General features: G+C 40.9%; 2 protein-coding genes across 6 annotated transcripts; one reads left to right on the plus strand and one right to left on the minus strand.

The window, feature by feature from the left end:
* The first annotated feature begins 7,929 nt into the window (after positions 1-7,929).
* On the plus strand, positions 7,930-481,710 carry ANO4 (anoctamin 4). 5 transcript variants are annotated; one of them, XM_055395515.2, is made up of 31 exons: positions 7,931-8,121; positions 31,106-31,189; positions 43,306-43,557; positions 158,504-158,566; positions 241,732-241,923; positions 261,241-261,345; positions 274,606-274,742; positions 277,634-277,792; positions 330,084-330,184; positions 333,428-333,472; positions 343,468-343,599; positions 382,621-382,727; positions 389,413-389,468; positions 392,245-392,366; positions 399,898-400,032; positions 401,671-401,767; positions 405,938-405,998; positions 421,287-421,369; positions 424,807-424,947; positions 428,357-428,521; positions 431,548-431,584; positions 434,029-434,140; positions 435,064-435,121; positions 435,261-435,358; positions 437,301-437,443; positions 444,073-444,225; positions 445,184-445,331; positions 452,153-452,272; positions 475,276-475,381; positions 476,537-476,741; positions 480,953-481,710. In XM_055395515.2, exons 1-30 carry the CDS (start codon positions 8,001-8,003, stop codon positions 476,726-476,728), a joined length of 3,525 nt encoding a protein of 1,174 aa, XP_055251490.2. In that variant the 5' UTR covers positions 7,931-8,000; the 3' UTR covers positions 476,729-476,741; positions 480,953-481,710. The 5 variants fall into 5 exon arrangements, with proteins under 5 accessions (XP_055251493.2, XP_055251490.2, XP_055251494.2 ...); XM_055395518.2 differs by lacking the exon at positions 261,241-261,345 and having other exon boundaries at positions 7,930-8,121; XM_055395516.2 differs by lacking the exon at positions 333,428-333,472 and having other exon boundaries at positions 7,932-8,121.
* A 13,998-nt stretch (positions 481,711-495,708) lies between these two features.
* Positions 495,709-549,464, minus strand: SLC5A8 (solute carrier family 5 member 8). Its single transcript, XM_055395116.2, has 15 exons — positions 549,114-549,464; positions 540,646-540,711; positions 538,405-538,456; positions 527,449-527,516; positions 526,070-526,224; positions 523,167-523,307; positions 520,183-520,312; positions 518,230-518,318; positions 517,011-517,123; positions 514,118-514,185; positions 509,189-509,275; positions 504,743-504,948; positions 499,981-500,084; positions 497,173-497,252; positions 495,709-496,909 (listed from the first exon to the last, which is right to left on the minus strand). Exons 1-15 carry the CDS (start codon positions 549,462-549,464, stop codon positions 496,784-496,786), a joined length of 1,836 nt encoding a protein of 611 aa, XP_055251091.1. The 3' UTR covers positions 495,709-496,783.
* Positions 549,465-576,716: the final 27,252 nt, after the last annotated feature.

Genomic DNA, 576,716 nt, shown 5'->3' on the forward strand with positions numbered 1-576,716 from the left:
GGATATCTCAGTAAAGCTTAGAAGTCATCTTCTTAGTCATGAGGAATTTTTTTTTCCTCTCTAACAAGGTCATGGTAATATAATTTACTTGAAATTACAGAATGTAGCAGAGATTCTTATGAAATTGCCTTTATTTCTCTGAAACACCATGCTATATTTAGGGTAAACTATGTCCTGGAATCTGTTTGAGAGTTCAGTTGTAATTTGCTCAAATTAGTTGTCCCCAAGTTCACAATTTAAAGTTTTAAGAAAGATACAAACGACATCAGGAGCTTAAGCAGAATATATACAGATCTTAGAATCCTGAGGTGTGCAATATAAATTAGGCCATGCCTCAGGAGTTTCTCATGAAGATGCCTGCAACATGAACTTTTGGACCCTGCCTGATTCTACAAAAATTATCCATCTTCAGAACTAGGTAAAATTGTGAAAGTGGACAAGTATCTGTCTGAGTCTTTTCTCATTTATATGGTATGTACTATCTTTGTCAGAAATGACAATCTAGGTATGTAGTTTTCATTTCATTTTTATTTTAAATCTACTTTAAAATTAATTATATGTTTGTCATGGGTAAATAAGTATAGCTATTTGACTTGTAGCATATTTCTGTTACTTATATAATTCTCCTCTTCCCTGATATCTTGCTCTAATATCTCTAAATCATGTAGCCCTCATATTTTCCCTTTTAAAAATTTAGTGATATTTTCAAATTATGTTTTTATGGAGAACTTAAAAACCACAGAAAAGTAGAAAAGAAAACCTCACATTATTTATGACACATTTATATGCATTTGTATGTTTCACCCTTGATGACCTCTTGTGTGATGTCCAAGATGGAATATAAACACACATATATCTTGTATATATACATATATCTATCATATGTATATATATGTATACATATGATACACAGAGATGTGCATGGCTGGTGTGTGCCTAGAAAAAACTGGAACCTCCCTAAATCTGGATGAATAAAATCATATTCTGACTTGAACTGATGCATATGGTGAGAGCAGTCAATTTTCAGGCCAGTTTGATCATGGGAATGAGGTTAAAGAAGGCATACAAGGATAAGCAACTAGAAGTATTTGGTCATTTATCACATTATGAGTAGTCCTGTGCTGTGCTATGCTTAGTCGTTCAGTGTGTTTGACTCTTTCAGACCCCATGGACTATAGCCTGTCAGGCTCCTCTGTCCATGGGGATTCTCCAGGCAAGAATACTGGAATGGGTTGCCATGCCCTTCTCCAGGGGATCTTCCCAGCCCAGGGATTGAACCCAGATCTCCCACATTGCAGGCAGATTCTTTGCCACCTGAACCATCAGGGAAGCCTAAGAGTAGGCCTGGTACCTCATTAATTTGAAAATATATGTAAATACACATTATAACCAGAGAAGTTAAGTGACATAACACAGAGAGAACCAGAACTAGAATTTTGGCTTTCTAGTTCACTGGTTTCACTTCTTAATAAACTTAATAAAGAATATATACAAAAAAGCTTAGAGCTAATATCATACTATCGGTGAGAAACTCAAAGCTTTTCCATTAAAATCAGGTTCAAGGCAAGGATGTTCCCTCTTACCATTCCTTTTCAACATTGTACTGAAAGTTTTAGCTGATGCAATAAGAAAAGGAAACAAAATGTATAGAGATTGTGAAGGAAGAAATAAAACTCTGTTCACAGATGACATGTCATCTATGTAGAAAATTCAAAAGAATCAACAATAACAACAAAAAACCCCTCCTGTAATTAATAAGTGATTATAGCAAGGTTGCAAGATATAAGGTTAGTATATAAAAATCAGTTTCTTTCCTATATACCATCAGTGAACAAGCAGAATTTGACATTAGAAACATAATAACATTTATATTAGCATCTTTAAAAGTAAAATACTTAGGCATAAATCTAAGAAAATATGTACAAGAACCATATGAGGAAAACTATAAGACTCTGATAAAAAAAAAAACAAAGAAGATTTCATGTTCATGGATAGCAAGACTCAATCCTGTCAATATGTCAGTTTTCCCCAATTTGATCTATAGACTCAATGCAATCCCAATCCCAGAAAGTTCTTTTGTGGATATTGACAAACTAATTCTAAAGTTCATTTGGAGAGACAAAAATATCTCATGAGGAAGAGAAAATACTATCTTAACATTAAAGACTAAATTTGTTGTGATCCGGTGTTCACTCTTTGGCTTTTGGTTGTTTGACCAGAAAAACCTGTTAAACTCAGTGAATGGAGGATTGGGAAGTTCTTTTATTTAACATGATCTTTTCCCTCCAGGGTTTTGTTTACTTTTTATTTCTCAGTCTGCTTTTCTGCAGTGGAGGCAAATATTTTCCTCCCTAATGATTGTATTCATCTCACATGAAATTTATTCTCAGTAGGCAGCTAACAAAATCCATCAGCAGTTCTTTGTTATTATTAGTTTATTTATTTTGGATGATTTTGTTGATGTTATTTTAAAAATCCCTTGGCACTTGCCACCCCATATGTGTTCTGTTACACAGATATTTAAAATATCTATTATTAAGAAGCACTCATAAGTAGGGGATTTACATGTCTCTCCTAAATATCAATTGTTATATATATTCTGATTATTCTGTATGTTTTCACCTCTCTCAGTAGGGAATTAGAACCTAAAATATGTATGGGATGAAGAGGTCTGTTTTGCTGTGTGGAGTGATTAGAAAGTCCAGTGGTTTGGATGTCTATGGTGGGAACTTATGAAGCAGAACTGATTAACCAGAGCACACTGGTGTCAGTTTTAAAGTATTGAAATATTAATACCTCCACTCCGGTTGTAATAAACAGGTTCCACCCCATGATCCCCATTGCCTGGCATCTTGTTTCCCCTGGACTTTCCCACAACCCGGTGGCTAAAGGGTGAAGCCTGGCACATGTGGGTTCCTGTTTAGCAGAACATGTGCGGTATTTGCTGTTCAATATTATGAACATCATTAACCCTTGTGAAAGGGATTATTACTTGGTTGATATGCCTAAAAGAATCCTGGAAAATTGCATGTAATAAATAATAGGGGTTAACATCTGTTGAGAACTGTTCTACAGGCTTTATACACATTAACTCATTCAAGACCCTCAACAACCCTATGTTGTGGCTCTTATTATCGCCCCATTTGGCAGATGAGGCCTGGTGGAGTTTGTTGTTTGAATTCAGATTCACCCCAGAACCAGTGCTCTTAAGTTTCCTCTTGGGTCTGACCTTCTGTGATTCTCTAAGCAATACACAAATATTGGGCTTTTACCATGTAGAGCACTGTGTAATACACTGTGGGCAAAATAAAGAAAAATAAGACATGATCAAGTGTTTTGCATAGTTTATCATCTAGTGAATTTGGTCAAGATCCCCTTCTCCTGTTCTGGACAGCACAAGTCCCACACAAATTCCTTTCTATGTCAGAGAAACTATTTAATGAACAAACCCCAGAGGAAATATTTGTTACATAAGATTCTTGTTTAACAGTGTTTATTACAGATTTAGAAAGGTGATATTTTCATGCACTGCTTTCTAGGAGATAGGAAATATTTTTTATAATATAGACATTTTTGCTTTTTACACTGAGACGGAAGTTACGGTAATTTTTTCATCATCAGTATGAATTCAGAATCATTCTAATCCATATGGATCTGAATATAAAACATTTTCACCTGTATAGTCATTGCAACACTCAGAATTTCAGGTTGAGGTACATGTCTCTGTTTTCATAAATGAGTCATACGGCATTTATATAACAAAATAAAGCATATTTAAGGTAAATATTATTGAATCCTCTAATAAATTTTCCATTGTGTCTATGCATAGGATTTAATGACAAAACAATGTCCTGCCAAAGCCAATTCTATTTTATGCTAAATCTAGTTAAATTGCCTGCAGAGTAGTTAGTGAAATATGTAATAAAAGGCATTTGTACTATTACAGGTGACGGTTTTTCTGTTGTAAATTGAAGAGAGTTCATGACACTTGAGAAATGGAGACCAGTATGTCAGAATTTAAATAATCTACTCTCTTCCTTAAGGTAAGAATTCACTGTGCATGTTTAATTTTACAGTTTGTTTCTAGCAGTTGGCCCTGATATACTCAGGAAAACCTCATGTAGCCTCTTCTTATTGCACCTTACTGCCTTTCAGTACAACTAACCTATTTTTCCTTAAGGAAAAAAAAAAGTATAAATAAAACAATATTTTAAATAGAAGACTTAGAAGGCAAAACAATCAGATAGTTTATATACATTCACAACATTTGGAAGTGTTATATTATGAGCTCTGGAATCTGGTTTCAAAGCTTGGATCCATACCTTACTAACAGTTAATTAGCCACTTGGTGGCTCAGTTTTCCTGTCAAATGATGATCACAATAGTATCTATTTCACTAGTCTTAATATTAAGACTGTATATATTATTGCACTTTATATATAAATGCTTTTATATATATATACACATATAAAGAATGAACAATTCATGGTACACAAGAAACTTTATTTACTGTAACAGATCTGTCAAGTTTTGTAAGAATGTGTTATAAACATTCATTTAAAGCTCTAAAACATGAACTTGATCTATCTACTTCTTTGCCATTTTAGGTTATTGGGTTTTAAAACGAGTTTGAGGCCTTTGCAACCTTTCCAATTAAACCTCCAAAATTTTACTGTCAGGGGCAGCTTTGTATAATTTGAATGTATTTAATTTTGGAATTTTGAAAAACAAAAGTTGTCATTTCATTTTAGCCACTTTTTCTTTTCAGGTATAGCAAATTATAGAAGAGATCCAAGGGAGCCTTTATTGTAATGGAAATGGAATTGTTATGTAGCTATAATGTTCCATCTTTGAAATCAGTTATTTTAAAACATTCAACTTGTTAAATCTTTAATAATGGATCACATTCTAAGTCAAGTTGATGGCAGTCACATGAAAGCTGAATTACTTTTCAGATGCAATAGTCTTAAAGAATGAGTATTTATAGAGTAGTTACTAAACTACAAACTTAAAATAAGTTATTAAAAATGTTAATCACCCAGAAATGTTAATCACCGAGAGGTGGCCTCTTCCAGGGTCAAACGCAATACAATCACGTTCAGAGCAGTTAATAATACGTCAAATTGTTCAAGTTCAGAGTGTGCTGAGAAGTGAAGGAGAAGCAGTTTTCCTCAATCTATCATCTGAAAAAGGCATTTTCCTGGAAAGGTTTAGAACATAGCTTTCATCAAGGTTGTGACAGTTCATATTTTACTCCTGAAGACATGTTGAATGAATAAAACATAAGAAAATCTGAACGACAGGCTTGTCTTTAGGAAATTTTACCCGCAACAACACAAATCCTGGGCCTCATCTTTCACATGTCATTTCCTTGGTGAAGTCATTTGTGAACACTGCACAGACAGGCCCCTCTTGCTCCTTGCAAGGTGTCTACTAGCCTATGCTTCATCAGGGTATCCTACTTCTTTGCTGGTCTTCCTTCTTCTCAAGACTGTGAGGCAGGGGGACCACCCCCTCCTTCAGACCAGGAGACAGGGAGGCTGTTGAAAGACCACAGCCTCATCTGACATCACATGGCCTGGGCATAGGGGAAGGCTCTTAGCAAACCTGATGATGAAGGAATGAGGTCTATTTGGCCATTAATTCCTCAACCAAGAGTCCCAGGGTTCTCAACCTTAATTCCATTGAGAAGACCAAATATCTCCAGGTTTTGGAGTGGTATGACGTGGACAGAAGTTCAAGTGGCCTTAAGAGAGGTGAATTAATTACATGCTACTTTTTTAGTTCCTGCTAATTAGAAAAGAGCTGCCAAGAAGAATTAAGTGCAATTTGTAACACATTTTGATTGTCCTTCCTCGCCACCTTCCCTGGGAGGAAATGTGGAGATAAAGAGAGGAGAAATACCTGTGTCTGGATGGCAGAAGACAACTCACCAATGGCCTTGGGTCCCAGCAGAGGTGCACAGCGGGGATCTAGGAGGCAGCTCCAGGCTCGGACCCCAGGGCTTGGACAGGAGCAGGCACCAGGGGTGGGACAGGCTGACAAGAGCACCCAGGCGAGAGTGCTGAGGAGCTGGGGCCGCTGAGGGTGGGGAACTGAGGGTGGGCTGGGGGTGGGAGCAGGGAGGCTGCCAAGACAAGGAGGGCTCCGGGTGGGCACACTGAGGGAGGCAGGCCTGCCCCACAGCCTCACAACCTGGAGCAGAGGGCAGGTTCCCGAATCGCCTTAGGCTTGAGGTCAGCAGGTTCTGTGCCTGGGGTCAGGGAAGTGTGAGATTAAAGGAACCTGGGCGGGGGAGAGGCTGGTGGAGAAGACCGGTGGGGGAGAGGGTGCAGCGTCCAAGACAGAGCCCCACAGAGCCTCCAGAGTGATGGCACTGTCCGTGGCCCAGCTGATCTCCGCTTAAAGTGGGCAGGGCGCTAACAATGGTTACCCGCCGCTTTACAGACTGGGCAAACAAAGGGTCACAGAGAGGGTCTTGACTAAGGGTCACCTGCCGGTAGCTGACTGAGGCTGCGGGAATAAAATGCCAGATTCCAATCTCTCACTCCCCAGCTCTACCTTACCCAGCGCCTTCTCGCCCTTCTCCCAGTCTGGCCGCGCCGGCTGCAAAGTGACATTGCATCCCAGAGCCTTGCCCACCGCCACCTGCCGCCACCTCCCCGCGCCCCAGAAAAACGGGAGTGCGAGAAGAGAAGAGAGAAGAGCAGAGATGAGAAGGTGGCAGGTGCAAAAACCTGACACCTGGATCAGGCCGGCGAGCGCCACGGGCAGCGGCGGTGGCTAGAGCAGGAGCCAGCCGAAAGCTTCCTAAAGAAACGCCCCTTTTGCCTTCTCCAGATTGCTCTGCCCTCTCCTTTTTCCTCCATTGAGAGTTGGCAAAACCCCAGACGCTGTTAAATAGCCTTGACAGCATCGCCCCGCAGTTCGTTGGGAGCTAGCGTTGTTCCAAGGCCGAGATACCCTGGTGCTCAGGACCGTGAGTCCCCCGCTCGGAAGCCGGGAGTGCACCCCGCTTGTCGACGTGACTTTGCACCTAGTACTCGAAAAGGCTCAGGTGCGCCTGATCCCGAGGGGGCTTTAGGCGGCCTCGCCTCTTCTCTTGTCCCTATCCGCAAGGGTGCTGCTGGCCTCTCGGATCTCTTTCTCCCTGTTCCCCATTCTTCCAACTCCGATTCTAAATGAAGAGCTCTCACAACAGATGGCTGGGCTTCCACAGAGGACGAGCAAGGGGCTCGGGCATTCAATCATAAAGAATGTTTGAGTTCGTGCCCCGATCGACAGGCAGGGCAGTCATAGTGGAATAGGACACTGGTCATAGCTTCGTGGGGAGACAGGCGCACGAATCGAGGTGATAGGATAGTGTTGCCAGGACAGATATGATCTGCTGGGGTCAGAACTCTGTACTTAGCCGTCAAGGACTTCATTAATAAAAGTCTTCAAGACAGAGCTGTGACTTTCCCCGGGGTTTTGGCCTCAAAGGAAACCCTTTCTGAGACTGTCTCCTGGGCTGGGACTCGCACCCGAGAGCCATACCCACCCCTCTGTCCCCAGGCGCGCTCTCCAGTGAAACTTCCCTAGAAAGGGAGCTGGAGGTTCCAGGTCCCCGAAGCCTCGGCGCGCTCGGAACTTCCCTATCCCGCCTTTGCCCGCATCACGCCTGCCGCCTCCACCCCGAGGGGCACCCCTCTTTGGCGTGGACCCAGCCAGCTCCTGCCCGCCGCCCGCCGGGTGTGGCCGCAGGCACCGGGCGCGTCCGCCCGGCACCTCCCACCGCGGGCTTCGCCCCTCCTCTCTCGGGGTTGCGCGCCCTCCTGCGGGTTCAGTCCCCGCGGGGACCCGGAGCACCGCGGCCCGTGTGCGTCCTCGCTCCCCACGCCCTAGCAGCCGAGACCCGGCCCCGGGCACCTGAGCGCCGCCGGCTCCTCTCCGAGCGGCCGCGGCCGGCGGACTGGGCATGCTCAGCGGTGGGGCGGCCGGGCGCCGCGGGAGCCGAGCGCATGCCTTTGCGGGGCCGGGCGCCCGCCGTCCAGGGGCGCGGCACGCAGGCGGCCGCTGTCACCGACGCCCGGGCCAGCCTGCGCAGGACGCGGGCCAGGATGGCCTCTCTCACGGCATACGGTAACGGCGGCCGATCGCGGGCTCTTGGGGCGCCTTGGGCGGCTGGGACCCGGGAGCCGTCCGATCACCCCGGGAAACTTCGGGGTTCGGCTCCCGAGAGGGTCTGGGAGGGAGGGAGCGGGCTGCAGCGCGCGCTGGCCTGGGGCTGGGGGCGGGGGTCGGGTGGTAGTTGGAGGCTGCCTGGAACCTGGGAAGGGGGCGTTTGTGGAGTCCGGGAAGTAAAAACGCCTAAATTTTAGGTGTTTGCGGGCTTTGGGACTCTAGAAAAATTCCTTCCTCTTCTTACCACCGAGAGGAAGGGATGCGGGTGTTGAGCCTTTTTCTAATGGTGTGAAGCTAGGAGCTCGATCTGCGTTCAGTTCTTGCTCATCTTGTCCCTGACTGACCTTGAACAAGTTATTTAAACTTTTCTGTGCTTGCATTTCTCCATCTGTAAATTAGAAATGAGAACATCTCTCTTGACAGATGCTATGAGGTTAAATTATATGCATCAAAGTATGCTTTTAATACAGAAAAACTCAGCTTGGAAATAATAGTTACATGGAGATGGAAGATATTTTTCCCTTCCCATTTTATTGTTAAAGAAATACATTTTTTAATTATTATTTTTAAGGCATTGTACAATTCTGAAAGAACATGAAATCACAGTGTGAAGGTTTCAGACTCAGCTAGAAATCCTGGCCGCTGGGGAAACCAACAAGCCTCTGTATCAACATTTCTGCTTGCGTGGAAAAAGCAGTTCTTTCGTCCATTATCAGAGATGCTGCTGAGAGCGGGTTGTGAGGCAGGAACTCAGGCAGACCTTTTCCCTTAACCTGGCTTGCGATCAGTTGCTGTGATATTTAGTTTGGGCATTTTAAACACGGAAGTACTGAGCAGTGACTGGGGGAGGTTCTGAGAGGACATCTCAGAGCCAGGGCTCCTTGGGAGGGAAATTGTTGCCATTTGGCATGGAGGCTTCATTCTCCAGGCCAGTGATGTCCCCTGCTCATTTCCCCAAGGTTAAAGGGGTCAGTCTCCTTTTCTTGGGATTTAAACTGACTCGACTGAAGCGACTTAGCAGCAGCAGCAAATGATCACTCAGGTGGCTCTGAGGGCTTGCAATCGATGCTTGGGAACCAAACAAATTGTGAGCAGATTACAAATTGCATACTAGCAGCCTATTTTTTTTTTTTTTAAACTCAGAGCATTTTCTGCAGAGATCTGGGTCAATTTTTGTCCCTACTGCACATTTAGCATGTAACATTGTCATTCTTGGGTTACCATTTTTTAGTCCTATTCATTGGTAGAAATCTATTTTTATATCTTTTCCTATCAAAGAGAGCTAACTTCTGGATTTTACATGATGTTAGATTTCACATGCTAGTCTAGTGGATGTCTGTAATAGGTTTACATAATAATCTGTTCCATGATTTTCTAGAAGCTTTAAAAGCTTAATTGGGCAGCCAGGTGGAGAAAATGAAGTCAGAAGTGAAACTGTTTGAAAAGCAAGTATATTTTAGTAATTCAAGGAAAAAGTGGCAGATCTTTTTTTTTTTTTTTTGACAACTAAGAGTTATATAGTTTCTCTTTAGAACCTTACAGGAAACTGAGACAGATTTAAGTAAATATATCAGTTAATATTTGTGCTATTTTAAATATATTCTTTACTCTTCTCCCTCCTCTGAACCATCCTTAAAGCGGATATTCTTGGCCTCTGAGTGCACATTACTTTGTCTATACTGAGGAGACCAAGACACAACAAGATAAATTAGTCCATCTGGGTTTTCAACCTGGTGAATGAGCTCAGGAAAAACAAACCGAGCACATTCAATACATTCCTCATCTGCTGGGTGCTGTTGAGTTTATTTTCTGATGAGTTTCGTCCGGTTCTGGAACCTTCATCTCTCTGAACATTGAACTGCTTTTAAAAAATATCCCCTTTCAATTCTGTTGGATTTGGGTTTAGATATCGTGATGGGGATGACCTGTTTCTTGTCTAGAATTTAGAGGGTTCAATTTTTATATTCAATTGACTGATTTAATAAATGCCTTTAATCCTATCTTTAGCACAGGGACTGTCAAGAGAATGAACAGTTACAGTGTAGACCGTGTGTTTTAGGTTCCTAAAAAGAGAGAGAAATTTGGCTTATGTATGCATTTCATTAGCAGCAGGCTCCAGTTAAACCTCATTAGCTTCCCATCCAAATTTGCATTTTTGATCCTATGTTGCAAAGGCTTTTTCTGTAGTTTGGTGTGAATTTTTATGTTCAGGCAGCCATCTAGATATGTATCTTCTAGAAACATGGAATGAAATTAGGGTAATTAATAACTGCAATATGTCCTTAAAGAAATACATGTTCAGTGGATGATGCAGTTTAAAAATTCTGGATTTTTAATGCCTCTACCTTTTGTACTCACTACTGATCTTTCTTTCCCTGTCCTCTCAATGGTATAGGTTCTTGACCACATTTAGCTCATTATGTAACCATATGCACGAGGCCAAGGACAGTGGCAAGAGAGAAATGACTGGGACTTGATTCATTCTTGGTCATCCAGAAGAAGGCCCAGGGGCTGTGTCCAAGCTGCATCAGGAAGGTACTTGTGGCAGGACCTGCCGACCTGGCTTTTAGCTGTCAGCTTCCAATCTTAGGAGGCTTAATAAGGGGCCCAAGGAGCTTATAGAGCACAGTGGGAAAGATTTCAGATAAGGAAAGCCTCTCTGAGGAGATACTTGAGCAGAGGGGTGAATTAAGGAAAGGGACAAGCCATTTTGATAGGTGGGGAAAGTGCATTCCTAGCAAAGGAAACAGTTAGGTGCAAAGGCCTTAGGACAGGAATGACTTTGTCATGCCCAAGGCTAGCAGGGAGGTCAGTGTGGCGAGAGCGGAGAGCAAGTAGAAGACGAGAAGGAAACACAGTCAGAGCCAGTTTCGTTGTTATAGCTGTTCTCCCTTCATTTCCCTGCTACTTCTTAAAGGGCTTCTCTGTGCATAGTTTTGTTATTATAACTATTCTCCCCTCATTTCCCTGCTATTTCTTAAAGGGCTTCTTTCTTCCCTGCTTCTGTTTCTTGTTGCTGTTTGCCTGGGTTCTGTCCTTGGCTTTCTAATCTCACTCTCAGCCATTCGGATGGCATTGATTAGACCTCTACCAAATGGGAGACAGTGGCCCTGGGTGCAGAGTCGGTCTCTTAGGAGGAAGCCTGTAAACAACTGGGTGACGGAGTTGTAGGTAGAAGTGTGGGGTGTGCTGAGACACAATAACAGCAGTACTTTGAGCAAATTAGCTCATTTAAACCTCACCACTACCTTTAAGAAATTAGTCCAATATTAGCCCTGTATCCACTTGAGGAAATTCAGTCCCAGATAGGTTGAAGAATTTACTTAATCTCACCTAGTAAATGGGGAGCCCGAATACAGGCTGGAGAGTTTGGCTGGGGAGCCTGAGGCTGGGGAAGTTAGGAAGAAGAGAAAATGTGCCTGTTCACGAACATGTTCACCATGTATGGGTGGCTCTGTGGATTAACTCAGGGAGTTAATGGGCTTGAGCACAGGCCAAAGGTAGTGGATGACCAGAAGCTCTGAACTTCTGATTGGAAGAGGGTAGGAGAGGGGCATACTGAGAGCCAAGCCTAACTATGTAACATGGAAATGGAGGGAAGCCAAAAAGACGAGAGCCTAGGACGTACGTCCCTTCCTAGCACTTTGTCTTTATTGGTGCATGCGTGTTCAGTCACCTCTGACTCTTTGCAGCCCTGTGGACTGAAGCCCACCAGGCTCTTCTATCCGTGGGATTTTCCAGGCAAGAATACTGGATTGGGTGGCCATTTCTTATTCCAGGGGATCTTCCAGATCTAGGGATCCAATTCACATCTCTTGAGTCTCCTGCGTTGGCAGGTGGATTCTTTACCACTGCGCCACCTGGGAAGCCCTTGTCTTTATCCAGTGACTCCCAGATAGGAATCGCCAACTTTGAGCTTCTTTTCTTGTTTGTACTATGCTTGTCTAACCAGCTGTCTGCTTGACTTCTTTACGTGTATGCTCCTCTGGCATTGCAAACTCATTGTGTCCAAAACAGAATTCCTCTGTATTTGGACCTGTATTCTGTAGAATTAGTCCAGCTACTGAGCTCAAACTATGTTCCAGGCTCTAGCCTGGCCCCTGGAATACCAGAATAAATGAGATCTCACTCCTTCTCTCAGGATGGCAGCGTCAGCTGGAGGAACTAGACTCCTAAAGAGAATTATGATGCGATGTTGCAGGAGAGGGGCTGGGGGGAGTGAGGGAGAGGTTGAAAAGAGTTACCCAGAGGAGATGATGTTGAAAGACCAACTGGGAGAAGAGGGTATTCCAGGGAGGAGCAACAGCATGAATAAAGGTGAGGGGAGCAACACGGTGTTGGTAGAACATGACGTTCAAGACAGGAGAGGTTGGCGGGGGCCAGCATGCTCTATCGAGTACCTAGGCTGGAATCTTCGGAGTCATCTTTGAATCCTCTCTTATCAGAACACACTAACAGTGACCTTAGGCTAACAAATTCACCTCTGGGGCCTCAATTTTCTTATCTGCAAAATGGGATCCCTCTGAGGTTTAAATGCAACAGTACTTGTAAGAGCTTATGAGTGACACATAGTAAGTACTCAGTAAGCATGGCTGTTACTGTCAACTTCCTCTCCCAGCCGTGTACTCTCAACCACTACGACCCATTGATTCTTCTTCCTTAAAGTTTTTATACTCTGTCTTCTCCTCTCCTTTCCCACTGCTCCTATCCTAGTCGAGGTCGCTGCCAATTTTGACTGTAGCAGCATCCTCCCAACTATCTCTGCCTCAGTCCAAGCCTCTTTGATCCCAGTTGCAAATCTAATCCTGTTATTCCTATGCTTAAAACTCTCCAAGGGATCCCCTCTGCTTGCAGGTCAAAGTCTGACTTCCCTAGGTTGACAAAGCCGTTCAGGAGCTGACCACCATCCTTCTTTCCTGCTGCTCTTGGTCCCAGCATCCAACTTTTTAGGCAGGGAGGTGGCTGATTGCGCCTGGTTTTTTCAGGTGTATGGACTTGGCCCATGCTCTGAAACATAGCCCCCTCCTCCTTTATGAGGCTCACTCCCCCTTGCCTTTGACTTCGCCATCCTACTGTGTTCCTCTCTTGGGACCTTTCAGGTTACTCCTCTCCCGAACAAATTTTTTGTGTATGTGTGTGTGTGTGTGTGTGGTGCAACAAAGACTTCTCTCTGTGGGTTGTAAAGTCCCAAAGGCCAAGGACTACATCTTTTTTTTTTTTTCAGTGCCTATAATACTTTAAAAAAAAAAAAACTATTTACTTATTTGGCTGCACCAGGTTTTAGTTTTGGCACTTCATTGCAGCATGCAAGATCTTTAGTTGCAGCATGTGAGACCTGATTCCCTGACCAGTGATCAAACCCTGTCCCCTGCATTGGGAGTGCAGAGTTTTAGCCACTGGACCACCAGGTAAGTCCCTGGTGCCTAGCCCAGCAGCTGGCACATACTGGGTGAACAATCCTCGCCAGTCTGATCAACTAAAAGACTGAATGGACAATAGGAGAGGGTAGTACACCACACAAGACCATCCCCATGGAAAAGAAATGCAAAAAAACAAAATGGCTGTCTGAGGAGGCCTTACAAATAGCTGTGAAAAGAAGAGAAGCGAAAAGCAAAGGAGAAAAAGAAAGATATAAGCATCTGAATGCAGAGTTCCAACGAATAGCAAGGAGGGATAAGAAAGCCTTCCTCAGTGATCAATGCAAAGAAATAGAGGAAAACAACAGAATAGGAAAAACAAGAGATCTCTTCAAGAAAATTAGAGATTCTAAGGGAACATTTCATGCAAAGATGGGCTCAATAAAGGACAGAAATGGTATGGACCTAACAGAAGCAGAAGATATTAAGAAGAGGTGGCAAGAATACACAGAAGAACTGTACAAAAAAGATCTTCACGACCAAGATAGTCACGATAACGTGATCACTGACCTAGAGCCAGACATCTTGGAGTGTGAAGTCAAGTGGGCCTTAGAGAGCATCACTACGAACAAAGCTAGTGGAGGTGATGGAATTCCAGTTGAGCTATTTCAAATCTTGAAAGATGATGCTGTGAAAGTGCTGCACTCAATATGCCAGCAAATTTGGAAAACTCAGCAGTGGCCACAGGCCTGGAAAAGGTCAGTCTTCATTCCAATCCCAAAGAAAGGCAATGCCAAAGAATGCTCAAACTACCGCACAATTGCCCTCATCTCACATGCTAGTAAAGTCATGCTCAAAATTCTCCAAGCCAGGCTTCAGCAATATGTGAACCGTGAACTCCCAGATGTTCAAGCAGGTTTTAGAAAAGGCAGAGGCACCAGAGATCAAATTGCCAACATCCGCTGGATCATGGAGAAAGCAAGAGAGTTCCAGAAAAACATCTATTTCTGCCTGATTGACTATGCCAAAGCCTTTGACTGTGTGGATCACAGTAAACTGTGGAAAATTCTGAAAGAGATGGGAATACCAGACCACCTGACCTGCCTCTTGAGAAACCTGTATTCAGGTCAGGAAGCAACAGTTAGAACTGGACATGGAACAACAGACTGGTTCCAAATAGGAAAAGGAGTACGTCAAGGTTGTATATTGTCACCTTGCTTATTTAACTTATATGCAGGGTACATCATGAGGAACGCTGGGCTGGAAGAAGCACAGGCTGGAATCAAGATTGCTGGGAGAAATATCAATAACCTCAGATATGCAGATGACACCACCCTTATGGCAGAAAGTGAAGAGGAACTCAAAAGCCTCTTGATGAAAGTAAAAGAGGAGAGTGAAAAGGTTGGCTTGAAACTCAACATTCAGAAAACAAAGATCATGGCATCTGGTCCCATCACTTCATGGGAAATAGATGGAAAAACAGTGGAAACAGTGTCAGACTTTGTTTTTTTGGGCTCCAAAATCACTGCAGATGCTGATTGCAGCCATGAAATTAAAAGACACTTACTTGGAAAGTTATGATCAACCTTGATAATATATTAAAAAGCAGAGATATTACTTTGCCAACAAAGGTCCATCTAGTCAAGGCTATGGTTTTTCCTGTGGTCATGTATGGATGTGAGAGTTGGACTGTGAATAAAGCCGATCGCTGAAGAATTGATGCTTTTGAACTGTGGTGTTGGAGAAGACTCTTGAGAGTCCCTTGTACTGCAAGGAGACCCAACCAGTCCATTCTAAGGGAGATCGATCCTGGGTGTTCATTGGAAGGACTGATGCTAAAGCTGAAACTGCAATACTTTGGCCACCTCATGCAACGAGTTGACTCACTGGAAAAGACTCTGATGCTGGGAAGGGTTGAGGGCGGGAGGAGAAGGGGACAACGGAGAATGAGATGGCTGGATGGCATCAGCGACTCTGTGGACATGAGTTTGAGTGAACTCCAGGAGTTGGTGATGGACAGGGAGGCCTGGTGTGCTGTGATTCATGGGGTCGCGGAGAGTCGGACACGACTGAGCGACTGAACTGAACTGAGTACACCACACATACAATTTTAAGACTTCATTTTCCTATTGCAAATAAGTAACAAAACTTTTGGGCTTCCCAGGTGGCCCAGTAGTAAGGAATCCACCTGCCAATGCAGGAAACACAGGTTTGATCCCTGGGTTGGGAAGATCCCCTAGAGTAGGAAATGGCAACTCTCTGCAGTATTCTTGACTGGAGAATCCCATGGAGAGAGTTGGCTAGTGGGCTGCAGTCCATGGGATCACGAAGAACTGGACAGAGCTGAGCACACACATACACAACAGAACTTTTACCCTTCAGAAAATAGAAATGAACAACAGAGCAGACGCATCCACCCTATGAGGTGAAATCTGAAGTATGCTAATAGGCTAGAAGTCATGCTTTAGCGGTGAAAAATATCTAAGGAGCTCTTTGAAGGCGTCTCTTGTTCTTGTCCTCCACCAACTGGCTTGTTATTATGCAATCCAGGCATTCATGGTCAACATTGATTAGGATCCTTTTTGATTAAGAAGCTGCAGCGAAGCCTGCACAGATTAGTTTTTGACCTTCAGTCCTTCACACTTAAAAAATTTCTTTCTGGGGTAAAATAAATTTTATTTTGATCCTGTGAAGAAGCACTTTAATCTTTTCCTTTAAAACATGATTTTCTTTGTAATAGGCATGTGGATTTTTTTATTAGAACTTAGTCCTAAACAAACTGTTCATGGCTACCAACAAAGTTTCTAGAATAAACAATTCAACATGTATTTTGTGAGTGCTCACTATGTGTCAGGCACTGTCGTGGGTTCTGGAAGTAAGAACAAAATTAGAAACTGTTTTCGTGAATCTTATTACATTGTAATAATGCTGCTGCTGCTGCTAAGTCGCTTCAGTCGTGTCTGACTCTGTGCAACCCCATGGACAGCAGCCCACCAGGCTCCCCCATCCCTGGGATTCTCCAGGCAAGAACACTGGAGTGGCTTGCCATTTCCTTTCCAATGCATGAAAGTGAAGTCGCTCAGTTGTGTCCGACTCTTCGTGACCCCATGGACTGCAGCCCACCAGGCTCTTCCGTCCATGGGATTTTCCAGGCAGGAGTACTGGAGTGGGTTGCCATTGTCTTCTCCATGAATAATGAGGTATGTATATTTACCTTCTGGAAAAAATGACAAAGAATGTAGGCTTTTCAACACTGAATCAAAAAGGTACAAGGAGGAAACAAAAGGAAAGGAAGGAAAGGTTCTTCTCTAATTAGGATTCCTGGAAAGCCTTTTTGCCACTGTGTCTGTGAGAGTGGAATCAAAGGGAGGCTGAGATAATGAATATCAGGCCCCGTGTTTAAAATGCAGGAAAGGTGACTGAAGTATTTGAAAGTTTGCTAGAGTGGTTGGCAAACATTTATTGTACTTTGTATGTATTAGGCAGAGCCAGGCACTGTGGACACAAAGTGAACAGGCATTGACTTTGCCCTCCAGGGGTTTGGGTCTAGCTCAGGTCCAGTGGGAGATGCAGAGGAAAGAACCATTCCTAGTACAGTAAGTCCCCTACATACGAACCTTCAAGCTGCAAACTTTCAAAGATGCAAACATGCTTTCCATCAAGGTCAGGTGTGAGTGAAACTGCATCTTGTCCTCCATATCCTATCGCTGATGATCTTTCAGCTCTGTCATCTCCCACCTCCTCTGCCTCCTCCAGGCAGTAACTCTTCTTGCCTGTTCACTTGGTGCCAATCTCTGTATGCCAGCTGTTGTACTGTTTAGTTCAGTTCAGTTGCTCAGTCGTGTCCGACTCTTTGTGACCCCATGGACTACAGCACCCCAGGCTTCCCTGTTCATCACCAAATCCCGGAGCTTACTCAAGCTCATGTCCATCGAGTCAGTGATGCCATCCAACCATCTCGTCCTCTGTTGTCCCCTTCTCCTCTTCAATCTTTCCCAGCATCAGGGTCTTTTCAAATGAGTCCGTTCTTTGCATCAGGTGGCCAAAGTATTGGAGTTTCAGCATCAGTCTTTCCAGTGAATATTCAGGACTGATTTCCTTTAGGATGGACTGGTTGGATCTCCTTGCAGTCTAAGGGATTGTACTGTACTACTGTACTTTTCAAGGTACTGTATTGTAAGACCAAAATGTTTTATTTGTTGTGTTTTTTTTTTTTTTGTATTATTTGTGTGAAAAGCATTATAAACCTATTACAGTACAGTACTATATAGGATTGTGTTAGTTGGGTACCTTGGCTAACTTTGTTGGACTTAAGAACAAATGGGACTTTTGACCTCGTTGTTAGAACATGACTCATTTGTCTGTTGGGAACTTACTGCTATTACATCTGGTCCCTGCCCTGCCTGTCTCCTGATGCTGCTGCAGTGTCACATGAAAGAGCAAAGACGAAAATGTTATGAAAACCTAGAAAGCCCTGGAGCGTTATAGTACACAGCACTCTGGTGTGTTTATTGTTGTTGCAGGGAAAGCTCTGTGGAGTGAAGCACACTCTACACTTTGATTAATTCATCAGCACCTTAGGGAGACTTTCCACGGCACCAGTTCCTACCAGGGGTGAGCCTGCAGCTACTCTCTGTGGTAGGCACTCAATGTTTTTTAAATGAATGAATTTCAGTTACAATATAAGGAAGAATTTGAGGCTCAGGGAGGTTAGGGGATGAGATACAGGCTATAGCAGCAAGGAGGAAAGGGTTGGCCTTGAATATTAAACTTTTCTGTAAGCCCATAAAATACACAGCAGACATGGAGTAAATCACACTAGTATTTCTAATCAACATACATATGCACAGACACACATCCCACCCACACGACTGATATTTTGTTTTCTTACTAGTGGATTTTCTAGAGCCTTTTATAAACAATTTTAAGTGATTTACAAAACATTCACTATAAAGATGTGGTAAGCAGTTATAGCTCACTCTCTATATAATAAATATATATTTTTAAAAATTAAATGTTATTTCTAGTATACTACTGTAGAGTGGTAATTAAACAAATTGTGAATTTTTTGATAATGTCAATAGTTATGTGTCATTATCAGTTTGGTAATTCGTGAGTTTTATTTGTCCATATATATCAGCAGATTTCTAATATGTTTTTAAGGGTTTAATGAAAATATTTTCTTTTTTTTTTTTTTTAGTATGTCTTCCCTTTCTTGTGCGTGAGATGTTCTCCCAGATTTTGTGAACTGTGGATTCCAGGGGAGGATTTTACTGGGGCTTGGAGACCCTAGACTGGTAGCACTGGCATCACCTGGGATTCTATTAGAAATGCAACTGTTAATTGTATCTCAATAGTACTGAAAAATATGCAGAATTCCAGGCCCACCCCAGAGCTAGTAAATCAAGCTCTTCACTCTAACAAATGCCCAGGTGATTTGCAGTTAAAATCTTCCCTTCTGATGATGGATTTGTCAGTTTCTCCTTGTAGCTCTATTAATTTTTGCTTCATATATTTTGAGGTTATTTTATCTTAAATAGCTCAGAAGTAGCATTTTTTATATCTTCCTGAAGAATCGAACATTTTAGCGAACCTTTCTGAACCTTTTATCATTATTTATTGCCCCTCTTTACCGTGGTCATGTATGGATGTGAGAGTTGGACTGTGAAGAAAGCTGATTGCCGAAGAATTGATGCTTTTGAACTGTGGTGCTGGAGAAGACTCTTGAGAGTCCCTTGGACTGCAAGGAGATCCAACCAGTCCATTCTAAAGGAGATCAATCCTGAGTGTTCATTGGAAGGACTGATGCTAAAGCTGAAACTGCAATACTTTGGCCACCTCATGCGACGAGTTGACTCACTGGAAAAGACTCTGATGCTGGGAAAGGTTGGGGGCGGGAGGAGACGGGGATGACAGAGAATGAGATGGCTGGATGGCATCACCGACTCGATGGACATGGGTTTGAGTGAACTCCAGGAGTTGGTGATGGACAGGGAGGCCTGGCGTGCTGTGATTCATGGGGTCGCAGAGAGTCGGACATGACTGAGCAACTGAACTGAACTGAACTGATGCTTAATAATGCTTTTTGTCTTAAAACCTTTTTCATCTAAAATTAACATAGTACCTCTAGCTTTATTTGATTAATGCTTGTTGTATCTTTTTATATCTTTTACGTTCAACATTTCTGTGTCCTTCTGTTATAGGTGTTTATCTTATAAAGAGCACTTAGTTGATTTTTTTTGTTTGTTTTCAAAATACATTTCACAATATCTTAAATAGCAAATTTAGACCATTTACATGTATTGTTATTACAAGTGTATTTGAACTTAATTCTACCATTTGACTTCAGATTTTCTCTTTGTCTTATTTTTTCCTATCATTTAACTCTGATTTATTCCAAGTTGAATTTTTTTGTTAATTTCCCTCTCCCATTCTTACTTACCATCTGTCTCCAATAAAAAATTAATTAAAAAGGCGCTAGGTTTGTCTTATACTCAGCCAATATTTGAGAAGAGAGGCACAGACAGAAGGAGGACAGATTATTAATGTAAGCTGGGTTAGGAGGGTTCCTACTGTATCTGTTGCTACATGTTTGACAGTCATGTATCTGATGATATTCTACAGAGAAAGAGATAGACATCAAATCATGGACCCTGTTTTCAGAGGCCAATTTAACAGGAATGTATGACAAAACGTAACCCAACTTTATTTATCTCAAATTATCTTGGGTATACTTATGATCAGGATGTTCTTGTAACAAAATCAGGTTGCTTTACAGTGTTGTGTTAAATTCTGCTGTACATCAAAGTGTATCAGTTATATCTATCTATTCTTTTTTATATTTTCTTCCTATTTAGGCCACCACAGAGCACTGAGCAGAGTTCCCTGTGCTATACAGTAGGTTCTCAGGTCTGACAGAATGTGGTCCACTGGAGAAGGGAATGGCAAACCACTTCAGTATACTTGCCTTGAGAACCCCATGAACAGTATCAAAAGGCAAAATGATAGGATACTGAATGAGGAATTCCCCATGTTGGTAGGTGCCCAGTATGCTGCTGGAGATCAGTGGAGAAATAACTCCAGAAAGAATGACGGGATGGAGCCAAAGCAAAACAAATACCCAGTTGTGGATGTGACTGGTGATAGAAGCAAGGTCCGATGCTGTAAAGAGCAATATTGCATACGAACCTGGAATGTTAGGTCCATGATTCAAGGCAAATTGAAGTGGTCACACAGGAGATAATAAGAGTGAACGTCGACATTCTAGGAATCAATGAACTAAAATGGACTGATATGGGTGACTTTAACTCAGATGACCATTATATCTACTACTGTGGGCAGGAATCCCTTAGAAGAAATGGAGTAGCCATCACGGTCAACAAAAGAGTCCGAAATGCAGTACTTGGATGCAATCTTAAAAACAACAGAATGATTTCTGTTCGTTTCCAAGGCAAACCATTCAATATTACAGCAATCCAGGCCTATGCCCCAACCAGTAATGCTGAAGAAGCTGAAGTTAATCGGTTCTATGAAGACCTACAAGACCTTTTAGAACTAACACCCAAAAAAGATGTCCTTTTCATTATAGGGGACTGGAATGCAAAAGTAGGAAGTCAAGAAACACCTGGAGTAACAGGCAAATTTGGCCTTGGAGCACAAAATGAAGCAGGGCAAAGGCTAATAGTTTTGCCAAGAGAACGCACTGGTCATAGCAAACACCCTCTTCCAACAACACAAGAGAAGACGCTACACGTGGACATCACCAGATGCTCAACACCGAAGTCAGATTGATTATATTCTTTGCAGCCAAAGATGGAGAAGCTCTATACAGTTAGCAAAAACAAGACCAGGAGCTGACTGTGGCTCAGATCATGAACTCCTTATTGCGAAATTCAGACTGAAATTGAAGAAAGTAGGGAAAACCACTAGACCGTTCAGATATGGCCTAAATCAAATCCCTTATGATTATACAGTGGAAGTGAGAAATAGATTCAAGGGACTAGATCTGATAGAAAGAGTGCCTGATGAACTCTGGACGGAGGTTCATGACATTGTACAGGAGACAGGGACCAAGACCATCCCCATGGAAAAGAAATGCAAAAAAGCAAAATGGCTGTCTGAGGAGGCCTTACAAATAGCTGTGAAAAGAAGAGAAGTGAAAAGCAAAGGAGAAAAAGAAAGTTATAAGCATCTGAATGCAGAGTTCCAAAGAATAGCTAGGAGAGATAAGAAAGCCTTCCTCAGTGATCAATGCAAAGAGAGATAAACAACAGAATAAGAAAAACAAGAGATCTTTTCAAGAAAATTAGAGATTCCAAGGGAACATTTCATGCAAAGATGGGCTCAATAAAGGACAGAAATGGTATGGACCTAACAGAAGCAGAAGATTTAAGAAGAGGTGGCAAGAATACATAGAAGAACTGTACAAAAAAGGTCTTCACGACGAAGATAATCACGATGGCGTGATCACTCACCTGGAACCAGACATCTTGGAATGTGAAGTCAAGTGGGCCTTAGAGAGCATCACTACGAACAAAGCTAGTGGAGGTGATGGAATTCCAGTGGAGTTATTTCAAATCCTGAAAGATGATGCTGTGAAAATGTTGCACTCAATATGCCAGCAAATTTGGAAAACTCAGCAGTGGCCACAGGACTGGAAAAGGTCAGTCTTCATTCCAATCCCAAGAAAGGCAATACCAAAGAATGCTCAAACTACTGCACAATTGCACTCATCTCACACGCTAGTAAAGTCATGCTCAAAATTCTCCAAGCCAGGCTTCAGCAATATGTGAACCGTGAACTCCCAGATGTTCAAGCAGGTTTTAGAAAAGGCAGAGGCACCAGAGATCAAATTGCCAACATCCGCTGGATCATGGAGAAAGCAAGAGAGTTCCAGAAAAACATCTATTTCTGCTTCATTGACTATGCCAAAGCCTTTGACTGTGTGAATCACAATAAACTGTGGAACATTCTGAAAGAGGTGGGAATACCAGACCACCTGACCTGCCTCTTGAAAAACCTGTATGCAGGTCAGGAAGCAACAGTTAGAACTGGACATGGAACAACAGACTGGTTCCAAATAGGAAAAGGAGTACGTCAAGGTTGTATATTGTCACCCTGCTTATTTAACTTCTATGCAGAGTACATCATGAGGAACACTGGGCTGGAAGAAGCACAAGCTGGATTCAAGATTGCCGGAAGAAATATCAATAACCTCAGATATGCAGATGATACCACCCTTATGGCAGAAAGTGAAGAGGAACTCAAAGGCCTCTTGAGGAAAGTGAAAGAGGAGAGTGAAAAGGTTGGCTTGAAGCTTAACATTCAGAAAACAAAGATCATGGCATCTGGTCCCATCACTTCATGGGAAATAGAAGGGGAAACAGTGGAAACAGTGTCAGACTTTATTTTTTTGGGCTCCAAAATCACTGCAGATGCTGATTGCAGCCAGGAAATTAAATGACGGTTACTCCTTGGAAGGAAAGTTATGACCAACCTAAATAGCATATTAAAAAGCAGAGACGTTACCTTGCCAACCAAGGTCTGTCTAGTCAAGGGTATGTTTTTTCCCTTGGTCATGTATGGATGTGAGAGTTGGACTGTGAAGAAAGCTGATCGCTGAAGAAATGATGCTTTTGAACTGTGGTGCTGGAGAAGACTCTTGAGAGTCCCTTGGACTGCAAGGAGATCCAACCAGTCCATTCTAAAGGAGATCAATCCTGGGTGTTCATTGGAAGGCCTGATGCTAAAGCTGAAACTCTAATACTTTGGCCACCTCATGCAATGAGTTGACTCACTGGAAAAGAGTCTGATGTTAGGAGGGATTGGGCGTGGGAGGAGACAGGGACGACAGAGAATGAGATGGCTGGATGGCATCACCGACTCTGTGGACATGAGTTTGAGTGAACTCTGGGAGTTGGTGATGGACAGGGAGGCCTGGCATGCTGTGATTCATGGGGTCGCAAAGAGTCGGACACGACTGAGCGACTGAACTGAACTGAATTTATACATAGTAGTGTGTCTGTGTCAATCCCAACCTCCCAATTCATCCCACCTCCCCTTCCCCTCCTTGGTATCCATTAGTTTGTTCTTTACATCTGTGTCTCTATTTCTGCTTTGCCAATAAGTTCGTCTGTGCCATTTTTCTAGATTCTGTGTATAAATGATATTATATATTTACTTTTCTCTTTCTGCATTCACCCTGGATGACAGTCTCTAGGTCTATCCATATCTCTGCATATGACACTGTTCCATTCCTTTTAAGGACTGAGTAATATTCCATTGTATGTATGTACACATCTTTATCCATTCCTATGTTGAGGGACATTTAAGTAGCATCAGTGTCCTAGCTATTGTAAATAGTGCATCAGTGAACATTGGGATGAAAAATGGAGAAGACCTATAGAGTCAGCAAAAAGAAGACCGGGAGCTGACTGTGGCTGAGTACATGAGCTCCTTATTGCCAAATTCAAACTTAAATTGAAGAAAGTAGGGAAAACCACTAGACCATTCAAGTATGACCTAAATCAAATCCATTACAATTATACAGTGGAAGTGACAAATAGATTCAAGGGATTAGATCTGATAGAGTGCCTGAAGACCTATGGATGGAGGTTTGTAACATTGTACAGGAAGCAGGGATCAAGCCCATCCCCAAGAAATGCAAAAAGGCAAAACAGGTCTGAAGAGAAGGTCTGAGGAGGTCTGAGGAGGCCTTACAAATAGCTGTGAAAAGAAGAGAAGCAAAGGGCAAAGGAGAAAAAGAAAGATATACCCATTTGAATGTAGAATTCCAAAGAATAGCAAGGAGAGATAAGAAAGCCTTCTCAGTGATCAATGCAAAGAAATAGAGGAAAACAATAGAATGGGAAAGACTAGACATCTCTTCAAGAAAATTAGAGATACCAAGGGAACTTTTCATGCAAAGATGGGCTCAATAAAGGAAAGAAATGGTTTGGACCTAACAGAAGCAGAAGAGAATAAGAAGAGGTGGCAAGAATACACAGATGAACTATACAAAAAAAGATCTTCACGACCCAGATAAACACGATGGTGTGATCACTCACGCAGAACTAGACATCCTGAAATGTGAAGTCAGGTGGGCCTTAGGAAGAAGCAGCATGATGAACAAAGCTAGTGGAGGTGATGAAATTCCAGTAGAACAGTTTCAAATCCTAAAAGATGATGCTGTGAAAGTGCTGCACTCAATACGCCAGCAAATTTGGAAACCTCAGCAGTGGCCACAGGACTGGAAAATGTCAGTTTTCCTTCCAATCCCAAAGAAAGGCAGTGCCAAAGAATGCTCAGACTATTGCACAATTGCACTCATCTCACACACTAGCAAAGTAATGCCCCAAATTCTCAAAGCCAGGCTTCAACAGCATGTGAACCATGAATTTCCAGATGTTCAAGGTGGATTTACAAAAGGCAGAGGAACCAGAGATCAAATTGCCAACATCCATTGGATCATTGAAAAAGCAACAGAATTCCAGAAAAACATCTACTTCTGCTTTATTGACCGCGCCAAAGCCATTGACTGTGTGGATCACAACAGACTCTGTAAAATTCTTCAAGAAATAGGAATACCAGACCACCTGACCTGCCTCCTGAGAAATCTGTATGCAGGTCAAGAAGCAACAGTTAGAATTGGACATGGAACAACAGACTGGTTCCAAACAGGGAAAGGAGTACGTCAAGGCTGTATATTTTCACCCTGCTTATTTAACTTATATGCAGAGTACATAATGAGAAATGCTGGACTGGATGAAGCACAAGCTGGAATCAAGATTGTCGGGAGAAATATCAATAACCTCAGATATGCAGATGACACCACCCTTATGGCAGAAAGCGAAGAAGAACTAAAGAGCTTCTTGATGAAAGTGAAAGAGGAGAGTGAAGAAGTTGGCTTAAAGCTCAACATTCAGAAAACTAAGATCATGGCATCTGGTCCCATCACTTCATGGCAAATAGATGGGGAAACAATGGAAACAGTGGCAGACTTTATTTTGGGGGGCTCCAAAATCACTGCAGGTGGTGACTGCAGCCATGAAATTAAAAGACGCTTACTCCTTGGAAGGGAAGTTATGACCAACCTCAGTTCAGTTCAGTTCAGTCGCTCAGTCGTGTCTGACTCTTTGTGACCCCATGAATCAGAGCACGCCGGGCCTCCTTGTCCATCACCAACTCCCAGAGTTCACTCAAAGTCATGTGCATCGAGTTGGTGATGCCATCCAGCCATCTCATTCTCTGTCGTCCCCTTCTTCTCCCTCCCCCAATCCTTCCTAGCATCAGAGTCTTTTCCAGTGAGTCAACTCGTCGCATGAGGTGGCCAAAGTATTGTAGTTTCAGCTTTAGCATCAGTCCTTCCAATGCACACCCAGGATTGATCTCCTTTAGAATGGACTGGTTGGATCTCCTTGCAGTCCAAGGGACTCTCAAGAGTCTTCTCTAGCACCACAGTTCAAAAGCATCAATTCTTCGGTGATCAGCTTTCTTCAACTAGACAGCATATTAAAAAGCAGAGACATTACTTTGCCAACAAAGGTCCATCTAGTCAAAGATATGGTTTTTCCAGTAGTCTTGTATGGATGTGAGAGTTGCACTATAAAGAAAGCTGAGTACTGAAGAATTGATGCTTTTGAACTGTGGTGTTGTAGAAGACTCTTGAGAGTCCCTTGGACTGCAAGGAGATCAAACCAGTCCATCCTAAAGGAAATCAGTCCTGAATATTCGTTGGAAGGACTGATGCTGAAGTTGAAACTCTAATACTCTGACCACCTAATGCAAAGAACTGACTCATTTGAAAAGATCCTGATGCTGGGAAAGATTGAAGGTGGGAGGAGAAGGGGACGACAGAGGATGAGATGGTTGGATGGCATCACTGACTCAGTGGACATGAGTTTGAGTGAACTCCAGGAGATGTTGATGGACAGGAAAGCCCGGAGTGCTGCAGTCCATGGGGTTGCAAAGAGTCGGATGTGATTGAGTGATGGAACTGAACTGACTCATAATTTCAAATTATGGTTTTCTCAGGGTATGTGCCCAACAAACCTAGGTTTTAATTGCAGCTTTGTGACTTCCCTGAAGTGTGATTCTGGGCAAGTTCTCTAATTTTGTGAGCCTCTAGATAGTGGGATAATCATACCTGTCTTAAAAGTGTCTTTTTGGAGTGCAAATGAAATAATGGTGAAAATGAAGTAATGAGTTTTTAGCTCAGTGCCTGACAAGGAGTATGTAGTGAATGACTACTGTTTTATGAATCCACCACCATTTCATTTCCTTATACATTTTGTGCAGAATTTGCATTTCTACATCTTGCCCTATTGTAATTTCTGTCCCTCTTTATTTTTGTAAAAAAGCTATTGTATATACAGACAGGTGGTTAAGACAAATTGATAATTTAACAAATAATTATAAAATGAATACCTTGTGACCACCACCGAGGTCAAGAATAGGACATTCCCAGCACTGTGGAGCACACCCGCATTCCCTGTACTTTCTCACAATTCAAACTGTTTTCTTTCTTACCAAATGGATGCCGACTAATTATTTTTGTGATAATTATTTTGATACTTTTCCTTACAGTTTACCATCTATGTATGCGTCTATAAATAATTCAGTTTAGTTTTGTTGTTGAAATTTTCATAAATAGAGTCATACATCATTTGGGTAATCTTTCTTTCATTAAAGATTATGTTTGTGAGGTCTGAATAGTATTTTGTGTTGCTTTGCTTTGTTCATTTCATTTGCTAAATGGTATTCCATTTTAGGAGAAGGCAATGACAAGCCACTCCAGTACTCTTGCCTAGGAAATCCCATGGATGGAGGAGCCTGGTGGGCTGCAGTCCATGGGGTCGCTAGGGGGTTGGACAGGACTGAGCGACTTCACTTTCAATTTTCACTTTCACACATTGGAGAAGGAAATGGCAACCCACTCCAGTGTTCTTGCCTGGAGAATCCCAGGGACGGGGGAGCCTGGTGGGCTTCCGTCTATGGGGTCACACAGAGTCGGACACGACTGAAGTGACTTAGCAGCAGCAGCAGCAGCATTCCACTTTATGAGTACCTTTGTTCTTTTTAAATATAGTTAGTTGCTCAGTCAAGTCCAACTCATCGCGACCCCATGGACTGTAGCCTGACAGGCTCCTCTGTCCAAGGGATTCTTAAGGCAAGAATACTTGAGTGGGTTGCCATGCACTTTTCTAAGGGATCTTCCGGACCCCAGGATTGAACCTGGGTCTTCTGCATTGATAGGCAGATTCCTTATTGTCTGAGCCACTAAGGAAGCCCGAAAGCTAACACTAATTGTACACTTTCTAGGTATTATTTTATAAAGTAAATGCTGTTTTTATTCCCATTGTACATACATGGAAACAGAGCCACGGAGAGACAGTGTGCTCAAAGGATGGAACCAGGTGTCTAATGTCGATTACTGACTCCAGAACCCACAGAGTTCATTAACCTCACTCATAGGCTCAAGTTTTTCCACTGGTTACTTGATTTTATTTAACTGCAGTTCATTCCTAAAAGATTAAATGGATATTCAAGCCCTCTCACATTTTTTGGTTTTAATTCTTACGTAGGAAAACATCTTCTTTGCAGAGTCACTTTGTACCGAAACTACCATAGTTCTTTGTACTTACTTTTGCTCTTTGAGTTTTTTCAAAATATTGTGAAACTATGCCCTAGTTTTACCATTCAGGTTCAACTCAGATTTCAGTAGTTTTTCCTGTTCAAATGTATGCGCAGCCTCTTCCCAGGCATTCACTGCTAATTCAAACATTCTGTTTCTTTGTTGATTATGAATTTTCGGTGTTTTCTTTTTCATTCCTTTTCCCTTTTCTCCATTCATAATCATTTCTGTGGCTACTGAATCTCTCCTGTCACCTCTCCCCACACTTTGATGCCACTGACCGTGTCCCTTTTCCCTTCCAAAATATTTTAAGGGCAGATCATTAGTGAAGGGTTTTTAAAAATTAGGAATGACAGCTTCAGAGTAGCTGTAGTTTGATATGTTTTAGGTCTGGGTCTTGTTGACTCAGCTGATTCCACAAATATATATAGAATTACTTGCTAACCATGCATTTTGTGCGGCTGATTTATTTTTGTTACCCATACCTCATCCTCTTCTACCTCCCCACCCTAGCCCAGGAAAAGTGAGATAAACACTATTGTCACCATTTTCAGATGGAAAGATCAGGACTAAAGAAGTCAAGATCTTGACCAAGTTCACAGAATTCATGTGCAGCAACGCTGGGGCTTCAGACCTCAGGTCTGCTGACTCCTAGCCGAGTGCTCCTTCTCCTTGAACCTCTGTTGAAGTTACAGTTCATAAGAAGGGGAAATGGCCAAGTTAATTTTATGCATTCCTTTATTCTTTCTTTCAAGCAATGAAAGTATATTGAGGATTCACCTTTTCCAGTCATAGCACTAAGATCTGGAAATAACAAATTGAATAATGTGTGGACCTGCCCTTGACAAGCACGTGGTTTCGGGTACCCCCGTGCTGTGCTTAGCTGTTGAGTCTTGTTGGACACTTTGCAACCCCATGGACTATGGCCCGCCAGGCTCCTCTGTCCATGGGGATTCTCCAGGCAAGAATACTGGAGTGGGTTACCATGCCCTCCTCCAGGGGATCTTCCCAACCCAGGGATCGAATCCAGGTTTCCCTCATTGCAGCAGGATTCTTTACCATCTGTGACACTAGGGAAGCCCTAGGGGTACCCGTAATAGAGTACAATCTCGCATGCACGATATTGTTGGAGTGTCTACTGCACCTGAAGCCTGCTAGAGAGGGGAGATGGTGTGGGAAGGTTTCTTAGAGAAGGAGTTGGTTGCATGAACTTGCTTAAATTATTTTCTCCACATTAAAAATTGTTTACTTCCTTGTTCCTGGACCTACAGTGACCTTGATGTGGCCTCTAGGGGCTCCCACTACTTCTCTGCCCTCTGGCTCATTACCTGCTTTTGTCAATACTCTCCAACTGTTTTCAAACCACAAGCACATCCAGACACCCCTGCGGATGACTCCCATTTCCTGCTCTCTCCGTCCAGGCACCTGCGGGTCTTTCCTCCGAGAGTGTTCATCTGCAAAGCCATCTTCTCTACAGTCTGCATTACTGTTCTTAAAATATGACTCCGCATGTTTATAAAAACCCTTTCTTTTTGAGTACATTTGACTAATTCTTAATTATTTCTCTCCTTCAGACCTGTAATTTTTAACATTATAAATCAGAATTTCATAATGAGTTTTCCTGGTATCACATGACATATAATATTCGTATATTTCCTTCAGGTCAGTTTTGCAACCATTCTTATGATAACTTTTTGTCTCTAACCTGTAATGTGTTATATTAAATAATATTTATTTTGATATTTTTAAAAATATTCATTTAATTTGACCACGTGGGTCTTAGTGGCAGCATGTGGGCTTTTTTTAGCTGTGGCATGTGAAATCTAGTTCCCTGACCAGGGATAGAACCCAGACCCCCTGCATTGGGATCATGGAGTCCTGGCCACCGGTCCACCAGGGAAATCCCTGTTTTTGATATTTTAAAGTCACTTATGCCCTGCCTTTTTCATAGACATTTTAAAACAGGTCTGATCTCGGTTGGAGCTCTGCTCTGCCACATGCTGTTGTGTGACCTCAGGCAAGGTGCTCAGCCACCTGGAGCCTCAGCTTTTCCATCAGAGACATGGGGTGACACCTGCCCTGTTCCACCTCATGCGTGGGACACGGTGGCTGGAAACGCTAAGATGCCATGTAAATGGGAGGTTTGGTGTCTCTGCTGCTCTGCCTGGAAGGCAGTCTGCTCACTGTACCGAAGTCTGCATGGCAGCTGGCTGAACTCGAGCCTGGAAGGGAGACTGAACCCACTCTCCTCCACTGCCTTTCCTGCCATGATTTGGCCACCACCACCTTTCTCAGGATGACTGAGTGGCCTCATAAAGCAGTCTTTCTGCCTTTCCTTTCACACTCCTCTAGTCTGTTCCCTTTGCTGCCTCAAAGTGATCTTTCTGAAATGAAAATGGAATCCTGTTCTCTTGGCAGCATCCAGACTTGTTAATGTGGTTTATAAAGACCCTTTGTGGTCCAGCCGCTGCTCATCTCTCTTTTACTGTGTTTAGCTGCTAACTCACGAAGCTGAGACTTCTGAGTTTCTAGACATGATGATATCACTCTGCGTGGGTCTTTCCCCTCAATGCACCCCGCTTTTGCCTAGTTGGATAGTATTCATCTCTTAGGTTTTAGTTCAGATGTCACTTCCTCCACGAAGCCTTACCTGATACATTCTAGTTTGGACTAGGTGTTTTTTCACCTGGTCAGAGAGTCCTCTCCCAGTGCCCGCCTCACATTTTAGTAACAGTGACACCAAACTGAAATTTGTCTATGTGACAATCTGGGTTGTTTGTCAGAATGTTCGAAATGCCTGGCCCCTAGCATTTCCTGCGATGAATGAACCAGTGAATGAATACGAGTTTCCTGGACACAGACATTTGGTTTATTTACCAGCAGCCATAAATCTACTTTGTGGTCATGGTATTTATCATAATGTAATTAACCTCCTCTTTTATTTTCTTAACAGACAAAGATATAAGCAGTGGGAGTTATAACCTTTCCTCTGCAACGACCGGCAGCTACTACAGTTGTGTCAGCCAGGTCACCATAGGTGAGCAACTGAGTCATGTTTTAATGAAAATTATTATTACCTGTAAAGGGCTGGGGTGTGGGGCTAAGGAAGGAGTGAGTAGTAAATATAAACACTGTTGAATTTATTTTCAGGATCGGGGCAATTGCTTGTGGACGCAACTTGCTGGGGCGCCCTCTTGTGGATCATTATTACTTTTGCATAGAGATGATTGGAGCTAATGTGGTCCAGATTTAAAAAACATGGGTTTCCCTAACTCTCCATCATTTGCTTTCTCTTTCACTTGTGTATCACTTATATTATTATGTACTTCATATAAAAACTGACTTAGTTTTTTAAGATTTATTTTCATTTATTTAAAAAGAAAATTTATATCACAATAGCAAATAGTATGTTTCCTATAATTTAATGCGTAGCAGTGAAAGTCGCTCGGTTGTGTCTGATTCTTTGCAACCCCATGGACTGCAGGCTCTTCTGTCCATGGGGATTCTCCAGGCAATAATACTGGATAGGGTTTCTGTTCCCTTCTCCAGAGGACATTCCTGACCCAGGGATTGAACCTGGGTCTTCCTCATTGCAGGCAGATTCTTTACTGTCTGAGACACCAGGGAAGCCCTATTCCAAGGTGGCTCAGTGGTAAAGAATTTGCCTACCAATTTAATGCATACATGTGTAAAATAACAACAAATTAGTGTTACTGAATGCTAGCTATGCTTTGGGGGATTCTGTGTGTACCAGCTGCCCTTCCCCTGAGATCTCAGAAATAAAATCTCCTGTCATAGCACATGGCCTCCTCAGAAACTTGAAGTCTGCAGCTGGGGGCGTGTGGCTCTCTATCCCTCCCTCCCGGATGAGGGACTCCCTGAAGATACAGAAGGATCCTAGCGGAACATAACATGCTCATCTAACACTGCTCTTTGGGGGAAGTATAACTAGGATAGAAACAATATCAGTAATAGGAAGACCTAAGAAGCACATTTCTTGAAAAGCCCAGAGAATTTCTAGAAGGGGAGACTGAGGAAGGTTAAAGTTAGACATCTACCCTGGTAACATCCCTGGAGCCATGTCAGTGGATGATGGGAGGGAAGCCAGGTTACAGGGCCTTGAATAAGGAGTATTGAACTGTGAGTAGAGATGTCGCTTAAGACACTTGTCAGTAAACATGGAGGGGTAAATGGTGAAAACCATGTGGGAGCTTTCTCTGCCAAGTGCTGTTCTAGGTGCTTTTCCTGTATGTACCCATTTAATCCTCACAAAAATCCAATGAGACAGATGCTGTTATTTCCTCCATTTTACAGATGAGGAAACTGAGTTCTTAAAAAGTTAAAAAGTAAGAAAGAAAGAACACATGGGTGGTAAGAGCTGGGATTTGAGCCCAGGTAATCCAGCTCCCTCCACTAGCTTTGTTCGTAGTGATGCTCTCTAAGGCCCACTTGACTTCACATTCCAAGATGTCTGGCTCCAGGTGAGTGATCACGCCATCGTGATTATCTTCATTGTGAAGATCTTCTTTGTACAGTTCTTCTGTGTATTCTTGCCACCTCTTCTTAATATCTTCTGCTTCTGTTAGGTCCATACCATTTCTGTCCTTTATCAAGCCTATCTTTGCATGAAATGTTCCCCTGATATCTCTAATTTTCTTGAAGAGATCTCTTGTTTTTCCTATTCTGTTGTTTTCCTCTATTTCTTTGCATTGATCGCTGAGGAAGGCTTTCTTATTTCTCCTTGCTATTCTTTGGAACTCTGCATTCAGATGCTGATATCTTTCCTTTTCTCCTTTGCTTTTCAATTCTCTTCTTTTCACAGCTATTTGTAAGGCCTCCTCAGACAGCCATTTTGCCTTTTTGCATTTCTTTTCCATGGGGATGATCTTGGTCCCTGTCTCCTGTACAATGTCACGAACCTCCGTCCATATTTCATCAGGCACTCTATCAGATCTAGACCCTTAAATCTATTTCTTACTTCCACTGTATAATCATAAGGGATTTGATCTAGGTCATATCTGAATGGTCTCGTGGTTTTCCCTGCTTTCTTCAATTAAAGTCTGAATTTGGCAATAAGGAGTTCATGATCTGAGCCACAGTCAGCTCCTGGTCTTGTTTTTGCTAACTGTATAGAGCTTCTCCATCTTTGGCTGCAAAGAATATAATCAATCTGATTTCGGTGTTGACCATCTGGTGATGTCCATGTGTAGAGTCTTCTCTTGTGTTGTTGGAAGAGGGTGTTTGCTACGACCAGTGCATTCTCTTGGGAAAACTATTAGCCTTTGCCCTGCTTCATTTTGTGCTCCAAGGCCAAATTTGCCTGTTACTCCAGGTGTTTCCTGACTTCCTACTTTTGCATTCCAGTCCCCCCCTATAATGAAAAGGAAATCTTTTTTGGGTGTTAGTTCTAAAAGGACTTGTAGGTCTTCACAGAACCATTCAACTTCAGCTTCTTCAGCATTACTGGTTGGGGCATAGACTTGGATTACTGTAATATTGAATGGTTTGCCTTGGAAATGAACAGAAATCATTCTGTCATTTTTAAGATTGCATCCAAGTACTGCATTTCAGACTCTTTTGTTGACCATGATGGCTACTCCATTTCTTCTAATGAATTCCTGCCTACAGTAGTAGATATAATGGTCATCTGAGTTAAATTCACCCATTCCAGTCCATTTTAGTTCGCTGATTCCTAGAATGTCTACGTTCACTCTTGTCATCTCCTGTGTGACCACTTCAATTTGCCTTGATTCATGGACCTAACATTCCAGGTTCCTATGCAATATTGCTGTTTACAGCATCTGACCTTGCTTCTATCACCAGTCACATTCACAACTGGGTATTTGTTTTGCTTTGGCTCCATCCCTTCATTCTTTCTGGAGTTATTTCTCCACTGATCTCCAGTAGCATACTGGGCACCTACCGACCTGGGAATTCCTTATTCAGTATCCTATCATTTTGCCTTTTGATACTGTTCATGGGGTTCTCAAGGCAAGTATACTGAAGTGGTTTGCCATTCCCTTCTCCAGTGGAGCACATGCTGTCAGACCTCTCCACCATGACCCTTCCGTCTTGGGTGGCCCCACACGGCATGGCTTATTGCAGCCATGAAATTAGAAGACGCTTACTCCTTGGAAGGAAACTTATGACCAACTTAGATAGCATAGTAAAAAGCAGAGACATTACTTTGCCAACAAAGGTCTGTCTAGTCAAGGCTATGGTTTTTCCTGTGGTCATGTATGGATGTGAGAGTTGGACTGTGAAGAAAGCTGATCGCCGAAGAATTGGTGCTTTTGAACTGTGATGTTGGAGAAGACTCTTGAGAGTCCCTTGGACTGCAAGGAGATCCAACCAGTCCATTCTAAAGGAGGTCAATCCTGGGTGTTCATTGGAAGGACTGATGCTAAAACTGAAACTCCAATACTTTGGCCACCTCATGCAACGAGTTGACTCACTGGAAAAGACTCTGATGCTGGGAGGGATTGGGGGAGGGAGGAGAAGGGGACGACAGAGAATGAGATCGATGGATGGCATCACCAACTCGATTTACATGAGTTTGAGTGTACTCTGGGAGTTGGTGATGGACAGGGAGGCCTGGCGTGCTGTGATTCATGGGGTCGCACCGAGTCGGACACGACTGAGTGAATGAACTGAACTGAATCCAGCTCCTGTTGGACGTCACTCTTGTGAAATTGCCATGGGTCTAGTCAACTATGGCCATCATGTCATGGTGTTATGAACTGAATTTGTTTCTCCAAAGACAGATTGAAGCTTTAACATCTGGTACCTGTGAATTGACCTTATTTGAAAATAGGGTGTGTACAGATGTAACCAAGTTAGGATGAGGTCATATGCACTTAGGATGGGGCTTCTAATTCAATGTGACTGGTGTCTTTGTAAGCAGAGAAGAGACACACGAGACATATATATATATGGAGAGCATCGTGTGATGACAGAGGCAAAGATTAGAGTCTTGTGTCTACAAATCAAGGAACTCCAAAGATCGCCAGCAACATCAGAGGCTAAGAAAAATGCAAACAACAGATTTTCTCCTAGAGACTTTAGAGAGAGCACAGCCCTGCCAAAATCTTGATTTCAGATTTCTAGCCTCTAAAATTGTAAGAGGATAAATTTCTGTTTTTTTTTTTCTTTTTTAAAGCCACCTAGTTTGTGGCCTTTTGTTACAGTAGCCCTCGGAAACTCATGTAACAGGGTCTTTAGAAGAAATTATTATTATTTTTTGGCTGTGATGGGTCTTTGTTGCTGTGCAGGCTTTTCTCTAGTTTCAGAGAGCAGAAGCTGCTACTTATTGCCGTGCATAGGCTTCTCATTGCATTGGCTTCTCTTGTTGCAGAGCACAGGCTGTGGGTGCATGGGCTTCAGTAGTTGTGGCTCCCAGGCTCTAGTGGTGCACAGGTTTAGTTGGTCTGCAGCATGTGGGATCTTCCTGGACCAGGGATCAAACCTGTGTCCCCTGCATTAGCAGGTGGATTCTTATCCACGGTTCTGCCAAGTAAGTCCATGTGACAGGTTCTTACCTATGTACTCATCTCTGAAGAAGAGATGGGTATGACACACAGTTTTTTCAGAAGGTGATGGGCCCTTGAATGTTGCTTCTGTTTCAACAAACTCAAACTGACTAAACCCATAAGGAAAATTAACACTCTTATGAAAAACCCAAATGAACTTTTGGGCCAACCCAATATTATTTCACATAACAGGAAAGTCTGTTGGGAGGACTGGTTGATTAAGCTGCTCAATGATACCGTGAAAGACCTTCTTCCATTTGCCTTCCTAGGAGAATCTATCTCTGTGGTGGCAGCCAGATGGTCCAGGAATTACACTGAGACACAACAGTGGTCAGAGGAAAAGGAGCTTTGGTGCCTTCCTCAGGCACGCCCTTGAGGAGCTGAAACTTTCCCGTGCAGGGTCTACTCTCTCATTGGGTGGGATTAGGTCATATGACCACCCTTCAGCCAATCCCTGACAAAGGAGATAAGATCGTCTTTAGACGCATCCTTGCCCGGTGGAGCTGGGAGAGGGCTAGATCTGCCTGCCTTCAGTCACTGGGCTGTGTGTGGGCGGGATGAATTCCCAAACAAAATTTGACTCTGTGGGAGGATGGGATGGGGGATGGGTTCTGCACAGGGATCAGGCTGTGTCCACTGCCCACAGTCTGTCCAGTACAAACTCTTTAAAAATATTTATAGTAAAAATAGCAAATAATTAACAACTTTTTACTCAGTACTGGAGGGAGGACATCTCTGAGTCACTTAGCATTTTTTGTTTTTAGAGCTCTTTTTGTTTTCTTTCATCTCCTGTACTTCAAGTGTCTCATCTGTGAGGGAATTCCATTTAAGAAAACAGCACACTTCTGGACTTCCTATTAATGTAATTCTTTGTAGAAACCTATGTCCTGACAAAAGAATTGCCAAAAAATCCAATCCACAGAAAAAATGACTCCTTCTGAAAATTTTCTACTTATCTGTGAGACCCTTGTAAAACTCCTTATATTTTTAGTAAATGCCCATTTTATCATGTATGAGAGATTTAAGAATTTTAAAGTTAATTAACATCATTTTTTTTTTTTTCTCAAGACCATCTATAATTTTGAGTGTTCCTTCAGTTCAGTTCAGTTCAGTTCAGTCGCTCAGTCGTGTCCAACTCTCTGCGACCCCATGAATCACAGCACGCCAGGCCTCCCTGTCCATCACCAACTCCCGGAGTACACTCAAACTCATGTCCACAGAGTCGGTGATGCCATCCAGCCATCTCATTCTCCGTCGTCCCCTTCTCCTCCCGCCCCCAACCTTTCCCAGCATCAGAGTCTTTTCCAGTGAGTCAACTCGTCTCATGAGGTGGCCAAAGTATTGCAGTTTCAGCTTTAGCATCAGTCCCTCCAATGAACACCCAGGATTGATCTTCTTTAGAATGGACTGGTTGGATCTCCTTGCAGTATAAGGGACTCTTAAGAGTTCTCCAACACCACAGTTCAAAAGCATCGATTCTTCGGGGATCAGCCTTCTTCACAGTCCAACTCTCACATCCATACATGACCATGGGAAAAACCATTGCCTTGACTAGACGGACCTTTGTTGGCAAAGTAATGTCTCTGCTTTTTAATATACTATCAAGGTTGGTCATAACTTTCCTTCCAAGGAGCAAGCGTCTTTTAATTTCATGGCTACAATCAGCATCCGCAGTGATTTTGGAGCCCAAAAAAATAAAGTCTGACACTGTTTCCACTGTTTTTCCATCTATTTCCCATGAAGTGATGGGACCAGATGCCATGATCTTCTTTTTCTGAATGTTGAGCTTCAAGCCAATCTTTTCACTCTCCTCTTTCACTTTCATCAAGAGGCTTTTGAGTTCCTCTTCACTTTCTGCCATAAGGGTAGTGTCATCTGCATATCTGAGGTTATTGATATTTCTCCCAGCAATCTTGATTCCAGCCTGTGCTTCTTCCAGCCCAGCGTTCCTCATGATGTACTCTGCATATAAGTTAAATAAGCAAGGTGACAATATACAACCTTGACGTACTCCTTTTCCTATTTGGAACCAGTCTGTTGTTCCATGTCCAGTTCTGACTGTTGCTTCCTGACCTACATACAGGTTTCTCAAGAGGCAGGTCAGGTGGTCTGGTATTCCCATTTCTTTCAGAATGTTCCACAGTTTATTGTGATCCACACAGTTCCTTACATGTCTCTTTTTAGGATTTGGGGGCTAGTGAGTTACAATGTTGACATGTAACTCAAAGGGAGCTGGGGCCCCTGCTTCTACCCCACTTCCCACCTGGAGACAGGGTGATGGGAAAGAGAGAGTGAGTAGGCTACCAATGTGACATTCTTAATACTTGCCTCTTGGACACTCGGACTCCAGCTGTCCACCAGCTGTTGGACAACCAACCACCCAATATACTTTGACCTCATTGCTGCTATTAAATTTTGGCTGATCTGGTTCCATTCCATTATAAGTATGCAGATCTTATTATAGCTCACTTGTATCAATAACAGGAATTAATGTATTTGCTAATGAACTCCATTTCTGCATTAAATGATGTGGAAATTTCCTAAACTTATAAAGGACTGTGAACGATATTTTTTCAAAATTAAGCATGTTATAAATAAGCTATCATTTTATGAAAGAAATGGTAAAACCTGAAATCGTGGATAGTTTAGAGTTCCTTAGGACTTTTAAGTCTAATGCTTTTACAGTATGTGATAAATATTGTACACCCCATTCTGTGTAATGACTTCCAAGGAGCTTGGAATATGGGAAGAAGAAGAGGTGCTTAATCAAATTTCCAAATGAAACAATGAGGCAAGGGAAAACATGGTCCCGTAATTGTTCTTCTTGTAAAAGGATTCTCTGGTGTAGGTAGGAGGTAATATGTTTTCACAATTTTAATAAAAACAATGGAACATCAATTTAAATGGAGCCTCCTCGAATTTCCTTTCTATGGCCCAGTACACTCTTAGGAGCTATGGGAGATCCAAGAGTATTGATTGCAAGATAAACACATTTGCATCAGAGGTTTAGTCCAACAAGCGCTATGGGGGCAGCCCTGGGGTCAGTAGCATTTGCTTCAGCCTCCACTGCAGCTCTGGGTCCACTGAGGTTCTGAACATTGAGAATTAGCATTCTCTGTGATTATCTTCAGGGGCCCCATGGCCCTCACCAGAGGAGTCCCTCATCTCACTGCTGCTACTGCTGCTGCTAAGTTACTTCAGTCGTGTCCGAGTCTGTGTGACCCCATAGATGGAAGCCCACCAGGCTCCCCCTTCCCTGGGATTCTCCAGGCAAGAACACTGGAGTGGGTTGCCATTTCCTTCTCCAATCTCACTACATTCCATTTACTCACCTTTTAGGAAGATGACCAACCAAGAAGAGTTCAAATAGTCCAGTTAGTGTGTTCTCAAGTGTGTCAGCATTTCCCTTTCCTTGTGAATTCTGGCCCATTGAGATCCCTCTATGAAAATTGTTTGGAAAGGAATAAGTGACCTCAGAGCAATTTGTGGGGGAAACAGATCCCAGTTCCATTTTCTAGAATCCTTCTTGTTGCCTGTGCTCTTATTGAGGCAGGGTAGCTTTGAGGACCAGAGCACTTGTCTTTGATGAGCCTGGGCTTGAATCTGTTATCTCTGTGTTGTTATTGACCTCGGGAAAGTAATAATGTCCCTTAGCCTTGGTTTCCTAATCTGTCAAATGGGAATATTAGTACATTCCTGACAGGGTTATTGTGAGGTTTAAATGAGGCGGTGCTAATAGATCCCTAGTCCATTGCCAGTAAGTGTTAGACAGGATCATAACTTCTAGTAGGTTTATCATGTTGTTTTTGGATTTATCATTTTATGACAGTGAAATAGAGTTTTCATTCCTTGGCATCAGCCGTGACTTCATTGTGGCTGATTCCCAGATTTACAGCTCTGGTCCCTTGTCTCCTGATCCTCACTGCCTTTGTTTTTCAGCCTGTTCAGTTCAGTTCAGTTGAGTCACTCAGTCGTATCCGACTCTCTGCGACCCCATGAATCACAGCACGCCAGGCCTCCCTGTCCATCATCAACTCCCGGAGTACACTCACACACATGTCCACAGAGTCGGTGATGCCATCCAGCCATCTCATTCTCGGTCGTCCCCTTCTCCTCCCGCCCCCAACCTTTCCCAGCATCAGAGTCTTTTCCAGTGAATCAACTCATAGCATGAGGTGGCCAAAGTATTGCAGTTTCAGCTTCAGCATCAGTCTTTCCAATGAACACCCAGGATCGATCTCCCTTAGAATGGACTGGTTGGATCTCCTTGCGGTACAAGGGACTCTCAAGAGTCTTCTCCAACACCACAGTTCAAAAGCATCAATTCTTCGGCGATGAGCTTTCTTCACAGTCCAACTCTCACATCCATACATGACCATGGGAAAAACCATTGCCTTGACTAGACGGACCTTTGTTGGCAAAGTAATGTCTCTGCTTTTTAATATATTATCAAGGTTGGTCATAACTTTCCTTCCAAGGAGTAAGCATCTTTTAATTTCATGGCTGCAATCAGCATCCGCAGTGATTTTGGAGCTCAAAAAAATAAAGTCTGACACTGTTTCCACTGTTTTTCCATCTATTTCCGATGAAGTGATGGGACCAGATGCCATGATCTTTGTTTTCTGAATGTTGAGCTTCAAGCCAACCTTTTCACTCTCCTCTTTCACTTTCATCAAGAGGCTTTTGAGTTCCTCTTCACTTTCTGCCATAAGGGTAGTGTCAGCCTAGTGCCAAACATTTCCAGATAGGTATTTCAAGTAAAACTCTATCTCCTCCCGTCTATAAACACACTCAACCTTCCTCAGCCCTTGCCAGGCCAGTCCTTCTGATGGCCACCGGGAGGATGAGGAAATTCACCTGTTTGCCTTAAGTCTTTTCTGACATCTTTCTGGACAAAGCCACCTGGTGGCCCCAAACTCCTTTCTTTCCATCTTATTGTTGTATATCTCACTGGACTTCTTTTCCTTTCTTGCTTCCAACACTTAGATTTGGTCCCTTAGTAATGCTTTCTTAGCTTCTACACCATAGCCTCTATGTCACCTCCTTGCCACTGGTCTAGGAAGAATTCTGTGAACAGTGGGTATCTATTGAATGAATGCCAGGATAAAGAGCCAAATAGAGAAACACTGGGAGGGAGTTTCAAAGATGATTAAGATACCCTCTGACCTTGAGGGATGCTCAGCTCATGAGGGAGACACATAGAAAAAAGGAACACTTGGCTGTGAAGTATAGGCAGAGATTGTCCAACACATGAAAGTGAAAGGGTTAGTCTCTCAGTCCTGTCTGACTCTTTGTGACCCCATGGACGGTAGCCCACCAGGCTTCTCTGTCCATGGGGTCTCTAGGTAAGAATACTAGAGTGGGTAGCCATTCTCTTCTCCAGGGGCTCTTCCCAACCCAGGGATCAAACCCAGATCTCCTGTATAGCAGGCAGGTTCTGTACCAACTGAGTCAGCCCTGTCTGACACACGTCTGTGTTCATGCATACTGTGGGAGGTTTCATGCATAGTGTTTCTCACAGTGTGGGAGGGCTGCCCAGACACCATTGTCAAGTCTTCAGGATCCAGGCAGGCCTCCCACCTTGTTACCCCTTTAGGGCTTTCTTGGTCCCTCAATACCCTTTCCCCCATTTGGACTGTCTCCCCTCACACCTCCAGTCCCTACACCCAGCACCTTTTCCAGGGCCTCTCTTTACTTGGTTAAGTCAGCTTTGGGAAGTCAGAGGAAGCTTCCCAGATGGAATCAGCACCAGAGGAAGCAGGGACAGATTCTGGCTTTTGCTGCTGTCTGTTTGATTTTGCCAGTCCCCACTTCAAAAACTTATTTAGAGCTATTGTTGCCTAGTAAGTAAAATCCAATTTTCTTACCTTGGCATTTAAGACCCTTAGCTATCTTGCATCAACCTACCTTTGCATTTTTACTTTTTTTCCTGACTGTACTTACATTGTATTTCTAAATTCTCTATCTTGCCTGCAGATGCAAAGGCCTGCAGAGGTCAGTCATGTAAGATAAATTCAGTGAAGCAGGCTGGGAGTAAGGCATTAGGGAGTAGTGGGGACTGTGGCAGACAGGAATTCCTTTATTCCACTTCATAATGTGGCTCTGTGGTTGCTTCAGCTAACAGCTGCCACATGGGAATGCAGTCCAGTATTGCTAGATCTTTAGGGGAAGATCAAGAAGCTTTTTTTTGTTGTTTTTTAATATTTATTTTTGTCTCTGCTGGGTCTTCATTGCTGCATGCAGGCTTTCTCTAGTAGTGGTTAGCAGAGGCTACTCTTCCTTGCGGTGTGCGGGTTTCTCATTATAGTAGCCTTTCTTGTTGCAGAGCATTGGTTCCAGAGAGCAGGCTCAGTAGTTGCGATGCATGGGCTTAGTTGCTCCTAGCATGTGGGATCTTTTCAGACCAGGAATTGAACCTGTGTCTTCTGCATTGGCAGGCAAATTCTTTACCACTGGACCACCAAGAAAGCCCTGAAAATCAAGAGATTTTTAAAGAGATAACAGAAAGGTGGATTTTTGTTAAGACTGCTCTAGATTTTTATTGTTGTCAATTTTAATTTTGATTCAAATTAAGAAAAATGTAGGTTAACAAAACATAGCTACAGAATAAATCTGTTCTTCTGGTTGTTCTAGACTACAACCCTTACCTAGAAGGCCAAGTTCATTCCATTTTTTCCATGACCTAGTTCCTGTACCAAGAAGGGCCTTGTCTCCCAAAATCCTGAGGAATGTTCCTGTCCTACTTTAGTTCTTTCATCTCACTTTGTATTCTTGTTAGTTGTAATTTAGGAGAAAGGACATAGGTTTTGGAGCCAGACAGATCTGGCACTTACTGGCTGCTTGGCCTCGGGAAGATTCAGTTTCCTCATCTATAATACTGAAATAGTGGAGAAGGGAGCAACAGAGATGAGATAGTTGGATGGCATCATCGACTCAAAGAACATGAGTTTGAGCAAACTCTGGGGGATAGTGAAGGACAGGGAAGCCTGGCGTGCTGCAGTCCATGGGGTCTCAAAGACTCATATACGACTTAGCAACTGAACAACATCCTCATATAATTGTGTGAAGATTACAGTCACTTTTTGTAAAGTACCTAGAATGTAATAAAAGTGAAAGTGTTAGTTGCTCAGTTATGTCCAACTCTTTGCCACCTCATGGACTGTAGCCTTCCAGGCTCCTCTGTCCATGGAATTTTCCAGGCAGGAATACTGGAGTGGGTTGCCATTCTCTTCTCCAGGGGATCTTTCCAACCCAGAAACTGAACCCAGATCTCTTGCATTGCAGGTAGATTCTTTGCCATCTGAGCCAGTAGGGAAACCAGAATGTAATAGACCTTCATTTATTTTTATCATTATAATCACAAGTCTTATCTCCTTTATTAGACTCTGAGCTCCTGAAGGATAAAGACTGGGCACCCAGCACACAGTATGTGCTTGATAAACATGCATTGGTTAGTTAACAGGATTCATCAAGTGTGACAATTCCTGCCTGTTTACTAGTAACATGAAGCCTTATCTCAAGTGGTGTTTTATTGACTCACAGCTAAGACTTTTGGGAAATACAAAAGGCAAAATGCTGTGATGTTTTAATTGCTGATCCTGACCTTATGTGTCTGTCTTGCCAGGTTACGATGTTGCCGGGCCTGTTGCGATTGGGCTCACCCACTGGAAAAATCCCTATGCACAAGGCAGACCCACCCTCCCATCGGATCTGCCTCTCTTCATCCCCAAAGATGCAGGCGTCCCGGTGTATCACCGATCCCTCACTCGCAAGACTGAGCTGGCTACGCCTCTGTCTTGCCCAGCCTCACTGTCCATCACTCCAGTGCCTTCTTACAGCAGCAGCAGCCAGGAAACCCTGAGCCAGGACACAACAGGTAACAGTGCCGGCTTCCTGTTGGAGATTCAGGACACAGTGTGTTTAAAGAGTCCTTCATGCATTTGCCTACTGAATGGATTGTATCTGTATTTCTGCTTGTGGACCCCAACAATTCTCCCATATCTGCTGGCCTTTAAATAGCTTGGGTGTATCAGAAGTAAGGTTAGATGTGTTCAGAAATATTTGACCTAAGCATTAGTTCTGTTTGGTATGATGTCATCTGGACATCAACTCTGAATCAGAATTCCAAGTTTTCCTGTAGGACTTTCTGTTTGTTTAATTTCTATTCTCTACTTAGTGAAAAGGCATCTATCTTGAATTAAACTCTTGTATTCAAGAAAGTTTTGAATACAGTCAAGTTGGTAGGCAGTTACTATCAACACGTGATGCTCCACCAGTTTGATCTATGTCAGGGGTCTGCCCATCACTGCCAATGGGCCAAATCTTGGCTGCCACTTGTTTGTTTTCAGCCCAAGAACTAAAAATAGTTTCTGTTTTAAATGGTCAGTATCTTAGTCTGTTCATGCTGCTATGACATAAGACCACAGATCAGGTAGTTCATAAAAAAGCAAATTTATTTTTCACAGTCTGAGGGCTGGAGGTTTGAGATCAGGATGCCAGCATAGTTGGGTGAGGACCCTTTTTTGGGTCATAGACCTCTCATAGTGTCCTTACATGACAGAAAGGGTGAGGGATTTCTGTGGGGTCTTTTTTGTAAGAATGCTAATCCCAGTCATGATGGCTTTACCTTCATGACCTAAGCACCTCCCAAGGACTCCACCTCCTAAAAATGGTATTTCCTATTGTGTGATGGGGCAAAACTAAGTTTAACTAGGTAGCCACAACATTCCGCAAGGAGAGGAGTTAAAAATAATGATCAGCTAAATGATGCTTAAAGTTTAGGCAGTGCTCAGAGGCTTCTAAATCATGTATCTACTCCCAGGTAAACTGCTGACTAGCCAGGGAAGGAGGAAACAAGAAGGGAGTGGCTATACCATCATATTAGGCATTAGGATTTCAAATGTATACATTTTGGAAGGACACAAACATTCAGACCATACTGTTGGAAAAAATTAAAAGGATGATAGTCTTTGAGACATGTGAAATTCACATTTCAGCGTTCATATATAAAGTTTTATTGGGACACAACCACTTATGTATTTGTCTGTGGTTGCTGTCAGGTGACAGTGGCAGAGTTGAGTAATTGTGACAGAGATGATATGGCCTGCAAAGCCTAAAATATTTGCTGTGTGGCTCTTTGCAAAAAATGTTGACCACTGATCTATGTGATCTTTGGGGCTCATGACTTACACAGTCAGGGCAAGAAGAATATTCACAGCATCTTGCTTTGAAATTTACTGCTTCCATTATACTTTGAGTTGTGGAAAGCTTTACTTAGGCAAGAATGGCCAGTTAATTAAACATTTCTAGAGTCTTGAGTTGGAGGTTTAAAATATGCAAAATCTATCCTGCCACTATTTTTCCCCCTACAGATACAACACTTAGAGATAATGGTTTAGGTGGAGAAATTCAATGTGTAATTTCTGTTCTGGAGATAAATTTTTGAAGGTTGACACTCAACATTTCACAGTGACACTCAGCACATTCACAGATGCTGCCACCTAGAGATGAGACACTGATGTTGCAGACTTTCCAGATGATCAAGAGCAATCTCTAAACAGTGGATTGCAGACTTCACTAATGTTCAGAGTCCCCAGCTGCTTAGAAACGAAGATGGCTGGGCTCTATCCAGGGGATGCTGTGGGCATGGCACAGAGCAAGCTTCAGTGTCTGCTCTCTGCAGACTGCTCCCTCCTGGGATTTTTATTCCTGAGTTTCCCACACACACCTTGGGGTGTCACAAATATGACACACAAGTGTCTTTGGTTAAGTGGCTGGATGATATTGCAGAGTGCTGGGGGATATTTGCATACCATTAGCTCTGGAAAACTGAGCATCTTTCTTGTTGTCCTGATTGAAGGTCAATTGGAGAGTAGAGAAATCATGATCTGAAGTATGAACATTTTCCATATTTATGTTTGAAATCTCCTGCGCTTTGATTTATCATGATTGAAACTGACTCTGCCTGCTTTAAAAAGTTGAGTAAAATCCGAAGTTAAGAAAAGTGCTGCCTTTGGCCAGGGCAGCTGCAAGGTTATGGCATTTCATGGCAAAGAGGAGTGTGAAATGGCAGCTGCCAGATTAACATTTTATCACCATTTTTTCCCTTCGAGTTGACTTTTCATTTTCTTTTTCCATAGAGCCTCACAGTCTGATTTTTGGAGGAGGTTTCTATTTTTAACTTGTAGGTTTTCAGAAACAAATGAAAAGCCCATGTTTCTCTTTAATCCTAAGAACTTTCTGTGAGCAAAAAAATGTTGAATTTTTACAATGTTGTTTTTAGTAATAATAATTTGTGTATTTACAAAGTAAGCCTGACACTTAATGATACATTAAATAAGCAGGTAGTATTTTATAATATAATATTATAGATTCTGGTGTAACTTCTGTGAGTCTCAATTATGATTACCTAGAGGACTTTCCTCGGAGAAGGCAATGGCAACCCACTCCAGTACTCTTGCCTGGAAAATCCCATGGATGGAGGAGCCTGGTAGCTGCAGTCCATGGGGTTGCTAAGAGTTGGATACGACTGAGCGACTTCACTTTCACTTTTCACTTTCATGCGTTGGAGGAGGAAATGGCAACCCACTCCAGTGTTCTTGCCTGGAGAATCCCAGAGATGGGAGAGCCTGGTGGGCTGCCGTCTATGGGGTCGCACAGAGTCGGACACGACTGAAGTGACTTAGTAGCAGCAGCAGCAGCAGCAGAGGACTTCCCTGGTGGCTCAGACGGTAAAGCATCTGTCTACAATGTGGGAGACCTGGGTTCGACTCCTGGGTCAGGAAGATCCCCTGGAGAAAGAAATGGCAATACATTCCAGTACTATTGCCTGGAAAATCACATGGACAGAAGAGCCTGGTAGGCTACAGGCCATGGGGTTGCAAAGAGTCAGACACAACTGAGCAACTTCACTTTATAGGTTAATTATTGCATTTGTTGATTTCTTACAGCAGTTTATTAATTTTAATTGTATTTTTTTGTTGTGATAACTTCCAGTTTCATTTTTCCTTCTTGTTTATTTTTGCTGCATCTTGCATCATGTGGGATCTTAGTTCCCCAAACAGGGATTAAATCCATACCCTCTGCATTGAAAGTACAGAGTCTTAACCACTGGACCACCAAGAAGTCTCTCCTTCCTGTTTTTAATAATAAAGTTAGTTTATATATGCATATATACATACACACACATACACATATATATTTGATTCTGTTGCTAGTTTGAAGAAAACTCTGAGGTAAGATAAGTCACTTTAACTCGAGGAGAGTGTCCTACAGTTTCCAGACTGAATTTCCAACTCTGTTTAATGGTGCCACAGTCCATCCAGACCCCAGGGCAAAAACTGGGTGTCCTCATGCTTTAAGCCTCTGCTGCCATCAGCCTCCACAGCCAGCTGACTAGCATGTTCATTGTCTGCTCTAGAGATGTCTCTGATTCAGAGCATCCTCTCCATCCCCACTGCACTATCTCACTCCAGCTCTCACGATCTCTACTAGAGGAGCCTCCCCACTTCTGAATTCTTCTATGTCCTTGGGGTTAGCTTTTCCAAATTCACCTCTTCCTCTGTTTTCCACTCTTTCTCCCTCTCTCCATTCCTCTCCCACTTGAAAATCTCTGTTGAGAGAAAGAATGGAGAGAGAGAATATTTTTTAAAAGATAATCACGGAGAGATTCCCAGAATTGTTGAGAGACAGAAATATTTTGATTCAAGAAACACAGTAACGCTGAGCAGAATAAGTAAAAATAAATACACATATAAACATATTGTGGGGAGTCAGCAAAAGACAGAGAAAAATCTTAGCAGTCTCAGGGGAAAAGCAGATTTACCATGAATGAGAAACAATTAAGGAGGAAGCCTTTCCAATGATAATGATAGAGGCCAAGAGACAGTGAATCAATGTATTCAAAGGGCTGAAAGAGGTAATGGTCAGTTCAGAATTCTGAATCCAGCTAAGTGATCATTGAAGAGGGAGGTCAGCATTAGAACATTTTTGGAAAAAGACTGGGAAATTGTACCCAATACACAGCTACTGGAAGAATGACTGTTCAGTTCAGTTCAGTCGCTCAGTCATGTCCGACTCTCCGCGACCCCATGAATCACAGCACACCCAGGCCTCCCTGTCCATCACCAACTCCTGGAGTTCACTCAAACTCATGTCCACAGAGTCGGTGATGCCATCCAGCCATCTCATTCTCTGTCATCCCCTTCTCCTCCCTCCCCCAACCTTTCCCAGCATCAGAGTCTTTTCCAGTGAGTCAACTCGTCGCATGAGGTGGCCAAAGTATTGCAGCTTCAGCTTTAGCATCAGTCCTTCCAATGAACACCCAGGATCGATTTCCCTTAGAATGGACTGGTTGGATCTCCTTGCAGTCCAAGGGACTCTCAAGAGTCTTCTCCAACATCACAGTTCAAAAGCATCAATTCTTGGGCGATCAGCTTTCTTCACAGTCCAACTCTCACATGCATACATGACCACGGGAAAAACCATTGCCTTGACTAGACGGACCTTTGTTGGCAAAGTAATGTCTCTGCTTTTTAACATATTATCAAGGTTGGCATAACTTTCCTTCTAAGGAGTAAGCGTCTTTTAATTTCATGGCTGCAATCAGTATCTGCAGTGATTTTGGAGCCCCAAAAAATAGTCTGACACTGTTTCCACTGTTTTTCCATCTATTTCCCATGAAGTGATGGGACCAGATGCCATGATCTTTGTTTTCTGAATGTTGAGCTTCAAGCCAACCTTTTCACTCTCCTCTTTCACTTTCGTCAAGAAGCTTTTGAGTTCCTCTTCACTTTCTGCCATAAGGGTGGTGTCATCTGCATATCTGAGGTTATTGACATTTCTCCCAGCAATCTTGATTCCAGCTTGTGCTTCTTCCAGCCCAGCGTTCCTCATGATGTACTCTGCATATAAGTTAAATAAGCAAGGTGACAATATACAGCCTTGACGCACTCCTTTTCCTATTTGGAACCAGTCTGTTGTTACATGTCCAGTTCTGACTGTTGCTTCCTGACCTGCATACAGGTTTCTCAAGAGGCAGGTTAGGTGGTCTGGTATTCCCATCTCTTTCAGAATTTTCCACAGTTTATTGTGATCCACAAAGTCAAAGGCTTTGGCATAATCAATGAAGCAGAAATAGATGCTCTTCTGGAACTCTCTTGCTTTCTCCATGATCCAGCGGATGTTGGCAATTTGATCTCTGGTGCCTCTGCCTTTTCTAAAACCTGCTTGAACATCTGGGAGTTCACAGTTCACATATTGCTGAAGCCTGGCTTGGAGAATTTTGAGCATGACTTTACTAGCGTGTGAGATGAGGGCAATTGTGTAGAAGTTTGAGCATTCCTTGGCATTGCCTTTCTTTGGGATTGGAAAGAAGACTGACCATTTCCAGTCCTGTGGCCACTGCTGAGTTTTCCAAATTTTCTGTCATATTGAGTGCAGCACTTTCACAGCATCATCTTTCAAGATTTGAAATAGCTCAACTGGAATTCCATCACCACCACTAGCTTTGTTCGTAGTGATGCTTTCTAAGGCCCACTTGACTTCACATTCCAAGATGTCTGATCACGTTATCGTGACTATCTTGGTCGTGAAGATCTTTTTTGTACAGTTCTTCTGTGTATTCTTGCCACCTCTTCTTAATATCTTCTGCTTCTGTTAGGTCCATACCATTTTTGTCCTTTATCGAGCCCATCTTTGCATGAAATGTTCCCTTGGAATCTCTAATTTTCTTGAAGAGATCTCTTGTTTTTCCTATTCTGTTGTTTTCCTCTATTTCTTTGCATTGATCACTGAGAAAGGCTTTCTTATTTCTCCTTGCTATTCTTTGGAACTCTGCATTCAGATGCTTATATCTTTCCTTTACCCCTTTGCTTTTCGCTTCTCTTCTTTTCACAGCTATTTGTAAGGCCTCCTCAGACAGCCATTTTGCTTTTTTGCATTTCTTTTCCATGGGGATGGTCTTGGTCCCTGTCTCCTGTACAATGTCACGAACTTCCGTTCAGAGTTCATCAGGCACTCTTTCTATCAGATCTAGTCCCTTAAATCTATTCCTCACTTCCACTGTATAATCATAAGGGATTTGATTTAGGTCATATCTGAATGGTCTAGTGGTTTTCCCTACTTTCTTCAATTTCAGTCTGAATTTGGCAATAAGGAGTTCATGATCTGAGCCACAGTCAGCTCCTGGTCTTGTTTTTGCTAACTGTATAGAGCTTCTCCATCTTTGGCTGCAAAGAATATAATCAATCTGACTTCGGTGTTGACCATCTGGTGATTTTTTATTTTAAAAAATATTTATTTATTTGACTGTGCCAGGTTTTTAGTTGTGGGATTTTAACTTTTAGTTGCAGCATGTGGAATCTAGTTCCCTTAACAGGGATTGAACTTGGGCCCCCTCCATTGGGAGTGCAGAATCTTAGCCCTTGTACCACCAGGGAAGTCCCCTGAAGAGCCTACTTTAGAAAAGAAGGAATTTGAGCCTAGAAGAAAAGCTGAGATGAAAGAAATAAAGAGAGGAAGAAAATACATGTTTAATTTAGAAAGAACCCTCTAGAAGAATGGTTTTCAACCAGGGATAATTGTATTTCATGGGTACATTTGGCAATGTCTGGAGGTATTTTTGGTTGACACAATGGGGCAGAAGGTATTATAAACATCTACTGATGCTGAAGCTGAAACTCCAATATTTGGCCACCTGATGTGAAGAACTGACTCATTTGAAAAGACCCTGATGCTGGGAAAGATTGAAGGTGGGAGGAGAAGGGGAAGACAGAGGATGAGATGGTTGGATGGCATCACTGATTCAATGGACGTGAGTTTGAGCAAGCTTTGGGAGTTGGTGATTGACAGGGAACCCTGGCATGCCGCCCTCCATGGGGTCACATAGAGTCATACACGACTGAGCTACTGTACTGTACTGGATGGGTAGAGGCCAGGAATGCTGCTCATCATCTGCAATGTATGTGGCACGGTATGTTCATCATTAATTCTTAACACTGCCTCCTTCCTTTGCATTTCTCTTCTTACATGTTGTACCTTAACCTTGCAGGGGGCCCCCAACTTTATGGCATTTCCAGGACTGTCTTTGATAAAGTATGTCCTTCACACTTTTGATTTTCCTTTTTCTATGTTTCTTTGTGTTCTTTGACTCTTCCTAAATTGTATCTCATGCTGCATATAGGTCTTTTCTTGTTCACTTATACCAATTTCTCAGCCTTGGCACTATTGACATTTTGGGTTGAGTAATTCTTTGTTATGGGGGCTGTCTTTTGCATTGGAGCTGTTTAGCAGTATCTTGGTTTCTACCTGATGGATGCCAATTGTGACAACCAGAAATATCTCCAGACAATGCCAAATGTCTTCTTGATTCTAAAATTGCCCCTAGTCGAGAAAGTGAAAGTTGCTCAGTTGTGTCCAACTCTTTGCGATTGCATGGACTATACAGTCCATGGAATTCTCCAGGCCAAAATACTGGAGTGGGTAGCCTTTCCCTTCTCCAGGGGATCTTCCCAATCCAGGGGTAGAGCCCAGGTCTCCTGCGTTGCAGGTGGGTTCTTTACCAACTGAGCTATGAGGGAAGCCCCTAGTATAGAACCACTGCTGCTGCTGCTGCTGCTAAGTCACTTCAGTCATGTCCAACTCTGTGTGACCCCATAGACGGAAGCCCACCAGGCTCCCCTGTCCCTGGGATTCTCCAGGCAAGAACACTGGAGTGGGTTGCCATTTCCTTCTCCAATGTGTGAAAGTGAAAAGTGAAAGTGAAGTTGCTCAGTCGTGTCCGACCCTTAGTGACCCCATGGACTGCAGCCTACCAGGTTCTTCCATCCATGGGATTTTCTAGGCAAGAATACTGGAGTGGCTTGCCATTGCCTTCTCCGCTAGAACCACTGGTTTATACTAATTAAGTCCAGTGCAGTTCTCTGGACTTCTGCTTAATGGGAATAATATAATCTAATCATTGAGGGTGGGGTTCATGACTTATGATGAGTTTTACCCTATATTTAGGGCTTCCCTTGTGGATCAGCTGGTAAAGAATCAGCCTACAATGTAGAAGACCCAGGTTCGATCCCTGGATTGGGAAGATCCCCTGGAAAAGGGAAAGGCTATCCACTCCAGTATTCTGCCTGGAGAATTCCATGGACTGTATAGTCCATGGGGTCGCAAAGGGTCAGACACAACTGAGCGACTTTCACCTCACCCTATATTTAACATGAGCCTTTCCCAACCTGTGCCCTAACCAAAAACATGGAGGGACTCTCTTTGCAAAGAGGCAGGCTTTCCCCTTGAGAATACAGGTTAACACATTAGATATTTGACCATTAGCCCCCAGGATACAGTCTGAAATTGTGTTTAAGTCAGAGCTCCTCCATTTGTGTTCAAGACCAGTGGTAATTACCCTGCATCTACATACACAGGATGAGCAAGAACTTATCCCTTCTGTATTATGCCTTCCACCCCAGTCTCCTGTGTCTCACAACCTTCATATGCAGTCTTTTGGTAGAGCTGGGTGTTAGAAAATGATCCTAAATCCAAACATTTCTCATGGATTTTAAAGATGATCCTCACTTGTGAAAGGGAAGGAAGATGTGAAGTGACTATTCTCTGCTCCTGATCAATACTCATTTCCCAAGAGTCTGTCTTGTTACTGGGATGGAAGATGTTCACTTAACCTTTCCTAGAAATCTCATACCCACTCCAGTGTTCTTGCCTGGAGAATCCCAGGGATGGGGGAGCCTGGTGGGCTGCTGTCTATGGGGTTGCACAGAGTTGGACACGACTGAAGCAACTTAGCAGCAGCAGCAATCTCATATAGGGTGTACTAGTGCTTCTGTATGTGCAGACACTGAAGACTATGCTATGAATTTGCTCGAGGTATAGAGGACCTGAGGAGAGGTACCCACTTAACAGCACAAATTCAGTTTACTTCAACAAATTGTGACGAGATATATTCAGAGTTGATGCCAAAAGAAATAGGGGAAAATTAAGTTTCAGAGCTCGGGTGCCACAATAAGTGACCCGGCAACTTGAGCCACTGATGTGACCAGGAGATGAAAATAATCTGATCCAACTGGGAGACTGGTGTGCTACTTTTTAGAGATGCCCAGAGATGCTCATGGACTTGCCCCTGTTTGCATACTATGGGCCTAGCTAGTCTTAAAGCCAAAATTTCTGCTTCAGTGTTAGCTCAGCTGAATTCATGGCAGAGTAATGGAAAGGACAGCCACCCTCTTCAAAAACCAGGACAATATAAAGTAGACATAGTTTCTAAATCATGATATCTACAGTGGGCTTCTTATAGACAACACATAGTTGGAGCTTGTGCTTTTATCCATTCTTTTGATCTGTCTTTTAACTGATATGGTTAAACCATTCACATTTAAAGTGATTATTGATAGAGCTGGGTAAATATCTACCGCTTTGTAACTGCTTTCTATTCATTGCATTTGTTTGCTGTTTCTTCTTTCCTCTCTCGTTTTAATTGAACATTGTATATGATATTTAAAATGGAATGGACCATATATGTGAGACAGCAAAAGAGACACAGATGTAAAGAACAGACTTATAGACTCTGTGGGAGAAAGCGAGGGTGGGATGATTTGAGAGAATAGCATTGAACATGCATATTACCATATGTGAAATAGATTGCCAGTCCAGGTTCAATGCATGAGACAGGGTGCTCAGGGCTGGTGAACTGGGATGACCCTGAGGGATGGGGTGGGGAGGGAGGTAGGAGGGGCATTCAGGATGGGGAACATAGGTACACCCGGGGCAGATTCATGTGAATGTATGGCAAAAACCTTCACAATATTGTAAAGTAATTCAGTTCAGTTCAGTTCAGTCGCTCAGTCGTGTCCGACTCTGCGACCCCATGAATCACAGCACGCCAGGCCTCCCTGTCCATCACCAACTCCTGGAGTTCACTCAAACTCATGTCCACAGAGTCGGTGATGCCATCCAGCCATCTCATTCTCTGTCATCCCCTTCTCCTCCTGCCCCCAACCTTCCCAGCATCAGAGTCTTTTCCAGTGAGTCAACTCGTCGCATGAGGTGGACAAAGTATTGGAGTTTCAGCTTTAGCATCAGTCCTTCCAATGAACACCCAGGACTGATCTCCTTTAGAATGGACTGGTTGGGTCTCCTTGCAGTCCAAGGGACTCTCAAGAGTCTTCTCCAGCACCACAGTTTAAAAGCATCAGTTCTTCGGTGATCAGCTTTCTTCACAGTCCAACTCTCACATCCATACATGACCACGGGAAAAACCATAGCCTTGACTAGACGCACCTTGGTTGGCAAAGTAATGCCTCTGCTTTTTAATATTCTATCTAGGTTGGTCATAACTTTCCTTCCAAGGAGTAAGCGTCTTTTATTTCATGGCTGCAATCAGCATCTGCAGTGATTTTGGAGCCCCCAAAAGTAAAGTCTGACACTGTTTCCACTGTTTTCCCATCTATTTCCCATGAAGTGATGGGACCAGATGCCATGATCTTCGTTTTCTGAATGTTGAGCTTCAAGCCAACCTTTTTACTCTCCTCTTTCACTTTCATCAGAGGCTTTTGAGTTCCTCTTCACTTTCTGCCATAAGGGTGGTGTCATCTGCATATATGAGGTTATTGATATTTCTCCCAGCAATCTTGATTCCAGCTTATGCTTCTTCCAGCCCACCGTTCCTCATGATATACTCTGCATATAAGTTAAATAAGGAGGGTAACAATATACAACCTTGACGTACTCCTTTTCCTATTTGGAACTGGTCTGGTGTTCCATGTCCAGTTCTGACTGTTGCTTCCTGACCTGCATACAGGTTCCTCAAGAGGCAGGTCAGGTGGTCTGGTATTCCCATCTCATTCAGAATTTTCCACAGTTTATTGTGATCCACACAGTCAAAGGCTTTGGCATAGTCAATGAAGCAGAAATAGATGTTTTTCTGGAACTCTCTTGCTTTTTCCATGATCCAGCAGATGTTGGCAATTTGATCTCTGGTGCCTCTGCCTTTTCTAAAACCTGCTTGAACATCTGGGAGTTCACGGTTCACATATTGCTGAAGCCTGACTTGGAGAATTTTGAGCATGACTTTACTAGCGTGTGAGATGAATGCAATTGTGCGGTAGTTTGAGCATTCTTTGGCATTGCCTTTCTTTGGGATTGGAAAGAAGACTGACCTTTTCCAGTCCTGTGGCCATTTCTGAGTTTTCCAAATTTGCTGGCATATTGAGTGCAGCACTTTCACAGCATCATCGTTCAGGATTTGAAATAGCTCTACTGGAATTCCATCACCTCCACTAGCTTTGTTCGTAGTGATGCTTTCTAAGGCCCACTTGACTTCACACTCCAAGATGTCTGGCTCTAGGTCAGTGATCACATTATCATGACTATCTTCGTTGTGAAGATCTTTGTACAGTTCTTCTGTGTATTTTTGCCACCTCTTCTTAATATCTTCTGCTTCTGTTAGGTCCATACCATTTCTGTCCTTTATCGAGCCCATCTTTGCATGAAATGTTCCCTTGGAATCTCTAATTTTCTTGAAGAGATCTCTTGTTTTTCCTATTCTGTTGTTTTCCTCTATTTCTTTGCATTGATCACTGAGGAAGGCTTTCTTCTTTCTCCTTGGTATTCTTTGGAACTTTGCATTCAGATGCTGATATCTTTCCTTTTCTCCTTTGCTTTTCACTTCTCTTCTTTTCACCGCTATTTGTAAGGCCTCCTCAGACAGCCATTTTGCCTTTTTGCATTTCTTTTCCTTGGGGATGGTCTTGGTCCCTGTCTCCTGTACAATGTCACGAACCTCCGTCCAGAGTTCATCAGGCACTCTATCTATCAGATCTAGTCTCTTAATCTATTTCTCACTTCCACTGTATAATCATAAGGGATCTGATTTAGGTCATATCTGAATGGTCTAGTGGTTTTCCCTACTTTCTTCAATTTCAGTCTGAATTTGGCAATAAGGAGTTCATGATCTGAGCCAGTCAGCTCCTGGTCTTGTTTTTGCTAACTGTATAGAGCTTCTCCATCTTTGGCTGCAAAGAATATAATCAATCTGATTTCGGTGTTGACCATCTGGTGATGTCCATGTGTAGCGCCTTCTCTTGTGTTGTTGGAAGAGGGTGTTTGCTATGACCAGTGCGTTCTCTTGACAAAACTCTATTAGCCTTTGCCATGCTTCATTTTGTGCTCCAAGGCCAAATTTGCCTATTACTCCAGGTGTTTCCTGACTTCCTACTTTTGCATTCCAGTCCCCTATAATGAAAAGGACATCTTTTTTGGGTGTTAGTTCTAGAAGGTCTTGTAGGTCTTCATAGAACCGTTCATCTTTAGCTTCTTCAGCATTTCTGGTTGGGGCATAGGCCTGGATTACTGTAATATTGAATGGTTTGCCTTGGGAACGAACAGAAATCATTCTGTCGTTTTTAAGATTGCATCCAAGTACTGCATTTCGGACTCTTTTGTTGACCATGATGGCTACTCCATTTCTTCTAATGGATTCCTGCCCACAGTAGTAGATATAATGGTCATCTGAGTTAAATTCACCCATCCCAGTCCATTTTAGTTCACTGATTCCTAGAATGTCTATGTTCACTCTTGCCATTTCCTGTTTGATCACTTCCAATTTGCCTTGATTCATGGACCTAACATTCCAGGTTCCTATGCAATATTGCTGTTTACAGCATCGGACCTTACTTCTATCACCAGTCACATCTACAACTGGGTATTTGTTTTGCTTTGGCTCCATCCCTTCATTCCTTCTAGAGTTATTTCTCCACTGATCTCCAGTAGCATACTGGGCACCTACCGACCCGGGGAATTCCTCATTCAATATCCTATCATTTTGCCTTTTGATACTGTTCATGGGGTTCTCAAGGCAAGTATACTGAAGTGGTTTGCCATTCCCTTCTCCAGTGGACCACATTCGGCTGTGGTCCATGTGATCAGAACGACTAGTTTTCTGTGATTATGATTTCAGCGTGTCTGCCCTCTGATGCCCCCTCGCAATACCTACTGTCTTATTTGGGTTTCTCTTACCTTGGTCGTGGGATATCTCTTCACAGCTGCTCCAGCAAAGCGTAGCCGCTGCACCTTACCTTGGACGAGGGGTATCTCCTCAAGGCCGCCCCTCCTGACCTTGAAGGTGGAGTAGCTCCTTTGGGCCACGCTTCTTTGCGTGGTCGGTTGCACGGGAGCCGGCGTCTCTCGCATCTGTGCGGCGGGAGCCGGCGTCTAATAAATTAATTAAAACAAAACAAAACAAAAATGGAATGGGTACCTACTCCCTTATTTCTCTGTCCTTAAAATGTTTTCCTTTTGTCAAAACGTCCCTGAAGGGGTAATTCAACTTTAATTGTATGTGATGGAATGTTTCCTAGTAAAGTTTATATGGAAAGTAGTAGGTATCATGCTTAGCTTGCTAATGTTGGGAAGTTGTAATAAGTGAAACCACTTGTCCTGGCTTTCTGGAAGGTGATCTGTGGTTTTCTAGAATATTGGCACAGAAATGGTATGGACCTAACAGAAGCAGAAGATATTAAGAAGAGGTGGCAGGAATACACAGAAGAACTGTACAAAAAAGATCTTCACGACCAAGATAGTCACGATAACGTGATCAGACATCTTGGAATGTGAAGTCAAGTGGGCCTTAGAAAGCATCACTACGAACAAAGCTAGTGGAGGTGATGGAATTCCAGTTGAGCTATTTCAAGTCTTGAAAGATGATGCTGTGAAAGTGCTGCACTCAATATGCCAGCAGATTTGGAAAACTCAGCAGTGGCCACAGGACTGGAAAAGGGCAGTCTTCATTCCAATCCCAAAGAAAGGCAATGCCAAAGAATGCTCAAACTACCGGACAATTGCATTCATCTCACACACTAGTAAAGTCATGCTCAAAATTCTCCAAGCCAGGCTTCAGCAGTATGTAAACCGTGAACTCCCAGATGTTCAAGCAGGTTTTAGAAAAGGCAGAGGCACCAGAGATCAAATTGCCAACATCCGCTGGATCATGGAGAAAGCAAGAGAGTTTCAGAAAAACATCTATTTCTGCTTCATTGACTATGCCAAAGCCTTTGACTGTGTCGATCACAATAAACTGTGGAACATTCTGAAAGAGATGGGAATCCCAGACCACCTGACCTGCCTCTTGAGAAACCTGTATGCAGGTCAGGAAGCAACTGTTAGAACTGGACATGGAACAACAGACTGGTTCCAAATAGGAAAAGGTGTACGTCAAGGTTGTATATTGTCACCTTGCTTATTTAACTTATATGCAGAGTACATCATGAGGAACGCTGGGCTGGAAGAAGCACAAGCTGGAATCAAGATTGCTGGGAGAAATATCAATAACCTCAGATATGCAGATGACACTACCCTTATGGCAGAAAGTGAAGAGGAACTCAAAAGCCTCTTGAGGAAAGTGAAAGAGGAGAGTGAAAAGGTTGGCTTGAAGCTCAACATTCAGAAAACAAAGATCATGGCATCTGGTCCCATCACTTCATGGGAAATAGATGGAAAAACAGTGGAAACAGTGTCAGACTTTGTTTTTTTGGGCTCCAAAATCACTGCAGATGCTGATTGCAGCCATGAAATTAAAAGACGCTTGCTCCTTGGAAGGAAAGTTATGACCAACCTTGATAGTATATTAAAAAGCAGAGACATTACTTTGCCAACCAAGGTCCGTCTAGTCAAGGCAATGGTTTTTCCCGTGGTCATGTATGCATGTGAGAGTTGGACTGTGAAGAAAGCTGATCGCCGAAGAATCGATGCTTTTGAACTGTGATGTTGGAAAAGACTCTTGAGAGTCCCTTATACTGCAAGGAGATCCAACGAGTCCATTCTAAAGGAGATCAATCCTGGATGTTCATTGGAGGGACTGATGCTAAAGCTGAAACTGCAATACTTTGGCCACCTCATGCGACGAGTTGACTCACTGGAAAAGACTCTGATGCTGGGAAAGGTTGGGGGCGGGAGGAGAAGGGGACGACTGAGAATGAGATGGCTGGATGGCATCACCGACTCTGTGGACATGAGTTTGAGTGAACTCCAGGAGTTGGTGATGGACAGGGAGGCCTGGCGTGCTGTGATTCATGGGGTCATGGAGAGTCGGACACGACTGAGCGACTGAACTGAACTGAACTGAGAATATTGGCTGGGTAGAAGATGTCGCAGTAGAAAGGCAGGCATTTGCGTAGAGGTTGTTCACATGAGGAACTGGTGTTCCAAACAGTGGACAGTGCACGGAGACTGATCCCAGAGCAATTAGGGGTAGTGTGTCCTTATAGTCAAACTTGAGCACTGAGTGCATTATATATAGAGATGTTGTTATATGGGGTCGTTGGGTTCCCTGGGGCTATTACTTTGGTTTTCAACTTTTTTTTTGGCATTCCATGAGTTAATTGACATTTGTGAATGGACCTAGAATCTTAACCCATGTATATGCCACTTCTCTGAGAAAAACTGAGGTTAGTTGGGGACTGCCCGCATTTTAGAACTAAGAGGATGGTTGGGAATGTTTATTTGACAAGAGAACGGGCTGAGAGAAATAAATCACTGAGCTTTCTTCAAGTTTCCTAATTTCCTCTTGTTCTCTTAAATTTGGCTGTATCGTTCTTTTCAGAATTCAAGACCATGTACTGTCATTTAACTTCTGATTCTAGCACAATCCCGTTAATCCCTTCTCCAGGTGTAGTGGTTATTTAGTTTTAGAAGATTGAAAGCATCGGTGAATCAGGGAATGATTAATGGTACATGAGGACAAAGTCAATTAAATGACGCAGCTATGAAGTTTCTGGAGGATTTCTGATATATGAAACTGAAAAACCTGATTTAAAACTGTATTAAATCTGATTTGCAAAGGATGATATATTTTAGAATCCAAAGGCATTAAAATGCTCCAATAAACTTATCCATTCATCCAGTCATCTAGATTCTTGCTACCTGATGTATGGTCCTCTAGAGATAAGAAGGCTTGAACTGGGATTAAGCAATATAATCCAAAAGGGGCACGTCTGAAGGATAGTTTGGAGGTAGCTTCAGCACATCTTGGTGATTAATAGATGTGGTATGTGAGTGAGTGGATATTGTATGTGCGTCCAGATAAGTTGAACTATATTACTGAAACTTTATTGTTTAGGCCAGTTCTCTCAAACGTTAATGTGAATACAGATCACTTGGAGATGTTAAATGGAAGATTCTCATTCAGTAGGTAGGGGTTGAGGGTGACATCCTGCTTTTCTGACAAGCTCCTGTATGACTGTTGTGGAGCTTGTAAGTTAGTGTGAGATGCAGATAACAAAATCACACCCCAAAATGTACAGTATACTATAGTGATGAACAGGCAGGTGCTCTGAAGGAAAGGGATCTTTTTTAAAGATCCTTGGAAATCTTGTTTTTATCAAAACATGCCTCTGAGTACCCAGAAAAGCACTCCATAAAGACATTTGCTTTACCACCAGTTGTAAGTGGGAGGTCTGCTTATACCATGTTTTGGGCAAATGATTGACCAGTGTGGTATGTGTTCTAACTTTTTTGTATACATGGTTTAAATACCAAAAAACCCCAACAACCACAGTACTGCCTGAGGAGGGGAATTAGTTAGCTTGGTTTGGGTTTCCTGGGAAATAGGTTCTGAGCCAGAGATGGGCATGTAAGAAGTTTATTGGGGAGAACCCCTGGGATCAATGTGTATGAGTGTATTTGTGGATGTGGGCAGTGAGGATGGAAGTGGGAATGAATGGAGCAGGGCTGGGTTGAGAGGGGATTTGGACTGTGATGATATACACAGGCTTCAGTGCATCATACATGGTGATCTGGAGCTGGCCGGCCTTCAACACTATCCCACAATGGGGCTTTTGTACCTCTCATCATTGCCTGGAGGCAACCTGCTACAGGAAATGGGTGTGACCTTGAGAAATTCTCTTGGAGGGTAAGGCCCCAAAGAGAGCAACTCAGCTGAACGCGATCAGCACCAATACTTACAGCAGCTGGGGGAGTGTTAGGGCTCACTACAGCCTCTGCCACATCAGCTGATTGAAATGAAGGGATTAAGAAGTTATAAAGGGGGAAGGCAAGTTGGCTGCATAGTGGATTTCTCAAGCCACGGTTATGGTAAGTCGGCTGGGGTGGGAGGCAATGACTGTGCCACTTGTTTAACTGAGTCCTGAGTTGAAGTAGGTTAGGGTTTTTGAGATGTGGTTCATCAGAGTTCATCCAGTGGGTTTTGGACAGCAACTGACTTGTAAATTATTTTGAAAGTCGGGAACGCATAGAGGATTTACGCTTTGAATTATGTGGGGGGGCAGGTGGTGATGCATGGGGCAGATTTTCTGAGCACCCAGATTCAGGCTCACCTTGTAATATTCCCCTCCAACAAAGGGGGACCCTTCTGACAACTGTGTGCCTGGTTAGGAGGGTAGGAGTTTGGAAGTTTTCTATGGCGGTTTCTTTTCAGCAAAATAAGAATACATCTGGTTTATGACCGTAACTGGAGAATGGGCGAGTTCCCTTCGCTTTTCTCATCTGAGGTGGTGCCCATTTATTCAACAGCTGTTCCCTGAGTGGCTAGTACTGAGTGGGTCAAGCATTGCATTAGGACACAGGGCTCCTTTCTTTTTGGAATGACGGTGGAGCAAGCTAGTGAATTAAACAGATATTAAATAATCACTAATAAGAAAATCTGATTAGCTCAGTGAAGGGGAAAAAAACACAATTAGGGATTCCGCGTGGGCAACGCTCACTGACCAGGGTACGTGGCCTGGGCTCCCAGGCGGACAGGGCGGGACGAGCTGCGGGCTCCACGGAGGCGGTGTCTGCGGCTGCCAGGAGGAGCAGGTGCTGAGGCTCTCGGAGCCGGGGAGCCAGACAGGCACAGGCCTGTGCAGGTAGCGCGGAAGCGGAGCTGGGCCCCATGGGCCCGCGCGCTCTCCTGGACCGCGCTGTGAGATCCAGGCTCCAACAGTGGGCTCAGCACCAATTCGCCGGAGCAAACAAAACCAAAACACAATCAGAGGGAATATCAAGTGGGGTTTATTTAGTTTTGAAAATAGGTAATGATTGTGGCTCAGATCATGAACTCCTTATTGACAAATTCAGACTTAAATTGAAGAAAGTAGGGTAAACCACTAGACCATTCAGATATGACCTAAATCAAATCCCTTATGATTATACAGTGGAAGTGAGAAATAGATTTAAGGGACTAGATCTGATAGAAAGAGTGCCTGATGAACTCTGGACGGAGGTTCGTGACATTGTACAGGAGACAGGGACCAAGACCATCCCTATGGAAAAGAAATGCAAAAAAGCAAAATGGCTGTCTGAGGAGGCCTTACAAATAGCTGTGAAAAGAAGAGAGGCGAAAAGCAAGGGAAACAAGGAAAGATATCAGCATCTGAATGCAGAGTTCCAAAGAATAACAAGGAGAGATAAGAAAGCCTTCCTCAGTGATCAATGCAAAGAAATAGAGGAAAACAACAGAATAGGAAAAACAAGAGATCTCAAGAAAATTAGAGATTCCAAGGGAACATAAAAGCAGAGACATTACTCTGCCAACCAAGGTCCATCTAGTCAAGGCTATGGTTTTTCCTGTGGTCATGTATTGATGTGAGAGTTGGACTGTGAAGAAAGCTGATCGCCGAAGAATTGATGCTTTTGAACTGTGGTGCTGGAGAAGACTCTTGAGAGTCCCTTGTACTGCAAGGAGATCCAACCAGTCCATTCTAAGGGAGATCGATCCTGGGTGTTCATTGGAAGGACTGATGCTAAAGCTGAAACTGCAATCCTTTGGCCACCTCATGCGGCGAGTTGACTCACTGGACAAGACTCTGATGCTGGGAAAGGTTGGGGGCGGGAGGAGAAGGGGACGACCGAGAATGAGATGGCTGGATGGCATCACCGACTCTGTGGACATGAGTTTGAGTGAACTCCGGGAGTTGGTGATGGACAGGGAGGCCTGGCGTGCTGTGATTCATGGGGTCACAAAGAGTCGCACATGACTGAGCGACTGAACTGAAAGACTCAGAGTGACAGTAGATTGAGAGATCTCAAGGATGTATTGGAGCTGGTGAAGTTATAGTGAGAATGTGGGCAGCCAGGAAACTGAAGACCTGGCTTCCCTTCCCAGCTCAGTCACGTAGCATGGTACCCTCACCCGAAGGACTTAACTTCTTTGAGCTTTGATTGCTTCATCTGTAAAATGATACTGCTATGAGACTCAAATGAGATCAGATAGACGAAAAGTTTGTTAATCCTAAAATGTGAGGATTTTAGGAAAGTGGCTATTTCTATTAACTACTCTGGCCCACTGATTCCTTCCTTCTTTCTTTCCTTACCTGGCTCCTCGGATTTCCTGGTTTGGGCTTAGATGATGTGTTCAGTGAGTTGTAAAGTGCTATTCAACTGCCTTGTCTTATCTTGTGGCTTTCAACTTGTTTTTTCAGTGTGTGTGTTTTTTACCATTACCTAAGTAACAAAACATTTTCATATTGTGATCTACTACCTCTACTACTTTTTCTTCTTCCTTTTCTCTCACATCTGACAAAAATGTTTCAGGATATAAAGCTTATCCTCATGTGTTATGTACGCTGATAATGCATTCTTTTCCCCCCTGAAGTGGATAGGGATCCATTAAATTGATGCCATTGTCTACTAATGATTGCAACTTATAATTTGAATGGCATTGTTCTATATAAAATAGTAGTACCTCAGATCCTCTGAAACCATAGTAAGGTGACAGAGGTAATTTTTTTTGATGGTGTGTGTGAGGTCTGTTTTACAAGGGTTTTTGGACTGAGGTTGACTACTGGTGACTGAAACCTTGAGAAAGGGGGACTGCTGTAGTGTTAACTGTAGTCACCTTGCTGTACCTCCCCAGGATTTATTTTTTGTAACTGGAAGTTGGTATCTTTTGACCATTGTTATCCATTTGACCCACCCTCTGCCTCTGGCAACTACCAATCTGTTCTGTTTCTATAAATTCATTTTAATTCATTAAAAAATTTCTGCAGGTAGGTGAGCTCATATAGTATATTTTATCTCATTTAATAATTCCCTCAAGGTTCATCCATGTTGCAAATGAGAGGATCCTTCTTTCTAATGACTGAATAATATTCCATTTTACATGCATACCATATCTTTATCCATTCATCCTATTGATGGACGCTTACGTTGTTTCCGTATCTTGGCTGTTGTGAATAATGCTGCAATGAACATGGGAGTACAGATATCTTTTGGAAGTAGTCTTTCTATTTTCCTTGGGCAAATACCTGTAAGTAGAATAGCTGGATTGTTCGAATAGCTAGAATAGCTTGATTATTTAATTTATAAACTTTTGAGGACTCTCCATACTGTTCTCTGTAGTGGCTGCACCAACTTATATTCTGATTAGTGTGTAAGGGTTCTCTTTTTTTTCCCACATCCTCACTAATACTTGTTACTGCTTATCTTTTTGGTGATGCCTCACACATGTTAGAATGTCTATCTCACTGTGGTTTTGATTTGCATTTCCTTGACTAGTAATGTTGACCACCTTCTCATGAACCTGTTGACCATTTGCATGTTGTCCTTGGGAAAATGTCTATTCAGTTCCTCTGCCTACCTTTTTAATCATATTTTTTTTTCTTTTGAGTTGTAGGAGTTATTTTAATATTTGAAAAGTAATCCCTTCCAGGATATATCATTTGCAAATATTTTCTCCCATTCAGAAGCTTTCCTTTTTATGTAATTGATGGTTTCTTTTGCTGTGCAGTAAAGGAGGTTCGTGACATTGTACAGGAGACAGGGACCAAGACCATCCCCATGGAAAAGAAATGCAAAAAAGCAAAATGGCTGTCTGAGGAGGCCTTACAAATAGCTGTGAAAAGAAGAGAAGTGAAAAGCAAAGGAGAAAAGGAAAGATATAAGCATCTGAATGCAGAGTTCCAAAGAATAGTAAGGAGAGATAAGAAAGCATTCCTCAGCATTCAATGCAAAGAAATAGAGGAAAACAACAGAATAGGAAAAACAAGAGATCTTTTCAGAAAATTAGAGATATCAAGGGAACATTTCATGCAAAGATGGGCTCGATAAAGGACAGAAATGGTATGGACCTAACAGAAGCAGAAGATATTAAGAAGAGGTGGCAAGAATACACAGAAGAACTGTACAAAAAAGATCTTCACGGCCAAGATAATCAAGATGGCGTGATCACTCACCTGGAGCCAGACATCTTGGAATGTGAAGTCAAGTGGGCCTTAGAGCGCATCACTACGAACAAAGCTAGTGGAGGTGATGGAATTCCAATTGAGCTATTTAAAATCCTGAAAGATGATGCTGTGAAAGTGCTGCACTCAATATGCCAGCAAATTTGGAAAACTCAACGGTGGCCACAGGACTGGAAAAGGTCAGTCTTCATTCCAATCCCAAAGAAAGGCAATGCCAAAGAATGTTCAAACTACCGCACAATTGCACTCATCTCACACGCTAGTAAAGTCATGCTCAAAATTCTCCAAGCCAGGCTTCAGCAATATGTGAACCGTGAACTTCCATATGTTCAAGCAGGTTTTAGAAAAAGCAGAGGCACCAGAGATCAAATTGCCAACATCTGCTGGATCATGGAGAAAGCAAGAGATTCCGAAAAAACATCTATTTCTGCTTCATTGACTATGCCAAAGCCTTTGACTGTGTGGATCACAATAAACTGTGGAAAATTCTGAAAGAGATGGGAATACCAGACCACGTGACCTGCCTCTTGAGAAACCTGTATTCAGGTCAGGAAGCAACAGTTAGAACTGGACATGGAACTACAGACTGGTTCCAAATAGGAAAAGGAGTACGTCAAGGTTGTATATTGTCACCCTGCTTATTTAACTTCTATGCAGAGTACATTATGAGGAACGCTGGGCTGGAAGAAGCGCAAGCTGGAATCAAGATTGCTGGGAGAAATATCAATAACCTCAGATATGCAGATGACACCACCCTTATAGAACAAAGTGAAGAGGAACTAAAGAGCCTCTCGATGAAAGTGAAAGAGGAGAGTGAAAAGGTTGGCTTGAAGCTCAACATTCAGAAAACAAAGATCATGGCATCTGGTCCCATCACTTCATGGGAAATAGATGGGGAAACAGTGGAAACAGTGTCAGACTTTATTTTTTTGGGCTCCAAAATCACTGCAGATGCTGATTGCAGCCAGGAAATTAAAAGACGCTTACTCCTTGGAAGGAAAGTTATGACCAACCTAGGCAGCATATTAAAAAGCAGAGACATTACTTTGCCAACCAAGTTCCGTCTAGTCAAGGCTATGGTTTTTCCCGTGGTCATGTATGGATGTGAGAGTTGGACTGTGAAGAAAGCTGATCGCCGAAGAATTGATGCTTTTGAACTGTGGTGCTGGAGAAGACTCTTGAGAGTCCCTTGGACTGCAAGGAGATCCAACCAGTCCATTCTAAAGGAGATCAGTCCTGGGTGTTCATTGGAAGGACTGATGCTAAAGCTGAAACTCCAATACTTTGACCACCTCATGCGAAGAGTTGACTCACTGGAAAAGACTCTGATGCTGGGAAGGATTGGGGGCGGGAGGAGACGGGGATGACAGAGAATGAGATGGCTGGATGGCATCATTGACTCTATGGACATGAGTTTGAGTGAACTCTGGCATTTGGTGATGGTCAGGGAGGCCTGGTGTGCTGTGATTCATGGGGTCGCAAAGAATTGGACACGATTGAGTGACTGAACTGAACTGAACGTTATAATTGTAATTTTTTTTTCATTGTAATCTCTCTTTTTTTTTTTTGCTTCTTATGTCAGATCCAAAAAAGTCATCCGTAAGACCAATGTCAGGGAGTCCCTCTCTGTTCAAGAATTTTATGGCTTGTATTATTATCCTTGAATTTTAATATAGTATAGGCTGCTACAGAAAGTGCTTTTGTGTTATTTTCCTCATTTAATTTTAGGGCCAAGATTTCAGTATTTTGTGTCCTAAACTAACATTTTGCAGCCTTCCTATATAAAAAGTATAGTGAAGATTCAGGATGAAACTAGAGTTGTCATTTTAATTTGTGTAGAATACATATTATTATTTTATAATGTGATTTAATGATGGAATGAACAATGACCAGAAAGCCCAAGACTTAACAAGAGACAGGAGAATGAGAAATTAAATGATGACTCTTCTCCCTTCCTCCACCTTCAATAGTTGAGCTTAAAAAAAATAATCTGCCTCATATCTTGAGGAAAAATTTGCTATATAGATTCAGTTGTACTAAGAAGTACTTTTATTGTTTGGCTGAAACCCAAGAAGAGCCAGAAAAATCTTAAGTTTTCAATATGCTCTAATCACTTATTTGCTATGCATCTTTTAAAATAGAGCAGGGATAAGATTGCCTACATCATGTTTTTGTAAGAATTCAGAGTGAATCAACTTAAAGTCCTTAGAAGAGGGCTGCACATAATTACTACTGTTTTCATGATCATAAATCCAGTTATAGACGTCTTTAATTCTTCCAAAATGTACTGAACACTGCCTGTGCTTGCCATTGTGGAAAATGGTGTGGATGTAAAAATGAAATGCAGGGTCCTTGTCTCTTTGGAGCTTCCAGCAGAGAAAATAATTTCACACGTGGTTATAATTCACTAGAATACACTCGTCTCATCACTTTCTTCTTCACACCCCTTATTTGGTCTCTGTCTGCCCTTTGTAATAGTGGATCCTGTCCCATTGGCCTCTTCAGGGACTTTATCAGCTTCTTTCTAACTAGTGTCTACATTCACTCAAGTCCTAAGTCCTATAAACTAAGACAAATCCCAATTCTCTATAACAAAAGTGAACAAACCAAAAATACCAACAAAACAAGCAAGACCCAACTCCTAACTCTAGAGTGCCCTCTAGCTACTACCCCTTCTCCTCCAAACTCCAAAGACAAGCCTGCATTCATTGTCTTCTCTTTTCACCCCTTTTTCCCCTTTACTCTTCATCTGGCATCTCCACCCACCCTTGCATGGGATATATCAATCATCAGTGACCTCCTAATTGCCAAACCTAGTAAATATTTTCCCATCCTAATCCTACTCCCTTTCAGTGGGGATTGTTCAGCTCTTGGGAGATCTCCATGGAGCCCTTCTAGCCTTGGGTTCTATTCTATGTCTGTTCTTCTCCTTTACTAGACCTTCTCTATATCCCTTAAATATCAATGTATTTAACTGATATTTAATAAATTTAATAAATATAATTTATTTAATAAATAACACAGTCTGCCCTTTTACTCCATCTGCCGTTCCTGGTTTGTAGCCTGGTTTGTTGATCTGTATTCTGTATTGTAGGCTCAAACCTCCCACGTGACTTTTTCTAACTTTTTTAGAAGTGTTCATATAGATGTCTCACAGGTACTCCAACTTGTCTTAGCCACAATCCCCCCCTTTTTATCCCAAATTCACCTTTTCCTTCTGTATTTTCTGTCTTGCTGAATGTACCCAGTTGTCCAAGTCAAAACCCTAGAATAATCCTAGACTTTTCTCTTCGGCTCCTCACATCCCTGCAGTAAGCCATGTTGAATGTGTCCCTGTTCACTCTCCGTATCTTGATTCAAATCTTGTCACTTGTGTCTGGATACTTCCCTCGAGCATCTCCAGACTCTTTTCTTGATACTATCAATGATAATATTCTTTTTGCTCTATTTTACTTCTTATCCTACTACTTTGATCAATCAATATCTATTCTCTTTCTCAAGGACTACAGCTTTGAATATAAGTGCATGCTCAGTTGCTTCAGTGGTGTTCGATTCTTTGTGCCCACTGTGGACCATAGCCCTCAAGACTCCTATGTCCATGGGATTATCCAGGCAAGAATACTGGAGTGGGTTGCCGTTTCCTACTCCAGTGGAACTTCCCAACCCAGGGATTGAACCCATGTCTTGTGTGTCTCCTGCATTGGCAGGTGGGTTCTTTACCACTAGTGCAACCTTTAATATAAAGGAAAATATCAGCACTCAAAACTCCCCTTAAAAAGGAAAGGCCAGAAAGTATTGGGAACATTACATCATACCGGAAAATGTCCTGACTGAGAGAGACCCTTTGGATCAGAGGTTGGCCATGAATGGCCTTGCAGCAAGCTCTTCCACCTTTAGCTTGGACTTAATCTGCTTGGAAGTGCTCTGACCCAGAATGCTCTTCATGGAGAGACTCTGACCCCAGAGTCACCTGCCCTCTGTCCTGGCTCATTTGGGAAGCGAGTAGGGCTGACATTGAACTGTACTTGGATATGAGTTGTTAGCACAGATGGTGGCCTCAGTGTGTGATGCTTGCCACGTGACTGGTGTTGGGGAGCAGATGGACGCCTTCTTTCTGCACCAGCTGACACATGAATCCTCCTCAAAGGCACAGAGTACAAGTGGAGTGAGGCGGTCTGGAGCAGGTAAGGCAAGGAGTCAGGTGACAGCATTCTGTCCTCTCTGGCAAGAGCTGTTGGCTGTGTGTCCTTAGGGACAGGTCTGGAACTTGGTTTCCCACAGGAGATGTGTTACTCTCCCCAATTTTGATTTAATAATGATAGCTGCCACTTACATGCCTCTAAACAGTTCACAATGTTTTAACCTTCATTATCTCACTTGATGTTCACGCTGACCCTGTAAAGCAGTGTATTGGTTTCCTGGGATTACTGCAACAAGTAGTCACAAACTTAAGTGGCATAAAACAACAGACATTTATTCTCCCTCCATTCTGGAGGCCAGAAGTTTGAAATCAAGATGGCAGCAGGACTGTCTTCCCTCTGAAAGCTCTAGGGAACAATCTTTACCTTCCTCTTCCAGTTGGTGTGTATGTGTGTGTGTCTTGCTCCTTTCTGTCTTGTAAGGACTGTCACTGGATTCAGGGCCTGTTTTACTCCAGGATGATATCATCTCAAGATCCTTGCCTTAATTACATTGGTTAAGACCCTTATTCCAAATAAGTTCAAATTCTGAGGTCCTCAGTTCAGTTCAGTCGCTCAGTCGTGTCCAACTCTCTGCGACCCCATGAATCACAGCACACCAGGCCTCCCTGTCCATCACCAACTCCCGGAGTTCACTCAAACTCATGTCCACAGAGTCAGTGATGCCATCCAGCCATCTCATTCTCTGTCGTCCCCTTCTCCTCCCACCCCCAACCTTTCCCAGCATCAGAGGTCCTAGGTGGGTATATATTTTAGAGAGTGCTGCTCAACCCACTATGGAGAAGTATTAGTAAACTCATTTGAGGCTGTAGAGAATGTGTTTTGCACAGATACATTGGAGCTTGGACTCAAACTCAAGTCTTTGGACATCAAATGTCATATCTTCCTACTCGGTCATGTATGTGGTATCACTATGTGGTATCTTTGTGTGGTGGGAGCATCACTTTCCTTCCCATGTGTTAAGCACCACTACAGCCTTGGGAAATGCATGCATCCTTGTTAAATCAAGAACAGACCTAACTGGAGCTTTCTTACTATGGCTGAGACTGGAATTAGGGGAGAATGAGTTAATGGATTCTTGGCTCAGTCATTTCTCCCTGCTTTTTCCATCTCTTTCCTACATTTTCAGAAGGGGCTGGGCAAAGCATAGCTGCTACAGTTGTGTGGTCAGTGTGGCTGAGCTGACTTGGCCAGGAGACCCCTCCAACATGCTGTTTCTTTCCTTCCCTGAACAAGAGGCACCTGTACTCCACACCTGAAGCTTTTAGAGACAAAAAGGGAAGGAGAAAGGAGAGAAGCATAGGAAGAGAAGCAGGAATGGCCTACTTAAACTTACTCTAGAAGTTCTCTGCAAGAAAGATCCCTAGGGCCTTTATCAAGACCTTTTGGCCACTTAAAGCTAAGGCCACCTTTGCCATATGCTGCGTCCTCCTCTTCTTTTCCTTTCCATCTGCTATCTATATTTTCTCCTCACTCTACCCAAAACTTCAGTTTCTGCAGCACAGGGGTCTTCAGTGGTGTGGGAAGAAAGGTATCTGTCCAGAGGGTTTGTGTGACTTTCGGTCCCAGGCCCACATCCTGTCCTTGGGTCAATTCCTGTAGGTCCTTAGCATCAGGGTCCCGAGGACCACCTCCAGGTTCACTGATTCCCTGGGAGAATTTGAAGGAGTCAGCACATAGTCATAATCATAGCCAAGATATATTTTGATGAAAGGGTACAAAACAATACCAGCAAACAGAAAAGTTAGGTGGGACAAAGTGAAAGTGAAGCTCAGTTGTGTCCGACTCTTTACAACCCCATGGACTATACAGTCCATGGAATTCTCCAGGCCAGAATACTGGACTGGGTAGCCTTTCCCTTCTCCAGGGGATCTTCCCAACCCAGGGATTGAACCCAGGTCTCCTGCATTGCCAGCAGATTCTTTACCAGCTGAGCCATAAGGGAAGCCCAAGAATACTGGAGTGGGTAGTCTACCCTTCTTCAGGGGGTCTTCCCAACCCAGGAATTGAGTCGGGGTCTCCTGCATTGCAGGCGGATTCTTTATCCATTGAGCTATGAGACGAAGTCCAGAGGAAACCAAGCTCAAGTTTCCAAGGGTTTTTTCCCAGTGGAGTTGCACAGGATATAGTTAATTCCTCCAACACCAAATTGTGACAACATGCATCAAGTGTTGTCTACCAGGGAAGCTCATTAAAGACTTGGTGCCTAGGGGGTTTTTGGTCACTTGAGTACCCTCTGCCTCGCATGTATCAAAATCCCAGACTCCCAGAGGGAAAGCAGGTGTTCATCATAACCCATATTGCTTAAACAAACCCAGGCACCATGAGCCATTCTATTGGAGAATGGATAGAACTGTCCTGAAGTCCAGGTTCTCAGATGCCAGCCAAGGGCCAACAAGCATTTCTAAAGAAATGGTCTCAGGCCTGCAACGTTAATTCTTTTATGCACAATCCAAGTCATCTCCTCCAGGTTCTAAATTTTCAGCTGCTGACAGTTTCTCCTCTCTGTCTCTAATGTGGACCCTTTTTCTCAGCATCCCGGGCTTCCTTTCCAGTGCTCACAGTGGAAGAAGGTTCCCCTATTCCTCCTCGTTCTGCCTTCACTAAGCACATAGAGGCATCATCATTAATCATTGGGGGAAAAAGGGTATAACAAAAGCAATAGAAACCTTATACAGTTCACTTAATCATGAGCAGTTCCCATTTCTTACTTACCGGGAGTCATTTTATAAGGTGCCGGAGGCGGTCCAGGTGATTCTAGGTGCTGGAATGTTCAGGGCCCCATATATAACCCACCAGATTTCAGGATTGGTTGATAGGTAGGTACAGGTCCTTGGCATGTAGAGATTAAACTGCATGGTTGATGCAGTTTCCATGAGGGCAGAGTGTCCTTAGCTCTTTTTACTGCTGAGTCACTCGTTTTCTGACCAGAGTGGTTTGGAGAATGTGGCTTAAGTTGGATATTGCTCCCCTTTGTACTTTCTACCCAGGTCTTGGGACAGCCCAACTCAGGCAAAATTCAGGCTACTATTGCCTCATGCTGGCCCAGGTGTTGAGGGAAAATAGGAGGCCAGGATCTCTAGTGCTGTCGACCTTCAGCCAGATTACCTTTTCCCCACTCAAAACCGTGGCTTCTTTGGAAAGGAACAATATATCAGAAATGTCAGTTATTTTAGAAAGTCCTCTATATGGAAACCTAGAGACATGAAGCCTGGGAGGATGTGTTCATCTGTACCAGGTGAGAATGTGGCTGGGAAAATTCAGCTCTCTGGGGAGTTCTCACGTACTTCTAACTTGCTCCATGTCTCTCTCTGGTTGAGATCTTAGGTCAAAATTCTTGTATTGATCTCCTGAACACCCACTCTGTGCCATGGCTGATGCAGTTTCCATGAGGGCAGAGAGTTCCTACTATGTTTACTGCTGAGTCCCCAGCATGAAAGCCTAGAACATGGTAAATGTCCAATGAATCCATTGTCAAATGAATCTGTTCCATCTAATCTCCAGAAACAACTTTTTTTGAAGAGTAGAAATCTATATTTCTCATCTTTAAGACAAACACAGTGTTAGTGAGATGAAATAACTTGTTAATACGTATACCATAGTATAGCCATGCCCAATCTTTTTGGCACCAGAGACCAATTTTATGGAAGACAACTCTTCCACAGACTAGGGGTGAGGGGATGATTTCAAGATGACTCAAGCGCATTATATTTATTGTGCACTTTATTTCTAATCTAATGCTGCTGCTGATATGGTAAAAGGTACCAACCCTTGACTTGGAGGTTGGGGATCCCTGCCATAGTAAGTGGATGAGCAGGGATTGGATCCAGCTTCACCCGGGTACAGAGAGGAAGTTCTGAACCATGCACGTCATAGGCCCTCAATGTGTTTGTTGCACTGAACTGCTTTGTTTGGTTTATTACAGCTTTGAGTTGTAAATGCTATACTTGGATGTTTTGATGTTTTTACTAGTGTGTTTCTATAACTTAAAGTGCTACAACTTCCCCAGATTTTCAGATTTCCCCATAGTTTGACCCCTGAGTCAGAAAGATCTGGAGAAGGGCATGGCAGCCTACTCCAATATTCTTGCCTGGAGAATCCCATGGACAGAGGAGCCTGGCAGATGATAGTCCATCGGGTCACAGAGAGTTGAACACGACTGAGCGACTTTCACTTTCATAGTGAGTTCACATCATACTTGGACATTTCAGGGAGATAGGGAGTAGCATTAAATTTGGTAGAATAATTCTGTTTTTATAAAATTTCTAAGAGACTTTGATTCCCTTAAATCTACATAATTAACAGCTATTAAAATTGTCATGTCATGAATCTCTATGCCTGTGATAGCATCTTATGTGTGAAAAGCCATCTGTTTAGGTAGCTATTTACGAAGTGACAAATAGCTTCTCTGTTGAAATCAGGAAACAACTAAAATTCAAAGACAAAAAACCTATCCACACAGTCATTTTTAAACCTATTACGAAATATGCCTGCTTTCTCACAGAAAGACTTTTGAAATCAATTTTCTTGGGTGGCATTCACTTAATTACAAAATTAGGCAGCCTTATCAATCTCACTTTTCTCATCAAGAGTGCAAGGATATCTTGAGAGGTAAGCATTTGTGATTTTAATACAAAGGAAAGAAGCAAGTGATCTAGCTGGCTCCTGAAATTGATCTGACCTCTTTATAAATAATGTAGAGAAATTAATAGGATATTCATGAAGATAATAAAAATGTAACTGTTACTTTGGTGTTTTAATCTAACAATGAGAGTGTATAGTGTGGTCAGCTCACTGGGTGGAAAAGGATACCCAGGGGTTCTATTGGTACCTCATCCCTTACCAGCTGTTGGCCATGGGCAACTCCCTTAGCATCTTGGAACCTAGTTTCCTGATTTGTGATGTGAGGTTGTTAGAAATTTGCGTAGAGAGTTGTGAAGGTGCTTAAATGAATATGGGAAACCTTGATCTGAACTGTAAAGGGGTGTATCAACACAAATATAAAGAATCCTTATTATAGACTGGAAGGTCATCTGATAGGTTACTCCTGAAATTTTGTCTTTTTGGACACAATTAAGTACAGATACATCCTAGAATGATACTTTGACTCCCATGTCTAATATGACCTCTTAGCGTCCTTCTGTCAGCCGCAAATTGGCACTTGCCGTAGGTGTGTCCTATCTGCATGTGAAAGGATTAAGTCATGTGCTGCTACAGCTGGTAACCTCCCGCACCCCCGAAGGACTTCAGGATGGAGAGCAGAAATGAGGCACTCTGTGCTGTGGGAAAACTGGCGGGACAGATCTTCAGATAGTCAGATATTCTAAGGAGCTGATTTTATGAGCCCAATTCTTACATCTCCTCATCTCTAGAAAAACACTAAAATCCTTCATGGTGACAACTGTTTCTTGTGACTAGCAGAAGCTTCACGAGACCAGCAGAAACTTACTAAAAGAGTATGTGCCTGATTGCCAATTCAGTATCCTGTCCTTTCCCTGTACGTCTTTGGAGCAGTTTCTCAGAGCTGAGGTGCTGTCTGCCAGGCTGCAGTCCTCATATTGCCCCAAATAAAACTTGCAACTCTCACGTTGTGCTTTCTATAGTGATAGGCACCATTAAGTTGCTTGAACTTAAATATGTTGCCAGGGGAAAGAAAATGCACATGCATTTTGAGAGTTTTCACAAGTTTAGAATTATGTTTTATTCAGCCAAATTTCTGAGGATTTAAACCCAGAAGGCAGCCTCTCAAATGGCTCTGAGGGACTGCTGGTTAAGAGAGGAGCCAGGATATGTGAGCCAGAATGTATGAATTTTGCAACAAAAACCAGGTAGTCAGAGCATGAAAAGATTACTGTCGATTAAAGAAAACCAGCCATCTCAAGTTAATGAATTTAGCACTTTTCTATGTATGGAAAGATGCAAGAGTCTGACTCATTGAAATCATTCCTTTGATATGCACTGTATCTCTCTCTAGCCAGTATCCTGTCTTTTTCCCATCCTGGATCCCCTCAAGGTACACAGTTGGGGGTGGCTGCAGTGGTTGGTGGCTTGATGGCTGTCGCGTTCTTTGTCTAATAATATGGCAGGTGACATTCTTCATCCACAAATACTTAATGCCAAAGCCATCTCTTGGGGACGTTTAGACAGAAGTGTCATATTGTTATAACTTAAAATTGTTAGTTGTAGTCTATTGGTTTAACACATTCCAGGAATACAATGAGCTTAGTTAAGCATTATTTGTATTTCCACAAAGCTATTTTTTCCTCAATCAAATTGTCTAAACTTTCAGAAGACAACATTTACAGACTTTAAATAATTCAGCTTAGGGATTGTTATATAGATAGTAATAAAAACATATGTAACTTTTGGAATTCATGAAATGTTTACCCCTCTGAATGAACATAGTGATGGTTATGTAATACACTGTTACCCCATTTTGCTTTAGGTGCCAAGAAACTCAGAGCTCAACTTTATAGTAACTATTTTAGTCAGTGTCAGTGTTAAGAGGGCTCTCCTTAAGTTTAATTAGGTCCCATTTATTTTTGCTTTTTTACCTTTATTTCAGGAGACAAATCCAAAAAAAAAATATTGCTGCAATTTATGTCAGTATTTTGCCTGTTTTCCTCCAGGAGTATTATAGCATCCAATCTTCCATGTCCATGTTTAATTCATTTTGAGTTTGTTTTTGCAGGTGGCGTGAGAATGTTCTAATATCATTCTTTTACATGTACTTTTACATGTAGCTGTCCCATTTTCCCAGCACCATGTACTGATTAGACTGTCTGCATTCTGTGGTGTGTGTGTGTGTGTGTGTGTGTCCCATTTTCCCAGCACCATTTACTGATTAGACTGTCTGCATTCTATATTCTTACCTCCATTGTTGCAGGTTAATTGACCGGGGTGTGTGTGTGTGTGTCATAATTGACCGGGGTGTGTGTGTGTGTGTGTGTGTGTGTCCCATTTTCCCAGCACCATGTACTGATTAGACTGTCTGCATTCTGTATTCTTACGTGTGTGTGTGTGTGTGTGTGTGTGTCCCATTTTCCCAGCAACATTTACTGATTAGACTGTCTGCATTCTGTATTCTTACCTCTGTGTGTGTGTGTGTGTGTGTCCCATTTTCCCAGCACCATTTACTGATTAGACTGTCTGCATTCTGTATTCTTACCTCTGTGTGTGTGTGTGTGTGTGTCCCATTTTCCCAGCACCATTTACTGATTAGACTGTCTGCATTCTGTATTCTTACCTCCATTGTTGCAGGTTAATTGACCGGGGTGTCTGTGTCTGTGTGTGTCTGTGTGTGTGTGTGTGTGTGTCTGTGTGTGTGTGTCTGTGTGTGTGCATTGTTGCAGGTTAATTGACTGGGGGTGTGTGTGTGTGTTTTGCAGGTTAATTGACCGGGTGTGTGTGTGTGTAACTGAATACTCCTCAGTCATAAAAAAGAATGAAATTTTGCCATTTGCAGTGACATGGATAGATTTGGAAGGCATTATGCCAAGTGAAGTAACTGAAAGAAAGACAAATACTGTGTGATATCACTTATATGTAGAATCTAAAAAATACAACAGACTAGTGAATGTAACAGAAAAGCAGACTCAGATACAGGAAAACAAGCTAGTGGTTACCACTGGGGGGTAATATAGGGGTGAGGGGAGTGGAAGGTATAAACAATTGGATGTAATATACACTACAAGGATGTATTATACCACACAGGGAATATAGTCAATAACTGAATAGAGTGTAGCCTTCAAAAACTGTATTAAAAAACAAGTAATAATAGTACCCCCGTGGATCATTTTAAGAATTATGTGAAATATAATAAACCATGCAGATTGCTTTTAAAAAGTTCTCCTTAGACGATTAGCATCTGAATCACCTTGAATGCAGTTCAGATGGACTCAGCCTCACTGTAGATCTAGTGATGGAGATTTCTTGGATCCTGGTCTTAGAAACTGGCATTTTAGGTAGAATACTGGTTATTCTTAGGCACACTAAACTTTGAAAATTACTGGCTTTAGAATTTCAGATTCTTCTTCCTTCGATGACAGGAGTTTTGACTTTGTTTCTATCTTAAGAGCCATATTATATCTCTAAGTGCCCATCACCTTCTTGGAATTAGGCAGGACAGACTAACTAACTTAAATGTTCATTTGGAAATGATTATAAAAACCAAGAGAGAGTAAAGAAACTTTTTGCAGTGCAAGAGCTTCAGATCAGCTTTTGCACTGAAGAAGGTAAGAAGGAGGACTTGCAGCCGGGACCTGTGGGCTCATGTTTGACCACTTCTCTGCAGCTGGAGTGATGGTGTAGACATCTCAAAATGCACTAGTGGAAGGGAAAGTCGCTCAGTCATGTCCAACTCTTTGTGACCCCGTGGACTATACAGCCCATGGAATTTTCTAGGCAAAAATACTGGAGTGGGTAGCCTTTCTCTTCTCCGGGGGATCTTTGATGTGTGGGTATGCACTCATGCATTTGTTTCACATCCCAGGCAGAGCTCACAGCCCAACTCTTAAGATGAGAGAGATCAGTGCTGTTGATGGGCATCTGGAATCTAAACTGAACCTCTTGGTTTAGGTTGCTGAGAATTCTTATATCATTGGATATGCCTATCTTTCAGTTCAGTTCAGTCGCTCAGTCGTGTCCGACTCTTTGCGACCCCATGAATCACAGCACGCCAGGCCTCCCTGTCCATCACCAACTTCCGGAGTTCACTCAAACTCATGTCCATCGAGTCGGTGATGCCATCCAGCCATCTCATTCTCTGTCGTCCCTTTCTCCTCCCTCCCCCAATCCCTCCCAGCATCAGAGTCTTTTCCAGTGAGTCAACTTGTTGCATGAGGTGGCCAAAATATTGGAGTTTCAGCTTTAGCATCAGTCCTTCCAATGAACACCCAGGATTGATCTCCTTTAGAATGGACTGGTTGGATCTCCTTGCAGTCCAAGGGACTCTCAAGAGTCTTAAATACACATTTTAGGGCCCAATCTACATGATTTTAAAATTTACCCTCTAATTTGCCCCATACCACTGACGATTGAAAAGGAATGAGTTTAGAAGTAGCAGATTTTGGCTGAGAACTAAAATGCTTTTTTTTTTTTTTTGAATGCTTCTGTTGCTCTTGCCCCCTTTTCTGGTATGCGGCACTCCGTCACCCTTGAATCTCTGCATTGTTTTCAACACCTAACGCAGATGACATTTGAGTCACAGGGAGACCGTCTGGCGTAAAGGAATGAGTTTTGAGTCTGGAGGACCTTGACCCAGGGATGCCAAATCTTTCTGAGATCTGTGAACAAGCAGACACTGCTCATTGATTGCATAATAGATTCCTGTTTCCCTGGGAGCCTGATGCAGCTGTTGAATCCCATGGCAGTGCTTTAGTAAGCTGCCACCAGCTAGTTGATACAAAAGAAGAATCCTCTTTACCATGGTGATCAGCCTTTCCAGTTTTTGTCAGATGTAACCTCTCCTCTTCCTTCAATTCCTTTTTTTAAAATAGGTTTTTATTAATTATGGAATAGATGTAGACACTTTATGAATATTTTATAAGATATAAAGGATCACATGACCTCAACTACCTGTTTATACACTATTCAGCTTAAACAACAGAACATGATCATCACCTCTGAATGCTCCTGTAGCCTCTCCCTGATCCTCTGGATATTAAAAAAGGATCTAATATGGTTGCCCCATATTAGAGGCAACCACTCTTCTAACTTTGGGGTTTTTCATTTTCTTGTCTTATTTTACAGTTTTGCTCTACATTTGTATCCTTAAACAATATAGTTTATATTTTTGAATTTGATGGAAGCAGCATCATAGTATTAAGACTTTTTCACTTCAGGATAAATTGGATGAGGTTCATCTATATTGTAGACAAGTATAATTTGTTTTTGTGATGACTCGCCTGCTGGTGCAGGAGACTTAAGAGACCTGGGTTCGATCCCTGGAGAAGGAGGTGGCAACCCACTCCAGTATTATTGCCTGGACAATCCTATGGACAGAAGAGTCTGGCAGGATACAGTCCATGGGGTTGCAAAGGGTCGAACACGACTGAAGCGACTTAACACACATGCATGTAGTATTTCATTGTATTAATAAACCCAACACATTAATGCATTCCACCATTTATGGACACTTTTGTAATTCCAGTTTGGGGCTGCAAAAAACAACTTTGCTATGAATTATCTTGCCTGGGTTTGGATACAAGAGTTTCTCTAGGGTTATACCTAGAGAAGTGGAATTGCTGGGCCCTAGGGTATGAACCTGCTCAGCTGTATTCAATAAAGGCCAAATATTTTCCACATTCGTTGTGTCAGTATACACTTTCATGATCAGTACATAATAATTTCCATGAAACTCATGATGATGATGACTGATAGCTAATTCACATTGTATCGACTGTGCCTGGCAATACACTTGATATATATAAACTCCATTCCCACCGCATGGGAATGTGGGAGTGTCCGACCTGTTCTCCATCCTTGCCAGCATCTAAAGTTAGCTAACTTTTATGGTTTGGCAGACTGGTGGATGTGACATGGTACCCTATTATCGTTTTACTATGTGTTTCTATTACCAATAAGGTTGAACATCTCTTCATATGTCTGAAGTGCCCGTTCAGGTCCTTACCCCATATTTGAATTGGGTTGTGTTTACAGCATAAGAAATTTCTCATTTTTTTCTACTTTTTGTTATACTTTGGGTCCTGTCTTATTTCTTTCATTAGATTGTAAGCTCCTTAAGGAACTGACAGTGACTTGTGTGTTTATTCTTACAGAGCTAAGCATTATTTTAGTTTTTTATTGGAATATAGTTAGTTTGTGGTGAACTACAAACTAGTACAAATTAGCATCTGAATTTTTCCCATATTAATTGAACCTGGTCATTGCACAAGACTATCTAGTTTACCTATTTATTTATGAAAATTTGTACCCTTTTATCAACCTTCCCCACATCCCCCAGCAAGCATTCTACTGTTAGAAAAGTGATGCCATGTGGTATCTGTCTTTCTCTGTCTGGCTTATTTCTCTTAAGTAATGCTCTCAGGGTCCATCCATGTTGTTGCAAATGGCAGGATTTTCTTCTTTCTCTTAGATGCATAACACTCCATTGTATATATATGTATATGTCACATTTTTATCCATTCATGGATATTTGGCTTGTTTCCATATCTTGATGTGATATTGTAATTTACAATAATATATATTTGGTCCTTATCCCCATTTCTGGTGCAAAACTCCTAAAACTTTTGGTTGTTTCCTGAGTGATAAGAGTGATCAAGGTGTCTTGCAGAAAGCACACAAGCATGGGGGTTGGTTGCCAGTGGAGCCAACCACATGATTAGAGGGCTAGAACTTTCAGTCACCCTTCTCCCCTTCCACCTCCAAGAGGAAGAGAGGAGCTGAAGGGTGAATCAATTACCAGTGGCCAATGACTTAACCAGTTGTGGAATCTCCACAAAAACCCTCAATGACAGGGTTCAGAGAGCTTCCAGGTTGGCGAGCAGGTGGAAGTGCTGGGAGAATGGCACAACTGGAGAGGACACGGAGGCCCCATGCCCTGTCCTCACACCTTCCCTATGCACCTTGCTGTTCCAGAGTCCTGTCCTTATAAACCAGCGATCTGGTAAAATGTTTGAGCTCTTGAGCTGCTCTCGTGAATTAAAGTCAAGGAGAGGGGTCATTAGAAACTCCAATCAGTAGGCAGTTGGTCAGAAGCACAGGTGACCACTTGGGCTTGTAGTTGGCCTCTGAAGTGGAAGGCAGCCTTGTGGGGCTGAGCCCTTTAGCCCTGGGAATCTGATTTTATCCCCCAGTGCGTGCATGCTAAGTTGCTTCAGTCATGTCCTATTTTTTGCTCCTCTGTCCATGGAATCTCCCAGCAAGAATACTGGAGTGGGTTGCCATGCCCTCCTCCAGGGGAATATTCCCCACCCAGGGATAGATACCTGAACCTTCAGCGTTGGCACGTGGGTTCTTTACCATTAGTGCCATTTGGGAAGTCCTTATTCCCTGGTAGACAGAATCAAAATTGAGTTGAATTTTCAGGCACCCTGCTTGCATGTGAGAATTAAAATTTTTTTAATTAAAAATATTTTATACTGGAGCATAGTTGATTAACAACGTTGTGTTGGTTTCAGATTTATTGGTGTGAGGAAGCCTCCGCACATGCACATCGTAATCGGGTTCAGAAACCTTTTCACTTGACTCCTGTGAAAAATGCTGCAGGGAACGTGAGAGTGCACATGTCTATTTTGTATCTTATTTTCATTTCCTTTGGATGTATACCCAGATCGCTGGATCATATGGCAGTTCTATTTTTAATTTTCTAGAGAATCTCTGCAAGGTTTTCCATAGTGGCTGTACCAACTATGGAAACTGTTCAGTTCAGTTCAGTTCAGTCGCTCAGTCGTGTCCGACTCTCCGCGACCCCATGGAAACTGTTACAATCCCACTAATGGTATAGAAGGTTTCCCTTTCTCCACATCCTAGCCAATACTTACTACCTTTGTCTTTTTGATGATAGCTATTCTAACAGGTATGAGGAGATATCTCATTGGGGTTTTGATTTGCATTTCCCTGGGATTTTTTTTTTTTTTTTGCTATTGAGTTGTATAAGTTGTATATATATTTTTGGATGTTAACCTCTTGTCAAATACATGATTTGCAAATCTCACATTCAGTAGGTGGCCTTTTCATTTTGTTGTTGGTTTGCTTTGCTGTGCAGCAGCTTCTTAGTTTGGTATAGTCCTACTTGTTTCTGCTTTTGTTGCCTTTGTTTTCAGTGTCCACGGGAATATTTATTGAGTGAAATAGAGGGCCAGTTTTGCTTTATAAAATGATAATCTTGCCCACTAATCCATCCCGGGACATATTCCCTCAGAGGTTAATTGAATACCTACCAGGAATACTGCAAAAGGTGTTCCCCCATTGGGAGAAGGTTGAACTATATTGTTTCTTCCAACCGTAAAATTTCTCAAGCTGTGAATCTTTGACTTATCCAGGAAATTTCCTTGACCATCCAGCTTCTCTCAGTCACTTAAAAACCCTTTCTCACGAAATGTAACATATGCAGGCAAGTACATAAAACATAAAAGTTATATAGCACCCAATCACTGTTTGGAAATATCCTCTATTGTAATGCCACATAGATCAGCCACCCTCAGAAACACAGCACCTCAGTGTGATCTTGGGAGGCTTGGCAGACTGGCCTGTGGATCACATACAGCCCACTGCCTGGTTCTGTCAAATCTTAATGGAACAGTCATGCTCCTCTGTTTCCATGTTGACTGTGGCTGCCTTCATCCTACCACAGCAGAGTTGAGTAGTTGCAACAGAAACTATACAACCTGCAAAGCTGAAAATACTTACTCTCTGGTCCTTCATAGAAAAAATTTGCCAAACTTGTTCTGGAGTCTGTCTTAGAAAATCGTATCTGCCTCTATGTCCTGCATGGTTTAATCCTCTCCATAGAACTAGCCTAGTGAATCTTTGTTTGAGAAAAGAAGTTAAGTTATAATTACTTAACTTCTTGTTAAGAAAGCAACCTAGATGTCCACAGGCAGATGAATGGATCAGGAAGTTGCAGTACATGTGCACAATGGAATATTGGGCTTCCCTGGTGGCTCAGATGGTAATGCGTCTGCCTACAATGCAGGAGACCCGGGCTCAATCCCTGGGTCGGGAAGATCCCCTGGAGAAGGAAATGGTACCCCACTCCAGTACTCTTGCCTGAAAAATCCCACGGATGGAGAAGCCTGGTAGGCTACAGTCCATGGGGTTGCAAAGAGTCGGACATGACTGAGCGACTTCACTTTCAATAAAAAGGAATGCATTTGAGTCTGCTATTGAGATGGATGAAAATGGAGCCTGTTATACAGAGTGAAGTAAGTCAGAAAGAGAAACACAAATGCTGTATATTAACACATATATATGGAATTTAGAAAGATGATAATGGTGATCCAGTATGCAAGGCAGCAAAAGAGACACAGATGTAAAGAACAGACTTTTGAACTCTGTGGGAGAAGGCGAGGGTGGGATGATTTGAGAGAGTAGTCTTGAAACATGCATATTACCATATGTGAAATAAATGTCTAGTGCAAATTTGATGCATGAAGCAGCGCACTCAAAGCTGGTGCTCTGGGACAACCCAGAGGGATGGGGTGGGGAGGGAGGTGAGAGGGGGATTCAGGATGGGGGACACATGTACACCCATGGCTGATTCATGTTGATGTGTGACAGAAACTTTCACAATATTGTAAAGTAATTATCCTCCAATTAAAATAAATTTTAAAAAGATACAAAAAAATTAAACTCTAGGATCTATTTTTAATGAAATCTTGAGAATAGCCAGAAACTAAAACCTAAAGCAAATTATCTGTAAACCTTGACCTCCTTAAGGATGTGCTGAATTGCATCAACAAAATTTTATAATGAAGACACTGGAGCAACCTAATGATTTTTTGGGTCACAGGGTATAACTAATTGAATAGGAAAAGAGACTAACTTCTTGATTATGTCCCTAGAGAAGGTAACACCTGAGTTTTTTGATTAACTTATTCCTTAGTGAGTAGATGTTAAACATCCAAACATATGAAAAAATTTAGTAGGAAATAGAGCCCACATCATTCCATAATTGACATTTAGGAAGTGCATATGCACCCTGCACCCCCACCCCCCACTACACACACTCACCCCATGCTTAGTCAAAGACCAACCGAGATGAGATGGTCATCATCCCTGTGTTTTCTACTTGAACATGGAATATGTCTTGGCTTTAATTCTTCTCTACAACTGTCAAATTCCCTCTAGCAAAACCAATTTAGTCTTCTTTGGACAATCTCATAAATGAAAATAAAAAGTAGGGAATAACTTAACTGCCTACAGGGGAAATGTAGTTGAAGACACATGATTGTATAGCGTTCATTTTGAAAATCCAGTGTAATCTCTCCTCCAAGCTGTGTTTCTGTCTAAGGGTCTCCAGGAGCGGGGCAGGAGTTACGCTTTTATTGTGCTTCTCTGAGAGAAAGAGTGAGTTCTAATCTGAGAAACAGATACACAATTCAAAACCTTCTTCCTCCTTCCCTCTCTAATTTAAAAACTGATATATAAAACACCTTGCTTTTCAAATTTGCATGTAGAGAATGTTTTGTTTAGGGCTGTCTAAGTGAAAAACTGAACACATTAAAATAACAGTCTTTCACACACAGAGAGGAGTATTTTTCCTTCCCAAAGGAGTGATTGCTGCAAGTGCAGCTCTTTGGGAATGTACTCCGTAAAAATGAGGTGTAGAATGTGTAGGCGAGTCTGAAATCAGAAGGAAACAGGAGGCCCAAACTGAAACCTTCTTGTTTGACATAGAACTGGTCCGTGTGCATGTGAATGTCTGTTTTTTTAGTGTTAGTTTCTGTATATCCTTTATCAAAGTAGAGTAAATGATCCTTGGCACTAAGAGACAGTGGTTGAGAGTTCAGTGTTTGTCATCAACTGATTTGGACTGCATCACTAGAGCCAGCAATTCATAATTATGTGACTTTGGGGAAACTGTTCTCTCAGAATCTCAGATACCTGACCTGAAAAATGAAAATAACACTGATTCCCGTCACAGTGTTGATTTGAGTATTAAACAAAATAATACATGAATAGGTATCCACACAGTTCCTGAAAAATCGTAAAGGAGTGAAAAAAAAAAGCTCATGTGCTTGTTAGTGGCTGCTTAAGGCACAAGGTTACTAACAACTATTACAGATTGTTTTTGATTGCTATTCTGACATTTGGGCTTTTTGCTTGTTAGAAGAAAATTTAGTGGCTTTCTCCTAGCTGTGCTTTTTTTTAAAACATCTATGATTTTTATTTTATTTTTTTATTTTGTGAAATATTTTTTTTAATTAAATTTTTTTTTTTTATTTTACAATATTATATTGGTTGGTTTTGCCATACATTGACATGAATCCGCCCTGGGTGTACATGAGTTCCCCCTCCTGAACCCCCCTCCCACCTCCCTCCTCCCCTTATCCTCCCTCTGGGTCATCCCCGCATACCAGCCCCAAGCATCCTGTAACATGCATTGACCCTGAACTGGCGATTCATTTCACATATGACAACATACATGTTTCAATGCCATTCTCCCAAATCATCCCACCCTCACTCTCTCCCATAGAGTCCCAAAGACTGTTTTATACATCTGTGTCTCTTTTGCTGTCTCATATCATGCGACGGGTTGACTCACTGGAAAAGACTCTGATGCTGGGAAGGGTTGGGGGCGGGAGGAGAAGGGGATGACCGAGAGTGAGATGGCTGGATGGCATCACCGACTCTGTGGACATGAGTTTGAGTGAACTCTGGGATTTGGTGATGGACAGGGAGGCCTGGCGTGCTGTGATTCATGGGGTCGCAGAGAGTCGGACACGACTGAGCGACTGAACTGAACTGAACTGAACTGATACAGGGTTATCATTTGCATCTTTCTAAATTCCATATATATGCGTTAGTATACTGTATTGGTGTTTTTCTTTCCGGCTTACTTCACTCTGTATAATAGGCTCTAGTTTCATCCACCTCATTAGAACTGGTTCAAATGCATTCTTTTTAATGGCTGAGTAATACTCCATTGTGTATATGTACCAAAGCTTTCTTATCCATTCGTCTGCAGATGGACATCTAGGTTGCTTCCATGTCCTGGCTATTATAAACAGTGCTGCAATGAACATTGGAGTACATGTGTTTCTTTCAATTCTGGTTTCCTTGGTGTGTATGCCCAGGCGTGCGATTGCTGGATCATATGGCAGTTCTATTTCCAGTCTTTTGAGGAATCTCCACACTGTTCTCCATAGTGGCTGTACTAGTTTGCATTCCCACCAACAGTGTAAGAGGGTTCCCTTCTCTCCACACCCTCTCCAGCATTTATTGCATGTAGACTTTTGGATAGCAGCCATTCTGACTGGCGTGAAATGGTATCTCATTGTGGTTTTGATTTGCATTTCTCTGATTATGAGGGATGTTGAGCATTTTTTCATGTGTTTGTTAGCCATCTTTGTGTCTTATTTGGAGAAATGTCTGTTTAGTTCTTTGGCCCATTTTTTGATTGGGTCATTTATTTTTCTGGAATTGAGCTGCAGGAGATGCTTGTATATTTTGGAGATTAATCCTTTATCAGTTGCTTCATTTGCTATTATTTTCTCCCATTCTGAAGGCTGTCTTTTCACCTTGCTTATAGTTTCCTTTGCTGTGCAGAAGCTTTTGATTTTAATTAGGTCCTATTTGTTTATTTTTGCTTTTATTTCCAATATTCTGGGAGGTGGGTCTTGGAGGATCCTGCTGTGATTTATGTCAGAAAGTGTTAAACATCTATGATTTTTAAAACCTTATAATCTGGACTGTAACCACAGACTTTGCTTACCAACTGATGAATATAGGCAGCACTGAGAAAAGGAGCCAGAAGGTTAAATGACAATAATAGTTAACCTTTACTGAGTGTTTACTATATTCCAGATTCTGTTCATTCATGAATTAGTTCATTTAATCATCATAAGACCTTATAAGACAACAGTATTGTTTCCCTTGTACAGGAAAGTTACGTAGAGGCACTGAGCGTTAAGTGACCTGTTTAGGCAGGAATGGGTAGACCCAGGACTCCCAAGCTTATCCTGGGCATGTCCTTGAGTTGTGGGTGCTCACATTTTCTGGCTCACTCTTGGCAGTGAGGGGAGCGATGTCTGGCACTAAGGCACTGATAATCAACTCCTGAGAGCCCTCTGCAGAGACCCAAATCCAAACCAGAGCTCCTGGAAGTTAACGGTTTGGTTGAAAACCACCCCGGGGACTCTTGGCACCAGAGATGAACCAGGGCCCCGCCTGCCTGGGAAGATGGGGTCTTGTCACTTTAGTTTACTTTTCTTTCTAGACTTTTCACTGCAAGGGTTGAGGGGAACAGGCTCTAGTATTATTTGAGGAATGTGTTGATAACTTTTTATGGACAGTGTTTGGGCAAGAAGAACTTTGAATATGAAAGGGCCTTTTGAATTTGACGTAAAAATACCAGTAGCCTTTAAGAGCTGGTTCTAAGTATTAAGATGTTTTTAAAAATCCTCTTTATCTTCAGGGCTCAGGGACTATTCACTGGACTTTTTGCCTTTATTTCTTCTACAAATAACTCGGGCTTCCCAGGTGGCACTAGTGGTAAAGAAACCACCTGCCAATGCAGGAGACTTAAGAAACATGGGTTCAATCCCTGGGTTGGGAAGATCCCCTGGAAGAGGGCTTGGCTACCCACTCTGTTATTCTTGCCTGGGAAATCCCATGGACAGAGGAGCCTGGTGGGCTACAATCCATGGGGTCACAAAGAGAAGGATGAAGTTACTTAGCATGTACACACACAATCAAAAAAGGAAAAGTGAATGTCTTTTCAAGTAATTCCTGGCCTTTATTTTCCTTTGGAAGTAGCATTTCTTTTTTTAGACTGCATTTAAGGACTGGCTGGGGATGAAAGGAAGATGAGCAAGAATGATAACCTATGAGAGAAATACATCAGGTAGTGGTATTTAAGCTAATCTTCTGGGGACACTGCTGCTTAAATGGCTTAGATAGAACACACAGATGTTCAGTCCAGTTTCAGAGCTATAAGGCACCTGAAAGATCATTGAGTCACCATTTTTATAGATAAAATAACAACTTAGTGACAAAGCTAGGACTAGAAACTAAGTCTCCTGATTTTTTTGTCCCTATTTGTATTCTGAAGTGACTGCTGGGAAGAACAAAAAGCCACAAGAAAGAGGCAGCTCCCAAAATCCTCCTAGGCTGGCAGATACAGCCGTAACCTTCAGTTTCCCTAATGTTTGGGTTTTTCTAAAAAAGGATCCTGTAGTTTAGACTTTTTCTAAAAGTTTATGTGGGTAAAGGAATAGGCTGCCTCCATTGCTTATAAAATTTGGCAATAAACAGTGCCATTATTTTGTTAGATTTTTGCTTGGAATTCAGATTTATAGATTTAAACTGTCTCTCTCCATTCTCTTCTACAAAACAGATGTTAGCATCTATAAAGATAATACTAATATCCACCATTCAGCAGTTGCAATTCACTGTCTTGATATTCGCTAATGATCAGGAATGTTCTTGTGTTGTCATCACATTGTGAGATGCCCTCACCGGCTTTAGAAGACAATGTTTAAAATGTCTGTGAGTGTCCTTTTCCTCTTCCTTTGCAAGGAGTTTTTACAGACTTTAATCATGAGGATGAATGGGCGCTTGAGCTTTCTCTAAGTCTTAGAGTAAGTACTTAACAGTGTGAATCAGTAAGATGAGTGTAATTTAATCCATTTAATTAAAATAAAGATTATAGCAGCTTGGTTCTAGAATATTTAGTGTTCTGCCATGAGGAAGAATCGCAACACAAGAATCTCATTCATTTGAAGTCCTAAAAAGGCAACTTCCATAAGCTTCCTTTCCCACTGTGTTTTGGGGCTGCCTTTTCTGTCGGAGACTTCAGGGTGTGTTGGAAAGAATACCGGATGGAAAGTCAGAAGATCTGGGTTCATGGGGTGACCCCACCCTCCACCCTGTTGGGTTTGGGCCTGGTAACTTTACCTCTACAGCCTGGAAAATTCTCCCATTTGTAAACTTGGATCATGGCTCAGACTGTGGTTGTCAACCCTAGCTGTACATTCTGAGCAGTTGGAGAGCTTTTGTTTTCTGGCCACTTCATTATAAAAGTCTTAAAACACAGAAATGTAGGACCACCACCCAGATTCTACCATTAACACATCTATTTGTCCATTAGTTGGGGAGCCTTTAAAATACACACAGTCCTGCCTGTTGTAGGATAAATACTTCTGGGGTTTGAGATAGTGAAGAAGGGAGATTTCTCTTTATTTGATATATTTGGGGTGTTTGAGATTTTGTTTTACAGTGAACATGTGACTGCTGCTACTATTACTAAAACCCACTATAACAAAATAAATGCATGTACATATGCTGGGACTCCAACCCCTAGAGAGTATGATTTTTTTTTTTTTTTGGCAGTGTACCCAGGCTTGAGAACATAAGACGATAGTCTCTGGGGTGCCACTGAGACTTATTAATTTAAGTGTGTAAACTCTCTGTTGTTGTCAACCTGGAAATTTCCCTCTTTCACAGACTGGTTCCAGTTCCTTCCAGATTGGTTCCAGATTCTTACTGGTTCATATAGGCATGAGTACTGCTAATGGTGTGATGATGAGCTCCCAGCCCATCAGATGGAGAAAACTCTGCTTTCACTCAGTGCAGCCTGGCTTCTCGGCAACTTCTCTATCATTCTTCTTGATTCTGCTATGACAGCAGTTTTAGACCTTTATTCTTAAGCACCTAAAACCACCTTTGCTGTTTTCTTTGTAGACAGTCGCCTGGTTTGCTGTGATGGAGACCCTTACCAGCCACTGTTCTAGGTGGGTCTGCATCACACAACATTGGCTCAGTTCAGAAGCTCTCTCCAGGGAAACCTTATGTAACCCTTAAATCTGGGCTCCATGTGCCATGCTGCCCACCTCCTGGCCCTTCCTATTTTGAGGTACTTTTCTCACTCATGTTGCAGTTGCCTATATGTGCTTCTGTCTTCCCCACCGCATTGTCCTTTGTATCTATTTCCCCAGTTGGTGGCATGTGGTAGGCGCTCGACATGTAGGTTCTAGACATCTGTCCCTTCATATCTGTGATCCACATTCTTGTGAGCTTTTTGATATCCTCGATCCTTCTGTGCTCCCAAGAGTATTAGTCTTTTGCTATCCATTTAAATGGGCTTTCCTGGTAACTCAGACGTTAAAGAATCTGCCTGCCATGCAGAAGACCCAGGTTCCATCCCTGGGTTGGGAAGATCTCCTGGAGAAGGGGATGGCTACCCAGTCCAGTATTCTTACCTGGAGAATTCCATGGACAGAGGAGACTGGTGAGCAACAGTCTGTGGAGTCTCAAAAAGTTGGACACGACCAAGTGATTAACACTTTCACTTCTTCATCCATTTAAACATTAAAATTATAAATGCTAAAATCTAGTTTTTCCTTTAACTTTTAACTCTCAAACCTTATTATTCAATTCTAAATTTATAAATGTTAATAGTCACTTGTAAAGAATCTATTTGTTACTGTTTGGCCTTATTTAGTTAATGAAATTGTCCTAGACATTTTAATGCATCAATCATTTTAGTATCCCGTTTTCTTTAAGACCTCATTTGTGTGCCTAATGAAATTTTCTTAATTCTTTCAAGTCTAATGAATTAAGTGTATAAATGTAGTGAGACTTAAAATTCTTCTAAGCATTCCAATACTATAACAAACGTAGCGAAGTTCTACCATACGTTTTTAACTTGAAATCACACGTCTCCGTTGATCAATCACATAGTTTACGTTGGAATCATGATGCTTATCTGCTTGCTAGCTAATGTGTCACAATCCTTAACAAAATAAACACTTTAACTATCAAACAGAAAAATATTGGACATATATGATTTCATGACTTATTTCCATGTCTTTCTAAGCTTAGACTTAAAAGATGTTTACTCACCAAGGAAGTAATTTTACCCTCAATCATTCTGCTAGTTCTTGAGGTTAGGAGGTACAGACGGCCAGGTTGATTTTGGTATTTTTCTTCAAACACTGAGGGACACATGGATCTCCCCTCCATTGTTGCTGTGCCAGTAAGGTCTCCCAAGTCCACATATTTCCATGGAGTGATTTTCATAGTCCCTGCCCTTTGGGTTTTGATTCTCCCTTCTCTAGTCTAATTTAAGTCTATACTCACTCACCCAGGTTGCTTCACTACTAGACTGGATTTACTAAGTACTGTTAGTTTGGTTTCCTGATCACAACATGTGTAAATAGTTAATGTCTGATTTCATTATGTGAATTTCTAAAATTCTCCTGATAGTCTTTAATTCTAATGACAGCAGTTGTTTTGCTTTGAAAGACCCTTTTCTTATCCTCTATCAGGTATATGTTTTGGAAGATCATTATTAAAGGCAACATTCAATAAATGATAATTAGTAATCTTTTTCTTTTGACTGATTCTGGCGATGGCTTCAGTTCAGTTCAGTCGCTCAGTCGTGTCCGACTCTTTGCGACCCCATGAATCACAGCACGCCAGGCCTCCCTGTCCATCACCAACTCCTGGAGTTCACCCAAACTCATGTCCATCAAGTCGGTGATGCCATCCAGCTATCTCATCCTCTGTCGTCCCTTCTCCTCCTGCCCCCAATCCCTCCCAGCATCAGAGTCTTTTCCAGTGAGTCAACTTGTCTCATGAGGTGGCCAAAGTACTGGAGTTTCAGCTTTAGCATCAGTCCTTCCAATGAACACCCAGGATTGATCTCCTTTAGAATGGACTGGTTGGATCTCCTTGCAGTCCAAGGGACTCTCAAGAGTATTCTCCAGAACCACAGTTCAAAAGCATCATTTAGCAGGTAACAAATCTGCCTGCAATAGAGAAGATACAGAGATGTGGGTTCAATTGCTGGGTTCGGAAGATCCCTCTGGAGAAGGAAATGGCAACCCACTCCAGTATTCTTGCCTGGAGAATCCCATGGACAGAGGAGTCTGGCAGGCTATAGTCCATAGAGTTGCAAAGAACTGGACGTGACTGAGCGACTAAGCATATTCTTATGGCTAATTGGAAGGACTGATGCTGAAGCTGAAACTCCAATACTTTGACCACCTCATGTGATGAGTTGACTCACTGGAAAAGACTCTGATGCTGGGAGGGATTGGGGGCAGGAGGAGAAGGGGACGACAGAGAATGAGATGGCTGGATGGCATCACCGACTCGATGGACATGAGTTTGAGTGAACTCCGGGAGCTGGTGATGGACAGGGACATCAGTGCAAATATGTAATGTCTGTTAGACTTATTGGCATAGTAGACATCATTCCTCAGATCCCCATTGAATCTTTCGTAGGTATCAGGTTGGAGACCACAACTCAATCTTATTATTCACCTCTCTTTTCTCCTTTCTTGACATCTAGCTCCCAAATTTGTGTCAAACTCATCCCACCCTCTGGATGTATACTTGTACCAGTCTGCTAGTCATCTTCACTGGGATGCTCCATGTAATCCCAGATTCAGCATGACTCTAGTTCTCAGTTTGTGGTTACTTCCTTGGTTAACAGAATCCCAGTCTTCACAGTGGCTCAGAGGTTGGAGGTTCTGTGTCCTTCCTGCTTTCTATCCAGCCAATCTGTGTGTATTGAGCAGCTTATTAAGAGCCATTTGCTGTGATACGTACTGAGTATGCAACAGAGAGCAAAATAGGACAGTCTGAAGCATGAAGAGGTCAAATTGAAGGAAATGTGGTGGGTGCTGGGATGGTAAAGAACAGAGTGCACTGAGGGTGCTCCATAGTTCCCCATGGAGCTGGGATGAAGTAGTGGTCCAAGTTTAACTTCTCCCACCCCACCCCATTTCCAAAAGATCTTTTAAAGTTTGTTAAATATCTTATTTCCATCCCCTTTTCTATTCCCACTTTATTGTTTGTTCTGTCTCAAGTATTTCCAGGCTAAAATATTTGTTCTGGCTAAAAACTAGGAGTTTCCAAAATCTCTTTCTAACCCATCTATCTTGCCAATTTACCTTCTAAGCCACTGCTTAGGTCACTTCTAGAAGCACAGATCTGATCATCTCTCTCCCTTCCTTAAATATCTGTATTGGTACACTCCTAAACACACCCATACATAGTGTGTTTGGACTTTAAAGTATCTTAACTCATTTCTGGATGTGAACATGTAATAAACCTGATTTCTAGCAACATAAAGAAAACACCTGTTATTAAAAACACTTCACAAGTTCTACTCATTGTCAGCCATTGCTCGCATTCTGTCACTGGAGAATACATAGCAGTATCTTGTATGTTGCAAGCTTTCAAGATAGCCCGGATTTAAAAAGTCAGTCCATCAGTTGTTATATCTGATGGATGTAAACTTGCCTCCTAGTTCACTTTGTATCAGGAGCTAAAACTGTGACCCCAACTTTCTCTTATTGCTGGGTAAAAACTATTTTATTTTCATGCTCAAAAAAATCTGTACCTATAAAGATTCAGTATGGAAAAGAGGCTACTCTGGGTATTTTAATCAGGAAAAGGATTTCGTATGGAGGTTCAGTTCAGTTCATTTCAGTCACTCAGTCGTGTCTGACTCTTTGCGACCCCATGAATCACAGCACGCCAGGCCTCCCTGTCCATCACCAACTCCTGGAATTCACTCAAACCCATGTCCATCGAGTCGGTGATGCCATCCAGCCGTCTCATTCTCTGTCGTCCCTATCTCCTCCCACCCCCAATCCCTCCCAGCATCAGACTCTTTTCCAGCGAGAGTCAACTTGTTGCATGAGGTAGCCAAAGTATTGGAGTTTCAGCTTTAGCATCAGTCCTTCCAATGGGGCTTATAAAATCAGAGGAGGATTAGAAGAACAGGCAGAGGAAGAATGCACCCAATGTCTGCCTCCCAGGCTCTCCTAGATGTCTGGATTGAGAACTGGCTGTAGCTGTTCATGGATCAGGAAGCAAACGGCGCTACTGCCTCTCAACTGCCTTTCCTTACCTGAAAAATAATGGACTCTAGAATTGTGCTGCAGGAAAACCTTACACATCCGATTTTACTTGTCTAAGTAGATCTCAGTCAAAAGGTGTCAGGAAGGCAGTCTTCATCTGCTTTCCACCTTCTGAGTTTCATACAAGTGCATTGAATTAGTGGATCTGAATTCTCCTTCAGAGTCCTAGCTTCAAGGAGTCCGGAAGATGGATTTTGCCTTACCAGCCTCTGTATGGGAAAGGAGACTAGAAGGAATAGAAGAATCAGGATGAGCAGAGCATGCAGGGCCTCCAGCTCCCTGGGTTCTGCATTGCCCACAGCCAGTGCCACCTAATGTTCAAATTGTGTGCAGTTTCATTACTGCTTTTCATGTCTTCCATCTATAATATCTGTCACTGGCAGATGCTAAACAGGTATTTGTTGAATGTATGAAAGAACAAATGTAGCCACTCCTGGTCCAGTTCTCTTATCTTCTGGCTGTAACTGTAACAGAAAACCCCTCCTGGCTGGTTCTAACTTCCTGCTGAAATCCTCCCATTTTTTCCTGAAGCCCAGACAAGTCTTACCTCTTCAGAGGGTCTCCTAAAACCCTCTGGGACTCTTCCGTTCTGTTGATGGTCCTTTCATGTCTGTCTTAGAGCTTATTCATCTGCCAGCATCAGTTGTAGCTATCTGTAGCTGACCCTTGAATAATGTGGGTTTGAACTGTGTCAGTTCAGTTCAGTTGCTCAGTCGTATTCGACTCTTTGCGACTCCATGGACTGCAGCTTGTCAGGCCTCCCTATCCATCACCAGCTCCCAGAGTTTACCCAAATTCATGTCCATTGAGTTGGTGATGCCATCCAACCATCTCATCCTCTGTTGTCCCCTTCTTCTCCCACTTTCGATCTTTCCCAGCATCAGGGTCTTTTCCAATGAGTTAGTTCTTCACATCAGGTGGCCAAAGGATTGGAGTGTCAGCTTCAGCAATCCTTCCAATGAATATACAGAACTGATTTCCTTTAGGATGGACTGGTTGGATCTCCTTGCTGTCCAAGGGACTCTCAAGAGTCTTCTCCAACACCACAGTTCAAAAGCATCAATTCTTCAGCACTCAGCTTTCTTTATAGTTCAATTCTCATATCCATACATGACTACTGGAAAAACCATAGCTTTGACTAGATGGACCTTTGTTGGCAAAGTAATGTCTGCTTTTCAATATGCTGTCTAGGTTGGTCATAACTTTTCTTCCAAGGAGCAAGTGTCTTTTAATGTCATGGCTGCAGTTACCATCTGCAGTGATTTTGGAGCCCAAAAAATAAAGTGTGCCACTGTGTCCATTGTTTCCCTATCTATTTGCCATGAAGTGATGGGACCAGATGCCATGATCTTAGTTTTCTGAATGTTGAGTTTTTAAGCCAACTTTTTCACTCCCCTCTTTCACTTTCATCAAGTGACTCTAGTTCTTCTTCACTTTCTGCCATAATGTGGTGTCATCTGCATATCTGAGGTTATTGATATTGCTCCTGGCAGTCTTGATTCTAGCTTGTGCTTCATCCAGTCCAGCATTTCTCATGATGTACTATGCATATAAGCTAAATAAGCAAGGTGAAAATATACAGCCTTGACGTACTCCTTTCCCGATTTGGAACCAGTCTGTTGTTCCATGTCCAGTTGTAACTCTTGCTTCTTGATCTGCATATAGATTTTTCAGGAGGCAGGTCAGGTGGTCTGGTATTCCCATCTCTTTCAGACTTTTCCACAGTTTGTTCTGATCCACATAGTCGAAGGCTTTGGCATAGTCAATAAAGCAGAAATAGATGTTTTTTCTGTAATTCTCTTGCTTTTTTGATGATCCAACAGACTTTGGCAATTTGATCTCTGGTTCCTCTGCCTTTTCTAAAACCAGCTTGAACATCTGGAAGTTCACAGTTCACTTACTGTTGAAGCTTGGCTTGGAGAATTTTGAGCATTACTTTATTAGCGTGTGAGATGAGTGCAATTGTGCAGTAGTTTGAGCATTCTTTAGCATTGCCTTTCTTTGGGATTGGAATGAAAACTGACCTTTTCCAGTCCCGTGGCCACTGCTGAGTTTTCCAACCTTGATGGCATGTTGAGTGCAGCACTTTCACAGCATGATCTTTTAGGATTTGAAATAGCTCAATTGGAATTCCATCACCTGCACTAGCTTTGTTCGTAGTGATGCTTCCTAAGGCCCACTTGACTTCACATTCCAGGATGTCTGGCTCTAGGTGAGTGATCACACCATCATGATTATCTGGGTCGTGAAGATCTTTTTGGTACAGTTCTTTCTTGTATTCTTGCCACCTCTTCTTAATATCTTCTGCTTCTGCTAGGTCCCTACCATTTCTGTCCTTTATTGAGCCCACTTTGCATGAAAAGTTTCCTGGTATCTCTAATTTTCTTGAAGAGATCTCTAATCTTTCCCATTCTATTGTTTTCCTCTGTTTCTTTGCATTGATCACTGAGGAAGGCTTTCTTATCTCTCCTTGCTATTCTTTGGAACTTTGCATTCAAATGGATATATCTTTCCTTTTCTCCTTTGCCTTTCGCTTCTCTCCTTTTCACAGTTATTGGTAGGGCCTCCTCAGACAACCATTTTACATTTCTTTTTCTTGGGGATGGTCTTGATCCCTGCCTCCTGTACAATGTCACGAACCTCTGTCCATAGTTCTTCAGGCACTTTATCAGATCTAATCCCTTGAATCTATTTGTCACTTCCACTGTATATACATAAGGGATTTGAGTTAGGTCATACCTGAATGGTCTAATGGTCTAGAACTGTGTATACTTTTAAAAAAATAAAAATCCATGTAATACTATAGAGCCATATGATCTGAGGTGGCTTGAATCCTCTGATAGGGAATTGTGGGTGCTTAGGAACCCTATACAAAAGGCTGATTATGAATCATATATGGATTTTTAGTTGTGTCGAGGGTTGGCACCACAATACCTGAGTTGTTCAACTGTCATCTACACTCTTTTTTTTTTTACCTGCCATTACTTGAACTTCAGGGTAACAGTGAGTGTTGCATTCACTGCTGTGTCACCCCCTACTTGCTTACCTTAAGCTTAGCAGACTAGATGATCACACCTGTAGCACTGATATTTTGGCTCATTCTTGATTTTTCTGCTGTGGATCAGCAACACTGGGAGAATGGAGGATACAGGTCTTCTGCCGGCCCCCCAACCCCTTAGCTGACTTGGCCTGGTGTCTGCAATATCTTGAGTGGGCCTCCCTTACTGATATGGATGTCCCCCATTCATCCATCCCAAAGGGAGATTAGTTCTTCAAGAGCTGATGGCTAGTGCAGCTATTGGCAGGGGGTGGGGTGTTATTCCAGTTCTTTGATTACATCATAGCTAATTTCCTATAAGGGGAGTGGGTGATGAAACTGGATAGTCCTCTGGCTGGTGTGGAGAGTCCATTGCAAGCCCCAGGTTTTGCCCTATGCCATCAAACCACAGCCCTTCTTGTAAGAATGCCTGTATGTTGAGTGTGGAACTGAACTAGGGAACATTAGCAACCCCAGTCTCAACAGTGAAATTCTCTACTTGGGCTATTTCCCCTCCAAACTTAAATGCTAGTGAAATCTCTCCAAGAAGCCCCTTCTGCCTGAGAGAATCAACAACCTTTCCTCTGCCTGACAGTTCAAAATAGAAGGGAATGTTTGGAATGCTTCAATTATCTGCAAGATGCCCCAGTTAGTTGAATTACTATTAAAAATCAGGAGTTACAGAAGTTGAATCTTTATGGAGTAAGTTAATGCCTGTGGTGTTTTATAATTTCAAAAAGAATTTTTATATTTAAACATAAAAAAATTAGCTAATTAGAAATTAGCTCAGAGGAATTTTTGATTTTCTGAAGGGTTTTTTTTGGCCAACGATATTCGAAGAATTCCCCAAACATGCACTGAGCATTCATCAATGCCAGGCAGTGCAATAAACAGAGAGGTTAGAAAGACAGCTGAAATATTCTTCCGTTCCTCAGGGAACAGTCTAGTAAGACGTACACAAAAGCCCAGTCTTTCTAGAACCACTTATGTGAAAGTCTCCAGAGAAGGTTTGTCTCTGAGGATGCAAAGATGAATAAAACTCAAGACTAGGACTCTCCTGAAGGAATCAGATAATAACACAGTTATAATGCTGTGTAATCAGTGCTATCACTTGAGGATAATGAACTTTATTAGAGGATAGGGCTTCCCTGGTAGTTCAGGTGGTAAAGAATCCACCTGCAATGTGGGAGACCTGGGTTCGAGGAGGGAGTGTCAGGAAAAGCCTGGAAGAGCGAAGGAGAAGCTTGGGTTGGGTCTTAGAGAATAAGTAAGAGTTCAGGAGGAATGGGGCTGGGACAAGAAATTCTAAACATTGGGAAAAGGTTGTGCCGGGACCCTGACATTTTAAACAGATTGGTGAATTCTGGAACTGAATGTTAGGGCTGTTTAAAATGTCAGGGTACAAGGGGAAAGTAAATGGGAGTGATGGGGGAGGAAAAGTGGAAGAGTCCTGGGGGGCTCTCATATAATAAGGGAAGGAATGCACTTCATCCTGAACATGGTGATGAAGCAGAGAAGAGGTTTCACTGGGAGAGGGCAGGCTGGTGTTTTCACTTAAAAATCCTCAGGTTACTGCAAAGGATGCCTTGGACAGAGGGAGGTGCAAGGCAGGGAGACTGCTTCTGGGACTATTAAGCTGAGGGAAGAATTTGTAGCTAGGCTAGGATAGTGAGAGGATGTTGGAGGAAAGGAGGTGAAATGGACAAGATGAGTTACAGCAAGGATGATGGTGAGATTTCTAGGTACCCTGTAAAGTGACTTGGGTGAAACAGAGACTTTATTTTTGGGGGCTCCAAAATCACTATAGATGGTGACTGCAGCCATGAAATTAAGACGCTTGCTCCTTGGAAGAAAAGTTTTGACCAACCCAGACAGCATATTAAAAAGAAGAGACATTACTTTGCTAACAAAGGTTCATCTAGTCAAAGCTATGGTTTTTCCAGTAGTCACGTATGGATGTGAGAGTTGGACTATAAAGCAAGCTGAGCGCTGAAGAATTGCTGCTTTTGAACTGTGGTGTTGGAGAAGACTCTTGAGAGTCCCTTGGACAGCAAGGAGATCCAACCAGTCCATCCTAAAGGAGCTCAGTCCTGAATATTCATTGGAAGGACTGACACTGAAGCTGAAACTCCAATACTTTGGCCACCTGATGCGAAGAACTGACTCATTGGAAAAGACCCTGATGCTGGGAAAGTTTGAAGGCGGGAGGAGAAGGGGACGACAGAGGATGAGATGGTTGGATGGCATCACTGACTTGATGGACATGGGTTTGGGTGGACTCCAGGAGTTGGTGATGGACAGGGAGGCCTGGCATGCTGCAGTCCATGGGGTCGCAAAGAGTTGGACATGACTGAGCAACTGAACTGAAAGTGACCTGAATAGTCTTCCACATAAGAGTTCAATAAATGTTAATTTCTTTGGGCAACAGAGTAGATAGTGATGCTCTTAAGTGGAGAAAAAAAAAGCTAGAGGAATATTTAGAAGAAAAAGATGTATTTGGTATTGGGTCTCAGACATTTGTTCCTTTACAAAACAAACTAAAACAAAAAACTACCTGTTTTCCGCAGTGACAGATTCATATGGTCGTTTGGTAGATTGGTGTAGTATTGTTAATTAAAAAATACTCTAATTGAAAGCTATGTCTTTCCAGATGACCGGTGGAAAGTACTCTTCATATATTATACACGATTGCCCTGATTATTTATTTATTAGGCCACCTCTTGGGCCGCGTTAGTCAGAAACAGTGATGATATGGTCAGGTTTAGGGGAATTCCTGTATTTTGCCTCCAGACAGCTCCTTGGGAGGAAAGAGAAATTGTCTAGGTTCCCGTGCTCCTGATAAAAAATACCATTTGTTCTAGTTAATGCTTAGGAAACCAAGAACCTTGTCAACTTCTTTTTGGGATCAGCTTGCACCAGAGTAATTTTAACATAAAGTAAGGAAAGGAGAATGAAAAATAAGGATCCAGTAAACCTCCTGACATCAAACAAACATCAGTTCAGTTCAGTCGCTCAGTTGTGTCCGACTCTTTGCGACCCCATGAATCACAGCACGCCAGGCCTCCCTGTCCATCACCAACTCCCGGAGTTCACTGAAACTCATGTCCGTCGAGTCGGTGATGCCATCCAGCCATCTCATTCTCGGTCGTCCCCTTCTCCTCTGGCCCCCAATCCTTCCCAGCATCAGAGTCTTTTCCAGTGAGTCAACTCTTCTCATGAGGTGGCCAAAGTATTGGAGTTTCAGCTTTAGCATCAGTCCTTCCAATGAACACCCAGGATTGATCTCCTTTAGAATGGACTGTTTGGATCTCCTTGCAGTCCAAGGGACTCTCAAGAGTCTTCTCCAGCACCACAGTTGAAAAGCAGAAATTCTTCGGCGATCAGCTTTCTTCACAGTCCAACTCTCACATCCATACATGACCACGGGAAAACCATAGCCTTGATTAGGTGGACCTTTGTTGGCAAAGTAATGTCCCTGCTTTTTAATATGCTGTCTAGGTTGGTCATAACTTTCCTTCCAAGAATTTAACTTTTTTGCTCAGTGTTTCATTTCCAGTTATGTGAGTGAAGATCATCATGCCAATCTTGGTAATTCCTATTTCCAATGGAAGTAAGAGTTACATATTGACTCTAGGTACTCCTTGTCCCTGGATAGCATTTTAATGTCTGTTAATGAGTGTTGCACATTAATTAAATACCTATAATAAACCAGAACACTGTGGTATTACCCTGAATACCATATTAATTGTAAGGTTTCATTCCCCTGTAAGAGTCAAGATGACTGAAATTTTGTGGAGATGGAGAGAAACATGGGAATAGTCGTACTATTGGTCATGCTGTAAATATTCAAGAAGTGGATATTCAGTGTATATTATGTTCTGGACATTATGTTAGGCTCTGGGGACACAATGAAAAGTACAAGAACAGTCTTTGCTGGAGAGGAACATATGTTATATTGCAGAGGACAAATAGGCAATCTAATAAATGATAACAGATGGAGGTAAATGTTGTTGGAGGTAACTGTTGTCAGAGATAAATGATAAGAGTAAAGAACGTGATGTGCTGAGAAAATGATAGACAGGGTCAAGGAAGCCTTTCCAAGCAGCCATGCCAGGATCTAAAGAAAAGGATGAGGCAGAGGAAACCCATACTCAGTCCCTGGGGTGGGAATGAGCTCTGCAAATTCAAGAAACAGAAAGAGGGCCACGACTGGGGTGTACATAGATACTGTAGAATGAAGGAGACGTGGCTTTTTTTCTCTGACCGATCATGGAAGGCTTATTAGAGACTTTGAAATGAGACAGATGGGTATATACTACAAATAGACATTTATCCCATCTCATTTAACAGTGTAGTGAGTTAAGGGTTGTTACTTCCATTTCCTAGAAGAGGGAACTGGGTATCAGGGAGCAGATCTAGAGAGCTAGGGCCCAAGTCAGGGCTGTTCCACTCTTCCACTGCACCCTAACTGCAGACCAGCAGAACTGGAGCAAGGCACTTGGAATGATTAAGTGCTGAGTCATTGGACTCCTAGGCTGGCTTCCCTTAAATTATGTGATGGCTTTGGGATATTAACAATTATCAAACAGTGACAACAGCAGTGGTGATAACAATACCTCCTACTACATACTTTATAAGTGCTTTACCACACAGTTCATCGTTTGTGGCTCAGAAGAACCCTCAAAGGTAAGCAGGACATGTTTTATTTTTCTTTAGGTTAAGAAATTAACCTGAAGTGACACAAGACAAGGTTGGGATTTGGCTCTTCTGATTCTAATCAAGGGCCCTTTTCTTAAACCAGAGAAACTCCTGATTGAAAGAGGACATAAATATGGCTCATAAGCTTGTCGTCCTTCAGACTTCCAGAAAACAAATATGTACTTTTTTTCACCGTGCTTTTGATTCCGTCTATGGGGTCACACAGAGTCGGACACGACTGAAGTGACTTAGCAGTAGCAGTAGCAGTTTGATTATGAATAAGAGGCATAAAATATAGACTCCCTCTCATGGGTTTGTTGAGCTTCTATTGTGTGTCAGGCACTAGGACTATCAAAGGATTATAGTGAAATAGGTTGAAATGACTAATTTAGCGCAGTGTTTCTTACCCTGTGATATAGGACTTGAAATAATGCTCTGGAAATACAAAGGAAGAAGTAATTAAGTCACTTTGGGGAATTTGGGGAAGACCTCACCAAGATGATGACAGTGAACTAGGCCTTGAAGGATGAATATTTGGCTTTCTCCAGGAGGCAAGCAGGAAGATTATTCTAGGAAAAACAGATAAGAATACCATGATAAAAGAGTATGGTGACTCTGAGGAATAGGAACTCATTGACTGTATCTGGAGCATGGAATATATAGGAAATAATTATGGGAAAGGAGGCTGCAGACTGAGGCTGTTTGCAGAGAGCCTTGAATGCCAGGCTCAGGTGGTGCTGTATTTGGCTTGACCATCCCAGGTTTACTAGTAAGGGGATGATGTGATTGTATTTTCTGTGTTTTAGAAAACAAGTGCCACTGGCAAAGGGCAATGGGACTGGAACAGAGGAAAGGCTAGAAACTGTTGTAGTAGTGAAGGAGAAAGAACAGAGCCCTGAATCAGTTGTAATCCCTAATTATGCATTGAAGACATAGGGCAGTAACACTGGGACTGAGAATGATTGGTTTTGAAGGCACACTGATTGTATTTTGAAAATACACACCAAGTGCTACATTGCTCCACATATACATGCTCCTTATTTTGGCCTCCCTACATTTAGCCCAATTCTCCCTGACTCTTCAACTCATCTATTGATTTTTTTTTTCGTCTTCAAAATTGGAGAAAATGTTATAAGACTGTAATCTTACAGATTCTTTCTATATGATTTGATCTTTGATCCCATAGGAATCTTCTGGCTGAGAAATGGTGAGTGCAATCAAATTTTTGAAGAGTTGGATGCTATGATGATATTTATGTCCTGCAGATTATTTATTTGGAACTGTTGTTGCAAATTTGAAAGCCCGCCTACTAAGCACTTTGGGGAGATTATTCTCAGCCAGTGACCTCTGGTAGGGAAACATTAGCAGAGCAACTTGTTCTCTCTCTGTTTCAGGCCTCCTGCTGAATGCTGAAGGGGAATTTAGATATTAGATAAAGGACTATAATGTTTCTTTCAGATCCCACACATTTCTAAAATACTCTTTTCTTTCACTTTTTTTTATTAACTGAGGACCACTCATCCTGGCTTTAGAATGTAATGTAGGGTCATAATTATTTAAAAAAATCAACAAATACAGTTTGCTTGCTCTTTAATTTTTAAATTATAAGCATCAATAATTTATTTCGGTTGCAGAGAAGGGCTACATTTAATCTCTGAAGTAAAATGATCTGCTTTAGCTTGAATTTGTTTCATTCTTCTTTCACCCAAATACATGTAACACCATGGGAAGGGTCCCCAGATAATCTCTACATTCAGTCAAAAACATCTGTGGGGAGTCTTCCATGTTCATATCAATGTTTCCATGGAAGAGAGGCAGCATTTTGAGGCTATTCTGTTGGTTCATATGCTGACATTGCCACTTGTGAAAGCTTTCAACTCCCTGTATCTCAGTTATTTCAATAAAGATGAAATTCATGTCCTGTGAGTGCTGTGAAGACTAAAAGAGGAGTAAAACCACTGCAACAAGGTCTGGCACAAATGAAGTTTCAGTAAATATTAGCTCCTTTAAACACCAGTTTACAGAAGTTAGGTAAGAGAGGTGCAGGCTTTACTTTAGGGAGACTATAACTTAGTTTTCAAAACCAGTGATTGGCAGAATGTTGTTTAAAATTCCTCCTTTTCCATTGATCTGTGCATCTGTTTTGATGCCAGTACTATAGTGTTTTTATTGCTACAGCTTTGTAATATAGTCTAAAGTCATGGGGTGTGATACCTCCAGCTCTGTTCTTTCTCAAGATTGCTTTGCCTATTTTGTATTTCCATACAAATTTTAGGATCCTTTGTTCTAGTTCTGTGAAAAATGTCATTGGTATTTGGATAGGGATTGCATTGAATCTGTAGAGAAATACAATATGTTATCACTTATATGTAAAATCTAACGAATGAATATAATAAAACGGAAAACAGATTCACCAATATGGAGAATAAACTAGTAGTTAACAGTGAGGAGAGGGTAGTGGAGAGGAGCAAAATAGGGGTAGGGGACTAAGAAGTACAAACTCCTATGTATAAAATATAATCTTCAAGGATATATTGTACAGCACAGGAAATAGTCAATATTTTATAACTTTAAATGGAGTATAATCTACACAACTTTTGACTCACTGTTGTACAACTGAAACTAATAGAATATTGTAAATCAACTGTACCTCAATAAAAAAGAAAATCCTTGATTCTCATGTCTCCTGTTTAGTGTCTGATGTCAAAAATGGAATTACACAGCCATTTACCTCCTTGGTTATCTAGGAAATAGGTATGTTTTTACTTTTTCTATTCAGATTGGTTACAGAGAGTGGAATCCAGTATCAGTGTTAAAGACTGAGGTTGAAGAATCCTTGACTTTCAGGATTAATATAGCTCTGTCAGCGAGCTCAGTTTAGTTCAGTTGCTCAGTTGTGTCTGACTCTTTGTGACCCCATGGACTGCAGCACGCCAGGCCTCCCTGTCCATCACCATCTCCCGGAGATTACTCAAAATCATGTCCATTGAGTCGGTGATGCCATCCAACCAACTCATGTCCATTGAGTCGGTGATGCCATCCAACCATCTCACCCTCTGTCGTCCCCTTCTCCAAGTCAGTGAGCTACTTGGAAGCAAATTTCCTGAAAGAGCTTTGTTTTTTTCAAATAAATGGCAGGTATAGGTACGTAATTCAAATTATCTTGTAGTCTGTTTTTTAAAAAGGCATTAAATCTTACTAGTGCAGAATTTTAGCCAAATTCTCTTGTCCATTGAAATGGCCTACTAACATTTAAGTAGTTACTCCAGTGAGCAAGATACAGCCCCTGAAATTGTCGTAGTTTAATTGACTTGGATAAGTATTTTGTGATTTAAACAAGTAATTGTTGCTACCTGAAATGGGAGTATTTGTCTTTTGAGGAGGTAGAAGTGAAGGCCAAATTTTAAAAATTAATTGCATTTGAGTAAGTGACTGTGGAATACTTGTTTTCATTGATCCAATTGTTATAGAGATGTGCAATTATTTAATCAGCTAAGTAATTTGTACTTTTGTAGTGTTATCATTTTCATGCTTCATTATAACCCTATGTACTCAAGGTATTGAACCTGTTCCACAAACAGTATTAATCTCAATTACTTTGGTAGCTTTAAATAATATTCCCTTATTAAATATGTTCTTTGTTATGCTGTCCGTGTTTTTGCAGCATCAGAAAGTGTTGATGCTGATAAAAGCAAACATTCAGTTAAAAAACCTTTTCATATTTTAATTAAAAAAATAAATGGTACACTTATAGTTCTCATGATTTTGGTTATGGAAAACACCTTATTAGGCTAATTTAGAACTTTGAATCCAAAATCCAACTTCATGGCCTGGTTTTATCTAAGGGACATTGAAACAATAGAACATTTTCTGTCATGGCAAGAATTGCAGTGTTTAAATTTTTTCATTTCGTCCATGGGACTATAAACTTCTTGAAGGCAGGACCCACTGCTTTTACTTCTGTGCTGTCTGATCTTGTGGTTAAAAGTTTGCTGATTAGAGTGGAACCTAAGTGAATAACACAACAGAATTTGATACTGAATCTCCCAGGCAGGTTTTCCTTGTGTAATATACATAGGATGAACCTGATGAAACCAACCTTTTTTTCATTTCAAACATTTCACTTTATTCTGTTCATCTTTGTGGAATATTTTTATGGCTTCCTGCTGTAACTCATTTGGGTAGTGAGTTAACTGTTGCCTTGGAATTTAGCCCTTTTCTTTTTCCCCCTTCAATTCTGCTTTAAAAAAATTTTTTGTTTTTGAGATAGATGTTTATTTTTTTCCAAACTGTAAACTTTTTATTTTGCATTGGGGTATAGCCAATCAAGTATGTTGTGGTAGTTCCAGGTGAATAGCAAAGGGACTCAGCCTTACACATACATGTACCCATTCTTCTCCAGACCTCTCTCCCATCCATAGTGCTTCCTTTTACTTCGCAGTATTCAGGCTTCCCAAAGTTAGCTTGAGTCTGGGTTCAGATTGCAGCACAATGTCCAAATGAGCCTTCAAGTTGTAGGAAAAGCTGAAATAAAATTAAAGACACTATCATGTACACCACCTGAAAACAAACCAACCCAGCCACATTTGTGTCTTCCTGTTAACTCTTGGCTAGTACAAACAGCTAATATTTCTTGCAAAGATAAAAAGATGACCCAAGACAATTTCCCCAAGTTAAACTGTTCTGAAGTTTTACTGTGGCATCCAATTCAACTGGCATTTAACTCTATGAACCAACACCCCAATTTAATTTAATCACCACAGACATAGAGTCGCGGAGAGTCATATATGACGGAAGTGACTTAGCAGGCACGCATGCACAGCCAAAACTGAATAAGTGCATATGAAGTGAGTTTACAGTTCAATATTAAAATAGAATGGGAAGAAAGGCAGGCAGAAAAAGTATAATATTCTTTATTTGTTAGTCAGTACTACAGAATTCACTCGTTTCCCTGTTTTATTAGTCTAGCTCAGAGTTTTTCAAACTTCCGTGTGCCTTGAACAGGTCAGTTCAGTTCAGTTGCTCAGTCATGTCTGACTCTTTGCAACCCCATGGGCTGCAGCACGCCAGGCTTCCCTGTCCATCACCAACTCCTGGAGCTTACTTAAACTCATGTCCATCGAGTCATGATGCCGTCCAACCATCTCATCATTATACAGGTATTTTTACCCAAATCCACACATTCTGTCTTATAGGTGATATAAGAAACCTCAAAAAGAAATTTCACTATCTTTATAAACTGTCTCTAATAAGTACTTCTATCTATATATTATATAAGAAAATCTATCAAAACTGAAAAGATTTTAGACCTTTAACCCATTTCTGTCTAAAAGTCTCACTTGTGAAACTGGGATCCAGGTCCCTGGTATTTCATCCCATGTCTTGGGCATGAAGCAGCTCATGGTCCAACGTGTCATTATTGTACTCATGGTGACTTCTCTGCTCACATCATCAGGGCTCTCTGGTCTGTGAGGTGCCGTTAGATATCATTTAGGATGGGTTTCAGGGCTGGCTTCTTGCAGAGATGCTGTGGGATGCTTAAGCAAACTTCCTGATTGGTTGGTATAACTATGGGGCTTTGGGTCTTATTTTTAAAAACAAAGCAAATATTATCAGCAACTGGGCACAGGAGGAGAAGATGCCAATCCTGCCCAACTCCGGTGGAGGCAGGGGGCTGTCCTGCCTCGCTGAGAACGGGCTGTTATCCACTGCTCTCTTGTCACACTGACACGGCCCCCTGGCTGGGCTGATTGGTCGCTGGCAATAACTGATGGGGAATTCTGATATTCTAGCCGGTAGTTCCTTACACTCCAAAGAGGTGCCTTCCCATCTCTCTCTTCACCTTCCGACCCCGGCCTTGTGCTCAGCCTCCCCCGACCTCGCCGCCCCTGCCCCGGGGGCGGGGAGGAGAGCCCTGGGCGTGATGCTCTGAAATCCACCAGGCTGTTCGCGCTCCAGCTCGCCCTCGGGAGAGTCCTGTTCCCGACTTCTCAGGGCTTTTACAGCACAAACAACTGCATGCGGGCCCGGGGTGGGGGAGGCTGAGAAGGACTTGTGTATGTTGGTTTTCTCGTCTTTCATCACTTTGTTGGCCTCATCCGTTGCCTACATCTCCGCGGTGGATTTCTGTCTAAGACTCAGGAAGGATCCCTTCTCCTTCTGTTGACTCTTTCTATTTTTATGGTAAGTGCTTGCATTCAATGAGCCGCCCTGCTGCAGTGAAGTGAACGCTTAGCTAGCTCGCTCTCTTCCCAGCTAAGCTTAGTGACCTTCTCTCTGCGTTTCTCTAGTGTTTCTGGGTCCACGTCTGGGGGTGGGGAGTGGGGACCCAGCTATTGAAAATGCCGGAGGGTCATTTGTCGGCTTGTTTGTCTTTTTGTTTTGTTTAATTGTTTCCATAAACGGAGCTCTTCGGCTGTGATGGAAACACTCTCTCTTTGTCCTTGAAGCGGCAGCCGGGGAGATGTGAGCATGATGGTAAACTGCAGCAGCGTGCAGGGGATCCGGGGAGGGCGACGGACAAATCTGGGGGCGAGATGAACCCTCGGCGCGCTCAGGAGCACTCTATCCGAATCCGGAAGGGCCGGGCTGATCGGCCCACCTAGCGAACTGTTTCATCTTTCCCGGAGACTACCGCACACGTGTGAGTTATGTCGGAGTCGGCTGGGGGCAGCGGCGCCTTAAGCACCTGCCTGTGGGTCCACGCCGGCCCTGCGTCTTTCTCGTGGGCTTTACAACTCGGCTGGTAACATTGGCGGCGGCGGGAGGACCCCTGTGCCGGCGGACGGAGTAGACGGCATGACCTCATTGCTTTTTCTCTTTGGAATTTCAGGGTGCCTGTTCTGCAGACGGGTCTCTTCCCATCCTCTTCCGAGGGTGATGGGGCAGTGACAAGAGGCACGTTTTTTTGAGTTGACAACATAGTTTCAATCCTCCTCCTGGTAGATAAAAGGCTTGGAGGCTGTTAGAATGGTTAGACTTTGCTCATGGAACATAAGCAGGGGTTGGAAGGAAGAATGTGTGTGTTGCGGTGACATCAGGCCGGCTGTTTTGTTACAGGGCATTTAGTCTTAGATTCGTGTTCTGATTTTTCACCTGGTCTCTGAGGCCGCTGGCTCCAGCACCACGGCTTCGGGTCAATTATTGACAGCCCCTGGAAGTCCAAAGGAAACACATCGTGAACACAAAGTACAGCTCTATCTTGTGGAACCTGGGGTTAAAGGGGAGTCTCTTCTCATAGGGAAATGTCTGTCTTTTTTTTTTTTTTGGTAGCAGGTGTCTTGGATTATTTTGGTCACCGCAGCATTCCAAAGAATAAGCTTTGCAGTTTTCATTCTGCTGGTTATTTTCCAGTCTTGGACTGGAGCTGGGTTATCTTACTTGATTTTGTGTGGATTTTCTGATTGTGGTCCATTTAACTGTGGGCGGGGGGGAATGTGGGGTGAAATTTCTGGTCTTTCTCCCTGTTGATTGGGAGTTTGGAACGTAAAGTTGCTTGACTGGCTTGCTCTTTCTCACCACTTTTATTTCTACCCTCAGTGTGGATTTGTCTTAAAATAGTGGTGATGACATCAGACATATGCTTTTATCTTGTTCCCTAGGTACATTTGGTTGGTTTTGGTGGAGGGTTCTTTAAATACATGAAAGCATATATTAAAACAAAGAACAAGAATTTGTAGATGTTTACATTATATCCCAGCTTCACAGTGAAACCAGCAAATAGGATAACAACAACAAATTAGGTTCCTTGCATACTGTAAGCTCTGAATCATTAAATAATGTTTGAAATACTTTCATCATTGTTTGCATTAGCTATTCTAATATCCATACTTCCCTACACTTAGTTATGGCTGGGAGCAATGTTGTTATTTAACTGGCTGACTTCTCTGCTTCCTTTGATTCTAATGTTTAGTTGTTGACTTTCAACTCTACTGGTGTTTTCTTACTTTGCTTAATTATTTCCCCTCCAATTGCAAGATTTTTATCAGGTGCTTGGCAACTCAACTTGACATATTCATCAAGATGGAAAGAGTTATGGAGTCAGCTTGGGTGTCTTGGAAATAGACCCTACATTTCACAAGACAGGCCATTTCAGATGCATTTAGAAATCTTTTGTTTTAATTAGTAGCAACATTAGCTTTGAGAGAAAATGCTGTGAGCATCCTTCATTTTAGTGAGCAGAATATTCATCTGTGCCATCAGAATTGTATATATTGCAGCGTATTCACAAGTGTATTGTTTACTTGTGACTGTCGTGGGCCTATTTTCAGTATTTGTAGCATGCTCATTTAGAGGGGAAGAGAAACATTTCTGAGACTCTGCTTTGCATTCTCCAGCTAGTTTTTTTTTTTTTTTTAGGGATTTCCCCAATGATTCCACACCCTCTCCTCCTGATAACCTCTTTGGGAATTTCTCTGAATTGGGAGAGTGTATTCTTTGTGTTTGCTTGTCCCACAGCGTGATGTCGGGTTAATTCTTTTGCAGAGTCTCTGAAGGCAGCATGTACAACCACTGCAGGAAATACTGGTAAAAGCTGTGCTGAATGGAGCCAGTAACTCTTAGCCCCTTGGTGTGATGTAGTCACTGCAACATTTTGTGTGTGTGTGTGTGTTTGTTTAGCTGCTATGTCTTGCAACCAATTTTGCTTGCAACCCTAGCAAATTGTATTTATTTGACATGGGTCTAGAAACACCTAGATAGATGTAGATACAGTTACTCATACAACTGTCATTAAAACAGTGCTTTTACTGTTTCTTTTGATGATGTTCTAATTTGAAACCTATAGCTTATATTCTGAGTCAGTATTTTCCATTTTTTATCTTCTTTCTGCTTTTCCATTTCTGCTTTATGTTTCTATGCATGGACATGCATATGTGTCCACCTGTAAACTCAATGAAGATTGTTTGATTAATGAAGAGCTGGTTAACAGCTTCTCTTCCAGTAACCAAACTCTTGTGCTCAACCTGTAATCATGTGACTGAGAGAAGAAATTGTCCCTGTTAGTATAACTATAACCACATGTGTCTGCAGGCCTTCTTGTCATTGAAACTACTTTCCATAGTTGATTACTAGGACCAGAAATAGAATCCCTTTTGCATTTTAATTAATGACATTCTAGATTTGTCTAGGTTGGAATGCCCTCAAATCTTGACATGTTTACTACTTAAAAGGTCTTTTGATAAAGAAGGGGAGTTTATGGATGATACAGAATAAAATCACTCGATTGTGGGTACAGCCTTTCTTTGGAAATTGAATGAACTATATTATTAAGGATGTTGGCTGAATTTTCCTGTGGCTTTTTAAAATATAATTAAGGTGACATATTCCTTTACCATCTCTCCATGAGCCCCCCTTTTTTTAAAGAGTAAAAAGAACATATAACTCCCACATAAAGCTGCTTAGAGGGAGAACCATTTTTTAACAGAGATTCAAAACCATTTCCAACACCAGCTATGGTGATCTACTTTGAAAGGAACTTGCCAGTCAATTGGCAACTCAGGCAGATTGTATAAAAGAGGAGAAATTCTTCATGAGCTGTGTTGAAGACTGCATTTTTGATCTGTCTCCCTTCTGAATTCATCTAGGACTATAGTCACTAGGTCAGCTTTGCAGAAAAAAATCATGTACTTAGGAGCTTAATAATCTACCCACACTGTCATAAATGTTTATGTTGCAAGTTATATCTCTTAGGTGGTAAAGGGAGTTGGCAGAATTTTGGAGGAGAGTCAAATCACAGCCCGAAAATAATGTAAGATGAAAGAGGAAAAATTCCTCCCCATACTTAGCATGAATTCTCTACTCTGGCTGTTGGCCTTTAAGTCTGAAGAGTCAAGAAACTGTTAAAAACACATAATGACAGGGTTGTTGGGCCTCTTCTCTAATAGAAATCTCTGACCCTTAACTAGGCATCTGCTGAGTGACCTTTTGGCTTGCAGCCATTCTTATAGGAAGCAGACATATTGTCATACAGCAGGAATTCACTTACTTTTTTCCCATTGGTCTCTCACTGGGGACCTCCTGTGAGTGGGAACAGTGTCTGGACACCATTAGAGACCATGGGCAGTCCTAGCAGGATGTCTTCAGGACCCCGAGTGCCTTTCTGGTCTCAGCCATGAACTGGCTGTCAGACTCGAACTCATAATTGGGCTTGGAGTATCAGATAATCTGAAAAGTGAAAGTGAAAATGTTAGTTACTCAATCATGTCTGACTCTTTGTGACGCCATGGGCTGTAGTCTGCTAAGCTCCTCTATCCATGGGAGTTCCCAGGCAAGAATACTGGAGTGGGTAACCGTCCCCTTCTCTCCGGGGTCTTCCTAACCCAGGGATCGAAGTCAGGTCTGCCACATTGTAGGCAGATTCTTTACTGTCTGAGCCAGCAGGGAAGCCCCAGATAATCTGAGGGCTCTCCAAATCACTTAAAAATCATGAACTGTTGTTCCAGCTCTGTTCTTTTACTAGATGGGAGATTTCTAAGGCAATTGTCCCAGATGAGACATTCCTTGGGGATGGGGAATGGGCTGTGCCTTCCCTTAACCCTACAAGACCCCAGCATGTCATAACAATGACATGATCATCAGAGTTACTCAGAAACATGTGCTGATGGTGATCCTTCATGATCAGGGCTTATGTGGGTATGGCGACTACCTGCTGCCCCAGGGACACCTTGAAATGCCTCTCCTTGTCATCAAAAGGGACCTTGAGGAGTATCTTACCTACCCTCTGGTTTCATAGATAAGAAAGCTAAAGCCCCGGGAAGTTAAGTCACTACCAACACAGGAGAGATCTGGTCAGCACCTCGGCAAGACAGTTGAGTCAATGTGCATGGATTTACTGAGACACCAGCTCCACTCCTGGTGCGGGGCCCCTTGCATGATACACAGCTGACACTTACTGTGTCATTCTTTGCTCACAAAACTGCTTTGTGGCATCTAACTCACTGCTGTCCATTATTTCTGGGGTTATTTCATGCAGATTACGTGGCTGTGCCAGTCAGAGTGAGTCACATCAAGCAACTGTTTATGGTCACATGTTTATGCTTGTGCGGAAATGAATTTTTTATATTGAAACTGCTTTTCTTATGAACGTTTCAAGAATTCTAAAAACATTATGCTTGATTTCCTACCCCCTGGGCTTCAGCTGTTTCTGTTCTGTTGAGGGGGCGAAGTTTATGGATCAGTTCCTTTGTCTGTTTATTTACTCCAGTATTCATTGAGCACCTGACATGTCCACCCTAGTGCCAGGCAGTGGGGACCTCCTGGTGACACAGCTGGATGCCACTATTGCTCTGAGCGTGTTCAGTCTAGTGATGGTTCATGGAGTTCATCGTCTCTTGACTTTTTCAGCCAGTGGTCTGCTTACTGTTTCATAACGGTTTCTCAAAGAGCCCAAGTTGAGAAACAGTTTGCCTGGGCAGTTCTGTCCTGTGATTAGTCTGCTGAGAGGTTCTCTTCATGAAAAAGCACCTTTGCTGTCATTGCAAGGTATATCTTTACCATTTTCCAAAATGGTATTTTTAGCTTGTGATTTTTGTTACCTGATTGAACAAAAGAGATTAATTAGCTGAACATGTTTGTGCTGTTGTTGGGATTCGCCAAGATGACTGTTCCATTTTTTAGCAAAACTAGCCTGATTCCTAGAATTGTAAATTCACAGTCTGGATAGCACAGCGTCCATGGAACTAACTGTAGGTTAAAGACCAAACTCCTTAGCCTTGTATACCAGGGCTGTTATAATGTACAGCCATTACTTCTATGCTCTGCTTCTTGTTCTGCAACTCCCCTAGAACATTCCAGAAATACCAAAACATTTGCAGTGCTCAGAAGTAAGGAGCTCTCACTTGCCTGTGTGCCTTTGTACATACTATTTCTCCTGAGACTAACTTTCAAGACAATCTCAGACAACATCTCCCATGGAAATTTTTTGACACTTACCACCTTTACTGAGCCTTGTGACCAAAGCTGAGCTAGGTAGACCCTGTCTGTCCTCTTACATACCTCATAGGACCCGATATAGACCATATAGAACTTTATAAACTATTATAGTTACTTGTCTACTTGCCCCTCTCCCAAGTAGACAGTTTGTTCCTTGAGGGCAGGGACCATATTTTCATCTCTATATCCCAAGGCCCAGCAGAGTGACTGCTGAATAGCAAATATCCAATAATTCTTGAGTCAGGGACTGAGCAATAACAATAATTCTTGAGCAAACAGATCGAGAATCACCATAGAAAACCTAGGGTGCTGGTATTGGCAATGGCTGTTCTGTGTGGAAAACTTAATTTTTCAAAATAATGTGACTGTATGAATTGTACTGAGAAGGATAAAGAGACTGGCAGCCATCCTGTGTAATCCATTAAAAATTCTACGTGAAATCCCAGAAAATGTCTCTGCCTCCCAGTGAGTTTCAATAAACAGTAAGAATTTATTAAGTGTCTTCTCTAAGCAGAGCCTTGTGTCAGGTCCCCAGGAATGAAAGATTTAAAGAAAAAAAAAAAAAAGCAGTGTAATTCCTGTCCTCCAAAAAGCCACAAACTAGTGAGAACTTATTCTGTGACCTGCTTACAAGGCAGACAGAGGCTAGTAGGCTGTAGACTTCACACACTACAGAATTAGGAAGGTCATTTCAGGCAGAGGGGCTGGCTTGGGTGAGAACTTAGAGATGTGATGGTGGCTCAACAATGAGGTGGCTTTGGTTGCAAGGTAAAGGGAATGGGATGGGCCTGTAGGGAGGGGAGTGGAAAATGCAGAGGAGGACGAGGAACTTTTGGGTGGGGGAGATGGCAGTGGTATCAGAAGATCTGAGTGGCAGTTGATGAGTTTCTGTAAGTTGGGAGATAATAGAGTCTAGAAAAAGCCAGTTAGAAATTTGTTTGGAATCTCTCCTCGGGTTTAATTAAGTCAAAAGTCTGTATTCAGCAGGGGAGAAATGCAGTTGCTTAGCATAAGACATGTGTTTCTCACCCACCCCTTTTGCCCTTGAGGGTATAGTTTGACATTCAAAGTCATCACAAGGAAGTGAAGCTGGGAAATCTAACCTAAATCAATCAGTTTTAGACCTAGAGAGCGTTGAGGACCAAGGTCACTGAAGTGCCTGTTAACACACTGTCCAGAGTGTAAAGAACCCCGTAGGCCCTTTGTTGCTTTATTGCTAATAATTTATGGCTTTTTTCTTTGGCGATTAGCCTTGTGCTTTTTACAAAGAATATAATCATCTTACCCTGATGCTGGGAAAGATTGAAGGTGGGAGGAGAATGGGATGACAGAGGATGAGATGGTTGGATGGCATCACTGACTCAATGGACATGAGTTTGAGCAAGTTCCAGGAGTTGGTGATGGACAAGGAAGCCTGGCGTGCTGTAGTCCATGTGGTCGCAAAGAGTTGGATGCAACTGAGCAACTGAACTGAACTGATAATCATCATCTTATGAACCAGTGGGTACAGGCATGCATGAACTAATTTCATGTAGGTGAAAAAGTGGCTTAGAAAATTTTGTGTTAGTTCATCCCTGAAGTATGATTTCTGCTGTATCTTCCCTTTTTTTTTTTTTTAATTTAAGAGTCAGGAAACATATGTTTAGGAAGTGGTGAGTAGTTAAGTTTTGTACATCTCTGAGTTGGATCTGATCAGATGACTCTCCATCTTGAAAGTAACCTAAAAAAGATTGAGGAGGATCTCTAAATATCTTGGCCAGAGTATGAAAGCAAATCTTGTTTACGGAGTGAGAGATGATGAGATAGAATAGCTTCATTCACTCCCTTATTTAATGAGGACTACTGAACGTTTATGGGCTCCCCTAGTGGCTCATAAGGTAAAGAATCTGCCATCAATGTGGGAGAATCAAGTTCGATCCCTGGGTCAGGAAGATCTCCTGGAGAAGGGAATGGCAACCCGCTCCCGTATTGTTGCCTGGAGAATTCCATGGACAGAGCAGCCTGGGATTGTGTCGCAAAGATTCGGACATGACTGAGTGACTAAGGTGCACACTGAACGTTTGTAATACTATGCTCCTGGCTCAGTTCTGGGCACTGAAGAAACAGGCAAAATGGTCAATGTCTTGTCTTCATGAAGAAAACATTGTGGTAGGAGGTGAGGAGGGAATAGATTATTTTGGCCCGTACAAAGCATGTCAGATGGTGATAAGCACTATGGGGAAAAAATGAATATTTTGTTCACATTTGGCTTTATTTTGATTTATTTAACTTATTTGTTATGTTTGAATCATTTTCTTCATTTATTGTTTTCAGCCTGTTTTTTTGTATTTGCTTTCTGACGAGTCTATCATAAATAAATCAAAACAAGTTTTTTTTTTCCTGCTACATAAGTGCAACTGTTGAAACCATTGGAGTGCTGTGAGCAAAAGTTAGAAGCAGGAATTCAGTTTTTGATCTGACTTAAAGGAAAAGTACTGTAGACATCAAAGCTCATATGAGTGTGTTTCTGAAGGGTAAAATTGTCAGAATTTAAAGGAGCAGTATGGGATAGAAAGAGATCTTTCACTAGAATCTGAGGGGAGTGAATTAGGCTGTTCTTGGAGACAGAGAAATGGTGGCCATCACCAGTGAGCATAACTCATTAGGAGAGGGAGAAGGGAGTGAACTGAAATGAACACACGGGAAGTTTAGCAAGGAATTTCAGTTTGGGAAGGAGGATAAAGCCTGTGAGACATATGTGTGTCAATGAGCAACGCTTGCAGAAACAGGTGCTGCCTAATGTAGAACATCTGTGTGAATTGGTTAATGGAAATAATGACTTGAAACAAAAAGCAGTATTTATGGATTTCTAAAAATTCCCACTCTATATTCTGTGTGATCTTGAATTCAGTATCAGTGTTCCATTCTATTCCAAGCAAGCTTCCAGGCAATACTTTCTACCTTACTTCTAAAAAAATTAGGATTTAAAGCAAAATATCTTCTGGTGGTGCAGAGCTGCTCTGGGGCAGTCTGGTTCCCGTTCTGGCCCTGCTAGTTACTTGCCTTTGGATCTTGAGCAAGTTATTTAGTCTCTTTCTAGGTTGATATGTTGTATTTTCATTTTTATTCAGTTCAAGAAATTTTCTTTGTTTTTGGCTACACTGCATGCAGAATCTTAGTTCCCTGACCAGGGATCGAACCTGCACCCCATGCAGCGGAAGCACGGAGTCTTAACTAGTGGACCACCAGGAAAGTCCCAGCTACTTACTCTCTTTGTGTATCATTGTCTTCAATTCTTAAAAGGGGGTTAACTAATATTCTCTGTTTTATAGAGTGGCTGAGTTAAATGAGATAGTACTTGGAAAGTACTTAGCACAGCGGCTACAAGATAGTCACACAGCCTAACAGTTGTTAGCTCATTAATTATCATTGCCTCTCTGCTGTTAGGAATTTGGAGAAATTCTCGCATATATATTTACCAGCCTAGCAGAACTCTTTAATAATTCAGACTGTGCTTTCTTCTTCACGTTTGTGATTAATGATTTCACATTGGAGCTTTTTGGATGGATCTCACAGGTTTTGTTCTCAGTCTCTGAGAGGCTTATTGTGATTTAAAATTCACTTGGATCATAAATGAATCAAAGAGGCATCTGAACAGGAGAGCCGAAGGACCACTTGGCCAAAGGGGTCAATGGGAGGAAGATCTACTAGACACAGGAAGCAACTTTCTGTCATGAAAAGAAAAAGATGAGATTGAAGAGAAAAGCACAGGACGGAAGCAAATATGATTACATTCCTTTGATTCTTGATATTCTAGAGGGTTTAGGAATGATTGCTCTTCAGATGGAATACGGTCTAGACAAGCTACTGCTGCACTGTGACTTGCAGTTTCCTGGAGAGAACAATCAAGGAAAGGGGATTGGTAGAGATGGGGGCAGGTGGTTAGAGAAGAGTAGTTAAATGCCAGTAAGTATATAAGAAATATTTCTAATAGTGGAATGCTGGGTCACAGAACTTGTGAGTTGAAAATTTTAATAGCTCTTACCAAATTGTTGTTGACTTTAATCTGCCGGGGAAAAGTAGCATCTCATGGTTTAATTTGAGTATCTTTTCATGTGATGTCTTTGTGTCTTTCTCTTCTGTGCCCTTTGCAAGCTTACTTTTAAGATTTGAGTTTTGACCTTAATTTTTAGGAGTTCTTTGTAAAAGAAATTAACATTTTCTGATGTGATTTTCCCCTAGATAGTTCCTGCTGTTCTGCCATTTATCTTTTGATACTGTCTATGACATTTTAGGCATAAAAGCTTTGTTTTTATTTAGTTAAAGTTGTCATATGTTTCTTTCTTTTTGGATTTTGTATGATAATCAAAAAAGCCTAACCCACTCTGGGTTCATAAAATTAATTCTTCAATAATGTCTTGTTGGACTTCTATGAAGATTTTATTTTCATGTATTTCTTTGGTTCAAGTTTATTTTGCTGTAGTAATGAGATAGAAATCTGAATTTATTTTTCTTCAATAACTACCCAATTCTCTCCAAACATTTCTTGAATAATGTGTCTTTCCCTTGCTTTTACTGTGATAATTATTGAGAGAGATGATTTTTACTTCGACCAGGGTGAAAGTGGAAGGAAAGGGTAGCATCCTGTATTTAATCCCCTCTTCAGTTAGAGCTATTTTTGGAGAGTTTGTTTTGTTGACTATCAGTTTGTTGGATAACTGCACTGTGTTAATTTCTTTTAGTTTTCTATGGTTTAATATCTGGGATGGCTAATCTTCTTTTATTTTTTTGTTCCAGGATTTTCTTGTATCTTCTTACATTCGTTTTTCTATATGAACTTTGAAAATAGTTTGGTTCTTTAAAGATCATGTTTTAGGGTTGAATTAAGTTTATAGATTAAGGAAAGTATTTTATGAAATTGAGTTAATTCTGTCCTCAAATAGGGTATAGGTTCCCATTTATTCAAATCTTCTTTTGTGAAGCTCAGTAGTGTTTTAACATTCTTCACATGTATCAATAGTATCTTTTCTTTGAATAAATTATTTGATATGGTATTATGATAAGTCCTTACTAGTCTTCACGTATTTCCAGAATTATTGAGAGATGAGAAAGGAATGGGAGTGTTCGTTGAGCACTGTAGACTGAATAAATTACCTGGGGAAAAATATTTAAAAATCCTTATAAATGTGATTGATTTTTTTTGTTCCTTTTTTAAAACCTCATATTTTGGATTGTTGATTTAACCATGAAAATTTTTTTAAATTTACAATTGAATTTGTTTTTCACACTCCCAAATTCAGAGGACCAGTTATTCTGATCCTTTTGCACAGTGTCCTTTTTACATTCTTACATTAACTCGTTTATCTATTAACTAACTCAGGAGACATTTAATGAGCACTTACCATAGGCCAAGCATTTAGAAATATAAATATTAACAAGACATGGTTCCTTTCATTAGGGGGTTTTCAGCATTCACTGGGAGACTGACCTGAAAACAATTATAATGATACTGCGGCAGTGTGTTTACTTGAAAACCTATGCATGGTAGAGTTGGAGCATAGAGGGGAGGGTTTAGGGCTATCTTGGGTCAATCAGAGAAGGCTTCCCTGAGGCTTTCTGAATTGAGACCACTTAGATGAACTGCTTCCAGGTGGGCAAAGGGAAGGGTGCTGCTCCAGGCATAGAAGTGAGCCAGTGCGGAGACAATGTGGCATAACTTGATCTGCAAGTAATTGAGCCTATGGGGCCAGAGTAGGAGATGAGGCTTGGCAAGTAGGTGGCTGCCAGATCTCAAAAGGCGTATTATGACATGCTAATGAGATTTTGCTATATTCTATAGGCATTGGAGAAAACTTTGAGCAGGAAAGAGTCAAGGTCAGATTGCAGATTCCCGTCACTCTCGTAGGAGTCAAGTGGGGAGGAAGGGCATGTGCATACAATGAGGACTACTAGTACAGAGATTGTAACAGGGGGCCCAGTAAGACTAGTTTAAACTGGGTCAGTGGCACGAGGAATGACGGAGGAACCTTCTGTGAGATTCATTCAACAATTACTCATTATGATTGCATGCGGGCCAGGCTCTGTTCTTGGCTTCAGGGATACAGCAGTATTTAAAGGAGATATGCTCCCTGCTTCCAGAGAGGTTACACAGGAGACCTGCAAAGAAGCTGATCAATAAAATGTGGCAGGCAGTGGTAAGTGCAATGAAGCAGAATGAAGAAAGGGAGAGTGATGTGGAGTATGCTGGTTGGGACGGTCCTGTCAGCAGCATGATGGCTGAGCAGAGTGAAAGGAGCGAGCCAGGGGATATATGAGAAAAGGGTATCCAAGCAGAGGACACAGCCAATGGACTGGCCCTGAGTAGGGACTGTGCGTGGCATGCACAAAGAATAGGGAGGAAAACACGAGGCCTGGAACAGTGGGACAGGAGAATGAGGCTGGGAGCCAGAGGTCATGGTAGATGTTAGACTTTTATCAGAGTGAGGTGGGAACCCAGGCAGTGTTTTGAGTAGAAGAGTGGCAACCTTGAAAGGATCTCACTTGCTGCTGCATGGAGAACACAGTCGGGAGTCAGGGTGGAAATAGAGCAGAGAGGGGACTGGTGGAGAAGTCCAGAAGAAACGTGCCAATGGGCTAAGGAGTGGCCTTTGAGGTGGTGAGAGGTGGGTCTGTCTCCACACTGGAGCTGCAAGATGCAGGCACAGAATATTTTAAAGGGAGATAAGGAAAGACTAGCTGGCAAGGGCTACTTCAGCTAGAGCAGTCAGTGTAACTGATTGCTGAGTGGGCCACCGTGACCTCTCGCAGGGTGAACTATTGTACATCTGTATACTTGCAAACCACACTGGAATGTGTGAAATGATTCAATAGTGAATTCCCAGAATTGCCTTACTGTGTCTGAGGCTGTGTTAAACAGGGTTAATTGAAAGTATATGAATGGTGTCTACTTTCCTGAGCAATAAAAATGATAAAGAGTCTACACTAAAATTTAACTTTAAGCAATTTCACAGCCTGAGAATTTTCAGCAAAGAATAATCAGGGCCCTGATAATAAGAAATTGCCAGACTGGATTGACATGGGAGAGGGACAAATTGGGGGCACAGAAAAGGACCCACAGATCGTGAACCTTGAGAGTGTGGGGAGAAATGAATGAAACATGGCTGAACATAATAAATTGCCTAACATTTAATTCAAGAGCTTTTAGCTAAAGAGAGTTGTTTCTAAAACCTTGGTATTCTTCTCCATTAGATAAAGGCTATATGTTTCAGAGTTAAGGCTAGTTCCCTTATCTTTGAGAGTTATCTTTGCAGAGCTATTCATTCTAAATAGTATATTTCTGTAAATCACATGGTGTTGTGTCGTAAAACTGAAAATACAATCATGAAAAAACTTTTATTTCATGGGATCCCAACCTCTTGTCAGACACTTTAAGCAATAACCTTATATGGACTTATGTCAATGTTAATGATATAATATGTGTGGGTTTATGTATGTATATACATGCAGACACATTTGTAATTCCTCTCCTGCACAAACCACAGTAGTCCTTTTGAATTATGAACCATTCTTATTTTCTTTTTAATTCCTTTCATGGGATCCCAACCTCTTGTCAGACACTGTCTTTTGGAGGATTTTAGGCTGCTTATAAGAATGTAAATTTCCTCTGCAAAACTGAGAATGAAAACCGTGTCCCAAACTGCTCCAGTTATCATGGACTGTGGGTATATTTACACAATAGGAATAGAGATTAAAATTGGGCAGGAGTAGAGACTTGGTCTCTACTGAATAAGGCATTTAATTTGACTGATATTCTCCAGTTAACTGTACAGTAAACTATGCACAGTCCTCATTGAGTTGGGTGGGTTCATTCTTGAATTAACCAGCTCTTGTCATCAGAAGTCATGAAATTAAAGAACTTTTCAATTGTTACAGTAGTCAAAGTAATGGATAAGGAGTCCCTTCAACAAAGACAGTCAACATGAATCCTTTATCCATAACTGAACATGAGATGGCATTAACATTCCCGTTTTTATAACCTTATATGGACTTATGTCAATGTTAATGATATAATATGTGTGGGTATATGTATGTATATACATGCAGACAATTTGTACTTCCTCTCCTGCACAAACCACAGTAGTCCTTTTGAATTATGAACCATTCTTATTTTCTTTTTAATTCCTTACATCTAGCTTAGTGTCTGGCACAAGGTAGAGCTCAAACAATTGTTAATCAAAATCTAAAATTAGATTTTGATTTTTGTTACTATTTTGTTGTTTAAATACTCCTGTATCCTGTTTAGTTTTGTATTATTTTTGGAGGCCCAAATGATTGTACCTTATATTCTTGGTCCCTTGGTTTGATGTGACAGTCTATAGCATATTCATGATTCCAAGCATTAAAAAAATAGGCAATATTTTAAAGGGAAGTAGCTCTGTAGATCTAAAAGGATGTGGAAGGAGCATGAGATTATAGGACAGAACTCCAGCCTGTGTAAACATATTTAGGTCATTGTTGTTCAGTCGATAAGTCATGTCTGACTCTTTGCGACCCTGTGGACAGCAGCACACCAGACTTCCTTTCCTTCACTATCTCCAGGAGTTCGCTCAAACTTGTGTCCGTTGAATCGATAATGCCATCCAACCATCTCATCCTCTGTCGCTCCGTTCTCCTCCAGTCTTCAATCAAACATATATAGGTACCTGTATGTATATTCCCTCATTCCAGAAGGAATTTTGGCTGCTAAGAATACAAAATGGGACCAGGAATAGAATTAAATTGTGTGTCAGAATGACCTAAGCATAAGCTCCGGGGGCCAAAACTTTGTCTCTAAGTTTTCTGTGAGCCAGCGGGAAGAGGAAGCACTTGGAGGAGTACAGAGAAACCAGTTTCTCAGGATGATTATAACTACTCTTGGCAACAACATCAGACAGAATTTCTCCCAGGAGTCTCCATAAAGAGTACACTGTGTTTTGTTTTGAAAATCAAGTTTTGTAAGGCTGGTTCTTCTAAAACATTTTTGGGTTAATAGCATTGCTTCAAAGCAAAATTTTGTAACAGCGATGGCAAGGTTCTGTTGTGGTACCCTGTTCTCTGCAGATCTGATTTGGCCCACTGATAGGAGAGCTCGATGAACTGCTTGTCCTTCCAGCAGGCTTCCCTGTGATTGTTTTCCTCAACTGAAGTTTTGAGACTATTCATTGCCTTGGAACATGAGGCAGTACTTCCTGACACATAAGGCCTAGAGTGCAGCCATTCTGTGTGGCCAATTAAGGAAAGACTTGGTGCCCTAGCAAGTGTCAAATTAAAGGTGGGGTTAGCATCCTTCAGAGTGAGCTGAGTTGCTAACAGACACATTTGCCCGAGGCTCCCCCCACATCCCCCCACTGATTTCTAATGGCAGCAGAGGGGACACCCAACAGCTAGGCTAGGATTATACACAGAAAATTCTACAATGATCAGACAAATAGGTTGTCCACTCCAGAGGTTTAAAACAGGTATTCCTGGGGTGTATTTGAACACTTAAAGCATGGAATGTTTTGAGGGTATCAGTTCCCAATGTCTGAACTCTTATTTCTCACTTCCCCTTTCACTGTTACTCTTTGCCCATTTTAGCCAAGAAGTTATCTCCTTATATGTCCTGAATCTAGTGTATTGTGCAGGGGTCAAGAATCCACCTGGGCACCAGACAAAGCAGCAGTCTGAAACATTTTCTTGCAAAGAAGTATGGTAGAATGGGCTATAAAAAGACTTCCCAGCGTATAACAAATGCTCCTACATTGGGATAAACATCTGTGGGGAAGTAGACTGAAAAAAAGAGTTAATGGGGGAAAAAAAGCTATATAAAATTTCCAGTTGATAGGAGCTTGAACTTGTTATATTTAAAATGGACGATGTTGTTTATATTAGTGAAGATTCTCTAGAGAAACAGACTAATAACATACATGCATACATATATACACATCCACATATGGGAGAGGAGTTGTGGGGGCTGGGAAGGAGATATTAAGAGATTATAAGGAATTAGCTCTTGGGATTTGGAGGCTGAGAAGCCCCAGGATCTACAGTTGGTATGCTGGAGACCCAGGAGAACCAATGGGCTAAGTTCTGGTCCCAAAGCTGGCAAGCTCAAAACTCAGGAGCCAGTGTTTCAGTTCAAATCCAATGGTCTGAAAAGACCAACATCCCAATCCAAGGCTATTAGGAAGGAGTCTACTCTTAGCTTTTTTGTTCTATTTGGATCTTCAATGGATTGGATAAGATCTTCACATGGTGGGATAGTGTGAGAGAAGGGAAGAAGACAAACTTCTTTCTTTACTCATTCAGATGTTAATTTCACCCAAAAACATCCTCACAGACAAACCCATACTATTTGACCAGAAGTCTGGGCCCCTTGTGGTAAAGCTAACCATTTAGGAGATACAGAAGTTATGTTTTAAAAGTTTGCTGTTTCCATTACCAGAAATTATGTTCTTTGTAATCCTATGTAAATTTATGATGATGTCAACTTAAAACTTCATGAGGGGACTCGAGACTTCAGGAGGGGATACAGAGGTTTTTGTGAGTGAAAGTGTTTGAAAATCCAAAATCTATTCTATGTAGTATGAACGAGATAATTTTAGCCTGATCCTTGTTTAACCCAAAGCAAAAAAACTCAATGGTAAAAGGATAGTCTCTTCTTTAGGCAAAGAACGTAGATTCAGAACATATCAGAGTATGACACTTGTCACTGTGTACCTCACCACCATCCTGGTCAAAGCCACTGTTGTCTCTTGACTGGATCATTGCAGCAGCCTCTCTTATTTGACATTGACTTCTTCACTGTGTTCTCAGCACAGAAGTCTGGAGTCATCCAGTTAAAACAGAAGTCATGTCATGTCAGTTCTAACTTAACATTTTATTGACTTTTCATGGACCTAAATAATTTCCTCACCCCACCTTGCTCTCTTCCCCTGTACTTGGCTAGTTTCCTTTGTTCCAGCTGTAGTGGCCTCCTTGCTGCTCCTTCTTCAGCCCATCATGATACACTTTCAAGCCCCAGATTTTTGCACACTTTATTCCCCATACCTATAACAGTCTTCTTTATCTATCTTCTGGGCTTTATCTATCTTCTTACCTCCAAGTCCCTGTCCAGACTCTCAGAGAGGTCTTCCTCAACCACTCTGTTTGTACTTCCCACTTCTTGATATTCTCTGTCTCCCTTGCAGCTTAATTTTTCTCCAAAATACTTACCGTCTTCTAACATACTCTCTGGTTTACTCATTTGTCTTCATATTACCTGTTTCCGTTGACTAGAAAGTGGGGATTTGGTGTATATTGCTCATTGGTGTTCCCAGTGCCTAGAACAATACATGGTAACTAGCACACAATAGACATATCCTAGGCGTATAGTGAATATTTATTCAGTGAGTCAGCCTGAATTTTCTATAGTTTTCATAGGTTAAGTTCAGTATTTTATGTTTTCTCAACTAGCAAGGTATTTAGTAAAGAATAAATAATGAATGTTAGTATAGGATCTATTTTTAATTCTTAGTTGAAGTATAATTAACAATATATTAGTTTCAGGTGTACAGATTCGGTTATAGTATAGACCCTCGAAAATATGCAATTATTTAATGTTTTGCTGAATTTGAGTTTAAATTTTCCTTTTTCCTTGAAACTAATCTTGTTTCATTTTTTCATGTCTTTATCTTGTTTGAATTTTTAATTTAAAAGATGTGAATTTTAAAAGCTAGTTTGAATACCTGTATTTCTTAAAGTGCCTCAAATCTGTTTTCAAATGAGTTCGATGTGACCAGGCACAGCGGGGCTCTTTGGGGGACTGCAAGGAGACCCAACCAGTCCATTCTAAAGGAGATCAATCCTGGGTGTTCATTGGAAGGACTGATGCTAAAGCTGAGACTCCAATACTTTGGCCACCTCGTGCGATCAGTTGACTCACTGGAAAAGAGTCTGATGCAGGAGGAGAAGGGGACGACAGAGAATGAGATGGCTGGATGGCATCACCGACTCGATGGACATGAGTTTGAGTGAGCTCCGGGAGTTGGTGATGGACAGGGAGGCCTGGCGTGCTGTGATTCATGGGGTCGCGGAGAGTCGGACATGACTGAGCGACTGAACTGAAGGCCAGGGGAGGAGCTACTGCTCAGGGATGTTGGATGTTGAATCTGTGTCCCCAACTCTCCACCATCTCCATACCTGGGAAATACGGTCTTGCTCATGCCTGGCTGAGTTCCAGAATCAAATGTTTTTAGTGCCACTTCAAAAGGCAAAGTGGGGCTGTTAGCATCAATTTGAGGGCAATGAATTAAGCCTGGGAAGGAGAGGAGAGAATCATGGGGAGAGCTAAGTTTCTCTCTCCTTTCTGGCAGTACCTTGGCCACATGGAGGAGGAGGGTCACTGGCAGGACCACCAAGCTCCATAGGGAACCAAGAAAGAGGGGAAATCTGTGCAGAGATGCTGCATTCCCTGTATATTTTGTGTAACTACATAAATTAGGAATTTGTATCAGAGGGTGTGTGTGTGTGTGTGTATTTTGCTGGTGGCGGTGGGGTTGATGGTGGGTGTGGATGTGGGTGTGTGTGTGTTTTGCTGGTGGCGGTGGGGTTGGGTGTGGGTGTGTGTGTGTTTTGCTGGTGGCGGTGGGGTTGATGGTGGTGATGGCATTAGAGTTGTTTGTGTGGGCTGTGATGGAGGAGGAGGAGTTGCTGCTGGTATGCAGAGTTCTTTCTGCCAATCCATAATACCTATTGTGCTGCATGAACTCAGTAGTTTTCAGTTCTATGTGATTATTTTGGGATAGTTCTGAAGTAGTCATGGTTCGTATTAAGGAAATGACTATGTTGATGTCCTTTAAGACACCCGAAGATTTCCAGGAACTTCTTTGAGTCAGAACGTGAAGACCATATTTCTATTTTGTGGTCCTGTGGACTCCTTCCAGCCTTGAACAGGTTGAGTTGTTTATGTCTCTGATGCTTGCTCATGCACATGTATTCTTACTCACGTGAATTCTCTGTTAGGCTAAAACACTTCCAGCCTAGTATCTTTTAAAAAAAAATATTGCTTTACAGTTATTTATTGGTATAGTTATTTTACAATGTTGTGTTAGTTTCTTCTGTACAATGAATGAATGAATCAATGTACAATGAATCAATGAATGTACAATAAATGAATCAGCTATACATATACATATATCGCCTCCCTCCTGGATCTCCCTTCCACCCATCGAGGTCATCACAGAACACTGAGCTGAGCTTCCTGTCCTATATACCAGGTTCCCACTAGCTAGCTATCTTGTGTATATGTCAATCTCAATCTCCCAATTCAGCCCATCCCGCTACCCGCCAGCCGCGTGTCCATACATCTGTTCTCTGCATCTCTATTCCTGCCCTGCAAATACATTCATCAGTACCATTTTTCTAGATTCCACATATATGCATTAATATACGGTATTTGTTTTTCTTTCTGACTTCATTCTGTATGACAGACTCTAAGCCCATCTCCCACCCCAGATCCTTAAAAGTGAAGGCAAAGCTTTTGTTTCCTCAAGTCTGTTTGAAGTGTTAGCCTCTTAATGCTACATTGCATTTTTCAGCATGCTTCACACACATATTTATTGAAGTGTATTGTATGTGACTCAGACATTTCAAACATAGAATTCAGTAAAAATTTTTAATATATTTACCAGCTTGTGAGATCATTACCATAACCAGTTTTAGAATATTTTTATTACCCATTTAGATTTATCATGTCCATTTACATTAATATTCCTGCTTTATTTTTCTTCTAATTTTAAAGGGACTGTAAGTTCACATGAGAAAATGCCTAAGAACAGTAAGTTAAGGATGAAGGAAAGGAAAGCAGGAGGGACAGGACCAGAATTTTGTCTTTTATCAAAATATAAATGCTAGCATCTGTTTTTATTTTTTAAAAAACTGATTTTTTCCCTTGTCCTATATTTTTAAAAACAGAAATACAGTAAGATATTAAAGTGGGGCTCTATCTTAGTTTTGCATGTGATCCCAAAGGCTAAGAATAGTATAAGAGGTTCTCCCATGGCAATTACCCATTCAGAGCATGCAGAGACTCATTCCAGAATTGTCTGCTTCATTCTATGTATGAGATTTAAGTTGGGGCCATGGTGAACATGTTGGTGAGGTGGGAGAATGGGATGGGGGATGGTACTCATCTGTCCCTCCAAACCAAGTGAGAGGAACTCTAAATGATCTTGACATGTGTCCCTTGGCTGGAATATGGGGGCACGAGGTTATGGAATCTCATCGACATCCAAAACCTGAATAGGTGGAAGGCTACTTTCAGTGAGAGCAAAGAGCAGGAGGGAGCTGTAAGGAGATAACTGCATGTTGGTGGACCAAGAATTGTGGGATTTTTTTCATGTATCCAGAGGATGCTCTGGGATAACTTTAAAAAGTGAGTCCCCTCAAAAGAGAACTGCCTGAGAGGCTTTGTGGGGAGGTGACAGCAGAGAGAGAGTGCGAGACAGAGTATGAATGAATATAAGTGGTGATCAGTTCCCTAAATATTCTAGGTATGTAGGAATGTAGTCCAAACAGATCGTACAAAAATGACCATTTGCAGTCTGCCATCTGAAAAGCATTATTGTAGAGAGCTTTGGAATATAACAAACCTGGATTTAAATCTCTCCATGATCCTCAGCAAGTTATTTAGATTTTCTGAACTTTCAGAGTTATGGCTAGTATTTGTTGTAATAATACGATCATTGGCTTTGACAAGTCCTGGATCTTGCATTTTAAATATTGACATTTTGATACATGGCATTGGTTGATGAAAGCCAATTCTGTATTGACAATTAGTATCCATCACGTAGCTAGGGACCTGAAATGGTCATTAGCAGGTACCACAAGCATTTAACATACAATTTTAAATATTTAACAAAATCCATGGGACTTACTCTACTGCATTTTTGTCAGTTTTTATAAGCCTGTTTGCATATATTTTGAAAGTAAAAATTTGTCAATTTTTATAAGCCTGTTTGCATATATTTTGGAAGTAAAAATAAAATGATATAAATGTAATTCTGATTTTATCTAGAATGCAATTCAGATTTATTAACTTTAAAATAATAATATTTTAGGCACTGTTGCAAGATTTTTTAGCAGATAACATTATGAGTGTATTATGTATTTATGCCAGCCAACAAAAGTCTTTGGGGAAAAAATTGAATTATTTACAACCACAGAAATATAAACAACTAAAAAAGTTTTGGTGTTAATACTGCAGTAAACAATAATGCTTTGAACTACGTGTGCAGCTTGTATGTAGAAACAGATTTTGCAGATTGGATCCTGGGTATTAAGAAAAAAGTTTGATGACATTTTGAAGAGAAGACAGCTTAATTTATTTTTTTTTTTTTTGAACAGAGGAAAATTTATGCGTCAAACCTGGACTGGTCACTTATGATAATATACATGCTACAATTCCATTCTCCCCAATCATTCCACCTTCACCCTCTCCCACAGAGTCCCAAAGACTGTTCTAAATGCCTATGTCTCTTTTGCAGTCTCTTATACAGGGTTCAGGTTACCATTTTTCTAAATTCCATATATATGCGTTAATATACCGTATTGATGTTCTTCTTTCTGGCTTACTTCACTCTGTATAATTGGCTCCAATTTCATCCACCTCATTAAAACTGATTCAAATGCATTCTTTTTGATGGCTGAGAAATACTCCATTGTGTATATGTACCAAAGCTTTCTTATCCATTCATCTGCAGATGGACATCTAGGTTGCTTCCATGTCCTGGCTATTATAAACAGTGCTGCAATGAACATTGGAGTACATGTGTCTCTTTCAATTCTGGTTTCCTCGGTGTGTATGCCCAGGAAATTTTTAAATTAAGACAGCTTAATTTAAAAAATCCACTTCATTCAATGTTCTTTGTCTTCCCAAAGCATTTAAAGTATATAACTGTCTTAGCACTATCCAGAGGCTTCCCTGGTGGTTCAGCAATAAAGAATCTGCCTACAATGCAGGAGCTGCAGGAGACGCAGTTTTGATCCCTGAGTTAGGAAGATCCCCTGGAGAAGGGCATGGCAACCCACTCCAGGATTCTTGCCTGGAGAATCCTGGGGACAGAGGAGCCTGGTGGGCTGCTGTCTATGGGGTCACACAGAGTTGGACATGACTGAAGCGACTTAGCAGCAGCAGCAGCAGCACTAACCAGTGGTATAGTATTTTCTTCATTCATTAATTTATTTAAAAATACTTAGCACCTACTGTGTGCCAGGCAAACTGTAACCAGTGAGCATACAAGAATGAATAAAGATAGTCTAACTTCTGTCCTTAAATAACCTAAAGTTCATTAGATTGAAATATGATGATGTAAACACATGACTAAACATAATTATAAATTGTGATCATTGCTGTGAATAAGAAGCAAGTGACATGAGAGAACACCCGAGGAAGCACAATTTAATTTGTGGAATCAGGGAAGACCTCGCTGACAGAATGGAATTTACATGAAGATCTGAAAGATGAGTAGGATTTTTCAGTCCAGAGCAGGTAAGAGTTTTTTAGTTGGAGGGAGTAACATATGTAAAAACTCTGTGATGGAAAGGAGTAGTTTGACTATTAGAGAAGGCAAGGATTGGATATGGGTTAGGAGGCTATGGGAATAATTCTGCCTAGAAATGAAGTAGTTGAGTGACTAGATCAGACTAGGTGAGTGGCAGTAAAGTTAGAAGTTAATGGATTTTTAAGAAACAAGTAGAGAGATAGAATCAACTATGACTTGGGGATGGGTTGGGTATAAAAGGAGAGGAAGAGGGTGGTGTCAATAAAATAAGGCTATTGGCAAAAGTGGATGGATTGGAATCTAGCAAATGAAACTGTTATTGTCACACAACCCTTAATCTTCTATGAACATTGCAAGGTTGTGTATGCACTTATTTTCAAGTTTCAGGTGGCACATATGCTTAAGATACTGCTCATTTTTCTTTTTTTGACTTTTTAATGTAAGCTTCTTAGAACTGACGATTTGTTGTCTTTTCTTGGTATAACTCCAGTGTTCTTAGCCAGTTGTTAAGTCAATTGTATTTTTTTAAACTAGCGATTAGAATATCTAATTGCAGAGACAGAAAAAAAGTTAGATATTTATTGGGGGTGGGAGGGTAGGAGGATGACTTAAGAACAGTTTTTTCAAGGCAGAGATATTAAACATGATTACTTGTCAATTTGTCTTGGTCATTATTGTATAAGGATCTGGGAAAAAAGTTTAATGGGCATGATTGGATATTTAAATATTTAAGTATATGCTATAGAGACTTTTCAAAATATTTTAAAAAGGTAAAAAGCACTTGATTATCTGACCCTGGGGTATACTTATAAAACTTGATGCCTTGGTAAGGTTAAAATAGGCAGATAATCCCATTTACATTCCACTCATAATTGTGGTATCTAAATTACTTGGTTTCCAATAGATGGAATCATGGATAATTCCTGCCTCAGCATAGCCTGGTTAGGTGGTCTTGGTTTGGATATGATCTGAGATTTTGAAAATAAAATAATTGAGAAGAATCAAAGCAATATTATAATGAAGCTAAAATCAGTTTATTGAATAGCTAACTTAGTAGCAAATTATACCTGAAATGTGGGTTTTACTGTTGTCGTTCACTCGCCAGATTGTGTCTGACTCTTTGCGACCCCATGGACTGCAGCACACCAGGCTTCCTTGTCCTTCACCAACTCCCAGAGTTTGCTCAAACTCATGTTCATTCAGTTGGTTATGCCATCCAACCACATCAACGTCTGTCGCCCCTTTCTCGTCTTGCCCTCAGTCTTTCCTAGCATCAGGGTCTTTTCAAATGAGTCAGTTCTTCATATCAGGTGGCCAAAGTATTGGAGCTTCAGCATCAGTCCTTCCAATGAGTATTTACAGTTGATCTCCTTTAGGATTGACTGGTTTGATCTATTACTGGTTTATTGTAATATCTATTTATGTATTGTTTCTACATATCCTTAATAAAGGATATGAAAACTGTATAGCCATGAGTGACAAAAGGAAACTTTTTTGTTCAGATGTTGGATTCTATACTTGTATCTGCTATACTGTCCATTCATTTTTGTACTGTATACATGTTTTAAAAAGAGCCAGTTCTAGGCTCACAGCAAAGTTGAGCAGGAAATAGAGAGTTCTCATGCTCCAGACCCAACAGGTGAATAGCCTCCTCCATTATCAGTATCCCCAACCAGAGTGGTACATTTGTTACAATTGATAAACCTATGTTGATACATCATAATCCAGTTTATGTTATGGTCACTCTTGGTGTTGAACATTCTGTGGGCTTGGACAAATGTATCAGCGATATGTATCCATCATTATAATATCAGAGAGTATTTTCACTGTCCCTCACATCTTATGTGTTTTCTGTTCATTTCTCTCCCACCCAGACCCTGGTAACCACTAATCTGTTTCAGTTCAGTTCAATTCAGTCATATCCGACTCTTTGTGACCCCATGAACCACAGGATGCCAGGCCTCCCTGTGCATCACCAACTCCTGGAGTTTAATCAGACTCGTGACCATTGAGTCGGTGATGCCATCCAACCATCTCATCCTCCATCGTCCCCTTCTCCTCCTGCCCTCAATCTTTCCCAGCATCAGGGTCTTTGCAAATGAGTCAGCTCTTCGCATCAGGTGGCCAACGTATTGGGAGTTTCAACTTCAACATCAGTCCTTCCAATGGAAGGACTGATCTCATTTAGGATGGACTGGTTGAATCTCCTTGCTGATCTGTTACTGCCTCCGTAGTTTTGCCTCTACCAGAACATCATAGAGTTATACAGTACATAGCTTTTTCGGATTGGCAACTTTCAGTTACTAATATGCATCTTAATTTTACCCATGTGTTTTTGTGGCCTGATAGCTCATTTCAGTTTTTAAAAAACGTTTTTATTTTTGGCTGCACTTGGTCTTTGTCGCTTTGTGCAAGCTTTCTCTAGTTGTGGTGAGCTGTGGTTCCTCTTTGTTGCAGTGTGTGGGTTTCTCATTGCAGTGGCTTCTGTTGTTGAGGAGCACAGGCTCTAGGTGTATGGGCTTCAGTAATTGTTCCTTGTGGGCTCAGTAGTCTTGGATCATGGGCTCTAGAGTGCAGGCTCAGTAATCATGAAACATAGGCTTAGTTGCTCCATGACATGTGGAATCTTCCCGGACCAGGGATCGAATCTGAGTCCCCTGCATTAGCAGGTGGATTCTTATCCACTGTGCCACCAGGGGAGTCTGTGTTCATTTCTTTTTTAGCACAGAATATTATTCCATTGTCTAGATGTACTACAATCCATCCATTCATTTACTGAAAGACATCTTGGTTGCTTACAGTGTTGGTCATTATAAATAAAAGTGCTGTTAATATGTGTGCATGTTTTTATGTGGACATCGTTTTTATCTCCTTTAGCTAAGTACCAAGCAGTGTAATTGCTGGACCATATAGTAAGAGTATGTTTAGTTTCATAAGAAACCATTAAACTGTCTTCCAAAGTGGCTGTAGAATTTTGTAGTACCAGCATCGGATAAGAGTTTCTGTTGCTTCCTCACCAGCCAATATTCTGGATTCTGGGCATTCTAACAGTATAGAGTGGCATCTAATTATTTTAATTTGCATTTCCCTGGTGACATGACATGAAGTAGACTTTTAAAATATAGTCAGGAATAATTAGAAGCCCTCTTACTCTGTAATACTTAGAACTGATTTTGTTGGTCAATGGGAAAATATGTTTAAATGAGAAAATTAAAATAGCACATTTCTTGAACATTTTAACTGACAACACAAATTAAGCTGACTTGCTAATCTTTTGATGTTAAGCTAAGGTCATTTTTTTCTAGTAAGAATCTATTAATTTGTTTTGTATGTTTTTCTTCTATAAACTGTGCTTGTAATTAATCATTTATGAAGACAAATTTTTAATGGATTCTATCTACACTTAGGTTATTCTCATAAGTGTTCTCTCATTACTACATCATTACTACATTTCCTTGTTTAACATTAATTTTTAAGATGTATGACTCAGCTTTATCAAATATTTCCAAAGCTTTAAACCTTTTTCATAAAAACACCAACTCTTTACACTTACATTTTATTGGATTACATGTTATTTAATAAAAATAACAAAATTACAATAAGTATAAATGGCATAAAAAGTTTTAGGAACACACAAAATGGGAACAGAAATAGTGTGCCAGAGATTAGCCAGTTTTAGCTGTAAATTTTGGTGAGCTGTAGCATCAGCCTTTACATTTTACAGAAAGACTGAAGAATGTTTAAGCTGGTTAGTTTAGCAACACCTGTAAATCATGTCCTTGTGGATTGTGATGAAAATGATTGCCTTGTGAGAAACTGATACAAAAATCTAGTCCCCTAGGATGTGACTGATTATCCAAATTATTTCCTAGTTTCTTCACAAAAAACTGTTATAATTCAGTACTCAGAACATGTGACTCGTGCAAAAACATTACAAACCTACACATGGTTGTAAAGCCAAAGTTATAATATACTTAAGATAAATATGCATAATTCATATGTATTAAAATTAATATTTTTGTAACAAATTGTATGCTTTGGGACATATTAATGAATTAATTCTTTGAAAACCCTTGCATCCAGGCCTCCTCTTAGATCTCCAACTGAATCTTTGATCATTCCTTTCATAGTCTAAAGGATTAAATAACAAATTGCAGTTCTAGCATTTCATAGCCCCTTGCCTTTCCTTTTGCCATTTTTTGCTGTTGTTGACGTACTCTTTTCACTTCTGATTGACTCTTTAATATTAACTATCCTTCAGTACTCAGCTTGTGTGTGGCTTTCTTCGGGAAACTTTTCCATACACCCCAGTTCAGGCTCATACCCCTGTTTTTGTTACCATAACACTCTTATAGAATTATTTTAAAATTAACTGTATTTTACATACTAGATTGTACCTCTTTCATAGGTAAAAACTGTATCTTGTTTGCCTTTGTACCCAGGACTCAGCGGGGTGAACATGCTAGATACTCAGTGTTTAACTGAAGAGCAAAGTGCCAAAGTTCATGTTTTGCAAAATTCACAACCATCATTCAGATATAGAATTTTTCTAATAGGACTTAGAGGAGGATTGGATGTAGAAAGCAGAAACTTGGCAGAGGATTAAACAAGGTTAATGTAAAAATTACATTTTTAAATTGCTGACAGAATAATAAGTTTGTATCTTGGCTACATACTAGTATTATGTCAGCCTTGAAAAAATGGGGTCAGTTTCAGTAATAGATATACAAGAGGTAGAAGCTTGTATATGTTCATCTAGGGTCAGGCATCTTCCTAAATTATCTCAGACTAATTTTCTGTAAATCTTGGATTGCCCTCAAATAACTAAAGAAAATGAGGGTGGGAGAGTTTTCATGTAGAGAAAAAAAGAGTTAATTTTTTCAGGTTTTAAAAATTGTTTGTTAATCATGATATACTATCATGATTATAAGCTGGATGAATAAAACAACCATTTAATTACCTAATTTGGTAATATCTAATGAGACAAACAGGTATTATTGAAACAGCGTGAGTCTAAGATTCAGATCATTTGGCGCTATTCCCAGTGATGCCTTCCTCCAGCTTTGTGGCCTTAAATATTCCTACAACTCTCTGTGATTCAGCTTTCAAATCTGCAGGCTGATAGTTCTTCACTGAGGGTGGTTTTGGTCCCCAAGGAACATTTGGCAATGTCTGGAGACATTTTTGACCACAATTTGGAGGGTGTTACTGGCATTTGGGCTTCCCTGATAGCTCAGTTGGTAAAGAATTCACCTGCAATGCAGGAGACCCTGGTTTGATTCCTAGGTCAGGAAGATCCCCTGGAGAAGGGAAAGGCTACCCACTCTAGTATTCCGGCCTGGTGGGCTTCCCTGGTAGCTCAGACCGGGTTTGATCCCTGGGTCGGGAAGATCCCCTGGAGAAGGAAATGGCAACCCACTCCAGTACTCTTGTCTGGAAAATCCCATGGACCGAGGAGCCTGGTAGGCTACAGTCCATGGGGTTGCAAAGAGTCGGACATGACTGAGTGACTTCACTTCTTCACTGGCATTTAGTGACTAGAGACCAAAGCTATTGCTCAGCATCCTACAGTACACAGAACAGCTGCCAACAACAAAGAATTACCCACTGAAAATCTCAGTAGAGCCAAGACTGAGAAATCCTGGACTGGATAACCTATGAGGGGCTTTTCCCACCTAAATATCTCTCATTCTCAAACATAGATCTTTTTTTTGGTAAATGATCTGAGTAATATAAAGGTGGTGGTTCAGTTGCTAAGTCACATCTGATTCTCTGAAACCCCATGGACTGTAGCACACCAGGCTTCCCTGTACTTCACTGTCTCCCAGAGTTTGCTCAAACTCACGTCCATTGAGTTAGTGATATCTAACCATCTCATCCAACCAGTCCATTCTAAAGGAGATCAATCCTGGATGTTCATTGGAGGGACTGATGCTAAAGCTGAAACTGCAATACTTTGGCCACCTCATGCGACGAGTTGACTCACTGGAAAAGACTCTGATGCTGGGAAAGGTTGGGGGCGGGAGGAGAAGGGGACGACGGAGAATGAGATGGCTGGATGGCATCACCGACTCTGTGGACATGAGTTTGAGTGAACTCCGGGAGTTGGTGATGGACAGGGAGGCCTGGCGTGCTGTGATTCATGGGGTCGCGGAGAGTCGGACACGACTGAGCGACTGAACTGAACTGAACTGAACCATCTCATCTGCAAGGAGGTCCAACCAGTCCATCCTAAAGGAGATCAGCCCTCGGTGTTCATTGGAAGGACTGATGCTAAAGCTAAAACGCCAATACTTTGGCCACCTGATGTGAAGAGTTTTACTCATTGGAAAAGATCCTGATGCTGGGAGGGATTGAGGGCAGGAGGAGAAGGGGATGACAGAGGATGAGATGGCAGGATGGCATCACTGACTCAATGGACATGAGTTTGAGTAAACTCTGGGAGTTGGTGATGGACAGCGAGGCCTGGTGTGCTGTGATTCATAGGGTCGCAAAGAGTCGGACATGACTGAGCAACTGAACTAAATTGAACTGAACCATCTCATCCTCTGCTGCCCGCTTCTCCTGTTGCCGTCAATCTTTTCTAGCATCAGGGTCTTCGCCAATGCATCAGCTCTTTGCATCAGGTGGCCAAAGTATTGGAGCTTCAGAATCAGTCCTTTCAATGAATATTCAGGGTTGATTTCCTTTAAGATTGACTTATTTGATCTCCTTGCTGTCCAGGGGACTCTCAGAGAGTCTTCACCAGCAGCACAATTTGAAAGCATCAGTTCTTTGATGCTCAGCCTTCTTTAATAGTCCAACTGTTAAATCTGTACATGACTACTGGAAAAACCATAGCTTTGACTATATGGGCCTTTGTTGGCAAAGTGATGTGTCTGCTTTTTAATACACTATCTAGATTTGTCACTCTAATGGCTGAAAGTGAAGAGGAACTAAAGAACTTCTTGATGAGGGTGAAAAAGGTGAGTGAAAAAGCTGGCTTAAAACTCAACATTCAAAAAACTAAGATCCGGGCATCTGGTCCCCTCACTTCATGGCAAATAGATAGGGAAAAAGTGGAAACAGTGGTAGATTTTCTTTTCTTGGCCTCCAAAATCACTGTATACTGTGACTGCAGCCATGAAATTAAAAGACTCTTGCTTCTTGGAAGAAAAACTATGGCAATATAAAGATGAGGACATTCAGTGAATTTAGTTGTCCAGTGTTTTTAAATGGTATCCTAGTAATTTTCAATGAATTAAACATCACAAGCAGAGAAAAATAAATAGTCAAAACATACTACTCTGCACGTTTTCTGATTTAGCATTCTCAAATGTGAGTTAAATACAATTGTAGAAAATCCCTGATAGATAAACATCTTCATTTTTTTCAGTAGTGTGACAGTTTCCCAATGCTAGCTGTCAGATAGAAACCAATACTATTTATAGGGAAGAGGGGAAAACTAATGCAAGAGAGCTTAAATACTATAATTTAGAGGAAAACCATATTTCAGTAAATAGCAACTTTCAGAGATGGATACATATCCCTATGATTTAAAGTAAGATTTATCAGTGGTATAAAAATATTGCAATGTACTGAATTATATGACTTGGGATCAGTTAAGAATGAACATCAGTGCTAGTACATTGGAGGAAGTGTGCATTTTGAAAAGGTGGTGATTAATGGTTAGGTCCTATCTGCTCCATATCTTTATGAAATATTCCCTTAAAGAATCTGAGAACAGGTTTCAAAAGCAATAACGTAAACTACATTTTTCTAAGCATAAAGCAAGGTTTTTGTTTGTTGTCCAAAATGTCTTTTTAGAGACCAGGGTAAGGGCATGCAAGACTTGAGGCAGCTATGGAAGGGGAGCTGGAAGTGGTTCTCTTACTTCCTTTCCTCTCCCTTATTCTCCTTCTCTGCCAGGCTCTTCTACCCCCTTGCACACCTAACTCACCAAGTATGGATCCCAAGTTGGAGCCCATACCAAGTTCCCTAGGTGGTGGGGCCCTGTCTTATTTCTGTTTATTCCTGATGTTGGGCATGCAGTGGTTCCAAATCACCTCCTGCCCCCAGGCCTTAGGCCTTTTGCCTGTGGGCAGTCCTGGCATAGCTTCTGCTTATTGCTCTGTCTTTAAGTCCTTCCTTTTGTTCCCCTGCATCCTGCTGCTGCTCCCCCTCCTTTCCTTCCATCTTGACTTGGAATATACAGATTTTGTGGTGGTTTAGCTGCATTTTATCTAACACTTCTAGATCTTTAGAGCAGAAAGGGAACCCTCCCACCTGACCTCAGCCTGCCACATTGCTGGAACCCATTGATTATTCAATCTATTAAAGTCTTATTTCATTTTATTTCCAAAAAATTCTTTCACACAGCTATTTGATGGTTCTCTGGTTTTCTTTCCATTCCAGCAAGAAGACTGGTTTCTCAGAACCAGTGCCCCCTTTCCCTATCCTGATTATTTCTTCACTTTCTTTCGGGAGTTGACAGAGCACATACAGGGTATGGTCTTGAAACATTCTTTTTTTACTCTGTTCAAATATACCTGTGGCATTACTGTCTCTGGGAAAACCAAACATTTGGCTCAAAATTGAGAAAAATGAAAGTCAGTAAGCTTATCTCTAACTCCCCATGATAAAAGAAATCAAATATTTTAGAGTTGTCAGTCATACTTGGACTTTGTCTACTGCTATGTCTATTACTTTTTTTCCCCTCAAAATAGAACTAGTGTGTAGGCAGAATTGAAGCCAGCAGTTGAGATTTGGGACTGTCTCCAACATCAAGTTCAACTTCAAGGTGTTTTCCGAGGGCCTATTCACCCCTGGTTTGCAATGCAGAATTGTAGTCCTAATCACTGTTTTTCGTGTGCTAATGAGGAAAATTATGAAGCAATGGATATCTTTCCTCCTCCTGCTTTGTCATCCTGACCCTGGTTGTGCTAGTTAACTTTCTCATTAACTATGCAAGGCCTATCTGCGTTTTACTTAGTTGGGAACCATTTCTCGTAACTTTATTTTTTATTGGTCATTGAAAATGGTTTACCAAGCACTTGATGCCTATAGCCAGCACACATTTGAATAAAAGTGCTAATGGTTGTCAGAACTGAAGGGACATTCCTGTGTCTGATTGGTTCTCAAATTTATGGCATTTCAGGATGCCCTGAAGGTAATTTTCAACTATTGTATTTGTAGAGATGGTTTATTAAGTGTAATCCTGTCTAGTAAGCTACCATATGGTGTGTTAGTATGTCATCAAATGGGTAGTCAAGCTTAAGAGTAAATTTCCAAGAACTAATCAAACAAATGTGATGTATGAAATGTGTGTTGTTTGGGACAGCAGACATCAATGACTGGATCACTGAGAAAGGCTTTGCTTTTCTCTTAGATGTTTAGTAGATGGAAATCTTTTGAACAGATATGTCCAGTATAGTACCTTAAAGTTTTTTTTTTTTAATTTTAAAAGTAATACATGTTTATTTAAAAATTAAATAATGGAAAGGGAGGATAAAAACCAAGTGATTCAATTTATTTCCCTGCTACCCTAAAACTTTGGGGAATATGGTTTCAGATAATTAAGGGACAGAAAAAGAAAGATGGAGTCAAACATGAAATTTTAAGAATATAAATGAATCATAATATAGATAATTGTCCAACTTGTTACTTTCAATTTGTCTTGAAGAGTTTTAGGTGTCAGTTGGGATATATCAGTCCATCTCATTGTTCTTAACAGCAAAGCGGTACTCACGATCATAGAGCAATATGCCATATTTAGTAAGTCTCATGCTATTGGTTAACATAAGGTTATTGCCAATGTTTCACTGTTATAAACAGTGGCTTAGTGAACATCTTTTTATCTTGGAATACATAGGCTGACATTTCTGTGGGGTTAATACTTAGAAATGGAATTTATCATCAACAGTTGTACATATTTTGAGTTCTGATAGTTTTAGTTTTAGACAGTGTCTTAATTGGCATGTTCAAGCACTGAATGAAAGTGCTTATTTCCCCCATACTTCAGCACCCAGCTTTTGTGTGTGTGTGTGTGAAAGAAAACAGTTTGAGGGTTCTTTTTGTATTTTGCCCTTGAGCACACTCACCAAATAGATTCCTCCTGTACTCCATGGAGAGAATAAAACAACAAAAATAACAAGAAACAACTTGGGAATATGGATCTGTTGAGCAGTTTAACGAAAACCTAAGCAAAGCAATTAAGTGACTGTTATCAGCGGAGGTTTCTGCTCACCCTCCCACTAAATGACGGGCTGCTAGGCTGGATCACATGAAGAACTCTTACACAAGCAAAGCTGGAAATCTTGAACCAGTTAGCAAGTCAAAGGTGTTTCTCCACTTCTTTACCCAAATTCCCAGCCTGAGTCTTTCATCTAACCACTTGCATTAGAAGAAAGTCCCCACTTACTAATGTTCAAGTCACAGAGCATTTGTAGTCACAGAAATAGCAGTCACCCTTCTCAGGTCTCAAGGGAGACAGCAGCCCCTGGACCTGGCGGTAAGCCTGTGAGAGTCTGGAAAAGGTCACCCTCCTCCCATCCTCCCAACATCCTCCCTGCCCCACCCTCATGCACAGAAAGAGATAGAGGAAAATATTTTTCCAAGGGAAAAATAGGCAAAAGGAAAGGATGAGAGTGGTTAACTGGGTGTTATCCCAGCTACTGGGATAGGGGAGCAACAACAACGAAAGCTCTTGAATTCATCAGCCACAGCTTATTGATCGAGTGAGGGGTGGAGGAGCAGATGGGAGAACAGTGTTGTTCTTTCAGTTGCTGTTCAGTCGCTCCGTCATGTCCGACTCTTTGCAATCCCATGGACTGCAGCACCCCAGGCTTCCCTGTCCTTCACCATTTCCCGGAGTTTGCTTAAACTCATATTCATTGAGTTAGTGATGTTGTCTAACCATCTGGTCCTCTGCCGCCCCCTTCTCCCCTCAGTCTTTCCCAGCATCACGGTCTTTTCCAATGCGTCAGCTCTTCACATCAGGTGGCCAAACTATTGGAGCTTCAGCATCAGTCCTTCCAATGAATATTCAGGGTTTATTTCCTTTAGGATGGACTGGTTTGATCTCCTTGCTGTCCAAGGGACTCTCTAAGAGTCTTTCATCCAGCACCACAATTTGAAAGCATCAGTTCTTTGGCACAGCCTTCTTTATGGTTCAACTCTCATATCCATACATGACTTCTGGAAAAACCATAACTTTGATTATTGAGACCTTTGTTGACAAAGTGATGTCTCCGTCACTTTTGGTGATAGACTTCCCATAGGGACCAGCAAACATTGTATTCGATATGTATCCCTTATTGTTGGGGTTCCTGCTCATACTTCCTTTGTGGTTAAAATTTGGTATATTTCTATTAATTTCTTGTCAGATCTTAACCATTTACATTTTTGGAGCTTTACATTTCCTTTTTTGTTTCTACATTACCTGCTTTAAAACTTCACATCCACTGAAGAAATCAAGCCATAATCTTTAAGTACATATTTTTTAAAAAATCGTATTTATGGGTAATAATATAGTTTACTTTGCAAGTATATCTAGATTCAGTGTCATTTTTGCCACCTACATCCTATATTATGTAAACATTAAGTTTATTAAAGACATAGAAATACTTTTTCTGCCTCTTATCAGGAGATTTTCAGCCAACTTATCTTAAAATTTAAAAAATTAATTTACTTTAGAATACTTATGTACATGGTAACTTCTAAGACAAGCTAGGAATTTGCAACAAATTCAGGAAATTGTCTATATGTAATGTGTGGATCACAATAAACTGTGGAACATTCTGAAAGAGATGGGAATACCAGACCACCTGACCTGCCTCTTGAGAAACCTGTATGCAGGTCAGGAAGCAACAGTCAGAACTGTACATGGAACAACAGACTGGTTCCAAATAGGAAAAGGAGTGCGTCAAGGCTGTATATTGTCACCTTGCTTATTTAACTTCTATGCAGAGTACATCATGAGGAACGCTGGGCTGGAAGAAGCACAAGCTGGAATCAAGATTGCTGGGAGAAATATCAATAACCTCAGATATGCAGATGACACCACCCTTATGGCAGAAAGTGAAGAGGAACTCAAAAGCCTCTTGATGAAAGTGAAAGAGGAGAGTGAAAAGGTTGGCTTGAAGCTCAACATTCAGAAAACAAAGATCATGGCATCTGGTCCCATCACTTCATGGGAAATAGGTGGAAAAACAGTGGAAACAGTGTCAGACTTTATTTTTTTGGTCTCCAAAATCACTGCGGATGCTGATTGCAGCCATGAAATTAAAAGACGCTTACTCCTTGGAAGGAAAGTTATGACCAACCTTGATAGTATATTAAAACACAGAGACATTACTTTGCCAACCAAGGTCCGTCTAGTCAAGGCTATGGTTTTTCCCGTGGTCATGTATGGATGTGAGAGTTGGACTGTGAAGAAGGCTGATCGCCGAAGAATTGATGCTTTTGAACTGTGGTGTTGGAGAAGACTCTTGAGAGTCCCTTCTACCGCAAGAAATTCCAACCAGTCCATTCTAAGGGAGATCGATCCTGGGTATTCATTGGAGGGACTGATGCTGAAGCTGAAACTCCAAAACTTTGGCCACCTCATGCGACGAGTTGAATCACTGGAAAAGACTCTGATGCTGAAAAAGGTTGGGGGCGGGAGAAGAAGGGGACGACCGAGAATGAGATGGCTGGATGGCATCACCGACTCTGTGGACATGAGTTTGAGTGAGCTCCGGGAGTTGGTGATGGATAGGGAGGCCTGGCGTGCTGTGATTCATGGGGTCGTGGAGAGTCGGACACGACTGAGTGACTGAACTGAACTGAAACATGAAAAAGAAGAGGATTGATAAAATATCTGTGAATATCTCACTTAAAGGTAGAGGGCCACTCCTTGGTTATTTAAGCACTAAAATTTCTTCTCTCCTTCTCCACACCCCCCTTTCTTTCTCTCTTCTTGGGTTTACTAACTGGCAGTTGGAATATGTATTGCAGCTGCCTTTCACTCTCACATGATAGAACTCTGGAAAATGGAAAAAGACGTGCAGTTTCCTTAGTGATTAAAATCACATGCCAGGTATTTTAAAATAATTTTATATTAGGCAATTTTTAATGAATTTTTGTGTAAACCAAGAAATTTCCCTTTTTTCCATAAAGATCTTATAGTTCTCCTATAAGCCATTTAAAATGGAACCTCAAACTGTCCAATGTCAAATACTTTATAAATCTGGAAACGCTATGCCCTATAGTTTGTGAATGACTCTGCAGGTGAGCACTGCAACAGGATCTCTTGGAAAACAGGCTATTTTTATACACCCAAGTTGTGTATTTGATGAAATGATAGGCAATGAAAGTTTACATAAACATGTATTAAAATAGTCTGCATATAGCAGAGAGATTTTTCATATAGTAACTGGTCAGTTTTATAATAGGAATAAAAATGCTATAAAACTTATTTGTGAAGATTGCTATTAAAAGATAGCTCTTTTTAATATTGCTTGAATTTTATGGGCTATGTGTGGGCAGATGAGTAACTTAAAAATAACATCGACATAAAAATTAAGCCAAGGATTGCCTAAGCTTGTTTTTCACAATTGGGAGCTTTTGCAGCTTTGTAGGAGATTGTAGGCCCTGGAAGAAGCACTGGGTTAGAAGCAGGATGATCTGGTGTTGGAGTGGTTTTCCTGTAAATTAGTCATGTCATTCACTCCTCCAAGTCTCAAATTCCTCAACTTAAAAAAGGCCTGTACTGTAGAGGGCTTCCCTCTATAGTACAGGTGGCTGAGTGGTAAAGAATCTGCCTACCAAGCAAGCAGGGGATGCGAGTTTGATTCCATGGTTGGGAAGATCCCTTGGAGAAGAAAATGGCAACTCACTCCAGTATTCTTGCCTGGGAAATCCCATGGACAGAAGAGCCTGGTGGGCTACAGCCCATGTAGTTGCTAAGAGTCAGACATGACTGAACGACTAACAGCCCACTAGAGTAAAGGCTTAATAAATGCTTATTGAATGAATGAATGAATGAAGCTTTTAAAAATTCCTTGTTAAGATTAGGAAGTTCCACTGGGAATTAAACAAAAAAAAAGAGCCTCATAGATTTCAAAAAACCTCCAGTCAAACATTCTTTATACTTTAAATTTGTTTGTAGACTTACAGATGTTCTAAAGAGCACATTTTCTCAGGCACAAAATGACTTTTGCTGTCAGAGTACAATACCTCATTAACTGGTTTGGAGAGAATCTCATGCTACAGAAATGTAACCCTGTGCTGTGCTGTGCTTAGTCACTCAGTCATGTCTGATTCTTTGTGAGCCCATGGACTGTAGCCTGCCAGGCTCCTCTGTCCAAGGGATTCTCTAGGCATGAATACTGGAGTGGGCTGCCATGTCCTCCTCCAGGGGATCTTCCCGACCTAGGGATCGAACCCAGGTGTCCCGCCTTACAGGCAGATTCTCTACCATCTGACCTACCAGGGAAAGCAGCCCTGGATAATGCCAATTTGACACAAATGGAGATGAATTAGTTGTCCACAGCACCCGAGTATATGAGGCATAAAGCAATATTGGCAGCCAGTAGGGAAGATCTTGTCAATGAAGTACACAGGGCTCTGAATGTTTACTTCAGAGTGGAAATGGCTTTGCAGATTAGAAAACTGAGTTGTCATAGAAACCTTCATGCCAGAAAATGTTTTAATACTACAGATTAAATGGATTCAGAGACAGAGGAGCTCTAGTTTGGTTTTCCCTTTTTACTTTGCTTAATCAATACTCCTTTTTAAAAGGACTTTTAATATCTAGAAAGGAATGAGATATTTTTGTGTAAATTGTCCATAGATTTCTGTTGAAAAACCATGAAATCAGAACTATTTATTTTATAAAAGTGGTAAGCTTTATCAACTTACTTTTCATCAAAAATTATCTTTTACTTAGAATCAAAATAATTTGTGAACCTTTTTCTGTGGTCAGTCACCATGTTCCATATCCTCATTTTTCTTTCAACTGCTTAGCAATGAAAATTAATAGTTTCTCCATCTACTGAATAGTCAACCATTTAGGAAAAAAGATAAATACTGAATTAAACTTGATTTTTCTGGAGAGCTGATATTATTGAGGGCCTGTGATGGGCCTGGCAATACTAGTCTCTGTGTAAGTAATTTCATTTAATCCTCCAACTACTCTGAAATGTCCTGATTTTTTGATGTGTAAGTTGAGGCTAAGAGACATTAAATGATGTGCCTAAACCACACCTTGTGGCTCAGCTGGTAAAGAATCTGCCTGCAATGAGGGACACCTGGGTTTGATCCCTGGGTTGGGAAGATCCCCTGGAGAAGGGAAAGGCTACCCACTCCAGTATTCTGGCCTGGAGAATTCCATGGACTGTAGAGTCCATGGGGTTGCAAACAGTCAGACATGACTGAACAACTTTCACTTCACAAGGTCATACACAGGTAAGCAGTCTGAGCTAGAATTTAAACCCATTGAACTTCTAAAATGGTACTACACTGCCACATATGGATAGCTAGATACAAATCTCTAAGGAACAGAGGAGACAGTTTATGATAAATAAAACATAGATGGGGTAGAGTGGAGATTCTGGAGTAAGAGCTAGGAGTATGTATAGACCTCACATGTGAAAGTCCCTAATGGACTTACCTGTTAGACATGGAATTAAACAACCAGCCTCCCAGCCTGGTGTGCAAAATCTGAAATTATGGACATGAACGTATTTCCACATAATTCATACTGATGCCATTTGATAAATGGTCCAAGTATGCCTATTTGTATTTTCAGCTTTTTGAAAGGGACTGATATGATTCTGTGATTTTAATTATGCACAGCCTGTTGACTTGACATTTTCAGATTTTTCCTTGGAACATTTATGTGTTATTGCTTATAATATGTTCGCTGTTTATTAGGTTAAAAGTTTAAATCCACCGTGGTTGATGTGATATTTGTTCTGAACATAGATTAGTTCAAAAGAAGTAGTGTTTTCAAGTGAAAGATTGTAATATAGAGTGAAAATTTGAATTGGAATATGAAAAATGACAGAGGACGATGTTGAAAAATATTTTAGTGGATTTTATGAAATACATGTTTAAAGGTAGAAAAATAAATATATCTGAAGATGCAGTTGAAGGAAGAAATAAGGTTATGGAAAATGATGATTGACCACAGAAAAAAGTTCACAGAACTTATCCATTCAGCATGATATTATAATGATTGGATGAATGATAGATGGATGTTTGCAACTAATAGAATGGCTACAGAAAAGCTAGTGGTATCCATTAACAGTGATTCATTGAGTTCTACTAATCTTGTGTATGGATGTACTATGGCTGGCCTCTGGCCCATCAGTCTCCCTCTATCTCCTTTCTGTATTTGACCCCTACCAAATGTTTTGGGCTCTGTCCATGGTCCTGAACCAGTTCTGCCTGTAGAAGTCATGCGGATGTTTTTCTTCTCCCAGCTAGAGTACTGTTTCTTTACCTAATACTTACTTTTGTAAATACCATGCATCAATCTTTTAGCAGTATTTTTTGTTATTTCCATTTCCAAGTGTGTGATCTCAATAGAGGTCTCAGACTTTACATGGCTAAAACTGAACTCCTGATATCTTCCCTAAACTTACTCTTCCTGCAGTCTTCTCCATTTAATTAAGGGCAGTTCTCTACTGGATTATTCAGGCTGAAATCTTGGTATCATCCTCAACTCCACTCTGTTTCTTACATTCCACACCTTATCAGTTCTACCTTCAATATATATTCAGAATCCAACCAGTGTTTTCACCACTACACTGTGACCATGCTAGTGTAAGCCACCACCACCTCTCACTGTCGGAGACCTCTTGGTGGTCTTTGTAATTATGTCCTGCCCCTTTTCTATACCCACTTTTGAGGTCTGTTCTCGATATGGAAGCTATAGTGATCTTGTAAGACATTGTCAGATCATATCTCTCCTTTGCTGAAAATCCTGTGATGGCTTCCTGCCTCAACCAGAGTAAAAGCCAGAGTCCTCATAAAGGCCCTTGCATGATACAGCTTTCTTGACGATTTTGTATTGAGCTTCTCTTCCTCTCATGCAGCCCATTTCAGCCACCCAGACCCTTCTGATGCTCCTTGAATCCATTCAGTTATGTTCTTGATTTCGGGCCTCTGCATTTGCTGTGCAGCCTCTGTATGATTTTCCACCACCATATACATAGTTCACTTTTTCACCTTAGGTCTTTATTCAAAAGTCTTTTCATTGGTGTTCTTCCAAGTCTCATTTTTTTTTAAGCCTCCATAGTAATTTATATCTGCCTGTTCCTAATTTTTCCCTTTAGCATGTATATGATCCAATAAACTGCATATTTTAAATATGTTGTTATTTCTTCCTCTAAGATGTCAGCTCAATGAAAGTAAGGACTTTTGTTTTCTGTTTTGTCTACTACTGTGTCTAGAATAAAGCCTGGCACATAATAAGAGGTGAATAAATATTTAACTTACTAAATGAATAGAATTACATTCATAAATAATTTGGGAAACTTGTCAATATTTGATATAAATGTGCCTCATTCTATCAGATTATTTTAGGAAGCAAAAATGTTTTTAGTTTTTAGCATTAGTTGCTTTATGGTTTGGATTCTTGTGTTTGAATGTGTTTAGATGGGTATGAAGTGCAGCCGTTTAAGGTGCAGAGGACTTCAGCAGAAGCTCCAGAACTGGTGAGGTCCCAGGAAAAATTTCACATGAAGCCCCTTGATCCTGTACTTCTTGCCTTCATTATCTATCCCCACTTCTAACACATATGGGGCTTCCCTGGTGGCTCAGACGGTAAAGAATCTGCCTACAAGTCTGAAGACCTGGGTTCGATCCCTGAGTTAGGAAGATCCCCTGAAGAAGGAAATGGCAACCCACTCCAGTATTCTAGCCTGGTGAATCCCTTGGACAGAGGAGCCTGGCAGTCTATAGCCCATGGGGTTGCAAAGAGTCAGACATGACTGAGCAACTAACACTTTCTAACACATATATGTCCTAGAGGAATTGATGGTTTCTAGTGGTGTGGGGCAAAGAATAGTGTCCTCTCAAGCCATTTCAAGTGGAAGGAGGTAAGTTGTATCTGGAGTCTTATTTCTATGAACAAGATTTGATGAATGCTCTTGATTAGAATATTTTTTATAAATGTGCACCAGCCACTAGGGGGTGCTGGGCATTCATATTCAGAGTAGGGTGCACAGTCTCATTGGTTTTGGCAAGTTAGGACGTCTAACTTCCCCCAAACCATTTCCTTGTAGTATTCCTTTTGGCATTTTGTTTAACACATTAATATTTCTCTCATTCCTCTTTTCCCCACTGTTTCCTCCAATTGGAGAGAGCAATTATGGGACCATGAGTTCTCACCTTTAGAGATTTGTGTTTAGTCACTGATACTCACTCCCGTTTGCCAGGCAGCAGTAACTCGTGCAAAGAGGATAATGGCGCTGGAGCTCTGTTACTGCCTTCTCATTCATTAGCATTTCCTCACTTTCCTAAAAAGTTTAAAAGTCTTTCACGTGATTTGGCTTGTCTGTAGGAGAGAGATTATAAGAGAAACACTGGTCAAAATGACTAGCATTTTTACGTATGAGTATCAGTTCTTTCAGGTGTCTAGTTTCATGTTATTTCAGTTTAGGAAAGTAACAGTCCACATATCCCCATCTTATTCTTTTTAATTTTTACACATGATTGATTGTATAGGTAATGGGGGCACCAGTATCTCATTGCCAAGAGTTAAACTGGTGGCTCAGACAGTAAAGAATCCTCCTGCAGTGTGGGAGACCCAGGTTCGATCTCTGGGTTGGGAAGATCCCTGGAGAAGGGAATGGCTGCCCACTCCAGTACTCTTGCCCCAAGAAATTCCATGGACAGAGGAGGCTGGTGGGCTACAGTCCATGGGGTCTCAAAGAGTCAGACACTACTGAGTGACTAACACACAGCACAAACAGGAATCAGATAAGAGCAAGGAATGAAAGGTGAAAAGAGAAATGTATATATGTGTGTGTGTGTGTGTGTGTATGCAAACACATATGTGTATATGCATATATATACATATAAATAATCTTCTCTCTAAGGTAACATGGAATATTAGATCTTTAATGTAAATTTTGCTCTTTAGTTAAGACAAAGTACCCTTATAGAGTACTCTGCCTGTAGAGATCTATGAGGGGAAAAGAAAAATCTTGATTTCTTTAAATAGCTTAGTAAATGGAAAAGCCAAGTCAATATGTTGTCATTATGTAGTGGTTAAAATTAAGTTCTTTAGTGTTAAATATCTTGGTTTGAAACTAAGTTCTTATTAGGTGAGTAACTTCCGCTGAGTTACTTTTAAAAATATCTCTTGATCCTTCATTTCCTTATCCATCCAACAAATTTAATAATCACTACCCCATAAAATTGTAGTGAGTTTGTCTGGAGAGAGATATAGTATATGGTGATATATATGACCATCAGCACAAAGTATGGCATGCAGTAGCTACTCTGTAGAATTTAGTCTCTTTCATATTAATGTTTTTAATTTGGTTGTCAGATCATCCCAGTCCTAATGGAAATGTTTGAAATAGATTTTGTCCTCCCTGAACAATGGCACAGTATGTGTAAATCACTAGTAAGAAATCTGCTATTAGAGTTCTCATAATGTAAGTTAAAAATCAGTATTTTGCTTTTTGAAGATGATATATTTTGTTACTCCTGGACTTCAGAGAGGACATCAACAAAATCATTTAATTTGAAAGTCGTGTGTAGAATTATGCTTTATTGAAATAGCATGGGAAGAATGAATTTATAGTGAACCACACCAGAAACCTTATATGAAATTCTGTCTTTGTCTTCAGTTCAGTTCAGTTCAGTCACTCAGTCGTGTCCAACTCTCTGCGACCCCATGAACCACAGCACGCCAGGCCTCCCAGTCCATCACCAACTCCCGGAGTTCACTCAAACTCATGTCCACAGAGTTGGTGATGCCATCCAGCCATCTCATTCTCTGTTGTCCCCTTCTCCTCCTGCCCCCAATCCCTCCCAGCACCAGGATCTTTTCCAATGAGTCAACTCGTCGCGTGAGGTGGCCAAAGTATTGCAGTTTCAGCTTTAGCATCAGTCCTTCCAATGAACACCCAGGATTGATCTCCTCTAGAATGAACTGCTTGGGTCTCCATGCAGTCCAAGGGACTCTCGAGAGTCTTCTCCAGCACCACAGTTCAAAAGCATCAATTCTTTGGCGATCGGCTTTCTTCACAGTCCAACTCTCACATCCATACATGACCACTGGAAAAACCATAGCCTTGACTAGATGGTCTTAATAAATGTCAAAACCTAATCTCCTGAAGTGGGTACCATAGATTTCAGTCATACATCATCTGTGTAAAATTACATCACTCCAGCTTATTTTCTATGGTTTTTGGAGGTCATGTGTCCACAAGATGCCCTACTTACCCTACATAAGATGCCCTATGGTAGAGAATGATGACATTATATTTAAATCTTGGATCTTCCTTTCAGTAATTGCATGATCTTGGACAAGTCCATTAATTTGTGTGAACACAGCTCTTGGGCATAAAAGACAATTGTAATTCTGCCAGTGATACATTCTTGTATTGGGGTGAGAGTATGTGTGTATGCACACATGTATGCATACATGTATACACGTATACACACATGTACACATGTATATGTGTACATATGCATACACATACACACATTGTACACATATACATATATGTACGTACATATATACATGTATAATATATACACATGAGAAACCATCAAATATATACATATGCACATATATGTATACATCCATACATATACGTGTGTGTGTGTGTGTGTGTGTGTGTGTGTGTGTATTTGATGGTTTCTCATTGCCAGACTGGTGGCTGCTGCTTTCGCTTGTCAGCGACATTTCTGAAATAAGTTACTGTTAAAGTAGGGAATATATAAGGGGCACCAGATGATGTGGGGAAACCTTTTTTCTCTATTTTCTTTTCTAAATGAGAGTTATTAAGCAGTCTATGAGATGGAAAAACAGAGGATTAACTAGGGGATGATTCTACATTTGCTTCAGAAGAAGAATGATGTTTTTAGTATGCTTTGGAAATTAGTTGAGTAGTCTGTCTTATTTTTCTGAGTGTTTCAATATGTTAACTGAGTAGGATACAAACAGATTCTCCTACCTAATCCCAGAATGCCTTTCCTTTACTTGGGAATAACACCAAAGTGTTGATCGTTTGACTTTCCAGACCGTCAGCCCTCTGCCTGGTGGCAGATAAACAGCTCCTGGGGCTGCTTCTGGGCAATAGTGAACGTCACATGGGTGTTCCAGCCTCCCTGCCACAGCTCTTAAACCGTCTTTTCTGCTCAGGCTAAGACTTCATGCAAGGCTATTTTTCTGCCATCAATGTGACCTGGCTGGTGAGATAATATTTCTCACATTTTGTTTCAGTATTCTAGTATCTTTATCCTAAAATGAATTAGACTTTCATTCATCAGTGGCTGTTCATGAGTTCACTTTTAGCTTATGCATACACTTTGAGTACAGAAGTCTGGATTTTTTTAAAGTTGCTTTTCTGTGAGTATAACAGCTCTTAAGAAATATTATACAGAAACCCATCTCTTAAGTACACTAGACCTGTACCTCAGTGACTAGCATAAAATGTATTTTCCTCCATTAAGTGTTTAACACATGTACAGTACTTTTTTATATTGTTTTTATAACTTGTTCTGTGACAGTGCCTTTTATAATGCATTGTAACTTGGCTAAATATGTCATTTTGAACTGATATTTAAAACTGTACAAAGATCCTGTGGTTATTGGTAAGAGTACTTTAGTAGAAAACACTATGGTGTTTAAAACATTGCCAAGCTGCAGTGGGTGAATTTTCCTTGAGGTTCTTGCAGACATCCCTCAGTCAACATTTAGTGGCTTTCTCTGATGTCATGTGCTTTTCATAAGGCCTTCTGAGTGTGTTGATACTTGTGAATTGTATGTTTCAGAGGTACCTGGAGATGGTTCCTTTCAAAGAAATGTTTTCTCCATTAGCTCCCTGATGGAGATTCGCTAAAATTTTGGATTGATTTCTTTTGTTTTTGAATAGGAAATTTCATAAGTTAAATCACTGAATGAGTATTTCTTGTATGTGTAGTATGTGTTAGGGCCTGTACAAGTACTGAAGTCAATCATTTCCACCTCTGTAAAAATGACTAGCTGGTTGGATGAGAAGAAAGAACACAACTTGAGGGCAGTTGACTCCTGAGTATGATGATAAAGGCAGAGAGGAAAATGGTTTTGACCATTGAAGATGTTTAATAAATACTTATTAAATGAAGTGTGATTCTGGCTTCATCAACTTATGCTACAGTAGAATGCATACTGGGCCAGATGTAGAGACATGGGTTTTGTATGACTGTCTTTACCATGAGGCCACTTAGCTGTGACCTCTCAAGAAAGTCATTTCACTTCTCTGGGCTACCACTTCCTTATTAGTGGAGTGGTGGAGGGGGGACTAAATTTCTCAAATTTGATGTCTTTTTTTTTTCCCCTAAAGCACGTACACCTGAATTTTAATGAAAATGTTATTAATATTTATTGGGAAGTTAAAAAGTAACAGGCACCATCTTTATTCTTATGTTACAAATAATGCAACTTGTAAGTTAACAGTCCTAAAGTCTGTTTTGGTGTCAGAGCCAGATTTGAACTGAGATACCAGTCTCGCTACCCCACTGTGCTTAAGCATTATGCTACACAGCTTCTAGAATAAAGACGGATGAAGACAGGAAAATCCATCTTCCCCTGTTCCCATGTAAATTTCCAATATCTGTTCTGGAATATGCTACCTACCATGGAAAAACATTGGAAAGAAGGAAATGGCAACCACTCCAGTATTCTTGTCTGGGGAGTATCCCATGGACAGAGGAGTCTGTCAGGCTACAGTCCAGACATGACTTAGTGGCTAAACCACCACAATCATGAAGAGCATAGGTGACCTTTTCAGGAAAATTATGCAGCCTTATATTGCTGGATGCCCAAAGGACTCTGTAGTGCCCTAAATTATTTCTTGTTTAATGCAAGAAAACTTTCTGTAAAATATCTGATTAAATCTGTCTTTGCTAAATTATGCGTAGAGGCAGGTGTTGGGGTCAGTTGGCAATGAAGCAAGACCAATAGTTTCTTTGAAACTGGGTGGAAAATGTCTCTTTAACCCAGTTCCTCAGTCCACATAGAATAGATGGCATTTGCCAGCTTCTCCTCATCATCTCAGGAGTCATTCTGGTTTCTCAGAAACATGTGTGAAGTGTCCCCTTGGGCAAACATTTGTGTTGCTGATGTTGGTGCATCTCCTTTAGTCAAGGATATTCAACCAGTAGTTGTTTCCCTTGCTGTGCTTTTTGTTATGAATTTGTTCAGACCTGCTCCTTGATGATTTCAGCTAGCCAATTGCCAAATCAAAGCCATTTGTCTCTCAAGATGTGCTGAACCTGTTTTATCTATCACATTGGGAATGAATGCATTAGACCACTTCTGGCTACATGGTCTTAAGGTAAAGATACCATATCTTCAGGAGAAGGTAGAAGAAATCGGATTTCAGTCATTGCTTTCTTTCCCAGATCCATTTCATCACCTCTTATTTATTGAAAGTATTCCTTTTCTGCTAATGCTTTAAACACTTAAACCGAATAAATATTTAAACTTCTGTGTAGGCAACTGGCTTTTAGACTTTCTTGCAGATTGATTGCCTGGGAATGACACTTCTAACAAAGTAAAATACTTGTCTTCAAAATACTTTAGAGTTTATTTTCTCCATTTATTTGTGAACTAAGCCCATATGAAGGGATTGGGGAGGGAAGATGCATTGTTTCAAAGAAAGGTATTGAAGAACTGGACAGAGTAATGCAAATGGAAAATGTAACTTATGGTGCACACACAGTCTTTCTCTGTTTATGTGTGTGTATGTGTATGTGTGTATAATTTTTTAAAGTAATTGAAAAATGAAAAGCAAAGAATAATTATTCTTTACATTGAATACCTCATTCCAGCACCTGATGAGTCATTGGGGTTTGATGGAACTCAAAAAAATTGTGTGAAGAGTAATATACATATGGAAGATGTTGCCATTAGTATGCATAAATACATTACTATTTTAAAGAACTCATTCACTATTTCATATTCAGATTTGTGTCTGTTACCAAATGTATGCCTTTAGCCTCACTTTTATTCTTGAATCATATTCATAAATGAATAGTCATAACCTGAAGATTTACTTTTAAATGCTATACCTTTTACTACCTCATATTTAATCTCAAATCTTTTTCAGCTCCCCTCCAATGAAATGGTTCTTCTGTTAGTCCCTCAATGTTATGTCCCCTTGAAACAACATTGAGATCTTGCCTCCAATCTAAGCTCTACCAATTCTTTACTAGTTGTGTGTTCTTCAGTAAGTTGTTTCACAGACTGTCTGACTCATTGTAGGAGTTCTAAAAATGCTCATTTTGCCTCTGTTCCCCTAGCCTTTAACTTCTTTACCCATCCAGATCCTTTATTTTCAAAGACAAGGACTGTTTACACACCTTACATGAGGCCCATGGGATTTACATCTTCCTCTGATCCAAATAGGAAAACTTAATTGTCACTTAATACTGATGCTCTGCATTGCTTTCTTTTTTGTGTTGTGTTAGCTGAGGCTCTTTAGGTAAAAACATTAGAAGTGATTGTGGCTAAAAGAATTTTGGCAGAGGCTGTGTGTAGCTCATTAGATTCACTACAGCCTGGAAAACCAGGTCTGGAAATGGAAACCAAGGCAGTATCACACAGATGAGGGATGAGAAATCTGGTGAAAGGTTCCATCACAGGAGCAATCTGATAGGCAAGCCAGGCTGAACTGAAGGAACCTTAGTTGCTGCTTCCACAACTGTGAAGCAAATAGGGAAAGATGGTGTGATGGACTCAGCCCAGCCTTACCAGTGCAGAGAGTGGAAGGATCTGCCCTTTTGGCTGCCCGAGTAGAGGGTCAGACACCTGGATTTATCATCCTGAAAGACTTTATATAGTGGAAGACACATCACCCCCTCAAAGGCAGAAGAAACAAGTGTCCATTGGCCTCCAAAAGGGACTTCCCTGGTGGCTCACAGCAGTAAATAAATCACCTGCATTGCAGGAGACTCAGGTTCGATCCCTGGGTTGGAAAGATCCCCTGGAGTAGGAAATGGCAACCCACTCCAGTACTCTTGCCTGGAGAACCCCATGGACAGAAGAAGCTGGGGGGCTACAGTCCGTGGGGTCACAAAGAGTCAGACACGACTGAGTATAGCACAGCACAGGGCTTTCAAAAACATAGTTTTGCCCTTCAGTCCCCAGAAATTTTAATTTCCTTGAGAGCACAGATTATATCATGCTATTTTTTAGAGATCTTATGGTTTATCCAGCACATAGTTATTAATCCCTTATGTGTGCATTGGTACCCATTTTAGGTGTCATATATGTAGTAAAAGCATTTCCCCGTCCTGGGAGCTTGCGTTTGGGTGATGGGGTGAGACAGGCAATTGAGCAAGATGATTGAAATTTGGGTTGTGTTAGTGATGTGTGTTATGAAGAAAAAGCATGGCAGGCTGATTAAAAAAATGCTCTGGTACACAACTTGTGGTTTTAAAAGTGGTCGAGGAAGGTCTCACTCAGAAGGGAACGTGAGGAAGAAAGCTAGGCAAACATCTAGGAGAAGAGTGATCAAGGCAAAAGGAATACGAAGTGTAAAGACCCTGAAGCATGTGTTTCCTTGGCGTGTTGGGGAATAGCACGAAGGTCAGTGTGTCTGGAGTGGAGTGAAGGAGAGGGAAAGAATTTGGAAATGAGATCAGAGCTGTTAAGGGATCAAGGCTACCCTGGGGACAATGCATGAGTGAGATGCAGCCTCCGGGGCCGTGTGGTCTAAGAGGAGGCACAGTGTGTTGAGGACATACAAAAGTACATTCATTGAGCGCCAAAGTCGGGGATAAGCGTGGGGTGAACTGCACTCAAGCTGAGGGACAGGCCTGACTAGGCCTCTGCTTGCCCCTGAATTCTTTGCTCGAAGGATGTATCATACTTAATTTATATGTTTATGTATCTTTACTTAATTTACACATTTTAAACAGGTGATTTTTTAAAAATTGAGGTGTAGTTGATTTACAATGTTGTGTTAGTTTGAAGTGTATAGCAGAGTGATTCAATTGTGTATATATATATATCTTCTTTTTCAGATTCTTTTGCCTTATAGGTTTCATGATATTGAATATAGTCCCCCATGCTGTACAATAGGTCCTTGCTCTTGATCTATTTTATATATAGTATGTATATGTTCATATCCCTCCCCTCTCCTTTCCCTTTTGGTAACCACAAGTTTGTTTTCTAAGTCTGTGAGTCTGTTTCAGTTTTGTAAAGAAGTTCATTTGTATCATTGACATCTTGAGTGGCTTGTGCAGTGCTGGGCATATACCTTTTGTGTATGTTTTTGAATTAACTTTGTGTAACTGAACAGTGCGTAGTATGGGCACAATACATAAGCAGGTTGTTCCTTAATCACACATTGAAGAAAGAAAGTTAATCACACATTAGCAGGGTTTAGAGACACTAAAGAAAATAGGAAAGTAGTAGGGGATGGAAGAGTTTAGCTTTGCATCCCTGCAGTCTGTTTCTACTAGGCACTTTGCCTGTCCCTGGCATCATTGCTTCGGTGTTGCGAGGCATTGAAAGCAAAAGCTGCTGAAAAGATTTTGGAGAGGTAAACATCATGTCTGTGCTAGTGGCATGATTTGTAATGTCAATATTGTTGATACTTTAACTGCCATATAGGGATTCAATTTATTGCTTTTTGTGATGTTTTATCCCCACATGGAAGTTTTTTTGTACTTGTTTGTTTGTTTTCCTCTGAACCATACCCAAAGGATTCCTAAAGGTAAAACGGAATCACTTCCCTGTATGGCTGCAGGCAGGTATCAGAGAGGCTGATCATTTGAAATTTCCTGTTGTGACCAGTACTGCCAGAATATTCAACTATTTAGTGTTATCCAGTGCTGAGTGGTTCCTTCCACCATAGCCCCTTGAGTTGTGAAGTGGAAATTTGATGCCCTTATATAACAGAGCACTTGTATAATTCAATTAAGCAAGGTGCTTGCTGTATAAATCAACAAAACAACTCCAACCAAAGATCACGAAAATACATTTCAATTAGTGACTGCAGGACCAGTGCCCAAGGGCCCCAATCCTCGAGAAAAATATGACAGTGCCAGAGAAATGCAAATGCATTTCTTATAATAATTCTGTCTGCTGAACTAATATTTATTGGAGTCACTCATCTTTGCATATATGTCTCATTTACTTCCCTTCACTTCCCATCTGTCAAGAAGCTTTTGGAGTCCCCACAGATGGAAATGTTAATTTGCGTTAAATATTTAAAACATCTAGTAAAGGTTTGCCTGGGCTCAGAGGCCTATTAATCAATTTGAAAACATCTGTCAGGCACTGTACTAGGCATTAGGTCTGCAGAAATGAATATAATATGAAGTCTTTACTAAGCTCTTATAGAGAAGCAAATAACTATCATGCAAGGTGATAAGGGCTATGATACTAGAATATTTGAAATAGAGTACTTAGAATCTGGAGGAAAGAGAAAGGTATCTTGATAGAAAGCAGGAAAAATGCTTCCAGGGGAATTTACTTTAAAATGAGAGTCTGGGTGAAGGGACTAGCATGAGCCAAAGCCTGGAAAGTTGAAAGGAATGGCAGTTTAAGAATGTCATGTACTCTGTGGCAGTCTAGATGGGTGAGATGCAGGGGTGGGTGGGAGAGATGTTCTAGAGGGAGGGAATAGATGTAATGACTGATTCACTTTGTTCTATGGCAGAAACCAACACAGCATTGTAAAGCAATTATCCTCTAATTAAAATCAGTTTAAAAATACCATGTGACACAAAGATCAGACATGTGGTTGCTGAGGGAGAGGAAGAGGGGTGGACTAGGAATTTGAGGTTGGTATGTAAACTATTGCATTTAGAATGGATAAACACGAGGGGCCTGCTGTATAGCAGAGGGAAGTATATTCAGTCTCCTGGAATAAAGGATAATGGAAAAGAATATTAAGGAAGAAGGTATATATGTGTAAAACTGAGTCGCTTTTCTATAGCAGAGATTGACACAACACTGTAAATCAACTATACTTTAAAAAAATGTCATGTGAGCTGTACATAAGAAGGGCTGAGGGATTTATATGTATTTCCTAGGTAGTGGTGAGCCAGCAGAGAGATGTTACATTTGAGGTTCCTGTGGAAGGCTCATCCAGGGAAAGATGTCAGAAGACCTCTAAATGTGCCTTAGACCATAGGTCTGGAACTCATGAGGAAAGCTAGGTTGATACCACCCCCAGAGGAGAGAATATAACCTGGAAGAGAAGAAAGTTGATGACAAGACAGTAAATAAAAATACTACTTTTTAAAAAGTACTATTTATGGGTTGAAGAAAGGATGTCAGGGAAGCCAGGCTTTGTCTTGTATTTAGAACAGATCTTCCAGCTATGCCTTTAAAAGTAAAAATAAAATTAAAAAAATATCAGCTGAGACTATCATTATTGAGCACTTGGTCTGCACTGGACACTTCTAGGAATTTTCTTTTTAAAATTCTTAGGACAGTCCTGTGTGACAAGTAATATTGTTTTATTCTCAATTTACAGATGAGAAAACCAGTGCACTGGGACTTGAAAGTCATTTGTCCAAGGTCACACAGCTAATAAGTGGTGAGTCTGGGACTTCAGTGGAGGCAGTCTGGCTCCAGAGTTTCTATTCTCAACCCACTACTATATTCTCTCTCTTAATAGTCTGATAATTGTTTGAGTGAAATATTCTAAGTAAAGTTGCTGTCATGCCCAAAAGTTGGGGCCAGAATATTTTAGTGGTTAAGTCATATAAAAGTATGGTTCAACAGATTTTTTTCTCCTCTGGAGTTCCAAGTCAGCATGAGTTGGTCTGACCCAGGCATCATAGACATAAATAGATAAAGCACATTTATTTCTCAGAAGGCTCCCAGGCTTCTTGTAACTGCCCCTTCCTAACAGGATAGCCTAGTCTGCTCAACCTGAGTGATCCTTCAGTTCAGTTCAGTCACTCAGTCGTGTCCAACTCTTTGCGACCCCATGAATCACAGCACGCCAGGCCTCCCTGTCCATCACCAACTCCCGGAGTTCACTCAAACTCATGTCCATTGAGTCGGTGATGCCATCCAGCCATCTCGTTCTCTGTCGTCCCCGTCTCCTCCCTCCCCCAATCCCTCCCAGCATCAGAGTCTTTTCCAGTGAGTCAACTCGTCGCATGAGGTGGCTAAAGTATTGGAGTTTCAGCTTTAGCATCAGTCCTTCCAATGAATACCCAGGACTGATCTCCTTTAGAATAGACTGGTTGGATCTCCTTGCAGTCCAAGGGACTCTCAAGAGTCTTCTCCAGCACCACAGTTCAAAAGCATCAGTTCTTCGGCGATCAGCTTTCTTCACAGTCCAACTCTCACATCCATACATGACCACTGGCAAAACCAAAGCCTTGAATAGACAGACCTTAAGTAACGAGTATTCCGCAGGAACACATCTAGACTGTTGGTGGCCATGGTATGGGACGTGGATGATTTGCTGCTTCTTGTGATTATGAAGTATGGACTAAGCTCTGGTGCCAGCTGACTGAGGTTGGTGATGGGGAACGTGAGGGATACAGTAGCAAATGGCTGAGAGGAACACGGACTAGGACGACTTGGATGCCAGCTTGGTGAGAGATTGAGCCCTGAGATTGTTCAGTTTTGTTGAGTCTAAGCTGATGGTCGCATAGGGAAGAAGAATAAAGATACTTACAGTCGAAAGCCAAAATAGTCCTTGGAAGGACTAATGTTGAAACTGAAACTCCAATATTTTGGCCACCTGAGGCGAAGAACTGACTCTTTTGAAAAAAATCCTGATGCTGGGAAAGATTGAAGGCCAGGGGAGAAGGGGACAACAGAGGATGAGATAGATTGTTGGATGGCATCACCGACCCCATGGACGTGAGTTTGAGTAAATTCTGGGAGTTGGTGATGGACAGGGAGGCCTGGTGTGCTGCAGTCCATGGGGTCGCAAAGAGTCAGACACAACTGAGCAACTGAATTGAAAGCCAAAATAGACTTACCATTAGTGTAGCAAGAATACAGAAGTCCACAGGGCCTGGGAAAGTCAAGGAAGACTTCATCAAGAGAAAGGGATTAGAGCTGGATTGGTGGAGGGGGAGACAGCATAAGCAAAGATGTGATGTTTGGAATGCTTATGGTGGGCACAGAAGATGGAAGGACAGCCTGAGTATCAGGCCATATCTGTGAAGAAAATGGGAAATAAAATTTCAATAAGTTAAGGGACTTGCCTGGCAGTTCAGTGGTTAAGGCTCCTTCCTTCCACTGCAGTGGGCATGGGTTCAAACCCTGGTCACGGAACTAAGATCCTGAATACTGTGTTGTGCAGCCAAAAAAAATTTTTTTTGATAAGTTGAGTGAGGTCAGATTATGTGGGTCTTCAAATAAGTCTGATGTTTGAACAAAGGGAGCCAATATATGGGGTGGCCAAAAAGCTTGTTCGTGTTTTTCAAGTTAAAACCGAAATGAATGTTTTGACCCCCCGAATAAGTGCTTGAGCAAGTAATTCATGATCAATTCTAATGTGTTGGATTGCAGAGAGACTTCAGGAGGGAGGGGCATTTAGGGACTGTAATCCTTAAATGTGTGAAATGGACTGAAGTCTGGACAAAGATATGGCAGTGGGACCAAGAGCAAGGGGTAAGTGCCTTGGGCAGTGAGAAATGAGGACTGAAAAGGACGTAGTTGGATATAATAGGTGAGAGAGAAGACAGAGTAAAGTAGGTTCCAAATCCAGCCATAAGGAATAGAGAACAGAACTGCACCAATGAGGTCCCTGGGAAAATATATATATTTCAGTAATTATAAAGTTATATGTCGTAACTGATTTTATTATGAATTATACAGTATGTTTTGAAAGAAAAGTGAAAGTGGAATATATAGTACGTTTTATTGATAGCAAAATGCACATCTGGATGTCTCTGGGATCAGGATGTATCTTCCACTTGGTTGGTGAGCCCGTAATTGTGATACGATTGCCGTTAAGTGTGGCTCTGTGACAGAACTTGCAGAATGTGTGTCAGTGACTCAGAAAAAACCGCAAACATGAGATCCCTCTTAACAGCACAGAGGATGACTTTGTGTCAGAAGCCCAGAGACTGGGGACACCTAGTCAAAATTGATTTGGAGATTGAGACTCTGCAAATGAAGAAAGTTTAGGGGTAAGCCTAACCAATTTATTTCTTTATAATGTATCTATAAGAACTATATATGATTTAAAAAATCAATGTAAGTTTTAAAAGGCTTTTAGGAAAGATAAAAAATTTCAAATGATAAAGCATCATTTTATAGTTTAGTTGGCAGTTTGTTTTATTTTTCATTCTCAGTCTGTATAATGGGCATTTTACAGTCAGTGAGATCTTCTACTCAGTGAAATAAGGTAAAATATTCAGGGCCCATAGCTTGTTTGAAATTTGTTTGCTTGAGAGTGGAGATACTCAAGGGTTTTAAAGACTTTTTTAGGCATAAATTTGTTTCATTTGTGTAGGCTGAGTGTACTTGGGTGCTGCCCATTGTTAGATTTATAGTGGCAAAAACCGAGGATTCTGTGAAGGTGAGCTTAGACTCAGAAAACAAATAAATTCTTGTAAAATATGCACTAGTCTAAAATGTTTATTTGCCTTCTCTGCCGTCTGAGTAGTAACGCCTTGCGCACAACTGCACTTCTCTTCTTCGCGAGGGTGTGGCTCCCTTAGTACTTTATCATTGCACAATGCTTGTGGTTATTTTCATGTTTCCTAATCAGGTGCTGGTCTCTCTCCCTCTCCTACCCCCTCCTGGGTAAGTGAATGGTGTGCTTAGTGAAATTTGTTGATATGCAAGAGAAGTCTTTAAAATAAAAAAGGAAACACTGGCTTAGAGAACACCAGTTGCCCGTTCCTGCCTTTTCTCCAGAAAGAATGACTTCAGCAACATTGATAATCTGTGAGATGCAGCCCTTTTTGAACTTTCCCGGTTGGACATGTCTTGTGTGGCTGGGTTGTTCAGGACGGGCAGGTGTTACGTCATTTACATTTGGGAAACTGAGACCTGGTGGGTGTTGGGGGTCGGGGAGAGATGGCTTGTATAGGTCATACTGGTTAGTACTTGCAGTGTTAGAGCAGAGCAACCTGGGTCTCGTGGCTCCTGGTTCAGTGCTCTCGTTCGGCTTCTCTTTTTCATGTTGAGTCATCTTAGAGGTAAGATTTAGGAGCAAAATAAAACTCTTTTTATGACTCGTGGCTTTCCCCCACCTCACTTCCAATATGTGAAGTCAGTTCTCCCGAGTTGTCACTTCTTTTCCAGGACGAACACATCCCTTTTCCAGACTGTGGCAGTATAGGGACTCCCCCAAAGATCCCTGGGTTGACAGAAGCAAGGACATTGACAGGAGTAACAGATCAGCTTTTCTCACCTGTGAATTGGCCAAGGGCACATATTGGGTTATGGACTGTTATCTCCTGCATGCTTCTGGTCAGTCTCCTCTATAAATAAAACATGAAACCAACCTTGGTAACGGCCGGCTCATGTTATTTTTGAGTTGTGTTACCAGACCTTGCCAAGAGTCTTTTAGGTATGCATAGAACATTGGTTGACAAAGCCTAATGATATGGCCATCTCCATTTGTCTAGCCCCTGGATCTTTTGTTTTCAACACTTTATCTATTTTTGGCTTCACTGAGTCTTCATTGCTTTGCACGGGCTTTCTCTAGTTGCAGTGAGCTGGGGCCTGCTCTTCATTGCATTGCACAGGCTTCTCATTTGCCGTGGCTTCTCTTGTTGCAGAGCACAGGCTCTAGGCCTAGGCTTCAGTAGTTGCAGCACATGGGCTCAGTAGTTGTGGCACATGGGCTTAGTTGCTCCACAGCACGTGGGATCTTCCCAGATCAGGGACCAAATTTGTATCCCCTGCATTGGCAGGTGGAGTTTTATCTGCTGCACCACCAGGGAAGTCCTAGCCACCATTTCTTAATAAGAAGTAAGCAGTGGTTGCTCCTTTAAAAAGATGGCCAAATTTTAAACCATACCTCCTGGATCAGAAATTCAGAGAGAGCAGTCCATAGATGGATATCGTGAAGGTTAATAAAGTTGAGAAATTCTCATTTATCCATGAGATTTTACTGTCATGCTAATAAGGCCTAAAATCACATTTAAAAAATCCCACCACCTAACTTTATTGGTTCATACTAATCTTATCATTTGATACTATTATGATTTTTTGATAAAATGATTACTGAGATAGGTGTCCCAACTCATGTACATATTCAGTTGTTCATTTCTGTTCAACGAGCACTTGTTGAGTGCCTGGTATGTTCTAGGTACTGTGGACAAGATGGTGAATGAGACAAAATACATATTTCTATAGAGCTTATATTCTAATGAGCCAGGAAACAACCAAGTATGCAGAAGCATCTCTTCTTAAGAAGTGGTGAATGCTGTGAAAAGAAAATGAAGCTGGGAAGAAGAGAATAACAGATAGGGTGTTGCAAGCTATATGCATAGAATGTTCAGAGAAGGCTGGGGAGGTACCAGTGATGAGAGTCCTGAATAAGGTGAGAGAGCAAGCTATAGGAAGATCGATCTAGGATGAAAAGCAGTCCAGGCAGAGATAACAGCAAGTGCAAAGACCCTGAGGCAAGAAAACTTGAACTGATACATTTTATGTTGGTTTAAAACCATTGTTTGATTCTTCAAGACAGTTTTGCTAGTCTTTAAGAAACATAGGAATATAATTAGAGCCCCAGAGTTGTACTTGGTTGAAATAATTTAGGGGTTTCTCATTATCATTTTCTTAGATTAGCTTCAATGATATTTACTTTGCTTTTCCTATTTGCTCTCTGTAGGAGACAATAATTAAAGGTTGGATGGCTGTGCATCTTCTGTGACATATTTTTGGTGTGTTTCAAGAAAGGTACATTGTCTTCTTGTAAGTGTCTAGAATCTTCCTGATGGCTGAGTCAGCCAGATTGGTAGACCCAGCACTGGCATAACTCTCAGCCATATATCCTGTATAGCTTTTGACAGATACCAATGCTATGGTGTCCATCCCATGCCCAAAGCCAAGGACATCATATTCTTTACTCATTTTCTGGCTCTGAATGTCTTTTTTTGTTTTTGCAGCCTAACCTTTTTGTCATCTTTGGCATTTTCACAGGCTTCAGCTCATTCCTGGCTTTAGTTAAACTTTTCTGACATTCTTTTTATAGGTCAGTGTTACTCATCTATTTCATTCTTTGTTACATGTTTCCTCTCTTATATCTTTTGTGTGTTTGTTTTGAAATCTGAGTCCCTCAGAAAGTTCCCTGGGCAACCACACTTATTTTCTCAAGATGCTTGCTCTCTTGCCTCCTCTTTAGAGCTGTGTGTGTGTGTGTGTTGAAATGTCATTCTTTAGAATCTCTAGTTCCTTTTAAGATAGGTGGTTCCCATTTAAAACTTGTGAGCACAGCATCATGCATGTTTTACGTCTAAGTTTAATAACACCTTTTTAAAATTCTAAGTTGATGTTGTAACCTGATTTTTCTTTAGTGGGCAAAGTTCAAGATGACAGATACAATTTCTTTCCTCCCAAAGTTTGTCTTACCAGCATCACCAGCTAGTGGTTCCTTGTTAGCATTATGACAGAGGCGCTGTGATAGCCTAGTAATTAAGAGCATGGGTACAGCAGGTTCAAAGTCAATGCCATCATTTACTTTCTGGGTGACTCTTATCTGATTGTGAGGAAGACTGAATGAATGCATTTCAAGTGCTTAGGAGAATGTTCAGTATACCATCAGTCCTTATTGACTCTTCATGGCTACTACCGTCATCATCATTGTCAAAGTCATGATTCTGAGGCAAGAATTCATCAACAAGGCAAGTCAGGAATTAACAAGTTCTCTAAAGAAGTGTCTGGATTATTGATGTTACTTATCATTATGATGTTGTAACTCGGTAAAAATGTTTCTCATATGTATGAAGGAAATGTCCTTCACACCTACTGTTCCTGTGAACTTCAGCTTCTTTTTATAGAGCTGGTTAATTCTCCCCAATGTCTGGCCTCAAACTTAGGTATCTAAACCCTCATCAAGGTGTTCAATAGACTTAATGGCCTTACTGGTGTGAAAGTGAAGTCGCTCAGTTCTGTCTGACTCTTTGCGACCCCATAGATTATAGCCTACTAGGCTCCTCTGTCCATGGGATTTTCCAGGCAAGAATACTGGAGTAGGTTGCCATTTCCTTCTCCAGAGGATCTTCCCGACCCAGGGATCGAACCTGGGTCTCCTGCATTGTAGGCAGACGCTTTACTGTTTGAGCCATCAAGGAAGTCACTGGTATAAAAAGTACCCTGTAATTTAGAAGGCGATTGGACTAGGACACGGAAAAAAAAAAATCCGTTATGTTGGGAATGACTGTCATTCTCTTCAGTATATACAAGGTCACCTTTAACTTGGTTAGAGTTTTGAGTAAGGAGAAAGGAATGGCTTAATTAGTCATTTAAAGTAAATAATTATACCATGCTGATGGAGTGGCATGGAGTAATTGGAGAGTCACTGTGTAACTTTAGACTTCAATCTGAAACACGTAATGATTTGTTTATATTGGAAAAACTGGCCGAAAGGAAAGACTTTTAGAGTATTAGATACTTCTCTGCAGATAGAAGTTAAGCTAGAAATGTATGGCTCACTTTATTTCTGTTTCTTAAAGTCAAAGGCAAGACAGGATGTATCAGTAACTGTGCTGCATTCATTCATTCAGCAGTTATTTATTGAGTATCTGTTGTAAGTCAGACATTATTCAGACGTTAGGGTTACAGCAGTGAAGGAGTCAAACAAGGTGCTTGCCTTCGTGGAACTTACATTCAAAGGAGGAAAACGATGTTGAAGGAATAAATCAAAGTTACTTCAGTTAGTTGTGAGGGCTATGAAAACAGGGTGATGGAATGAGGTAGTGTCAAGGGAGTGAGGGAGATCCTTAGGAAAGACACAGGAATGATGAGAAGTTGCAAGTCTAGAGGCAAGTACTCGGAGGTAAAGTTGTATTTTTATCCTATAAGGATTGTGAAGCTATTTATGGATTTCAAGCAGAAGAGTAACAAGCCCTGAATTTGCTTTCACAGAGATTCCTCTGTCCATTTTGGATACTGTTTTGGGAAGGGATTAGGCATGATGTGAGGAGACCCATTAAGAGTCTTGTTCAGAGAAAGGAGGTTGGTGGTTTGTCCTGGAACTGGGGAAGATGGTGATGGAAAGAAGTGAATAGACTGAAGATAACATCTGGGGAGCTGAGTTGACAGGACCTGCCAATAGACCAGCTGTGTGGGATGGTAGGATAGATTAAATTTGGAAACAGTGTCAGTTTGGGCTCCAAACTCACTGCAGATGCTAATTGCAGCCATGAAATTAAAAGACGCTTACTCCTTGGAAGGAAAGTTATGACCAACCTAGATAGTATATTAAAAAGCAGAGACATTACTTTGCCAACCAAGGTCTGTCTAGTCAAGGCTACAGTTTTTCCAGTGATCATGTATGTATGTGAGAGTTGGACTGTGAAGAAAGCTGATCACCGAAGAATTGATGCTTTTGAACTGTGGTGCTGGAGAAGACTCTTGAGAGTCCCTTGGACTGCAAGGAGATCCAACCAGTCCATTTTAAAGGAGATCAGTCTTGGGTGTTCATTGGAAGGACTGATGCTAAAGCTGAAACTCCAATACTTTGGCCACCTCATGCGACGAGTTGACTCACTGGAAAAGAGTCTGATGCTGGGAAGGATTGGGGGTGAGAGGAGACGGGGACGACAGAGAACGAGATGGCTGGATGGCATCACCGACTCGATGGACATGAGTTTGAGTGAACTCTGGGAATTGGTGATGGACAGGGAGGCCTGGTGTGCTGTGATTCATGGGGTCGCAAAGAGTCGGACATGACTGAGTGACTGAACTGAACTGATCTGAAGAATTGATGCTTTTGAACTGTGGTGTTGGAGAAGACTCTTGAGAGTCTCTTGGACTGAAAGGAGATCCAACCAATCCATCCTAAAGCAGATCAGTCCTGGGTGTTCATTGGAAGGACTGATGTTGAAGCTGAAACTCCAGTACTTTGGCCACCTGATGCAAAGAGCTGACTCATTTGAAAAGACCCTGATGCTGGGAAAGATTGAGGGCAGGAGGAGAAGGGGACGACAGAGGATGAGATGGTTGGATGGCATCACTGACTCAATGGACATGGGTTTGGGTGGATTCCAGGAGTTGATGATGGACATGAAGGTCTGATGTGCTGCAGTTCATGGGGTCGCAAAGCGTTGGACACAACTGAGCGACTGAACTGAATTGAACTGAATAATAAGTTTATCTTGCAGTAATTATAAGGCATAGATGAGATTGCAGATTAAATAGCAAGTATCTGATACTGAGGAGTCCCTTGATAAGCGTTAGTTCTACACAGTCCCCAGACTCTGAGTGAATTAATAGTCAAAACACTGAAAAAATGAAGTTCTTAATGTAGAAAGATCATATTTTCCTCCCATCTTTTTCTTGTTTCTGGGTAAACCAATAATTTGATTTTAAAATAGAAATTATTTTTCAGATAATTGAAATTATATTTCAGATAATTCTTACATTATGTTGTAGGAAACAGAACACAGAGAACTCAGGTATAGTTCCAAGTTTATCTTCATGGTAATATTTTGAAAAACTACAGTAGCACTCAAAATTTGAGGTTATGAACAGAAAAACAATTTATTGATGCTAATATCCATTAAACTATCAAAAGTTATTTAGTCCAAATTCCTTCAATTGAAAATAAAAACTACAAAACTTCTAAACTGTATCATTACTTAAACAGAAGTAAGGAAAGCATGCATTTTGATTCTCTTAAATTTTTATTAATTTTATATAATTAAGAGCTAAGGCAAAATCCTGATTTAAGCAGTAGACTAATGGATCTAGTGCAGCAGACTCCTGACTTTGATTCAGTGACATTCGCCAAAGCACTTCTATGTTCTAGAGCTAATTGTAAATTGGACAAAAGGACCCATTTCTGCCTAATTCATGGGAGTGTTCTGGATGAGGTAGATACTGTGTGTATCTATTCTGTGCTTACATCTCTGGCCTCCTTTCTTGATACTGTCTTTTACTTGGCCTTTAAAGTTTTCTAAGTTAAGTGTATCACGTTCTTTCTTATTTTTGTACATTTTCTCATGCTGTTCCCTCTACCTTGATTGTACCCTATGCTTTTCCTGCCCAACCTTCCAGTCTACACACATATACTTATATTCTGTCTTTCCCTCTCTCCTTCTCTAGCTCCTACATTTTTTTCTGATCACACTTTTAACAAAGTCTACAGGGGAAGCTTTTCACGATGCCCAGGCTGGATTAGGTCCCCACGTTGTGTGTTTCTGAAGCTTCCTGGGTCTCCACTGCATGGCACGTACCCCATGGCCTTGTTGCACTTTGTCTGTTACTGTTTTGACTAAGATGTAAAGCCCAGAAGGGTATCATCTGTCTTTTTAAAAAATTTTATTGGAATATAGTTGCTTTACAATGTTGTGTTAGTTTCTGCTGTACAGCAGTGTGAATCAGCTATATTTCCATGGGGTCGTAAATAGTCGGACATGACTGAAGAGACTTAGCATGCGTGTGTGCGTGTGTATCCCCTCTTGTTTGGACTTCCATCCCATATAGGTCACCACAGAGTATGGAGTAGAGTTCCTTGTGCTATACAATATGTTCTCATTAGTCATTTATTTTATATATAGTAGCATATATATATATGGAGAAGGCAATGGCAAGCTACTCCAGTATTCTTGCCTGGAGAATCCCATGGATGGAGGAGCCTGGTAGGCTGCAGTCCATGGGGTCGCTAAGGGTCGGACACGACTGAGCGACTTCACTTTCACTTTTCACTTTCACACATTGGAGAAGGAAATGGCAACCCACTCCAGTGTTCTTGCCTGGAGAATCCCAGGGACGGGGGAGCCTGGTGGGCTTCCGTCTAAGGGGTCACACAGAGTCGGACACGACTGAAGTGACTCAGCAGCAGCAGCAGCAGTAGCATATATATGTCAATCCCCATCTCCCAGTTCATCCCACCCCTTCTTCCCTCCTTGGTATCCATATGTTGTTTGTTCTCTACATCTGTGTCTATTTCTGCTTTGCAGATTAGTTCATCTGAATAATTTTTCTAGATTCTACATATAACCGATGTTATATTTGTTTTTCTCTTCGACTTACTTCAGTATGACAGTCTCTAGGTCTATCCACGTCTCTGCAAAAGGCACATTTTCATTCATTTTTATGACTGAGTAATATTCTGTTTTATATATGTACCACATTTTCTTTATCCATTCCTCTGGTGGACATTTAGGTTGCTTCCGTGTCTGGCTATTGTAAGTAGTGCTGTAATGAACATTGGGGTACATGTATCTTTTGAAATTATGGTTGTCTCTGGGTATATGGCCCAGAAGTGGGATTGTTGGGTCATATGGTAGTTCTGTTTTTAGTCTTTTGAGGAACCTCCATATTGTTCTCTATAGTAGCTGTACCAATTTACGTTCCCACTGACAATGTAAGAGGGTTCCCTTTTCTCCACACCATCTCCAGCATTTATTGCTTGTAGACTTTTTGATGATGGCCATTCTAACTGTGAGAGGTGATCCCTCATTGTCATTTTGATTTGCATTTCTCTAGTAATTAGTGATGTTAAGCATCTTTTCATGTGTTTGTTGTCCATCTGTATGTCTTCTTTGGAGAAATGTCTGTTTAGGTCTAAGACAGGAGGGGTATTGTCTTGATCACCACTTTATCATATGTATCACAGTGCCTGCCACAGAGTGGGTGCTATAAATCCCCATGGAATGAGTGAATGAATACATTTAAGAAACATATGCTTAACTTTTTGGAAGAAAACACTATGCAGGTCAGGTGTAATTGTGGGTGGTATTTCTACTTAGTATGTGACTCATGTAGATTTAAGACTGTGAAACATTTAAAAATATCTTTATGGGGTGGTTTAGTTTTCCTCATTTTTTTTCCCCTTTGTTTTTATGTCAGATCTGCTGTGTAATTATGTCTTGTAAAATACCTCAAAGTGTGGCCAAGCTGAGTTTTAAAAAGGAAGATGAGCCCAAAATAGAAATGAGTATTTACGTGATGCATTTCAAGAGTTGTGAATGTGAAGCTCTTGCCAGTCCTGAGGAAAGCATGAAGTTGTCCTGGTGCAGGAGCGAGTTGCTGCTTCTCATTTTGCCTTAGATGGTGAAAAAAACGTCATTTTATCACTGTTTTTTCAGTCCAGTTTGGGTTGTATGTACTACAGGCATCTGAATGTCCAGTGTGAGGCGGGAACTCTTTAACTATGTGACTGAGATAAAATAATGTTCAAGGGTGCTCTCTGCTTTGGCATCTTGCTGCTACTGCTACTGCTGCTGCTGCTAAGTCACTTCAGTCGTGTCCGACTCTGTGTGACCCCATAGACGGAAGCCCACCAGGCTCCCCCTTCCCTGGGATTCTCCAGGCAAGAACACTGGAGTGGGTTGCCATTTCCTTCTCCTTTCCTTTGGCATCTTAGGTATTTAAAAAAAATCAGAGCAAGAAATTTTTGTATTTATATTAACTCAACTTTATTGTAGGATGAGACTTGTAAATGTTCCCCTTTGAGGGACTGACCTTGATTTATCTCATTGTTTCTATTTTTTTATTTTCTCTGCCTGGGAGGTTGAAGCAGCCCAGGGAAGCCTGCTTTCTGCTTACTCAGCAGGGAAACCTGCCCTCTTTGTCTCTTTCTCAGTCACCAGCAGAGTATTTTGAATCACTGTGGGGGAAAACCAGTGGTTCCTGTACTTGGATTGCCATCAAAATCACCAGGAAAACTTTAAAAAAATAAAAACGAAAAACCTTAAAAAGGTTTTGGGGCCCCATGCCCTTAAATTCTCATTCAGTATGACTGGAGTAGGACCTGAAAATTGAGTCTGTTGGTGATACAGATAAACAATGTCATTTGGAAACTACTCTTTGGAAATCCCAAATAGTTATTTTAGATTATGTGTCCTGCACATGGTGGGTGCTAAATAGTTGTGGACTTGTAGGAGTTGTCAGTTTACTGCTCTGTCTTGCCTACTGTATTGTGAGCTCCTTAAAGTAAGACCAAATCTGCTGGCATATTGAGTGTAGCACTTTCACAGCATCATCTTTCAAGACTTGAAATAGCTCAACTGGAATTCCATCACCTCCACTAGCTTTGTTCGTAGTGATGCTTTCTAAGGCCCACTTGACTTCACATTCCAAGATGTCTGGCTCTAGGTCAGTGATCACGTTATCGTGACTATCTTGGTCGTGAAGATCTTTTTTGTACAGTTCTTCTGTGTATTCCTGCCACCTCTTCTTAATATCTTCTGCTTCTATTAGGTCCATACCATTTCTGTCCTTTATCGAGCCCATCTTTGCATGAAATGTTCCCTTGGAATCTCTAATTTTCTTGAAGAGCTCTCTTGTTTTTCCTCTTCTGTTGTTTTCCTCTATTTCTTTGCATTGATCACTGAGGAAGTCTTTCTTATCTCTCCTTGCTATTCTTTGGAACTCTGCATTCAGATGCTTATATCTTTCCTTTTCTCCTTTGCTTTTCGCCTCTCTTCTTTTCACAGCTATTTGTAAGGCCTCCTCAGACAGCCATTTCGCTCTTTTGCATTTCTTTTCCATGGGGATGGTCTTGGTCCCTGTCTCCTGTACAATGTCACGAACCTCCGTCCAGAGTTCATCAGGCACTCTATCAATCAGATCTAGTCCCTTAAATCTATTTCTCACTTCCACTGTATAATCATAAGGGATTTGATTGAGGTCATATCTGAATGGTCTAGTGGTTTTCCCTACTTTCTTCAATTTAAGTCTGAACTTCGCAATAAGGAGTTCATGATCTGAGCCACAGTCAGCTCCTGGTCTTGTTTTTGCTAACTGTATACAGCTTCTCCATCTTTGGCTGCAAAGAATATAATCAATCTGATTTCGGTGTTGACCATCTGGTGATGTCCATGTGTAGAGTCTTCTCTTGTGCTGTTGGAAGAGGGTGTTTGCTATGACCAGTGCATTCTCTTGACAAAACTCTATTAGCCTTTGCCCTGCTTCATTCCGTGCTCCAAGGCCAAATTTGCCAGTTACTCCAGGTGTTTCTTGACTTCCTACTTTTGCATTCCAGTCCCCTAGAATGAAAAGGACATCTTTTTTGGGTGTTAGTTCTAAAAGGTCTTGTAGGTCTTCATAGAACCGATTAACTTCGGCTTCTTCAGCATTACTGGTTGGGGCATAGGCCTGGATTACTGTAATATTGAATGGTTTGCCTTGGAAACGAACAGAAATCATCCTGTCATTTTTAAGATTGCATCCAAGTACTGCATTTCGGACTCTTTTGTTGACCATGATGGCTACTCCATTTCTTCTAAGGGATTCCTGCCCACAGTAGTAGATATAATGGTCGTCTGAGTTAAATTCACCCATTCCAGTCCATTTTAATTCACTGATTCCTAGAATGTCAACGTTCACTCTTGCCATCTCCTGTTTGACCACTTCCAATTTGCCTTGATTCAGATTTGGAAAACTCAGCAGTGGCCACAGGACTGGAAGAGGTCAGTCTTCATTCCAATCCCAAAGAAAGGCAATGCCAAAGAATGCTCAAACTACCGCATAATTGCACTCATCTCACACGCTAGTAAAGTCATGCTCAAAATTCTCCAAGCCAGGCTTCAGCAGTATGTAAACCGTGAACTCCCAGATGTTCAAGCAGGTTTTAGAAAAGGCAGAGGAACCAGAGATCAAATTGCCAACATCTGCTGGATCATGGAAAAAGCAAGAGAGTTTCAGAAAAACATCTATTTCTGCTTTATTGACTATGCCAAAGCCTTTGACTGTGTCGATCACAATAAACTGTGGAACATTCTGAAAGAGATGGGAATCCCAGACCACCTGACCTGCCTCTTGAGAAACCTGTATGCAGGTCAGGAAGCAACAGTTAGAACTGGACATGGAACAACAGACTGGTTCCAAATAGGAAAAGGTGTACGTCAAGGTTGTATATTGTCACCTTGCTTATTTAACTTATATGCAGAGTACATCATGAGGAACGCTGGGCTGGAAGAAGCATAAGCTGGAATCAAGATTGCTGGGAGAAATATCAATAACCTCAGATATGCAGATGACACTACCCTTATGGCAGAAAGTGAAGAGGAACTCAAAAGCCTCTTGATGAAAGTGAAAGAGGAGAGTGAAAAGGTTGGCTTGAAGCTCAACATTCAGAAAACAAAGATCATGGCATCTGGTCCCATCACTTCATGGGAAATAGATGGAAAAACAGTGGAAACAGTGTCAGACTTTATTTTTTTGGGCTCCAAAATCACTGCAGATGCTGATTGCAGCCATGAAATTAAAAGACGCTTGCTCCTTGGAAGGAAAGTTATGACCAACCTTGATAGTATATTAAAAAGCAGAGACATTACTTTGCCAACCAAGGTCCGTCTAGTCAAGGCAATGGTTTTTCCCGTGGTCATGTATGGATGTGAGAGTTGGACTGTGAAGAAGGCTGACCGCCGAAGAATCGATGCTTTTGAACTGTGGTGTTGGAGAAGACTCTTGAGAGTCCCTTATACTGCAAGGAGATCCAACCAGTCCATTCTAGAGGAGATCAATCCTGGATGTTCATTGGAGGGACTGATGCTAAAGCTGAAACTGCAATACTTTGGCCACCTCATGCGACGAGTTGACTCACTGGAAAAGACTCTGATGCTGGGAAAGGTTGGGGGCGGGAGGAGAAGGGGACGACGGAGAATGAGATGGCTGGATGGCATCACCGACTCTGTGGACATGAGTTTGAGTGAACTCCGGGAGTTGGTGATGGACAGGGAGGCCTGGCGTGCTGTGATTCATGGGGTCGCGGAGAGTCGGACACGACTGAGCGACTGAACTGAACTGAACTGAACTAAAGTAAGACCTGTATCTTTTCCGCCTTGTAGATCCAGTGCACTAGCTGGCACATGGAATGTTCAATAAATGAGTGTATGGATTAACTGATAATGAAAATGTTAGGTTGGTCAACTTTTTGGGGGTTTTTCCAGTACCATCTTACAGGAAAACCTGAACGAAGTTTTTGGCCAGCTTATAGAAGAATCCTGTCCTTTGGGCAGAAGTCTATGGTGGTAGTTGCTGTTCTTTTGAGTTGGAGAACATTTGCCTATTACGATAGACACATATTTTAAAATAAAGAACTCAGGCCATTAGCAGTAATTGTTATCACGAATATTAGAGCAACAGAGAAACACACAGGTGAATTGTCCTGTATGTATTTTTTCAAGTGTTTTATTTTTACATGGATAAAACCTCTTACAAATTCTAAAGGTATAAAAAAAGCACACAGGGAAAAGTCTTCTTCCTACTCCTGTCCCCCAGCAACCAATGTCTCCAACCCAGAGGCAGTCAGTGTTTCAGTTCTTTGCCTTTTAAAAGGCAAATGGTAACAGGTTGCAGCTGTTCAACTCCTTGCTTTATGATCGTAACTTGGTCAACATCTGATAGGAATGGGTACACAAGGGGCTTCTTATCTCGTTTACAGCTTGAAAGTATTGCACTGTAAGAGTATATCTCAGTTCATTTTACTAGACCCTTATTGCTGGATATTTATGTTTCTGTTTCAAACATTGTCATCGGTGAATTACTTTTCTTGTACATGTGTTTTTGCATGTGTATGCCTACACCTAGGAAATTTTCTAGAGTTCTACTTGCCATATCATTGGACACATGCCTTGTAATACTGTCAAGTTGCCAAAGATGAGGGTTATATCAATTGTCTTTGAACTGTCATCACAAAGCTCTGGTGGTTCCTCATATATCCAGGACCTGTGGGCTCTGGCCATCGAGTGTCTGGTCTTCCCAAGTTCTGTAATATGTCTTAATCTGTAAATTGGTTGAGATGAGTTCAAGGTATTTGAAGGGAATTGGAACTCAGAGAGCTACCTATATGTTACTTTCAAGGCTAGGTTTTTAGAATATTTGTGTTTATAGATTAAATTCATCATTTATTTAGGAATATTTGATTAATTAACTACTAATTAAAAATCCAAAAAATTTTCTCATGGGCATTTCATCGGTATTTCTGCCATTGACCCTTAGAGGGGGACTTTTGTATGTATGATTAAAGGAGAGAATTTAGAAATGGTAGGAAATAATGAGGTTGACAGTTGACTAAAACAATTTAAGTTGTTCTAGATGGATGCAATTCTTCCTTGTTACCCCTACTGCTCATGCCCACTAAAGGGAATCAATCTCCTCTTCCTCTTTCCATTTTGATATGAGACCATGATTGTGGGCAACACTTTCTGGTTGAATTGCACATAGAACTGTGCCAGGTCCACTATCACTTTCTTGTGGTTTGTATTTCTGTTTTGGAGTTAGCGATTTTTTCCCCCTTAGGTAATTTTTGTGGCATTAGAAAATGATGTCTTTTATTCCTTCTATTTATATGATGGCCATACATTTTATGTGAATTATCCAATATAATGATTAATGTTCATTGTAACTTGTAATTATAACACTGACAGAACATAGGACCATGAATGCTCTATTTTAAAATATGTATTTAATTATTTAAAATTTGTATTTCTTTTAAATAAAATTCACTTGTTCTGAGTCTTCTAGTTTTCCTGATTATGGATGAAAAGTTATGGAACACACAAAAATGTATTTTAAAGGAAGGAAAATATCCCTAACTTTATGATATAAATTCAGAAATTACTGGTATTATTTGGTATATTTCCTTTTACTTTTTCAATGATTATAGTTATTTTCACACACTCAAGACCTTATTCTGTATAATCTATGTGACATCTTGCATTTACCATACTATTGCAATAAACACTTTCCCAGGTTGTTAAGAATTATTTTAATTCATTTTTATGGGCTACTAATATTCTTTGTTATGTGTACAACATTATTTAGCCTTTCTGTTATTGTGGAATATCTTTGTTTCCATTTTTGGCTTTCATAAAATATGCTACAATGAATAACAACATTATCTATAAATTTTAGTGTGAATATATGCTTACCTTGGTTTGTGTACCTGAAAGTGTAAATATTGAGTTATAGTGTATAAGTATTTTTTAAAGTTTTGATACAAGAGTTTCTCTTTAATACAAAATACCAAAATGCTTCCAGCAAGTGTCTCCTAACATATCGCCATCATCAATTTTTGAAACTGCCCATATTCTTTGAAAACTGTCATTTTTAAAAACCATGTAAAATTATATCTTCCTCTTTAAATGTAAAATTTTATTATTAGTGAAGTAGAATATTTTGAAAATTAGTTATTAATTTTCTCCCCTTTTGTTACATATCTATCCTTATCTTTTTGTATTTAGAGATTGACTTCTTTTCCTCATAAATTTTAAAGGTTTTTTCTATATAAACTGTATATCTTCAGTCACAGATTTTTCCGGACAATTCTAGTTTGCTTGCCTTATGAGTGACTAAACAAGTTGAAGAAACTATCTAGATCAAATCTATTGATCTGAAAAAAACCATTTATTTACTTATTTAATTTTGGCTGCATTGGGTCTTCATTGCTGCACGCAGACTTTTTCTAGTTGAGGTGATGGGGGGCTACTCTCCGGGTGTGGTGCATGGGCTTCTCCCTGAGGTGGCTTCTCTTGTTGCGGAGCATGGGCTCTAAGGAGCATGTGCTCTAAGGAGCATGAGCTCAGTAGTTGTGATGCACAGGCTTAGTTGCTCCATGGCATGTGGGATCTTCCCGGATCAGGGATCGAACTTATGTCCCCTGCATTGGCAAGTGGATTCTTAATCCACTTGCCAGGAAAGCCCTGTTGATCTTTTTCTTTGTGAATTCTCTCTTTGCTTTGAATTTAGAAACACTTTTCACATCTATAGTGTAGATATTTACCTATACTTTTATAATTTCACTAAATAATTAAAATTTCTTGAGGGAATCATTCTGTAGTGGTAGTTGCAAAAAAGCAGAGGAACTCGACCACAAGGGATATTTGAAGTCAGGCTGTGAGGGAAGACTTTTCTGATTCGGGACACATCTGAGCAGAGAACGGGTAGTGAAGGGTGAGGGACTGAGCAAGTGAATGTATAGATGTCTGTGATCTAAGAAGAGGGATCGGTGAGGACAAAGGGTCCTAATGAGAGCACAGTGAGCATTCCGAAGAAATATATCAAGAGGGTAAGTGAGCACAGTGAGTAAGAGAGAGCAGGAAATGAAGTCTGAAAGAATGCACTGGGGGCAAGAAGTATTTCAGCTCTAAAACCATTTCGACTACTTGATTTTTTACACTGAATGACGTGGGAGCCATTGCAAGGAGTGAGATAGAGGAGGGAGCAGACATGACTTGTTTTTAAAAAATTGCTCTAGCTGTTTGATAAAGCGTAGCTATCTAAAAGAACAGGTCTAGGCAGAAGGAAAACCATAGCAGGTGCTCCCTAAGTTGAGAAAGCCTGGCATATGGGAGGAATGGCAATAAAACTAGTGTAGATGAAGAGAGAGATGGAGATGGGGCCAGAAAATGTCAGAGGTGGGCAGCAGAAACTTTGGGGAACCAATGTTCTTTTCATGCCTTTTAAAATGGTTACTTAGTTTTTACCCAAGTTAATTTTGCTAGTTTACTGTTTATTAGAAAACTGTCTCTTACATTTCCTGCTAAAAATCTATTTGCAACATTAATGAAAAGCATAGCACACTTAAAACTCACACTCATCCCTTTCTTATTGATTCATAGTATCAGTTAGGTTGTATTCAGATATATGTGAGGAACCCTACTGTAGAGTCTCAGTCAAACGGGGCTCTTGTTTTTCATATGAAAAGGAGTTGGGAGGCAGGTAGTTCAGTGCTAATTCAGTGGCTCTAGGAAAGCATCACAGATGCAGGCTTCTTCTACTGTCCTGAATGTGTATGTGGCTGTCATTATCCTGTTCATTAGACAGTCCTCCAGGCATCTGGTTCTGTGTTCCGACAGGAGGAAAAAGGGGAAGGCAGAGGGTGACTGAAACTGTTCTTTTTCCTTAAGAAACAAATCATTTTCCTGGAACCTCCAACAGTAAGCTTTTGATTACATCATAACCAGAATTGAGCCACCTCACTGATCCTAGCTAGCTTCAGGATTGTCTGGAGATGAAGTAGTTTGAACTGGGCACATTGCTGCCTTGTACACAGTGCACACTTTCCTGGTTATGTAAGAGGGTACTAACAGTGTTTGTCACAATGGACAGACAGCCTATGGTAAAACTTGTACAGATGAGTCTCAGAGAAAAATATACATTATGTAATCCTGGTGGCTCAGATGGTAAAGAATCCCACCTGCAATGCAGGAGACCTGGGTTCAATCCCTGGGTTGGGAAGATTCCCTGGAGGAGGGCATGACAACCCGCTCCCATATTCTTGCATGAGGAATCCCCATGGACACAGGAGCCTGGCGGGCTACATATAGAAATACATATGTAAAAATGACAGAATCTATATTTCCAAAATGTAAGTTGAAATAACAAATAGTTACTGCTTTTGTGCATCAAATTTTAACAAAAATGATAATTTTAGCAAAAATTTAAACAAAAATGATAATTCTCAGAGTTAGCAAGCGTAAGGTGAAATGGCATTCCTTTATTCTGCTGAAGGAAGTACAACTTGGTATAACCTTTACAGGAGCAATTTAATAATATATGTGGTATGTCTTGTTGAAGGTTTGTTTTGCATTTCCCTGATAACAAATGGAGTGGAGTGCCTTTTCATGGGTTTCATTTGAATTTCCTCTTTGGTGAGTTGCCTGTTCAAGTCTCTTGCCCATTTTCCTACCTAATTATTGTCCTTTTCTTAATATAAAGAAGTTTTTTATTTTCTGGCTACAAGCCGTTTGTTTGGAATATGCGCTGAAAACATCTTCTCCAAAACTGTAGCTTGTCTTTCCAAAGCTGTCTTAATTATGTCTTCATGTACAGAAATTCTTAATTTCCATATCTAATTTTCAGTCTTTTCCTGTTAGTACATTGTATGTCCCATTTAAGAAATTTTTCCTTACTCCAAGTTCATGAAAGTATGTTCTAGTGATCAACAAAATTTGCTGTATTTATCTTTGTATTTAGTTCTAAATACACATTAAAAAAAAACTGTCCTCTCTCAATTGCTTGGTATCATTACCTTTTCTGTAATTCCAATGCCTGTATATGTGCTGGTTTCTTTCTGAGCCCTTGCCTCTGCTCCATTGGTTTATTTGTCAATCACTGTACCAATATTACTCTCTGTTAATTAGTGTAGTAGTTTTCAAATAACTTTTGATATCCCAAGATTTGGTAAATTTTTCCACGTTATTTTCCTCTCATGTTTTGGAACCTATAAGTTCCTTTACTTACTACCTTTACCTTAGAAATTTCAGCATGTGTGTGTTAGTCACTCAGTCGTGTCCAACTCTCTGTGGCCCCATGAACTACTGCCCACCAGGCTCCTTTGTCCATGGGATTCTCCAGGCAGGAGTACTGGAGTGGGTTGCCATTCCCTTCTTCAGGGGATCTTCCCAACCCAGGGGTCAAACCCAGGTCTCCTCCCTGCAGGCAGATTATTTTACCATCTGAGCCATCTGGGAAGCCCTTAACTTATTAGTCTAATGATAATTAAGGCACACAAAAATGCTTTATAAGTATACTTTTTAAAGCTAGAGTCTCTATCCCAAACAAAACAAGCATCCTGTCTTTCTTTTTCAAGCGGGTCTTGTATTCTTAGCTTATTGGGTTTACAGATACATTCTAGCATAAGACTGTCATATAAAGCCTATAAGGATTTTGACTAAGATTGCTTAATATTTGGAGACCAATTTGGGGAGAATTGATATGTTAAATATTTTGAAACTCTGCACTGTTTAGCTTGACCTTAGTTTAAGGCTGCTTAGTTTTCTTTATCATATTTTCCAGTTTTTTTTGTATGCATAGCTGTTTTTAAGTTTAGCCTTAGATATTTGGTATTTTGATACTAGTAAATAATATTTAACTTTCTTTGATATTGGAGGTATAATTAACTTTTAAAATATTGACTATATATTTAGCAACGCTGCTAAAGTTATGAATATGTGCGAAGTTGCTATATGGACTGTAGCCTGCCAGGCTCCTCTGTCCATGGGATTTTCCAGGCAAGGATACTGGAGTGGGTTGCCATTTCCTCTCCAGGGGATCTTCCTGACCCAGGGATCGAACCTGTATCTCCTGCATTGCAGGTGAATTCTTTACTGCTGAGCCAGTGGGGAAGCCCATCTATGCATGCCAATTTTTTGTCAATTATCTTGGATTTCCTATGAACATAATCATGAAGTGAAAGTCGCTCAGTAGTGTCCTACTCTTTGCAACCCCATGGACTATTTAGTACATGGAGTTTTCCAGGCCAGAATACTGGAGTGGGTAACTGTTTCCTTCTCCAGGGGAACCTTCCCAAACCAGGGATAGAACCCTGGTCTCCTGCATTGTGGGCAGATTCTTTACCAGCTGAGTCACCAGGGAAGCCCGAATATAATAATATCTGCAAATAATGGTTTTGTTTCTTTCCTTTCAAACTTTGTATCTTTTATTTTCTTATCTTACTGTCCTGGCTAACTTTATCAGTTCAAGTGTTGAAATAGTGATAGCCTGCATATGTGCCTTGTACCTTTGAGAACTTTGAGTAATTCACCATTAAGTAAATGATGTTTCTTGCATATTAATCATCAGATTAAGAATTTTTCTCTTTTTCCCTGATATGCTAAGGGATGAGCATATGACTTCTCTCCTTTATTCTGTTGACTTTGAAATGTTTTATTTTGAAAAATTTCAAATTAACAGGTTGCAAGAATAGTGCAATGTCCACCTTGATTCTCTTCAGTTAGAGTCACAGGTTATTAACATTTTGTTACATTTACTTAATCATTTTCTATTCATATCTTTATTACTATTGTTGAGAGTCAGATATCATGATTCTATAATCCTAAATATCTAAGAACAGGGACATCCTCTATAAATCACTGTATAATCATCAAATTCAGAAAATAAAACATTGATATCACTCAGTTATAGTGTATAGTCCACAGTCAAATTAATCCAGTTCTCCAAATAATGACCTTGATAGCAATTTGTTTTTTCTATCCTGACCCCATTGACTGCAGCATTTACCTCTTTGATCTTCTTTAATCTGGAACCTCAACTTTTCTTTTTCTTCTTTGTTCCTACGTGATTTCCATTTTTCTGTGTTCTTTTTGCTCCCTTTCTTGCTGTCTTTTGGTCTGGATAATTTTTTTCTTTTTCCCTCTTTGTCAGTAAAAGGCAATAGACTTTTACTTACCTTTACCTTAGAATTAATAACATGCTTCCTTGACTTGTTACAGTCTAGTCTTAATTGTAGTTTCCATAGATGTTTAAAATATACGCTAATAAAAGCTAAAGATAGTATCTTTACCCTTTTCCCCAACAGCATAAGGGCTTAAATACTGTTTAACTGCAGTCTTCTCGCTTCTTTATGTAATATTATGTTTTAGAATTTAACTACACCTGCTTTGTAGTTGTTCCCCAGATTAACCATTACTTTTTGTTGTTGTTGTAGTCAATATTTTTATGTAGATTTACCAACACGATAATCAGTTTATTTGCATATTATTGCTCTTTGCATTTCACTTATTCCTTCTGGATTCTGTTTGGTTCTTAACAAGGGCCATCTTTATGGCTCTGTGCATGACAAAATCTTATTTTCTTGAAAATGTCTTTGTTTTGCTTCATTCATGAATAATAGTGTTGCTGAGTATAGAATTTTAAAGTGAATTATTTTCCCTCAGTTCTTAGAAAACACTTTTTATAACTCCTTGGAAGATATTTTTTCATTGCTTTCTGCATATTTTGTAGCTGATGAGAAATCTGTCAATCTAATTATGGTTTCCTGCTTGGTAATTTCCTTGTTCTCTATTCGCTTTAGCTATTTTCCTCTTTCCTTTCAAAGAGTGCAGTATTCAGTTGCGATAGCTGTAGTTAGGTTGAGAAGTATTAGAGACCCATGTCTTCCTTCAGTTGTGAATGTTTTTCAGTTGTTATTTTCTCTCCCCAATTCTGTCTTTTCATTTTATTGATAGAACTTAAATATACACCACATGAATTTGAGCAAACTCTGAGAGATGGTGAAGGACAGGAAGCCTGGCATGCTGCAGTCCATGGCATTGCAAAGAGTCAGACACGACTTAGTGACTGAATAACAGCAGCAAAGTATACTAGGTTGAATATTTCATCTTTCATGCATGTTTATGGATCTTTCATATTTTTCATTTCTGCTTTGGTTCATGGAGTGTACAGATCATTTTGTTTATTTTTATCTACTTTATCTTCCACATGTTCCATTTTCTTATGATTTGTAGCTTGCCTTTGTGAGCTTACCTTCTGCAGGGGTTTTGATTTTTGTAATTATGTGTGCACTGGTGGGGAGGGGTTTCCCTGTGCACTGGCTCCTGAAGAGATCCTTTCAGAACCAGTTCATGTTTGCTCTCTGGCTGACCTAGATCATCAACTGACTTCTATTTTAATTTTTCAGCTCAGGATCCTTCAGTTCAGTTCAGTCCAGTCGCTCAGTCACGTCCGACTCTTTGCGACCGCATGGACTGCAGCACACCAGTCCTCCCTGTTTATCACCAACTCACGGAGTTTACTCAAACTCATGTCCATTGAGTTGGTGATGCCATCCAACCATCTCATTCTCTGTTGTCCCCTTCTCCTCCCACCTTCAATCTTTCCCAGCATCAGGGTCTTTTCAAATGAGTCAGCTCTTCACATCAGGTGGCCAAAGTATTGGAGTTTCAGCTTCAACATCAGTCCTTCCAATGAACACTCAGGACTGATCTCCTTTAGGGTGGACTGGTTGGATCTCCTTGCAGTCCAAGGGACTCTCAAAAGTCTTCTCCAACACCACAGTTCAAAAGCATCAATTCTTTGGCACTCAGCTTTCTTTATGGTCCAACTCTCACATCCATACATGATTACTGTAAAAACCATAGCCTTGACTAGACAGACCTTTGTTGGCAAAGTAAAGGGATCCTTACTCCATGCAAATGTGAGTTAGATTCTGTACCTACTCATAGTTAAGCCTAGGACTTGGCTTTCTCACAGGTAACTTTTCCTTTTTCCTTTCTCATGACATTTTGCTACCATCAAGATTCCTTGCCCCTTTCTTGGGTGAGTAAGCAGAGATGATTTGGTACCCATTTCATGGACTGTGTAACCTTCTGAGTTCCTGGGTTTTGTTTATGGAGATGTAATACCAGCTTTCACCTCATGTGGTCCTAAGTCCATTCTTTTTATGTCCTTATATGCTTTACGCTTCAGTCTTCTAGGTTTCTATGTCTTCATCTGAAACCTGTTTGGACCACACGTATATCAGTTCCTGCTTCCTGATCAGGGATTAAGTTTCTCCTTTGTTTCTGTAGCTGGGATATTCCATTTCTTATTTCCAACTTTGGTTCTGGTCACTATATTTGTTAAATCTGTATTGTCATTTCTGTTATTATAATAATGTCAGCTTGCTTCAGAGAATCCTTTTTATCTTTGTTTATCTTCATTAACTTCTGTTTTCTGTCCTTAAGCTTTTGTTATCTGTGTTAGTATTATTTACTAAAACAGTGTTATGCTAACTTCTAACACTGGAGGAGGCTTAAAAGAACTAGAAAAATTTCCCCATAATCTCATAATTAGAACAGGAGGGTCTGTCTGTAATCCCTGGATATCCTTCAAATCTTTATTCATAGGGTTCTGTAGTTCCAACCATGCCAAATATTTAGTTTTGTTTTCTAATTCTCTACTGGTTTACCTTTTCCCCCATATTTCTAAGTAATCATCCTTAAAAATTATTTTTTCACTGAAGTGTAGTTGATTTACAATGTTGTGCCAACCTTTGCCGTACAGCAGAATGACTCAGTTATACACATATATACTCGGGCTTCCCTGGTGGCTCAGAGGTAAAGAATCTGCTTGCAATGCAGATAAGCGTTTGATCCCTGGGTCAGGAAGATCCCTTGGAAAAGGAAAGGAAAACCCATTCCAATATTCTTGCCTGGAAAATCCCATGGACAGAGGAGCCTGGCAGGCTACAGCCCATGGGGTCACAAAAGAGTCAGACATGACTTAGTGACTAAGCAACAACAGCAGTGGTAGTCTGTTCAATTGATGTACTCTGTCATGCTGAGTTTCTTGTTTTTCACGGTTTCAAACAACTTTTTCCCAGAATATTTTTGCATACATAGCTTTTATTTTTTAAAAAATTATGTATTTCGGGTTGTGCTGGGTTTCTGTTGCTGCGCTCAGGCTTTCTCTATGTGGCGAGTGGGGGCTACTCTTTGTTGTGACGCAGGGGCTTTTCATTGCAGTGGTTTCTTTCATTGTGGAGCACAGGCTCTAGGCGCGTAGGCTTCGGTAGTTGTGGAGTACAGGGTAGAGTGTGAGGACTTATTTGCTCCACAGCATGTGGAATCTTCCTGAACCAGGGATCAAACCCTTGTCCGCTACGTTGGCAGGCAGAATCTTATCCACTGCACCACCAGGGAAGTCCTACATTATCTTCTGTAGCTAAAGTCTGAGGATAGAGAATGTTAAATTAAAAGCTGTGGTTAAGCCACTGCCAATTTTTCTGTCCTTTGAGTGAACTTTCTCATTTTATAGTGATGTAAGGAATACATTCACATACCAACAAAAAGCATTTATTTAACACCTTCTGTATAGGAAGCTCTGTGCACTTTGAATGCCATAGTGATAAACAGGACCTACTTCAAGGAACTTACAGTGATGAAGCCAAGGATATAGACGTGCTAACAGCTTCTATAATATTAGAGCAAAAGGAACAAGCATTGTAGTCAAAAATCTAATCATGGAAGAGCTTGCATTGCAGTCATGGATAGAGGAAGGAGTAGGATTTCCCCAGGCAAGGAGAGGCTGGACAGTATTCCATGCTGAGAGATCTTAATAGACCAAGAGCCAGAAGCATGAAAAAGTCCATAGTGCATTTGGAGAACATTGAAATTGATGCTGTGACTGGAACAATGGGTGAGAGAAAGGAGCAGGTGGGAAATGAAACTGAAGGAAAACTGTTAGGTTGTAGTTCTTGAGTACTTTGCTAAATGGTTTTGGACATAATCAGCCAAAAATTTAATTTCTGCTTTTAATGGCAAATGGTGATTTTGGAAGAGCATGCATTGTAGAAGCATGGTACCTTATGGTTGGCAAGGGATTTAGCCAGCCAGCTCTCTATTTTATAAATGAGGAAAATGATTGCTATAGAAGTTAAGGAACTTTTCCATGTTTATAGTGATAAGTAGGAGTATGTATGAGGGTAAATATGCTCCCTCTTTGAGGGAATATTTGTTGAGCATCTGTTTATGGCTCTGTACTGAGCACTGTGAGATGAGAAGCTGAGTGAAGTATAGGGCCCACTCTCATAGCTAGTTGAGGGGGAAAGGCAAATCAGTAGTTGTAAAGAACATTGGTAGCAATGGGTGGAACATATTCTGAGAACATGGAGGAAGAGCAGCAGTTTTAGTTTGGCAAATGGTTCAGGGAGTGTTTGTGGAAGATGCATGTTTTGTATTCTGCAGGATGGATAGGAAAAAGTTTGCTAGGGGTACCAAGGCCATGGTAAGGGAAGGGTGTTCCTGCATGAGCAAAGGCATGGGATGGAAAACAGCAAGACAAATGTGGGAACCAAAGCAGTTTCATACTGTGGGAGAATCACATGTAAGGCAGAGAGTGGCAGGTCTAAAGTGAGGGCAGGATGCCTAGATCGCGTTTGCCATGATAAGCATTATGGGCTGTATCTTCTAGAACAACAGAGTATCTTAAATATTTAAGAGGGAAAGTTGGCAGGGCTTTCTGATTGATTGGATGTAGGGGTAAGGCCGAGGGAGAGATAAGAAAAATATGATTTTCAGGTGGACCTATCCTCTTGTCTATGATTTGCTGGGTTCATTGAGATTTAAGGTGGTGGTGCTTTTGTTTCCATAGAAGCAGTGCAGTGTGGTGTCACGTGAAGGTGGAGAAGCCGTCACTGACATAAGGAGGCTTAAGTGTCCTCAAAATGCCTGAGAGGACAGCGAAATGCTTCTGGAGGTCACTGCCAGGGGCCATGCACATTGTCACATTTTTAATAGCCCCAACTTACTGCTTACTGTGGATGTACAAATGAATTTATAAGGGTCAGAAAGTCTCCTTAAATGGATAATCTTGGAAGTGTACAACGGGCGAGGCAGAACCAGAAGTTGTTATGGGTCGTGGAGCTCAGCATTACAGAATGTAATACTAGGTGATAGTAATAGTAACTAACATTGATGGGGCCCTCACTGTTTTCTACATATGGTGCTAAATGCTCCATATTAATGACCTTATTTAATCAACACTACACCCTTCACATGGGAAATAAGGGCACCAGAAGATTTATTATAATTACTTGCCCAAAGGCACGAACTCTAAAGTAGATCCTGGAACCTTGACTCCAAAGTCCCTCACTCATAAACTCTAGGCCATCCTGCCTCTCTGTGATACACAGACAGATGGGCTGCGTTGAGACTTTTGGGGTTCACCTGTCAAAATGTGGGCATCATTGGCCCATTGGTGTGAAACAGGAGGTTGAGTGCCTTATATCAGCTATGTTTGGGTGGTGGTAGGATGTGGAGTGGAAGAAAGAAATTAGATTGTCTGTGAAGCTCTCTGAGTTTGTATTAAACTGCAGTCTCCATAAACCAAACCTACAAAGTCAGCTACGTCACTTCTTTTCTTACAAAAGAATTTTTTACTAAATCGGTTAGTGTGATTAGACTAAATGAAACAAAGATAACATTGAAACCAAACCATTAGAAGCAGAAAAACACAAAAGAGAAATGCAACCATCTCATAATTCCTTGGGAAGGATATATGTATGAAAGCATAAATTCTGTCATTGGTGTCAGGAGAATTTGAAGATCAAAATCTTTGAGGGTTGAGAAGAGCAATTTTTAACTAAACTGATGAAAGTTCATATAAATAGTATTTTCTTTTTGCTAAAATAAAGCTATAGACCTATACTAAACAGAAAAGTGACATTTTCTATATTAATATGGGCATGGATTGTATAATTGATTGCTGCTTATCATCGTTTGCTTCTTAGAAACTTCATGTTCCCTCACAGCTTGAAGATTTCTCCTAATTTCTTCTGTGTGCTTACAGATAATATGTACCTTGGAATATTTTTGTCTTTATTTTCTTTGCCTGATTCCCTATTCAAATAGTCAATGCCTGTGTGACTTAGGCTCTTTTCTTCTTACAGAGTTTCAGGATTTGGAGTCCATTTTCCTTCAGCTTCCTTTTTCCCGCCAATAGTTTCATTGCAGGAACCACCACTTCTCTGCCGTCTGCCCTGCTTTCCTCACTTTTCTATTTCCATTCCCTAGTTCCCTGATTTTCTTATTACTCCCAGTAGCAGTGTCTCAAATATACTGGGTTGGCCAAAGAGTTTGTTTGGGTGTTTCCATAACATCTAATGAAAAAAACCAAATGAACATTTTGGCCAACCCAGTGTGTTAAAAGCAAGATTCTATCATTCCAAGTAGGAATAGGAAAGTGTATCATACTACAGTTTTCTAAAAAGAGACATTGTACATCTGGATTTTCTTCTTTCAGAGAAGAAGAAGGAATTCTCAAGGACAGTCAAGTCTTAAAGCAGAAAGTATTACAATAAACATATTAAGGAATAGCACTTTCAAACTTTCATTTCTGTTACACCTCAAAGGTAGTCTGCAGGACTGTTCACAAATATTTTGATTCCCTCCCTCTTTTGGTGTGTAGTGCAGTTGCTATTTATTTATTTATTTTTAATTGTTTATTTGACTGCATTGGGACTTAGTTGCAGCATGGGGAGTCTTTTAGTTGTGGCATGTGGGATCCAGTCTGGGATCAGGGATTGAATCTGGGCCCCCTGCTTTGGGAGCATGAAGTCTTAGCCGTTGGACCACCAGGGAAATTCCCAGTTGCTCTTTCTTACTTAACTGAACTTAGGTGTGGCCGTGTGATTTGTTCTAGCCTGTAAAATGTAAGTGGCAAGGACAGGTGTCACTTTTGAGTAGAACCTTTAAGAGCCAGTGTATGCTTTGATATGTTTTAATTTTTGACGTTTGCTACTCTTACCAACTCAAGTCTCTGAGTGACAGTGTAACCAGAGGCCCTCAGTTGACTCACAATGGAATATGGAACATGAGCAAGATATATTTGCTGTCTTAAGTCACTAAGATTTTAGGGGGTTGTTTGTGCATCATAACCAAGTCCATCCTGACTTGGTTATTTTGCTAGACATCAAAATATGTCTATCATCTGAAACTCATAAAGTAATGTGTAACAGATACAAATATCATAATACCTCTTATGTGTGGATCAAAGATAATTTGAACTTAAAGTATTTTTAAAGCATTCACTCTAAGAGAAGGTAGTTCTGTATCCATATAGGTAGTGCATTTCCTATCACACAATAGTTTTGTGTTTATAGATCTGCCGGGTTTTGCAAAGCCTCTGAGGGCAGGAGTGTTGTCTCATTCTGTTTTAATCCTGGGCGCCTAGCATAATGTGTGACATTTAGTGAGCAATAGATGATGTTATAGATGTGAGAGGTGGACTGTAAAGAAGGCTGAGCACCAAAGAATTGATGCTTTCAAACTGTGGTGCTGGAGAACACTCTTGAGAGTCCCACAGACAGCACGGAGATCAAACCAGTCAGTCCTAAAGGAAATCAACCCTGAATATTCATTGGAAGGACTGAAGCTGAAGCTCCAATACTTTGGCTACCTGATGGGAAGAGTGGACTCACTGAAAAAAACACTGATGTCGGGAAAGATTGAGGGCAGGAGGAGAAGGGGACGACAGAGGATGAGATGATTAGACAGCATTATTGACTCAATGGACATGAGTTTGAGCAAACTCCAGGGTATAGTGAAGGACAGGGAAGCTTGATGTGCAGTCCATGGGATTGCAAACAGTTGGACACTTTGTTCCGTCAACAGCAACAAAGATGATGTTAGATTAACGAAAAAGACCAAAAAATTGCCTGGCACATATTAGATGCTCAATAATTATATGGTGTTAAATATCAATATTTGTTGTTGTACAGCATGCATTTCTGTCTGCTGTGGCAGCTCTTTGGCTAATTTTCCTGGCACAAAGAAGCAGCTTACTGTGAATTCTCAAGTTGTATTTCTCCTGCCACCAGGGCCTTTAAAAAGCATTATTTAAAGAAGTACCATTAGCACATCTTTGGCGGGAGGGATGATGTATTTGTGTATAGGATGGTTTGGAGCTGGATGCTGAGTTTGCATCTTGACCATCTTTCTGCTGGGCATTAGCATTAGAAAGTTTGGATGCTTAACCTTGGGTAGTGCATAGTTATTGATTCACAGTATACTTCACCAGGGATTGCATAGAATTTTATTTGGTTGAAAAGTGTGTAATCAGTGTTATTCTGGGAGTGTTAAGGGATCATGATTTGGCCATTTTGTGTGCTCGCCATGATCCAGCGATAGCTCTGCCTCAATCCCCAACCCCCTGCCAGCCCCATTTTGTCTCTTTTTGGAAAGCATTTCAGGCATCTGAGAGAACATATGTACACAAAGCTGATGTGATCAGGTCACTGCTTGCCTGTCTCTCCGTACTGTCTCCTGAATTTAATTCCCTAAGGGAAGCACACTTTCCCATGTCTCTGTTGTTTGTCTAAACAGTTTCTCCAAAGGCGCAAAGGCTCTCCTCTGCGTTCACTCATTTGTTTTCATATATATGTTAAGAGCCTCCTCTATGACTGGCTAAGCCGTATGAGCACCGCTCCCCTGAAATTTCAGTTCTATTGGAAGAGACAGATGTGAACACACAAGCAAATATATAGTATGTCAGGAGGCTGTGAAAAGGAGGAAGGGTAAGGGGCCTCATGACCGTGGGAGTATGGTGGGACAATGTTGCTAATTGTTGCAGGGAAGGGAAAGCCTGGCTTCTAAGGTGCTTCTGCTGCTGCTGCTGCTGCTGCTAAGTCACATCAGTCGTGTCCGACTCTGTGTGACCCCTTAGACGGAAGCCCACCAGGCTCCCCCATCTCTGGGATTCTCCAGGCAAGAACACTGGAGTGGGTTGCCATTTCCTTCTCCAATGTGTGAAAGTGAAAAGTGAAAGTGAAGTCGCTCAGTCGTGTCCAACCCCTAGTGACCCCATGGACTGCAGCCCACCAGGCTCCCCCCATCCGCAGTGATTTTGGAGCCCAAAAAAATAAAGTCTGACACTGTTTCCAGGGTCTAAGGTGCTTAGCAGATGCCTTAAGGAAGTGAGGAAGAAGCCACCCTGGGGTGGAGAGAGGCTAGTAGGAAGAACAGCGAATACAAAGGCTCTGAGGTAGGAGCATGCTTAGAGGGCTTGAAGAAGAAGGAAGCTGGAATCAGAGGGCGGGGGTCAGGGAAGCCGGGTAGGTATCTGAATCATGCAGGACTTTTTCGTTGGTGTAATTGGGTCTTTACTCTGAATGGAATGAGCAGCTATCGTGAGTTTTTGAGCAGAGGTGCATCTTTTTAAAAGAATAATTAAAAACAATTATTTACTTATTTTTGGCTGTGCTAGGTCTTTGTTTGGGAAAACAGTGGAAACAGTGTCAGACTTTATTCTTTTGGGCTCCAAAATCACTGTGGATGCTGATTGCAGCCATGAAATTTAAAAGACACTTACTCCTTGGAAGGAAAGTTATGACCAACCTAGATAGTATATTAAAAAGCAGAGACATTACTTTGCCAACAAGGTCTGTCTAGTCAAGGCTATGGTTTTTCCCGTGGTCATGTATGGATGTGAGAGTTGGACTGTGAAGAAAGCTGATCGCCGAAGAATTGATGCTTTTGAACTGTGGTGTTGGAGAAGACTCTTGAGAGTCCCTTGGACTGCAAGGAGATCCAACCAGTCCATTCTAGAGGAGATCAATCCTGGGTGTTCATTGGAAGGACTGATGCTAAAGCTGAAACTGCAATACTTTGGCCACCTCATGCGACGAGTTGACTCACTGGAAAAGACTCTGATGCTGGAAGGATTGGGGACGGGAGGAGACAGGGATGACAGAGAATGAGATGGCTGGATGGCATCACCGACTCAATGGACATGAGTTTGAGTGAACTACGGGAGTTGGTGATGGACAGGGAGGCCTGGCGTGCTGTGATTCATGGGGTCACAAAGAGTCGGACACGACTGAGCGACTGAACTGAACTGAACTGGACTGAGGTCTTCATTGCTTTGCATAGGCTTTCTCTAGTGGCAAGCAGGGGCTCCTCTCTAGCAACGTTGTATGGGCTCTTCATGCTGTGGCTTCTCTCTGGCAGAGCACAGGCTCTAGGTGTGCTGGCTTCAGGAATTGCGCTGTGCAGGCTCATAGCTGTGGTCCATGGGCTTCGTTGCTCTGTGGCATGTGGAATCTTCGCAGTAGTTGTTGTTCAGTCGCTAAGTCGTGTCTGATTCTTTGTGACCCTGTGGGCTTCACGCCGGATTTGCTCACATTCACGTTCACTGAGTTGGTGAATCTGTCCAACCATCTCATTCTCTGTCACCCCCTTCTCCTGCCCTCAATCTTTCCCAGCATCGGGGTCTTTTCTAAAGAGTCAGCTCTTCAAATCAGATGGCCAAAGTATTGGAGCTTCAGCATCAGTCCTTCCAGTGAATATTCAGGGCTGATCTCCTTTAGAATTGACTGGTTTGATATCCTTGCAGTCCAAGGGACTCTCAAGAGTCTTCTCCAGAACCACAGTTTGAAAGCATCAAGGCATCTTCCTTGACCAGGAATCAAACCTGTGTCCCCTGCATTGGCAGGCAGATACCTATCCACTGCTCCACAAGGGAAGTCCAGCAAAGATGTATCTTAAGAGGATCTAGTTGATGTAATGAGCACAGACAGTAGGGTGGCTGGAACAGGAAAAATGATGATGGCTTAGGAATCTGTTAGACTAATCCAACATGAGATGAAGCTTTGACCTTCAATACTCAGCTCAAGTGTTAGTTCCTCTGGAAAGCCTATCTCAACAGCATGAGCTAAGCTGGATTCACCTCTTCTGAGCTCCCATAACAAGCTTACTCTAGTAATTATGTAGTTGAGTCCACTTAAGTTTGAAGGCCAACTATATAAATGAGAGCTCTCTGAATTTTCAACTAGAATACAAGGTTCATTACAGATATTGAATTAAAATAGGCTGTCTCAAAGCTCGCATGTATATTGTCAAAATTTAATAGTAACTGTAACAATAGTTTAGAACTTTGACTCATAAAAAGGTTTTTGAGGGAGGAATACTTTGATAAGGTTGAAATTGCCAGTGAATGGAAATAATAAAAGGAAGACTGCCTCATAGTAGGTTCTACTATTATTTTTAAGTTGTTTATAATCTCCCTTTAAGAGTGCACCCAAGGTAGACTAGGAACACCTTGGTATGTCACCAATAGTAACAGCTGTTTCAATTATAGAGCACTCAACTCAAAGTTCCTGCCTTGAGCAAAGGGAAAGTCCAAAACAGTTAGTTTCAGGTGTGGTTTGATCCTAGGGACTCAAAAAAAAAAAAAAAGATCATCAGAGTTATTCTCCATCATACTAATCTGTTTTCCTCTGGATTGACTGCCTTCTTAGGTAGACTGTCCACTCGTGGTTTTAAGGTGGCTCCAACCTTCTGGTTACCTTGCTCTGGGTCACTGCAGTATAAGTCCCACAATATGACTCTAATACTGTCATGTGCTTACTCTTGAATCAATTTCTGTGGTCAAGGGGATGTGATATTCCAACTAGTCAGACAGACCTGGGTCTCTTGCCCCCTTGTGGATCTGGGGATGGGTTGGGTCCATTTCACTCAATTCCTATAGAAGCAGAGGAGGGGGAAGACAGGCCTCCAAGAACAATTAGGATCCCGTTAGCAGAAGGAAGAATACATATTAGTCAAGCAACATCTGTGTGCCACAGGCAGTTATTTCCTATTTCTATCCAAAATCCTGTCCTTAAAGGGGTTCCCAGTTGATAGATGAGGTACATAGTTGAGATACATGGATGTGAAGTTCTCACTCATAAACTGATTGTCACTGCAGCTTCCTCTCAGTCTAGGCTCCACATCTCAGTGGGAAGCCTCTCTTCAACCCCTCACCCACATACATCCTCTCACACAGATCAGTTCAGTTCAGTCGCTCAGTCGTGTCCGACTCTCCACGACCCCATGAATCACAGCACGCCAGGCCTCCCTGTCCATCACCAACTCCTGGAGTTCACTCAAACTCATGTCCACAGAGTCGGTGATGCCATCCAGCCATCTCATTCTCCGTCGTCCCCTTCTCCTCCCGCCCCCAACCTTTCCCAGCATCAGAGTCTTTTCCAGTGAGTCAACTCGTCGCATGAGGCGGCCAAAGTATTGCAGTTTCAGCTTTAGCATCAGTCCCTCCAATGAACATCCCGGATTGATCTCCTCTAGAATGGACTGGTTGGATCTCCTTGCAGTATAAGGGACTCTCAAGAGTCTTCTCCAGCACCACAGTTCAAAAGCATCAATTCTTCAGCGATCAGCTTTCTTCACAGTCCAACTCTCACATCCATACATGACCACGGGAAAAACCATTGCCTTGACTAGATGGACCTTGGTTGGCAAAGTAATGTCTCTGCTTTTTAATATACTATCAAGGTTGGTCATAACTTTCCTTCCAAGATACCTTTCGTAATAAGCTCTACTTTTGCCTTAAGGACTTTACTTAAACTTATATTTTTTTGTGTAGGTGGTCAAAAAAAAAAAAAATGCCTCACAAAAGCTGTATTTTGTTTTACCCTGTTGATGCTATATAAATCTGGGTCTCAGCAGGAAACAGATGGAACACTCAAATTAGAATAATTTGAAGAATGTAATAAAGGGACCATTTGCAAAGGTGTGGGCAGGGTGTAAGGAAACCACAGGGGCAGTGTGGCACTCTGGGGCTAGAACGCAGCTGTGTTTACCTCCCGTCATCCTGGAGGGGTTGGGAGAGGAGGGAGCCACTGGAAGATTTGGCCAGGAGCACACTGCCGGCTGCTGCTGATCCTACAGGGAAGCAGCTGGAGTATTAATACCCTGCCATCTCTCTCCTTTAACCCTCCTGCATTCCATTGGTGCCTCCCATGGGCAGATTCCCCCAGAAGCCACAGGGCAGGGGAGCTCACGGATATGATCTTTTCCAGCCAGCACATGTGGCAGTTTGAAGAGATGGTCTGCAGAGGCAGGGGAAGAGCCCCAGCACAGCTGCATCCTTTTTACCCCTCAGTAAATGTGCTTATCTTTTGTCTAAGTAAAAAGTTCTTGTTCCCTTCACAGGAGACGGAGGAAGTGCCATCAGCTAGGGCTCATTGTTGAATAAGGTCACTTCAGTGATACTCCCTTCTCAACCTAGTAGCAAGGGGTAAAAGAACAATGAAAGCAAAGCAGCTGCAGTTCTGGACTCTGAGGCGCAGGCTGTTTTCTCCATCCCCACTCTGTGCTCCCCTTACTTTCTACAGCTTCTCAGCAAGGGGACTGGAAGCGGTGAAACAAACCTTTTATTCCTTCTGAGTCTCAGTCCTGGCAGCCCCTTCTTCACTAGGTTGTTTCAGTGTTGCCAGGTTCCAAGCCCAGTTTTCCATGCTGTCTTAGCAGCTCAGTTTCGCCCTGGGAAATGGAATTAATCAGTGAGTCCTCCTTTGCCTGTTAGTCAGTCATGTGACCAACCCACCCTACCCAGGGGTGAACTCAGCTTCCAAATCTATGAAACTCTCGCTATATTTCCTGATGGAAGCATTTCTCCCTTAGGCACTGGGACTTCCACAGTCAGGTGGTCAAGGTGATGGGGTTGAGAAGCAAAGATTCTGCAAGTGGGTTACTAGCTATCCAGGTTACAGTGAAGATCAGAACACTCTCCTCTTGTTTTTGGACCTAGGCATTCTGGTTGAGGAGGAGGTAAATTATAAAAAATGCTGTTGACTGTTGACATGGGAAACTTGGTGAGACCAGAGAATCCCTGGACAAGCGTGCAGTGCTGTGCTTCCCTTGCCTAGACAGAGGCAGCATTAAATGAGATCCCACAGCAGGTGGGCAAGTCCACAAATAGTGGTACTGGCAGAAGTGCTCCAGATAAGAGTATTTCAGAGAGGTCTGATGCTGATAGTAAGGGTATACTGTTCTATCCCCACCCTGGAAACAAACTGATTCCCATTTACTTTATGGTTAGGATGGGGAAATAGCATTTGCCTGGTCGGTAGCAGTGTACCAGCTGCCAGTCTGTATTGATTTCTACAGGAAAAATACCACTTCTGGAGCCACAGCTGTGAGGTGCAGTGCCCACTTGGTTCAGTTTGTGACTTTCTCTTAATAGTCTTCACAAACCATCTGGCAATTTTTTCTGAGTTAAATGAAGATAAGATAGGAATCACTACTCTTTAATTCTTTAAGTCTTGGGTAATAGCACCAATTTCTGCCATTCCTTCAGGTGTGGCAATGATTTTAGTTTATTCCATCTCGTAGGGTAGTTCTGCTGCTGCTGCTAAGTCACTTCAGTCGTGTCCGACTCTGTGTGACCCCATAGACGGCAGCCCACCAGGCTCCCCCGTCCCTGGGATTCTCCAGGCAAGAACACCGGAGTGGGTTGCAATTTCCTTCTCCAATGTGTGAAAGTGAAAAGTGAAAGTGAAGTCGCTCAGTCATGTCCTACCCCTAGCGACCCCATGGACTGCAGCCCACCAGGCTCCTCCATCCATGGGATTCTCTAGGCAAGAGTACTGGAGTGGCTTGCCATTGCCTTCTCCGAGGGTAGTTCTAGAAGTGCCCATTTACCCCTCACTCAATGAATCAGTGAAATAGAGTGGGGTTTTGCCAGTTGATACTTGTATCTATTTCTGCTTTGAATTCTGGGAATGGGAGCTAGCCTCAGGCTGGGTCTCTGATACCAGTGAACCCACCGTGAGATGGACTCAAGCCAAGACACTTATCACATCTCCACAAGCCCTCCTCCCTCATATCCGAGTGGTGTACCACAGTAATACTTGAGCACTCTCCAAAGAGCAGTTTAAACTCCATCTAAGTCATGGGAAGTCTGAGTGGTTCCCTTCCTTCAGTGCATCATCATCCTGGAAACAGCCACAAATTCTTCCTGAAAGGCTTGAGGGATGCCTAAGGCACCACTGCAATGTCCTCCTCAAAAGGAACTTTAGTAAGAGGCTGAGAATCCCCACTGTTAGGTTTCACTCCATCAGACCTGGAATTTTTCCACTTGTGTGTTTTGAGTAGCATCTTCATAGATTGCCCATCTTTTTCTGTTTTATTTTTTGGAATCCTGTAGGCCTTAGTCATCACTCTAGATTCTTGCAGATCAAGGCTCTGATTATCACTCATCCTTGTGGCCTGTTGATCCATCTTGTCACTGACAGTTATGTGCCAGCTGCTGGCTTTTACCACACTTGGATCTCTTTATATCCGTTGAGATTAAAGAAACCGATTCTGTTTCAGCATCCCCCTGTCCCACCCCACCAGCCCGCAACCATCTCCAGCTTGTGGAGGATAGCTGCCACAAACTTTTCAAGGATGCCTCCCTGCTGATCTTGGTGAAGTATAGAATTTAGGGTTAGCGAGTAGCAGCAGCAGATAATATTGATAGATCCACGTCAGCACTCCCATCTCTCTAAGGAAATTCTAAAGGAAATCAACCCTTAATATTCATTGGAAGGAATGAATATTGAAGCTGAAGCTCCAATATTTTGGCTACCTGGTACAAATAGCCAACTCATTGAAAAAGACCCTGATGCTGGGAAAGATTGAGAGCAGGAGGAGAAGGGGTGACAGAGGATGAAATGGTTGGATGGCATCATCCACTCAATGGACACGAGTTTGAGCAAGCTCTGAGAGAGAATGGAAGACAGGGAACCCTGGCCTGCTGCAGTCCATGGGGTCACACAGACTCAGACACGACTTAGCGATTGAAAAACAACAACAAATGTAGTTCTGCAGCCTTTACTGTCAGGCTCTGGGCTTGGTCCTCAGCCATATTTGTCCTATGACTCTAGAAGATGAAGAATTGCTGAGATTGTAGGAGCTAAGTTGCTGTGGGGATTTTCTGGCTTATCCATGTATGCTCTTACTTGTATATTTATAAACTTGCATATTTATTTCTCATTTTCCTTTTGTATACCTTTTAGGGCTCTGAGAAGAAGCCAAGAGACTTGGTAATCTTTATAATCACTACCATCACCTTAGCAATTAAGTCACTTGACCTGCCAGCACCATCCCTTCCACCTGCCCTTCATCCTGGCCACCACTGGGAATTGAGCGATGCCACCACTTTCCCTGGGTCATCACTGGTCTTTCATTTCTTCCTGGTGAGGAGCTGCCTTGCGTTTCTCAAACCCATGAGCAATTCAGTACAGAATCCCACTTACTGGTCTCAGTAGAAAACAACACACTCAAATTAGGATAATTTGAGAACTTTAAAAAGGGAGGTAGAAGCCTGAAGCAGTGATGGGACAGAGTATTTACTGGAACCCAACCCGCTCCAGTGTTCTTGCCTGGAGAATCCCAGGGGCGGGGGAGCCTGGTGGGCTGCTGTCTATGGGGTCATACAGAGTTGGACACGACTGAAGCGACTTAGCAGCAGCAGTAGCAGCAGCAAGGGAGACATAACTGTGTGCAAAGGACTGCCAGAAGGGAGCTGAGAGGATTCCAGGTTGAGGGGCTTGGTCTGCACTCTTGATATTTTCCTATAATATTTTATGTAGCAAATCTCATTTTAAATGTACCTTGTTTAAAACTCCAGAGCATCATGGGACTCCTGTTTTGAAAAGTCCACAAAATAATTATTTTACTTGCTTTAGACAACCTTATCATATTCTACAGCTGATGGAATTCAGTTAAGTAGAATTGGTTGTCTGTTGAAGAAAATAAATGGATTATGGTAAGGATTTATTTTAGTTTTAATTTTTTTTTTTTTACAGCATAGTCCCTGAAAGATGTTTGTCATTCCATATAGTTGCAGATTTTTTATTTTTAGAAAACCATCCTGAGCTTCTGTTTTCTTAATTTCAAATACCATTATCTCATAATTTATTTTAATCCCTTAGCCTGTAGGTCACTTTTATCTGATTATTTCTTTCATTTAAATTTTAATTAGGGTTTGCAAGCCCTTCTTGTAGATACGGCACACTGCAGGACATTAAATACACTTTTGTAGGGTGTCAGGGTGATCCATAGTCCAGGAAATCAATATCCAGGCTTCTATATGCATTAGTTCAAGGTGGGAGTTACTTTCTCATTTGTTCCTGAAATTATTTTAGGTTTCCAAACATAATTGTATTGGATCCCATCCATTAAAGGTATAGGTCTGTTGTTCTAAAGAAGTCTCCTTCTCTAGGGTGATGTTTTTCAGGTATTGCTGGGATGTGTTTTCATTTATCTGAAAAATGGGTACACTTACTCTCTGTCTGCATTACATCATTCCTACCCAGTTGGAGGAGATGACAAAAAACCTCCTTTAATAGAAGGCACACATACTTCTTTACTTCACTGTCCTTATATTTGATGCTGTTTTCTCCTGGAAATCCTGAGGCTTTTCCAGGTGGTCTGTCTTCATCCATCACTTTGTAATAGTGTTTGGATCATCTTAAATCTATGATCTGTTCCTCAAAGAAAAAAGGTGATTTATCATGTCTCTTTTATTGAAAAGGACTGGACAAGACAAAGAGTTGTTACATAAACAATTGCACCCACGGATTTCTAAATCGTATTTCAAAATGAACAACAATTTCTATAATCAAACTCGGTACAAAATAAATGAGGTGGTGTTTGTGAGAAACCCCTCTATACTCAACGTTTTGCACACTTCAATTTATAGCTTGAAGGTCCACTTCTCTATGAAGTAGCTTTTGAAACTGCTGGAGACAGTTAGCAGTTCCCAGTGCTGTGCCCCAGTGCCCTTTGTATGCACTTCTCTTATAGCTCTGAACACCTTGTAGCTTGTAATGGGTCTTTTTACAAGTCTTTCTGCTCCTGGGGACTGAGTACCCCAAGAGCACAGGCTGTTAACTACTCCCCATTCTGTACATGAGGCTGCTTAGATCGAGGTGGCCAACTGAGTGAATTCTGAACAGCAAGGTTAGCTGATATATCTTGGCATTTGTATGTGATTGCCACTAATAACCCCAAATTACTGAATTTATGATGCAGTAACAGTCAAATAGTAAAAGAGGGCGTCAGAGGATGAGATGGCTGGATGGCATCCCTGATGCAATGGACATGAACTTGGGCAAGCTTTGGGAGATGTTGAGGGACAGGGAGGCCTGGCGTGCTGCATTCCATGGGGTTGCAAAGAATTGGAGGTGACTGGGTGACTGAACAACAACAACAGTGGTCCTGGATGCCGTTTTGATAATCCAGCAACCAAATGGTTACTGGACTCACTTTTTCAATATTTCTTCATTCATTCGACATGTATTGAGCACCAACTACATTCCAAGTTATTTAAAAAAAAAAGTCATTTATTTATTTTTGGCTGTGCTGGGTCTTCGTTGCTGCAGGCAGAATTTCTCTAGTTGTGGCAAGCTAGGAGTACTTTGTTGCAGGGCACGGGCTCTAGGGTGTACTTGTGGTACACGGGCTTAGTTGCTCTGTGGCATATGGAATCGTTCCATAGCAGGGATCAATCCTGTGTCTCCTGCATTGGCAGGCAGATTCTTACCCAGTGGACTCCCAGGGAAGTCCTACTGTATTCCAAGTTTTGGTTTAAGCTTTAACAATCAAGGAAGATTAAGACCTTGTTCTGCCTTGCCCTTCAGTTAGGAAGACAAAACAATTGCATCAAAACATTTTTAGAGGCTGTCACAGGGCAGAGTGAGAGCTAAGGAACTGAGGGGGCAGGGCATTTCACCAGCCCTGGAGAGACACGTGTGACCTTGAGATCCGCTCCATTTTCTGAGCAACCTTGGCAAACCAGTGTACTCGGGGTTTCTGTGTCCAGGTAACTATTTGCATTTCACTTTGTAATGCTAAGTGATTATAAGGATTAGTTGCAGAATGAATGGGGCATTTCGATGCAGCAAGTCATTAAAAATAAATATGTGTCCAATTTAGCTATTCTTCTAGCTTTAATAAACTAATGTTACAGTAAGAGCCTTGTTCATTTGTATGTTGATAGGAAAAAACCACAAATATGACCTGAAATGCACTTTAATGTATATCTGAGCAGCTGTAATTTTATAAAAATGGGACATTGCTGTCTAAAAAGTACTTAGTTACATAAGTTCTGTAAGTTATTGAGTTATTTTCATATTGTAATCTAGGTGCTTCCCTGAGGTTCCCATAGGAAAGAACATTCTGTCCTAAACCATCTCTAAGGCTCCCCCCGCCACTGTCATTTATTTAACATGTATTTGCTGACCTACTATGTCCCAGTGAACAAAAAGACAGAAATCCTAGGTCACTCGACCTGACTCCCAAGTAGGGGCACATATTACAATTAATGTTAGTTAGATGCTCCTCTGACATGCTGCACACTGCGATTCCTGAGCCACGCCTTTGTGAGACCCCCTCTCCTTTGAAACTCATATACTTCAGAGACCTGCTGCCAGAGAATTGATGAGTTTGTATACAGTAACTCTGGTTACTGCAGCAGACAAACATCAAAATCCCTTTGGTTTAGAGCTATAGAACTGCTCACTCAGGTGAAGTCCAGCCTTCCTGTAGGAAAGAGTGAAGCTCTGCCCCCACCTCCAGGGCTTCCCTGATGGCTCAGATGGTAAAGAATCTGCCTGCAGGGCAGGAGACCCAGGTTTGATCCCTGGGTTGGGAAGATCCCCCGAGAAGGAAATGGCAACCCACTCCAGTATTCTAGCCTGGAGAATCCCCATGGATAAAGGAGCCTGGTGGGCTACAGTCCATGTGGTCACAAAAATGTTGGACACAATTTAATGACTAAACCACCACCACCTGCCCCACCTCCAGGGATCCAGAGCTAAGTTTTGTCATTGTAGACATGTGGTTTCCAAGGTCAGCCCGAGTGTAGATTCTGCAATATTCTGTTCCTTCTTTCTGCAGGTAAGTAATAAAGTTGAAATACAAATTATACACTGTAATTGGTATCTGAATTTTTTTCTGATATTGTCCAAAATGTTATGTTTCTTAAGTGAAAAGTGAAAATGTTAGTTGCTCAGTCTTCTCCAGCTCTTTGGGACCCAGTGGATTATAGCCTGCCAGGCTTCCCTGTCCATGGGATTCTCTAGGCAAGAATACGGGAATGAGTAGCCATTCCCTTCTCCAGGGTATCCCAACCAGGGATTGAATTCAGGTTTCCTGCATTGTGGGCAGATTCTTTACCATCTAAGCCACCAGGGAAGCCTCCATGAACTAGTTATCAAATCCTAGTCTTTGGAATCACTAAGCAATATCATCCAATAAAGATATGCTGATAGGGTAGAGAAGTGTTGCAGTTGGATACCACTTCTGCTGCCTACTGGCCAGATGACTTGCAACACTGTAAAAATCCTTTCAACATTAATTGAGCATCTATAGTGGGTCAGCCAGTGTTGAAGGTGCTGAGGATAATGTGGCAAATCAGACTAGTCTTGTCCTCAAGGAATTATTTTTTTTAACATAAATATTAATTTTTATTTTTTTTAACATTTTCCAATATTTTTTTGAGGCTAGTTATATTACAATATTATATTGGTTGGTTTTGGCATACATTGACATGAATCCACCCCGGATGTACGTGAGTTCCCCCTCCTGAACCCCCCACCCACCTCCCTCCTCCCTTTATCCTCCCTCTGGGTTATCCCCGCACACCAGCCCTGAGCATCCTGTAACATGCATCGACCCTGAACTGCTGATTTGTTTCACATATGACAACATACATGTTTCAGTGCCATTCTCCCAAATCATCCCACCCTCACCCTCTCCCACAGAGTCCCAAAGACTGTTCTATACATCTGTGTCTCTTTTTCTGTCTCGTAAACAGGGTTATCATTACCATCTTTCTAAATTCCATATATATGCGTTAGTATACTGTATTGGTGCTTTTCTTTCTGGCTTACTTCACTCTGTATAATAGGCTCCAGTTTCATCTACCTCATTAGAACTGGTTCAAGTGCATTCTTTTTGATGGCTGAGTAATACTCCATTGTGTATATGTACCAAAGCTTTCTTATCCATTCATCTGCAGATGGACATCTAGGTTGCTTCCATGTCCTGGCTATTATAAACAGTGCTGCAATGAACATTGGAGGACATGTGTCTCTTTCAATTCTGGTTTCCTCGGTGTGTCTGCCCAGGAGTGCGATTGCTGGATCATATGGCAGTTCTGTTTCCAGTTTTTTGAGGAATCTCCACACTGTTCTCCATAGTGGCTGTACTAGTTTGCATTCCCACCAACAGTGTAAGAGGGTTCCCTTCTCTCCACACCCTCTCCAGCATTTATTGCATGTAGACTTTTGGATAGCAGCCATTCTGACTGGTGTGAAATGGTATCTCATTGTGGTTTTGATTTGCATTTCTCTGATGATGAGGGATGTTGAGCAATTTTTCATGTGTTTGTTAGCCATCTTTATGTCTTCTTTGGAGAAATGTCTGTTTAGTTCTTTGGCCCATTTTTTGACTGGGTCATTTATTTTTCTGGAATTGAGCTGCAGGAGCTGCTTGTATATTTTGGAGATTAATCCTTTATCAGTTGCTTCATTTGCTATTATTTTCTCCCATTCTGAAGGCTGTCTTTTCACCTTACTTATAGTTTCCTTTGCTGTACAGAAGCTTTTGATTTTAATTAGGTCCCATTTATTTTTGCTTTTATTTCCAATATTCTGGGAGGTGGGTCTTGGAGGATCCTGCTGTGATTTATGTCGGAGAGTGTTTTGCCTACGTTCTCCTCTAGGAGTTTTATAGAATCTGGTCTTACATTTAGCTCTCTAATCCATTTTGAGTTTATTTTGGTGTGTGATGTTAGGAAGTGTTCTAGTTTCATTCTTTTACAAGTGGCTGACCAGTTTTCCCAGTACCACTTGTTAAAGAGACTGTCTTTTCTCCATTTTATATTCTTGCCTCCTTTGTCAAAGATAAGGTGTCCATAGGTGCGTGGATTTATCTCTGGGCTTTCTATTTTGTTCCATTGATCTATATTTCTGTCTTTATGCCAGTACCATACTGTCTTGATGACTGTGGCTTTGTAGTAGAGCCTGAAGTCCGGCAGGTTAATTGCCCCAGTTCCATTTTTCTTCCTCAAGATTGCTTTGGCTATTCGAGGTTTTTTGTATTTCCATACAAATTGTGAGATTATTTGTTCTAGTTCTGTGAAAAATATCGTTGGTAGCTTGATAGGGATTGCATTGAATGCATAAATTACTTTGGGTAGTATACTCATTTTTACAATATTTATTCTTCCAATCCACAAACATGGTATATTTCTCCATCTATTAGTGTCCTCTTTGATTACTTTCACTAGTGTTTTATAGTTTTCTATGTACAAGTCTTTTGTTTCCTTAGATAGATATATTCCTAAGTATTCTTTTCGTTGCAACAGTGAATGGAATAGTTTCCTTAATTTCTCTTTCTATTTTCTCATTATTAGTGTATAGGAATGCAAGGGATTTCTGTGTGTTGATTTTATATCCTGCAACTTTACTGTATTCATTGATTAGCTCTAGTAGTTTTCTGGTAGAGTCTTTAGGGTTTTCTGTGTAGATGATCATGTCATCAGCGAACAGTGAAAGTTTTACTTCTTCTTTTCCAATTTATATTCCTTTTATGTCTTTTTCTGCTCTGATTGCTGTAGCCAAAACTTCCAGAACTATGTTGAATAGTAGTGGTGAGAGTGGGCACCCTTGTCTTGTTCCTGACTTTAGGGGAAATGCTTTCAGGTTTTCACCGTTGAGGATAATGTTTGCTGTGGGTTTGTCATATATAGCTTTTATTATGTTGAGCTATGTCCCTTCTATTCCCACTTTCTGGAGGGTTTTTATCATAAATGGATGTTGAACTTTGTCGAAGGCTTTCTCTGCATCTATTGAGATAATCATATGATTTTTATTTTTCTGTTTGTTAATATGGTGTATTCCGTCCGTCCGTTCCGTCCCGTCACTCAGTCGTGTCCGACTCTTTGCGACCCCGTGGACTGTAGCCTACCAGGCTTCTCCGTCCATGGGATTCTCCAGGCAAGAATACTGGAGTGGGTTACCATTTCCTTCTCCAGGGGATCTTCCCAACCCAGGGATTGAACCCAGGTCTCCCGCATTGGAGGCAGACGCTTTAACCTCTGAGCCACCAGGGAAGCCCAATATGGTGTATTACGTCGATTGATTTGCAGATATTGAAGAATCCTTGCATTCCTGGGATAAAGCCCACTTGGTCATGATGTATGATCTTCTTAATGTGTTGTTGGATTCTGATTGCTAGAATTTTGTTAAGGATTTTTGCATCTATGTTCATCAGTGATATTGGCCTGTAGCTTTCTTTTTTTGTGGGGTCTTTACCAGGTTTTGGGATTAGGGTGATGGTGGCCTCATAGAATGAGTTTGGAAGTTTCCCTTCCTCAGCAGTTTTCTGGAAGAGTTTGAGTAGAATAGGTGTTAGCTCTTCTCTAAATTTTTGGTAGAATTCGACTGTGAAGCCGTCTGGACCTGGACTTTTGTTTGCTGGAAGATTTCTGATTATAGCCTCTAGTTCCATGCTTGTGATGTGTCTGTTCAGATTTTCTATTTCTTCCTGGTTCAGTTTTGGAAAGTTGTACTTTTCTAGGAATTTGTCCATTTCTTCCAGGCTATTCATTTTATTGCCATATAATTGCTGATAGTATTCTCTAATGATCCTTTGTATTTCTGTGTTGTCGGTTGTGATCTCTCCATTTTCATTTCTAATTTTATTGATTTGGTTCTTCTCCCTTTGTTTCTTGATGAGTCTGGCTAGTGGTTTGTCGATTTTATTTACCTTCTCAAAGAACCAGCTTTTGGCTTTGTTGATTTTTGCTATGGTCTCTTTTGTTTCTTTTGCATTTATCTCTGCCCTAATTTTTGCGATTCCTTTCCTTCTACTGACCCTGGGGTTCTTCATTTCTTCCTTTTCTAGTTGCTTTAGATGTAGAGTTAGGTTAGTTAGTTGACTTTTTTCTTGTTTCTTGAGGTGTGCCTGTAGTGCTATGAATTTCCCCCTTAGCACTGCTTTTACAGTCCCCCAGAGGTTTTGGGGTTGTTGTTTTTCATTTTCATTCATTTCTATGCATATTTTGATTTCTCTTTTGATTTCTTCTATGATTTGTTCATTATTCAGCAGTGTGTTGTTCAGCCTCCATATAATTGGCATGTTTAATAGTTTTTCTCCCATAATTGAGATCTAATCTTACTGCATTGTGGTCAGAAAAGATGCTTGGAATGATTTCAATTTTTTTGAATTTACCAAGGCTAGATTTATGGCTCAGGATGTGATCTGTCCTTGAAATGGTTCCGTGTGCGCTTGAGAAAAAGGTGAAATTCATTGTTTTGGGGTGAATTTCCCTATAGATATCTATTAGGTCTAACTGGTCTATTGTATCATTTAAAGTTTGTATTTCCGTGTTAATTTTATGTTTAGTTGATCTATCCATAGATGTAAGTGGGGTAGTCGGAGAAGGCAATGGCAAGCCACTCCAGTACTCTTGCCTAGAAAATCCCATGGATGGAGGAGCCTGGTAGGCTGCGGTCCGTGGGGTCGCTAAGGGTCAGGCACGACTGAGCGACTTTACTTTCACTTTTCACTTTCACACATTGGAGAAGGAAATGGCAACCCACTCCAGTGTTCTTGCCTGGAGAATCCCAGGGAAGGGGGAGCCTGGTGGGCTTCCGTCTAAGGGGTCACACAGAGTCGGACACGACTGAAGTGACTTAGCAGCAGCACCAGCAAGTGGGGTAGTAAAATCTCCTACTATTATTGCATTGTTGTTAATTTCCCCTTTCATCAGTTCAGTTCAGTTCAGTTGCTCAGTCGTGTCCGACTATTTGCAACCCCATGAATCACAGCACGCCAGGCCTCCCTGTCCATCACCAACTCCCGGAGTTCACTCTAACTCATGTCCATCGAGTCGGTGATGCCATCCAGCCATCTCATTCTCTGTCGTCCCCGTCTCCTCCCACCCTCAATCCCTCCCAGCATCAGAGTCTTTTCCAGTGAGTCAACTCGTTGCTTGTTAGTAATTGTCTTACATATTGCGGTGCTCCTATGTTGGGTGCATAAATATTTATAATTCTTATATCTTCTTCTTGGATTGATCCTTTGATCATTATGTAGTTTCCTTCTTTGTCTCTTTTCACAGCCTTTGTTTTAAAGTCTGTTTTATCTGATATGAGTATTGCTACTCCTGCTTTCTTTTGGTCTCTATTTGCATGGAATAGAGCCCCCTTCACTTTCAGTCTGTATGTGTCCCTCGTTTTGAGGTGGGTCTCTTGTAGACAACATATATGGGGGTCTTGTTTTTGTATCCATTCAGCCAGCCTTTGTCTTTTGGTTGGGGCATTCAACCCATTTACGTTTAAGGTGATTATTGATAAGTATGATCCCGTAGCCATTTTCTTTATTGCTTTGGGTTCGAGTTTATACACCCTTTCTGTGTTTCCTGTCTAGAGAAGATCCTTTAGCATTTGTTGGAGAGCTGGTTTGGTGATGCTGAATTCTCTCAGCTTTTGCTTGTCTGTAAAGCTTTTGATTTCTCCTTCATATTTGAATGAGATCCTTGCTGGGTACAGTAATCTGGGCTGTAGGTTATTTTCTTTCATCACTTTAAGTATGTCTTGCCATTTCCTCCTGGCCTGAAGAGTTTCTGTTGAAAGATCAGCTGCTATCCTTATGGGAATCCCCTTGTGTGTTATTTGCTGCTTTTCCCTTACTGCTTTTAATATTTGTTCTTTGTGTTTGATCTTTGTTAATTTGATTAATATGTGTCTTGGAGTATTTCGCCTTGGGTTTATCCTGTTGGGGACTCTCTGGGTTTCTTGGACTTGGGTGATTATTCCTTTCCCCATTTTAGGGAAGTTTTCAACTATTATCTCCTCAAGTATTCTCTCATGGTCTTTCTTTTTGTCTTCTTCTTCTGGGACTCCTATGATTCGAATGTTGGGGCGTTTAACATTGTCCCAGAGGTCTCTAATATTGTCCTCATTTCTTTTAATTCGTTTTTCTTTTTTCCTATCTGTTTCATTTATTTCTACAAGTCTATCTTCTAGCTCACTTATCCTGTCTTCTGCCTCTGTTATTCTATTGTTTGTTCTCTCCAGAGTGTTTCTGATCTCATCTATTGCATTATTCATTGTATATTGACTCTTTTTTGTTTCCTCTAATTCGTTATTAAACCTTTCTTCCATCTTCTTAATCCTTTTCTCCAGGTTATTTATCTGTAACTCCATTTTGCTTTCAAGATTTTGAATCATTTTCACCATCAAAATTCGAAATTCTTTATCAGGTAGATTCCCTGTATCTTCCTCTTTTGTTTGTGTTGGTGGGCATTTATCTTGTTCCTTTACTTGCTGGGTATTTCTCTGCCTCTTCATCTTGCTTATATTGCTTTGCTTGGGGTGGCCTTTCCCTCTTCTGGCAGTTTGTGGAGTTCTCTTTATTATGTAGTTTCCTCGCTGTGTGTGGGGTTGGACGGGTGACTTGTCAAGGTTCCCTGGTTAGGGAAGCTTGTGTCAATGTTCTGGTGGGTGGAGCTTTTCTTCTCTCTGGAGTGCAATGACGTGTCCAGTAATGAGTTATGAGATGTCAGTGGGTTTGGAGTGACTTTGGGCAGCCTGTATATTGAAGCTCAGGGCTATTTTCCTGTGTTGCTGGAGAATTTGCCTGGTATGTCTTGCTCTGGAACTTGTTGACCCTTGGGTGGTGCTTGGTTTTAATGTAGGTATGGAGATGTTTGATGAGCTCCTATCGATTTATGTTCCCTGGAGTCAGGAGTTCTCTGGTGTTCTCAAGATTTGGGCTTAAGCCTCTTGCCTCTGGTTTTTGGTCTTATTCTTGGAGTATTCTCTAGACTACTCTATCTGTCATTTCCAAGGTGGTTCCCTCTGTTTTAGCTTCTGTTTGCTGGTCTCTTCAGTGTCTAATTTCTGCCCTGACACTGGGGTGCGGGTGGACACTTTTTAAAGGCTCAGTTGTTCAGTCCTGTTCTGGGAAGGGAGGAACACTGCAGACAGATATCTCTGGCGTCTGTGGGGAGTGCGCACAGCGTCTCGGCCACACTGGGTTTGCCCCCACTCACAGCACGTGTGCTGTCCCAGTCTACATTGCACAGGCTCTAGGTTGCTCTGCCGGGAACTGTCAGAGGCCAGCGCTGGTTTGTATGCACTTCCCAGGTCTGAGCAACTCAAATTCAGGTTCTCAGGTAGTCCACAAAGGTGCAGACTTGGTTGGGGCTGTGTTTTGTGCCTTCCCCGGTCCGAGCAGCTCAGGTGACCAGGTGTTTGGCGAGCGCGGTCGCTGTGACTTATCGCCTCCCCAGTCCCTGCCACTCGGTTTTCTGGGTGTACAACCGGCACACCTTCTCAGGCGGATATCGACCGGCCTGAGCCCAAGAAGTCCTGATTAGCAACAAGCCTGCCTGCAGTTTGTATCAGATGCCTTTCTGGGGCTGCGGTTGCCCCCTCCGGCTCTGGCTGCCCTCCCTGCCTGTCTCAGCGGAAGATGGGGGATGGGCGACCGCAGCCAGCTTGCTCTGCTCAGTCCTTTGTTCTGTGAGCAGGGCTGGCAGAGTCTTAGGTTAGAGCTTTCCACCTTTTCGTGGGGAGGTTATCCCAGTCTGCTTTGCTATCCCCAGTTCTCTTAGGTTGTTCTAACGACATTCAAGCCCAGTCCTCTCTCTCAGCAGTTCAGCCGGCTCCTCCCTGCCCAGCCCCCACTTGCTAATGGCATATGCAGGCGTCTGCGCTGCTTCTCTGCTGGGAGTTACCGTTTGGCGGGTAATTTGTGGGTTTTAAAATAATCTTAAAAAAAAAAAGAGGATTATGTGGCCCTCTGTCGTTCCAAGGCTTGCCACAGATTCGCCAGTGAGAGTGTTTCCTGGTGTTTGGAAACTTCTCTCTTTTTATAGCCTCCCTTCCCAGGACGGAGCTCCGTCCTTCTTTTGGCTCTCTTTTTATCTTTTATGTTTTTTCCTACCTCCTTTCGAAGACAATGGGCTGCTTTTCTGGGTGCCTGATGTCCTCTGCCAGCATTCAGAAGTTGTTTTGTGGACTTTACTCCGCATTCAAATGTTCTTTTGATGAATTTGTGGGGGAGAGAGTGGTCTCACTGTCCTGTTCCTCCACCATCTTGTTCCTTCTTCCTCAAGGAATTAGAGTTAGGTGAATTCAGTGAGATGATATATGTACGATGTTTGTACACTGAGTGTGGGCACTGGATGAGTGTTACTTCTTGATGTAGTTGTCAAGTGCATGATGATACTTCTTGGTGAGAAAACATCAACAAGCAGTGGGAAGTTTGTTCTGTTTCCTGATCAGATACTAAGTGATGTTCCCACTTACATGTAAATATCCAATGATGTTAGTGTTTAAAAATTGGCCTCACCCACTGAGTTAGAATCAACAATTTATAGCCAAGGTGAGACTTACTGAATTGACTCTCCCTCTAAAATCTTCTTCCTAAAACAATTGGAATGAATACCAGTTAACATGATTGTCTATTGGCGATGCTGGAATAGTCTCCCTGAGGACTGTAGTTCTCTAGCTGGCAGTTATTGTATTTCATTGTATTTTATTTTCTTTAATGAAAGGAGCATCAGCATTTTATGGTTTATTTGCTTGTACAAAGCAATGAGAATTCTTTAAATGAAATGAATCAACCACTGATAGATCTTAAATTTTATCTTCTCAAGGGTCCATGCTCTGATTTACCAGTCAATATTTATTTCTGACCCTCAGAACTTGAAAAGATCTATGGTACTTGAATTAGTGTGTCTCAAGAAACCAACCCCTGGGAAGGTGCTTGTTTTCTAACACACATGAGGCTGAATTTCGTACTCCTGGAGAAGAGCTATTTTGTCTTTCATTCCTGTGTTGGAGTGCCCTTTGCAGGAGACCTTGTTCAGCGAATGAAGGAAGGGATATACCTTGGGGAAAGGGGCTGTTTGATATCAGTGTTCTGAGTTTAATACCGTAAATCTTGCTTTCTAAAAGTTCTGGTGCCATCAAAGTTTTTGACAGTGAAGCGAGCAATTGAAACACATCCATGCGAATGTTAGATGTATTCTTACACACTCAGTTTAGCTTTTTATTTGTGTATAATTCCTTTCTGAGGGGAGATCACATTGTAGGTAAAGGAGCAAGAGATTAAGTCTGGAAACCCCTGGAGACCCATAGTCTCAGCCTCCACAAAGAGATCAACTAGCTTTGGATAACTCTGGGGTCCAGCTTTGTTGGGGGATCTGGAGTTGAAATAGAGCTTGTGAATCTAATGGTTGTCTACTTGTAAGACTGGGAGTCCCTCAGGGTAGATCTTTTGCATCTATTTTAGCACATTGCACAGTGCAGGCATATTATAAATATATCCTGTTTATTCTTTGGGGAAAGATATATACACAGACGTTTTCTGTATACTTGAAAGCTGAGAGTAGACCTTAAGCATTCTCATCACAAAAATCAGTTAACTCTGTGATGTGATGAATTTGTTGGTTATGTTGATCTTCGTAGTCATTGAATAATGTATAGGTATGTCAAATAATTACACTGTACACTTGGGAGAAAAGTTATGACCAACCTAGACAGCATATTAAAAAGCAGAGATATTACTTTGCCAGCAAAGGTTTGTCTAGTCAAGGCTATGGTTTTTCCAGTAGTCATGTATGGATGTGAGAGTTGGACCATAAAGAAAGCTGAGTGCCAAAGAATTGATGCTTTTGAACTGTGGTGTTGGAGAAGACTCTTGAGAGTCCCTTGGACTGTAAGGAGATCCAACCAGTCAATCCTCAGGGAAGTAAGTACTGAATATTCATTGGAAGGACTGATGTTGAAACTGAAACTCCAATACTTTGGCCACCTGATGCAAAGAGCTGACTCATTTGAAAAGACCCTGATGCTGGGAAAGATTGAAGGCCGGAGGAGAAGGGGATGACAGAGGAGGAGATGGTTGGATGGAATCACTTACTCAATGGACATGAGTTTGAGTAAACTCTAGGAGTTTGTGATGGACAGCGAGGCCTGGAGTGCTGCAGTCCATGGGGTTGCAAAGAGTCGGATATGACTGAGCAACTGAACTGAACACTTTAAATATATACAATTATTTGTCAATTACTTCTCAACAAAATTTGAGGGAAATGTAGCCAGAGACCATTTTCTGTTTTTCCAATATTTCTATCATCATGCAAAATAGTAGGGACACAATCCCTTCCTTCCCTCCTTCTTTTTCTTTCATTCTTCTACAGAAATTTATGGGATGCCTTTTAAGTGCCAGACACACTCAGGATACATCAGTGAGGAACACAGTCCAGGTGGGACAGTTAAATATATAGGCAATTACAAAAATCAGATAAAGGTTATAATAGAGTTTCATTGGAGTGCAAAAGGAGGAGAGTGTATATCTGCTTAGCTGTTGGGGAGGGCCCTCCAGAATGGTGTTGGTTGAGCTACCTCCAGAAAGAAGAGTATGGCTTGTTCTAGTGGAGCTGGATTGAAGGGCCAGGGACACTCAAGGTAGAAAGGACGGTACACATGTTTATGGAATTACTATGTGGTACAATACACAGTGTGGGTATAGCTTAGTATGGAAGCAGGAGTGGGTAATGGGGGAAAGGATGAGGACAGAGAATGAGAAATAAGATGATTCTAGGAGGTTGTTAGGAATCAGATCCTGAAGAATGTCACAAAATAGGAAAAAATGACTGATGTGTGTGATTTTCTGGAAGACTGAAATTCTTCAGATTCTCTTTTAGTAGTAATAGTGATAGTAGTAGCATTGACTAATTATTGGGCTTTTCTTAGAGATAACCCTTGACAAGTTTCTTAACCACTCTATACCGCAGAGACTTCATCTGTAAAATGAGAGATAATAGTTAGGTACTATTCAACAAGAAAGTTGAATGGGTTATTTTATTTAAAGCACTTAGAATTAACAGTGCCTGGCAATGGCAAGTGGAGAAGGCAATGGCAACCCACTCCAGTACTCTTGCCTGGAGAATCCCATCGGCAGAGGAGTCTGGTGAGCTACAGTCCATGGGGTCGCTAAGAGTCGGACACAACTGAGCAGCTTCACTTTCACTTTTCATTTTCATGCATTGGAGAGGAAATGGCAACCCACTCCAGTGTTCTTGCCTGGAGAATTCCAGGGATGGGAGAGCCTGGTTGGCTGCCATCTCTGGGATCACACAGAGTCGGACATGACTGAAGTGATTTAGCAGTTCAGTTCAGTTCAGTTCAGTCGCTCAGTCGTGTCCGACTCTCCGCGACCCCATGAATCACAGCACGCCAGGCCTCCCTGTCCATCACCAACTCCCGGAGTTCACTCAAACTCATGTCCACAGAATCGGTGATGCCATCCAGCCATCTCATTCTCCGTCGTCCCCTTCTCCTCCCGCCCCCAACCTTTCCCAGCATCAGAGTCTTTTCCAGTGAGTCAACTCGTCGCATGAGGTGGCCAAAGTATTGCAGTTTCAGCTTTAGCATCAGTCCCTCCAATGAACATCCAGGATTGATCTCCTCTAGAATGGACTGGTTGGATCTCCTTGCAGTATAAGGGACTCTCAAGAGTCTTCTCCAACACCACAGTTCAAAAGCATCGATTCTTCGGCGGTCAGCCTCCTTCACAGTCCAACTCTCACATCCATACATGACCACGGGAAAAACCATTGCCTTGACTAGACGGATCTTGGTTGGCAAAGTAATGTCTCTGCTTTTTAATATACTATCAAGGTTGGTCATAACTTTCCTTCCAAGGAGCAAGCGTCTTTTAATTTCATGGCTGCAATCAGCATCTGCAGTGAACTCCCAGATGTTCAAGCAGGTTTTAGAAAAGGCAGAGGCACCAGAGATCAAATTGCCAACATCCGCTGGATCATGGAGAAAGCAAGAGAGTTTCAGAAAAACATCTATTTCTGCTTCATTGACTATGCCAAAGCCTTTGACTGTGTGGATCACAATAAACTGTGGAACATTCTGAAAGAGATGGGAATCCCAGACCACCTGACCTGCCTCTTGAGAAACCTGTATGCAGGTCAGGAAGCAACTGTTAGAACTGGACATGGAACAACAGACTGGTTCCAAATAGGAAAAGGTGTACGTCAAGGTTGTATATTGTCACCTTGCTTATTTAACTTATATGCAGAGTACATCATGAGGAACGCTGGGCTGGAAGAAGCACAAGCTGGAATCAAGATTGCTGGGAGAAATATCAATAATCTCAGATATGCAGATGACACTACCCTTATGGCAGAAAGTGAAGAGGAACTCAAAAGCCTCTTGATGAAAGTGAAAGAGGAGAGTGAAAAGGTTGGCTTGAAGCTCAACATTCAGAAAACAAAGATCATGGCATTTGGTCCCATCACTTCATGGGAAATAGATGGAAAAACAGTGGAAACAGTGTCAGACTTTGTTTTTTTGGGCTCCAAAATCACTGCAGATTTAGCAGTAGCATTGGCTAATTATTGGGCTTTTCTTAGAGACAAGCACCATTTTAGGCAGATGACTCATTTAATCTTCATGATAACTCTTAAGAAGTCTTTATCCCCATTTGACAGATGAGAAAAAGAGAGGCATAAAGGTGCATCATGCGAGATCACAGAGCTAGTCTAGACTTTATCCCTGAGGCTCTGGATCAGGAAGTTTGTTCTTAATCACTGTATTATACTGTGGAAAATAAATTCTATTATTGTAAGTCTGAAGTTAATTTTTAAAAGAAAAAAATCAAACATATCATTGAATTCTCATTTCATATATTAATACAAAGAGCAGCTTTGAATCACTGTTTCCAGGCTTCAAAAACTTTTTTAATGCCTTGACCATGTTTTTCCCTAATGATGTGATATTTCTGTGAGATGAGTAGATTCAGGTCACTGCCAATAGATCTTCACCACTACTGCCTTCATACAGGATCTCAGTGAAACATATCAGTGTGTTTAGTGCAACTTCCAATTAGGCCTAATGGCGACCCACTCCAGTACTCTTGCCTGGAAAATCCCATGGACAGAGGAGCCTGGTAGGCTGCAGTCCATGGGGTCATGAAGAGTCGGACATGACTGAGCGACTTCACTTTCACTTTTCACTTTCATGCATTGGAGAAGGAAATGGCAACCCACTCCAGTGTTCTTGCCTGGAGAATCCCAGGGACGGGGGAGCCTGGTGGGCTGCCGTCTGTGGGGTCACACAGAGTTGGACACAACTGAACTGACTTAGCGGCAGCAGCAGCTGCAAGAATATCTAATCTGTCTAAGCTGTAAAGACAGTTATGTGACCATTTGCCCTGAAATTTCCCTTTTTTTCCTCCCTGTAGTCATGCACACATCCACTCAGTGTACCCTTGACAGGGTCAGCTATCGTGGATAAGTATGCCTTTCTGTCAGTGTTCATTTGCTGAATACACCTCAAGAACTGATTGTCTCTGCTTATCAAACTCTCCACTATTTAATAAACAAGTAGATCATAATATAAAGTGATTTTCATTTAGGTTTTTGTCATGAAACTCTGGCAGTCTGTTGTGATGGAAGGATTTCAAACCAGAATATCTGATCTTAGGTTTTGTTCTGATGCTGAGATTGTTCTGTGGTCTTGGGTCAGTTGTTGAGCTGTTCTGGACCTTGGTTTCCTCATCTGGAATTTGAAGATTTTGGACTAGGTCCACAGACTTTACCAGCTCTAACATTGTTTGCTTGAGCGGTTTTGCAATCCAATACAATTTATAAAAAGGAGAAAAGCAGTTGTCATGGAAACTGTTATTTAATACACAACCCTGTTTCTTTTGCTTTCAACTTACTGAGGTGTAATTGACAAAATTGTAATTTAAATGTACTACATGATTTGATATATGTATATATACATATTATGAAAGAATTCCTACCATCAAGTTAATCACTAACTCATAGATTCAAATTTGTTTTTTTGTTTTTTTCTTGATGAGAACACTTAAGTTCTACTTTCCTAGTAAATTTTAATTCTATAGTACAGTATTATCAATTATACTCACCATATTTTACAGTACAACCTCAGACCTTATTCATCTTGGAACTGAAAATCTACTGCCTCACCGTATTTTCCTCAGTTCCCAACCTCCAGGCAACCACAGATATACTCTGCTTCTATGAATCTGGGTATTTTTAGATTATACATATAAATGAGATCATATGTATTTGCCTTACCGTCTGATTCATTTCACTTAGCATAATTCCCTTGAGGTTTGTACATCTAATGCATGTAGCAGGATTTCCTGTTTTTAGCTAAATGATGTTCCATTGTGTATATATACTGTATTTTCTTTCTCCATCCATCAGTGACATTGTTTAGGTTGTTTCCATGTCTTGGCTATTGTAAATCATGCTGCAGTGAAAATAGGGGTGCACCAGATATCTCTGAGAAAATGATTTTGTTTCCTTTGGAAATGTACCCAGAAATGGGGTTGTTGGATCATATAGCAGTTCTATTTTTAATTTCCTGAGAAATCTCTATATTGCTTTCCATAGTGGCTGTGCCAGTTTACATTCCCACCAATAGCATTTAGGAGTCTTTTCTTCTACAGCCTCACCAGCATTTGTTATCTCTTGTTTATTTGATATTAGATATCCTCACAGGCATGAGATAATATCTCATTGTGGTTTTGATATGCATTTCCCTGATGATGAGTGAGGTTGAGTATCTTTTTATGGACCTTTTGGCCATTTGTATGTTTTCTTTGGAGAAATGTCTATTCAGGTCCTTTGCTCACTTTTTAATTGGGTTACTGCTTGTTTTTTGCTGTTGCACTGTTCTTGTTGCATGAGTTCTTGTATACCCCATAACCAAAAAAAAAAAAGAAAGAAGAAGCCTCTGTACAGCATAGCAGAATCTCTGAGACATCCATCCATCTGTGTACCCGAAAGTTAGTGGACTGGACTCCAGAGGAGGAAGCAGATTGAGGGGAGTGCTGGCGGAGCTAGTGATGCCAGAGGCAGTGACAACAGAGAAGGTGATTGGCAGTGAGCCGATGCAACCTCTCCAGCAGATGAGGTGGAGGGTGAGGTGATGAATGTGTGTCTGCCTCGCCATGTTCACTGCAGTTGGAGGGACCAGCTGCTCTCTCTAAAGAGAGACTGCAGTGACTGGGAGTGGGGTAGGGAAAGTGGAGGGCAGTAGGCAGACAAGAAAGAACTGAAGGAAAGCATCTTCTGCTGTTTGCTCTAGGAGATAACTACCCATGGACCTCTGGGGTTCCCCCACCTGAGGAGCACCCTACCAGGTTGTGGGCACACCCAAAGTCCCAAGTACTACGTGCACCCCTCTCCTGCTCTGCCAGCACCTCTTGCTTTGTTAGTGCATTCTTTCCTTGCATGCTCAGTCACTCAGTTGTGTCCGACTCTGCGACTCCAAGGACTGTAGCCCACCAGGCTCCTCTGTCCATGGAATTTTTCAGGCAAGAATACTGGAGTGGATTGCAGTTTCCTATCTTTCCTTACCTTAGTGGTAATGAAAGCAAAACTTGTGCTATAGTGCTATCCTCTAAAAAATAAAATGAAGGCACCTAACCACCAGCCTGTTGAACTGTTAGAACCAAAGTAAACAAAACCTTATCTAAGTAAGGAATGTGTCTGCTACTTCAAATGCAGCAGCAGGGGCACTTTTCCTCAGACACCATGAAAAATCATGGTAATGTGATGTCACAAAAAGAAAATGACAATTTTCTGGCAACTGAAACAAAAAATGTAGAATATTGTGATATAACTGACAAGGAATTTAAAATAGCTGTTATGAAGAAATTCAGTGAGCTATAGGAAAACTCAGAAAAGTGCTACAAATGGTTTCAGGGATAAAATTATCAAATGGAAGAAGTACTTTACCAAAGACACTGATATTCTAAAAAAGAACCATACAGATTCTGGAGCTGAAGAATTCAAATGAGATAGAATGCTTTATAATGCATTGGAAATAGAGCAGATCATAATTGAAGAGAAAACTAGAAGCTCCATGATGGAAATATGGAGAAGGAAATGGCAGCCCACTCCAGTATTCTTGCCTAGAAAATCCTGTGGACGGAGGAGCCTGGTGGGCTGCTGTCCATAGGGTCGCACAGAGTTGGACAAGACTGAAGTGACTTAGCATGCTTGCATGCATTGGAGAAGGAAATGGCAACCCACTCCAGTATTCTTGCCTGGAGAATCCCAGGGACAGAGGAGCCTGGTGGGCTGCTGTCTGTGGGGTCGTACAGAGTTGGACATAACTGAAGAGACTTAGCAGCAGCAGCAGCATCATGATGGAAATATAGCAGTGATTCAGATGGGAGAGAGAAAACTAAGACTAAAAAGTAAAGAAAACCCTATAAGAACTAACTCCAGTAGAAAAGCCAGCGTAAAAGTATAATGAGTATCCCAGAAGAAGAGGGAAAATGGGGCAGAGTTTATTTATAGAAATAATACCCGAGAACTCCCAAACCTAGAAAAGAAACTCTATCTAGAAGTCCATAAAGCTAATAGAACACCTTATTATGTATCTCCAAGATACATTATATTAAAACTGTCAGAAGTCAAGGTAAAGGATTTTAAAGGTAGACAGGAAAAGGCAGTAACCCACAAAGGAACTCTCCATTAAGCTATCAGCAGAAGTTCTACCTGAAGAAGGAAATGGCAACCCACTCCAGCATTCTTGCTTGGGAAATTTCATGGACAGAGGAACCTGGGAGACTACAGTATATGGGGTCGCGAAGGAGTCAGACACAACTTAGCGACCAAACAACAAAAACAACAGAAACTCTACAGGCCAGGAGAGAGTGGAGTAGCATGTTCAAAATATTTAAAAATAAAAACTACCAGCTAAGAACACTCTATCTAGAAAAATTATCCTTCAAATATGAAGGAGAGATAAATCTTTCCCCAGACAAACAGAAGCTGAGGGATTTTCCAACATTAGAACTACTTTACAAGAAATGTTGAGCAGAGCTCTTCAAGCGGAAATAAAAACGTGAAATCACTCAAAGCTCTGATTAAGATGATAAATAGAATTAGAACATTAACTCTTTTATAAGAATAATATATTAAGCTTAAAAAATAATAGTGACTACTTCTACTTAGTAATGAAATTACAGAATCAAAAATATGAAAAGGGAAGTATAAAAGGATGGAACCCTTATAGGTGAATGAAGATAAATTGCTATCAGCAGAAAAAGGACCATTTTATCTATAAGACATTTTATGTAAACCTCAAGGTAACCCCAAAGCAGAAGTCTAAAGACACAAAATATTTAAAAAGGTGAGGAGAATCACCTTAGAAAACCACCAACTTATAAAGCTACCTAGAAACAGAAGGAAAAAGAAACAATGGAGAGACAAACAGAAGGCAAAAGATAAAATGGCAGTAGTAAATCCTTACATATAATCACACTAAGTGTAAATGGATTGAACTAACCAATTAAAAAGCACCAGTATAGCTGGATAGATTAATGAAAGACCCAACGATATTCTGCCCATAGGAAACTCATTTTAGAAACACACATAAGCTAAAAGTAAAATATTGGAAGATAACATTCCAAGCAAACAGAAATGTAAAGAAGTCAGCATAGCCATACCTCTATGGGACAAAATAGACTTCAAGCCAAAAAGGGTTACAAGACAAAGGGGTTTTGGGAGTCTCTCCCTTGGGTAGGAGCCTTAAAAGTTGGGGCACTAGGTGTGTGGTCCAAACCCTTCACTCTTCAGGGAGTATCTGAGAGTCGAGGGTTCCCTGCTGATTGTATGGTGCTCTGCCAGGTGTGGGATTTACGGTGTGAGTGTGTCTCAGTCTTTCCCACCTGTTCTGATGTGATATTTTCTCTTTAGCTCAATGTCTGGGAGTCACTCAGCTGGTTTCTGGATCCCTCTTAGAGGGACTTTCTCCCTCTGCAGCTGTACATTCAGTGACTCTGTTGGAGGAAGGAAATTCGGGAGCCTCCAGTGTTGCCACCTTAGTCCCACTTTTCTCTGTTTCTTTCCTTTTTTAAATTTTTTTTTTATTGAAGGATAATTGCTTTACAGAATTTTATTGTTTTCTGTCAAACCTCAGCATGAATCAGCCATAAGTATACATATATCTCCTCCCTTTTGAGCCTCCCTCCCATTTCCCTCCCCATCCCACCCCTCTAAGTTGATACAGAGCCCCTGTTTGAGTTTTCTGTGTCATACAGTAAATTCCCATTGGCTATCTATTTTACATATGGTAATGTAAGTTTTCATGTTACTCTTTCCATACATCTTACCCTCTGCTCTCCTCTCCTCATGTCCATAAGTCTCTTCTCTATGTCTATTTCTCCACTGATGCTCTGTAAATAAATTCTTCATATCATTTTTCTAGATTCCATATATATGCTTTAGAATACAATATTTATCATTCTCTTTCTGACTTACTTCACTCTGTATAATAGGTTCTAGTTTATCCACCTCATTAGAACTGACTCAAATGTGTTCCTTTTTATGGCTGAATAATATTCCATTGTGTATATGTACCACAGCTTCTTTATCCATTCATCTATCGATGGGCATCTAGGTTGCTTCCATGTTCCAGCTATTGTAAATAGCGCTGCAATGAACAATGGGATACATGTGTCTTTTTCAACCCTGGTTTCCTCAGGGTATATGACTAGGAGTGAGATTGCTGGGTCATATGGTGGTTTTCTTCCTAGGTTTTTAAGGAATCTCCATATCATCTTCCATAGTGGCTGTATCAATTTACATTCCCATCAACAGTGCAAGAGCATTCCCTTTTCTCCACACCCCCTCCAGCAGTTATTGTTTGTAGACTTTTTGATGATGACCAGTGTGAGGTGATATCGCATTGTGGTTTTGATTTTCATTTCTCTAATAATGAGTGATGTTGAGCATCTTTTCATGTGTTTGTTAGCCATCTGTATGTTTTCTTTGGAGAAATTTCTATTTAGGTCTTTTTCCCACTTTTTGATGGGGTTGATTGTTTCTCTGGTATTGAGTTGTATGAGCTGCTTATATATTTTGGAAATTAATCCTTTGTCAGTTGTTTCATTTGCTATTATTTTCTCCCATTTTGAGGGTTGTCTTTTCAGCTTACTTATAGTTTTCTTTGCTATGCAGAAGCTTTTAAGTTTAATCAGGTCCCACTTGTTTACATTTGTTTTTATTTCCATTACTGTAGGAGGTGGGTCGTAGAGGATCTTGATTTGATTTATGTCATTGAGTGTTCTGACTGTGTTTTCCTCTAAGAGTTATAGGATTAAAACTCTTCAAAAAGTGGGAATAGAAGGAATCTACCTTAACATAGTAAAAGCCATATATGATAAGCCTACAGCAAACATTATTCTCAATGTTGAAAAACTGAAAGCATTCCCCATAAGATCAGGAACAAGACAAAGGTGTCCACTTTCACCACTGTTATTCAACATAGTTCTGGAAGTCCTAACTACAGCAATCAGAGAAGAAAAAGAAATAAAAGGAATCCAGGTTGGAAAAGAAACAGTAAAGCTTTCACTGTTTGCAGATGACGTGATACTGTATATCAGTTCAGTTCAGTCGCTCAGTCGTGTCCAACTCTTTGCGACCCCATGAATCACAGTACGCCAGGCCTCCCTGTCCATCACCAACTCCTGGAGTTCACTCAAACTCATGTCCATCGAGTCGGTGATGCCATCCAGCCATCTCATTCTCTGTCGTCCCCTTCTCCTCCCACCCCCAATCCCTCCCAGCATCAGAGTCTTTTCCAGTGAGTCAACTCTTCCTATGAGGTGGCCAAAGTATTGGAGTTTCAGCTTTAGCATCAGTCCTTCCAATGAACACCCAGGATTGATCTCCTTTAGAATGGACTGGTTGGATCTCCTTGCAGTCCAAGGGACTCTCAAGAGTCTTCTCCAGCACCACAGTTCAAAAGCATCAGTTCTTCGGCGATCAGCTTTCTTCACAGTCCAACTCTCACATCCATACATGACCATGGGAAAAACCATAGCCTTGACTAGATGGACCTTGGTTGGCAAAGTAATGTCTCTGCTTTTTAATGTGCTGTCTAGGTTGGTCATAACTTTCCTTCCAAGGAGTAAGTGTCTTTTAATTTCATGGCTGCAATCAGCATCCACAGTGATTTTGGAGCCCAAAAAATAAAGTCTGACACTGTTCACTGTTTGTCCATCTATTTCCCATGAAGTGATACGACCAGATGCCATGATCTTAGTTTTCTGAATGTTGAGCTTTAAGCCAACTTTTTCACTCTCCTCTTTCACTTTCATCAAGAGGCTTTTGAGTTCCTCTTCACTTTCTGCCATAAGGGTGGTGTCATCTGCATATCTGAGGTTATTGATATTTCTCCCGGCAATCTTGATTCCAGCTTGTGCTTCTTCTAGCCCAGCGTTCCTCATGATGTACTCTGCATATAAATTAAATAAGCAGGGTGACAATATACAGCCTTGATGTACTCCTTTTCCTATTTGGAACCAGTCTGTTGTTCCATGTCCAGTTCTAACTGTTGCTTCCTGACCTGCATACAGGTTTCTCAAGAGGCAGGTCAGGTGGTCTGGTATTCCCATCTCTTTCAGAATTTTCCACAGTTTATAGAAAACCCTAAAGATTGTATCAGAAAATTACTAGAGCTAAATAGTGAACTTAGCAAAGTTGCAGGATACAAAATCAATAAAAAGAAATCACTTTCATTTCTATATACTAACAATGAAAGATCAGAAAGAGAAATTAAGGAATCATCCCATTCACCATTGCAACAAAAATAATTCAATATCTAGGAATAAACTTACCTAAGGAGACAAAAGAACTGAACACAGAAAATTATAAGACACTAATGAAAGACCATTCTAAAGGAGATCAATCCTGGGTGTTCATTGGAAGGACTGATGCTAAAGCTGAAGCTCCAATACTTTGGCCACCTCATGCGACGAGTTGACTCACTGGAAAAGACTCTGATGCTGGGAGGGATTGGGGGTAGGAGGAGACGGGGACGACAGAGAATGAGATGGCTGGATGGCATCACCGACTCGATGGACATGAGTTTGAGTGAACTCCAGGAGTTGGTGATGGACAGGGAGGCCTGGCGTACTGTGATTCATGGGGTCGCAAAGAGTCGGACACGACTAAGCGACTGAACTGAACCGAAATGAAATGAAAGAAATCAAAGATGACATAAACAGATGGAGAGATATTCCATATTTCTGGGTAGGAAGAATCAATCTTGTGAAAATGACTATACTACCAAATTCTAGCTATAGGTTCAATGTCAGTCAGTCAGTCAGTTCAGTCGCTCAGTCGTGTCTGACTCTTTGGGACCCCATGAATCACAGCATGCCAGGCCTCCCTGTCCATCACCAACTCCCGGAGTTCACTCAAACTCATGTCCATCGAGTTGGTGATGCTATCCAGCCATCTCATTCTCTGTCGTCCCCATCTTCTCCCACCCCCAATCCCTCCTAGATTCAATGTGATCCGTATCAAATTACCAATGGCATTTTTCAGAGAACGAGAACAAAAAATTTCACAATTCATATGGAAGCACAAAAGACCCCAAATAGCCAAAGCAGTCTTGAGAAAGAAGAATGGAGCTCTAGAGGAATCAACCTTCCTGACTTCAGATTATACTACAAAGCTATAGTCATCAAGACAGTATGGTTATGGCACAAAAACAGAAATATAGACCAATGGAACAATATAGAAAGCCCAAAAATAAGCTCATGCACCTATGGGTAAAGTAATGCTCAAAATTCTCTAAACCAGGCTTTAGCAATATGTGAACCATGAACTTCCAGATGTTCAAGCAGATTTTAGAAAAGGCAGAGGCACCAGAGATCAAATTGCCAACATCTGCTGGATCATCGAAAAAGCAAGAGAGTTCCAGAAATACATGTATTTCTGCTTTATTGACTATGCCAAAGCCTTTGACTGTGTGGATCACAATAAACTGTGGAAAATTCTGAAAAAGATGGGAATATCAGACCACCTGACTTGCCTCTTGAGACACCTGTATGCAGGTCAGGAAGCAACAGTTAGAACTGGCCATGGAACAACAGACTGGTTCCAAATAGGAAAAGGAGTACGTCAAGACTGTATATTGTTACCCTGCTTATTTAACTTCTATGCAGAGTACTTCATGAGGAACGCTGGGCTGGAAGAAGCACAAGCTGGAATCAAGATTGCCAGGAGAAATATCTATAACCTCAGATATGCAGATGACACCATCCTTATGGCAGAAAGTGAAGAAGAACTAAAGAGCCTCTTGATGAAAGTGAAAGAGGAGAGTGAAAAAGTTGGCTTGAAATTAAACATTCAGAAAACTAAGATCATGGCATCTGGTCCCATCACTTCATGGGAAATAGATGGGGAAACAGTGGAAGCAGTGGCTGACTTTATTTTTGTGGGCTCCAAAATCACTGCGGATGCTGATTGCAGCCATGAAATTAAAAGACGCTTACTCCTTGGAAGGAAAGTTATGACCAACCTAGATAGTATATTAAAAAGCAGAGACATTACTTTGTCCACCAAGGTCCGTCTAGTCAAGGCTATGGTTTTTCCTATGGTCATGTATGGATGTGAGAGTAGGACTATAAAGAAATCTGAGTGCCAAAGAATGATGCTTTTCAACTGTGGCATTGGAGAAGACTTTTGAGAGTCCCTTGGACTGCAAGGAGATCCAACCAGTCTATCCTAAAGGAGATCAGTCCTGAGTGTTCACTGAAAGGACTGATGTTGAAGCTGAAACTCCAGTACTTTGGCCACCTGATGCAAAGAGCTGACTCATTTGAAAAGACCCTGATGCTGGGAAAGATTAAGGCCAGGAGGAGAAGGGGACGACAGAGGATGAGATGGTTGGATGGCATCACCGACTCAAAAGACATGGGTTTGGCTGGATTCTGGGAGTTGGTGATGGATAGGGAGGCCTGGCGTGCTGAGGTTCATGGGTTGCAGAGTCAGACACGACTGAGCGACTTAACTGACCTATGAGTACCTTCTTTTTGACAAAGAAGGCAAGAATATACAATGGGCCAAAGACAGCCTCTTCAATAAATGGTGTTGGGGATACTGGACAGCTACATATAAAATAACAAAATTAGAACACTTCCTAACACCATACACAAAGATAAACTCAAAATGGATTAAAGATCTAAATGTAAGGCCAGAAACTATTAAATTCTTCTGTTTCTTAATCAGCCTGTTTTCCCTTGAAGATATCAGCCTCTATTGTTATGTAGATCCAAAGGTCTCCTAATCCTCTTAGAAATGAAACCAGTTACCTAACTTTCTTATGCCTAAATTCCTGTATCCTTAAAATGGTATTGATAATAGTGCCTCATAATGTAGAACATTTATCATCAGGCAGGTTACATGGTGATGAAAATATTAATAATGTAATACTACTACTGAAAATAATAAAAATAGCAACCTCATGCATCGAGTTGACTCACTGGAAAAGAGTCTGATGCTAGGAAGAATTGGGGGTGGGAGGAGATGGGGACGACAGAGAATGAGATGGCTGGATGGCATCACCGACTCGATGGATATGAGTTTGAGTGAACTCCGGGAGTTGGTGATCGACAGGGAGGCCTGGCATGCTGTCATTCATGGGGTCGCAAAGAGTCGGACACGACTGAGCGACTGAACTGAACTGAACTGATACTCTGTCAGGCAGTGCTATATGTATTAACTCAAATAATCCTCAAAACAGCCCAAGAGTAGATGTTACTATTATCCCCCAGTTGGGTCATGTCCAAATTCTCACAGACAGAAAGGGGTAGAACCAGAATTCAGACCAACCTAGGTAAACTATAGAGCCTACACTCTTAACCACTAATCACATTCTCAAGAGGAAGATTGTTAATATATTGCTGTAAATAATCAATACTTTTTAATGGAATTCACTATGTGCCCAGAACTGCTCTATAACATGAGGTAGATAGTCCTGTTATCCTCATTTTATATAAGGAAACTGAGGCCCCTAGAAGCCAATTAAGAACGCATTTGGTAGTGGCATAGGCAGGATTTGAACCCAAGCAGTGTGTATCCTAAATCTGTGTTCTTTGCCACAGTGCTTCAGTGTGAGCTGTTATTACCAATGCACCCAGTTCAGGCCAATTTCCATGAATAACACAATAAAATTATTAAAGAATTATTAGGTTATTTAATAATAATTTAATATTATTTAATAATATAATTATTATATATTAGATGTAATATTGTGGATAGATGTAATATGGTATCTATCTACTAGAGCATATAAGGCTTTTTGTGGTCTATTGGAACTGTGTTTTATGCTCTTCCTGTTGTTACCTGCTGCTGCTGCTAAGTCGCTTCAGTCGTGTCTGATTCTGTGTGACCCCATAGATGGCAGCCCACCAGGCTCCCCCTTCCCTGGGATTCTCCAGGCAAGAACACTGGAGTGGGTTGCCACTTCCTTCTCCAGTGCATGAAAGTGAAAAGTGAAAGTGAAGTCGCTCAGTCGTGTCCAACTCTTCGCGACCCCATGGACTGCAGCCCACCAGGCTTCTCCATCCATGGGATTCTCCATCCATGGGATTCTCCAGGCAAGAATACTGGAGTGGGGTGCCATTACCTTCTCTCTAACCCCCCAAAACAGGTTCCCAATTCCACATTAGTTTGGAAAAACACCAAGTGGCTATAGGAGTTATTTTGCCATGCCTCACCAAATAAAACAGGAAGGAAGTGCAAAAGTCTATGAACGTTCAAGCTGTTAAGATTTGAAATTTCAGCAGATTACTGTCTGTAAAACATTTAGGAGATAGTTTGTGTCAGTAAGTCACAATACCTGAGCAGTGTTTTCCAGATATCTTAGTGGTGTTGATCTAAGACAGGGATAGGTAAACCTGTAAAGAGCCAGATAGTAAATATTTTCTCCTTTGAGAGCCACTCTTTGTCACAATCGCTCAACCCTGTTGTACAAAAACAGTCATAGGTGATGTCATGTATGAATGTGAGAGTTGGACTGTGAAGAAAGCTGATCGCCGAAGAATTGATGCTTTTGAACTGTGGTGCTGGAGAAGACTCTTGAGAGTCCCTTGGACTGCAAGGAGATCCAACCAGCCTATCCTAAAGGAGATCAGTCCTGGGTGTTCATTGGAAGGACTGATGCTAAAGCTGAAACTCAGTACTTTGGCCACCTCATGTGAAGAGTTGACTCATTGGAAAAAACCCTGATGCTGGGAGGGATTGGGGGCAGGAGGAGAAGGGGACGACAGAGGATGAGATGACTGGATGGCATCACCGACTCGATGGACGTGAGTTTGAGTGGACTCCGGGAGTTGGTGATGGACAGGGAGGCCTGGCGTGCTGCGATTCATGGGATTGCGTAGAGTTGGACATGACTGAGCCACTGAACTCAAACAAATCTGTGGCTGAGTTCCAATAAAACTTTCTTTACAAAAACTGGCGATTGGCCAGATTTGGCCCATGAGCCATAGTTTGCTGATCCTTAATCTAAGAGAGATGTCAGAGGATGAGATGGCTGGATGGTATCGCTGATGCAATGGACATGAACTTGGGCAAACTTCAGGAAATGGTGAGGGACAGCGAGGCCTGGCATGCTGCAGTCCATGGGGTTGCAAAGAATTGAATGCAACTGGGTGACTGAAAAACAGTCTAAGAGAGAGTTTGCCCACTATAGCAGGTATTTAATGCTAGTGAATTTGGAGATCAGCAGCCACTAGGAGACATATACTTAAAAACAATGTTAATGCTGTGTTTATTTCCCCCTTCCTTATTTTCTGTGAAACGTGACCTTGCTGTCATTCCACATTTACTGAATAAGGTACTTGTAATCAACCAGTCCATTCTAAAGGAGATCAATCCTGGATGTTCATTGGAGGGACTGATGCTAAAGCTGAAACTCCAATACTTTGGCCACCTCATGAGACGAGTTGACTCACTGGAAAAGACTCTGATGCTGGGAAAGGTTGGGGGCGGGAGGAGAAGGGGACGACGGAGAATGAGATGGCTGGATGGCATCACCGACTCTGTGGACATGAGTTTGAGTGTACTCCGGGAGTTGGTGATGGACAGGGAGGCCTGGCGTGCTGTGATTCATGGGGTCGCGGAGAGTCGGACACGACTGAGCGACTGAACTGAACTGAACTGAATCTATGGTTAGCTAAGGCTTACGATATTCACATTGCTATGAAAGTGTACATACCTGATTCCAGTCACTTGATTAATTAAAATACTGAGGCTTGGCTTTAAGGACAGGCTTTCAAGGGCTTCCCTTGTAGCTCAGTTGGTAAAGAATCTGCCTTTAATGCAGGAGACCTGGATTCAATCCCTGGTTCAGGAAGATCCCCTGGAGAAGGGAATGGCAACCCACTCCAGTATTCTTGCCTGGAGAATCCCATGGACAGAGGAGCCTGGCAAGTTACAGTCCATGGGGTCACAAGAGTTGGATACAACTTAGCGACTAAATCATCACCACCAACAGTGATGACCAAACAAGTTTTGAAAGACCATACGGAATGAGAATAGTGAATATGCCTTATTTTGAGCAAATTATTTTGCTAAATATTTTGACACAGGGGTAACATATTTCAAATAAATGTTTACTTAAGAAAAATGGTTAAAGTTGTTTTTTTTAGGATAATTTAGACCATTTCAAAAGGGCGTTAAAATACAGAGTTTTTGGGTTTTTTTTTATTTTTGCCAGAAGCTTTCATTAATTATTAACTCTATCAGAAATGTATTTGTTAGCACCAAAATTAGTTGAGGTCAACTTTATAACTCAATCATATGAATAACCTTCATTATTCCTTTGAAATTATCATTAAATTCCATTTAAAAGTTACATTTCAAAGTCTTATATAATTTAATGCCATTTTGTTGCTGTTTTTTGTTAACTTTTGTTAAAGCGTCCTTAGAAGCACATCATATGGCTGAAAATCTAACTGCACCGTTATTAACATCGAGCTGTAATCAGTAAATGATTAGTGGGCTGCATTCTCGAGTTAGCTTTGATAAATTCTTTGACCTCTTTGAATTAGCATTTGTTTCTTGGTCAATTAAATTAAGTATTGATTAAGGAGATTCAGTCAGGGCTAGCTTCCCCATCTCCCTCCTTCCCTGGCCCCTCAGTGCCCTGCCCTGGATGTTGGGGAGCTTATGTTGACTAGGGGATTGCCCATTGTCTGTGGCCGTGGCTGGGGGTAGGCTGATGTGGGTGGGTCTTAGAATCATTATCCAGAATATTAATCAGATTGGGGAGAGATGGGAAGCTGAATTAGTGTTCTATTGCTGTGGTAATAATTACCATACACTTTGGCTTAAAATTACACAAATTTATAATCTTAAAGTTCTGCAAGTTAGAGGTCAGACACAGGTCACATGTGGCTAGAATTGTTAGCGGAGCTGTGCTTCTTCTTGTGACTCTGGGGGAGAATCTGTGTCCTTGACTTTCCCAGCTTCTAGAGCTGCCACATTCCATGACCCTTTCAATGAGCCAGCAGCGAACATCTCTCTGACTTCAGCCACAAAAAGGTTCTCTGCTTGTAAGGACTCCTGTGATTAAATTGTGCCCTCCTGGATAACCCAGGATAATTTCTGCCAGAGTCCTCATTCGCATCTATGAAGTCCCTTTTGCCACATGTAGTAAGGTATTTCATGTTTCGGGGATTAGGACTTGGATGTTTTAGGGGAGCCATTATTCTGTCTGCCACAGGATTTGCATTCAGAGTATTGGATTTACTGTCTGCACTGCCTGTGTTCTTCTCACTCTTTAGCTTCTTGCATTTTGGCATCCTTCTCTGTCTCAGTCCATGTGAATCCTTTCTTTTCTCAGTTCTCCCCTTCTTCAGCTTTCCTTGAGCATGTCTTTCTCTTGTTTCCCTTCTCTTGCTGCATGCAGCATTGCTGGGAAGGCTAGCCAGGTTGCCTGGGTTCAAATTCTGGCTGTGCTGCTTACTTGTAACCTTTTGTCAATTACTCACTACTTCTACACCTCAATTTTCTCTTCTGTCACATGGGGATAAAGAATGTGCATGTATTTAATACCATGGATGATTGACACAATGCTTAAAGGAGGTAATATGTTTATTACTCTTAGAACAATATCTGGTACATGGTTAACCCTCAAGCCATGCTGACTATTGTTGCTGTTATTTTGGATTATTCTTTCTCTAGAAGTTCCCTCCAGGTTTTATCTGTGATCTCTCTCTTTTCTAGAAATTGCAGGCTCTCTCAGAGCTTCACTATTCATTCACCTCTAGCAAAGAACTCCAGCCGGAAGCATGTCCCAACTCCACACCTTTATTTCTGGCAGTGCTGAGTGAACATTTTATTTCGATGTCTCAGGGAGCCAGAGACCCAGTATATCCAAAGCTGAACCCATTTTGTTGCCCGCATCTTGCCTGTCAAAATATCCCATCCATGTTTTTCTTTTACTATCTTCAGATCCGAAGTTAATCTTGATTCTTTCCTCTCACCTCTAAACATTAAAAAGGTTATCCAGTTCTACAAAATCTGCTCGCAATCTGTCTCTTCGATCTGTTTGTATCCCTCCTGTCACTACTCTGATCCAGGCCCCTATGACTCTTATCAATAATCTGGATCTGTTGCACAGGATGAAACTGAGGAGTCTTCTTAAATCCCTGCTCTGGTGATGTGCCCCCCACCTTGCTCACATACCGTTAGTGATTCCTCATTGTCTTAGAATGAAGATTATACTCTTTAGTACAACGTTCAAGGCTCAAATTCTCTAAAATTTAATCCATACAAAAGGTGTCATGATCGTTACATTCAGTCTAATCAGCCAGTGTTAATGCTCATATATCTTACACATGCTTGAGACTGGACACCTTTTCATTGCCTGAATTGACTGTGTCCTTTCATGCCCTCATGACTTTGCTGCCAGGAATGTTCTTTCCCTCCATCTCTGCCTTTTAGAGACTTGCCCAGCAATCCAGGCTGGGTGACAATACCACCTTCTTTGTGAAGCCTTCTGTAACAGCCCTTTTCTTAACTTTCCAAGTCAACCCATGGACCAAATCCAGCCCATCATATGTTTTTTTAAGTTTTATTGGAACTCAGCTACACATTCACTTACACATCATCTGTGTCTGCTTTGGGGCTACCATAGTAGAATTGAGTAGTTGCAACAGGAACCATATGGCCTGAAAAACCAAAAATTTTTATTATCTGTTTCTACAGGAAAAGGGTGCTGAGCCTTCTTTCCTCTGCAAGCATACATATTCTGAGCTGTACCTCCCTTATGGACCTTTCACATCTTGCTGCTATCAGAGTTGCTTCTGTGTAACTTTTCCCCTTGTGACAGCATCCTCCTTTTACAGACACAGATTTGGCCTTCATCATCCTTATTTTTGTCCTTGGGCCTGACATGATGTAAGGCTCACTAGTTGTTGATAGAAATAAGCTGTAACATAAAAAAAATTCTTTTTAACTAAGTTTTACTCACTTGCCAAATGACTAAAATCTTACATAAAACACTGTTCCCTCTAGGGGTTAATGCTTATTGTTTGATATTACTGATAGTAAACCATCTTGTGTTTCACTTCTAGAAGCTTTTTTTTTACTGCCAAGATAAAATTGAGTCCAGTGATTTTATGAAATAGTACTCTTATACTATTTAAGTTGCTTGATTGGTAATATTTAGTAAGTGGTTCCACTGAAATTTGGGACTTCAGTGTATGTTTGTACCAAGTGTGGGTTTCCCCATGTAAGGTACATACCTGGTTTCTATTTAGCTACTTTTGTCGCCTATCCCTAACTCTGTGTACCTAGAGTGTGATAACATTTAACCATATCATTATGAAAAATATGAGATAATTAAAGTCCTTTTGTAGAAAGCAGGGTGCTTTACTGAACTTCTTAGAGATAATGGAAGATTTCAAAAGAACTCTTTTCCAAGGTATAAATTTCAAACGGCATATTTCCAAATGCCTATATCCGTCTTTTCACTCCTTCAATATCACCTGTGAGAGTTGGACTGTGAAGAAAGCTGATCGCCGAAGAATTGATGCTTTTGAACTGTGGTGCTGGAGAAGACTCTTGAGAGTCCCTTGGACTGCAAGGAGATCCAACCAGTCCATTCTAAAGGAGATCAGTCCTGGATGTTCATTGGAAGGACTGATGCTAAAGCTGAAACTCCAATACTTTGGCCAACTCATGAGAAGAGTTGACTCACTGGAAAAGACTCTGATGCTGGGAAGGATTGGGGGCGGGAGGAGAAGGGGACGACAGAGAATGAGATGGCTGGATGGCATCACCGACTCAATGGACATGAGTTTGAGTGAACTCTGGGAGTTGGTGATGGACAGGGAGGCCTGGCGTGCTGTGATTCATGGGGTCGCAAAGAGTCGGTCATGACTGAGCAACTGAACTGAACAGTTTTCTGATGAGTTTTATATCTGTCTATGTGTGGGGGTGGGGCTGGAGATAGAGAGTACCTTGTGCCTAAGTGTATGAAACACAAGGAAAACCCTTGAACTTCCACAAAATGACAAGAAATTCATAGTCATTTTCTCATTGTTTCTTTGAGTGAAAATGTGGTGATTTAGGATAAGTTAAATATCACAGGATGAGATGAAATGAGAAATTCAGAGTGTTAACCTTCAGAGTAGTGAAGAAGAAAAACTGACCCCAAATGAGACATTCTTGGGGAATAAAAATGAAGGATAACAATCATTAAGTTTTTGAGAACCTTCCAAAGAAGTTTTCAGTGATGTTATTGAGTTACAAGAATGTAGAACCTTTAACTGTTAAAACTGAGGGAGATGGATTTGCACAAAACCATCATCAAAATTCAGGTAAAAACAGCATTTGAATTAATGAGCAGATTTTAGTAAAAGGACTTTCTGTGTTGCAAAGAGTGGTTGGGTTGAGGACATTAATCAGAGGCAGTAAAGGGCCCAGGGTCTGCCAACAGTGGTTAGCCTTTATGTTTACTTGCTCAGTCGTGTCTGATTCTTTAAGACCCCATGGACTGTAGCTCTCCAGTCTCCTCTGTCCATGGAATTTCCCAGGCAAAAATATTGGAGTGGATTGCCATTTCCTCCTCCAGGGGATCGTCCTGACCTAGGCATTGAACCCTGAGGTGAGGATAGCATTAGAGCCCAGCAGAGTTGGAGCCATGGGAAAGGGACCACCTGACAGGTACAGATCACCTTGGACCCTCAGAAGTCCTGAGACAGAGAACAAGGAAGAAGTAACTCAGCCATCACCATTTGAGCACATTTTATGCCTATGTTTTCATCATGTCTGCTAACATTGCCTTGGCTGAAGCAGATCATAATGACCAGGTCCAAAATGAACAGAACAGGGAGTGCACTTCCTTTTTTACTGGAAAGCACTGTTGGACCACATGGCAAAGAAAAATTATGAAGAATTTGGGTTAGTCATCTACTGTGTCACTGTAGTTTCCTCAAATGAAGTCCTTCTAGAAGAATTCTGTAGCAAGGGGGGAAAAGGAGACTCTAAATCAGTCCTAACTCAGTCCCATAGGAGAGAGAAAAATTACCAAAAAGCCTATAAAGAATCTAGAAGTGGGTTTGCAGGAGAGAAACTCTGGTAATTTATCCCTAGCACTTTAATTAAACACTTAAATGTTGTTTCAGGCGCTTATCTTTTCTGATTCTGTAAGTTCTTCGTATAGACACTGAACCAAAAGTTAAGTCTAGATAGTATCATATTTAGTCCTTAGCATTTTAGTCTCCTTTCAAAGTGCTCAAATGCCAAGGTAATGTGGCTTTAGACAGATAACTGTCACAATATTGCAAATAACAGCAACTTGGCAGGAAGTCCTTCCTGGTTTTGATGTGTTAGTACTGCCAGGTTTGTGAATATACGGGTGCCAACCCATCAAATAGCCTGTTCCAATGAAGGAAGATCAAACAGGAGTAGACATGTTCATGGATGGTGTGTTGGAGGAAGGCTGGGCTGCATCAAGTCCTGTCATCAGGCCTCTGGAGATGGATTTGTTCTCGACCTTTGTAGTTAAATCTGAGAAAAAGAGAAAACTGGAAACAAGTATCCCTTTTCACGGATTATTTTTGGATTAGGAATAGGTGAGTCATATTTAGCTTATGGTAATATTCAAAGCATGGTTTTTTAGTGTCTTGAAACATAGTTGATCTAAGAAATGACAAGGAGAGTGATGCAACAAATTGGTGCTGTTCCTACAAGTTGTAAAACACTGACAGAGCTCCAGATGTTCCCGTGGCATAGAGAGCCTCTGAATCACAGGGATGACATTTAGATGAAAGGAAATCACTTCTACTTAGGCACCCTTATATTGCACAACACGGCCAGATCTAGTGCAGTTTGGGAGTAAGCTGGAAACAAAGAGCACTGAAGAATTGTATTTTATTGAGCAAAATACTTACGTTTCAGTTAGAATTTTTGAAAACAAAGAAAATATACAAGGAACTTAGAAGAAGTCTAATCTTTGCTTTATCAAGACATTAAACACTTGCTGTGTTCTGTGCACAGACCTGTTGAATTTCTCAAGAGCAGACTCAAGCACAGTGGGAAAGATGGCTTGAAATTTAGCAGACAGAGCAAAGTAAGAATCACTTGGAAGATGACCACACATAGGTGACAGCTGGAGACACAGAATGTGTGAGAAGATGGAGACCCACATCAGAACCTTGGGAGATACTCACTGTGAGGATGACTCCCAAATATACAGCCATGTCCTAATCCCCAGAACCTGTGAATGTGACAGTTGGAAAGACTTTGCAGATGGGATCTTGTTTGCTGATGAGTTTGCTGCTAAGCATCTTGAGATGAAGAGATTAGCCTGTATTTTCCAAGTGGGCCCAAAGTGCCATCACATGCATCCTTAAAAGGATGAGCGGTGGAGGGAGATAGACACGAGCACAGAGGAGGAGGTGATATGACAGTAAAGACAGAGAGCGCAGTGATGTGCTCACGAGGCCGAGAACACCAAACGGCTGGCATCCGTGAGATGCTGCAAGAGGCAAGGAATGGATTTCTTCTCACAGCTCTGAGAAACACCTTGATTTCAGGCTTTTAGTCTGTAGGACTGTAAGATAAGTTTCTGTTGTTTCAACCCACTACAGTTACTGTAATTTGCTAGAGCAGCCCCAGGAAGTGAGTATGCCCACCTTTGGGAACAAGGAGGGAGAGAGAGCTTAGAGTTAGGAATTCAGTTCAGTCGCTTAGTTGTGTCTGACTCTTCGCGACCCCATGGATCACAGCACACCAGGCCTCCCTGCCCATCACCAACTCCCAGAGCTTACTCAAACTCACTCCATTGAGTCAGTGATGCCATCCAACCATCTCATTCTTTGTTGTCCCCTTCTCCTTCTGCCCTCAATCTTTCCCAGCATCAGGATCTTTCAAATGAATCAGCTCTTCACATCAGGTGGCCAAAGTATTGGAGTTTCAGCTTCAACATCAGTCCTTCCAATGAACACTTAGGACTGATCTCCTTTAGGATGGACTGGTTGGATCTCCTTGCAGTCCAAGGGACTCTCAAGAGTCTTCTTCAACACCACAGTTCAAAAGCATCAATTCTTCAGTGCTCAGCTTTCTTTATAGTCCAACTCTCACATCCATACATGACTGCTGGAAAAACTGTAGCCTTGACGAGATGGACCTTCGTTGACAAAGTAATGCCTCTGCTTTTTAATATGCTGTCTAGGTTGGTTATAACTTTCCTCGCAAGGAGTAAGCGTCTTTTATTTATTTATTTTATTTTTTATTTTTATTGTATTATTTATTTATTTTTTTATTTTATTGGAGGCAAATTACCTGACATTAATATATTGGTTGGTTTTGCCATACATTGACACGAATCCGCCCCAGGTGTACATGTGTTCCCTTTCTTGAACCCCCCCTCCCACCTCCCTCTTCCCCATATCCTCCCTCCAGGTCATCCCCGTGCACCAGCCCCAAGCATCCTGTATCATGCGTCGAACCTGGACTGGTGATTCATTTCACATATGATAATTTACATGCTACAATGCCATTCTCCCAAATCATCCCACCTTCACCCTCTCCCACAGAGTCCCAAAGACTGTTCTATATACCTATGTCTCTTTTGCAGTCTCGTATACAGGGATAAGGTTACCATCTTTCTAAATTCCATATATATGTGTTAGTATACTATATTGGTGTTTTCCTTTCTGGCTTACTTCAGTCTGTATAATAGGCTCAAATTTCATCCACCTCATTAGAACTGATTCAAATGCATTCTTTTTGATGGCTGAAAAATACTCCACTGTGTATATATACCAAAGCTTTCTTAACCATTCGTCTGCAGATGGACATCTAGGTTGCTTCCATGTCCTGGCTATTATAAACAGTGCTGCAATGAACATTGGAGTACATGTGTCTCTTTCAATTCTGGTTTCCTCGGTGTGTATGCCCAGGAGTGCGATTGCTGGATCATATGGCAGTTCTGTTTCCAGTTTTTTGAGGAATCTCCACACTGTTCTCCATAGTGGCTGTACTAGTTTGCATTCCCACCAACAGTGTAAGAGGGTTCCCTTCTCTCCACACCCTCTCCAGCATTTATTGCATGTAGACTTTTGGATAGCAGCCATTCTGACTGGTGTGAAATGGTATCTCATTGTGGTTTTGATTTGCATTTCTCTGATGATGAGGGATGTTGAGCAATTTTTCATGTGTTTGTTAGCCATCTTTATGTCTTCTTTGGAGAAATGTCTGTTTAGTTCTTTGGCCCATTTTTTGACTGGGTCATTTATTTTTCTGGAATTGAGCTGCAGGAGCTACTTGTATATTTTGGAGATTAATCCTTTATCAGTTGCTTCATTTGCTATTATTTTCTCCCATTCTGAAGGCTGTCTTTTCACCTTGCTTATAGTTTCCTTTGCTGTGCAGAAGCTTTTGATTTTAATTTGTTTATTTTTGCTTTTATTTCCTATATTCTGGGAGGTGGGTCTTGGAGGATCCTGCTGTGATTTATGTCGGAGAGTGTTTTGCCTATGTTCTCCTCTAGGAGTTTTATAGAATCTGGTCTTACATTTAGCTCTCTAATCCACTTTGAGTTTATTTTGGTGTATGGTGTTAGGAAGCGTCTTTTAATTTCATGGCTGCAGTCACCATCTGCAGTGATTTTGGAGCTCCCCCCAAAAATAAAATCTGCCACTGTTTCTCCATCTATTTGCCATGAAGTGATGGGACCAGATGCCATGATCTTCGTTTTCTGAATGTTGAGCTTCAAGTCATCCTTTTCACTCTCCTCTTTCACTTTCATCAAGAGGCCTTTGAGTTCCTCTTCACTTTCTGCCATAAGGGTGGTGTCGTCTGCATATCTGAGGTTATTGATATTTCTCCCCGCAATCTTGATTCCAGCTCGTGCTTCCTCCAGCCCATCATTTCACATGATGACCCATTCCATATTTTAGCTATTGTAAATAGTCCAGCACCCACATTTTAACCACACACCATACACTTGTCATCCCTAAAGGTTTGTATTTCTCAAGGTTCTGACTTAAGATCTTTTTCAAGTAAGATAGATGGTAGGTCTCAAGAGGAAAAGTCATGTTTAAAAGATATTTTGGGGTAGAATGGAGGGAAGATGAGAGATTTGATATCCCCTCGGCTCCATTTTTTCAGCTGAGCGGGAGAGGAAGTGATGCTGAAGTTGAAGGAAGCAGCCAAGCCTTAGTCCTGAAATTGTCTAGGGAAGAGGATGAGGGTGTAATGAAACCAGAAGCACTACATTAAAAATGGGTTACACAGGTGAACATGTCATTTTCTTGACCAGCTCTTGACTCTGTGCTGTGCCTGTGCCTATGGAGTCTTTGCACCATGCAGGACTCAATGTGCAGAGTGAGAAGGAGCTGAAGAAGGGGAATTGTCACTTCTGTCTCTGCATGGAAGGTACTTGGGAACTGAGGATATAGTCAGAAGTACACTGTGTGATCCTTGTCCTTAGAGACTCTGGAGCTGGTGGAAGAAATGGTGCATCTGCCTGCCAGCAGGTGACTGAGAGTACAGGGCCATGGTGTGATCAAAACTAATGGCAAGTTTAAAGAGACCGGAGTGTAGACTTGGGCCAGAGGAGCTGGAAGGGCTTTGGGAGGAAGAGGCAGTTTCCTACTGACGAAGCTGTTTGGTAACTGGTCAGGAACCAGGGAGACATTTCAGATGGATGGAAAGAGGGGAACAGATGATTTCATAAAGGTTTGGGTCTAAAGGAGTGTCAGCATACTCTCCCTTCCAACCCTGCCTTATTAAATTATTCAGAACCATTACTGACTTCATACAGTTCACCCTTGGATTGATATCTCATTCATCAGGCTACATGCTAAAAGATCAGAGTTCAGATTCATTGCTCACTTGTTGTGTGGCCTTAGGTGAGTAGCTTCACCTCTTGGGCCTTAAGTTTCAAACGTAGAAATGAATACTGTCTTTTAGGGTTGTGATGAGGCCTTATTGGGATAATGATCAATATTGAACTTGTTTAATAGATAATCAGTGTCAACCTTTTCTTCCAAAGAAGTTAAGAACGAGATGGATGATGCGCTTCATTTGCTGACAGTTCCTTTCTGAAGATGTGACTGCTCTGTGTGTGTGTGTTAGTCAGTCGTGTCCGCCTCTTTGCGACCCCATGGACTGTAGCCCCCCAGGATCCTCTGTCCATGGGATTCTCACCAAGAGTTCTGGAGTGGGTTGCCATTCCCTTCTCCATGTGACTGCTGAATCTCCTGTAAATGTTAGCTTTCTGTAAGACTGGAGTATATTTGCTGTCTTGTGTACTGTTTGTTTACACATCTCTCCTTCACTGACTTAGCCACTATATGAGGAGAACTCTGATGGTCCAGTCTCTTTGTCTGTACCTCTGAGAATTCCTAATTCATGGAGGACCCAGATGGCTTTGCTCAGATATCAAAGATTTTGCCCCAGTTACCCTATAAAATACCTATCTTCCTCATATCTACTTTTTCCTGGTAGTACTTGTGAATTCTTTTTTTTGACCTTTTCCCCATCATCTGCATTATTAGATTTTTTAATCAGGAATTCAACAGTTTCAAGTACCTGTGCTGTTTATTTCCACTGTGTAATTTTTCTTCGTGTTTCTGTCATTTTGTGTTTTCTTGAGGGGTTGTTAGATAAGAGCTAGAAGTGCCATGCTGACTCACCATTCTGGTTCCTTCAGCCCAATAATCTTTGGAAAAGGGACAAGAAAATATGGTCTTGGGAGAGCCATCTATTGCAGACTGAGACTGTTGTGTATCATCTGATGTTGACTTAAAGCGTCTCTCCCAGCCCCTTAATCTGTCACCTGAAAATCCATCTGCGTTCTTCTGGAGTCTTTTTTAATATTTATTTTAATAAATGTATTTATTTGGCTGTCCTGGGTCTTAGTTGTGGCATGTGGGGTCTTGAGTCTTCTTTGTGGTGTGCAGAATCTTTTAGTTGCTTCATAGGGGATCTATTCCCTCAACCAGGGTTGGAACCTGGGGCCCCTGCACTGGGAGGGCAGAGTCTTAGCCACTGGACCACCAGAGGAGTCCCTCTTCTGGAGTATTTATGGGTCTGCAGACATTTGTCTTGCACCTCTCTGGAAATGTGGAGCATATAACGGTGGGAGGGAGCGTGGGGATGCCAGGCGGCTGCTGTTGTGATAGTCCTGCTCAGAGGAAGGCTCACACTTGCCCAGGCAGCTATGCATCAGAGCAGCACATGCAGTGGGAGGGGAAGGCTGCCAGGCTGTCTCCTGAGGGGCCACCCAGCACGGCAGGCTTTTCCAGGGTAAGTCTCCCAACAGCAAGGTTTCAGCCTCACAGCATTGCAGGCTTAGTTACAGTTCATGGAGCAGAGTATCCTCTTCGTGAGGAGGTAGATACATGGACACCCAGAATACCAGCTGTTAATCTACACTGGGGACCCTGTCTTCCAGGGATATGGGAACACTCATATGATTGCTGTCTCCCTGCCCTGGAAGCCAAATCCTAATCTAAAGTTTGTCTGTGAGCATTGTCAGAGTGAGGGCAGTTAAGTGGATAAAGGAGAGAAAATTTGTGTGTCAGTGCTGTCTGCCTGTGCATTTGGAAATCTTGAACTTTGGGGCTGTTGCCTGGATGGGCACTGCCCAGGTTTGTCTCCCTTACAGGTTTTGTGTATTTTTTTTTTGCATTGTGATTGTTTTTTTCTTGGCTGACTAAACCTCATTCTGATTTGAGTCATCCTTTCTTAAAATTCATTAGAAAATACAAATTGGCCCAGGTTATATCCTCCTCTCCTCCTTTGAGAAACTTAAAAACAACTCTGGATACCTCTGTTGTATCCCAGATTGCTCAGAATTTTAAAATATAGTTTATATGTATAAGCGGATATAATCCATATCAATATAATTGATGTAAGTTAATGTAACCCAATATTATTTTTGATGAAATTGACATGAAGTCTGGAATTTGCTTCAAACTACTCTGGCACCTAAAAAGCAAACCAATGACAAAGGGAATGAAATAGGTGAAGATTGGAAAGTTTTTTCAGCCTTTTGGAAAGATCTTTATTTATTGAAACTGGATGGTATATGCATGGGGTCCATCATACTATTTCTTTTACTTTTAGTGTGTCTGAAAACTTCCCAGATAAAATAGCTCTAAATATGTACATCAATGGTATGGACCTAACAGAAGCAGAAGATATTAAGAAGAGGTGGCAAGAATACACAGAAGAACTGTACAAAAAAGATCTTCCCGACCAAGATAGTCACGATAATGTGATCACTGACCTAGAGCCAGACATCTTGGAATGTGAAGTCAAGTGGGCCTTAGAAAGCATCACTACTAACAAAGCTAGTGGAGGTGATGGAATTCCAGTTGAGCTATTACAAGTCTTAAAAGATGATGCTGTGAAAGTGCTGCACTCAATATGCCAGCAAATTTGGAAAACTCAGCAGTGGCCACAGGACTGGAAGAGGTCAGTCTTCATTCCAATCCCAAAGAAAGGGAATGCCAAAGAATGCTCAAACTACCGGACAATTGCCCTCATCTCACACGCTAGCAAAGTCATGCTCAAAATTCTCCAAACCAGGCTTCAGCAATATGTAAACCGTGAACTCCCAGATGTTCAAGCAGGTTTTAGAAAAGGCAGAGGCACCAGAGATCAAATTGCCAACATCCGCTGGATCATGGAGAAAGCAAGAGAGTTTCAGAAAAACATCTATTTCTGCTTCATTGACTATGCCAAAGCCTTTGACTGTGTGGATCACAATAAACTGTGGAACATTCTGAAAGAGATGGGAATCCCAGACCACCTGACTTGCCTCTTGAGAAACCTGTATGCAGGTCAGGAAGCAACAGTTAGAACTGGACATGGAACAACAGACTGGTTCCAAATAGGAAAAGGTGTACGTCAAGGTTGTATATTGTCACCTTGCTTATTTAACTTATATGCAGAGTACATCATGAGGAACGCTGGGTTGGAAGAAGCACAAGCTGGAATCAAGATTGCTGGGAGAAATATCAATAACCTCAGATATGCAGATGACACCACCCTTATGGCAGAAAGTGAAGAGGAACTCAAAAGCCTCTTGATGAAAGTGAAAGAGGAGAGTGAAAAGGTTGGTTTGAAGCTCAACATTCAGAAAACAAAGATCATGGCATCTGGTCCCATCACTTCATGGGAAATAGATGGAAAAACAGTGGAAACAGTGTCAGACTTTGTTTTTTTGGGCTCCAAAATCACTGCAGATGCTGATTGCAGCCATGAAATTAAAAGACGCTTGCTCCTTGGAAGGAAAGTTATGACCAACCTTGATAGTATATTAAAAAGCAGAGACATTACTTTGCCAACCAAGGTCCGTCTAGTCAAGGCAATGGTTTTTCCCGTGGTCATGTATGGATGTGAGAGTTGGACTGTGAAGAAGGCTGATAGCCGAAGAATTGATGCTTTTGAACTGTGGTGTTGGAGAAGACTCTTGAGAGTCCCTTATACTGCAAGGAGATCCAACGAGTCCATTCTAAAGGAGATCAATCCTGGATGTTCATTGGAGGGACTGATGCTAAAGCTGAAACTGCAATACTTTGGCCACCTCATGCGACGAGTTGACTCACTGGAAAAGACTCTGATGCTGGGAAAGGTTGGGGGCGGGAGGAGAAGGGGACGACGGAGAATGAGATGGCTGGATGGCATCACCGACTCTGTGGACATGAGTTTGAGTGTACTCCGGGAGTTGGTGATGGACAGGGAGGCCTGGCATGCTGTGATTCATGGGGTCGCGGAGAGTCGGACACGACTGAGCGACTGAACTGAACTGAACTGAACTGATGTATATCATTCTAAGGTTATCAGAGGTATAAATCTGAGTTCAGTCTGTATACATGAATACTTTCAAAAAAATTCTTTGATTTTTATTGAAATTCCAGATACAACAATTTCTAATCCTCATTGCCCTTGACAACAGCATGCCAATTATGTGCACATTTTTCAGGACTCGGGAATAATTCTAATATTTAACTTTATTGGATTTGTGTATAAAACTCTTGTCACAATAACTGAGGATGTCCATTTTTGACTGAAACAACATTCAGTTATTTATGTAATGTGAAAATCAGTCACTACCACATTTTAGTATTACTTCCATCCCTTAAGAATGTGAAACAGTTCCTGAATGCTTTCTGGATTTTATGCCAGAAAATAATTTGGTGTTTTAGCTATTCTGAACCGACTTCAATATCATGGTGCTATTTCTCATTCCAGGTTTAAGTTTATCTATTCATGGGGCTGAAAAGCGTTTGCAAATCCACCAACGGCGAAGTGTGGCAAGCCGCCCAGGGTCACGTCGCCTGCCCGTGGTCAGGCATTCCTCACTTCCACCAGGCAGAAGGTCAGTAAAAATGGAGACAAGCTCTTCTGGAATCACTAATGGGAGAACCAAAGTCTTCCACCCAGGTAATGCATGGGGAAAGGGTCAACAGGGACCTGGGTTAGCAGCAACCTAACAGCCTGTGCTATATTTTTGTTAGCTAATTCTGCCATGCTTCCAGATAAACTTACTTTTTAAAAGAGTCTTGTGTTTTTTTCCACTTCTTTTCACTTCCTTCAGTGGTAAATGTCACCAAGACCAATAGGAGGGAAGAGGGCTTGAAGTGTCAGAAAAGGTTAAGGCAACATTCCACTTACTGTGGTAGAATCTGAATGAAAATTCCAGTGAATACACTTGCTCAGTTCAGAAAAGTTTACTGTAGAATAAAACAATACAGAGATTTGGCCAGTTTCTTGATACTTTGCTCTAAGACAGCCCAGGGAAAATGTCAAGGTGAAAATGCCCACTTTGAAGCCTCAGTTATGTGACTTGACTCGCTCATGTTTCTTTCTCAGGTGACGGGAGACAACTAGAGTCATGTGAATTTTCCAGGCCCTGGGAAGTACCTGTGATCTCCTAAAAATGATAAAATGAGTATATCAAAGTTGGTATTTACAACTCAAGTATTTGGGTGAAAGGCTCATTTAAGCATTCGTTCATTCATTCAACACATTTCTTAAGCGCCTTCTATATGCCAGGCTTTGTTTTGAAAACTGAGGAAAAACAAGTGAAAACTATTTCTGACTCATGGAAATAGCACATTGTGAGGAAATTCCAAAGTCACGTTATTTTAAGTCTCCCCCAATCCCGATTCCTGTGTGTAATGTGTTTTCAGGTGGCCAGCCAGTCTCAGCTAAAGTCATTTCCTTCTCTTGCCATGTCATCTTCTTTCTCTCAGCTGACACCCTGGCTTCCTACCCTCACTGAGAAACCCACGGGCCATTGGGCCTGAGACTACAGGTCCCTGCCTCTCCAAATATATCTCTGTCTACTCCCATCCTTCACTTCTCTCCTCTGGTCGTGAGGAGGTGATGGTCTTCCCACTGTCCTTGACTGAGCTTTCACCTGTGTCCTTCACCAGTGGCCTTGACCACCCCTCCTCTCTTGGACCTTGATCTTTCCCCTCAGCTTGTGAAGAAGGCTGAAGCTTCTCATTTTAATCATCTTCATTTGACACTGCATCCTTATCTCACTTCCGCCACTTCTGGTCCCTCCAAAGCCAGATTTCTGAAAGAGTAACCTACTGTTTGTTTGCTTGGATTCCCAGCCACTTGTCAACCCAATGCAGCCTGGTTTCTGCCTGATCCACACCATCATGGCTCTTCTTATTGACCCGCTTTCACCACACTTTGGTGGGTGGCAGACTCTTGACGTACCCAACCAGAGTGGACCACCACTTCTTCCCAAAGCATATTCCCTGACTTCCATGGCAACCTGCTTTCTCCATTCTCCTATCACTTCTCTCACAGGTAACTGATGGTTTCCAAACCTCTAGCATCTCTCTTGTCCTCTTGCCTCTTGTCACGGTACATGCTTCACACCAAATGCAGAATGACTCATCTTCACCCGTGACCATGCCATTCATCTTGCTTGTCCTACTCATTCCAGGGTAAAGGCCAACCCTCTTAGTATGTTAGGAACAAATGCCCACCATAATCCAGGCCCTAGTGCTTCTCATCCATTTTTGCTCCTTTCTGTCTTAAACTTTACACTCTAGTGTATCAGCCAAGGTTCAACCAGAGAAGCAGAACCAGAAGAAGATTTATACTAAAGTTTTACTAAAAATCAACTTACATGACCATGAGGGCTGTCTAAGCAGGTCTGAAATCCATAGGACAGGCTGTTGAAGGGCAGACTGGAAGCCTTGAGCACAGCGGAGGACGCTGTCCACAGGTACAATTTCTTCTTTAGGGAAGCCTCAGCTCTACTGTTAAGACCTTTTGCCTGATTGAATGAGCACCCCTCCCTCATTGTGGGATAATCTCCCTTATTGAAAGGTAACTGATGATGGACTTTAAATCACCTTCACAGCAGCATCTGGAATAGTGCTCACCAATAACTGGGAACTCTAGTCTAGCCATGTTGACACATCAACCAGACCTGGAGGTCTGATCAGACTTATTTTCTTTCCTTTCTCTAGACACATGATGCTGAGTCGTGTCTCTCCACCCTTGCTCATGATGGTCTCTCTAGGATACCCTGATTTTGTTCCATAATCTTGAATATTTTGAAATGGTCTATCTCACCACTGTAAGATCTTTAAAGTCATGGATTCCGGAATATTTATTTTTGTATCTCCAATAAATAATTTTTAGGGTAGGACTGAACTGACCCTTCATTAGTTGGTTTTCAGACTATGACTATAGAGTTCCTTAAAATTGTTTCTGGCTTTTTAAAAGTATAATGGACAGATTACCACTGCTTTCTAATTGCTCTATCAACCTTTCAGCAAATGTTTTATTGAGGGCCTATTTGGTTGCCAGGCACTTTTCAGGTACTTAGAATACATCAGTGAATGAAACTATATGGGGGAGATAGACAATATATAAACATAGTGAATAGTGTTTAGGAAGAAGATAAATATTATGGATAAAAGAAAAAGGAGTAGCATGTTACAGCTGTAATAAGGTGGTCCTCAGGGTGTAGGGCACATTGTGGAGAAGATGTGTGATCAAGGGCTAGAAGCAAGAGAGCCATGTCTATAGGCAGGTTCATTCCAGCCAGGGGTAGCCAGTGGACAGGCCTAGGATAGGAGTGAGTCTGGCAGTCTGAGGAAAAGCACTGAGACCCGTGAGCCTGGAGTGAGAAGCACACATCAGCTCAGTGAGGTCAGATGGAGCAGGGCCTTGCAGAACATGTAAGGACTTTGACCCCTGTGTGAAATGGGTGCTCTTAAAGGGTTGTGAACAGAAGAATCCTATAAGCAGACATATTTTTAACAGGATCACTTTGGCTGTTATTTGAGAATAGACTACAGGGGTTGAGGGTGAATGGAGGAAAATCAGATAGGAGGCCGCCATTAACAATCCAGTCAAGACATGATGGCTCTTACTAAGGAAAGCAGAAGTGGTGGTGAGAATTTGGATCCTGGATGTATGTTGAAGTTGGGCCAACAGAATTTCAATAGATTAAATGTGGAATAAGAGAGAAAGGAGAGCTAAGTACAACTTTATGGTTTTTGACCACCAGTCCATTCTAAAGGAGATCAATCCTGGATGTTCATTGGAGGGACTGATGCTAAAGCTGAAACTGCAATACTTTGGCCACCTCATGCGACGAGTTGACTCACTGGAAAAGACTCTGATGCTGGGAAAGGTTGGGGGCGGGAGGAGAAGGGGACGACGGAGAATGAGATGGCTGGATGGCATCACCAACTCTGTGGACATGAGTTTGAGTGTACTCCGGGAGTTGGTGATGGACAGGGAGGCCTGGCGTGCTGTGATTCATGGGGTCGCAGAGAGTCGGACACGACTGAGCGACTGAACTGAACTGAACTGAAGTGGGATTGCTATCAACTGATATGGAGAAAGCTGAAGGGGAAGCAGAATTTAGGATTTGAGGGCAGAAGTGGGGTCAAAATCAAAGTCTGTGGGCAACTGAAGAGACCACATGGATGGTAGGATGAACAAAGTTGGAGTTTGAGAGACTGGGGCTTAAAGCCATGGTAGGAAAAGAGATGACCAGATGGAGAAGGGGGAGAGGATTAAGGGCTGAAATCTGTTGCACCCCAATAGAAAAGGTCTCAACATGAACCACCAGCAAAGAAGGCAGAGAAAGAAAAAGAAAGCTGGCCAGCAAGGCTGGAGATAAACCAGAAATTATGTGTCTTGGAAATGAAGAAAGTCTTACACGAAGAGAGGAGTGATTATCTAGGTTAAATGTTGCTCAAAGTCAAGTAGGATGAGGAATGAGAATTGGCCTCTGATTTTAGTAAAGTGGAGATGGATGGTGATTTTGAGAAGAGCAATTTTGGTGAAGTGGTGGGGATTAAACCCTGATTAAAGTAGGTTTCATAGAGAACGGAAGCATATGAATCGGATACTGAGAATATATACAACTTTTTAAAAGTGGTTTTGCTGTGAAGGGTCATGAAGAAATAGGGCAGCAGCTAGGGGAGAAGTGAGGTCGAAAGAGTTTCTTTTCAAAATAGCAATCTCCTATGGATCGTTTGTGGCACTGGGGAGATGGAGGAATTTGTGATGTGAGCAGCAGTGAGGGAAATGAGAGCTGTTCGCACAATAGAATCATGAAGAGTTTATCTGTGATAACAAATGGGATGGGAGAGTGCGTGGATGCTGGCAATGTGAGGAGGGTCTGATAAGTTCTTTTCCCCATGTTTCAGGGCTTCCCTGGTGGCTCAGATGGTAAAGCGCCTGTCTGCAATGCAGGAGACCCGGGTTGATCCTTGGGTTGGGAAGATCCCCTAGAGAAGAAAATGGCAGCCCACTCTAGTATTCTTGCCTGGAGTGACTCCACTTTGACTCCCACTTTTCCCCTGTTTCAGTTTTATCTGGAATCTGGGAAGGAAGGTCATAACTGAGAATGAGAAAGGAGTGAGATGGATTGAGAGGATGGTATGATGGTGTAGACAGTGGAATATGGTTGCCAGCCCACATTAAAAGGCTATTTGAGGATCATGGTCATGAAACTAAACTAGGACTAGTTACCATAGTTGTGTGTTTTCCTTTACCTTGTTCAGCTGCTTGAGTGAAAACATAGAACATATGTGAGTGAGTGAGTGAAGTCACTCAGTCGTGTCTGACTCTTTGTGACCCCATGGACTGTAGCCTATCAGGCTCCTCCGTCCATGGGATTTTCCCAGCAAGAATACTGGAGTGGGGTGCCATTTCCTTCTCCAGGGGATCTTCCTGACCCAGGGATTGAACCCGGGTCTCCCACATTGTAGGCAGAGGCTTTTACCGTCTGAGCCACCAGGGAAGAGCTGAACATATGTAGAGTTGTCTTTAGTTCAGGATTGTGATTTTGCCAAGGAATTGGGAAAAGAGAGGGGGAACCAGAGGTGCACTAGAGAGAATAACTATAACAACTGATCATGTAAGCTTGGTACAGAAGGGAGTGAAGACACCCAGGGGCATGAGTTTCAGTGGATAGTTGATAGGATCACTTTGTCAGAGGTCCCAGAGGGGTTGAAGGGGTGTTGAGGTTAAGTTAGGGGAAGAAGAGCTGAAAAGATAAGAGGGAGTAATCAGAGAGCAGAATGCAGGGCACTGATATTAAGGAGGGCATTGCTGTTATTAGTAATGGCGAAGTCAAGGTTAGGGTATGAAGTTAGTGTAATATGATGGAAGGGCAAGATCAGTGGAGAAAATAATTCTCGGGGAATGAGAGGCAAGGGTTTGAGAAAGCTCATCTGCATAGACATTGAAGTTGAATAGTTTTGGGAGAGTGACAAGCCAGGAGTTAACCTCATCAGGAAATGAGGGAACATGATCTGGAAGGCGGCAGATGGGATCAGTGATGGTGGAGAAAAGGTGATATAATAAAACAACCTCAGGGTCAAGGCTGGGGATGTTTAGGGAAGAGGGAAGAACAGTGGTCTAAAGGTGGCATTGAGGACTCAAGGACTCAAGGAAGATACTTCCCTTCTCCAGATTCTTTGGTGTCAGGGCCGTGGGAGAAAAATAGTACCATAGGAAAGAGCCTATGGGAAGCAGTGACCTCTGGGAGGAGCCAGCCTTTCCTAAGAGCAAGAAGATAAAGGGAGCAATCTGAGAAAAGACAGGTGGGAATAGAATTCTGGAAGGCCCAGTGGAAAGGTTTTGAATGTTGGGACCTTCAGTGGCTCTTATTTTTCCATACCAACCTGAAGTTCTGCACCCTCAATTTCGCTTTTTAGTCCTCCCCTGCTTAAAAATCTTTGTGCTTGTCTAGAACAAAGGACAGTGTTGTGAGCCCAATTGTTTGAAGCCTCTACAAATTCACCTCTCCCTGTTTTTCTTGGAATATCTTTTATATACTCTATAACCTGCCATGTTCTACTTTATCCTCAGCTCTGCACTATTTCTCAAGTAGGCTTTTACTCTCCCGTTTTTCTGCCATTGTTCAAGCTCCTCCCTCTTTTTGGAATGCCCCTACTTCCATAAATCTCTCTTAAGCCCTTCTCATTCCTCAAAATGTAACCCAAATTCTGCCTCCTCCTAAAAGCCTTTCTGGATCCCTCTGGTCAGAACGTCTCTCCCCCTTGCACAGAACTTGGAATTGAATCCACTCACTGGATATAGGGTTTCATTCTGAAATTATACAGAGTACATCTATATTTCTTTAAGTGATGACCTTTTAGTTGACTGAAAACTCATCTTGAGCAATTTTCGAGCTGAAACATTTCCTAGTTTTTTCGATGCTTCCTTTGACGACATTGTTTTCACATTCTTTCACCATCGTACCCATTCTACTCTTAGAAAAAGTCTTATTTCATTGCTGCATCTTTGGAAATACATTGCCCAGAATTGTATAGAATTTTGTGTTTGATTTTGTTTGTGTTTGATTGAGGCAGAAAAGAGTCAGTCTTTGACATCCACTACTGATATTAATGTAATAAACATTTGAAGAAATGTTAGTAAGATATTTCCTAATGGTGTAATATTAGCATATCTTGTCACTACTTTTACCTTAAAAACATATCACTGCATTTATCTATCATAATTTTATCATAGATTCTTGAATCCTACTGGCATTGGCTATTGGTTGAAACTATAAAGCCATTCCTTAGCACAGAATTATAATTAAGAAAAATCATAATAAATTATAGTTAGAAACCTGATTTTGAAAATGTATGTATTTAATATTCATATTATTGAGATACATATGATGACTTCAATTCTATCCTATTTTTAGTGTGCTTTTTTTTTACTAATGCATCATAGTTCTCTTTGGGAGATTATAGAAGAGCTCTCAAACTGAGTTTCTTATTTGCAGTGAGTCATAGATCTTAGAAGCAGCACGTGCATTTTAGTCATGGTGAAGCCTATTAAGTCATCCATCTAATTTTTACAAAGTTAATAATCTTGATTCCCAAAGTACTTTCTAAAAGCCCACTCAGACTGGTTGTTAAGCATGAAAAGAACAAGAAAATCTTACAGATGTTCCATGCCATCAGCCCTGAACAATTTCAGTTCATTTATCCCTCTTTGAGTTTACAAGCATTTCTGAGTGCCTACCATGCAGCAATGGCAAGCCACTCCAGTACTATTGCCTAGAAAATCCCATGGATGGAGGAGCCTGGTTGGCTGTAGTCCGTGGGGTTGCTAAGGGTCAGACACGACTGAGTGACTTCACTTTCACTTTTCACTTTCACACATTGGAGAAGGAAATGGCAACCCACTCCAGTGTTCTTGCTTGGAGAATCCCAGGGACGGGGGAGCCCGGTGGGCTTCCGTCTATGGGGTCGCACAGAGTCGGACACGACTGAAGTGACTTAGCAGCAGTAGCACCATGTCCTAACAAATATTTATTTGAAGGGTAGCTCTTTGGGGCTGGAATGGTGTAGAAATCTGTTACTCGTGGACCTTAGGGAGTTCACAGTCATGTCCAAAGAGACCATCAGTCAGGGCTCTTTGGTTATAAACAGTTGAAACCAATTATTTAATTCAAGCAAAGAAGGAATTTAAATTTCAAGGATATGGATGGAAAGCCTGGAGAACTAGCCTTGTGAAAAGGAACAGATACCGATAAAAGAACTATTTGACTTTCTGGAGTAAATGAATCCTTACCACTTTTCTTAGTTTTCATCATTTGGCTTAGTTTTTGAAGACCCAGAAGAGATCCCTATTGGCCTTGTGCCTTTCCATTGTTTGGGTAGAGAGCGGTGAAAGATAAAAGGATAGGACAGGAGACGTCTCCCTTGAGCAGGAGATAGGAGCCCTTGATTTCTCCTCCCACTCAGACTCCACACAGTAAGGGAACGACAATTCCTCAAAATGAAATAGAAGTAACATTACAAAAAGGAAGTGTATATGGAAGCATGTCCATTATACAGGGACCTGTGCTTAATCTGCTATAATAGAATTCATTGTATTAGGGGATGGAATAAAGATGTAAATAAAATTATGGTAACATTCTTAACAAGGGGAAAAATTTAAGAAGTATTCTAAAGGCCATATGATTTTGAACTTTGAAAGTCAACTAAGACCTCTATAATAAGGTGGGGATGGCCATCCAGATATAGGAAAGGGCATAGTAATAGTGCATTATACTGGTGATCAGTGCAAGCTCTGTTGTTAGATGTTTTAAACTCACATGTTACCTAATAGCTTTGTAGACTTGGGCAAATAATTTCTTTGAATCTGTCTCCTCATCAGCATGATGAGAATATTCATACATATCTCACAGTGTTAGGGTTGCCAGATGAAACACAGGACTCACAGTTAAATTTCAGATAAACAACAAATATCTCTTGATGTATGTCTGAAGTATTGCATGGGGCACACTTATGATAAAAAAAATTACTAATTTATTTGTAATTCAAACTACCTGGCCACCCTGTATTTTTGTGTGTTGTATCTGGCAAGCCTATACAGCGTTGTTATGTCAAATAAACTCGTTCATGTAGAATGCTTGATATGATTCTTGGCACAGTAAGGTACCAGGAGCAAATGGTGATGTTTGTTGTCACCGTCATCATAGACAGAGTTCAGAAGCCTGAAAGTATGTCCCAGAATCATTTCTTACTTGGTTCTTGAACCATAGGACAGTTTCCCAGTTAACTTGTGCCAGGACATTTAAATGGTTTCTCTTTATGCTGCACTGACACAGGAACTGTTCACCTCCACCTTGTATTTATATGGTTTGTCTTTCCTTCTGATTGTTTCAAAGACTTCTCTTGTATATTGAGTTCATTTTGACCTTATCTTTTAGCCACTCATAATTAGTGAATGCTATTCCCCTTAATGGGGAAATGATTAAAGTATTAAATGGCACCAGGCTTGGAACTATCATTTAAGGGTCAAGAAGACTCAACTGAAGCATTGATTATGAATTTTTGAGTTTGAAACTGTAAATCTTAGTGAGTGTGGGGTCAAATTATCCCAGTATAATGACTGTGCCATGTGAAATAGAATTAATTAGAAGCTTTGTGAAATCTAAAATGCTGCTTCTATTGCTTTTCCTTTATCTGGTAGGCCCATTATAGAATCCTAAAAATGCCATTAGTCACAGAATTTGTCCCTTATTCTCTTCTATAGTTGGTAAAATGATGTTTTGGTATTATGTTTCATTCAGTTCAGTTCAGTCGCTCAGTCGTGTCCGACTCTTTGCGATCCCATGAATCACAGCATGCCAGGCCTCCCTGTCCATCACCAACTCCCAGAGTTCACTCAAACTCACATCCATCGAGTCGGTGATGCCATCCAGCCATCTCATTCTCTGTTGTCCCCATCTCCTCCCACCCCCAATCCCTCCCAGCATCAGACTCTTTTCCAGTGAGTCAACTCGTCGCATGAGGTGGCCAAAGTATTGGAGCTTCAGCTTTAGCATCAGTCCTTCCAATGAACACCCAGGATTGATCTCCTTTAGAATGGACTTTACTTTCCAAAATAACATCTAGCATCACCGACTCAATGGACATGGGTTTGGGTGGACTCCAGGAGTTGGTTATGGACAGGGAGGCCTGGCATGCTGCGGTTCATGGGGTCGCAAAGAGTCGGACACGACTGAGCGACTGAACTGAAAAGCCTAAGCAGCTCTGTCCCCCTTTATACATGATCATTTCCCCCTTATATAGATATAGTATTTAAATGCTGGTACAAGTTGATTTCACAGGAGAGAAACTTTAGGATTTTGTTGTTTTCAGTGACCTAGAATAACTATTATACTTTCTGTATGCAAAGGGTATTAAATGTTTGACAATAATATAATTACAGCTATCATTAAGCATACTACCATATTCCCAACCTCAAAAGCTGTTAAGCTATTTACATTCATTATTCCATTTAATTCCTCTAATATCCTCATGCTGTCATCCTTACTTTGTGGTTGGGGTATTTAAGGCACAGGGAAGGTTTAAGTAACTCGCCCCAAAACATGAAGCCAGTAAGTGGCAGAGGCAGGATTCCAACTCCAGTGGTTTGATTCATTCATTACCTTCTTCAGTCAAGTTGGTAGCAGTATTTCTAGCAAGTTTGTATTACAAAGCTTTGGAATATTTAAATTTTAAGCCCTGTAATCCTTCACACCCTAGTGTAACAAGGAAGGGACCATAGGATTCCATTGAAAATACACAGTCACCTTAATGGGTTATTGTTTCTTTCTACTGAATGTGTTAGTGATGGTCCACTTTCTAGCATCTTTTTTGTTCTACTCGACATTCAGTTCAGTTCAGTCACTCAATCATGTCCGACTCTTTGCGACCCCATGAATCACAGCACGCCAGGCCTCCCTGTCCATCACCAACTCCCGGAGTTCACTCAAACTCACGTCCATCAAGTCGGTGATGCCATCCAGCCATCTCATTCTCTGTCGTCCCCTTCTCCTCCCGCCCCCAATCCCTCCCAGCATCAGTCTTTTCCAGTGAGTCAACTCTTCGCATGAGGTGGCCAAAGTATTGGAGTTTCAGCTTTAGCATCAGTCCTTCCAATAGACCTTTCTTTTTTCTTAAATTCAATTTTTATTGGAGTGTAGTTGCTTCCCTGGTGGCTCAGATGGTAAAGCATCTGCCTACAATGCAGGAGACCGGGTTCAGTCCCTGGGTTGAGAAGATATCCTACACAAGGAAATGGCAACGCACTCCAATATTCTTGCCTGGAAAATCCCATCGACAGATGAGGCTGTTAGGCTACAGTCCATGGGGTTGCAAAGAGTTGGTCACGACTGAGCGACTTCACTTTCACATTAGACCTTTCTTTTTTCTTAAATTCAATTTTTATTGGAGTGCAGTTGCTTAGACCTTTCTCATTTCATCTTCCCTTTTTCTAATTTCAATATTATGATACTCCTTCCTGTTTCCCTGAGTTTTAAAGATTACTTTCTGGCTCTCATGTCAAGACCTGATCTCAAGTTAGGGAACAGAATCAACTCAGTTCATATTCTGTTTAACTTCAGTACCAGAGGCTGTGGGGAAAAGAAGAAAATAAGAGAAGTTAAGGAGAGATTTGAAAATAGCCAGCCAAGAAAGATTTGTCTCTTCGTTGACTTGTTTCTTATTCTGCCAAAATGAAAGTCAAAATTCAATTCATTCTTTAGGAAAAAAATTAGGAAAGAATAATCATATGGTTAATCTTGATCACAATAATAATCATGATACCACCACATTCTGTTAGGTAATGCTCCATTGTCTGAGTTCTGACAGCAGTCTGGGAGGCAGAATTAGCCTTATTTTACTGTGGCTCAGGAAATGAAGTTACTTGACTACAAGTACAAATTAGTCATCGATGGACTTTAGCTAAAACCTTTGTCTTTAGTTTCTTAGGAGTGTTTTTTTCCCCACTGAGCCAACATTTTTTTCTTGAGGATGAAAATAGTTGAATGTGAAATTTAGTGTTTTCTCATCACCTTAGCTGGAAACAAACATTTTATTGAGAATTATGCCTGAAACTTCTTTATTGAACCTGAGGAATCTGAATGTTCTTCATGAATAGATCTCAAACTAGGGTGAAAATACATATTTATTTTTCTGTTTGTGAGATGGATTTTTGGTGTGACTGAAAGATAAAATCTTCCATGTGGTTTTGAGAATATGTGGGAGAAAAACCAGCTACTTTGGAACTCACTGCCTTGAAGGTAAATGTGGTGTCTTTCTAAATGGTGATTTAGAAATAACACTAATCATCCTTCATTTGAATCACATCCTCTTAAAGTATTTTTTAAATGTGTGATGTGAGTTTAGTAAATAGAGGGGTGCTTAGGAAAATAAGCTATTTTGAGCCTTGAAATGTGGGCATTGGGATCTGTGCTCCTTGCTATCATTTGCTGAGTAACAAAATTGTTTTCTAAAAATATATGCCAAATTCTTCTCTTAGCAGTGTTCACTTTTTCCCCTTTGCTGAGGTACATATGCACATATTTTGACCTGCATAATGGATTTATTACTTCCCAGATGGCACAATGGTATAAAGAATCTGCCTGCCAAGGCAGGAGACACAAGAGACATGGTTTCGATCCCTGGGTTGGGAAGATCCCCTGGAGTAGGAAATAGAAACCCACACCAGTGTTCTTACCTGGAAAATTCCATGGACAGAGGAGCCTGGTGGGCTATAGCCCATGGGGTCGCAAAGTGTCTGATACCACTGAGTAGGAGCATGAATACATTTAGAAAAAATTTTCTGAAGAACCTTTTCACAACCATTTGAACATACAAAGTGAATGAAAAAAAGCTGCACGAAGAAAACTATTTCTGGGAAGAGTATTGTATTTTAATAGAATTTAGAACTGCATCTTCTGCACAAGGCTGTTTAAAATAGTTTTATATTTAAGAAAATAGTTTTATATTTAGGAGAGATTTAAATAACTACTAACTCAAGATCATACAACTATAGCCAATGACGTCAGCCCTACCCCAGCCTAAGATCTTAGTTGTGGTAGATAGACAATTAATAGTAAGCTTCTACTGTGCTTACTTAATTCTCAGAGTTAGAGATTAGAGACTGATATCCAAAGTGGACAGAGCCCTGACTCTCATGAGGTTTGTTGTCTTGCAAGGCCTTTCTGTTTCATACATTCATCTCAAGCCCTTCTGTATATGTATTGTGCAAGTTAAGAGAGTAAGCAACATTATAGTGATTTTGAAAGTGGCATGGTTTCTATTCTATTCTATAACCCCTTCTAATCCTGAGTTTCTCTCTTCCCTTTCTCTGCAAGAGTCCCTGTTGTCATAGCAACAGACCTCAGCCTCTAGGAGATTGGAAGACCCCCCATGGAGCCCTGCCTAGACTTCTGCACAAAACATTCCTGCCATTTGGAGCTTTGCAGCTCTGGTTTCTAGGCCCTCTTAGCACAGGCATTCTTTATAACTTAGGAGATCACTGTCTTGCCAATCTTGGGAAACATAGAGGTAATTTTGCTGAAGGTCAGCCGTTACTAACTGAAGCAGTGGTATTATTATTTCCATTTTAGACCTGAGAAACATCCACCCGCTGTTAGCTAAATGTTCTCCATTCATGATTTAGTCCAGAATTGGGTCCTTAAAACTACTCTGCGTTAATCATTAGAGGAAACATATTTAGCTTTTATAGTGACGAATGTGGATGAATCAATCTGTGTATTCCTACTAACACAAAGCCTAGCTTTCTTCTGTAAAAGAATGATCTTGCAGTATCACTAGATTTATAGTTAAGCAACACTAATAATGAGAGTGGGATTTGTGTGTCTTTTTACAGTAGCATGAATGAAGCATCTTCTGTTTTGAAGGTGTTTTAGCTTATGGTACACTAAATATAGAGTTTGGTAAGCACTGTAAATGAAGAAAACCAGATGGAAAGTTTTTCCAGAACCGGTGGAATACCCCACATGTAAATCTAGAGTTTCCAATGTTAGAATCCTCCAGAAGAATATGCTTTTTATATCACCTTGTGTTTGTTACAAATATAAGCTCACCTCTTTTTGACTGAACAAAGAAGTTGAATTTTAAGTAATTTATTTAAAGCCACTAAACAAAGGTGATAAAATAGAATAACTGGTAAACAGGTGGGTAAGGGGCAAGGGGGAGCAGCAGTAATATAAGTTATATTGTCTTGTATCATAGCAGAAAACTGTGTAATGAGCAGTTGACCCTTAAATAATGGGGTTGTGGTGGTGGTTAATCTGTGTATAATTAATTTATAACTGTACCTCCCAATCTGAGATTCCTCCACATCTATGGATTCAAACTTCTATCCCACTTAACCACTGTTAAGTATTAAAATATTTGCTCTTAAAAAATATTGCCATATAAGTGTACTTGTGCAGTTCTAGGGTCAACTGTATAAAATTGATCAGCAATCAACAAGTACACCCATGGAGAGGTCCAAAGGAAGTAAAAACAGAAACTCTTAAAAGTGATTGGACTGGGGGAATAGGATTGGGATTGAAAAAAGGATAGAATTGTCTATTGTTGATGTTCATTCTGAGTCATTTGGTATTTGAAGGTTTTCTTTATTATTTGACAAAAATTTAAAAGATTTTACTGAAAAGAGAAAATGCACGATTTAGAATATGCCTTTCCTAGTCATCTATAGATGACTATCAAGAGGGGTTAAAGTTGTGGACAAGAAAGGAAAACTGGGCCATTTCTTAGTCTATATCTACTGCTGTTGCGAGTCATGTGAAATTGGAGTAAAAGAGCATTAACTGAGCAACTAATATGTCCAAGGCCTTGTCTTGAGTTCTGTAGGAAATGAAAAGGTGGATGCAGTTTGGTGCCAAGCGTTCATCATGTTACAGTGCAGTCAGAGGTGCTAGAAATGAGGAGGAAACCTGGACGGGGAGGACTAGGAACTCAGATTTGTCTGTGTCTACACGGTGCTACATACTTTACCTAATTTTTTATGGAAAATATGTACGGTAAAAAAAGATAAAATATAGATAACTGCATGGGTTTAGTGAGTGGGAAATGGTATTTACTTGTTAGGATCAGGAAATGGCTTGAAACATAGAACATTCAGGATGGGTCCTAAAAGTGGAAGGAATTTCTAAAGACAGCGATGGGATGGGAGAGGCATCAATATACTTGCTAATTGAGGAGCTCGTATTTGAAGCTTTGAGGGGGAGTTCCTTTAGCATATAAGAATTTAGTTAAATTCCCCGTAAAGTGAAGTTGCTCAGTCGTGTCCGACTCTTTGTGTCCCTGTGGACTGTAGCCTACCAGGCTCCTCCCTCCATGGGATTCTCCAGGCAAGAGTACTGGAGTGGGTTGCCATTTCCTTCTCCAGGGGATCTTCCTGACCCAGGGATCGAACCCGGGTTTCCCGCATTGCAGGCAGACACTTTAACCTCTGAGCCATCAGAGAAATAAGCTAGATACAAATCTAAAATGAGTTTTTAAGATGTTTCCTCAACTGAAGATGTTTTATTAAATGTGTTATCAAGGTTGCTTTTTATTGAAATTGCTTTCTACTTCACTCATACTACAGATCACAGTTAAGATTTGAATATAATCACTCCTGTCAATTCAGTGTGAGAAAAGATTAAGGCAAATTTGGAGATCACATGAATTTTGTAGCTACTTTTGATTTTTAGAAATTGTTTAGTAGGTTCTCCACTTCAGGTATGTTTTTAGCTTCACTGTATAAGGTAACTTGTTTATTTTTCTTGGGATTGACTTAGTTACATGTCAGTTACTGAGGCCCTTCAGTTTGGAACCATGACACCTCTTGCCTAGTTTTTTCAGTTTTGTGTTTTGACTCAAAGTCAGAGACATCCGTGACCACAGGAAGGAGTCCAATTCTCAACTTTTAGAAATCCACCAGTGCTACAGGACTAACAGTAAATAATTAAATATCAGAAGTCCAAAGTAGACACACAACTTCCTGTATATTGAAGTTATTCGGTCTGTTTCACTTGGGCAGTATGTGCTGAAGATGAAGACTGTCACCTTGAAGGATTCATTTGAAAATATCCTTGTACAGTGATCACTCTCCATTTAGGAAAGGTTACAAAAGTTCTTATTTTACAGCATTCCCTATTTCATCATCTTAGACTTTAGTGAGTGACTTACTGCCAGAAATTCCACAGCATTATATTTTATGAAAGTGTATTTTGTATTTCTTTGAGAGCAAAGGAATAAAAAGGCCTTGTATCTTAGGGATTCTAAACGCAATCCTAATGTTTACTATGAAGAGAGTGTTGCATCTTGTAATTTAGAGCTATTTGACTTACACAGGTTAAGAATTGTACTAATTTAGAAAATCTCTTATTAAATTAGTCCTTTAATGGTTTAATATCCATAGTTTGTCTTGAATTCTGAATTTTAAATGCTGAATATCCTTTACTGCCACAATCTGAATTTTTAAATCACTTTAAAATATGTTGCTTATGGTGAAAAGCATAGGAAAGATAATGAATAAAAGAAAAAATACCCATCATTTCACAGCTCAGAGAGCTTCTGTACCCAATGGAGTATTTCTTCCTTTAAGTGTGGTTTTTAATATACTTGAGATATCTATATATTTATCTGTATGCTTGTATCTACTTTTTTCACTTTTTTCTTTTCCATGTCTTTAATATTCTTTAAAGACAGACTTTGATCTGAATGCCTTTTTATGTTGCTTCTTTTGTGACTTCCTATGCTCCTACCTGTCCTCTACCAAAAATTTATTAAAAATTATGGAATTTTAGTGATGAAAAATTACAGCTATTTAATTTGTTTAATAGTCACAACTACTACTTGATGAGTTTATGAACTCCTATGACAGACACCAAGTAAATAAATTGGGCTTCTATTTATCAGTCTACTTTTAGAAGTCATTTGCCTCTTAGGTTATGTAATGACTTTTGTCCTGGTCCAAAAGTCCTGAATATTGGTATTATCATGAACTATTGGAATCCAGTAAAAAGTGGTAAATGTTCTCATTTCTAGCAGCCTGTATTTGTGACTGCTTGGATATGAGTAGTTTTAAAGACTAGTTGAACTGTGGTGTTGGAGAAGACTCTTGAGAGTCCCTTGGACTGCAAGGAGATCCAACCAGTCCATTCTAAAGGAGATCAGTCCTGGGTGTTCATTGGAAGGACTGATGCTAAAGCTGAAACTCCAATACTTTGGCCACCTCATGCGACGAGTTGACTCACTGCAAAAGACTCTGATGCTGGGAAAGGTTGGGGGCAGGAGGAGACGGGGACGACAGAGAATGAGATGGCTGGATGGCATCACCGACTTGATGGACATGAGTTTGAGTGAACTCCGGGAGTTGGTGATGGACAGGGAGGCCTGGCGTGCTGTGATACATGGGATCGCAGAGAGTCGGACACGACTGAGCAACTGAACTGAACTGAACTGAACGACTAGTTAACAGCATGGGTTGGTATTATGTCTTTACAACTTAGTAACATTTTTGGGTAAATTACTATTTCTTACTGCATCTCCTTTTCAAGGTTAGAGTGAAAACTAAGTGAAATAATAAAGTAAGTGGCACAGAGTCTGACTGAAAAGTAGTATTGAATATTCTTTTTTTTTTTTTTTCTTTATGTCGATGTCATTGTGAAATCTCTGGGTCTCTGGTTATTGAGCACAGTGATTAACCTAAGCAGAGGTTGAAAAGCATCAGAACTTTTCCTTCCCCATTCAAGGTAGCTGACCATGGGAGGGAAGAAAGCAGATAGTGCATTTAAGTTCTAGACCAGCAGGAAGACATCTTTGTTTTTGTATCAAGAAGCTTAATCTCACAGGTAACTTCAGACTTTGTAATGAGGCAACTGCTCGCACGCACTTAAAAATTCACCGCTATGTCTGCATTGCTGGACTATCACTTAAATTCATGCTGGTCCCAAATAATTGACTTATGCATTCCTTCTCATTCCTCAATAGCTAGGTAGTTTCTGTATAAACCTAAAAGAACTACCTGTAGTTGCTTTAATAAATCTATTGTTTAATAAACCTAATGGATGGTAAGAGTAATGACCAGTGCAGGAAAGTCCACATAGCATTGAAGACCCAGCACGGCCAAAAATAAACATATAAGTAAAATTCTAAAAGGAAAAGAGTAATGGCTTCCATTTACTGAGTGCTGTGTGACAACTAAGAGCCCTTCATGCATTACCTCATTTAGCCTTCGTTGCTATTCCATGCGACTGTTACTATCACCCCTGTTTCATCAATGAGGAAACTAAGATCTAGAGAGATTCATTGTTTCCTAGATAAGAATTTGAATGCTGGTTTGTCTGCCTGCAGAATCTGAGCTTAATAGCTTTATGTGTTGTGCAGCTCTGCTGCCTTTGTTTCATAAGTACTGCATAACCTTGTTAATTCGTTCCATCTACATTAGTTGTAATAGACACTGTTCTCAGTGATGGATTACAGCATGCAGACAAAAGTTCCTGCCCTCCTAAAACTCACCTTTCTATTATAGTTAGCTGCTCAGTCGTGTCTGACTCTTTGTAACCCCGTGGACTGTAGCCCACCAGGCCCCTCTGTGGAATTATCCAGGCACAAATACTGGAGTGGGTTGCCATTTCCTTTTCCAGGGACCTTCCCAACCCAGGGACTGAACCTGGGTCTCCTGCTGCTGCTGCTAAGTTACTTCAGTCGTGTCTCCAACTGTGCAACCCCACAGACGGAAGCCCACCAGGCTTCCCCGTCCCTGGGATTCTCCAGGCAAGAACACTGGAGTGGGTTGCCATTTCCTTCTCCAATGTGTGAAAGGGAAAAGTGAAACTGAAGTCACTCAGTCATGTCCGACTCTTAGCGACCCCATGGATTGCAGCCTACCAGGTGGCTCAGATGGTAATAGGCCTATTCTTTACCATCTGAGCCACCAGGAAAGCCCGTTATAGTTACTTGTGTCCATTTCCCTCCCAGAATGAATGTTGTTATAGGATAGTAACTGTGTCTTATTCTTTTTGAGTTTTAGGGATATAATTAAAGTTTTAATTCAAAGCTGAGAATAATTACTGGGCTTATGAAAAAATTATTTCTACAAAAATTTTGGAAGCTAGAGTGTGCCCCCTTCTATTTATCAGGCTCTCTGTTAATTTTAGCACTGATGTTTAGCCCTTGCAGACTCATCCAGTTCTTACCGTTTATTTTAAGAAGCATTTAGAGGTTTGTTATTGTTAACAATAAAGTTACTTTTTGATATCTTGGTTTCTTTGACTTCCTTCAGGGATCTATAGGTGTGCAGAGCAACATAAAAAAAACTTCTGAAAAATAAAAAAAACTTCTTTCTTTAGAACACACCAAAAATACATCTGGCAAACCTAGTTTAAGAGCCTTAACTACTTCATAGAACAAATTATAATATTCTGGTATAATTGAAAAGTAAATGATAATAGCAGGGGAAGTCCAACTGTGAAAAAATTGATACCTTTTTTTCTGTGATATCAGGAATATTGAATCCTGTCTTTTGGATCAATTACTATCATTTTAAGGAAAATGGTCTGACAAAGTGTTAGTGTGGAATGTTCTGTTTTAACCATGTAGAAGCTGAGAATAATTTAAAGTGTCCTTGGGTAGAGGTCAGCATGCTATATTCCCCATCTAGGAAATCATCCATAAATTCTGTGAAGTAGGTGGTATTTTAATAAAGTAATTGCCTTATTTTTGCCTTGGAAATACAATTAAACTTTTTTGGTCCCATAAGAGGCAAATGGCTGATAATGTTGCTCATTTTTAAAAAGTCATTTGTCCAAGTGGGAGGATCCATTGGCAAACCAGCCAGCTGTTGGCTGTTCATTTAGATTTTGACATTACTTCTCCTTGGGACCCTGATGCTGGGCTGTCTGATAACCAGTGCAAACTCCAAGAATATCTTTCGTTTCTCTAGAAGGAGGTGTGGATTTGCAAAGCTACCAGCTGGATATGCAAATACTACCTGACGGGCCAAGGAGTGATGTGGACTTTTCAGAGATTCTTAATGCAATACAAGAAAGTAAGTTTCACTCCAATTTTAAATTCACCGTGAAAGGAGAAGCGATTATAATACTTGGAAGGGGTAATAAAACTAGAAACCTTAGATGCCAAGCTTTAAAATAAAATGATGTCTTAAAAGAGATACTATGTAAAATAATTTTGAGACCAAAAGAGATGGTTAGTGAAATGCCAGTTTGATTTGTGAAACTGAGCCACATAGTACTGGGGTCTTTGATGAAGCCTGGTGGGAAAATTGTAGAGGGATTATAAAATCTTAGTACGCTGTGCTGCTGCTGCTGCTAAATCGCTTCAGTCATGTCCGACTCTTCTCAACCCCATAGACTGCAGCCCACCAGGCTCCTCCATCCATGGGATTTTCCAGGCAAGAGTACTGGAGTGGGTTGCCATTGTCTTCTCCTAGTATGCTATAATATTTAATAAATCACTGGGTCTTATAATTTTTTAGATTCCTTGATTAATCATAACGAAGAAAAATCTTTAAGACACCAGAATAATATTCCTTCGCTCAAGTATCAGTAGTGGGAAGTGTCCAGAATCAGGAATTTATTCTTCAAAATGGGTATATGAAGTCATTGATGCAGTGCTGTGACCAAGAAGTAAATTCCTTTTTTCTCAGCATTTTGATTAATTAGTGTTTACTCTTCTTCCTCTATTTTGTGTTACATAGTTTTCACCAAGAACTTTATCATAATCAATACATTTGCTCAAGTTACGGATTTAGCATTGAGGGTGGGGGATGTGGTATTACAAACTAACTCATTAACATTTGTGTTTCACTAACAGAGCTCTAATTCTTGGTAATTATGCTCCTCTTTCAATATCAAATAGTGTTATTTAATATTGGATTTGAAGGGTTCAGATCTGCAATTTTTACTACTTTGAGTTTTGTGACATTGCCTTTCTCTGCAATGAAGTATACATTTCTAAATTATATTTCTGTTTCCCTATTTTCTTATGAACAGTTTTAAGCATTTTAATTCTGTTTATCCTCTTTTGTCATTAAATTACCCCTCGATCTTACGAGATAATTAATATATCCACTTCACAGGTAGGACAGTTTAGGATGGAAGAAGGTCAGTGCCAATGTCATTAAGATAAATAGTGGAGACCAACTTAGAAAGGAGGGTCTCCACCTTCCTTTAATTCTTTCAGAAATGTGTTCAGTAAACACCGAGGTGCGAAGGGACCTGGAATTGAAGATGAGACTACTTCCAAGAGAAATACTTTTAATGAAAACTTAAAAGGACCAAGTATTTGTTCTGGGTGGGGAATCCCTTCATACTCAGTTGCTGAATAAAAGAGAAAAAAATTTCCCCAGGAGAATAAAAATCAAATTAGTAGACATTGGAGAGAAATTAACTTTTCATGGAAAGTTATAAAATTATGTAATTACTTCATTTGGTTGAAAGATGATAGATTACACATTGCTGAAAGGATTATTTTCTAATAAATGATGAATGTTGGCTTCTGTGCAAGTGCAGGCGATGAAGTTGAACTTTTTTAGGGCTGAATGAGTTTCTGTCAAAGGGAGCTAAGTGTTCATAAAACCATTTTTATAGTATTTTTGGTTAGCACATCTTAGTAAAAACTGACTTGTTTATGATGTTAACTGTTTTATAGTTTAGAATGGTGAGCCCTCTGTGAACAGAAGAATATAAGTTTGTGAGTACTTAATATTTAAATTTAAAAATAAGAAAAAGGAAATATTATTTCATTTCAACACAATTTTTATAGGTTTAAGAATCTTCCAATGTTTGAGAATTTAATCTGTTTATTTTCTTGTTTAAAAAGCAAAGTTTTATGCTAAGTAGGTTTGGGAAGCTACCCACACAGTCTGGGGCATCTCTGGTGAGAAAGATTTGGTCCATTTATCTACCTTCAATCTCTAACTAGAGACTCCAAATACAATTCAGATGTTTAACCAGGTCATTGAAATTTCTCAGTCTAAAATCACGTAGTGTGGTCCTTCAAGGGACTGTGCCTTAAATGATTATTTATAGAAACCTTTGAGAGGCTGACATACTAAAAAATGTAAAAAATATAGGATTTGAAAATCAGTAAAACTCACTGTCTACTACAAACATATTAATTGGGATTAACAGGATAATGGAAAGATTTCACTGTTTCTTAGGATTTTGTGGACGTATTTGTATGATCTTCAAGATTGGGCTAGAACATTGTGTATGCGTGTTTGTGTGTGCATACACACAGGTTTCAAATATTTCTTCAGTGTCTTAGCAGCCATCATGGTAAGTGCTCTCCCTTGACTGTCTCTTGTCATTATTAAAATGGCCATAAGTAATAGCAGATACTATTGTCTTCATTTTAAAAGTGCATATACATCCTGAGGCTATATGATTAACATATGATAGAGTCAGTATTTCCTTGTGTGTCAGCCCTTGTTGTACTAAATAAAAAGTGAAATAATAATGATTAGGAAAAAATGAACTACTTTGGATTTTTATAGTTTTATTCTTGTGTTACACCTTGATGCAAGAATTCCTTCACCATGCTTCTATGTTGTAAAATACATTTACAATTTTTTCTGTTGCTTATTCCCCAAGTATAGCCTCATCCGTTCAAAACAAGATGTTTCAGAGTGGCTAACCATCCATAAGTTGTTTTTCAGCTTCCCTCATATCAGATGTATGGCTTATAAGGAAGGAAAGACTTATTTTATCCATCCTTTCTTGTATCCATCTCACCTGTCATATGGAATACTTTAAAGCAGTGGTGAACCTTTTTGGTGCACAGTTCAAGTCAGGAAAAATTTTGTCTTATTCAAAATGAAAGCAACATAGTTACTTTGTAGTAGGAAAGCATTTATATTTGGTGGTCTAATGTAAAGGGATATTTGTGTTTGAGTGTGTATTTTTTCATTGATGTTATTTTTCCCTCCCTTTTTATTCTCGCCATTCACTCCCCATCCCAACATAGCAGCCTTGAGTGCCTTTGTTTCAACAGAGTTCTGTGTTACCTAAATTTCCTGCCTTTTGGTATCTGAAATCCTGAGATTCTAAGTGCTTGATGCTTAGGTAGGAGGAGACGGAAGGAGAGAGGAAGGAAGGGAGGGAGGAGGCAGAGAGAGGAGATGAGAATTTCCTAAGACCAGCTAGCTCCCTTGGAGTATCCTGCAGAGGTTTTACTGCATGGCTTCTTGCAGGTGGGTGGGAAGAGAGAGAATGCTGTGTTGTGTACCTTGGGTGACTGCCCATGGGCCTCCTGAACTGCCAACCATGACTGAGATTCTCCAGCCTCAGGAAGGAACAGATCCTTCAGTAATCAGGGAATTTGGAGGCTCTGGGAAAGCAGGAGTCTCATTGTTCTATTTCTTTGTCATATACCCGACCTTGAGCAGAGTATGGAGTGTGGATGTTGCTAAGTCATGTCCAACTCTTTGCAATCCCATGGACTGAAGCATCCCAGGCTCCTCTGTCCTTCCCTCTCTCTCCTGGAATTGGCTCAAACTCATGTCCACTGAGTTGATGATGTTATCTAACTATCTCATCTTCTGCCACCCCCTTGTGCAGTAAATTTTGTTAACGCCTTAGTGAATGAATTTCACTGTAAACTCGTAAAGGGGACAGCTCAGCAGTAGCCAATGTGGCATGGAGACCTGAGTCATCCCAGTAAATGTTCTGCCATTTATAAAACCTCTGGAACCTTTGTGTGGTTCTGGATATCTGAGGGTAAGGAAACCCGTGGGTATAGAAGTGGATATAGGGTGGGAAACCCGTGGATATAGAAGACCAACACTATACAGACTCTGGGGACTCTTAAGTGGCATTCATGCCTTGGCAGACTTGGTTGTGATATAGTCCATTAGGTTCTAATTGACTTGGGAGGGAAAGAGAGCAAATAGCAAAGTGTTTGGAAGGAGAACTGGGAGGCTGTAAGGATTATTGGGTGATTGTTATGCTGTGAAGTGAAGTGGAAGTCACTTAGTCATGTCGGACTCTTTGCAACCCCATGGACTATACAGTCCATGAAATTCTCCAGGGGATCTTCCCAACCAAGAGACTGAACCCAGGTCTTCCACACTGCAGGAGGATTCTTTACTAGCTGAGCCACCAGGGAAGTCAAGAATACTGGAGTGGGTAGCCTATCCCCTCTCTAGTGGATCTTCCAAACCCAGGAATCAAACCGGGGTCTCATGCATTGCAAGTGGATTCTTTACAGCTGAGCTACCAGGGAAGCCCTTTATGCCTGCAGTGTCCCTATGCAATCATAAAGTTATTCCCAGATTGGTGATGCTCTTGCTCTGTGGGTGAGGAGACTGAGTCATTTCTCAGTGACATCCGGTGAGTCATTCTCAATCCACTTTCTTGAACCCTGATTTACCATTGTATTTTTAATGCATATGGCCATGCTGTTGCAAAGGGGAAGATGAGGGATAGGAGGGAACTGATAGCAATTAGACATCAAGTAAGGCAACTACCTGGAGAAGGAAATGGCAACCCACTCCAATACTGTTGCTTAGAAAATTCAATGGATGGAGAAGCCTGGTGGGCTATATAGTCCATGGGGTCGCAAAGAGTCGGACACGACTGAGCAGCTTCACTTAAGGCAACTACCTGTATTACTTTGTTTAGTCTTAAACTCTTTTTGCCCTAATTTCCATATCAGTGAAAGGGAGGTAGTTATAGACAATCTATGGAAAGCCCTTAGTGCTTGGCACACAGTAAGCACTATGGACTTACTGGTGGCTATCTTGTCTTCATTCCTCGCAAGAGTTCTCTCTGGTATATTGTATTATTCCCACTTAAAGCTTGAACAAGTTACAGAATCCAATCAAATAGTAAGTGGGAGGACTAGTGTTTGAACTCAGGCTTGTCTAAATCCAAAGCTCATGTTCTTTCCAGAGAAGGGGCAGTTATGGTCAGTAGACTTGGGATTTTTAATGCAGAACATCACTGACCTTGTTTCTAGTTGTGAAAAGGGAACCACAGCTATTGAGAAAAGCTTGGATTAGGTACACAGTTCTTCTCTAAATAGCATTTGCAGGGTTGAAAGAGGTGCCATCATTAGACGCCTTGTTATAGAATGACCAAAGTGTCTGTCCGTTCTTTAGAATGGAGCAGCTGCATGAAGAGCTCTTCGTAAGAAACATGCTGTCTTGGGAGCAACTTAATGATCTTGGCCCCATTACAGAGTGTGCTGTGGGTACCCCATGCTGTCGTGTATGCTCTGTTTAAAAACAGTATCTTTACAAAGCCAGGAAAAGCCAATGGAAAAAAATTTAATAACCACACATTGAAAAAAATCTCATGACTTGTGTTGTTGTTGTTGTTGTTTTTAAGATATTGTGAATCTTAAAGTATTTCAGGTAAATTTTTCAGGCAGAAAAGAAAAAGCCAGCTCTCAGATCTATAACTATTAGGACTCCGGCTTTCTTACCCCAATTTTTGTTTGGGGAAGTGTTAACATACCCGTTTAATTGTTGCCTAATACACTAATGGTCGCAAAGAGTCGGACATGACTGAGCGACTGAACTGAACTGAACACTAGTGGAGGTATCCAAACGTTTTAAAGCTGCAGAATCTGTTTTGTCCCTAATATATTTTACGTGTATCATCAGTGCTTAGGACAGATAACTGAGCTATTTGGAGTTGGTGGGGGGTAAAAGGTGTGGGACTTTCCCACTCAGTTTCCTTTTTGCCCCTTCCATGGCCCCTGAAGTTCCCCCAAAGAATCCTGGGGTTCCAGGGAACACACTTTGAAGACCACTGGCCTATTAGAAAGGAATAAAGCCAGCAAAGGCAGGATTTATGTCCTTTCCAATTATTTATTTTAAATTTTCTAAATTAGACCCTCTTCTTCTTGGTTCACCAGGCAGCCTCTGCCTTAGGGCTGTTATCAAATTCATTTGAAGCGTAATGAATATCTAGAAAGTTCTAGGTTTGCTAGTACCATATAAATGCAAAGCAATGTTTGGTTTTTAAAATTCCAGTGGCTCAAAGCTGTACTGCTGTGTGTTTTCCTGGATTTTTAAAAGCATTTAATTTGATCTATTTGTTAAATTTTTAAAAGCATCAGATTTGTCAGGCTACAGCTGTGAAGTCTAGCTTGATTCAGATCAATGTTAAAATTGTGACAAGATAATTGTTTGCTGGTGAAATGACTTCCTGTTCTTGAAAACCAAACAGGATTTAAGAAGAATAGAATGCCTTCCACAAAAAAAAGGAGCTGGCTGGAAATAGCCTGCATTTGGGAGTCAGAACTGGGTTGGAATTCATCTCTGTCACTTATGAGCTGTGTGAGCATACTTAGCATCTTTGAACCTGGCTTCTTTCTCGTACTACCTGTCCCATAAGGTGTTCTGAAGATCGAAGGAGAAAACAGACCTCACAATTCTTCATACACAGTCAGCTCTGAATAAATCGTAGTCCCTTCCCACTTCCTTCCTATTTGACCTCTGAATTCAAGAGAAAAACAGATTCTTGAAGGTAATGGCACTGAGGTAGTTAGAATAAGGGGAAAAAAGGTAATTTATATAATCTTAAGCTAGCTTTTGGAGAAGGAAATGGCAACCCACTCCAGTGTTCTTGCCTGGAGAATCCCAGGGACAGGGGAGCCTGGTGGGCTTCCGTCTATGGAATCACACAGAGTCGGACATGACTGAAGTGACTTAGCAGCAAGCTAGCTTTTATTTATTTTAAAATGGGCATTGAGCACCTCCTATTTGCTAGCCCTTGTGTCAAGTTTGGAGCCATCTTGGGCCTTCATCTGAAAGGGACTCTAGATGTATAGGTGAGCTGGTTATAAAATAGCCAGGTCAGTGTTCAACTGAGACATGAACAATTTTTTTTAGTGTTCTAAATTATTCCTGGAGGTGTCCTTTTATAAATTTTCTAATGAGGCTATGAGGTCAGTATATAATACCTTCAGAATTCTGAGTATCAGATGTAATCATTTGGAACTCAGGATAAAAATATCAATGGTATAATGAACTGACACTCTGCAGAACAAATATAGAAACTCAGATTATAGTGCACACAGCCCTTTCATGTCTTCTTCAGTGACCTATAATTTCACTTTATTTTCTCTGCCTCAGAAAGTGCCAAGATTAAAGGACTATAATGCCAAGGTGAGGTTTTGCTTTTTGTTTTTTTGAAAGAGCCATGAGTTGAACTCTTTGATTTTTTTGGTATTTATTTCTTATTCTCTTTTAGATTGTTTCTAACACAGTCTAAAATAAACATTTGCTATGTTTTTTCAATTGCCTTTATAACATTGATTCCTCAAGTTCATCCTCTTGCCTGGAAGTATGAGGCTTTCTACTTATGTCTCGGTCATGTTTATACCTTCAGCACCTAAGCTCAGTGTTGGTTCAATGAGCAAGTGGCAGAAGATAAGCAATTCATTTGTTTGTTTTAGCCCTTGCCATGTTTGCAGTCTCTTTTCCCAAGAGAGTTGAGCTAATATACAAAATTATTTTCACTGAAAGAATATTTGAAATAATTGCAAATATTTGATAGTAGATTCAGTACCACTGTGGCAAATTTGCCCTCCCATCACATGAGGGAGGTCAGGATCTCCGTGCTTCCTGGTCCTTTGCCTTCTCTGATCTGCTTCCATTCTGGGAGAGTAGAACAAGCCAGCCCTCAGAAATCTTTCTCCCTGCTGCCTTTGTTGCTTGACTCAGAGTCGCTAGCTGATTTTTGGTCTCCCAGGCAATTTCAGTTTCTTGGCCCTTCTTTAGTTGTTCAGTGTTTGTCCCTGCTGTTTAGTTCCTGGGTTTCTTTAGGTAAGTGTCTGCTTTTTGCAAGAAAGTCATTTGGGTCCTTGCTTTCCCAAATATGTTGTAGCCATATGCCAGAACCCATGTTACCTGCCCAGTTCTGTTCACAGGGCCCTTCCTGAGTCTGTATACAAGGCAGGTCCATATTTGATTAGAACAGAATTTTTGCATTCCCTCTCTCTCTTTTCTCCCTCCCGCTCCCTTCTCCTTCTCTCCCTCCTTCTCTCTCTCATTCCCTCCCTTCCTCCCTCTCTCATCATTCTTAATTGACTCCTCAGAACATTTGGCTCTCTTTCTTATTTAATGAGCCTAATCACAGAATGCAACCAGGCAGATAATTATCAAACATTTCTTAATTTGAGAAACAATGTATGAGGGAGGCGATGGGATGTATTAACAAGTGACCTTGTTTGGATGAAGAGGAGCTTTGTCACGTCTGTCCCAGAGGAGAGAGAGGTCCTGCTTCTACCTTGGCTGGACCATGAGCTCTTGGAGGGCAGGGGTCCCGCCTGTCTTGTCCAGTACTTGAACCCCAGTTTCTGGACAGTGTAGGTTTCGATAAATACTTATTGAATGAATAGATTTCTAAAAATTGGTTAACTTCACAGTTGGAGGTTATTTTCTTTAAAAGAATGAAAGTTTCCATCAAAGGGGATTGTACTTAGTTTCTCAAAATTATGTTGCAGTTAAAGCGACTCTATCAGTGACAGTGGTGAAATACTGATGAAGGCCACATATTTCTTCTGTTTTCTGTGGAGTGTTTACATGACTTCTCTGGTGACTCGGATGGTAAAGAATCCACCTGCAGTGTGGGAGACCTGGGTTTGATCCCTAGGTTGGGAAGATCCCCTGGAGAAGGGAACACCTACCCACTCCAGTATTCTGGCCTGGGGAATTCCATGGACAGAGGAGCCTGGCAGGCTACAGTCCAGGGGGTTGCAGAGAGTTGGACACGGATTAAGCAACTTTCACTTTCACAGTTGGAGGTTGTTTTCTTTAAAAGAATGAAAATTGCTATCAAAGGAGATTGTACTTTGTTCCTAAAACTTACGTTGTAGTTAAAGCGGCTCTATCAGTGACAATGCTGAAACACTGATGAAGGACATACGTTTCTTCTGTCTTCTGTGGAGTGTTTACCTGTTCTGCAGTTTTCTTACTGATCACGTGTTTGGCTAAGCATTTTCTGACACTTCAGCATTTCTTATCTTGGCTGAAGCTCTTGAAATATTGGCAGGTGATAATGGTGCCTTCATATCACTCATTCTCTAAAAATCAGAGACGTACTGATTTCCCTTGAGCACTCAGGTAGTATCAGTCCCGTAATATTAATATTCTGATGGGCAGCAGTAGGAAAGCAAAGGGCTTCTCTCCCTTTTCCCAAATTAACTGGTCCCTCTAGAATAAAATAGTTGGACCTTTAATGCAAAGCAGAACCTCTCAACCCCAGCACCATTAACATTTGGGCTGGAGAACTCACTGTAAGGGCTGTTCTGTGCATTGTAGGATGTTTATCAACATCCCTGAATTCTTCCTAGTAGATATGACTGGCATCACCCTGTGAGAACAAATTCCTCCTAGACCATACGAGATGTCTTCAGGGTGACAGTTTGGGGCCAGTTGAGAATCATAGATGTCAAAAGCTTTCTTAAACAGATTGTGCCAACACCAGAAGGTGATACTGGTGGAAGATAATCCGGTAATTTTCTATCTTGGCAAAAGCATAGGATGAATGAATGAATATTCGAGAGTTTCTCCCCAGTGAGAGCCAGTCACCATGACAAGAATCTCAGTGTCTGTCTTCTTTAGCCTCCCTCTCTAACTCACATCTCATCCCAGTCCATCCCTCTGAACAACCACTCCAGCCTGTAAATGCTTCCTCTGCCTTTTTGTATTGATAACGCTAAAGTGCTGACTTAAGGTCCCAGAGTCTAAAATTGACAAACCCAACATTTCTCATGGATTTTCCATATGTCAGCCACCCTGCTGACATGTACATTATCTCACATAATCTTCTTAGTCACCCTTAGAGAAGGTTTCTATACCTGTCTCACCAGTGAGGAAATGGGAGCACAAATTCACACAGCTAAGGGGTGGAGTTTGAAATAGTAATCAGGTCTTCCCATGTTAAAAGAATATTTTGATCCTATTTAGATATAACCAGTAGAAAGTCATCATTATCTCCTTGAAAATTTAATCAATATCTACTTGAAATGATGGAGCTCCTGGCTTGTAAACGTTGCATTAGGAGAAACATATATGCATGGTCCCAGAGTCATAGAACAGTGAAGAAAAATACTCTCACACATCATTAGACATTGACCACTTTGAGGTCATTCTGTGTGGGTGCATGCGAAGTCGCTTCAGTCATGTTCAACTCTTTGCGACCCCATGGACCGTAGCCCACCAGGCTCCTCTGTCCCTGGGATTCTCCAGACAAGAATACTGGAGTGGGTTGCTGTGCCCTCCTCCAGGGGATTTTCCCAACCCAGGGATTAAACTTGGGTCACTTATGTCTCATCTCCTACATTGGCTGTTATTCAACAAAAATGAGTTGAGGGCTTACTCCATGCCTGGATCTCTGTATACCAGTCAACACAGACAGGGTCCCTGTTCTTTTGAAACTTAAGTTCTAATAGGGTAGACATCCAGCATTTAAGAAAACGAATAAATAATTCAGACTGTGATACATGCTGGGAAGGAAATGAGCAGAGAGAGGAAATGGAGGGTACCTGGGTGAAGGGCAGCTTCTTTACATCGGGTGGTCAGGGAAGTGACCTTGACACCTCCCACAACATACTGTGCTTCCTCAAAAATGTCAGTGCTTCTACTTGAGCACCTGGTCCAGTGTAGATGCTCTTAAGACTTGGTTGTATGAAAAGACCTTGATGTTTTTCATTTGTAGCCTCACAGCCTAGAAACCTCTAATAAGTGTATTAGTTCCTTTTTTTTTTTTTTTTGCTGCTGTAACAAATCACCACAAACTTAGTAAGCTGAAACAGCACAGATTTCTAATCTTACAGTTTTGAATGTCAGACATCTTCAAGGTATCAGCAAGACTGTGTTCCTTCTAGAGGTTCTGGGGGAGAATCTGCATTCTTGCCTTTTCTATGTTCTAGAGCCACCCCTGCATTCCTTGACTTGTGACCTTGTCCTCTACTGTCAAACTCAGCAGCATCGTATCTTCCAGTGTCTATCTGATTCTGACCTTACTGTCTCTCTTGTAATTACATGACCCTATCCATATAATCCTAGATAATCTTCTCAATTTAAGATTCTTGACTTAATTGCATCTATGAAGTCCCTTTTCCCATATAGCTTTATACAGTCATACATTTCAGAGATTAGGTCACCTTTGGGGGCCATAATTCAGCCTGCTACAGTAAGCAATAAATGTTCATTTTATTCCTGTGTCAACTTTATTTTACAGTTAAAAACTTGCAGTTAAATGAATTGCCCAAAATCACACACTTGGATCCTGGTCACCCCGTTTCACTCTTGTTCTTCATATCACTCACCACACTTCACATTTCTTTGATTATTTGTTTTGTTATTACCACAAGGGCAGGAAGACTCATCACTTTTATTCACCAAGATTCAGTCACTACACATCTCTGCCTGACACAGTGTGCACACCTCTAAAATTTTTTTGGATGAAAGCATGGATACTCTTTTATATGCTTGGGTAAATAGAACTCAGTCTACTATGATTTATACTAGCCAGCAGCTTCTGATAGGTTAAAAATCCTTAGTTATTTTTAAAGCATCAAAGAAAAAGTGAACAGTGCATGGGGATGACCCAGAGGGAGGATAAGGGGAGGAGAGAGGTGGGAGGGGGGTTCAGGAAGGGGAACTCATGTACACCCGGGGCGGAGTCATGTCAATGTATGGCAAAACCAACCAATATAATATTGTAAAATAATTAGCCTCCAATAAAAAATAAAAAAATAAAATTTAAGTCAGTATAGAAGGGACCCCAAAAGCAAAAATAAGCAAATGAACTTAATTAAACTTAAAAACTTTTGCACAGCAAAGAAAACCATAAACAAAATGAGAAGACAACCTATGAACTCAAAAGAAAATATTTGCAAATAATGTAACTGGCAAAAGCTTAATTTCCAAAATATATGAACAAATTTATACAGGTCAGTATCAAAAAAAAAAAAAAAACCCAAAACTCAATCCAAAAAATGGGTAGAAGACCTAAATAGACATTACTCCAAAGAAGACATACAGGTGGCCAACAGGCACATGAAAAGATGCTCAACATTGCTAATTACTAGAGAATGCAAATCAGAGCTACAATACAGTATCACCTCACACTGGTCCGAATGTCCATCATCAAAAAATCTACAAACAATAAATGTTGGCAAGGGTGTGGAGTAAAAGGAACCCTTATCCCCTGTTGGTGAGAATGTCAGTAAGTGCAGCCACTGTGAAGAACAGAATGGAGGTTCCTTAAAAAAGCTAAAAGTTGTCATATGATCCAGTGATCCCACTCCTGGGAATATATCCGGAAAAGGTGAAAATTGTAATTTGAAGATACTTGCACCCCAATGTTCATAGCAACCCTATTTATAGTAGATAAGACATGGAAGCATTTAAATGAAAACAAAAAATTTTTGTTTTTTGTATTCTCCAATAAAAAATGAGATCTTAAGTTGCTGTACATATATACAATGGAGTATTACTGAGCCATAGAAAAGAACAAATTTGAGTCAGTTATAGTCATGTGGATGAACCTAGAGCCTATTACACAGAGTGAAGTAAGTCAGAAAGAGAAAAATGAATATTGTATATTAACACATATGTACGGAATCTAGAAAAAATGATACTGATGAACCTGTTTGCAGGGCAGCAGTAGAGATGCAGATGTACTGAATGGACTTGTGGACACAGTAGGGGAAGGAGAGGGTGGAATGAATTGAGGCAGTAGCACTGAAGCTCATGTATACACTACCATGTGTAAAACAGCTAGCTAGCGGAAAGCTGCTGTATAGCATAGGGACCTCGGTTTGGTGCTCTGTGATGACTGGGATGGGGGTGGGGCTGGGAAGGAGGCTTAAGAGGAAGAGAACATATGTATACTAATAGCAGATTGACAATGTTGTACATCAGGAACCAGTACAACCTTGTAAAGCCATTATCCTCCAATTAAAAGTTTTTAAAAATACACAAAATGAGTACTTTGAAGTCTTAACCCATGCTAAACAACTATATGAAGGAAAGCTAAACAAAACAACACTTCCTGTTATCATGGAAGACAAATTATATCTATATTGTGGAGATACTTCACTTTACTTCACATTGTCTTTCTCCTTGGCCTAATGAAGACACTATTTGGTTAAACACATTTTACATTTGACGTCTTTTTCCTTTGGAAATAATATATCTTTTATTCAAGGTGTAATTGAAACAATGAAAAACTATGAAGCCAGAGGGAGATGTCTTTACTTTTAGTATTACTTTTAATATCCCAAATTCTTGACTTGATTTGTAATGTATTTACTTTGGTTCTAGTGGCCAAGGATGTCAATATTCTTTTTGATGAATTAGAAGCTGTCAACAGTCCTTGCAAAGATGATGACTCTCTCCTTCACCCCGGAAATCTTACCAGTACTTCAGATGATGCTAGCAGGTTGGAAGCTGGGGGAGAGGTAAGAGCGTGCCATTTCATAAAAACAAAATTCTTGATCCAGGCCAAAAAGCATATTCCTGTGGATTGTTTAAAGTCATCTCATTGAACTGGGGGCTCCTGGGGGAAAAGAAGGGGTGAAGTCTTACACGCTTTTGAAAACCTCTGGGGGTCTAGCACATTTCAGGAATCCGAAATCTACCTAACTCAAAACAGACTTTCTGTGGGTCATGCACTTCTCTTATAGCTAAAGGTATTTAGCTTATACAAAGAAGAGTTCTAAAAACACTCATCATTTTAAAATGATTTACATTTTAGGTATGGCTAACTAGTCAAAAGTTAGCTTTACAAGAATGGATTCCCTGTTGAAATCTCCCATCATGTGGAACAATGATGTAAAGTGGACCAGTCCTCGGTAGACTGTGTTGTCTATAGCCTCTTTGAGCTCCTATTCGCCTCTGTAATCTGGAAACTAAGAGCACAGAAACTCATTGCAATTATAAACAGACCATCTGTTCATGTGTTATTTTTGGGGAAAAAAAGTATTTTGTTAAAAGCATTTGCTGTTGCTCAGCTGTGTCTCAGTGGAGTTTAATATCTTCTTTGTATATAGGCTTTCCTAGTGGCTCAATTCAGTTCAGTCACCCAGTAGTGTCTGACTCTTTGCAACCCCATGGACTGTAGCATGCCAGGCCTCCCTGTCCATCACCAGCTCCCAGAGTTTACTCAAACTCATGTCCATTGAGTCAGTGGTGTCATCCAACCATCTCATCCTCTGTCATTTGCTTCTCCTCCTGCCTTCAATCTTTCCCAGCATCGGGATCTTTTCAGATGAGTCAGCTCTTCGCATCAGGTGGTCAAAACATTGGAGTTTCAGCTTCAGCCTCAGTCCTTCAAATGAATATTCAGGACTGATTTCCTTTAGGATGGACTGGTTGGATCTCCTTGCAGTCCAAGGGACTCTCAAGAGTCTTCTTCAACACCACAGTTCAAAAGCATCAATTCTTCAGCACTCAGCTTTCTTTATAGTCCAACTCTCACATCCATACATGGCTATTGGAAAAACCATAGCGTTGACTAGACAGACCTTTGTTGGCAAAGTAATGTCTCTGCTTTTTAACATGCTGTCTAGGTTGGTCATAGCTTTTCTTCCAAGGAGCAAGCGTCTTTTAATTTCATGGTTGCAGTCACCATCTGCAGTTATTTTGAAGCTCAGATGGTAGGTAAAGAATCTGCCTGCAATGCAGGAGACCCAAGTTCAATCCCTGGGTCAGAAAGATCCCCTAGAGAAGGGAATGGCTACCCACTCCAGTATTCTTACCTGGAGAATTCCAAGGACAGAGGAGCCTGGTGGGCTACAATCCACGGGGTCGCAAAGAATTAGACGTGACTAAGCAACTGACACTAGTATATGCACTAGGTTTAGGTAATAGGAACACAGATCAGAGTCATTAATTTATTGTGTATTCTTAATGTTATTGTTATTCCAGAGGCTGTTAGTCAGTGAAAGGATAACACCTTTGAGCAGGAAAAATTGTTTACTTCCATCAAACTTCCCAGACCTCTTTTTATAAATGCTATACACTACTTATCTGTGTGTGTGTGTGTTTTAAGAAAAAAAACTCATTCTGTCAGCATTTCTTCACACAGAAACTTTGGATACCATAATATGGCACAAAGGAAGGACCTTGAAAGGCACTTCACAAAGCAGCTAGTCTAATCCCCTTAATTTAGAGGTGATTGAACAGTCTGAGGGAGATTACGGCTTTGCTAAACCTTCTCTTGAAGCCTTGGCTGGTTTTGCAGATAGATGGTAATGTGCTAAATCTACTGAATAGTTCCCTTGCCTGGCAGATGATTGCTAATAGTGTTTATTTGGGTGGGCTTCTGAGCAGAAGCCAGAAATAGTGAAGATTGGTCATCAGTTATAAATACCTGCCCAGGTATGAGACATGTTATTTCCATCTCTCCCAGCTGAGATTTTTCTTTTGAATGAGGTTGCATGCATGGTATTGCTGCAAGAATATGGACTTTAGCAATAACTTTGGAGGTCTGGCATATCCTTGTGCTGTTTATAACTGTATACACAAATATCACAAAGGAAAATATTTACTATGTGGGCAAAAAAGTTTGAGAGACACTGAACTAAAAAGTATTACTAAAACCATCAAACTACATGTAGTCTCATCCTTCTCCTCTACCAGATGGACTGCCTTCCTGAAGTTCTGCATTTTTTATTACCTTGCTCTAAAAATCATTTTACCATGCATACATATGTAGCCTTAACAACTTATTTTACATTGATTTTGTTTTGTGCTTTGTAAAAAATGGCATCATGCAGTATGACGTCTTCTGTGACTTGCTTTTCTTCTGTCAATGTTGTTTTTAAGGTTTTGCTTACTATAAGATGCATCAGTAGTTCTTTTTCCCTGCTGTATAATATTCTACTATATGACTATAAAATTTATTTATGTTCGCCTATTCATTGATATGCATTGATTCCCATTTAAAATTTTTTCTCTTATGAATAATGCTGCTGTGAACATTCATATACACATTTCCTGGTTTGTCAGGAATTTATTAGGGTTATATATGCCAGTATTCAATTTTACATAATGATGTTAGTGTGTTTTCCAGTGTTAGTATATCAGTTTTCACTCTCACCTGTAGAATATCAGTTGCTCCACATCCTTGGCAACTTTTGGTATCATTGGGTATCTTTAAGTTTTGTTCATTAGACTAAATGCTTTTTCCAATTTTTATTTTGTTTTCTGTTGTTTACATTTTTCATTAATAAAAGTGTAATTTTGATAAAACAAGGAAAATTCATTTAGTTTTAGTTATTCTTTAACATTACTCAGTCAAGGCTTAGTTTTAAGTGTCTTAAACTGGTCCCTTTCTCTTTGTGTGCAGACAGTACCAGAAAAAAACAAATTAAATGGCCTTTACTTCAGAGACGGAAAATGTCGAATTGACTACATTCTTGTGTACAGAAAATCCAACCCCCAGATGGAAAAGAGAGAAGTATTTGAAAGAAATATTAGAGCAGAAGGATTACAAATGGAGAAAGAGGTAAATGGTTTGCCTGAATGAGAAAAGTATATAATAACGTCAGTTCATATCAAGAGACAATTTAAAAAATAAGCAGTTAGTAGAATAACTGAATGTTTCATTTTCTGAGGCTTTGCCAATCTGCAGTGTGTGGAGAATTTTCCTGCAACTAGACTTCTGCAGCACAATTTGCCTTTGAGAGGATTTTGATATCCAAAGATTTCATAAAAATCAAAATATTCCAATTACATGGATTGCTTCAAAGTGTTATTTTACCTGACTTCCTACATCTGCTGCCTCTCTGTTAGCGGTGGGTTCTATTGGATTGACCAAAAGTTCATTCAGGTTTTCCATACCATCTTAACAGAAAGCCTCAATGAACTTTTTGACCAACTCGATATTTGCATGGATTAAAAAAAAAAAAACTTTGGATAAAATGCAGTCAGCTGACCCTAGAGGCTCTTTTTACATTTCAGGAAACATCATGGGTTTGGGTATCCTCACACACCAGAAGAGACTGTATGGCTGATTTGGCCAAAAACAGCTGAGACTTGCAAAGTGATTCTGGTTTTAAGAGATGTTCAGGATGTTTTATCAGGTTCCCAAACTCGAGGTTCACCTTATCAGTGTTTAGTCCTCCCCCTTCCCTTCTCTGCAGGGGAAGTTGTGAGGAAGGTGTAAGAGACCCAGCCAGGCCTCTGATAATAACCCACAATGGGACTGTGTGTACCCAGAAACGCTATGCACTTTTCTAGAACTTGGCCCTGTTTGCCAGATTACATAACTCCTCTCACATTTTCCCTAAACATTGTGCACAGCTTCTGGAGTTTTTCATAGTCAAGAAGAACATGTTGCACTTAAAAGTGTTTGCTTCTGATTCTTCTCTTCAAGGCTGAAGGATGGATCTTTGAAATCAGGCATCCCTGTTTTCTTTGTATGGGAAAGGTTGCATGCTGTTCCTGGGACTCTTCTGATAAATAGGGTTTTTTTCAGTTCTGTTTGACTAGCCTCAACCCTGGAGCATTTATAAAATAGAAGCAGTGTTTTTCTGGAATGTCTCCAAAAAGAGAATTAGAAAAAGGGTGAGATGAGTATGGCCTTAAGGGAACAGGTTCTCATTCTCAGGAAAGTGGAAGCAGATTGCTCAAAAGACTGCTTCAGTTGGAGTTTCCCCTGGAGCAACAAACAGAATTAAATATGTTGCTTTTTCCATTTTTGTGGGATTCTGGAAAATCTTTCCTGTACCCACTGGAATATACATTTGATAAACCTTGTTCTTTAGATAAGTTGTATGTTGGTATCCAGTAGACAGCTGTGTATTCTTTTCTTAACATTAATAGTGCATTAATATTTTATCCCTAAAAATCATTTCTTCATGTTTTATTCTAAGTTTCAGAATTTTTATATAAAAAAAGATCTGAAGTGCCGCCTGATCTGGAATAACGGAAGTCCTTCCTGTGATCCATTCTGACTCTGTCAAAGTTTTTATTCCCGTTAAAACTAAGTAGCTTTGTTCAGTTAATGAAAGATTTATATTTTAAGCTTCATCATTGTTCTCTCCATTTCTGGGGCTTCTTTTGTGTAGGTCTTTTCAGTGTCATTTCATGACTTTGAAAAGTTAAAACTCAAAAAGCCTAATACTTTTACAAATAATGTACATTACTAAAGAGTTGACAGCTCTCCCGTATGTTTCCTGAAAGTCTTCTGTACTGCAATATTCAGCTGCCAAAATTAGAGTGGGTAGCTAATTTAGGAGGGTTACTCTGCCTTCTAATGTGCAGTTTTGCTGTGCAGTCCAGAGTCGACCAGAGTATGTTAGATGGATGGCTTATATGATTTTAGTGGTTTACAATAATTTTGCTTGGTTCTAATTTTTAAAAAATTTAATAGCTAGGTATTTATTTTAATGTATGGAAATAATAGCAATTGGAAAGAGTGATATCACCATATGGCAGACTTCATTCAGCACTTATCTAATGAACACATAAAGAAGTTGTGGTACCTACACACAATGGAATATTACTGAGCCATAGAAAGGAACGAATTTGAGTCAGTTCTAGTGAGGTCGATGAGCCTAGAGCCTGTCATACAGAGTGAAGTAAATCAAAAAGAGAAAGACAAATATGGTATATTAATGCATATATATGGAATCTAGAAAAATGGTACTGATGAACCTATTTGCAGGGCAGCATTGGAGACAGACACAGAGAACAGACTTGTGGACATGGCAGGGGTGGGGGGAGAGGGTGGGAGGAGTCAAGAGAGTGGCATTGAAGCGTATATATTATCATATGTAAAACAGATAGCCAGTGGGAATTAGCTGTGTGATGCAGAGAGCTCAACCTCGGGCTGTCTTACAACCTAGAGGGGTGGGAGGGAGGTTCAATGACTGATTGAACCTATAACTGATTGATGTTGATGTATGGCAGAAACCAATATAATATTAAAAGCAGTTATACTCTAATTAAAAAATAAACACTTATCTAAGCATCTCTTTTTATTTCGTTTTTTTTTCTTTTTTTGTTTTAATTTTTATTTAATAAATGGTACAAAGCACAATGCCAAATTCTCCTCTTTCCCCCAAAAGTTTTTCTCTTGGTGGCAGCTTCCCTGCAGTGTTCTATCAACTACCAAAAGCTTGGTTTTCCTCTCTTTGGAAGCTTCTTCCTAAGCTGCTTTTCCCTGTGGCCCACACTTTGCATAAGCAGCACAGTTTGACTCTCAGTTCCATCTCCAAGCTCTGCTTTGTATTTTCATGGTCTCAGCCGGCTCAGCAGAAAAAGGGTCTCTGCAGGATCTTCCTTGCTTAGAGGCAGCAGGAAATTATAGCTAAATTAATTTTCCCTGTCATAATTAATTAAAATAAAATGTCCCTTGTATGAACAGCAAATCTGCATCTTCATTTTTTTTAAAGAGTTGCATTTTATGAAACCATCAGAAGCATTTTTTAGCTTCCCAGGTGGCACAGTGGTAAAGAATCTACCTATCAGTGCAGGAGATACAACAGACGTGGGTTCAGTCCCTGGGTCAGGAAGATCCCCTGGAGGAGGGCATGGCAACCCACTCCAGTATTCTTGCCTGGAGAATCCCATGGACAGAGGAGCCTGGAGGGCTACAATCCATGGGGATCACAAAGAGTTGAACATGACTGAGTGTACGCTTACACGCAGAAGCACTTTTATTTAAATCAAGTGTTCTCATAAACAGCTGCAATAGAAAGCCAGCAATTTTAATAGCTATTTCAACTTTCAGAAGTTATTTCCACCTTTTATACATAAAACAAAGAATTTAGTTCAAGGTGAAAAAGAAAACCCAGAGGACTGCCTGTGAATCCATGTATACCTGAAATAATGAACACTGAATAAATGTTATGAATTATTAGTATCTTCTTGATTAATTGTGTGTCATGATGTCCAATAATTACAGAAAATATCTCACAGACTTAGAAGCTTTTGTGTCCAAATCAGCAAAGACAGGATCTGTAGTTGAAGTTTAATCGGAGAATCCTCATCTCTTATAATATTGAGAATCATGAAACACAATCAGGAAATTCATGATAAAAGTGAGGATCTAGTCAAATTTCATCTTTCTTGAAAGCTTAACCCCCTACCTGGTCAGTCAATAGGTAAGTGCTTGCTTTAGCACCATGGGTCTTTAACATTCTGTAACTCATCTCTCATATTAGTTCAGAGAAAGCAATTGATAGCCAAGTTCCCAAATAAAGTATTAAATCCAAGTGATTTTCTTCTCAAGTGTCAATTTAAAGAGACTCTCTTCTTGAAAGGTAAACTCATGTTTCAGTTCAGTTCAGTTCAGTCGCTCAGTCGTGTCCGACTCTCCGCGACCCCATGAATTACAGCACGCCAGGCCTCCCTGTCAATCACCAACTCCCGGAGTTCACTCAAACTCATGTCCATCGAGTCGGTGATGCCATCCAGCCATCTCATTCTCTGTTGTCCCCTTCTCCTCCCGCCCCCAACCTTTCCCAGCATCAGAGTCTTTTCCAGTGAGTCAACTCATCACATGAGGTGGCCAAAGTATTGGAGCTTCAGCTTTAGCATCAGTCCCTCCAATGAACACCTAGGACTGATCTCCTTTAGAATGGACTGGTTGGACCTCCTTGCAGTCCAAGGGACTCTCAAGAGTCTTCTCCAACACCACAGTTCAAAAGATGACAAAGATAGTATTATTAAAATTCTCACTCTTGCCTTTATGAACCACTTACTATTACCTCCATTTTATAGGTGAGACAGTTGAGGCAAAGCAATAACTTGCCCCAGGTGACAAGGCCAGTAAGAGATAAAGGACACATTAAAACCTGAGCCTGCTTACTCTTTACCTTTGAATCCTGTTGATTCCTGCTATCTGAAGATGGAATCTCAGGGTTAAACAAGGTTAGACACGGGTGGATTTTTGAAAGAGAACCAGGAAAACTGGAGTGCCTAGTGAAGTTAGGTGCTATCTAGACTATTTCCTTGCACTTTGGCGGCCAGTAGTCATAGATTTGAATCTTGGTTCAACAGCTTATAAGCTGAGTAGTCTTGAGCAACTTATCGAAGTTCTCTGGATCTCAGCTTTCACATTTTTAATAATGAGGATGATATTATTTACCATGAACAGTGTGAGGATTAAGTGACCCCTTCCAGGCGAATACAGAGTACAGTGTAAATCTTTTTTATTTTACCTGAATTTTACCTGTTCCACCTTCTATTTATGGCAGACAATTTATGATTGTGATATAAAACTTCTTTGTGAAATATTTTAAAAAGTGACTCAAATTTAGGAAATACAGGAAATTAAAATATTGTAGATAATATACACAGATTTGGCAGAAGCATGATTTTAGTCTGTTACTTGGCTAATGGTTATGGTGGACAGACCCTGAAGCCCTGCCTTCTGTTTTGAATGCCTTTGTATCATTCCCTCTCCTGAAGAGTAGGTGACTTGCTCTGAGCCAACAGAATATGGCAAATGGGATGTCACTTTCATGTTTATGTTATGGTATGTAAGACCCTGTCTCAGTTGACAGATGCTGGACTCTCTTTTGCTGGCTTTGAAGAAGTAAGCTCTCATGTTGTGAAACTGTTTATGAAGGGGGCCTCTGTGCAGAGAAAGGGGGCTGATCTCTTAGAGCTAAGAATTGCTCCCAGAAACTGGCCAGAAAACAGGGACTGCAGACCTGCAACCTCAAGATGAGCTCTGCCAAGAGCTGAGGGATCCTGAAAGGAGATCTGTCTGCAGTCGAGCTTCTATTGAGACTGCAACCCTGGTGAGACGCTGAAGCTGAGGGCCCAACTATGCTATGTCTGGATTCCTGACCTACAGGAATTGTAAACTCAGTTCAGTTGCTCAGTCGTGTCCAACTCTTTGCAACCCCATGAACCGCAGCATGCCAGGCCTCCCTGTCCATCGCCAACTCCTGAACTTACTCAAACTCGTGTCCATTGAGTTGGTGATGCCATTCAACCATCTCATCCTCTGTCTTCCCCTTCTCCTCCTGCCCTTAATCTTTCCCAGCATCAGGGTCTTTTCAAATGAGTCATTCCCTGTGGTTCAGCTGGTAAACTCAGTAATATGTGTTGTTGTATTGTGGTGATTTGTTCTGCAGCAGTAGGTAACTTAATACAGTGTTTAAGAGTCTGGGGTCACACATTCTGAGTTCTCATTTGTTTTCATCCTTAAAAGTTGTGTGCACTTGGGAACTTTAGCTTAATGAGGCTAATGATGAGAGCTATTGGGTTGGCCAAAAAGTTTGTTCAGGTTTTTCCATAAGCTATTATGGATTATAATACTGCATGGGTTATTATACTAATTAAATGAACTCATTCATATCAACTGCTTATCTCTGTACTTGTCATATTGCAAGCAAGTAATAAATCTTTATTACCATCATTATAGTTATCATAACAGCTACACATAGTATGTTAACATTAATACTTCAAAAATAGTTTTTCAATGTAAACTCTTTGGAAAATTAAATCTAATCATTAGAGTAGCAACATCAACTGACTATATATTGCTAATAATGTGTATGTATTAATAAGATTGCTGATTACCTTCAGTGCTCTTGGAAGAACTTAAAATACCTTAGGTAACATCACTGCAGATGCTGATTGCAACCATGAAATTAAAAGACGCTTACTCCTTGGAAGGAAAGTTATGACCAACCTAGATAGCATATTAAAAAGCAGAGACATTACTTTGCCAACCAAGGTCCGCCTAGTCAAGGTTATGGTTTTTCCCGTGGTCATGTATGGATGTGAGAGTTGGACTGTGAAGAAAGCTGATCGCGAAGAATTGATGCTTTTGAACTGTGGTGCTGGAGAAGACTCTTGAGAGTCCCTTGGACTGCAAGGAGGTGCAGCCAGTCCATTCTAAAGGAGATCAATCCTGGGTGTTCATTGGAAGGACTGATGCTAAAGCTGAAACTCCAATACTTTGGCCACCTCATGCAACGAGTTGACTCACTGGAGAAGAGTCTGATGCTGGGAGGGATTGGGGGCGGGAGGAGAAGGGGACGACAGAAAATGAGATGGCTGGATGGCATCACCAGCTTGATGGACATGAGTTTGAGTGAACTCCAGGAGTTGGTGATAGACACGGAGGCCTGGCGTGCTGTGATTCATGGGGTCGCAGAGAGTCGGACACGACTGAGCGACTGAACTGAACTGAACATGTTTAGCATTGTCAAGATTCGGACATTTCTGTGCCCAGAGAATTTGGTTTTAGATTCATCAGGGGATAAAATGGTATATCAACCCAGAACTAAAACACTGTGCTCAATTGCACATCCTAGTCTTGCTTGACACCTATTCAGGGGAAATCTATACAAAGATTCCCCATTGAAGGTGCTAATCTCACCACGACTATTCTCTGCCTTCACAGGCTTCCTGCTTATCCTACCCTTCCTGTTTTCATCCCTGATTATGTTCCACAACCCCTGTTACAGTAGATGCTCTCTCTGGATCCAGAACTCTGAGATGAAGGACAAAGGACCAGAGAATCCTCTCTTCTTCATAGTTCAAGCCATGATAAATATCTAAAATAAATGTCAGGACAAACTGAACTATCCAAATTCATGTCCTCTAGTATTTTCTGGAACCCCCTCCACTTAATAATCTCCATTTTTTGGTATGTCAAACATATGTTCTACCAAGGGTCTCAAGTTGGATTTGAAAGGAAGGGAAAATTAAGGACAGTCCTAAGCACAGAATGAAGAAGGCAGATTTTCTTGTGAAAATCAAAGCCCTGGAAATTCCTTGAGTATTTATCTTAATCTGCCTGGGCCACTGTAACAAAATACCATATAGTGGATGGGGTATAAATAACAAACTTATTTCTCATAGTTCTGCAAGCTGGGAGTTCAAGGTGCTTGTGAAAACCTTCCTGGTTCATAGACAGCACCTTTTTGATATATCTTCACATGGTGAAAGCAAATAGAGAGCTCTCTGAGGTCTCTTTTTTAAAGGAACTAATCCCATTTTTGAGGACTTCATGACCTAATCACCTCTCAAAGGCCCTAGCTCCTAATACCATCACATTGGGGATTAGAATTTCAACATATGAGTTTCAAGGGATACAATTCAGATCAAAGCAGTACCTTTCAGGAGTTCATTGTTGATCCATACTGACAGTGGCCTTTTGAAAAAGTGGTCTCTGAGGTTGAAATTTTTCCTAGGCAGAGGCAGAGCCTGAGGTGAGGATTCTTGCGAAGTTGTTGTTGGGTAGAGTGAACTCAGGAGAAAGGGGTGTGGGGAAGTAGCAGAGGTCCGACGAGAAAAGCCAAGCTGAGAGTATAGTCTCTATTCCAGGTAGAGAGTTCTGGACCTAGTTCCCTTTCAAGCAGAGGTCCTCCTATCCATCAATCATTGGCTGAGGCTGGGGTGTGGTGGGAGGTAAATGCTGCTCCTCCTTGGCGGAGGGTGATTCTTTAGTACTCAAGGCTACTTGGCTTCTGGGCTGTACACCATCAGAATTCATTACCAGTGATGCTATCTCTCTACTGATCATATGTTGCTGTTCAGTTAGTAAGTCCTGTCTTGACCCTTTGTAACCCCATGGACTGTAGCCCGCCAGGCTCTTCTATCCATGGAATTTCCCAGGCAAGAACACTGGAGTGGGTTGCCATTTCCTTCTCCAGGGTATCTTCCTGACCCAGGGATCAAATTTGCATGTCCTGCATTAGCAGGTAGTGGATTCTTTACCACTGAGCCACCAGGGAAGTCATCTGTGGCTTTAGATGGCCCACTTTGAGATTACAGCAGTCAGGGAATTCATGATGGTGTTGATGCTAGTGAAGAAGAGAGAGAAGTACACAAGGACACTTACTTTGCTTTAATTTGCCCAGTGTTCCCTCTAAGATACTCCATCTTAAAGGCAAGGATTCCATGTGGCTGATATAATCACTTTGAGAGCAGAGATGGTGTCTTGCTGGTTTTTAACAGTAAGACTGAGCCCAGTGCTTAGCTTGTGGGATTTTGAGTTTGTCACAAGAGATTGTAAATAGCTGATTTCTATGGCTGTGTCTGGGTAGCATCAATCAATTTAGCTCCAGGATTTCTCAACCTCAGCAGTATTGATGTTTGGGGCTGGATAATTCTCTGTTATAGGAGGTTGTTTTGTGTGCTATAGGATATTTAACAGCACCCCTACCCACTAGATCCCAACAGTGCTCCTACCCCCACCCGACCCAGCTATGACAACCCAAATGTCTGCAGGCATTGTCCTGCGTCCCCAGGAATAGGTGTATAACGTTGTCCCTGGCTGAGAGCTACTGAGTTAGACTCTTAGATCCAACTTTATGCGGTTGGTTGCAGTGTCTATGAGATAGCTAAAGGAATTCAAGGCAGCTGTTCTTTCGTCCACCTGGTCTAAATAATTTAAGCACTCTTAATATCTGACTTTTGAATCATAAAGATCCTATGTCTTTGAAGAGAGAATAGGGTAAATTAAGTTTGACCTTTCAAGCCAGACAACAGGAATTTAGATCCACTTGCTACTTCATCACTTACTGAGTAAATACCCAGATGAGACTCCTAACCACTCTGTGCCGCAGCTTCTTCATGTGGATAAAATAAGCTAATATATTGTAGCCTGCTTAGAAGAGAATCCAGCACATATGAAGGGCCCAGTGAGTGGTGGTTGTGGGTGTTGATAAAGACGAGAGTGGTTTCAGCCCCAGGTCACCTTGTGTTCTGATCTCAGACATTCAACCCTGTCACCTCTTAGACTGAAAGTCCCTGGTCTGTGTCCAGGGAAAGCTGTGGGGGTCTGGTGGGTGGCACCCCCACCTCATCACCAGGACTCAGTCCTTCTGTCACCTACCACTGCCCTAAATCAGTCCATCAGTATCAGAGCTTCATTGGCGCTTGTCCATCTTAAGATTGTGTCACCAGATTGGAGGGTGGGGGGACTTTCTCCTGTCTCTCTCATTCTTCCTTTCTCTGTCTCTTTCTCTCCTCCTCTTTCTGTCTCAATCTTCCTGTCACTCTGACTTGTGAGATTGCTTTAAAGAGTGGAGGGCCTACTTATTTTTAACTTGACTGTTTTTGCTTGTTCAGGAAGACAGAATTCAAGCAAAACATTTCTGTTGCCAGGTCAAGTTGACCAGTACATAGTTATCCTGAACTGATTTACTCAAAGAATCATTCTAAATCAATACATCCTTACATGACTCATGTGTATTCCTTTGCTTAAGACAGAAGATTAAGGAAAAAATTACCCATTATATAAGACACAGCTGAAGAACCGAAATCACATTATGAACTATTGTTACCATCCCACGAGAAGAAAATTAATCTAAAAGATCTCACTGGTCTAAATTGAACTTGTCTTATATAAAACACATTTCGCGTTGTTTTTACATACCAAATGTAGGCAACGTAGAGTTGCAGCTATGAAAGGAACTGTAAGTCTTTTCTTAATGATGTTATTTTTGTTGCTGTTGTTCTTACTATGTGTTATGTTAAGCTGCTGAAAATTACACAAATTATACACTAGGGATATGATGTTAATTATTCATTAATGAGGTGGAGTGATTTCAAAACTTTGAAGCAGTCTGGAAAACTGTAAATCTGAGGTCTCCTGCTCATAATCCTTCAGTTCAGTTCAGTCGCTCAGTCGTGTCCGACTCTCCACGACCCCATGAATCACAGGACGCCAGGCCTCCCTGTCCATCACCAACTCCCGGAGTTCACTCAAACTCATGTCCACAGAGTCGGTGATGCCATCCAGCCATCTCATTCTCCGTCGTCCCCTTCTCCTCCCACCCCCAACCTTTCCCAGCATCAGAGTCTTTTCCAGTGAGTCAACTCGTCGCATGAGGTGGCCAAAGTATTGCAGTTTCAGCTTTAGCATCAGTCCTTCCAATGAACATCCAGGATTGATCTCCTTTAGAATGGACTGGTTGGATCTCCTTGCAGTATAAGGGACTCTCAAGAGTCTTCTCCAACACCACAGTTCAAAAGCATCGATTCTTCGGCGATCAGCTTTCTTCACAGTCCAACTCTCACATCCATACATGACCACAGGAAAAACCATTGCCTTGAATAGACGGACCTTGGTTGGCAAAGTAATGTCTCTGCTTTTTAATATACTATCAAGGTTGGTCATAACTTTCCTTCCAAGGAGAAAGCGTCTTTTAATTTCATGGCTGCAATCAGTATCTGCAGTGATTTTGGAGCCCAAAAAAATAAAGTCTGACACTGTTTCCACTAATTTTTCCATCTATTTCCCATAAAGTGATGGGACCAGATGCCATGATCTTTGTTTTCTGAATGTTGAGCTTCAAGCCAACCTTTTCACTCTCCTCTTTCACTTTCATCAAGAGGCTTTTGAGTTCCTCTTCACTTTCTGCCATAAGGGTAGTGTCATCTGCATATCTGAGGTTATTGATATTTCTCCCAGCAATCTTGATTCCAGCTTGTGCTTCTTCCAGCCCAGCGTTCCTCATGATGTACTCTGCATAGAAGTTAAATAAGCAAGGTGACAATATACAACCTTGACGTACACCTTTTCCTATTTGGAACCAGTCTGTTGTTCCACGGCCAGTTCTAACTGTTGCTTCCTGACCTGCATACAGGTTTCTCAAGAGGCAGGTCAGGTGGTCTGGGATTCCCATCTCTTGCAGAATGTTCCACAGTTTATTGTGATCAACACAGTCAAAAGCTTTGGCATAGTCAATGAAGCAGAAATAGATGTTTTCTGAAACTCTCTTGCTTTCTCCATGATCCAGCGGATGTTGGCAATTTGATCTCTGGTGCCTCTGCCTTTTCTAAAACCTGCTTGAACATCTGGGAGTTCACGGTTTACATACTGCTGAAGTTTGGCTTGGAGAATTTTGAGCATGACTTTACTAGCGTGTGAGATGAGTGCAATTGTGCGGTAGTTTGAGCATTCTTTGGCATTGCCTTTCTTTGGGATTGGAATGAAGACTGACCTCTTCCATTCCTGTGGCCACTGCTGAGTTTTCCAAATCTGCTGGCATATTGAGTGCAGCACTTTCACAGCATCATCTTTCAAGACTTGAAATAGCTCTACTGGAATTCCATCACCTCCACTAGCTTTGTTCGTAGTGATGCTTTCTAAGGCCCACTTGACTTCACATTCCAAGATGTCTGGCTCTAGGTCAGTGATCATGTTATCGTGACTATCTTGGTCATGAAGATCTTTTTTGTACAGTTCTTCTGTGTATTCCTGCCACCTCTTCTTAATATCTTCTGCTTCTGTTAGGTCCATACCATTTCTGTCCTTTATTGAGCCCATCTTTGCATGAAATGTTCACTTGGAATCTCTAATTTTCTTGAAGAGGTCTCTTGTTTTTCCTGTTCTGTTGTTTTCCTCTATTTCTTTGCATTGATCACTGAGGAAGTCTTTCTTATCTCTCCTTGCTATTCGTTGGAACTCTGCATTCAGATGCTTATATCTTTCCTTTTCTCCTTTGCTTTTCACCTCTCTTCTTTTCACAGCTATTTGTAAGGCCTCCTCAGACAGCCATTTCGCTCTTCTGCATTTCTTTTCCATGGGGATGGTCTTGGTCCCTGTCTCCTGTACAATGTCACGAACCTCCGTCCAGAGTTCATCAGGCACTCTATCAATCAGATCTAGTCCCTTAAATCTATTTCTCACTTCCACTGTATAATCATAAGGGATTTGATTGAGGTCATATCTGAATGGTCGAGTGGTTTTCTCTACTTTCTTCAATTTCAGTCTGAATTTCGCAATAAGGAGTTCATGATCTGAGCCACAGTCAGCTCCTGGTCTTGTTTTCGCTAACTGTATACAGCTTCTCCATCTTTGGTTGCAAAGAATATAATCAATCTGATTTCGGTGTTGACCATCTGGTGATGTCCACGTGTAGAGTCTTCTCTTGTGTTGTTGGAAGAGGGTGTTTGCTATGACCAGTGCATTCTTTTGACAAAACTCTATTAGCCTTTGCCCTGCTTCATTCCGTGCTCCAAGGCCAAATTTGCGTGTTACTCCAGGTGTTTCTTAACTTCCTACTTTTGCATTCCAGTCCCCTAGAATGAAAAGGACATCTTTTTTGGGTGTTAGTTCTAAAAGGTCTTGTAGGTCTTCATAGAACCGATTAACTTCGGCTTCTTCAGCATTACTGGTTGGGGCATAGGCCTGGATTACTGTAATATTGAATGGTTTGCCTTGGAAACGAACAGAAATCATTCTGTCATTTTTAAGATTGCATCCAAGTACTGCATTTCGGACTCTTTTGTTGACCATGATGGCTACTCCATTTCTTCTAAGGGTTTCCTGCCCACAGTAGTAGATATAATGGTCATCCGAGTTAAATTCACCCATTCCAGTCCATTTTAATTCACTGATTCCTAGAATGTCGACATTCACTCTTGCCATCTCCCGTTTGACCACTTCCAATTTGCCTTGATTCATGGACCTAACATTCCAGGTTCCTATGCAATATTGCTCTTTACAGCACCGGACCTTGCTTCTGTCACTGGTCACATCCACAACTGGGTATTGGTTTTGCTTTTGCTCCATCCCTTTATTCCTTCTAGAGTTACTTCTCCACTGAGCTCCAGTAGCATACTGGGCCCCTACCAACCTGGGGAATTCCTCATTCAGTATCCTATCATTTTGCCCTTTGTTACTGTTAATGGGGTTCTCAAGGCAAGTATACTGCAGTGGTTTGCCATTCCCTTCTCCAGGGGACCACATTCGGCTGTGGTCCATGTGATCAGATCGACTAGTTTCCTGCGATTATGATTTCAGTGTGTCTGCCCTCTGCTGCCCCCTAACAATACCTACCGTCTTATTTGGGTTTCTCTTACCTTGGTCGTGGAAAATCTCTTCACAGCCGCCCCAGCAAAGTGCAGCCGCTGTACCTTACCTTGGAAGAGGGGTATCTCCTCAAGGCCGCCCCTCCTGACCTTGAACGCGGAGTAGCTCCTCTCGGCCCTCCTGCGCACGCGCAGCCACCGCCTGTTGGACGTGGGGTAGCTCCTCTCGGCCGCCGGCCCTGGCCTCAGGCGTGGGGTAGCTCCTCACGGCCGCACCTCTTTGTGTGGTTCGTTGTTCCGGGGCTCGCGTCGCCTCTGCGCCGCCAGGGTCGTCGTCTCTCGCGTCACCGAAAATCTGACAAAGGTGAATTGTAACCTGAATTTTATTAACCAAGCCTGATATACTTCATTTGCAAAAGTGATGATGTAGCACTGTCCCTGGAGGCTGAGACCAAGCTTTAACTCACTTCCTGTTGTGGCTTAGGCATATTTTAAGATCAGTTGATGGTGTCTGATGATTCCCATTTCCAAATAGAGTCATTCTTCATTCATCAAATATCTAATGAGCATCATGTCTAATTATTAAGGGAAGAGAAGCATTAAATAAGTCAGGGTGATGAGAGCTGTGAAGAAAATACACAGGAATCCTAGGAGGGAGTCACTATTTTGTCCAGGAGTTCAAGGTAAATCTCCAAGTTAATGAGTGAACTAAAAGAGAAGTTGGAATATGCATTTCTAAACCCAATTCTCAAAAGCCCCTCAGAGTTTTCCCATTATTGGGGTTACTTTTACTCACATTTCCCCATGTGTGGAGTGGAATGAGGCTTGTAAGAATAAGTGGACCCACTGAATGCAGTGGGAGTATGTCCTATAGGAAGAGGGAAATGGGTCGATTTGGCTGGGGTGGGGGCAGAGAAGATAACAGTGTTTGCATCTACATGACCTTGCCCAGGGCCCAGAGAGGGGCCAAATCAAGTGCCTGAGCAACACTGGGACCTTTGCTGACCTGTTTCCAAACGCCTCCCTAACTTGTCCTTTGCTATTTATTAGTTTAGCTTCCACCTCTTTTGGTGCTTCATCTTTCACGACCTGACACACTTTCATCTACACTTACATCAAATTTCTTCTTTGAAAGGCTTCCCTTCTTCTTTGAAAGGCTTCCCTAGTGCTTGTAACTGTTTGGCCCCTCTTTCAGTCAAGAGTTATGCAGAAAACAAGCCACTGTATGTTTTCTAAGCATGAAGTGTTTGATACAGAGGCTTGCACCGTTGATGAAAAGGGCAGGGAAGCCACCTTCAATTCTTTCCTGAAACATCATAGCAGTGGTCCCAGGCACTGACCTGGAATCCACTAGGGGTCCCAAGAATGTCTGACTGTGACAAAGATGACTCTCAAAAGACTTACTTGAAGCTGTCTCTAGCTTACACAACTGTGACTACCTGGAGGGAGAAACAGCCTCTTCTGCTTTCCATATTTCATTTTCCTGAGTGCATCCCTCATTGTTGACTCTAACCCACAGCTCCACAGGGAAGGGCATTCTGGGAAATGTAGTCCCAGTTTCTCCCAAGCAGTACAGAGGAGACTTCAGAAAGAGAGGGGCGGAAATGCCAAGATGACAAAAACAGCATAGCACAGCCACTACCCCACCTCCTTCCAGGTTTGACCACCTAGCCCTTCATTTAAGGCTACACCAGCCCCTTCTCTGTCATACTCAGAAGGTTTACAGTTGTAAGTCATAAATCCCAATACAGTAAGTCCCCCTCATACAAACCCTCAAGTTACTAGCGGTTGTGCTCTTGTGTACTTTACTGTACAATACACACATGTGCTTTTGTGTACTTTACTGCACAGCACTGTATACAGTTTAGTTGTATGTGTGCGTGCTCAATCATGTCCAACTCTTTGTGACCTCATGGACTGTAGCCCACCAGGCTCCTCATTCCATGGGATTTTTCAGGCCAGAATACTGGAGTGGGTTGCCTTTTCATCTTCCAGGGGATCTTCCCAACCCAGGGATTGAGCCTGCATTGGCAGGAGGATTCTCTACCACTGAGCCACCTGGGAAGCCACAGTATAGTAATAAAGTATCTTTATTTCAAGCCTAGGGTATCTGGAAGCAAGCCTAAAAGCAGTGGTAATGTGGCTGGTACTGCTAAAAAGTGCCACCTGATGGGCTTTCCTGGTGGCTCAGAGGTTAAAGTGTCTGCCTCCAATGCGACCTGGGTTCGATCCCTGGGTCGGGAAGATCCCCTGGAGAAGGAAATGGTAACCTACTCCAGTATTCTTGCCTGGAGAATCCCATGGACAGAGAAGCCTGGTAGGCTACAGTCCACGGGGTCGCAAAGAGTCGGACACCACTGAGCGACTGAACAGAACGGAACGGATGTACTGTACTACTGTACTTTTCAAGATACTGTACTGTAAGATTAAATTTTTTTCTTTATGTTTTGTGTTTGTTTTTATGTATTATTTGTGTGAAAAATATTATAAATCTATTACAGTAATAGCCGATTGTGTTAGTGGGGTACCTAGTCTAACTTTGTTGGACTTACAACAAATTGGACTTATGAATGTGCTCTTGGACTGGAACTCCTTTGTACAGAGGGGACTTACTGTACTGACCCTCAAAGTGATGATGGAACAGCTTTCATCACGTGGCTGTAGCTGGATATATTGCCCACAGTTGAAATACCTCCCTCACACCCACACCTTTGTACTGATGCTAACCCCAGGCAGTTCTTTGTTCATAGCAGAGCTAAATGCATTGAGACCGAATCTTTAATTAGACATTCAGACAGTAGCAGTCCCCAGCCTGCATAAAGAGACATCTGTGTGTCTGTGGTACATGAGAAAGGGAGAGGACAAAGGAAAGACAAGCTGAAATCTCCTCTCACAACTGAGTAAAAGGGGAAGGTTCCCACCACCACTTGCGGCTCCTGTGCTGTTAGAGGGTAAATCATCACATGTATGGAGGGAATGTCATATTCTAGGTACAGTATCGGGCAGTGGAGAATCAGTAATGAAAAAGTGTTCCTTTTATCTATTGTTACATAACAGACAACTCCAGGACTTGTGGCTTAAAACAGCAGTTGTTTATTTTACTGTCAAGTCTGCAGTTGGGCAGGGCTCTGCAGGACTGGCTCTTTCCTGCTCCCTGGGTCTTGCTCCCAGAAAGCTGGTGGATCCCCTTTCAAGGCAGCTCTCAGCTAAGAGTTCGGCTAGGTCTGCAGGCTTCAGGCTTCATTTCTTTCCATGTGGATCTCTACACAAGCTTCTCTGAGGCTCCCCTGCCACAGGCCCCCTCATGACATGATGCCTGGGTTCCAAGAAAACGAAGCAGAAATGCATTTTTTTAAAATTAAAATATAGTTGATATTGTGTTAGTTTCAAGTATACAGCAAAGTGATTCAGTTATATATTTTTCATTCTTTTCCATTATAGGTTATTGCAAGATATTGAATATAGTTCCATGTGCTATATAGTAGGTCTTTTTTGCTTATCAGTTTTATGTATAGTATCAATAGTTTGTTAATCGCCTTCTCCTATTTATCCATATCCCTTCTCTCTTTCCCCTATGGGAGCTTCTCTGGTGGCTCAGATGGTAAAGAATCTGCCTGCAGTGCAGGAGACCGGGGTTTGATTCTTGGGTCTGAAATATCCCCTGGAGAAGACAGTGGCATCTAACTCCAGTATTCTTGCCTGGAGAATTCCATGGACAAAGGACCCTGGCCAGCTGCAGTCTATGGGATTGCAGAGTCGGACACGACTGAGCAACTGACCCACTCCTCTTTCTCCTTTGGTAGCCATATATTTATTTTCCGTGACTGTGAGTCTGTTTCTGTTTTGTATATGTGTAGATTCATTTGTATTATTTGTATTATTTTGTATTCCACATATGAGTGATACAATATAATATATAACATCATATATAATATATAATACATAGCAGATATGATAATAATATCATACCTTTCTCTGCCTGGCTTACTTCGCTTAGTATGATATTCTGTAGGTCCATTCATCTTGCTGCACATGGTAATATTTCATTCCTGTTTTGTTGTTCAGTCGCTCGGTCATGTCCAGCTCTTTGTGACCCCATGGACTGCAGTACTCCAGGCTTCCCTGTCCTTCATTATTTCCCAGAGTTTGTTCAAACTCATTCCTGTTTATGGCTGTATGTATATATATATACACCACTTCTTCTAAAACCCACCAACAGATGTGCATTTTTATGATCTAGACCCAGAAATGTTTCTTCTGCTGTGCTCTATTGGCAGAGACAGGAACAAAGGGAAGGTACATAGGTTCTATCTCTTGATGAAGGTTCTGGGAAACATGTGGGATGAAAGCTATTGTCAGGGCCATCTTTGGAAAATATAGCATGCCACGTTATGCTCAGTGTGTCTGAGGAGCTCATTGACTAGAGGTGATGACGGGCATGAAACAGATGACTAGAATACAGCCTGAAAAGTTTTCTATGAAAACACTGAGAGAACTTCAGACTCTGCCCAGAGGTTTCAGGAAGGTTAGAAGCAGTGACCTGGACCTTGAAGGATGAATTGACAGAGCAGTGAAGTAGAAGGGCGTGGAAGCAGTTTGAGTGGAGGCAAAATAATTTGCAGTGGAGACATCACGGCTCTTCTAGCAGCTCTGCTTCCCCAGTTGGAGTAAGAATCCCGTGAGGACTGCATGGATTCACCCACAGAGCCTAGCCTAGTGCCTGGCTCATCACTTCACCTTGACTTTCAAGTTGTTTATGCTCATTCAGCAATTTCTCATGAATATAATTTTCATCAGACATAATTGTCCTCGTAGGCCTTGATGAGTGTACTGATTCTGGCCAGATAAGCAATTTTTAGTCATTTGCTTTCCAAAATGGTCTAAACTATTATCACTTGGCTTCTTTGCAACCAAATCCACCCCAACCATACTTCTATTTAAGGAGTGTCATCTTGTTGCTGGATTTCTTTCAAGCTAGGTGTTTTACTCGGCCAACTGCACCACTATAACCTGAAAACTCAGCCAAGACCATGACAGTTTTCCGACAAGATGCTGTTTATTGCTCAATAGAGTTCTTTGTTGTTCATCTCCATTCTCTATTCTGATCTGTTCCACACAGGTTGAAATTAAAAAGAGCTTTAGAGAAGACTGGGAGTAGAGCAGGCAGAAGAATGAAGGTGTACTACACACAATTTTCCTTGACCTTAGTCCAGTAGGCAGTAAAGAAAATGACACATGGTGAGACCTGGTGTCCATTAGTGTTTCAGAAATGTGTTCTGTCTCCTCTTGGGGCCTCTCCTCATCTGCGGACTGACAATTCTTTGCTTTAACCAGTATATTATTTTGGATTGCACAGCAGTAAATCACTTTGGCATTCATTTGAGGCTGCCTTGATTCAGCTTTTCAGACTCTAATAAGTGCCTGTGGGTCTTCTGAAATCTAATCCTTCATTCAGTGACTCATGGATCACACTGTGTACATTATGTTTGGGGCATCCACTCTTGCTTCTTTTCTGACTGCCAGAAGGAATCTTTTACCCTTCAGTTCTCTGTACAAACTTCAGTGGAATGAAAATGCCCTAGTGTTGATTGTTTTCCTCACACAGTGGTTTATTTAATTTGCAAAACAAAGATAGCAATCAGCAGGTGAGTACTGAAATTTAGTTTGTAATTGTTCTTTTCTTCTTTTTCTAGATATACTTAACAAAGATATACCTTAATCTCTCTTTGAAATGAAGTCTCTTTAGGGAAAGAGAATTCTAAGTAAACCCTTAAATACTTGGAACTGAAACTTTCTTTGAATGGGTTTAGATATTTCACATTGTCACTGGAAAGGGCATTGACTATCATGATGAGCCTACTGATTAATTGTCCCAGCCTGTCTTTTGACCATCATTTCATCCCTCTTATTACTTCACTTTGATTCCAGGATCCATCATTATGACCACTCATTTACAAGTACTTCAGTTCTCTCATTCCTTCATTTCTTTGACTTATTTGCCTGGCAAAACCTTGACCTTGATTAAATCCCACCTTCTTTGTGCCTGTACCTGAACAGGTTGAAAATTCCTAGAAAAACATGCTGACTGGTTCCCTTTATGACTACTCTCTCGGACAAGGACCAGAGTACCAAAGAGTGCCAGGGAGCCTCGTAGGTGTGCTTCCCTCCTCACCATAATGAGCAATTATATTCATTTCTTCTTCCCATCCTTCCTTTCTTGGCCTCTTCCTTTCATTCATTCATTTTTAAAATTTTAATTGTTCAATAAATAGACAATGCCTGGCATAATTCCAGACATTCAGAATACATCAAGGAACCAAACAAAGAGCCCCTGTCCTTGTAGTGCTCACCTTTTAATTGTTGAAGTAGGGAGGACCCCTTCCAAGGCATTGTTAGGGTCCGGAGTTGCCCTTCCCTTCAAGGAACAGAGGACACTCACGATAATGCAAGACACACAGCGAGGTTTATTTCCAGCTAGCTGGGGTCCAAGTGTCTGACCAACGCAGCGGGTTTCAACAAGGACCCCGAGCACTCAGAGCCAAGGGGTTATATAGCATTTTCAAATCATGATATTTCTAAATTACATAACTCACAGTAATTTTACACACACATACACACACAGCTGTGCATATCTCTATCCTGGTGTCTTAACGAGATAAACTTATCAGACCTGTTTACCTAATTTTCAGTGTCGCAGGCGCCCACATTCTTGGTACTTAAGATTAACTTGTCTCCCAGGTTTTATCTAGTTCTTCCCTCAAGTCACATACTCAGTAAAAATGGTTTTTCCGGCCTCTAAGATGGCCGTTCTTATGCTAACCCATTCTTACATTCCCCCCTTTTCTGTTGTTCAAACGGAGGAATCTTCCTCCGTGGGTAGAGTTTGATCCAGGGATCATTATACATCCTTCCTCAAAAACAATTTTAGGAATCTTTACTTAAAAACAACCTTATCTTAAAGTGGAGTAACTTTGGTTTTACAAGCAGCAAGCAAAGTACAGAAGCAAAAATGCATTACAGGAGCATTAAGTTCTACATTAGGTCACAGCGTCTAATCTGAAATCACACCCATAATATCATTTTTCAGGATATCTGGGAAATAGTTATTTCCCAGGATGTCTGAACCATAGATACTCTATTTTGAGTTTTAATTGTAAAAAAAAAATTTTTTTAATAGCCAAAGCAGATGTCACCATTAATGACGTTAGTGTTTTTCTAGGTATGAGAAGATGCAAGAATTGGAACTCATAAAACCTTTTTCTGAAAAGATCTGACTATCTGAAGGCCTGTTCTGCCAGTTTTTTCAGAGCACAGAGTGCCTCATTCCTGATTTTCACTCTGAACTTCTTTCAGGGGGTGTTGAAGGTCAGCAGCTTGCAATGGTCGTGACGTAATCTTTGTAGAGGCAGCTGGCAAGTACCAACTTCCAGTCAGCAGGGTCCCTTCATAGCCACATATCCGACCATGTGACACCATTTTATGGCCATTGTGTCCCACGTTGCTGGGAAGGCTCATTCCCAGGTCTAGGGAAGCGATGGGCCACTCAGTGTGCTAAAATTGGACCAGGCCTTGCAAGTAGCAAAAGTCTCTGGACCACTGTCTTACTAGCCTCCTGGTCCAGGAAAATATTCCCTCTTGTTGCTTTTTCTCATACCCAGAGTCACATTATTACAATTATTGATCTCATATGGAACTGCATACCAGCATTATATCACAGGCTCAGTGAAACAAGTGACATAGAAAATAATATAGCCATAGCTAGCAGTTATTAGTAAAATAAGAATTATAAGTCAAGAACTTTTATTAGATAAAGCCTGGTATACCCCAAGTCACCTGACTTCATTTGTTTAATTACTATCAGTTCAGGTCAGTTCAGTCGCTCAGTCGTGTCCGACTCTCTAGCCTGGTGTTAATCTCCTGATTGTACATTATGGAGCATCTGACCTTTATCTGAAGATTGGTTACTGAGATAAGCCTTAGAAACTAACCTAGAGTGTCCTTTTTAATAACTTAATTAAATCTTTTAGCAGTATCACGTAACAAGGAACTGTCTCTGCAGTGAGTCTTAGTAAACACTAGACCTTAATTAACAAAACTAGAAACTTAATTTAACAATTTACAAAACTTAATATTCCATGATTTTTCATTATGGAGGCATTAACCCTGTAGCCAGGAAGGCTTTAACCCATCAAATAAAAAATGAGGTTTGTCAGGGAGCTGGGAAAAGCCAAGCAGCCATCTTGGATATCCCACAGCCCTGACTCTGATTTCTAGGTATTGTTTTTAATTTTCCAATTTAGAAGCAGACTGTTGCCATGGTTTAAGGACATTAGGATGGCACAAGTCTAACAGAGTTTTTGTATAAGCAGAATGAGCTTTTACATGTCTACAAACCCGACAATTGGATTAATTTCTAAAACTAGCATAAGATCAGGCCTATGGTAGAAAAGCATTTGATTTATAAGCAGAGGTCTAAGAAGTCAAGAAAACATTATAAATGATCATACGAATCAGGTCCAGCATCTTGGGCAAGCTGTCTACCTCTGATGTCGTCGTCTTCTCATCCTGGTGTAGTGTAGTTTCTTCTGAAAAAAGTCCTTCCATCCAGGTTGGAGACAGTCCCTTAAATTATGTCTTTTTCTAGTCCCAGTTGCAGGTCATGAGGCATCTGATCTTCATCCAAAGATAGATCACTGAGACAAGCTTCAGAAACAAACCTAGGGTGCTCTTCAAGAACTCAACCAAATCCTATATTAATATCACATGACAGCAAAGATCCATTCAAGAAATGAGTCTTAGTAGAAACAGATTTCCATTAACAAACTGGGATTTAACACTCATTGAAACATCTTTTTTTTTCCCTAAAATTGCTCATTTTTATCAAATATAACCAAAGTAAGACTTGTTTACAAAATAGATCTGTTCTCAATAAACTTGACCTGATTATTTATGTAACCATAGACTTTTCTTTTTTTTTTTTTTTTTTTGCTTTGCTGAAACTTTTATGGAGTCTCAAACTTAACTTTAAAACCTTTCAGTGTTAGAGAAAGTCATCTCAAAGGCTTATCACAGATTTTGCCTAACAGATGTGAGTGAATTCCTCCCTTTCTTAAGGTCTCCAAAACTGAGATTTCTGTACCTGTTAGTGAGATAACCTTCTTAGTTTATCTGATAAAGTTATTGGAAGCCTAAGAGTTTCCAGTCTCTGAAGGGGTCAGACAGAGAAAAATGTTAAATGCTTCAATTTGTCTATTAAATACCATTTTACCAAATTACTGTTAAGTCATAATTAGTTTGAGGGGAAGGTTTCCTAAAATCTGGAAAACACAGATTCAAACCAGTAATTTTTCAGAAACCATAAAAGTTATAAGCATATTTGCCAGTTCATTCGGTCCTTTTGTTAACCGTTGTACAGTCATCAGGTTTCTCACTAGAATCTTTTAATTTCTTACCCAGTTCAGAAACTTGTATTTATCCAAAAGTCCTTTTTATAAATCTTCTGGAAGAGGAAGCATTTTCACAAGAAACCTGGTTAGTGCTCTGACAACACTTTAAGAATTATGCAACATTTTACCTGAATATATCAGAATTTATATATAAATTGTTTCTAGGATATCTGTATTAGTAACATTTACCATACAATATACCCAGGACTTACTATTCACTTGACAGTACTTCCCATGTAATTTAACATGGAAGTTGAACCCAATTAGTGTAATATCTCCCTTTGGGATGTTTCAGGGGCCCTGTGAAGCATCCCAAAGTCAGCTAGAAGCCAAAAGTGCTTCATCAGATTGATTTAGGAAGTTTTGTCAACAAATATCAGAAAGGTTTAGAGCACTCAGTCAGATGGGATTATAGGTCAGTGTGAAACAATAGCTATTCACTCAGCCACAGTAACAATATAGGATTTCAGAGGCAAATATAGAACAGACCACTTAAGAGGCAAATAAACTTAAATCTATTGTCAAATGCAGTTTAACATCTCAAGAAACCGTTTATTTATACACAAAACTCTTTCCTTGGGGTCCACTTTCCACAAAACCATTTTATCACTTTCTGTACCCATTTGTTCTCCCATCCTGGAACAGCCAACTGTAAGTCAGACCTACTACCTTTTTCCTTCATAAAATGTAACTTCATTCTTCATTCCTTCTTTACTGAACACACACATCTTACTTCCCTTAAGCAACCAAGAATTGACCTTTATGTTAGCATTCTATAGATTGGTGAACATAAATACCAGTGATAACTTAAAAAATTTTAGCAAACATCTCAGGATGGCATCAAACATTATTTATTAATAGTCTAAAATCTTTAGATTTTCTGTAAGTTAGCATTCAATAGTGAATATTTCAAAATCTTATTTTGTTTGGAACTGACCTAATTATTTAGTAGACTTCCAACACTTAGCACAACCCTTAGAAATTCAAGTTATGCCAATCTGGAGAGACTATTTTAGACAGATATTCCTAAAGAATAATTATTCTTAATAGAGCTTATCTAAAAGCTCATGTCTCATTTACATTTTTTAGAAGATTTTTCTTTTTTTTTTTTTTACTCAAGGTAATTTCTTTGTCGACAAACTTGTAACAGATATGATATTTAATTTATATTGAACCTAGGTGCAATGAAAATATTCTACTTAGTGTTAATTACTCTAAGACATGTCTATATTAGATAGATCAACAAACATTAATATTAGGCATTTAATACTGAATATTTTCCAGTTTACTTGAACCTGGAATTTATTATTTAATTTAGAATTATTTGATTTGTAAGCGCTTACCCTTTTTTAAGCCAATTAAATAGAACTCATTTACAAATTAACCTCAAAAATATTACTCAGAGACAAAGACATACCGAGACATATTTAGACAGACACAGTGCAAGTTTTTAGTCATGAATTAGATATTACAATATAAAATTTACTATTTTATAAAAACAGTTGGACCTATTCTATGGGGGGTTGGCGGAGGGGCCCCATAAACAATAAAAGGGCATAAGGAAGGAGAGTCACCCAGTCCCCACCAGTCTCTATTGCCAATTTTGCCAATGTTTCAGCCAGAAGGGAGGATTTTCTGCCAAAGTCTTCCATATCAAAATATAGGGATATTGGTCTGGGTGGCCCTGTAATCCGGGCCGGTTGATTACGTCTCAGACCTTCTTAATAATGTCCAGGGAAAAGGTCCCCTGGGGTGGCCAGCCCATGTTAAAAGTAGGCCATTCTGCCAAGCAGAGGGTACCAAACTTACCTTTTTACTTCCACGCCACCATAATTGCGAACCATGGCGTGGATTTCAGGGAAGTGGTTCAGGAGCAGGGTCTTAGGCGTTACCTAAGCCTGTCCCATTATTGTTACAAAAAGAAGCCAGAAAAAGACAAGGGATACAATTCCAGCGAACACACAAATTCGAACCGAGCTTTTCAACACCCACTGGCCGGTACGCCACACCACATTCACAGGCGCCGTCTCATTCACACAACACTCAGGACCCTGACCTAGGGTTCCAAACGGCGTCCACTGTGGACGTCGTTCAGGCACCCCTTCGTCGGGGACGTCTCCCACGACTTCCAGTAATGGAGCCTCCAGGGTTGTAACCCGTTCCTTCCCTTCCACGAGAATTCTCAATTGGGACCGGGCAGAGACCTGTTTCAGTCCTCCCCTCTAGGAGGTGGCCAAACCTCCTGCCGCGGCTTTTGTGCAAACCTTGGTATCGGAGGTTGTCTGTCTCTTTGAGGAGGGGTCTTGGGATCCCGGACTAGCCCCCAAATGTTAGGGTCCGGAGTCGCCCTTCCCTCAAAGGAACAGAGGACACTCAAGATAATGCAAGACACACAGCGAGGTTTATTTCCAGCTAGCTGGGGTCCAAGTGTCTGCCCGATGCAGCGAGTTTCAACAAGGACCCCGAGCACTCAGAGCCAAGGGGTTATATAGCATTTTCAAATCATGATATTTCTAAATTACCTAACTCACAGTAATTTTCCACACACACACACACAGCTGTGCATATCTCTATCCTGGTGTCTTAACGAGATAAACTTATCAGACCTGTTTACCTAATTTTCAGTGTTGCAGCCGGCCACATTCTTGGTACTTAAGATTAACTTGTCTCCCAGGTTTTATCTAGTTCTTCTTCCCTCAAGTCACATACTCAGTAAAAATGGTTTTTCCGGCCTCTAAGATGGCCGTTCTTATGCTAACCCATTCTTACATTCAGTGGACTCCAGTGAGGAGGGTTCTGGGAGGTTGGTAAGACATGTGGCATCTCCTTTTGACCTTTCCCTAATTCTTCCAGCTGGTAGTAGTTTTTAGTTCCATGTTCCTTACTAGGACCTTCTCAGTGGCTACTGTCTTACCTGACCAGGGTGGTCAGTTTCAATCAGTGTTGCCCCTAACATAATGAGTGAGACAGTGAAAATAAACATAATAAAAATTATATGGCATGTTAGAATATGATGTAGCAAAGGAAAAAGTAGTGCCGGAGGGTGAATGAATATTCTTTCTAAATAGGGTGTGATAGGGGGCTCACTGAAGGTGACATCCGACCAAAGACTGAGTAGGACTTGACCATCTGTAATTTCCCACCATCTTCTTGCCCCTGCGCCCTCTCACCTCCTTTATCTGTGCCCCCACCACCCACCCAGGCTCTGCTTATAATCTGGTCTGTACTTTGAGAGAGACTAGAAGTAGTCAAACAGGCTTTTCTGTGGCCATCCCCACTCCCACTCTCTGCCTTCCTGCTGTTACGATGTTCCAAGTGGCTGCCACTGTCCTGAGAGCCCTCCAGTTATGTGCTGAATCCTTCCCATTTCACCTTCTCAAGGACTTTGCTTCTGTGATCATCTCTTCTCTCCTGCGTCATCAGTTTTTGTTCTCTATTCAATCATTATAAACATGCTCCTGTAACTCATAAGAAAAACCCCTTGACCACCCCCCCCACATTCTCTTCCAATGACCACCTCATTTCCCTCCTCCACTCCACAGAAAAACTTGCTCAATGATTTGTCTAGTGTCCTTGTCTCCATTTTCTCACCTATGATTCTGTCTCTCTTTTTTTTTAACTGAAATATAGTTGATATGGATTTCCCTGGTGCCTCAGAAGGTAAAGAATCCACCTGCAAAGCAGGAGACCCTGGTTTGATTCCTGGGTCAGGACGATCCCCTGGAGGAGGGCATGGCAACCCATTCCAGTATGCTTGCCTGGAGAATCCCCACGGACAGAGGACCCTGGCAGGCTACAGTCCATGGGGTCACAAAGAGTTGGACACAACTGAGCAACTAAGCACAGCACGTAGTTGATATACAGTACTGATAGTTCCAGGTGTATAGCAAGCAAAGTGATTGTTAAACATTTCTTCAGATTGTATTCCATTATAGGTTATTGAATGTAATTCCCTGTGCTGTGTAGTATGTCCTTGTTGCTTATCTATTTTATGCATAGTAGTTTGTATCTGTTAATCCCCTACTCCTAATATGTCCCTCCTTCCCTCCCTCTCCCTTTTGGTAACCATAAATTTGTTTTCTATGTCTCTGAGTCTATTTCTGTTTTGTAAATAAGTTCATCTGTATCATTTTTTTTAGATTCTACATACAAGTGATATCAAATGGTTTTTGTCTTTCTATGTCTGACTTACTTCACTTGGTTTGATAATCCCTAGGTCCGTCAGGTTCCTGCAGCAGACATCATCTTATGCCAGTTGTCAGTTGATGGGCCCAGCCTCTTTTCAAACTACTGGATCTGGGCTTTCTTCCTGCATAGATACTCTTTTTTATTAAGATCAGTTTTAACCACACCAAGCACTCATGCCATTTCTGTTATCTTGCTTTGTCAACAGCATTTGTCCGTATGGTAGGTTAATGCTTCCTTGAAAACCATTCTTTCCTTGACTCAGAAGGCGTCTCATGATCTCCTGATTTCTCCCTTCTTTTCTGACCCTTTCTCAATCTCCTTTGCTCACCCTCCTCTTCCACTTGACCTCCAGCTTTTAGAGCATCCTAAGATCTGGTCATGGGCGCGTCTCCTTCTACGTCTCCTTATAATCCCATGAAGTTCAATGCAGAGCTTTTATATCACTTCTATATGTCACTCAAGGCTTGAAGCAACAGGGTTTACATCTTGATCTCAGGATAGCAGGGAGTGGGGCAAGAGTTACCATTTACATATAATCATCAGGGGCCCAGCATCACCGTAACTTCATCCAGTAACCTGCCTTTGTGGAAGGGAAAGGCAAATTACACAGCAGTCTTCAAGGCTTCTGCTCGTAGCTCAGTAGTCTGAGCATGTTCTATGGCTCCAGCCTAACCACTGGATCTGGAAGCCCAGCTTTCTATGTGCCCAGAGTAGCGAAGAACCAGATGCCACTGATACGTGGATGGCCCCCACACAACATGATTTCAAATACATTATATAATTTTATGTGTAATTTATATCTATATATACCTAACTATATCTATCTCTCTATCTTGGCCCCATAATGTAAGCAAAGGAGTTACATTAGCATTACACCAATGAGGAACTGATAGGAGATGAAGTATAAGCTGTCAGCTACATTTCTGATCATATAAGCCCCAGTTTTTGACAGCTTTTTCATAACCTATAGGTAAAAAAAGCAGTTTGTAAACTGTCACTCCTTGCACTGTTTCTGCATCCTCTAGTTTCTGTCAGCATTCTGCCAAAAGATAACTAGAATAGGCCTAGGAAGAATATCATCACCTTTCCAAGTGCGTTAGAAAGTTATTTCCAAAGTCAAATTGCTGCTTCACTGGCAGCAGACAAGATACTCACCTGTCCTTTCTGGGTCATGCTTGTTTCATGACTGTTAATCGCCTCAGCTTATTAAGGCCATAATGACACATTGATTATTGACTGGGTCATGACTGTGAATAGTTTTCAGCAGGTCAATCGTTCATGATAATATAAAGAGTAACTGTGATGATACAGTTGTCTCCCAAGTTCAGCTTATCTAATACATCACCTTGAAGAAAAAGAGAAATGTTATGATGAGGACTTTTGGAGTTGGGTAGATCAGAACTGACATTGCTTACTTCTGAGAAGAGATTTAGTACTCCATGAAAGGAACATCCATAGAGGGAACATTTTCTCTCCTACCCTCCCATTGGGCATGAGACCAATATCTATTCATATTCATCACATTGTACTTAGCATAATTTTGCAGTTAGTTGATCTGATGAATTGCGAGTTCCCTGAGATCCAGGACCATGTTGTAGCCTTTTCTGTATCCCAGCTTAGTACCTTAGTACCTGTTAAGTTTATCTTTAGGTATTTGTTGAATGACTATGAATGGTTATGTTGTGAAGTAGATAAGACATTTGCTTTACACAATAGATATACTGTGATAATCAGGTGATGGAGGAAGGGTATTCTGTCTCAGTGTGTATTCGTTAGCACTACTTATCAGATATAACTCCTCTTCCTGGTGTCCTCATAGACAAATGGGTCCAGGTGATGACTTCTGTTCAGTGAGCTGGGTGCAGAAGTGGTGTGTGTCCTCATGAAACCTGAGCTCTGCTTTCCCTCTGGCACAGTCACCCTCAGCATGGATCACTGAGTCACTGCAGTAAGCTAACCTGCAGTGAACACATATTGGCTTGGTCAGAAAGATCATTCAGAACCTGAACGAAATTTCTGGCCAACCCAATAATAAAAACAGGAAATAGAACTTTATCATAGCACAAGCCAATAGAAGCAATGTAATTCTAAATTTTTGGTAACAGTGTATAAAAAGTAAAAGACAGGTGAAGTTAATTTTGATGTTTTATTTAATATAGTAGATCTAAATTATCATTTAAATGTGTAATCGAGATAAAGAGATACTTTATATTCTTATTTTCAGACTTCTCAATCTTGAAAACCTAGTTCATATTTTCCACAAATCTCAGTCTGGACTAACTGTATTTGAAGTACTTAGTAGCTCCCATATGGACAGTATAGTACTACCATTTTCAGTCAGTTCAGTCAGTCAGTTCTGTCCGACTCTTTGTGACCCCATGGACTGCAGCAAGCCAGGCTTCCTTGACCTGCTCCTGGAGCTTGATCAAACCCATGTCCTTCGAGTTGCTGATGCCATTCAACCATCTCATTCTCTGTCATCCCCTTCTCCACCTGCCTTCAATCTTTCCTAGCATTGGGGTCTTTTCCAATGAGTCAGTTCTTTGCATCAGGTGGCCAAAGTATTGGAGTTTCAGGTTCAGCGTCAGTCCTTCCAATGAATATTCAGGACTGATTTCCTTTAGGATTGACTGGTTTGATCTCCTTGCAGTCCAAGGGACTCTCAAGAGTCTTCTCCAACACCACAGTTCAAAGGCATCAATTCTTCAGTGCTCAGCTTTCTTCATGATCCAACTCTCACATCCATACATGATTACTGGGAAAACCATAGCTTTGACTAGATGGACCTTTGTTGGCAAAGTAATATCTCTGCTTTTTAATATGCTCTCTAGGCTGGTCATAGCTTTTCTTCCAAAGAGCAAGCATCTTTTAATTTCATGGCTGTGTCACCATCTGCAGTGATTTTGAAGCCCAAGAAAATTAAGTTTGTCACTATTTCCATTGTTTTTCCATCTATTTGCCGTGAAGTGATAGGACCAGATGGAAGAAAGTGGAGAAAACCACTACACAATTCAGGTATGACCTAAATCAAATCCATTATGACTATACAGTGAAAGTGAGAAATAAATTTAAGGAACTAGATCTGATAGAGTGCCTGATGAACTATGGACAGAGGTTCGTGACATTGTACAGGAGACAGGTATCAAGACCATCCCCAAGAAAAAGAAATGCAAAAAAGCAAAATGAGTGTCTGAGGAGGCCTTACAAATAGCTGTGGAAAGAAGGGAGGAGAAAAGGAAAGATATACCCATTTGAATGCAGAGTTCCGAAGAATAACAAGGAGAGATAGGAAAGCCTTCCTCAGTGATCAATGCAAAGAAATAGAGGAAAACAATAGAATGGGAAAGACTAGTGATCTCTTCAAGATAATTAGAGATACCAAGGGAACATTTCATGCAAGTTCAGTTCAGTTCAGTTCAGTCGCTCAGTCGTGTTCGACTCTCCGCGACCCCATGAATCACAGCATGCCAGGCCTCCCTGTCTATCACCAACTCCCGGAGTACACTCAAACTCATGTCCACAGAGTCAGTGATGCCATCCAACCATCTCATTCTCCGTCGTCCACTTCTCCTCCCGCCCCCAACCTTTCCTAGCATCAGAGTCTTTTCCAGTGAGTCAACTCGCCGCATGAGGTGGCCAAAGTATTGCAGCTTCAGCTTTAGCATCAGTCCCTCCAATGAACACCCAGGACTGATCTCCTTTAGAATGGACTGGTTGGATCTCCTTGCAGTATAAGGGACTCTCAAGAGTCTTCTCCAACACCACAGTTCAAAAGCATCGATTCTTTGGCGATCAGCTTTCTTCACAGTCCAACTCTCACATCCATACGTGACCACGGAAAAAACCATAGCCTTGACTAGACGGACCTTGGTTGGCAAAGTAATGTCTCTGCTTTTTAATATATTATCAAGGTTGGTCATAACTTTCCTTCCAAGGAGCAAGCGTCTTTTAATTTCATGGCTGCAATCAGCATCTGCAGTGATTTTGGAGCCCAAAAAAATAAAGTCTGACACTGTTTCCAATGTTTTTCCATCTATTTCCCATAAAGTGATGGGACCAGATGCCATGATCTTTGTTTTCTGAATGTTGAGCTTCAAGCCAACCTTTTCACTCTCCTCTTTCACTTTCATCAAGAGGCTTTTGAGTTCCTCTTCACTTTCTGCCATAAGGGTAATGTCATCTGCATATCTGAGGTTATTGATATTTCTCCCAGCAATCTTGATTCCAGCTTGTGCTTCTTCCAGCCCAGCGTTCCTCATGATGTACTCTGCATATAAGTTAAATAAGCAAGGTGACAATATACAACCTTGACGTACACCTTTTCCTATTTGGAACCAGTCTGTTGTTCCATGGCCAGTTCTAACTGTTGCTTCCTGACCTGCATACAGGTTTCTCAAGAGGCAGGTCAGGTGGTCTGGGATTCCCATCTCTTGCAGAATGTTCCACAGTTTATTGTGATCGACACAGTCAAAGGCTTTGGCATAGTCAATGAAGCAGAAATAGATGTTTTCTGAAACTCTCTTGCTTTCTCCATGATCCAGCGGATGTTGGCAATTTGATCTCTGGTGCCTCTGCCTTTTCTAAAACGTGCTTGAACATCTGGGAGTTCACGGTTTACATACTGCTGAAGTTTGGCTTGGAGAATTTTGAGCATGACTTTACTAGCGTGTGAGATGAGTGCAATTGTGCGGTAGTTTGAGCATTCTTTGGCATTGCCTTTCTTTGGGATTGGAATGAAGACTGACCTCTTCCAGTCCTGTGGCCAGCGCTGAGTTTTCCAAATCTGCTGGCATATTGAGTGCAGCACTTTCACAGCATCATCTTTCAAGACTTGAAATAGCTCCACTGGAATTCCATCACCTCCACTAGCTTTGTTCGTAGTGATGCTTTCTAAGGCCCACTTGACTTCACATTCCAAGATGTCTGGCTCTAGGTCAGTGATCACGTTATTGTGACTATCTTGGTCGTGAAGATCTTTTTTGTACAGTTCTTCTGTGTATTCTTGCCACCTCTTCTTAATATCTTCTGCTTCTGTTAGGTCCATACCATTTCTGTCCTTTATCGAGCCCATCTTTGCATGAAATGTTCCCTTGGAATCTCTAATTTTCTTGAAGAGCTCTCTTGTTTTTCCTATTCTGTTGTTTTCCTCTATTTCTTTGCATTGATCACTGAGGAAGGCTTTCTTATCTCTTCTTGCTATTCTTTGAAACTCTGCATTCAGATGCTTATATCTTTCCTTTTCTCCTTTGCTTTTCGCCTCTCTTCTTTTCACAGCTATTTGTAAGGCCTCCTCAGACAGCCATTTCGCTCTTCTGCATTTCTTTTCCATGGGGATGGTCTTGGTCCCTGTCTCCTGTACAATGTCACGAACCTCCGTCCAGAGTTCATCAGGCACTCTATCAATCAGATCTAGTCCCTTAAATCTATTTCTCACTTCCACTGTATAATCATAAGGGATTTGATTGAGGTCATATCTGAATGGTCGAGTGGTTTTCCCTACTTTCTTCAATTTAAGTCTGAATTTCGCAATAAGGAGTTCATGATCTGAGCCACAGTCAGCTCCTGGTCTTGTTTTCGCTAACTGTATACAGCTTCTCCATCTTTGGTTGCAAAGAATATAATCAATCTGATTTCGGTGTTGACCATCTGGTGATGTCCACGTGTAGAGTCTTCTCTTGTGTTGTTGGAAGAGGGTGTTTGCTATGACCAGTGCATTCTTTTGACAAAACTCTATTAGCCTTTGCCCTGCTTCATTCCGTGCTCCAAGGCCAAATTTGCGTGTTACTCCAGGTGTTTCTTGACTTCCTACTTTTGCATTCCAGTCCCCTAGAATGAGAAGGACATCTTTTTTGGGTGTTAGTTCTAAAAGGTCTTGTAGGTCTTCATAGAACCGATTAACTTCGGCTTCTTCAGCATTACTGGTTGGGGCATAGGCCTGGATTACTGTAATATTGAATGGTTTGCCTTGGAAACGAACAGAAATCATTCTGTCATTTTTAAGATTGCATCCAAGTACTGCATTTCGGACTCTTTTGTTGACCACGATGGCTACTCCATTTCTTCTAAGGGATTCCTGCCCACAGTAGTAGATATAATGGTCATCCGAGTTAAATTCACCCATTCCAGTCCATTTTAATTCACTGATTCCTAGAATGTCGACGTTCACTCTTGCCATCTCCTGTTTGACCACTTCCAATTTGCCTTGATTCATGGACCTAACATTCCAGGTTCCTATGCAATATTGCTCTTTACAGCACCGGACCTTGCTTCTATCATCGGTCACATCCACAACTGGGTATTGGTTTTGCTTTTGCTCTATCCCTTTATTCCTTCTATAGTTATTTCTCCACTGATCTCCAGTAGCATACTGGGCACCTACCGACCTGGGGAATTCCTCATTCAGTATCCTATCATTTTGCCCTTTGATACTGTTCATGGGGTTCTCAAGGCAAGCATACTGAAGTGGTTTGCCATTCCCTTCTCCAGGGGACCACATTCGGCTGTGGTCCATGTGATCAGATCGGCTAGTTTCCTGTGATTATGATTTCAGTTTGTCTGCCTTCTGCTGCCCCCTAGCAATACCTACCGTCTTATTTGGGTTTCTCTTACCTTGGTCGTGGAAAAATCTTCACAGCCGCTCCAGCAAAGTGCAGCCGCTGTACCTTACCTTGGACGAGGGGTATCTCCTCAAGGCCAGATGGACTCAATAAAGGACAGAAATGGTAGGGAACTAACAGAAGCAGAAGATATTAAGAAGAGGTAAGAGGTGGCAAGAATACACAGAAGAACTGTACAAAAAAGATCTTCAGAACCCAGATAATCGCGATGGTGTGATCACTCACCTAGAGCCAGACATCCTGGAATGTGAAGTCAAGTGGGCCTTAGAAAGCATCACTACAAGCAAAGGTAGTGGAGGTGATGGAATTCCAGTTGAGCTATTTCAAATCCTGAAAGATGATGCTGTGAAAGTGCTGCATGCAATATGCCAGCAAATTTGGAAAACTCAGAAGTGGCCACAGGACTGGAAAAGGTCAGTCTTCATTCCAATCCCAAAGAAAGTCAATGCCAAAGAATGCTCCAACTACCACACAGTTGGACTCATCTCACATGCTAGTAAAGTCATGCTTAAAATTCTGCAAGCCAGGCTTCTGCTCTGCAATACGTGAACCGTGAACTTCCAGATGTTCAAGCTGGTTTTAGAAAAGGCAGAGGCACCAGAGATCAAATTGCCAACATCCGCTGGATCATTGAAAAAGCAAGAGAGTTCCAGAAAAACATCTATTTCTGCTTCATTGACATGCCAAAGCCTTTGACTGTGTGGATCACAATAAACTGTGGAACATTCTGAAGGAGATGGGAATACCAGACCACCTGACCTGCCTCTTGAGAAGCCTGTATGCAGGCCAGGAAGCAACAGTTAGAACTGGACATGGAACAACACACTGGTTCAAAATAGAGAAAGGAGTATGTCAAGGCCATATATTGTCACCCTGCTTATTTAACTTCTATGCAGAGTACATCAGGAGAAATACTGGGCTGGAGGAAGCACATGCTGGAATCAAAATTGCTGGGAGAAATATCAATAACCTCAGATATGCAGATGACACCACCCTTATGGCAGAAAGTGAAGAGGTACTAAAGAGCCTCTTGATGAAAGTGAAAGAGGAGAGTCAAAAAGTTGGCTTAAGGCTCAACATTCAGGAAACTAAGATCATGGCATCTGATCCCATCACTTCATAGGAAATAGATGGGGAAACAGTGGAAACAGTGGCTGACTTTATTTTGGGGGGCTCCAAAATCACTGCAGATGGTGATTGCAGCCATGAAATTAAAAGACGCTTACTCCTTGGAAGGAAAGTTATGACCAACATAGACAGCATATTAAAAAATAGAGACATTACTTTGTCCCCAAGTTATGTCTGGTCAAGGCTATGGTTTTTCCAGTGGTTATGTATGGATGTGAGAGTTGAACTAGAAAGAAAGCTAATCGCCAAAGAATTGATGCTTTTGAACTGTGGTGTTGGAGAAGACTCTTGAGAGTCCCTTGGACTGCAAGGAGATCCAACCAGTGCATCCTAAAGGAGATCTGTCCTGGGTGTTGATTGATAGGACTGATTTTGAAGCTGAAACTCGAATACTTTGGCCACCTGATGCAATAAGCTGACTCATTTGAAAAGACCCTGATGCTGGGAAAGATTGAGGGGAAGAGGAGAAGGGGACGACAAAGGATGAGATGGTTGGATGGCATCACCAACTCAATGGACATGGGTTTGGGTGGATTCTGGGAGTTGGTGATGGACAGGGAGGCCTGGCGTACTGTGGTTCATGGGGTCACAAAGAGTCGGACATGACTGATCAACTGAACTGAACTGATTTGACCGGATGCCATGATCTTAGTTTTCTGAATGTTGGATTTTAAGCCAGCTTTTTCACTCTTCTCTTTTACTTTCATCAAGAGGCTCTTTAGTTCTATTTCACTTTCTGCTATAAGGGTGGTGTCATCTGAGGTTATTGATATTTCTCCCGGCCATCTTGATTCCAGCTTGTGCTTCATCCAGCCCAGCATTTCACATGATGTACTCTGCATATTAGTTAAATAAGCAGGGTGACAATATACAGCCTTGATGTACTCCTCTCCCAATTTGGAATGAGATTGTTGTTCCACGTCCAGTTCTAACTGTTGCTTCTTGACCTTCATACAGATTTCTCAGGAGGCAGGTAAGGTGGTCTGGTATTTCCATCTCTTTCTGAATTTTCCACAGTTTGTTGTGATCTACACAGTCAAAGGCTTTGGCATAATCAGTAAAGCAGAAGTAATGTTTTTCTGGAATTCTCTTACTTTCTCTGTGATCCAACGGATGTTGGCAATTTGATCTCTGGTTCCTCTGTGTTTTCTAAATCCAGCTTGAACTTCTGGAAGTTCACGGTTCACGTACTGTTGAAGCCTGGCTTGGAGAATTACCTACCATTTTAAGTCCCTAATATTTTGGTTTATTTGTTGCTACAGCATAACTTAGCTTATGATATGCCAAGCATGGGTTTTCTTCAGGTAGGCCAATGCAGTGAGTTTCCTAGGCTTGATATAGGGATCCCCAGGGTTGATGCAGAGTGACCAAGGCATGTTGCATCAGTGTTCACTTAATTGCAACACAGGGGACTGCTGAGGAAATGTGAAGATTTGTGCTTCAGCTTTGGATCCTTCCTGGTTGTGACCTGGAGAAGTATTTACTTAAGGTTCTCATAAATTTAAACCACATTGAAACCTTCATAGTGACAAGAAGATGAGTTTTTTTAACAAGGTAATGTTAAAGGTAATGTTTTAACAAGGTAATCAATAATGAAAGAAAGTTACTTATATTCTAGGTCCCAAGATGTTCATCCTCCATAATTATGTGCTTAGTAATATCTGGGTTCTAGGAATACAGCTGAAGAAGCTGTATGGTTTCCTAGAGACAACAGTGAAATATGTAATTTCAGAATTAATGGAGTTGTAACCTGTATGAGTTTTATTAACTGAAATACATTTAATTTACAACATTGGTTTAGTTTCAAGTATATGGCAAAGTTATCTAGTTACATATATATAATAGGAACTTATGTAATATCTCTTAATAACCTCTAATGGAAAAGAATCTGGAAGAAAATACATAAATATATATATGTATATATTGAGTGTGTATATATTCTTTTTATATATTCTCTTCCAAATTCTTTTCCATTATAGGTTATTACAAGATATTGAGTACAGTTCCCTGTGCTATAGGGTAGGTCATTGTTGTTAACCTGTTTTATACATAGCAGTGTGTATGTGTTAATCCTAAACTAATATGTTAAACCTGTTTTAGATTTATATTGCTGCATAAGAGAGTACATCAAACTTTAAAAGCTTAAAACAGTCCATGTTTATGATCTCATAGTTTCTCTGTGGGTCAAAAGTCTGGACTCATTGGGGTCTTCTAATCAGGATGCCACAAGGTTGCCATTAGGATTTCATCCAGGCTTCATTCCTTCTGAGTTCAAGGTCTTTTACATAGTTATTGGCAGAATTTATTTCCTTGTGGTTGTCAGACTAAAGTTCCGCCTTTCCTGCTTGGCTGTCAATTAGAGGCTCCTCTCAGCTCTTAGGGGCTGCTCACAACTCCTGGTCTTCCCAGGCTTTCTCACAACATGGTAACTTAGTTCTTTAAAGGCTGCAGAAGGATCTCTCTGACATTGAAACTGTTTCAAAGACTGACGTGATTGATTCAGGCCAATCCAGGGTAATCTTTCTGTTCATTCACTCAAAGTTAACAGTTTAGTATCCCAATCCCAGGAATGCCATCCCCTCATATTCACAGGTTCCACCTATTTTGTTATTAAGGATCTGTATTCAAGTAGGGTGGAAATCTTGGGGACCGTCTTATAATTCAACTTGTCACATAACTTGCAACCTAAAGGAGCAGGAATTTATCAGGCAGAGAAAACAGCATATGAGAAAACACTGAGGCTGTCAGGAGTCTGGTGATGGAAAGAAGAAATGAGGGCCATGTGACTGGAACCCAGAGAAAGGAAAAATGATACAAGATAAAGGAGCAGCTGGATCATGCATTGGCCACCCCGGTGATTTTCCAGTCAGTCATGGGATACCATGGATCACAATGTATTTTTAAAGATGTCTCTGATGTCAGCGAGAATACGCAAGGCAAGAATGGAACTAGAGGGAGCCCAGCTTCTAGAAGTCTTCAAGGAGCTAGATGATGGAGACTTAAAGGAGGATGGTGGTGGTGGAGATGAAAAGAAATGGATGGATTTGAGAGAAATGTAAGAGGTGGAATCAGTTAAGACACAACAATTGACTGAATACGGTCTAAGGAAAAAGAAGTCAAAGCTGACTCCTGGACTTAAGAGGCTGATTGTGCCATTTGCTGAATCTGGGGACAATGAGAAGAGCAGTGTTTTCCAGGAAAGTGGATCTATTTTAGACACACTGGTTGTGATGCACCCATGAGGTTATCAGGGTAGATAGTATGTTGGCCATTGTTGCTGATCTGGAACTCAGAGGAAGGGTCTGAACCAAAGATAGGAATCTGAGAGATAGGCGACACCTAAAGCCATTGGGAAGGAATGCAGTCTTCCAGGGAGAACAGGTAGAATGGACTAGAGTCTGGATGGAGTCCTTGGAGAGCCTCATGTAAAGATATGCCAAAGAGGAGTGAGGAGCAAATTCATACACCTGTTTCCTATCTGTTAGTGTTAGTTACTCGTTTGTGTCTGACTCTCTGCAACCTCAAAGCCTGCCAGGCTCCTCTGTCCATGGAATTTCCCAGGCACGACTACTGGAGTGGGTAGCCATTCCTTTCTCCAGAGGACCTTTCCACCCTGTGAAGTTGAACCTGTGTCTCCTTCATTGCAGGCAATTTCTTTACCATCTGAGGCACCAGTTCAGTTCAGTTGCTCAGTCGTGTCCGACTCTTTGCGACCCCATGAATCACAGCACACCAGGCCTCCCTGTCCATCACCAACTCCCGGAGTTCACTCAAACTCATGTCCATCGAGTTGGTGATGCCATCCAGCCATCTCATTCTCTGTCATCCCCTTCTCCTCCCGCCCCCAATCCTTCCCAGCATCAGAGTCTTTTCCAGTGAGTCAACTCGTCACATGAGGTGGCCAAAGTATTGCAGTTTCAGCTTTAGCATCAGTCCTTCCAATGAACACCCAGGATTGATCTCCAGAGAAGTCCTATTTCCTGGCTAATGCTAATGTTATCTTCAAGGAATGAGCACTGTGACCATTTAGGAACATACAGTATCTCAGGGGCTTTTCTCTACCAAGGCATAACGAGAGAGAGAGAGGGAGGGAGGGAGAGAGGGAGGAAAAGAGAATGTGTGTGTGTGCATGTACATGAGTTGTGGAGAGAGAATTGCATCAGAATCAGCTGAAGAGCTTTTATGAAACTACACTCAGGAATTCTGAGGAGCCCTCAGGGAACCAAGAATGAAAAAGTAAAAAGAAACAAAAAGGCCTTTTTAGAAACATATGCCCTCATTTTTCAGAGAAAGCTTGAAGTTCAGAAAAGTGCAAGTCATTTGCCCAGTGACACACAGCTGAGTTGATGGCAGCCCCACTTGAAAGGGGTTGAAATTGCTTAGCGATTACTCTGAACCCTTCAGCCCTCCAGAAGTGTACATTTCTCCATCTGTTTCAGAGGCTACGTTCCAGATATACCAAAAAAAATTCTACCATCAGCTGTAAATTAGCAGCATGTTCTCCATGCATTCAGTAGCTAGGGAGGAAGAAGGAAATTCTTGTAGAGCTACTTGCCATATGACCATGTAGCTTCAGAGCAATCATGCTTTATACTCTCCTCATTTTACAAATCAGGAAACTGAGGCTTATGAACTAGGAGCATGCCAGGAACACACAGGGAATGTGAGTGGCAGAACCAGGCTTCAAGTTTTGTTTTTTTTAACCACTGACCTGACATTCATTCACAAATGTCATTAGGATATTTAAAGGAAACTGTATCTACTGTACCTTGGAGTTCAATGTATAACTAAGCATTTTTTAAAAAATAAAATGATGATGGAATTGAATGCACAAGAACATACCTTCATGAGCCCACCTGTCCTCTTGCGAAGCAGCAGGTCTGAAGCCCAGCTGCCTTGGTGAGAATCCGGCTCCCTCCTTCCTCGCCATGTGATCTTAGCCCAGGTCTCTGTGCTTTAGGACCTCATCTGTGGTGAAACAGCATAAGAAGCTGCCTGCTTCATAGGGTTGGTGTGGTGATGACGTTATTTAATGTTTGTGAAAGCCCTAAAACACCAAGTAGCGTGTGTTACACTCTGTAACTGCTCCCACCTCTACTGCTGCTATTTAGTTTTTCTCTGAGAGTCTTATCTGAGTTCCTAATTGGAAATTCATCTCTCCTTTTTGCCCCAGAATTTTTGGGGTTTGCTCTGTTCTCTTGACAGTATGGTTCTGAGAGAGTGAAATCCTGGTAGTTGCCTGAGTGGGTAGTGGAGAGAGGCAAGCGGCTACCCCAGTATGACCCTTTGTGCTGAATAGATTGCATCATGGAGTGTCTTTATGCCTCGGGCCCTCATCCTTTGATTTCTGCCTGGAAGACACTTTCCCTGGGTAATGGAATGGCCTCCTTTCCCACGTCTTCATGTTTCTGTTCAAATGTCACCTTATCAAAAGGCCCGTCCATAGCACTCTGTCTAAAATAGCATTTCCTTCTCACCATTACTTTCTATTTCCCTCCCTTTTTTATTCTTCTTCAGAGCACACCCTCGGCAGTATCATGTGTCTTATTTATTGAGGGCTGTGTCCCCAGTAGAACTTGAGCTCTGTGAGGATGGGGATTTGGTTTGTTTCATCCACAGCTATATGCCCAGCACCCAGGACAGTCCCTACTCACAGCAGACCCTCAGTGAAGCTTTGTGGATGACATGAGTGGATGAGTAGTGAATTGTTGTTCAGTTGTGTCCAACTCTTTGCAACCCCATGGACTGCAGCATGCCAGGCTTCCCTGTCCTTCACTATCTCCTGGAGTTCGTTCAGAACTCATGTCCACTGAGTCAGTGATGCCATCCAACCATCTCATCCTCTGTCACTCCCTTTTCTTCATGCCCTCAGCCTTTCCCAGCATCAGGGTTTTTTCCCCGTGAGTTGGCTCTTTGCATCAGGTGGCCAAAGTATTGGAGCTTCAGCTTTAGCATCAGTCCTTCCAATGAATATTCAAGGTTGATTTCCTTTAGGATTGACTGGTTTGATCTCCTTGCAGTCCAAGTGACTCTCAAGAGTCTTCTTCAGCACCATGGCTTGAAAGCATCAGTTCCTCAGTGCTCAACCTTCATAATGGTCCAATTCTCACATCTGTACATGACTACTATCGCTTTGACCATGCAGACTTTTTTCGGCAAAGTGACGTCTCAGCTTTTTAACACACTGTCTAGGTTTGTCACAGTGTTCCTTCCAAGGAGCAAGCATCTTTTAATTTCCTGTCTGGAGTCACCATCTGCAGTGATCTTGGAGCCCAAGAAAATGCTAAGTTACAGTTCATGTGATGAGATGCATGGTCAGCTGCAGAGACTACTGTGATTTCCAGGTGCCCTTCTGCTGAACGAGTTTGGAACAGTTTGTGTGATTCTAGTCCATGCTTTGCAGATGAGGAAGCTGAGGGCAGAGACGAGGCCAGGCTCCAATTCTAAGAGGCAAGTCAGAGCCAGGACTGGGCAGTTTTTGATATGTTTTCACAGGTTGTTTTAATCTGTATGGTAGAATAGCCCCAAAAGTTTGCAGCCTCGGGGATCATGTTGTTTCTGTGTGGCCAGTGAGTTCATGAAGGCAATGGCAAGCCACTCCAGTACTCTTGCCTGGAAAATCCCATGGGCAGAAGAGCCTGGTAGGCTGAAGTCCATGGGGTCGCTAAGAGTCGGACACGACTGAGCGCCTTTACTTTCACCTTTCACTTTCATGCATTGGAGAAGGAAATGGCAACCCACTCCAGTATTCTTGCCTGGAGAATCCCAGGGACGGGGGAGCCTGGTGGGCTGCTGTCTATGGGGTCACACAGAGTCAGACACGACCGAAGCGACTTAGCAGCAGCAGCAGCAGTGAGAAGTTCATAGTCAGAGAAGTGAGGTGACTCACCCAAGTTCGCGAGACAGGACCTGGCCCAGGCATTCTTTCCACCACAGAGCAGCATGTGGTTGGCTGTTGGCCAGTGATCACCTGACAAGTGACATCAAGGAGACTTCTAGAAAGTACCTAAGCCTAGGTCTCCTTTAGTCTTCTCTGCTCTAATGAAGTTTCAGCTCTTTTAAGACAGTTGTCTTCAAGATTATGGGGATCATCTTTTGAGCTGAGGTGGCCTTTTTAATTTCGACAGCCTCTTGCAGGGCCCCTAGTTGACTTTAGGGTACCCTGCAACTGACCTAGACCCATGGGGGCTATTTCCAAACAGACCCCTGTTTCCTTCCCTACTCACCTGTTCCCTGTCCCTGTTTGGCACAAATTTAACCCCAGGATGCACTTGTATCTTAGATGAATCAAATGAGCTTACAAGTGAGAGCGAGACGGCTTTCTGTGAGCCAGGCACTCACTCTGTGATGTCCATGTAAAGGAACCTGTTCAGTTTTCACATGCAGTTGCCCCTCCTCGTAACCTCCAGGCAAATACCTCGTTGTTCCTAATGTTCCATAGCTATACTTTCATGGCCAAAATCGGGAAACCAGGTGGGAAGAAAGAAATCTTGTTTCTCAATTAAACCTTTAACTTTGAAACACATTTTCAAATGCTCTAATGAACCTACCTGCAATGCAAAAGATCTGGGTTCAATCCCTGGGTCAGGAAGATCACCTGGAGAAGGAAATGGCTATCCACTTTAGTATGCTTGCTTAGAGAATTCCATGGACAGAGGAGCCTGATGGGCTTCACTCCCTGGGGTTGCAAAGAGTGGGACACAGCTGAGTAACTAACACTTTCACTTTAATAATTCACAAGACTTCCTTCTTATCATTTAAAGAGTATTTTATGTGCATAAGGAACTAGCTAAGTACTCTGCATCCCTTAAACCCTATAGTCCTCAGAAGAACTCTGAAATAAGTGCTGCTATTGTTCCCATTTCACAGATGAGAGAATTGAGGCTTACAGAGATTAAATACCTTATTCAAGCTACTAATAGCAGGTCTGGCACTTGACCTAACTCCAAAGCTGAGACTTTTAACAATTACACTATATGCTTTCTCCTTTCTATTTTTCTTCAGTGTCCAAAGAAAGGTTGCATATCATCATATAGCTCTTACGTAATTCTACTCAAATTTCACATATAGTTTTTATCTCTGTAACTTAGTTATTAGCTTCTCAGGGGCAGGAATGATCTCTTTTTTTTTTTGTATAGCCCAAAGCCAGTTGCCTTATTATAACATAAATGACCCTTCCCCAGCACAAGGCAAATGGTTAATAAACATGCAATAAATATTTGATGAAGAAATGATTAACCAAATCCTTTAAAATTGCTTTCCTTTCTCCTGCTACCTTTTAAAAAAGGCCACCATCCTGTTTCATTAGAACCCAATCAGTGAAAATGGACCTGAAATGAAAATAGATTGATAAAAATTTCCCAGAATAAGGTTTCTATGGCAGACGTGAGGTCTAGTCCATTTCTTCTGCATGCACACATATCCTCCATTTATGACTTTGTACACGATCATGATCTCATTCAGGCAAGCATCATAGGTCAAACAAAACTCACAATTGCAGTGAGGTTTTTCTTTGAAAGCAGAGATGTGTGTGTGTCATTGGGGAAGGAGCGAGGGAGGTCCCTGCTGCATGTCCACCTGGGGAAACCTGGGACATTGCCAGGGGTGTTCAGCACCTGGGAATCCTTGGAAAAGTGTAGGAAAACCACAGCCTCAGAACCCTGGGTGCAGAGCCACTTCTCATCTCTTGATGAGATGTTCTCCGATAGCCAACAGCTCTCGACAGCGTGGACCAGGGCAGTTGTGTGTGGGCTTCGTTCACTGGTCGGTATGTGCTGTGTGGTACAGAGGTGTGCTGGAAGAGGGACAGGGCGTAGTGTGCCTGCCTCAAACACAGCTGTGACTCAGGAGAACCAGCTGGAACACGGATGTTCCCAGCTTCCCTTCAAGGAACAAGCCGGACACTGTGAGAGCGGAGATCCCCCTCAGCTCCGCGTTAGAATCAGGACCCGGCCATGGGCAGGGTGAGCAGGTGAAGGGGAGGCGGCTGCAGCAGCAGGGCTGGGACCAGGGGCCCTGCTGAACAAGGTCACCTCTATGCAGCAGCCCAGTGTCCGCAGGAAGGGTGACCTAAACTGCCCCTGGCTTATCCAGCGCCGCTCATCGCTTCATCCTTCTAGAAACCCATTTCTCCTGGCTCTGCTCTGTCCCTCTGGTTCCCACCTCCTCCTCTGATGGCTCCTTCCCAGTCCCCTCTGATGGCTGCTTTCTCCTCTTCCAAACCTCTTAAGTGTTAGTGTGTCCTGAGACTTGGTCCTTCCCACTTTCCTCCACTCTTTCCTTCGGTGATCTCATCAAGTTCTGTGCTTTTAAATATCAGCTACATGCCTGCGATTCTCAGTAAGTCCCACCCTCTGAGAGCCAGACTCCTGTATCCATTTGCCTACTTCAACCTTCTGTGTAACCATCACCCAGGCACTTCACACATGCATATCCCAAAGTCAGCAACCTTCTTCTCCCTGACTGGCCTCTGTGTCAGTGCATGGTGCTAACCATCCCAGTTTCCTGGGCAAAGCAACCTGCACAGGACTCTAAGACACTGAATTGTTTCTCACTCTCACTGGATCAATCCCAGATTTACCTCCAGGTAAATCTCAAGTCTGTCCATTTCTCTCCTGTCGTCATGTCCACATTCTGGTTCCAGCCACCGTCTTGTCTCACCTGGCCTCCTGGAGTAACTTTCCTAGTGAACTTTTCAGTCCTGTGCTGCCTCTGGGAATTCCCCACGGGTTACTCAGATTGTGCTTTATTTTTTAAAATATTTATTTATTTGGCTACCCTGGGTCTTAGTTGTGGCACGCAGGATCTTCAGTCTTTGTTGAAACCTGGGTTCTGTAGTTGTGACATGCAGGATCTTTAGTTGCAGCTGGCAGACTCTTTAGTTGTGGCATCTAGTTCCCTAACCAGGGATCAAACCTGGGTTCACTTCATAAGAGTCCAGAATCTTAGCCATTGGACCACCAAGGAAGTCCCCAGGGTATATTTTCTGAAACGAGTGATCCCATCACCTCTCTGCCTTTAACCCATTGGTAACTTTGCATTGACCTTAGAAAATAAAATTCAGACTCCTAACAGCATTGAACCTGGCCTGGCAGGGTCTGTTCCCAGCTCTCCCCTTCAGCCCTGTGATCAGGTGTTCTCCCTGCCTCACACTTTACAGTGTCCAGTCACTGGAGGCTTCGGTTCCTGGTGTTGTCTCTGATCTCTGGGTCTTCACACTTGCTGTTGTCTCTGCTTGGAATACTTTTCACTTCGCTTCCCCCATGGCTAGCATCCTTCTCACCTTTTGAATATGAGGTTGGATGTTACGCCCGCAGGGATCAAACGGCTGATCTAAAGCAACTAAAGCAAGTACCCCACTTCTTCTGGCACGCAGCACTATATTCTTATCTTTTTTACAACTTTTCATAATTTTAGCTCATATGTTTACTTGTTGTTTAATGTCTGTCTCCAGACTGTAAATTTGGGTGCCTGTAATATACCTGATCGCCGAAAAATTGGTGCTTTTGAACTGTGGTGTTGGAGAAGACTCTTGAGAGTCCCTTGTACTGCAAGGAGATCCAACCAGTCCATTCTAAAGGAGATCAATCCTGGGTGTTCATTGGAAGGACTGATGCTGAAGCTGAAACTGCAATACTTTGGCTACCTCATGCGACGAGTTGACTCACTGGAAAAGACTCTGATGCTGGGAAAGATTGGGGGTGGGAGGAGAAGGGGACGACAGAGAATGAGATGGCTGGATGGCATCACCGACTTGATGGACATGAGTTTGAGTGAACTCTGGGAGTTGGTGATGGACAGGGAGGCCTGGCGTGCTGTGATTCATGGGGTCGTGGAGAGTCGGACACGACTGAGCGACTGAACTGAACTGAATATACCTGACCACCTGGCAGAGAACCTGATATGCCAGTTCAGTCACTCAGTCATGTAACTCTTTGCAACCCCATGGACTGTAGCACGTCAGGCCTCCCTGTCCATCACCAACACCCGGAGTTCACTCAAACTCATGTCCATTGAGTCAGTGATGCCATCCAACCGTCTCACCCTCTGTCATCCCCTTCTCCTCCCGCCCCCAACCTTTCCCAGCATCAGAGTCTTTTCCAGTGAGTCAGCTCTTCGCATGAGGTGGCCAAAGTATTGGAGTTTCAGCTTTAGCATCAGTCCTTCCAATGAACACCCAGGACTGATCTCCTTTAGGATGGACTGATTGGACCTCCTTGTAGTTCAAGGGACTCTCAAGAGTCTTTTCCAACACCACAGTTGAAAAGCATCAATTCTTCGGTGCTCAGCTTTCTTTATAGTCCGACTCTCACATCCATACATGACTACTGGAAAAACCATAGCTTTGACTAGACAGACCTTTTTCGTAAAGATCTCTGCTTTTTAATATGCTGTCTAAGTTGGTCATAGCTTTTCTTCCACAGAGCAAGCGTCTTTTAATTTCATGGCTGCAGTCACCATCCACAGTAATTTTGGAGCCCCCCAAAATAATGTCTGTCACTGTTTCCACTGTTTCCCCATCTATTTGCCATGAAGTGATGGGCCCAGATGCCAATGATCTCAGTTTTCTGAATGTTGAGTTTTAAGCCAATTTTTCACTCTCCTCTTTCACCTTCATCAGGAGGCTCTTTAGTTCTTCGCTTTCTGCCGTAAGGGTGGTGTCATTTGCATATGTGAAGTTATTGTTATTTCTCCTGACAGTCTTGATTCCTGATATGTAGTAGTCACTCAATGAATGTCTGATGAATGAATGAATGGATGTCCTTGGAGGAATATGTAGGGATGTGGAGGGAAAGGAGATGGGCATTGGGAACTTGACTTTCAGAATTTCTTCTGGTTTAGACTTGTAGTCAAAGGCTGGAAAATCCTGTTCAGGCAGTAGTTTCTTATTTGTCACATTCACAGATTGTAACTAGGTAACCAGTAGTGCTGTGTTCTTCCTCCCACCGCCAGTGTGGCTATGGCCTTTCTTGGAGATGATGCTAGCATGTTTTCGGAGGTACTGTGAGCACCTCACCTGTTTTATGCCGTGTGATACAACTCGGCTGATAGCTGTCGCTATCCTTTCCCATGTCACAGTTGAACAGACTGAGGTGCAGAGGGGTTCAGCAGGCCGGGACCTCGGAGCTGGTGAGAGGCAGACATGTGACTCCGTGCAGCTGAACCTCAGGGTCTGCCTTCCTATCCAGCCTCTGTGCTGCAACTGCCCACGTGGCTCTGTCCCTGTACTCTCCTCCGAACTGACCTTATCCAATCCCACGGATTTAAACATTGTCTCTCTCCTGGCCATATTTATTTTGTATCTCTGACTCAGACTGCTCCCCCAAGCTCCAGACACAGTTGGGTCTGGACTCATTTATCCACCCACAAGATGTCTTTTCATGGGCGTTAAGAGCTTAATGTGTCCTAAAGTAAGTTTGTGATGTACCTCCATGCCCCCACTCCCAAACCTTTTCTCCATCAGTGTCCTCTTTTCAGCCATAGTTCTGGGGGTCATGAGATGAAGAGATGTGTATATTTACGCATTTTTAAAAGGTGGATTGCTTGGCTTAGATAATGGCATGCTATTTATTTTTTTCCTTATGGTTACCTTATCTAACCTTCAAGGCAAGGACCAAAATTTATGTATCTTTGCATTCCCAGCATCTATACATAGATCATGTTCAATATGTTCTTGTTAAATGAACAAGAAAGAAGAAAAGTTTTCTGTGGATCTTACCTTTTTCTATTCCAGGTGTTTTCCATGGTACTTTTAATTTCTCCAGTCATTCTTCTAAGGAGATTTTCCAAACTCCTCTAAATGGTCATTTTTCTTCTCCCCAAGGTTCTAACCTAAGGGGTTTTTATTGTAGTATATTAATGAAACAACTCTGTTTCAAAAAATCATTTTCATTTCTCTTCGTTTCAGTACTTGCACACTTGGATTTATGTGGAAAGGAATACTTAATAAGAAGGAAAACCTATTTAGATCCAGTTAGTATAATCATTCAGTACTCGAGAAGAAGAGTGATGTATGAGCGTATAATTAGCAGTCATGTTTCACATTTATTTTTCTGAGCTGAAGTTCAGTTTCTCCTTAAAAACAGAAAATAATAAGCCCCATACACACATAGACACAGGCATGCACACATGCAGACCCTCCACACACATAACACATAAACAGACACCCATCATCATTCAAGGGAATTCAGTTAACATTTTTCTCAAGCTTATCAAGATAATCTTCAGTTTAGTTCAGTCGCTTAGTCATGCCCAACTCTTTGCGACCCCATGAATCACATCATGCCAGGCCTCCCTGTCCATCACAAACTCCCGGAGTTCACTCAAACTCATGTCCATCGAGTCGGTGATGCCATCCAGCCATCTCATTCTCTGTCGTCCCTTAAATATAGCTTAATTTCCCCTCTTTGTTTGTGTAAACTGATAAAGAATTCAGAGATTATGTGTCTTCAATGCATGTAAAAGTCATGGATTTATTTAAACCTCGGAGTTTATCAGATAAAATGGACAGACTCAAGGGATGTGGGTAGGGACTCAGATTTGAGTGAAATAAACTTTCAGTTTAGCTGTGGGTGAATTATTAGTCTCTTTCCTTTTTTAAGAAATTAAAGCCTCTCTTACAAGTTTGAGAATAAAATGAGGTAATGTATAAAAGTGCTTGTAAAATTATACAGCACTAAAAGTAATAAAGTGATGATAGAAAATAAATGTAACGGGCTTTATAATCATTGTTATAATTGAAATAAGAAGAAAATGGAATTTTTTTAAGGCATACTGAGTGACTCAAAGCAGTTGCTCATTTATGCAGAAAATGGTTGAAATCCCATGTTAGAATTTTAGTTGAGTCAGTATGTGTTCAGATAATGAACTTGGCTTTTTCACACCCAGAAATATGGCACTTAGAACATGCCCTGAATGGGATGCAGTATTGTGTCCTCCCTAGTGTGTTCATATATTCATGGGAGAGCTGCAAAATGATTATTCTTGAGGTAGACTGTATATTCTCTGTAAAACTAACAATCACAGTAATTCTGTGAAGAGAGTATGTGCTAAGATTTCATGCTCTAAATCAAGGTTTGGTTGATTCTGTGAATCAGCCCTATGGCCGTTTTGTTGTCTTTATTTTGCACAATTTTACTCTTCCTCTCATGAGAAGATGGGAGAAGAAACAACAGGAAGTGAGAACCTTGTCAGAAAATTAGCAAATTTAAAGAATTCCTAGTATCACCATGAAACCTCCCAAGTGAGGAAGCTGCAAAATCTTCCCAGACCCTAAAGCGTATCTTTCTGTTTTCTTTTTTAAAATTTTATTTGACTGTGCGGGGTCTTAGTTGTGGCATGATCTTTAGTTGAAGCATATGAAGTCTTTTTTTTTTATTGGAGGCTAATTATTTTACAATATTATATTGGTTGGTTTTGCCATACATTGCCATGAATCCGCCCCGGCTGTACATCAGTTCCCCTTCCTGAACCCCCCTCTCACCTCCCTCCTCCATTTATCCTCCCTCTGGGTCATCCCCGCACACCAGCCCCGAGCATCCTGGTGCAGCCTGTGGCCTCTACTTGCCTGATCAGGGATCGAACCTGGGCCCCCTATATTGAGAGTATTGGATCTGGTATTGGACCACCAGGACCACTTCAGATACTGAAGTGTATCTTTATTATTATTATTAGCTTTGGGGGGTCTTCAAAATGCCCAATTTTATCTTTTTTTTTTTTTTACTTTACAATATTGTATTGGTTTTGCCATACATTGACATGAATCCACCACGGGTGTTCAGCATGTGTTCCCCATTCTGAACCCCCCTCCCACCTCCTTCCCCATACCATCCCTCTGGGTCATCCCAGTGCACCAGCCCCGAGCATCCTGTATCACACATCGAACCTGGACTGGCGATTCGTTTCACATATGATAATATACATATTTCAATGCCATTCTCCCAAATCATCCCACCCTCACCCTCTCCCACAGAGTCCAGGAGACTGTTCTATACATCTGTGTCCCTTTTGCTATCTCGCATACAGGGTTATCATTACCATCTTTCTAAATTCCATATATATGCGTTAGTATACTGTATTGGTGTTTTTCTTTCTGGCTTACCTCACTCTGTATACTAGGCTCCAGTTTCATCCACCTCATTAGAACTGATTCAAATGTATTCTTTTTAGTGGCTGAGTAATACTCCATTGTGTACATGTACCACAGCTTTCTTATCCATTTGTCTGCCGATGGACATCTAGGTTGCTTCCATGTCCTGGCTACTATAAACAGTGCTGCGATGAACATTGGGGTACACCTGTCTCTTTAGTAAAAAGGCCCATTTTTAGGAAATACAATATGTCTTCTGCTTTTTAACTTGGAAAACTATTATATATGGAGAAACAATTGGCATTCTTTTCCAAAGCACAAGGAGGTTCAACTGGTGATCTTTGAGACTATCTCAGAGAGTGTGTGTGAGCTGTGTTTCTACATGTTCTTACACAGACATTGCCACCCATGAGCTCATTCACTCTCTACCTGGCTACATGGCTGTGAGCACTCAATGTAGGGAAGTAGTAGGTTACTAAACAGTAAGAAGTTTGTGAAGAGACACAGCATTTGAGTGGTTGCTGGTGTGTTTGTTCCCTGGGTGAGTACCTCGTTTGCAAACAACAGCTACGTGGGCTCCAAGAGTCACCTCGTCTTTATCACTTCCTACTTCATAGGGCTCCCAATTTTTACCTGGGCCAGGACTAACTGTTCACATTTCACCAGGGCTTCCCTGGTGGCTCAGTTGGTAAAGAACCTACATGCAATGCAGGAGACCCAAGTTCAGTCCCTGGTTTGGGGAGATCCCCTGGAGAAGGAAATGGCAACCCCCTCCAGTATTCTTGCCTGGAGAATCCCATGGACAGAGGAGCCTGGTGGGCTACAGTCCATGGGTTTGCAAGAGTCAGAGATGACAGCAACTAAACCACCACCAGGCAAATATTGGTTGAGTGCTCCCTCTAAAGCGGGAACTGTTCTGGGGCCAAAGGATTCAACCATGAAGAACAGAAGCTTTCCTTGTTGTCAGGGGGCTTAAAGATAGGTGTCTGCTTGTCCTACATTGAAAGTTAAAACCTTATTTCAGCCTGAACTGCCAGAAAATTTGATTTTTTTTCCTAACCAGTATCAGGGGTTCCCCTTCACCACTGTGCACTTGGATCCTGGCCCTCCTCCCCATGGGAAAGTCAGCATCACCAAAGTTTCTGAGAATGTTGTCGTTGATACCAGTTTGCTTTTCCATAATATCTTGAGGCATTCTTAGGCCTTAAATACAATATTTATAAGCCCAGCAAGGAGACCCTGAATGAAAATACGAAAAATGAATTACAGTTGCCTTCATCTGCAATGTAAAAACAATTCCCTACAGTGCAAATGTACACCTGCTAAAGCATAAAGTTGAGGTTTTTTTGTCAGGTGTGTAAAAATATTGACTTGTGTATAGATACTGTTATAAGGAGAGTTCAGCCACAAAGGCCCAACACATCTTAAATTATGAAAGTTTAAATTGATTTTCTTAAACTGTAAACACTTAAACGGTATGCAGTTCAGGATGACCCTGTGTGGAAAGATAAGGATAAATAATTGACCATTTGGCTCATTTAAACTGCTCTGGCTTAACGGTTTCTCATCTTTCTTCCACATCCTTCCACAACTCAGCCCTCACCCTGGGAAATGACTTCCAAAGGAAATCTCCTAATAAGGGGTGTCCCTGCTGCCAGAGGCACAGACCAAAACCTGTTAACAGAGAGTGAAGTCCTAGTTTTACAGCCCTAAGTTCTGTGTTGATAAAAAGCCCCAAAGAAGGCAAAGGTTTGGGGCCAAAGAGCACTGTCTTTTGAAAAAGCCTTGCTGATGCTGGCCAGATTTAAGACACATCTCTTAGTTCCCTTTATCCCCCCGACCACCAACTATTGCTGTTGCCTGAGTGATTGAGAGCATCTCTGTCCGTTTCACTGTGACTCTCCCGTATTATCTTCCATGCAGCAGCCACAGTGGTCTTTGAACACCTAAATCAAAATGACTTCCCCATGTACCTGGCATAAAGCTGAACTGTGTTCTTGTGGCCTGTGAAGCACTGCATACTAGCTCCTGCTCACCTTTCCAGCCTCTTCTCATGCCAGTCTCCCAGCACCTCCACCCTCCTCCTTGCCCCTCCACTACAGGACATACTAAGCTGTTTCCCAGCCTAGGGGCTTTGCACCCAGAACATTCAGCTTTTTACCCAACTGGCTCCTTCTTTATATCTCAACTCACATGTCCATTCCTCAGAGAGGACTCTTTTTTTGACCCTTTGTCCAAGGAAATGGGTATGCCACTCCAACTTTTTCTCCCAAGACTCTATTGTCTTCAGAACACTCAACTCTCTGAATCTGTTTCTCTTGTTAATTTGTTTTTGCCTGTCTTCTTTTTATGTGTGTATTTGCAGAATGTAAATGCCATCCGTATCTCTTTTCTTCCCTGCTGGTTCTCCAGAGCCTGACACACAGTAACATATTGATTGAATGGATATGTGCACACATAAGGACCCAGCTTATTGCTGAGAAATGCCCTCCGACCTTAAACTCTGTACAAGTTCATATGTCTAAGTTCCAGTTCAATTGAAACCATAGGAGACTTGGATATACTTTTCAATTTAGTTTCTTTTTTCTGTTTCAGTCCTCTCTAATAAATAGTGACATTATCTTTGTGAAGTTGCATGCCCCATGGGAAGTGCTTGGAAGATACGCAGAACAAATGAATGTAAGAATGCCTTTCAGGTAGGTGTAAAAGTGTTTCTCCCCCACTCTCTCCCTGCTGCTAGTGCACTCCGCTATTGAAACAAATAAAACCAAAATGCAGACTGGAACACTGCTAGAGGGAAAATCCTTTAAATGTTTAGGAAATGCAATAAGTAACTTCATGGCTAATATTGACTTCATGACTTTTTGTGAAAGTGCCTGGCTAATGCAGTCCTTAGAAGGATAGACTGTTAAGAAAGAAATATTTTCCAAGTGGCATTTTCATTTCCAAAGTGCCATTTTTAAAAACCCTGCTTCTTTGAATGGCCAGATGTCAGGATCAGTGCTACAAGTCCTTACTGACTGGTCCCTTCCAGAAAAAAATTAAAGTCTACTTCCATTGCAGCAAGTTCAAGAAATTTCAGGAAAATGTGACCTTATTTTTTTAAATAACTATTTTTGCATTTTAAGAGTCAAGTCATAAATACTGTGCAAACCACAACCATTGATATTTATTCCTAGGGGAATACAAAGTATTTTGCATGAATTTCTTAGTTATTTTAAAGGATTAATTTTCCTCCATCTCAGAGTGGTTCACCATTTGCCAATACGACCATAGAGGGCAGAAATTAGGCAAACGGCCAATTCTAAAGTATAGCTCTTAATGAGCTGTGGAAAGTTATTGAGACAAAGATCCATCTATATTCTTAGAAATGAAGAGATGCTAGGAACACATTTAGGGAAGGGCAATTTCCATTCATAAGCCTGTAATATATCTCCCTGATGCATCTTATTTTCTTTGTTTATTAGTCTTCGTGTCCTAATACAAATTCAAAATAGAGACTGAGATTTCTACCATGTATTTTCCTTAAGACAGATATCTCAAAGGAATTGAGACTAAAATAGTTCTAAATTTTTCACTTATTCTTGTATTTAAAATGTTACAAAGAAAATCTTGGAACCCAGGGATTTTAAAAATTTTATATATATGTAAATATGTAATATATGTAATCAGGGAGAGAGAAGGAATACCAATTTTGTTTCCATCAACAGTTGTTTGCACAATCAGAAATTTATCAATGTGAATTAATGCTATGTCATACATAAGGACCAAAGGGAAAATAAATCTATGCTTAGATAGAGTCATAGATCAGACCAACAGCTTAAAGCCAACAGAGCTTAAAAAGTCTACCTTTTGATAATAGTAAGGTAGTAAAACCTAAGGAAACTGACACACCCCCACCCTCCAGCCCCATCCCCAGTAGCAATCTCATAAAACCTTCTGCCAGAACACACTTCTCAAGCAAAGAACTCAAGAAGATTATGAAAACTTTATGTGATGCATAGCAAGTTCCCTTAGTACCTGGAAGTATTTTATCTCTGAAGGGCCTGGCTGTATCATAGATAACACGCTGTGCGCGCATTACATAATAGCAGAAAAGTGCCGCCTGCAAGCAACATGAATACTTCTCTTATGCAGCATTCAGAGAATGCGATCCAGGCAATAAAATGAAAGCCATAACAACTGTGAATAATAATTTACATGATAGGAATTCCTGCAGGACAACATTTTTAGGAGGAAATACGGTTAACGAGTGGCCATGAGCTGGTCTTATTAATATTGATGTGATTTTCCCTAAGCATAGCTTCACTTGACACAACTTGGTGCGTTTAAAATTTACGTTACCTTTTTATCCAGCATGTATTTCCAAAAGAGGAATTGTCCTGACATACCAGTTCAACAAAGTGTTTAAATACCAGTTTGGACACTGAAATGCCTCCAAGAATCTTATCTTTATTATTTTCTATAGACTGTACTTCTGAATCCCAGATTTAGTCTCCTTGGATTTTTGTTTCTATAATATTTAAAAGGAAGTTGAGGAATAGATTTCTTGTGGGAAATGGTCACAGAAACCTTCTTTTGCTAAATACCTGTATGTCCAAGGATATAGATTTTTTAAGTAGACAGTGTCTAGAGCAGTTTTTGGTTTACAGAAAATTGAATAGATAGTACAGAGTATTCCCATAGACCTCCTCTCACCCTGCTTTCAGCTTCCTTACTGTTGATACCTTGCATTAGTGTGGTTTATTTGTTACAACTGGTGCACAAGTATTGGCACATTGTTACTGTCAGCAGGTTAGTAGCATGCTGTCACGATGGTGCTTGTTTTGGTGGCCCATAGTTTAGGGTTCACTTCTTGTACAGTTCTGTGGGTTTGGGCAATTCATAGTGCCATGTATCCCCTATTATGGTATCATGCAGAATAGTTTCACGGCCCTTGAAACCCCCTTTACTCCACCCCTTCTCCCCCCAGCCCAGACCCTTGGCAGCCACTGATTTTTCTGTTGTCTCTATAATCTGCCTCTTTATAACATGGGATATGTGTTCAAGTTTTCATAGATATGCACAATAAGTTTTGGTGTATAAACTTCCCATTTTCTCTAATATCTTAGTTCAGAATCCATGTGAACTATTCATTCATTTGTACCCATTGGTTGAAGTCCAAACCATGGAAAGAGAGATTGCATTTTTAAAAATATCTAATGCACATGTTCTCTGTTCACACTATACTCAGAATTTGCATTTGTAATACTTTTTATATGCAGGTACATAGAAGTACAACAGACCCTTAATAAGTCTGATTTTTAAAAAGATTTTTCTCTGGGATTCCTTGGTTTACTTCTTTAATTAACAATATATGACAGCCAGGGGTTAGACAATATGTTCTAGTGTGCTTATTTGCAGTAGGCTGTTGATACTTGTTAGTGTCCTTCCCATACTGGTTGTAAAAACATATTTTTATATATAATTTATATTACCTTTGCCTATATCAGATGACAGAAGCATTCTCTAAACTTAAAGTGCTGTAGAAATATTTGTTAATAGTGTGCCTACTAAATTATGTATGTTGCGAGCAGACTGGCAATCTATCTCTGTATCCTGAAGAAAAAAAAAAAGCTGACCTCAGCCGAATTCATACAAATACCAATTGCTCCAAATCACTGCTCTGCACAGGTTCTATAGGCAAAGAGCAAGTGTAAAAAATGATAGTGACAAGGAGAGGAAGCAATGTCAATAGAAACTATTTTATACGATTTCATGAGTCAAAAATGCATGCCCTGTGTTTCCACTGCATTTCTCACTGTTAATCTCTTTTTAGTTTTTTCTTCTTCACCTCTTACAGGCTTCTATCTTCAATCTCCTTTCCTTCCTTGCTAGTTCAAACTGTAACTGACGATGGGTTTTCTTCTCGACTGGCTTCATTTTTGCTGTTCTTCCAGGAGAAAAATCTATTACCTGCCCCGCCGGTACAAGTTCATGAGCAGGTTAGTAGCATGCTCTGTCACGATGGTGTTTGTTTTAGCCGTTGTCCTGTGTGCTCCCAGCAATGACAAGGAAGACAAGCTGGGGAGGAGGGGCCTTTGTCCCATGGGAGAGCTGGTTGGTGCACCAAAAATAGCTATTTCAAGTTAGGCTGGATTGGGGAGCGGGAAGCAAAGATGGAAATTTTCCTCTTCGAGTCTTCCCTGTGATTTCTCCATACTTGGGAGGCAGAATTTATCTGCAGGTCTGTTGAGGCTGGGTTTGAGAGGTGAGGGTTCCCCATTCTATTAGATAAATTCCCAGAAAGCCCCATTGTTTAGAAAGCATCTTTGGTCTGAATGTTACTTTTTCCCCCATGCAAATTACTCCCTCCACTATATATAACTTGAAATCCAAGTGCAGACAGTAATCCTCTCAGGTGGCTTCTGATCCTACCATGGGTAGTGTCCTCCTATGTTAATAATATTTTGTTAATAAAGTGTGCAGATATATTACCTTACTCAGAAGCCCTCCTACACTCTCTTTTTAACCCCTCCTCCCCCAAAATCCTACTGGGTGAGAACTGCTTTTACTGTGCCTTTACTGTGCTATATTGCCTTCCTAAGCTTGTTTCTCCTTGACTTTTTAGAAGTTGATGAAGGGGAGATGTCAGTATGTTCTTTGATTTGATTCTATGGTAATCATTGGCAACCTAATTTCAAACTTTTAATTGGTCTTATGTAACCATGCTCCCTAAGCTGAGCTGATAGTTAAACAACTTTGAAACCATTACATTTGTCTGAAAATCTTTAGAGTTCAGTTCTGTGAGATTTAGGACTCAAATTCACTCTGCTTCTGCTCAGTGCAGAAGGATAAATAGAATAGTTGGTATAGTTTAGTGGGTTTAATCAAGTACATGTGTGCTTGACAAAATATGACATGAAAATGGGCATTTAAAGAAACTAAGGTGTGCTTTCCAAAAATTTTCCTGAGAAGCATCCTTATTAGCAATTCTTTCATCAGATGGTTGCCACTTCATTTGGATTCACCAAGAAAGACGAGTCCTTTGTCACATAATGACCTTCTACAAAAACTTCATGCTCATTTTAGCCTATTTCAGTAGTTCTCAGACTTTAGCCAGCAGCAGAGTCACCTGGAGGGCTTATTAAAACTCAGATTACTGGGTCTGTGCTATAGCCTATGATGTAGCCTCTCCACTTGGAAGGTATATGAAGGCTGTATCTCCAGCGCCTCACATATAGTAGGTGGGGCAAATGAATGAATGAATCTTTATATACATGTGTGAGGATTTGCAGAGGGAAAATAAGGCCACAAAGAAAAGCATAGAAAAACCAGGACTTCCTGAATCATCAGACATAGATCGGGGACTGAAACATTGTTCACGCTGTGGGGAAGAGGTGAGCAATGAGGGCTTGAAAAAAAATGGTGATTAAATGACCCATATAATCTCAAGGTTGGATGGGATATCAAATGTCATCAAGTCCAGCCACTCATTGGCTGTTGAACCTCTGTTATATCATCAACCAGCCTGTGTTTAAACATGTCTAGAGGCAGGGAATTCCTGAATCCATCTGTGAACACCTGACTTAGAAAGTGCTTCCTTAAAACAAGTCATAATCTGTCTCCTTGACTTTCACTCTTAAACACTTAGATTGTACTCCTGTTCCCTGCAGAGCCAAAAAATAACCTATCAAGTAAAACAGCAAAGTATATGAGAAAGATTGGAGGAAAGTATAGGACTTAGTGGGTATTTGGAAAACAAGAAATGGTGGAGAGAAAGAGGTTTCTGTATTAAGGGATTGGGAGGCAGAAGAAGAGTGGAAATTCAGGGAGATACAGATGTGGTAAGACAGGTGTTGATTTTTTATCTGACAATTCTGTATTATGACTCACAGTAGGTCTTTGAGGTAATTGGTGTCACAGGTGGTCTTTGAGGGTTTTGAAACTGATGGCAAAGCAGTTGAAGCTAAAGGTAAAGCCAGAGAATACAGTTGGAGAGGTGAAGCTCCCCTGGCTCAGGTCAGCCATCATGACCTGAGCCAGGGAAGTGGATGGAATTTCCCAGGGAATGATGTATGGAGTGAAGAGAAGAGGCTAGTAGCAAGTGCTTGGAAAAATCTGCTTTAAGGAGACAGGAAGAGGTGGGGGAAAATGACAAGGAATAATCAAGAAGTAGAAGGGGAACTGGGGAGGGCAGTATCAAAGGTACCATGTACGATTTCCCATAAGAAGGGGTTTTCTTCAGCGATGAACAATGAGAGATGAGAATTGATTTTTGGTCACCTTGGTAACCACCATGCTAGCAGTCTCCATGGAATGGTGGTTCTCAAACTTTTGCATGTGTCAGGATCACTTGCAGGGCTCTTTCATACTCAGATTGATGGGTCCATCCCCAGACATGAGGTTCAATAATTTGTACTTCTGTTAAGATCCTCAGTGATGCTGATGTTGCTGGTCTGGAACTAGTGCATTTTGAGAATGATGATTGCAGAGGGGAGAGTAACAGAAGGCAAATTATAACTGGTGGAGAACAGAGGGGCTCCTGATGAATCAGAAAGTGGGGGCTTACTGCCACCTTGTTAAGGTTTGCAATGAGAAAGGAGAAAGTGGATGGGGTTTAGAACAGGAGCAAGAGGAGGAAAGCAGAAGGGACTGTGAATGTGTCACCCATCACATGTTCTCTGTGTGTGTAGAAGAGAGGTTGTGAGTGAATAAGAGCTTGGGAAATCCTTGTTTCTTGAACTGGAAGAACAGCTTACTAAACACTAATTTTTGACCTGGAAGAGTTGATGCTACTTAAGCGCATACATGACAACCATAGAAGAATCGAGTCCTTAAAAGGCACCCGCAGGCTCTGGGTCAAAATAAAAAAATCCCAATTCTGGTTGTATGACACATTGATTCAGAATGGCCTCTTGAGATAAACCTTACTACTGACCACACAGGATTAAATTTAGGATATCAGTGTGGTGGTATTACTTATTGAAGTCAATGCAAATTTTTAAATGCAGTTTGTCAGAAAATTTTGTATCTACTTTAACTCTTCACTTCAGGACTGACTGATTTAAATGATGAAGAATAGGTGTCTCTGTAGCCAGAGATGACTTCCAAATTGCAGGGCATGTCTATAACTTGTTATCCTAGTCATACACCAGTAGTAAAATATTGACTTCAATATTCTGAGGTCTTCATGCCTTCCTAAATATGGATACTTAATTTAGCTTTTAATTTCATTTTTCCAAATGATATTTTACTTCATTAATCCACAAAAGCACCCTGGAAACAAACCTACCTCCTTTCCGAGTAAGGGAAAAGAATTAAAAATTGTGAAGTTTCTGAGCAGGCAGAACAATAAAGCATCATTTCACAAATATCTTTGTTTGTGAAAAGTCACCTGACACCAGGAAGCACACGCATATAATTCAGATATGTATTTTGGGGGTAAGCGTTATTTTTATGCACATACTTGGTCTATTAAAGGATGCTTTGACACTTACCTTTGAGCAGACTTAGAGATATTACACATTACCTATCTAGTCAAGAAAGGAAATTTATCACTGTTCTTCTGCCTTATTTTATTTTTACTTTCACCAAATAGTATGAATATAGCCTGTGAAAGATATGCTTATAAGTAATAAATCTGATGCTTGTGGGTGACTGGTTGCTGAAGTCTCATTACTACTCATTCTTTTTTCCTCCATGCCCCCATATACATCCTGACTGATGTTCTCCTTTGCAATGCTTGGCAGAATGAACACTTGTCCCTGCTGTGTTATACATGCAGTGCCTTTGCAGTCTTATCAGATGAGTATACAGGCAACGTGACAGAGTGGCTTGGATATTTCCATCCTCGCCTTAAAAAATTAATATTCGTAAATGTTCCAAAACCTTTGGACTCTTCTAGAAGATACTTAAGCTCTGCCCCAATTACCAGCCTTGTGACCTAAAAGAATGGCATTAGTTTCTCAAGATCCCTAACTGCTATCTGAGGAGAGACTGCTAATATGGGGCACTTGGCTCTAAGAAGAGGAAAAAGAAATGCAAGGCTCTGTTGTCTGTTATCCATTCTGGAGGGCTTCATTTCCTGCAACGTAGGCCTGTGTATGGTGCCTCCATTACATTTTTAAAAAGCTCATCTGTTGTGCTCTCTGGGCATATTATCTCTGAAAATGTAATCTAACTGTTGGAAACCTGATGCTATTATTATAGTATTCCGATCTGGGGAAAAGCAGCTATCTCTGAAGTCACCTGTTTCATTTAATTCAGCCTAATTGAGTTGTCTTTAGTACAAACTCCCTCCTGGGTTGTTAGTGGCTCAAGAAAAAGGCCCTTGTTTTCTGATTCTTCAGGGTGCACCCTCCATATCCAGATTGGGACTCTGTGTATAGCCAGTAATTTATAAAGGCCTGCAGACAGGTTTATCGGTTAGGGGTGAAGTTCCCTCCGTGTGACTTTTTCTGTAATCACCACAGTCTCCCCTTCACCACTGAGGATGCTGAGGTCAAGGTATTTTAACCAGGACCTTCCCAAGGCACAGCCCAGCAAAGGTGGGAGATGTATGCCCACTAGTTTGTTTTTAATTAATTAATGAATGTTTGGCTGCACTGGATCTTCTTTGCTGCAGACGGGTTTTCTCTAGTTGCCGTGAGCAGGCTTCTAGTGGCAGTGGATTCTCCTGTTGTGGAGCATGGCTCTAAGTGCCCAGGCTTCAGTAGTCGTGGAGTGTGGGCTCAGTAGCTGCAGCTCATGGGCGCTGGAGCATGTGTGCCTTTTAGTTTGCACTTGTGCTCCGCTGCCAGCTCCTTCCAGCTACCCAAAACCTCACCTGTCATGAACTGGTCTTTGGGGGAGGACCCCAAATTTACCATCAGAACAACTTTCTTAAGAGAGTGACTCACCTTTTGGTCTAGATGCTAACTTGACAAGTCAAGGCCACAAATACTCAAGCGGATGGTCCATCTTTATTGATTTGCCTGTGTAGTCTGCGAGAGGGCTTTTGCTCAGTAAATGGCAGAGATGGACCAAAGCGACAATGTATCCAACCAAAATCAATGCTCTATCATTAAACCGACATTTTATCTTTCTCCTGTCAAAGGAGACTTTATTAAGTAAGTCCTACTCCTCTATTGAAGAGACAAATGAGATGCTTTTTGGTTAGTTGGTTTCTCAACTTTTCAGCTCTAAGTAAATTTCAGGATTGCTTGTTCAGGGATGTTTGTGAGACATGGGAGCACAGACCTCGATATATAAGGGAAGATTATGGCTCTTGAATGTCTATTGAGAACTTGGTCAACAAAAGTTCATTGTCATCATCATTTTCTTCATCCTAGAAACTACCGCTTAATTGAGCATTTTGTCCAGCCAAGGCATTGTATAATTGCTTACGCATTATCCTTATCAATTCCATCTGTAATGGGTGTGTTAGCTCAGAGAGGCTTAATTCCTTGCCTAGCATGGCACTCACCACTTTTGAGCTGAGCAGTGAGAATGTTAATCCATTTCTCACTGACTCCATAGTCATCATTCTATACAAAAATGTATCCATTATGCTTTGTGAAAAGGAAAGCTTTTTATTAACTCAAGGCTTATTTGAAATGGTATAGTCAAGATATGACCTCTGAAGTCACCAGCAACATATATTAGAGAGCATCTGATTGATCATTTTAAAGACAGGGATACTAAGGCCCTGAGAGGATGAAAGGTTTGTTCCAGGCCTCTAGCTTGAATCTCAGGCTTTCCAGCCTGGTGGCTTTTGCACTGTGTGTCTTTCCTTGGCAAGATGGAAAGGGATCCTCACTGATTTCTGAGTGGTACAGTTTGGGAACAGGAGTGGGTTTGTGGAAGAATGGACATTAGTCATGTAGCCACAGAAGGACAAACTCTTGTTCCCAGAGCCACTTACCTGGGAGGTAGGGACAGAGTGTGGAGCATCAATCTCAGCCCATGGGAACCTGGCCAGCCGAGGTCTGGGGAAGATGGGATCAAGGCTGTTTTGAGAGGTGTGGTAGTCTCCCATCGCTTTTATGACACATCCCCAGACAAATTTATTATCTCAGTTCTGTGAGTCACAAGTCTGGGTGGGGGGAGGTTTCATCCAGTTTCTCTGCTTGGGGTCTCACAGGCTGAGATCAAGGTGTCAGCCAGCTCTTCTTCGGAGCCTCCTGGGAAGAATTGGCTTCTAGGCTCATCCAGGTTGCTGGCTCAGCTCAGCTCCATGCTGTTGTCGGACCAGGGTCTCCATTTCTTGGCTATTAACCAAAGGTCTTTCTCAGCTTCTAGAGGCTTCCTGGCACCCCCCTGGTTCCTGGCCCCCTTCACCTCCAAAGCCAGCTCTGGCCAGTTGATTCCTTCTCACACTTTGAATCTCTCTGACCTCCCTTTGGCCTCATCTCTCCTGTCTCCAGCCAGAGAAAGTTCTCTGCTTTTAAAGGGCTTAGTGATGAGATGTGCCCACCTGAGTAATCCAGTATGCTATCCATAATTTAAGGCCCAGCTAACATCTGCAAAGTCCCTTTGCTGGGTCACACTCATATTCACAGGTTCCAGGATTAGGGTGCTGGCACCATGGGGGGTGCATTCTGCCAAGCAGAGGAGGCTGCAGACTGCTGATCACTTTTGAGCATTCTGTTCTCTTGTTGTGAGCTCACAGCCTGGACCGGCATGTGTGATGGGACCAGAACCATCCATCTTTGTCTTCCTGCTTCTGCTCAGGCTGCCCGAGAAGGCTGGTTCACACCCTCGGGTTATTTTTACGCTGGCTTTTGAATATCTTTCCTCTACTATAGTGTTTCAAAAGCCCACTACCTCTCCTTTCCACCGCTTGACATTAACCTCTGTGGTCCTCAAAGAGTTATCAATAACCCTGCTCTCCACTTGGCAGTTTCTCCAAAGCATTTCATGAACATCCTCTTTTGTAAGCCTCCTAGCAACTCTGTGAGGTCAGTGAGATGATGATGATGGTGATGATCCCATTTAAAAACCCTGGAAAAATAAGGCTCAGAAAAGTGAGTGATTTTGTGGAAGGTCACACAGCTGATAAGTAGCAGAGCCAGGATTTCGGCATCTCAAGGGCAAATCCCAGCTCCTTTCCACCACGCCAAGCAGTCTACCCTCACTTCCTTCTCTAATATATGTTGCTGGTGACTTCAGAGGTCATATCTTGGCTATACCATTTCAAACAAGCCTTGAGTTAATAAAGAGCTTTCCTTTTCACAAAGCATAATGGATAAATTTTTGTATAGAATCCTAGAAACCACCGCTTAATTGAGCATTTTGTCCAGCCAAGGCATTGTGTAAACGCTTATGCATTATCCTTACCAATTCCATCTCTAATGGGTGTGTTAGCTCAGAAAGCCTTAGTCCCTTGCCCAGCATGGCAGTCACCACTTTTGAGCTGAGCAGTGAGAATGTTAATCCATTTCTCGCTGACTCCAGAGTCATTTTTCACGTTCATACCCTGGTCGTCTCTCCCTCCATCTCCACGTCACTTAACTAATGGTGCCCCGAGCATGTTGCAGAAAGTTACCATTTCATTCCCTGAATTTTTACAGCTTTGTTTTTCTCCACATTGAGCACTGTACCCGTCTGGGTTAAATTCATAGTCATTGCACTCAGAGCCCAGATTCCATGAGAATGTGGATTTTGCAATGTGTAATCCGATTAGTGCTGCAGACTGGAGACGTGTGGGAGGTGAAAGCTCTATTATGGAAAACCTCTGGACCAGGGTCGTCTTTCGTGAACAACTTTCAAGGCAATCAGATGAAATAAAGCCAAGAGCCACAGGGAAGCCCACCAGCTTAACCTAGGAAGTTGCATTTAATGATTAAATCATTGAACTTGGGCAAGTGATAGATGTTCATGATGCATAATTAACTTTGAATTGAAAAGCTGAAGGACAAAATTGTTAAGAGCCAAGCTGGTTGCTCAAATTCTTGTCTTTGCAGAAAAAAGAAAATGTAGTAATAATAGCCATGTTTACTGTGCACTGACACCATTCTGGAGGTTTTATGTACATTTTGATCATTTAATCATCACAACCCTATGAATTGCGCATTATTATCATAAGGAAATTGAGGCATGGCAAAGTTAAATAACTTACCCAGGGTCACACTGCTAATGTTTATAGAGCCAGGGTTTGAATTTAGTCACTCCAGCCTCAAAGCTCATGTTCTCAACCACTGTCATATGACCTTTCTGAGGCTTACATCTCACTATATTTGCGTGTCTTTAAAAAGATAATGGGGTGTCCTTGAGTCAGGAAGATCCCCTGGGGAAGGGAATGGCTACCCACTCCAGTATTCTTACTTAGAGAATTCCATGGACAGAGGAGTCTGACGGGCTACAGCCCATGGGGTCGCACTGAGTCAGACATGACTGAGTGACTAGCACTTTCATTACTACTAAAAAGATGATGAGGAAAGAAGGCGAACCTCAGGGGTGAAGTAGATGTAGGCTTTTCCCGCTTTCTTGGGTCTTTGGGCCGTTCCAATCTATTATTTTCTGACTCTGTGACCCAGGGTAGGATCTTTATTTCTGTATGTATGTATGTGATGGGGACAGGTCCTCTTGGAGATGAGGGTCTTCAAGAAGCTGGAGGATTCTTTCCAGTTTGAACTTTCAGAGACTCTGGAAAAAGGACAGTCACCACCAAGCAGAGAAGGAGTTGTGATTTGGCTGGAACGATGCTGAAGATTAAAGGTGGTAACAGAGGAGCTGACTGTTACTTTTCATTTTGGAGTTGATTTGTTATATAAAAATCAATCCATTCATCTGGGAGTTTCACTGAAAAGGAGAAATTGCCATGTGAATAATTTTAATTGGGGAGAAAAATAAAAGATACCCAAATTTCATATGTTTTCAGTTAATAGACTTAGAAGGCATTTAAAGGTTTTTCATCCCCAGAGAAATGTGTCTCTTCTATAGCCTTTAAGTGAAGATTCCCATTATCAACTACTGTGATGGGCATGATCTTTAAAATCAAAAGTCTAGAATCTGCATTTTGGTTCTGACTTTCTTCACTGTCTGGGTAACTTGGGCTGGGATAATTACCCCACCCTGGGTCTCTTTTATGATGTGTAAATGAGAATGGTCCCTGTTCAGTCTGCCTCACAGAGATGCTGTTGATGTGTGCTCTTAGGGAAAAAAAAAAACGTTCTGGTGGTGTAGGTACCTGAGGTGGCATAATCATTTCAAAGTCTGTTGTGCTGTTTGCTCTTCTAGTAGTTGGCTGTGAGTAGGTGAGAATCTGGTCACGTGGAGGCCAGAAGTTTCCATCAGAAGTCAGAAGGAAAGGGGAGGCCGCCAGGGGGCAAATCATGGCTTGAAAACTGCTTTGGGGACAGTGTTGGGCTTTTTTGGCTTGGCATCATTGTGTACTCTGGCCAGAGTGACACACGTGTGTTATGACACCCCGGTACCATGAGAACCATGGGGTCAGCTTAAAAAGAGACATGAAAGTTAAAAAGAAAAACAGAAGTATGTTGTCTGCTGAGAGGCTGTTTGGGGAAGGTATGAGGGCTAGAAAGCAAATGGTGACATTGAACTCTCTGTGCACAGTCCACCCCTAGAATGTGCTTTCTCTGCCCCATCCCCAAAGCTAACTAACTAGAGCTTCAGCTGTTCCCTGACCTTGGATGGGGAGATTTTCCAAGCACACAGTGAGTTTCTACAATCTGCAGGATGGAAGAACTTAAGGTCTTGGCTGCTTTGCTTCAGGGACTGTCTGCTTCCTTTCTGGAGCCTTCCAGCCTTGTTCTGACTCCTTGGCCATACATTGGCGTGTGGGAAGACATGTAACTTGTAGCAGTGATATCATGGGCAATCAGAACACTGGGTCTAGGCTTGCTTCCTTCTGTTTGTCTAGTCGGGGTTTCATGAGTGCAGTGAGCATGTCCAGAGTGTTGGGGTCATAATTATGGCTCTGTGGAGACCTCCCTTCTGTGTTTTGGGGCAATGCTGACATGCTGTACCCTTTGGTCTTGCCTTTCATGTACCACAGGATCGATAAACAAATAAGCAGGTTTCGGAGATGGTTACCTAAGAAGCCAATGAGGCTGGACAAGGAGACACTGCCAGACCTGGAGGAGAATGACTGCTACACTGCCCCTTTCAGCCAGCAAAGGATCCATCAGTGAGTGTTTCCTGTGAAAGCCCTTGTCTTACTAAGTTCATGCAGCCATGGTAGATCCCTATCCTGCACGCCTCTGATTCCTTGGCCCTTGGAAGGAACAGCTTAGTGCCCGTCTCCCCCAGCAGTCCTGTTGTGTGTTCATATCCCTTTTAGGGTAAGCAGGCTGCTGTAACAGACAATTTTCACGTCTCAGCAGCTCAACACAGTAGAATGCTTGCTGATGTGTGTTGGGTGCACCACCTTCTGCATGGTGATTCAGAGACCCAGGCTTCTTTTGTCTTGTGGCTGCACCAAAGCCCAGTGCTCAGAGCCTTCTGCAGGCTCGTCTGCCTCAAGCCAGCACATAGGGAAGCTGGTCTACTCCTTGCCCTGTTGAAACGAGGGGTTGTTGAGTTAAAAAAAAAAAATACGCAAAATCTCAGTTCACCTCTCAACTCCCCTTTCTTCAGCAACTCACCACGTTGCCCCAGAAAAAGCCACATAACCTAGCAGCGTGCTTCTGGACTCATCGATCAGTCTCTGAGCAGTGATTGGTCACTTTGTACTTGTATGGTTGAGGGAAGAAGGGGTTAGCTAAGTAATGGAGCCTTTGAAGAATTGCAAAAGTGACAAAGAATTGACTCTGAAGCTTTTGATGTGACAAGAAATCATGGCCTGAGGGGCAGGGTCGGTGGTAGGAGAGAAAACCATGCCAAAGACTATAAACAACCAGGCCAAGACAGCCTCTTAAAAGGAGGATAAATCAGGTGAGCCTGGCCTCACTTTCAGCCAGACTTCAGGAGTTCCTGGCACTTCCTGTTTCAGCTATAGCTGCAGCCTCCATAAAAATGACTTACCTGAAGGAAAGAAAAGGGGTGACAAAGTTTTTTTTAATAACTGGGTTGCTGACTTTAGGAAAAATATAAACCAAATGGCATTGGCAAGTTGCAGAGATTGCAAGGTGGGGGCACATTTCAGCAACAGAAAATCAGTTAAATCCTTGGATTTCTGGAGGGTGAAGGAGAAAAGAAAAAGAATAGATGCTCTGCATCAAAATGTATAATGTGTAATGCAAGGGAAGAAATGCCATAAACCTCTAACTCAGCCAAACTCTAGATCCCCACAAGTTAGACTGATGCCAAACAAACCCTGCTATGTGAACATTTAAAAGGGTTATTGAAGAAGACATGAAGCTCACAGCCCAGCCTCAAAATCCTAGTTAAATCCTCTGTGGGAAATAGGAACTGAGCAGGATTTCATGTTAACCCCAAGATCAGGACCTACGATGTTTTCTTAAGAGAAAAAGACAGATGAAAGCTGACGTTTTCCCACTCTTCGTTTAAACCCTTGCTGTGCCTGTGTTGTTCATCTTGAAGTTTCTTACACAAGCAGGTGTTTGTTTTTGAATCCTTCTGGAATAGAGTCTGATTTACATGCAAAGGTTCACTTTGCTTCTCATCTGCCTGAGAGGATGCCTAGCAGATTGTAGGAGGGTCTCAAAAGTTTTAGATGGATGCATGGGCAGATGAAAGAATCAGTGAAATATATGGTGTGCCCCTGGGGTTTGTTTTACTTCAGAGGAACACAGGTAAATGAAAGAGAAAGGTTTCCCAGTACTTGTCTTCACGCTGGTTATGTTGCATAATATTCTGGCTTTAGAACAAAGTTTCTCAGCAGAGTTATCAATCAGAAGCGCCTGGGCGCCCGTCAGGATCCCTCGGAACTAGAACTGAGAATTATACCTTTATGGATATTTTAAACTATGTAATAAATGAGGGCTAATAGCCTGTGGGATGGTGGTATTCAGCCATCTTTCACGTATATCTGAGAAGTTTTTTTTGACATGTTTGGGTATTTATTCACTGAATAATTGTTTCATTCAATAGTCACTAATTTGATGCCTACTTCTAGCCAGACACTGTCTGGGTACAGGGTATATATCAACAAAATACAGTAAATAATACAGAACCTTGACCCCACCTAGTAAATAGAGTAGACCATTTTATTTAATTTTAAATTTTACTGGAGGGTAGTTGATTTACAGTGTTGTGTCAGTTTCAGGTGTACAACACAGTGGTTCAGTTTTGCATATACATATATTCATTCTTTTTCAGATTCTTTTCCCAAATAGGTTATTGTAGAATATTAAGTAGAGTTCCCCATGCCATACAATAGGTTCTTTTTGGTTACCTATTTTATATATAATAGTGCATGTGTGTTAACCCCAGATTCCTAATTTATTCTTCCCCATCATGTTTCCCCTTTGGTAACCATAAATTTGTTTTCAAAATGTGTGTGTCTGTTTCTGTTCTGTAAGTAAGTTTATTTATATCATTTTAAAAATTAGATTCCATATATGAGTGATGTTATATGATATGTGTCTTTCTCTGTCTGACTTACTTCACTTAGTATGGTAATTTTAAATTTCATCAGCATTGCTGCAAATGGCATTATTTTGTTCTTTTTTTGGCTGAGTAATGTTCCAATGTAACTATGTACCACATCTTCTTTATCCTTTCCTCTGAGAGAAGACCACTGTAAATCTCTATAAAAGTATGTTGAATGTGACTTACAAGAGGGCTTGCTCCATCCTCCAGATTTGGAGAGAGATTGGTTAAAGATAAGGGTGGGTCACGAGAAGAAAATGTTTGAGATGAGCCTTGAAGGATAACACATCCATGTAGGTAAGGGCGAAGCATATCCTAAGAAGAGAGGATAGCACATGTTTAAAACTACAAAGGCATGAATCAGAACAGGGTGTTTGAAAAACCACAGGTAGTTTTCTGTTTGGGGGTATAGGGTATGGGAAAACCTGGCATCATTGTTTGAAAACAAGAGAGTGATCGGTGGAAGATGAGCTTCCAACATAGGAGAACTAAGGAGGAAAAAGCAGAGGGACAGTTGGAACAAAGCAAACCTCAGAACCAGACCTTAGTGGGACTGAGAAGACAGTTTCGGCAGTTCTCTCGTGCCGTTGAGAGAGGAAAAACTCAACAAACGTCTTGAATGTTATGGGCAGTGAGGATTTCTTTCTCTTTGAAAATTAACGTGCCACATGGACAACATCCTTTAATGAATGTATATACATAAGATTTGAAGAACACAGGCTGTCCACTTGGAAATAGTGGTTTGGTGCAGTTAGAAAAAGATTTCCCTAAAGACGGTTCAAGAGTGATTTTAATGGATTTAAAGTGATCAGAAGTGCTAGCTAATGAGCTCTGGGAGTTATAATATGATCCCTGGTTTTCCAAATGCTGTCCAAAATCTCATGTGGTTTCTTTACAGAATATTTGATATTATGTTAGTCCAGGAATTAAAAAAAGGATAATAGAAATGTAAGGGTGTGTGTGTATGTGAGTGTACATAAATGTAGGAGAAGAGACAATGGGATGTTTAATAAATAATGACCAAAGTAGAAAAGAGCCTTAAAAATACTCTGCTTTCAGGATAAAACCCAAAGTCCTAGGTTGGCCCACTAGCCCCTGCTTCCATTCCCCGGTTGGATGCTTTGGCCACACTGAGCTGCTTTGACCTCAGTATCTCTCTGTGCCCTACTTGTTTACAATCTCTTCCCTCACCTGGAATACCCTTTCCCCAAGACTCCCTTCTTGGCACATTGCATCAGAGACGTTTCCTCCAGAGAAACTTCCATAATTTCCAACCTCCAACCCTGATTCTGGGTGGAGTATACTCTTCTATGTCTTGGTAATGATATTTTTGCAATCATAATTATTAATAGTATCCATTTTCATTGCTTTCTCCTAGACCATAAGCTCCTCTAAAGACTGTGTCTGTATCACCATTTTTGAGTATTTGGCACTTTATAATGATTTGTTAAATGAGAAAATAGACGAATAGATAGAAATGAAAATAGAATCATATTATGAGCAAAGAATAAAGATGATGTGAGGTTAGCTCACTGCATACTCATCTCCAACCAAACATGACATTTTCTCCTCTAAAGTGGTCCATGTCCATTGTCACCTGTCCAGTAAGTGGCATATTTGTCCAGTTGCTGAAACCAAGGTCTGGAATCTACTCTAGACACCTCCCTCACCTCCATTTCCCACGTCTAAGATAACTCCAAAGGCTAATGAGTTTTTATCCTAAGTGTCTCTTTAATCCAGTCATCTCTCCCACCACAATCTCACAATCTCTGTAACCCAGAAATAATAGGTCTCCTGGCTCCACCCTTGCCTACCTCCATTCCATTTTCTTTAAAAGCATACAAAATGAGGTTTTTTAAAATGCTTAACTAATCATGTTACTTCACCCTGTTTAGAAAAAATATGAAAATTATTGAGAATGACCTACAAGGCCTTGAATGGCCAGGCCACGCAGCCAACTCCTCTCCAGCCTTATCTGCCTTGACTGCCTTCCTCCCCTCACTTCTTACAATCCAGACATATACAGCTTCTCTCAGTGTTTTGGATATACTCAACTTCAGGACATTTGCATATGCTGTTTCCTCTCCTTGAATTCCTCTCTCATTCCTCCTCCTTCCCCAAGTTTATTCTTATTCATCCTTCAAACTCAGCTCCGAAGCCCCCTTCCAGGAAAACCCTCCTTCCATCCTTCCAAAGACCATTTCTCTTTGCTTTGTACTCTTTCAGCAGTGCGTTTCCCTTATAACATTTTTCATATTTGAGATTTTATAATTATTTGGGTATTACATAGTTAATGCCTAACTCTTGAGGCAAGTTTTGAATTCTACAGAGGCATAGGCTATGTCTGTTTCCACTCATAATTCTATCTCCAATATTCAACACAGCACCTAGCATATGATAGGTACTTAAATGAATAAAATGAGGATAAAAGTAGTAAGGATTACATGGAATAAATCTAATCTTAAATTTTTGTACTTTGAACTACATTATCCAAAAGAATTGAAAAGAATTGATTAAGAGCCAAATAGCCTAGCTTTCTGGTTTCCAGTTACTTCAAACACATATCAGTGTTTGCTGTGCTCAATTGCTCAGTTGTGTCTGACTCTTTGCAACCTCATGGACTGTAGCCCACCAGGCTCTTCTATCCACAGGATTTTCTAGGCAAGAATACTGGAGTGGGTTGCTATTTCCTTCTCCAGGGGATCTTCCCCACCCAAGGAATCGAACCTGGGTCTCCTGCATTGCAGGCATATTCTTTACCAAATGAGCCACCAGGGAAGTCAAGTATATCAATGTTTGGGAGGCAATAAAAGCAAATACACATCTCTATAAATTAACATATAATGCCGACAGTAATTTTATACGGTGTCACTGAAAGTGGACCCTCAGATGGGAAAACTCTTATTAGATACCAGACACTATTTTAAAAACTTTAATCCTCATGGGAGAGATGGTGTTATCATCACCATTTTGCAGATGAGGAAATCGAGGCATTTTCATTGCTTTCTCCTAGACCATAAGCTCCTCTAAAGACTGTGTCTGTACCTGTTAAGAAACCTGCGGTAGGTGAAACTAGTCCACCTACCTGATCAACCCCCAAGCATCAGTGGTTTAACATTGTAGAAGTCTGTCTGTCTGTCTGTCATTCATATCATGGTCTACTGCGGTTCACCACAGGGAGGGAGGGGCATTGTCTCTGCTCCAGACAGTCATTCAGGTACCCAGGCTCTTTCTGTCTAGTGACTCTGCCATCCCCTAGATCCTTTGCATCTGGTTTATGGAAGGGGAAAAGAGATGAGTGATTTTGAAGGAAGTTTTTATGAGCTGGTTTTAGACGTGGTGGACAGCACTTTTGCCTACATTTCATGCACCAGAACTTGTCGTGTAGTTACCGCTAACTATCACCGACTCTGTGGACATGAGTTTGAGTGTACTCCGGGAGTTGGTGATGGACAGGGAGGCCTGGCGTGCTGTGATTCATGGGGTCGCGGAGAGTCGGACATGACTGAGCGACTGAACTGAACTGAACTGAATGTAACTACTTTTGTGCCCAGGAGGAAAAGGGAAATTGGTTTGCCAAACAACTGGACAGTGATAAAGCAGGAATTCAGATTCGCACAGAGAGGTATCAGATTCCATGCTCTTAAACATGAGGCTCTACTGCAGTGTCTCTCAACCTCGGCACTGCTGACATTTTTGACTGAGTAAATCTTGTTGTGCGGAACTGCCCTGTGCATTGTAGGATGATTAATAGCACCATGGCTTCTATCCATTAGATGCAAGTAGCAGTTTTCTGCCCCCCACCCTTCAGTTCAGTTCAGTTGCTCAGTCGTGTCCGACTCTGTGACCCCATGAATCGCAGCACGCCAGGCCTCCCTGTCCATCACCAACTCCCAGAATTCACCCAAACTCATGTGCATTGAGTCGGTGATGCCATCCAGCCATCTCATCCTCTGTCGTCCCCTTCTCCTCCCGCCCCCAATCCCTTCCAGCATCAGGGTCTTTTCCAGTGAGTCAACTCTTCACATGAGGTGGACAAAGTATTGGAGTTTCAGCCTCAGAATCAGTTCTTCCAATGAACACCCAGGACTGGTCTCCTTTAGGATGGACTGGTTGGATCTCCTTGCAGTCCAAAGGACTCTCAAGAGTCTTCTCCAACACCACAGTTCAAAAGCATCAATTCTTTGGCACTCAGCTTTCTTCACAGTCCAACTCTCACATCCATACATGACCACTGGAAAAACCATAGCCTTGACTAGACGGACCTTTGTTGGCAAAGTAATGTCTCTACTTTTTAATATACTATCTAGGTTGGTCATAACTTTCCTTTCAAGGAGTAAGTGTCTTTTAATTTCATGGCTGCAATCAGCATCTGCAGTGATTTTGGAGCCCCCCAAAATAAAGTCTGACACTGTTTCCACTGTTTCTGCATCTATTTCCCATGAAGTGATGGGACCAGATGCCCCTACCCTTACTTAGTTGCTAAAATCAAAATGTCTCCTAGACATTGCCAGATTTTCCCTTTGGTGGTTGGTATGGTGGATGTAAAATTGGACCTTCACTCTCCTTAAGAACTCTCTCTCTACTATTTTTTATCATGTGACACCCTTCAGGCAGGCCCACCAACTCTCTGAGATAAATTAAACTCTGGTCAAATCAGATGACTGTGACAGACAAGTCCATTCAGGAATTAATTTATTCCTCTTCTTCTCCTTGCCTGTGAGTGTTGGCCTGTTTCAGTAGCCCTGCCCATCATTCTTAAAATGGCATCAGCAGCAATACCCTTGAGGCAATTACTTTCTAAGGTCAATACTCATAATAAAGGTTTTCTACTGGGAAACAGAGAAGAGGAAATTTGGAAAAGAGTCATGTCACTTTTTATAATATATATATAGTATACTCTTTCCAGAAAGAGATCACTTCTGAATTGCCTTTCAGAAAAATGTTTGTGTTAGATACAGAGAAAAATATTCCTTCCTGAATTTTAAAATTTCTATCATTACCATTATTTTGTTTTGATGAAAATCCATAAAAAGTGAGGTAAAATTAAATATTGATCACTTCCAAATGGAAGCATCTGAAGCATATGTTTGTTGTGTGTGCGTGTGTTTAAACAAATATTCCTTCATAAACATGTTCCATGTCAATTGTTGTTCTGGGGACTTGGGAATCAACAGTGAATAAACAGGCAAAAATTCCTGCCTTCCTGGACCTTCCATTTTAGCTTTAGGTCACCAACACTAAATTATACATCACTGGTTCTCAATAGGGGAGTGTCTGGAAATGTCTGGAAAAATTTTTGGTTGTCTAAACTTAGGGTGGAGAGTCACTGGTAGGTAAGGGGATGGAGGGCAAGGATGCTGCTCAACATCCTTCACAGGAGCCCCAACAAAGAATTATCTAGCTCTGAAGGCCAGTGGCCACAGGACTGGAAAAGGTCAGTTTTCATTCCAATCCCTAAGAAAGGCGATGCCAAAGAATGCTCAAACTACTGCACAATTGCATTCATCTCACACGCTAGCAAAGTAATACTCAAAATTCTCCAAGCCAGGCTTCAACAATACATGAACTGTGAATTTCCAGATGTTCAAGCTGGCTTTTGAAAAGGCAGAGGAACCAGAGATCAAATTGCCAACATCTGTTGGATCATCGAAAAAGCAAGAGAATCCCAGTGAAACATCTGCTTTATTGACTACACCAAAGCTGTTGACTGTGTGGATCACAACAAACTGTGGAAAATTCTGAAAGAGATGGGAATACCAGACCACCTGACCTGCCTACTGAGAAATCTGTATGCAGGTCAGGAAGCAACAGTTAGAACTGGACATGGAACAACAGACTGGTTCCAAATAGGAAGAGGAGTACTTCAAGGCTATATATTGTCACCCAGTTTATTTAACTTATATGCAAAGTACATCTTGAGAAATGCTGGGCTGGAAGAAGCATAAGCTGGAATCAAGATTGCCAGGAGAAATATCAATAACCTCAAGTATGCAGATGACACCAGCTTTATGGTAGAAAGCAAAGAAGAACTAAAGAACCTCTTGATGAAAGTGAAAGAGGAGAGTGAAAAAGTTGGCTTAAAGCTCAACATTCAGAAAACAAAGATCATGGCATCCGGTCCCATCACTTCATGGCAAATAGATGGGGAAACAATGGAAACAGTGAAAAACTTTATTTTGGGGGGCTCCAAAATCACTGCAGATGGTGACTGCAGCCATGAAATTAAAAGATGCTTGCTCCTTGGAAGAAATTTATGACCAACCTAGATAGCATATTAAAAAGCAGAGACATTACTTTGCCAACAGAGGTCCATCTAGTTAAAACTGTGGTTTTTCCAGTAGTCATGTATGGATGTGAGAGTTGGACCATAAAGAAAGCTGAGCACTGAATAATTGATGCTTTTGAACTGTGGTGTTGGAGAAGACTCTTGACAGTGCCTTGGACAGCAAGGAGATCCAACCAGTCCATCCTAAATGAATTCAGGCCTGAATGTTCATTAGAAGGACTGATTCTGAAGCTGAAACTCCAATCCATTGGCCACCTGATGCAAAGAACTGTGGAAAAGATCCTGATGCTGGGAAAGATCGAAAGTGGGAGAAGAAGGGGACAACAGAGGATGAGAGGGTTGGATGGCATCACTGACTCAATGTACATGAGTTTGAGTAGGCTTTGGGAGTTGGTGATGGACAGGGAAGCCTGGTATGCTGCAGTCCTTGGGGTCGCAAAGAATCAGACATGACTGAGTGACTGAATTGAACCGACTGAACTGAAGGTCAGTAGAGATGATGTAAAATTTTTTGGATTGTAGTTGATTTACAAGGTTATGTTGGTTTCATCTGTAGAGCATAGTGACTCAGTTATATATGTACTTGGAATGGAATTTCTTCACATGCCTTTCTCTCCCTGCTAGACTGAACCACTGAGGGCAGGAACTGTGTGCCTAGCAGCCGGCGGCACCAGAATGATCAGAGCACCTAAAAGAGTCAGCAGAACTGGTATTCTTGCCATTGCAGCAGGACAGAGCTCAGGCTTTAGAGTCAAGTTCGTTCATCTACCAAACCCAGGACACCCAGAGGAAGGGTTGAAAAATATAGTGAAATAGTCAATGATGGTCTCCATGTTCAGCTTCAAATTACCCCTGGCTTACTGATTCATTTTTTTTGTCTCAGTTCTGCTAATTGACTGATCATCTTTCCTCCCCTCAATTCTGTTATGAGGACTAATGCTTGACCCCAAGATATTTAACTCGTGCCTCAGACATCTTAATCTCATGGATCATGTACATATACAAATGGACAGTATAAAAAGATCATTTGACATGAAGTTGGCTTATATCCCTTTCTTTTCCTTCTAGACTTGGAGTTAGCAACAGTGTAAACATCTCAGGCAGCAGTCCCCAACCTTTTTGGCACCAGGGACCAGTTTCGTGGAAGATATTTTTCCACAGACTGGAAGGGGGAGGGATGGTTTTGAGATGACTCAAACATAGTACATTTATTGTGCACTCAATTTCTATTATTATTACATCAGCTGCACCTCAGATCATCAGGCACTAGATCCCAGGGGTTGGGGACCCCTGATCTAGGGAATAACAGAATGATACATCTGTTGGTGACCAAGAAAGCACTCACCATGGGAATTTGGGTGCTGGACCAGCAAGGGCTGTTAAAGACAAGAGAAGGCTGCTGAAAGGGACAGCGGGTGGGAGTTTGTCTGTAACCCTTCTTTGATTGCCTTTTTATTGTTTGAATCTGTCTCTCAAGTGAGCAAGCCAACAGGCCATGGCAGTGAGTTGTGGATGATAGTGGCCAAAGAAATGGCATTCATCAAGTAGTGGTGGCAAGCAAAGCATTGCAAGATAAGAGTGGCAGGTACCAACTGTTAATAAACAATCCTGCATTCCAGAATTATGATGTAGATGCATGACAGCTCTGAGGGTACCTGCAGTTTGGTGAAGTTCAGAGAGACTGAACAGCTTGCTCAAGGTCACACCAGTCAATGACAGATGATTGACTGGAGAAAAGGGTGTTTTCTGCACAGTGTGGCCACCTCAGTTATATGCCACATGAACAGGGCCAAAGTACATACAGTTTTTCAGCCATATGACATTAGTATGAGTCTGTACATACAAAGACATTGCTCCTCCTCTGGAGTTTATTGTTGAAGCATTTGAGATGGGGTGAAGAGACAAAGAAAATGGTAAAAATATGAACAAACATTCAAGCCAAGGAGAATAACTTTTAGAGCAGGGGAAAAAATAGGTTCAGATTTGTAGACCTCGGTGGCCTATATTTCTGTGATGGTTGAAAAATGAGCCAATAAATTGGGCCCTAAGCTCTTGCTCACATTTTCTTAGCATTTTCAAGAAATGAAGTCCTTGCACAGGGGCAGGGACTCTAAGGGAAATAGTGGGCAGTGTCCTCAGCGATGTCTTTAGAGCAAACTCCTTCTAAGGCTTTTCTGGGGGATCTTTCTGGTGGGCCCCCTCAGTGGGCTCCTGCAAAATTAATCACTCATGGCCGTAACCTTCTGCAGGAGTTTAGGTATATCTTCAGCAGAAAGCTGTTATGTTATCTTAAACTGCCACTCTTATCTTGCAATGTTTTGCTTGCCACCACTACTTGAAAAATGCCATTTCTTTGACCACTATCATCCACAACTCACTGCCATGGCCTGTTGGCTTGCTCACTTGAGAGACAGATTCAAACAATAAAAAGGCAATCGAAGGAGGGTTACAGACAAACTCCCACCCGCTATCCCTTTCAGCAGCCTTCTCTTGTCTTTAACCGCCCTTGCTGGTCCAGCACCCAGATTCCCATGGTGAGTGCTTTCTTGGTCACCAACAGATGTATCATTCTGTTATTCCCTAGATCAGGGGTCCCCAACCCCTGGGATCTAGTGCCTGATGATCTGAGGTGCAATTGATGTAATAATAATAGAAATTGAGTGCACAATAAATGTACTACCCTAAACTAACCACATTGTACATCTGTGCTGTTTGAACTACAGTTTACAAAAATGAAAGTTGGTAACTGATTAACAAACAAATAGCCTCACCTTCCACTTGAATATATATTCATGTTTGAGAAGCAACAAAAGCAGACTTATGGGTATGCATGTTTAAAAGCCAATGCATGATACCATTTGTTCATTTTACGTGACGTCGCCAGAAGGGGGCCCACAGGCTGCTTATCAGCCATGATTGTGTGAACACCAGAAGGTCTGTCCCACAGAGGACTCTCCTGCACTAGCCAACTGAAGGCCCCGAGGCTATCAGCATTGTTGTTGTTGTTTTATAGTCTCTAAGTTGTGTTCGCCTCTTTGTGACCCCATGAACTGTAGCTTGCCAGGCTCCTCTGTCGATGGTATTTTCCAGGATGGAATACTGGAATCAGTTCCCATTTCCTTTTCCAAGGGTGTCAGCAATAGGGACAGTCATTTTATTGAAGCATTGTAGTTCAGAAGACTCCTCTCAAACTCAATTTCAGAGAAGGTAATTCAGCACAACAGTAGGGAGTTTATTGAAGGAATAATGACAGCTGCTATGTATATGATGCTTACTAGGTTCCCTGATAGCTCATTTGGTAAAGAATCCTCCTACAATGCAGGAGACCCTGGTTCAAATCCTGGGTCAGGAAGATCCACTGGAGAAGGGATAGGCTACCCACTTCAGTATTCTTGGGCTTCTCTTGTGGCTCAACTGGTAAAGAATCCACCTGCAGTGCAGGAGACCTAGGTTCGATCCCTGGGTTGGGAAGATTCCCCTGGAGAAGGGAAAGGCTACCCACTTCAGTATTCTGGCCTAGAGAAGTCCATGGACTGTATAGTGCATGGGGTCGCAGAGTCGGACACGACTGAGCGACTTTCACTTTCGCTCTGCTAGGTTCCAAGTGCTGCCCCCTAGCTCAGACAGTAAAGCATTTGCCTGCAGTGCAGGAGACCTCAGTTTGATCCCTGTATCAGGATCATTTCCAGAAGGAGGAAATGGCAACCCACTCCAGTATTCTTGCCTGGAGAATCCCATGGACAGAGGAACCTGGCAGGTTATGGTCCATAAGGTTGCAGAGTTGGACACGATGGAAGCGACTTAGCCACCTGTCTACGGTAATTTGTTATAGCAGCCTTAACTAAGCCAGGCTACATTGCCATTTTGCATTTATCAATAACATGCATATTTTCTAAAGTCTCTGAGCCTAGCTATCTAAAGATACTGATTTTTCTAGCATGTACTTTTAACTGTATTTTCTTTTCAGTGTTTGGAGTTTTTGTGTTGTTTTCATTGATCTGAAATCTTGAGAGAGTCCTTTAGGCAAAGAGAGGCTGAGATTGATTTCGGTAGGATTAATGTTCTTTTAGTGCCCCCATGACTTACAGCCGTCTCAAAACACTCATTGTATTACACATACTTATTCTGCATTAGAATCCTCAGTATGCAGCTTGTTGGTATTGATCCACAGAGTCAGGGGAAACAGATCTCTTTCCTAGAAAGTTTTAAACTGAGATGAAAGTGCAGCAAGCTGTGTAGCATGAGATGTATGTTTCTTGAAGATGATGTCACTCCTTTTAGGTAGCACATAACTTAGTGACTTCAGTTTAAAGCACAGAGAGTTCACCTAATCATGTGAGGAAAGTGTCCTTTTGTGTGTCTGGAGATCTGGTGGTTAGTCAGCCATGTTCTCTTAGTATTTGTGCGACTGACTTTGAATAAGTCTCTTAGAATTCTTTTATTGCTATCTATCCATCTTTGAATAAACAGTTCTTTAACATTGATCAACTTATTCATTTAATAAGTGCTTTTGTATTCTGTGGCAAGTACTGTGCTATAGTAGAGCAATAGTTATGTTACTGATGTTCATATGTATATTTATGTTCTTTAGTAGATAAGTCGTGTACAACTCTTTGCAACCCCATGGACTGTAGCCCACCAGGCTCCTCTGTCCATGGGATTTCCCAGGCAAGAATACTGGAGTGGGTTGCCATTTCCTTCTCTGGGGATCGTCCCAACCCAGAGATGGAACTCTCATCTCCTACATTGCAGGCATATTCTTGACCACTGAGCCATTTCAGGGAAGCCCCATGTATATTTGTACATATGTATCTATTTATTTAAAATTTTAACTTGAGCCTGTTAAATTTGGTAGGAGAGAGGCTATTAGACTCATCAAAGTGGTAACAGGCAATTTAGAACACCTGTAGGAAAAGGGAGGAGAAGGCAATGGCACCCCACTCCAGTACTCTTGCCTGGAAAATCCCATGGATGGAGGAGCCTGGTGGGCTCTAGTCCATGGGGTCGCACAGAGTCGGACACGACTGAAGCGACTTAGCAGCAGCAGCAGCAGGAAAAGGGAACATTTGCCCAATTTAAACACAGTAAAATAAGGAAGGGTTAACCTAAGTAGGAAGTAAGGGGCCCAGCATCGAATCTGGGGTGGACTGTGTATGATGTAGTGATATGTGCATGATGTCATGTGGAATAACAGTGGTCAGAGGAGGAGGAGAACATTGAGCCTTGTAGGCACCCAGTGCCAGGCTCTGTGCTGCATATTCTTTATTCATTATGTCCTTTGACTTCTGTAGCAACACTGCAACATAATTTTATTATCCTCCATTTATGGAGATGTGGAACCCAGACTCAGAGAATTAGATAATTTACCCAGGGCCACATTGGAACAAGCAGGTTTGGGGTTGAGAACCATAACATGCCCAATTCCAAACTCCTGTCCCTTCCATGATACCCCAGCTAATGTTTATCAAGTGCTCACTAAATATCAGACTACCCAGAAGACTGGTGTACAGTATGACAGCTCCAAGCAGGGGGTGTGGATGGCGCCCAGGCAGGGGATGGGGTGTCCACACGTGTTGAGCCCCACCCTAGCGTGAGATGGTGCTGTGCATGGGAAGAGAAGAGGTCAGGCTGTGGGGAAGTGGAGGGACTTCACACCCAACAGTGAGGATCCTGTGAACTTGGACTTCGAGGTCTTTATACAGTCATTGAGGGCATGGAACAGAAAGGGTGAACCAGTTATCTGAGTTATACAGTGGGCAGGTGCTGGAAACCACCTTTCCTGAAGAGTCGGATTCCTCGAGCTCAGCCTTACCTACCCTGCTGGCACTCTCACACCCTGGCTCTCATTTATCTTCATTAGAGTTTGGAGATGAAAGACAGTAGATTCATCTCTTTTAAATCACTCATCTTGAATCTAAGGAAAGGGCAAGGCCTGCTGGTAACAACTCTAAGGCCTGGGGCAAGAGTCCAAATGAAGCCTGTAGACCTTGTGTCTCAATAATTAAAAGTAATAAATCATGTTAACAATTAAGTACAACACAGTCTTTCCTTCTGCCTTGACAAACACAGCTGCATAAAGACCTTGAAGTCCAAGTTCATAGGATCCTCACTGTTGGCTGTGGAGAAAAAGTCCCTCCACTTCCCCATAGACTGACTTGTTCTCTTCCCACCCACAGCTCCATCTCATGTTTGGGGTGGGGGGTGGCACTCAGATTCACACATGTAGACACCCCATCCCTTAGCCCAGGCGCCATCCACACCCCTTCTTGTCACTGTCTATAACAGAGGTGGATGGACCTGAGTAGAAGCCCATAAAGACCTAGAAGTGGCCTTGGCACTTTTTGGGCAGGCTCTGGTGGGCACACGCCCTTGACCTTGCTGACAGCTCACCCCACCACGAGGAGCAGTCAGCTGGGGGAGGCCTGTTTATGAGCACTGCGGGGTTCTGAGCCTGGGAAGGGCACTTCTTAACCTCTGAAACTGGCACTAAGGAGGGGACAGGAGCTAAACCTGCGGCCTTTGTGAAGACTGCTTAGTTCAGTTCAGTTGCTCAGTCGTGTCCGACTCTTTGCAACCCCATGAATCACAGCACGCCAGGCCTCCCTGTCCATCACCAACTCCCGGAGTTCACTCAAACTCATGTACATCGAATCAGTGATGCCATCCAGCCATCTCATTCTCTGTCGTCCCCTTCTCCTCCCACCCCCAATCCCTTCCAGCATCAGACTCTTTTCCAGTGAGTAAACTCGTCACATGAAGTGGCCAAAGTACTGGAGTTTCATCTTTAGCATCAGTCCTTCCAATGAACACCCAGGATTGATCTCCTCCAGAATGGACTGGTTGGATCTCCTTGCAGTCAAAAAAGGGACTCTCAAGAGTCTTCTCCAACCACAGTTCAAAAGCATCAGTTCTTCGGCGATCAGCTGTCTTCACAGTCCAACTCTCACATCCATACATGACCACGGGAAAAACTTTGACTAGACGGACCTTGGTTGGCAAAGTAACGTCTCTGCTTTTTAATATTCTATCTAGGTTGGTCATAACTTTCCTTCCAAGGAGTAAGCGTCTTATAATTTCATGGCTGCAATCAGCATCTGCAGTGATTTTGGAGCCCAAAAAAATAAAGTCTGACACTAATTCAGGACCATGTCTTAGCAGTGTCTTTGTCCCCAATTCTTCTCATTTCCTGCTTTCCTTACAGTACCCACGCCATCAGTACTGTGTTCTGTGTTTCCCACAGCTAACTAAAGCTACCACCACTACAAGATGGCCATCTTCCTCACTGTCCACCATCATCACCAAAGCCTTTTGGCCCTAGTTCTTCCTCCTTTCTGACCTCACTGCCACTGCCTTCATTGAATTGGCCGCTAACTCCTGCATGAACAATTCTAAGTCACCTCGCTCGCTACGTCTCTCCCTACTCCCCAGTCTGCTCACCAGACTCATGTCATAGGTCATCCGCGGGGCTCCCATCAGCAGCGCCTCCAGCGCTTGTGAATAATCCCCTTCCTCCAGGAATCCACAGATCACAGGTTGGCCAGCAGAGCTTAGGATGGATTTCCTCCTCTCCTTAGCTCCTTAGCCAGGCACACTCAGCGGTGGATTCCATGCCCTGCCCTTCCATCTCTTCCTCACTTAGCAGCTTTCAAAGTTTCCTTGTGTCCTTTGGGATCAAGTTCAGACTCTTTGACATGGCACATAAAGCAGCTTCTCCCTCCCTTACCCCAGTCTCCTGGGCTGGATAGGCTGGATGATCCTACAACACGGCAGCTTGTTGGTGGTGTTGTTCAGTCACTAAGTTGTGTCTGACTCTTTGCAACCCCATAGACTGTAGCACAGCAGGCTCCTTTGTCCTCCAGCATCTCCTGAAGTTTACTCAAATTTGTGTCCATTGAGTCACTCAAATTCATGTCCATTAAGTCAGTGATGCTATCTAACCATCTCATTCTCTGCCGCCCTCTTCTTCTTTTGCCTTCAGTCTTTCCCAGCATTGGGGTCTTTTCCAACAAGTCGGCCCTTCCCATCAGGTAACCAAAGTATTGGAGCTTCAGCTTCAGCTTCAGCTATCAATCCTTCCAGTGAATATTCAGGGTTGATTTCCTTTAGGATGGACTGGTTTGATCTCCTTGCTGTTCAAGAGACTCTCAAGAGTGTTCTCCAGCACCACAGTTTGAAAGCCTCAGTTCTTCATTGCCCAGCCTTCTTTATGGTCCAGCTCTCACATCCATATATGACTACTAGAAAAACCGTAGCTTTGACTGTACGAACCTTTGTTGGCCAAGTGACGTCTTTGCTTTTAATACACTAGATTTGTCATAGCTTGCCTTCCAAGGAGCAAGCATGGCAGCGGGGGTACCTTAAAACCCTGTAACTAGTGCTCCCTCTTGCTGAGGAAGGCTGTCATTCCACTCACTCTGGTGAAAACCTGTTCTTCCCCTGGAGCTGGGCCTGATGCCCCTTTCTTTACGAGGCCTCTTATGTTTCAAACAGATGTCATTCAACTTCTGGGTCAAGTAGGCTTTGTAAATGCTTTGATTATGGCATTGATTATACACATTTATTTGTTTTCACCCATGTCAGTGTGTTAGACAAAGCTCAGTGCAGCAGCCAGAAGTTGTTAGAGGGGAGTTCTAATCTTTGCTCGAGTTTCTCAGAGGACACAAAGACAAGCTGAGTACATAGTCCTCAGCAACTTCTCATCACTCCTTCCTTCATACCCTCCTGTACTCAGGTGTCATGTTTCTTTTCTCCAGGCAAATGCATTCCTCCTTCACTCCAGCCTGCACAGCATTTCTTTCCTTCCCTTCTCTTTTATTGTTCCTCTCTGCCAGCCTCACTGATCTCTGTCATCACTTTCTTGAGGACTGACAGAGCTTTTCTGCCAGGAAAAAAGATCCACCCTTTTCAGGGGAGGGTAAATTAGGCCATAAATTACAGGGTTGCCTTTGTTGGGTTAGAGATTGTGCCAGTTGGATTTGCTAGGTTCTGCTGAAGAAACAAGCAACCCTCACATCTCAGTAGCTGGCTTATTTCTTGCTCATGTAACACATTCGCTGTGGGTTGGTTGAGGCTCTGCTTTTCATGTCTCCTTTCTTATGAGATCTAGCCTAATGAAGCAACTTGTGCCTAAGGCATGCATTCTTTCTTTTTTTAATTGAAGTATAGTTGATTTATAATGTTGTGTTTACTTCTACTGTACGGCATAGTGACTCAGTTATATATATATATATATATAAACTCAGTTATATATATATATATATATAAAACATTCTTTTTAATATTCTTTTCCATTATGGTTTATCTCAGGATATTGACTATAGTTCCTTGTGGTATACAGTAGGACGTTGTTGTGTACCCATTCTGTATTTAATAGTTTTGATCTACTAGCCCAAAGTCCCAGCCCAGCCCTGTCCCCTCCTTGCTCCACTTTGGCAACCACAAATCATTTGTTTTCTATGTGAGTTTGTTTCTGTTTCATGGATAGGTTCATTTGTGTAATTTTAGATTCCACATGGAAGTGATATCACATGTTTGTCTTTGTCTTTCTGATTTAGTTCACTTAGCATGTAAGGCATGCATTCACACAGCAGAGGGGAAAAGAAATAACTGAGCCACACAATGGCTCTTACAACTTCTGCTCAGATGTAGCATCTGTCACTCCTGCTCATATTCCATTGGGCAAACAAGTGTCACAGCCATGTATGAAAATGGGCAGGAGAATGGGACTTCTCCCCCGGGAGGGGAGCTGCAGGTCCATGATAACAGGTAGGGATATGCAATCCTCACAAAGAAAAGCAGCCAATTAGGAATAATCAGTATACTCAGGAATACCCCATGGTAGTATTTTTTTGTCCTGTCACATTTATATAACACAGTAATGTATGGGCTCTTTCAGGACTTGGATTACGTCATACCATTTGACTTTGTCTTTTAGTAACAAAACCTTCTAGGTTTTTAGAAAAGGAAGTTTCTGTGAAAGTTAGCAAATACTCAGGCAGAAGAGAGTCTGTAGGACAGAAATCAGACATGGGACTGGAATATTTTAAAATTTAAATTCATAGACCATCTTTTCTTTTAAATTGAAGAATAATTGATTTACAGTATTGTATTTCAGGTGTACAGCATAGTGATTCTGTATTTTGTAGATTATACACCATTAAAAGTTATTACAAGATGATGGTTATAATTCCCCGTGCTATGCAGTATATCCTGCCGCTTATCTATTTTACACATAGTAAAGCATCTTTATACCATGGTGATATTTCTTTCAGATGCACAAGCAGGATGGATAAATGGCTACTTGTGTGGATAAATGGCTACTTTCTAAGAGAGAGTCTGTTTCCCAAACACCATGTGATATCACTTCTATGTGGAATCTAAAATATTGCACAAACCTATTTCTTTCTTTACCTCTCGGTCTTTATTTAGGAAAACTGAAACTCAGCAATTATTTTTAATAACAGGTTAACATGGAGAATTGATTAGATAGGTATTAGAGGACTAACATGTCACAAAGGCAGCATGGAAGCCACACAGATAATAGCTTCAGGAAGTGAAGCAACTACTGCCCCAGGGCTAGAGGAACAGAAGGAAGAGGGTAGGATTATCAGAACCATAAGAAGCTCAGAGGAGGCGCCCTGGGCCTGAGCCCTAGACCTCTGAGGAGATATTGCCCTGCTGGTATCTTTGGGGCATGGGGCAATGCAGTGAGTTTACTTTGAGGTGTGTTTTTAAAGATGAAATCTGGAACCAGTTGCCACTGTGAGATTGAAGAATCACTGCCGGGGTGACACTGACAAGGACAGCACGCAAGTAGGAAAGACCGAGTCCCTTGATCTCCATGTTTTCCCTTCTAGTGTCCCCTACTGGCAGAACACATCAGAGAGCCAGATGCAAAATAAAATTGTCGTTGGCAGAGTCCCTGTTGCAGCACCCAGAGGAGAATATGGAAGAGGGAAGCTAAGAAGTGACTTAATAAACAGTACACGCCCTGATACCTAGAATTTTACAGTACGAATATTAATCCTTTGGCTAAAATCATCTGCAGTAAAAAAAAAAAGTCCCTTGGAAAAGTAAAAATGCTAATGTTATTTTTCCTTTATACCCCACTATGAATACATTTATTAGATCCTTTCTAAAGGAGATCCAGTACTCTTGCCTAGAAAATCCCATGGATGGAGGAGCCTGGTAGGCTGTAGTCCGTGGGGTCACTAAGGGTCGGACACAACTGAGCAACTTCACTTTCACTTGTCACTTTCACACATTGGAGAAGGAAATGGCAATCCACTCCAGTGTTCTTGCCTGGAGAATCCCAGGGACAGGGGACCCTGGTGGGCTTCTGTCTATGGGGTCACGCAGAGTCGGACACGACTGAAGTGACACAGCAGCAGCAAAGGAGATCCAACCAATCCATTGTAAAGGAGATCAATCCTGGGTGTTCATTGGAAGGACTGGTGCTAAAGCTGAAACTGCAATACTTTGGCCACCTCATGCGACGAGTTGACTCACTGGAAAAGACTCTGATGCTAGGAAGGATTGGGGGCGGGAGGAGAAGGGGACGACAGAGAATGAGATGGCTGGATGGCATCACCGACTCTGTGGACATGAGTTTGAGTGAACTCCGGGAGTTGGTGATGGACAGGGAAGCCTGGCATGCTGTGATTCATGGGGTCGCAGAGAGTCGGACACGACTGAGCGACTGAACTGAACTGAAAGAGTTAAATGGGGCTTCTCAGGTGGCGTTAGTGGTAAACTACCCACCTGCCAATGCAGGAGCCATAAGAGACATGGGTTCGATCCCTGGGTCGGGAGAAATGCCCTGGAGAAGGAAATGGCAACCCACTCCAGTATTATTGCCTGGAGAATCTCATGGACAGAGGAGCCTAGTGGGCTATGGTCCATAGGGTCACATGAAGTCAGACCCATCTGAAGCAACTTAGCACACAGAGAGTTAAATACAAGGGGAGGAAGGAAGAGTAATGGAGGGGGTACTTTCAGTGTAGTAGGAATAGATAGAGGATGCCTCTAAGGTGGTAGAGGGGGGGAAATGGTCAAAGAAGAAAAAAAAAAGGGATTAAGGAAGACACATTTTTTACCAATTTACAAATTTTGTAGGTGCTTGTCAGAGTTTCTAGGTCTTTGCTGATTACAACAACAAAAATAAACAGCATGGAAATAGAGAGGCCTGTCTGTCCCTTCGCAATAAGGAGTTCATGATCTGAGCCACAGTCAGCTCCTGGTCTTGTTTTCGCTAACTGTATACAGCTTCTCTATCTTTGGTTGCAAAGAATATAATCAATCTGATTTCGGTGTTGACCATCTGGTGATGTCCATGTGTAGAGTCTTCTCTTGTGTTGTTGGAAGAGGGTGTTTGCTATGACCAGTGCATTCTTTTGACAAAACTCTATTAGCCTTTGCCCTGCTTCATTCCGTGCTCCAAGGCCAAATTTGCCAGTTACTCCAGGTGTTTCTTGACTTCCTACTTTTGCATTCCAGTCCCCTAGAATGAAAAGGACATCTTTTTTGGGTGTTAGTTCTAAAAGGTCTTGTAGGTCTTCATAGAACCGATTAACTTTGGCTTCTTCAGCATTACTGGTTGGGGCATAGGCCTGGATTACTGTAATATTGAATGGTTTGCCTTGGAAATGAACAGAAATCATCCTGTCATTTTTAAGATTGTATCCAAGTACTGCATTTCGGACTCTTTTGTTGACCATGATGGCTACTCCATTTCTTCTAAGGGATTCCTGCCCCCAGTAGTAGATATAATGGTCATCCGAGTTAAATTCACCCATTCCAGTCCATTTTAATTCACTGATTCCTAGAATGTCGACGTTCACTCTTGCCATCTCCTGTTTGACCACTTCCAATTTGCCTTGATTCATGGACCTAACATTCCAGGTTCCTATGCAATATTGCTCTTTACAGCACCGGACCTTGCTTCTATCACTGGTCACATCCACAACTGGGTATTGGTTTTGCTTTTGCTCCATCCCTTTATTCCTTCTAGAGTTACTTCTCCACTGATCTCCAGTAGCATGCTGGGCACCTACCGACCTGGGGAATTCCTCATTCAGTATCCTATCATTTTGCCCTTTGTTACTGTTCATGGGGTTCTCAAGGCAAGTATACTGAAGTGGTTTGCCATTCCCTTCTCCAGTGGACCACATTCGGCTGTGGTCCATGTGATCAGATCGGCTAGTTTCCTGTGATTATGATTTCAGTGTGTCTGCCCTCTGCTGCCCCCTAGCAATACCTACCGTCTTATTTGGGTTTCTCTTACCTTGGTCGTGGAAAATCTCTTCACAGCCGCTCCAGCAAAGTGCAGCCGCTGTACCTTACCTTGGACGAGGGGTATCTCCTCGAGGCCGCCCCTCCTGACCTTGAACGCGGAGTAGCTCCTCTCGGCCCTCCTGCGCCCGCACAGCCACCGCCTGTTGGACGTGGGGTAGCTCCTCTCGCCTGCCGGCCCTGGCCTCAGGCGTGGGGTAGCTCCTCACGGCCGCACCTCTTTGCGTCGTTCATTGCGCCCGGGCCGGCGTCTCTCTTTTCCGGTGGTCATGTATGGATGTGAGAGTTGGACTGTGAAGAAGGCTGATCGCCGAAGAATCGATGCTTTTGAACTGTGGTGTTGGAGAAGACTCTTGAGAGTCCCTTATACTGCAAGGAGATCCAACCAGTCCATTCTAAAGGAGATCAACCCTGGATGTTCATTGGAGGGACTGATGCTAAAGCTGAAACTGCAATACTTTGGCCACCTCATGCGACGAGTTGACTCACTGGAAAAGACTCTGATGCTGGGAAAGGTTGGGGGCGGGAGGAGAAGGGGACGACGGAGAATGAGATGGCTGGATGGCATCACCGACTCTGTGGACATGATGAGTGAACTCCGGGAGTTGGTGATGGACAGGGAGGCCTGACGTGCTGTGATTCATGGGGTCGCGGAGAGTCGGACACGACTGAGCGACTGAATTGAATTGAATTGAATTGAATTGAATTGAATTGAATTGTCTGTCCCTTTGGTCAGCACTCAGACCTAATCAGCTTCAATAAGGGAAATAAAAAACAAGACCCATGACCAAGACCAGACAAACCACAGTAGCCATGGATGAGTCATGGAATGATTTAATTTACACAGTGACAGTCACTTAGTTAATCTGGGGAAAACCTTTCTAGTGACTGAATGACAGTAGCACCCTAATTAGTAGAAAACTAAGGTCAGGGTTATCCTAAATTGGGTTTTTCTTGTCTGAGGATTAATTAGGAAATCACTTATGTTTCCAAACTTGTGTTTGCAGATTAAAAAAAAAAAATGATTTCCTCTTCATTCTGGCTGATTTGGATAGCAGATAAAAGTGATCGCTAATAAATTTAAATATCACAATACTTTCATATATTCATTCTGAATATCCATGTCAATTTAGTCAGCAACAAGTTGCCATTTCTGTGACAGGCACTGTGTAGGGCTGAACAAAGATGAATGAATCTTCATTTTTATCCTTAAGGGTTGACGGTTGAGCTCACAGAAGCTCTAAGTTAGCACATGCTGGAGTTTGGGGGACCTGGACCCCGAATCCCAGCTCTGCAGCAAACAAGCTGCATGATTCTGAGCTTTGATTTCCTAACTCATAAATTGGGAATAATAATAATACCTGTGGCATCTGGTCCCATCACTTCATGGGAAATAGACGGAAAAACCGCGGAAACAGTGTCAGACTTTCTTTTTTTGGGCTCCAAAATCACTGCAGATGCTGATTGCAGCTATGAAATTAAAAGACGCTTACTCTTTGGAAAGAAAGTTATGACCAACCTTGATAGTATATTAAAAAGCAGAGACATTACTTTGCCAACAAAGGTCCGTCTAGTCAAGGCTATGGTTTTTCCCGTGGTCATGTATGGATGTGAGAGTTGGACTGTGAAGAAAGCTGATCGCCAAAGAATTGATGCTTTTGAACTGTGGTGTTAGAGAAGACTCTTGAGAGTCCTTTGTACTGCAAGGAGATCCAACCAGTCCATTCTAAAGGAGATCAATCCTGGGTGTTCATTGGAAGGACTGATGCTAAAGCTGAAACTCCAATACTTTGGCCACCTCATGCGACGAGTTGACTCACTGGAAAAGACTGATGCTGGGAAAGGTTAGGGGTGGGAGGAGACGGGGACGACAGAGAATGAGATGGCTGGATGGCATCACCGACTCTCTGGACATGAGTTTGGGTGAGCTCCGGGAGTTCGTGATGGACAGGGAGGCCTGGCGTGCTGTGATTTATGGGGTCGCGGAGAGTCGGACACGACTGAGCGACTGAACTGAACTGAACTGAATATTGTAAAAAATACCAACACAGTATATAAATATATATGATAAATGTTCAATACATTTTCTGTTATCATTAATAATATATTCAGTTCAGTTCAGTCACTCAGTCGTGTTCGACTCTTTGCAACCCCATGAATCACAACATATCAGGCCTCCCTGTCCATCACCAACTCCTGGAGTTCACTCAAACTCATGTCCATCGAGTCGGTGATGCCATCCAGCCATCTCATTCTCTGTCATCCCCTTCTCCTCCCACCCCCAATCCTTCCCAGCATCAGAGTCTTTTCCAGTGAGTCAACTCGTCGCATGAGGTGGCCAAAGTAGTGGAGTTTCAGGTTTAGCATCAGTCCTTCCAATGAACACACAGGACTGATCTCCTTTAGAATGGACTGGTTGGATCTCCTTGCAGTCCAAGGGACACTCAAGAGTCTTCTCCTGATAAATAGTTAATTTTGATATATGTGAACTTTTTCACTGTCCAGTCCTTAAGATGGAGATAGTTTAGGATTGGCCTGAATTGATAATTCCAGAATATCATTTTTTTTCTCTCTTCCTCTTTTCTCTTCTTTACTACAACATTCTTCTTCTTTCCTCCACCCTTTGCTTCTCTTGCCGCCTTCTCTTCTTCCACTTCCTCCAGAATTATCCAGATTACCACCCATCTCCCTAGTTCGCTTGGTTCTGTGTACACCTAGCCAAGATCAGAGATACTGTTTGGCCCACTGTGTCTTACCAATGGGTGTTCAGTCTCTGATCGAGTAGACACACATCCTCATATTATATAACTGACATTTTGAAAATATTTATTAATTCAGCCAATGTTTCTTCCACCTTTCTCTGCCATTGATAGGCAAGAATGGTTACTTATGCAGCACACCCCTTTGTGCTTTACTATTCCTCTAGACAGTACATTGGAATAGATGAGAGGAAGTTAATGTTATTATTAAAGGTACCTCAGATCCATTCTAATTATTTTTTAAAATCATTCCCAAATTTAGGCACTTTAACCATTACGAGTGTCAAATTAATTGTGACACACCTCACCATGGATCATGTCACATCAGGACTTTGTGATGCATGGATGAATTAAACTTCCAAGTTTGACTGTTGCTTCTTTCTTAAGAACAATGAACATATCAGAAACACTCCTTTTCCTTGAGAAACACTTGCACGTGTGCATTGCAGCATTGTTTATAATAATGAAACATTGGAAATACCCTAAATACCACCAGCAGTGAAGTGAACCAACAAACTGTACTGTCCTCATACAGTAGAGATCTAGGCAGCAGGAAATACTATTGGACTAGCGCCTTTTGCGGAGAAGGCAATGGCAAGCCACTCCAGTACTCTTGCCTAGAAAATCCCATGGATGGAGGAGCCTGGTAGGCTGCAGTCAGTGGGGTCGCTAAGGGTCGGACACAACTGAGCGACCTCACTTTCACTTTTCACTTTCACGCATTGGAGAAGGAAATGGCAACCCATTCCAGTGTTCTTGACTGGAGAATCCCTGGGACGGGGGAGCCTGGTGGGCTGCCGTCTATGGGGTCGCACAGAGTCGGACATGACTGAAGCGACTTAGCAGCAGCAGCAGCAGCGCCTTTTGGGCTTCCCTGGTGGCTCAGTGGTAAAGAATCTGCCTATGAGTTCAAGAGATGTGGATTGGATCCCTGTGTTGGAAGATCCCCTAGAGAAGAAAACGGCAACCCACTTCAGTATTCTTGCTTGGAAATCTCATGGACAGAGGAGCCTGGCAGACTATAGTCCATGGAGTGGCCAAGAGTTGGACACTAATGAAGTGACTGAGCACGTACTCAGAGCTCAACATGAATTCAACATGAATGAACTCCCCATGGTTGCACAGGGAAAGCAAGTTGCAGAAGAATGAGTAGAGCATGCTACCATTTCTGTAAAGTTGCTTCTTTCTTAAAAACAATGAACATATCAGAAACACTACTTTAAACATACAATATAATGCTGTATTTTTAGGGGTATGTGTGTGTGTGTGTATATATATATATATATATTCAGTTCAGTCGCTCAGTCGTGTCCGACTCTCCGCGACCCCATGAATCACAGCACGCCAGGCCTCCCTGTCCATCACCAACTCCCAGAGTACACTCAAACTCATGTCCACAGAGTCGGTGATGCCATCCAGCCATCTCATTCTCTGTCGTCCCCTTCTCCTCCCGCCCCCAACCTTTCCCAGCATCAGAGTCTTTTCCAGTGAGTCAACTCGTCGCATGAGGTGGCCAAAGTATTGCAGTTTCAGCTTTAGCATCAGTCCCTCCAATGAACATCCAGGATTGATCTCCTTTAGAATGGACTGGTTGGATCTCCTTGCAGTATAAGGGACTCTCAAGAGTCTTCTCCAACACCACAGTTCAAAAGCATCGATTCTTCGGCGATCAGCCTTCTTCACAGTCCAACTCTCACATCCATATTAGGGGTTATAAAAAAATTCCTGATAGGGGTTACCTCTGGGGAGAGGAATGCAATTGAGGAGGAACACCTAGGGGAACTTCACCTGTGTCTGCAAACTGCCATTAGCAAGTACAAAAGTGTTTGATGATAATCTCAATTCATTTTAGTGTATCTGAAAATATTTTATTAAGATAAAGAAATGCTTTTTAATACTTGATTTCAAAATAATCAGGTACTTTTTAATCAGGGCATATTAGAACTTTGAGGGTCAATAATCTTTATAAATTGAAGCAACAGTCAGAACTGTACATGGAACAACGAACTGGTTCCAAATAGGAAAAGGAGTGCGTCAAGGCTGTATATTGTCACCTTGCTTATTTAACTTATATGCAGAGTACATTATGAGGAACGCTGGGCTGGAAGAAGCACAAGCTGGAATCAAGATTGCTGGGAGAAATATCAATAATCTCAGATATGCAGATGACATTACCCTTATGGCAGAAAGTGAAGAGGAACTCAAAAGCCTCTTGATGAAAGTGAAAGAGGAGAGTGAAAAGGTTGGCTTGAAGCTGAGCATTCAGAAAACAAAGATCATGGCATCTGGTCCCATCACTTCATGGGAAATAGATGGAAAAACAGTGGAAACAGTGTCAGACTTTATTTTTTTGGGCTCCAAAATCACTGCAGATGCTGATTGCAGCCATGAAATTAAAAGACACTTACTCCTTGGAAAGAAAGTTATGACCAACCTTGATAATATATTAAAAAGCAGAGACATTACTTTGCCAACCAAGGTCCATCTAGTCAAGGCTATGGTTTTTCCCGTGGTCATGTATGGATGTGAGAGTTGGACTGTGAAGAAAGCTGATTGCCGAAGAATTGATGCTTTTGAACTGTGGTGTTGGAGAAGACTCTTGAGAGTCCTTTGTACTGCAAGGAGATCCAGCCAGTCCATTCTAAGGGAGATCGATCCTGGGTGTTCATTGGAAGGACTGATGCTGAAGCTGAAACTGCAATACTTTGGCCACCTCATGCGACGAGTTGACTCACTGGAAAAGACTCTGATGCTGGGAAAGGTTGGGGGTGGGAGGAGAAGGGGACGACCGAGAATGAGATGGCTGAATGGCATCACCGACTCTGTGGACATGAGTTTGAGTGAGCTCCGGGAGTTGGTGATGGACAGGGAGGCCTAGCGTGCTGTGATTCATGGGGTCGTGGCTAGTCGGACACGACTGAGTGACTGAACTGAACTGAACTGAATCTTTATAAAAAGTGGCAAATAGCTAATATCATAAACCTACCATCTGTGAGCACAAGGTGTACGTGAGTCCACTGCTGGCACCACCTCCTAATCCTCAAACCTCCCTCTGAAGTGGGTATTGCTGTTGACCCATTTCAAAGATCAGGAGACTGAGGCTTAGAGAAGTTACTTTTTTCAAATTCAAATAGTTAGTACTTGGCAGAACCAAGACTCCTGGTTTGTTTTACCTTGAACCAATAAAGTAGATGCTATCATAAAAAGTATTCTATCCATGAGGCAGCTTCTTCTTTCTGAATTATGAGAAAAAAAATATTTTTTTATTTTTTGAACATAATGATTTTTAAAATTGAGGTATAGTTTACATATAGTGGTATCAGGTGTACAGCATAGTAATTGATTATTTGTATGTGTTGCAGAATGATCACCACAGTTAAGTCTATTTAACATCCATCATCATACATACTTATAAATTTTTTCTTGTGGTAACTTTCAAGATTTGCTCTCTTAGTAACTTTCAAATTTGAATTACAGTATTAATAACTAAATACACCATGCTGTACATTACACCTCCATGACATTTATTTTATAGGTTCAAGTTTGTACCCTTTGATCCCTTTCACCAGTTTTGCCCATTGCCACCTTCACCTGCAGCAGCCACCAGTATGTTCCTCTGTTCTCTGAATCTACGAACTTGTTTTCTTTTTTTAAGATTCCACATATATGTGAGATCATAAAATAGTTGTCTTTCTTTCTCTGACTTATTCCAGTTATCATAATACCCTCATGGGCCACCCATGTTGTCACATGGCAAGATTTTCTTCTTTTTTATGTCTGAGTAATATTCCATTGTGTATGTGTGTATGTGTTTATATGTATGTGTGTGTATACACACACACACATATCCATAATACCACATTTTTTATCATTCATCAATAAATGGACACTTATTTTGCTTCGATATCTTTTGCTGTTATAAATAATGCTGCAATGAATAGAGGGGCATAGGTATCTTTTCAAGATAGTATTTTCATTTCTTTCCATTAAATACCCAAAAGTGGAGTTGCTAAATCATATGGTAGTTCTACTTTTAATTTTTTTAAGGAACCTCCATACTCTTTTCAATAATGGCTGCACCAGTTTAAAATCCCACTAGCAGTGCAGAAAGAAAGTAAAAGTGAAGTCACTCAGTCGTGTCCAACTCTTTGCAACCCCATGGACTATAGTCCACCAGGCTTCTCCATCCATGGGATTTTCCAGGTAAGAGTACCGGAGTGGGTTGCCATTTCCTTCTCCAATGGATCTTTCCAACCCAGGGATCAAACCCAGGTCTCTTGCAATGCAGGCAGACGCTTTACCCTCTGAGCCACCAGGGAAGCAGTGCAGAAGGATTCCCTTTTCTCTTCAACCTCACCAATACTTCTTGTTTCTTGTCTTTTTGATAATAGCCATCCTGACAGGTCTGAAGTGATATCTCACCGTGGTTTTGATTTTATTTTCTCTAATGGTTAGTGATATTGAGCATCTTTTCATGTTGGCCATCTGTATGTCTTCTCTAGAAAAATGTCTACTGAGGTCCTCTGCCAATTTCTTAATCAGAGTGTATTTTTTGCTGTTGAGCTGTATGAGTTTTTTTTTTAAATATATTTCAGATATTAATCCCTTTTCAGATATATGACTTGCAAATATGCTTTTTCATTCCATAGGCTGTTTATTTTGTTGATGGTTTCCTTCTCTTTGCAGAGGCTTTTTAGTTTGAGGTACTCCCACATGTTAATTTTTGCTTTTGTTACCTTTGCTTTTGGTGTTAAAAAAAAAAAAAAAAATGGTTGCCAAAACCAGTGTCAGGGAGCTTACTTCTTATATTTTCTTCCAGGAGTTTTATGGCTTCAGGACTTAGATAGCAGTCCAGTTTCATACTTTTACATGTAACTCTCCAATTTTTCCAGTGCCGTTTATTGAAGAGGCTATTCTTTCCCCATTGTATACTCTTGTATCCTTTGTCAGTAATTAATTGACCATATATATGTGAGTTTATTTCTTGGCTCTGGATTCTGTACCACTGATCTATGTGTCTACTTTTATGCCAATACAATATTGATTTGATTAGTGCAACTTCGTAGTGTACTTTGAAATTAAGGCATGTGATACCTCCAGCTTTGTTCTCCTTTCTCAAGATTGCTTGCTTTGGTTATTCAGGTTTTTTTGTGATAATATACAGATTTTAGGATTTTTTTCTGTTTATGAGACAAATGCCATTGGAATTTTGAGAGCTGTTAAATTCTATAGATTGGGCAATATGGATATTTTAACAATATTAATTTTTCAAATCTATGAGCATGGAATATCTTTCCACTTTTGTCTTCAGTTTCTTTCATCAATATCTTACAGTTTTCAGTGTATAGGTCTTTCACCTCCTTGGTTAAATTTATTCCTCAATGTTTTATTATTTTTGATGCAATTATAAATGTGATTGTTTTCTTAATTTCTCTTTCTGATAGTTCATTATTAGTGTATAGAAATGCAACAAATTTTTGTATATTGATTTTGTATTCTACAACTTTACTGTATTTGTTAGTTCTAACAGTTTTTTTAGTGGAGTCTTTAAGGTTTTCTATAAATTATATGTCATCTACAAATAGTGACAGTTTTACTTCTTCCTTTCCAATTTGAATGCCTTTTATTTCTTTTTCTTGCCTAATTGCTCTGTCTGGAACTTCCAATACTATGGAGGGGTGGGGGGAGTTTGGTGTTTCTTTTCCTTTTTTTTCCAGTTATTAAGATGTAATTGAAATATAGCACTATATAATGTGTATAGCATAATGATTTAACTTACATCATGAAATGGTCATCACAGTAAGTAGAGTGAACATCCAATACTGTGTTGAATAAAACTTTTTAGAGTAGACCTCCTTATCTTATTCCTGATCTTAGAAGAAAAACCTTCAGTTTTTCACTGTTGAGCATGTTAGCTGTGGGCTTGTCATGTATAGTTTTTATTCATAAAGACTTTTTAAGTGTTTCATCACTCTACAGAGCCTAATTTTCTCTGACATATTTCTTTCTCATTGTGTTTTTGTCCTTGTATTATGCTCTTTTATGTTAATGGATTTCTTCAGATACCTGGTAATCTTTGGCTGACTGTTCATATTTAAGAATAGGAAATGCAAAATAAGAGAAGTTCAGAGTATAAGGTGGGAACTGTCAACTTATGTGGGCCTTATGGCTGAGGGGTTTCAGTTTAAAGTCTCCAGTGTCACTATCTTTAGATTTTTTATCTTAGGCTGGTCAGATTGCCCAGAGAAGTATTTGCCAGTCTTCTGCCCAGAAAGTCAAGGCCTAGCTGCTAGGATTTTAGAGCCTAAATGGTTGAAGATAGTTGAATCTCAGCTTCTAGAATGCAAGTATTCACTTGATCCTCCAGTTTTTACTATGGTACCCATACTCCTAACTATGCCTGAATGTCTTTGGTTCACAGATTGTATTATCCAATAAAAAAAAAAAGGAAAAAGAAAAAAATCTCCAGTATTCTGTTAGACAGGGCTTCCCTGGTAGCTCACCTGGTAAAGACTTCACCTGCAATGCAGAAGACTTGGGTTCGATCCCTGGGTTGGAAAGATCTCGTGGAGGAAAGCATGGCAAACCACTCCTGTATTCATGCCTGGGGAACCCCCATGGACAGAGGAGCCTGGGGGGCTATAGTCCATAGGATCGCAAAGAGTTGGACACAACAAGTGAGGACCTGGGGATCTAACATCTTCCTAAACAACTTTCAACTAGTACTTATTTTAGCATCCCTTGCAGACTACTTCTAGAGGTCACTGTGTCCCAGTTCTGAGATTTTGAAGCATAAGTACATAGTTTTTCTTGGTTTTCCCCAGAGCTGGGTTAGTATTTGGCTTTTTCTGGTCTCCTAACTCTGTTCCACTCGTCTGTCTGCTTTTCACACTCCAGTGCTTCTCTGCTGTTTTTTTCCGCTATCCCTGTCCCTTGAGTGTTACACCTTTATTTAAACACAAACAAACATTACTCTTGTTTTCATGGGTTTTAAGAGAGAAAAAAATTGAATGCAAGTGTTTAATTTTCCATCTTTACCTAAAAGTCTCAAGAGCAAGTATTTCTTAATTTGCATTTAATATTCAAATAGCAAAGGTAAGATTGTGAAGTATGATTAGGAATGACCATTGGAATAAAAACATCTCACACTACTTTTTATTCCAGTAGCTTATCACCTAAAAAGAGGTTTGACAATTTTTACCAATCAGATAAATAGTATATATTTAGTCTGAGAGTCATTTTATCCTTTTACTCATAACAGTATTCTTAAGAAGTTAGCAGAACTCCCTGGCTGTCCAGTGGTTAGGACTTGACACTTTCACTGCCAAGGGCCTGGCTTTAATCCCTTGACTGCATGGTGCAGCCAAGAAAAAAATGAGTTAGGTATTGCCCTGCAGTAGCCTAAAGCACACAAAACTGTCAAAATAGGCCTTGTCACATAAAAAATTAATTAGTTGCTTTGTTCCTACTTAGATTTTCATTAACTTGAGGACATACTTTAGGTGACAATTAACTGTATCACCTTTGTTTCTGCTTGTTAAAAAGAGGTGTCTATTTAAAAGTCTAATTAATAAAGTTTCCTGAAATATTTATCCTTAAGGCATTAACCTTCACTTTTCTTTTTGTATTATGAAATAGTACAATTTCAGCCATCATGAAAGACTGATCTGTTGGTCATCTATTGCCATGTATGGGTAAAACTCACTGACTTAAAACAACGCATGTTATATTTGCTTATGATTCTTTGAGCATTTTGTGCTGGGTTCAGCTGATCAGTTTTTCCACTGGATTCAGCTGGAGTCAACATGAGGTTGAAATCATCTCTCTGCTCTGCCAGGCTGGACAGTCTAAAATTGTCTCCCTTCGCGTGTCTGGTGGGTGGTGCATGCTTGTGGCTGGGTTTCTCTTTCCATGTGGTCATTTATCTTCAGAGAGGCTAGTCAGACTTCTGTACGTTGGTAGCCTTGGGGCTTTGTTCCAAATGGACAGAAGTGGGTGCTCAGAGCCTGGGCCTCCGCTCACAAAAATCACTTCTTCCATATTCTGTTGATGAAAGCTAGTCACAAAACTCACTCAGAGAGGTGAAGAGATAGACTCTACCTCTTAATGGAAGAAGCAAGAAATTCACATCACAAAGGGATGTGTATACAGGAATGGGAGTTGTGGCTGTTTTTTTGCTTTCCACCAGAGTCTTCCTTCTGGCATAAAATTTATATACGTTTTTCCCACTAGAAAATATGCTCATTCCCATTTCAGGATCCCCAGAGGTCTCAACCCAATATGACATTAGGCTCAAAGTCCAGGATCTTTTGTTCCAACATCAGGTTCAGTTGAGGATGAGAATCCCTGGAAGCAGCTCTTCAGGGATAGTTCTTCTTGGACAAGAGGCCTGTTCATGTAAAAAGCAAATTAACTGCCTGTTATGTTTCCAACAGACCATGAGGAGAGATGCGGGCATGCTCAGTCACATCTGTCTCTTTGCATCCCCATGGACTGTAGCCCACTAGGCTCCTCTGTGGGATTTCCCAGGCAAGAATACTGAAGTGGGTGGCCATTTCCTTCTCCAGGGTATTCTCCCAACCCAGGGATCGAAACTTCATCTCTTGTATCTCCTGCATTGGCAGGCAGATTCTTGACTACTGTACCGCCTGGGAAGCCCAAGAAGCGATGGGCCCAGGATAATTACAATAGATGCTTCCGTTCAAAATAGAGGGCAGCAGGAACAGAGCGGTTCTAACACCCAGTGGGGCAGTTGCTTCAAGCCCCTGTACTCTAGGGCCAAGAAACATACCCTGATTAATTATCTGGTTCTGTTTCTTTCTTTACTGTATGTCTTCGATTTTTAATTTATAAGTCAATAATGTAGTTATAAATCTAACATAATTAGACAGCACCACCTATAGGTAGTTAAATGTTTTTTGAGATAATTTCCACTTGAAGTTTTAAACCATGAAGATTTTCATACCTTGGAGGACCCTTGTTTATTTTTACCAATCTCAGAACTTTCATAAAATAGACATTAAGCCAAATTTTTAAAAACCTTTTCATTGCCTTTATTTTCCCCAAAGTGGTAACAATTATAAAGAAACCATAATTATAAAATAAAACTAATTTTCAGAATCTTTAAGTTAGAGGGAAAAAAGTAAAATTTATCTGTGATGTAATTGGATAGTTTCTGTAGCATTCAGTGGGTCTCTAGAGACCACAGCCCCAGGAGGTCTGGAGTTAAACCCCAGTTTCACAGCATATTCCTAACCCTAACCTTCCATTTTGGAGGAAAGGAGACTGGCGCCTCCCCAAGTGAAAATCGAGAGCTGTTCTCCTCTAGGGAAGGCAGGAGAGGAGAGACCCTGGAGGGGAGTCAGCGGGAGCTTCAGGCTCAGGCCCACACAGTACTTAGTGAGCAGGTCAGCAGGGCCTCCTTCACAGGGCAAGATGGAAGCATCGAGAAAGTCCCCTTCACTCACACATGCATATTAGCAGACCTGGGCTTCCAGTGGTTCCTTTTACAAAAGAATGGGAAGATTTGGAGGAAGGCATTTGGTTTTTGAATTGCTGATTCTGTGACTTCGTGTGTATTACAGAATCACTCCAGTGGGGAGGATAAGGAAATTGATGTTTAGAGCCTTAATCCTACAGTTGATCCTCCACCAATTCAGCAGTTTATTCCTCTCTCACCACAAAAATGGTTCTTACTTGTTTTGCAAGTAAGAACAGACCTAGAAGAGAAATTACAGTTTTCCCTTTAAACTTTCTTTTTTCTAAAATGTCTATTTTTTGTAGGTAGTACTTACTTATGATAAAATTTTCTTAAGTGTGTACAGTGAAGTTCCCTTCCTACCTTTCCAGTCACCTAGTCCTTCCCCGAGGCAACCAGTGTATCCAGGTGTCTATACATCCTTCCATAGTCCTTCTGTACATGCACTGGCAAACATATATGTCAGTATGTATGTCTATGTACTTCTTTCCATGTATACGCTTTTATCTTGGACACAAATAGCTGTGTGACTGATCTGAACCTTGTTTTTGCCCTGTAGTGTCTTGCAGATTTTTAATATCTGCACTGAACATCGTTAATCTCTCTACAGCTGCAGATCTCTACCAGTATTTGTTTATCCTCTCCTCCACTGGTGAATTATTTAGATCATTTCTGAAGTTTTGCTATGATAAACCATGCCACGATGAACATTCTTGTACATCTGTCACTTGGCATGTGGGTGAGCATACTTATAGAATAAATTTCTAGAGGGGAATCGCTAGGTCAGAGGAGATGTGATGAGGATATATGAATAATTCTGATAGACCTGGTCAAGGTACCCTCATAGAATCTGTACTTGTTTGCTGCCCCATCAGCAGTGTTTGAAGGCAGAGCTGAGTTTCTAAGCCCGGGTAGAGTCCTGATACCTCACAGATTAAGCATCAGGTCTTATGTTTGTCGAAACAGCTCAGCTTACATGGTGTGTGGTTCATCCATGCATGTGTTTGTGTCTGATTTCATTTGGAGAGGGTTGTTTTGTAAGTGGCTGAGAGAAGCTTGAGAATCATGATGTAGGACATCATCACTGTTCTTCCTCTTAACCCTCCCGTGTGAAGGAGTAACAGAAAGTGAGATGGCTCCATGCACTACAAGAATATCCTTAGACAAGTAATATGGAGAGAATGGTTCATGTGGTAGCTGGAAAGATGAAGTCGGTAGAAAGTTTCATAGGAAGCAGGCATGGAGGTCAAGGTCTAGTGAGATGAGATTTAGTCTCCTAGACCCCCATATTCGGAGAAGGCAATGGCAAGCCACTCCAGTACTCTTGCCTGGAAAATCCCATGGATGGAGGAGCCTGGTAGGCTGCAGTCCGTGGGGTCGCTAAGGGTCGGATACAACTGAGCAACTTCACTTTCACTTTTCACTTTCACACATTGGAGAAGGAAATGGCAACCCACTCCAGTGTTCTTGCCTGGAGAATCCCAGGGACGGGGGAGCCTAGTGGGCTGCCGTCTATGGGGTCACACAGAGTTGGACACGACTGAAGTGACTTAGCAGCAGCAGCAGCAGCAGCAGACCCCCATATTGGGCTTCCCTGGTATCTCAGACAGTAAAGAATCCGCCTGTAATGCAGGAGACCTGGATTCAATCCCTGGCTTGGGAAGATCCCCTGGAGGAGGGCATGGCAACCCACTCCAGTATTCTTGCCTGTAGAATCCCCATGGACAGATGAGCCTGGTGGGCTAAAGTCCACGGGGTCACAAAGAGTTGGACATGACTGAGCAACTAAGCATAGAAGCACAGGAATAGGCCCCCATATTAAGTAGGGGTCTCCGGAAGATCTCATTTGTTCTCACTGAGCCAACTTTAAGAGTGTGTCATGTGCCAAGCCCTGTACTAGTACTGGAAGTAGAGACACACATGGCCAGTCCCTGCTCTAAAGAAGCTCATACAGAGAAGTCATGTAAGCAGAGAAGTTCTATATAAAAGTTACAGAAACAACAAGAGTGGTAACAGCTGACTCTGAGAGCCTATTAAATGCCAGACAGGGCTCAGCAGTGCTCATCATCTCACCTAATTCTGCAAAAATCTTATTGGAGGATGATTCCAGTTATCCCATCCCACAGATGAGGAAACTGAGAGCCAGGGAAGTTGAGGGATGGTCCCAACACCCCATAGTAAGTGACAAAGCTGGGGTGCAGGCTGAGGTCAATCTCACTTCCAAGTCTTAAGGGAAAGCGGGAGTGATGTTGGAACTAAGAGCTCATCTCCCTCCTCCATGACATGGTTTTCTGCTCCCTTCTCTTTTTGTAGCACTGTAATCTTTTTCAGGGTGAGGGTAGGGGTCAGGGAAGATATGACCTAAGCTGGGGCTCTAAGGATAAGTAAGAAGCACGGAGAACAGTTCCAGCAGAGCTGACCTCCAGGAGCCAGAAGTTTGTTCCAGGGAGGCAGGTGAGTGGCATGGTTAAGATGAGAGCTCTGGAGCCAGACAGCCTGAGTTTACATCTGGGCTCTGCCCGTTATTAGCTGAGTGACATTGGGTACATCACTTAACCTGTCTGATTCTATTCCTGTAACGTGGGGGCTATAAAGTATTTTCTTCCCAGGTTATTATAAGCATGGCATGAGTTAACATATCTGGAGCTGGTGGCCGGCAGCACAGGTTCTCTATGTTTGTTCCCATTATAGAATCTCTAGGATCCAGGTTATGACCTAGATGTAAAGGAGAGGAAAACAAAATTGTGAGGTTCACCTGTCATGCTTATTACAGAGAATGATTACATGAGCGCACAAAATATAATACAATGCTATTTTAAAAAAAGAAGGAAGCAGAAAACCATTTAATGGAGGAGCAAGAGACACGGGCTCTTAGTCCGGAATTGTCTTGTCAAGCATGGTTGTGCTTATCAGCTTTCAGCTATCTAAAATTGCGAGTCAAAACGGACTTTTTAATTTGTTGTCTACTTCTTTATGACATCTTTATGGGTGTTAAAATGTAATAGTCTATCTCAACTAAGGTGAAAAAGCAGAGGAGAATAAGATGAAAGGAATTACATCTGCTATAAGTCTCAGTTTTCCACTCTTCCTCTTTGACGCCATAAAATTTTTTCAGACAGCCCTAGAGAAGAGATAAGATAAATGCTGCTGCTTTCTCATTTACCCACATAGCACTTATCTTTCCTGTATCAAGTCAAGTTACATTTTTCTCAGAAGTAAATTCCATAACAGAATATAAGAGAAGTGCAATAGAAGTGAACAGAAAGCTCTTATCCAAGGAATCCATCCCTGTGATTTATGTTTTGTCTTCATATTCTCTGGCTTTTTTCTCCTTTATCCCAACCTCACATCCTCACTTCTGTTCCACAGTCAAACTCTATGCCTGGACCACTGTTTTTGTAGGCCAGTTTTATCTAGATGACTTGAATAACTCCCAAGAATTCATCTTATTTAAAAAAGTTAATAGCAATTTCCAACATAAATTCACACAAGCCCTCTCTTACTGCTGTTCAAAAACCTATACCTTTACTCTGTACTAGCCACTCACTAGCTCCTGGAGCCACAGAAATTATTACAGTTCAGCCTTTTGTCTTGTGTGGGAAAAGGCATGAACAAGGAGGTTGACTCTGCCCATATCTGCCTCATGTTCCTTTTCTTTGTGGTTTATCTTTCCCACTAGACTGTAAGTCTCTCAAGGTCAAAGATTTTATCTGCTTTATTTCCCACTGGATAATCATTACCCTATAGAGTGTTCTCTATAACCATTTACTGAATTCATTAATGAAAATAAATACGTAACTGTACAGAATGATCTATAAATTGACGTGTTTGCAAGATAAGAAATAGCTTAGAGGAGAGAATGAATAGTAAACTCCTTGGAGGGCAGAAGAGTGGCTGGAGGGGTTGGGAGACCACTGAGGAAAGTGACTTCTGAGTTGAGTTTTGAGGGTGATGACTGCCACTATTGATAAGCCTTACATAGTGTCCAATTCATGCAACATACTGAATAAAAGTCTGCTGAGGTAATAAACTATAATTTATGAAATAATTGTACTTACAGTATCTCTTATGTTCGACCATTTAACTCATTATTGGGTGGGGAAGACCTGGCCATTTCATGCTGCATTGTGTGGTCCTGGAAGCTCTATCTGTTGGCTCAGGGTAGGAATACCTATCAGGAAACTCAGTGTTGTGTGTGTGTGTGTGTTCATGTGAGTCCTGTGAGAAGCAGTAGAGGCTGGATGGGCCTTTGGCTGAGAGAGAAGCAATCTTAAGTACCTGCTCTAGAAGATGCATGGTCCATCCAGGAGAGAACATGGGAAAGGAACGGACAGAGGCCATTTCTAGTGACTCAGCCCTGAGCCAGGCCAGAGCTATTACCTAAGACCTGTGTCCATCACCCAAGCCAGTTTCAGGTTAAAATTCCTGAAAAATCATGTGATTATGACATGGGAGAGGATGAAGTGGAAGACAAAAGGAGATAAAAGCAAAATGAATTTTTAATTGAATTTATCTTATGACCTTACTAAAGAAAAAAACAGGATGTGAGGCATGGACTTGCTATTAGTTGCAAGTTTCTTAATTGTATTTAGCTCCAGCCCTTTCCTAACACAATGATGTAAATGACTGAGAGGTTGAGAACCAAAACTGCTAAGATTCATGAGCCTCTTGCCTCTGGTGTGATTTTGGGGGTGGGGGGGATTCCTCATGCTATTCCAGACTTACCCTCTCTGTGACAGATGGAAGACATAGCTCTCTAAGTCACACCAAATTATATCAAAGATTAGATCCCTCAGCTCCAATTAATCCTTAACTTGTGTTTTCAATATGTGTGTACAGCTTCATCATACACAACAAAGACACTTTCTTCAACAATGCCACAAGAAGTAGAATTGTACATCATATTTTACAAAGAATAAAGTATGAAGAAGGAAAAAACAAAATTGGTAAGTAGTATATCAGTATAACAAGTTACATTTGATTTGGAGGATTACAGACTTTTCCCTTTGGTTTTATTACATTGATATCACTTCTAGAAATGCTTGTGATTTATAAAGCCTCTAACTGCAGAGTTCCTTGATGGATAACTCAGAAGTATGAAACCTTAATAGATCACTTTTTAAAAGATAGCACATCATCTCATTTATCTTAGACCATGGAAAAGTGCTCTCAATTCAACAAATATTTAAGGAGTGCCCATTATATGCCAGATGGGCTTCCCAGGTGGTGCTAGTGGTAAAGAACCTACCTGCCAATGCAAGAGATGTAAGAGACCCCGGTTCGATCCCTGGGTCAGGAAGATCCCCTGAAGGGAGAGCATGGCAAGCCACTCCAGTATTCTTGCCTGGAGAATCCCATGGACAGAGGAACTTGGATCAGTCCACAGGATCACAGAGAGTCAGACACAACTGAAATGACTTAGCATGCATTGTGCGCCAGGCGCTGAGCAAGGTATTAGGGAGATGAGCACAGTTCTCTCCTGCAGTGTATGTTCAAGAAGTTAAGAACAGACAATAAATAAGTAAATACAGTACATAACATGAAGAAATTGAAATGGATGATGTTATAGAGATTCACTAGAGGGTAGAGATCATGCTGAGATGGTGTGGTCAGGGAATGCTCTTCTGAGAAGCTGGAATTTGAACTAAAACCTGAATGACAAGAGGGAGCCAATGTGTGTAAAGATGCAGAAGCAGGCACAGGGAGTGGTCATACATAAGTAAATTCTCCAAATAATCACCACCCCCAGCAAATAACCTCCACATATTACACTGGGGATATTTGTGTGAGAATCATTCCATAATATATTACCAAATTTCCTGCCTTATTAAGTAAATTACTATATACTGGGAAGATTTGGGGAGCTTTGTCCATATCTCTGTCCCTGCAAGATTTTTATTTATGCTTTGAATGATGACCTATGTCAGTCGTGGTCTAATCAAGAGATAAAAAAATCACACAGAATTTGAACAGGAAAGTGAAAGTGAAAGTTGCTCTGTCATGTCCGACTCTGCAACCCCATGGACTATACAGTCCATGGAATTCTCCAGGCCAGAATACTGGAGTGGGTAGCCTTTCCCTTCTCCAGGGGATCTTCCCAACCCAGGGATTGAATCCAGGTCTCCCACATTGCAGGTGGATTCTTTACAAACTGAGCCACAAGGGAAGCCCAAGAATGCTGGATTGGGTGCCTATCCCTTTTCCAGCAGATCTTCCCAACCCAAGAATTGAACTGGGGACTCCTGCATTGCAGGTGGATTCTTTACCAACTGAACTATCAGTTTGATAACTTTTCCTTGAACAGGAAAAGTTAATATAAATAATTAACTGTGATGGAAGTTTGGAGTAATGGAGGACTGACTAGTAAAGAGCAAGAAGAATCCTAAAGAATAGAAGAGAAGATGCCCCACAACAAAGCTGAGATGGAGACCTTGTTAGAAGGGGTGCAGTTGTGGATCATTGGACATCAGAGCAGTTTGCTGGGGTTTCTGTTCCAGCAGGATTCTCTGTGAATTCGCCCTCTCAAGTTCTGGGAGAAGCTGGCTAGAGGGGTTCCAAAGGAGGCCATTCACTGGGAGATGTTGCCCAGCGTCATCATCCTATGAAGCTGTTCAAAGGGCCACCTGCCCTTGAGGAGATCCCAGGGCTGCTGGCTACCATGAACTACATGTGCCAGGTTTCACTGAAGCTATGAGTTGCAGAAGCCTGCTGGGAGGAGCATAGTAGTACCAGGAAAACAAACTCCTCCCTCCCCTACTGTCCCTAGGGCCTTCTAGTGACAAAGCTTAACGTTGCAGCATATGGCAAACAAGAAATATTTACAGGGTCCAACTCCATTACTGCAAAGCTAAGGAGCAGTCAATTGATAACTGGCACAGTTTGCTCATCAGGCTTTCAGGTGGAGTGGAGACTGGAAGGATACACTATGTTAGTCACTTGGAGTTAGGATCCTGAAAGAGCTCAGTGATCTGGAAATCTCAGCTGCATCTGAAAGATGACTTTCAGTAGTTTGTAAACGTTAAGTGCTATACTCAAATCCAGCAAAATAGCTACCTTGGCACTGTGGGAGAAATGTTACTCAATACATCATGAAGAGGGACAAACTTGGGAGGTTTGGTTGAATGCAAGTGTGAGTCACTAGTATGGTCAAGCTGCCAAAAACTACTTTGATTGCAAGCTGTATAAATTAAAATATAATAGGGAGAATCAGATACCTGGGCCAGATCTGAATACACCTGGAATAGTATGTTCAGTGAGAGTTCGTGTAGGTGGGTATGGTGACATTGAACCAGATTTAGGACTTGACTTCGATGGTGTTATGAGTTAGCATGTCCTTAAATTCTCTGCAGCAGTCATCCATCCCTGAGACACATCCTCTTCATAATGTCCTCCATGGCCATTCCAGCTCAGAGGAGTCTTTTCTTCTTCTGAATTCCTATGGAAATTATTTTTGCAGTCTATATGGTAATCAGCCATGTACAACTCTTCTTTTATTATCTTGAATTATTTACTTTCAATGACATAATGAAAATTCTACCAACTAAAGAGAACCACTGTTAACATTTTGTGTACTGAATAACTTAAATATTACATTAATTACTCTTTTCATCTTTATACCTATTTGTCCATGTGATTTTTTTTTAACAAACTTAGGATATGCTACACGTACTTTTTTTCCATCCTTTTCTCAGTTAACATCATATCAGGAACATACTAGAAAACAAATGAGTAGAAGTGAAGTGATTAAGGCAGTAGCTATTCTAGATTATTTCATAACATACAAAGAATTTTTAAAACCAGTCTCTTCACTAATATTGGTAGTATAATATTAGCAAACCTCACAACTCATTATAACATACTAGGGTGTTGAGAATCTGCAGTTAAAAACTGCTAGTCTAGATAATAAGCTTCTCAATTATAAATGAGTTGCCTTATTTGTCTTTGTATCATCATTGCCTAGCACAGTATCTGGCATACAAGCAGATTGCTTGTTGAACCAAATTGAAAATCTTTTAGACATGATCAGTGTCTAACCATCAGCATTCTTACACAATCAAAGACTACACAGTGAGGCCATACAGCAATTATTGTGTTTAAATTTTTGCAGCTAAAAATGTGGGCTATTTTTACAACTCGATAAGATAGAGACAGAAAAAGGGCAGAGACAATGATTTGTAAATGTTCTTTAAAAACACAGGAAATGTAGTATTGTTACTAGTAAGAAATGATTATAAAAATTTTGTAAAAATTTCTATTATTTGATGAAAAGAAGAATTCTATAAAGAACCCCAGTGCTTTGAAAATTAATAATGAGGAAGTGAAAAAATGTCTAGTTAGGAATAACCAAGCACAAAGTAAATTACTAACCAAGGATCAGACATTATGCTGAAAAATTTGGGATTCAAGTATAAATGCTCTGGTGACCCAATGTTTCATTATCATCTTCAGTTTCATAATTTAAAAAAACATGTTACAAGAAAATTTAATTCATCAATAGAATTAATGTTTATCCTATGTTATTTTCTGGCTGAAACTCTTTCTGAAAGTGGCATCTTGCATGAGTCAACATGGATTAGAGATAATACAAAAATATGGTTTGTAGACATGATTTATGAGGGTATTTCAGTGGAGCAAAACTACCACAATGTACATTTTTCGACTTCACTCTGAGATTATTGCAACTCTGAAAATCAAATCTAGTGAATTTCATTTTCAAAATAGAGCAATTAATAGATAACAAACACTTACTTAACAATATAAGTACATAAAATAAATCTTGAGATTAATTTGTAGTTTCAAAACTGATGCTCAAAGGGGAAGACTTTAAATATTAACTGTTTTCTCATTTTTCAGAACTTTGATAAATTATCACAAATTCACAAGCGTCATCATCAGAAGTCTCTTGTTAGTTCCCTGTGAATCTTCTGCTATTATCTGGGATATCTGAAAGTGATTGATGATATATGTAGAATTCTTGATAGAAGCTCCAGGAAGTCAAAGTTTTCTACATAATCAATCCTTTGTTCATTCATTACAAAGGTACTTATCAAGGGCCTCCTCTGTGCTAGACAAAGCCCTACGGATATTTATACTTTAGGTGTCCTTCTTAGGCATTTAGAATTAATGTCAAAGCATCTTAAAATACATTTAATCGTGTTAACATGATTAAAAGTACCTAAACATTGATTGATCCTCCATCAATAAAAAGTGAATCAGTGCATGTTTCATTTTCCAGTTAGGCTAAGCCTCTGGCCTCTAATCAGGATCTGAAACATGGAGAGCACTCATCTAAAAGCTGCTTGAGAGACATCCTTCCAGTCATCTTCTTTGAAGTACATTTTAAGAAGTAGTATCATTCTTGATCTGAGAGAAACTTTAAAGATCAAAACATTATACCTCCACTTCTGGCCGAGATGGAGTAACAGGCACAAGATTACTCTTCTACCTGAAACAATCGGAACAAAAAATATGAGACAACTCTTTTCAAGACACTGAGCACTGGGCAGCCAAGAACAGGAATCCCTGAGAGACAGAAAACAAATAAGGTGAACCCTACAGTTGCCCTAGCTTACTATCTTGAGATGATTTCTAGACAGCAACAGAGGGAAGAAGAACCTAGTAACTCCCCGAGTCGAAAAGATGCTGCTGAGAGTCCAGGGAGACCAAGGCAGCCAGAGTTCATCAGGGCAACACACCAGAAAACATAGAGCTTCACAGAGAACCCTGAAGATCTGCAGAGAGACTCCTCAAGCATCTAGAGTACTGATTAGTACACACATCAGAAAACTACCCACGGCCAGAGAAAGAGCAACCCAAAGGGATTTCCAGTGAAACTGGTGGAGCACCTCATAATTCACTAAGCATTAAATATAAATGGTCTGAAAATCCCAATCCAGAATTCAGAAGTTAACATTAAATAATTAAGCAAGACCTATTTTTTTGGTGCATGCAAAAAACATTCTTTAAAGACACAAATAGCTTAAAATAAAAGAATCAAAAAGGATATATACTGCGCTAACCAAAAGAAAGCTGAAAGGCCTATACTGATATCAGACAAAATAGATTTCAGAGCAAAGAATACTACCAGGGATAAAGAAGGCCATTCTAAAATGATGGAGTCAGTGCATCTGGAAAACTTAGAAATTCTAAATGTTTATTCACTTAATAACAGAGCTTCAAACTACAAAGCAAAAACTGATAGAACTGCTAAGAGAAATAGACAAGTCCACAATTGTAGTCAGAGGTTTCAATACCACTTTTTCAATAATTAATGGAATGAGTAGACAGAAAATCAGTGGAGGTTAGAAGATTTGAACATTATCAATGAAATTAACTTAGTTGATCTTTTAAACCACTCTATCACCAGCAGCAGAATACCCAATTTTTTTTAGTGAACACAGAATATTACCAAGAGACCATACTTGAGGGACGTAAGACAACAATTCTTTGACCACAGTGGAATTAAATTAGATATCAATAAGACCATCTCTGGAAAACTTACAAATATTGAAAACTAAATAATGTATTTTTAAATAACTCATGGGTAAGAGAAATCAAAAGGGAAATCAGAAAGTTGCTGTATTCAGTGAAAATGAAAACACAGTGTATCAAAATGAGCAGTACAAGGAGATATGTAGAGCACCATATACATATATAGGAAAAGAAATGGTCCCAAATTAATGACCTCTCCTTCTGCCTTAAGAAACTAGGGGGTAGGGAAGGAAATTAAAGTAAAGTTGGTAGATGAAATAATAAAAATCAGAAGAAATTAATGAAATGGAAAAAATAGAGAAACATCAATGAAACCAAAAGCTGATTCTTTGAAAAAAAATCAGATTCATAAACCTGAGATAGGCACAGGCTGGGGTGACTCCTAAATGTGTAATCCCTTCCCCTTAAGTGTGGGTGGAAACTGTGGTTTATATCTGACCAATAAAACCACTGCAAATCCACATATCCGATATCCTTCCCACACTTTATGGATGAGACAGTTGAGGGCTGCGAACAAGAGGACTTTCCAAAGTAATCCCACTAGCCCAATGCAAAGGAGTTGGCTTTGTCCATATTGAAGCTTCTGGATGAAAATAGGTGATCTCAGTTGGAAAGTCATCTTTTTGGTGTGATTAATTCATCCACTTCTCCTAGCGTGCTCCCTTCTCTATGCCAAGCACGATGCTAGGTATGCTTCATCGTGTTTGTTTTTCCTATTTGAAAACTTGATTTTCTAGTCTTTGTTTCCAGTTTCCTAGCAGATAGCAAAACTTTCTAAACTGTTGTGCCCCAAAAGTATTTGAACTACTTTTGAAGATATAGGTTGTTTTCTCCAAAAAGTATGACCCTTACATTACTCTTACATTCCGTTCCGTTCCATCGCTCAGTCGTGTCCGACTCTTTGCGACCCCGTAGACTGTAGCCTACCAGGCTTCTCCGTCCATGGGATTCTCCAGGCAAGAATACTGAGTGGGTTACCGTTTCCTTCTCCAGGGGATCTTCCCAACCCAGGGATCGAACCCGGGTCTCCCGCAGTGGAGGCAGACGCTTTAACCTCTGAGCCACCAGGGAAGCCCAACTCTTACATTAGGAGGATTTAAACTCAGTATGGATTCACTTTGGACTTTTTTATTGTTGTAGGTCTGAATCGTTTGCTTACTAATGGCTCCTATGAAGCTGCATTTCCTCTGCACGAGGTATTGTCCTGCCTTTTCTCCTTCTCTGTCAATTCCTTGTTATTAAATCAGCTTCTGGGGATAATCATTAATTGCGTTCATTGAAAAGACATTTGTTTAGAATGAATCTAATTTGTTCAGTGAGTAGATGGGGAGGCCCTACTTGCATTGTTACATCTCTCGCCCAGCACAGATTTATTTCTCCAGCAAAGATTTATTTCTCTTTTTTATGTAAATGCAAGAGTACTCGAATCAAGAGTCACTCAGCATGAATTTAGAAGAATGGCTGAGGGACTCCAAGTCATAAAATTAAAGAGGCATTGAAAATTTGCATGACGTGCTGGACCCAGGGGGAAAATGTCTCTGAAATATATAGTCTCTGCAACAGCAACAAAAAATTTATAGCTAATCCTTAAAGAGTGGGAGGAAGCCGTCTTGTGAAGGCTCTAGTAACTAAAAGATGATAAGTACACTACTATTAATTTCCATTTATTGTTGCTTATTTAAGATGTATAAATTTTTATATTCTCCTTATTTACTGCATGATCTTTGTCATCTATAAGGACTTTTGTAAATGTAACTGTAATTACCCTTATCTCTGTTTTTCCCATTAGATTTTAGGTACTTTAATCCAGAATTATCTTTACATGTATGGTAATTTAATCTAGAATTCTCTTTACATATATGGGTTTTCAGGACCATAATTCTCATGATTGGTGAGAGATTAGTGTCATTTTCATGGTACCTACTCCATACCAGTCATAGTATGACACCGAGAACACAAAGATAAGTATCATAGCCAGTGTCCTCTAAGACCGCACACAGTGGCAGGGTGAAATTACTATTCGATTTTCTTAACAATCTTCTATTAGAAACAATGTTAACGGTTTGTCAGTTCAGCTTGGAGGACAGTTCCAGCTACCTGCCAATGGCAGGTCTTCCCAAAATATATTTCTTATATGGCTTATGGAGTTTCTTCTCTTGATTTTAAACACCAGGAGGATGGAGAAGGTGGTATACAATTTTTTTTATTATTTTTTTTATTAGAGTATAGTTGCTTTACAATGTTGTATTCATTTCTACTATTCAGCAAAATGAATCATCTATACGGATACATAAATTCCCTCTTTTTTGTGTTGAGGTCACCACAGAGTATTTAGTGAATTTTTAAAAACCTTTTTCATTAAGAAAACTAGAGGCTTTGATCCAAGACCCTATTAACAGGCAGTCATGAAACCTTTTTGGAATGATCCTTTTTGTGTGATAGAAGCAAACATTTTGACGCAAAAGTTTTCTCGAGCCACACACAGGTGTTTCTGAACTCAAAAGACACATGTCCCCAAAGGATACCATGTGGTTATTAGTTGGCATTGCCCCAGTAAAGGCTTTCAGTGAGAACTGCATTCTCCCACTGCCTACCCCTTGCCCACAGTAAGGGCAGTGTTGAGCAGTTGTGGGTGGACAGTCTCTATGCAGACGAGTGGGTGATGGACTTGCCAATATTTGAGGAGATGCAACTGTGAAACCCCAGAGTAACTCCAGGCATTCTCTGTGGTTTTCATATCTTGCTAAATCCCTGCATTGTATGAAAAGAGAATTTTCCAGTTAGTAATTGCAGTGGCAGTAATAACATAATCACTCTTTTGACTTTTGCTCTCAGTTTAACCTCATTATAGTATTTGATCACATAACAACCTTCAGAGGCAGGAAGGGCAGCTCCCGTTGCCTTGTTTTATGGTGAAAACTTAAATAGAGGTTTAGAGAAAGCTTAACCCACCCCCAGTTACGGAGTGAATTGGTAGTTGAGCTGAGACTAGAACCTGAGTGAGTTCCTTGTCTCTCAGGCCTGTTCACTTCCCCCTAAGAAAGGACTTCCCAAGTTAAAATGTCAATAGTTTACCTCCGGACAGCATGCCTTTTCTGTTGGTGAAACTAGCATTAACACTAACTGAACTTAAAAAAAAAAGCCTACTCCTCTGACCCATGGTATCCTCATTTGTTCCATGAGGATGTCAAATTATATTTGAATTATTATAAATTTGAGGTGACTTACAATGCTTAAATTGTAAAATTTTCTGCCCTTAGTCACAAGGCCATGTGACCAGCTGTTTACCAACTATTGATACTTTAGTCTTGAGACAAGTAGGAAAGAGAACTCCTAAGTCTTTGGCATGGCCTCTGGGCAAGATGCTCTGTTCATTCAAATCACAGAAGAAACTTAATGAGGCAGATGTTGTTAGTTCCACTATGAACTCGGAATCCAAGGCTCAGAGAGTTTAAGATATCCTAGCTAAAAAGTAACAGAACTGAATTTGAACTCAGTTCAGACCTGCCTGATTCTAGCAAGCATGGGCTTTTTACTGCATGGCATCAATATCAAATTTATGTTCGGAATAACTAATCTTACTCTTTCCCCTTCAATAGAATGGATCTATCCTTACATCATCCCTATTGCTACTCTTGCCATAAAAACTAGTATTATAGCTCCCTTCCATGCATAGCTTCCCCCAGTATCCCCCATCAGAGGGGAACATTTGTTTTAATTGATAAATCTACATTGAACCATCATAACCAACCAAAGTTCATAGCTTATTTTAGGACTTACTCTTGGTGTTGTATTCCATACATTCTATGAGTTTAGCCAAATGTATAATAAACATGCATCTACAATTATAGTATCATACAGAGTATCTTCACTACCTTAAAAAGATAAAAACAAAAAGAACTAGCACTACTATCAATTTTTGCTCTTGGCTTTTGTGGATATTACCTCACTGGCCATGGTGTTTTTATCCAGGGAAGTTACAGAAGTAAAAACTCCATTAGAACCCACGGAGCGGTAAACCACCGACATCTGCTCTATGAGTGCTGGGCGTCCTGGGGTGTGTGGTATAAATACCAGCCTTTGGATCTTGTAAGGTGAGTTCTTAACCAGCTGTGAATATAAAGCTTATGTTGAATAATTAGGGCAGACTGTGCGTTGGGACAAGCCAACACAGGGGAAAAAACAAACTGAGATGCACAGCTGACACTCAAATCTGACTTCTTCCCAAGAGGGCAGCTCATCAGAGGACATGGATTGTTCTTGGTAAACCTGACCTCCTTCTGCTGAGGCTGGTGTTTCCTCTAAAAGGGACTTAGAAAGGGGTGTGTGAGATTAAACCAGGCCTCTCACAGGATTCCACAAGAAGCTCATCACCCACGTGACTGTTAGTGACAGAGTATCAGCAACAATTGTTGAGAGGTAACACATGTACACCCTCTTCCAACAACACAAGAGAAAACGCTACACATGGACATCACCAGATGGTCAACACCGAAATCATATTGATTATATTCTTTGCAGCCAAAGATGGAGAAGCTGTATACAGTTAGCAAAAACAAGACCAGGAGCTGACTGTGGCTCAGACCATGAACTCCTTATTGCCAAATTCAGACTTAAATTGAAGAAAGTAGGGAAAACCACTAGACCATTCAGATATGACCTCAATCAAATCCGTTATGATTATACAGTGGAAGTGAGAAATAGATTTAAGGGACTAGATCTGATAGATAGAGTGCCTGATGAACTATGGACGGAGGTTCGTGACATTGTACAGGAGACAGGGACCAAGACCATCCCCATGGAAAAGAAATGCAAAAAAGCAAAATGGCTGTCTGAAGAGGCTTTACAAATAGCTGTGGAAAGAAGAGAAGCGAAAAGCAAAGGAGAAAAGGAAAGATACAAGCATCTGAATGCAGAGTTCGAAAGAATAGCAAGGAGAGATAAGAAAGCCTTCCTCAGCGATCAATGCAAAGAAATAGAGGAAAACAACAGAATAGGAAAAACAAGAGATCTCTTCAAGAAAATTAGAGATTCCAAGGGAACATTTCATGCAAAGATGGGCTCGATAAAGGACAGAAATGGTGTGGACCTAACAGAAGCAGAAGATATTAAGAAGAGGTGGCAAGAATTCACAGAAGAACTGTACAAAAAAGATCTTCATGACCAAGATAGTCACGATAATGTGATCACTGACCTAGAGCCAAACATCTTGGAATGTGAAGTCAAGTGGGCCTTAGAAAGCATCAGTATGAAGAAAGCTAGTGGAGGTGATGGAATTCCAGTTGAGCTATTTCAAATCCTAAAAGTTGATGCTGTGAAAGTGCTGCATTCAATATGCCAGCAAATTTGGAAAACTCAGCAGTGGCCACAGGACTGGAAAATGTCAGTCTTCATTCCAATCCTAAAGAAAGCAATGCCAAAGAATGCTCAAACTACCACACAGTTGCACTCATCTCACACACTAGTAAAGTCATGCTCAAAATTCTCCAAGCCAGGCTTCAGAACTGTGAACTTCCAGATGTTCAAGCAGGTTTTCAAAAAGGCAGAGGCACCAGAGATCAAATTGCCAACATCCTCTGGATCATGGAGAAAGCAAGAGAGTTCCAGAAAAACATCTATTTCTGCTTCATTGACTATGCCAAAGCCTTTGACTATGTGGATCACAATAAACTGTGGAACATTCTGAAAGAGATGGGAATACCAGACCACCTGACCTGCCTCTTGAGAAACCTGTATGCAGGTCAGGAAGCTACGGTTAGAACTGGCCATGGAACAACAGACTGGTTCCAAATAGGAAAAGCAGTACATCAAGGCTGTATATTGTCACCCTGCTTATTTAACTTATGTGCAGAGTACATCATGAGGAATGCTGGGCTGGAAGAAGCACAAGCTGAAATCAAGATTGCTGGGAGAAATATCAATAACCTCAGATATGCAGATGACACTACCCTTATGGCAGAAAGTGAAGAGGAACTCAAAAACCTCTTGATGAAAGTGAAAGAGGAGAGTGAAAAGGTTGGCTTGAAGCTCAACATTCAGAAAACAAAGATCATGGCATCTGGTCCCACCACTTCATGGGAAATAGATGGGGAAACAGTGTCAGACTTTATTTTGGGGGGCTCCAAAATCACTGCGGATGCTGATTGCAGCCATGAAATTAAAAGACGCTTATTCCTTGGAAGGGAAGTTATGACCAACTTAGAGAGTATATTAAAAAGCAGAGACATTACTTTGCCAACAAAGGTCCGCCTAGTCAAGGCTATGGTTTTTCCTGTGGTCATGTATGGATGTGACAGTTGGACTGTGAAGAAAGCTGATCGCCGAAGAATTGATGCTTTTGAACTGTGGTGCTGGAGAAGACTCTTGAGAGTCCCTTGGACTGCGAGGAGATCCCACCAGTCCATTCTAAAGGAGATCAGTCCTGGGTGTTCATTGGAAGGACTGATGCTAAAGCTGAAACTCCAATTCTTTGGCCACCTCATGCGAAGAGTTGAGTCACTGGAAAAGACTCTGATGCTGGGAGGGATTGGGGGCGGGAGGAGAAGGGGACGACAGAGAATGAGATGGCTGGATGGCATCACCGACTCAATGGACATGAGTTTGAGTGAACTCCGGGAGTTGGTAATGGACAGGGAGGCCTGGCGTGCTGTGATTCATGGGGTCGCAAAGAGTCGGTCACAACTGAGCGACTGAACTGAACTGACTGAATGAACACATGTATTAATGGCAATAGAGTATTAGTAACTCTCAGGCAAATAGGAAATAGAGGATGCTGTCATTCTAATAAATTTTAGGCTTACTTTAATTTTCATTTCAAACTAATAACCTTTAAAGATTGTTTTAATTCCACAGGTCAGAAATGTATCTGCTTTTAACTTGAGATAATCATGCGTTGAAAATGTATGTTCTTTAGTGGTCTATATATGCCCAACATTCTGCCGTGACAGTGTTTATTTTGTTTAGACTGATAATTCAGATTGGGGTAATGACAATCCATACTTCATTGATTCCTTATTAAAAAGAAAACCATACCTTATTTCTTATACTAAGTGGATTAATATCACTTTCCCCTGAACCCTTAAAAAATGAGCCCAGAGGAAAATGAAATAATAAGACAACTTACCTTACATTTCGTCTCCCTGGGTAGTCATTCTTCCTTCTGGAGTCCTTGTTACATGGGTTTACTCCTGTTGACCCAATGACATTGATGAATTGTGACCCCTTCTGGGTGTAACAATTGATCCACATGACCTGAGAGAGTGAAAAATGTTTTCTGAGATGAGATCATTTACTTTTGACCAGTCTCAATGTGTGATAGAATAGAAGCAGGGGAAAAAAATCAAAGTTAGTCTCCTGGCAAAGCATCTCCCTTCCATGACAGTTTCTTGATTAAGATTTTGCAATTTTTTGATAAGTATTAATTAACTATCCATTGTGTTCCTAGTACAAAACTAAGTACCATTGGCAAAAACAGAGAACCCATGGTCTCTGGCTTTGAGAAATGCACGGTTTCCTTCAAGAAAACCAGCCCTGCAAACTTGAAACAACTGGAAAACACGGCTCTGCATAATTTGGTAACATTTTTTTTAAACACTAGTGAAAGTAATCAAAGAGGACACGAATAGATGGAGAAATATACCATGTTCGTGGATTGGAAGAATAAATATTGTAAAAATGAGTATACTACCCAAAGTAATTTATACATTCAATGCAATCCCTATCAAGCTACCAACAATATTTTTCACAGAACTAGAACAAATAATCTCACAATTTGTATGGAAATACAAAAAACCTCGAATAGCCAAAGCAATTTTGAGGAAGAAGAATGGAACTGGGGGAATTAACCTGCCGGACTTCAGGCTCTATTACAAAGCCACAGTCATCAAGACAGTATGGTACTGGCATAAAGACAGAAATATAGATCAATGGAACAAAATAGAAAGCCCAGAGATAAACCCACGCTCCTATGGACACCTTATCTTCGACACAGGAGGCAAGAATATAAAATGGAGAAAAGACAGTCTCTTTAACAAGTGGTGCTGGGAAAACTGGTCAGCCACTTGTAAAAGAATGAAACTAGAACACTTCCTAACACCATACACCAAAATAAACTCAAAATGGATTAAAGATCTAAATGTAAGACCAGAAACGATAAAACTCCTAGAGGAGAACGTAGGCAAAACACTCTCCGACATAAATCACAGCAGGATCCTCCAAGACCCACCTCCCAGAATATTGCAAATAAAAGCAAAAATAAACAAATGGGACCTAATTAAAATCAAAAGCTTCTGCACAGCAAAGGAAACTCTAAGCAAGGTGAAAAGACAGCCTTCAGAATGGGAGAAAATAATAGCAAATGAAGCAACTGATAAAGGATTAATCTCCAAATTATACAAGCAGCTCCTGAAGCTTAATTCCAGAAAACTAAGTGACCCAATCAAAAAATGGGCCAAAGAACTAAACAGACATTTCTCCAAAGAAGACATAAAGATGGCTAACAAACACATGAAAAAATGCTCAACATCCCTCATCATCAGAGAAATGCAAATCAAAACCACAATGAGATACCATTTCACACCAGTCAGAATGGCTGCTATCCAAAAGTCTACATGCAATAAATGCTGGAGAGGGTGTGGAGAGAAGGGAACCCTCTTACACTGTTGGTGGGAATGCAAACTAGTACAGCCACTATGGAGAACAGTGTGGAGATTCCTCAGAAAACTGGAAATAGAACTGCCATATGATCCAGCGATCGCACTGCTGGGCATACACACCGAGGAAACCAGAATTGAAAGAGACACATGTACTCCAATGTTCATTGCAGCACTGTTTATAATAGCCAGGACATGGAAGCAACCTAGATGTCCATCTGCAGATGAATGGATAAGAAAGCTTTGGTACATATACACAATGGAGTATTTCTCAGCCATCAAAAAGAATGCATTTGAATCAGTTTTAATGAGGTGGATGAAACTGGAGCCTATTATACAGAGTGAAGTAAGCCAGAAAGAAAAACACCAATACTGTATATTAACGCATATATATGGAATTTAGAAAAATGGTAACCTGAACCCTGTATAAGAGACTGCAAAAGAGACATAGGCATTTAGAACAGTCTTTGGGACTCTGTGGGAGAGGGTGAAGGTGGAATGATTGGGGAGAATGGAATTGTAGCATGTATATTATCATAAGTGACCAGTCCAGGTTCGACGCATAAATTTTCCTCTGTTCAAAAAAAAAAAAAAAAAAAGAAGCCAAAAGTTTGACAGCAATTAGAAAAAATGGAAGGATGGATATGGGCCAGTGCCCCTGTGTAAGGCTCCATACTGAGGCCTAGAAGAGCAGTGGGATTGGTGTTGGCCAAGGAGAAGGGGAGTGAAAAACACAAGCAAGATTTGAATGGAATGATGTTGTTGAGCAACTGGGGAATCACATATCTTAAATAGTTCCTGCCCTGGATCTAGATTTTGCTTCCTCCACATCTCTCAAATCACACCGAGTATCTCCTCTGCCACTACTGGCTTCACCTGTGGCCTGTACTATGACTGTTTTCTCTACCTCGTCTTCCTTTCTGCTCTCTGGCCCTTCCACAACATTCTCTACCCTGGAGACAAAATGTGTTGTTGTTGTTCAGTCAACGAAGTTCTGTCTAACTCTTTGCAAACCCCATGAACTGCAACACACCAGGCTTCCCTGTCCTTCACTATCTCCCAGAGTTTGCTCAAACTCATGTCCATTGAGTCAGTGATGCCATCCAACCGTTGCATCCTCTGTTGCCCCCTTGTCCTCCTGCCCTCAATCTTTCCCAGCATCTGGGTATTTTCCAATTAGTTGGCTCTTCACATCAGGTGGCCAAAGTATTGGAGGTTCAGCTTCAGTATCAGTCCATCCAATGAATATTCAGGGTTGATTTCCTTTAGGATTGACTGGTTTGATCTCCTTGCTGTCCAGGGGGCTGGACTGGCCAAAATCCTTTCACCATTTTTCAATTTTCTCAGGACAAAAGTCAATGTATGGTCTGCAAGGCCCATCAAGGCTTAGCCTTTACCCGCCTCAACAGTCCACTTTTTTTAAATTAAAGATTTTTTTTAATGCAGACTATTTTTAAAGTTTTTATTGATTTGTTTTTCACAATATTGTTTCTGTTTTATGTTTTGGTTTTTTGGCCACGAGGCATTAGCTCCCCAACCTGGGATCAAACTGTACCTCCTGCATTGGAAGGCGAAGTCATAACCACTGGACACCCAGGGAAGTCCCAGTCCATTGCTTGTTGTCAGTGTTCCAGCCACACTGCTGTTATTTCACCAACATCACTCCTTCCACAGGGCCTCTTTTTCCTCTGCTGGAAAGACTCTGTCCCTAACCCCACCTAGTTAACCTTCATTCATCAGCACAATAGTCACCGCCTCAGGGAAGAAGTCTTCCCTGGCTAAAGTCAGATTGCCTTGTTATACATGCTTATTGCACTGTGTCCCTCTCCTCTCTTTTCCCAGTTTTGTAACTAGAAGCTTATTTCTTTAATTGATTTATATATGTCTCCTCTGTCACCCACAAGCTTCAGAGGAGTAGGAACCAAGCTTATTTTGCTCACCATTGCATTCTCAGCAGTTAGCACAGAATTTGGCATAGAGCAGGTGTTTTTTAATTTGTTGAATGAATAAATGAATTTATGTGTATATGAATATATGCTGTAAAAGTCTTCTGGAAGAGGAAGGTTTCTGTTGAGACATAGTAGGAGATATGATAAATAATCCATGATTTTTAGGAGCCATGTGTAGGAGGAGAGCAGCAGACAGTATTCAGAGACAGATGATCAACATTTGTCTAGAATGAGAATAAAAAATAATTAGAATATTCTTACACTGGACTAAGAAACAATTAAGCTCTAAGTTATGAAATGTGGATAGAAAGACAGTAATAATATTTAAGAACTATAAACCAAGGAATTCCCTGGACACTTTCAAACTTCACAGACCACAGGGCACTAGGCAGACTTGTTAGTCTCAGAAAAATATTTAGAGAGGTAGATGCTGATGCCTGTGAAAAGTCCTCACTTAAAAGGGAAAGTTGTTCTCAGTATTGATTCATACCGAGTCTCAGTAGAGTTCTTTCTTAGTGATATCTTATGATTCTAGCATTGTAAACATCTTATAAAACTACAGAATATTAAAAGGGGGTGTTTAAAGGTTTTTGCAGTAATTTTGTTTACTATTCTTAAAAATATATATATATATATATAATACATACGTTAACAAACACACACTCAGAAATGGCAAAAATATCATATGTTGGCACCAAGTCTTCAGATTCCCCTGATTCCTCATGATTAACAGGATTATACATAATTTCCTGAATGAGCTGGGTTTATCCCATGTTTTCAGAACAAGCTTGTGTATGATCATGTTCTTGTATGAAAGGGTTCATACTATTTCTTTTCTAGAGTAATAGGAAAAGAAGTTTAAGTCCAGAGCCTAGATCTGGTCAAACATTCCATTCTCTTGGCTTAGTTTGTCTGTATGGTTATCAGCAAGGCCACCACAAAGTAAAATGACTGGTCACAAAGTGTTCGAATGCCTGACTATAAACACTTCAATATAATTTGCAAGACTTTTATATCATAAACAGGCGGTACTTTGGAGAGAAGATTGGGTTGTATTTTGCCTGGTTGGGCTGGTACACCGGCATGCTCTTCCCAGCTGCCTTCATTGGATTGTTTGTCTTTTTGTATGGCGTCATCACTCTGGATCACTGCCAAGTCAGGTATGGAGAGCTCTAGGTGAGCCTGCCTTTGCTTATGTTTGGAGATGGGTATTTGTGGTTTGGGAGTGTTTACAGACTGTGGGTCCCACTTAGCTATTCATTTTAACGTATTTCCAGTCTCCTGGGAAAATTCTAAAGGTTCAGTTCACAAAATCTGTCCATCCATTGCCCTTGCTGCTGTGGTCTCTAGCTACCAAGGAGTTCACTTTTATGGAAGCCACAGAGGGCTTCCCAGGTGGCTCAGTGGTAAAGAACCTGTCTGCCAGTGCAGGAGAGGTGGGTTCACCCCTTGGATTGGAAAGATTCCCCTGGAGGAGGAAATGGCACCCTACTCTGGTATGCTTGTCCGGAGAATCCCATGGACAGAGGAGCCTGGTGGACTACAGTCCACAGGGTCTTAAAGGGTCGGATACGACTAAGCACACAAACATGTAGCCACAGAACAAATGGCTTTCATTCACTGGCTCAAAGTTGTTCTCTTTCTGACTTTTTTACCTTTTTTTCCTACTGCTACTGCAAAATAGTGGGTTAATTATCTTTTTATCAATTGTGTGTTCTTACACAGACCTGTAAGCTAGACACCTGTAAGAAAGACGTCTCACCAACTTGCCGGGACCTTGAGAATGAGTCAGTGTTAGCAATTGTTATCTTGGCTCTTTCACTAGAATATAGTCTAAGGTATTCATAGAGATCTTAATACAATGCTGGACAATGTCCTTAAATAAGAAATGTGCCTTTTAGAAGTGATTACAAAAATAGAAGTGACCTACAAAAATATTTTAATTTCTGGGGAAATTGTTAATGAGATGTAATTTTCTCCTAGAACTAATCCCTAGTATTTTTTCCTCCATAATTCATTCTTATTTATCATGCACATAGAAATTAAGGCTGGCACTTTTTTCCCCTATTGTTTCCCCATCTATTTGCCATGAAGTGATGGGACTGGATGCTATGATCTTAGTTTTCTGAATGTTGAGTTTTAAGCCAACTTTTTCACTCTCCTCTTTCACTTTCATCAAGAGGCTCTTTAGTTCTTCGCTTTCTGCCATAAGGGTGGTGTCATCTGCATATTGCTAATGGTAAAAGCAACAATTTATTCTCCAGGGAAATTTGATAGTCCTTAGCCTGTGTTCATTTTAACATAATCAAAGCATAAATTTTCAGGATGGGGGACACATAAGGCTGGCACTTTAATGTGTCTCATTTTTCCCATAATTCAGTATGAAATCTCTTCAAACCTGTGCAATATTGTAAATGACTCTTTCAATAATCTGAGATATAACCATCAATGTTTGCTTCATGTGTTTTCCTGAGCTTAACATATTAATATGGAAAAGCCAAGAAACAGCCTGATAAATAAGTAGGTTTATCAAACTATAAAACTGTGTAGGCACTTGGTTACATTAATAACTAAGAAAAGGCTAAGAAGCTTCCAAGGACAAAAATTTGATCTTCTGAATCTTAGTTACTGGTGGGCACTTGGTTACATTAATAACTAAGAAAAGGCTAAGAAGCTTCCAAGGGCAAAAATTTGATCTACTGAATCTTAGTCACTGGTTGACTATTCTGGTGAAATTGAAGGGGAAGAAAATGGTGTTATGTCATCAAAATGCAGTCCTTTTCTGTTCTGTTTTCCAGTAAAGAAGTCTGCCAAGCTACAGATATCATCATGTGTCCTGTGTGTGATAAATACTGTCCATTCATGAGGCTGTCAGACAGCTGCGTTTATGCCAAGGTAATTTCAAAATATGCAGTATTTTAGTCGGGTTAAATTTAATATATACCTTCCCGAGAGACAGTGGTGACCACGTTCTTTCTGTCCATTTTGATCTTTGATTCTCGTTTATTTTGTAGGAGAGATTTATCTTCATCATTTAGTACTCTAATTCAGATATCTTTTTTACTGCATATGTGTTTTCCGTGTTATGGCTCTGATTATTATCCCAGGGAGCAAATAGAACAGTTGATAGAATCAGCGAAAGTTAGGTTCAGATCTTGACTATGCTCTTTACCACTTGTCAGTGTAGGAACACATTATGTAGCCTCTTCTGTGCCTCAGTTTTCTCATCTGTGAAATGGAGAACATGATGACTTTTATTTTTTAAATGTGATAAGGTGTATTATGAGCATTAAAAAAGTGAAAGTGTTAGTCACTCAGTCATGTCCCACTCTTTGCGACCCCATGGACTGTACTGTAGGCCACCAGGCTTCTTTGTCCGTGGAATTCTCCAAACAAAAATACTGGAGTGGGTAGCCATTCCCTTCTCCTGGGGATCTTCCCAACCCAGGGATTGAACCCAGGTCTCCTGCACTGCAGGCAGATTCTTCTACTGTCTGAGCCACCAGGTATGTATCAGTTCAGTTCAGTTCAGTTCAGTCGCTCAGTCGTGTCCGACTCTCCGCGACACCATGAATCACAGCACGCCAGGCCTCCCTATCCATCACCAACTCCCGGAGTACACTCAAACTCATGTCCACAGAGTCGGTGATGCCATCCAGCCATCTCATTCTCTGTTGTCCCCTTCTCCTCCCGCCCCCAACCTTTCCCAGCATCAGAGTCTTTTCCAGTGAGTCAACTCGTCGCCTGAGGTTGCCAAAGTATTGGAGTTTCAGCTTTAGCATCAGTCCTTCCAATGAACACCTCTAGAATGGACTGGTTGGATCTCCTTGCAGTATAATGGACTCTCAAGAGTCTTCTCCAACACCACAGTTCAAAAGCATCGATTCTTCGGCGATCAGCTTTCTTCACAGTCCAACTCTCACATCCATACATGACGTGCTTGGCAAATGACAAGATCTCAGTAAATGACAACTGCTGTCATTTTCCCCCTCTTCGCCATCATTATTATCCAAAAGACCTAGACTGAAGGCTAGCTAGGCTGCTTACTGCCTTGCCCCCTTGCCCCTTGCACATATACAACCTCTTTGAGCATAAGCTTTCTCATCTTTAAAGTGCAAGCATTGATAGCTGCCATCTCTGCCCCATGGCATGTCATGAGGACCAAAGAAGACAGTAGATGTGAAGGTGTTTTGAAAAAGTTACATAGAACCATTGTGTCTATGTGCTATTACATACCGCTTTCTGATACTATACCTTACTTTATTAAAGTTTTAGACATGTTCATTGAAATTCTAGGGTTTATTACTGAAGGGTAGTATCATTAATGCAAAGCAATGGCCAAAATAAAGACTGATGAAGACTTTTCCAAGACCCACTGCCCATCAGTTTACCCAGATTTCAGGTATAAAAGGGGTTGGCAGATTTTATGTAACCTCTACAATCACTGTGACTTGGATTTTTCTGAGTATACGGCTGGCATTGCAGAGTTTAAGTGTAGGAACATTTAATCGACAGCCCAGGAGCCCGCCTGCCCATTCATGCTGTCTCTAGGCCTGCAGGTGGCCAATCTGGTAGGAGGATAAGCATCCAGTTGTGAATTTAGAAAGATCTGGCCTCTTAATATGTGCTACAAACACCCAAAAAAGCACAAAATACTCTCCCTTCCTTTGGTGAACGTGCAGATGTACCTGCCTGGATGAACAAATTCAGTAGCATGAGCTTAGGAAATAGAGAGGTGGTGCTGAGAATCAGAAGACTTTGTTCAGTAATATAAATTTGTTTAAAGATTGTGAGCTAAGCACAAATGACTCAGGTGTAAAAATCCTGCTTTTGGGGAATCTCAGAAGCCCAGTTATTTTTTGCTTGGGAGTGTTTGTTATGTGAAAGGTCTACCTTGAGTAAAAATCTTTTTTTAGGGGAGCTATAATAATTCCTTAAAAGGAGCATCATGAATAGTTTCAAGTGCTCAGATTTCATCAATGACTGTTTTAGAAAGTGTATATTGCCTAGTTTGGAGTTTTTTGGAGGCAGCTGACTTCCCCAAATATCCTGTTATTTTAGCCCATGAGTGCTGGTCCCATGAAGTATCAGTCACTTAGGGTGAGGGTCAGAAGCCAGGTCAGCCCTGGTGAGTTTACAAAGAGAAGAGAACAGTGTGTCCCAGGCACAACTGAGTGTAGGAATTTTCTGGCCAGTTTCCTTTTTAATCCTGCTTAGAACAAAGCAGAATTGGGAGAAGGCTCTCCCCCTTGACTGTAACCAACCATCCCTGGGGTTTAAGAGGGAAAACTCTGAGAAGTGAAAGCCTGAGACCAAATGACCAGGCTGCACCTACATCCCTCATTTCTCCAACAAAACAGGACTCTCTGAGCATCCTGACATCACCCCCACGAATACCTGCCCTCATGGTTTGACCTGCTGTAGTTGATTGCTGAGGGAGGGGAAACTAATTTTCCAGTGACCACTGAGGTAAGGGGCTAGAATGGAACTTACATATTTCTCTATCCTATGTTCTCACTCTGCTTGGGAACCACCTCCACCCCACCATCTCACACACGCGTGTGCGCGTGCACACACACACATACACACACACATTAAAGCAACCTTCTAACTCCCCCAGCATTTCTCAGGCTCTTTGTTTCTGTGTTTTTGTTCTGTCCATTCCTGAAATCAACTCTCCTGTTTCTCTGACTTTGATTTTGGCAGAGGGAGCCATCAGCTTATCCTAGCTCACCATCTTAGGAGGGACTGGATGTTCCTATTCATTCACCCTGATAAACATATTTCCAGATTGGTAACTGCAGCTGGAAAATGTGTCTTTCCAAGCGTTTGCATACCAATCCCAGGGAAGGACTCCTATGGGCTGTATTTGAGCCACATGACTCCTAGTGACCTACATGAGAGTTCTGTTACCAGAGGAGGAGGAAAGCTGATCCACACAGCCCAAAACAATGACAGTCACAATCCATTCCAGAATCTTCCCTGATGGTGCAGGGAGTTTCCACCATGGAATACCCTAGTAAGGGGCACAAACTAACCACCTTCCACTAGGACTTTCAGGCTTGATTTGATGCTGACCACCTGATGTACACAGCGTAACACTCCTTCTTTCTTCAAAATAAATTGGCTGTAGACTTGTCTCACACTAAGTATTAAAATGCTGCCCATCTCTCCTATGTTTAAAGAAATAAGTCATAAACTTGTGGAAATTTTTGAAATATTTTGTACTCTGATATAATAGGAAAAGACCTGCTTATACTTGGCATGTTCTCCAAGGGACAGTAAAGTATACTTTATGGAGAGCTATAAAGCACCAAAAAAAGGTTATGCTTTATGAACGTATCAGTCATCATTTCAATTTGGCCTGACACTGGTGTGATTTATCCTGGAGGTGGAAATGAGCTCGGCAGTTGTGTAGTAAAAATAGATATTTTTGCTTTCTGCCATGGTGATTGCAATAAAATGTATTATTCTAGCAATAAAGTATTTGCTGGCTGTCTCTGTGTTATGAATAAGAGGTAAATGTAGTGATTACCTGATGTTTTATTGGAAGTGGTTTGTGTTAATGGGTTGCTCTTCTTTACAGTGCTGAAGTCCAGAGGGCAGCCCAGAAAATGTTTGTTCAAAACTATACACACAAAATAGACATGTTTTCAAAGAGAATAAATGAAGTGTTAAAACCAGTGCTGGGAAAATCAGAAACCTTTACAGCAGCAACATGAATACCTACCGGTCTTAAATACAAACCTATCCATATATAGATGTGTGTTAGTTTTTATAACGCACAAAAGGAAATTCTTAATAGCACCACTGGGGCTACTGATCCATGCTCAACTAAGTGGTACTCACATAAATGGAGCAAATTCTCTTTTCCATATCCAAACTATTTCACAGTTTGAAAAAAAAAAAAAAAAACAACTTCTTCCTTATGATCTAAAAGGAATATCCCGCAAAGAAACCCTTTAAAATTCATCGCATCATCAGAGCTATTTTTCCAGAATGTGAAAAATATGAATTGGAATATTGTATATAAGATATTGGTTTAACTGTGATTCATGTTCCCAGGTAACCCACCTTTTTGACAATGGAGCCACTGTTTTCTTTGCTGTTTTCATGGCAGTCTGGGGTAAGTGTTCTACATTTGTATGACTTGAGTTCCCATCATTTGTTCTATGATATGTTCCTTTAAAATCTGATTTTGAATATGAGAGGAAGAATCATAAGTAAATTCAGTTTGGCTGTTTTGTTAGACACAAGTTGATAAATAATTCATTTGGTTTGTTTTTAAGGTGATGTTTTACAGGACAACATGTCTTATTTCTCTTAAGCCTTCCAACAATTTCATCAGCATTCCATTATTGGAGTAAAATTCACCTTCTGTTGGAGACAAAAGTAAAGCTTATAGTATACCAATAGGTCTGATGGTTAAGGCCTGATTACACATCTCAGTGTATATGGGACTTTCTAATGTGAGTGGAATATTTTCATCTGACTAGTGTGTGAATACTCACCTCTAGCATTCTTCCAGTTCTGGTCAAAATGACTCCTTATAAACAAGAGCTACTTGCAATGCTGAATTGAGTCTTTTTAAATAGTTTCAAACCAATAGCCATATAATAACAAGGTAAGATGGAACATTCACTGAAAGAATTATTTAGCCCAAAGGAGTTACTTCTCCCACTTTTGGGTTTAACAGTGTCTTCCTCAGTACTATTCATTTCAGTCGCTCAGTCATGTCCAACTCTTTGCAGCCTCATGGACTGCAGCATGCCAGGCTTTCCTGTCCATCACCAACTCCCCGAGCTTGCTCACACTCATATCCATTGAGTTGGTGATGCCATCCAACCATCTCATCCTCTGTTGTCCCCTTCTCCTCCTGCCTGCAGTCTTGGCCAGCATCAGGGTCTTTTCCATTGAGTCAGTTCTTTGCATCAGGTGGCCAAAGTATTGGAGTTTCAGCTTCAGCATCAGTCCTTCCAATGAATACTCAGGACTGATTTCCTTTAGTATGGACTGGTTGGACCTCCTTGCAGTACAAAGGACTCTGAAGAGTCTTTTCCAACACCACAGTTCAAAAGCATCAATTCTTCGACACTCAGATTTCTTTATGATCCAACTCTCACATCCATACACGACTACTGGAAAAACCAGTAGCTTTGACTAGATGGACCTTTGTTGGCAAAGTAATGTCTCTGCTTTTTAATATGCTGTCTAGGATGATCATGACTTTTCTTCCAAGGAGCAAGTGTCTTTTAATTTCATGGCTACAGTCACCATCTGCAGTGATTTTGGAACCCAAGAAAATAAAGTCTGTCACTGTTTCCCCATCTATTTCCCATGAAGTGATGGGACTGGAAGCCATGATCTTTGTTTTCTGAACGTTGAGTTTTAAGCCAACTTTTTCACTCTCCTTTTTCACTTTCATCAAGAGGCTCTTTGGTTCTTCTTCGCTTTCTGCCATAAGGGTGGTGTCATCTGCCTATCTGAGGTTATTGATATTTCTCCCGGCAACCTTGATTCCAACTTGTGCTTCATCCAGCCCAGTGTTTCTCATGATGTACTCTGCATATAAGTTAAATAAGCAAGGTGACAATATACAGCCTTGATGTATCTTCCTAGTAAAATAATTATAGAGCTTTAATTTAATCATATATAAAAGTCCGGAAAAATTCGTAATAAATGATTAATGGTGGTTACCTTTGGAGAGGAGGTTATCTTTCATGGAAGGGTAAGTGAACAGTGAGGAGACACCTTTTACACTATATATTTTCAGTTTGGTTTGAATGCTTTTTACAACATTTATGCATTTCTTGTAGAACATAAAAGGCCAGAAATCTCAATTTTGAGGTTATTGAACTCTACTCACTCGAGACTTAGGTTCATGTTGCTCCCTATGTCTAGAATGAATATTAGGATCTTTGCCAACTTTCAAGGCCCAGATGAAATGGCATCTTCACCAGCCAGAAAGTGTCTTCCTCCTTTGAATTTTGATAGAATTTGGTTTATGCCCATTCTTTGGGCACTAATAATAATTTGTATACACGATTTTTCCCATAGGTTCATGGTCCACAAGGCCCATTATGGTCATGGGAATCCTTATACATTTCTTTTAAAGACAAAGAGATTAATGTTTATTGGAAGGATGGACGGATGGATAAATGGATGGATTGGAGGAAAAGAAGGAAAAGAGAAGAAAATTACCATAAGAATTTATTTTTTAAAAAATACTTATTTGGTTGTGTTGTTTTTGGTTGCGGCACATGGGATCTTCATTGCATCATATGGGATTTTGTGGTGCATGGACTTTGTAGTTGTGGTATGCGGGTGTAGTTGCCCTGAGGCATGTGGAATCTAAGTTCCCCAACCAGGGACCAAGCCCACATTCCCTGCATTGCAAGGCAGATTCTTAACCACTGCACCACCAGGGAAGTCCCACCAAAAGAATTTCTTTATGAGACAATGAATACGTTTAAATGGCCTCTTTGACAAGTAGAAATATAAACCCTTGTTTCTTTAGGGGGCTTGTCCTATATATTTTATGTCTTCTTTACCTCAAGCTCTTCAAAAGAAAATGGTCCCACCCACCACAGCTCTGTTGAAGGGACATTTTTGAACCCTCTGATACCAGTTCCTCTCACCCAGTGGGTGTTTGTCCCAGGAGTAGTCAAACCACAGGTTGGTGAAAGTGGCCTAGGAGAAGTTCTGAGGTTCTGGCCAAACAGGAACTGGTAGTGCCACCCAGAGTCTCATTCTTAAGAATGTGGCTTGGAGAATGTGGAAGGACACTGGGAATGGGTGGTGGAAAGTGACACTGAAATATGCAGAGAGGGAGGAAGGGAGAGGGACTGGCAGTGGGTGGCAGTGAGGACGGAGAGATTCTCAGCAGACTGAAGTTAGGACCAGTCAGAACCTGGAAATGAGCAGAAACAAAGAACTAGTGGGAGAAAATTAGAATAGAGCGTACAGAAACCACCTGGTAGCCAACTTGGAGAAGACGCAAGACAATCCCCCAAAGAGAAACAGAGACAGAATGTAGCCAAGTCATGTGGAGTATCAGGGTGAAGCCCAGGGTCTCTTATGTCTATAATCTCTCAAGCTGTTGGCTTCCATATCCTGTCTGAATAGGTCTCTTTTAATTCCTGTGGGATTTCTGCCTCCTCTTGTGGGCCTTGCAAAAGCCCTCATGATTTGTGCTACCCATTACTGTATCTCTTGCAGACAATGGAAGCTAACCATAATAGAGTTTTGGTTCAGGAATGACCTCTCAGGTCAAGAATGTGTATCTGGCTTTTCTAGAATGTATTGGTAACCATGATCATGAAATATAATAAGCCATCCAGTACTGCAGTTTTGCCATGGTTACAAACGAGGAGACTGAAAAATGTTCTCATTTCCTAAACCAGTGGTTTCCAAACTTTTTCAAGACATGACACATAGAAAATGATAATACTTGTACAATATGCTAATGTCCATGAAGGAGCCTGCTTGTGGCCAGGTATAATACTGATCTAAGCATCCTAGCCCTCAGTTCAGTTCAGTTCAGTCGCTCAGTCGTGTCCGACTCTTTGCGACCCCATGAATCACAGCACGCCAGGCCTCCCTGTCCATCACCAACTCCCGGAGTCCACTCAAACTCATGTCCATCGAGTCGGTGATGCCATCCAGCCATCTCATTCTCTGTCGTCTGCTTCTCCTCCCACCCCCAATCCCTCCTAGCATCAGACTCTTTTCCAGTGAGTCAACTCGTTGCATGAGGTGGCCAAAGTATTGGAGTTTCATCTTTAGCATCAGTCCTTCCAATGAACACCCAGGATTAATCTCCTCTAGAATGGACTGGTTGGATCTCCTTGCAGTCCAAGGGACTCTCAAGAGTCTTCTCCAGCACCACAGTTCAAAACCATCAATTCTTCAGCGATCAGCTTTCTTCACAGTCCAACTCTCACATCCATACATGACCACAGGAAAAACCATAGCCTTGACTAGACGGACCTTTGTTGGCAAAGTAATGTTTCTGCTTTTTAATACGCTATCTAGGTTGGTCATAACTTTCCTTCCAAGGAGTAAGCGTCTTTTAATTTCATGGCTGCAATCAGCATCTGCAGTGATTTTGGAGCCCCAAAAAATAAAGTCTGACACTGTTTCCACTGTTTCCCCATCTATTTCCCATGAAGTGATGGGACCAGATGCCATGATCTTCGTTTTCTGAATGTTGAGCTTCAAGCCAAACTTTTCACTCTCCTCTTTCACTTTCATCAAGAGGCCTTTGAGTTCCTCTTCACTTTCTGCCATAAGGGTGGTGTCATCTGCATATCTGAGGTTATTGATATTTCTCCCAGCAATCTTGATTCCAGTTTCTGCTTCTTCCAGCCCAGCATTCCTCATGATGTACTCTGCATATAAGTTAAATAAGCAGGGTGACAATATACAACCTTGACGTACTCCTTTTCCTATTTGGAACCAGTAGCTGATGGGATTAGGACCTTGCAAACCTATAATCCATTCCTGGCACACATATGGGGAAGCTCTGCTTTGGGCTACTGGTCTACTGTGTAATGAGTTAACACTTCTGTAGAGAGAGTAGTGTTCTGGAAGAATTAATACCTAAAACTCTTTTGCCCACTTCAGTGTCCCATCAATTTAACATACACTTTGACTGAAATCATATTTTCTTCTCCCATAGTTACCCAGAAGTAAAATTCTGGTAGAATGATAATTGTCTATAAGGTAGAGGTTGTCATCACCACCCCTCACCCAGTACCACCATTATAAAGGGGATGGCATTCCTTCCTTGCAAGCTGGAACCTTTTATACTGGGGATAACAGATCGATTTTTATTATTTTATCTCTGTCAACCTCAGTGGACTGAAGTGAAGCCTGAAGCATGGAGGTTGCAAGTAGATGGACTGGGGATCTGACAGCACTCGTGTGTTGGAGGGTATTCATTAAGAATCTGATAGATGTTGTGTAATAACCAGTGACCACAAGGGAACATTTTGGGGCCACTCCAGGCAAGGCAAGCCTGGAATAATTCATTTTCTGAATCACTTTGTCTTCATTGACAACTCACTGTTTAAATCCTGTACTGTTCCCAGAAGTAAGCTAGTTTGAGAAAAAGAATGATTTACCCCAGGTGTTTCTTTGTAGATAGGACTTTGCCTCTTGCAGAAATCTAGACTAGCCAATAATAGTAATGATTACAATAACACAAGCCTTTATTAAGGGTTTACTGCATCCTGGACACTGTGCTAAGAGTTGTACAGCATCACTTCAGTTAATCTGTAGAGCAACCTTTGACAAAGGGACTGTCACTGTTTCCATGTGACAGATGAGAAAATTGGGCGATAGATAGAAAGTGGTAAGGCCAGGAGTTAAAACTGGACAAGCTTAGCTCCTCCACTCCACCACTAGGATCATGTGCTGTCTGTAATCCTGTTTGCTTCTGCTTCAAAGAGCTGAATTTTAAGATAAAGCACGGTTACACTCATCCTGAGCCCACTATAAATGCTGCTTTGTGACGGCAGTGTTCTGTAAAAACATGTCAGTTCTAACGAAGCTTGGTTTAATGGTCTCAGGACCAGACTTTACGATTGACAAGTTACAACATTTAGGAAAACACATGCACTTTATTTTCGGGAAACTGCTGGATATGGAGATGAGGAGAACAGATGTAAGTGGTTTACAAGGCCTCAGAAGGGATGAAGTTGATGTGTTTGCTTTGTTGCCTTTTGCTTTGTGTTCACCAGAGAAACAATAAGTTTCCATTTGGAAATCATCTGTAGAATCCGGAAGGGCCTTTGTGTGGGGTTAGAAATCTTGACAGAGCTCTCTACCACCTTTGTTCTTGTTTGTATGTGCATGATGGCAGGGCCTCCTGGGGACCCGAGAGGTATTGGATTGGCCAAAAAGTTTGTTTGGGTTTTTAGTAAGCGCTTACAGAAAGCCTGAAGGAACTTTTGGCCAACCCAATATACTATAAGCCTAGGGCTCTGGACTTGAATCAGAGTGGTTTAGAAAGATTCAGGGACCAGAACATTTATGGCTTAAATTAGCTCTCTCCCTGCTGCTGCTAAGTCACTTCAGTCGTGTCTGACTCTCTGCAACCCCACAGACGGCAGCCCGCCAGGCTACCCCATCCCTGGGATTCTCCAGGCAAGAACACTGGAGTGGGTTAACTGCGGCCTACCAGGCTCCTCCATCCATGGGATTTTCTAGGCAAGAGTACTGGATTGAATTGCCATTGCCTTCTCTGAGCTCTCTCCCTAGGGGAAAATAAAATGAGTTGTTGGAGAGTTTGATACTGGCAGAGATTTGCCAGGAAGGATATTATCTCCCTCTGTTCTCTTTTTGTTCTCCTTCCTCTGTTGTTTCTTTCTTCCTCTTTTAGTGTTGCCGAAAATTAAATTATCACCAGTAAACAAACAAATCAAGATCCTCAGAGCTTTCAAATCAAAATAAAAAGTTTGTGGTTGTTTAAATGCAAATTCAAAGATTCTGTATATGGTCTCATCTGTGATTGATGAAGAATTTTTTTTTTGCATAAATTATATAATTTGTCTTTGTTTTTAGATATTTACACTAATTTTATTTTTTATACTCTTATGCTGCTGCTGCTAAGTCACTTCAGTCGTGTCCGACTCTATGTGACCCCATAGACGGAAGCCCACCAGGCTCCCCCATCCCTGGGATTCTCCAGACAAGAACACTGGAGTGGGCTGCCATTTCCTTCTCCGATGTGTGAAAGTGAAAAGTGAAAGTGAAGTCGCTCAGTCGTGTCCGACCCCTAGCGACCCCACGGACTGCAGCCTACCAGGCTCCTCCATCCATGGGATTTTCTAGGCAAGAGTACTGGAGTGGCTTGCCGTTGCCTTCTCCGTTATACTCTTATATCATCCAACAAAAACTGGTGATTGTATATTGAAAAGTAGAAAGATACACATTTACTAAATTCCTATTAGGTACATAAGTACAGTCACATATGACATGTCATCACTTTCTTATAACCCACCAGAAAGAAATTAATATTTCCCTTTTGAAGATACTGAGGCTCAGAGAGGTTATGTTTATGTCACTTGACCCAAGATTACCTAGCAGCTGGTAAGTGGCAGAGTCTGGATTTAAACCAGATCTAATCTTTCTTTTCTTGGGCTCCAAAATCACTGAAGATGGTGACTGCAGCCATGAAATTAAAAGACACTTGCTCCATGGAGGAAAAGCTACAACCAACCTAGACAGCATATTAAAAAGCAGAGACATCACTTTGCCAACAAAGGTCCATCTAGTCAAGGCTATGGTTTTTCCAGCAGTCATGTATGGATGTGAGAGTTGGACTGTAAAAAAAGCTGAGTGCCGAAGAATTGATGCTTTTGAACTGTGTTGTTGGAGAAGACTCTTGAGAGTCCCTTGGACTGCAAGGAGATCCAACCAGTCCATCCTAAAGGAGATCAGTCCTGAATATTCATTGGAAGGACTGATGCTGAAGTTGAAACTCCAATACTTTGGCCACCTGATGGGAAGAGCTGACTCATTTGAAAAGACCCTGATGCTAAGAAAAATTGAAGGCAGGAGAAGAAGGGAACAACAGAGGATAAGATGGCTGGATGGCATCACCGACTCAATGGATGTGAGTTTGAGTAAACTCTGGGAATTGATGATGGACAGGGAAGCCTGGCATGCTGCAGTCCATGGAGTCACAAAGAGTTGGACATGACTGAGCAACTGAACTGAACTGAATCTGCCAACTCAGAGTTGTACCAAAATATGTCCATGGTGGAATGCACCTTCTATAGGCTGTTATAAGATTTCATTTCTCAGCAGACACTGTATATTCTGTCTGTTGGCACTGGGTTTACCCCAAAAAATGAATAAGATGTGATCTGTGCTTTCAAAAGTTGGTAATTATAATAGTGGGCATTAAGTCCGATTTATGAAGGGACAGTGAGGGTCCATGCAGCCAACTGCCTGAGGCAAAAATGAAAGGAGAAAAAGTTTCACCCAAGGGAGAGATGTTAGAACCAAGTCTTAAATTTGCCAGGCAAAGGAGTGGAGTCAGGGAGAAGTTTGAATAACATTCTGAGCTGAAAACCATGTGGACAAAACTCTGAAAAGGAATGCTTAAACACTCCATGTGCTAGGGACATAGAATTTATCTTAGTTTCCTAAGGGTGCTGTAATAACATGCCACAAAGTAGGTGGCTTAAAACAACAGAAATTTATTCTTTCACAGTTCTGGAGGCAAAATGTCCAAAATCAAGGTGTGAGCAAGGTGGGCTCCTTTGGGAGGCTCTGAGGGGAAACCTGTTCCCTGCCTTTCTCTTAGATCCTTGTGATGGCCAGTGATCCTTGGCACTCCTTGGCTTGTTGACACATCACCCCAATCTCTGCCCCCACCTTCACCTGCATTCTCCCTGTGTCTTCACATGGCAGTATTCTTATATAAGGACACTAATCATATTCAGTTAAGGGCCCATCTTACTCCAGGATGAACTCAACTAGTTAATCTGTAGTTACTTTATTTCCAAAGAAAGTAACATTCTGAGGTTGGGGTTTGAGACATAAAAATATTTTTGCCAGGGGGGACACAATTCAACTATAACAGTGCATTTTGAAGCCTGAATCCTGCTTATCACAGGACATCGGTACCACAACAGACAACCATGGCTTCACCCTGTAGGCAATAGAAAGCCAAGTGAAGTTGTAAACTTGGATGTGACATCATCAGTTGTGAACTGTGGCAGCAGTGGAAGGGGTAAAGGGGGGACCAGTAAGTAACAGGTAGACACTTAGAAGGTTGTTCCAGTGCTCAGTCAAAATTTTATGCAGAATTGGGTATCAGAGAAGATCTTAATTACAGAATAAGAACATCATACATAAATGCGTTTTCCTTGCTTTGTTTGTATTAGGCAAAAACTGAAAATAACCTAAATATCCAACAATAGAATGGTTAAGGAAATTGTAAGTAGCCATTAAAAATTCTTTCAAAGCACATAATAACATAACACAAAGCTGTATTTAAGTTTTCTATAGGATGCAAAGTGTACAAATAAAGTGTGATTTTGGGTATGTGAGTGTTACTGTGTACAAGTTCCTGCTGCTCACTGCTCAGTTCAGTTCAGTAACTCAGTCGTGTCTGACTCTTTGTGACCCCATGGACTGCAGCACGCCAGGTCTCCCTGTCCATCACCAGCTCCTGGAATTTACTCAAACTCATGTCCATTGAGTCGGTGATGCCATCCTACCATCTCATCCTCTGTTGTCCCTTTCTCCTCTCGCCTTCAATCTTTCCCAGCATCAGGGTCTTTTCAAATGAGTCAGTTCTTCCCATCAGGTGGGCAAAGTATTGGAGTTTCAGCTTCAGCATCAGTAATTCCAATGAATATTCAGGACTGATTTCCTTTAGGTTGGACTGGTTGGATCTCCTTGCAGTCCAAGGGACACTCAAGAGTCTTTTCCAACACCACAGTTCAAAAACATCAATTCTTCAGTGCTCAGCCTTCTTTATAGTCCAATTCTCACATCCATACATGACTACTGGAAAAACCACAGCCTTGACTAAGTGGACCTTTTTTGGCAAAGTGATGTCTCTGCTTTTTAATATGCTCTCTAGGTTGGTCATAGCTTTTCTTCCAAGGAGTAAGTGTCTTTTAATTTCATGGCTGCAATCACCATCTGCAGTGACTTTGGAGCCCAAAATAGACAAAGTCTGCCACTGTTTCTACTGTTTCTCCATCTATTTGCCATGAATTGATGGGACCAGATGCCATGATCTTTGTTTTCTGAATGTTTAAACCAACTTTTTCACTCTCCTCTTTCACTTTCATCAAGGGGCTCTTTAGTTCTTCTTTGTTTTCTGCCATGAGGGTGGTGTCAGCTGCATATCTGAGGTTATTGATATTTCTCCCAGCAATCTTGATTCCAGCTTGTGCTTCATCCAGCCCAGCGTTTCTCATGATGTACTCTGCATATAAGTTAAATAAGCACGGTGACAATATACAGCCTTGATGTACTCCTTTTCCTATTTGGAAACAGTCTGTTGTTCCATGTCCAGTTCTACCTGTTGCTTCCTGACCTGCACACAGATTTCTCAAGAGGCAGGTCAGGTGGTCTGGTATTCCTATCTCTTGAAGAATTTACCATAGTTTGTGGTGATCCACACAGTCAAAGGCTTTGGCATAGTCAATAAAGCAGAAATAGATATTTTTTTGGAACTCTCTTGCTTTTTCTATGATCCAGTGGATGTTGGCAATTTGATCTCTGGTTCCTCTGCCTTTTCTAAAACCAGCTTGAACATCTGGAATTTCACAGTTCACATATTGTTGAAGCCTGGCTTGGAGAATTTTGAGCATTACTTTGCTAGCATGTGAGATGAGTGCAATTATGTGGTAGTTTGAGCATTCTTTGGCATTGCCATTCTTAGGGATTGGAATGAAAAGTGACCTTTTCCAGTCCTGTGGCCACTGCTGAGTTTTCCAAATTTTCTGGCATATTGAATGCAGCACTTTCACACCATCCTCAAGTTCCTACTGCTCACTGCTCAGTTCAGTTCAGTTCAGTCACTCAGTCGTGTCTGACTCTCCGCGACCCCATGAATCACAGCACGCCAGGCCTCCCTGTCCATCACCAACTCCCGGAGTTCACTCAAATTCATGTCCACAGAGTCGGTGATGCCATCCAGCCATCTCATTCTCAGTCGTCCCCTTCTCCTACCGCCCCCAACCTTTCCCAGCATCAGAGTCTTTTCCAGTGAGTCAACTCGTTGCATGAGGTGGCCAAAGTATTGCAGTTTCAGCTTTAGCATAAGTCCTTCCAATGAACATCCAGGATCAATCTCCCTTAGAATGGACTGGTTGGATCTCCTTGCAGTCCAAGGGACTCTCAAGAGTCTTCTCCAACACCACAGTTCAAAAGCATCAATTCTTCAGTGATCAGCTTTCTTCACAGTCCAACTCTCACATCCATACATGACCACGGGAAAAACCATAGCCTTGACTAGACGGACCTTTGTTGGCAAAGTAATGTCTCTGCTTTTTAATATATTATCAAGGTTGGTCATAACTTTCCTTCCAACAGGCCATTAAATTGAGAGATGAGGTTTGGGGTAAAGAATAGCAACTCTGGGCTTCCCTGGTAGCTCAGCTGTTAAAAAAACCTGCCTGCAATGCAGGAGACCCCAGTTCAATTCCTGGGTTGGGAAGAACCCCTGGAGAAGAAATAGGCTACCCACTCCAGTATTCTTGGGCTTCCCTCATGGCTCAGATAGTAAAGAATCCACCTGCAATGCAGGAGACCAAATTTAATGCCTGGATTGGGAAGATTCCTCTGGAGGAGGGCATGGCAACCCAATCCAGTATTCTTGCCTGGAGAATCCCTACAGAGGAGCCTAGTGGGCTGTAGTCCATAGCTTGCAAAGAGTCGGACATGACTGTACAACTAAGCACAGCACAGCGACTTTATTTGAAAAGCCAGCAGACTGAGAAGATAGTTGACTAGTGTCTTAAAGAACTATCTTGCTTGGGTTTGGATGCCAGTTTCATTTTTAGAACAAAGCGGGAGAAGTGAGGAGGTAAAGTAAAAGAGGCTATAAGTCGTTGCAGGTATTTCCTGGTTCTGGCCAGACTCTGGAGGGGAATGTGTTAATTTCTTCTTTCCTGCAGTCATTCAATGGTGGGCCTGGTCAAGATGTTTCTTGTGAACCTAAACAAAGGTATTTTATAATATATTGCTGGTGGTTTTCTCTGAGTGACAGAATCATGAAATGTTTTTGTCAGCTTTGGTTAGGTATAATTTGAATAAAATAAAATCTAGTGCTTTTTAGGTGTACATTTTGACAAGTCATGTCAAATCGTATATAGTCATGTAACTGTTACCATAATGATGACATAAAACATCTTCATCCTCCGGAAAGGTTCCTCATGCCTCTGAAGTCAGCCCCTTGGCAACCTCCAACATGCTTTCTGTCATTACAGTTTCATCTGTTCTGGAATTTCATACAAATAGAATCTTTCGATATTTAGCATTTTGTTTCTTCCAGTAAGATTAATGCTGTTGAGATTCATACGTGTTGATGCATATGTCTATAATTTGTTCTTTTTAGTACAGAATAATATTCCCTTGCCTGAGGTATACTGAAATTTGTTTATTCATTTTATTCGTTTATCCAAATGTTAATAAGTATTTGGATTCAATCCAGCTTTTGTTCATCTAAGACTTAATGGCTCTTATAAACTTCTTTGCACGTTCTGTATAAAAATCTTTGTATCTATTTCTCCTGGAAAAATAATTGAGAGTGGCATTGCTGATCATAGAATAAGAGAATTTCTAACTTTATTTAAAAAAAAAAACTGTAGCTATGCAATTGTGCATTCCCAACAGCATTATATGAGCACTTCAGGTGTTCTACATCCTTACAAATAAGTGGAATTAATAGTCTTTATCATCATAGTGAATATATAGTGTTATCCCATTGTGGTTTTTTTTTTTTCCTGGTCTTTCTCTGGGATGGATTTTTTTTTTTATTGGAGGCTAATTATTTTACAATATTATATTAGTTGGTTTTGCCATATATTGACATCAATCCGCCCCGGGTATACATGAGTTCCCCCTCCTGAACCCCCCTCCCCCCTCCCACCTCCCTCCTCCCTTTATCCTCCCTCTGGGTCATCCCTGCACACCAGCCCTGAGCATCCTGTAACATGCATCAACCCTGAACTGGTGATTCATTTCACATATGACAACATACATGTTTTAATTTGCATTTCCCTGATGACTACTGATGTTGAACATCTTTCCATGAACTTGTTTGCAATCTACACATCTTTATTGAAGTGTTTGTTCAAATGCCCATATGTTACTATCTTCTTATATTTAAAAGAGTTATTCTTTTAATCTGGATAGAAGTCCTTTAGCATATATATGTTTGCAAATATTTTTCCAGTTTGTGATTTTCATTTTTATGTTCTTAATGGTATCTTTTAAAAAGTAAGAATTTTTTACTTCTAAAGCTCCAAATTAGTTTTTTTCTTTTATTCTGTGCTTTTTATTTAAGAAATCTTTGCCAATTAAAGATTCCTAAGATTTTCTTCTTTATTTTCTCCTAGAGAACTTATAGTTTTAGATCATATATTTAGGTCCATGAGTTATCTGAGGATGATTTTTGTACATTGTGTAAGGTAAGGGTCAGATTCATTTCTCTGTGTATGTGGGTATCCAGTTTTTCCTGTACTACTTGCTGTAAGATTATCCTTTTCTTCCTTGAATTTTCTTGCCATTTTTTGGTTGAAAATCAATTGACCGTGTGTGGGTCTAAACCTGGAATTTTTTCTGTTTGATCTATACATGTACTTTTATATAATAACATCCTCTCTTGATTATTATAGTATAATAGTAAGCCTCAAAAACTTATTATTTTAAATCGTTTGGTCTACTTTAGGTCCTTTGCATTTCCATATAAATTGTAGAGTTATCTTGTCAACTTCTTCCCCCTCCAAAATGCTAATATCTGATTGCAATTGAGTTGAAGCAGTATATCAATTTGGGAATACTGAAGACTTTATATCAAATATTTCTATCCATGAATGTAATTTAGCCATTTATTTAATTGTTTCATAATTTATTTAAGCAATGTTATATAATTTCCAGTGTACAGATCTTGCATGTTTTTAGAAAACTTTGCAGAATCATATTATCTAGTATTTCAATTATATATGTTAGACCACTCAATATTGTCCTACAAGTCACTTATGTTTTGTTAGACTTGTTAGTCTTATTAGTCTAAGACTAACTTAGACTTGTTAGTCTAAGATGGATTAATAAAGACTTTGAGTAGCATCACCTCAGTCAAGGTCACAGCTTGCCACATGATGAATTTGTGCCAGACTTAGGAAGAAAAACTTAAAACTTTTAGAGTATTTTGAATTTTGCCATTGTAGATAGGGATTATATTGCCATCTTACATTTGCTTAGCAGGATATTGAGAATTAGAAATGTTAATTCATTTGCCAGTAGTAGCACAGCTTGTATCTGAACTGGATTTCAAGTCTAAGAATGTCTAAGTCACAAACCAGAGAGCTCTTAACTGTGTCCATGGGGTCACAAAGAGTTGGACATGACTAAGTGACTGAACTGAACTGAGGGCAAAGGGGAGCAGAAAAGAAGGAAGTTATTATCTCTCTTTGGAATGAACATTTGGATGTTTACTTTTCTCCATGAAACTGATTCCAAACATAGGACATTGACATATTTTCCCTTTCTCTAATCTGACTACACAGTAAGACCCAGTAGAGAAGGATCTGACAATTCCCTCTCCTAGGGTGTCTCTGTGCGATTCTTAGTTGCAGCCATCCTCTGAGTGAGTGAGTGAAAGTGTGTGTGTGTCCCCTCTTCTGGCTTGTGGCTTCCTAGGCAACAGGAATGTGTCTTGATCATTTTTTGACCTGTCATTTTATAATACTCAGCAATTCGTTTGTGTTGATATATTTAAACTGAATTGAGCAGAAAGTTACTTTGGCTAAACGAGGATCACCATCAGCTTTACCTGGGTAGTAAAGGTAAATGTTGAAAAAGGTTGGAACAGGTTGGAAAAGGTTTTTTAATACAATTTACACCCTTGCCTTTATTTTTTTTAAGTAATTAATTTATTTTTTATTGGAGGCAAATTATTTTACAATATTATATTGGTTGGTTTTGCCATAACACCCTTGACTTTAATATGAGGATACTTGTCCTAAGGAGGATTGGAGGGAATGAGAAATCTCTGCCAATTAAATACATGTGAACTGATAAGTTTTGTTTTTGCTTTTCTGTTCCGCGCTTTTTAACACATTATTGACCAGGGGATTTTTGTAGAAACTAACGCCTGTGGCTGGCAGTTTGTTAGTAGTAGTAGTTTAGTTGCTAAGTCATGTCTGACTCTTGCAACCCCACAGACTGCAGCCTGCCAGCTCCTCTGTCCATGGGATTCTCCAGGCAAGAATACTGGAGTGGGTTGCCATTTCCTTCTCTGGCAATTTGTTATGTAAGCGATTATTGATACATCTCTAGTCAATAATGTTAAGGTGACAAAAGATGTAGTAATATATCTCTGGTCAATAAGTTGTTAAATACTCTATCAGCTGGAAAGATATTGGTAACCTAGTTTTTTGTATTCTTACATCCCAGAAGCTTTGTCATTCTAATAAGTCTGTTCTGCCATGACTTGCAAATCAGTTTAATTTAAATCTCTTGAGTTTTCATTATGTTTGACACAGGCTTAGTAATTCTCAGAAAATGATCTTTGTTAAATGATGTTTAGCTAGCAATTCTGATATTCAAGAATGCTTACACAAACAGCTATCATTCTTTACAATGGCTTCATTATCTATTGACACAGTTCAAGACATTGTTTTATTTGAAAATGTCTGTCTTTCTCTGCTTGTTCCAGCAACAGTTTTCCTGGAGTTTTGGAAAAGACGGAGAGCAGTAATTGCTTATGACTGGGATTTGATAGACTGGGAAGAAGAGGAGGTTTGTATTATTTACCTCAATTAAAAAAAGAGCAGATAATCAAGAAATACACAATCCCTCTTGAGTCATCACTTTCTGCTCTGTGACGGAAGTCAGGTTGAATCATAAAGCATTTTTATACCTGTCTCTGCAAGAAATTTCAAGCAGTATAAAAATGTAGCAGAAGAATTTTAAAAAATACATTTTCATTTCTTAGTGGAGTAAGAAGTTCATGACTAAGTAAAGCATTTCACTTATATGTAGAGGCATCAGAAGAATTGGTAGTAAGATTTGTTTAGTTTCCTTAAACATTATCCATTCTCTTCTGTGTCAGAAGAATATTAGTTTACAGTTATAGGCCCTTGAATGTAGACCTCCTATAAAGTTCTCCAAGGAAATGATTAAGTTTTCAGGACCCTGGACAGCTCAGAAGGATTCTCACATTATAAATACTGAGGGAGAACCACTACTCATGCAAGCTCTTTGGTTGATGTGTTAAAAGCCAGCCACCGCTATATGAAACTGTCCAGCAGAGGTAAATTCGGGCCCTCAGACTCCACTTTTTCAGCATGTTACTATCCCTTCCAGGCTAGTACACCATGCCCTTTCCTAACCTGTGTCTGGTCTTTCTGTCAAAAGACTTGAGGCCCCATGCCGAGTTTGGTCATCGTACGTCTCTCGGACCCTCCTTTCCCTTGAGAGTCACTCCAGGCCTGAACTCGTCTTTCCTTCCTCTCATCCCCTGCCTCTCCTGAGTTCCGTTTCCTGAGAGCCTACAAGTGCAAGTAAATCCAATGCACTACTCATATATGATATGATCATGGGTCTTAATGGGTGTTTTCCTTCCAAGAGACACATATGTTTATTTTTATAAATTAAATGGAATCATCTGTAAACATAACTGAGAATTTTAGCCCTGGGATAGCCTTGGTAGGGAACATAATTTTGAGGGGAATGTTTTTTCCTTCAAAACATACCTTGTGGATGGATGCCTTTTCTCCTCAAGCCCATGAACATATTTGGGTAGTTTTTAAACCTAGACATGATACTGGGATTTTCAGCAATCCTTGTTTCTGTGCTAAGGCCCCTCTCAGGCTTGTATAAGCATTCACTCTCCAGAAAATGGTTTCCTGAGTTGGAAGGGACCGCCCAGGTTTCTGAAGGCTGCCAGCTGCAGCAAGGCTGCATTCGAGACTTCCTCCTGGGTGGAGGTGTTCTGGTTTTTGTTCCATGTTTGTATGGGAGTAGCTTTCACATGGGATGGAAAATGCTCTTTCCTGGGTATCCAAGTCACCACCAAGAAGCTGTGTCATCTAAGGCAAATTACTTCACCTTTGGATTTTTTTTTTCATTTCTAAATAAAAATGTTTCTAAATTCTCCCCTGTCAGCTATAAAGTGTAGCATTATTTATGTAACTTTGATTAAGCCAGTCTAAAGTCACCACTGGCACTTGTGGTGGGCACACTATGTGGGTACCTTTAGGGTAAATGTATCTTTAGTAAGTCTGGATTCAATGTAGAAATGCCTGTTACTCCTAGCCTGTGGCTCTCAGCTTGCTGTGCAAAAGAACCCAGATGAGCTGCATGCCTCCTTCGGGGGTAACCCAGAGTATTACCTGACTGCTGCTGCTGCTGCTGCTGCTAAGTCACTTCAGTCGTGTCCGACTCTGTGTGACCCCATAGACGGAAGCCCACCAGGCTCCCCCGTCCCTGGGATTCTCCAGGCAAGAACACTGGAGTGGGTTGCCATCTCCTTCTCCAATGTGTGAAAGTGGAAAGTGAAAAGTGAAAGTGAAGTCGCTCAGTCGTGTCCGACCCCCAGCGACCCCACGGACTGCAGCCTACCAGGCTTCTCCATCCATGGGATTTTCTAGGCAATAGTACTGGAGTGGCTTGCCATTGCCTTCTAGGGCTACCATAACAAGGCACCACTGCTTACGCAATAGAAATTGTTTCACAGTTTGGAGGTGAGCAGTCAGATCATTGGCAGGGCTGGTTTCTTCTGAGGGCCTTAAAGGAAGGATCCGTTCCCTGTCTGTCTTTGGCTTGTCGATGGCCATCTACTCCCTGTGTCTTCACATGGTCTTCTCTCTGTGCATGTCTCTAAATGTGCTCTTCTTACAAAGACATGTTGGATTGGGGTTCACCCTAATGACTTCATTTTAACTTAATTACATCTGTAGGGACCCTGTCTCCAAATACAGACACATTCTGAGATGCTGAGGGTAAGGACTTCAGCTTACGAATTGGGAGGTAGGGTTGGGACAAAACTTAGCCTGTCATACCCAGGATGACAGGTCTGCCTCCATGATTGACCTCAGTTTCTGGATGATTAACTTAGTGACCCTTGATGACACTTATAGCCTGATGAATTGAGTTTCCTAAAGAAGCAGAATATTCTAGATCTGATATATCCTATATCTGAAATAAAGGAGGCAGAGGCTGTTTATAACTGTCTCTCCCCATGACCTTCCTGATTATCTGCGTGAAGCCAACATCGGGCTTATCCTGTGGAGGGAGTCAGGCTGCCTTTCATCCTACACAGGGTGGCCCCTACCCGACCCTCCATAATTTCTCTTCTGTCAGGTCCTTCTTTGCTTTCTGTACCTTCATCCACCTCTTGAGTGTTTCTGCCTGAATTAACTCAAGTGTGCCTTGCACCAGAGTTTCTGCTCCTTTTCCTGCCTCTTCCAAGATATATAAAACAAGTTCCTAATTAATCAGAACCACTTCAGCACACCATTTTGTTGCTTATCTTTTCCTAATCCTGTAATTGCTTTTGGTCAGAAGCCATTCACATTGGATGGGGGCTCAACTCAATGAAATAAAAATCTCAGTTTGATTTAGAATTAGAGGAGCCTTGATTTTAACTGGATTTGAAAGGCGTTTACCTTGTTTTCAATACCAATTAAGAACGCATTAAAATCTATGGTTAAGGGTGAATGACTCCTATAGGAGCTTATTTAAAAAAATAGATTCACCAGGTTTTCAGCTGCCTCAATCGAAAATCTAAAAATTGTAGAAAACTAAGAATTATATTGCCATTATAACTCATAAAATGAATTCTGGACATTTCACTCTTGAGAAGTTTTATCATTCCTCAATAATAAATAACAGCTTGTTAGTTATTTCAAACTACTGGGGACAGGGACAAATTGGTCCCTTTCTCACTCTCAGTTTCTTTCTTTCAAGTATCATTTAATAAGAAAATAGAAATACTTAACTATTAGTCTAAATCACAGAGCCATGATGATAATAACTGAAGATCATCATTCTTTAGATTTTCTTTATAAGTGGCCAATTTCTAAATATTTAAACCTGGGTTTCCAAGTGCATATCATTGAGTGAGTGATGACTGTGGCATTTGTTGACTGTTTTCCTGTGGGGTAAAATGATTTTTTTTTCTTCTTGTCTGAGTACCTCTTCAATATGTAAAAATGTGTCCGCTTGTTTTTTAGGAAGAAATACGGCCCCAGTTTGAAGCCAAGTATTCCAAGAAAGAGCGGATGAATCCCATTTCAGGCAAGCCAGAACCATATCAAGCATTTGCAGATAAATGCAGTCGACTTATTGTTTCTGCATCTGGGATATTTTTTATGGTATGAATCTTTGTTTTTACACAACTGTGTTTCATAAAGTACAAACCTATAGCATGGGAACAACAATAATCATATCAGGTATTTAAATACATTTTTGCACTTTCTGATATTTAGGCCTCACACAGTTCTATATGATGATCAGGGATGACACTGCTGTCCCATTTTACAGGTGGAGTAACTGAGACTCCAGAAAGTTAAGGGACTCACCCAGGTTAGCCAGGAAATAGCCAAACGCTCAGGTTCTCTAACTACTGTTCTTTCCATTTGTCTATGCCATAATGAAAGGAACTAAAACTATGAGATGGAACTTACAGCAATGTCATTCAAGCTTTCTTTTTCACAATGCCCATATAATAAGAAATACATTCTTTGTCATAACCCAGTATTGCTAAGTCACTTCAGTCGTGTCCGACTCTGTGTGATCCCATAGACGACAGCCCACCAGGCTCCCCTGACCCGGGGATTCTCCAGGCAAGAACAATGGAGTGGATTGCCTTTGCCTTCTCCAATGCATGAAAGTGAAGTCATTCAGTCGTGTCCGACTCTTAGCAACCCCATGGACTGCAGCCTACCAGGCTCCTGCGTCCATGGGATTTTCAAGGCAAGAGTACTGGAGTAGGGTGCCATTGCCTTCTCCGGCTGATGGTTCTATCAGTTTTTAAAACACTAATCTGAAGCTGTATTGTTAGCTTTTCCTAAAAAGAAGTCATTTTGTGATCCACTTTGACCCTGTCAGTTACTGAACCACACATATGCAATTTGTCGGAAATGTCATTTTAGAACAGGAAGGAGTGGTTAGGATCCTCCTTTTTCCTCTTTTCAAAGAGCACATGTGCATAAATATATATCCTAATTGGTTCGAATGGGAAGGACAGAACAACAGAAAATCCAGACAGTCTCCCCACTGTGGCCAGGAAGAAACTGGGGAGATCATGGGGTTGGCAGATTGCCCAAGTGTCCCTCAGCTTGGATCAAGACTCAGATCCTGCCCTATCTACAGATTCTGCTTTGTAAGCAGTGGTGTCAGGCTTTGCCTCCTGTAAGTACATTTACATGTATTATTTTGGGTTGTATTTCTCACAAAAAGACCTGTAGAGGCTAAAGCCATGGAGAGGACAAGCTACGTGCTCAAGGTCACACTGCCAGGTTGTAGCTGAACCAGGACTCAGCCCTGACTTATGACTCTGGGTACAGTGAACCGTCCATTGCAGCATATTTCCACCCTTGTCTAAAATTCAGTGTAGGTCTCACCTATCTCCCTATCAACAGCTCCAGGATTCAGACACGGGTGGTTTTTTGTTTGTTTTATATTATTACTACTATTATTATTTTTTGCCAGTTCATCTCAGTTTTATACCTGGGCTTTTAGAGCACGTTTCTCACGGTATACCAAAGACAGAGTCTATGCGAAACATAGGAAAGCGCCTATGAAGAAAGGAAGCTCTAAGTTGCCAGAGCACATCCTGACGCCCCACTCTGAGATCTAGTTTTTTTCGGCCATGTAAGCTGAAATAGATGGAAAAACAGTGGAAACAGTGTCAGACTTTATTTTTTTGGGCTCCAAAATCACTGCGGATGCTGACTGCAGCCATGAAATTAAAAGACGCTTACTCCTTGGAAGGAAAGTTATGACCAACCTTGATAATATATTAAAAAGCAGAGACATTACTTTGCCAACAAAGGTCCGTCTAGTCAAGGCTATGGTTTTTCCCGTGGTCATGTATGGATGTGAGAGTTCGACTGTGAAGAAAGCTGATCGCCGAAGAATTGATGCTTTTGAACTGTGGTGCTGGAGAAGACTCGTGAGAGTCCCTTGTACCACAAGGAGATCCAACCAGTCCATTCTAAGCGAGATCGATCCTGGGTGTTCATTGGAGGGACTGATGCTAAAGCTGAAACTGCAATACTTTGGCCACCTCATGCGACGAGTTGACTCACTGGAAAAGACTCTGATGCTGGGAAAGGTTGGGGGCGGGAGAAGAAGGGGACGACCGAGAATGAGATGGCTGGATGGCATCACCGACTGTGGACATGAGTTTGAGTGACCTCCGGGAGTTGGTGATGGACAGGGAGGCCTGGCGTGCTGTGATTCATGGGGTCGCGGAGAGTCGGACATGACTGAGCGACTGAACTGAACTGAAGCTAAGGTCTCTGATCTAAGACACAGTAAGCGAGTCATCTAATGAAAGCCACAGAATTTTTTGGAATCTCAAATCCCCATTATTCACAGAGAGAGAGATATACTATATTCTTCTCAAACACCATCAAGTATTTAGAGGAAGATGCCTCAGTTCAGTATGAGTATCTATCTGATAAATAAGAGCATGTACCTTCCATAGGCTTATTCAGCAACAAATAACTGAGCACCTAGCACGATGCTAAGATGCTGCAGAAACCATGAGCGGCAGAAGCAACAGCCACCATCCCTACCTTGGTAGCGCTTACTGTCGGAGGGGGGAAACTGACAGTAAGCAGACAGTTGTTAGAAATCATAAGTTTAGCAACCGAATAACAACAAATAAGCTACATATTGCAAGAACGGTATAGGTACCATGTGTGTGCTTAGTTGCACAGTCATGTTTGACTCTTTGCAACCCTACGGACTGTAGCCCACCAGGCTCCTCTGTCCATAGGATTCTCCAGGCAACTGGAGTGGGTTGCCATACCCTCCTCCAGGGGATATTCCCAAACCAGGGATCAGACCCATGTCTCTTCTGTCTCCTCCATTGGGAGGCGGGTGCATTACTACTAAGCCATCTGGGAAGCCATTGGTACCATATAACAACAACAAAAAGCCTGAGGAGTGGAGGGGGGTTCATGAAAAGCATTAATTATGAAGTAGTTCTTGAGCTGAGATGTGAAGACTGTATAGGTATCAAGTAGACTGTGGGTGTGTCATGTGTTTGGCAGGGGAATGGGCAGGTCAGTGTTTTGGGCAAAGGATGATTAAGGGTGCTTAGCCTATTTGAAACAATAAGGAAAGGTCTAGTCTTTGGAGGGAGTGGAAAAACAGTGGGGCTGGAGAGACTCTTCAGGCCATCGTAAGGGGCTTTTATCCTAAAAGGAAACCAAGAAATAGCTTCAAACAGAAGAGCAACATGATAAGATTTCCATAATATTTGTTCATTTGTTTAATCTAATATTTTGATTTTAAAAGTGTCATCCTATAGCCTAACAGTTTATCAACTCTCAAGTACGATGGTTTTTCTATTTGGCTAACAAAGAACATACAAACAGATGAGAGGAAGTAGCAACCACATGAAAAGTGTGCCTTTTGTTATGGTGTCTCAAGTCAGGACCACCATGATCGTATCTCCTTTTCCTGTGGAGGGATTTTCTTGGGGGTGGGAGCCCCTCCCTGAAACATTGCAGCACTGTGCTCACTGGGTGTCCTCTGTCTTCCTGCCAGATCTGCGTGGTGATCGCTGCTGTGTTCGGGATTGTCATTTACAGGGTGGTGACCGTCAGCACTTTCGCAGCCTTTAAGTGGGCGTTAATCAGGAATAATTCTCAGGTTGCAACCACAGGAACTGCTGTGTGCATCAATTTCTGCATCATTATGCTGCTGAATGTGGTAAGTGAGCATCAAGGTAACTGGTCACGTGGATAAACCATATGTGCTGCAGGTGATTGTGTCTTCTATTGCTAAAGGGACCTGGCCTCAGAGAGCTTGGTTGGTCATGTGACACTTGTGGCCTGGCATGAGGTGTACTTTTTTGGGGGTATAGAAGACTTGAGTCAAATCTGGCCTGTAGCATTTCCTATAGTATAAGATTGAGCAAGGCATTTGCCCTCTCTAAACCTTAGTTACCTTATGTATCCAATAAGGTAACACTATAAGCCCCTTGGGGAAATTTAGAGACAAAAAAGAAAATGGGCTTCCCTGAAAGCTCAGTTAGTAAAAAATCCACCTGCAACTCAGGAGACCCCCAGTTCGATTCCTGGGTCGGGAAGATCCCTTGGAGAAGGGAAAGGCTATCCACTCCAGTATTCTGGCCTGGAAAATTCCATCGACTATATAGTCCATGGGGCAGCAAAGAGAAAAAATATTTTAAGGCCCAGCTCAGAATCTGACATAGCTCAACAGTGTTGGTTCCCATTTCTTTTTTGATTCTGAATGATGGGAAGTTAATCTGTATCCAAAGCATTCCTAGAGATAACTCAGCAAGGAGTCTTCCAGGGTGGTGCATGTTGCTTGTGTTGGCTTCAGGCTTTTTTCAAGTGTGTTTTTCAGCCCAGCTGTCTCGCTTGAACCCCAGACTCCTCCTCACCTAACACAGTCAACCCCCTTACTCCCCATCTTCTTTCCAGAATCAGCTCCTCCATGGTCACCCCATCATAGCTGCCCAGGCTGAATACCTTGTTCTCCTTGACTTCTCTGTTTCTGTCACCATGAAAACGTATCCAGAGTCTGACCACCGTTAACACATCCCAAGTCCCGCCTTGGTCCAAGTGCTCAGGATCTCTCACCTGGGTTATTGCAGTGCATTCCCCACTGGTCTCCCAGCTTCCCTGTCTGCTACCCTCAACCCAGGCTCATCGCAGCAGCCAGAGCAAGCCTCACACGAGTAAACCAGCCTCACTCACTGGTCCAGTGGCTTTCCTCTCACTCAAAGCTCAGGTCTTCACATGGCCGCTGGGGTCCCCCTCATCTGGCCTCAGTGAGGTCTTTGACCCTGTCTCCCCTTTCTCACCCTGACTCCCCTGCTCCTCCTTGGCCTTCTTTTGGTTTCTCAGATGTGTGAGGCATGCTCTCACCCAGGATTTTGGACTTGCTCTTCCCTCCACCTAGAACCTTCTTCCCTGTGGGGTCTGTAGACTTTACTCCCTCACCTCCTTCAGGTCTTTGTTCAAAGGTTACTTTTCTAATAGAAGGCTTGCCTGGTCACTCCATGTAAAATTGCAACCCACTCCTGCTTTCTCACCATTGCCTAGCTCCTCGCCCACTTCATTTTTCTCTATGGCATTGTGCTATGCTGTCACCTCAGTCGTGTCCAAATCTTTACAGTCTTATGGACTATAGCCTGCCAGGCTCCTCTGTCCATGGGATTCTTCAAGCAAGAATACTGGAGAGGGTTGCCATGCCCTCCTCCAGGGGATCTTCCCAATCTAGGGATCGAACCTGCATCTCTTACATATCCTCCATTGACAGGCAGGTGTTGTTTTTTTTTTTTTACCGTTAGTGCCACCTGGGAAGCCCTCTATGGCATTAATCACCGTCTAATAGACTATTTTTAAACATTTATTGTGTTTATTATCTATCTTCTCCATTTCAGTGTAGCCCCAAGAAGGCAGAAACTTTTGCCATTTTTTTTTCCTCTGTTGTTATTTCCCAGGGACAAAACAGGCTCCAGCTCATAGTAGGCACTCTGTAAACTGTTGTAACTAATTACAGAACAAAAGGTAATGACTGACATTGTTAGACTTGAGGTTTGTAGGAGAGAATAAATATATGTAGAGTGCTATGTATAGTGTTTGGCATGGAATATGTGTTCAATTATAGTTCCCTTCTCTCTTATTTATACTGCAACTTAAATCTGGGCCATAGTGCTGAAATCACTGAGATAATGAAGTATATGTAATTTATTATTAAATATACAGGAACGTTATTATTGCAGGAAAAAAGTTTAAAAATCCAGAAGGTAGAAAAAAAAAGGAGCACTTGCTGATCATTTTGATATGATGGCTGTGTAACTGTTTGGTCCAGTGGAGACTGAAAGTGGATTTTGTCACTCCCTAGCACTGCCCCATCCACAGTTCAGCTGGTCGTAAAGTTAATTGTGGAATAATCTTTGTAAAGGGGAGGGATTCATAGTGAAATGAACCAAACAGCCAGAGCACTGAAAGATTCTGCATCCAGGTAGGATGTGGTGCATTAAAATTTACTGTATTTTTATCATCTCTTTTCTCCAATGTCTTACTAAAAGTTAATTTATTCATCTTAGGAAATAAATTTCTGCATACATGCCCTGGGTCTATACACACTCCCCTACCATCGGGGTGGGGAGTACCCTAACTGTACCCCCTGCACTTCCATACATACACACATACACAAATACATGGGCACAGTCCCCTTCCATCAAGCTGTCCATTTACCAGATGGTTAGGTGAGTTAGGGATGCACCTAATTAACGAATGGAAAAGCAGAGTACTATAACATTGGCTGTTCCTAATAATGTTTCATCACTTTATTATTTATGAATGCTATAATCTAGAAAATACAATAGCCGGTAAAAAACAATGGGATTATAGACTCTTTTCAGAAGCAGTCTTAGAGATTTTACCCTGAGGATGCTGAGTCCCAGGAATATTATGACTTGCCCAGAATCACTTAACAAGTTACTAATTAGTGGCAGCTGACTTGTTGTCACAGAATTATTCATCCCAAATCAAAAAGTGAGATTTCAAAAATAGTAAAATGGGCCCTTGGACATTTCTTTCTTGAGCTGAAAAGACATAATTGTAGACAGTGTAGACAATGTTTTGTTTGAACAGGGGGATGGTAATTATTTTCATTCATGACTTAATTACCCATTTGCTTCATAATTACCTATCTTAGACCATCTACAGTTTGTTAAACGTAGCAAATTTATTTTACAGCTCTATGAAAAGGTTGCTCTTCTTCTGACAAATTTAGGTGAGTAGAATCCTTTTAATTTCATGATACATTATCGTGGTCTGAAAAATCCCTTCTCAAAGAGTCATATCTGAAACACTGCTGAAAAGAAACATTCCCTTTATTTTGAATTGTGTACAACAGTTTGTTCTTTGCCCCCAAAAGGACATGTTAACTATGTCTAAGAGTTGGGAGAATCTTTCCTACCCAAAGTTTTAAAACCTCCCACAAATACTATCCTTTCATGAGCTAACACAATTTAAAGTAGGTTTTCAAAACTATAACTTCACAAAAATACATGTGTATGAAGTACCTATAATCATTTAGGAAAGGAGTCATTTGCTACAGCCGAAGAATCGATGCTTTTGAACTGTGGTGTTGGAGAAGACTCTTGAGAGTCCCTTATACTGCAAGGAGATCCAACCAGTCCATTCTAAAGGAGATCAATCCTGGATGTTCATTGGAGGGACTGATGCTAAAGCTGAAACTGCAATACTTTGGCCACCTCATGCGACGAGTTGACTCACTGGAAAAGACTCTGATGCTGGGAAAGGTTGGGGCGGGAGGAGAAGGGGACGACGGAGAATGAGATGGCTGGATGCCATCACCGACTCTGTGGACATGAGTTTGAGTGTACTCCGGGAGTTGGTGATGGACAGGGAGGCCTGGCATGCTGTGATTCATGGGGTCGCGGAGAGTCGGACACGACTGAGTGACTGAACTGAACTGAACTGAACTGAACAATTTTTATTTAATTAAAAACATAGCCAGTCTTCATGGCATATAAAATCATAGCAAAGTTAGTTGTTTTGAAAACTAGGAGTCTTTTACCAGGAATATAGGCAGGCTAACTATCACAGACATTTGTAGAAATATTTATCTGGACAGTTACCTAAGACCCTGTAAAGCACCAGAGCAGTCTGATAACCAGCTATAAGCTGTGCATTCACTACATTTTCAAGACAGAGGAACTCTCCCAATTTCATTAATGAGATATTAGTCATTTTACTTTATGCAGTCTGAGAAAATTATATGCTCCCGCACAGAACCTGTTTCAGTGCATTCCCATATGTAGCTTTTCCAAAAGGGCAAAAACAGAAGTGTTTTTATTTATAATAATCATTATAATAAAAGAAGCTGTTTATTTAGCCCTTCTATGTGCCAGATACAGAGCTAGGCACCTGGAATAGCTCCTGTAAAGTCACAGAAATCTTTCATCACCACCACTCTTTGCGCTAAAAGATAAAAGTTCATGTCCACAGAAGAGATAATTGCCCGTTGATATAGTCTTTGTCCAGGGGCAACTTGATACAGGCTGGAAAAGTGCTGATGGAGATCCAGCCCTGGTCAGTCTGGTCCATCTGAGAAACCACCAGTTGGCTGATGACCTCGGAGACCTTCCTGTGTAACCAAGAGTTCAGTAGCAGAAATGAAATGAAGCTAAAGCCCTAAAGCAGCCTTTGTCATTTCTTCCCTCCACAGGAGTACAGCCATGTTCTGAAATTGACATTTAAACCATTTTAAATCAGATTCACTTTGTCTCTCCCCTCCCTTCTCAGATATGCTCCTGGGAAGCATTTTGAGTTATCATTTGTGGGAAAGGAATTGAATGGAGTAAAGTGGTAAATGAGCAACTAGAAGCTCAGGGAATCTACATAGAAACAGAAAGTACTGTTGCATTAAATGCATTTTCTTTGATGTTGTTTGAGGTGAGGATGGAAGTCCTAGTGAAGGATAAGTGCATTTGATGTGAGATTTCAGGTTGGAGGATTGAGCCATATGTGTATCACAGTGTCCAAAGAGCATTTGCTGTATGGAAGTTGAAATATGAGGAGATGAGAATTGGTGCCTGACTGAGGTCAGGAAATTGTAAGACAAAGATGCTAGTATACAGTAAAAGCTCTAGAGGTGAGGTCATCTGGGTATTTGTACATGAGATTGAAAATGATGCTGGGTGAGGGTGACAGGTAAAGGGGTCAGATGCTCATTCTGAGATGGGGGTCTGACTCCTTCTAGTCCAGTAGCACCTCCCATCACAGCAGAAATAGAAGTCAAGACCAGGGAGTTATTAGGAGCTGAGAGGGGACCTGACCCCACACAATTTCCACCTATGAGGTGGGTCCTAAGAGCAAAAAGAAAGGCTCCTGCAAGGAGCCAGGGCTGGGCATGTGGTGCCTTTAGCCTGATTGTGTCTGACTCAGGCTCTCAGGGCATCCTAGAACAGAGGAACAAACCAGATATCCCCTCCCCTCAGACAAGTGTAGCCACTTCCCACCAAACCCTTGTTGGGGCTGGTCTGGGAGCTTGAGATCCCAAGGATGGTCCATTCCATCGCACACCATCTGCCGGCCAGCTGGGTCTCCTGCAGCCTCCTTAGAATGCCTGTGTTTCTGGAGAGTGACAGAGGGAGCCGAGAGGGAGTCAGACGCAGCCTCTCTCAAACTCTGCTCCCCTTGTGTCCACAGAACAGCCTCGCACAGAGTCCGAGTGGGAGAACAGCTTCACCCTGAAAATGTTTCTTTTTCAGTTTGTCAATCTGAACAGCTCCACGTTTTACATCGCATTCTTCCTCGGAAGGTGAGAACCCCATCTCTCTGCACCTCCTGGGGCTAGGAACCGAGCACGCAAAGGTCATTGACCAGAGATGACAGAGAAGCCAGCCTTTAGAGTGACCTCATAAAATATAAAAAGATCAGTCTCCTTTCCTTTACCTTCCCATTCCCGGGATGGTCTCTGTCAGAGTCCCTTGTACCTTTTCTTGCTATGGTGAGTAGAAAAAAATAGTTTGCGCATGTGAAGGATGAGTGTAAATCTTTCAGGCTCCATCGGTATCTGAATCAGGCCCCTGGATCTTGTACCTGTAAGAGCAGGTGACATCGTGGAGGACGGCGGGGAGCACGTCCTATGTCCCTGACCACACAGAGGAGGGAAGGATATTCACATGGGAAGGAGGGCTAATGCAGGATGCCGAGGGAGACTGGGTTACTTCTGAGTCCAGCAGTTCTGAGGATCTGGAGTGGCCGTGTCCCATGAATTCCATCCCCACGAATTAAGTCTGAGGAGACGAGAACCAGGGAAGAGCCAAGTGTTGGGTTTTGGTGAACAGGATGGGCAGCCTCTCTTCAGTTTCTAGCTACTTCATGGAATTCTAGTCAAATAGTTTTCTTTAAAAAAAGCATTACTAATATTCCAAAAGATCAACTGTACCCAACCTGCTGCTTACACAACAAGCACTTGATATTAAGCAGAAAATGTTAAAAGTCACAGCATGCAGCAAGAACTGGCCTCTGTGGTCAGCAGCCAGGCAGAACAGCCAGAAGAGAAATAACCCCAGAGAATTCCAGAAGTTGCCATTATGCCATTTCTGGGGAGTTTTCCTAATTCCCTCAGACCTGTTCCTTACTGCACGATAATTTTCACTGGAGGATGTGCTAATCTGAATATAATCTTCATTGAAGGCTACAGGATGCTAATGGTTTGTTTTTCTGTGTGTGTTGAAGATTCACAGGACACCCAGGTGCCTACTTGAGGCTGATAAACAGGTGGAGACTAGAAGAGGTCGGTATTCTCCCATCACTCCTGGTTTCCTACAGACTTATATTAAACAGCCTGAGGGCAACTTTGTGCAGATTAGAAAGCAGACAGCCTTTCTTCCCGTCCATTGATTCTTGAATTTCTGTGTTTGCTTACCTCGCAGTGCCACCCTAGTGGATGCCTTATTGATCTCTGTATGCAAATGGGTATTATAATGGTGCTAAAGCAGACCTGGAATAATTTCATGGAACTTGGCTACCCGTAAGTACCTTAGATATCTATACTTGAGAGGCAGCATGTCTCTTGGCTATTGGCTTGTCTATTGGCTTTTCTAGGTGTGGCAAGTAAGATAAGCAATGCAGACTCAGCAGTTAAACCCATGCATATTATACCTGGAGCTAGTCTTCATGCTTATATATTCAGAGACAAATGATGAAAGTAATAAACATGGGCCCTTTTTGAAGATTTAGCACAAACTGCATGAACAAAAGTGAATATTCTTTAAGAAATCTCTGTGGACCCCTAAATATTGGATATGCACTTCCAAGCTGCTTTAAATTATGACACATTAACTGGATCTCTGTGCCTACTCCCCGGCCCCTGCAATAAATCACAAATGGTCATTTTTAACTACTTTAAATTCAGACTAAAGTGAAAGTGAAAGGCACTCAGTCATGTCCGACTCTTCGCGACCCCATGGACTATATGATCCATGGAGTTCTCCAGGCCAGAATACTGTAGTGGGTAGCCTTTCCCTTCTCCAGGGGATCTTCCCAACCCAGGGATTGAACCCAGGTCTCCCGCATTACAGGTGGATTCTTTACCAACTGAGCCACAAGGGAAGCCCAGGAAAGGAATAACCCCTCCTAAAAATAGGATTTAAAAAATAAATTGGATTATTTCTAAGTTAGCATATCTTAACCACTTAAAACTGTTATTACCACTAATAAGAGTTTATGTTGATGGCAGTGGGCAAAAATTTGCATCAGTTTTGTAAGGATAACTTTGAATTTGGCTGTGTTTACTCAGTTATGGTCAGTTAAGTTTTAAAGGGACATAAATCAACAGCAGTTCTATTTCTGCTTTAATTCTATACCTATAGGTTTCCATGTCAGCCCAGTGTCCCCATAGAGAATTCTAGGTTTCAGGGAGGACCACTCAGCCAGAACAATTAGCTGGAACTTAGTTCACTTCAGACAGTCATCTCTTAGCTCCCTGTAAGAACCAACGCCAGTAATTTTCTCCTCTTAGATTTACTTTAGAAAACTTCTTCCAAGTGTTTCATGTTTTCTATAAAACTTTTAAAAAGATAAAGCATAAAATTTAAAAAAATTAGAAGCATATTCTCCTTTAAAGTATGATCTATAACTTATCAAGCTGTCATAGACATCAAGGGAACTATGTTTATCTTCTATGAATAGGGACATAGAGCAATATTGTGAATTAGGCAGAATTGTCTTTGATACCCATTTTCTTATTTCACATTTTTGTTTTGGCATTGCTACTCTCAGATACCCCTCAACTTTCTCCTTGCCTTCTACTGCATACAGACCTGACTCTCCCCACACATTTCTTCAACCCCATTCCATATCATAAGATACACTCCTGAACACTGCTAAGGTTAAATGTACTAACCTCACCAGTGCGAGCTGCATTTTACTAGGAATCAGAGCCCCCATTGAGTTCAAGCCAAAAGCAGACAAGTCCAGTTGTAGACCTGCAGGCTTCTGTGTGCCAGGATAGGAGGAAGCCTTTGTGGGTTTTCAGACCTTCTAGAATCCTCAAATAAGAGTTTTCAGGTCAGCACCCCACAGTAAGACTGCTCATGACTCCTTAAATAAGCCAGCAATGCCAAACCCTCTTCTCAGAGATCTGAGTGTTGCCTTTACACTGGAGGATCAGTTTATCAACATTCTCACTCCTCTAACCAACCCTCCGAGGCAACACTGAATAGGAGACAGTTTTGTGAATGATTAAAATAAGTTCATTGATCATTCTGTTCACTTGCAAGTACAAGTGCTTGAAGTATAGCCTCCATTGTTACTTCCTTCCTAATCCAAGGCTTTAGCTCCTAGGCAGCCTGTCCTAAATTTTTTTAAACTATTGCTCTATATTTTAACTCTACTTCTTTTTACTTAAGTCTTATGATCAATTATATATGTGTATATATATGCATTTTTAATAAATTGATTTTGTTGTGCAGGTTAATTCAGAATTGGTGGACTAGAAGAAAAGTACGACAAGAACATGGGCCTGAAAGGAAAATAAGTTTCCCACAATGGGAAAAGGACTACAACCTTCAGCCGATGAATGCCTACGGACTCTTTGATGAATACTTAGAAATGAGTATGAAAATAGTCTATTTTATTCTATGTTTAAAATTTTATTGAAGTTTAGTTGATTTACAATGTTGTGTTAATTTCTGTTATATAGCAAAGTAGTTATACATATGTATAACTCACTTATACATATGTATATTCCTTTACATATTCTTTTCCATTATGGTTGACCATAGGATATTGCATATAGTTCCCTGTGCTCTAGAGTAGGACCTTGTTTTCTGTTTTATCCTATTAATTATAAATGTGAATTCTAGCTCTCTAGCTGCATTTAACTAGACATATACCATTATTGTTGAGGCCAACAGTGTGGAAGGATTCTTGAGCTAAATGCAAAGGAAGGGTATCTTGCTTTAAGAAACTTTATTGATAGAAATAGTGACAAGTCACCTCACATTCTTCACTACATTGTGTCCTGTCCCTTGTAGTAAATCACCAGAAAAAAAAAAAGCTGAAAACCTGGAGAACCAAAGAAAAAGGAGTGATCACTCATGGTATATTCATTCAGCAGACATCTTTTTTTTTAAATTGAAGTATAGTTGATTTACAGTGTTGTGTTAGTTTCAGGTATAAAACAAAGGGACTCAGTTATGCACATATATATATATATATATATATAAAAGAATAGATATTCTTTTTCATATTCGTTTCCTACAAGACATTTACTATAGTTCCCTATACTATATAGTAGGACCTTGTTTATTTTATATATAGTAGTTTATGTCCAGCAGACATCTTTTGAACCATGTTATGTCTAGACCTTATGTTTGGCACTAGAGATACAAGAAGGAATCAGGCATAGTCGCAGCTCTCAAAGAGTGCTCAGTGGGGGGAAGTCAGAGATGTGAAATGTTAAGTGCAATTAAGTAGCAGAGATGCTGCAGGATGAGTTGCTAGCAGGTAGAATGGGCAGTCATTTCTCTTGGAAAGGGTGGCAGGAAGCTGATAATGTATAAGCTTAATGCTGCACTTCCATTGAAGGAATCTCATTTCTCTGTAATCAAACCCAAGCATTTATTTTAGCACGTGTGAGAGAGCATGGACTTTAGAAACAGATTGCTGCTGTTGTTCAGTCACTGAGTCGTGTCCTACTCTTTGCAACGCCATGAAATGCAGCATGCAAGGCTTCCCTGTCCTTCACTGTGTCCCAGAGTTTGTTCAAATTCATGTCCATTGGGTGATGCTGTCTGACCATCTCATCCTCTACTGCCCTCTTCTTCCTTTGCCTTTGATCTTTCACAGAATCAGGCTCTTTTCCAATGAGTCAGTTCTTTGCACCAGGTGGCCAAAGTATTGGAGCTTTAACATCAGTCCTTCCACTGAATATTCACGGTTGATTTCCTTTAGGACTGACTGGTTTGATCTCCTTGCAGTCCAAGGGACTCTCAAGAGTCTTCTACTTGAGTTCAAATCCCAGCCCCTCACTTATTAACTCTGAAACTTTGGGCAGTTGCTTAATGTCTTTGTCTCACTTTCCACTTCTCTATCATGGGGATAAAGAGTAACCACTTCAGTGTATCTTTGTGTAGACTAAATAAATTAATGCATGGAAAGGGCTTAGAACTATGCCTAGCTCAGAGTATGTACTGGATATATGTTAACCATGTCATTATTATTATTTTTCTATTCTTTATATCTCCCAGGGGAGAAAACAAAATATCTTAGCAGATACGATGAGTGTGGATAGATTTTCTTGTTGTTGTTGTTGTTGTTGTTGTTTCTAATTATGTTTAAGCTCTGAGACATTGGGGTGGAGGTAGGAGTAAGGGATGGGCAAGATGCACTTATTCTGAAAGAAGCAGTTGTTTCTGGTCAAATCTGAAAATTAAAGGAGTGCTAGAATTGATGCTTAATGTTTCTCAGATCACTTATATCCTATGTATCTACTGGTGTTTTTAGAGTTTCAATTATAGAATGGCATAATGGTATAACTTGGAGAAGAAATCAATTTGGGCATTAATAATAAAACTTAATAAAATGAATTCATTAAGAGAACTAACCACTTGGAGGTCTCTTAATGGATTCTTCTCCCATAAAGAAGGAAATGAACAGTAATGTTGGTATATAGATAGAGTGCTTGAAAAGAAGCTGTTATGGGGTAAGAACTGGTAGTGCTCCAAATACTACAGTAGCTTTGCAGCAAGAAACAAATCTCTGAAGTATCACAAGAAGACTAGTGAATACTAATTGCTTGCTTCTGTTCTTGTTGTTTTTTGTTATTTTTTTTAATGACCTTCCTGCTTTGTTATATTTTTTAAAATGTTTTCATTGAAGTAGAATATAAAGTGAGAAAGGCATATAAATCAAAAGTGTATGTATCAATGAATATTCACAAAGTTATGCATAGATGTAACCAACCTATGTAGGTGAGGAATTAACACACTACTGGCATCAGACCCAAAGCCAGTCCACTGCCTGGCTTTGAAAATCATTCTGTTGGAAGACAGCAATACCCATTTATTTACATATTATACTTTTTAAATTTAATTTTTATATTATAATTGATTTACAGTGTTTTGTTAGTTTCAGGTATACAGCACAGAGGTTCAGTTACACACTGTTGTTGTTTAGTTGCTAAGTGGTATCCGACTGTTTTGCTACCCCATGGACTGTAGCCCACCAGGTTCCTCTGTCCATGGTATTTCCCAGGCAAGAATAATTGAGTGCGTTGCCATTTCCCCCTCCAGGGGATCTTTCAGACCCAGAGATCAAACATGTGTTTCCTGCATTGGCAGGCAGATTCTTTACCACTGAGCCACCAGGGAAGCCCCTCAGTTATATATGTATATATAGATATAGATACATATCCATTCTTTTTCAAATTATTTTCCCTTATAGATTATTACAGAATATTGAGTAAAGTTCCCTGTGCTATACAGTAGGTCCTTGTTGATTATTTTTTATATAGTACTATGAATATTTGAATAACAAACTCTTAATTTATCTCTTCTCCCCAGCTTTCCCATTTGGTAACCATAAGTTTGTTCTGGAAATAAGTTCATTTGTATCATGCTTTTAGATTCCACTTGTAAGTGATATCATATAGCATTTGTCTGTCTGACTTATTTCACTTATTTTAGTAACAATATTCTCTAGGCCCATTCATGTTGCTGTAAATGGCATTATTTCATTCTTTTTAATGTCTGAGTAATATTCCATTGTATATATGTACATCTTTTTTATCTAATTCTCTGTCAACAGACATTTATGTTGCTTCCACGTCTTGGCTATAGTATATAGTGCTTTGATGAACACTGGGGTCATGTATCTTTCAGAATTATGGTATTCTATGGCTATATTCCCTGGAGTTGGATTGATAAATCATATGGTAGCTCTATCTTTAGCTTTCTAAGGAACCTCCATACTGTTCTCCATGGTGGTTGTACCACTTTACATTCCCACAAAGCATGTAGGAGGGTTCCCTTTTCTTCACACCCTCTCAGGCATTTGTTATTATAGACCTTTTGATGATGACCATTCTGACTGGTGTGAGGTGATACTTCATTGTAGTTTTGATTTGCATTTCCCTAATAAATAGCAGCATTGAGCATCTTTTCACATGGCTGTTGGTCATCTGTATGTCTCCTTTGGAGAAATGTCTATTTAGATCTTCTGACCATTTTTGATTTGGTTGTTTTTTCCATAATAAGCTGCATGAGCTGTTTGTATATTTTGGAAACTAATCCCTTGTCGATCACTTCATTTGCAAATATTTTCTCCCATTCTGTAGGTTGTCTTTTCATTTTATTGATGGTTTCCTGTGCTCTGAAAAAGCTTTTAAGTTTAATTAGGTACCATTTATTTTCATTATTATTATTCTAGGAGGTAGATTCAAAAATACATTCCTGTGATTTATGTCAAAAAGTGTTCTGCCTATGTTTTCCTCTGAGTTTTATAGTATCTGGTCTTACATTTAGGTCTTTATTCTTTTATATGTAGCTGTCCAGTTTTCCCAGAACCACTTATTGAGTCTTTTCTCCATTGTACAGTCTTGCCTGCTTTGTCATAGATTAATTTACCATAGATGCATGGGTTTATTTCTGGGTTTTCTGTCCTGTTCCATTGATCTATAATTCTGCTTTTGTGCCAGTAACATACTATTCTCGTGACTGTAACTTTGTAGTATAATCTGAAGTAGGGAAACCTGATTCCTTCAGATCCATTTTTCTTTCTCAGGATAGCTTCGGCTATCTCGGTTCTTCTGTTTCCATACTAATTTTTAAGATTTTTTCATTCTAGTTCTGTGGAAAATGCCATTGGTAATAGAAATTGCATTGAATCTGTAGATTGCCTTGGGTAGTATAGTCATTTTGATAATATTAATTCTTCCAATCCAAGAACACAGTGTATCTTTCCATCTGTTTGTGTCATTTCTTTCGTCAGCATCTTAAGAGTTTTCAGAGTCTTTTGCCTCTTTCAGTTCAGTTCAATTCAGTTCAGTCGCTCAGTCATGTCCGACTCTCCGCAACCCCATGAATCACAGCACGCCAGGCCTCCCTGTCCATCACCAACTCCCGGAGTTCACTCAAACTCATGTCCACAGAGTCGGTGATGCCATCCAGCCATCTCATTCTCCGTCGTCCCCTTCTCCTCCCGCCCCCAACCTTTCCCAGCATCAGAGTCTTTTCCAGTGAGTCAACTCATCGCATGAGGTGGCCAAAGTATTGCAGTTTCAGCTTTAGCATCAGTCCCTCCAATGAACATCCAGGATTGATCTCCTTTAGAATGGACTGGTTGGATCTCCTTGCAGTATAAGGGACTCTCAAGAGTCCTCCAACACCACAGTTCAAAAGCATCGATTCTTTGGCGATCAGCTTTCTTCACAGTTCAACTCTCACATCCATACATGACCACGGGAAAAACCATAGCCTTGACTAGACGGACCTTGGTTGGCAAAGTAATGTCTCTGCTTTTTAATATACTATCAAGGTTGGTCATAACTTTCCTTCCAAGGAGCAAGCGTCTTTTAATTTCATGGCTGCAATCAGCATCCACAGTGATTTTGGATCCACCAAAAAAATAAAGTCTGACACTGTTTCCACTGTTTAGAAATGCAAATCAAAACTACCATGAGGATTAGAATGACCATTATCAGAAAGTCTACAAATAATAAATACTAGAGAGGGTATGGAGAAAAAGGAATCCCTCCTTCACTATTGGTTGGAATGTAAATTAGTGCAGGCACTATGGAAAACAGTATGGAAGTTCCTCAAGAAATTAAAAATGGAACTGCTATATGATCCAATAATCCCACTCCTGGGCATATAATGGGACAAAACTAGAATTCAAAAAGATACATATACTCCTATGTTCATAGAAGCACTATCTATAATAGCAAGACATGAAACAACCTAAATGTTCATTGCTAAATGAATGGATAAAGAAGTTGTGGTAAATATATACAGTGGAATACTACTCAGCCATAAAAAAGAATGAAATAATGCCATTTTCAGCAACGTGGATATCTAAAGTAAGTCAGAGAAAAAGAAAAATACCATATGATATAACCTAGAAGAAATAGATAAGTTTCTAGAAATAGACAACCTCCCAAGGCCAAATCAGCAAAAAATAGAAAATATGAAAAGACCAATAATGATTAAAGAGAGAGAATCAGTAATCAAAAGTCTCCCAACACAGAAAAACCACGGGACCAGAGAGTTTCACTGATGAATTCTACCAGACATTAAAAGAATACAAATCCTTCTCACTTACAAAAAATTGAAGAGGAGGGAACACCCCCAAACTCATTCTGCAAGGCCAGCATTACCTTGATACCAAAACCAGATAAGGATACCACAAGAAAAGATAACATTGGACCAATATTCTTGAGAAATACAGCTGCAAAAATTCTCAAAATATTAGCAAACCAAATTCAAGAACACAATAAAACAATTGCATACTACAGCCAAGTGGGATTTATCTGTGATGCATGACTGGTTCAACATATATACATTTTAATGTAATATATCAGATTAATAGGATGAAATACAAAAATCATGTGATATCTCAATAAATGCAGGAAAAGAATTTGCAAAATTCAACATTCTTTTATGATTAAAAAAGAACCCTTGACAGATTGGGTATTGGACAAACAACTTTAGCCATATACAACAAACTCTTGACTTTTGCCTGCCATAGCTGTGGAATCAATCATTTCTCCAAGGAGCCCTGATTCCTTTTACTAGAGAATGGTATTTAGAAAACAAAATCTGGACTTGAGATATGATTACTGCTCCTAGGGTGCCATTGCTTCCAGGCTCAGGGAGCAACTCTTTTTCAAGTTAGAAGATATGTTCCCTGTGCTTTGGGGGGAAATAGGGCTTCCCAGATGGCACTAGTGTTAAAGAATCCACCTGACAAATGCAGGAAATTCAAGAGATGCAGGTTCAATCCCTGGGTCAGGAAGATCCCCTGGAGGAGGAAATGGCAATCTACTTCAGTATTCTTGCCTTGGAAATCCTATGGACAGTGGAACCTGGTGGGCTACAGTCCATGGGGTCACAAAGACTAGGATACAGCTGAAATGACTTAGCACATGCACAAGCACATGGGTTAAAATAGTGACATATTCAGACTACTGAGCTTCTGAAAATAGTACTGGAAAGCCAATACACTCTGTTCTTTTTCCTTCCCTAGTTCTTCAGTTTGGATTTACAACTATCTTTGTGGCAGCTTTTCCCCTAGCACCACTTCTGGCCTTACTGAATAATATAATTGAAATTCGACTTGACGCTTATAAATTTGTCACACAGTGGAGGCGACCTTTAGCTTCAAGGGCCAAAGATATAGGTAAGTTGGATTTGAGGGTGTTTTTAAAAGATATTAATCGTCTGGTAGATAAAAGAGCCACTAACTTTAGATATTTACATATAGTTTCCATGTAAGATGACTAAATCTTGCAAAAGAATGATTGTTAGCTTTAAATAATATTGGATAACAAGTACAGTTACCTGTTTGAAAATTTATAATTTCCAATGCTAGAGAATTTGTGCTTCAGTAGAGTCTCCGTTTGCTTGTTTCTATCCTAGGATGCTAGAATTTAAAATTTTGGTTTATTACCATTTCCTTTTGAAAGTAGATCTTGCATTTGCTTAAGTGTGTTTTGCTCTTTCCTAAATGTCTACCTGAGTCACGGGAAGCATGGTCCCGTTTTTCTAGAGGCAGAGATGGCTTTTGGTTTCTGACTGGAGGTGCTAAGTTGAACCAGATGTCTTTTATTCATTTCTGCATTTGGTGCTTCGTATAGAGCTGGCATGTGCCCAGCCAGTGTGTGTGGAAGAGAACTCAGTGGGGACGTTAGCTCAGTGGCCTCTTAACCTCCAGATGAAACAGACACACATTCAGTGAGCACCTACCTTGGGTCATGCATCAGGAACTTGGTCCATAAAGATGAACTGGAAGGATCCTATACTTACCCCAAGGATCTCCTTGTCTGGTGACAGCTGGACACTGCATGTGCCAGCCAGTCTTAGCAGATGGTATTTGGTTACCTTATCATCAACCAGAATTCTCTCATGTCTGAACCTGATTGAGTTTTAAGTCATGAGCATTGGCACTTGCATGCAAACTCCTTCAGTGCCAACATGTTTGCAAGTAGAAATTCTTCCTTCTGGTTGCAAGTATCAGTATTTGGAATGATGGAAGGACCCATGGAAAGGACTATTGAAAATTAGTTACCCCACTTGTTTTCATACTTATTTGTCTCTGCTATTGTATCTGGAATTAACTAACACTTCTCTTTGAATAGGAATTTGGTATGGGATTCTTGAAGGCATTGGAATTCTCTCCGTAATTACAAATGCATTTGTCATAGCGATCACATCTGACTTTATCCCTCGCTTGGTGTATGCTTATAAGTATGGACCTTGTGCGGGCCAAGGAGAAGCTGGGCAAAAGTAAGTTTGGCATAAAGCCATCATGGAATCCCCATTTCCTTGCCATTGTGTACAGTTGGACACCCAAACAGAAGCCTCTGCATTAGAGTACATGGGACACAAGTCCAGGACAAGAAGGCTTGTTGTGGGGGAGGTGGGATTATAATATAACAACACTTTCGGCCAAAGAAAACACAGCCTGTTCTACTGAGGGGTTGGGAGTCATATAGATCATACAAGTTTTAGATGGAATCAAATGTGAGAAGAGCAATTAATCATTTTTCCCACTCTTGCCCACCATGAATTTTCAAATGTGTGGTATGCTGTGTAGCCAAAAAAAAAAAAAGTAGTACATGATGTATAGTTATGCCATTTTTTATGAGTTTGTAAAAATATAATTTGATTCCCCTTGTGTCATTAGGTAGATTGTGCAAATTTTATATGGGAAATGTACAACCATGTGTCAGGTACCCATAAAGTACCCATAAAGTAACTGAATGATTCTTTCCTGGCTATTGATTTGACCGGTGTCAATCTTATCATAGGCAAAGTGGGTAAACTTAACTCCCTGAGAGGTCAGTTCTATAGCATCACCTCAGTCATCCCCAAAGTTGTATTTCTGGTCAGATAAAGCCTTGACAATATCATGTCCCCTAGCTTTCACTTCTATTAATACATCCTTGGGAAAAAAGATATAAAAAGTCCTAACATACCTCAATGGAAAAAAAGACAACAACCCTGTTTGGTTAATGTCAAAATAATCTAACTGTGGGGCTTAAATGTCTGTAGGTCAGAGTGGAACGTGTGTTGGTGTCACAGGATCATTTCAGAGCCCCAGAAATCATCTCACTTGGGCTATTGCTTATTCACACAAGCAGCCCTGCCTCTTGGCTTACTGGTTGGAGTGAAATTAATTCATCCTCTGTAGCTGTTATAGTTCCATCAGCCCTCAAGGAGGACAGTGCCACCAAATGAAGTTGGCTGAATTCATGCATGTGTAGTCTAGGTCAAGCTCAGAATCCAGTTGTTTAAGGAAATTTCTATAAAGTTCATTACTACTCTAGCCACATGGTTGTTAAACACTCATACTCCAGCAACTTTTAAGTGAGCATACCATCCCATTTTAAGAAAGATTTAAAAACTTATGTTGTACTATGTATACATTTCTTTCTAACTGTAACCATTGTCAACATTTTGTGCTTGACTTAGCCTAGAAAGTGATGAGAAGGTGATGGCACCCCACTCCAGTCCTCTTGCCTGGAAAATCCCATGGACGGAGGAGCCTGGTGGGCTGCAGTCCATGGGGTCGCAAAGAGTCAGACACAACTGAGCAACTTCACTTTCACTAGCCTAGAAAAGCTTACCTATGTTCAAACCACATTCACATATGTTTTGATTCTCAAAACAATTCAGGGAGCGAGGACATGTATTATTACCCTCATCTTGAAGAGCAGAAAGAGACTGAGAGGTTAAATCCAGAATCACAAGGCAGGACTCATCCTGAACCTCACAGCTCTCAAGGCTGTGCCAATAAGTCATTATCCAACTCATCAGTAGTCAACTCTGTGGGGTTTAAATTCCAGTGGTTATTCCCATTCTTTCCTTATTTCAAATATTGTGAAACCTATCTTGTTCTAGAGGGAACCAAAAAATAAAGTAGGAACATTAGGCACAGTTAATAGTGAATCGGTTCTTTAGACTTTTGTCAGCCTATTAGGTTTAAGATAGTGTTCATGGTGATTAGAATTTATCTAAATAGCCTCATTTCAGTTTTATTGTGCTCTCCAGGCCCCCCCTTTTTTGAAACAACCTTTCTCTTAACCTTTGCCACCTTCAATAGTTACACATCTACTTTTTAATCTTCTACTCCATTGTTCATTTTTCTTGTTTTCAAGTAGTTACATTTGTCTGTTTCTCCATGAATCTTATTTTCTGCCCCACCAGCTACTCTATTATCCTTTTTAGGTTTCTTCTTTTTCCAATTTAAAAATGCTTCAGAGATGACTGAACTCAGAGGAGCAGCATTATCAAATTTTAGATGTCATAGGATTCTAGGGTAGCACATGCAGTCATAGTCAAATCCCACTCATGATTTAGTCCAGTTGTAGAAATGTCATATTTCAATTTAAATTGACCCTAAGTCAACAGTGACTGAAGCGACTTAGCAGCAGCAAGTCAACAGTACTCCAACCTGACCCATCACCTTTCTCCAAACCTCCAGGTTTTTCCTTCAGGCCTCCTTACCATTCAGGCTTCTCTGGCTCCTCCAAGGATGAGAATTTCAAGCCTACATCCAGGGTCCTTCAGTTCACAGGCCCCTTGTCCCTGTGACAGCATGCTTCAGTTATTCCTAGTCGTGTGTTCCAACTAGTCTCTCCACTAACACAGATGCTCTGCAGACAAGTCTTCAGTGACACAGTGGGGAAGATAGTCTCATTTTCAGCCAGATCTGGAACACTGTGATTTGAGGCATGGTCTCCACAGAGTGGGTACACAAGAGTATTTCAGATGTTGTCATCTTCCCTCTTAAGACACTCTTTCCTGCTGCTTGTGATCAGACTGTTTATATAATGAAGTCACTTCCTCTTTGAGGGTATCTTCCCAGTGGTTGCCATTTCCTTCTCCAATGTGTGAAAGTGAAGTTGCTCAGTCATGTCTGACCCTTAGCGACCCCACGGACTGCAGCCTACCAGGCTCCTCCATCCATGGGATTTTCTAGGCAAGAGTACTGGAGTGGCTTGCCATTGCCTTCTCCGAGAAAAGAGCTTAGATAACTGAAATCACCTCTGGGCAGACATCAGGAGGCAGAAATTGTGAAATAAAATTGAAGGTGCAAATTATAAAATTGTTCCTGCCACTCAGAGTTAAAACTTCAATAAACAAACTAAACATTTTTCCCAGAAAGCACAAATAGCCAATTTTATCAGTTTGATCCCTTACCCTCAATGAATGCATCAAACTAATTACTTTGGTATCAGATAGACATAGATTACAGTTTGGGAACTTTCTCTTATAGTTTGCCAACATTCTCTAAGGATATATGCAGGCCCAAGAATTACTATGACATGTGTACCTGGTGTACATGATGTAGTGATAAATAAAATCAAGCTAATTTTCCTGTAGAAATAGTGATCTCATAAGGAGTTACAGATTTGATCAAGGACACAGCTCAAATTTTCACAGAATGGGTTATGAATATCTGAATGAACTATATTTATAAACTATAAATCAATTAAATAGATCAACATCATAATCAGTTTGTAAATACAAAATATCTTTTGTATTTCAAAAGATAAAGCTGATGGTTAAGTGAAAGTGTTAGTTGCTTAAGTCATTTATTATAGTTATCTAAAAAACATGTATGACTTTAAATGCACAAACCTGATCTCATTTCCCCTGGATTTTTTGCCCTTTCACCCCAAGCTTTGTGAATCACAATGCCTAAAACCTCAAAAGCAAATTTACTTTGGCAGAATTCAAAGATACTCTGCAGTGAGTTTGACCTGGAATCAACAGATTCAAAAGTAAACTTCTCATTCTGTTCTCTCCCAGATAATTGTTATAGTAAGTATAATAATGAGTGTGTGTGTTAGTCGCTCAGTCGTGTCCGATTCTTTGCGACCCCATGGACTGTAGCCTGCCAGGATTCTCTGTCCATGGAATTATCCAGGCAAGAATACTGGAGTGGGTTGCCATTCCCTTCTCCAGGAGATCTTCCTGATCCAGGGATTGAACCCAGGTCTCCTTCACAACAGGTAGATTCTTTACTGTCTGAGCCACCAGGGAAGCCAAGTGTAATAATCATCTCTAGTTCATCCTTTTCCCCCATAGTAAAGGATGGAAAGCAATAAATAATGAATAGTATTAAAACCAAAATTCTCACATTTAAATATGTATTCTAAGACATTACTTGGACAAGGTATGCAGTCTAATTCAAACAATGCTGCCTCTTCATAAGATGCTTTTCTGAATCTCCTTTCTTAGAAATGCCTGCGGAGGCTATGTGCCAGCCCCTTAAGGAAATTATTTATTATTTTATGTTCCCAGGAAACACCTCTTTTGTTTGATACCTTTTTCTCCATTCCTCCCACTTCTCCCTGATCATCAGTGTAGCCTCATCCTCACTGTGTCTCACTTGGAGCTGGGGCTGTGTCACACTGAGGGTACATAGACCACCTGGCAGCAAACTGAATAGTAGACATGGGATCTGCTGCTGCCTGTGGCCTTCCTACTGTAACAGGAGGCCACTGAGTTGACACATGGATGCTACTGGGAACGAAGCACACCATACAATGAAGCATGGGAACCTCACTTCCCTGAATTGATGGTGGTCCCAACTATTTGATGTTGACAAGTCAAGATTCTCCCATAGTTGAAACAGAGAAATACCTAAACAGTTCAGCATTAGCAGTCCTCCTCCTCTGATTGTGGAAATAACTTGGAAAAAAGACTTACAGTTGACAATTATGAATATATGTACTAGCTTCATATGTAACACTTTGGACCCAAAATGAGTACATGCCCACTAAAGGCACATTTTCAACTTGATTTATGAGTGACATCAAATGAATATGCTTAATAAATAGTTCAGTGACATACCCCTTTTATTTTGAGGCTTTAAGGTGTTCAGCCCATGAGACAGGTATTTCATTTGAATTTAAGTTCTCAGTTGAGGTTTTCTAAACAGAGCAGCCATTAGACAAGCAGCTTTAATCTTAGTAAAGCTCAGGGCTGCTTTATGAGAGAAGAGTGTGGGAGGGCCTGGAAATAATTATTCCATTTCAACAATGGCCTGTTTTTTGCTAGTTTCCAGAGCACCTTTTCCTTCCCACAGCCCCGCTCCTGAGAAGACTCTGCTCTGTATTTCACAAAACCAGCTCCCTCTGACAACTAATTATCATCAAGACACTGATTTGTTTTCATGTCATGTTCTAGGCAGTTCATATATGAGGGATAAATCATTTCAAATTACCCTTTTAAGGAGTGATGGGGAGGCCTGCTGCCAGTGGGAGAAGGGCATGTTACACACACACTGACCATTACTTTCACTCATGACTGACTTGAAAAATGAGCCCCTCTGCTTGGTTCACTTAAGGCCAGCCTTTTCTTGAGCAAGATAACACACATACAGAACCCATATGCTCTCAGAACTATATCTGCGTCATCACTTGGGTTTGCTATTCAGCAACTTTGAATAATCACATCAGACATATTAATAAGAGTCTGAAATCCATTATTTATTCTTTCAGTTGATAATTATTTGTTGACCTCTTGCTAGGTGCATGCAATAAAATTAATAATAGCCACTCACATTTATTAAGATCTTGCTATTTGGAGAAGGGAAATGGTAACCCGCTCCAGTATTCTTGCCTGGAGAATCCCATGGACAGAGAAGCCTGGTAGGCTACAGTCCATAGGGTCACAAAGAGTCAGACACGACTGAGCAACTTCACTTCACTTCACTTCTTCTTCACTATATGCTAAGCAGTATATCAGAATATATAAGCAGTACATAAGCAGATATGTTTTACGCACATCATTTTATTCCCACAATGACCCTATGAGGTGGCACTTTTGTTGCTTTAAAGAAGTTGTATAATTTGTCAATATGACATGGCTAGAAAGCAGCAAAGCTACAATATATGACCCTAAAGCCCACATTTCTTGTACTGTAATATACTGAACCCCCAGCACAGGCTGAAAGCCATGTCCTCAAGAAGCTTATAATCCTAGGTAATAATTTTATTCCTGATCAATCTTCTAGACCTTGATAGAACCCCTGGTACTTTAGGTCCTCTCCAATCAAATCCATTAAATTCAATATTTACTGGATTCCTACACTGTGTGAGACTATCCTAGGATACCAAAGTATCGATGACACCTCTTTTGATCCAAAAATAAAAAACACTACAGTCCAAAGAAGACTTATATGTATGCAGCCAACTCTAGGATAAGCTATATGGCCATTATGAAGTAAATACAGCAGCATCACAGAGAAGGGAATGAAGCTTCTGACTAGGCATATTAGGACATCTTCACACAAGAGATGGCATCTCAGCTGGCCATCAGAGGATGGACACTGTTACCACTTGTACAAAATGAGTGAAGAATCCCAACAGAAAAAACAACATAAGCAGAGGCATGAAAGCATATGATACATGAAGGAAACATAATCTAGCATGATTGTAGCATGGATGAATTGGGGAGGGGGTGTCATATCCATACCAATTATATTCAAGTCATTATAAGAAAGTATATGCTGTGCTCATTCACTTCAGTTGTGTCCAACTCTTTGAGATCTATGGACTGTAGCCCACCAGGCTCCTCTGTCCATGAGATTCTCCAGGCAAGAATACTGGAGTGGGTAGCCATGCCCTCCTCCAGGAGAGGAGGCCAGGAATCGAACCCATATCTCTGGCGTCTCTTGGATTGCAGGAAGGTTCTTTACCTACTGAGGCACCTGAGAAACCCCACATAAGAAAGTATAGACAATCAGTAATTAAGGAATGTGATTATGTGTCCATGTATGTGTGTATTTATGAAAGAAGTAGTGACCTAATTTATACTGATTATGCAATGCTTTCACCGTTTCACTGAAGCATTGATTGGGGTAGTGCTGTTCTATATGATGATTCTGCACAAAAAGGACCAGAACAAAAGAAATGACTTGTTTCTCATTTAACATAGCCAGGGTTTTTCAGTGTATTCCAACTTGAGTGCTGTGACAAGACAGGGTCAGGTAAGACACCTATAGCTGCAGGAATTTCTAGCAAGTAGACCCTTGGTGGATTGGATGCAAAGGTGATCAGAGTCCTAATTACAGCATCTGTTTTCATTTTTAGGTGTATGGTTGGTTATGTGAATGCCAGCTTGTCTGTATTCCGAATTTCTGACTTTGAGAACAGATCTGAACCTGAGTCTGATGGCAGTGAGTTCTCGGGGACTCCTCTCAAGTACTGTAGGTAAGTGTAGCACACTTGCCTCAGCTGGACTGGCTCTGCCATGGGGAGGTTCAGATAACAGCCTCTTTGACTGAGCAGCTTTAAAGCAGGGATTCTCAAACTTAACTGTGCATTACAGTCCTCTGGAGGAATTTTAAATCTCTTCACCAAGCTGTGACCCAGACTGATTAAAACACAATCTCTTGAGGTGAATCCCAGGCTTCTAGATCCAGGAAGCCCATGTAAGAGGAACCCAAAGAGATCCCCACTAAGACATTATAATTAAAGTGTCAAAAGTTAAGAAAAGTAGAGAATATTAGAAGCAGCAAGAGAAAAGCAACTTGTTACACACAGGCATATCTCATTTTTGTGCACTTCACAGATACTGCATTTTTTAAAAGTTAAAGGTTTGTGACGTCTCTGATAGCTCAGTTGGTAAAGAATCCACAGGAGACCCCAGTTCGATTCCTGGGTTAGGAAGATCCACTGGAGACCTTTCTCCAGTAGGCTACCCACTCCAGTACTCTTGGGCTTCCCTTGTGACTCAAGTGGTAAAGAATCCTCCTGCAATGCAGGAGACCTGGGTTCGATCCCTGGGTTGTGAAGATCCCCTGGAGAAGGGAAAGGCTACCCACTCCAGTATTCTGACCTGGAGAATTCCATGGTCTGTATAGTCCATGGGGTCGCAAAGAGTTGGACATGACTGAGCGACTTTCACTTCACTTCACAAGGTTTGTGGCAATCCTGGGTTGAGAAAGTACATCAGTGCTGTATTTCCAGTAGCATTTGATCACTTTGTGACTCTGGCACGTTTGGTAATTATCACCATATTTCAAAATTTTTCATTATTATATTTGCTGTGGTGACCTATAATCAGTGATCGTTGGTGTTACTATTGTAATTGTTTTGGGGTGCTACAAACCATGTCCATGTAAGAAAGACAGTGAATTTACTTGATAAATGTTATATGTGTTCTGACTTACTCTTTTTTTCCCTGCTCTCCCTGTCCTTGGACTCCCCTCTTCCCTGATGCAACAATAATCAGGCCAATTAATAACCTTTCAGTGGCCTGTAAGTGTTCAAGAGGAAGGAAAACCTCACATCTCTCACTTTAAATTAAAAGCAAGAAATGACTAAAGTTAGTGAGGAAGGCATGTTGAAAGCAGAGGTAAGCCCAAAGTTAGGCATCTTAAACCAAACAGTTTGCCAGATTATAAATGCAAAGGAAAAGTTCTTGGAGGAAATTTAAAGTACTACTCCAGTGAACACCCAAATGAGAAGTAAAACAGCCTTACTGATGATCTGAAGAAAGTTTTAGTGATCTGTACAAAAGATCAAACCAGAAACAACATTTCCTTAAGCCAAAGATTAATCCAGGGAGAGACCCTCAGTCTTTCAATTCTGTGAGATCTGAGATAGATGAGGAAGCTACAGAAAAGTTTGAAGTTAGCAGAGGTTGGCGGAGAAGGCAATGGCAACCCACTCAAGTACTCTTGCCTGGAAAATCCCATGAACAGAGGAGCCTGGTAGGCTGCCATCTATGGAGTTGCAGAGAGTCGGACATGACTGAAGTGACTTAGCAAAAGCAGCAGCAGCAGCAGAAGTTGGTTCATGAGTTTAAGGAAAGAAGCTACCCCTATAACATGCAAGTGCTAATGTAGAAGCTGCAGTTATTTATCCAGAAGATCTATCTAAAATATTTAATGAAGGTGACTACACTAAATAACAGATTTTAAAGATAGATGAAACAGCCTCTATTTGGAAGAAGATGTCATCTAGAACTTCCATAGCTAGAGAGGAGAAGTCAATGCCTGACTTCAAACTTCAAAGGACAGGCTGACTCTCTCATTAAAGAGTTAATGAAACTGGAGACTTGAAGTTGAAGCCAGTGCTCATTTACCATTCTGAAAGTCCTAGAGCCCATAAGAATTATGCTAAGTCTACTCTGCAGGTGTTCTGTAAATGGAGCAATAAAGCCTGAATCACAGAAAATCTGTTTACAACATGACTTTCTAAATATTTTAAGCCCATTGTTGAGACCTACTGCATAGAAAAAAGATTCCTTTCCAAACATTGCTGCTTAAGACAGAGACTAAATGATAAGAGTAGAAGGACGTGAACTCACCTCTTCTTACAAAAACACCAAAATCACAAATAACTGCTGAACAACCATCAACTAACAACTACGGAAACCTACAAAAATAGATATTCTACACCCAAAAATAAAGAAGAAGCCACAACAGGATAGTAGGAAGGGTGCAATCATGATAAAATCAAATCACAGCCACCACCAAGAGGGTGACCCACAAACTGGAAAAGAATTATACCACAGAAATTCTCCCACAGGAGTGAAAATTCTAAGCCCCATGTCAGGGTCCCCTGCAATGGCAGGCAGAGCCCCAGAAAATCTGGCTTTGAAGGCCAACAGGGTTTGATCACAGGAATTCCACAGGTCTGGGGAAAACAGAAACTCCCACTCTTAGAGGGCACACACAAGGTCTTGTGTGTACCAGGACTCAGGGAAATAAACAGTGACCTCATAAGAGCCTGGGTCAGACCTACCTGCTAGTATTGGAGGGTCTCCTACACAGGCAGGGGGCAACTGTGACTCACTACAGGGACAAAAACACAGTCAGCATGGTTCTAAGAAGTACTCATTAGCATCAGCCTTCCTGGAGGCCATCATTTTCTCACCAAGACCTGGCCTCACCTAACAGCTGGCAGGCCAGGACACTTCAGGCCAAACAACCAACCAAGTGGGAACACAGCCCCACTCATCAGCAGACAGGCTGGTTAAAGTCTTCCTGAGCACTTAGCTGCCTGATAAACACCTCTTGACGTGGTCCTGCCCATAGTGACAGACCCAATTCCACCCATCAGTGGGCAGGAACCAGTCCCTCCCGCCAAGAAGCATGAACAAGCCTCTTAGACCAGTCTCATCCACCAAGGTGAAGACTGCAGAAGAAGAATTACAACCCTGCAGCCTTCAGAATGGAAACCACAATCACAGAAAGTTAGACAAAATAAGACAGCCAAGGAATATGTCCCAAATGAAGGAACAAGATAAAGCCTCAGAAAGACAACTAAATGAAGTGGAGACAGGCCATCTACCCTAAAAAGAATTCAGAATAATGACAGTAAACATGATCAAAGAGCTTGGAAAAAGAAGGAAGGCATAGATCAAGAAGATAAATGTTTAACAAAGACCTAGAACTAAAGAACAAACAGAGGTGAACAGTACAGTAACTGAAATGAAAAATCCACTAGAATAAATCAATAGCAGAATAACAGGCAGAAGAATGCATAAGTGAGCTGGAAGACAGGATGGTGGGAATCACTGTCATGGAATAGAATAAAGAAAAAAAAAAATGAAGGGAAATGAGGACAGTCTAAGAGACCTCTAGAACAACATTAATTGTGCCAACATTTATACAACAGGGGTCCAAGGAAGAGAAAGGACCTGAGAAGATATTTGAAGAGATAATAGCTGAAAATGTCCCTTACATGGGAAAGGAGTCACTTGAGACCCAGAAATGCAGAGAGTTCCTCATGGGGTAAACCCAGGGAGGAACATGCCAAGACGTATAGTATTCAATTTGACAAAAATTAAAGACAAAGGAAAGATACTAAAAGCAATGAGGGAAAACAGCAAATAACATACAAGGGAATTCCCATAAGGTTATCAGATGATTTTTCAGCAGAAACTGCAGGCCAGAAGAAAGTGGCACAGTGTATTTACAGTGATGAAAGAGAAGAACCTACAACCAAGAATACTCTACTCAGCAAGACTCTTATTCAGATTTAACAGAGAAATCAAAAGCTTTACAGACAAGCCAAAGCTGAGAGAATTCAGCACCACCAGAACAGCTTTGCAACAAATGCTTTAGGAACTTCTCTAGATGAAAAAGAAAAGGCCACAACTAGAAACAAAATTATGAAGACAGGAAATCATCCCATACACAAATATGATATCAAAACCAGCAATCTTGAGAAAAGGTGAGCACAAATGCAGGACACAGGGATTGCATGTGAAATTAAGAAACCAGCAACGTAATCTTTTATATGTATTGTGTGTGTGCATATATAGAATGCTATATCAAAACCTCATGGGAACCACAAACTGAAAATCTACAATCAGTTCAGTTCAGTTCAGTCGCTCAGTCGTGTCTGACTCTTTGTGACCCCATGAATCACAGCACACAAGTAAAGAAAAAGGAATCCAAACACAACTCTAAAGATAGTCATCAAATCACAGGAGAACAAAAGAGGAAGGGAAGAAAAGTGAATTACAAAAATAAATCCAAAACAATTAACAAAATGGTGATAAGAACATACATATTGATAATTACCTGAAACAGAAACAGATTATATACCACAATCAAAAGACACAGACTGGATGAATGGATACAAAAAACAAGGCCCATATATATGCTGTCTACCAGGTGGCTCAGTTGATAAAGAACCCACCCGCAAACACAGGAGACACAAGAGATGCAGGTTCAGTCCTTGGGTTGGGAAGATCCCCCAGAGAAGTAAATGGCAACCCACTCTAGTATCCTTGCCTGGGAAGTCCCATGAACAGAGGAGCCTGACAGGCTATAGTCCACAGGGTTGCAGAGAGTCAGACACGACTGAGTGCACATGCAAACACACACATACAAGACCCACTTCAGATCTAGGGACACATACAAACTGAGTGAGAGGATGGAAAAAGGTATTCCATGCAAATGGAAGTCAAAGGAAAGTTGGGTAGCACTACTCATATCAGACAAAATGGACTTTAAAGACTGTTACAGGAGACAAAAGAAGAGAACTACATAATGATCAAGAGATCAATCCAAGAAGAAAATATAACAATTGTAAGTACATATGCATTCGACAAAGGAGCACCTCAATATATAGGGCAAATACTAACAGCCACAAAAGGAGAAATCAACAGTAACACAATAATAATGGGGGACTTTAACACCCCACTTTCATCAACAGACAGATCATCCATACAAAAAATCAGTAAGGAAACACAGGCCTTAAATGACAAATTAGACCAAATAGACTTATTTATATTTATAGAGCATTCCATCCAAAAGCAGCAGAAGACACATTCTCAAGTGCACATGGACCATTCACCAGTTTGACCACATGCTGGGCCACAAGGCAAGCCTTCGTAAATTTAAGAAAACTGAAATCATATCAACCATCTTCTCTGATTATGTTATGAGATTATCTATCAGCTACAAGAAATAAACTAAAAAAACACAAACACGTGGAAGTTAAACAGTATGCTCTTATACAACTGATCACTGAAGAAATTGGAGAAGGCAATGGCAAGCCACTCTAGTACTATTGCCTAGAAAATCCCATGGATGGAGGAGCCTGGTAGGCTGCAGTCCGTGGGGTCGCTAAGGGTCGGACACGACTGAGTGACTTCACTTTCACTTTTCACTTTCACACATTGGAGAAGGAAATGGCAACCCACTCCAGGGTTCTTGCCTGGAGAATCCCAGAGACGGGGGAGCCTGGTGGGCTTCCGTCTATGGGGTCACACAGAGTCGGACACGACTGAAGTGACTTAGCAATTTAGCACTGAAGAAATCAGAGAAAATTGTAAAAACAGAGACAAATGAAAACAAAAGCATGATGATCCAAAACCTATGGGATGCAGCAGAAACAGTTCTAAGAAGGAAGTTTCAGCAATGCAGTCTTACCTCAGGAAACAAGAATCTCAAACAACCGAATCTTACACCTAAAGCAACTAGAGAAAGAAGAACAAACAAATCCCCAAAGTTAGTAGAAGGAAAGAAATCATAAAGATCAGAACAGAAATAAATGAAATAGAGACAAAGAAAATAATAGAAAACATCAACAAAACTGAAAGCTGATTCTTTGAAAAGGTAAACTTGATAAATCTTCAACCAGACTCAGCAAGAAAAAAAAGGGAGAGGGCTTGAATAAAATAAGAAATGAAAAAGGAGAAGTTACAATAGACATGACAGAAATACAAAGGATCAGAAGAGACTACTACAAGCAACTATATGCCAATAAAATGGACAACCTAGAAGAAATGGACAAATTCTTAGAAACTACAATCTCCCAAGACTAAACCAGGAGAAAATAGAAAATACGAACATACCAACACAAGCACTGAAATGGAAACTGTGATTTAAAAACTCCCGACAAACCAAATGAGTTTGAGCAAGCTCCAGGAGTTGGTGATGGACAGGGAAGCCTGGTGTGCTGCAGTCCATGGGGTCACAAAGAGTCAGACGTGACTGAGAGACTGAACTGAACTGAACAAACCACAGTCTGGGGCCAGACTGCTTCACAGGCGAATTCTGTCAAATATTTAGAGAAGAGTTAACACTATCCTTCTGAAACTGTTCCAAAAAATTGTAGAGGAAAGGGCACTTCCAAACTCATTCTATGAAACCGTCATCACCCTGATATAAAAACCAGATAAAGATACCACAAAAGAAAATTACAGGCCAATATCACTGATAAACATAGATGCAAAAATCCTAAAACAGAATACTAGCAAACTGAATCCAACAATACATTAAAAGGATCATACACTATGATCAAGTGAAATTTACCCCAGAAATGCAAGGATTTTTCAATATTGGCACATCAATCAGTGTGGTATATAACATCATATATTGAAGAATAAAAACCATGTGATCATCCCAATAGTTTCAGAAAAAGCTTTTGACAAAATTTAACACCATTTATGATAAAAACTCTCCAGAAAATGGGCATAGAGCAGACATGCGTACATGTACGACAAGTCGCTTCAGTTGTATCTGACCCTTTGTGACCTATGGATTGTAGCTTGCCAGGCTGATCTGTCCATGGACTCTCCAAACAAGAATACTAGAGTGCGTTGCCATGCCCCCTCCAGGGGAACCCAGGGATCAAACCCATGTCAATTACATCTCTTGCATGGGCAGGCATGTTCTTTACCACTAGCGCCACCTGGAGGGGCCCAGAGGGGACATACTTCAACATAAAGGCCATATATGACACAGAAGAACTATACAAAAAAGATCTTCATGACCCAGCTAACCACAATGCTGTGATTACTCACCTAGAGGCAGACATCCTGGAATGCGAAGTTAAGTGGCCCTTAGGAAGCATCACTACAAACAAAGCTAGTGGAGGTGATGGACTCCCAGTTGAGCTATTTCAAATCCTAAAAGATGATGCTGTGACAGTGCTGCACTCAATATGCCAGCAAATCTGGAAAACTCAGCAGTGGCCACAGGACTGGAAAAGGTCACTTTTCATTCCAATCCCAAAGAAATCCAATGCCAAAGAATGTTCAAACTACTGCACAGTTGCACTCATCTCACACGCTAGCAAAGTAATACTCAAAATTCTCCAAGCTAGGTTCAACATTACATGAACCAAGAACTTCCAGATATTCAAGCTGGATTTGAAAAAGGCAGAGGAACCAGAGATCAAAGTGTCAACATCCGTTGGATCACCAAAAAAGCAAGAGTTTCAGAAAAACATCTACTTCTGCTATATTGACTACACCAAAGCCTTTGACTGTGTGGATCACAACAAATTGTGGAAAATTCTGAAAGAGATGGGAATACCAGACGGCCTGACCTACTTCCTGAGAAATCTGTATTCAGGTCAAGAAGCAACAGTTAGAACTAGACATGAAAAACAGACTGGTTCCAAATTGGGAAAGGAATATATCAAGGCTGTATATGTCACCTTGCTTATTTAACTTATATGCAGAGTACATCATGCAACATGCTGGGCTTGGATGAAGCACAAGCTGGAATCAAGATTGCTAGGAGAAATATCAATGACCTCAGATATGCAGATGACACCTCCCTTATGGCAGAAAGCAAAGAACTAAAGAGCTTCTTGGTGAAAGTGAAAGAGGAGAGTGAAAAGTTGGCCTGAAGCTCAACATTCAGAAAACTAAGATCATGGCATCTAGTCTCATCACTTCATGGGAAATACAATAGAAACTGTGGCAGACTTTATTTTGGGGGGCTCCAAAATCACTGCAGATGGTGACTGCAGCCATGAAATTAAAAGACGCTTGCTCCTTGGAAAAAAGCTATGATCAACCTAGACAGCATATTAAAAAGCAGAGACATTACTTTACTGACAAAGGTCCGTCTAGTCAAAGCTATGGTTTTTCCCGTGGTCATGTATGGATGTGAGAGTTGGACTATAAAGTAAGCTGAATACTGATGAATTGATGCTTTTGAACTGTGGTGTTGGAGAAGACTCTTGAGAGTCCCTTGGACTGCAGGGAGATCCAATCAGTCCATCCTAAAGGAAATCAGTCTTGAGTATTCATTGGAAGGACTGGTGCTGAAGCCAAAACTCCAATACTTTGGCCACCTGATGCAAAGAACTGACTCATTTGAAAAGACCCTGATTCTGGGAAAGATTGAAGGTGGGAGGAGAAGGGGCTGACAGAGGATGAGATGGTTGGATGGCATCACTGACATGATGGACATGAATTTGAGTGGGCTCAGGGAGTTGGTGATGGACAGGGAAGCCTGGTGTGCTGCAGTCCATGGGGTCGCAAAGAGTCAGACACTACTGAGTGACTGAACTGAACTGATGACAAAGTTATAGCTAACAATATACTCAACGGTGAAAAACTCAAAGCTTTTCCTCTCAGACCAGAAATGAGACAAGGATGTCTACTCTCACCACTTTTGTTCAATATAGTTTTGGAAGCCCTAACAAAAGCTCACTAATTAGTGACAAGAAAACACATGAAACTGTAAAACTCCCTGGTAAAGGTCAATATATAGAAAACATAGTGGAATAATCAGCTATAAAGTTAGTATGAAAGTTACAAGAAAAAAGTCCAAAAAATGACTATAACTACAATAATTAAGAGATACACAAGATAATAAAAATGTGAATTGTCACATTAGAAACATAAAACATGGTGAGGGGAGCTTTAGAATGCTAAAAATGTAACACTTTAGAAAACATTAAACTTAAGTAGACTTAAAATAGACTGTTATAAATACAAGCTGTTATATGTGTGCCTTATGCTAACCACAAAGCAAAAACCTATAGTACAACACAAAAGATAGTAGACTCTAATCATAACACTGAAGAAAGTCAAAACCAAAAGGAGGAAAGCAAGAGAAAGGCAAAGGAACAAAGAGAACTACACAGTAGCCAGAAAAGAAGAAACAAAATGGAAATAAGTATATACCTATCAATAACTATTTTCAATGTAAGTGAATTAAATTCTCCAGTCAAAAGACATAGAGTGGCTGAATGGAAGAAAAAAGTAAGACATCTGTATGCTGCCTACAAAAGACTCATTTAAGATGCAAAAACACAAACAACTCAAACATGAAGGATGGAAAAAATGTATTTTGTAAAAATGGAAATCTAATGAAAGTTGGAGTATCTATACTTACATCAGACAAAACAGACTTTAAAACAAAATAATAACAAAAGAATGTCATTACATAATGATAAAGGGGTCAACCCAAACCCAACATAGGAGCACCTAACTGCATAAAACAAATATTGACATACCTAAAGGAAGAAATGAACAGCAGTACAGTAATACTAGGGGACTTTTATACCACAGTAGATCATCCACACAAACCAACAACAACAAAAAATCAATAAACATTGGTCTTAAAGGACTTTAGACAAAAGGACTTAACAGATAAGTACAGAACATTCCATCAAAAGCAACAGAATTTACATCTTCTCAAGTGCATATGGAACATTCTCCAGGATATATCATGTTATGTCACAAGTCTCAATAAATTTAGAAGACTGAAATCATATCAAGCATCTTTTCTGACCATAATGGTATGAAATGAAGCAAGAAATCAATTACAGAAAGAAAACTGGAAAATTTACAAATATGTGGAAACTAAACAATGTGCTACAGAACAACCAATGGTTCAAAGCAATCAAAAGAGAAATCAAAAATTACCTTGAGACATTTGAAAATGAAAAATACAACATACCAAAACACAAGATGCAGCAAATGCAGTTCTAAGAGGCAAGGTGACAGTAGTAAATGCCTACCTTAGGAAAGAAGAAAGGTCTCAAACAACATGACTTTCCCTCTCAAGGAACTAGAACAAAGTCCAAAGTTAACAGAAGCAAGGAAATAAAGTTCAGAGTGGAAATAAAACTAAAAAGATGAAACTAAGAGCTGATTCTTTTAACAATGAACAAACTCAACAAACCTTTAACTAGAGTCACCAAATAACAAAGAGGACTCAAATAAAACCAGAAATCAAGAAGAGATATTACAACTGATACCATAGAAATACTAATGATCCTAAGAGACTATTAGGAACAATTATATGCCAACAAATTTGACAACCTAGAAAAGATGGAAAAATTCCTAGAAACATACAACCTACCAGGACTGAACCAGGAAGAAAGAAAATCTGAACTGACTGAGTACTAATAAAGAAAGTGAATCAGTAATCAAAAACCTCCCAACAAACAAAAATCCAGAAGCAGATAGCTTCATTATGAATTCTTCTAAATAGTAAAATTAATTCTACTATTAGTCAAATTCTACTAATATTCTGTTAATACCAATTTTTCTCAAACTCTTTCAAAAAACAGCAGAGGAGGGAATGCTCCAAAGTCATTTTACGTTGCCAGCATTACTGGGACAAGGTCACCACAAGACACAAACAAGACACTGCAAGAAATTACAGGCCGGTGTTACCGATGAATATAAATGCAGAAGTTCTCAACGAAATATTAGCAAACCAAATTCAACAATATATTAAAAGACTCATACACCATAAGCAAGTGGGATTCATCCTAGGATTGCAAGGATGGCTCGACATATGCAAATCAATGTGATATACCACATTGACAAAATAAAGGATAAATATCAATCATCTCAATAGATGCAGAAAAAAAATTTGACAAAATTTAACATCAATTATGATAAAAAAAAAAACTCTCAACATAGTGGCTATAGAATGACTACACGCACTTCAACATAATCATGACCATATATAACAAACCCATAGCTAATGTCACACTCAGAGGTAAGAAGCTGAAATGTAAGCTTTTCCTCTAAAATCAGCAACAAAACAAGGAGGCTCTCATCACTTTTTTGCAATCTAGTATTGGAAGTCCTAGGCTAAAAAAGAAAAGGCATCCAAATCAAGAAGGAAAAGGTAAAATGGTCACTATTTGGAGATGACATGATATTCTATATAGGCAAAACCAATACAATAATGTAATTAGCCGCCAATTAAAATAAATAAATTTTAAAAAATCAAAACACTGTTTTGAACTAATAAATTCAGTAAAGTTTCATGATATAAAATTAATATACAAATAATTCTGTACACTAACAAGTTGTCAGAAATAGAAATTAAGAAAACAATCCCATTTAAAATTGCATCAAAGATAATGTCTAGGAATAAATTTAACCAAGGAAATGAAAGACCTGTACACTGAAAACTGTAAGACACTGATAGAATAAACTGAAAACACAAATTTTTAAAAATACTTCATAGTTATGGATTATAGGAATTAATATTGTTAAAGTGTCCATACTACCCAAGCAATATACAGATTCGGTACAATCCTTATCAAAATCCCAATGGTATTTTTCACAGGAGCAGAATAATCTTAAAATCTGTGTGGACAGGGAGTCCTGGCATGCTGCAGTTCATGGGGTCGCAAAGAATTGGACACAAATGAGCGACTGAACTGAACAAAAGACCCAGAATACCAAAGTAACCCTAAGAAAGAAGAAAAGACTGGAAACATCTCTCTTCCTTATTTCAAATTATATTACAAAGAAATAATAATCAAAACAGCCACGGTAACAGTAATTAGTACTATTAGCTGACATAAAAACAGACACATAGATCAGCAGAACAGAATCAAGAGCCCAGAAATAAACCCACACAAATATAGCCAATTTATGACAAAGGAGTGAAGAATATACAATGGAGAAAGGGTCGCTTCTTCCTTTCTGGTGCTGGGAAAGCGAGACAGCCTCATGCAGAAAATTAAACTGGACCACTGTCTTACACCATACATAAAATTTAACTCAAAATCGATGAAAGATTTTAAGACTTGAAACTATAAAAGTTCTAGAAGAAAACATAGGCAATAAGCAACTTGACACCAATTTTGGTGATGATGTCTTAAATCTGACATCAAAAACAAAGCAACAAAAGCAAAAATATACAAGTGGGAGTATATCAACTTGCAAAGCAAAGGAAATCATTAACAAAATGAAAAGGCCATCTACTGGAGAAAATATTTGCAAATAGTTTTTTTGATTAGAGGTTAATATCCTTGGAGAAGGAAATGGCAACCCATTCCAGTGTTCTTGCCTGGAGAATCCCAGGGACGGGGGAGCCTGGTGGGCTTCTGTCTATGGGGTCACACAGAGTCGGACACGACTGAAGTGACTCAGCAGCAGCAGCAGCATCCTAAACATATAGAGAACTCATATAATTCAATGGTGGGGGGAAATGTTATTTTTATTTTTATTTTTTTTCATGTTTTTTTTTCTGGTAATTAATTTATTTTTTATTGGAGGCAAATTATTTTACAATATTATATTGGTTGGTTTTGCCATACATTGACATGAATTCGCCCCGGGTTTACATAAGTTCCCCCTCCTGAACCCCCCTCCCACCTCCCTCCTCCCTTTATCCTCCCTCTGGGTCATCCCGAAATGTTATTTTTAAATGGACAAAGGATCTGAACAGACATTTTTCCAAAGAAGGCATAAAGATGAGTCAGTTCAGTTCAGTTCAGTCAAGAGGTACATAAAAAGATACTCAGTGTCACTAATCATCAAGGAAATGTGAGTGAAAATACAATGAAGTAGCACTTCACACCTGTTAGAATGGCTATTATCAAAAAAGCCAAAGAATAACAAATGTTGGCAAGGATGTGAAGAAAAGGGAACCCCCATGCACTGTTGGTGTGAATGTAAATACAGGTAGCCACTATGGTACTAGTATTGGAGAAGGAAATGGCAACCCACTCCAATATTCTTCCCTGGAGAACACACACACACACACACAGACACACACACACAGACACACACACACAGACACACACACACACTAGTATGGAGGTTCCTCAAAAAGTTAAAAATTGAACTACCATACGATTCAGCAATTCCACTACTGGATATTTATCCAAAGGAAACAAATCCCTAACTCAAAAATTAGTCTGCACCCCCATATTTACTGTAGCATTATTTATAATAGCCAAGACATAGACTTAGAAACAATCGTAAGTGCCTACTGACTAATATACATGTATAAAGAAAATGTGGCGTGTTTATATAATGGAATATTATTCAAACATAAAATAGGAGGAAATCCTATTGTGACAGCATGGATGGATTTTGAGGGTATTATGCTACAGTGAAATATGTTAGACAGAAAAAGACAAATACCATATAATCTCACTTATATATAGAATCTAAATAAAATCTAAACTCACAGATTCAGAGATCAGACTGGCAGCTACCAAAGGCTTGGGGTGCCATGGGCACAATGCATTATAAAGTAAGTTAATTCTTGGGATGTAATGCACAGGATGATGACTATTGTTAGTAATACTGTATTATATATTTGAAAATTGCTAAGATTGCCTTAGGTGGTATAGTCATTTTAACAACACTGATTCTTCCAGTCCAAGAACATGGTATATCTTCCCATCTCTTGGCATCATTTTTGACTTCTTTCATAAGTATCTTCTAGTTTATGGAATACAAGTCTTTTGCCTCATTAGGTAGGTTTATTCCAAGGTATTTTATACTTTTCAATGCAATAATAAATGGGATTGTTTCCTTTTTTCCTTAATGACTCAAGGCAGTCTACAGTTTCAATGAAATCTCTGTCAAATTACCAATGACATTTTTCACACAGCTAGAACAAAAAAAAAAAAAAAGTTAATTTATATGGAAACACAAAAGACCCTAAATAGCAATAGCAACCTTAAGAAAAACAGAGCTGCAGGAATCAGGCTCCTTGACTTTAGACTATATTACAAAGCAAGAGTAATCGATGCATGAGACAGGGTGCTCAGGGCTGGTGCACTGGGATGAACCAGAGGGATGGGGTGGGGAGGGAGGTGGGAGCGGGGTTCAAGATGGGGAACACATGTACACCCGGGGCAGATTCATGTCAGTGTGTGGCAAAACCAATACAATAGTGTAAAGTAATTAGCCTCCAATTAAAATAAATAAATTTTTAAAAAAAGAAAAAAAAAAACAATATGGTACTGGCACAAAAATAGAAATATAGAACAGAATAGAAAGACCAAAAGTAAACCCACATATTTGTACTCAATCTACTACAAAGGTGGCAAAAATACACAATGGAGAAAAGACAGTCTCTTCTATAAGTAGTGCTGGGAAAACTGAAAGGCTACATGTAAAAGAATGAAATTAGAACATTCTCTAACACCACATATAAAAATAAACTCAAAATAGATTAAAGACCTAAATCTAAGACTGATTACTGTAAAACTTATAGAGGGAAATATGAGACTCTAATATAATATGAGACCAGGACTCTCTTTAACATAAATCACCACAATACCTTTTAGGATCCATCTTCTACAGTAATGGAAATAAAAACAAACAAATGGGACCTAATTAAACTTAGAAGCTTTTGTACAGCAAAGGAGACCATTAACAAAATGAAAAGACAACCTACAGAATGGGAGAAAATATTTGTAAATGATTCTACTGATGTGGGTTTAATATCCAAAATATACAAACAGCTTATACAATGCTACAACAACAACAACAAAAAACAATCCAATCAAGAAAATGGACAGAAGATATAGACATTTCTCCAAAGAAGAGATACAGATGGCCAAAGGCACATGAAAAAATGCTCAGCATTACTAATTATTAGAGAAATGCAAATCAAAACTGAAAGGAGGTGTTGCCTCACACTGGTCAGAATGGTCATCATCAAAATGTCTACAAATAACACATGCTGTTGGTTGGAATGTAAATTGGCGTGGCCAATATAGAGAACAGTATAGAGGTTCCTTTAAAAATTAAAAATAGAGTTACCTTATGATCCTGCAATCCCACTCCTGGGCATATATCCAGGAAAAACCATAATTCAAAAAGATACCTGCACCCCAGTGTTCACTGCAGCACTATTTACAGTAGCCAAAACATGGAAGCAACCTAAATGTCCATCAACAGAGGAATGGGTAAAAAAAGATGTAATATATACAATCGAATATTACTCAACCATGGAAAGAATGAAATAATGCCATCTGCCACAGCATGGGCAGAGAAGGCAACGGCAAGCCACTCCAGTACTCTTGCCTAGAAAATCCCATGGATGGAGCAGCCTGGTGGGCTGCGGTCCGTGGGGTCGCTGGGGGTGGACACGACTGAGCAACTTCACTTTCACTTTTCACTTTCACACATTAGAGAAGGAAATGGCAACCCACTCCAGTGTTCTTGCCTGGAGAATCCCAGGGACCGGGGAGCCTCGTGGGCTTCCGTCTGCGGGGTCGCACAGAGTCGGACACGACTGAAGTGACTTAGCAGCAGTAGCAGCAGCCACAGCATGGGTAGACCTAGAGCTTATAATAGTAAATAAACTATGCCAAACAAAGAAAAATATCATATGATATTGCTTATATGTGAAATCTTAAAGAAAGATACAAATGAATTTATGTCCAAAACAAACAGACTCATAGGCATAAAAAACAAACTTATGGTTATAAAAGGAGAAAGAGTGGGTGAGGGATAAATTAGGAGGATGATATTAACATATACACACTATTATATATAAAATAGATAATAAGCACCCACTGTATAGCACAGGGAACCATATTCAATATTTCATAAAACCTGTAAGAATTACTACAAAATCTGATATTTATATATATGTGTGTGCGTGTGTGTGTATTTTCTGAATCTCTGTGCTCTCCATCTGAAACTAACATGATGCTCTACATGTGCTCTCCATCTGAAGCTAACATGATATGATCAACTATACTTCAGTTTTAAAAAGTTGCAGGGACTTCTCTAGTGGTCCAGTGGTTGAGAATCTACCATCTAGTGCCGAGGATGTGGGTCTGATCCCACTGCAACTAGAAAAAGCCTGTGTGCTGCTATGAAGACCCAGTGCAGCCAGAAATTAATAATATTAATAATAAAGTTGCAGAGGAAGTAGATCTTAAAAATTCTCATCACTGGGAAATAAATAAATAAAAGCAGAGCACTGCAACCAACTTTTACCCAAAGGACATTTGCTGAACTGGGTAGACTTTAGCTTTATTTTTCAAAACTTTGGTGCTTAAGGAATCTAAAAGAAAATAGAGAAATTACCAGCTTGTGAATATAAATCTAAACACATACTACATAAGACAAAGATATTCATACCACAGCCTGCTATACAGCAATGGCCACATGCAACAGCACAAATAAATCTTAGTAGTACAATGGTGGAAAAAAAAGAAAGTTTCAGAAGACTACATACAGGATAGCATACTTTCTAGAGAATTCAAAACAAACCAAACAATATCATTCAGACAACTGAATATATATATGCCTACAAAAACACATGTTAATGATAAAAATGAAATTCAGGATAAGGGAAGCAAGGAGATGAGATGAAGGAGAAGCCCAGAGGTAGATAAAAGTTGCCAGTAATGTTTTAATTCTTAGGATGCAGGGAGGATTTATGAGCATTCATTGCGTTATTACAGTATTAAATACATAAACATAAAAATTAGAGAAATGAAGAACATGAATGGACAAATAAGATTAGTTATAAAAACTAAGAATCATAATTAGGCCAATTCTCTGCATCTGAGGGCAAAAATAATGTTGTAAAGAAATGCAGAGAATGAAGAACAGTCAAGATATTTTTGAATAACAAAGTGGAGATTTACCTTACATTAGACACAGTATAAAATTATAGTAATTATATCAGTGTGTTGTTTAACATCTGAATAGAAAGTGGAATAGAATTGATAACTCAAAACTTAAGTTATGTAATAAAGATTTAATCTCAAAATAAAACATACAATATGATTCCATTTATATAGAATTCAAAGCAGATAAAACTAAACACTGCTGTATTTAGGAACACTTGCATGAGTAGTGTAATTATATAGAAAAGCAGAAAATTACAACAGTTGTCACCTCTTGGGGTGTCTGGCATTGACAGTGAGGCATTTTGAGGCACAGAATTCAAAGTAGATAAAACTAAACACTGCTGTATTTAGGAACACTTGCATGAGTAGCATAATTATATAGAAAAACAGAAAATTTCAACAGTTGTCTCCTCTCAGGGTGTCCAGCATTGACAGTTAGACACTGACCACACACACTGTTTTAACTTGGATGAGTTTCACTTATCATTCTTTTAAACATACATATGTTTTTATTTTCACAGTTCACAAAAAAATGGGAATGAATTAACCAGTTCTAGAATATACCTTGGAGAAGGCAATGGCAACCCACTCCAGTAATCTTGCCTGGAAAATCCCATGGACGGGGAGCCTGGTAGGCTACTGTCATGGGGTCATGCAGAGTTGGACACGACTAAGCGACTTTACTTTCACTTTTCCCTTTCATGCACTGGAGAAGGAAATGGCAACCCACTCCAGTGTTCTTGCCTGGAGAATCCCAGGGACGGAGGAGCCTGGTAGGCTGCCGTCTATGGGGTCACACAGATTCGGACACGACTGAAGCGACTTAGCAGCAGCAGCAGAATATACCTGGTGATAGAAAAATATTTGCAAGCCAACCATCCATTTCCTGAGAAATAAAGCAGCTTTAGAAAATATACTAACTTAAAAGGGAACATCCTGCCTTTCCTATGTGTAAAGTTGAAACCAAGAAACTTAAAGCTTTACTTTCAAACAGAAAATTCTGACTCGGGAAAATTCCTCCACATGTTTACCTTACTGGGCTGTTTAATGTCTTGGAAGGTACTAGGCTAAAAGATCAGAAAAGTGACACTGATTTATTAGTTTGAGGCTTGGTTTCCTGGCTGTTTCTATAGAAGGGCAAGGAAGTATTTTCTTTGTATTGATACAAGTGCCAGAGAACATGTACATGTAAAGAAAGATTAGATTTGCATCAAAAACAAAGACATGGGACACAAATGACATCTGAGCACAGCCCTCTCCAAAACATCTGTCAAGTGGAAAAAGCAAGGAGATCAGGGGTAGGTTCTGGAGCGTGAACTGAGAGCTCCACTTGTAGTCATTCACAAGCTCATAGAAGAAAAGAGTGAGTCCAAAATTCTAGAGCAGGGTGAGACAGACCCTAAGTTTGTTGAAAGGGAAAGCTAATGTCCAAAGATGCTTTGTTCATCATTTAGTCAGGCAAACCCCAAGCATGGTTCTAGTATACTCTAGTGCATAATTCTGGAGACAGTTGCAGGCAGCAAAGAAGATGACAAACTCATTGCTACTGCTGAGTTTTATTTTTTTTCTGAAATTGTTTTTAATTTATTTGTTTTAATTGGAGGCTAATTATTTTACATTATTGTATTGGTTTTGCCATACACTGACATGAATCTGCCCTGGGTATACGTATGTTCCCCATCTTGAACCCCGCTCCCACCTCCCTCCCCATCCCATCCCTCTGGGTCATCCCAGTACACCAGCCCTGAGCATCCTGTATCATGCATCGAACCTGGACAATGAGGTGGATGAAACTGGAGCCTATTATACAGAGTGAAGTAAGCCAGAAAGAAAAACACCAGTACAGTATACTACCGCTGAGTTTTAATTCCCTTAGGGTAGCAAGAAGAGATTTCTAGAGAAAAACTTGACTTTATGGTACAATGGCTTAAGAGAGTTGGAAGCCAGAAATCTGCTGCTTCTGAAAACGAACTTCCTAAGAATTTCACAACTTCTGATTTTTGTTCTTAGAACCTAAGTGGCCACATAGATATGTTGTGTTCCTCTGGGTATAGGTCAGCAGAACTCTGTGATCTATCGCAAATGGACATATATGACTCACAGTCTGAATAAACAGATGCACATTCTCAACAACTTGAATCCTGCATAGAAATTTTCTAAAATGTTGCCAACTCACCTTAGCCATGAGTTTGTGTTTTCTAAATATAAAAAAGCATATAGTAAAGAACATTAATTTTTTTAATTTTGAAAAATCATAAATTAACATTTAAAACCACCACCTAAAACCTTTTGCTTCCCTTGTAACTCAGTTGACAAAAAATCTGCCTGCAATGCAGGAGACCTGGGTTCAGTACCTGAGTTAGGAAGATCCCCTGGAGAAGGCAACCCACCAGTATTCTAGAGAGTCCCACGGACAAAAGAGCCAGGCAGGCTACAGTCCATGGGGTCACAAGAGTCGGACACAACTTAGCGACTAAACCAACCAACCTAAAATCTTTTAAACATATATATGTTTTTATTTTCACAGTTCAAAAAAATGGGAATGAATTAACTAGTGCTGGAATATACCAGGTGCTAGCCCATCAAGCTCCTCTGTCAATGGGATTCTCTAGGCAAGAATACTGGGGTGGGTTGCCATTCCCTTCTTCAGGGGATCTTCCTGACCCAGGGATCAAACCCAGGTCTCCTATACTGCAGGGAGATTCTTTATCATCTGAGCCACCAGGGAAGTCCCAAAACCTTTTATCTTTTGTGAATTTACAAATAGTCCTTGTGTTTGATAATCTATTTTCATTGAGTCATGAAAAGTATTTTATTATTCTAATTTTCATACTTATAATTAATGGCTGTTTATATTTGACATGTCGCTAATTTATCCAGCTATGCTGAATGAAGGAATTCATTTATTTGCTATGAATTTATAGCAGGACTTATAAGATAAATATGAGGCTTCCCTGGTAGTCCAGTGGTTAAGAATCTGCCTTGCAATGCAAGGGACATAGGGAATGATCCCTAGTATGAGAAGATCCCACATGCTATGGAGAAACTAAGACATGTGCCACAACTGAGATTGTGCTCCAGAGCCCCTGAGCCACAACTACTAAGCCTGCCTAGAGCCTGTGCTCCACAGCAGGAGAAGCCACCACCACAAGGAGTCCATGCACTCCAAGGAGGAGTGGCCTCCACTCTCTGCAACCAGAGAGATGCAGCAGTGAAGACCCAGAGCAGCCGACAAGTAAATAAGTAAATAAATCTTTAAAAAATGATACATCTGAATTGTATTTTATGCAAATAGTCAAGGAAAATGGTCCACAAGAATCAAGGAAAATCCATGATTTTCTTTTTTTTTTTTTTTTAGGTAATTAATTTATTTTTTATTGGAGGCAAATTATTTTACAATATTGTATTGGTTGGTTTTGCCATACATTGATATGAATTTGCCCCGGGTTTACATAAGTTCCCCCTCCTGAACCGCCCTCCCACCTCCCTCCTCCCTTTATCCTCCCTCTGGGTCATCCCCGCATGCCAGCCCCGAGCATCCTATAACATGCATCGACCCTGAACTAGTGATTCGTTTCACATATGACAACATACGTGTTTCAATGCCATTCTCCCAAATCATCCCACCCTCACCCTCTCCCACAGAGTCCCAAAGAAGTTTAGAAGGTATCTGGGGACGAAGAGATTTGTCAAAATTCTTCAAATGAAAACCCAAACAAGGTCTGAGAAGCTACAAAATAGAGCAGGCAAAACAAAGGGCAAAAGACAAGAGCAGAGAAGAGGCATAAATAGGAAAGAGATGAGTGGGTCCTGAAAAGAACTTCCTTTTCTAGCGAACACTATTGTGGAAAAGGTTTAAGGGGTCAATGAGGGTGACTCTTGAAACAATATAGGCTCACTCCTCTTATATATACTTTTGTCTAATAGTTAATTACATGTATAATAAAAAGCACACTGCTCTTTTTCTTCTGGATTGTTGACTTGGACTTTGTTTGAAATATGTGCAGCTAAAGACGAACGAAAGAATTACATTCATTGTCTTAATTGAAGAAAACACAATTCTGGGTTCTTTACTAGCTGTGCTCTGCAAAAAGTAAAAGGAGGTTACAATAGTCTACACAAACTTTTAATCTTAAGTAAAATTATTCTTCCTAAAATTCCAGGCATTGTTACTGGACCTATGGCAGTAACAGAGTATTTAATCTTACCAAATCCTCACCATCATAAAGAGAATCAAGTTTGAAGGCACTAACAGACTCATTAATTTTTCTGCAGTGTAGTGATTTACAGTGTTTTATTATTTTCAGGTGTACTCCACAATGATTTGATGTTTTTGTAGATTATCCTCTATTTAAAATTATTATAAAATACTGGTTATATTTCCTGTGCTATATATTACATCTTTGTGTCTTACTTATTTTATACCTAGTCTTTGCACCTCTTAATCCCCTTCCCCTATCTTGGCCCTCCGCACAGCCCCCTCCCTGTTGGTAACCACTAGTTTGTTATCTGTATCTATGAGTCCGTTTTTGTTACATTTGTTTTATTTCTTATATTGCACATGTAAAAGAAAACATATGGTATTTTTCTCTGACTTACTTCACTAAGCAGATGGATATATATCCAAGAAAATGAAAACTCTAATTAGAAAAGATATATGTAGAAACCAATACAACATTGTAAAGCAATTATCCTCCGGAGGCCTGGCGTGCTGTGATTCATGGGATTGCAGAGTCGGACACGACTGAGCGACTGAACTGAACTGAAACATTAAAAAATATATAGAGAGGAAAAAAATATATACACACCTCAGTGCTCATAGTAATATTATATACAATAGCCAAAATATAGAATCAGCCTAAGCATTCATCAACAGATGGATGAATATGTGATATGCAATTAGATAGATACATGTGTACATACACACATACCATGAAATATTACTCAGCCATAAGAAATAATGAAATCTCACCATTTGCTGCAACACTGAGGGTATAATGCATAGTGAAGCTGTCAGAGAAAAACAGATTCATTCTTAATTTCAGGAGCAAGTACTCATCAAAAATATCACTTTATTGGCAAAATAATCATAGTACAATACTATTACATTCCATAGACACTAATAATAATTAAGATGATTGTATTGATGATTGTAATAGTCACAGCTCATATTTTTGTAGTCTGACACTTTTCAAGGATGTTCTGCATAGAAAGTGCCCTATATCCTCATATACAAATTAGTGCCAACTTTGTTAGGTACTGTCTTATAGAAGAACCTAGGCAATCATAATTTTTACTCAGACAAAGGAACTCTGGTATGTCTGCACAGCAGACCTGTTGTAATAACCAATATTTCTAGGTCTTTTCACATTTCTGAAGCTAATGAAAAGAACATTCAAAACACATGAAAACACTAAGGCGATGACAGTTACTTCTTAGTTTTCCCACGTAATAGTACTAATAGATAGTAAAGGATAAAGTGTAGGATTTAAGTTCCTAGGATAAGACTTGGCGTTTAGTTCACAATATTCACGGAAGTTGATGACTCACCAGTTACAGGTGGAGCATATATTAGGAAGGACTCTAGTGGCAAGTGACAGAAATCCAACGTAAACTGACTTAAACAGAAATCCATTGGTTCAGGTGACCAGGAGGTTGTTAACGATAATAACATTATTAGCGAATCGATTCCAACCCTCCAGCAGTGTCAGCAAGAAACTGCCTTTGTGCTATCTCTGCTTTGTCATGTTGACTGCATTCTCAAGCGGGCTCGCTTCACACGCATCTGTGATACCCACCAGAAGCTCCAGGCTTTTACTTTCTGTGGACTTAGTAGTAATTCACTAAGTGATCATTCTTAGCAGAAGACCTGGTAATGAGTTTCACTGACCAGGTCTGATTCATCTTCTGAGCTGGGATCAGGGAAGAGGCAAACCCTGCCCAGCCCACAGGGTTGATTCCCCAGAGAAGAAGAGAGAGTCTTTCACCATAAGAAGAGATGCAAAACCACAGATGTCTAATATACAGAAACTTTGTATTCTTGTCTCCCATGAATGAGGGTTACATAGTAAGGAGAAGAGATTTGGGAGGCAGGAAAATCATAATTTGGAATGTAAGATTCTCCTGTATGTTTACAGATACCGAGACTACCGTGACCCGCCTCATTCACTGGTGCCCTATGGCTACACGCTACAGTTCTGGCACGTCCTGGCAGCCCGACTGGCTTTTATCATTGTGTTCGAGGTAACTTTTCTCACCCAATTCCTTGATTTCCTTTGACCTAATGAAGTAAATAGAAGTAGCGGATGAATATAAGTTACAAGAACTTTCAATGTGATTATGTATTGTCTAGAAGCAGGATAAGTAATACTGTGCAATCTTTTTCTCATTTTCTTCTCTTTAATTAAAGTACTTGAATTTTCTAAGAAATATTTGAAAGTCCACTGTTGATTGTTAATGGATAAGTCAGGAATCTTTGGTCCTAAGTTTAATATTCTTGGGCTGTGGTTCTTAAGATTCAGGAAAATTGTCATTTTTCCATCCCCACTCCCAGAGATTCTGATACATCATGCCTGCAATTTGCTTTTCACAGTCCTCCGAGATGCTTCTGATGTTCAGGGACAGTGTTTAGAAAACACTAATGACTGTTACAAGTGCAGCCTCTGGTTGTGCATCATCATGACATTACTTATGAACTTATAAAGTATAATCTACCTAGTAGATTATGCCTGTATTATGTGTCAATAAAATCACATCATCTATTTTCTCCTAGTCTTTAAGAAAATTGTACTAAAAATAGTTTGCATTCCCATAACTGTATCCCAAAATTGAAATTTCATCTCTCATTATATATTAAAGCCAGATTAATGCAAGTGAAGGCTGCCTCTTGGCTCATACTAGAAGTTCCTACACAGGCATACCTCAGAGATACTGCAGGTTTGGTGCCAGACCACCACAATAAAGTATTTTGCCATCTGTGGAGCCTTTAAAATATTTTCTTACAATTATCATAATAACACCCATTTTGTGGGTGAAGGAATTGAGGTTCAGAGTGACTTATCCTCAGGTAAACCGTCTTAAGTGCTAAAAGTGGAGCTGGGATTCAGACCTGGCCTTCTGATTCCATGGTACTTTCTTCTGGCTCTCCTTTGCATTCTCTGGCCATTGCATCCCCACCTTCTTTCCTGAATCCTCATTTCCTATGCGGTTCCATCCCACCAGGTTCAGTCCTCACCTACCCTGTGACTTTCTCTCCTCACACACACCTCCCCTGGCTTCATCCCACTTTCCAGAAACTCCAGAGGCTCCACATCCCTGATCTTGACCAGCTCCCAGAGCTCTTTCAGTTCAGGCTGCACAGTAGACCTGACTCTGCTGTATTCTCCCCTGTGTTTTTAGCACCTCGTGTTTTGTATAAAGCACCTCATTTCATATCTGATCCCAGACCTCCCAAAAGATCTAAGGGATCGAATGAGAAGAGAGAAGTACTTGATTCAGGAGATGATGTACGAAGCAGAACTGGAGCGTCTCCAGAAGGCACGAAAGGAGAGGAAGAAAAATGGAAAAGCACACCACAATGAGTGGCCGTGACCAGTGGTGAGAGGTACGTCCATGGTCTGAAATCTCTCCTCGGCTGGGAGGGGTGCTTTTAACTCCTTGAAACAGAGCTTGCCATTGCTCTCTTGATAGGGATAAAAATTAATCCTTTAAAGTTAGTTGCACAGTCATGTCCAACTCTTTGTGATCCCATGGACCATGCCAGCCAGGCTCTTCTGCCCATGGAATTCTCCAGGCATGAGTATTGGAGTGGGTTGCCATTTCCTTCTCCAGGGGATCTTCCTGACCCAGGGATCGAAACCAGGTCTCCTGCATTGCAGGCAGGTTCTTTACCTATTAAGCCACTAGGAAAGCCCAGTAGTAAATAATCCTTTAGAAGCTTCCAAAACCAGCTTGTTTCTTACTTTAATTGCAAATTTAACTGAATCTTCCCTTTGCACCCAACTCCTGCGGCTCTTCTCTGCCTGTGTCACACTCTGGCCTGGCAGCCAAGATCTTCACAAGTTGGCCTATGTGTCCCCCAAATAACCTTGCCCCACTACCACATCCACTCCAGCCTGGCTGTTCTCTTTCATCAGAAAGAAGGGGAAGATTACCCTGGGGATATTAAATCACCTTTTCATCTCACCCACAATGGCCTCCCCTCCATCACCCAAGCATCATTTCTTCCCAGATTGACCCATGTCACACCACACCTTTTAAAAAGATTTCCCCAGACTCATCAGCCCACAGAGACTCACTCCTGATAAACATCTCTGGTTACTGCATCAGTACCACGTGTACTGACAGATGTGTTATTAATTTGTGATTTTCAAACAGTTATTAGGCTTCCCCAGCACAATTGTAAGCATCTTTAGGAAAGTCCCTATGGATTATAATCAGTTCTTCCAACTGTCAGTACAGTGTTAAGCACACAGCACCTATTAAATAAATTCACATTTAGGGGCTTCCCTGGCAGTCCAGTGGTTAAAACCTTCACCTGCCAGTGCAGGAATTAATGAATTCCTTTTCAGGGAGCTAAGATCCCACATGCCTTGTGGCCAAAAAACAAAATATAAAAACAATAAAAGCAATATTGTAAAAAATTCAGTAAAGACTTTATTAATTAAATGTGCATTTTTAAAGGTCAGGTGCATTACACTTAAAAAAGGTCCATGATGTTCCCACATATCTTATGCAAAAGTTCTTCTGAAACCTTTCTGGCAAGGCAGTTACTATCTGTGTGTCCTTGGACAAGTCACTTTGCTTTTCTGGGCTTAATTTCTTCAATGATAAGATGGGCCCTCAGTCCTGATACTCTGTGAAGCTAATGTTGCAGCATTTGTTTTGCCTTCCTTTCTCTCTCCACTTGTTTGGAGGCTAACTTTGAAAATTTGGCCTCCAAAAGAAAAATGAAATATACAAGAAAAACTATATTTTTTTACTTTTCACATAGGTAAAAATACAGCAGATATCTGCAGAAATGTTTGTTGTTAAATTAGTAAAGTTCTGTCGATTCAGATCTGTATTAATAATCCAGGAGTTTATTGTGAGTCAGGTATGACGGTGGACTTGGGGGAATGCCCCTAGCCCCAGGCCACAGGATAATAGTGGTACATGGATGCTGATGGTGATCAGAACCATCCCCAAGAAAAAGAAAGGCAACATGGTTGTCTGAGGAGGCCTTTTACAAATAGCTGAGAAAAGAAGAGATGCAAAAGGCAATGGAGAAAAGGAAAGATATACCCGTCAGAAAGCAGAGTTCCAAAGAATAGCAAGCAGAGATAGGAGAGATAAAAAAAAAAAAAAGCCTTCCTCAATGAACAATGCAGAGAAATAGAGGAAAACAACAGAATGGGAAAGACTAGAGATCTCTCCGGATAATTAGAGATACCAAAGGAACATTTCATGCAAAGATGGGCACAATAAAGGACAGAAATGATATGGACCTAACAGAAGCAGAAGCTATTAAGAAGAGGTGCAAAAATACACAGAAGAACTATGCAAAAAAGATCACGAACCAGATAATCATGACGGTGTGATCACTCACCTAGAGCCAGATGTCCTGGAGTGCGAAGTCAAGTGGGCCTTAGGAAGCATCACTATGAACAAAGCTAGTGGAGGTCATGAAATTCCAGCTGAGCTATTTCAAATACTAAAAGATGATTCTATTAAAGTGCTGCATTCAATATCCCAGCAAATTTGGAAAACTCAGCAGTGGCCACAGGATTGGAAAAGGTGACAGATTTTATTTTCTTGGGCTCCAAAATCACTGTGGACAGTGACTGCAGCCATGAAATTAAAAGACGCCTGCTCCTTGGAAGAAAAGCTATGACCAACCTAGACAGCATATTTAAAAGCAGAGACATTACTGTGTCAACAAAGGTCCGTCTAGTCAAAGCTATGGTTTTTCCAGTAGTCATGTATGGATGTGAGAGTTGGACCATAAAGAAAGCCGAAGAATTGATGCTTTTGAACTGTGGTGTTGGAGAAGATTCTTGAGAGTCCCTTGGACTGCACGGAGATCCAAGCAGTCCGTCCTAAAGGAAATCAATCTTGAATATTCATTGGAAGGACTGATGCTGAAGCTCCAATACTTTGGCCACCTGGTGTGAAGAACCAACTCATTAGAAAAGACCCTGATGCTGGGAAAGATTGAAGGCAGGAGGCGAAGGGAACAACAGAGGACGAGATGGTTGGATGGCCTCACTGACTCAATGGACATGAGTTTGAGCAAGCTCTGCTGCTGCTGCTGCTGCCAAGTCACTTCAGTCATGTCCGACTCTGTGTGACCCCATAGATGGAAGCCCACCAGGCTCCCCCGTCCCTGGGATTGTCCAGGCAAGAACACTGGAGTGGGTTGCCATTTCCTTCTCTAGGAGATGGTAAAGGACAAGCCTGGCATGCTGCAGTCCAAGGGGTGACAAAGAGTTGGACACAAGTGAGCAACTGAATAACAGCAGCATAGATGCTGAACACTGGTTCTGCCCTCAATTCCAAAAGGAGCCCTTGACTTCACTAAAGGCAAGAAATGTTTTGCTACTTACTGTGAAGAAAGCTGATCGCCGAAGAATTGATGCTTTTGAACTGTGGTGTTGGAGAAGACTCTTGAGAGTCCCTTGTACTGCAAGGAGATCCAACCAGTCCATTCTAAAGGAGATCAATCCTGGGTGTTCATTGGAAGGACTGATGCTAAAGCTGAAACTCCAATACTTTGGCCACCTCATGCGACGAGTTGACTCACTGGAAAAGACTCTGATGCTGGGAAAGGTTGGGGGCGGGAGGAGAAGGGGACGATGGAGAATGAGATGGCTGGATGGCATCACCGACTCTGTGGACATGAGTTTGTGTGAACTCTGGGAGTTGGTGATGGACAGGGAGGCCTGGCGTGCTGTGATTCATGGGGTCACAGAGAGTCAGACACGACTGAGCGACTGAACTGAACTGAACTGAATTTTGCCATTTTCCCCAGCTGTCATTTGGCTATGTGAGTTCAGGAAAATTACATTTTTCTGAGTCTACTTATTTGGTGGAACTAATATACAGCTCAAATAAGGCAAAATATGTGAGCCATGTACAAAACAAAGTGCTCCAGAATACCATATGGGATTCGCGCTGTGCCTGAGCACCGTGTTCTAGTCCCGTGGACTGCAGATCTGGCTTTTCCGTTGTCTGTCTGGCCTGAATTGGAGCATTCCTGTGGATTCAGTTTCCACCTTCTGAGATTCTATAATTTGCTCCAACCCCCTGGCCCACACACCATTTTGACCACCTTTTCTCTGGCTCTGGTCAGCTCTCAGAGGAGAAAGGCTGACCATCCAGACATCTTGAGTTGGAGTCAGAGGCAGACGTTAGTGAGGAGAACTGCTCCAGGGCCCAGAGAGCAAGGTGCTGCTGTGGCTTATCCCCACCTCACACCCCAGGACTACTCTGCACTGCAGGGCCTTTCACGCTTGGGAGCTGGGAGTTCCTTCTGGCCTCATCATTTGATTTGCTTTCTCCCCAAAGAGGCCATTTCTCAATTTTTCTTGAAAGCGCAGTCTTTGTCTCTATTTTCCCAACAGTTGCCAGGAAGCCACCTTCCTCCAAACTGTGCCTCCATTTGTTCATCTGTAAAGTGGGCACAGTAATGTTTATACCCCACCTGACTTGGTTCAGGATTATAGATTCCTTGAATATCTTTAATTTCATGCTAACAAGTATAGACCATTGCACATTCTGTCCTTTCAGCCATCATGTATACTTAGAATCTTACTACTTTCTCCTTTTTTTTTCCAGATAATCGTTCATTTCCAGGCACAGGACCTGAATTCTTGTTTACTTCTCCCGGCTGTGCATAAGCACATTCAAGTGAATGACTATAATGCAACCGCAGTGCATGTCACCGAGGTCGGCAGCAGAAGAGGGGTCAGCACCCTGAGAGGACTGCCTGGGAAACCACACTGCTGTGAAGTCACATTGCAGCCCAGCACACAAATGCTATCTATCCACAGACCATTCTTGACCAAGCAAGCATGCACATCATGGGCAGTTACATTCTCAAGTTTTTAAAACAAAGGGGAACTTGTATACTGGGCCTGTTTTTCAGCCTGTTTGCTATCTTTTTTGCATTCTAACCCATGTGAATTTTACAGACACTGGGCTAAAAAGGGTATTCGGACACCTGGACACATTCCTAGAATGTCATCATATGGTCCTAATTCTGTGTCATCAAACAACACAAACAAGACCCTGTTTACAACTTTTTCTTTTTTTAATTTCAGATCTTTCTGAGGAGATTATTATATATGACATATCTATAGCTATGTGTATGGCCATAGATGTATTTCTGTGTGTACATATGTATAGTCATATATTCTTACATATGTACATACAAATACAGAGATCTATAAAGTACATAGAACTTCCTTAATTGTAAATAGCCAAAAGGTACTGACATGAATGACGGATTTTCACATTTAAATAGTCATCAACGTGAAGCCATGTTTAATGCTTGTATAATGTGATGCAATAAAATTTAAAATAAATTTATGCACATGGAATATTTTTAGCTGGGTCTTCTGAAATTTTGTTGTCGTTTCTTCTCACAGTATAAGAGGAGTCAGAGTGTCATCTTTAAAGAAAGTCTGTCATTCCCAAACACTGCTGAGAAATGACTTCATCTTTCAGAGAAATTACATTTTTCTTCCTAAGGCCGCTTTTCTACCTTTCTTGATGCTGCCTTCTTAGGGTACCAAGCTGACTAATTAGAAATTACTCAGAAGAGGACAGAAAATGCCACTGACATACTTTGTGGAGGAAATATGGAATACAACCAATGATACATACAATGCTTTTGATTACCCTGCCTGATAGTATGCTCTGCTAATCCTAGCAAAGGGACTGTCTCTCTGGATGGGCCATGAGGGGCAGATCGAGGAGTGCACTTCTAAGCAATACTTGTTGTTATAATTACTCTTCTTCCAGAGACTGCAGAACCTGACCTTGAATTATGATATCACCTTGCTTGTGCCAGTCAGGGAAATGGGAGTGCACTTCATCCAACAACATTGTCTCATTCTGGCTGTGGAATCCTGAGCTGGTGAGGTCCCAAGATCCTTAGGTGTTTCCTTCGATGGGGATAGTTGGTCAGTGTGGCTTTGGGCAGGCTAGAACTTCAGCCATTTAGTAGTTTTATCTTTCTAGTATTCCTTCTGACCTGCTGTTGCTGGGAGTGAAATGCAGTTAACCCTTGAATATCACAGGTTTAAACTGTGAGTGTTCATTTATAAGCAGATTTTTTTTCAATAAATATATAATATAGTACTGTAGTATCTGATCTTGGTTGGATCCATGAACCATGGACATAGAGGGCCATCAGTATAGTTATATCCAGATTTCTGACTGGACAGAGATTGGCGCCCACAGCCTCTGCGTTATTCAAAGGTCAGCTGTACTAACCCTGCTGCTGCTGCTGCTAAGTCACTTCAGTCGTGTCCGACTCTATGCGACCCCATAGACGGAAGCCCACCAGGCTCCCCCATCCCTGGGATTCTCCAGGCAAGAACACAGAAGTGGGTTGCCATTTCCTTCTCCAAGTACTAACCCTAACAGAGCCTAAACTAAGGATATGTATGGGAACTGAAAACAAGAGGCCACTGGCAGAGTTTTCAATCATGGTTAAGCAGTCTGAAATATTTCACATGTTGGCCAGAGGAATTTCCATGGAAAGTCTCAAAAGATGAAATAGAGATGCTCCAAACAGACAACTTGCTCTACTGACCCAGTCCTGTGGCTTTTGCTTGTTATGCCTAAAGCTCTACCTTGAGCATCGTGGCCCAATAGGTCCCTGCTTTTGACCTGTCCATAACTTCTCTCCTGTTCCTTGGGACAGGAAGAGTGGTGGGGGCAGGGAGAGGAACTGAACAACTTCTTGGGTTTGTAATGGGCCATGAATATTCAGAACTACATAGAGGGCCATGCAACACACTGGTCTGGATGAGGAAGTAACCATTTGGAAAGTACCAGTTTATACCTGGTCTGAGCACAGACTGAACTCCAGACTCTCTGGCCAGAAATACATTTTCCCCCATGGGATTCTGCCTTTGCTATTGCAAGTGCCTCTGGCAGTCACAATTCTTGATAATGCTTCTAACATAAAACGTCTTCTCTTTCCTCCTCCCATCTCTCTCTTCATTTTTTCCTACCAGCTCAGTGAATACACTTATTCATCTTCCCTGTTTTTGGTACAAAGAAGACATAGTGAACGTCTTAAGATGTTTAAGTTTGTTTAAGTTTGTAGAGGCAGAAAGGCAAAGAAGGTTGTGGAGGGGAATTTCTGAGGGACTTTGTAAGAAATCAAGTGTTAGGAGTGACATAATGACATAGGTACTTTCTGACTTCCCTCTCCCTCCCAAGAAAAAAACTAACAATTATTTATGCGTAAGACACCACTAAGAAAATCCTAGAACATGGGGGTGGGACTGAAGCATCTCCTCCACACCACAGGGACCAGGACTGGTGACAGTATGCAGGTTCCTTAAAACACTAAAAACTACCATATGATCCAGCAATCCCACTCCTGGGCATATATCTGGAGAAAACTTGGTTTGAAAGGATACATGCACCCCAGTGTTCACTGTAGTGTTGTTTACAGTAGCCAAGACATGGAAGGAACCTAAATGTCATTGACCAATGAATGGATAAAGATGTGGTACATATATATAATGGAATATTACTCATCCATTAAAAAGAATGAAATAATGCCGTTTGCAGCAACATGGATGGACCTGGAGATTATCACACTAGTGCAGGAAGTCAGACAAAGACAGCTATCATATGATATTTCTTATATTCAAAATCTAAAAAAAAAAAGTGATACAAATGAACTTATTTACAAAACAGATATGAATACAATGTTGTAAATAAACTATACTCCAATACAATTTTTTTAAAAAGAAACAGACTTATACATCGGCTTAGAGAACACACTAATAGTTCCCACGACGGGAGGGTGGTAGGGAGGGATAGATTGGGAGTTGGGGATTGACATGTAGACACTGCGATATTTAAACTGGATAACAAGGACCTACAGTATAGTGGCAGGGAACTGTCAGTATTCTGTAATAACCTAAATGGGAAAAGAATTTGAAAAAATATAGACACACCTATATGTTTAACTGAATCACTTTGCTGTACACCTGAAACTAACACAACATTGTTAATCAATTATACTCTAAAATAAAAATTTAAAGAGAAAATCCTAGAACATAGAGTTGAAGTTGAAGCACCTCCCCCACACCATGGAGATGAAGACATGAAATTAGAAGGGTAAGAAGAATGGCCACATGCTGACCACACTGCCCTTCCTCCAGGGCCTCACAGCACCCCAATTAAGAGGTCTTCCCCTGAGCCTAGCATTTCTCTATTGGGAAATGAGAGCCTAGAGTGAACCTCTAGTCTCCACAGTGTTGTGGGTCACTTCTTGGTAGCCCCAGTCTGGTCTCATTCCACAGGAGTTGTGGGGAAATCTGTGGGGCTTGATCACTGAAACTATGATTATGATGGAGAAGGGGTAGGGGCTTGCAAGAACCAGCACTTGTATCTTGGAAGACCCAAGTTCCTACTTGCAGGGTCCAAGCAGTTGTCCCAAACAGAGACTCTGCTCACATGCTGAGCTATGACCAGGGAAACCTGTGGGATGCAAGTCTGCCTGATTCAGATTCTCAAATGAAGAGCCTTGCTATCTCTAGAGTCTGGTCTGCCCCACTGCAGGAAAGGAGCTATCATAGCCCAGCCCACTGCTGAGTGCAGTTCCAAGTACCCCCGACCAGAAAGCCTGGGAGCTACACAGCTCAGGAATACAGACCTACATAGCTCTGCTTGAGCAGAGAATGGCAGGCTGTTATGATAGTTGCAAAGCAAAGTCTGTCAGTATAGGGCCAGGGTTCCTGGAAGGACCAAATCAGATTTAGTCAAAACCACAAAGAATCTTGCCAGGCGTGGGTGTGTTCTGGGCTCCATCAAAGCAGGGAAACTAATTCATACACCCATCCATTACTGAGTATAGCGTCTGGCCTCTCCAGACCAAAACCTGATCCAGAACACCTGAGAACAGCTTGCAGCTGACCTTTCCATTTCACCCAGGCAGAGGAGTTAAACCATCCCTTTATCAACTGGTAACTGTACCTCCTGGCCCACCTGGCCAAAACACCTGGAAGCTGCATAGCTTAGCAATACTCAAGTAGAGAGTATGGCAGGCAGAGATGATAAGCTACAAAGCAAAGCCAGTGGCCCTGTTTGGCCAGGGAACTTGGAGAATGGGTTGACTTGCATCAAGACCACAAAGAGCCTTGCCAGCCTTGGAGATGATTCTCCTGTTCTACCTGGGCAGGAAACTGATTTGTTGCCCTCCCATTGCTATACACAGCATTCAGCTTGCCCAGCCAGGAAATCTAACCAGAGCAGACTGGAAGCTTTACAGCCCACCCAACAACCTTGCTTACAGTGACGCTTGAACAGAGAACACAGGCTGTGGCTTTTTGGTCTGCAGGGCAAAACCAGTGACCTCATCTGGCCATATAATTAAGTGCACATACCTACCTGTTTCAGATCCCCGAACAATGAGTTATGCAGGCCCTGGAGCCTGTCCTGCTGCCCTACTGAGGAAAGGAAGCTAATTCATAGTTCTGCCTACTGTGGAGAATAGTATCCAGTTCCAATTATCTAGTAAGTCTGACCAGAGAACTCAGGTAACCACAGAGACCATCTTACTGCCATACCTAGGAAGGGAACAGAGCCAAAAGTCCTATTTAACCATTCTCAGTCAGAAGTACCACCCCAGAACCCAGCCTGAACAGTGGACTCATCTGAAAATATACCCTGATGGCAAGTCCCACCTTTCCAAAGATATTACCATCAAACATGTCCAGAAGCCCAAAATGAGCCAACCAGTAAAGAACTGTCTGTGCCAAAGTAAATTTTAAAAAGCCAGACAGAAATCCTAGAGCTAAAAATTACAATGATTGAACTCAATGACTAAAAAGTTAAACTGTCAAAAACTGTTGACTCAAAAGTCAACAGACTTGATCTAGCAGAAGACCTAGAAGACAGAACATTTGAAATAATCCAGTCAGAGGAGCAAATAGAAAACAAAAAATGTAAAGAGTGAAGAAAGAATATGTAACTTATAGGACACAATTGAAAGAAACAACATTGGCATTATGGGAATTTCAGAAGAAGAGAAAGGGAAAGAAAGCATATTTAAAGCAATAATGACTAAAAACTTCCCCAATCTTGGGAAAGAAATGAATGCCCAAATTCATGAGACCCAAAAGTTCCCACATAGGTGAACCCAAGTAGGGCTACACCAAGACACATTATAATTAAATTGTCAAAGAGAAAGCTACAAAGAAGTTTGAACTCAGTGGAAGAAAAGAGTGGAACTACACACGAACATTCATAACACCAGCAGCTTTTCCCACAGAAGCTTTGAAGGCCAGGAGAGAATGGAATGATATATTCAAAACATTGAAAGAAAAAACTGTCAGCTGAGAATTCTATACCTGGAAGAGCTGCCCTTAAGTAATGGATAAAGACGTTCCCAAACAAACAAAAGCTGAGGGAGTTCATAAGCACTAGGCATGCCTTATAAGAAATGCTAAAGGTATAAGACTCTATATTGTTTCCAGAGGAAGAGTTTCTGTTGCTTTCTGTCTCCTCAAGGAGACAGAAGCTCTTCCTCTGGAAACAATATAGAGTCTTTTAGAGAGTGAGATGATCAACAGGTGCTTATCCAGAAAGTTGTTCACTAACAAACTGTAAGACTTGTAAACCAAGATGTAAGACTCATATACTGGAAAAAGAATCTGTAAAATCCAAGCTGTCGACAGTACTGCAATATCCTTATTTACAGTGAGAGAATGTGAGAGCTCCAGTAGTATGGACTCAAGGCCAAGGTGCTACTTATTCACAGGTCACACAAACGGCCGCATTCAGATGTGGGATCTGACCACTACCATGGATACAGTTAACAAAAGTGAGGATAAGGATGTAGTGGTCTAACTGAAGACTGGCTCAAAAGACTGGATCAGTGTAATCTATGCAAATCTCACTGCACTACTCCTAAGATCAGTCTGGCAACTTCTGTGGTTCAGCATAGCCATCTTTGGATATCAGATTCTAGGCTTCAGCTCCAGTACCATGAAACCATCTATGAAGCAGTTACTTCAATACATTAGCTTTTACATCAAAACTTTACAAATTAAGATTGGACTTCATTTTGTATCTTTTTATCAGAACTACCTGGGGTAAGAAGATAAAATAACCATATTTCTTCCAATCTTTTGGAAATTTTTTTTAGTTTTACAGGAACATTTAATAGATTATTTGTAAAGCAGGAGTCTATTTCAATGTTAATCTACTCTGTGGACTTTAGAACATACAATGTCTTAAAAAGATGGTTCCCATGTAGATAAGCATCCCCTTAGAGTGTGGAAACCAACACTTTGCATTCCTAATGTTGATTAAGTAAATTTAAAAATTCCCTTTGGAACTTAGTCTCCCAACCCTTATTATGATGGCAAAGTGGTTTACCAGGTATTTAATAAGGTGCTGCTGCTTCTGCTGCATCACTTCAGTCGTGTCCAGCTCTGTGTGACCCCATAGACAAAAGCCCACCAGGGTCCCCCGTCCCTGGGATTCTCCAGGCAAGAACACTGGAGTGGGTTGCCATTTCCTTCTCCAATGTGTGAAAGTGAAAAGTGAAAGTGAAGTCGCTCAGTAGTGTCCAACCCTTAGCGACCCCACGGACTGCAGCCTACCAGGCTCCTCTGTCCATGGGATTTTAATAAGGTGCTATGTTTATGGAAAAAACACCATGTAATTCAAAAACACTATTAAATTGCTTGGTGTGTCAGTAAGTCCTTTAAGATAATTTTGCTACTGCTGCTAAGTCGCTTCAGTCGTGTCCGACTGTGTGACCCCATAGACGGCACCCAACTAGGCTCCCCCATCCCTGGGATTCTCCAGACAAGAACACTGGAGTGGGTTGCCATTTCCTTCTCCAATGCATGAAAGTGAAAAGTGAAAGTGAAGTCTCTCAGTCATGTCTGACTCTTCATGACCCCATGGACTGCAGCCTACTAGACTCCTCTGCCCATGGGATTTTCCAGGCAAGGGTACTGGAGTGGGGTGCCATCGCCTTCTTTTCTGAGTCTCATTACTGAAATTCTTCAGTGTTAGCAAACATCACCAATATTAAATGTCAAAATTTCATTTGTGTTCTTTAAAGTTAGAGCAATTGTCTGTGCTTGAACAAATGAAGTAAAAATAATAAAAACAGCTTTGAGTACCCAGAAAGAACACTGTACCAGTTGCTAGTCTGCCTTTAGAGCCACCATAGTTTTTTCCTGGGTTAATAATCAAGATAATTAATTAGAATGCCATTTTGTTAAGCTTAAGAGATTGAAGTTCTGAATTTTTGGTTAAAGGTTTTGGCTGCTGCAGAAATGTTATTTTAAATATATTTTGAATTATAAGTACAGAAAAATTGTAATTTTTTCCCATTTAATTAGAATGATTTCCAAGTTTCTGTAAATAATTGAAAATTTAAAGCATTAAGCACTTATTGGTAAATAATGTATATATTCCCATTCTGAGAAATATAAGTGGGTCAAGTCAAAATAAACTCTTTAAAGTTTAAAACAAAACACAAAATACAAACAAATGCTAAAGGGAGTTCTTTATGTGGTGATAAAAGGACACTAATCAACATTATAAAAACATAAGAAAGTAGCATTAAACTCACTGATAATATTAAATATAAAGTCAAAGATTCTATAATATAGTAATGGTGGTCCATAATTTATTTGCAACTCTAGTTTAAAAATTAAAAAACAAATGTAGTAAAAAGAAAAATAGAAAATGACCACAATAATCTGTTATTTGATACAAAACATAAAAAACACATAAACTGTAACACCAATAACCTAAAAAAATGTGAGGGGCAAAGTAAGAGTATAAAGTTTAGGAGTGATATCAAAATTAAATCATTATCAATTCAAAATAGGGTGATAAAATTTTTAAATTTCATATTCAAGCCTCATGATAACCACAAAGGAAGAGCCTATAGTAGTCACATTCACACCATGATAAAGTGACTCATTTAGCCTTAAAGACACACAGACTCACAGAAATTGAGTGTGAAGATATGGAAAAAGATTTTAGCAAATTAAGAGTTAAAAAAAAAGGGTATACTTACATTTCACCCCAAAACAATGAATTTCACATTTTTCTCAAGTGCACACGGAACCTTTTCAAGGATAGATCACATCCTGGGCCATAAATCTAGCCTTGGTAAATTCAAAAAAATTGAAATCATTCCAAGCATCTTTTCTGACCACAATGCAGTAAGATTAGATCTCAATTACGGGAGAAAAACCATTAAAAATGCCAACATATGGAGGCTGAACAACACGCTGCTGAATAATGAACAAATCATAGAAGAAATCAAAAGAGAAATCAAAATATGCATAGAAATGAATGAAAATGAAAACACAACAACCCCAAACTTCTGGGACACTGTAAAAGCAGTGCTAAGGGGGAAGTTTATAGCAATACAGGCACACCTCAAGAAACAAGAAAAAAGTCAAATAAATAACCTAACTCTACATCTAAAGAAACTAGAAATGGAAGAAATGAAGAGCCCCAGGGTTAGTAGAAGGAAAGAAATAGTAAAAATTAGGGCAGAGATAAATGCAAAAGAAACAAAAGAGACCATAGCAAAAATCAACAAAGCCAAAAGCTGGTTATTTGAGAAGGTAAATAAAATTGACAAACCACTAGCCAGACTCATCAAGAAACAAAGGGAGAAGAACAAAATCAATAAAATTAGAAATGAAATTGGAGAGATCACAACAGACAACACAGAAACATAAAGGATTATTAGAGAATACTATCAGCAATTATATGGCAATAAAATGAATAACCTGGAAGAAATGGACAAATTCCTAGAAAAGTACAACTTTCCAAAACTGAACCAGGAAGAAATAGAAAATCTGAATAGACCCATCACAAGCACGGAACTAGAGGCTGTAATCAGAAATCATCCAGCAAACAAAAGCCCAGGTCCAGACGGCTTCACAGCTGAATTCTACCAAAAATTTAGAGAAGAGCTAACACCTATTCTACTCAAACTCTTCCAGAAAACTGCTGAGGAAGGGAAACTTCCAAACTCATTCTATGAGGCCACCATCACACTAATCCCCAAACCTGGTAAAGATCCCACAAAAAAAGAAAATTACAGGCCAATATCACTGATGAACATAGATGCAAAAATCCTTAACAAAATTCTAGCAATCAGAATCCAACATCACATTAAGAAGATCATACATCATGACCAAGTGGGCTTTATCCCAGGAATGCAAGGATTCTTCAATATCCACAAATCAATCAACGTAATACACCACATTAACAAACTGAAAAATAAAAATCATATGATTATCTCAATAGATGCAGAGAAAGCCTTTGACAAAATTCAACATCCATTTATGATCAAATTATGCTGAATTTGGTTTGAAACTATTTTGTTGAAGACTTTTGCGATTATATTCATCAGGGACATTGTCCTATAGTTTTATTTTCTCGTAGTGTCCTCCTCTGACTTTGACATTGGGTCCATGCTGGCTTCCTAAAATGAGTGTTCTCTACTCTTGGACTTTTTGGAAGTGTTTAATAAGGATTGACATTAATTCTTACTTAACTGTCTAGTAAAATTCACCAGTGAGGCCATCTGGTCCTAGAATTTTCTTCATCAGGAAACTTTTGATGACTGAGTCTCTTTACTATTAATCGGTCTGTTCACATTTTCTGTCTCTTCCTAATTCAGTCTTGATAGGTTGTATGTTTCTAGGAATTTTTCCATTTTTTTCTAGGTTGTCTAATTTGTTGGCATATAGCTGTTAAGAGTAGTCTCTTATGATCTTTGTATTTTTGTAGTACCAGTTGTAATGTCTCATTTTCATTTATGATTTTGTTGATTTGTTTCCTATTTTTTCTTTGATTAAAGTTTTCTCAATTTTCTCTTTCAAAGAGTCAACTCTTAGTTTGTTACTCTTTTCTATTGTTTTCCTGTTCTATATTTTATTTCTACTCTAATCTTATTTCCTTCCTTCTGTCAGTTTTGGGCTCAGTTTGGTCTTCTCTTTCTAGTTCCTGTAGGCATAGAGTTAGGTTGTTTTAAGGTTTTTCTTCTTTACTAATGTAGGCATTTATTTCTGTAATCTTTCCTCTTAGAAATGCTTTTGCTGAATCACATAAGTTTTGGTACACATACTGTAGTTTTTCAATTTTCATGTGATTTCATTTATATGAAATTTTTAGAATAGAAAACTCTGTGGAGACTAAAAGGCGATTAGTGATCGCTGAAGGCCACCTGACCTGCCTCTTGAGAAACCTATATGCAGGTCAGGAAGCAACAGTTAGAACTGGACATGGAGCAACAGACTGGTTCCAAATAGGAAAAGGAGCATGTCAAGGTTGTATATTGTCACCCTGCTTATTTAACTTATATGCAGAGTACATCATGAGAAACACTGGGCTAGAAGAAGCACAAGCTGGAATCAAGATTGCCAGCAGAAATATCAATAACCTCAGATATGCAGATGACACCACCCTTATGGCAGAAAGTGAAGAGGAACTAAAAAGTCTCTTGATGAAAGTGAAAGAGGAGAGTGAAAAAGTTGGCTTGAAGCTCAACATTCGGGAAACTAAGATCATGGCATCTGGTCCCATCACTTCATGGGAAATAGATGGAAAAACAGTGGAAACAGTGTCAGACTTTATTTTTTGGGGCTCCAAAATCACTGCAGATGCTGATTGCAGCCATGAAATTAAAAGACACTTATTCCTTGGAAGGAAAGTTATGACCAACCTAGATAGCATATTAAAAAGCAGAGACATTACTTTGCCAACCAAGGTCCGTCTAGTCAAGGCTATGGTTTTTCCCATGGTCATGTATGGATGTGAGAGTTGGACTGTGAAGAAAGCTGATCACCGAAGAATTGATGCTCTTGAACTGTGGTGTTGGAGAAGACTCTTGAGAGTCCCTTGGACTGCAAGGAGATCCAATCAGTCCATTCTAAAGGAGATCAATTCTGGGTGTTCACTGGAAGGACTGATGCTAAAGCTGAAGCTCCAATACTTTGGCCACCTCATGCGAAGAGTTGACTCACTGGAAAGGACTCTGATGCTGGGAGGGATTGGGGGCAGGAGGAGAAGGGGACAACAGAGGATAAGATGGCTGGATGGCATCACCGACTCGATGGATGTGAGTTTGAGTCAACTTCGGGAGGTGGTGATGGACAGGGAGGCCTGGCGTGCTGCGATTCATGGGGTTGCAAAGAGTCAGACATGACTGAGTGACTGAACTGAACTGAAGGCTAACGGTGTTGGGAGAAAATGGGGATGGACTGCTTATGGATATGGGGCTTCTTCTGGGTGATTAAAATGTTCTAAGATTTTAGTTGTCCAATTCTGTGACTATAAAAATATGAAAATATAGAAATTATGAACTAGATTAGAAGAAATAAGGGATGAGACAAAAAGTGACATCATTCATCTGATAGGAGTTAAGAGTTACAGAATAGAGAAAATGGGAGATGCGGGGAGATTAAAAGAGAGAACAGCTAAGAAATTTCCAGTAATTAAATATGTTACTATTTTCAGATACAGTCTTAATTGCTTAAAAATAAAGTATTCTTCCAGTGACAAAAGTACTACATGTTTATTTGCTTGCACATTTATAATCTACACATAGTACATAGGAAGAGTCCTTTGTGTGGTAGGGTGGAAATCATTTTCCGTAAAAGCTGATAACATTAACTATATTCAATTCGACATTTAGTCCCCAAGAACAGACACCTGCAGACACTTGTAGAGTTTAATCAGCAAGTTGAAATATCAGAAATGCAACCATGTTTTTACATTATAATGTTCAATCTCCCCAAGTTTTTTTCACAAACAATGGGTATGTGACTTAAGTGTGAAAGTGAATTTTACAGTTATTATATTATACAGAAAATTTTCAGTAACTAAAGGGTCATGCAGTTAGTTGACTCTGTATCAACAATCATCATTGGATGAAACTCAGAATTTCCTATAAGGATCAATACAAAGAGCTACTTCCTTCATCTCAGCCACATCCCTGTCCCACATTGCCTACATTGTGGACAGACACTTATTTTCTATACTTTCTGGAGTTATCATAAAAAATAAATTATGAAACCTTCATACTCATATATATATTAATATTTCCTTTATCCTAGTGCATGTTAATATTGAAAACCATGTTGCAAAGTGAAACTCTCTTAAGAGTTGTTTTCACATTTATTCGCAATTCTACAGGCCTTAATATTTTCAAAATGCTGCGGAAAACATATGGTTATTATTCTGCATCATAACATTCCATATGCTAGAATACTTTATCCTCACCTGTAGATGAGAACAATCAGATAGATAAGTCAAGGCCATTTCTAAAGGAACACAACCAAGGTATGCGACTTCAGGAAAATCAAGATTTCAATGTTAGCCTCTAGGGCAAGATTTCTTGAACTCAACACCATTGCTATCTGAGGCAGGATCATCTTTTGCTATGGAGGAGATGGCAGCTCTGTGCATCATAGAAAATTTAGCAGCATCTCTGAATTCACTCCACTAGATGCCAGTAGCACCTGCTAACCAGCTAAGACAACTAAAAATGTATCCCGAGTCTTTCCGAATGTTGCCTGAGATGTGAAGTTGCCCCATGGAGAAACACTGGTTGAGAGGGAAAATGAACACATAAGCAACTAAGCAGATGAATATACATGTATCCTGTTTTACATCCTACATAGAAAATTTTCTTTTCTCTATGGAGTGAATGTGATTGGCCTGTAGCCTTTTGATTCCTACCTATATTTTAATATTTCTATGGTAGATATCTTTTAGAGAAAGGAACTATCACCACATCATTACACTGCAAATTATTAACAGCTTAACTTTTTTCAAAACTAGCAATAACCTTATCTCAACTTTTGATTTCCAATCAATTTCAATTGAAACTTTAAGCACACTATTTGAGTTAATAAAGTACCAAATGATCTCTGATACTCATACATATTTTTGTGAGGTAGGTATGTGTTTAGTGTTAAGTTCCATCACTAGAGATTAAGGATCAATTCAAGGTAATACAACTTGTTAGTGGCAAAGAAAAAAAAGGCAACTTACATGGTTTTTTGCTCCCATTAGCACTTTTATGATTCAAAATAATTAAGAACATTTGATTTTTAAAAATTCATATTATATTAACACTGATGCTAAAGCTGAAACTGCAATACTTTGGCCACCTCATGCAATGAGTTGACTCACTGGAAAAGACTCTGATGCTGGGAAAGGTTGGGGGCGGGAGAAGAAGGGGACGACAGAGAATGAGATGGCTGGATGGCATCACTGACTCTGTGGACATGAGTTTGAGTGAACTCCGAGAGTTGGTGAGGGACAGGGAGGCCTGGTGTGCTGTGATTCATGGGGTCGCGGAGAGTCGGACACGACTGAGCGACTGAACTGAACTGAACTGAACTGAACCTTCATTTGGTTTAACTCAAAGATTTAGACAAGATAACAAATTTTAATACTTAATAGTAATATTATTTTATTTGTTAAGAATTTCATCTGGTTCTCTCATGTTTATAAAAGTAAAATATCTACAACTCCTAATGTCACAAAGACATATTTTGTTAAAAGAAAGTGAACAAGAATTGAAGTATTATATCTCTCATTAAGAATATATTGCATAAAAAAAGAATAGAGTGCATAACTCCTTGGCAGTCAGATAAGAAAAAATTATTTAAATAACTTGATTTTTATTTCCTAAATTAAAGCTGTCTACACACATGTGCATTTAGAATTACTAAATAAATAACAATAGTTCAAATCACACTCACATGAAGATTATATCTTCCTACTCATTAAAAAATTACAGAAAGGTTTACAAAGCTTGATATATGCTTACAAATATGTTGATTAAAAGTAACAACTTTACATATACAAAATATATGAATATATCATTAATTTAAATGTATAAATCTCTTTGTTTTAGGTGAATGTTATTTCCTATTTTTTTTAATTTATTAATGTTTTTAATTGGCAACCTCTAAATGTTGCCAGGAGAAATATCAATAACCTCAGATATGCAGATGACACCACCCTTATGGCAGAAAGTGAAGAGGAACTAAAGAGCCTCTTGATGAAAGTGAAAGAGGAGAGTGAAAAGTTTGGCTTAAAGTTCAACATTCAGAAAATGAAGATCATGGCATCTGGTCCCATTACTTCATGGGAAATAGATGGGGAAACAGTGGAAACAGTGTCAGACTTTATTTTGGGGGGCTCCAAAATCACTGAAGATGCTGATTGCAGCCAGGAAATTAAAAGACGCTTACTCCTTGGAAGGAAAGTTATGACCAACCTAGATAGCATATTAAAAAGCAGAGACATTACTTTGCCAACCAAGGTCCATCTAATCAAGGCTATGGTTTTTCCCGTGGTCATGTATAGATGTGAGAGTTGGACTGTGAAGAAAGCTGATCGCCGAAGAATTGATGCATTTGAACTGCGGTGCTGGAGAAGACTCTTGAGAGTCCCTTGGACTACAAGGAGATCCAACCAGTCCATTCTAAAGGAGATCAATTCTGGGTGTTCATTGGAAGGACTGATGCTAAAGCTGAAACTGCAATATTTTGGCCACCTCATGCGACGAGTTGACTCACTGGAAAAGAGTCTGATGCTGGGAGGGATTGGGGGTGGGAGGAGACGGGGAAGACAGAGAAGGAGATGGCTGAATAGCATCACCGACTCTATGGACATGAGTTTGAGTGAACTCCGGGAGTTGGTGATGGACACGGAGTCCTGGTGTGCTGTGATTCATAGGGTCGCAGAAAGTCGGACACTGAGCGACTGAACTGAACTGAACTGAATTTAAGAATAGAGAAGGCAATGGCAACCCACTCTAGTACTCTTGCCTGGAAAATCCCATGGATGGAGGAGCATGGTAGGCTGCAGTCCCATGGGGTCGCGAAGAGTTGGACATGACTGAGCGAGTTCACTTTCACTTTTCACTTTCATGCATTGGAGAAGGAAAAGGCAACCCACTCCACTGTTCTTGCCTGGAGAATCCCAGGGACGGGGAAGCCTGGTGGGCTGCCGTCTATGGGGTCGCACAGAGTCGGACATGACTGAAGCGACTTAGCAGCAGCAGCAGCAATTTAAGAATATTCTTTTAACCATCAAGCACATGTTATATGTATGTATTAGCTTTTCAGCACATATGTAGTCACAACTTTCACAACTACAGCTTCACTGAAATAAAAGAGTTAGAGGGAAATGCTGATGCTGAAACTTTTACCTCCAGAGTTGCATCAATTAATGAGTGTAGGAAGTTTAAAAAAAAAAAAGGACTTTACCTAAACAAAATGATCCCCCCAAACTCCCTCCAAAGTACTCATTATAGACCAAAAAAAAAAATCTAAAATGTGATTCAAGTATTTTAGAAGACATAAAACTGGGACACTGCTTAAATCATTTAGCGTCACAGCTGCTTCACAAACGAGTTCCATTGATCTTGCTGCTTTGATCTGTGCTATTCAATTCAATATGGTTGAAGGCAGGATTATCAGTTCCACCATCTTCTACTGGATGAGATTTATAGCCTAAAACTTGCTTCTTCTAAAAGAAAATGTTAACATGATGATTAGAAAAAAGAAACTGTTCATTCAACTCAATAATTATCACTACTACTTTTCTTTCTCTAAATCTTATTCACAGTCTACTGAAGCAGAGATAAATAACAGAAATAAATCATTTTAAAGAGGAAGGCAAATACCTTTCTTGTCCACCAGAGTTCCAAAGAGAGTCTGAGGACTAATGAGTATTCTATCCTAGTGATAAAAGCAGTCTTAAGAATTTAAGGAAAAAGAAAGCCAACTCACTTTCTTAAAAATGTCAAAATTAGATAAAAAGTCCTCTTTGGTTAGTAGGAATCTGCAATCTATGTTTTGTTTTCTTCCTCCTGAAAAACAGACATTATTTACATCGTTAAAAAGACATCTGTAACTACCCAGTGATGGACCATCATACACACGTTTAACTTAAGCACATTCACTTCTATGCACTTACAAAATACAAAGAGTCTTTTAAACAGTGCTGAAGACTTAGCCCACCCTTTCTCTTCCTTCAGTCAGTCCCATATTCTGCAAGCCTCTCACTGGGATCAGTATGAGTCTGGTGTTTAAAGATAAATGAGAGGGCTCTTAAATGTAAGCCAACTGCCTCATCCAGTATCAGCTAGCAAAGAGTCATCTGGCCCAATACCGGTAGGAAAACCAATTTAAAAGCATTCTTCATGTTCTACCGATAAAATATCAAACCACCTACCTCTGCTTCAGACAGCAGAGTTTCCCTTCCTTAATCTGGTGGCTATGAATGTATGAAGAAATGTAGGAAACTGAATTATTGGATAAACTATTCAAATGAAAACCAGTATGGTTATCAGAATCAAAGCATTTAGGCGGGGGGGGGGGGGAAGCAAAGAGAGTATTATGACACTCCCATTTTTTAAGGAAAAAAATGAGTTGAAAAAGACCAAAAGTTGAATAGTAAAAGGAAATGTTTGTTCCAGATCTGAATGGTTGGGTTACTGGTGAGAAAAGTTTAAAATCTGTCTTAAAATATATCACAACAGATAAGAGAGTAAACCTGCCATGCTGGGAATTTTACTTAGGAGAAATAGCACCGTTCTTTTTGAAAAGAAAGAGAATAGTTTAAACAACTGTTTGTGAGGTAACAGATATCTACAAACTTTATTATAAACCTACAATCATTATAGATTGTAATGTCTATAGTAATGACAAATATACAATGTTAATATAATCATTAATCTGTTATATTAATGTCATTATTAATATAATTGTAATTATAAATGCAAGTGCCAAAGAAGTCTCAAAGACAGTGCTATCCAGATGCCAAAAAATCAATGATGGGGGTAGAATTCTACAAAGTGGGAACCGTGCTGGTAGATTTATAGCATAAAGCAGACATCACACATACTTGGATGAAGTGTAGGATTTCTGACTGATTATAACACATTTGATAAAGAAAGCAGTGGAGCTTCCTGCCCCTGGTTTGGCTGCTCTAGATGTGTACATGTGAGGGAACACAGGAAATTAAGGAGCCCAACTTTTCTCCACAACCCCACACTACTGCTCTGCTCCAAACCACCATTACTGCTCACCTGGATAAGTGCAATAGCCTCTACCCGCCCTCCTTTCCCTACAGACTACTCTCAAAACTGGATCAGCATGCTCCTTTGAAAATTATTGAAAAAGTCATTATAAAAATAACCCATGTAGTAGAACTAAAAGACAAAGAGATGGAAAATAGAGAGAAGAGATAAGAAAATCAGAGGGTCTATCCAAGTTTAAAACATTTGACTAACAGGAGTTTCCAGAAAGAGAAAATCAAAAATGGCAGGAAATTACAAAAGAAATCATATAGGAAAGTTCCTTGGAACTGAAGGATATAGATCTTCAGACCCTCCTGAGGGTTTAGGGCAGGATAGTCATTGTGAAATGGGTCACATGTAAATAGCCAGTGCACAACAGGGCACTGGTATTCTGAACAGCAACAAGACAAGTTGAAGAAAAGTAAGACAGGCTCCAGGAACAAGAAAGTTACACTCAACCTAGGATTCTTAACTCACATTGTCAACAATTATCAAGCAGATATGTAGTGTTTCCAAGATCTCTTGTCCACCCTTTTGCAAGAACATGCTATAGCATATACTCCATTCAATTAAGGGAGTAAACAAGAATTAGGAGAAATGGGATTCAGGCCGCAGAGCATCCAACACAGGAAGGAGACCAAGGGAATTCACAGAACGAGGGCAAAATGAAGTCGCAGGATAATGGTTCTATAGCAATCCCAGAGAACAGAGTATGCGATGTGTATTATTGGTTTGATTTTGTTTAAAATGTATTTTTTAAGTTTACTGATATCTTAAAAATGCCTTCACACTATGTTTAGATATAAAGACCATAATTAGATATAAAGACTACTATTTACATGTACATATATCTTCTTTCCAGTTTACAAAGAGTTGGTGCAGAACTATAGAGTTGGTGCAGCACAGGGCTATTATAATAGCATGTATAAAACTCCTAGCATTGTAATAACTACACACAAGCATTTTATTTTTATCTTACAGCAACCTGTGAGATAGGCAGGTCAATTGCTATTACCCTCATCTTATACATAAGATAGCTAAGGCTCAGAGTAGCTATGGAGCAGGTATACAGACTTAGAGTTCTAAGTTCATGCAGCTGGTAAATGGCATAACAGATTCAAATTGAGATGGGTCTTCTGTTTTCAAGACTAGGCCCTAAAATTTCCCATGAGTAAAATGGGACAAATAATTGAACTATTAGTATTTTACTATTTTATATAGTATAATAACATAAATAGCTATAAAACAGATATAGTAAAAACTAATACAGAGGTAAATATAGCAGTACTAGCTGGGAAAGGTTGGGGGCGGGAGGAGAAGGGGACGACCGAGAATGAGATGGCTGGATGGCATCACCAACTCTGTGGACATGAGTTTGAGTGAACTCCGGGAGTTGGTGATGGACAGGGAGGCCTGGCATGCTGTGATTCACGGGGTCGCAGAGAGTCGGACACGACTGAGCGACTGAACTGAACTGAACTGAACTGAATACTAAATATAGCAATATTAACGTTACCTGTTGACACACTGATAAGCATTCCCACAAATAATGTTACCAAAGTTCCAACAGTGCTGAAGTATAGATATGATAAAGAATACCAGTTATCCATCAGTGGAGTCCTAAGAAAGAACAAAAGCATAACTGTAAGGTTTCATGCATGCTACTAGTAACTAAGAGTATGTGTCAATAAGCCTCATGGCAAAGTCAGAACACAATACTTAATCATGTTTCTAATGTCCAGATTCGCTGTCCCAATTCTACCTTATTGGATCAGAAATTAGGTGTGACCTAACCCTGTCACCTTGCTTATTTAACTTATATGCAGAGTACATCATGAGGAACGCTGGGCTGGAAGAAGCACAAGCTGGAATCAAGGTTGCTGGGAGAAATATCAATAACCTCAGATATGCAGATGACACTACCCTTATGGCAGAAAGTGAAGAGGAACTCAAAAGCCTCTTGATGAAAGTGAAAGAGGAGAGTGAAAAGGTTGGCTTGAAGCTCAACATTCAGAAAACAAAGATCATGGCATCTGGTCCCATCACTTCATGGGAAATAGATGGAAAAACAGTGGAAACAGTGTCAGACTTTGTTTTTTTGGGCTCCAAAATCACTGCAGATGCTGATTGCAGCCATGAAATTAAAAGACGCTTGCTCCTTGGAAGGAAAGTTATGACCAACCTTGATAGTATATTAAAAAGCAGAGACATTACTTTGCCGACCAAGGTCCGTCTAGTCAAGGCAATGGTTTTTCCCGTGGTCATGTATGGATGTGAGAGTTGGACTGTGAAGAAAGCTGATCGCCGAAGAATCGATGCTTTTGAACTGTGGTGTTGGAGAAGACTCTTGAGAGTCCCTTATACTGCAAGGAGATCCAACCAGTCCATTCTAAAGGAGATCAATCCTGGATGTTCATTGGAGGGACTGATGCTAAAGCTGAAACTCCAATACTTTGGCCACCTCATGAGACGAGTTGACTCACTGGAAAAGACTCTGATGCTGGGAAAGGTTGGGGGCGGGAGGAGAAGGGGACGACGGAGAATGAGATGGCTGGATGGCATCACCGACTCTGTGGACATGAGTTTGAGTGTACTCCGGGAGTTGGTGATGGACAGGGAGGCCTGGCGTGCTGTGATTCATGGGGTCGCGGAGAGTCGGACACGACTGAGCGACTGAACTGAACTGAACTGAACCCTGATCTCATACTATAATACCAATGTCCATGTATATTCATTTTGTTCATGTTATTCATTCACCTCTGCTTTGTGTCCCAGGCACTGTTCTTGTCATTGAAAAGTCTGCCACTGAAAAGATGGACAAGGGGGTTCCTGCCCTCAGGAAGTTTACATTCTAAAAAAGATATGTAATGATCAAGTAAACAAATTAATAAACATAATAATTCCCATTTTGATTGTAGAGAAGAAAGCATTTAAATGAGACATTAATATCAAAATGAGAAATTAATGTCAAAGATAAATTAGAAATTCCATGAATTTTGGAAATTAAATGTCCACTTTTAAATGATGTCTCCTGGCAATCTTGATTCCAGCTTGTGATTCATCCAGCTGGGCATTTTAGGTGTAAAATATAGTGAATCACAATTTTTTAAGGTTATATTCCATTTACAGTTATTATAAAATATTGGCTATACTCACTGTGTTGTATAATATGTCCTTGTAGCTTATTTTATACCTACTAGTTTTTACTTCTTAATCCCTTGCCCCTATATTGCCCCTCCCCACTTCTCTGCTTCTTTGTTATCTTCATTATTTTGTTGTATTTTTTAGAGTCCACATATAAGAGATATCACACAGTATTTGTGTTTGTCTGACTTATTTCACTTATATTTCCAGCAATGTGGATAGACCTGGAAGGCACATTGTAGTATTTTAAGTGGAGAAGTGACAGGACCTGATCTGCTTCTAAAACAACTGCTCTAGGATTCCACATTCAGCTTTGATAGACCCACCATCCAGCCAAAAGTAATATTTGAAAACTTGGAGATGGGACAAGGCAGGTTTTTGTAGACCTCAGAGAAATCATGGCAATTAGAACTTAAGGGGTCAAGATCCCAGAAAGAAGGGAAACATAGAGGTTAGCTGGTGAACTTAAGATAATGTGATATATTGGGCCAAAGACAGACAAAATAGAACAGAATACAAAATCGAAAAACTGACCCACAAAAAATAATCATTGGGTTTATGTCACAGTTGCCACTGCATGGCAAAATGGTGCAAAAAGAGGGTATTTTCAATAAACGGTTTTTGGCTAACAGAATATCCATATGGGGAAAAAAAGGAATCTTGATTACTTGAAATCAATTCCAAAGTGGATTACAATTCACAAATGGAAATGATGCACAAGAAAACTTTTAAATAAAAAAAATTAGAGGAATATCTTTATGACCTCAAGGTAGGCAAAGATTTCTTAAATGGGACTCACAAAAGACTGACCATATAGGAAGAGACTGATAGGTTGAACTCAGTTAGAATTAAGAAATTCTGACCACTAAAAAGCATCACTAAGAGAGTAAAAAGGTAAGCTATAGAGTGGAAGAAAAATATTTTCAAAACTTATCTAAAATATATCAAGAAAACTTAAATAAATAAAAACAGAGAACTCATTTTAAAATGGACCAAAGATTTCAATAAAGTCACAAAAGTTCACAAAAGTAGTTATACAGATGCCCAATAGACATGTAAAAAGGTATCAAACTTCATTAATCCTAAGGGAAATGCAAGTTATGTACCCATTAAGTATTAGGAACTTAAAAGGTAAAAACTGAATCTGAGTAATTGAAACCTAGTATCTAGAGAATGAGAGTATCCTACTTCACCTTTAGCTGTGTATTCACTCCCCTTGGACTCTAGTCATCCTGAACTGTGCATGATGTCCTAAGACACCATGTGGCTTCAGGCCTTCCTGATTTGCATATGTTGCCTTCATTTTGCAACGTACATTCCTTCTTCCTTTTTCCCCCCACCTGATCTTGTTCACCTAATTATATCACCCACGTTACACTCCTCTAAAAAGAATCTTTCACTCAGGAATCATTAGGCTCCTCCTCCTTCTGGTTGTCATGATAGACTGTGACTATTACTTTTCACAATGTGTTACTTGTTTATTCTCTTGTCCAACTTCCGTTTGGGTCATTTTCTGTGACAAGAATAACTTTCCAGACCTTCTCTTCTAGCCAACTTCTGCATTCTTCAAGTATTAGTACATCCCTGAAGTCTGTGCTAATCTACATTTCAACTTTGCTTATAATCATTCTTGTGGGTACTTAGTTCATGCTCAAAAATTCTGATTTATTAGCTGAGCTATTTTATAAATAAGCTAACATAGAACAGTGATTATTATGGTACCAGGCACATAGTAAACCTCAGCTAATTTATGTATTTTGGAAATAAAAATAACCAATCTGCCTTTAAATTAAAACATACATCTAGACAATCAGGACAAACACTAAGAAAAATTGTGAAATGAAAAGTACAACTTCAACATCCTCCAACTTACCCTTAATCACTTCTCCCTTAACTAATTCATCACTTCTCCCTTCTCTTTAATGACTTCCTGAGCTCCACCCCATAAATGCATTCATTCTTATCCAGAATATGCCCTGTATTTCTGTGCCCTTATCTCCATAGCATCCCCATCTAGTCAAACCTTCCCCCACACATGCCTCAGGCCCTAGAACTACCTTTTCTCTTTACCCATGCAGATTACCAGCCCTGACTCCCACACAAGTATTCTCATAGCTGAATTCCCTCTGAATCACCAATGATGTTTGTATGTATGGTCACATTCCTTCTCCCAGGAGTGTGTCCCATTTTAAGAGGGAGATGCCATGTCTTGTCTCAAAAGAAATGATTCTCCAGTGGCTTCCTTCTAGGCAAGCTGGAACTGGGGCAATACTTTAGGGGAAGTGCCCTCTTCTTTGCATTCCTTGAATGCATCCATGGGTTTTGCGCTTTAAAGCTGAAGATGTATATACCCACTAAGGGTAGTCTTGCTCTCACATCCACTGTACAGTGTAACAGTGATGTACCAAAAGGTCTGTTGCTCTTGAGTCACTAAGTAAAACTCACTCAGTCGTATCTGACTCTGTGATCCCATGGACTATAGCCCACCAGGCTCCTCTGTCCATGGAATTTCCCAGGGAAGAATACTGGAGTGGGTTGCCATTTCCTTCTCCAACCAAAAGTCTACATTATTTCATTAAATCAGATGACATCAGTAGCCAGAAGCTCAAAAATGTACTGCATAACTGAAAACTCTAACAGGAAGATCACAGCTGCAACTCATTGCCAATGCTCTAAAGATTTGGATATTTAAAACTGAGCAAATAGCAATTATCCAACGTATTTCAATGAATTGTAGCTTCTAGTTGGTAAAAGTTATACTTCAAAGGCTATATATGCAATGTGTCTTTTATAATTTTGCTTTTCATTTTAAAGGTTTTTCAGTGGACAAAGACAATTTTTCATTCAAGTGGAACTAATATTTGTCAGCATTTACACATAGTAGAATTTTTTGTTACTATTCAAGTCTTCTCTATATCCGTAGGTGAAGTGGAAGTTTTTATTGAAATTAAGAAAATACGGCTTTTTTTTTTTTGCTATTTCTGAACAAAATATAATAGCCAGAAAGCCACATGCACTCTCCTCATTTCAGAATTAGGCAAAATCACAGCACTGCAGGCAAGACAAAGAACAGAGGTTTTCTATCTGTCACATTCACTTTTTAAAATATGACATTACAAAGCTCAATTCATTACCTTTCAATGTTGTGTACTTGAGAAGCACTGGTGAAAAATGGTATTTCTGTGGTTGTCATCCAATTTGTTCCATTGTATGTGCTGTTGCAGCCATAGGTTTCAAGTCTTAATGTCATCATTCTCTCAGGAAGTGGGGGATAAAGCTGAGCTCCAATTCCAACCCACAAAGAAACAGCAAATCCAGCCAGCAGACCCCCAAATGCTCCCTGCAAAACAGAAGTGTTTTTCAAAACAAATAACACAGTTTTCTTTGAAATAGAAGCTAACATTAGGAGCTTAAGCTCAACACGGTTCAAGTCAAATTTACCAGCTTCCTTCCTAAAACTCTTCTCCCTTGCAAACTCCCTGCCTCTTGCCCAGGGCAGCATGGGTCCCAGGTCCCTCAACCCAGAGCCCTGGTCTCTGGAACCCCAACCCCTATTTTATATCTCTATCTTGCCAGTCACCAATTCCTCTTCATTTTTGTTTACATATCTCATAATTCCATGCATTCCACTCTGTCTCCATGGCCAGCACTCTGTTCTGTCCTCTTCATCTCTTTACACCCAATGACCACAACAGACAGATATGCAGTTGACTTCAAGCCAACTGTTCCCTCCAGTTTTACTTAATTTACTAAAAAATGGCATGTCATATGAGCAACAGGGGCTTCCCAGGTGGCACGAGTAGTAAAGAACCTGCCCGCCAATGCAGGAGACCTGAGACTCAGGTTCGATCCCTAGGTTGGAAAGATCCCCTAGAGGAGGGAACAGCAACCCACTCCAATATTCTTGCCTGGAGAATCACATGGATAGAGGAGCCTGGTGGGCTACAGTCTCTAGCATTGCAAAGAGCCAGACAAGACTGAAGTGACTTAGCACACACGCGTGCATGAGCAACAGGCTATGAAGAAGAAAGCATCCACAGAATTTATTCCTTTACTTAGCAACATGCATGATTGTAAATTAGGGGACAATAGCAAGCTGTTTTCACAAATGACTGCAATGGTACATACAACCAAGCCAAGTACTTCCAGAGATAAGTGGAAATGTCCTCTCTAAAGACATTTGGTTTCACAGTCTTTGGAAGACTTGGGTTACCCTGCTCCTACTTTTCACCAGTAATCGAACTGTTCTTGATAGTCAGTCAGTCCTTGAATGATTTAAGCCCTAGTTCCAAATGATGCACTTGAAAGCAAATCTTGCTGTAAAGCCCCTTTCTCTGTGGTGAAATTTCTCCCCTCACTTTTTTTTTTTTTTCAGTGAACAAATAAATAATACGAACAATATTTACATTAGTATGTCACATTGGGAGATTCCAGCATGAGCGGGGAACAGGAGAACTGAGAATGTGCCCTGGCTTTGGGGGTTAGAACTGGTTCCTGGTCAGGCTGGGACCCCCCTGTTGAGTGGATGGAGGGACAGGGGAGGTGGAAATGAGCAGAGATGCTTGGCTGGGGCCTCCTCACAAGTCCAGGGAGGTGGAGTGGGCAGGAGGTGCAGAGCTGTCCCCAGAGTAAGCAGGTTTCAAACACAGAAAAATCCCGGTTTACCCCACCAAGCACTGTGCTATGGCTGGGGTCATGGGATGAGCAGCTCCCAGGACTCCGGGAACCTTTTCCAACAGCCAGCATGGTGGAGGCAGCAGGGCCTCGGTCCTGGGGAGAGCAAAGCTCATGAGTTGCCTGCTGGCCTCCAGCCCTTTTCTAGATGACAGGGAGCCAAGGTCAGGAACAGCTTCCTCTTCCCTGGACTAGGTGACAAGGGGGATGTGGAATTCGTTTGTGTCGAAGATGAGGGGCCTCCTGGGAGGGCTGGGGTCCCTGTCGGCCTTGTGGAGCAGCTTGAAGAGTCCAGTTCCAATGTTCATGGGGATCCCCATGATGATGCATTCAGACACCTCCCCTCACTTTAAGAATAATGATCAGGTTACTACAACAGAAATAACAGTATCTTACTTCCTCTGCTAAGGACAAGTTGGACCTAATCAGCTATAGCATTTCTGGAGGCAACTCATGGTGGCAATAAATGTCAAAAATCAAAAGTCAATCTTCTTTTAATATTTCAGGCACTCAACCAACCAATTGCATTTCATAATGCAGAAAATCTCATCAGAACTTCAACATTCTGAGGTGGACACGAACTGCCCGCTTTCTTTGTGATTCATTTCTACTAAGCTAGCATTTCATATGACACTTCATTGAGAATTATTATTAACAATAATAACAATGATAATAGCCCTATTTGTATCTGCCTTACCAATTCCTAATGCCTCATGAGGAAAATGGAATTCTAAGTATAAAGCTCTGCAGTTATTCTCCATCTGTCTGAAAAGAACACATATACATTATAAGCTTTTCCTAAACTTCAGCTTTATAGCAGGACTAAATTAGTAGTATTCCTCTTGACTTTCAGAGAAATTATTTCAATTTCATTTATTCTAAACAAAACTTAGTACACCTCAAAGCACAGATATGTCTATATAGAAGAACAGAGCTATTACTTCTTTCTGAATTCAATTCTAAATTATGATTATCCCCTTTGGGAACAGAACCATGTTGTTGAAGCTACATCCTTAAATATCAGGAGAATAGTTTCTGACCAAAGTGGCAAAGAATTTACCTTGTTGCTTCTCTTTACTGTACTCTGGCTATTCACAGGTATCCTTGGCTCTACTGCCCTGAAATCTTTCATATCCAAGCCTGTCAACCTCTTTTAAATCTTAATGATTAATTTTCATGAAGGATAAAAAATAAATGAAAACAAAATGTTGTTCTTTAGTTATATAATATAATATTCATAATGTACATGGTAAGTTGCTTCAGTCATGTCTGACTCTGTGAGACCCTAGGGATTGTAGCCTGCCAGTCTCCTCTGTCCTTGGGATTCTCCAGGCAAGAATACTAGAGTGGGTTGTCATGCCCTCCTACAGGGGATCTTCCCAACCTAGGGATCAAACCTGTGTCTCTTACATCTCTTGCATTGGCAGGCAGGTTCTTTACCTTGAGCACCACCTGGGAAACCATATATTCATAAATTCATAATATATTGTATTATATTATGTATCGTATTATGTATTATTTCATAATATATATCATTTAGTTGTGCTTTATGATACTCTTTAATATTATATTTTGGGCTTCCCCAGTGGCTCAGTGGTAAAGAATCTGCCTGCCAATGCAGGAGATACAAGCTCAATCCCTGGGTCAAGAAGATCCCCTGAAGAAGGAAATGGGCTTCCCTCATAGCTGTCGGTAAAGAATCTGCATGCAATGCAAGAGACCTGGGTTCAATCCCTCAGTGGGGAAGATCCCCTGGAGAAGGAAATGGCAATCCATTCCAGTGTTCTTGCCTGGAGAATCCCAGGGATGGGGGAGCCTGGTGGGCTGCCGCCTATGGGGTCACACAGAGTCGGACACAACGGAAGTGACTTAGCAGCAGCAGCAGCAGCAGTCACAATATATATTGTTCCGGCAGTTTTCATTTAGTTTCACGCATGCAGGGTCCCAGTGCATAGTACGTTCATTGTGTGTCCCAGCAAAGTCAATACGAATAACTTAAGTCATCAAGATAAGCCACTAATGACAGGTATCAAAGGAACCATAACTTTCAGTTCAGTTCAGTTCAGTTCAGTCGCTCAGTCGTGTCCGACTCTCCGTGACCCCATGAATCACAGCACGCCAGGCCTCCCTATCCATCACCAACTCCCGGAGGTCACTCAAACTCATGTCCACAGAGTCGGCGATGCCATCCAGCCATCTCATTCTCCGTCGTCCCCTTCTCCTCCCACCCCCAACCTTTCCCAGCATCAGAGTCTTTTCCAGTGAGTCAACTCGTCGCATGACGTGGCCAAAGTATTGCAGTTTCAGCTTCAGCATCAGTCCCTCCAATGAACACCCAGGATCGATCTCCCCTAGAATGGACTGGTTGGATCTCCCTGCGGTAAAAGGGACTCTCAAGAGTCTTTCCAACACCACAGTTCAAAAGCATCAATTCTTCGGTGATCAGCTTTCTTCACAGTCCAACTCTCACATCCATACATGACCACGGGAAAAACCATAGCCTTGACTAGACGGACCTTTGTTGGCAAAGTAATGTCTCTGCTTTTTAATATATTATCAAGGTTGGTCATAACTTTCCTTCCAAGGAGTAAGCGTCTTTTAATTTCCTGGCTGCAATCAGCATCTGCAGTGATTTTGGAGCCCCCAAAAATAAAGTCTGACACTGTTTCCACAGTTTTTCCATCTATTTCCCATGAAGTGATGGGACCAGATGCCATGATCTTTGTTTTCTGAATGTTGAGCTTCAAGCCAATCTTTTCACTCTCCTCTTTCACTTTCATCAAGAGGCTTTTGAGTTCCTCTTCACTTTCTGCCATAAGGGTAGTGTTACAATTGACAAAAATTGTAGAAATGCTACTGTAGTTGGAAAAGTAGATTCATTACATATATTCATCTTTTATACTTACAATTGAGTTGGCAAACGGAACCAAAATCCCCAACGCAAACAAGCCCACAAGTGGCCCACCAAGCATGCCAAATAAGCTGAGTGCTGCCTACAAAATTAATAAGAAGTCATCAATCAGCAATCGGAAATCCAAAGTTAAAACATTTAAGAGTAATTTCATTGACATGAGGATTTAAACTCAGACTCCAGAAAATCATGGCAGCCTTGCCATTGACAAAGAGATAATTAGAACCTGGAAGTTTCTGCATCTCAGGCTCAGGTTCTATCTGTTCATTAAGTATCCTCAATAAAAGAAGCAAACTATAAAGAGGACAGAGAATTATGAGGCAAGAGGGACACTACTCCTCCTAGCATTGTTCTTGTAGATGTTAATAATCACATCACTCCTTTGTGCTTTGGTAGTCTCAAAATGCTCTGCAAAACAAGATTGTGGATAAGTACTACTAAGTGACTAGAGATGGCAACAAAACCCAATGTTATCCTTGATTTCCTAAAGATAGAACTAGAATGAGAAATGTGATTTCAAAAAAAAAAAAAAGATTGATCAAATCATGTATAAAGTTTTATCCTGATTGGCTAACTGCAACCTTGGCTTTGAAGGACAGATGCCAAAATCATGATAGTGAAAAAAGTTTACAGTGTGAAGAATGCAAAAGTGCAAATAGCTGAAACATTCAAGAGATGTATGTTCACAGTATTCAGACAGCTAATTCTTGAGAGTGAATAGAACCATCAAAGAAGAATCAGGGACCCACTGGTTTGTTCACAGAGTAAAAGGGACAGATGGAACAGAATTAATACATTAAAGAAAAAATGTCAGTCAAAAAATTTTAGAGGGTATAGACTGCAGCTCTGGGTTATAAAACAAACAACAACAACAAAAGAACTCTACCTAGTGAACTAGGGAAGGAGTAAGAATAAGATGACAGAGAAGAACTAGTGTTCAAGGAGAATATGGACTCAGAATATGGTCCTAAGGAATCATTTCACAATGCCTCTTGAACTAAGAGTCCAGTTGGAAGGAAGGTAGACTTCACTGCAAAATGTGAAAAGTTACTTGGCACATGTAGTGGTCACTGTGACAGTGTGACCTAGAGCCAGTTCTGGAGATACAAGGAATAGTCTCCCCACCAAATACTTGTTTCAGGAAATAAGAAACTGGTTACAGCTGAAGCAAGGAAGAGGTGTCTTAAAGTCATGATGCCTCTCCTAGAATATCTCATTACCTATACTCAGGCCAGAGCTGGTATATGAAAAAGGGGGAAAAAGAGGGAATTAATCATAATAAGAGCTCTAAATAATAATTCAGACTATGAAGGAAAGCATACTAACAGGAGTTTTGTTGGTTATAGATTAGGTATACCAAATGAGGTTAGAGTTTCTAGACCTAAATCATTCATTCATTCATATAATCAGAATGAGAGCACACTAGTTTGGTGGCTCAGAGGTTAAAGCGTCTGCCTCCAATGCGGGAGACCTGGGTTTGATCCCTGGGTTGGGAAGATTCCCTGGAGAAGGAAATGGTAACCCACTCCAGTATTCTTGCCTGGAGAATCCCATAGAAGGAGAAGCCTGGTAGGCTACAGTCCATGGGGTCGCAAAGAGTCAGACATGACTGAGCGACTTCACTTCACTTCATACACTAAGCAACAACCAACCAGAAAGGAACCAAATCTTAGGCCTGAAGCAGGATTCTGGAGGACTTGCTATGCCTAGCATTAACATTCAAGTTTCTGGGTCATGCTGAGGTCCCAGAGTCCCAGAGTCGGATCCAGGTGGCCATGGAAATTTCATGGACCACTTGGGGGTGATCAGATAAGTAGATATTTATGAACCAATACATAGTTACATTCAACCTGATGTACAAAATATCTACTTTGTCTTAGGAACTGTAACAGATATTTGGTACAGTATCAAAGAACAATGACATAATCCTCACCTTCATGAAATTATAACCTATTTAGTAAAACCGTTCCGTTCCGTTCCGTCGCTCAGTCGTAAAACAGACACTAAATAAATGACTGCAATAAAGTATTACAATGGGGATGATAAGAGAAATATGAGGTCCTCTGGGAACATAATAGAGGGGAACTCAAACCTATCCAGGTAACAGAAAGAGCCTTTTAGAAAATAATGTTTAAGCTGAAACTTGAAGGAAAAATAAGACTTAAACAGTAAAAGAGTACTAAACAGAAAATCAGAAGGATACAGAAGAACTCAGAACCATCAATGAGAAGATCTATTAATAACTGACACTTATCAACTGAGCACACATTCCTTTCAGGTTCCCCTGTAGCAGATACCAAAATACTATATCCTGGGCTATAAAACAGACTTCAACAAATTTTAAAGAATTAAAATCATACACAATGTGTTCTCTGACCACCTTGGAATGAAACTAGAAATCAATAGCAGAAAGATAACAGGAAAATCTCCAAACACTTAGAAACTAAGTAACATACTTTTAAACAATCCATGGGTCAAAAGGACATATCAAAGGAAATTTTAAAATACAAATACAAAATATGAAAAGTTGTGGGACACATCTAAAAGTGCTAAGAGGGAATATTTTAGCAATTAGTGCATAAATTATAAAGAAAATTCTGAAATCAATCATCTAAGGTCCTACCTCAAGAAAAACAAAATCCAAAGTAAGCAGAAGGAAGAAAATAATGAAGATAATAACAAAAACTAATGATTTAAAACAGAAAAACAATATGGAAAAATCAGTTAAACAAGAAACTAATTCTTTGAAAATATCAATAAAAATTGACAAACCTCTAGCAAGACCAAAAAACAGATAAAAGATAAAATTACCAATATGAGGAATAAAACAAGAGCTAACACTACAAACTCTGCAGATATCAAAAGCGTAATAAGGGAATACTGTGAATAACTTCACAAACATAAATTTGACAACTTAGGTGAAATAGACCAAATCCTTGATCCATTTTATAATTCATCCAATATGAAACAGGTAATTTGAATAGCTATAACTACTAAGGAAACTGAATTCATAATTTTAAATTCCCCCCAAAAGAAACCCCCAAGAGCAGATGGCTTCACTAGAGTATTAAACCAAACAGCATTATACCAAAGAATTAACACCAGTTTTGCACAATCTCTTCCAGAAAAAAGGAGAGAATTCTTTCCAATTTATTTTATGAGGCTGGTATGACCTTAATACCAAATCCAGACAACGACATTACAAAAAAATATTACTATAGATCAGTATCTCTCATGAATATAGATGTAAAAATTCTTAATAAAATATCATCAAATGGAATTCAGCAGCATATAAAAATAACTATATGCTATGACCAAGTGAAGTTTATTACAGAAATGCAAGGCTGGATCAACATTTGAAAATCAATCAGGATGATATACCATGTCAAAGGACTAAAGAAGAAAATCATATTGTTATAGCAAATGACGCTGAAAAACCATCTGACAAAATTCAACATTCATTCATGATAAAAACTCTCAGGAAAACAGGAGTAAAGGGGAATTTCCTTAATTTGCTAAAGGGATATACAAAACTCCTACAGCTAAGGTACTCAAGAACGAATTACTAAATGTTTTCCTCATTCAGGGGCTTCCCTTGTGGCTCAGCTGGTAAAGAATTTGCCCGCAATGTAGGAGACCTGGGTTCAATCCCTGGGTTAGGAAGACCCCCTAGAGAAAGGAAAGGCTACCCACTCCAGTATTCTGGCCTAGAGAATTCCATGGACTGTATAGTCCATGAGGTCGCAAGAGTAGGACATGACTGAGCAACTTTCACTTTCACATTTCTCATTAGACTGGGCAACAAGGCAATGGTGTTCACTCTCCCTACATTTATTCAACATGATGTGGAAACTGAAGCCACAGGAATAATATAATAATAATAATAACAAATTGAAGCAATAAGGAAACAAAAGGGACATGCACAGACTGGAAGAGAAGATATGAAACTGTCCCTATCTGAAGTTGAAGAAAATCCCAGAAACTAATAAGTAAACTCAACAAGGTCACATGATATAGACAAATATACAAAAATCAATTGTATCTCTTATACATTAACAAACACATGGACACCAACATTAAAAATACAATATCATTTAACTTACTCAAGAAATGAAATACTTAGGTATAAATCTAATTAAATATAAATGGGACTTATAAAAATTACACAGTTGGTGGTGGAAAAACTTAGGGATGATCTAAATAAATGAAGAGACATACTACATTTATGGATTAAAAGATTCAATGTGGTAAAAATGTTCCCGAGTTGTTATATAGGTTTAAGGTAATATTATAAAAATCTAAGCAGGGTTTATATATATATATACATATACATATATATGAAGAGAAGATTATTCTAAAATTTATATAGGAAGGCAAAGAAACTAAAATGGCTAAAACAATTTTGAAAGATAACAATAAAGTGGAAGGAGTCAGTAAATCTGGATTCAAGATTTATTACAACATGATAGTAATCAAGACTGTGATCTTGGCAAATGGATATACATACAGATCAATGGACTGGAACAAAGAAACCAAAAATAGACCCATACAAACATGCTCCATTGATTTTTCACATAGGTGCAAAGGCAATCAATGGAAGAAAGATAGTTTTTACAACAAGTGGTGTTACAGCAACTGGACATTCACAGGGAAAAGTAACCTAAGTCTCTCACCATTGAGGAAACTGGCTAAAGGATATGTGGAGTCTCTCTGTATTATTTTTTACTATTACATGTAAACCTATGATTATCTCAAAATGGAAATTTTAATTAAAAACAACTTTAAAGACTTTAGTCATATCTGTTCCTTGGTATGTCTATGGGTAGATATATAAAGAGAGAAGTCTAGAAGGATGATCACATCAACTTTAAAAAAAAGAAGAATTTAGTGATTATGACTTAAACCTTTGAGGATTAGCTCTTACCTGCAACAAAGCTCCCATTAGTGAAGCCAGTGCAGCCATGCCAATACACAGGGCTCCAAACAGCACACCTATATGGATGACATAAAAGCCATTGCAAAATCCAGACACAGTTGATTAGAATTCTCAATAGGATTAGCTACCACACCTTGATTCAAAGTGTGCAATATGAATATAATGAAGACTGACCACCTACCTCGGAGTCAGGTAAAAAGGCAACGGGCTGTTTTTCTACACCGTCAGCAGTGTGCAAAGAGGAAAGAAAACCCTGATATTATGTCCCAAGATTTATTATATTAGGTTATATAAGTAAAGAATCCCTAAAATTAACTATAGGTATTTTAAAACTAAAAACCATTGTGTCACTAATCTAATCCTCCATAAACATTTGTTTGTAAAGGAAAGCTCAGGTCTCTCTTTTCAGTTTGTCAAAAACAGGACACGGTTTAGCTCTGCTCTGATGGGGTAAGGGAGTAATAAACATCAGAAAGTCTCTTGACTTTAAGTATTCATTTCTCCTGGGAAGTGGCAAATCACATCAGAGTATTTTAGGACCTTTAGCCTTCTTATAATCTCCATCAATATTCACAAACCTTTCCTGTTAAACAAAAGCAAAGAAAGCCAACTTGAAGATAAGTATTATATTTCCCCCTTCTACCAAACTCTTTCCCCAAAACTTCTTTATAGAAATTCTCAAGCTATCATTGGTGGTCAGTTTATGGAATTTTTTTTGTTTTTTGGCTTTCAGTATTTTCCATATTTTCTCTAACTACACATTTTACTTTTGAAATTGCTTTAGGAAAACTCTGGAGAAGGGAATGGCAACCTACTCCAGTATTTTTGCCTGGGAAATCCCATGAACAGAGGAGCCTTGTAGGCTATAGTCCATGGGGTTGCAAAGAGCTGGACACAACTGAGCAACTAACACACAGAAGAAAATTCCACCCCCCCCATTTTTATTTTTAAAGATTTCCATTCAACAAAACTCACCTGAAATCCATTAATATAATTTCCCACATATAAACTTCAAAATATAAAAAATAAAATGAATGAGAAATTTGTTCATAAAAAAATTAGTGCATTCCTTATGTTATTTCTATCTTACTTACAAAAGCACTCACACCTTTGTTAAGCAAAGTGAGTAAATAATCTCATTGTGCCTGAATGGAAAACTTTACATTATTTTTTTTAAAAAGAGCTTTATTGCAATGATTTTCCATGTCTCTAAATCCTAATATAAATAGTATTTCCAACATACTAAATTTTTCTCTACTTGGTAGCTCATGAATGGTAACCATTGTGGTTTTTTTGTATTCAAATTATCAGAAACATTCAAGTCATTTGCCATATTACATACCTCAACATAATGATTATATTCAACCCTTCAAAATGAATGAAAGCTTCATCTACACTAGTGGAGTCAATTTGTTATTAATCATCATCAACATCATTCCTTGAGCATCAGCTAGTACCTCTTGTTTTACATGGATTGTCTCTAAATCTCACAGTACCTACAAAGTGAATAATTTTTGTTTTCATTTTCCATATAAAGAAACAAAGGCTCAACTGGGTTTGCTTAAGGCTTTGTTGTTGCATAGTCACTAAGTCATATCCTACTCTTTTGCAACCCCATGGACTACAGTCTGCCAGGCTCCTCTGTTGCCAGGCTCCTCTGTCCATGGAATTTCCTAGGCAAGAATACTGGAGTAGGTTGCCATTTCCTTATCCAAGGGATTTTCCCCAAACCAGTGATTGAACTCACATCTCCTGCACTGCAGGCAAATTCTTTACCATCAAGCCACCTGGGAAGCCCTTGCTCGAGGCTAACAGTTAGTAAATTAGTGAAGCAATTTGGTGAGGCCAGCAAGTCTTCTGGCTTCAAAAGCTTCTATTTATTCTACTAAACCACATAGCTTCAACAATCCCATAATGAGCCTAGCTAAATATCCTTTAAGGAAGCATTATATCATTTTTTTAAAATTATGCTCCAGGCTTAAAATCAGGTACATAATAAAATAATTCAATGCTATTTAAATTTAGGGGACACTGAAGAATATAAATTAAGTATGTATTCCAGGCTACAGTCATGGCAATTACATACAGAATTGTGGTATAAAACAGAATATTATTTACTATTTCTTTGACAGTCTACTAGTGCTATTAAGTTGAGGTTAAAGATTCTTTTTTAAAAAACAAATTTGTTAGTCATTCATCCTGAAACAAGTATACCCAAATGAAAATGAAGAAGTGCACTAGCTAGGTTTATCTGAGTTAAATACTGCATCTGGGACATTTAGAAATTGAGGTTAAATATCTTTCCATTCAAGATGATATTTAACCCCTAATAAGATCCTACAATCTATGAATTTGAGAATTCATATTGAATAAAGTTGAGCATTCCTCATACAATGTTATTGACTATCTCCTGGACAGCCTACACATGCAGATAGAACAATCAAGACTGATTAAAAAAAATCATAACACTCTGCTTCTTTATCTTCAGTCCATATACATAAGACTATATATCTTAAACTGTCAGTGCCCTCTTAGGTAATAGAGAGAAAGTGTGACTCTTGGTTCCAAACTAAGGATATCTCTTAAAACTGTGTTTGATGGAAACGGGTTGAATTTTTAACTGTAGCTAAGAATGCTAACATAGATTTGGGATAAGAAGAAGGTAGAAAAGAAAGTTAGCCAAATAGGACCCCTGGAAATTGTTCTTTGTGGTCACCGGACAATTGTTTCAAGTATATCCCAAATCTTGATTGCAAATATGGCCATGACAGCATTAAGTCACATGCATGCATACACTCACTATTTTCCATGGAAAATAATTTCTGGTATCTCTAAAAATGATCTCCCAGAGTTAAAATGGAATTGTGAAATGAAGCCTTACTCATTCCTTGTGAAATCCAAGAGAGAGACTTTTCCGAGAGAGATGGGAAGCGAGGTTTCACTAGGTCTTCCATGGTTACTGCTGCTAAGGCATTAATACTGGAGGATACTGTGCTGTAAAGGGAAATCAAATTTTTAATGTATATGTAAACTTTAATAATACCTTAACTAGGAATAAGAAAAAGGAAAACATATTGTCACTTCTGAAATATAACCAGATTTCTACTACATTATTTTTTTAATTATTTATTGAAGTATAGTTGATGTACAACGTTGTGGTAGTTTCTGGCATACAGCAAAGTTATTCAGTATATATATGTATATATGTATGTACATATTAATATATACATATATATATTCTTTGTCATATTATTTTCCATTATGGTTTATTATACGATATTGAGTACAGTTCCCTGTGTTATATAGCAGGACTTTGTTTTCTTATCTATTTTACCTACTACATTATTTCTTAATAATTACATCATCCTCTTTCTGGAAGCTATCATCCAAGAATGATTCAGGCAAATCCATATCCATAGGCTTAATAGTGAGAAAGGATAATTTAATGTTGCTTCCATTTTGCAATTAATCCTTATTCTCCATGAAAGAATCTCTTAGATCATGCAGTATTACTATATAACGACTTTAAAGCACATTTTTCTTTGTGCATAGAAAGGACTATCATAAGTCCTCACTAATATTCACCATAAATATTAATAATATTAATTTGTTGGATCTTCACTAACATATGTTGTACATGATAATAATAACACAGGAACAAAGTGCAATGAATAAGCTCAAACACAAAACAAGATTCTTTGGACAGTATATATTATTCAGCATGTAATAGGAGATTTGTATTCTAAGTTTTCCATTTGACCATGCTTTAGTTACATTCATATTTTAAACCAAGACTATAGGTCCTTATTTTCGACCATCAGCAAAATTTATCATCGACTGATTATCATTATTGTGACTGTATGGGGTATGTGATGATGTTTTAGACAGTAGGAACTAAAGATAAAAGCAAAGCCTTGTGACAACAGACAGCCAACCCTCACAGAGAAGAGTCAGACTGACAGAAAGGAGACATGGAATAATTACCTATTTGGGGCCATTTGTGCCCATGTCCAGAATTCAACTTTATCCACCCAAATATCCAATAATAAAAGAAACATCCCAAGAGTGAAAACTTGTATTATTAGAGTCCTAGTTCACACCTTAATGTTCCACTGTAAGCACAGGCCACAAAAAGTCCAGGAAGTCCCGGATAATCTTGCAGAATGTCCAGTACCAAATAAGGCATGAGCTGAAAAATTCCAAAATTTACTCTTGAGTACTATTGGCTATGAAATAAAATTAATTAACATCTCATTTATCTTGTGGTATTCAAGAACTAAAGGAAGATATTCCACATAACTGAAATTTCCAAATATGAACAATTAAACTCTTTACCTGCTAAAATTTAAATAAAAGAATAGAATAGTAGTTAAGGGTACAGGCTCTGGATTCAGACAGATGTGGCTTTTGTTATTTAGTTTCTCTGAGCCTCAGTTTCCTCATCTGTAAAATAGGAATACTAATCCTAACCTCATAGAGTTGCTACAAAACTTAGATCATCTAAGTAAGTTCTTAGTATAGCACACAGAATATAGTAAAGGCTCAGTAATAGGCAGCTGTTCTCATTGTTTGGAATAATAAATCAATTTAAAGGAAATATTTTTACATACCTCTGTGCTTGAAGCATTCACTTAATTTAACTCCACTTGATGACTCAAGTTTATACCTGTGAACTTCAATCACTATTCGGGATTGAAAATGTAATTAGAGCTGCTTATACAGTTGACCCTGGGACAAAATGAGTTTGAACTGCATGGGTCTGCTTATATGCAGATTTTTTTTAATATAGAAAAATATATATGTAGAACATCATATGCATGACTGTTGAAGTGGATAACCTATTCTTACACAGGTATGACGTGAGTGATATTTAATATGAAAACAACATGTTAGGGTTTTTTTTACTGTTTTATTACTGATTTCAAAGAATTGTGTTACCGCACAGTATGTCTCTCTCTAATAACTGCAGAAACTGCAACAACCAATCACAAGTAAGTGATTTAAAAAAAACACACAACAATGTTTCTAACACTATATTATGAATATGACTATTATATTGTATGCCATCAAGACTTTATAACAATTCATTCATTAGGGTATAGGCTAGGCTAGCATGAAGTAATCATATCAATTACACTAGGTTACAAATAGCTCAGTTGGTAAAGAATCTGCCTGCAATGCAGGAGACTCTGGTTCGATTCCTGGGTCAGGAAGATCCAGTTAAGAAGGGACAGGCTACCCATTCCAGTATTCTTGGGTTTCCCTTGCGGCTCCACTGGTAAAGAATCTGTCTGTAATGTGGGAGACCTGGGTTCAATCCCTGGGTTGGGAAGACCCCCTGGAGATGGGAAAGGCTATCCACTCCAGTATTCTGGCCTGGAGAATTCCATGGGCTGTAAAGTCTATGGGGTCACAAAGAGTCAGAGATGACCAAGCAACTTTCACTTTCACAAATTAAGCAATTGTATTACAGATGGGGTCGCGGAGAGTCGGACACAACTAAGCGACTGAACTGAACTGAACTGAACTGTCAATGCATGAACTGCCTTGAAAAATTTTCCAGGTATTTCCATATATTTTTCTATTCTTTCTTTATTTTTGGCACCGTGTCTTTGCCAGGGCACTTGGGCTTTCTCTAGTTGCAGTGAGAGGGGCCACTCTCTGATCGCAGTGTGCAGGTTTCTCACTGCAGTGGCTTTCCTTGTTATAGAGCATGGGCTCTAGAGCACGGGCTCCAGTAGTTGTGGCACACAGGCTTAGTTGCTCTGCAGCATATGGGATCATCCCGGGACCAGGGATTGAACCCATGTCCCCTGCATTGGCAGGCAGATCTTTCACCATTGGACCACCAGGGAAATCTCTCAGCATTGGAAGTAGCATTCTTCATTCTTGTTATGTCTGCTAAAATAAAAAATTTCTAAATGCTTATAGAAACTAAAAATGAATAATGTGCCTATTTGCTATTACTTTACAAGAACATGAACACTCTTTCCTCCCAGCTAATAAACTTTGGGGACGTCATTACTGTATGTAAGAAAGACATGGTACTGGACCTGGTCTGGTGCAGACACTTTCTTGGCTGTCCAAGGATCACAGTCATGGTACCTGGAATAGAGGGCAAGTCCACAAAGCACTGAGCAGACGAGGATCACCCAGAGTCCCACGAGATTGACGTAGAGAGACCTAATGAAGTGAAAACAAACAAGTAATTGACAATTTTAATTTCCATCTCAAAGATGAAGAAAATTGTGAAACAGAAGAGACTTTAATGAACTATATTCAATAAACATTCATTCTCTTTTGGGTGTCAAAAATGCTACTTCTTTTATTCCGGCCTAACCTTCTATTTATGAGGTCAATCAAACTGTATTTGGAAATATTTGGAGTAGATGGGGTTTTGCCACCGAATGAATGCATCCTCCTGGTCAGAGTTCCATTGGTGTTATTAGCTTTATAATGTTTAACTACACTACTCTGGGCTTCCCTGGTGGCTCAGCAGTAAAGAGTCTGACTGTCAACACAGGAGATGCAGGTTCCATCCCTGGGTCAGGAAGATCCCCTGGAGAAGGAAAGAACAACCCACTCCAGTATTCTTGCCTGGGAAATACCACAGACAGAGGAGCCTGGTGGGCTACAGTCCACAGGGTTGCAAACAAGTCAGATACAACTTAGTGACTAAAGAACAATTGTAACAAAATTACACTACTTCAGGACCTTTTGTCATGAAATAGAGACTTTAATAGTCAACAGAGCAGTGACTATTATTCATTTTCACTTTTAAAGTGATGCAGTTATAAACTGCTTGACATTGTTAGCATCTACATAGCAACCCACCAAAGTTGTTTAAATGTGTTTTGTGATGCCATCCATTAAATAGGAAAGGCAAACCTGCATTCCTAGACAGGTATCTTCCAAAATAATGTTCAGCATTTCAATACATGGTATGTGCTCCAGTAGAATGTAAAGGTTTATGTAATAGCACTGGAGTCAGTCCTGAGCATAAATCTTCGCTCTCTCTACCACATGTGACGTTGAGCAAGTAAATTAACCTCTCTGATCCTCAGTTGCTTCATTGACAGCTAGAAATATAAAACAGTGTCTATCATATAGTACAATAGCATGTAATAACCCCTTGTTAAATGGGAGTTAGTGATATTACTAGTGTTAATATCATTGAATGCTATGTCTTATCGGGGAAGCCCTATTTTAATAAGCAGTTGATAGCAAATATTTTTTCCACCAAGGTGGCTGTGGTTTTCTCTCCCAGGGGTACTACAGTGGACATCTGGACTGAAGAGAGGTGTACACACCACCACCAACTCTTATCTCCTTCCCCAGGGCAGCCTGCACAAAACAATGACTGGATCTAGAGGTTTAAAGGCTGAGTTCCCTCAAGCCAACCTGGAATAGCCTGAAGGGTCATCTCAGCTCTAAAACTCCTGTTGAGGCCTCTGTTGAGACTGCATTTCAGTCTACCTTCTCCCTCTGGCCAATCTCCCCTTCCTTCTCTTCTACAGTGGTAATTCCCTAGGAGACTCTGGCATGCTAACCTCCATCTCAAAGTCTGCTTCCAGGAGAATCTAACCTGCTGGAAGTCCCAAACAACAGATTTCTAGTCTTTTCCCTTGATTGACTACATTCACTGTGTGTTTTGTTACTGCCTAATGAGTAATGGATAACCAACAAGAATCTACTGTATAGCACAGGGAACTCTGCTTAATACTTTGCAACAAACTAAATGGTAAAAGAATTTGAAAAATAATAGATACATGTATATGTATAACTGAGTCATTTTGCTATATACCTGAAACTAAACCAAGATTGTTAATCACTCTTCCTACCTGGAATGCTCTCCCATTCTTCTCTACCGACCCATATGTGGTTTTCCTTCAGGACCTGCCTGCTCAACAGGAATCTCTCATTCATCCCTGCCTTCACATCCCAGGATTTGAGGTGGAAAAGGGAATTCACATTTACTGGATCCCTACCACACACATGACAAACACAGTATTTTATAATTCCTCCACAAGATGTGTCATATGCTCATTGTATAAGTTTAGAAACTGAAGTTCAGAGAGTCTAAGAAACTCACCCCATTACTCAAGTAGCAAGTGTTAGAACCAGGTTATAAACCCATAACTGTGTCTGAATATAAAATGAAACAACACATCTGGCAGTACAGTACTCTAGAACATTTCCTCTACTTTTTCCCTTACATTGTTTCAGGAAACTGTTATACCTCATTTTTCACATAGTTGCATATATTTTCCTAATTTGATGCTGTGTTCCTTCATGATTGTTGTTCAGTCACTAAGTCATGTCCGACTCTTTGCAACGCCACAGACTGCAGCACACTAGGCTTCCCTGTCCTTCACTATCTTCCAGAGTTTGCTCAAACTCAGGTCCATTGAGTCGATGATGTCATCCAACCATCTCATCCTCTGTCCTTTATTATAAGAGCCATATATTTATAATTTTTATTCCTTATATTTCCCTATACAAACAGATACAAAATAAATGCCTATTTATTTGATAAGGTGTGTTTTACTTAATAATTGATACAAATTTTCTTTTGGCTGCACCATGTGGCATGTGGGATCTTAGTTCCCCAACCAGGGATCAAACCCTCACCACTTGCTGTGGAAACACAGAATCTTAACCACTGGACCACCAGGAGCACAGCACCACCCATCAGGAGAAAACGGAATTAAAGATTTGCTGAGTGTGGCTCTGCCCACCAGAGCAAGACCCAGTTTTCCTCATAGCCAGTCCCTCCATCAGGGAGCTTGCACAAGTCTCTTATCTTCATCCATCAGAAGGCAGACAAAAGAAACAGAGGTTCTTGATATAAATATTTTAAAATATCTGATTCAAAACATACAGTACCACTTGGTTCTATGTGATCCTTTTGTAAGAATATCATTTATCTCTTAGAATTTCATGATACAAAAGACAAACTCCAGCAAAGCTTGACGTCTGAGCATCCATAAAGACAATTCATAGTTATTCACAATTCATATACCATAGTTTGGCTTACAGTTTTGCCTGGAACCTGCTTTTACAGGAAATATATCTCTGCACTTGGGATTGGTTCACACCATAGATGCTCGTCCACGTAAAGGTCCCTCCTATAATAATCGTCCAGAATGTGTGTCTTTGCAAAGGGTTAGGATTAAAGCTAAATGAAAACAAACAAAAAACAAGTTTGAACTCTCAGTAAACTACTACAGAAATCTTTCTAGAGTGTTTTGGAAGCAAGCAATGTATACTTACATAAATATAAACAAATATATATATATATACACACACACAAATATGTACAGATTGAAAAGTAATATAAAAGGTAAAATATTTCTAACTTAAGTTCAGTGAAATTAAAAAATTGATACTTTCAGAGATTTGGAAATTCTGGATAGGACTGGGGGCAAAATGAATGTTTCAATCTTTGTGAACATTTATAGAAACTGTTCTCCCATGGCCACAGGAAATTATTTAAACAAGTCTGCCATGCTGTAATCAAAGAAGAGCATGAAGCTGAAGAAAGACAGAGCAAGCAATTCCTAGGTACACTGGAGCAACAGATATGGTACTGAAATAAACATAATATTGACACATTTCGTGTGTATAATTCCTCTCCCAGAACATTTATAGTTCCAGTTCTACTTTATATTCAAGCTGAAGAATTCAATTAATGCAGTTTAAAGGGTTTCATGTTTAAAACTACCATGTCATTATAACCATGATCTTAAAATGCTATGTGCACAAACTACATACTCATAGTTGGAAGTCACATTACGGCACTTAAACAAAATACAATTACAAAGAAAGCTCCACTTCCACATTCAGTACATCTTTAATTTTTCTTATTGTATCATCTTGGAAGGAATGAGTCTGTTCATCTCTGATACACAATATAAGCTTGAAAATTTTCTGCAAAATTAGCTTTAATGGAAACATTCTGCATTTATGAAATTCTGAAATTTCACTTCAAAGTTTATATTTGAGCTCATTTGGGTAAAGTGCTACAATTTTATGTGTTTTCAGCATTCTAATGGAAAGATGAGAGCCTCTATTCCATTCTCTAATAGTTAATATCAAAGTCTAAGAGTTTCAAGGGTGTTGGCCCTTTCTCCCATAAAGAAAGTGGCTACTGTACTAGCTAATAAATGTCAAGAGCCAAAGGGTTCTGTGAGTTACTGGAAGAAAGTAAGACAAGATTTAAAACACCCAATTTAGTGGTTTTGGTTTTGACAATACAGAATACATATGCCAACTATAGACAGTATGGAAAATGTCAACACAAAATCCTTCTCTATGTTTATCCTACCCAGAGCAGATTTATTGTCCACCATCATATTCTCAAAACATATTTGAATAACAAGGGATATACAATAAGGCTTTTCATTATTCCTTAATTGTTGGAAACCTTGTAAGGGTCATAAACATGTCTAATCTTTTACTTTTTGGACTCTCTTACTGGTTATGAGTTATTATTTCAATGCAGCAATGTGTTTACCCTTCATATAAACTGACAGTTATTTTGCAGAAAAATTGATTGACTCCATACCCTTTCCCCTCAACTGAGCTGACTAGGAAGAGATTTGGAAGTAATCCAGGTCTACCGAGTGGCCACTGGTTGTTTCTGCCTCTTGGTATCTATTCCCCACTCTTCTACCCACTCCAGTATTTTTGCCTGGAGAATCCCACAGACAGAGGAGATTGGTGATCTACAGTCCATGAGGTCACAAGGAGTTGGACATGACTGAGAAATTAACACTTTTAGTAACAGTAACCTAGGTTTGCCTTGGGAAAATAACCATTTCTCCATTAAATAGTCTAAATGATGGTCAATCAAAATGTTCTGCTCTGTCCTAGCTAATGGATGGAATCAAGCCTAAGCTAAGCCAACTGGAGGCTCTATTTTCCTTAAATATATTGAGAACAGTTGGAGTTGATTCACTGTAACTCATTCTTGCAAATTAAGACATTGACCCTGTCCAATTTCTAACTTTATTCTCAAACACTAACACCTTCTTTCAGAAAACCAGAAGAGAGCCGCCAAGTGTAAAGTGATTTTCTTTCCTCTTGCCAGTGATTTCAGCTTGCTTATCTCATAGCAGGGCTGTTTAAAAAGGAAATTAGCTGATTCATGTCAAAATGAGCCCATTGAACATGAACATGATTGAACATGTTCATTCAACATGTTCATTCAACATGTACATTGAACATGATGTATAACGAAGACACTATCAATCCAAAAGATAAAGTGTTTTAAATAGTCTTTTAAATTGTGTGATATATTTGTGATGAAATATCTAGTTTCTCCATTAACCTTCTTTAAGAAAGTTGAATAGTTGTTGAAGACATTATATCTTATGTAATGCTGATACCTGGGGCATTGGCCATAACTTCTCTAGTCAATATTCTAGAAATAATATTTAATATTACATAATGTACATTAAATAATATTCAAATATAAAATACACATATATAATAATAATATACTATATATTTCCAGGGCCATATTAAAAGAGGAATTCTCTAAGCTGCTTGAAACAAAGAGTTGTCAAAATGGAATCATTATCTGTCAGTGCTTTTCTCTTAAGAGGTTTCCTTTCCTTACCTCTCCACTATATCTTCCCTTCTCTCCCTACCCCTACCTTTCAACATATTTCAGATTTTAATTTCTGGAAGAAAATACTCTTTTGCTATCAACCCCTTCTCAGGAGGAAGTACCACCCTCAGCACTGTGACTGCTTCCACCCTTAAAGTGAAAACTCCTTACACATTTGTGTGCCAGCTTCAAATTTTTGTACCATGACCTTAATGGTTAGTTTTCTAATGTAAATTTATTATTTCAGCCAAGAGACTTTTTACAGGAAAAAAAAAAGGAATGTTTTATTAACCAAGAAGTAAATACTTAACCAAAAAGCAACTTACTTCCAGAAGTTTAATCTTCCTCCATTGGAGGCATCATTTATAATAGTGCTGATTCCACCTTGAATCAATGCAGCCTTTATAATCACAGATAGAAAGCCAGCCACCATGATTCCAACTTGAAAAACATCCGTCCAGATAACTGCTTTAAGACCACCCTTTGAGGAAAAAGTGTATTAGGATTAATGCTTCTACCAGACATTATTAAGCACTTACATGCTTATACACTCTCCTGGTCAAAGATAAGGAAAACATGAATCTTGGCCAAGAAGTGCACCCAAGAGAGAGATAGTTAGGAAGGTAGTACTTAGATCAAACTTTCAAATATAAACAGAATCCAAAATGAAAGGTCCTCCCAGCAGAGAAAACAGCATGGGCAAAAAGCATGTGCTTAGTCACTCAGTCATGTCCAATTCTTTGTGACCCCATGGACTGTAGCCTGCTAGGCTCCTAGAATTCAAAATACATGGCATGCTTAGTGTGTCCAGATATATATTTTGGAGCAAAGTGGAGTGGTGTAGGGATATTGTTAGGAAGACAACTCAGAGTCAAATTGCAGTATCACAGATTTTATCCTATAGGCAGGACTGATAGTCAAACAGTATGCACAAAGATGGTATGTGTGTGTGCTCTGAGGGGATCCAGTTCTGTGTGATCCCGGGACTGTAGCCCACCAGGTTTTCCCCTGTCCATAGGATCTTCCACACAAGGATACTGGAGTGGGTTGCCATTTCCTACTCCAGGGGATCATCCCAACCCAGGGATCAAACCCGCCTCTCCTACAGCTTCTGTATTGGTAAGTGGATGAGCACAAAGAAGCACATACCAGTTACTGAAAAACTAAAATTGTTTTGTACTAGTCACTACCCAAGTATCCCCCTCCAGAACCTGACCCAGTCCCTCTTTGTGAACCTTGTCTTCTACATCATCGAGCAATTAAAGTATTAAGACTTAGAGTATCACAGGTTGCACAAGACTTGCACCACTGCTAAGGATCAGCATTAATGATAATATCAGTGCCCATGCCATACTGGTTCTTACATATTTTGACTGTCACTCCTGCTTATAGGCAATGGAAATTATCTCAGGTTACTAAGCCAAGGAATATTGTGAGCATAGCTATAATAACATGACGACAATAAGAGCAAATTATGAAATGAGATTGGGGACCACTGCATGGTTCAAATGAAGAAAAAATATCAGTTATGATCAATGTTTTACAAAGGATCAAATTTTACCCTGGACTGAATATTCCTTATAAAAAATAAGATATTGTGTGAAGGAAATATAAACAACCCAGACTGCAGCATGCATTGATTGAAACTTTTAATTTTGCAAAGCAACTGTATAGGATAAAAGGAGAACTAAGGTTCTTGACATACCATAGTGCAGTAAAATGTGCAGACCACACCAGTAGCCACTACTACACCCCACAGATCAAATCCCGTCACTGTAGAAGAAAAGAAAATGCATTTATAACTGTGAAATATATACCAGTACTTCTCAAAAAAATCATCAGCGAGAGGCTATATCATTTATTGGGCACCTACCTCTATACCCTCTTACCCTAAACCAGTCCCAAATCTCAAAAAATGTACCAAAACAAATAGAGTTTAAAATTTATTTGATGAGTTAAATAGACCTGGCATCTACCCTCAGACACTATACAGGATCCAACATTGGCTAAATCAAATACATGAAAAAGCATTTATATTATAATTAAGCTGAGAAACTGCTTGATATTGGGAGGTGGTTACCCAGACTGAATGGGGTCATAGGATATTTGTTGACATGGTTCAAATAAACACAATTTTCTACCAGTCCTTGAAAGACAAGCTGTCCATGTTACTAAAATGGGACCAAGAAAGAGAAAAGCTTATATCATTTGTTACCATTTATTTAAGAAGTAGAGGGGCAAAACTTCCCTGGTGGCTCAGTGGATAAGAATCTGTCCGCCAATGCAGGAGACATGGGTTTGATCCCTGATCCAGGAAGATCCCACATGCCTTGGGGCAACTAAGCCCATGTATCACAGCTACTGAGCCTGTGCTCTAGAGCCCGGGAGCTGTAACTATAGAGCCCACATGCTGCAACTACTGAAGTGTCATTACTGATTCCATCACCATAGGGTCATTTAATGTTCCCCAGTCCTCTGTACTTCTTCTGAACTAGATCTAGAAGCATTCTCAGACTTCATTTCAACTTTCTGCAGTAATAAGCTGCAACTATTAATGTGTCATTAATTAACTCATTCAATTTTTAAAAAAAGAAGCAGTGGGTCAAATTATATTTTTTAATGAAAGGATAACAACTCTATGCCCACAGATTTGAAAGAAAATTTTACAAAAGATATCTGATAAGGGATTGTTCTTCATATCATACAAAATGCTTAAAACTCAACAGTAAAAAAAAAAGAAGAAAAAACCTGATTCTAAACCATACCAAGACCTTAACAGATACCTCAAAAAACGTATATAGATGACAAATAAGCATATGAAAAGATGCTCCACATCATATGTCATCAGGGAAATGCAAATTAAAACAATGAGATACTACTATACACTTGTTAGAATAGTCAAAATTTGGAACATTGACATCACATGCTGGCAAGGACATGGAGCAACATAAGTCTTTCATGCATTGCAGGTAAGAATGCAAAATAGCAAGAGCCATTTTAGAAGGCAGTTTGGTGGTTTCCTACAAAACTAAACATATTCTTGTAATATAATTCAACAATTGTGTCCTTTGGTATTTACTCAAAAGAGTTGAAAACTGCATTATGAAATAGGCTCCAAAAAGTTGAAATGAAGTCTGAGAATGCTTCTAGATATACTTCACAAGAAATACAGAGGACTAGGGAACATTAAATGACCCCATGGTAATGCAATCAATAAAACCAACAGCCTGGAAAATTAACGAGCTGAAATTTTGACATTTATAGAATATTGTCCCCAACACAATGAACATCATGTACAAAAATATATGGAATGTTCAAGAACAGAGACAATATCCTGGGCTGTAAAACAAATCTTAATACATTTCAAAGAATTAAAATCTTAGTAGTTCTCTGACCAAAGCAGCATTAATTTAGAAACCAATAACAAAAAGGTATGTTTGAAAATCACCAAATATTTGAAAATTATATAACATACTTCTAAATAACCCATGGGTAAAAGAAATCACAAGAGAAATTGGAAAATATCTTGAACTGAATGATTAAAAAAAACACAAGGTATCAAAACCTGTGGGATGCAAATGAAGCAGTACTTACAATAGAAATTATAGCTTTAAATATTATTTTAGAAAATAAGAAAGATTTAAAATCAATGGTCTAAGTTTCTACCTTAAAAAGCTAAAAAGCTAAGCCCAAAGTTAAGTAGAAGAAACAGTAAACATAATTAATGAAATAGAAAGCAAATACATAAAATCAACAAAACCAGAAACTAGTTCTTAGAAAAAATTTAAAACATCAATAAAAGACTATACATCAAGGAAAAAAAGGACAGAAAAGATATCAATATTAGGAACAATTAGAAGGGACATCACTATAAATTCTATAAACATTAGAAGGATAACAAGAGGATATTTTAAACAACTTTATGCCAATGACTTGGCAAATTAGATAAAGTGAATTAACATCCTAAAAAAGACAGTTGACTAAAACTGACAGAATAAAAACTAGAAAATCCAAATGACTATATTTATTACAGAAACTGTATCCATAAACTAAAACTTATCTACAAAAATAAGTATCAGGTTCAGATGCCCTCATTGTGAATTCTTTCAAGGATTTAAGAAATAAATACACAGTCTTATACCTCTTTCAGAAAACAGAGGAAGAAACACTTTCCAAACCATACAAAGTCAGTATAATTAATACAAAAACCCTGACGAAGACATTTAAGGAAAAGTAAATTTCATGCCAATACTCCTCATAACCTGCAAAAATCCTTTACAAAATACTGGCAAATCAAATTCATCAATATATTAAAAGGTTAATACATTATGACCAAATAAATTTTATCCCAAGAAGAAAAATTGGTTTAACATTTGAAAAATCAATATAATTTTCTACATTAACAGTGCATGAAGACAGAGAAGTAAAAGGCATACAGCAGGAAAAGAAGTAGTAAAACTGTTTCTGTTCATCAGTCAGGATTCAGTCTCTCAGTCCTACTCTTTGAAAACACATGGACTGCAGCACACCAGGCTTCCCTGTCCAGCATCAACTCCCAGAGCCTACTCAAACTCATGTCCATCACGTGAGTGATGCCATCCAACCATCTCATCCTCTGTTATCCCCTTCTCCTCCCTCCTTCAATCTTCCTAGCATCAGGGTCTTTTCCTATGAGTTGGTTCTTCACATCAGGTGGCCAAACTATTGGAGTTTCAGCTTCAGCATCAGTCCTTCCAATGAATATTCAGGATGGACTGTCTGATTTCCTTTAGGATGGACTGTCTGGATCTCCTTCCAGTCCAAGGGACTCTCAAGAGTCTTCTCCAACACCACAGTTAAAAAGCATCAATTCTTGGGCACTCAGCTTTCTTTATAGTCCAACTGTCACATCCATACATGACTACTGGAAAATCATAGCTTTGACTAGACAGACCTTTGTTGACAAAGTAATGTCTCTGCTTTTTAATATGCTGTCTAGGTTGGTCATAGTTTTTCATCCAAGGAGCAAGCATGTTTTAATTTCATGGCTGCAGTCACCATCTGCAGTGATTTTGGAGCCCAAAAAACTCTCTCACTGTTTCCATTGTTTCTCTGCTGTGGGCAAGAATCCCTTAGAAGAAATGGAGTAGCCATCATAGTCAGCAAAAAAGTCCAAAATGTAGTACTTGGATGCAATCTCAAAAATGACTGAATGATCTGTTTGTTTCCAAGGCAAACCATTCAATATTACAGTAATCCAAGTCTGTGCCCTGACTGGTAATGCTGAAGAAACTGAAGTCGAACAGTTCTATGAAAACCTACAAGACCTTCTAGAATTAACATCCCAAAAAAGATGTCCTTTTCATTATATGGGACTGGAATGCAAAAGTAGGAAGTCAAGAGATACCTGAAGTAACAGGAAAATTTGGTCTTGGAGTACAAAACGAAGCAGGTCAAAGGCTAACAGAGTTTTGCCAAGGGAATGCACTGGTCATAGTAAACACCCTCTTCCAACAACACAAGAGAAGACTCTACACATGGACATCACCAGATGGTCAATACTGAAATCAGAATGATTATATTCTTTGTTTCTATTCAGAAACAACATGAAAATCACAAAGGATTTTCCAAAAGCCTACTTAAATTAGTAAGTATGTTTAACAAGTTCTCAGGATAGAAGATCAACATATAGAAGGTAATTGTATTTTTCCATACTTGCAAATGATGAAAAGACATTACTGAGAGAAATTTTAAAAGGTCTGGGTAAATGGATAAATAGGCCAAGTAATGGATAGATAGACCATGTAAATGACAGGTCGAGTCTTTTGCCCACTTTTTGTTAGGTCATTTGTGTTTTTTCCATTGATTTTGTTATTCTATGAGCCAGTAAGCTCAACAGCAACAGTCATCAAGAAAATACAAAATAAAACCACAGTAAGATAATAGATGGCACAACTAGAATGGCTATGATTAAAAAGACAAATACAAAATGTTGGCAAGGACATGGAATCACTGAAACTCTTATACGTTGTGGGGTGGGCATGTAGAATGATACAACTTAGAAAAGCTATTTGGTAGTTTCTCTTAAATTCCGTCCATGTGACTACCCTGTGGGTCTGAACATGCAGGTCAGAACAGGCGTATATTTAACTTTATACTGCTTCTAGGTATTCATCCACTAAAAATGAAAACATGTCAAAAAGCAAAGCAAGACAAAACAAAACCTGTACAAGAATGTTCTTAGCAGCTTTCATTCAAAATAGCCTAAAACTGGAACAACCCAATATCTATCAACAAGAGAATGGATAAACAGATTTTGGTAGATGCATATGATAAAATACTAGCAATAAAAAGGAATGGATTACTGATACATGTACCAACATGAAAGAATACCTCAAAAACATTTTATTGAGCAAAAGAAACCAGATACAAAAAAGGGACTATATGATTCCACTTATATAAAATCTAAGAACAGGGAAAGGTAATTTATGGTGATAAAAGCTCACTGCTTGGAATAGAGGGGGGGACTCATTAGAAAGAAACACAAAAAACTTTCTGGTAAACGAAGATAAAAATATTCTATATCTTGAGTTGAATGGTTGTCACAAATACACAAAATTGTCAAAAATCCAACCAACTCTGCACTTAGGTTCTGTGCATTTTATTGTATATGCACTATATCACAATAAAATATGGCTTTCAATTTTAAAAAGCAAGAAAGAAAAACTTAAGAAACAACTAAACTAATTACAGATACATAAACTTACCTGAATCCTGATTCCAATAAACACTGAGAAAACATCAGGGATCTCTGAACACTGACCTCATATTGGCGATTGTTGTTTTTAAGTCACTAAGTCGTGTCCAACTCTTTTGCACCCCCATGGACTGTAGCCCATAAGGCTTCTCTGTCCATGGCATTTCCCAGGCAATAATATTGGAATGGGTTGCCATTTCTTTCTCCAGGGGATCTTCCTGACCCATTGATTGAATCTGTGTCTCCTGCATTAGCAGGTGGATTCTTTACCACTGAGTATTATTGATGATAGTAAGCAATTAGTGTTAACATTTTAGAAATGATGGAAGTTACAATTGTATTTTAAAAACACACCTTGGTACAAACTGTCAGTTACGGAATATATAACCCATGAGAATGTAATGTACAGCATGGTTAATAATACTGTCTCGCATATTTTAAATGTTGCTAAGAAAGTAAACCTTAAAAGCTCTCATCATAAGAAAAAAATTTCACAACTATGAGCAGTGAACATCCCAAAGAGTAATTTTACATTTAATGTGAGGAAAAAGGCACCAGAAAATTGACTGCTCAGATGCGGTCACTGTTAACATAATGATGTGTATTTTCTTCTACATATATTTAAACCTCATGCTATCGTCATCAATATTTAACTAAGTGGAATTGTAGGTTTTTCCTCAATCATTTTAGTTTTGTATATGTAGGAATCTAGTTCCTATTATCATGACTGCGCCTTTAGGAATAAATATGATAATAATAAATCAACCAAATGACCTCCAGAGTAGCTTTTCAAAATTCTCTTCTAATTCTTCCTGTTCTTCTCAAATCATCTCTAACGCTATATGCATTTTCTAGACATTTATAAAAATAAGCTGAAAATCTGAAGGGTAATGATATTTTACATAATTTTATTCTAACTCCAGGATTTGGTGATGGACTGGGAGGCCTGGCGTGCTGTGATTCATGGGGTCGCGGAGAGTCGGACACGACTGAGCGACTGAACTGAACTGAACTGAACTGATTCTACCTCATGCTTTTATCACAGAAGCAGTGTTCACTGTTAAATAAAAATTTCTTTATCTGCTGATAGCTATGTTTCTACCTGCTGTCACTTTTTCAATGCTGCTTTTAAATCCAGGATATCTGAACGTATATTATCTAACATGTCACTGGATATGATCTTGTTTCTTTTGTAAGCACAATCCTTCAAACTATAGGCTAGAAATGTCATTTTATTTTAGACAATTTTCTCCACAGGCCTAGAGAAAAACTTGATTCTATAAAAGGTATTTAGTTAAAAGCTTTTTCTTAAAAACAAAAACAAAAAACAAGGTTGAAGAGTCAAATAACTTACTTGGTCCTTATAAAGTTAAAGGAAAGATAATTGAATATGAGATACAAGCTCTAAAGGAAATCAACCCTGAATATTTATTGGAAGGACTGATGCTGAAGCTGAAGCTCCAATACCTTGGCCATCTGATGTGAAGAACTGATTGGGAAAGACCCTGATGCTGGGAAAGACTGTGGGCAGGAGGAGGAGAGGGTAGCAGAAGATGCAATGGTTAGGTAACATCACCGACTCAATGGCCATGAGTTTAAGCAGACTCCAGGAAAAAGTGTAGGACAGGGAAGCCTGGTATATTGCAGTCCACAGGGTTGCAAAGAATTGAGCATGATTTAGCTACTGAAGAACAACAACTGCCATGAATTTTAAAAAATCCTTCTTGAATCTCAATCCTATGCGTTAATGGTATTTGAATATTTTAAAAAGAGAGAGAGATGCTGCTTGGCCAGGTGTAACTATACCTTAATGCCATCTTTACATTCCTAGAATTTGGCTTTTCACTTTGTAGATTTAGAAATGCGAAGATGAATGGGTTCTAGGGGAGACAGTCATGCTGACTGGTGAACTATAAGCATTGCTGTAAAACAACATCAAAGTTTATTAACATACCATGAGAAATAGGGGTCATAAGCAGACTTGTTGTAATTGTTCATGATCACATAATTTCCTACTGATTAGCATGTCAATGTGGGAAGTCAAATTCTGATCAAAAGGTAACTTGGTGAGCTTAGTATCTGAAAAGGAAGCGTTAATCTCATAATTATGAAGGGTAGAACCATTAATCTGTTCAGTTCCTTTGTTTCGTTACCTTGGATCTTTTACAGGTGCCTCTATACCAAACTCTGGAGAAGGAAATGGCAACCCACTCCAGTATTCTTGCCTAGAGAATCCTGTGGACAGAGGAGCCTGGTGGGCTGCTGTCCATAGGGTCGCACAGAGTCAGACACGACTAAAGCGACTTAGCATGCGTGAATGCATTGAAGAGGGAAATGGCAACCCACTCCAGTGTTCTTGCCTGGAGAATCCCAGAGACGGGGAGCCTGGCCGGGCTGCTGTCTATGGGGTTGCACAGAGTCGGACATGACTGAAGCGACTTAGCAGCAGCAGCAGCAGCTATACCAAACTCAGTCTTTATTCTGAAGAGTACACATTATAGCTGAAAAAAGTGAAAGTGTTAGTCACTCAGGGGTGTCTGACTCTTTGCGACCCCATGGAATGTAGCCTGCCAGGTTCCTCAGTCCATGGAATTCTCCAAGCAAGAATACTGGCGTGGGTTGCCATTTCCCACTCTAGGATGGAACCCAGAGATCAAACCCAGGTCTCCTGCTTTGCAGGCGGATTCTTTACCAACTGAGCCACCAGGGAAGCAATTATAATCCTATGCTGCTGCTGCTGCTGCTGCTGCTGCTAAGTCACTTCAGTCGTGTCCGACTCTGTGTGACCCCATAGACGGAAGCCCACCAGGCTCCCCCGTCCCTGGGATTGTGGGTTGCCATTTCTTTCTCCAATGTGTGAAAGTGAAAAGTGAAAGTGAAGTTGCTCAGTCGTGTCCGACCCTTAGCGACCCCATGGACTGCAGCCTACCAGGTTCCTCCATGGGATTTTCTAGGCAAGAGTACTGGAGTGGCTTGCCATTGCCTTCTCCTATAACGTCCCTTAAAATCCGCCCCCTCCCAAATTTAGGAATTATGGATATTTTCAAATTATATTCAATTCATGTATTGCATTTAACAGGGCTTCCCTGGTGGCTCAGCAGTAAAGAATCTGCCTGCCAATGCAGGACACCTGGGTGTGATCTCTGGGTCAGGAAGACTCCCTAGAGAAAGAAATGGCAACCCTCTGCCCATGGGATTTCCCAGGCAAGAATACTGGAGAGGGTTGTCTGGCAGGCTACAGACCAAGGGGTTGCAAATGTGTTGGACACAACTTAGCAACAAACCCACCACCACCATGATGATATAGGTTAACCAGACCTATTGTGGTGATCATTGCAATATACAAATACTTAATCATTAAGGTAAACCAGCAGCTAATATAATGTTATATGTCAATTATACCTCAATGAAAAAAAGTACGTAAAAGACATGGAATTCAGATGAAATGATAAAATATCTCAGATTTGCAGCAAAATAATCTAGTGACGGAAACAGGGAGTGAAAAAAATCAAGAGTTTATAATTATTAGTGTGGAGTTAATGGTATGTTAGCATTCAGTACACTGTTCTATTTTAGCATATGATTGAAGTTTTCTGTAATTAAAAAAAAAGATTAAAAAGATTGCACATAGAGAATGTTAAGTTCCAATTCAGCTAAAAATGTTTCTATGGGGCGTCTGTTGCACACCAAGTACTCTCTGTGTTTACTGCTTTGTTACAGTAAAATCCATGTATGCTCAGTTGCTTTAGTCAGGTCCAACTCTGTGACCCTACAGACTGTAGCCCATCAGGCTCCTATATCCGTGGGATTCTCCAGGCAAGAATACTAGAGTGGGTTGCCATGCCCTCCTCCAGGGGATCTTCCTGATCCAGGGATTGAACTGGCGTCTCCTGTGTCTTTGGCGTTGCAGGCGATTCTTTACCCACTGAGCCACTTGGGAAGCCCATGGTAAAATACATGACTGATATTAAAGGGGTCAAAATGCAATGCCTTGAATCCTAATTTACTCCCAGGGAGTTGCTCAATAAACTGATAAGAACAGTCCTTGAAGCACTGAGGGTAGCATTTTCTTATTCCCAGAACTGCACTTTAAAACTCTAAAGCCAACATTTCAGTTATACTTAACTCCAATAGGTAACTTAATGAAGTTTATAGCTCAGCTCTTTACATATGAAGTGATTCATTCACGATGTTGGTAATATTTACAAGAAACACGCCTGATATTCAGAATTCAGCATCACATTATATTATGGATTTCTTCTTTGTAATGATACTGTTGTGCTTTATAAATATAGATGACAACTATTATCTATGTATCATGAAATCAAGAAATTAGAATCTGGAGTTAGAAGGGGTTTTCCCTTCTTTTCTTGTTTGCTTTGAGGTTTTCCATTTTATATTAATTTGAGGAATTGCATCATATTCTTACCATCACAGACTCCACTTGTCCATTTTAGAAGGAAGTTTCAGAGATGAATTTGCTTCTAACTGATAATAATTTAAAGTATGTAGTTTCCCGGAAACCTTTTGAGGGTATGACTAATTCACTTCTTTGCCTCAATAAACAATCCCAGTTTCACAGCTATTATCTTTTCAAATCTAGAAAGTAACTTGTTGATCCATAAAATTGTCACATATTTACGTATAAGGCTACTATAGCCATCTGTCCTTTGGTCACCAGGAGCAATCTAATATTTCAAATCACACAGACCTCTTTTTCTTGTATTTTGGATCACATTCGAAGTGGGGAGAAAAAAATTTCTCCTCCTGCCCAATTTTACAATGGGACCAAGCCTGAGCTGAATAATGCAGAAGCCTATTGGAGATAACTTCTTCCAAGGAGTATGTGTCTTTTCCAAAATTAAATGCAGAGACATTACTTTGCCAACAAAGGTCTGTCTAGTTAAAGCTGGTTTTTCCAGTAGTCATATATGGATGTGAGAGTTGGACTATAAAGAAAGCTGAGCACCAAGAATTGGTGCTTTTGAACTGTGGTGTTGGAGAAGACTCTTGAGAGTCCCTTGGACTGCAAGGAGATTCCACCAGTCCATTCTAAAGGAAACCAGTCCTGAATATTCATTGGAAGGACTGATGCAGAAGCTGAAACTCCAATAGTCTGGCCACCTGATGCGAAGAACTGACTCATTTGAAAAGACCCTGATGCTGGGAAAGATTGAAGGCAGGAGGAGAAGGGGGCAGCAGAGGACAAGATGGTTGGATGGCAGCAGAGGACTGATTAATGGACATGAGTCTGAGTAAACTTTGGGAGTTGGTGATGAACAGGGAGGCCTGGTGTGCTGCAGTCCATGGGGTTACAAAGAGTCGGACACGACTGAGGGACTGAACCGAACTGAACTGAACTGTTGGAGATAGGCTCCAGGTTACAAACACAAAGGGAGCAAGTGCAGTCCATTCATGATTTAGACTACAGGGGGTGTTCATTCTGAAGGAATAGAGAATGGTCGGTTGGCACATCCCAGAGAAACACAGCCCAATAAAGCCTGTTGTTTAGTTGCTAAGTCATGTCTGATGCTTGCAACCCCATGGATGGTAGCCTGCCAGGCTCCTCTATCCATGGGATTCTCCCAGCAACAATACTGAAATGGGTTGCCATTTCCTTCTCTAGGGCATCTTTCCAACCTAGGGATTGAACCCTTATCTCCTACATTGGCAGGCATGTTCTTTATCACTCAATCACCAGGGAAGCCCCCAGTGTTCTAACCTTCTACTAATTTACAGACCTTTCTGAGCTATGATTCAGGAACCCAGAGAAGCTGCTAGTGTAGACACTGAACCCACCAGATCTGCTTCAAGCTGATGCAGGTTACTGGAAGCATTCCTCCACCTCCCCATCTCCCCAAAGACAATAAAATCTGTTAAAAGTGAACCTCCAAGTGTGAGTGACATATTAACTCCAAAATGTACCTTGATTCAAAGCCAGGGCAGGGGCATAAATAACAATTCCAGTATACAGAATCTAGAGGGAAAAAAGAAAACAAATAGTATGAATTACAAAATGAAATATTGATATTTTTATATAAATTTACTTATGAATTAAAAAACATAGTTTTAATATAATTTAACAAAATTTGCTTGTAACTTGAAAATGTTATTTAAGTGAAGTTGACTCTCCTTTTCTATTTGGAGTATGGTCAAAGGTTACAAAAACCTTTTGTGACCAATTTTATGTAAAAATGTGAACTTTTCATGCAGTGCTTAGTGCAGATAGTCACTAATCCATCAATTCAAGTTTGAAACCAATTTTCCTAGATCTGGAACAATTTGGAAGAAAGAAAGGGTACAGATTTAAAAGGGCAATGCTCATTCATATGCTTTCAAACTTTTGTCAATCACTGCAGATGTAAGTGGGAAAGCAGTGAAAATTTTGGAAACTTGTTTGCAAAAGTTGGCACGACCACTAATTAAACAGAAGTGTAAATTTGCCCTAAAATTTCCCAAGGGCCAAAAAAAATTCTACTCTACCTTTTTAATATTATTATTTTTCATTCAGACACTTAACAAATATCTACTAATCTGGGGTACAACAGTAAGATAAATATGTTCTTTTTCTCAAAGTATCATTTTCATTGCATCTGATCTTTCAAATACATAGAGGCTAATTCTGTGATTACGCTATAAAACATACTATGAAAAAAACATATTATTCAGTATTTGAATGTTTGATTAAATTGCATGAGTAGATCTATAGAAGTAAGTCCTTCAAACAGTGGATTCTAAAGCTCCCCTCCTTTTGCAAGAATGTACTAGCTTTCCACAGTTGTTATATCGTCCAAGTTAAAGATATGAAAATATGACCCAGCCATCTTCTTAACATTTGTCACCACTTTTACATTTCTGGTGGCACTTCTAATGATGATCCAAAGAGGGACTGAACTCCATTGTGGAATGCAAGCTACCAGCCTCAGCTCTGGGTCAGAATCTCTACCAGACCCCAGAGGGCTCTTCTCTTTCATACAGCAAGTGTTACGGGCAAATATAATTTAAACTACATCGGTAGCAAAGATATAAAATGAAGCTAAGTTAAATAATTTACAAAGGCACTCTGTCTTGCTGTAGCAAAAGCTTGGGTAGCTTTTGACTGGAGAAATAGAATTATAAATAGGGATGAGATTGAAAACTCCCTCTTCAACCTCCATTATCAAACTCATTCATGAACAACTTAGCTGCCAAGAGGGAGATAGTCTAAATTATGTGACAATGATCGTGACAAGATGATGGGTGGGAAGCAGTCTCTGTCACTGATGACTTGGTACATTTTTTATTTCCATTTGTGCCAATCAGTAAATCTATACTTGCATATTTTTGAAGTATTGGATTGTGCGGGGTTTTGTTGTTTTTTTGTGACCCCATGGACTGTAGCCTACCAGGCTCCTCTGTCCATGGGATTTCCTAGGCAAGAATACTGGAGTATGCTGCAATTTCCTTCTCCAGGGAATCTTCCCAGCTCAGGGACTGAACCTGAGTCTCCTGTTTGGCAGGCAGACTCTTTACCACTGAGCAACCTGGGAAGCCCATTGGATTGTGCGCTTGGCTTTAAAAACTCCTCCTGAGTGCATGATGTTGTTGCTTTATACTTAGTGAGTATATCAATTAGATTTTACAGTTCAATTTCTGAAAGAGTTCATTGATTCATTTTTTTAAAGTATGTTTTCAAGGAAAATTATTTTCAAATTTTTTCTTCCTATGTCAGCTAATTTTTTCTATTAAATCTATTACTTAACATGCTGAAAAATACCTCGAAATATACAACTTGTTTTCCCTTTATTATAATTCCTACTATCAGCTAGTACTGCTCCTTCAAATATCTTTGTCATCTATGCCATGCCCTATCACTTTGGTAGGGACAGAGGGAAACATAAGAGGGAAAACCATATTTTCCTAACCATAACTGCTGCTTGTTCAATATAATATTCAGTGTTCACTTAACTCACTGTTTTCTCAGGAAATAATGCATTTGCTGAGACAATGTTTAATGATCTTAAGGATTAATGCTATGTAGTGACAGGTGTTTTTCCTTTCGTGTTTCCTCCTATGTTCAACCTCTTTTCTTTCACATATTTATCAAAGAAGCTTGACCCAGGTGCCTTGTTTAAAAAACACTGTAGATGAAAAGAACATAAAATAAATTAACTGATGGCTACTTACTGTTAGAACAATAAAGAGGATTGTTCCACAGAGACGAACGCATTTGTTAAATCGAAGTTCTAAATACTGTTTCCAAAAAAAGGAAAAATGGTTAATATGTAAAATTTCTGGACACTTTTTAAAAACCTGCAGCTTAAGAAGTAAAGGAGCTAAAACTTTAAAGAAACTTCATAACTAATTTTTATCCTGAATTTCTATTTCACTATTAATATTTTAATTTAAATTGTTTAAATATTGTTATTCAAATTAATATTTTATTTTTAAATTATTTATTTTTTAATTGAAGGATAATTGCAGAATTACAAGGATAATTTACAGAATTATCCAAGAAGGATAATTTACAGAATTTTGCTGTTTTCTGTCAAATTTCAACAAGAATCAGCCATAGGTGTCCATATGTCACCTGTGTACAGCCACATGAATCATATGTACACCTACGAATCAGTCATAGGTATGCATGTGTTACCTATGTGCATATGTACAGCCATAGGTGTACAAATTATTTAAATTAGTACTTTAAGTTATATATAGCAAAACTGACCCTTGTTTTAGAGTACAGCTCAAAATTTTTTTGCTTGCTTGTTTGTCTGTTTTGGGCCACAATGTGTGGCATGTGGGACCTTAGTTCCCCGACCAGGGATGCAACCTGTGTCCCTTACATTGGGCATGCAGAGTCTTAACCACTGGACTGCTAGGTTAAGACCCAGTTCAATGGTTTTAACACAGAATAGTTTCATCACCCCCAGAAAAGTCCTTCATGTTGCTCCTTTGTAGTCAAATCCTCTTTCTATCCCCAAACCTTGGCAATCACTGATCCATTCTCCATCCCTATAAGTTTTGCCTTTTGCAGAATGTCATATCAAAGCAATTATTTTCTGCAGTTTTAGAATGAACAAAGTGTTGTCCTCCCCTTTCTCTTGGTATCTACCCAATAAATTTCCCTTGATACACTTAAGGAATCAACCCTTTCACACTTTAGGCAACTGTGGCAGAACTGTCAATCAAGGTGCCTTGCCTGGGCTAAAAGGCAGTCACATGACCTATGTTCAGCCAGTCAGTTTCTCTTCTCAATAGGTGAATCTTAGAGGCAAGATATAAAGACAGAAAATGACTGAAGCAGAAAGCAGACTGATCCTGACAGCATGGCCTGAAGAGGCTGCCCTGGCTTCTGTTCCTTTTCACAGTCTGTTTGCTCAGCTTTTCCTCCTATTCTGTGAGCTATGCCCATATCCTTACAATACAAATTTTTAACTTAAATCAGCTTAAGTCCATTTTTTCTATTCAGAGCTAACCTTGACATCTGCACTAGCTTATAATATAGAGGCATACCTCGTTTTATAGCACTTCATTTTATTGTTCTTCACAGACACTGCATTTTTTACAAATGGAAGATTTCTGGCAACCTTCCATGAAGCAAGTCTATTGGCATCATTTTTCCAACAGCCTTTGCTCACTTCATGTCTCTGTTTCACACTTTGGTAATTCTCCCAATATTTCAAGCTTTTTCATTATTGTTATGTTTGTTACAGTGATCTGTGATCAGTGATCTTTGATGTTGCTATTGCAAAATGCTTACGACTCACTGAAGCCTCAGATGATGGTTAGCATTTTTTAGCAATAAGGTATTTTTTAATTATGGTATGTACATTGTTTTTTAGACAAAGAGCTATTGTACACTTAATAGACTAAGTAAGGCATAGTGTAAACACAACTTTTATATGCACTGAGAAAGAAAAAATCACGCAACTCACTTTACTGCAATATTGACTTTATCGTGGTGGTCTGGAACCAAACCTGCCATATCTCTGAGGTATGTCAGTAGTGTGCCTATCTCCTATGTTATATATAATAATGTGTCACAGAGTTAGAATCCTAGGACTTTAGAGCTGGAAGGAAGCTGGGGGTCCATGGTTTAGTCACTAAGTCGTGTCCGACTCTTGTGACCCCATGGACTTAGCCCGCCAGGCTCCTCTGTCCATGGGATTCTCCAGGCAAGAATACTGGAGTGGGTTGCCATTTCCTTCTCCAGGTGATCTTCCCAACCTGGGGATCGAACCCAGGTCTCCTACACTGCAGGCAGATTCTTTACCCACTGAGCTATGAGAGAGGAAGCTGGGGTCCAAGACATTCTTTAACTTGAATAGTGTTACTACAATATACAGAGAATTTTAAGGCTAACAGTAGTCTTTTCACATACAGAAGAAAAAAGAAGGAAAGAAAAACTGATATTAGGTAAACATCAGAGGAAAAGACACTAGATATTTTTGCTTCATAATTACAAATAACATGTATAATGTATTTGCTGCATGTCGTGTCCTCCCAGGTAAGTCCATGAGGTGGTTACTATACAAAATGAATATTAGAAACCAGGACACTGGGGTACAGAGAGAAAACCAAGATTGCAACCTAATAATTGTTAGAGAGAATGCAAATTTGGGACCATTTGATGTCAAACTCTGTGCACATAACCATTCTGCTGTCCAAAATAACAAGTAAACTGCCCGTGTGTCTAAGATTCATCCAGAGTGAGTGAGTGGCACTGACACATAGTAGGACCTCCTAAAATAACTGATAAGCAAAAAGCACACAATGCTGTTCAGTGAGTACACTGGGGCAAGAGTTCCAGCTTTTGTTCCAGCCTCACTCTTGACTCCACAAGCGTGGGGCACTCAAAATCTCAATTTCCTCCTCTTGAAAATGTGGATCATACTAATAATTCTTTCCTCTCTTACTCTGAAGGATTTTGGAGGCCATCAAATGATGCAAATGGATGGGGAAATGTTGTAAACCATTCACTTAAATCTAAGACATTAAGAAGCTGGTAACCAAAGCCATAGGCCTTGAGAATTTGAATCTTAGTAAATTACATGTGTTAAAATTATCCAACTGTATTTTGTTTTTGTTTTTAATTTATTTTGTTGGAGGCAAATTACCTTACATTAATATATTGGTTGGTTTTGCCATACATTGACATGAATCGGCCCAGGGTGTACATGTATTCTCTTTCTTGAACCCCCCTCCCACCTCCCTCTTCCCCATATCCTCCCTCCATGTCATCCCCGTGCACCAGCCCCAAGTATCCTGTATCATGCGTCGAACCTGGACTGGTCACTTATAATAATATACATGCTACAATGCCGTTCTCCCCAATCATCCCACCTTCACCCTCTCCCACAGAGTCCCAAAGACTGTTCTATATGCCTATGTCTCTTTTGCAGTCTCGTATACAGGGTTCAGGTTATCATCTTTCTAAATTCCATATATATGCGTTAGTATACTGTATTGATGTTTTTCTTTCTGGCTTACTTCACTCTGTATAATTGGCTCCAATTTCATCCACCTCATTAAAACTGATTCAAATGCATTCTTTTTGATGGCTGAAAAATACTCCATTGTGTATATGTACCAAAGCTTTCTTATCCATTCGTCTGCAGATGGACATCTAGGTTGCTTCCATGTCCTGGCTATTATAAACAGTGCTGCAATGAACATTGGAGTACATGTGTCTCTTTCAATTCTGGTTTCCTCGGTGTGTATGCCCAGGAGTGCAATTGCTGGATCATATGGCAGTTCTATTTCCAGTTTCTTGAGGAATCTCCACACTGTTCTCCATAGTGGCTGTTCCAACTGTATTTTGAAAGACTTTTTAGAAAACCCAAGAGGTGTTTTGAAGCATGGAAATAGGGCACTGTTATTTCTTCTAAGTTGTTTTAGTAGAACTCTATTCAAAATAAATGTACATGAATTGACAGAGAAATCTTTGCCTTTTCTAGGTATGTATATCCAAATTGGTGGAGATAAAAAAAAAACTGAGGAGGAAAATGTGATGGAGGTAAGAATGTAGCAGGTTTAACAAAATATATGTATACATTTTTCCTCACACAAGACTAACTCAAGACAGAACCAAGAATTCCAGTGTCACGACCATCTCAGTGTCGAGTGAAAAAAGTATACAACGTAGAAGTTGAGAATTATCCTTTATTCTGAGGGCTCGTTGAGGACTATAGCCCAGGATGGCAGCGTCTCAGATAGCTCTGAGGAACTGTTCCAAAGAGATAAGGGAGGAGCCAGGATATAGAGGAGCATTTACTATGGGCAAGGGAAGAATATGTAGTTGAATATCAAAAGATTACTGCTAAACACAAAAAAACAGGTATCTCAAGTTAATGATTTTAGTCCTTTTCTGTGCATGGAAAGATGCAAGAGTCTGAGCTTACTGAAATCCTTCCTTTCATATACATCTTAGCTATTTAGGGCCAGTATCCCATTTGTCTCCACTCTCTCAGGGTGCACCATGGCAGCTGCAGTGGCTGATGGCTTTGTGGCCACAACATTCTTTGCTTACTGCAATGGCAGAAACATTCTTTGTCCACTTCAGCTACTGGGCTGCTAAAGAAATACTTAAAGACCAAGTCACTGATCTGTAGGCTCAGAGAGTAGCTCTAGGATTTCTTGACAAAACTATAGAGTAACAGTAGGCATCTGTGTAACCAAGCAGGACCCAATGGGGCCTTCCCAGGACAGATTTCTGCCCGCATGTCCTCACCCTGCCTCTTGTTTATAGAAAAGCTGTAGTCTCTCAGGTCTCCCTGAGTTACAAAAGTCTGGCCCAACAATTAATGATTGAAAAGATGTTGAATACATAGCGACAAACTAGCAGTTGGGCCAGAAGAAACTGGTAACAATTTAAACAGTTAATCAGCCATATAGCAGTCACAGAATCTTTAGTTCCTTCCCGAAGTACTAAGATAACAGTATCTGATGTGCATTTCCCCAGTTGCTTTACAGATGCTAAAACCTCCACCAAATGGAAGAAGCTAATTAACTGATGCCCCCAGAACCACTGGAGCCCAAGGATTGATGTTTACCCCTGAAACACTGCCTGGTTACCTCACTATAAACCTATCAGAGAATTATGCCCAAGGTTATCACATAGTTGGCAACTCCCCTTCCACACCTTGCCTTTAAAAATGCTTCCCTAAAACCCATTGGGGAGTCTGAGTTTTTGATAATCAGCGGCCCCAGACTAATAATAAAAGCTGCAGTTTCTTTCACTGTAACCCAGAGTCAGTAAATTGGCTTTCCTGTGTACGGGCAAGTGGACCCAAGTTTGGTTTGATATCACCTATTGTCAACCAGTGAGTCAACTCTTCACATGAGGTGGCCAAAGTATTGGAGTTTCAGCTTTAGCATCGCAAAGAGTCGGACACGACTGAGCGACTGAACTGAACTGAACTGAACTGATTGTCAACCAAGATCTCTCATGCTTCTTGGTACTTTGAATAATTTAGGGACACTAAGATTTCTAATGAATTTTGTTTTTAAAATAGAAAGAGAGAGTAAGGGCAATGTAGTTTAAACACTTCGATTTTGTTGAATCCAGAAAGATCCTGAAGAAATGGGGAATGCAGCTGAGTTCCTGCACAATATTTTTTTCTGTGGGTCTGGAAGTTGTTAAACACCTCTCAGGACTATACCTGGAAAGCAGTGATAGACATCACAAATGCTTCTGAATAGCCTATTGTATTGTGTGTGTGTGTGTGTGTGTGTGTTAGTTGCTCAGTGTGTCCAACTCTTTGCAATCCCATGGACTGTAGCCCACCAGGCAACTCTGTCCATGGAATTCTTCAGGCAAGAATACTGCAGTTGGCTGCCATTCCCTTCTCCAGGGCATCTTCCTGACCCAGGGACGGAACCCGGGTCTCCTGCATTGCAGGCTGAATCTTTTCCATCTAAGCCACCAGGGAAGCCCCATTGTATTGTATCATAGCTAACGAATGGGAACCAGGGAAAATTTTCGTACTTGTATAAGAATGCCAGGATTCTCAATGCTGGACCTCTTATTCTGCATAATTGACTCCAGCTCTCAGCATAAAACAAACAAATCCACATGAAAGAGTTTTCCATGACCAACTGCCAGAGACATAGCATGAAACCTAACTTCTCTATCCCCAATGGCCTGGCATCCACTAGTCATGGACACCCACTGTGTGCCCACAAGCCCTTGTGTCCTTACACCACGTCCCTTTTGCCTTAGCCCTTCTAAGCTCCACTCAGGGTTGTAACACTCACAGGAGCCTTCAGAGGCAGCCAGCGTGCACCACTGCAGAGCCTCTCAGTGTGTATCCACTTTGTTTCAGGCTCTCTTAACTTAGTTTACTCCGGTTCTCTTTGTTTACAAAATGGGGCTCTCACAGTATAAGGATTATTTTGAGTATTGAGACAGAAAATGTATGTAAAACAGGCAGCCCAGTACCCAGCCTGTACTGAGCATTTGGCAAATGGTAGCTTTTTGCCATTTTTAGCTGGAGCCTTGCTAACTTAGCCTCCACCACTGCGGATGTGTGGGAAATGTGTTTCTGGCTGAGTTAATGTTGCTGCCCTGGAGAGATACGGGTCAGTGACTATGAGAGGAGCAGTCATCTATGGTGACTGAAATCCTCATGCCAGATTCTTCAAACCCCTTCTGGGTTTTGGAGTTGTTTAACTACAGATCAGAGCTCACAGGTTCAAAATGCCTGCAGATCTCATCAGGTAAAATACATAAGTTAATCGACCAGGCATTCATATATTAACCAGCTTGAAATATTCCTCATATCCACTAAGAAATATATTCTCTGACATCCCCCTCCAAACAAGAACTTCCTTCACACTTTTCTATCTTTTCTTTTGCATGTTTGATAAAGACTTAAATGCAGATAGATTTTTCTATCATAAGAAAGTAACCATGCAGATATAGCAAAGAGGCCTCAATACAGAAATTAATCGCAAATTAGAGCAGTGGCTATAAACTGAGGTTCCTATCACCACAGGGAATGTGAGCCCTGAGTCACTAGTCTTTTAAGTTTCAAAAGAAGCCAGAATCTGGAATTTTACTTGACTTCTCATCATCATCATTAAATGCTAAATTAACTTTTCCCTTGTGGCTCAGCTGGTAAAGAATCCGCCTGCAATGTGGGAGACCTGGGTTCGATCCCTGGGTTGAGAAGATCCCCTGGAGAAGGGAAAGGCTACCCACTCCAGTAATCTGGCCTGGAGTCCATGGGGTAGCAAAGAGTCGGACATGACTGAGCAATCTTCACTTCACTTTTTTCAAAGCATTATAAGGATCAGCAACAACCAAAAAGACTTACGACTGAGTTTGGCCTGGGGCAATCCATTTGTCACTTTTGAGCAAAACAAACTGTATCCTGCTCACTTCTGGGGTGATGACTAAACACTCTCAAATACAATGACCAGAGTGCAAAGAAGGCAACACTACCCCAGGGACACCTCACCCTGAATGACATCACTGGAGCCCAGGCAGTTTGTCACCAACACTTGTTGTGCCATTAGGGCACTTCCCCAGCACCAGTGAAGCAGTGTCACTGAGTGGCTGGATCAGGGCAAACATTCCAGAAACTCAAGGACAAGGTGGCTGCTGAGAGGCTCGGCATCCTCTGAAATCGAACACTTCTGCAGCTTTGCCCACGGAGCTCAGGGAACTAGGCCCGACCCCTCCCCTGAACTTTTATTCTCCCTGGACACTCCTATTCAACAGTTCTTTAAACTAAACCAAACATTCACACTACCTTGCAAAGCCCTTTCCAGCAGACAACTTGAGAGAATCTGCAATCAGTGGACCTGTGCAATTGGAAAGCCGGTTTCCTCAATCATCTCTCCACAGAGGGAGAAGGTAGAGCTGATGAGGAACCTTGTGGCCAAATTCTCCTAGTGATCCCAATGGAACCACCTGTACCATCATCACCCCAATATTTAGGGTCAACATTTATTCAGCACTTACTCTGTGCCAGACACTATTCTAAACGCTATTCTTGCATCATCTCATGTAATCCTCCCAGCAACCAGAAGAGGTAGGTGGTATAATTATTTCCATTTTGAGATTAAGAAAGAGGCACAATTGGTTAAATGTCAGTACAGGTTCTCCAGCTAGTAAGTGGAGAATCCCGTCTCAAATGCAGGTGCTGGGACAAGAGATTTAGAATCTTAACCATTTGGGTGCCTGCCCCTGGGTGGAAGGCAGGGGAGAGTGCACACACTTTACTGCTATCCTGGAAAAGTAAATGGAGTCCAAGGACCTGGAATGAGGGGATTCATTTCAAGGAGGAGGAGCTGAGACTTGAAAAACGTACCCTCCCCCAGGATAAGTTTTAAAATCTTTCCCCTTGACTTGGAATCAAAGACGTTAAAGCAGAAATCGCCTTAGTGAACACTAGTCGAAATAACTCCGTTTACTTCAGAAGCCTCTCTTTTCCTTCAAGCTCATGAAAGTTAAGTCCCAAGATACTTTTCCCTTCCGTTACAGAACACCTCTCCCGGAAAGGGGAGAGCAGCAGAAGTGATGGATAGGAACAGGGAGAGAGTTCGATGTGGTGGTGAGTCTGCCCCCAGGAAAATTCCTCCAGGAGCCTGAAAAGTCCTCCTCTCCGCACCCCCCCACCTCTCCCCGTGACCCCCTCACCCTTTACCTCATAGGTGCTGGTAATGCCCAGTCTGTAGAACACGGGGAGGAAGACCTCCGCGGTGAGGACCACCACGAGGAAGTAGGTGATGGCAAAGATGCTGAATATGGCCCCAAAACGGTAGACCTCGGACGGCGTGCCCAGGACGGTGACGGCCGACATGAAGCTTGCGGTGAGGGACAACGCCACGGGCACGGCGGTCATCCTGCGGCCGCCCATCAAGAAGTCCTTGGAAGTCTGCTGGCCGCCCCCCGCGAAGGCGTAGTAGATGCCGATGACAGCCGAGATGAGCAGCATCCCAGCGAACACTACGTAGTCCCACACCACGAAGGTGCCGATGTCCCGCGGTGCGCCCATGGCCTCGCGGTCGCCGGCGTCCTGCGCGCAAACTGGCGGCCCCGCGGCGCGCAGCCCGAGCCGGAGCTTCCCCTGCGCGCCAGGCACTCACTTATTCCCTAGTCGCACGCGGCGGGTGTGGCGCCCTGCGGGGATGAGAGGCGTCTGGCAGGTGTCTGTCCCTCCGCCCCACAGCGCCCAGCGCAGCCTCTGCGCCCACCGCAGCCAGTAGAGCCCTCCGAAACGAGATTTCGGGGGCACCCCACCCACGCGGCGTTGAGCTCTCACTGGGCTCCAAACCAAAGTGGCTCGCCCGGCGCCGCGGACACCCGGGCAGGTGAGAATTGGAGCTTCCAGCCGCCTCTGGCGAATCTTCTAGGAGCGCTCAGCGAAAATTTTATCAAGTGGCACCCGACAGGACGCACTATTTAAATGAGCCGGTGAGTGTGGGTCGAAGGGTAATTGTCACGCCTTTAAGCTTTCCGGTTCAACAGACCGGGTCCTTACGGGAAGGTACACCTGGAGTTTTTAGACTGATTTATTTGATAAATTGATGGGTGATTTCTGTGACAGTGTGCAGTGAGCTGAGGTTCCAGTTCTTAGACAGGTAAGCAGTTATAAAGGAGAGGAACAAATCTGTGCTATTGGTTGCCTGTGTTTTTATTCAATGAACAATTTTCATCCCTAACAGTTTCTCCTAGGAATGATAGTCGCTATAATATATATATGTGTGTCTGTGTGTGCATGTGTATGCTCAGTTGCTCAGTGGTGTCTGACTCTTGGCAGCTCCACGGACTGTAGCAGGACAGACCCCTCTGTCCATGGAATTTTCCAGCGAGAAGACTGGAGTGGGTTGCCAGTTCCTACTCCTGGGGATCTTCTTGAACCAGGAATTGAACTCATGTTTCTTGTGTTTCCTGCACTGGTAGGTGGATTAATAATACCTACAATTTAATGAGTCTTACCATGTGACATGTAACATGCTTGGCACTTTGTACATTAACTAGTGTAATTCTTACTATTACCCTTGATACAGAAATCATCTCCACTTATCAAATAAGGAAACTGGCTAAAACACTTGCCCAAGAAAATGGTGGAGATTAAGATTTTTAATCCGGGTCTGATACAGAATTTGTTCTCTTAATCAACAATGCTATACCTTGTAGAGTTCAAATATAGACACTTGTTAAATGCAGACACAATTATATACACTTAAATGAAGACACTTGAAAGCATGTGGACAACAAGATCATTTCCAGTATTAGCACTCCGTATTTTAAGTGGCTTGTCTTGAAATATTACTAACAACGTGAGTCATGCTTGTAAAGCAATGTGATTCCTAAATTCTTCTTCTAAAATAGGCCCTCTAGCCAAATATGCCCTGGCATAGGTCTATTTCAAGCCATCCTTGTTCATTTTCTAAATACTTATAATTTACCTGTTGACTCTTGGTAGACAATCCACAGAATGCATTTAGACTAGCCTGGCATGTGAAGAAAGCTATGTCAGACTTTTTTTGTAAACTGGCATTATTTGCATAAGGCTTCCCTGGTAGCTCAGTAGTAAAGAATCTGCCTGCCAATCCAGGAGTCTCAGGTTCAATCCCTGGGTCAGGAAGATCCTCTGGAGCAGAAAGTGGCAACCCACTCCAGTATTCTTGCCTTAGAAATCCCACGGGCAGAGGAGCCTGGAAGGCTACAGTCCATGGGGTCGCAAAGCAGTCAGATGTGACTTAGTGACTAAACAACAACATTTATTTGCATAACACTCTTGAAAGGAAATAAAGAAGGAAATAGAAGATAAATCCAAGTAATTCCATTATTTAAACAACTACATGGTTTGAAATTAATTTCTGTATGAAATTTACTATATTTCAGAGACAGCATTTTTATTCTGCTATCACTGCCTGGTGCTCAAACTCTCAGCATAAAATTGCATCATAAAAATTATAGCATCCACTGCATCTGGGGTTCTTCCCTCTCTATACAAACTACAGTGCTTTACTTCACTGTGCAATGCCAGTGGACTCTACTCCATTAGTGTCCTGTCAAAGGATTTAGTGAGATTATATGTTCTCTGGAGGTGTTGGCCTCTGACTGTACAGAGAAAGGCATTTTGGTGGAAAACACTCAGACAACAGAGGGTGGGCTGCCCAGTTCTCTGATGGGGATAGATGTTATGACTTTGAACCCAGCATAGTAGTAGTTGTAAGTGGGAAAAGAGGTCTTCCCACTTACTTTTTTTTTTAATTGGAGGCTAATTACTTTACAATATTGTGGTGGTTTTTGTCATACAATGACATGAATCAGCCATGGGTGTACATGTGTCCCCCATCCTGAACCCCCCTCCTAGGTCCCTCCCCATCCCATCCCTCTGGGTCATTCCAGTGCACCAGCCCCAAGAACCCTGTCTCATGTACTGAACCTGGACTGGCGATTCGTTTCACATATGATAATATACATGCTTCAATGCCATTCTCCCAAATCATCCCACCCTCACCCTCTCCCACAGAGTCCCAAATACTGTTCTATACATCTGTGTCTCTTTTGCTGTCTCGCATATAGGGTTGTCATTACCATCTTTCTAAATTCCATATATATGCGTTAATATACTGTATTGGTGTTTTTCTTTCTGGCTTACTTCACTCTGTATAATAAGCTCCAGTTTCATCCACCTCATTAGAACTGATTCAAATGTATTCTTTTTAAGGGCTGAGTAATATTCCATTGTGTATATGTACCAAAGCTTTCTTATCCATTCGTCTGCAGATGGACATCTAGGTTGCTTCTATGTCCTGGCTATTATGAACAGTGCTGCGATGAACATTTGGGTACATGTGTTTCTTTCAATTCTGGTTTCCTTGGTGTGTATGCTCAGCAGTGAGATTGCTGGGTTATATGACAGCTCTATTTCCAGGTTTTTAAGGAATTGCCACACTGTTCTCCATAGTGACTTACTAGTTTGCATTCCCACCAACAGTGTAAGAGGGTTCCCTTTTCTCCACACCCTCTCCAGCATTTATTGCATGTAAACTTTTGGATAGCAGCCATTCTGACCGGTGTGAGATGGTACCTCATTGTGGTTTTGATGTGCATTTCTCTGATAATGAGAGATGTTGAGCATCTTTTCATGTGTTTGTTAGCCATCTGTATGTCTTCTTTGGAGAAATGTCTGTTTAGTTCTTTGGCCCATTTTTTGATTGGGTCGTTTATTTTTCTGGAATTGAGCTGCAGGAGCTGCTTGTATATTTTTGAGATTAATTCTTTGTCAGTTGCTTCATTTGCTATCATTTTCTCCCATTCTGAAAGCTGTCTTTTCACCTTGCTTATAGTTTCCTTCATTGTGCAAAAGCTTTTAAGCTTAATTAGGCCCCATTTGTTTGTTTTTGCTATTATTTCCATTACTCTGGGAGGTGGGTCATAGAGACCTGCTGTGATTTATGTCAGATAGTGTTTTTCCTATGTTTTCCTCTAGGAGCTTTATAGTTTCTGGTCTTACATGTAGATCTTTAATCCATTTTGAGTTTATTTTTGTGTATGGTGTTAGGAAGTGTTCTAGTTTCATTCTTTTACAAGTGGTTGACCAGTTTTCCCAGCACCACTTGTTAAAGAGATTGTCTTTTCTCCATTGTATATTCTTGCCTCCTTTTTCAAAGATAAGGTGTCCAAAGGTGCGTGAATTTATCTCTGGGCTTTCTATTTTGTTCCATTGATCTATATTTCTGTCTTTGTGCCAGTACCATACTGTCTTGATGACTGTAGCTTTGTAGTATAGTCTGAAGTCAGGCAGGTTGATTCCTCTGGCTCCATTCTTCTTTCTCAAGATTGCTTTGGCTATTTGAGGTTTTTTGTATTTCCATGCAAATTGTGAAATTATTTGTTCTAGTTCTATGAAAAATACCATTGGTAGCTTGATAGGGATTACATTGAATTTGTAATGGACCATGATGTATGTTTTTTGTTCAGTTAAATGTGACTTCCTAGTAATTCATCCCCCATGAAGAGTATCAAAGGGCAAAATGATAGGAAACTGAATGAGGAATTCCCCAGGTCGGTAGGTGCCCAGTATGCTACTGGAATAAAGGGATGGAGCAAAAGCAAAACCAATACCCAGTTGTGGGTGTGACCGATGATAGAAGCAAGGTCCGGTGCTGTAAAGAGCAATATTGCATAGGAACCTGGAATGTTAGGTCCATGAATCAAGGCAAATTGGAAGTGGTCAAACAGGAGATGGCAAGAGTGAACATAGACATTCTAGGAATCAGTGAATTAAAATGGACTGGAATGGGTGAATTTAACTCAGATGACCATTATATCTACTACTGTGGGCAGGAATCCCTTAGAAGAAATGGGGTAGCCATCATGTTCAACAAAAGAGTCCGAAATGCAGTACTATGATGCAATCTTAAAAGCAACAGAATGATTTCTGTTCGTTTCCAAGGCAAACCATTCAATATTACAGTAATCCAGGCCTATGCCCCAACCAGTAACGCTGAAGAAGCCGAAGTTGAACGGTTCTGTGAAGACCTACAAGACCTTTTAGAACTAACACCCAAAAAAGATGTCCTTTTCATTATAAGGGACTGGAATGCAAAAGTAGGAAGTCAAGAAACACTTGGAGTAACAGGCAAATTTGGCCTTGGAGCACGGAATGAAGCAGGGCAAAGGCTAATAGAGTTTTGTCAAGAGAATGCACTGGTCATAGCAAACACCCTTTTCCAACAACACAAGAGAAGACTCTACACATGGACATCACCAGATGGTCAACACCGAAATCAGATTGATTACATTCTTTGCAGCCAAAGATGGAGAAGCTGTATACAGTTAGCAAAAACAAGACCAGGAGCTGACTGTGGCTCAGATCATGAACTCCTTATTGCCAAATTCAGACTTAAATTTAAGAAAGTAGGGAAAACCACTAGACCATTCAGATATGACCTAAATCAAATCTGTTATGATTATACAGTGGAAGTGAGAAATAGATTTAAGGGACTAGATCTGATAGATAGAGTGCCTGATGAACTCTGGATGGAGGTTCATGACATTGTACAGGAGACAGGGACCAAGACCATCACCATGGAAAAGAAATGCAAAAAAGCAAAATGGCTGTCTGAGGAGGCCTTACAAATAGCTGTGAAAAGAAGCAAAGCGAAAAGCAAAGGAGAAAAGGAAAGATATAAGCATCTGAATGCAGAGTTCCAAAGAATAGCAAGGAGAGATAAGAAAGCCTTCCTCAGTGATCAGTGCAAAGAAATAGAGGAAAACAACAGAATAAGGAAAACAACAGAATAGGGAAAACAAGAGATCTTTTCAAGAAAATTAGAGATTCCAAGGGAATATTTCGTGCAAAGATGGGCTCGATAAAGGACAGAAATGGTATGGACCTAACAGAAGCAGAAGATATTAAGAAGAGGTGGCAAGAATACACAGAAGAACTGTACAAAAAAGATCTTCACGACCAAGATAGTCATTATAACATGATCACTGACCTAGAGCCAGACATCTTGGAATGTGAAGTCTAGTGGGCCTTAGAAAGCATCACTATGAACAAAGCTAGTGGAGGTGATGGAATTCCAGTTGAGCTATTTCAAATCTTGAAAGATGATGCTATGAAAGTGCTGCACTCAATATGCCAGCAAATTTGGAAAACTCAGCAGTGGCCACAGGACTGGAAAAGGTCAGTCTTCATTCCAATCCCAAAGAAAGGGAATGCCAAAGAATGCTCAAACTACTGCACAATTGCACTCATCTCACACGCTAGCAAAGTGATGCTCAAAATTCTCCAAGCCAGGCTTCAGCAATATGTGAACCGTGAACTCCCAGATGTTCAAGCAGGTTTTAGAAAAGGTAGAGGCACCAGAGATCAAATTGCCAACATCCGCTGGACCATGGAGAAGGCAAGAGAGTTCCAGAAGAGCATCTATTTCTGCTATATTGACTATGCCAAAGCCTTTGACTGTGTGGATCACAGTAAACTGTGGAGAATTCTGAAAGAGATGGGAATCCCAGACCACCTGACCTTCCTCTTGAGAAACCTGTATGCAGGTCAGGAAGCAACAGTCAGAACTGTACATGGAACAACAGACTGGTTCCAAATAGGAAAAGGAGTGCGTCAAGGCTGTATATTGTCACCTTGCTTATTTAACTTATATGCAGAGTACATCATGAGGAGCGCTGGGCTGGAAGAAGCACAAGCTGGAATCAAGATTGCTGGGAGAAATATCAATAATCTCAGATATGCTGATGACACTACCCTTATGGCAGAAAGTGAAGAGGAACTCGAAAGCCTCTTGATGAAAGTGAAAGAGGAGAGTGAAAAGGTTGGCTTGAAGCTCAACATTCAGAAAACAAAGATCATGGCATCTGGTCCCATCACTTCATGGGAAATAGATGGAAAAACAGTGGAAACAGTGTCAGACTTTATTTTTTTGGGCTCCAAAATCACTGCAGATGCTGATTGCAGACAGGAAATTAAAAGGCGCTTACTCCTTGGAAGGAAAGTTATGACCAACCTTGATAATATATTAAAAAGCAGAGACATTACTTTGCCAACAAAGGTCCGTCTAGTCAAGGCTTTGGTTTTTCCCGTGGTCATGTATGGATGTGAGAGTTGGACTGTGAAGAAGGCTGATCGCCGAAGAATTGATGCTTTTGAACTGTGGTGTTGGAGAAGACTCTTGAGAGTCCCTTGTACTGCAAGGAGATCCAACCAGTCCATTCTAGAGGAGATCAATCCTGGGTGTTCATTGGAAGGACTGATGCTAAAGCTGAGACTGCAGTACTTTGGCCACCTCATGCGACGAGTTGACTCACTGGAAAAGACTCTGATGCTGGGAAGGGTTGGGGGCGGGAGGAGACGGGGACAACCGAGGATGAGATGGCTGGATGGCATCACCGACTCTGTGGACTTGAGTCTGAGTGAACTCCGGGAGTTGGCGATGGACAGGGAGGCCTGGCGTGCTGTGATTCATGGGGTCACGGAGAGTTGGACACGACTGAGCGACTGAACTGAACTAAACTAAGTAATTCATCCTAAATTATCTGCCCTTTGACCAGCTCTCAGGCATCTTTTCCTACGACTTCTTTTCCCCATTTACTCTATTCCCAGCCACGTTATCTTCTCAGTGTTCCTGGAATATGCCACGCCTGTTTCTGCTTCAGAGCCTTTGCATGTGTTGCATCCTCTGCCTTGAATGCTCTTCCTCCAGATATCATCATGATTCTGACGTTCACTTCATTCAGGTGTCTGCTCAGATGTTATCGCCTCCAAAAGCCTTCCCTGATCACTCCATCTATCCTTTTGCATTGCAGGCAGAGGCTTTAAACTCTGAGCCACCAGGGAAGCCCTCTACTCCCTTACTTTGTGTTTGTTTTGTTTTGCTTTTTTTCATATACAAAACAGTGTGACATAGTTCTTTGTTTATCTGGCTTATAGTCTGTCTCCTCCCACTGGAACAGAAGCCCCATCATGGCAGGGAATTTCTCTGTTCGCCATTATACTCCCTAAGTGTAGAACCTGATGCATAATAGTTATTTTTAAAAATATTTGTTGGGATTTCCCTGGTGAACCAGTGGTTAAGACTCCATGCTCCCAATTCAGGGGACCCAGGTTCAAACCCTGGTCAGGAAACTAGATCCCACATGCAGCAACTAAGACCTGGTACAGACAAATTAATTAATTAATTTAAAAAATGAATTAAAAAATAAAAAATATTTGTTGAACATGTGAATAGACAAAGGAAGGAATTATTAGGAAATCCTTTCAAATAAATTGGCTGAGTCTTGGTTTCTAACGCTGCAAATTTCATTTTTTTCTGTGTTTCATAGGCATTTTGAAGGAAAAAATGAGAGAAACTACAGTAGGAACTACTTGTTATTTTAAAGCTACTTTTAGACCTGAAGCAGTTTAATTTATCTTTATGTTTTCTTTACTCATTGTAACAGTTAATACTGCATTTGGCTGAGAATGACAGGAACCAAAATAACAATGGTATAAACAAGATAAATGTCTCTCTTTCACATTTAAAGATGTTCACAGATAAGTAGCAAGAGTTCAGCTCGGTTGGAGAGGGGTGAGTCTACATGAAATGATTTGGGAATCCAAATTCCTCTCCTACAGTTCTACCATACTCAGATTTGGTTTCCATTTCATCAAGAAGAAGGAAAGGACTGCTTAGGGTACATCCACATCTTTCAAGGACATTTCTCATCAATTTTAAGTGACAGTTGCATTTATATCCCATTGAATAGAACTTATTCATATGGTCACATCTAATTGCCAGGGAGACTGGTAGTGAAGTTTTTACACCAAGGGGCCATGTGCCAAACTAAATTTGGGGGTCATACTTCTAAAGAAGAAGAGAAGAATAGACACTGGGAGATCACCAGCAGTCTCTGCCACAATTAACTTAAGCACCAAAACAAACTTCTTTCTCAGGTACCAGTTTCCCAGGAAGTTTTACTATTTTCCCATGGGTTATCCTTAGCTGACAAAGTTAGACATCCTCAGGTTTAAAAACACAAATCAACTGTGCCAATGACTAGTTCCCAGTTTACCCTTCTCTTAAAGTTGTCAGTCTCTGGTTTTTCCTTTTGTTTTGACAAATAGCTGTTCTCTCCTCAAGAAACCACTCAGAAGACCCATAACGCTAGGGCCACATAGAAGCAGTGAAACGGCTGAGCCAGAACGGGAGACACAGAGGAACACTGTGGTGCCAGTTCACAGCGGGCTACCCTTTACTCCTTTGCCTATAGCTCTCAAAGAAAGCATTTCTCATGTGCATTTTGACATGCGATTGGCTGCTTTAAAGATCAGTGTGCATTGATTTTAGGAACACAGTACATAGGATGGAGTAAAGTCAAAGTTCATTAAAATTAGGTACAGGCACTATCCCAATTGTTTTATTATACAGACTACATTCTTTTAAGGAAGAGTCATGGCTGGAGTAGGAAACATTTCCCATGATACAGAAAACTTTGCAGTGACATCTATAATGGAATTATATCTGTGTCAGATGCTTGGCGAAGGAAGGACAAGATTTCAAGCTCACGGAAGTTCTTAATACAAGGCGAGGATAAAGATCGGTTTGGGAACAAATGATATTTAAAATTGTTAACAAGTCAGCAGTTAAGAAAGTTACATGGACTACCATCAAGCTTAAAATATCACTGACTTGACCTAAAAGTTATTTTAGTTTATAAACCAGATCTCTCACTAAATAAGATAAATGATATTAGCTATAAGATACAAGTTCTCACTTCTTCTGTTTATCTCCAGAACTTTTCTACTGAGTTCACTTTTACCCCTAACTAATTAGTGTACTTATAAACATGTATAAAGATATAATAAGCTTCTTTATGCAATGCCTTATAAATGCACAATTATTCATTTTAGAAGTATATTTACATTTAATATTTTGTGAAAAATAGCAACTTAACCCACAATAGGTATATATTACCCAGTCCTATTTATGGTGTGTTTTTAAAATTTAGCAAAATAACTTTTTCCCCAGAAAAGTAATTGGTGGCCCTGACAATTGGTGGCCTGCTACATCTGAAGGCCCTAGATACAGATATTGAGGAGAGGGTCAACAGAGCCAAACAGGTTCCCTTTGGGTGAAATAATGTTTGGTATTCATTTACTCACCTCACACTGCTGGGAAATGTTAATTTACCACTTATTTGGAAACAAGGGAATAAGAAATTCATATTGAAAATTACAGCTTTGCATGACTAGCTGCTTTACACCTTTTTGTCTTCTGTAGAAGCACAGGAGTTTTTCTGAATGGCCTTTTTAATTTTTTTAAGGAGAGTGGCTAGGGAGGTCACTGGGAACAGAATGACACTTGCTGGTAATTATGCTCAAGTGGAAAAAGAACCCTAGAATGTGCTGACATGTGTCACAGCTCATAAGAGGATCAGAGCTGCTCAAAGAACTCAAACTTTCACAAGAAGACCACTATCCCCACTCATCTTGGCACATCCCCGTCCCAAGTTTTCCCTCCCCTATGTGGTTCCTTCTCTGTATAAATACCCTCACCTCACCTCTTCCTAGGTAAGATGGGTGATAAAGAGTCTCACCTGTCATTAAAGGTGGACTGAATTGTCAACATTTTTCATGAATGTTTCACTACTACTTGCCCACAACCAGGTGTACTCTCTCCTGGCCTTGAGCTCTTTCTGCATGTTTGCACTGCATTTTTGGCCTTCATACTGATACGGTATTGTGGTTTAATCAAGGCTGTTTTAACCAAGGCTGTTAATGCAGGATAATCTCAAGGATTCCGTACATCCAAAAGCAGGAACTGGAAAGCCACTCTACACACCTGCTTCATTTCCCCCTCTCTCCAGTTGGGTTTTCTCTGAATTGCCACAGGTATATGATCAGAAATGTTGAAGCCTGTGCTTAAATGCCCTTAGTTCAGTAACTAGCAGAGACCAATTAGCACCTTTGAATTAGAGAAACAGTGGAAACAGTGTCAGACTATTTTGGGGGGCTCCAAAACCACTGCGGATGCTGATTGCAGCCATGAAATTAAAAGATGCTTACTCCTTGGAAGGAAAGTTATGACCAACCTAGTTAGCATATTAAAAAGCAGAGACATTATTTTTCCAACAAAGGTCCGTCTAGTCAAGGCTATGGTTTTTCCAGTGGTCATGTGTGGATGTGAGAGTTGGACTGTGAAGAAAGCTGGTTGCCGAAGAATCGATGCTTTTGAACTGTGGTGTTGGAAAAGACTCTTGAGAGTCCCTTGGACTGCAAGGAGATCCAACCAGTCCATTCTAAAGGAGATCAATCCTGGGTGTTCATTGGAAGGACTGATGCTAAAGCTGAAACTCCAATACTTTGGCCACCTCATGCGACGAGTTGACTCACTGGAAAAGACTCTGATGCTGGGAAGGATTGGGGGTGGGAGGAGACGGGGACGACAGAGAATGAGATGGCTGGATGGCATCACTGACTCGATGGACATGAGTTTGAGTGAACTTCGGGAGTTGGTGATGGACAGGGAGGCCTGGTGTGCTGTGATTCATGGGGTCGCACAGAGTCGGACATGACTGAGCGACTGAACTGAACTGAACTGAATTTTAATTCTAAATCCCATGCAGAGGAAATCTGATTTGTGCAACTTGGGTCCCACGTCTCTGGACCATTAATCCTATCAGCAGTGGCCAGAAGGGCAGGGTTCTCCCTGTGGCTGCACAGATTCACCCTGAGAGTGGGGAAGGGTACTAGTTTCCCATGTGGGAGGGTGGTGAGCTGGCAAGATGCTCTGAAAGGGTCCTTCTCTATCAAACATCTGTGCCATTCTGTTATCACCTGTGAGAGTGAAATAAACTCCTTGGAAAAAGGAATGGGCTTGCTCATCGTCATGAATCCCCAGAATCCAGCACTGTTGGTTGCCTTAAAAAAAAAAATGCTAAACACGCTGTTGTATTGACCTACTTTACCATGCCTATTGACATCAAGAATTTCCTAACAATTTCTAAAAGTGAATTTTGGAAACCTGAGAGTGATCTCATTGGATCTTGAATCTAAACTTATGCTTTTTTATCAGGAAAAAAAAAAAAGCCTCTTTCCTCTAATTTTTGAGAGGAAATTTAGAGAAAAATATACTCCAGTTCTAATACCCTACTGTCTGCTTATTCTTTATCTTGAAATCACAATCACAGTTGCTATGGGGTCCTGAAATATCCTTCTGACTTGGCAAAGGAAGATAAGAGTATAAGAATTCCTACAGAGCACTTTCTTAATGACCTTTCACCTAAGAACACTGAGTAAAGTTAGAAATTTAAGGCAGTACAAGAGTCAGTGCTATCAACTGAAAAAAATACCCAGACTAGAAGTTGAGGATTATGTTTTACTTGGCGGACACACTGAGGATTTAAGCTCGGGAGACAGCCTCTCAGATAGCTCTGAGGGATTGTTCTGAAGAGGTAAGGGAGGAACCAGGATATATAGGAGTCTTGGCAACAAAAACCAGGTAGTTGGAACATCAAAAGATTACTGTTACTTAAAGAAAAAATAGATATCTCAAGTTAATGAGTTTAGTGCTTTTGGTGGTGGCGGGCGGCAGGGGGAGATAAAAGAGTCTGGGCTCACTGAAATCATTCCTTTGATATGCACCTTAACTGTCTAGGACCAGTATCCTGTCTTCTCCATCGTGAATGCACTCAGGGTACACAGCTGGAGGTGGCTGCAGTGGCTGACAGCAACAACATCCTTTGTCTACTGAAACGGCAGGTGACAGTCCTCGGCCCACAGAGTCGCCACAAGGCCTGAGTTGGGAGAAGTGTAAATGACTCAGTACTACCCTCACACATCTTCTTTTCTTTTGTCTCTTACCCGAGTTTCGCTCTGACCAACTCAATGTAATCAATTCTGCATTGGAGTACTAGGTGCTTTATTAAGCAATGGGTCAACAGCTCAATAAATTTAGCAGGAGTTGTTTTATCTGATGCCCTGGTGTGTTTCCTGTTAGGTAATGAAGGCTATGAAACTCCTCATGTTTCTCCTTTTAGCAGAACTGCTATGGCAGCTCAGTAAGGCCAATCTTTGTGCTATCACAGCCCACATCCATAGCCGGGTTTTCTGGCACACATATTTCCCTTCTTTTGTTGCTCGACTTTTGTTTTTCTCCCCCTATTTCAATCTTTTTTTGCCTATATATCTTTTTTTCCTTTTAAACTTTTTATTTTATATTGGAGTATAGCTGATTAACAATGTTGTGACAGTTTCAGGTAAACCGCAAAAGGACTTAGCCATACATATACATGTATCCATTCTCCCCCCAAACTCCTTTCTCATCCAGGCTGCCACATAACATTTAGCAGAGTTCCCTGTGCTATACAGGAGGTCCTTGTTGGTTATCCATTTTAAATACAGCAGTGTGTACACGTCAATCCCAAACTCCCTATCTCTTCCTCCCATTCTTCCTCCTATGTATCTTTTATTGCAAACAATCTCAACTCCTCTTTTGGATATAGAAAGTTAAACACAAAGAAGGAATGATGTCTAGAAGAATATGTTGATTGCACATATTCCACTACTTCCTGGAACAGCACTGAAATAACATTAAAGGAATTAAAAAAGAGAAGGTGAGAAGAAATGACTGCCAATAAAAGGTTTAGTACAATTTTGAAAGAATGCAAGTGGTAATTGACTTGGGTTTCAGCTTTCTTCACCTGTAAAATACCTTAAGGGAAAGAGGCCAACAAAACCAAAACCTATTGTAGCACAGTACCCCCCAGGAAGAATCAGAAACCAGAGGTGCTGTGTACTTTTAAAGTAAGTTGTTGCTGTTGTTCAGTTGCTAAGTTATCTCTGACTCGTTGTGACCCCACGGACTGCAGCAGACCAGGCTTCCCTGTTCTTCACTATCTCTTGGAGTCTGCTTAAACTCACAGTCCATGTCCACCTAAAGGTAAGGGTAAGAGGTAAAATGAAAAACCAGAAGGATTTTCTGCGTAGCCAGGCAATTGCCTCTTCATTTTTATTGCCAAAAATGAAAATCACCCTTTCTGAAAAGGTTAAACTACAGAAACTCTGGCTGAGGAACCCATCACTGCTAAAGCCTGGAGTGAGATGTTTCCCTAGAAAATAGGGGTTAGAGACCCATTTGTCTACTGAATGAGGACACCCTACCCCAGCTTTCAACACTCAGATCCTACTGTTAGCAGATTTTTTACTCTCTCAGGCAGGACTGGAGAGGATTCCTTTCTGGGGAAACCAACCAGCCCAAGAGAACACTGGGATCTAGGAGTTCTGTACAAAGACAGGACCCTGAACATCCCTGGTGGTGCACCGGATAAGAATCTGCCTGCCAATGCAGGGGACAATGTTTGATCCCTGATCCAGGAAGATCCTACATGCTGCAGATCTATTAAGCCCATGTGCCACAACTACTGAACCCTCACTCTAGAGCTCACGAGCTGCAACTAATAAAGCCCATGCACCTAGAACTTGTGCTCCGCAACAAGAGAAGCCACCTCAATGAGAAGCCCTTGCACCAAAACGAAGAGTTGACCCTACCTGCTGCAATTAGAGAAAGCCCACTTGCAGCTACAAAGACCCAGAGCAGTGAAAAACAATTAACTAATTAAAGAAAAAGACAGGACCCTCACCTGATCACCCTAAAATGAGACCCTCTCTTCAACAAGCCCAGCCTTCACACTGTTTCTGATTAGCTTGTGGTGCCTCTCTGTTTAACTGAATGGACATCCAGGGATCACTCTCCATTTGGGAAAAACCTTTCATGCAAAAGACAGAAACCAGAAGAAATGGGGAAAGAAACATTAAGAAATACGGTGTCACTGAAAAAAAAAAGCTAAGGGAAACCTTAAAAACAAACACACACCAGAAAAACACTGGAGTTATTTCCTGAGGAAAATTCCACATTTATGAAATGTGAAGAGTTTGCTGTTAAAATGTCACATTTAGGGAACAAGATGGAGCTTCTGGAAATTAAAATACAGGAACATAAATTAACAATTTTTGGAAGAATTAGAAGATAAAGGTGAGGACAAAAATACAGACAGATGCAAAAAAAGCTAAAAGAAAAGAAGTTTATAAGTTCAATGCTTGAAGTCTAAAACACAAACTATAGGAATTCTAGAGAAAGAATGGAGAGAACAAAACTTACAAAGGAAAATTTATAAAAATCTTAAGAACATGATTCTTCAGGATGAAAGTTCTCAACAAGTATGTAGAAAGCTGCTGCTGCTACTGCTGCTAAGTTACTTCAGTCATGTCCAACTCTGTGCGACCCCATAGACGGCAGCCCACCAGGCTCCCCCGTCCCTGGGATTCTCCAGGCAAGAACACTGGAGTGGGTTGCCATTTCCTTCTCCAATGCATGAAAGTGAAAAGTGAAAGTGAAGTCGCTCAGTCATGTCCAACTCTTCGTGACCCCATGGTCTGCAGCCTACCAGGCTCCTCTGTCCATGGGATTTTCCAGGCAAGAGGACTGGAGTGGGGTGTCATTGCCTTCTCCAGTGTAGAAAGCTACAGGACAATAAAATAATGCCTTCACGGTTCCTTTAGGAAAAACTACAACTGAAAATTCTATAGGAAATCAAAATATTATACCAAGTGTGAGAGGAGGATAACGATGTTTTCAAATAGACAAGGCATCAAAAGTGCTATTCCCTAGACACCATTTCTCATGAAGCTTCTGGAGAATGTGCTCCATGAAAAAGGGAGAAAATGCAGAAAGGTATGACAGGAAACAGCAAATCCAGGAGTATAAGTAAGCAGCTAGTCCAGATGCGAGCAGGTTAGAAGGCTCCATATGGAACAACTTCAAGAAGCAACGACAGAACAAACACTGTCTTACAGATTTGACCTTCATGAGAGAGAAGTTTCAGTGATCCTTTCAAAAAGCACGGTGACGAGGACTTCCCTGATGGTTCAGAGGTTAAGAATTGACCTTGCAATGGAGGGGATGTGGGTACAATCACTGATCAGGGAACTAAGATGCCACATGTTGCAGGGCAACTGAGCCCGAGTGCCAGTCACAACTACTCAGGCTGCGCACCGCAACGAAAGATGCTGCTTAACACAAGGAAGATCTCGAGGCCTGGAACTAAGACCCGATGCAGCTAAATAAGTTTAAAAATACTTTTTAAGACTTAACAAGCATGGTGATAAAGTGATGCAAGGGAAAAGGAAGCATAATAGTTCCCACTCTATATGCTAGGTTTGCACAGCCAACAAACTGGCAAAAACTAAAGTCAAATAATACCAAGTGTTGGCAAGAATGTGAAACACTGGGAACTTGCATATAACCTTGGTAGAAGCACTTTGGCAAATGATGAGTAATATAAAGATGAAGATACCCATGCACTGTGACTCAGAATGTTTACTCCCTGCAGTGTACCACATGAAACTAGTGTACATGTGCACCAAGTTGTGTGTACAAGAATGTCCCAGCAAAGAGACTTACTGCAAACTGGAAACAACCCAAAAGCACACCCACAGAGACACAGATGAATATTTAGGGGCATACTTAGCCAATCAAGATGGTTGTGAACAGTGCCATGACTGAATTTTATTGGGTTGAGTAAAAGAAGCTAAACAGTAAAGAATACACACTTTTCACTCCATTTATATAAAAATTTCAAAACAGAGCAAATTAAACTGTGTTGTTTCACAATGCAGACAAGGGTAGTAAAACAATAAAGAAAAAGAAGGAAGTTGTAATAATAAAAGGTGGTATAGTGTTACCTCTGGGGAGAGGTAGCTAGTTGTCATGAAGAAGGGATAACTGGAGGGCTTTTAGGGTGCAATCAATGTTTTACTTCTTGACTTGAGTATTGGTTAATGATTGTTCACTTTACAATTATTCATTAAGCTCTATGCAAATGTTTTACAATTTAAAAGAAAACTACTTTTCAAACAGCATGGCAGATTGAACAGATATATTTACTTTTTGTTCCTTCCCAAACCTCACTAAACCCACTCCAGTATTCTTGCATGGAGAATCCCGATAGACAGAGGAGTGCAGCAGGCTACAGTCCATGGGGTCGCAAAGGGCCGGACATGACTGAGAAAATAAGCACAAACCTCACTAAAATCAACTGTAGTGGAATAAAAGCAGCATAAACCATAAAAGACAGAGTGAAAGAACTAGGATAAAATTTTGCTAGCTGGAAAGCAGATGCATTAAGTAGAAATCTACTTAGAAAATAAGAGGAAGCTGAAATTCTAGTCAGTGGTAGAGAAGGCCCAGAAGTAGGCTTACTTGTACCTCAGAAGCCCCTAGAAGGATCAGGATTTGGAGGTAACAATAGTTCTTGAAGAGGGAGAAGCTGATGAAGAGGGGTTCGGAAATGTATACATAAAGAAATTTTATCCCAATTCCTCAACCTCCCACCCCTAGCAAAGCTGAGCAACTGTCTCTCCACCACCCCAGCAGAAAACTGAAGTTTCACTCACAGGAGAGGTTAAACCAGAGAGACTGTGGACAGAGGCCCCTGGGGACAACGGTAACTGGGCTTCTATACTGAAGACTGAGAGACGGACGGAGTGTCTACATACTCCCAAAAAGAGACCACCCCACACACACTTCCTTCCCCTAGTCATCTCATTCTCAGACTCTTCCCCAAGAGTGTAAATCTCCATCAGTATGTCTCAATACATCATGTAATCACTGTGGACTTACTGCTCTCCAGACCTGTTGCACACTTGTTGCCCTGGGATCTCAGTATATCAGACTTCAGGAAGTTTGCCAGTTGTTACCCTGTTGATCTCTTATTACTTGAATCTCAGGTTTCTTTCCTTATATATTCCTTTGTCTGGGCTGTGCACACCACCCAGAAGCTTCCTGAGAAAGAATCCACAGAAAGTAATTCTTTTGAGATTTCACATGTCTGAAAAAGCCTTTCTTCTCCCTCATACTTGATTAATCAATGGCTAGAGGCTTGTCAACTATCAGGCTTTTCCATGAGGTGTTCCACTGAACTCATTAGGCAAACCCCAGATACCGATATCATGAATGGCTCCTCCTTCTTCCTGCTCTTCCCCTTTCCCCTTCCTCCTCCTCTTTCTCCTATCCCTTCTTTCCCTCCCCTATTCCTCCTCCTTCTTCCTGAAACATTCTCAAGAGCAAGAACTCTGTGATTTGCTTGCCTCTTTTTATCTGGTGCCTAGTACCATACCTGATACCCAACAGACATATAATTTGAATACAAATTAACGTTGAAGTCAAATGAACTTTATTCCTCTACCTGTTCCTGAGCCTTACATTCCATGTAAACGCTGATCGTTCAGACTGTCTTCTCCCATGAACATCAGATTCTTTACATCCAATGACCACACAACATCTAAACTCAGAGATCTAATGAGCCCCAGATATTCCTGTCTCAGTTGATGGCAACACCACCTACCCAGCTGCTTAGATCAAAACCTTATCATCACAAGAGGTTCTGGGTGTAGTGGTTAGGAATCTTGACTATAGTCTAAGGGCTTGGGTTCAAAGCTCAGTTCTACCATTTCCTGTTGCGTTGTGCATGCGTGCTACATCACTTTGTGTCTGACTCTTTGTGACCCTATGGACTGTAGCCTGCCAGGCTCCACTGTCTATGGGATTCTCCAGGCAAGAATACTGGAGTGGGTTGCCATGCCTTCCATCAGGTTCAACCCAGGGATCTACCCTGTGTCTCCTGCATTGCAGGTGGATTCTTTACCACTGAGTCACCAGGTAAGCCCTTCCTATTGGGTGACCCTTATACAAACCACAGAACCACTCTCTGCCTCAGTTTTCTTATCTAAAAATGGAATCAATAATAGTGCCTACCTGATGGGATTGTTGTAAGGATGATATGAATGAATGTATGTTAAAGCATTTAGAATCTGGCACAGAGAAGGTACTAGAAAGACATTAAGTATAACTGCACTTGTGATTAATATATGTAAAGCATAGAAGGTAATAGACTGTTAGCTGTTGTTATTGTTAATAGTATTGATTCCTCTTTTTCTTTGATGGGTCACATTCAGCTCAAAGCAGATGCTTTTGGCTTTATATTCAAAACACAAGTAAAATCTAACTACCTCTGTCTGCATCATTGTAACCCTGACCCCAGCTATCTTCTTCTCTCCTTCTCTCAATTGAATCCCATGATATTCTCCTAATTTATCTCCCTGACCCATAGTTTGTTTTTCATGTATGAATCTGTTTGTGTCACTCCTTGCTCAAAACCTTACACTGGCTTCCAAAGTTCTCAGGTCTTCAGCATGGCCAGCAAGGCCCTTCTTAACCTGGCACTTGGACACCATCAGCTTCTACAACCCTGCCTCCCACACCGGGCTCCCTCACAACAGCCTTCTTGCCATTATTTGAGCACATCCAGCAAGCTCTGTGAAAGGGCCTTTGCACTTACTATTTCCTTTTTGGCATGGTCTTTTCCTAGATAGTCCCATGGCTCACTCTCTCATGTCATTCACAGCCGTGCTGGAAGGTCACCTCTGACCAGTTTGACCTTTCTTCCTCTGATTATTCTGTATAAGATGTGACCCTCCTCACCCCATCTCTGCTCCTCATCATTCCCTATCTTCTTTTATCTGGAAATCATACACATACACACACACACACACACACACATGTTTACCCCCCGACGACTGATCACTATCTGCCATTGTACTGGTTAGTCCCTGGAGAGAACTGTGTTGCAGGGGTAGGTGGTATTTCAAGAAATAGACTTGTCCATGGTCATACGTCCCTGAATGCACCCAATCTTGTCTGATTTCTGAAGCTAAGCAGGGTCAGGCCTGGTTAGTACTTGGACGGGAAGAAATAGACTCAATCAGATTTATATAATACCACCATTTCAGCTATAAGTCATGCTTCACATTCAGGAGGATGGATTTGGATTTCTGGGGTTTAGGAAGCTTCTGAGTGCATTCAGCACAAGCACCCATGTGTCATTCTTGCAGTTTTGAAAGTGATGCAGGATGCCCTAAGTTTCTCCTTTTAAAGGACTCATGGAAGTATTCATCTCGTGCATCTTTTTTCATCCATATTTTTAGTCTTTACTGCTCATCTTTTTTTTTTTGCAGTAAACATCTAATTACATAAACTCTGGGTATCACAGATATGTGTGTGTGTACCCAGTCACATCTGACTCTTTGTGATCCCATGGACTGTAGCCTGCCAGGCTCCTCTGTCCATGGGATTTTCCAGGCAAGAATTCTGGAATGGGTTGCCATTTCCTCCTCCAGGGGAATCTTCCTGACCCAGGGATAGAAACCACATCTCCTCCCTCTCCTGCATTGGCAGGCAGATTCCTTACCTCTGTGACAGCTGGGAAGCCCATCACAGATATAAGTCCTATGATAATTATTTACTTATGAGATAACAGTGTCTGTTTTGATGGGTTTGGTGTTGTTTTTAACAAAGGGGACACTCAAGAAAAAAATATTTCGCTTACTGAAATTAATGTTATTAATTTTCAGCCTATGAGAATTCACTCCACAAGGACCCTTTTCCAGGAACAAATTATCATCATTGGTTGGGGAATGTCGTACATTACTTATTTATATGTTCTATGTCCATCCCACTAGGATGTTAGTTCTGTGGGGCAGGGACATTATTTTATTTAGAACAGTACCTGGTGCATGTAGACATTTAATAAAGAAATACGAACGAACATACAAGTTACTGAAATTGTGAAAAATGTCTTTTGTTTCAAAAAATCTGAAACACGTATGGTAATGATTATGGTAATATTAAACATATGAAAATAAAGATATGTAGGAAAAAGGTATACAAAAACAATAATAGCTATTGGAAAGATAATTATGGGCAATTTGGGGAAGGGGCTAAAATTTCCCAGTTTTCTAAAGTGCTTCATTGTTTTATTGGTTGAAAAGATGGGGCTGGGTATCTCTGTTGAAAGTACACTGAACCAGAAGTCCAGAGATCTAGATTCCAATAGTACTGACTACACTGTGTGATTTTAAGTAAGTCACCGAGTCTCTCTATGCCTCTGTTTGTTCTTTGGGAAATGGACGCTCTTAGAATTTCTCAATTCCAAAATTCTGACTCTCCTTTATGTCAACATTAGTCACTCCCACTCCTTCACTCTGTCCTGAGGGTATCCTTCACTCTGGACCTGAAGGTAAAAAAGTCCTAGAAAGTCAGTGTGGGGTGTGTGTGTGTGTGTGTGCGCGCACACGCACACGCATGAGCGCATGTTCAGTCATGTTCAACGTTTGGGATCCCATAGACTGTAGCCCACCAGGCTCCTCTGTCCATGGGGTTTCCTAGGCAGGAATACTGGAGTTACCAGCCATTTCCTACTCCAAAGGAATCTTTTCAATCCAAGGATTGAACCCATTTCCTGAGTCTCCTGCATTGGCAGGCAGATTCTTTACCACTGAGCCACCTGACAGAATGTCAGTACTCCAATCTAAATAGGTAAAATAGTTTTCAGAACCAGCAGTCTATCATCATTATTTTCTTTAATGTCATAACTTCTGTTGTACCTGTCCAGTTTCTGGCAGTGATGGTATGGCCTGTTCTCCCAATTCTATCCTCCCTGAGTTTCAGGAACATGTCAGGAAGTCCTGTATCCAGCTGGTGGCTGGTGGGAAGGAGAAGCACAGCACATTCCATGGCATTAGACTCCTGACTTTCTGGTTTGGGTGGAGTGATGGGTTGACTCTCGATTGGCATAGACTTCTCTGATTTCCTTATGCATGGTTTTTGCTTCCCTGGAAATACTAGCAAATTGTGGGTGGGGTAAGCTAGCTTCCATGGCCCATCTGATGGGGGAATCCTTGGGTCTAGAAGGCCAACCTTGAAAACTCTGTATGTGACAGGCTATATTTACTTTAAATGGAGTCATTTTGAATGCATGTGAGATCCACGCCTCATAAGGTGAATTAGTCAGGGTGGTACTTGGAGAATTCTCATCTAGTGAGCAAGTCCTCTTTACACCATGAGGCAGTGATATGAGACCCAGTAGACTCGCAGTTCCAAAATCTTTACTCATAAGAAACAATTTCTTAGTTCATTTACATCTCTGCTTGTAACACATAATAAGGGGATAAATAGGATTGTATGGTAAGTACATCACTCTGCATAAAGTCAGGAAATAACCCAGTTTTTTAGCACAGGATGCTTCTTAAGATGATGTTGAGACAATGCGATTAGCTGAACCATTTCTAGGATAAAATGATATAATACATGTAAAGAGCTTAAAGCAGTTCCTAACATATAGTAAGTGCTCAATACTTAGCTTTCATTATTTTTGTTTGTTTTATTATTACATTCAAATATATTTGTGGCCCTTCTGAACATTTTTGAGGGCATAAATTCACCTCCATCCCCAACCATTGTAGAAAAATTATAAAATGCACAAAAGGAAAAAAGACAACTCTCAGAATGGGGGAAAATATTTGCAAATGAAGCAGCTGACAAAAAAATTAATCTCCAAAATATACAGACAGTTTATGCAGTTCAATATCAAAGAAACGACCCAATCCAAAAAATAGGCAGAAAACCTAACTAGAAATTTCTCCACAGAAGACACACAGGTGGCCAACAAACACATGAAAAGATGTTCAACATCACTATTTATTAATATTCAGTTCAGTTCAGTTCAGTCGCTCAGTCGTGACTGACTCTTTGCGACCCCATGAATCACAGCACGCCAGGCCTCCCTGTCCATCACCAACTCCCAGAGTTCACTCAAACTCATGTCCATCGAGTCGGTGATGCCATCCAGCCATCTCATTCTCTGTCGTCCCCTTCTCCTCCCACCCCCAATCCTTACCAGCATCAGAGTCTTTTCCAGTGAGTCAACTCATCACATGAGGTGGCCAAAGTATTGGAGTTTCAGCTTTAGGATCAGTCCTTCCAATGAACACCCAGGATTGATCTCCTCTAGAATGGACTGGTTGGATCTCCTTGCAGTCCAAGGGACCCTCAAGAGTCTTCTCCAGCACCACAATTCAAAAACATCGCTTCTTCGGCAATCAGCTTTCTTCACAGTCCAACTCTCACATCCATACATAATCACTGGAAAAACCATAGCCTTGACTAATTAGAGAAATGCAAATCAAAACTACAGTGCTGTATCACCTCACTCTGATCAAAATGGCCATCATCAAAAAATCTACAAACAAATTCTGAAGAAGGCATAGAGAAAAGGGAACCCTTTTACACTGTTGGTGGGAGTGTAAGCTGAAACAACCACTATGGAAAACAGGATGGAGGTTCCTTAAAAAACTAAACATAGAAGTACCATATGATCCAGCAATACCACTCCTGGGCATATACCCAGAGAAAACCATAATTCATGCTCCTCAATATTCAGAGATACATGCTCCTCAATATTCATAGCAGCACTATTTACCATAGCCAGGACATGGAAGCAACCTAAATGTAATGGTAGAAGGGAAAGAGTGTGTCCCTACATTGCAAGAGCCCTGCTCAGTGACTCTGTAAGTATCCTCTGTACTCCTTTCTTCTCCTCAGGACAGCTGCCGGGATCAGGTGATATGTTGCAACTTTCTCTAAGAGCTTTTCTTTTCCTCAGAAATTGATGTCTGATTGAACAATTCTGGAAGTCTGCAAAGTCCCATTAAGCTGAATCTATTGTCAACCTCATTTATTTTCCCATGGCACCATGTGTGCCTAAACTGCAAAAAGCCCTCCCCCTTAAGTGTCATTGTAAGTCCCTTTACTTCCCTTTAAAGGGTAAGAAAAAAAAAAGGAAAGAGTTTTGAGTTTCCCAACTCATTCTCAGATCCAAAAAGGGCTGTTAGGCCTCAAAAGTTCAGTCCCACGTTCATTTCTAGGAAAACTGAATTTGACAGACCTAGATGTTTTTCAGTAGTCATGTATGGATGTGAGAGTTGGACTTTAAAGAAAGCTCAGTGCTGAAGAAGAAAATAGATGGGGAAACAGTGGAAGCAGTGTTAGACTTTATTTTTTTGGGCTCCAAAATCACTGCAGATGCTGATTGCAGCCAGGAAATTAAAAGACGCTTACTCCTTGGAAGGAAAGTTATGACCAACCTAGATAGCATATTAAAAAGCAGAGACATTACTTTGCCAACCAAGGTCCGTCTAGTCAAGGCTATGGTTTTTCCCGTGGTCATGTATGGATGTGAGAGTTGGACTGTGAAGAAAGCTGATCGCCGAAGAATTGATGCTTTTGAACTGTGGTGCTGGAGAAGACTCTTAAGAGTCCCTTGGACTGCAAGGAGATCTAACCAGTCCATTCTAGAGGAGATCAATCCTGGGTGTTCATTGGAAGGACTGATCCTAAAGCTGAAACTCCAATACTTTGACCACCTCATGTGATGAGTTGACTCACTGGAAAAGAGTCTGATGATGGGAGAGATTGGGGGTAGGAGGAGACGGGGACGACAGAGAATGAGATGGCTGGACGGCATTACCGACTCGATGGACATGAGTTTGAGTGAACTCCGGGAGTTGGTGATGGACAGGGAGGCCTGGCATGCTGTGATTCATAGGGTCGCAAAAAGTTGGACACGACTGAGCGACTAAACTGAACTGAGTGCTGAAGAATTGATGCTTTTGAACTGTGGTGTTGGAGAAGACTCTTGAGAGTCCCTTGGACTGCAAGGAGATCCAACCAGTCCATCCTAAAGAAAATCAGTCCTGAATATTCATTGGAAGGACTGATGTTGAAGCTGAAACTCCAGTACTTTGGCCACCTGATGCAAAGAACTGACTCATTTGAAAAGACCCTGATGCTGGGAAAGATTGAAGGCAGGAGGAGAAGGGGATAACAGAGGATGAGATGGTTGGATGGCATCACTGACTCAATGGACATGAGTTTGAGTAAACTCCGGGAGTTTGTGATGGACAGGGAAGCCTGGCATGCTGCAGTCCATGGGGTCGCAGAGTCAGACATGACTGAGCAACTGAACCAAACTGAATTGAGAACATCAGCTTTGTTAGCTTGATACTTTGCATTCCTCTAAGAGGTAATACCTGTTCACTCCCAACAGGAAGCAGGAAAGAATTGAACAAGGCAACAAGCCAGGCTGTATCTAGAACCTCCAAAGGCAGATCTCATGCCACGTGGGTTGGGTTTGAAATGTAGAAAGGCCCATCCTTATGAACACGTTATGTTCTTAAAGTTTTATTTATTTATGGGACTTGTTTGGAACTGAGAATATATTCCACACCCTGCCCCCAATCATCTCCTCTTGTTTTATTATTAAAATTTTTGACATTAGTTTAGTTTTAGGAGAGGTCCTTGATTTTATGAAAGTTTTTATTTTATTAAGCTAATATGTGTATATGGGCTTCCCCGGTGGCTCAGGGGTAAAGAATTCACTTGCCAGTGCAGGAGATGCAGGTTTGATCCATAGGTCAGGAAGATCCCCTGGAGGAGGAAATGGCAACCCACTCCAGTACTCTTGCCTGGGAAATCCCATGGACAGAGAAGCCTGGTGGGCTGCAGTCCATGGGGTTGCAGAAACTTGGACACATCTCAGCAACTAAGCAGAGACAAAAAGAAAAGTACGTATATATGGGTGAAAATGTCAAATCATATTACAAAGTTTTTCAACAAACCATCAATACTCCCTCCCAAGTGTCTTCACCCATCATTCTCACTCTCCAGAAAAACCACTTTATATTTTTTTAGCTGTTTCTTTTAGTATTGACCTCCAGATTTCTATTTTCTGATGCTCTAAAGTTTAAGTATGTTCATTTTTTTCCAATTAAATATTTATTTTATTTAGTTTATTGTTTTACATTTCTTTCTCATACACAATATTTAAAGTATTAGTATTTAGCTTCTTATATTCAGCTTTAATACACAAAATTTTATTTATTTTTCTTTAGATTTCATCATCTTGTTTTTTTTAATTGGAGGCTAATTACTTTACAATATTATATTGGTTGGTTTTGCCATACATTGACATGAATCTGCCACGGGTGTACATGTGTTCCCCTTCTTGAACCCCCCTCCCACCTCCCTCCTCCCCTTATCCTCCCTCTGGGTCATCCCCGTGCACCAGCCACGAGCATCCTGTATCATGCATCGAACCTGGACTGGTGATTTGTTTCACATATGATAATATACATGCCATTCTCCCAAATCATCCCACCCTCACCCTCTCCCACAGAGTCCCAAAGACTGTTCTATACTCCTGTGTCTCTTTTGCTGTCTCGCACTGGAAAAGAGTCTGATGCTAGGAAGGATTGGGGTTGGGAGGAGACGGGGACGACAGAGAATGAGATGGTTGGATGGCATCACCGACTCGATGGACATGAGTTTGAGTGAACTCCGGGAGTTGGTGATGGACAGGGAGGCCTGGCATGCTGTGATTAATGGGGTCGTGAAGAGTCGGACACGACTGAGTGACTGAACTGAACTGAACTGAACTGATACAGGATTAAGGTTACCCTCTTTCTAAATTCCATACATATGTGTTAGTATACTGTATTGATGTTTTTCTTTCTGGCTTACTTCACTCTGTATAATAGGCTCCAGTTTTATCCACCTCATTAGAACTGATTCAAATGTATTCTTTTTAATGGCTGAGTAATACTCCATTGTCTTTTCCAGTGAGTCAACTCGTCGTCGTGCTGTGATTCATGGGGTTGCGGAGAGTCGAACACGACTGAGCGACTGAACTGAACTGAACTGAACTGAATACTCCATTGTGTATATGTACCAAAGCTTTCTTATCCATTCGTCTGCAGGTGGACATCTAGGTTGTTTCCATGTCCTGGTTATTATAAACAGTGCTGCAATGAACACTGGAGTACATGTGTCTCTTTCAATTCTGCTTTCCTCAGTGTGTATGCCCAGGAGTGCGATTGCTGGATCATATGGCAGTTCTATTTCCAATTTTTTAAGGAATCTCCACACTGTTCTCCATAGTGGCTGTACTAGTTTGCATTCCCACCAACAGTGTAAGAGGGTTCCCTTTTCTCCACACCCTCTCCAGCATTTATTGCATGTAGACTTTTGGATAGCAGCCATTCTGACTGGTGTGAAATGGTATCTCATTGTGGTTTTGATTTGCATTTCTCTGATTATGAGGGATGTTGAGCATTTTTTTATGTGCTTGTTAGCCATCTGTATGTCTTCCTTGGAGAAATGTCTGTTTAGTTCTTTGGCCCATTTTTTGATTGGGTCGTTTATTTTTCTGGAATTGAGCTGCAGGAGCTGCTTGTCTATTTTGGAGATTAATTCTTTGTCAGTTGTTTCATTTGCTATTATTTTCTCCCATTCTGAAGGCTGTCTTTTCACCTTGCTTATAGTTTCCTTTGCTGTGCAGAAGCTTTTAATTTTAATTAGGTCCCATTTGTTTATTTTTGCTTTTATTTCCAATATTCTGGGAGGTGGGTGTTGGAGGATCCTGCTGTGATTTATGTCGGAAAGTGTTTTGCCTATGTTCTCCTCTAGGAGTTTTATAGTTTCTGGTCTTCCATTTAGATCTTTAATCCATTTTGAGTTTATTTTCGTGTATGGTGTTAGGAAGTGTTCTAGTTTCATTCTTTTACAAGTGGCTGACCAGTTTTCCCAGTTAAAGAGACTGTCTTTTCTCCATTGTATATTCTTGCCTCCTTTGTCAAAGATAAGGTGTCCGTAAGTGCGTGGATTTATCTCTGGGCTTTCTATTTTGTTCCATTGATCTATATTTCTGTCTTTATGCCAGTACCATACTGTCTTGATGACTGTGGCTTTGTAGTAGAGCCTGAAGTCCAACAGGTTGATTCCCCCAGTTCCTTTCTTCTTCTTCAAGATTGCTTTGGCTATTCGAGGTTTTTTTGTATTTC

The sequence above is a fragment of the Moschus berezovskii genome, chromosome 6, assembly GCF_049115385.1.
Source record: "Moschus berezovskii isolate FMDL1 chromosome 6, NW_MosBer_1.0, whole genome shotgun sequence".
In the NCBI taxonomy this organism is placed as follows: Eukaryota; Metazoa; Chordata; class Mammalia; order Artiodactyla; family Moschidae; genus Moschus; species Moschus berezovskii.

Excerpts from the sequence above, each read along its gene's own strand:
- ANO4 (XM_055395515.2), top strand. The coding sequence starts at position 8,001 with ATGCCTTTGCGGGGCCGGGCGCCCGCCGTCCAGGGGCGCGGCACGCAG. Across the intron at positions 445,332-452,152 it reads CAAGGAGAAGCTGGGCAAAA|GTGTATGGTTGGTTATGTGA; the intron begins GTAAGTTTGGCA and ends TTTCATTTTTAG. Across the intron at positions 475,382-476,536 it reads CTTTTATCATTGTGTTCGAG|CACCTCGTGTTTTGTATAAA; the intron begins GTAACTTTTCTC and ends CTGTGTTTTTAG.
- SLC5A8 (XM_055395116.2), bottom strand. The coding sequence starts at position 549,464 with ATGGGCGCACCGCGGGACATCGGCACCTTCGTGGTGTGGGACTACGTA. Across the intron at positions 527,517-538,404 it reads TGCCCTGGCTTTGAATCAAG|TGACGGGATTTGATCTGTGG; the intron begins GTACATTTTGGA and ends TTTCTTCTACAG. Across the intron at positions 518,319-520,182 it reads AAGTGTCTGCACCAGACCAG|CTCATGCCTTATTTGGTACT; the intron begins GTCCAGTACCAT and ends GGAATTTTTCAG.